Raw genomic sequence first — 576,716 nt, 5'->3', positions numbered from 1 at the left:
TATAAAAGGGGGAAAAAATTTCTGGATTTGGCACGATCGGGGAAGGCGCAAAGAGGAAGTCCGTCTCCCCGCCTTGTAAACAACTTAAAACAAGGACCAAATAACTAAGGTTGAGAGAAAATCTTATTTTTTGGTGGATAAAAGTAATTAATTTCACGTTTTGGCAGTAAAAGTGACTTTGCTGGAGGATAAAAGTTAACTTTGAGAGTGGAAGTGTTACCTCCCCCTCAGGACCCGGGAGCGATCCGTGAGAGAGCCTGTTGAAGAGACATAGAAGATTTTGACAGCTGTCAAACTAGCTGTCAAAGTTGGGGAAGAAAGAGAACTTTGTATCTGTTGTCTTTGCTGGTTAGATTTGTTACAGTTTGGTTATAAATTGTTGAAAATAAAGAAGAACAAGTTAATTTGGCTTTTGGGTTGGAATCGGAAGGAATACTAAGCAACCAGAATCCCTCTAGAGGGGGTTCTGGGACATTACAAGAATGGCTGCAAGTGGAAAAATACTCATTGAGTTGAATAGGACTTTTTTTCTCCTGGGAAAGCTACAAGAACAAAGTGATGTTTTGGCTACAAGGGTTACCACACTGAATGAAACAGTAAATAAACTTACTGAATCTGGAAGGGACTTGACTCAAGTCTTTGCAGCTGAACAAAAGGTCCTTGTAGCTGAACCAAAAGTTTTTGCAGCTGAACAGGAAAAGAAATCTGAGAAATCTGAGAAAGTGGAACAAGAAATACATGATGATCTGGAGGGAAAGGAAGGAGGAGCTACAATGCCGCAGAAGATTAAGGAAAGCCAGAGGCCTGTCAGGAAGGATACAAAGGAAAATAAGAACTGGATGATGAAAATTTGGCTTGAATTGGATAATGAAGAATGGAGAGATCTCCTTATGTGGAGATCTGAAGACCTATGGATTACAAATTTGATCAAGATGGAAGTTGGAGCTTTTGGGACATTTAGACTTAAAAGGATTAAGAAACAAGATTCGAGCTCCACTTTTAAATATGGAGGTCTGGCTGGAAGAAAAATGGACATTATCGAGACAGAGCTTCTCCGAGATTTGGTGTTTGATATAAAGGACTATCAAAAAAACCGGCAGAGAGGAACTGAGAGAGAATTAAGAGCCTCGGACGTGAGGTCTCCGGGCTGATAGCTGATAGACTGATGGACATTGGGGATCGAAACCGGGAAAGGGGGGATGGAGTTTGGGAATCCAAAGGGTGTATAATTATATTCTGGGGTTTTTTTATTTTGTTTTGTTATGAGTATAAAAATGGGGAATTCGTGGAAGGGAAGTGGGGTCGACCTTAGAAAAAGATTCTAAGAATGGGAACTGATGTATAAAGACTGATGTTCATAAGTTAAAATTGGTTATATAAAATGAACCAAATATAACAATGAATTAAATACAATAAGATCAAAAATTGGGGACAAGAACTTGTTGAACCAAATAAATGGAATTGGAATACAAGAAGGGGAGGTGTGGGGAAGTCTTGGAAATATGTTATTGAAAATAAGGTTTAAACGGTGAATGTTTTTTAATTTTTCCCCTCTGTTTTTTCTTTTTCTTTCTCTTTTCTGGATTTTTTGAAAATTTTAATAAATATATTTAAAAACAACAACACAGAATGGTTTTTTAAATGTGTGTAGATTCCATCCCAGAGTGGCTGGGGCAACCCAGACAGATGGGTTGCATATAAATAAAATAAGAATAAGTATTATTAAAGTACCCTAAAGATCTTAAACATCTAAAATATTTAAATATCTGTGCAAATTGGACTACTGGATTCCATTTGCTTAAAAAGGGTGATAGCCAATCAAGTCAGAGTAGAGCATCTAAATTAATGTGAATTCCTTAAGTCCATTTATTTCAGTTGGTTTACTCTGAATATGAGTCAACTAAAAGTTATCCTATTTCTTTATATGCCATGTGTTTTCTTCACATCTACTCAGTGTTTCTTAGCTTGTTCCTACCACTTGCCACCTACTTTTATGTTGCCTGGTTTAGAATCTATCTTCCAATATTTAGCATAAAGATTCCTTTCAAAACAAATTGTACCGTCTGCACCTGAATTTTCATAGTGATCCAGTAACCTTTAGTAGAATTAAAAAGGCACAATAGTAGGTTAACAACTAAATTTATCAGTTTTAAAAATTGACTATAATTATAGCCATTCACATGGGACGCGGGTGGCGCTGTGGGTTAAACCACAGAGCCTAGGACTTGCCGATCAGAAGGTCGACGGTTCGAATCCCCACGACGGGATGAGCTCCTGTTGCTTGATCCCTGCTCCTGCCAACCTAGCAGTTCGAAAGCACATCAAAGTGCAAGTAGATAAATACGTACCACTCCGGCGGGAAGGTAAACAGCGTTTCTGTGCGCTGCTCTGGTTCACCAGAAGCGGCTTAGTCATGCTGGCCACATGACCCGGAAAAACTGTCGGCCAGTAAAGCGAGATGAGCGCCGCAACCCCAGAGTCGGTCACAACTGGACCTAATGGTCAGGGGTCCCTTTACTCCTTTACCTGTTTATAGCCATTCACTAATATTTCCTTACCGTCTAGCATTCTAACCATAAATGAAAAAACAACAACCACCCAACTCCTATTTTCTTCCTTTTGCTTATAGGGGCAGCATTTGACACCCCCTGTCTAGCTTGTCACTTTACTCTTCCATGGTATCCAGCCTAATTGTATTGACATTTTTTAAAGCAGTGTTCCTTCTAAGTTTTCACCGCTCAAAATGTTGTGCCTTTCCCAAATTAAAAAGAAAGCAAGAAAAATCACCTGGTGTCTCTTCCTTCATTCCACTTTAACATATGTTTATGCTTCCTAGTGCTGTGTTACTTCAGCAACAGCTGGTGTACCTTTGAAAAAAACCTTTATCTTATTTCCCCACCCCACCCCTGCTTAATTGTGACTAGGCACTAAATACTAGATATTTTCTGGGGGAAAATGTGTTTATTGGGGGAAATTGGCACAACAATGCAGATGGATTTCCATAAGGATTTTGTGCATGGTTTGTTTGTTTTTACAAAAAAAGGGGGGGGGCAAATTGCTGCAGAACTGTGGAGGACTGGATTTAAAATTGGAAGCATGACAGGTTGGGAGGAACCAAAATGGACAGATTCATCCATCTTTACTTACTGTCTTCCCCTTCCCTCCTTCCCTCCTTCCCTTCCTCCCTCTTTCCCAGAGGAAGGACCAGTCACTATTGCAGAGGTCTGAACTGGCTACTTGGAGAGGGCTCCCACGTTCTCCCTTCCATTGCTCCATCCATTTTGGCTTCCCCCCTCCCATTTCCCCCTTCCTTTTCTCCTTCCAAGGCCCACAACTCCACCCATGAAATGAGGCTGAGAGTGACAGCTTGCCCACCACTGCTTAAATCACCCACAGGATAAATTCACTTTGCAGGCACTGGTTCACAATGCACCTCTGCTAGGCTTGTTTGAAAACACTGAGGAATTAATTGTATTTTTTTTAAGTGGTGGGCTGGTGGGTGGAAGGCAAAACAGGCAGAGGCAGGGAAGAATGAATGGCCTCTTGAGCTATTACCATTTGGCAGTTCTATATTCAAACAGATGGGGATGGAAAATCAGTGAAACTGCCTTGAAAGGAACTGTGCAATCCAAAAAGGATTCTGCTGGGGAATGCCAAGTTAATACGAATAGTCTACTTACAAATGGTATTCAAAATTGCCTTTTTTCTTTGGGGTGCCTCCTGGTACTGACTGCTGTGGCCCCAAGTAGTGCGTTGCTCAGACTTTTTTTGAATTGAATTGAGATTCACAAGGACCAGATGTTTCAAGAGAAACAGAGTGGAGTGGCAGGGATCTTTTGACTGCCAGAGGTGAACATCAAGAGAGATTTCCAAATCACTAAGGGAAAAAACTCAGAGTGTTTCCCGCACCCAAAATCAAATTGTTCTGGGCCAGAAAAGATCTGTTAATGCTACTGCCTAACTGGAAGTCATGCTGCCATTTAGCTCAGTAACAGTGGAGTTTGGTTCATTCTGACCTCTACTATATGATAACTCTTTGGGCTGTTCCACTAGCCTTTCCAGACAGGTAAAAGGTAAAGGCAAAGGACCCCTGGATAGTTAAGTCCAGTCAAAGGCGACTATGGGGTTGCAGCGCTCTTCTTGCTTTCAGGTCAAAGGAGCCAGCGTTTGTCCGCAGACAGCTTTTCGGGTCATGTGGCCAGCAGGACTAAACTGCTTCTGGTGCAACAGGACACTGTGACGGAAACCAGAGCGCACGAAAACACCATTTACCTTCCTGCTGCAGCAGTACCTATTTATCTACTTGCACTGGTGTGCTTTCGAACTGCTAGGTTGGCAGGAGCTGGGACAGAGCAACGGGAGCTCACTCCGCCGTGCAGATTCGAACCGCCAACCTTCTGATCAGTAAGCCCAAGAGGCTCAGTGGTTTAGACCACAGCGCTACCCGCTTCCTAGCGCTACCAATGTCATGGGTTGCTGGATGGTATTTCCATGACATATTTTGATTGGCTGTCAGATTGGCTGGCTCGCTGCAAGTAGGTCCTCGGCAAAGTTTGCTTTAAGCGCAGGCTCCATGGTATGGGGACCTAGGACCTTAATCACTTCTGCACTGGTGAAAAAACAGTATCTTCCTCTGCAGCTCCAAGCTGGTTGTGGGAGAGAGCGCCGAACTATGTGCAGTGAGCTCTCTCATCTCCATTTTCCACAAAGGCTATGGCTTTGTTCTACTTTCACAGCTGGAGGCACTCTGTCCAGTTGCACTCACACTCTCTAGTAGCTGGTTTCCACCAGTCTGGTCACTGTGAGAATAGGTTGTTGCTCTGGGTGAGCTACTGACCTGCTCTTCCAGGGTTTTTCTTGTGTTCTTATGAACAGCTGTGCTTCTGGTGTGTAAAGACAGAGTTTCCATGTCAAAGATTCTGGCACACATGAGCCCCAGGCCCTGAGTGTTTCCTGCCCCCCCTTAAAACTATCTGACATGAAGAGAAGTATTTACCTGACAACCAAACAGATCTACAACCACAGATAAAATGAGTCACCAGCGAACTCTTGTATAGGGAGGGCCCATCAATTGTATGACATACAGTTGTCAAGTCTCTGGTAAATAAACAGAATGCCCTTAAGCTTCAGGTTTTCTAATTTGCCTGTCCCCACAATAGCTAAAGTTGCGTCAGTAGTTTTCCATTTCTAATTACTGTGGTGCTATGACATCTGCTGGTACCCATCGATTATCTCATATGGATTGGGCTGTTCTTATATTCTAGCTAATCTGGCCGTAAATATCACACACATTCCCTACAGAGATTTCAGCCCATCTGCTGCAGAAGCAGAGAGGTTAAGCGCTCAGTGGAAGAACAGAGGCAATCGAGGCAGCAGCTGAACACTCTGGATGCTGCTGAGCTAGAGCCAAGCTAACCAACTGGCAGATTCCAGCATGGGTGCCTTCAACAAACTCAAGTGTTTCTTCTTCCTCTTTGCAATAAAAAATGGCCACTTTTTTTGTTCCACAAATATTCAAGTTGGGGTTTTTTGAGGGGTTTTTGTCCACACAGGCAGCTTATCAGCTCCCTTTGGCTGTGCTGTGCTCAGGGAGGGAGATAAAATAGTGTTCTGGTTCACAAGCCTCGATAAGTCGCAGTATGGTTTACCACAACTGTGAGAGTGCTGGCTTTCAGCAAAAGGTTTGCAAGTGCTTTGTTCCTCCCCAGTCTTTTTAGCTGAGTGCAGAAAGGTAGCTAAACCATAGTTTGGTTTAGTGTTTCATCCAAACATGGGATTGTGATTTAAGGTCTTTGTTCCACAATCTATAACCATGGGAGAAACCTTGGCTGTAGATCGTGGAAGCAGATACCTTAACCACAATCCAAGGTTTGGGTGACATGCTAAACTAAACCATGGCTTAGCTGCTACACTGACCTAAACAGCCTGGGGGGGAGATGGACAAAACACCTGCAGTCTCCTTCACAGGAATCAACACGTTCACACGTTTGAGCGAAGCCATCGTTTGGCTTATCACTATGTGAGAATGCAGCTTATGTGCGCATGAGTGTTGTCTGTATGTGTGCACACACTTTTTCCAGATGCATGTAGTCTGTTGGAAACCGGAGAAAACTAAGCAGAAACACGCCGACTTCAACTGACAACCGTGTGTGTGTGTGTGGTGATTTGGCAAGGTATCACAATTCTTACAATTCTGGAGATAATAGCTTTCAAAATAGTTGGTTGTGTTTATAGAGAGGCCTCGTTTTCCATTCTGTGCATGCACATTTCTTTTCATTCCCTGTTTTCTTTTGGGCAAACAAGTTTAGCAGGTTCTTTAAACACAATAAAAACCTGCAAAATGAGCTTCTGGTGAAAGCAGGGGAAGCTATCATCTGCCCTGAACCTTGCTAAACCTATGTTTTCCCTAAAGCTACGAAATCATTGATATCATAAGCTATGAGCTCACTGACAGCAGCTGGGGATGAAATATGCAAGGAGAGCTTTTCGCTTGGCCTCAAAAAGCCTTCCTTTCCTCATCAAAGTAAGGCACACTCTCTTTTTCAATAGAAAGAAGAAAAGGATGCGAAGTCTGTGCTAAGTTACAGCCACTGGAATAGTTTCACAGACCTCAGTGGAGTTAAGAATACAGCTGCTGGTTACACAATGTCAGTATGAGTCCTACTGATTTCTGTTCCTGTATGCAGGTAAACGCTCTCCGTGTAAAAAGCAATTCAGCAGCATATGTTTAGTGAGAAACATTGATTTGCCTGCGCTATCAATGGGATGATATATGAGCCAAGATGAAAGTCAATAACAGAAGCCAAACGTATGAACTTGAGATAAGCAACAGAGGGAAAAGAAAATCAATCTTAACCAGGCTGCCATTGCAAAGAAATGTTCATATTAAGGAAGGATAGAAAAGTTACAAAAGGCACTTCACTAGCGTACCTGAGACCAATTACGTCCCTGGACTATCATGGTACTGACATTGATAGGGTTCTATAGAAGATTTAGGATAATCATAGAGAGAGCATGAAAGCAAAAGTCTTATTGCATGTCAGAAACAATGGCTGTGGTCCAACCAGTGGATTGTTTATAGAAGTATACTCACATTGTCCCCTTGAGTATTTCTTCCACACCATCAGAGTGATTCCTACCCTTTTTGAAGAGTGAGACCGGGTTATGTTATGTGTTCTAATGGAACATCTGCTCCTTAAAATATCACCCCCCAAAATCCCTTCTCCATTTTGGTATTCAACCAGTAAATATCCAACATATTCGCATGCATTTCAGGATTGGTACTCTGAAATTCGGAAACTATTCTGTCTGTAAAAATCTGACTTACGTGGCTGTAGGTTGTGTTTTTAACAATTTTCCCTTGGCATCCTGGAATTCTTTAGCTGTTGTGTGCGCAAAAATGTGACGCTTACTGTCCCTCTGATGCCCCCAGCCACAGTTATAACCCAATCTTTTCTCTCTATCACATGTCTTCAGTTTGATGTGATATATTTCCTTTTATGTTCAACCTGCATTGTGGGTTTCTACCCTGGGAAGGACGCGGGTGGCGCTGTGGGTAAAACCTCAGTGCCTAGGACTTGCTGATCGTAAGGTCGGCGGTTCGAATCCCCGCGGCGGGGTGAGCTCCCGCCGTTCGGTCCCAGTTCCTGCCCACCTAGCAGTTCGAAAGCACCCCCGGGTGCAAGTAGATAAATAGGTACCGCTTTATAGCGGGAAGGTAAACGGCGTTTCCGTGTGCTGCGCTGGTGCCGGCTTGCCAGAGCAGCTTTGTCACGCTGGCCACGTGACCCGGAAGTGTCTTCAGACGGCGCCGGCTCCTGGCCTCTTAAGCAAGATGAGCACGCAACCCCAGAGTCGGACACGACTGGCCCATATGGGCAGGGGTACCTTTACCTTTACCTTACCCTGGGAAGGTAGAATGTAGTCCTAATGGTGGTCCTAATGGCCAGCCAAATAGATACATTTAGTTACACAGAAGAACAGATAGCACAACAATTAGATACTTGCTCCTTTTTAACAGCATCATCATCATCATCATCATTATTAGTATTTATTTATACCCTGCCTTATTCCCTGATAGGGATTCAATGTGTCTTACAGAAAAATAAAAGAACAGCTAAAAACATGGGGGGGGGGACACACAAGAAAAAACAACACAATTAAATATTGATAGAATTAAATATTATGTAAATATACAGTGAAGACAGGAGTGCCTGGCGTGCTCTGGTCCATGGGGTCACGAAGAGTCAGACACGACTAAACGACTAAACAACAACAAATATACAGTATATGTATGTGTACATGTGTAAAATTGTGTAGTATCTGTCAGGATACTCAGGAGACAATGGAAGAGTGTGCCTTCAGGGGTGCAGTCAAACTTTTGTTTTTGTTTTTTTCAACATTTTTTATTGATTTTCACAAAATTATAAACACACACAAAAAACAAACATAAATCATTACCTTATTAAAACTAATTTTATTAACATTGTTGAGTGACTTCCTCGTATCCCCCTAGTTGAATTTCAGTGCATATCATTTTCCAAATCAAAATTCTTATAAACTTAACTTATTCACTTGACATCATTCCATCGTCCCAATTCAGCATTAAACATGTTAATTCATCACATAACTTATTTAAATCCTAAGCCTAACTGGTAATTGTAAGCTTTTTCCAATTAATTTAACTTAATGTATTTAACTAAATAATCATTAAATTTCGTCCACTCTTCCTGGTACTCCTCCTCATTCTGGTCATGGACTCTTCCGGTCAGGTCAGCTAGCTCCGAAAAATCCATCATCTTCATCTGCCATTCTTCCACAGTTGGTATTTCTTGCATTTTCCACTTCTTAGCTAGTAAAATTTGAGCAGCAGTTGTGGCATACAAAAATAATTTAACATCTTTTTTGGGCAGTTCCAAACCTGTTATTCCAAGAAGAAAGGCCTCTGGTTTCTTAATAAATGTATATTTCAACATTCTTTTCAATTCATTATAAATATTTTCCCAGAAGTCTTTCACCTTTCCACCACATGTGATAAAAAGTTCCTTCTTTTTCTTTACATTTCCAACATTAATTATCACAGTTATGAGAAATATTTGCTAGTTTAACAGGAGTCAAATACCATCTATACATCATTTTCATTATATTTTCCTTTAACATTGTGCATGCAGTGAACTTGACCCCTTTCTTCCACAATCTTTCCCAATCCTCAAACGTTATATTATGTCCCACATCTCTTGCCCAATCTATCATCACTGATTTAACAGATTTTTAACTTTAGTATCCAACGACTCTGTCTCCAACTTAGATTTTTCAGGAGCAAAACCATTTTTCTTATCTAATTTATACAATTCATTAATCTGGTAGTAATGTAACCAATTTAACTTATCCTTAACTTGATCAAGTGGTTTTAGCTTGTATCCTTCTTTATCCTCCAATAATAAATCTGAATATCTCAACCATTTGGTATCCATATTTAACTTTTTCTGGGCCTTTGCCTCCATTGGTGAAAGCCATCTGGGCGTCTTCCTTTCTAAAACATCTTTATATTTTATCCAAACATTGTACAACGATTTCCTAATTACATGATTTTTAAATGCATTATGGGCCTTTACCTTATCATACCATAAATATGCAGGCCATCCAAACACATTGTCAAATCCCTCCAAATCTAATACATCAGTATTTTCTAGTTGTATCCACTCTTTAATCCAGCAAAGAGCTGCTGCTTCAAAATAGATTTTCAAATCTGGCAGGGAAAATCCCCCTCTTTCTTTAGAATCCGTAAGTAATTTATATTTAATTCTGGGTTTTCCCCCCTGCCAGATAAATCTAGATAAAGCTTTCTGCAATTCTTTAAAACATTTCACATTGTCTATAATTGGGAGGGCTTGAAACAAAAAAAAGCATCTTTGGCAACACATTCATCTTAACCACTGAAATCCGGCCCATTAATGACAATCTTAAATTTGACCATATCTCCAAATCTCTTTTGATTTCATTCCATAATTTCTCATAATTATCTTTGTACAAGTTCAGATTTTCCCCAGATAGATGCATGGGGGGAAGTCAAACTTTTGGAGAGTTGTGGCTGTAGAGACTGATGCAGAAGAGACATGTTTTGTTGCAGCTGGGGCAGATGGAGGTGTCTGGCTATGCTGACATCCCTTCTTTCTGCACTCCTCCCAGCAGTCATTCCTTGCCTGGTTCCTGCTGTGGATACATGACCTGAAAAGAGAGAGAGAGAGAGAGAGAGAGAGAGAGAGAGAGAGAGAGAATCAAAAACATACAATGAATTACAATAAAAACAGCATGGCATCAGCCCATTCGTTAAATGCAGTCAGTTCCCCCAAGCCTGTTGGAAGAAGACCGTCTTCACTGGCAGAAGGACAACAAGGAGGGAGCCATCCTAGCCTTTCTAAGAAGGGAGTTTGAAAGTGTGGGAGCAGCCACCGAGAAGGCCCTGTTCTGCATTCCCACCAAGCGTTCCCGTGAAGGTGCTGGGACTGAGAGAAAGGAGTTCCTCATAACTCCTGGTATGCCCCATGGAGAGCCTCAAGGTCCATAAATAGCAACACCCTAGTGGTCCCGGGCCCTAAGGAAGTTAGATTAGCTTCAACCAGAGCCAGGGCCTTTTCAACACTGGCTCCGGTCTGGTGGAACGCTCTGCCTCATGAGACCAGGGCCCTGCAGGATCTGATTTCTTTCCACAGGGCCTGTAAGACAGAGTTGTTCTGCCTGGCCTTTGGCTTGGAGACAATTTGATTCCCTCCCCCTCTTTCTTTTTTCTTTTCCTTTCTCCTCCTGCGATGAGGCTACATTTTAATATTTTAATGTTTCAAAATTTAAATGTTGTTTTTAAGTTGTATTCATTCAACTTGTTTTTATTATTGCTTGGTAGCCGCCCTGAGCCCAGCCTTGGCTGGGGAGGGCAGGGTATAAATAATAATAATTATTATTATTATTATTATTATTATTATTATTATTATAGATCTCAAAACACAGGCAGGTTTGTTTAAGGGAATACAGTCTTTCAGGTATTTTGGACCTAAGCCACGTTGGCCTTTATAGGTCATAACCAGCACTTTGAATTGTGTCCCAAAGCAGACTGACAGCCAGAGAGGCTGCTGTGACAAGGGAGTCATATAACCAGTCCTAGCTAAGAATCTGGCTGCAGCTCTTTGAGCCGGTTGAAGTTTCTGAGCGCCTTTCAAAGGCAGCCCCACACAGAACACATTACAGTAATCTAAATGATCATACCTAATGCATCAGTTCTTTGAGATAAATATGAGCTCTTAAAAATGAAATATATGAAATCTGAAGCACAGAGGGATTATTGCAAGAAGAATCTTATCCCCAGAGGTTTGAGGTTTCTAAAAGAACAAGGCATGTTTCCATTAAATGAGGAATTTAAAAAGAAGTGGATGGCAATTTTGAGCAAATGATTGGCCATCTGTCATGGATGCTTTAGTTGAGATTCCTGCATTCCAGGAGGTTGGACTAGATGACCCCTGGGTCCCCCAACTTTACAATTCTATAATCAATTAAAAAAATAAAAAGGGGACTAAAGAGATTAAGAAAGAACTTAAAAGAAAAAGGGATAATATAACAGCAGATCTGATCAACCATGTGAGATAATCAAGGAGTCAGATAATAATTAACAAGAATGAAAGTCCTACAATTAAAAAAAAACCCAGAGGGATTTTAGAGATGATTAAGAGGGTAAGGTTTATAGCTGGAAGAAAAATAAATTAGAGACTCATAAGTTAGCAACTTTCAAAAGACAGTTGGAAAGAAACCATGAGGTAGATACTGATAATAGTTTTCCCCTCTAATATTAGGGATATTTCCACCTATGACTCATCTTGTCATAACAGAACAAAACAATAGAACACTGACATGCAAAAATCTTTAAAAACCATCTCATTTTAATCTATAGTTGAATTACAAGCATTATTTAGGAAAGTGCAGAGATCCAGTTTTTCTCAAGGGTGCCAATGGACTCAGTTATACAGCTGCAAATAAAACAAATTGTGACACTATATGGCCACAGTGAGCTATAGCAAATTTAAAACATTTTTCAAAACAACTTTTTAAAAAAGCATTTTCACGACGTTTTTAACATGCGCGTAGATTCCACCAATGTTGCAAGAATCAACTTTCTGATTCCTTTCTATTTTATCACCTTTGTAAATGTTTGAAAACCAACAAACCATTAAAAAAAAAAGAAATTCCAGTTTATTTCTACGATGGAAAGCAGTGGGGTTGAATCCCACCAGCAAAACAGTGACAGTTTGAAAGGTTGCAAGGATTTTAGCTGGGGCAATCAGAATAAGATCCACTATTTGACTATTGACTCAAATCCCTAAAAGGTATTTTATATAATTGACTTTTTACTTCTATTCTTTGTATATCATATTGCTGTTTTATTGCTATGGCCGATGGCTGACGCAAATAAAGATTCCTTCATTCAGTGACAGTTCGAAAGTGGCCCTAAATATATTGGATATGTTATAATAATTGCCATCGGTTACACACAGTTATGGAATGTTGTTTATAATTTTTAATCTCGTCTCATAGCTTCTCTAAAGAAGAGCTCTATGCTTGTTGAAATGAGTCATACTGGTTCTGAGTTTTACAACAATACGATTCGATTTTCGGGGGACGGGCAGTTTTGAACCTGTATTTTTGGAACAGAAGCAAGTGGAAACCTTTCTTTTTTAACTCGGATTTTAAATGTAGGAATGAAATGTTCTCTCGTGAAGAACTTCTGCAGCGCAGGCATACTATTTTCAGCCCCTTCGTGCTGCAGGAAGAATCTGTTCATTAATTCCATTTCTCCACCGCTCAATAAGGTTCCATTGTGATGACTGGCTGCGGCCACAGGAGAATGCAGCCCCTCTCCTTGGGTCTTGGCTAAATGGGAGCAGCACACAATGGAGTTTCAGGGACGTTGTTGTCGCAAAAGGGAGCTGGGAAATCAATATGTGGCAGTCGCTTCAAAACTGGCAGCCCCTCTGCGTCCCCCTCTTGCCTTTCCCAGAATCAGGACTGAAAGAGTGTCTGAGCCCAATTCAGGTACACCAGCATCACTTTCAAATCCAGGGCCAGTGTGGCAAAATGGTTAGAGTGTTCTACCTGGAAGATCTGAGTTCAAATCCCCACCCAACTATGAAGCTTACTGGGGGAACCTTCAGCCTGAAGTTCTGAAGACCACCGTTTTTAAAAACATTCTGTTGGCAATCTTAGAAACCAAGACCTAGGTTTAGGGCACTGGCACTTTTGTGGGCGAACCACAGCAGAGATTTAAAACTGCAAAAAATGCAGCAAATAAAGGCATGTAAATATAGGCTGTAAAACCTTTAAAATGTGAATTCCAAAGTATCGTACTTTAATAGCTGTTGTGCTAGCTTCCCTAGCACAAAGGCAGACCACACATCTGGTAAGTTATAAAATGGTTTACTTACAAAACTCTTCAAAGGTCAGATTCATGTGCTTTTCCCATATGGCAGTCCAAAAAAAATTGCACAGGCAGTAAAACGTTGCTTGGTTACAAAATGGTAAAAGTTCCTAAACCATAGGAAAACACTAGTTTCAGACTTCGTTCTTATCTGGAACAAAAGCCATGCAGCTGGAGGGAGCAGTTCAGAGCTTCTCAGACACAGAATTCACATGTAGACTGAGTACAACAGAAGACTTGGTTGCCCATTTTCCCCCAAGGTGAGGGGAAGTGACATAGGCTAAGCTTGGCAGGGCAACTTACTTTATGGCGTTTAACCCTTTCATGTATTAATTAGACTAAAGCATGCTGATTATATCAGGCTGATTATTCTACACATTCTTTTCTTTTTGTACATAATTTTATTAAGTTTTCTGTTTACAATTTAAAATACTCATTTTACATCCTTAAGATATCAATGCCTTCCCTTCTCTTTCCATGGTTCATTTTGCATATCATAAATCCCTGCATATTTTACAAAAACATTCAGCATTCCATTATTGCATCCATCATAACTTGTTTACACGGTTGAATTTATCTTAACACTGCCAGCATTTTCAGCTGTACACAATTGTTTCCCATATATTCAATAGATGTTTTCCAATCTTCTTTAAATGTATGTTCTTGTTCTCTTATTCTATAGATTAAGTCTGCGAGTTGTGCACATTCTGTCAACTTAAGTTTTCCATTTGGGGGCTAACAAAACACTTGCCGCAGTAGTAGCATACATAAATAACCTCGGGGAGCACAGGTATACGCCAAACTCCCAACCCTCTAGGGTGTATTGGCTCCTCATCAGAGATATGCATATCTACTATATCCACCAAATTTTAGTATAATTACAGGCTCTGTGAAGAATTATGTTCTTTTGTCTGTTCTGGACATCAGTTCCACTGCCCATAAATAAAACATGTGAAGAAGACTGATTCAAAAGTTGGGGGTTGCCAACTTTTTTAGGTCTATGGGGACATTTAATGAGTGTTCCTTACACTAGCGCTAATTTTTCAGCATCGTTAGCCTTTGTTAGCAAGAGATGAAATAATTATAAAATATATTGTCATCATGGTGTGTTCTAAGAAACATGAATTATTAGATTACAAGAGGGGTGAGTAGTTCCTTCCCAAGCATAACTTTCTATTCCCTTCCAGATTAGTCTTGACAGTTTGGATAATGAAATGTCAAAATGTGGAAATCGGCTGCCTTTAGGTTAAGAAGGTACATTATTACAGCTTGTGCATTGTCACCATTAATTGAAATTGAATTCAGCAAAGGGGGTCTTCATTTCATCATGGCCAAATGACAGTGAAAAAACATTAAGAATAACTGGGCTCAGTGGCGTAGCGTGGGGGGTGCAGGGGGGGCCGGCCGCACCGGGCGCAACATCTGGGGTTAGGGCAAATCCATGGGTTAGGGGGCGCAAATCCACAGGTTAGGGGGCGCAAATCCACGGGTTAGGGGGCGCAAATTACTTGCCTTGCCCCGGGTGCTGACAACTCACGCTATGCCACTGACTGGGCTGGGGAGAAAGGTAGAATGCCGAAACAATGGCATGGCTGACACAGAGCAGATTGATGAATCAGTAAAAATAGCATTTCAAAAGAATTGGATTAATATCTAGAAAATAGGTTGGTGGATGGAAGAGAAGCTATTCTATTCAAAGGTTTTGCTGTATTTGTATACCATATGATACTGGTTCCACACTTGCAAGGAATCAATATTTTAGCGTGACCACCTATTTTTTGGAACTCCCTGCCAATGGATATTAAAGGTAATGGTAAAGGTAAAGGTACCCCTGCCCGTGCAGGCCAGTCTTGACAGACTCTGGGGTTGTGCGCCCATCTCACTTAAGAGGCCGGGGGCCAGCGCTGTCCGAAGACACTTCCGGGTCACGTGGCCAGCGTGACATCGCTGTTCTGGCGAGCCAGAGCCGCACACGGAAACGCCGTTTACCTTCCCGCTGGTAAGCGGTCCCTATTTATCTACTTGCACCCGAAGGTGCTTTCGAACTGCTAGGTTGGCAGGCGCTGGGACCGAGCAACGGGAGCGCACCCCGCCGCGGGGATTCGAACCGCCGACCTTTCGATCGGCAAGTCCTAGGCGCTGAGGCTTTAACCCACAGCGCCACCCGCGTCCCGGCCAATGGATATTAGGCAGGTGTTAAAAATATTCATACATACCCACACTCAATCCCACAGATACTTCCTTTTCCCACCACCATCCCTCACCCCTCACCCCACCCTTGTGTTAGACTTCCAATCTACTCAATTGCAATTTCTTTCCACTTCTATTACTTTCTTTCACACACTTTTAAACCAATTTTCTACTTCTTTTTCTTTTTTTAAAGGATTGTATGAAATGTATGTTTGTATATTCGTAACATGTATTAATGTTGAATTATTTTAATAATAAAAATTTAGTTTATTTTTTTAAAAAAGGATATTAGGCAGGTGTTTCCATTGCACCATGTTCTCACTCTCAGGGGCGGAGAAAGGGGTGTGTGGTGGGGTGGGCCACCCTCGGTTTCACCACTGAGCTGAACCACTGGGTTTCACCACTGAGGGGGTGACAAAATGCCGGGCGGCACTCACCACAGGGCCTACAGTGTGCCTGAGTCACATGTTTCTCCTGGGAGAGATGCTGTGGCTTGGGTGCATACAGGCTCTGTGGTGCCCAAATGGTCTGCCCATCGCCTCCCCTCAGTTGTAGGACGGCTGAGGGGACAGAGGCAGGCAGGCTCCTAAGAGGCCCTATGGAGCGTCCTGCCCTCGCTCGCCCCCATGGGCGGCTGGCCCCACCCCTGGGCGCAGGGCATGCGCGCCACCCCAGGTGCCCAATCGGCTTGCTCCACCACTGGTATTCATATCAGTTGAAAGCATGTGGATTTTTGTTTTTTTGGGGGGGGGGGTTCCCTCAAAAACCTGCATGAACATGGAATGGACTTGCCTGTCTGCTCATGTGCATAAGACGTGGGTCAAATACTGTTTCATCCATCCAAAGCTCGCGGCATCTCTTAGTAAGGCTGAGAGAGAACCATGCCAAATCGAGAGTGATTTTTCTCCCTTCAAGAGAGTCATTTATACATCCTCACTCCACAGAGCCTGGGAAGAAAAACCAAAGGCTACTTGTTGTTGTTGTTGTTTAGTCGTTTTGTCGTGTCTGACTCTACGTGACCCCCTGGACCAGAGCACGCCAGGCACTCCCGTCTTCCACTGCCTCCCACAGTTTGGTCAAACTCATGCTGGTAGCTTCAAGAACACTGTCCAACTATCTCGTCCTCTGTCGTCCCCTTCTCCTTGTGCCCTCCATCTTTCCCAACATCAGGGTCTTTTCCAGGGAGTCTTCTCTTCTCATGAGGCTACTTAAAGGTAAAGGTACCCCTGCCCGTACGGGCCAGTCTTGACAGACTCTAGGGTTGTGCGCCCATCTCACTCAAGAGTCCGGGGGCCAGCGCTGTCCGGAGGTCACATGGCCAGCACACGGAAATGCTGTTTAGCTTCCCGCTAGTAAGCGGTCCCTATTTATCTACTTGCACTCGGAGGTGCTTTCGAACTGCTAGGTTGGCAGGCGCTGGGACCGAGCAACGGGAGCGCACCCCGCCGTGGGGATTCGAACCGCCAACCTTTCGATCGGCAAGCCCTAGGCGCTGAGGCTTTTACCCACAGCGCCACCCGCGTCCCTGATGAGGCTACTTACTCCCTTTTAAAATGGAGATTTGCAACCAAATTCCTTTGTCCCGTGTTCAAAGGTAAATATTCAGCATTAGAGCAGAGAACATTCACAGTTCATTATCAGCTAGTTAAAATCCAGTATGCAGTCATGGAAAAAACCCAGAGTTAGCAATGCACATTTAATCATTCTTCATTTCAGTGTCAATTAAACGATTATACTTAACATGGACATCAAAAAAGTTTGCCCACCTAGTGTCAACTAACCAAGGAGCAGCTAAAAGAGAAACAGAGTGGAACATATAAGCAACTAAAACTTCAAGGCAAATAATATTAAACCAGCCTGAAACTGGGGCCAAGAAGTCACAATGTGCGGAAAGACAAAGGCATAAGGTTAAGTTTCCAGACATCGCAGAATGATAGAAAGCACTGGAGACCTTTTGGGAAATGATATACAATGAATTGAAGAAAATGTTCCATCTAACATTTGTTTAAAAACCTGAAGCATTTTTGTTAGGGATTGTAGGGAAAGACCTGCCAAGGAAATTGAAATATATTTTCATGTATGCAACAACGGAGCAAGAGTCTTAATAGCACAAGGATGGAAGAATGAGGAAATCCCGACTAAAGAACTATGGCAAGAAAAACTGGTGGATTATGCAGAATTGGCAAAATTGACACACAAACTACGGGACAAGGATAACTGTGACTTTAAAGATGAATGGGAACCCTTTACAAAGTACTTAAAGAAGCGACAAAATGAACTGGACTCCTTGGCAGGTTTTGAATAAACACTCGCAAACTTTTATTGATAACAGCTAGTTAGATAAATTAAGGATCTATATATAATTTTGTAACATGCAGAGAATAACATTTGTTGATAAATCAGAGAGAGGAGCTGAGGGAAGTCGGGGGGAGGGGGTGAAATTAAGGATGATATGTTTTTTGATAAAATGTCTTGTTGAAATTCCTAATAAAAAATATTTTAAAAAGAAAAGAAAGAATGCACTGGAGACCACAGTCTTTCCAGAAATGTGGTAATGCTCCCTAGAGTGTCCAGTTAAGTGGGCCATAACAGCCTCATTCATTTAGGATGCCCCCAAAGAGAGACCCAATAGCTTACCATCTCATAGGGCAGCACCAGAGACTTCAAAATATGCTGAGCAAAATGCAAAGCAGAAATGTGACAATGGAGCAACTGATCATTTTCCCTCATGGAAGGTGGTGGTGGTTCAACAACAATTCACAGAGCAGATGTACAAGGGCTACTTGATTAAATATACTAGTTACAGGAGACCCCTAAGGCTCCAAACCCCACAATAGCACAAACCAAGAACAAATCCAAAGTTGTTGGTGGTTTTTTTAAAAAAACCCAAAATATATAAAAGTCGGTTCATAACAGGCCCATGCAGACGTACAAGAATGAACCATAACACAGAGAAAGCACATGCTAACTTTTGGACCACATTGAACACGCCATCAAATTTAGGCTCAGCTGCCTTCATAACTCCCATGCCATGTAACAAAATAAGATCATAACTCTTGAGACTGCCTACCAAAGAACTGAGTCCCAGGTGGATGAAAATTCATTCAGAGCACAAATCTGATTTCATTGCACTAGAATTAAGATATGTTTTGAGATGGAATACTGATCTTTCAATCTGTAGCGGAAATGGCTTATAACTGAAGGACATTCTTTTAAGCATTCTTCTGTGATATCTTTCTCTCTGCGAGATTCTGGTCCTCATTAACAGAAATTCATCCTTTCCTGCGAGGGCTGTTCTTTTTCAAAGCTGCCAGGGGTTTGCCCTTTGTTGCTGAGTCGTGTCCTTTAGAACAGTTTATGTGGAGTAGTCCGACGGAGTCTGAAGTTTCAGACATGAAATACTTGAAGCAACGTGGCGATTTTTAAAAGGGGGGGGGGATTCTGTCTGGTTCATTTCTGCACAAAGAGTTGCACTTTCAATAGCGTTATTGCTTTAAACTAAAAAATTAAAAGCAGGCAAAATTCCCTGTCCACCGGTCCACCTGTCCATCACCTGGCTGTAGAAAGAATGTGCAACAAATGAGGAATGATAAAAGGCACTGAGAAAGCAGCGATAAAGTACAACTTCAACAGAGGTGTAAAAACATGCAAAGATCATAATGTCTTGACAGCAGTTAACCAACAGTGATTAAATGACAGCTCATTATAAAGGTTTTTTTTAAAGCTCATATTAAAATTGCACAGACCCTTAGGCCCAGTCATTCATTTAAAGCAGTATCACACCACTTTAAACAGTCATGGCTTCTTCCCCCAAGGTATGCTGGGAACTGTATTTTATTAAGACAGCTAAGAATTGTTAGGAGATGCTTATTCCCCCCACAGAGAGCTGCAATTCCCAGAATCCCTCGGGAAGAGGGATTGGTTGTTAAACCGCTCTGGGAATCATAGCTCTGTGAGGGGAATAGGGGGTCTCTTAATCAGGGGTGGCACAACCTGTTTCACCGCCTGAGGGGGAAATGAGAACATGCCACCACTCCATCCCACCATAAGATCTTCTCCACCAGTGGCAGAGGCAGTGGGGCAGGCAGGGCAGCTGCAGGGACACAAATCTTTCAGCTTCTGCCACTCAAGGTGGCTGCTCAATCCTGTCTCTGTTAGATTTCTGTTATGCCATTGTACAGTTTTTGGAGTCACAAGACTCTGTTTACATTCCAGACTGTTGGAAGTCTCACGGGAGACGGGAGACGGATGTTGATGTTACTGGTGTCCTGTTTCTTTGTTCCAGTTGTTCACTGACTCTCACAGAGAGAAGATGTATATTCTTTTCTGTCCTGCGTAGTTAGTAATAAACGTAGCAATGTAGCTCATATTTATCGCTCTTCTGCTGCTGTTTGGTTACTCTGCGGAATGGGGGAACGTGCCTGAAGCCTCATTAAAGGCTTAGGTCGTTAATCACCGTCGGAGGAGGAAAGCCTGATGGATTCTGAAGTATGACAAGGAGCAGAGCTATTTCAGCTCAGTTGTACGGAAGTTCTGACAGTCTTGTGGGCAGGCCAGCTCTGCTCCTAATAATTTTCAGGATCCTTAAAAAATCTGCATTTCCCAGTGTTAGAGGTAAAAGACCCTAAGACCCTTAACCCCACTCTTTAAAATACAATCTGAACAAAATTGGTGGAGCAGCAAAGAGGTTACTGAATACAATAACATTCACTGCAAGAGTGGGTGTCCAAAGTAGGCACACCCAAAATTGATAAAGCATAAGCTTATATTCCCTAAACCCAAAGCGCAGGTTCCCTCCCTTGTTTCTGTGGGATGTAAAACACAGAGCAGTCAAGTAAACATTCCTAGACTGAACATGTTTGCACATGAGGAGGAATGTTTGTCCAGCCAGCAGGTAAACTTCCTGTTTCTTTCTGGGCTGGGACAGGATTTCTCTACATGTGACCAGAGGTGGACGTGACCTTCCCTATGCAGGTAACGACAAAAGCACAGGGCAGGACAGTCATCTCTCTCTCTATGACTCCATTCCTCGAAGAAGCAACATCTGCTTCCAGCCAAGAGAGGACAAAGGAGCTGTCTCCTTATGGGATAGTTTCCAGCTATATTACTTTTGTAACTTAAGTCTGCCTTTTGGGATCCATTTGTGAACAGAATGAATGAGCAAACGCTTTCTACACTTTTATAGAAGACTGTGTCGTGTCTATCTTTTCATGAGGAATAAAAGGGGAATTACCAGGAAACTTATTTTAGAGGCTTATACTGTCAGGTTTGGAACTTAACTGGTTAAGAAGTTCCCATGATGCCTCAATTCTGACGTCAGCTTTTAGAAGCTGGGAGGAGTTGGGAGGAGTTTCTGTTCTGTTCCTCCTGGGTCTTTGAGGGGGAAAGACGTAGCCTGTAATGGCGGAGGCGAGCCCAGGAGATCCCTGGGGGAATGTTGGAATAAAGAGCTGAAAAGGACAAACCTGGACTCTGTGTGTGTTTGTCTGGAAGCTAAGCAAAGGGCGTGACAGTTTATCACCGCTGTGTTTATCTCTGCTAAGGTGTGACTGGAGCTACCGGACGACGGAGCTGAGTGGCGCAGCTGAGGGAAGCGCGCCGGACCGGGCTGCCATAAAAGCTAATTGAGGACCAATAAATCAATTAGCTGGGGTCCCAATATCGAATTTTGCCACAGGTTATGGGTACTAATCACCGCTTGTAAAACTGTCACTGAAGAGGCTGCCGGAATGCGTTTGAAGTTCGGCAGGAGATGGTGGGTTTTTTTTGCCTGGTGTTAAGAGGCAAGGAGTAGCTGCGGAGCTAAAAGCGGCTGACTGAAAGACACTCAGCTGGGACCAGCTGGAGCTCTGGGAGCTGAAAGCAGCAAGGAATCGTTTCTCCACGGAAGGGAGTGCCAGAGGAGCTTGTGATCTGTAAGTACAGCTTGGGGCCCCTTGGGAGAACGGAAGAGGATGGCAGGCTGCCAGGTCTTGGAGGACATTCCATGCTCACTTTAAGAAGTTGGGCAACCTGGCTGCTGACCTGAAGTCTACTGTTCTGGGTGCCAGGAAGCCAGAGGCCGTTTGGCTAGTGCTCCAGGGAGTTTGTGAGGCTGGAGGCGGACAGCAAGGGCCGGGAGATGGCTGCTTCAGAACAGGAAGGCAAGATGGCGCTGCCCACCTTCGTGAGAGCCGGTGCACAGCTGGGAAGGGCTGTGGGCCCCAGAGGGGGGGGCGAAGGTTTCCAAAGGCAAGTTTAAGAAGCCTGCTGGAATGAAGTGGAGGTTCAGAGGGGGCAAAGCTGGCAAAGAGTGCTTTTCCGGAAGAAGGAGAAGGAGGCCAGCGGGAGGAGCCCAAGGCAGTGTTTTTCCACTGGAGTTCAACATCTGCGTGAGGAGCTTGGAGAGAGGCAAGCTGCTGGGAGCCCTTTACCTACCACTGGGGGTGCAGGAAAGCGTCCTGGGAGCCCTGGGAGCAGTGGGGGGGCGGTGAGCAGTAAAAGCACAGGAAAGCCTCTTTTTCCAAAGGCTGCCAAGAGATGTTTGTGTCGAAAGTCGAAGCCTGGGAAACAGGACACAGCTACAGGCTTCAAGGCCAGCCATCTGCTGCAGAGGGAGATACGTGCTGCAGAGTTGTCTGGGAACTCTGAGATAAGTCCAGTCTTCAGAGCAACGCAGGATGTTGCGGTTTCGGACGCTGCCAAGGACAGAGGCAGCGGGACGTTTGTTGCTTCTATGGCAACTGTGAAGAACAACTCCAGCCAGGACACGGTGACACGCTGGGTGTTTTGGATTCTACTATCAGGCAGCACCTGATAGGCAAACTGCGGAACTGCAGGGCTGTTTCAACAGGAACAATTGTTTTGTTTGCAGACGGAGCACAAAAAATCAGTCTGTGGTGTGGCTAACGTGTTTTTCTCTCCTTTACAGGAGGAGCAAGAGGTCTACGTTGTGCCGGGACTGAATAGTTGTCGGTTATCTGTATCTGCTCTAACGAAGCAGGGGTTCAAAAATGCTTTGAAAATGACACCTGTTCCATTTTCAGAGGGGGGCGACAACGGGTCAAAAGCGAAGAGCAAGAATAATTTCTTTGTTCTGGAGACACCTCTGGAGGGTGGTGGGAATACTGGAAAAGCGCAGGTGCAGTGTGCTAAGGTTCCCAAAGATGTGCAAAAGTTGCACGGGTGCACAAAAGGGTACAAACTCCGGAAATGTGGGAGGTCCCAAGGGTGCAGGGCATGCAAAGGTGCAAAGGTACTTGGTTTTCCCGGGTTTGGGAGGGTAGCCAAAGAAGCTTTTGAGCTTGTTCACACACAGATCTGTCAGGACCCATGAGGTGTGAGAGTCTGGGTGGGGCCAGGTACCGTAATTTTCGCTCCAAAACACGCACTTTTTTGCTCCTAGAAAGTAAGGGGAAATGCCTGTGCGTGTTAAGGAGCGAATGCACTCGACTGGATCCATGGCTGCCGTCAGTCAAGCAAAGCAAGCTTTGCTTGCTTTACAGCCAGGAGGAGGGGGAGGAGCCGAGGAGGGAGGGAGGGAAGGAGAGCCATGGCAGCAAAGCGGGCAGCAGCCGCTTACACGCGAGGAGGAACAGACGGGAGCCATAGGGAGCCGGAAAAGCGCCGCGTAGCCAGCAACAGCTGCTGCAGCCTCAGCTAGCAACGCTCTCTAAACGGAGCAATGAGGCTGCAGAGGGACGGCGGGGCACAGGAGGGCTCTGAGCCACGAGCGCAGTGAAAACCAGTAAAAAAGTTTTTAAAAAGGCTGCTGGGGACAGGAGGGCACGGGATGAGGGAGAGAGGGAAATTACGATTCTCCCAGCGTCTCAGCTGATCCGCTGAGCAGGACTTGGGTTGCAGGGGATTCGCCATTAGCTGCGTAAAGCAGCAAAGAGGGAGAGAAGGAGCAAAGTGGGAGAGGAAAGGAGCTGCTTACACTGCTGTAAGTGGCTGCTGTCTGGTTGGCTCCTTTAAAGCAACAGTGCTCTTTCCCTCCCCCCTCCCCTCTCAGCTCGCCGAAAAGCTCCTTTTCCACACACCCCACTCGAGCTCCTTCTCCCCTTAAATCCCTCTCCTGCATCATTAGCCACATCCTTTTCCACACACCCCAAGCGTGTTCCTTCTCCCCTTAAATCCCTCTCCTGCATCATTAGCCACATCCTTCTCCACCCACCCCACGCGTGTTCCTTCTCCCCTTTAACCGCTCGCCTGCATCATTAGCCACATCCTTCTCTACACACCCCACGCGTGTTCCTTCTCCCCTTAAATCCCTCTCCTGCATCATTAGCCACATCCTTCTCCACCCACCCCACGCGTGTTCCTTCTTCCCTTTAACCGCTCGCCTGCATCATTAGCCACATCCTTCTCTACACACCCCATGCGTGTTCCTTCTCCCCTTAAATCCCTCTCCTGCATCATTAGCCACATCCTTCTCTACACACCCCACGCGTGTTCCTTCTCCCCTTTAACCGCTTGCCTGCATCATTAGCCACATCCTTCTCTACACACCCCACGCATGCTCCTTGTCCCTTGAATGCTTTTCCTTCCCTCCCTACTTAAAACGTGGTTACAAAGCACGGATCCACATGGATCCTCAGGATTTTTGCACTGGGTCACCCCAGGTTCACCATCAGATCACATAAAATGTCCATGGCTACAGCCTGCACCAAAAAAATCACGCACCCACTGTTTCATGGGGCTGCAATGGCGCAAAAACGTGGTTACAAAGCATGGATCCACATGGATCCACAGGATTTTTGCATTGGGCTACCCCAAACTCACCGTCAGATCACGTTTGTGGCCACAGCATGAACCACAAAAATCATACATCCACTGTTTTGTTTAGAATATTTTTTTCTTGCTTTCCTCCTCTAAAAACTACGTGCGTGTTATGGTCAGGTGCGTGTTATAGAGCGAAAAATACGGTATGTGCTATCGCTGACAGATGGCCACAGCCAGGTTGGCTGGTGTCTCTCTCTCAAATCACAGGGGGAGGCGGCGCAACTGATCAAGGAGTGGGTTGCGGAGGTGGAACTAAGGTTTTCCACCAAGGTGCAAGGGTTCAAGAGCGACCGAGGGTCACAGTTTACTGGGTCTGCTCTGGAGGAGTTTTTCAAGGAAAAGGAAATACGTCACCAGGTGACGGGTGCAAAGTCTTCTCAAGGGAGAAGGGAGGCTGTGGCTGAACCCGGTGATGGGGATCAGGTCCAGAATCAGGGTTCAAAACCCGGTGATGGGGACCAGGTCCAGGGTCAGGGTTCAGGGCAGGTTTGGGCATCTCCAAGGGTTGTGAAAGGAGTGTCCAGGTGTGAGGCTTCATCTCCGGTAAGCGTAATGGAGAAAGCTCACAAACAGGGTGTCATGTCAGAGGGGGAAGAGTCTGACGGAGAAGACACAACTGCTGGCTCTAATGGGTCAGTAGGGTATCAGGTCACAGGTGCGTGGAAAAGTGTCGCACAGTGTGATTCTGGGAATGTTGAAGGGGTTCAACGGGTGCCTGGGAAAGATGCCGGGAAGTGGCACAAGGCAAAGGGGAAGGTGTTGAACTCAAAGGGTCTTGTCAGAATGGTTTCGGCATAGAGGGGGTGTCAGGTTTGGAACTTAACTGGTTAAGAAGTTCCCATGATGCCTCAATTCTGACGTCAGCTTTTAGAAGCTGGGAGGAGTTGGGAGGAGTTTCTGTTCTGTTCCTCCTGGGTCTTTGAGGGGGAAAGACGTAGCCTGTAATGGCGGAGGCGAGCCCAGGAGATCCCTGGGGGAATGTCGGAATAAAGAGCTGAAAAGGACAAACCTGGACTCTGTGTGTGTTTGTCTGGAAGCTAAGCAAAGGGCGTGACAGTTTATCACCGCTGTGTTTATCTCTGCTAAGGTGTGACTGGAGCTACCGGACGACGGAGCTGAGTGGCGCAGCTGAGGGAAGCGCGCCGGACCGGGCTGCCATAAAAGCTAATTGAGGACCAATAAATCAATTAGCTGGGGTCCCAATATCGAATTTTGCCACATATACAAGCCTGGCAAATGCTATCCACTGCACAAGTTTGAAATGGGGAGTGTTACTCTGCTAACTGTAGAACTTGTTAACACAAGTTGGAAAGGATATAATTAAAGAATATATCCTCTCCTGTCTCTCTGAACATTCCCACAGTTTTCCGATTGTCTGGGTACTTGCAAGGTTTACAGCCTATCACGACTGCCTAAGTTCCCAACTAAAATCCCCGTCTTTGTTGACATCTCCCATTTGTTGACATCTCCCAATTACTCTTATTTTGATGATCACCGCTCCTGTTTACCTTTCTCCTTATTTGATCCATGTTCCTATGTTTTTACACATTGACTCAAGCAACAAAGTCACACCCTGACCACTAACAGGTGTAAACGAGTTCGATACCTGCTGAAGCAAACAAATAAACCCTATTCCAACTGCAAGCTGCCCTATTTATGAGCATCCTAAATGCAAGCTGCTCTTAATATAAGTATAAGCAAGTCTGTGCTGTCTGTGGTTATCTAGCAGTTGCAGCATTGTGGCTTTTGTGAAAAAGCAACATTATCATTCCTCATACCAGGATTCCGTGGTGGAAGCCAGGCCTGCTTAAAGTGGAGTGATACTGCTTTAAATGGATAGTACCAATGAGGCCTTATAGTAAGGGAAGTGGCCAAGGCAGAGGACCACCACTGTGGCTTCTTCGTAGCCCTAAGAATTTTCATACAATGCATATCATAGGGAGGGGAGGAGCAGAAAAATTGAGATGACCTTGATGTCGGCAGGACAACAGGTTCTGAAGAGGAGCAACCTGACCCATCACTTTGGATGTCCTGTGCTGGGGTGCACAATTCTAAATGCATCTTCCCCAATTAGAATGTATCTTCATTGCATGGGTCTTATTCTTGAGTGTCAAATGACTCTTGCTTTCCATGCATGACATGGTTGGGTAGGAAAACAGAATCTCCAACTTTTCCTTTTGGTTAACTTTTTATCCCTTTTGTCAAGAAATCAAGACGATTCTCCCCCCCCCCCTCCCCGCCACCTTCTTTGCACTCTAGCCCACTTCTCAGAGATGTGAGGATCTCTCCAAATTGGCCTGGAATTTCACTTTATGATAAAAGAGTTTGGATTTGATATCCCGCTTTATCACTACCCTAAGGAGTCTCAAAGCGGCTAACAATCTCCTTTCCCTTCCTCCCCCACAACAAACACTCTGTGAGGTGTGTGAGGCTGAGAGACTTCAGAGAAGTGTGACTGGCCCAAGGTCACCCAGCAGCTGCATGTGGAGGAGCGGGGAAGCGAACCTGGTTCACCAGATTACAAGTCCACCGCTCTTAACTACTACACCACACTGGCCTCTCTCTGATAAGTTCAGGGCAACATGGCTCTCCTCCTCTCTCGCTGGAATCATTAATCGTCCAAAGGCTGGAGGCAGTAGCAGTCCAAGCCATTTAGTGCTGGAGGTCCAAGATGATCCTTCTGGTAATAAGAGATCATCACAACCAATGAGGGAGGCAGGTTGCTGTGTATCAGGAGGACAGCTCTCTACCACAGCGATGAAAAGAGTACAATGGTGCCTCTCTTTTTAGCACAATATGTAAGTAGGGTTAAAGCATATGGAGGAAGGGAGACCATAGTGTCCTCGTGGGAGGAGATCTGCCAGCAATGGTTGGCATAACGAAAAGTTTTATTTGACTGCCCTTGTAAAGTTAAGTTTCAACGTATTGTATAATGAAGGATGAAAGCAGTGCTTCACTTCAGAAAACCACAATATCATATAGCCAGAAGAAGGCTTCAGAACATTGTGAGTCAATACATTTTGAAATGATTCGTATCCCAAAATAGATCTGTGGCTCTTCTTACCCATCATTTCTTCTTTCTTCTTAAATTTGGCAGTTGGCTATTTCAAGATGATTTTTAATTAAATTGTTTGGTGCTGTGTCATCGCTCCGCTTCTCCAGATTCCACAGTGGGCAGCCTTAAAATATTCTCTCATTGCATCAAACCAAGGACAAGAAGAGCAGCTGCGATACGAAAACATCACGGGGCAGATGGCAAAAACAGACAAACAGACCCTACTGAAAATAAGTTATGAAACAGTCATATCCAACCTATTAATGCCCCAATGATTCGAGCAGAAGCAAGCAAAGCATTATTATTTTTTTACTAGCAAAATACCCATTAAGCTTGATAAATGGAAAAGGGATGGTGAATCTCAATTAATTCTTTAATTCTATCACCCTATACCCCACAATCCTGACTAATGTCATTCCCTGAGGCAGAGCAAGGACTGATACCATGGAGGCAGAGCAAGGACTGATAACCCTAACCCTAACCCTAACCCTAACCCTTTGGGATTAGGCACCAAAGTTAGGGCATGCTGAATTTGGCAACTTTCAAAATTTCAGAACTGAGGGGTGCTAAAAAGTTCTAACATGACTTGGGTATTCAAAATATATTTTGGTTAAATTAATATCCTTTAGTTTTGCTTGGTAGGTAAAATGTGTGCAAAATAGCAGAGAAATAATTAAAATGATTGCCCAGTACTTGCAGTTGTTTGTTTGTTGTTTGGCATTACCTGACATTTTCAGAAGGTGAAATTTAAATTCTTTGGTTTTCCGAAAGCAGTTTATGTGCTTCTTCATCACACATGGACTTACCAGGCTAAATATTTCTCTTCTTCCCATATCTATATAGCATAAATGAAGCTCACATTTTATTTGTAAAATGCTACATTTAGGTAGGCAGGAGGGGAAACCCACCAAATATGTTTTGTGCGCATGGAAAATGTGCTTGAGACTTTCTAGTATCTTCCGAACCATATCTGGTCTACTGGACCAGGAGCGCACTAATTCCATCTGTACAGTGGAACCAATGGAGTGGTTGCGCCATTTTCAATCTTTGCTCTATGACCAGGAAGTCCAACACTACAAACTATGCATCCAATTGGAGGACCTACCTCATTGGCCACCAGTAACCGTAAAGGAAGTTGAGAACTTAATCGCACAATTAAAGAACAATAAGGCCCCAGGGAATGATTACATCCCTGCCGAACTTCTGAAGTCCAACATTGGCTGGTGGGCCCCCCTGCTGGCGTCTCTATTTTCTTCTTTCTAGTATCTTCCTTAAGTTTAGCAGTTAAATCCATGTGATGATCAGTGTTCCTTCTTGATCCAATAACAAACATATCCATAGTGAAGTTAAAAGGAAATAATAAAAGGTAAAGGACTCCTGACAGTTAAGTCCAGTCGCGAACAACTCTGGGGTTGCGGCGCTCATCTCACTTTACTGACCGAGGGAGCCAACGTTTGTCCGCAGACAGTTTTCCCGGGTCATGTGGCCAACATGACTAAGCTGCTTCTGGCGAAACCAGAGCAGCGCACGGAAACGCCGTTTACCTTCCCGCCGGAGCAGTACCTATTTATCTACTTGCACTTTGACGTGCTTTCAAACTGCTAATAGTTGACATTTAACTAGCATCTCTCCTGTCAGAGAACAGCAAAAAAGCTAAAGGTCATGCAAATCAAACACTAGGTCCTGTTACTGAGTTTAAATTTCTGGTTATATTTCCACTTCTTCTTTTTTTAAGAATGCGTTTGTTATGTATTTTTAAAACTCACATAAATAATTCTTGTCATGCTGGTAATTTAACTTGAAGGCGCATTCTGCAAGGATCACTCATAGGATTATGAAGTTGTGCATAGTCTCTTTAATAGAACTGCTTTTGAAGGGCTCGTTCCCAGAGGGGGGCAGCGGGAATCAGTCCTTAACTCTCCACCTGGGGCATCATTTTGTAAACCAGACAGAAAAATATCTCAGTGAAAAAGATGAATGCAATTACTGTGGATTGATGACCTCATGACAGCTATTGGGACAGATCCTTGGCTGTTGGAACAGCATAGTCTGTAGCTCACAGACTTTATGTCAGTAACTAATAAGTAAGGAGTGGGTTTATTTAATCATAGCTAAAGAGGTGCTTTTTGTAATGAAATATTAAGACTGATATTTATTAATGCTTGAAGAACGCTCTTTGGTAACCAGCCCTTGAATGTGTCTGCCTTAAATGAACCATTTAAGACGTAGGTTGAGGAAAAACCTGCGGGTATAGGGCGGTATATAAATTCATTTAATAATAATAATAATAATAATGCACACCGAAAGCACTTCCCTTCAAAGAATCCCAGGAACTGTAGTTTATGTCTTACAGAGCTACAATTCCCAACACCCTCAACAACCTTGGTTTGTACCCTTTCATCACCAATAAATTGATAAATTCTCAATGCAGAGACAGCTTCCATATCTACCTACAGGACCAGCCCAAGACAATTTTTAGGGTTGCCATGTGTCCTCTATTTCCAGGACACGTCCTCTTTTTCATGGGTAAAATTTCTGCCCAGGTGGATTTTTAAAATTTGCCAAACTGTCTCTGGCTATGCTTTCTGGATGAGACATAGACATAACTGGTGGCTGAATATTTGCTTTCCTCTTCTTTTCTCCTGCCTTCCTCAGCAATATACCACAGCTCCTATAGCCAACATCCAGTAGGGTATTTAAAATGAGAGTCATCATAGTGTCCTCTTTTTTGCTCTTCAAAATATGGCAACCCTAGCAAATAACATGATGTCCTGTCCATTCCGTGAATGAACTAGTTGTTGTCTTTTCCTTCAACACGGGCAAGAGGAAAGCGTTCTTCAGGGAACTTGGGGGCAGCGGGCTAGTTTAGCGGATGCCCAACAGACTTGTGGTTCACATAGCTTTGATGTCCAACCATTGTCTGGAGGCTAAGGAGATAATGTTTGGCGGTGGGAATGCTGCTCCCTCAACATCTGCCATTTGAGGTCCTACTACTATGGTTTGGAAGAAAAAGGATGGGGAGGGGGATATTTCAGTTAATGTCAGTAAGGGAAAACAGGATGTGTGAGGAACGTTCATTTCCTGTTCATTTCAATGTTATGTCTGAAGATGCTATAAGCCAAGAGTTGAAATAGGAAATAATATTCTATTGAAATTTGAGAGGAATCTACTATCAATTCACAGCACGCTTAACAAATGGACTACCCTTAACAAACCACAGAGCACTCATTGCATAGAAACGAACTGACTAGACTAGATTTGAATTGGCCCTCAATAAAATTGGAGCTGTAGCAATTTGCCTTACAATGCTATTGTGAAGCAGGATTTAAATTGAACAAGCAAAAAACTAAAGTGTTGGAGAAAAATTTAACAATGGCAGAAAAAGAGAAGTTTCAGAGTGAAACAGGTTTAGTAATAACAAAAAAGGTGAAGTACCTGGGTGTGAATTTGACTTCTAAAAATGTGAATCTTTTTAAAGACAACTATGATAAATGTTGGACAGAGGTGAAGAAAGATCTAGAAATATGGTCAAGGTTGAGACTGTCCTTGTTAGGCCGAATTGCTGTCATCAAGATGAATGTATTGCCTAGAATGTTGTTCTTATTTCAGACACTCCAGATCCTGGAAAAAATGGACTGTTTCAAGAGGTGGCAAAAAGACATATCAAAATTTGTCTGGCAGGGCAAAAAGCCCAGAATTAACTTTAAGATCCTAACTGATGCAAAAGACAGAGGGGGGTTTGCCCTGCCGGACCTGAGACTTTATTATGAATCGGCAGCGTTTTGCTGGCTGAAACAATGGCTGCTTCTTGAGAACGCAGACATTTTGGATCTGGAAGGGTACGATAACAGATTTGGTTGGCATGCATATTTATGGTATGACAAGGTAAAAATGCATAAAGGTTTTAAAAACCATATTGTCAGGAAAGCACTATACAATGTTTGGATAAGATATAAAGATCTACTGGAAAGTAAAACTCCCAGGTGGCTATCACCAATGGAGGCTAAAGAGACAAAAAAACTTAATATGGAGTCCAAATGGCCAAAATACTGTGAAATCTTAGAGCAAGATGGTGAAAGGGTTAAATTACAGAGTTATGACAAATTAAAGTTTAAAGTACGAGACTGGTTGCACTACCTTCAGATCAATGAGGTATTTAAACAGGACAGGAAAGTAGGTTTCCAGAAGGAGAGGTCAAAATTAGAAACAGAATTGTTAGAACCCAATACTAAGAACTTGTCAAGAATGTACAATTTGCTGCTGAAATGGAATACACAAGATGAAACAGTAAAATCAGCTATGATCAAATGGGCACAAGACATAGGTCATGACATTATGTTTGATGACTGGGAAAGGTTATGGAACACTGGTGTTAGATTTACGGCTTGTAATGCTTTAAGAGAAAACATAATGAAAATGATCTATAGATGGTATATGACCCCAGTCAAACTTGCAAAAATTTACCATTTGCCCAATAATAAATGTTGGAAATGTAATGAGACTGAAGGTACTTTCTATCACCTTTGGTGGACCTGCCCGAAGATTAAAGCCTACTGGGAAATGATCTACAATGAAATTAAAAAGGTCCTTAAATGGACATTCTCCAAAAAACCAGAGGCTTTTCTCCTGGGCATGGTGGGCCAATTGGTGCCAAGGAAGGACAGAACTTTCTTTATGTATGCTACCACAGCAGCAAGAATTCTTCTGGCAAAGTATTGGAAGATGCAGCAGCTACCTACTCTGGAAGAATGGCAAGCGAAGGTGATCGACTACATGGGAATGGCAGAGATGACCGGCAGAATTCGTGACCAGGGGAATGAGACAGTGGAAGAAGACTGGAAGAAATTTAAAATATACCTTAAAAACTGTTGTAACATTGAGGAGTGCTGAGATGCTATGGTGTTAAGAAACAGAGAATTGCAGCTGTAAATCATAAATTTAAGGGAATTATAATGAAGATGAGTTAATTAACTAAATGGAGGGTTGCTGTTAAAAGGGAAAAATAAGGATGCAGAAAAAGGGAGGTATGGGGAAGTCCGGGAAATAAGGTGAAGGAAAATGAATTTATGAAATTATACATGTTTATTTGTTTGTATGTTTTGTTTTGTTTTATTGTTTGTTTTTATTACATGTTTGGAAAATTAATAAAAATTATTAAAAAAAAAAAATACAATGCTATTGTGAAGCTTGACCTATGTGGCAAGTAACGTATTTAAATTGCTATGTAATGATTTGTGGTTTTAGGTAATTTGACAATTCTGGTATTTATTGACTATTTTGAGAAGCAAATCCATTATACATTTTGTTCCATATTCTGAGGGAAGGGGCAGCAATGCCATGTGTTTACTGAATGGATTAATATCTGAATCTTCCTTTAGCTCTGTTTGCTTGCTCTTATTTGGAATACAAAACCTGCTGCACATCTCTGAAAGGCGATATGAGAAAACCTTCCAGTCAACTGCCCCCAGAAGCCGTGTTTTTGGGGTCAGAATGCAAAAGCCATTGCTCGTCAATTTATTGAACACCCCACCGTGACATGAAGACATTGTGATCGGATCTCGCAAGCAGCCACCTCGCTTTCGGGTTTAGATAGCTATGGCTGTTGACATAGCAGTTCAAATCTACCAAAATGTGTTGACAGTCTCTGGAGAGGTCACAGGTTGAAAGGCCTCATCAGAAATATACATGGAAGGGGGAAAGATCTGAAGGACTAGAGGAGAAAGAGGGAAGATCATGTTTACATTTGCATGAGACAGCTGGGAATGATTTCAGCCTTTAAATATTTGGAAACGGAAGGCAGCCACAAATACTACCTGGAAGTAAGTGCCACTGTATTCAATGGGGCTGACTCCTAGCTAAGCATGCCTAAGATTGCAACCTAATGGATGGATGGGCTTCTTGTGTGACCTCAAGAAAGCCATTATTAAGTCAGCCTTCCATCTGCAGCATGGGGATTAAAGAATACTGACCTACCTTCCTGAGTTGTTGTAATGACAAGAGAGAGAGATTTATGTCAAGGGATTTGAACATCTTAAAGTACTATTTTGAAAATGTTAAGGAGGAGGAGAAGCCTAGCAGGTAAAAAATAAATAAAGCAGCCTTTAATGAGCCCACAAAAAATTACTAGTTTGCATTTTTTTTTTCTTACCTTCTTACAGCAATAGTCTTTAACCTTTTCAGACCCAGGACCTACTTCTAACCCAAACATGGATCAGGATATACATTGGATCAGGCTGTGAAGTGCTAGTGGGTCCTGACCCACCCACAGAACACTAGCAGGTGGCGCTGTGGTCTAAACCACCGAGCCTCTTGGGCTTGCTGATCGGAAGGTTGGTGGTTCAAATCCCCACGACGGGGTGAGCTCCCATTGCTCTGTCCCAGCTCCTGCCAACATAGCAGTTCGAAAGCACACCAGTGCAAGTAGATAAATAGGTAGCGCTGCAGTGGGAAGGTAAACAGCATTTTCGTATGATCTGGTTTCCATCACAGCGTCCCGTTGCGTCAGAAGCAGTTTGGTCCTGCTGGCCACATGACCCGGAAAGCTGTCTGCGGACAAACGCCAGCTCCCTCGGCCTGAAAGCAAGATGAGCGCCGCAACCCCAGAGTCGCCTTTGACTGGACATAACCGTCCAGGGGTCCTTTGCCTTTTACCTTAGTAGCTTAGAGGACAATAACCTGCATTTCCATGCTGGTCGTAGAGGAGGGGAAGACCCTGCTTTGCAGCTAAGTATTAAAAAATCAGGATTTAGCCTCTCAGTAAGGTGTGTGCAGACACAATACCCTCCAGAAGCTGGGGACTACAACTCCCATCAGCTCAAAATAACATGGCCAGTGGTCAAAGATGGTGGGAGTGGTAGTACATAACATCTGGAGGGCACCATGTTCGCTACCGCTGACCTAGTGTGCTGGGGGATAGAGTGGTTCTTCCTCCATCCCCATTTACTTCACCGCACCAAGCCATCCTGATGTATTTCCTCTTCAGAGCTCGTCCTACTCTCGTGTAGGACCCTGGCAGAGACACATGCCCGACTGGCATGTTCCCTCCCTCCTGGTCGATCGTTTGGGAGTTTCAAAAGCATTCTTCAGCCTGAACATCACAGCGACTGATGCCAACCGACATGGGCACACTTAGGGATCCGCAGAGTCTTCACAGCTTGTGTAACAGACCTCAGCAACTCAGCATTTTGGCAAATCTACTTTATTTACATATAAACACACACGGAGCACTGCAACATGGCTCCCTCTCTCTCTAGCATCAGACAGCAAAGAGAGAAAGAACAAAGGACAATAGTCCCACTTTACGGAACACAGTAACACAAAATTCTGTCTCCGTCACTTTCCACTCTGTGGAGTCAAAACACATACTGTCATGTGATAGACAAAAATCCCATGACTGCAATCACAGAGCGGGAATTCTAACATTTCCATGCTGGTTGTGGAGGGAGATGCTCTTTTTTGTTCTACAGCTAGCAGATACAGCTGCTGGAGGAGAGAGGTGTCTGCATGGGATTTCTGGTCACCTGTGGCGATCTGGTGAGCCGCTAAATGCAAGTCTGCTCTAAAAGCCAGATTTCACGCTGCTTGCCCCATTCCAAACAGAGCATTGGAAATTAAACTAACCATATCAGAACACAGACAGAATAAGGGAGGAAACAAACGCAGCAGTCAGAATGGCTGCGCAATTGTCCTTCAGCATGTAACGCCAGTGCTCTAACAATGGAATAGAAATAAAGGTCTAAACAGAAGCATGGATAGGAAAGGAGTAAATAAAGATATGAATTTTGTTAAAAAATATTGCCACTGTGTTGCAACCATCTAACTTGTCATTAATGCTCCAGCATGTGTCATAGGTTAGCTATGGGCCCCGGAGATTGTCCAAATCCTTTTTTCATATATCTGCAAATGCGAGGAAGCAGCCAGATTCACAGGAAGTGTGGAGACAAGAAGGCGTCATCTGAGTGAGACCCTCACAACCCACCTTGGATTGCACTAGAGCCTCTGATTTTCCTCCTCCTTGTGAATAAATCAGAATGGTACTTCTCTGTGCATCTCAAGGAGATGGCAGCTGAAACGAAATTTGCTAGCGTGCATTCGTTATGACAAGATAATTTATGTGAAGAGTCTTGAAAGATGTGTTATATAAACGCTATTAGTAGACGGTGGGGAAATTTCTCCTGTGTCCTTTGTCCCTCCTCACCCTCTATTCCTTGGGGAAGGGGCTGTTTCATTCCCCCCCCTAATTATAACTCATTTTCAAGCAGATGCATTTAAAATTCAAAAGGGACTTAATAATGCTTGCAGTATTTATGCACCTATATCAAATAAAACGAACCGAAACTGTCTTTTTTGCTCAGCTTAACTGAGAATAGCATCTTCTTACTGTATCAAGCACAGAAATAATTGCCTCTTGAAGTCAACTTCCTGATGTAGGTTGGGTCATACATTCACAGCGACATATCTGTGCCTTTAGGATATTGAGATCAATGATTCATTAAGTGATACTGTCAGTTATTTATGTTGTTTGCCATAGGTACTTGGAACAGAGATCTGGGATCCAAATGCCCCAGTTGTTTCTCTCCTTCTGTATGTCACGCTAGCCACAACCTGGCATATGCTGTAGGTGGCACTCTGCCAGCTTGTGGCTTTACTGAATAAAACTGTACCATATTGTCCAACTGGGACGTGGGTGGCGCTGTGGGTTAAAGCCTCAGCGCCTAGGACTTGCCGATCGAAAGGTCGGCGGTTCAAATCCCCGCGGTGGGGTGCGCTCCTGTTGCTCGGTCCCAGCGCCTGCCAACCTAGCAGTTCGAAAGCACTCCTGGGTGCAAGTAGATAAATAGGGACCGCTTACTAGCGGGAAGGTAAACGGCGTTCCGTGTGCTGCACTGGCTCGCCAGATGCAGCTTGTCATGCTGGCCACGTGACCCGGAAGTGTCTGCGGACAGCGCTGGCCCCTGGCCTATAGAGTGAGATGGGCGCACAACCCTAGAGTCTGTCAAGACTGGCCCGTATGGGCAGGGGTACCTTTACCTTTACCTTTATATTGTCCAACTACCGTATTTTTCGCTCTATAATATGTACTTCCCCCCTCCTAAAAACTAAGGGGAAATGTGTGTGCGTCTTATGGAGTGAATGCAGGCGGGAGGCTCTGCTCAGCTCTCCCTTTAAAGAGCCATGTGGAGCTCATGGGGGCTTTTCCCCGAGAAGGGCTGCCCTTCTCCCTCCTCAGGGAAAAGCCCCCAAGAACCGCACACATGCTCTGCACGCTCTTTAAAGGGAGTGCGGTTCTTGGGGGAGCCTTCTTCCCGCTGCTCTGAAGAGGCTTCATGTGTCTATCCCAGAAGCCAGAACAGCAAGAGGCCATCCCAGAAGCCAGATCCCTCTTGCTGTTCTGGCTTCTGGGATTCAGAATATATTTTTTCTTGTTTTCCTCCTCCAAAAACTAGGTGCGTCTTATGGTCTGGTGCATCTTATGGAGCGAAAAATGCGGTATATTTCTCCTTCTCCCACTCCATTCTTGACTTTTCGTTTCACTTGCCATTCTCTCTCAGTTTTATGGCTGCACATGCCCCAAAAGGATCTTACAGACACATTCGTTCATTTGTTTGCTTATTTGAAACAGCCTTTGCCAACCTGGTGCCCGCCAGATGTCTCTTGTAGTGCAACTCGCATCAGCCCCAACCGGCAAAGCCATGCTGGCTGAGGTTGATGGAAGTTGTAGCCCAAAACACCCAGAAGGCACCAGGTTGACTTGGAGTGTTTTAAAACACCTACATCCCAACTTTTATAAACTTGCCCCAAACACCTCCAAATAATTTCATAAAAGACAATGCCAAAAAAAAGCACAGGAAGGATGAAAACCAAAGGTGTCAGAATTGTATTATAATTTCATTATCCACTGAATATTTAGGCCCTTTAAGAAAAAACAATTATCTCCTGGAGAACTGAGTCAGAAGTGTGGCTTGGTTGGAAAGGTTTGTTACTGCTCTGAGCAGGCTCCCAGGCCTCATAAAAAAAATTTAAACCACTCACCCAGCTTGTTGACAGTTTCTGCCAGAAATCCAGTACAGTCGTACCTCGGATCCTGAACGCCTTGCAACTCGAACGTTTCGGCTCCTGAACACTGCAAACCCGGAAGTGAGTGTTCTGGTTTGTGAACGTTCTTTGGAATCCAAACATCCGACGGGGCTTCTGCGGCTTCTGATTGGCTGTGGGAGCTTCCTGCAGCCAATCAGAAGCTGCGCTTTGGTTTCCGAACATTTGGGAAGTCGAATGGACTTCCGGAAGGGATTCCAATCAATTCCCAAGGTACATAACACAACTCCCTACACATTTCCTTGGAAGTAAGCCATCACTGGTGTCATCGGGGCAGGACTTTGGGGCCCATGTCCCATCCAGTGTCCCACGCAGCTGAATGAGCAGGAGGATGCCCCAAACGTAACAGAAATGATTTACCACCTTTCAAAAGTTAAGCACTTTCCGGGCTAATTGGAGGCCTGGGCTTATGGTGGAGTGTTCCCAGGTGATCACATATACCTATTCAGCCCAGACAGACAAATGAAGTCAAGCACATACAGTGGTACCTCTGGTTACAAACACTTCTGGTTATGAACGCTTCAGGTTACAAACTCTGCTAACCTGGAAGTAGCTGCTCCTGGTTGTGAACTTTGCCCCAGGATGCGAACGGAAATCGTGTGCTGGAGGCGTGTGCACAGCAGGAGACTCCATTAGCGAAAGCGCGTCTCAGGATAAGAATGGTTTCAGTGTTGGTGTTGACCTTTAAAGCGCTAAATGGCCTTGGCCCAGTGTACCTGAAGGAGCGTCTCCACCCCCATCGTTCAGCCCGGACACTGAGGTCCAGTGCCAAGGGCCTTCTGGCGGTTCCCTCATTGCGAGAAGCAAAGCTACAGGGAACCAGGCAGAGGGCCTTCTTGGTAATGGCACCCGTCCTGTGGAACGCCCTCCCATCAGATGTCAAAGAGATAAACAACTACCTGACATTTAGAAGACATCTGAAGGCAGCCCTGTTGTAATGTATTTTTAATCTTTGTTGGAAGCCTCCCAGAGTGGCTGGGTTTCCCCAGATGGGGTAGAAATAATAATAAATAATAATAATAATAATAATAATAATAATAATAATAATAATATTAAACGGACCTCTGGAACAAATTAAGTTCATAACCAGAGGTACCACTGTACTGAACATTGATGTATTTATTTCATTTTTGAATCACTTCCTATGAACCATCTCAAAGTGATGTCACCATTAAAAACATGCATCAGACATTGCTGCATATAAGAGCAATTAGAGCAATGCTATCTATAAACCCTATTTCAAATGCACATGTAGACCGGAGTAAAAATCTCCAGTTAAAAGCCTTGTTGAAAAAGGAAGGTCTGGAACAGGTCTGAAAAGACAATAGAGGTGGCACTTTTCTGAGATGTAACAGGAGGGAGCTCCAAAAGGTTTGATGCTGCCACACTACAGGCTCAATTTCTGCATCCTACAGAACGTCTCCTGATGAGCTGATCTCCACAGAAGCTCCTGTCCTGCAGAGTGCAGCAATCGAATGGGTATATTAGGAGTGAAACAAGCTTTTTAGGTATCATGGTCTATGAACCGCCCTGAGACCTCCGGGTCTAGGGCAGTTGTCAGGGACTGGGCAGAGGAAGAATGGTGGAGACCGCCTCCCCATCCTGAACCTTCCAGGGAGGAGGAAGAGGGAGACCGTATAGATTTACAACAGGGGTTTGTGGGAGGTCACAGCTCAGAGGCAGATGAGGGGGAAAGTTGGGATATAATGGGGGAGGAGGAGGAGAACCGGAGCAGCAGCTTGCTGACACAGAGTCTTTAGAAAGTATTCCAGACCCTCCATCTCCCAGAACCCGACGAGCCTTAAAAGTAGGAGAGCAAAGAGCTCAAAGACAAAGGGCAGTTGGTGGCACCCATAGAGGAGGTGATGTGAATGACGAATGAGGAAGTGGGAGAGATGGGAGGTGAAGATTCACTCAGGACAACGCCATTATCCAAGAGGCTGGGTTCTATAGCCTCTCTCTGTAATACTGAAATAAAAAGACGGCAAGAAACTTCTCCTTGTCTTTATACTTTCCTGGGCAACCAGCCAGGAGCCGCTGACAGCATCCCGACAGCAGTATATTAGATAAATAAATAAACAACCCCAACATTTCTCCAAGGAAAACAGGGACGTCCTATGCCATAATAATAATTTTATTATTTACACCACACCCATCAGACTGGGCTGCCCCAGCCACTCTTTAATAAAACATTAAGCATTAAGACTCTTCCCTATATAGGGCTGCCTTCAGATGTCTTCTAAAGGTTGTACAGTTACTTATCTCCTTGGCTTGGGGATCGCATAGCTCCATACCCTCCAACATTTTTCCAATGAAAATAGAGACATCCTAAGGAAAAGTGGAACATTCTGGGATCATGTCAGAAACTGGGATGACTTCTGTAAATCTGGGACTGTCCCGGAAAATAGGAACACTTGGAAGGCCTGTGGTCCTATAAATGGGCCATTCCCAATTCATGTACACAAAGGCTAATGTCTCCATCTGTTTCATGAACCCTGAAATGGTGTACAATTTAAACAGCATCAACGTGCATTCTTGGCAAAAAGGAGAGCGTGTTGGGGAGATTTCAGAGGGACTGCTCGCCAGAGTTCAGTGAAAAGCTTTTAGCAAATCTGTTTTATGTGTCTGGATAACTCTAGGCAAACTGAGCTACCTTTGGGGAAACAAGATGGAAATCTCTTGCAAAAGGTACTGTGGAGGAGCCAGGTGCTTGATCTATGTTATTCCTTTTAACTGCACATGAGAAAGACACACCACAACACTGTTCCGGCACACAACTCTGCAGAAAACTTGTTGAAAGATTTTCAAGCCTAGACCTCACTACAGAGCAAACCCAAGATAGCTAGATAAATAGGTCTAATAGGAAATTCTAGCTCTGGAAAATTTATTCTTTTTCATAGTACTGTCATGAGAGACGTATGGGCCAAGTATCTCAAAGGTTGCTGGTAAAGTACTGCTGGTAAAAAAACAAACAGCATTTTCTTTATTTTTTCTCTCCTTCTCTCAGTTTCTCTCAGAATCCAAGCAAGCCCATGAAATATTTACTAGCAAAATATAAAGGAAGATCACCTCCCATGCTCAATTATTTAGCGAGGTCTCAAAGAGACTTTTAAAACATTAATTGATAAAGGCTGCTGGGCATGAAAGAGAGAAGGGGCAGACATCTAGCTGGCTTTGTCTTCAACAGATAGATGCGTAGCTTGTTGCTGTTCCTTTCTCCAAGTCCATGATTGCTCCCCTATCCTTTAAATCCGGCTTCTTCTGTTCTCTTTGTGCTCTTTGACAGTCGACGGGGTGAATTTAGTCTTTGCCACGTTTCCAACCCCCACCCCCTCCCAATGTGGGCATCAGCAAGAAACATGCTGAAAAGGGGCAGCCCAAACTATGAAGTGGGTGGAAAGGTTGCATAATTTGGGACTTTTCCATTTAGAGGAAAGACCAGTTGAAAGGTGACACTGTGGAAGTTTATAACATTATGCATTGTTCATAGCAGGGAGAAGTTTCCACAGAGGCAGTAAAGCTTCTGAACACCAGTTGCTGGAAAACACAGGAGGGGAGAGCTGCTCTTGAACTCAGAGCTTGCTTGCGGGTTCCCCACAGGCTCACGTGGTTGGCCAGTGTGAGAAAAGGAAGCTGGACTAGATGGGCCATTGAGCTGATTCAGCAGGCTCTTTTATGTTCATATAACTCTAATTAACTGCAGGGGTCTGGTTGTTTGCTTTTAGATGTGTTTAATACAGTAGTAAGGGTGGCGCTGTGGGTTAAATCACAGAGCCTAGGGCTTGCCGATCAGAAGGTCGGCAGTTCGAATCCCCGCGACGGGGTGAGCTCCTGTTGCTTGGTCCCTGCTCCTGTCCACCTAGCAGTTCAAAAGCATGTCAAAGTGCAAGTAGATAAATAGGTACCGCTCCGGCAGGAAGGTAAACAGTGTTTCCATACGCTGCTCTGGTTCACCAGAAGCGGCTTAGTCATGCTGGCCACATGACCCGGAAGCTCCCTCAGCCAATAAAGCGAGATGAATGCCGCAACCCCAGAGTCGGCCATGACTGGACCTAATGGTCAAGGGTGCCTTTACCTTTACCTTGGTTCTCAAACTTAATCTGTATCGGAAGTGTATTCCAAAACCAAGGCTTGCTTTCCCATAGAAAGTAATGCAAAGCAGATTAATCTGTTCCAACTTTTAAAAACAACCCTAAAACAGCAATTTAAAATGATTTTTGCTATCTAATGAGACCATTGATCCATAAAATGAAAGCAATAATCAATGTGCTGTACTATAAAATAAATAAGACAGTATTGTAGATGATAAAAATTAAAAAAAAAAATCTTACTTGCACTGATGATCATCACTGTTTGGATGGGGGGGCTTTTATCCATTTCCGCAGTCACACAATCAATCAATCAATCAATCAATCACACAGTCACAAAAACAAATTAACCAAAAAGCCTTAAAAACAAAAACGCAAAATAAATAGCAAAAACAAAAGCACCAAAATCAATCCGTTCCAGAAGTCCATTTGACTTCCAAAATGTTTGAAAACCAAGGCGCAGCTTCTGATTGGTGCAGGCGCCCTGGAAACAACAGCCGACAACTGCATCGGATGTTCGGCTTCCGAGAAACATTTGAAAACTGGAACACTTAGTTCCGGGTTTTCGGTGTTTGGGAACCAAGGCGTTTGAGAACCAAGGTACCACTGAAGTTAAAATGTGTTTTTATTTTCTTGCCATTTGTACTGTCTTAACTTCACTGCGTTTGCTTCCTTGAGTGCCTTTGGGAGGAAAGGCAGGATATAAATTTAATGAACGAATAAATGAATAAATGAATGAAATATGCAGACTTCTCTTCATTTACCACCCCCACCCGCAACCCATGCGCAAGCAGCCCTATGTGGAATAAGAGATGGCATTTCTGCAAGTTTCTAGGAGAACTAAAAGATGTATTTCCGTGAACCAAAGAGATTTATGATAGATATTTATATGGGTATGTAACAGATGAGGAAGGGGAATTTACAGTGCTGATCAAGAAAGGTCCTCCTTTCAAGAACAGCGGGTTGTTTTGTTTTACGTATTTGCAGATTTATAAAGCACAACCCAAAATTAATGAAGCGGTGCACGAGAAAATTAAAAAACAGTAAATAAAATAACATTGTCATGATAGCTCAGTTGGTTAGAGCATGGCGCTGATAATGCCAAGGTTGCAGGTTCGATTCCTGCAAGGGACAGCTGCATATTCCTGCATTGCAGAGGGTTGGACTAGATTATCCTCAGGGTCCCTTCCAATGCTACAATTCTGTGAGTCTTCTGTCTGCAAATGTCACACGATTGAAGCAGTTTTGTGGAGGTTTTCAGTAGCGTGGTTTCCCTTTTCCCAGACAGCTCCATTTTTCTTCTTTTTTTGGTAGCTCGACAGTGATAAAATGACACAACTGGGTTAAGGCTGATTCAATGCAGATGGGAGGGACTTTTCTGGATTAAGATGTAAAAAGCCTCCGAGAAAACCTATAAGGACTTCACACTTCCAGTTTGTCCTGTAATGTTCCCTGCCCTGATCTATTCCCATGCACCGAATAAATGCCACGATCATTCTCCCCAAAAGAGTTCAATGAAACATCACAGAAAACAGCAGCTATTTGAAGAATGGTTGTGTAAGTCAGGCCATCGTTTAATAAGATATTAACAGACAGATGCTCAATATACTATTGCATTGCACTGGCAATCAATTATTCCAAATAGCACTAGGAAACCAGGACAAATCATTCAACGGGTTTTTTAAAAAGCACATAATTGCTTGATGCTGTGCGAAAAGATACTGTATGGAGCACGCGATGAGTCTGGAAAACTATAGCTGCCCTGCATTCAAAGGAAACTACTGGACTTTCCAGGCCTCATTTGTCTCTCACTGTTTGAGCTTGACTTTAAAAGATACGAGTAATTTGGCGATGTGTCTGCACATCTGAGGCTGGCATTCGCGATTCCTTATGAATTTATTGCTAGCAACAGTCCCTCTAACACTGAACTCAGGTGACTGAGTTCCTATCGATTGGGAAGCAAAACAGGACTGTCCAAAAATAAGATAGTGGTTTCTGTATAATTAGGGGGTTTCCTGGCTATACAGAGGCATATGGCTGTAAATTAAGACATTTTAAACACCTCCTCCCCAATCTGACCGAACCTGTAAGCTTCTATGATAAGTGGAATTTAAAGGTGGGAGAAAAAATAGGAGGAAAGGGGAGGGAGGAATTAATTGATCTTCTCAGTCTCTTAATAAATTAAATTTGAAGGGGAAAGTCAGGGTTTGGGGCATATGTTGTTGTTGTTTAACCGGAACTTGCTGGAACTCAGTTCCGGCACCTCTCAGACGGGCAGCATTGTCATTATAAAAGAACAAGTTCATGGTAAATTCTTTTTCTGGAAAAATAGCACTGGGGATATATATCAGTAGTGTAAAAAAACATAATAATAATAATAATAATAATAATAATAATAATAATAATAATAATTTATTTATACCCCACCCATCTGGGGTATAAGCCACTCTGAGTGGCTTCCAACAGAATATTAAAATACAATAACCTATTAAACATTAAAAGCTTCCCTAAACAGGGCTGCCTTCAGATGTCTTCTAAAAGTCTGGTAGTTGTTGTTCTCTTTGACATCTAGTGGGAGAGTGTTCCACAGAGCGGGTGCCACTACCGAGAAGGCCCTCTGCCTGGTTCCCTGTAACTTGGCTTCTCGCAGCGAGGGAACCACCAGAAGGCCCTCAGCGCTGGACCTCAGTGTCTGGGTAGAACGATGGGGGTGGAGATGCTCCTTCAGATATGCCACTCTTCCTGCATTATAAGGAAGATGGAAGGAAATGGAAAAGGATGCTGCTTCCCTTTCCAGGGCTGGTCTGGCCCGTTTTGCCACCTGAGGTGAAATGGGAAGTTGCCGCCCTGTATTTCCAGAGCCCATCCCTTTGCTGCCCCTGCAAAAGCCTCGCTTACTGGGGTCGTGCGGCTGCAACTTCTGGCGGGATCTCTCAGAGTCCTCCTCACAATCTCATGGGGCTCAGGAGATTTCACCAGAACCTGGAAGCTGCTGCAGCCACCCCTTGGATTCTGCCACCTGAGGCAGCTGCTTCAGTCTGCCTCATGAACAGGAGGGCCCTGTCCTTTTCCCAGGGACTCCCTTCACCTGCCATGTAGGAAGTTAGATAGCACAGCTGAGGATGACATCTACTGTTGCTCCTTTCCTTTCCTTTCCTTTCCTTTCCTTTCCTTTCCTTTCCTTTCCTTTCCTTTCCTTTCCTTTCCTTTCCTTTCCTTTCCTTTCCTTTCCTTTCCTTTCCTTTCCTTTCCTTTCCTTCTGAAACTCCACATTGCCAGGAGCACTAAGGGGCTCCTGTTCCAGGTTGACTAGAATCATAGAATCATAGAATCATAGAATCATAGAGTTGGAAGAGACCACAAGGGCCATCGAGTCCAACCCCCTGCCAAGCAGGAAACACCATCAGAGCACTCCTGACATATGGTTGTCAAGCCTCTGCTTAAAGACCTCCAAAGAAGGAGACTCCACCACACTCCTTGGCAGCAAATTCCACTGTCGAACAGCTCTTACTGTCAGGAAGTTCTTCCTAATGTTTAGGTGGAATCTTCTTTCTTGTAGTTTGGATCCATTGCTCCGTGTCCGCTTCTCTGGAGCAGCAGAAAACAACCTTTCTCCCTCCTCTATGTGACATCCTTTTATATATTTGAACATGGCTATCATATCACCCCTTAACCTCCTCTTCTCCAGGCTAAACATTCCCAGCTCCCTTAGCCGTTCCTCATAAGGCATCGTTTCCAGACCTTTGACCATTTTGGTTGCCCTCCTCTGGACACGTTCCAGTTTGTCAGTGTCCTTCTTGAACTGTGGTGCCCAGAACTGGACACAGTACTCCAGGTGAGGTCTGACCAGAGCAGAATACAGTGGCACTATTACTTCCCTTGATCTAGATGCTATACTCCTATTGATGCAGCCCAGAATTGCATTGGCTTTTTTAGCTGCCGCGTCACACTGTTGGCTCATGTCAAGTTTGTGGTCAACCAAGACTCCTAGATCCTTTTCACATGTACTGCTCTCAAGCCAGGTGTCACCCATCTTGTATTTGTGCCTCTCATTTTTTTTGCCCAAGTGCAATACTTTACATTTCTCCCTGTTAAAATTCATCTTGTTTGTTTTGGCCCAGTTCTCTAATCTGTCAAGGTCGTTTTGAAGTGTGATCCTGTCCTCTGGGGTGTTAGCCACCCCTCCCAGTTTGGTGTCATCTGCAAATTTGATCAGGATGCCCTTGAGTCCATCATCCAAGTTGTTGATAAAGATGTTGAATAAGACCGGGCCCAAGACAGAACCCTGTGGCACCCCACTAGTCACTCTTCTCCAGGATGAATAGGAACCATTGATGAGCACCCTTTGGGTTCGGTCAGTCAGCCAGTTACAAATCCACTGAGTGGTAGCATAGTCAAGTCCGCATTTTACCAGCTTCTTTACAAGAATATCATGGGGCACCTTGTCAAATGCCTTGCTGAAATCAAGGTAGGCTACATCCACTGCGTTCCCTTCATCTACCAGGGTTGTAATTCTGTCAAAAAACGAGATCAGGTTAGTCTGACATGACTTATTTTTCAGAAATCCATGCTGACTATTGGTGATCACAGCATTCCTTTCTAGGTGCTCACAGACTGTTTGCTTAATGAACTGCTCCAGAATCTTCCCTGACTAGAACCCACCTATAACATAACATACCCTCCAAATGTCCCTGTTTTCCAGGGACTTTCCCAATTTACAGAAGCCATCCTTGGTTTCTGATTTGGTCCCAGAATGTCCCGCTTTTCCTTAGGACGCCCCTATTTTCATTGGAGAAATATTGGAGGGTGTGGAGTTGTGCAACCTGCAAGCCAAGGAGATAAATCACTATGCAACCTTTAGAAGACATTTGAAGGCAGCCTTGTATAGGGAAGTTTTTAAATGTTTTGTTATGTTTTTATATATGTTAGAAGCCATCCAGTGGCTGGGACAACCCAGTCAGATGGGCGGGGTAGTAGTAATAGTAGTAGTAGTAGTAGTAGTAATAATAATGATAATAATAATAATAATAATAATAATAATAATAATAATGGAATAGGACGTCCCAATTTCTATTGGAGAAATATTTGACAGTACACAGGTCTCATCGGAAACAATGTTTTTTAACCACTCACACAGCTTGTGAGTTACTACCTGAACATCTGAATACAACATTTCGCTACAGGTCTCCCTTGTTATTACTGATCTTTTATCCTTCCTTCCAGAAGCCCCTGACAACTTTATTAGCCTGCTTAACTACTTTTTTAAAAAAAAAATTTAGGGCAAGCAAAGTTGTAATCCTCACAATATCAACACAGAAGTAAGTCTTATTAAATTCAATGGGACTTACTTCCAGGTAAGTGGGATTAGGATTGCAGCCTTAGTTATTATTAGCTTGTGGTATCAGCATTTAACCCCTTATTTATGTTAACAAAAAGCAATAGAAACATTTTTGAAAGCTAACTTTTATATTTTGTTTTAATCCAAAAGTTATATATCTTCATAATATGATGGTCCATTGCTTCATAATATTAGAGTGCATTTCCAAGCATCTTGTGTACTCGGGGAAATCCAAACACAAGCTGGCTATGAATTTGTGATTCACATAGAACAAACTTTGTTACCCACACTGAAGCTCTTCTTTTTGATTAAAAAACAACAAAACTAAGCCAGATCAAAGCTGCAAAAGGAAATCATCTTAGCCAAAGCAAAGTTGTTCTGAGCCGTGATTTCAACTAGTCTAAATGAAAACAAGAACAGAAAATGTCAAACTGCCGCAACTGAATTATCCCAAGACCTCAACAAAGACAACAGAAAATTCTAATATAAGCAGACAGATTGCATGACAAGAGCAAATGCTAAGAAACCCAGCAGATCAAAGGCATTAATATACAACCAACCCAAGGCCACAGTGTGAATATGAATATATATTTTTAAGTCAGCATACTTAAACCCAGTGCTTTTTCCCCCTAGGAAAATTGGTACTCACCTTGAAGTTGTTACAGTAAGTGTTATACTTTTTAACAACAAAAAAGAGGTGCCGGTACTTCGTGCCCTTGAGTATCCCCTGAAGAAGAAGAAGAAAGCACTGCTTAAACTCAAATTTCGACAAACTTTCCAGGAAATAGTGCAAAAAACAGCAAATTTGACTGAGGCTGCAATCCTAATGCTAAGAGTAAGCCCCACTGAATTCAATAGGATTTATGTCTCAGTAAGAATTGTGAGGTAAGTCTTTTATACTAATTTACAGAAAGGGATTGATTCATTGTGACTGTACATTAACAGTCTCATTTGTATTTAAGAGTTCTTATTTAGTTCTACTCTCAGAGGCAATATACTTTGGAATACCAGTTACCGGAAATCACATATAATCCCTTCCGACTCACCTCTGACTCCCCCCCCCCCAACTGTGGATCTTAACGTAATGATTTCCCCCTCTTCATCTCTGTCATAACTCCATTTTTATAAATCCTTTGACAATCCATAGTTCAAATTTTTTACTACAAGTTTTCTGTCAATCCTACCAATGTATGTAGTTGTTTGGGACGCGGGTGGCGCTGTGGTCTAAACCACTGAGCCTAGGGCTTGCCGATCAGAAGGTCGGCGGTTCGAATCCCTGCGACGGGGTGAGCTCCCGTTGCTCAGTCCCAGCTCCTGGCAACCTAGCATTTCAAAAGCACATCAAAGTGCAAGTAGATAAATAGGTACTGCTCCGGCGGGAAGGTAAACGGCATTTCCGTGTGCTGCTCTAGTTTGCCAGAAGCGGCTTAGTCATGCTGGCCACATGACCAGGAAGCTGTCTGCAGACAAACCCTGGCTCCCTCGGCCAATAAAGCGAGATGAGCGCCGCAACCCCAGAGTCATCTGCGACTGGACCTAATGGTCAGGGGCACCTTTACCTTTATGTAGTTGTTTACAATAGCTTTTCAAATAAATTATAAACTTTCCCCCATTCTTTATTAAAGACCTCCTCTTCCTGATTTCTAATTCTTCCTATAAGTTTTGCCATCTCGGCGTAGTTCATCCATTTTGCCTGCCATTCTTCCTTGGTCAGAGTTGTACCATCTTTCCATTTCTGGGCTAAGAGAGTCCACGCAGTCGTGGTCATGTACATAAATAGTTTTGTCTGGTCTGTAGGTATCTCCGGTCCTATAATATCTAAACAAAAAGCTTCTGGTTTCTTAGAAAAAGTTATTTTTGACATTTTCCCCAGTTCATTATATATCATTTCCCATAAGTCTTTTCTCATCTTACATGACCACCACATATGACAAAAAGTACCCTTTTTCCCTTTACCTTTCCAGCACATTTTAGACTTTGATTTAGAATGGTTTTCTTTCCTGACGGTGCAATCGCTTTTGGTGTGAATTACGGTCCAATGTGGTGTAGTGGTTAAGAGCGGTAGTCTTGTAATCTGGTGAACCGGGTTCGCGTCTCTGCTCCTCCACATGCAGCTGCTGGGTGACCTTGGGCCAGTCACACTTCTTTGAAGTCTCTTAGCCCCACTCACCTCACAGAGTGTTTGTTGTGGGGGAGGAAGGGAAAGGAGAATCTTAGCCACTTTGGGACTCCTTAAAGGGAGTGAAAGGCAGGATATCAAATCCAAACTCTTCCTCTTCTTCCATACCTACAACTGAGTGTTCCTTTCCCTCCCAGCCTTTTCTTGCAGCAGAAGGATCTGAGTGAACAGAGACCATTTGCACCATCTTTAGCAAATGAGGTATGAGGACACGATTCCCTCAAACACAAAGAGGTTTTGTTCATTTATTTTATATCTCGCCAGCTCTTCAGTGAGCTCAAGGTGCCACGCGCATTTGTCCCTCTTCCCAGAGGTGTAGCAGGGGCAGAGGGGCCGTGGCTCTGGGTGCACATTTTGGAGGAGGCACAATCAGGCACCCCCCACGACAGGCACAGAGCCCTGGCAGCAGGGGGTTGGCTTAGTGGGCAGGTGGATGGAGGCAGTGCGCAGGGGGCCTGTTGGAGGCAGCTCCGTTCACCCTCCACATGGGCTCTGTGCATGCCGCCAATGCCTCATCAACCCCAGCTGCACAGTTCACCAGGGGGCCACAACATTTGCCCTGCCCTGGGTGCCCACAACCCACGCTACACCACTGCCTCTTCCCATTTTATTCTTGCATCAACGCTATGACGTAGGATAGGCTGAGAGTGCATGACTGGCTGGCCCAAGTGAGCTTAATGGCTGAATGGGGATTTTAACATTCGTTTCCCAGGTCCTAGTTTGACACTCTAACCCAGTATTGAGAAGCCTGTGGCCCTTCAGATGTTTCTAGACTACAACTCTGATCATCCATGACTATTGGCCATTCTGGCAGAGGCTGATGGAAGTCCAAAAACGTCTGCAGAGCTACAGGTTCCCCACGCCTGCTCTAGCTGCTGTATCTCATTGACTCCCTTAACATGGTTTATGGTTGTATGTGGATTTGAGGTTAGCACTTGACCTGCAAGCTATGTCTCGGTAATATTGTATCTTAAGCCAATGAAAAGTTTGGCCAAGGATCAGAGCCATATGAAATGCACCTTGCTTCTTTTTGCTGTGACCCTTCAGATAAGTTCTTCCTTCTACAAGTGCGGCAGGTGAACATTCTTAAATTCAGAAGCTGTCAAGCAAAATTTAGTGTAATAGGATGAGACAGCAAATCTATTACTGAATATTTGTGTTTGTCAAGGCCATCAGGAGAGCGCTGAGGCCCCAGAGGACTGCTTCTGCTTTCCTCCTGCTAAACTGTGCCACGCAGAATTTGTCATTTGATAGACAGGTATTATTGCCTTGCCATTTTAGACTTGCTGTGGTCCTGTTTACGGTTAAGAATGCAATCATTCTGGGGAGAAGTTCTTAGAATTCAGCAGGTCTTGCTATAGGCAATATATGAGAACAATAATACAAAAGGATTTATCCTTGCCAAGCATTTTATGTATATATGGCAGGGTTTTGTGTGTTATTCCTCGCTTTATTCTCTTTTTGGCTTTCTGTATTCCATAAATGCATGTATTAAAGAAAAAAGAAGAAAAAGAAGGCAGCCAGGCATCAATCATGAAATCGAAGCGGTAAGTATTATCTCGATGCTGGCAGAGAAATCAGTAGGAAAACTTATGTTTTAGTCATTTTAGTCATTTGGATCCCAATCTTAAAAGGGAGATTTTCTACACTGAGCATAAGACAAGACCAGCTAGACGATAGTAATGGTGGTGGTAGTCACAACAACAACAAAAATTTATTTATTTATATCTTCTTCTTTCTTCTTTGGCGATCACTTGTAACCAAGTAAGATTGTCTTCCATGAACACGGTTTTAAAAGTGAGTCCGTAAGTGACTGTGGAGGCCAATTCTGGATCCACACGTCCTTCCACAGTGGGGACATACGTTTCTGGGTGGGAGTTGATCATGGTGAGCGTTTGCTAAGCGTGCCTTCCTCTTAGCGCATTTCTCCCTTTCGACCTGAGTAGAACATAGCAATTGTGCTAGCATTCACCAATGGAACTATCCTTCAGGAACTCCTTGTCTGAACTCCTTTCAATGTCATCCAAACTGGTGACCAACAATACATCTTGTGGTCATGAATTGGAACTGGTGTTTGTCAGAACGCTCAAACTGCAGACATCAGTTTTTGGAAGGTGCCACCGTATCTGTGATACTGTGGGATAATAGCAGTCCCTGTTAAAACAACAAAAAAGGGAAATTTGCCCAGTACTGCTTCTAAAGAGGAAACAGAAGTAGACCATGTCAATTTTTACAGCAGAGTCCTACAGATATTATTTTTATAAAAATTTTATTAGGGTTTTTACATTACAAAATAGAAAAAGAAAAAAGAAAAAATACAAAATAAAAACAGTTAAAAACAATCAATCCTTTCATCACATTATTTTTCATTTACTTGTTTCCCGGACCTCCTCGTACCTCCCTTTTTTGTATTCCAGTTCAATTTATTAGCTCAGCAGTTTCTTTCCCTCTTTATTTTACCCAGATCTTTAATCTTAAATTGTTATAACATTAAATTTTTACTTATAAAAAACAATTTTTTCATATTCTTTTATACCATTAGCTAGAAACCACTTAATTTCAATCCAACATCATTCTAACATTCATTAATTTTACAGTATCTCTGTAAATAGTCTTTAAATTTCTTCCAGTCTTCTTCCACTGACTCTTCTCCCTGGTCTCGGATTCTACCAGTCATTTCCGCCAATCCCATGTAGCCCATCACCTTCATCTGCCATTCTTCCAGAGTGGGTATGTCTTGTGTCTTCCAATACCTGTACTTTTGGAATTTACCTGTACTTTTGGAAACCAGAGTCCTACAGATTTCCAAAAGTACAGGTAAATCCCACTGAGTTCAGTGGAGTTTACTCCCAGGTAAATATGCATAGGATTGCAGCTTTAGCCAAAGAGACTCTTGGGGCATGTTCACACCATAAATTTAAAGCATTGCGATGCCATGGCTTCCTCCAAAGAATTCTGGGAGCTGTGGTTTGTTAAGCATCCTGAGAGTTATTAGGAGAAACTCTGTTTACCTCCCTGCCCAAGCTACAGTTCCCAAAGTGTTTTCACAATCAATCCCTCTTCACAAGAAACTCTGGGAATTGTAGCTCTGTGAGGAATCTAAAAAGGTAAAGGACCCCTGGACAGTTAAGTCCAGTCAAAGGCAACTATGGGGTTGTGGCACTCATCTCGCTTTCAGGCCAAGGGAGCTGGCGTTTGTCCACAGACAGCTTTCTGGGTCATATGGCCAGCAGGACTATACCGCTTCTGGCGCAACGGAACACCATGACAGAAATGCCATTTACCTTCCCACCACAGCGGTACCTATTTTTATTTTTTATTATTTTATTTTTAAGAAGAAGAGTTTGGATTTGATATCCCGCTTTATCACTACCCGAAGGAGTCTCAAAGCGGCTAACAATCCTCCACAACAAACACTCTGTGAGGTGAGTGGGGCTGAGAGACTTCAGAGAAGTGTGACTAGCCCAAGGTCACCCAGCAGCTGCATGTGGAGGAGCGGAGATGCGAAACTGGTTCACCACATTACGAGTCTACCGCTCTTAACTCAGCAGTACCTATTTATCTACTTACACTGGCATGCTTTCAAACTGCTAGGTTGGCAGGAGCTGGCACAGAAGAACAGGAGCTCATCCCATTGCAGGGATTCAAACCGCCAACATCCTAATCAGAAAGTGAGGAATCTACACCTCTGACTTCCCAGTGCACTGCTTTCCTTCTAGCCAGGTTGAAGATACCATTAATTAATCTAATGCCATCATTAAAATGCTGGAGGATGTCAAATATGTGTTTATATACATATCCTACTCACACATGGAAAGGCCAATGGTGATCTGTTCAGGCTGCTTAGCTTCAGAAACATGGTTCCCCAGATACTGGGATTTCCCAGACTACTTAAAGGAGCTGGTTTATCCCTGTCTTGAGACAGAAGACTCCCTCCCTTCATGACATAGGGAACCTTCACTGAAGGTGTACAGTGGTACCTCTGGTTGCAAACGGAATCTGTTCCGGAGGCCCGTTCGCAACCTAAAAAGAGCGCAACCCGCAGTGGCGCACCTGCGCACGTGCGGGTTGCAATTTGCTGTTTCTGCACATGCGTGTGACGTCATTTTGCACATCTGCGCATGCGTGAGCAGCGAAACCTGGAAGTAACCCTTTCTGGTACTTCCGGGTCGCCGCGGGACGTAACCTGAAAGAACATAACATGAAGCGGACGTAACATGAGGTATGACTGTATGCTACTTTGGGCTCATCTCAGACGCTGCAATGTGGGAGATGCTTAGCCAGTGTTATTTTTCTAGAAGAAGAGGTGCCATGAATGCCTCCCTCGTTCTCTTAGAATGGCAATGCTGCCCACCTGAGAGGAGCCGGAACTGAATTCCGGAAAGTTCCAGCTGGGAAAAAAGCCTCGGGTTTAACTGTCAATGCCTTTTCCAGGGAACACTGAGAATTGTAGCTCTGTAAAGGGAACAGGGGTCTCCTAACATCTCTCAGCAGTCATAACAAACTACAGTTCCCAGGATTATTATTTTTTTGAAAGCCACAACCGCTTAAAGTGGTGTTATGCTGCTTTAAAAGTATAGTGCAGGTGAAACTGATTTCTACAGCTCTGGCAGGTAAAAATTATCACTTCAGAACAAAACTTTTACGTGCTTGTTATGTTCTTTCCCCTGTTCTTTATGTCTTATTCGTTTCCCCTGATAGTCGTCGTTCCCTAGAATGTATCTTGTTCTGTAAACATGATGAAGGACGCACTTCTCTAAATTTGAAATATAGTTATAACTAAGGAGAAAACTAGCCATGCTTTGATGGCTCCCATTTAAAGTAAACAGCTCTCTCTCTCTCTTTCTTTTTAATGCCTCCTTTTACTCTGCAAACTCTTTAAAATTTAATAAAGCTGTTTTGTTTCTGTTGTGCTTTTTTTTAAAAAGTAAGATAATAATAATAATCTGTAAGCAATAAAAATGAAAACAAGATTGCAGGTAAAACACAATAGTAAGAAAATGAAACAGAGAAGAAAGCTATATATCATTTTTGCCTAGACAAGAGATGCTCAAATATTCAGAAATAGTTATGGTTAGATTTGCCAAGGAGGAAATAATCCCCAACAGAGATTTGAGCCTATAAACTCTCTGTTATAGTACCATCTACGCTAGTCTAATGCTGTAATATTTTGGCCACTATGCCCCAAATGTTCTTTCGGTGCTGGTGGCTTCTACAGTGGTGAGGAAAGAGAAAGCAGTTCAACGTTGCCAATTTCAGGATTTATCATCAGGGAAGGGATGCAGCAACAGACTTGATCATTCCCAGTTCTCCAGATTACTTAAGTGTCCCCGCGTGTAGCTGCTGAGCTATGCAGCCTCCATGTAAACATGGGTGCCCAAGGAAGAGCAACCAAATAAATCCTGCTGCTTATATTCTTCCATCCATTTATTGCCTTTCTTTCTGCTGGTGATCAGCCTCTTCACAGTGGGCATCATTCTGACCTCCAAAAGAATATTATGTGGGGATTAGATATAAGGATTTATTGGAGAATAAAACCCCAAGGTGGTTGTCACCAATGGAAGCTAAAGCTCAGAAAAAGCTCAATATGGAGGCCAAATGGCCGAAATATTGGGAAATTTTGGAACAAGAAGGAGACAGACTGAAACTGCAGAGTTTTGAGAAATTAAAAGACAAAGTGTGAGATTGGCTTCATTATTATCAGATAATGGAGGCTTACAATTCAGACAAGAAATTTGGCTTCCAGGTGGAAAAATCTAAATTGAAAACAGAACTGTTAGAATCCAAAACTAAGATTTTGTCAAAAATGTATAACTTGCTGTTGAAATGGAATACTCAGGACGAGACGGTTAAATCTGCAATGATTAAATGGGCACAAGATGTTGGACATAATATTTTGTTTGCGGACTGGGAACAGTTGTGGACCACCGGGATGAAATTTACGGCATGTAATGCCTTAAGAGAAAATATTATGAAAATGATATACAGGTGGTACATGACCCCAGTCAAGCTTGCAAAAATTTATCATTTGCCCGACAATAAATGTTGGAAATGCAAAGAAAATGAAGGTACATTTTTTCACCTTTGGTGGACGTGCCCTAGGATTAAGGCTTTCTGGGAGATGATCTATAATGAATTGAAAAAGGTATTTAAATATACCTTTCTGAAGAAACCAGAGGCCTTTCTCCTGGGCATGGTCAGCCAATTGGTGTCAAAGAAGGATAGAACTTTTTTTATGTATGCTACAACAGCAGCAAGAATACTCATCGCAAAGTACTGGAAGATGCAAGAACTACCCACTCTGGAAGAATGGCAGATGAAGATGATTGACTGTATGGGATTAGCAGAAATGACTGGCAGAATCCGTGACCAGGGAGAAGAGTCGGCGGAAGAAGATTGGAAGAAATTCAAGGATTACCTACAGAAATATTGTAAAATTAATGAATGTTGAATGATGTTGGATAGAAACTAAGGGGTTTTTAGCTGTAATGTTGAGAGTGATATGGGGGGGGGAGAGGTAAAGAAATAGGTTAAAAATTACTGATAGGGATTTGCTGAACTAACAATTTGAATAAGAATACAAGAAGGGGAGGTATGAAGAGGTCAGTGAAATATGTTATTGGAAAATAAGCATTGTGAACTTTATGTGTTTTTAAACTTTTTTGCTTTTTTCTTTTTGATTCCTTTTTTTATTGTATTAAATTGGAAAATCTTAATAAATATCTTTTAAAAAAACAACAAAAGAATATTATGTGGGTGTGTCACAAAATTATGGAAGGAAATAATATGAATGATGTTCCTAACATGCCATTTTCCACACGGAGAAAGGGCTGCAGCTCAGTGATAAACCATCTCCTTTGCATGCAGAAGGTCTCAGATTCAATTCTGGCATCACCAAACAGAGTTAAAACCATGGAGAGCTGCTGCCAGGCAGTGTAGATCAGGGAGGGGGAGGGGGAGACCACAGACCTGGGAGCCAAATGCAACCCTCGAAGCCCCTCTCTCTCCCCTCAAAATTCTCCCTAGGCCACACACCTCCCTGGATCTTCTTCGCACCCCAATCATTTTTGTCCAACTGGAATGTGTCCTTAAACTCTCATAATTCTCTGCCTCTTTCTTGTCTGGCTGGAGGAAGGAGCAGAGTGTGTGAGAGTATGTAGAAAGTGGCCGGCTATACAAAGGTAAAATCTGATTTTGTTGCTATCCTTGCTTTTACCTCTGGTCCTGCCCACCCCTGGCAAACGGTCTTCAGAAGGTTGTGGCCTTCAAGGTGGAGAAAGTTCTCCACCGCGAGTGTAGACAGTAGTGAACTAGATGGACCAATGATCTCAATCAGTATTAGGCCTGGGCGATTTATCGATACGTTGCCCAGGACCGGTCTGATGGCCAGAGCGCAATGGCGCCTTCACCCGGTTGAATGTTGCGGGTGAAACTGCCATCACTTCTGAGTCCCTCCTCCACCAGCACCTGATGTGCAGAGGAAGGAACAAGCTGCATCAACCCCGGCCCCATGAGCTGCCAGTGTGAAATTGCTGCTCCTCCTGTCGTGGGACCTGGAGTGGGTTCACCTCAGTGCCTTGCAGGGTTGATGCACCTTTTCAACATTGCAATGTATCACTATATCGCGATGTTTGGCTGGTGATGCATCACAATGTTGAAAAGCTGATATTGCTCAGTCTTAGTCAGTGTAAGGCAGTTTCCTATGTTCTACATTGTAGGGAGGAGGGAGGGAATTATTATTATTATTATTATTATTATTATTATTATTATTATTATTTTATATCCCACCCTCCCCAGCCAAAGCCGGGCTCAGAGCGGCTAACAACAGTAAAATTAACACAGTTTACATAAAATCACAATCAATTAATTGAAATACATTATAAAATCAATTCCTTCTAAAATCAATTCAGAGTCAAATTAATGGCAACCATTGGGCTAGAGTTCTATGAGGATTACAGAAGGAGGGGGTCAGAATGTGCCTTGGCCAAAGGCCTGGTGGAACAGCTCTGTCTTGCAGGCCCTGCGGAAAGATGTCAAGCCCTTCAGGGCCCTAGTCTCTTGTGACAGAGCGTTCCACCAGATCGGGGCCACGGCCGAAAAAGCCCTGGCTCTGGATGAGGCCAGCTTAACCTCCCTGTGGCCCGGGATCTCCAAGATGTTTTTATTTGAAGACGGTAAGGTCCTCCGTGGGACATACCAGGAGAGGCAGTCCCGTACCTTAAACCTGATCCTGTACTCCACCGGGAGCCAGTGCAGCTGGTATAGCACTGGGTGAATGTGATCCCACAGCGAGGACCCCGTAAGGAGTCTCACCACGGCATTCTGCACCCGCTGGAGTTTCTGGATCAGTCTCAAGGGCAGCCGCACATAGAGTGAGTTACAATAATCAAGTCTGGAGGTGACTGTCGTGTGGATCACAGTGGCTAGGTCAGGGTGAGAGAGGTAAGGAGCCAACTGCTTAGCTTGGAATCCATTTCCTCTTGAATTTGCTCAATCTTTACAGGATCAGCTGATTTCCTTTTCCATGCCTTTGTCTATACTGTATGACTAAATATCTCCACGTGACTTAATGCTACACTGTCCAGCATCCTTCTGACACCCTCAGATCAGATAGGGAGGCCTTGTTCCATGTTCTGTCTTTCTTGGATATGAAGTTGGTTGAGACACATAGCAGGGCATTCTCTGTAGTGGCTTCCACTCTCTGGGAGATCTCCACAATCCTTTTCATCTTTTCCTTCACCCCATGAAAGTGTTTATATACACAAAGACTTCCCATGGGTACCAAAGTGGCGCCTGCTCTGTGGAACACCCTCCCATCAGCTGTCAAAGAAACAAACAACTATCTGACTTTTAGAAGACATCTGAAGGCAGTTCTGTCTAGGGAAGTTTGTAATGTTTGATGGTGTTTTTAATATTATGTTGGAAGCCGCCCAGAGTGGCTGGTGAAACCCAGCCAGATGGGCAGGGTATAAATAAATTATGATGATGATGATGGGTGAATATTTGAAGGGCTTTTGTGATTATGTTTACATTTGCTGTGAATGTTGAATTATTTGGTGCACATTTAAAACTTCTTTCCATGTAAATGTGGCCTCTGTTTTTGCCACAGACCATGGTCAATGAACAATTTCAAATGTTATGAAATACAAGTACAGTGGTACCTCGGGTTACAGACGCTTCAGGTTACAGACTCTGCTAACCCAGAAATAGTACCTCGGGTTAAGAACTTTGCTTCAGGATGAGAACAGAAATCATGCAGCAGTGGCGCGATGGCAGCGGGAGGCCCCATTGACTCAGTGTTTCCCAACCTTGTGCCTCCAGCTGTTTTTGGACTACAATTCCCATCACCCCTTGCCACTGGTCTTGCTAGTCAGGGATGATGGGAGTTGTAGTTCAAAAACAGCTGGAGGCACAAGGTTGGGAAACACTGCATTAACTAAAGCAGTGCTTGAGGTTAAGAACAGTTTCAGGTTAAGAACGGACCTCCAGAACGAATTAAGTTCTTAACCCAAAGTACCACTGTAGCATGTAATCTTATTTCGACTAGTTCCATGTAGAATGTTGAATAAAATGGTTCTTTCGAGTTATATACTAAAGTGAATAACCAGAATGATTAAAGTAAACCAGCCTCCGACCCTGAAAAAAAAACAGTAAACCAGCCCATCTACTTGTGTAACTAAATTATCCCAACATATTACTATACAATATAGATGTCCTTTACTATTGAACTTTCCCATTCATCATGTAGGACAATTGATCAAAGCAAGGAACAAACCTAAGACCTGGATACTTTACCTTAGCTCTTTAATCCTGTGAACCATCATCCATCGTTTATGACAGTCCAATATCAATACATATCTCATGCTTGAGAACAAAGCAAATGTTAGCATATTGATCACCATTATGCAAAGATACACACATTGTCAAGTGTCCTGTCCAAGTTAGATCAGCTTAAAATTGTGTGCCCTCCCCAATCCAACACTGATTCTGTGTCCCGTAGCTAAAACAGTCACAGCAAATATTAATTTACTAATTTTGAAACAAAATGATATTTGCCCTCACATGATTTAAAAAAAACAAAACAAAATCAAGTCTACATGAAAGTTCAGCATCATTTTAGTGTGAATTTCTCCTAATATCACACATTTTGCCTAATATACACATTTTTGCAAAAATATCCCCCTTATACAATTATTTTTTTTGCTTTGTTCACTAATTTTCACACTTTACCCTAGTATATGAATTTTTGTACGCATTACTTTTCAGGAGAACTGCACGGCAAAATTCAGAGAGGGGCAAATTTTGAAGGAAAGGCTGGGTTTTGTTTCATGAATCTTTTCAGAAATAGTGAATTAGGTAGATTCGCCCACCAGTGTGCACTGAATCAAATTTCTCCCCACCCTCCGGCAATGTACCTAAATGAAACCCCGAGGCAATAGATGGGATGAACTCGAAGAACACAACTTATCTGCATTGCTTTGATCTGAATGCAACTCATCTAAGTTAGGGTTGAATGCATCCACATTGAAAGAGACCCAATTTGAATACAGTGGTACCTCGGGTTAATTACTTAATTTGTTCCAGAGGTCCGTTCTTAACCTGAAACTGTTCTTAACCTGAAGCACCAGTTTAGCTAATGGGGCCTCCTACTGCCTCCGCACAATTTCTGTTCTCATCCTGAAGCAAAGTTCTTAACCCGAGGTACTATTTCTGGGTTAGCGGAGTCTGTAATCTGAAGCGTATGTAACCTGAGGTACCACTGTACTGGCCTGATGGGCGAGGAAGGGCTGGTTCATTACATTCATATTTATCCCTCTCTCTCCCTCCCACTTTCTGGTTCCATCTTAAGAGCGGTAGTCTCGTAATCTGGGGAACCGGGTTCGCGTCTCCGCTCCTCCACATGCAGCTGCTGGGTGACCTTGGGCCAGTCACACTTCTCTGAAGTCTCTTAGCCCCACTCACCTCACAGAGTGTTTGTTGTGGGGGAGGAAGGGAAAGGAGAATGTTAGCCGCTATGAGACCCCTTTGGGTAGTGATAAAGCGGGATATCAAATCCAAACTCTTCTTCTTCTTCTCCTTCCATCCCACCTGCATGAAATTGGCCAGAGGAGCAGGTGCTGCACTTTGGCTGTAGTTTCCTAACCCTGTTCTGAAGTGATATATATCTGGAAAGCAAACATTGTTGTTTCTGTTTACACCCAGCAGGAATGCCTGTGTGTTTAGCTGGCACGTAAGCTGAGACTTGAAAATCTATACCAAAAAGTCTTTAATATTAATGGAACAGTGTGCAGATTGGCATGTAGGCTGCTAGCAGCAACCACTCTGGGAATATCAGGTTTCGGTTTATGCATGCATTGCATATTCTTTCAAGAAGCTAATGCACCGACTTCAAAAAAGGGGGGAATATTTAATACAGAGGAACCGTTTTATGCAATCACAAATTATATATTTTTCTTTTAAAACCCCTACTGTGTATTTTATCACAGTTGTCTTGAAAAACAATGGAAACTACAAAAGGGAACAGTTATTCTCAAAAGCTTAGAGGTGCGCTCTGTGTGTGTGTGAAATCTATTCACTCAGTTCAGCTTCACTTCAGAGCCCCTGGCAGTTTCAGAGCAGAAAAGGATAGGTTTTCTTTCCTTTTAGAAAAATAATAGCAGCGTTTCTTTCTCTCCCTATATGTTTACTCAGAAGCCGAGATAGGCGAATCTGTCCATTTCAGTTTCTCCCAGTTTCTCATTTTTCCAGTCTTAAAATCAGTTCTCTGCAGTTCCACATCAGTTTACTATTGTTTGTTAAAGTCCTCAAGAAAATTCACCACTTAACACCTTGCTTAGCTGGAGAACTGTATTGCAAAATTCAAAAAAGTAGGGATTCAAAGAATGGCTGTGTTTCAATTCGTGTATTGTTTCAGAGAGTACGAATTAGATAGATTTGCTTTTAAATGGGAACTGAATCAAATTACTCAGAATTAAGTCCTATTGTGTCCAGTGGGACTTATTCCCCAGATAACTGTGCAAAGGATTTCAGCCTTAAAAATACATTTTCTTCTGTGAGCCCTGGAACTGAATTTGTTGTTTTTAACTGATAGCAGTATCTTAGGCATGCCTACTCAGAAGCAAGTCCAGCCGAATTTAATGGGATTTACTCCAAGGTGAATGTGTATGTGATCATGGCCTAATACAGACAAGACTGAATTATATCTAGCTTATTGTATATGTAAAAGGGCTCATAATGCAGGCTGTTTGAAATGAATTCCTTTCTCAGATCTTTGGGCTTCAGTAACCATCCAATGGGACGCCGGTGGCACTGTGGGTAAAAGCCTCAGCGCCTAGGGCTTGCCGATCAAAAGGTCAGCGGTTCGAATCCCCGCGGCGGGGTGCACTCCCGTTGCTCGGTCCCAGCGCCTGCCAACCTAGCAGTTCGAAAGCACCTCTGGGTGCAAGTAGATAAATAGGGACCGCTTTCTAGCGGGAAGGTAAATGGCGTTTCCGTGTGCGGCTCTGGCTCGCCAGAGCAGTGATGTCACGCTGGCCACGTGACCCGGAAGTGTCTCAGGACAGCGCTGGCCCCCGGCCTCTTGAGTGAGATGGGCACACAACCCCAGAGTCTGGCAAGACTGGCCCGTACGGGCAGGGGTACCTTTACCTTTACCTATTGTATATGTAAAAGGGTTCATAATACAGGCCAGTGGCGTAGCGTGGGGGGTGCAGGGGGGGCCAGCTGCACCGGGCGCAACATCTGGGGTTAGGGCAAATCCATTGGTTAGGGGGCGCAAATCCACGGGTTAGGGGGCGCAAATTACTTGCCTTGCCCCAGGTGCTGACAACCCACGCTACGCCACTGATACAGGCTGTTTGAAATGAATTCCTTTCTCAGATCTTTGGGCTTCAGTAACCATCCAATGTGTCTCATTGCTCAGTTTCCATTTGCAATACTGCAGTATTTTCTCTGCTGCAATGCAACACATGTGAAAGTGCAGAATGAACAGTGGCTGCTTTGCTTCCTCCAAACAGAACAAAACCCCTCTGCTATAATGAGTTCCCTAGGGAATAATGAATTCAACTATGAGCAACTCTAGGGATAAAATATAAGAGGGATAACTTGGTCACTGAAGTATCCTTGGGAAGCAATAAAAGATTTTGTTAAAAAGCAAAGAGAGGCAATCTGTCACCAAATGTCAGACAGCTCATAAATCATCCTTTTCTTAAACGGGGGGGGGGGGGGGGAATATTGATAGCAGAATTTAAGCAACACTTCATTCACTGAGGTTCATTCTGCTGATTTGACTCACATCTAAGGAGACCAGGAGTGGTTCCAGTGTCAGCAGAGGGGGAGGGCAGAGGGGCAAAGAGCAAAGGAAACAACATAATATTTTGGGGAGAGTGCAATTCTGATTCATACATTAACCCTTTCCAAAGAAAAATGTATAAGACAATTACAAATACCTGCTGGCAATGTAAAGAAAAAGAAGGTACCTTTTACTTTATGTGGTGGCCATGTAAGGTAATAAAAGCATTCTGGGAAATGATATATAATGAATTGGGGGGGAAATGTTTAAAACAACCTTTACAAAAAAAACCCAGAAGCTTTTTTATTAGGAATTGTAGGTACCAATATCCCAAAGGAGCAGAAAAGACTTTTTATGTATGCGACTACAGATACACAGATGCTACTAGCGCAGAGATGGAAAGAAGACAGAGTCCCTACCAGAGAGGAATGGCGAACCAAGCTGTTGGACAATGCCGAAATGGCAAAACTGACTGGAAAACTCAGGAATCAAGAGAACAAAACATCAAGAAAGAATGGGGGAAATTTATAATTTATTTAGGAGACCACTGTAAGCAGATGAAAACATTAGCAGGATTCTAATAACACTTGTAATGCAACAAATATTATGGACAATATGGAGAGACATAAAATATAGATTATGAAATAATATGCAGTTGACAAATGTTGACAAATGTTGATACGGAGGGGAAGGTGGGAAGTCTGGAGATTCAGAGAAATCTCTAAATATGGATATGTATTTGGTATTGTTATAACTCTACACTTGTAAAATATAATAATAATAATAATAATAATAATAATAATAATAATAATAATAATAATAATTGTACCCTGCCCATCTGACTGGGTTGCCCCAGCCACTCTGGGTGGCTTCCAGCATATATAAAAACAAAAACCCTGCAGATCCCAGGGTGATTCACAACAGAAAATTACAAAAGGAGAATAATACATTAAAATGCAAAATACATTAAAAAACCAAACAAACCCAAAACCCCCCCTGCCACAAAGATGTTTAGAAGGCCATAGAATCAGCTGGACATCTGATTGAAGAGAAACATATTCACTTGGTGCTTAAAGATATGTAATAAAGGCACCAGTTGAGCTTCCCTGGGGAGCCACCTCAGAAAAGGCTTGATCTTGTCTTGCCACCCTTTGGACCTCTTGTGGAGGAGGCACATGAAGAAGGGCCTCCGATGATGATCGCAGGGTCTGGATCAGTTCAGATGGAGAGAGGTGGTCCATAAGATATTGTGGTTCCGAGCTGTTTAAGGTTTTATAGGTCAAAACCAGCGCTTTGAATTGGGCCCAGAAACTAATTGGCAGCCAGTGCAGTTAGACCAGGATCAGTGAAATAACACTCAACGTGGTCGCCAGATTCTGCTCCAGCTGAAGTCTCCAAACTCTCTTCAGCATTTGGGATTTATTTTCATCAAAATATGCCAGAACTATTGAATATCTCCAAAGTGACCTTTAAAGGAACTTTGGATATTAACACGGAGATGAGGATGTTCATTCCTATAAGTTGCTCATAGACCCCAGTATTCAGAGCTCTCTCAAAAGTTCATTAACTACCATGTGCATCTGCTCAAGGTTGATAAACCTCTTTATGACATCAGAGCCTATAAACCAATGGCATTCAGAGGTGGGTCTGGGACAAATCTGCATAAGTAGGGTCACTGTGACATCAAAACAGATCAATGATAAAGACAAAGAAAAAAGAGGTCAGAGGTAGAGATAAAGATAAAGATAAAGGGACCCCTGACCATTAGGTCCAGTCGTGAACGACTCTGGGGTTGCGGCACTCATCTCGCTTTACTGGCTGAGGGAGCCGGTGTACAGCTTCCAGGTCATGTGCCCAGCATGACTAAGCCACTTCTGGCAAAACCAGAGCAGCGCACGGAAATACTGTTTACCTTCCCGCCAGAGCAGTACCTATTTATCTACTTGCACTTTGACATGCTTTCGAACTGCTAGGTTGGCAGGAGCAGGGACCGAGCAATGGGAGCTCACCCCATTGCGGGGATTCAAACCGCTGACCTTTTGATCGGCAAGTCCTAGGCTCTGTGGTTTAACTCACAGCGCCACCCCTTAACACAAAAAAACAAGAACAAGTCCAGCAACACTCACAGCTTCTGGTACTGATGGTCCTTTCTTAATCTTTCTCATAACGACAGGGCAAATGTATGCAAAAAATGAGGAACTAATAGACGATACATACAGTGAGAAATTAAATGCAGAAATTTATATGCCCAATAATAAGTTCATCAGTTGTGACAGATCTAGGTTTGCATCCTGGTTTCATTTAGAAAAGCAGAGCTAAACGAAGATAACTATAATAGAATGTGTCATAACTGAATGAGCACATGCTATTGTCGGAGGAATCATAGCCATTAGATCTGCACTCTTATACAATTGTGAAGAATTACATAAATCATCGATCATTTATAAAGTGGCAGGTTTCATTATAGCTACTATTTTATATACAGACTGGGAAAAATTTGTGATCATGATCATCAGCATTATCATTAAAGCCAATTGCATTCTTTTATCCCAGTGCACACCCAGCCCAAGACCCAAGGCCCGTGAATTGAATTTGGGAGCCAAATAAGAGCAAGAACTGTTTAGTCACAACCTTGGCACTTGCTCAGTGGGAAGGATTTGGGGTCACTTCCTCACCTCAGCCACAACAGGCAAGACCATTTCTCCTCTGCCTTTTACACCAGAGGATCAACTGTGACACAGATGTTGCCAGACAACCAAGCTCTCGCCAGGGTACGTGATGGTGGCCAAAGGCAATTTTCCCATTAGTACCATCCGTAACCTTCATCGCATAATTCCAGTGCCATCAGCAACCTATCTTGCTTTCACCTGACCTAGGGTTTTCCGCAGGGTGGAGAGGGTCTTGCTACTTATATCTGCAGAAAACGAAATTCAGGTGGAATGTTGTACGGTGGTACCTTGGGATGCGAACGGGATCCGTTCTGGAGCCCCATTCGCATCCTGAATAGAACGTAAGACGCGACTGTGCATCTGCGCATGCACTGGTCGTGTTTCGCCGCTTCAGCACCTGCGCATGACGTCATTTTGACCATCTGCACATGCACGAGCGGCGAAACCCGGAAGTAACGCGCTCTGTTACTTCTGGGTCGCCACAGAGCGCAACCCGAAAATACTTATCCTGAAGCGTATTTATCCCAAGGTATGACTGTACAGTGGTACCTCGGGTTACATACGCTTTAGGTTACAGGAAGGTCTCATGTTACACAGAGAACATAACCCTGAGAATCGCCCGGAACATCCTGTCCCACGCTTAGACCCATCATGTGACGTAAACATCGTACTGCTTGTTCGCAGCTGCGTAGTACTCATATCATAACTCTCTGGGGCTGCGGCGGCAGCAGGAGGCCCCATTAGCTAAAGTGGTGCTTCAGGTTAAGAACACTTTCAGGTTAAGAACAGACCTCCGGAACGAATTAAGTGCGTAACCAGAGGTACCACTGTATTTAAATGCACCATATTTGGCTGAATCCTGAATCCTGATCCAAATTGAACTGATTCAGGGAGAGCTAAGCTTGGTCCAAGTTGGCCCAAGGCACTCCCAGATTGTCCTGGGTTAGGCAAGACCACCGGTAGTGATCTAGGAAATCTGTCAGGAAATGGGTCGTTGGGGGGGGGGGAGGCTGCAGGGCTCTGCTTCACAACTGTGTTCCCTATATATTTAAACCCACCTAATTAAAGACCCTTGCTGCCCCGAAATTGATTTGCGGCAACATGTGCGCAGATACAGTTACACCCCCCCCCCCAGATGTTAAAGAAATAAACAACTATCTGACTTTTAGAAGACACCTGAAAGCAGCCCAGTTTAGGGAAGTTTTTTATGTTTTTAGTATTCTGTTGGGAGCCACTCAGAGGGGCTGGGGAAACCCAGTCAGATGGGTGGGGTATAAATAATGAATTATCTTCATTATCATCTGGGCCCCCACAGCATAGCTCAGACCTCCAGGACAGATATTAATATGCACTGACGCACTGTGTCACTGAAACATAAGAAACAATAGGCCTGTAGTTAGACTTGTGAACACGAATAATATCCCCCCCAAAAAACAGAGCTATACTAGAATGCACTAGCATTTTAAGTTCTTTAAAGCTTTTCCACCTAAGAAGTGATCTGCTACCATGTACAGTGGTACCTCGGGTTACAGACGCTTCAGGTTACAGGCTCCGCTAGCCCAGAAATAGTACCTCGGGTTAAGAACTTTGCTTCAGGATGAGAACAGAAATTGTGCAGCGGCAGCGCAGGAGGAGCAGGAGGCCCCATTAGCTAAAGTGGTGCTTCAGGATAAGAACAATTTCAGGTTAAGAACAGACCTCCGGAACGAATTAAGTTCTTAACCCGAGGTACTGAATGGGGTAACTGTGCCCCTGAAGGACCAGGTGCGCAGCCTGGGAGTCATTTTGGACTCAGAGCTGTCCATGGAGGCACAGGTCAAATCTGTGTCCAGGGCAGCTGTTTACCAGCTCCATCTGGTACGTAGGCTGAGACCCTATCTGCCTGCGGACTGTCTCGCCAGAGTGGTGCATGCTCTGGTTATCTCCCGCTTGGACTACTGCAATGCACTCTACGTGGGGCTACCTTTGAAGGTGACTCGGAAACTACAATTAATCCAGAATGCGGCAGCTAGACTGGTGACTGGGGGCGGCCGCCGAGACCATATAACACCGGTCTTGAAAGACCTGCATTGGCTCCCAGTACGTTTCCGAGCACAATTCAAAGTGTTGGTGCTGACCTTTAAAGCCCTAAACGGCCTCGGTCCAGTATACCTGAAGGAGCGTCTCCACCCCCATCGTTCAGCCCGGACACTGAGATCCAGCGCCGAGGGCCTTCTGGCGGTTCCCTCATTGCGAGAAGCAAAGCTACAGGGAACCAGGCAGAGGGCCTTTTCGGTAGTGGCGCCCTCCCTGTGGAACGCCCTTCCAGCAGATGTCAAAGCGATAAACAACTACCTAACATTCAGAAGACATCTTAAGGCTGCCCTGTTCAGGGAAGTTTTTAACATGTGATTTTACTGTATTTTTGGTTTTTATGGAAGCCGCCCAGAGTGGCTGGGGAGGCCCAGCCAGATGGGCGGGGTATAAATAATAAATTATTATTATTATTATTATTATTATTATTATTATTATTATTATACCACTGTATATATTTATATACAACAACCATGTGAAGTGGGCAAGCGAGTGAGTGAGTCTCTTGTCTACATTACCTTTATGAACAAAGGTTTTAGCAACTGTCTCTTGCAACACACTAATTGCAGAGCTTGAAGGCAGGGGATGCCATTCTTACGGAACTAAATTGATTTTGGGCTCATTTTTGAGTGGAAATTAAGGAATGTGTTACCCCCACAAAATCATTCTACTTAATTTGCAAACTAGTCCCTCACAACAGCTGTTCCCCTGAGCCTTGTTTCTTTGACCTTGCTTGCAAATGAGAGAGAAACTTTTACGGTGTTCAACTTGTTTTATATATATTTTTCCCCTTTTGCAGCTGTAACATATGGACTATAACCATCTGCAGGTAATGGCATTATGTTCTCGTAAATGTCTAAAACAAATATTCTCTTGGGCATAGAGAGCCTTAACGAGTGTTTGTTTACATAATGAGCAGAAAGAGACCTAATCTTTATTCGTGTTTTGAAGCTCTAATTTTTGGCGAATATTGTAATAGATGACAAAAACAAGACAGAGGAATGCCATTAAGCCCTTATGGTGTAGACTGTTCTAGGCCAAAGTTTTTCAAATTTCTGTCCGGAGGGAACTCTTTCCTTGACGACTTTTCTGTTGTGCAAATTCTGTGAAGTTGCAGAATGTTCTAGAATATGCATTCAGTTTGTGTGGGGCAGTTTGGCATCAGGCCATTTTGGCCTCATGGTCCCTGCACAGGAACCAAGAACATGCTCAGAAATCTAGCCAACTTTTGTCTGCAGCACCACATCACAAATAATTTGGGCCACGCCTGTCTTTGAGGGAAGTGCAGACACCCTTATTCATCTCCTTTTCTTCCCTCAAACACAGTTTTAAAACCTAGGCTGTGAACAGGAGCAGGTATTATATTTTTGCTTGAAATTTTCCCCTTCCAACAACCTGGTTCAAACACTAAACCATCAGTGGAACCTTGCAAACAAAAGTTAACAATACCCAAAAACATTTACTAGCCTCCTAAGGGTCTTATGGGATGCAGGTGGTGCTGTGGGTTAAATCACAGAGCCTAGGACTTGACGATCAGAAGATTGGCGGTTCGAATCCCCGCGACGTGGTGAGCTCCCATTGTTCGGTCCCTGCTCCTGCCAACCTAGCAGTTCGAAAGCACGTCAAAGTGCAAGTAGATAAATAGGAGGGGAAGGTAAACGGCGTTTCCGTGCACTGTTCTGGTTCTCCAGAAGCGGCTTAGTCATGCTGGCCACATTTATTGGCTCCCTTGGCCAATAAAGCGAGATGAGCGCTGCAACCCCAGAGTCGGTCACGACTGGACCTAATGGTCAGGGGTCCCTTTGCCTTAAGGGTCTTATAAATTTATTTGAACGCTGTCTGCAGAGGTGGGGCATCCCTTCTTCAACAGCCAGTGCAGAAATGCTGGCTCCTACCTCTTAGCGGGCTAGTAAAAAATACTTGTCTTCAACCAACTAGGCTAGTGCAAGAAGCACAGAGCAATCCATTCCTTTCTGCTAACCTGCTGATTTTCCACATTGGTTGTAGAGGAAGAGACTTTCTTTTCGCCAGAGTTAGCATGGAACCCGAGTAGAATTCATGCAGAATTCTGTGCAACTAGATTTCAGTTCTCACAGGAAGGAATAAATTTAGCTTCCTGAAAAGAGGTATAATTTGTCAGATATCATGGTTGCCACAATGTTTGGGAACTCTGCAAGTCATGGCTAGTGTACGTATGTATTTATTTTTTAAAAAACTATACACAGCTTGATTGAAAAAAGATAAAAAAACACCTCCATGCAGTTTAGAAAAAGATAAAACAATAAACTGATGAAAATTCGCAACCATACTTTAAAACATACAAAAGTTAAAATACTAAAACAGATAAAAGTATGAAGATCTTCCGACTAGGAATGAGTGAATCTCACAGTTTTCTCCAGATTTCCCATTTCACTAGTCTTCAGTTATTTCCACATAAGTTTGCATTTAAAAAAAAGGTTCTCATGAAAAATCACCAGTATTTTAGTGTATTTTTTTCCTAATATATGCATAATATTCATATTTTTGCAAAGCAATTGCCTCTAATATAATCTTGGATTATTAATTCCGTGAATCCCTCCATCGTAGGCTCAGTGTAAATAAATCATATATCATAAAGACACCACAGTCTCCACTGTGCCTCATTTCCTAAAAGAATCGCAGACCCTGGGTAAGTGGGCCCAGAACGCCTGGAAACTTGCACTACTCAGAGATTGGGGTGGCTTGCAACAATAAGTATTTTTGTACACATTGCTTTACCTGGAGAACAACACTGAAAATTTGGAGTTGTGCAAATCTCAAAGGATGGCTGTGTTTTCAGCTGCATATTGTCTGGAAAAGTGTGGATTAGGAAGGTTCTCCTTTCATTGTGATCTGAATCAAATCCCCACCCCCACCCCATGTCTTCTTCCTATGGGCTCCAAGTTCAAACATTATCTCTGCTCTAGAGACCATTCAACTAACAGCAGACAACTCCCCCAATGGTCTTTAAATGCAGTTGTTATAATAAAAAAAAAAGATTAAAACCTGCAGTAAACTTTACTTTCTGAAGAGCTCATAATTTCAACAATAATTGGTAATTATTAACAAGGAAGCTGAGACCATGTTTGGGACAATCAATAATCTTTCCTTGGGTTTATAATGTTTTTTTGCTGAACCAATGCATATTTTTACAGCAGAGCGACATCTTGTTATTTTTCACAAGTTATTTAACATTTTCAGGGAAGTTATGAACTTGCCAAACATTTGACCAGCTTTTAGGATGTCTAAACTAATGTTTAACTCGGGTTTTATATGCAAACATCCTCATAAACCATTAGTTGTATACCATTTCTCTTTGATTTGAATTGGAGAAAAGTCTATTAGGAATCCAGGCTTTTTGTAGAAAGTTACGTGTTTTTATATTTTACAAGCACATTGCTGCCATATAGTCTCTGTAACACATAAGCAGAGATGACTGTGGCACTCAATCCCATGGCTCGCACAGCATCTAGTCCCTGGCAAAAGAACTCTGACTCTATGCCAAAGAATGCCGACCATGTTAACGGTTCTTATAAATCTTTACCGTGGTACCTCAGGTTACAGACGCTTCGGGTTACAGACGCTTCGGGTTACAAACTCCGCTAACCAGGAAGTGGTTGCTCCAGATTAAGAACTTTGCCCCAGGATAAGAACGGAAATCGCGCACCAACAGTGCAGCGGCAGCAGGAGGCCCCATTAGCAAAAGCATGCCTCGGGTTAAGCACCGTTTCAGGTTAAGAACGGACATCTGGAATGAATTAAGTTCTTAACCCGAGGTACCACTGTCTTTTTAACCTGGACTCAAATGGGACATACCTTCAAATCATAGGTGGCAGGTGGGAGGGGGCCAGGAGCCACAGCCCCTTCAATATTTCGCATGAAAGGGCCGCACCCCAAGTTCTGCAGCAGCTGCTAATGCATACCAAGGGTGTCGTGAATTCTTCGTGGCGCTTTAGCAGAAATGCTCAGAGTTTCAGGTTCTTCAGTGCAGTATATTTCTTCTGAGCTATATATACAAATATCTACAGGCTATAATACATGAGCAGTTCATACAGTCAAACAGAGTACCTGGTTGCACCTTAAGGCAAACAGGAAGACCTTTCTACAGCAGGGGGATACTGTAGATAGTTTTCACTCAGGTCCACATATGCAAATAATGGATCAAAAGTGACGTTCAGTGATTGGATAGTTACAGAAAATGGTTACTGTTGCGTTCTAGCGGAGCTCTATATAAGCAGGCTGGCTGAACCCTTCAGTTCAGTTCTGCTCTGGCCTGTGAATAAACAAGAGCTGTTTGAAGAATCGCTGTGTCGTCTGAGATGTTCACCCACAACTTAACAGAAAGTATTGCAGGCTGATTGCACAAGCCTGCAGACTTACTATCTCACACAGCATTCTGTGAATCCCGACAGAGGGGCGTCCAAACGACACATCAGTATGCCCCGTGGCATGCACGAGTAACATCAATACACTGTGGGGCATGGGCGCGCACCGCAAATATGCCACAGGGCATGTTGAAACCACTCACGCATGCCATGGGGTGAGCTGACGTCATGTGCACATGCCACAGGGTTTGCAAACACAATGTGCTGATGTCACATGGCCCTGGGCCCCCTCAATCACAGGGGCAAGGCAGCGCCATTGCTTCAAATGGAGGACTTGCCTCATAAAGCAGGACACAAGACCACCCTGTTTCTTTAGGATCAGGTTCTCCAATACTGGAATGCCTAAATAAATGCTCGGTGGTGCGTCCCTGGTTTTTGCTACAGCATTCTCACAACCTCTGGCATCTCCGGGTGCAAAAGGCCTCTCCTATTGTCCTCTGAGAGTCCCACAGAAAATTCCTCTGTGCACTTGAGGGCCAGTGAAACTGAAATTCTTTCCATTCTGTTGACACACTCATAGCATATTAGCAAAGTCTTGCTTTTTTTAATTGACTTCACAGGGAATTGAGCATTAATGCACGCAGCATGGCTGGTGGAATTAAACTCCCAGAATGTTTCCATGGAGTTCCCGTAGGGTATACTCATGTGGAATAATAGAGCGAGTTTCCTGTCAGGAAAGAAGCAAGAGTCAGTTGCCAGAGAAAGTTGAGGATAATCTGTGGAATACACCATCAGTATTCCCCCTTCCCACATGCACAAATTTTCATTTTCACCGAAAGCAGCAGAATTTGACTTGGGGCCCCTCCAAGCTGGTGGGGTTTTCTGGCGGGTGTATTCTGCAACATGCCGTTGATGCAATAATAGTGTGTAAGTGTTGAGATTCTATTGGATCATCTGCACATCATTCAGCTTTATATTAGTTCTTCTGCTATAATTCCCAGAGTGAGAACTGTAACTCCATTTCCGTGTGCTGCTCTGGTTTTGCCAGAAGCGGCTCAGTCATGCTGGCCACATGACCCGGAAAAACTGTCTGCGGACAAACGCCGGCTCCCTCGGCCAGTAAAGCGAGATGAGCGCCGCAACCCCAGAGTCGTTCGCAACTGGACTTAACTGTCAGGGGTCCTTTACCTTTTAAAAAAAACTCTCAGTACCCTTAACGAACTACAGTGGTACCTCTAGATGCGAACGGGATCCGTTCCGGAGCCCCGTTCACATCTAGAAGCAAACGTAACCAGCAACGGCACGCGCACGTCGCTTCTCCCCGCTTCTGTTCATGCCCGTGATATCATCTTGAGCGACTGCACATGCGCAAGCAGCGAAACACGGAAGTAACGCGCTCCATTATTTCCGGGTTGCTGCGGAGCGCAACTCAGACGCACTCATCCCGAAACACATTCAACCCGAGGTATGACTGTACAATCCCCAGGATTCTTTGACTGAAGGCATGACTTTTTGAAGTGACATGATACTGCCTTAAATGTCTATTGCACAGACAGGGCTGGTGACACTCATCACTTTTCAGTCCTCTCGACACACTTCTACAAGCTCCTCTCCTTTTAGCATTTCTTCATTTCCTAATTGGTACAATTCTCCCACTTCTGCAGCCGCTCTCTGTCACTCGCCAGATCTATGCTTATATTCTTTTGGTGGCGTTTCCCACTCCTGCTTCCTCAGCATCCGATCCCCCTCCCCATGCTAAAATCAGCCTGCCAGTCATGTATTGTGCCAAATACTTCATGCAGCTCCAGAGAATGTCCTCCCACCCCGCCCAGCCCTGGTAAGCCACCATGTGACCACAGTTCTTCAGACTTGGTTTTTGGTCCTAAAAGGAAGGAAGGAAGGAAGGAAGGAAGGAAGGAAGGAAGGAAGGAAGGAAGGAAGGAAAGAAGGAAGGAAGGAAAGAAGGAAGGAAGGAAGTTATAGGCTTGGATGAAGTGTTCATGTGTTCATTTCTATAAAAAGTAAAGGTAAAGGTACCCCTGCCCGTACGGGCCAGTCTTGCCAGACTCTAGGGTTGTGCGCCCATCTCACTCAAGAAGCCGGGGGCCAGCGCTGTCCGGAGACACTTCCGGGTCACGTGGCCAGCGTGACAAGCTGCATCTGGCGAGCCAGCGCAGCACACGGAACGCCATTTACCTTCCCGCTAGAAAGCGGTCCCTATTTATCTACTTGCACCCGGGGGTGCTTTCGAACTGCTAGGTTGGCAGGCGCTGGGACCGAACAACGGGAGCGCACCCCGCCGCGGGGATTCGAACCGCCGACCTTTCGATCGGCAAGCCCTAGGCGCTGAGGCTTTTACCCACAGCGCCACCCGCGTCCCGTTCATTTCTATAGAGAGATGCAAATTGAGAAATAATTACTGTAATTTCTATAGAAATACAATAAGGTAAAAGGTAAAGGTACTCCTGCCCATACGGGCCAGTCTTGCCAGACTCTAGGGTTGTGCGCTCATCTCACTCTATAGGCCGGGAGCCAGCGGTGTCCGCAGACACTTCCGGGTCACGTGGCCAGCGTGACAAGCTGTATCTGGCGAGCCAGAGCAGCACACGGAATGCCATTTACCTTCCCACCGGTAAGCGGTCCCTATTTATCTACTTGCACTTTGTGCTTTCGAACTGCTAGGTTGGCAGGCTCTGGGACCGAACGACGGGAGCTCACCCCGTCGCGGGGATTTGAACCGCCGACCATGCGATCTGCAGGTCCTAGGCGCTGAGGTTTTACCCACGGCGCCACAATAACTCTCCCCATAGTGGGGAAGACTGAGAACAGGGGACTGCTTGCTCAATCTGCTGTCAACAGGAAACATCCATCCCCTCCATTTCTCCCTTCTTATGGTTCCTTTATCTTTTAAACTGGACTTAAACCAGATAGGCCTTCAGATAGAAGACTCCTCCAAACAGGGGTCTGTTCCCTGTAAATTAGGACACATGGTTGCCTCAATGTCAGCAAAAATCCTAGATGTGTCTCCTTAGAAGTAAGTTCCATTCTCAGGTAAGTATATACAGTGGTACGAAGTCGAATGGAATCTGTTCCACAAATCCGTTTGACTTCCAAAACATTTGGAAACCAAGGCGTGGCTGCTGATTGGCTGCAGGAAGTTCCTGTAGCCAATCAGAAGCTACAGAAGCTTCATCGGGTGTTCGGTTTCCAAATAACGTCCGCAAAATGGAACACTCACTTCCGGGTTTGCGGCATTCAGGAGCCAGAATGTTCGACTCACAAGGTGTTTGGGATCCAAGGTACAACCGTATAAGTTGACAGCCCAAATCACTCTTCCATTTTATAGCTTTTTATTTGGGACATTTTAAAAAAATATCCTGCTTAACTTTCCTCATCCCAAACCTTGTTTGAGCGGATTTCATCAAATTTAGCAGTTGGCACCTTACTTTTAATCATCTAATTGCTATCTTTCTCCAAACAAAAATGTTGTCACATTTTCCAGAAATTATTCTGCTTGATGTGTGTGGAGGTTGTGTGTGTGACCAATTCCAGGGATACCGCTTTCATATCTCCTTCAGGGAAGCATGAGTAACTGGAAAAACTTAAAAGTAACATGCACCAAACCAGGTTGAATGCATTATTCTAAATAAAGTCCTCCTCTCAATAGTGTTACTGGCAAGCTAGTGACTCAATGTTTGCATTAATTTAATATTCTTGCTTCTGTCAATTTCAATTCTGTGGGTAAGAAATGAAGTGTAGGTGGGTTCACACGACGCATTCGAGGCAAGACACTACGGACCACTGAATACATAACAAGAAAGATCTGAGAAGATCAGAAGGTGCCATAGACTTCCCAAATCAGCACTAGTGTGGGAAAGACTCATAAGAACTCTGCTTAATCTTGTCCAGTTGCTTCACGACTCTTTCTTTTGTATATAGCTACTGAGAAACGCAAATAATTATAGGGCGGAATTCACCCAACAAGCCTTGTCGGCGTATGAGGAAGAGACTGGAGATTGTTCTATCTGGCAAACTGAAATGCTTGAGGATGCTTTCTTTCATCCTCTTGTTTCTATTAATGTCCAGACCAATTATTCTGGGCACTATTTAACCCATAGGACCTGGTTTTCAAAGGCATTCCTACTGACCCTGGAGGTTCTGTTTATCACCATATGTAATTGGTTAAATTCCCTGCCTCCTTTTGCACTGCATTTCCTTTGCACTGAAATGAATGGGGTTGGAATAAAGTAACAACATAATTTAAGTAATTTGTTCTATAAATGGCATCATTTCAACACAGTGGACAGCAAGGTGCATGATGTAGTTTTTGGCAGAAGATGAACTGCAGTGGAATGGAAGCAGTGGTGCATGCAACGGATACAGAGTGGAATGGGAAACAATGTCTTACATCCCTATTAGTAATGAAACTTCTCAACTTGGTTGAGCAAAGAAAAGAATAAGGTTGCACACTGTGTGACAAGAGGTGGACACAATCAATTCCCCAAGGAAACAAATAAAAGAAACTTGAGAATAGCTTTCTATATCTGTCCAGAAGCCAAAAAAGAAAAACCATTCCTCTCCTGTGTGTGTATACAGTTAGATGTGCAATCTCCAACTTTCAATCACTTTCATACCTTTTGAGTTTAAAAGAAGATGAAGGAACAATCCTTAAACGGTACCTTTTGGTTTCAAGATACTGTGGGAAAGTAGCAAATTGAGAAAGAAGAGACCTGTTGATGGCCAGAGAGAAAGGAAAGTAAACAAGAAAGAAGTCATTTCTACTTAAGACAGTCCTTGTGTCAAAGGATACAGGATTTATCCTCATCCCTGCTCCTTTTATGACAATGCACCTGAACATGAAAATAAAGAAAATATGGGGAAATGTAAATCCATCACTTGTTTGCTATTTAGCGGGTGTGGTGAAGAAAATATTATTCCATTCTCCCCCAAGAGCCACAAAAATAGAAACAGAGGAAGTATGAAAATACGGCATGGCTCTGTGAAGCAGAGACCATCAACCTTTTGCACCGGTAGGCACATTTAGAATGCTCATAAAGGGTTGGGAGCTCCGATTACAAAATGGCTGACGTTGTGATATGGCGTAACACAAAATGGCTGCCGCCTCTGAAAGAGCAGGAAAAAAGACAGGGCCACAAAGTGGTGTAGGCATGCTCCATAAATGGGGGAAAGGGCACCTATATTGGCCACCCCTGCTGCACTTGATCACAGTCAGAAGTTCTCTCAACCTGTTCAGAATGGAAGTGAGACATCAAATGAAATGTGGGCATGTTCAAGGTGGCATGTTCCATGTAGAAAAGGCCACATTTAGCCAATTAACACCATATCTCCATTCCTTAGGTGATAGAGTGAAACTTCCTGATAAGTTGTCGTGATTCATGCTGGAGCCTCCCTTTGAAGGTCCTTTCTTCACTGGTGGTCAATTTATCAGTAACAGGGTGATCTGGAGAGCTGGAAATGTCTGCCCACTGGTTTCAGAATGCTGCTGTTTCTGATGCCAGATTTGTATCCATTTATCTGTTTGCATGGAGAGTGGCCTGTATGTAGAAAGGTGTTAAATGTTCGGGAAAAGTCAGAAGCCCAAGGCAGTATAAGTTCCTCAACTAAGTTTATTCAACCATTTGTCAGTGACAAAGCGTGTTCTCCTTCATGGAGAGCACGTGTTGCGGTGGGGGCTGGCAAGACACCCCATAGTTTTTAGACGGGCTAAGTAGTCATTGGCCACTGTTGTGATTGGGCTTCCCTTGTTGTTGGGGAGAAGTTAATGTTGCCATTTTGTGATTGACAGCCAGAAATGTTAAAACTCCCTGCATGCACAGTTGAGCTTCCTCTTTCCGCTGCGTGCATCGGATTGCCCACCCTCCCTCCCTATATTTAGAGCTGTTCGTGTTGACCTTGCTATGCCTGTCATGGAATCGTCTGCTTTGGGGGCAGAGGCCTGGTAGGAATTTTGTCCAGTTGGCTGATTGGCTGGTGCCATTTGGTTTTTGCCTACTGCGTAGCAAATCATCACAACTTGTAAGGTTGCGGTTAGGCATTGGTTTTTGGTTTGGTTGGTCGAGGGGCATGGATTGGCTATGCCTGCCCCTCTAATGCTGCTGCTGCAAGGGTATTCCATTAAAGGAATACAGGGGCTCACCATTGCTTTTGTCCGAACCCTGTCAAGGGGCTAGGGCCACGCAAGAGCCCCTGGGTGCATTTGGGGAGGGCTGAGGGCAGGTTCCCTGCTCCGTCGCTATTCCTAAAATGTATTCCACTTTCTGACTTTCGTGGGCATGTGAAATGTCAGTCTGTCCCCACCGGGGTCAGATAATCGCAACCAATGCCTAAGCAACCACTCACATTTTTTGTATTTTAATAAAGTTGTGGTTAAAATTATGCCAAAAACCTTAAACAAAATTCTGTGTGAAGTGCGTGTTTATTTGGGGTGGCTTGGGGACCTTGACACGCAACAGCTCACTCATAGGAACACAAGAACCAAACTGACTGGACAACACGATAATAATCCCAAGCATGAACTGACCGTTGACAGTTGAAAGAGCATGCGCTTACTTGCCATTAGAACGTTCGTCTGCCAACACTTCTACGATTGGTTAGAACACGCCTTGTAACATAAAATGTGTTAAACCCAATACATAACAAAAGGCATGGCTGCTAATACATCGGAAGTTGCCCCCAAAGAAATGTAAGTGATGTGTGCTTTCTCTCTCCCCGCACTCCCAGGTTTCATGCAAAAGGCTGGCAAATGCAAATGACCCACAGTGAATGAACACTTGACCCCATATCAAGAAAATGTACATCTTCCGATCTGAATCTCACCTGCAATATTGAACACTTTTTTCAGTAACTAATGAGTTCTTTCTCTATACCCCCTTAGACATTTTGTAAGTTTTTGTAAGTTTCGTTCTTGCTTTGTCCAGAGTTCCTTTGTAGTTTATCAATGCAGGAGTGAATCTTGTCTCATTTCTTTCTCACCTGTGGGGATGAGTTCATTTTAGCCCATCCATTCGATCTTCTGAAGCTTGGTAATATTTTTGACTGTGACTCTGAGTTCCTTTAGCAAACTGTCGTATTCATCTTTCCCCCTTGGGAAATCTACCACTGTTATTTGCACTTGTTCATTCTCCTCCACTGAGAACAGTAAGCTATATAGAATTAATCTGCATTTGTAAAAGAAATACCTATCGCTTTGTTCCCTTCTGTGCCATAGGCATGCTTTTGTAAGATCATTGTATTCTTCCCCAATGTCTTTTCCCACTTCCTAACCTCCTCCCTCAGTGCATGGGAAAATGCAAACTTTACTCAAGACACCGAAAATTGTACTAAGGCAACATTACATTATATCTTATATGATTTAACATTACAGAATCCCTTGAAATTCACTGCGGGTCACAAACCAAAGTAGTATCTTGTTGCAAATCCTTTAAAAATCTATGACTGAGGCAAGGCAAATCCTAACATAAAAAGTGACTAAGATGTAGGCCTATAGCTGACCCATATAAATATGGGGCGAGGAATTCATTGAGTTTGTCTAATTCATGTTTCCTGAACTGTAGCCTTTTTAGCCTCGGGTGAGAAGAGCTTTGCGCCCGGGAGAGGGAGATGGGAGTCAACAGGCACTCAAGGAATAGTTTCAGAGAAAAAGCTTTATTTCTACCATCCATGAACTGGTAGAAGGAGCAAGTGTGATAGATTCACAAAACAAGCACGGGTTCACAGTCATTTGCACAGAGCATATATTCCCCTTCCAGTTCCCTCCCCTTTCTCCTCCTCTTCAAGAGTCCTGCCCCATGTTGAGTTTCCTCTGAGCATGAACAGAAAGCTCCTGTCTTGGGACTCTTTTGGGCTCTTCCCAGGAAAGGGGGTGAGAGCCAAGGGGTCGAGCAGCCTTGCGGTTCAGCATGTCCAAGATGTTGCAACTGAATGAGATAAAAGTCAGTTCTCAGGCTTGCTCTGACAGAGTCTATTCATTAGCTTTTTGAAGCCTTCTCGTACTGATAAAAGTAACATTTTGCCTTTGCCACAGCAGAGCAAATGAGCAGAAGCTTAACTGCTGAGAAAATGAAATGTAAAGTATTGCACTTGGGCAAAAAAAATGAGAGGCACAAGTACAAGATGGGTGACACCTGGCTTGAGAGCAGTACATGTGAAAAGGATCTAGGAGTCTTGGTTGACCACAAACTTGACATGAGCCAACAGTGTGACGCGGCAGCTAAAAAAGCCAATGCAATTCTGGGCTGCATCAATAGGAGTATAGCATCTAGATCAAGGGAAGTAATAGTGCCACTGTATTCTGCTCTGGTCAGACCTCACCTGGAGTACTGTGTCCAGTTCTGGCCACCACAGTTCAAGAAGGACACTGACAAACTGGAACGTGTCCAGAGGAGGGCAACCAAAATGGTCAAAGGCCTGGAAACGATGCCTTATGAGGAACGGCTAAGGGAGCTGGGCATGTTTAGCCTGGAGAAGAGGAGGTTAAGGGGTGATATGATAGCCATGTTCAAATATATAAAAGGATGTCATATAGAGGAGGGAGAAAGGTTGTTTTCTGCTGCTCCAGAGAAGCGGACACGGAGCAATGGATCCAAACTACAAGAAAGAAGATTCCACCTAAACATTAGGAAGAACTTCCTGACAGTAAGAGCTGTTCGACAGTGGAATTTGCTGCCAAGGAGTGTGGTGGAGTCTCCTTCTTTGGAGGTCTTTAAGCAGAAGCTTGACAACCATATGTCAGGAGTGCTCTGGTGGTGTTTCCTGCTTGGTCTATTCTAACTCTAAGATTATATGATTCTATGATTCTATGAGTCTATGATTCAATGATTCAATGATTCTATGATTTTGAAAAGCTTTGAGAAGCTTTGAGCCTGCTTTGGGGGGGGTGACTTCGGGCCTAGGTGGGGTCACCTGTCCTCCCCTCCTTCAGAACCAGTACGCCAACTGCCACCCCCCCAGTTAAAATATCGTAGGATAATAGTATCAATGCAAGCTTCAAAAATCATTCGAAAATAGCATTAAACACCAACGAAAAACAAGGTGTGCCAAGGACTAAAATATACTGGGTGATATTCAATAATAGTCCTACTCAAGAGTAGACCCATAAAAATTAATGGACATAAATGACATCGTGTTTTAGAAAGTCTGACTTAGGAACGTTCACCTTTAAATGTGAACGGTATCAAATTTCCACCCCATCCCTGTTTGCGAGTTACCTATGGCATGGGCATTTGGCAAAATGGTGGGCATCAGATAAGGGCTGTCCAAGATGAAACAGGAAATTTCCCCAATAAAGACAACTCTTTATATAGCATTAATGTCCCCGGTCACAGCGGCCTGCCTTGGTGCCTTATTAGTTTTAATGAACATTGTTGTTTTGTTTTCATCTTTTAACACACACACACCACTCTCATTTTATTCTGTAAACCTAATTAGGTCCAAAACTGCCTGCTCTGATCTCAAGATAGCTGTTGAGAAAACCCAAGTTTTAAAAAATTCATTTGTTTTCAAGCATTTACCTCCCCTGATAACATGAGCTGGAGCACCATTCTCTCAGTCCTGCATTTTTGCTTTATAGCAAATAAAAATCCTGTCATAAAACATTCTCTTTACCAGCGAATGTGCCAAGATTTGCAGAAAGATTAAAGCAATATATACCAGAAGAAGAAGAAGAAATACAACCAATATACATGGTGTCTTTTTGTTCAGTACCATCCAAGATTCTATTGCCAAGACTCATTTGAAGGCTGCAATATTAGAGTATTACTACACACACTTCCTTGGAAAGAAGTCCCATGGAAATCAATAGGCCTTAATTCTGAGTCAACCTGCATAGGGTTGTTCTGAATATTGTGCCTAGGCACTGCCATACCTTTTGTGAACCTCCCCTAATAAATTGAATGTTTTGAAATAATTGACCAATGTATCACAATGCGAATAGGCGTCCTAAATGGACAGCAAAGATTTCAACATCTCTCGGGGTCTGTGATTTTCTTTTCTTAAAAGGAAGAGCATCAGTCTCCAGTATTAAGCGCAGTTCTGTTGTGTAGACACACAGAGAACTTACAGTGTTAGGAGTATCATTTGTTGCCTATTACAAATTTTGTTGCATTTTCCTATTGAAGTGCATGTGAACTCTACAACAGCCACTTAAAGGTAAAGGGCTAAATTTTGTCCAGTTTCTCTTCCCTCCGTGTTGTTATTAGGGTTACGATATAAACCAGGGGTCGGCAAGGTTTACCGGCCATGGGCTGGATCAGTCCCACGGAGATTGTCTGTGGGCCGGATTGGCGCAGCACGATGCCGGAATTTGCTTCTGCGCATGCCCAGACACCGAAAATTGCACCTGCGCAGAAGCGATTTTCAGCATCTGGCCATGCGCAGGTGCGATTTCCGATATCTGCGTGTGCACAGCCACGATTTCCAGTGCCGCTCGGCGAGTCCCCGTGCAGCTCTGCACCAGTTTAGCGCAGCTCATGGGGGACTCACCAAGCAGGTGACTTGGTTCAGGGGCAGTTCGTGGGCTGGTAAAACGGTCTTCGTGCCAACCCCTGATATAAACCCATGCATGCTTACTGTGAAGTGAGCCCTACTGTGTTCAGTTTTGCTTGATCACAGGAAAGTAAGATTTCAGTTGTCATTTCAACTAGGCAGGAGTGGGGAATTAGTCCTCCCAAGGATCCAAGAAAGGTCTTCTTCTTCTTTGGCGATCACTCATAGCTGAGTAAGATTGTCTTCCAAAACATGGTCTTAGCAGTGAGTCCATAAGTGACTGTGGAGGCCAATTCTGGATCCACACATCCTTCCACAGTGGGGACATAGGTTTCCGGGTGGGAGTTGATCATTTTCATTGCATAGGCCAACCTGATACCCTCCAGGTGTGCATTTAGCCTGAGATAACATGGGAAATTGCCAGGGATTATGTGTTAGTCCAAAAAAACTGGAGGGTACAATTTTGGCTGCCTTCCTGAGCCTCTGCCTCCACATCTGGAGAAAGCCTCACTTACCAGGTCTGTTTGTTAAGGGTGGCTTGGAACTGTAAGTTAGAAAGGGTAAATTCCAGTACCCAGAATTCCTTTAAGAATTTATAGTGGGACCGCCTAGGGGCTCAAAAATATTGCACCAATTTAAATAGAGCAATTGCTAGAATAACTAGAATGGCAGTGAGGCCTGGAACTATTGCTATTTTTTTATTGACTTAGGTGAAAACATAAATAAATGCTATCATGCAGTATATGCTCAGTATTGGAGGGTAAAAGCAATAGCTAAGGTACAAGAATGGGAGATTCAAATGCACAAATAAGCTGTTAACGCTAAATTAACCAATGCATTTGGACCAAAGAAGGAAGGCAAAAAAATATGGACTAGATTTAACAAAGGTGTATTTATAACTAGCAGTCCTGGCGTTGCTTGTGAATTCTGAGAAACCCCAAAAATACGGCAGCTTTGAAATCAGTAGTTAAAATCAGTGTGGATTTGAAAGGTTCTGTCTGCCATCTTGATTCAAAATGGCATCCAATCTGGACAGTTCTGCAAGTTTCCCCAGCGTAAACTGACTGCAGTTCCCTTATTTCTTCTGTACCTGCTGAACTCTTCCTTCCAACAATAATCCACAGCTATCACAGAATTCTAGAGTTGGAAGGGATCTTGTGGGTCATATAATCCAACCCGCTGCAATGCAGGGATTTTTTGTCCAGTGTAGGGCTGGAACCCATGACCCTCAGATTAAGAGCTATCCCAGCTATGCCTTGTCAGAGTAGCCAAGACACCTGAAACCTCTAGAAAGAGGGTAAACGATAAAGTAAACTTAGGTTAGGGACGCGGGTGGCGCTGTGGGTAAAAGCCTCAGTGCCTAGGGCTTGCCGATCGAAAGGTCAGCGGTTCGAATCCCCGCGGCGGGGTGCGCTCCCGTTGTTCAGTCCCAGCGCCTGCCAACCTAGCAGTTCGAAAGCACCCCCGGGTGCAAGTAGATAAATAGGGACCGCTTACAAGCGGGAAGGTAAACGGCGTTTCCGTGTGCGGCTCTGGCTCGCCAGAGCAGCTTCGTCACGCTGGCCACGTGACCCGGAAGTGTCTCCGGACAGCGCTGGCCCCTGGCCTCTTGAGTGAGATGGGCGCACAACCCTAGAGTCTGTATGGGCAGGGGTACCTTTACCTTTTAAACTTAGGTTGTTTTCACCCAAACTTCCACCCCCAAGATCTGACTTCTTTTGTAACCACCTGAGCCATTGCAAAAAGAAATGGCTCTACAGTTTGCTCAGCTTATTATTGTTTCACAAGGAACTTTGTGACAGCCTAGTAAAGGAGCAGAATTATGGTGAGAATAAAAGTAAATGTAAATGATGCCCAGAAGAAATGCCTTAACATTCCAATATTTCCACAGCCGTTAAACTGCTTAATTGCTGTGACTATTCACAGAAATTAAAACATGCTTATGTTTCCTGCCCAGAAGCAAATGTTATCTGCCTGGTCTCCTCCACAGCTCAGTGGTGGAGCTGAAGGTTTGGCAGCAGAAAAGTCCTGGTCTCAGTCCCTGGCATTTCCAGGTTTAGGTCATGGTGATGACAAAGACCTCTGCTGGAGAGCCAATACGAGCCAGTACAAGTGACTCCAATCAGAAAAGATTTAATATTGTGTAGATGAACAAATAAGGAAATCAGCCCTGAGTGCTCACTGGAAGGACAGATCCTGAAGCTGAGACTCCAATACTTTGGCCACCTCATGAGAAGGGAAGACTCCCTGGAAAAGACCCTGATGTTGGGAAAGATGGAGGGCACAAGGAGAAGGGGACGACAGAGGACAAGATGGTTGGACAGTGTTCTTGAAGCTACCAACATGAGTTTGACCAAACTGCGGGAGGCAGTGGAAGACAGGAGTGCCTGGCGTGCTCTGGTCCATGGGGTCACAAAGAGTCGGACACGACTAAACGACTAAACAACAACAACAGGTGAACAAATAAACTGACCTGACATTGAGCGAGATTCCCAGGCACTTAATATAGTTTTTTCTTAAACTTCTCCCCTCTTTTTATGGATTAGAGGCTCAGAGCTATCCTACAGCAAAAAGAAAGCATTCTCTCCTACATCCACCGTACTTGGTAGTCTACTTCATACAGGGCTGGCCGACCTATGAGGCGAATTGAGGCAGTCGCTTCGGGTGGCAGAATGCCAAAGGGCAGCACCTCCATGCGTGCCCTGCCTGCCCCTGCCGCCACCCCTTGAAAAATAAGAAGAAGCCCTAGCAGAGGTTTCCGGTGAGATCTTGTGGAACTCTCTCAAGATTTCATCACCGCCACTGCTTCTTCTCACTTCTCCAGAGCCGACCCCAGAAAGTGAGGCTTTGGCCAGGCATGGAGGCAGAGGCACGAAGGCAGCTTCTCCCCATCTTGCCTCAGGTGGCAAAATGGAATGGGCCACCCCTGACTTCATATAAGATCCTAAGCCAGGATGCAGCTTTCTTATATTGCATATCTAAGGAGAAATGGAGAAGTCACTTTCAGTGCAATCTTATGCATGTCTACACAAAATTAAGTCCCACTGTGACTAACTTCCACAGTTAGGTGTATATAGGACTGCAGCCTTAGAACATCTTTATTAAATCCTGGGGGGGGGGGAGTGGCTGATCTTTAGCAACATCATGAAACAGAATCTGCAAGTACTAGTTATTTTTTCTCTCTCTCTCTCTCTCTCTCTCTCTCTCTGTCTGTCTGTCTGTCTCTGGTCACCTACTAGCAGAATGTATGCATTTCCAGAGTGAAAAGGAGGGTACAGAGAAAACGAAATGTTCTACCTCCTCTTGATATTCACCTTGTTTACATCTCTGTATCAAGTAAGGAGGGAGAAGCCATATGGGACCTTCTGTTTCTTACCCTAGAAGGGAAGGCACATGTTCATCTGAGTCCTGAGAAAGGTTCAGGACATTCTTCCCCAACGTTATTTTTATATGTATTATTGCCTTATATTCTGCCTCTCTTTCATCAGGAGCCTTGCAGAAGACTTGTGGTTCCTGGAACTGGAGAAATTGACGTGCAAACTACGTGATAAGGACAACTGTGACTTTAAAGAAGAATGGGAACCTTTTACAAAGTACTTAAAGAAACAACAAAATGAACTGGACTCCATGGCAGGTTTTGAATACACATAAACGAATTTATTATTGATAACATACAGATAGATAAATTAAGGAGCTTTACAATTTTATAACATGCAGAGAATAACATATGCTGAAAAACCAGAGAGGAGCTGAGGGAAGTCGGGGTGGGTGGGTTTTTTGGGGGGGAGGGAGAGGGGGAAAGGGGGGGGAAATGGGGATGATTTGTTTTTGATAAATTGTTATGTTAAAATTCCTAATAAAAAAATATTCAAAAAAAAAAAGACTTGTGGTTCCTAGGCCAGTGGTGGAGGAAGGTGGTTGCAGTGGGGGCGGCCCATCACAGGCGCCCCCCCCCCGATGCTCACCGCTCGCAGTGGGTGGCTAGCCCCGCCCCCATGGGTGGCTAGCCCCGCCCCCGGGTGCACAGCATGTGTGCCGCTCTGGGTGCCAGAGCAGCTAGCTCCGCCTCTGTCCTAGGCAACCACCAATCTAGACTCTGACTTAGCTCCAGCAAGGCGATGGTCTCATGTGCTCTCAGACCTAGGAAGGTATAATTATGAGACCCCTTTTGGGTAAATATGAAGGCTATTACTGAGGATCAATGGCTTCTTTTCCGGAGCTCCTAAGACCTAACCATGATGCTTTAGTACGAGCTCTGCTTGAATCGAAATCTAGGACGTAATGTCAAGGGGCCTTCCATGTACTTAACTGCCCCCCTCCTCCAACCTGCAATTAAGTTTTTCTGAAGTTCAAATGCCATCCAAAATGAGCATGTTATTGTTGGATATCGTTTCTCAAGCAATCCCTCACAGATCCCCCCCCCCACAAATAGTTTGTCCTTCCAAGATTCCTTCTCCCAATTGATCCCCTGCTTGCATTTTGTTCCCAAAAACCCAACACCTCACAAAAGGAAGAAACCTTACTTTTCTCACAGAGTCACTAATTCCATCTCTAAGCAAAACAGAAATGTAACATTTAAGGTAAGATGCTGAGCTGGGGAGCTGGTGCTTAGGCAGTCGGCAACTCAACTTTGCTACCTCAGTCACTCGCTCTCTTTTACCAGCCTCTGCCACAGCTAAAGCTGTGGGTAGACTCTGCAGTTAGGCTGGTTGACATAGTTTCTACATGGTGACTTCTCCATGCTTTTCTTCTAGGAAATGGTAGACTCTGCAGTTAGGCTGGTTGACATAGTTTCTACATGGTGACTTCTCCATGCTTTCACCAGGAATGGCTACCTGGTGGCTCTCCATAAGTTGCTGAAGTAGAACTCTCCTTGGGTGTGGTGGTGTCAGGGACTGGGCAGAGGAGGAATGGTGGAGACGACCTCCCCAGCCTGACCCTTGCAGAGAAGGAGAAGAAGACAGTTCAGAATTACAATACGGGTTTGAGGGAGGTCACAGCTCAGAGGAAGATGAGGGGAAAGTTGGGAAATAATGGGAGAGGAGGAGGCAGTTATCATTAGAAAGCATTCCAGACCCACCATCTCTCAGAACCCGGCGAGCCTTAAAAGTAGGAGAGCAAAGAGCTTGAAGACAGATGGCCCTAAGTGGCAACCATAGGGGTGGTGGTGCTGTTGACGAATGAGGAAGTGGGAGAAAAGGGAGGTGGAGATTTACTCGGGACAACGCCGTTATTCCAAGAAGCTACATTCTCAAGTCTCTCTGTAAATATTGAATAAAAAGCAGATGGTTAGGACTTTTCTTGTCATATCTGTTCCTGGCAACCTGCGGTTGGGGTTAGTTCCTCTGCCGCCTGACAGATGTGTGGGTGAGGCTTATGGGATTTGGAGGGCCACCGTTTCCCCATTCTTGCTCTACAAGTAAAGTGTGGTACGGATCACCCTGAAAATCTTCTGCATTGTCTAGATCACCAACACGGCTTCCGGTAGTGGTGTGAAAGACACCCTCCAGTTGCGTTGGCAGTCCATGTGTAGAACTATGTGCCACAGCATGGAGACAGTGCCAAGCATAAGCTAATTCTGAAGGCAGTCCTGTTTAGGGAAGCTTTTAATGTTTAATAGACTATTGTATTTGAATATTCTGTTGGAAGCCGCTCCGAGTGGCTGGGGAGGCCCAGCCAGATGAGCGGGGTATAAATAAATTATTATTATTATTATTATTATTATTATTATTATTATTATTATTATTATTATTATTTCAGTTGCTCTCCATGTGGCTGGGGTTATACATTATGTTCTTTTAGCAGGCCATGCTTAGGAGATCGCACTTTTATTCCAATCAATGGCAGCTTAACATATGCTTTACTTTGAATTGCATAGATCAATCTTGATAGGGTGCCACGGCAATTAGGTGTGACATGAGCTGGCTTTGCACCATTCGTTTAACACCTTCAAGTCAATGCTATTGATCAGCTGCTGAAAGAATTCGTTCCATTTTCTTTTCTTTCTATCAGGATCTTGTTAGCGGGTGGCCTTCAGTTCACAGTGCTGCCAGGGAAGCCTATTGAACTCATGCCAAAATGGGAGAGTACACAAGCTCATATTTCTTCAATGTGTTTTGTTATGACAGACCACTCACACCAATTTCACTGGCTTTAATATGTCACTGTCTTACAAACTGAATTGCTTTCTGACTGATTTAAGTTAAGCAACAGATGAGTGGGTGTGAATCTGGCTTAAGTTCTTGTCTGGGCGATTTTCTTCAATGTTCTTTGTGCGCCAGTTCTTTGTGTATGTAGTAGGAATCATAACCATTTCTCGTGTCCAACTGAATTGGAAGAACTCTTGCAGGCTGTAGCGCAATTTAATAGTGTAGAATGTATCAAATGCAATTAAAAGAATCAAATAATGACCACATTACATCATATTAACAACTCCCATGCATTCGTTTTGGGAGGAAAACAGGTACTTTGAAAAAGGCATAAAACCATTGACCAAAGACCAATCCTATGATAAGAAAAACACTTTCTTGTACTATGAAGAGTAATTGAAAGCAAAATTCATAATCCTACTATATTTGTCAACGGCTAGATGCTTTCCTTGGTCTGGTAGTATGCCAAATTATCCCCTACCCACCCCAAAAAACCAGCTAGTGGCATCAATGCTTGTACTAGATAGTTTTTTATTAACACTTCAGTACTTTAGGGATGCAGGTGGCGCTGTGGTCTGAACCACTGAGCCTAGGGCTTGCCAATCAGAAGGTTGGAGGTTTGAATCCCCACGATGGGGTGAGCTCCCATTGCTCGGTCCCAGCTCCTGCCAACCTAGCAGTTCGAAAGCACGTCAAAGTGCAAGTAGATAAATAGGTACCGCTGCGGCGGGAAGGTAAACGGCATTTCCGTGCGCTGCTCTGGTTCACCAGAAGCGGCTTAGTCATGCTGGCCACCTGACCCGGAAGCTGTCTGCGGACAAACACTGGCTCCCTTGGCTTATAGAGCGAGATGAGCGCCACAACCCCAGAGTCATTCGCGACTGGACCTAATGGTCAGGGGTTGTTGCTGTTTAGTCGTTTAGTCGTGTCCGACTCTTCGTGACCCCATGGACCAGAGAACGCCAGGCACTCCTGTCTTCCACTGCCTCCCGCAGTTTGGTCAGCTGAGGTGGCTGACTGGCTTTGCCCTCCTGCGCGCCTGGGATTGGCGTAGGGCCATGGATAGGCCTGCCCAGTGCACACTGCTTACACCAACACCTCCGGCTTGTTTGTTGCACTGGGCTCCTTATGTTTCCTGTTTTCTTTTCCTGAGTAGAGATAAGCGTGGTGTCAGGTTCCTAAAAGAAGGTTGACAACTCTGGGCAACCTGGGGGGGGGGGGGCAGGCGTCTTTGCACCCTGGCACCGCATATGCTTAAGACAGCCCTAGACTTTGCCTCGGGTTCTGGCAACCCATGCTATGTCACTGCATCCTGTGATGGTGATTACATGTGGGGAGTGAGGAGAATGACTGAATAGGTCTATAGCATTATTTCTGGCAGAGGGGCTTCAGCATGAACACCAGTCACTCCCCCATTCACAAATGAGCTCATGAGCAGCCCTCTAAGCATCAAGAATTCTGTTTCTGTTTAGCCAATGGATCACAGCTACTGCCCAAGAACTAGAAGATTGTATACATGTGAATGGGCTGATTTTCTCTTTGGGGCTCATCCCTTCCAAACTGCAACGGACACTCTTCATATAATCCCCTGTCATTTAGCAACAGATGCTGCATCCAGCCATTGAGATAACTTTAAATGGTTCCCAGGGGCCTTTCCACCTTTCAATCAATGGAGGAAAAAGTTGTGAATGGAGCTCAAAGAGGCATTCTAGTTTATGTTATGTGTAAGGGAGCTTCATTGAAACTAATTGGATTTTTATAGTATTAATTTGGTTTTAATACTGGTTTGCCTTCTAAAGTGCAGCCGTGCTTTGGGCTTCTTGATGAAGCTCAGTGAGGGATTTTTCTAGAGTAGGGCAATCATTTAGAGAAACTGTTTCTCCAAGTGAAAATGTAGCTTTAATTCAGGGACACTGGGCTTCTATTAAAGGCCAGAAACATGTTAGTATGCACAACAAATCGGCTACAGACAATATTTTCAATCCCTCCTTATTTGCAAAAGAAATCCCAGTGGGACAATTAAGGGCTATGGGAAGAATGTGGTATTGACAACTCAAATTTATGTTCAGCCAAGGTCATGCAGTTTAATGAAAGCCAATTTTGTTATGTATAAAAATGAGAACACCCTTCCCTTGAGTTCTTTAGCAAAATAGTCTCCAGTTTGGACTTCTTTTAATTCAAGTAAACAATTGTAGGGTTATTGGGGAGCCTGATGCTGGAACTCAATAATTAAAAATAATTAAAAGAACAATGTGGTAAATATTAATACCTGGAAGTCTCAGAGCAGTTCATTGCAATTGCAAAACAGTTAATGATGCTGTCCTCATCTAGTAAACTCAATATTTGAGCTTTGGGCATTTTAATTTTATGATTCAATTGCACTACAGTATTTCTATTAGACATAGTGCTTTAATGAAATAAGCAATATTAGCAAATTTATGTACACATGTAGTTTTCATTCAGGCAAGTTCTCTCTCTGTGTTGCTGGAATTCAAATAGTGAGTGAATTGATTTGATTTTAAATTTTTAAAATGTATTTACTGCACTTCCAATCAAAAGTTCCCAGGACAAAGAATAACAATAAAAGCAATAAAAACTACAATTAATCAGAGCAGTACAGTGGTACCTCGGGTTACAGACGCTTCGTTTTCAGGTTGCAGACCACGGGAAACCCAGAAGGTTACTTCCAGGTTTCGCCACTTGCACATGAACAGAAGTGCTAAATCGCCCTTCGAGCATGCGCAGAAGGCCAAATCGCGTCACACGCGTGTGCAGACGCGGTGCTGCAGGTTACGAATGCTGCGGGTTGCGGACGTGCCTCCATCACAGATTATGTCTGCAACCCGAGGTTCCACAGAACAAAAGACAGATTCAGCAAAATTTAAATACTAACATCTTGTGTAGATATAGATACAGATACAGATATATACCGTATTTTTTTGCTCTATAAGATTCACTTTTCCCCCTCCAAAAATTAAGGGGAAATGTGTGTGCGTCTTATGGAGTGAATGCAGGCTCCATGGCTTCGTGTTGCTTTCACTGAAGCCTGGAGAGCGAGAGGGGTCGGTGCGCACCGATCCCTCTTGCTCTCCTGGCTTTGCTTCGCTGGAGAGGCGCTGCACAGCTTTCCCTCTCTGCGCAGTGCCCCTTCAGCGAAGCGGGAGGAGAAATGGAAGGGGCTCCACTTCTCCTGCCGCTTCGCTGAAAGGGTGCTGCGCAGAGAGGGAGAGTTTTTTTTTCTTGTTCTCCCCCTCTAAAACTAGGTGCGTCTTGTGGTCTGGTGCGTCCTACAGTGCGAAAAATGTGGTAGTTTTAAAACGTTTACTTGACACTGAAAAGGTATCAGTGTAGGAACCAGAGGTGGCCAGAAATGATAACTTCAGTTTGTGCAACCCATGAACATTTCAGGTACAAAGAGGCTGACATCAGGTTTTGTATTTAAAATGGATCTGGGGAGGAAAAATCATGTATAGGGTAGGCAGGGCTTTAGTCATAACCCCTTTCTTCTTTGCACGTTGTGCCATTAGGACCCAAGATTAGGTTCCTGCTAAAGGATACATCTCCCCTTTGCAGTAGAAACAGAGATTCATCCGCTTTGCTAGGGAAGAAATAGACACTGCAATTAAGGCTGGATCTACACACATTCAAAACGTTGTTTCTTGACTAATGTAGCTGAGTCCTAAGTCTGTGAGACTGGAGCTGTGTGCCAGCATATATTTAAAGAACGTTTAAGGAGCATTTCCCTCCCCCAAAGAATCATGGGAACTATTGTTTATTAAGAGGGCTGTGGGTTATAGCTCTGTGATGGGTAAATTATGGTTCTTGGGCACGTGCTTTAAATCTATGGTGCATATGCAACCAAAGAGAAAATCCTTATGTCATCCATGCCAGGGTGGGACTAGTGGCGCAAGAGATCCCATCACTCCAGAAATAGATATGGAAGACATGCTTCCTTTAACTTCCTAAGGTCTCATCAGCCCTGAGCGGCTCAACTAGTACAGCTTTTCACCAGAACATTTTTGCTTCTCCTTTTGCTTCCACGGTATACATGTCAGGCTTTGTGGAATCAGCTTCCTCCCCTGTGGCCATAAATGAGCAGATCAAACGAAAGGGAATTCTTACCAGTTAGTTTCTTTAATAAACACAGCGAATGACAAAAGGAAGCGTCTAACCAGAATGGCGGTGCTCCCAATTAAGGCTCACTCCCCCTTCCGTCCCTATTAATCTACCGTCACTCCTACGTCTTGTAGCCTCTGAGCTTGTAGCCTCTGCGCTTTCTGTTCTGACACTTTCTGAGCTCTCTGTGACTTTGGGGAAGGGGAGATGAATACTATCCAGAGACTGAATCTGTTAACCCACTCTCTCTTCCAGTGTTTCTTCAGTTAGCTGTTCCCCATCCAGTACTTCCCAGCTTCTGCCTTTTGAACTATGCCCCTCTGCAAACCATTTCCCCAAATCTATACTGTCCTTCTGCTCCTGGGAATATTCAGGATCCTGATCAGGATCAGGGGGAGGGGGAGGCTCCCACCATTCCTCCTCAGTGCAGCCCTCCCCAGCACAGTCCTTGACAATACCCTTGTAACTGCTGGGACGCTACTGGCTACAGCAGAAAATTGGATTGAGCTGCCATTATATGGCATGCACATGTACAATGCATGGGGAATAAAGGCAACTTCATAAGACCTCTCATTATATTTTAGGATACGTCCCTATTGAGTAGCTTGTTTCCCTGCAGTTCCCATGGCTACAATCATGCTTACCTCCATCAACCTCTTCTGCTAGGAGCCTGAAAACTGAGACGCAGATGGTACTCCTTTGAGGAGGAGGGGCTATGTTGACTTGGTGGCCTCCTGTTATAGATCTTGAGTAGGCCCGGGATCCACATTTGAGCTGGCAGATTTCAGCATCGTTTTTCCAGAATACATATGTTAGATCCAGCAGTCAGAAATTATGAATCTTTACTGAACGCTTGGCACGTCATGACAAAATACAGCTCAGGGATAGCAGGCTTTGGACTGTCCAAATATGACAGGGCGAAGTTATTTTTAAGTCCACCACTTTGTACTCGGCATGTAAATATGTTTGCAAACTCCGTTGGTGGTAACAGTTTCCTGTGAGAAAACCTTACTCTCCGAGATACCAGGAAATATTCCTTTCATTGCATTAATAATAGTACAGGTCATGAAGACTGAAGTCAAGACCAGTACCAGAAATTATCCCAGATACAAATACTTAGCAACTGATAGAGATATCTAGAAACCAATTTGTCCACGAAGCAGTTGATATTAAAGAAGGAAAATCAGGTATCACCACAGCAATGTGCTGACTGCGCATCTATAATCAATCATTGTCAAATCCTAGGAGAGTGATGGTTAAAAAAGAAGAAGAAAGAAATCCCATAAAATTCAATCAGGATCTCCATGCTTATTAACAGGGAATTTTTTTGATGGACAAAACCATCTCAAAGAACAGTAAGAAATGTTGCTCTTTGTAGGCCAGAAAGAAGGCATTAGAGGAGAGAAGGTTAATTTTCTGTTTGCTTAGGCCTTAGGGAAAAGAAAAGTCTACAGATCTTTCAGATGGTTAAACACCAAAGGAGGAAGAAAATTGCTCCTGTAAAGTGTCAAAATGTAGCACCAAAAATAGAGAAAATCAGTGAGGGAAATATTTTGAAAACCTCAGGGAAAGGCCAGAAAGATTTCAATGTGGAGGAAACCTTTTAAGACTTCAGGGTTATGAATTAAAGGGCATCCTTCAAGTTGCATATGGGAGCATTAGACTGGGAGTTGGTTAGAAAACTGGAATGAAAATCCATAGACAGACTCTTAGTGATCTTTTATGGTCAACTCTTTTTACTTTCTAAGAGATGGACTTGACTCTCCTTGTAGGCTGAGCCTAGTCCATGCCAGGGAATCGTTAGCCCGCGTCCCCAGATCCAGAGAGAGAGCAAAAGAAAGCACCAGGAAAGATTCTTCTTTGGAGGAAAGCAGTTTATTATCTGTGCACAGAGAGACAGCCAGCAGAATCACTTCTGAGAGACTGGCTGCCCAGAAATACGCCTCTGCAGAGTTTCTTATACCTTGAGAAAGCTCCCTCCTTCCTCCCCCAAACGCCCTCCAGAAACTTCCCCAATCAGCTGGAAAGTTTTCAACTTATTTCTTTATATGGAATGGCATGCCTATTATTGCTAGCCCTCTAAGCAGCCCCCTCGCTGGCTAAGCGTCCATCCCCTCCTCCCGTCTCCTCCGTCTCCTCCGTATGTGTCTTTCTTATCTTGCATTCCTAAAAATAGGAAAGCGAGGGGCCTCCTCTGCAGGTCTGGTTATCTCTTGCTAGCTGCTAGCTGACCACATTTTGCAGAAATCAAATTAGCTCAGAAATTTACTTAGATCCAAGGTACAGGGAATATAGAAAATCCTTCTTAGGTACAAGGTATAGAGAGCATATAGAAAGCAACCCTTCCCTCTCTCTTCATCCTGACAAAATGATGCGGATGAACACTTTTCCAAATGGCAACCCGATTCCTTGTTATATGATGAAATGCAGAATTAAATCCACAGCTTTGACTTGCTCAGGGGACAAGGGGAACAATGTGAACACAGACGGACTCTGTGGCACAGCTAACTCTTCCTGCAAACTGCTGACCTCTCCTGGGAACCCCAGTTTCCTAGCTTCTACTGCTGGTCTCTTAAATGCTAAGAGCCAGTCCTGGCTTTGTAAAACCCAGGAAGGACAAGACATTGGCCAAAGCGCTAGAAGATTTCAGAATCTCCTGTTTCAAAGCCCTTTCTCCTGCGGGCAGCTGCCTGAATAATGTATCCCAGTAGACTCTATGAGGATAACAGGAAACTCTTGCCATGTAACAGAACAAAATAAAATCAAGCCTATGCAATACGTGCTACCTGGCATCAGTAATTACAGTAAATAAGCAAATGGTCTTTCTCCTTCCATTAGACGAACAAGGCAATGAATCAAATGCATTTCTGTTAGCCTAATTGTAGCGCCTAAAAGAAACACACACATAGCCTGTAAATGTTATATGCTCTGGTTTGGCCTGCCAAGACGTTAGAGCTAGTTAGAGCGGAGGTTGTTCCAACTGGTTAAGAGGTGAGAGCACTTCAACAAGAGTGCTATTGTCTCCTTAATGTGGAAGATTGCTCCTAGTTATTCCAGAAAATCAAAATTCTTTTGAAAAACAAATTGGACTAACTGCTCATTTGGACCAATAGTCTAATTTTAGTTGGTGCTTTTGTTTGCAAATCAAATGCATTCATAGCTGGAAACTTGGTGTCTGGATTCCTTTGCATTACACTGTCTGGGGGGTGATGATTTTGCTTGCTTGGACAAGGGCTTCCCTGGACTGAATTACAGAACTCCGGGGGTGAGAGTATAACCAAAGATTTTGCACCAGTGCTGAATCATGACCCCATGCCCACCAGTAAGCTGGAACAGCCCCTAATGTTCCTGCAAATGCTATCTGACTTCAGCATCCAAATAACTATACCACGCAAAGCAGTGGTGTCACTCAATTAAACGTTTTAAGAGAAACTTCCTAATGGAACTAGTTGTCCTTCTCTGGAGGTGTTTGAGCAAAGGCTAGACTACTAGCTGTCAGAACCTGCAAGAAGAAGAAGAAGAAGAAGAAGAAGAAGAAGAAGAAGAAGAAGAAGAAGAAGAGGAGGAGGAGGAGGAGGAGGAGGAGGAGGAGGAGGAGGAGGAGGAGGAGGAGGAGTTTGGATTTGATATCACTACCCTAAGGGACATCACTACCCTAAGGGACGCAGGTGGCACTGTGGTCTAAACCACAGAGCCTAGGGCTTGCCGATTGGAAGGTTGGCAGTTCGAATCCCCACAACGGGGTGAGCTCCCGTTGCTCAGTCCCAGCTCCTGCCAACCTAGCAGTTTGAAAGCACGTTGAAGTGCAAGTAGATAAATAGGTACCGCTCCGGTGTGAAGGTAAACAGCATTTCCATGTGCTGCTCTGGTTCGCCAGAAGCGGCTTAGTCATGCTGGCCACATGACCTGGAAGCGCCGCAACCCCAGGGGTCCCTTTACCTTTACCTAAGGAGCCTCAAAGCGGCTAACATTCTCCTTTCCCTTCCTCCCCCACAACAAACACTCTGTGAGGTGAGTGGGGCTGAGAGACTTCAGAGAAGTGTGACTGGCCCAAGGTCACCCAGCAGCTGCATGTAGAGGAGCAGAGACGCGAACCTGGTTCACCGGATTATAAGACTACCACTCTTAACCACTACACACACTGGCAGCAGCTAGAGGAAAGATGTCCTAGCTACTTTCCTGCACTTTGCTTCTGTAGTTTGTGTGTGTGTGTGTGTGTGTGTGTGTGTGTGTGTGTGTGTGTGTAAAAAAATTATTTTCCATTTAATAATATACAGTCACATCATTATTATCCACTTTACCTCCCTGCCTATCCACCTCCTTCCCTCCCGCCTCATGGCTTTCAAAATTAACCTTTATATCATTGCATTTTGTACATTTTCCAATTCTAATTACACTCATTACAAAATAGCTCAAAATTTAAATAAATATAGAAAGGTAGAAAAATTCTCATTACAAGTCTTCAGGCAACCCTGCTAGTGATGTTAATTGCTTACAATAATCTTTCAGATATCGCATATATTTACCCCAGTCCTTTCAGAATACAGTGGTGCCCCGCAAGACGAATGCCTCGCAAGACGAAAAACTCGCTAGACGAAAGGGTTTTCCGTTTTTTGAGTCGTTCCGCAAGACCAATTTCCCTATGGGCTTGCTTCGCAAGACAAAACGTCTTGCGAGTTCTTGCGAGTTTGTTTCCTTTTTCTTAACACCGCTAAGCCGTTAATAGCCGCTAAGCCGCTAAGCCGTTAATAGCCGCTAAGCTGCTAAGCCGCTAATAGCCGCTAAGCCGCTAAGCCGTTAATAGCCGCTAAGCAACTAAGCCGTTAATAGCCGTTAAGCCGCTAAGCCGTTAATAGCCACTAAGCTGCTAAGCCGCTAATAGCCGCTAAGCCGCTAATAGCCGCTAAGCCGCTAATAGCCGTGCTTCGCAAGACGGAAAAACCGCAAGACGAAGAGACTCACGGAACGGATTAATTTCGTCTTGCGAGGCACCACTGTACTTGGTCACTCTGGTTTTGGATTTTCCCTGTCAGCTTCGCCAGTTCTGCAAAGTCCATCATCTTCATCTGCCACTCTTCTTTCGCTGATACTTCTTGTTGTTCCCATTTTGGGGCTAGGAGAATTCTTGCCGCAGTTGTTGCATACTTAAACAGTATTTATCTTCCCTTGGTATCTCTTTACCCACTATGCCCAATAAAAAGGCTGCTGGTTTTTTAACAAAAAAAAATTTGAACGTTTTCTTTAACTCATTATATACCATTTCCCAGAAAGCCTGTAGTTTATGTATTCAATTAAACACGATGAAGGACTGGAAATAAGTCAGTAGCCATGGCTTTGCCTTCCATTGGATGCCATCCTACAGGGCCAACTTTCCATAGGCTAAGAACCAAAGGGTGGCAGGTTTGCCAAGAGGGGCAGAGCTGAATGATGAAATCATCGCTTGAGCCACTGCAGTAAAAGGCTGGTTCGCTGGATTAGGCTAGCCAAGTTATCTCTCTTGGTTGATGACACTTCTATCCCTTTGTTGCTTTCTTTGGAAACAAGATTATGCATTCCACTGGCATCTATGGCGCTGGGACAGAGTCCCTGTCAAATGTATTTGTGTTAGGTCCACGAGGTTCTACTTATCGGGAAGTGTCAATTGAAAGGAGCTGGGGCGAGTTCCATGAAATGTCAGGAGTTTTTTTCCCTCCCTTCTTTCAGCTGCTAAAATTGCAGTGAAATTTAATCAAAGAATTGGCTGTTATTAAAGCAGCTGCAGCAGATGGATTCACAGCTGAATGGCACATCACTCTCAATTCCCATTGTCCTGAACCTTTGATGCTGACCAGAGCCTCTGCCAAAAAAATACCCTCTAGTCGCCAAAAACTAAGGAGGTTGGAATATTTCTCGCAGCCACCTTATCAGATGTAGATGCCACCCTCGTACTATATGCGCTTTATGGGTATGTATGAGCTAATTATGCCAGAAAAGAAAGGGAAAGTCATAATGCTAAACCACGGTTTAGTGTGGCATGAGCAAGTCTTTATCTCCCCTCTTTCCACTTTTGATTAACGACATTTGCCATGTCACGCAGACCCACAGTTAATCTCAACCAGGATTAGTTCAAACAAAGCAATTTTAGTAACAATAGTTTGAAACTGGCTTGTATTTCTTCTTCTCCAGAATTCATTATTGAAAGTTTTGTTGTTGTTTAGTCATTTAGTCATGTCCGACTCTTTGTGACCCCATGGACCAGAACACGCCAGGCACTCCTGTCTTCCACTGCCTCCCGCAGTTTGGTCAAACTCATGCTGGTAGCTTCGAGAACACAGTCCAACCATCTCGTTCTCTGTCGTCCCCTTCTCCTTGTGCCCTCAATCTTTCCCAACATCAGGGTCTTTAAAAGTACAAATTATATGCACACTGAACATGGTGAGACGTAAATAAAAGAGAGAAAAAGTAAAGAGAAACAGAACCCGTGTAAAGGGGGGGAGGGGGGGAAAACCCCCAAAACTGTATACTTTACAAAGTTGTTATTGTACTTCACTGTATCTTAACCTCTTACAGTATTTGTCAGAATGGATTCCAAATATAATTCAATTTGTGCATGGCAAATGCATATGCAAGTTGTTCATATGTTGCGAGTTTGTATAAGTCCAATCGTAGAAGGGAGCCCCATTTTTCCAATTTATCAGTATCAGTCTTTTTGCTGTGATCAGGACATGGAAAGTCCACTCATATTGTTCTTTTGTAAGGTTTCATGTGCTGGGTATATAATTCAAAGGGATATTTTGCTCTATACATGTAAGTTTGTTCCATACAGTTCTGTTGATAGTTTCAGTTACCTTCTGCCAAAAATCTTTCAATGGTCTTCAAAAACCATTGAAAAAAGAATGAAAAAAACATATGTTTTAGAGAAGCATTATCCCTATTGCATCTCCAACAGGTAAGATACCTTAGATAGCCTTTTTAAAAAAACAAACGTAATGGGGTCCAGTATATTCTAAATAGTATTTCAGTATATTTCAAAAATAAAAATGAAACTGGCTTGTTAAATATGAACCATAGTTATTGGCGATGACTGTTTGTCCAGCTGGACAACATGAGATAAGCTAAAGTGAAAGAAGGAGTGAAATATACTCAGAGTCGAGAGTGAATTTCATGCTCTTTATTCAGCTCATAGTGGTGAGGCGGAATGAAATGTCCCCTCAAAGTATTTGCTTTATATACATTATTTACACAATGGGCTGCACGTGATTGGCTAATACCGGAATTCTCCTGTAGGCCAATCAGGTTGTGGATTCACTTGAATCTGGAGCTGGATTGGGTGGCTCCTGCAGACCAATCATACTGCTGCATTCTGAATCCTATTGTTCTAGGACCAATCAGACTGCTGCCTTTTGGATCCTATTCAACTCAGTACATAACAAGGAGCTTCCAAACTCCTCCTCACAGCTGCACAAGAAGACAGAGGTTCCTTAGACTTGTTCTGACATGTTGCGCTAAACCAAGAATGGGGAACTTCTTATCTCCAGATGTTGTTGGACCAATTCCCACCTTCCCTGGCCATTGGTGATGCTGTCAGGGGCTGATATGAATTGGAACCCAACATCTGGAGGGCTACAGGTTTCCCATGCTGACACTAAACTAGGGCTTAGTGCAGAGCTTTCCAAACTTTTCGTGTTGGTGACACACATTTTAGACATGCATCATTTTGCGACACAGGAATTCAGTTTTGCTTGCAAACTGGAGGTTAAACGAACCCTTTTCTACTCCTGGGAGGAGCATGGGGAGCATTCGCGCGAGTACAGTAAATGCCACTAAACACAGCATGATTTGCTTCTGAGAAGACATGCATAGGATTGTACTCAACTGCAGCTAGACTTTCGCCATTCTTTGAACACCAGACATGGTTACACAGATATGCTCTCTAATTCACAACTACTTCTCAATGAATGACTGTCCTGTGCAGCCAATTACAAGAGCATTGGCACCAGCTATTTAAGTGCTGCTGTGCTGAATATTTTATTAAGTATTCTCACTGTGCTTGTTAGAGGCACAGAATCAAAGATGCGCCTTTCAAAATTTCATGAAATGTATGCTTCCGATTAAATGCGAACTCCCAAGTTAATGAGATGGCAGAGCCTTGTAGAACCTATATTCCCAAAAGGGCTGCGAAAGAACAACAGACTGTTTGGCTAAGACATTATAAACAAGTCTTTTGGGAGAAAGATCACAAAATTACTTAAAATTATTTAAAATGCCGTACTTTGTAGAGCACTGAAAAGGATAAACCAAGAACTCTGGCCACAAGTTTCAATGTAAGGATTAATTACTACTCAAGAGTTGAAAAGAAAAAAACGTGTATATTCTGCAAAGAATGACAGTTTAAAGCTAATAGTAAATTTAAACACAACGTGTGAATACAATGGTTTTAAGATAATAATAAATTATATTATTGCATACTAATATCTAAATTTATTGTTATCTTAAAACCATTGTATTCACACGTTGTGTTTAAATTTACTATTAGCTTTAAACTGTCATTCTTTGCAGAATATACACGTTTTTTTCTTTTCAACTCTTGAGTAGTAATTAATCCTTGCATTGAAACTTGTGGCCAGAGTTCTTTGTTTATCCTTTTCAGTGCATTTTCCACAAGAACTCCAATTTCTTAACGAGTACTTTGTAGAGCGGCATATTTGATAAGCAGCTGACCATGCTGGAAGAACTGCAGTAGATTTTATCAACCAATTCTTCCAACTCAAATCAAGAGCGGCTATCAAAAGTTTTATTAATGAACCATGTTGATTGCTTTGTTCAAGAGCCTATTCTTTGCATTTAGAAAGTCCCCACCCCCCTTAGCTCCTACTGCATTGCCTCAGGCCACAGCTACAGTGTGCTCAAGTGACTGTGTGTTGGGTATGAAACATTGAATCTGTCCTAGAGTTCTCATGTGCAAACTTCCTTTAGCTTATTCGGGTCTTCTTCTTCTTCTTCTTCTTCTTCTTCTTCTTCTTCTTCTTCTTCTTCTTCTTCTTCTTCTGTGATCACTTGTAGCTGAGTAAGATTGTCCATCATGAACACGGTCTTAACAGTGAGTCTGTAAGTGACTGTGGAGGCCAATTCTGGATCCACAAGTCCTTCCACAGTGGGGACATTGGTTTCCAGACGGGAGCTGATCACAGTGAGGGTTTGCCAAGTATGCCTTCTTCTTAGCGCACTTTCCCCTTTCGTCCTGAGTTTGAGCATCTTCAAATTCCATGACACCTTTGGTAAAGGCTGTTCTCCAATTGGAGCGTTCGCAGGCCAGTGTTTCTCAGTTGTTGGTGTTTATACTACATTTTTAAAGATTTGCCTTGAGAGAGTCTTTAAACCTCCTTTGTTGCCCACCAGCATTATGCTTTCCATTTATAAATTCGGAATAGAGTAGTTGCTTTGGAAGACGATCATCAGGCATCCGAACAACATGACCAGTCCAACGAAGTTGAGGTTAAAGAATCATTGCTTCAACACTGGTGATCTTTGCTTCTTCCACTACACTGGCATTAGTTTGTCTTCCCAAGTGATGTGTAAAATTTTTCGGAGACACCGTTGATGGAATCTTTCCTTTAGCTTATTCGGGTCTCTTTAAACCCCTAATGTCTCTGGCTGCCTATTGTACTTATAGTCAGCCACACAGGCATTCTATGTGTGACTATTAATTATACACAAGCAATGTAATTACAGTGGAACCTCGAATTGTGGACGTAATCTGTGACAGAGGCACGTTTGCAACCAGCAGCATTCGCATCCTGAAGCACCGCGTCTGCGCAGGCATGATTTGGCGCTTCTGCACATGCGCAAGCGGCGAAACCTGGAAGTAACCCATTCCGGTACTTCTGGGTTTCCTGTAGTCCGCAACCCGAAAACACGTAACCTGAAGTGGCCGTAACGTGAGGTATGACTGTAATATCACTTTGGACACACGTCTCTGCACTAGGATCCAATGTAGGTTAAGGCTTCTTAATGCATTTGATCGTTTTGGAAATGACTGCAATTTAAATACAATATGTGGATGCTGTGATCGGAAGCCAGACTGTTGATGGCTCCTGTCCTCCTTTCAAACAGAGGACTCCTTCAGGCAGAGGACTTCCAATAGAAGATTGTCCTCTGCAAATAGGGCACATTGGCATCTGAACTGTAATTCCGTGAATCACAGTTTGTAAGAACAGTGGAAGTCATAATAACTAAAGTTTCAGCTTAAGATCCTAGTGAGAATATTAGCTTTATGATGACTCAGTAAGCTAATGCAATCCTTCTCTTCTTCCATCTCATTCTTTCCCCAGAGAAGACTAATTGCTGATCTATGGCTGAGAAGTCTGCAAAGCATCAGACCCCATTTCCCAGAGCATTTACATATGAGCTCATTTCATTATGAAAAACAATCAGTGCAACCCTCCTCATCACAATGTGATAAAATGAACTCTCAAGCTAGAGAAGAGGACAACTGGAGGTCATAGTGCTGGACAACCAAATTGATAAAATGTTTTAATATGTGGCAAACATTCAGGAATGCAAGGGATGAATTTATGAAGCACTAAACGTATTTTCCCCCAAACTGCATAATTTTTCCTGAGAAATAGAGTTAAACCAACAACATATATTTACCATCAGCTTTCAAAATAACCTCCTTCAATGGATGTATTTATGTTATTTGAGAAACTGGGATCCTGGATTAATGTCTAATGCCATTGTTTTGGGTCCAGCACAACTTAAAAACAAAACAAAACCCATGTCTCCAACTTCCAGCAGCAGTAAAAACTCACCCCCAGACAGACCACTTGGTCTATTGCTCTCTCTCCTAGGATGGCATGGCATCCAGACAAAGGAGGTTGGAAAAATCCCACCCATTTGTCTCTATGGCAACAAGGCCACCTCTTTGGACATGTAAAGGATAGTACATAACTGGCCAGCTAAGGCCATCATCTTACAATGAAACTGGTCTGGACAGTTCGGCAGGTTTCCTCTTTATAAAATCTAACCTCACATATACAGGATCACAGGTTTGGGAAGGGAACTGTGTGTATCGTCCAGACTGACCCCCGCAATCCTATAACAGTATTGAAGCAGTCTGCCAGCGTTTTTAGGCAATGGGTGAAGTGAGAGCTGTGACAGATAAGTGAATTGTTTGTGGACACCAGACAATAGGAATCTCTGGGGTTCTAAAGAGCTGTTGGTTCCCCTCCACTCTGGTTCTCTTCTCCAGCTCCTTTCCTATTTTCTAGGTCCTAGGGGACGCGGGTGGTGCTGTGGGTAAAACCTCAGCGCCTAGGACTTGCCAATCGTCAGGTCGGCGGTTGGAATCCCCGCGGCGGGGTGCGCTCCCGTTGTTCGGTCCCAGCGCCTGCCAACCTAGCAGTTCGAAAGCACCTCCGGGTGCAAGTAGATAAATAGGGACCGCTTACCAGCAGGAAGGTAAACGGCGTTCCGTGTGCTGCGCTGGCTCGCCAGATGCAGCTTGTCACGCTGTCCACGTGACCCGGAAGTGTCTGCGGACAGCGCTGGCTCCCGGCCCATAGAGTGAGATGAGCGCACAACCCTAGAGTCTGGCAAGACTGGCCGTACGGGCAGGGGTACCTTTACCTTTTTACCTAGGTCCTTGGAATCTCTGAAATTTGCCCTTCCTTTTTTCCTGTCAACCAGGACACACCCTTCCTGTGGTGTGCTCATCTGAGATCAAATACTCTCTAGATGTTGTTTTCTGCACATGCTCCAGCACATTAAGGGGATGTAAAAGAATCCCTCTCTGCTCCACAAAGGAAAATGCGATAACTTTGCAAAGAGGATTAGCTATGTCTCCTGCTGTGCTGGAGCTAAAGATCAGGCACTCTTTAAAAAGTCACTGTCTGGTTAACTTACAGTGCAATGGTATACATGTCTGCTCAGATGCCTCATTCAGTAGAAGGCATTTACCCTTTCAGCACCATCTATAGACAACAGTCATCTCCAGAAAATACATCTAGGCAGGCGGTCATTTATCTTCACAATTAGTTTGTTACCAGAGCAATATATAAAGTTGTCTTTGAAATAAATTACCATGGGTTTCGGTGTGAGAAGGCTGGTGACAGGCGCAGACATCTTTCTCAAACCATTTTTATGAGAAGGACATGCCTATACCCAACAATTAGGTCATCAATGAAAACTCATCTGTCAATAGCAGAGAGATGTGCCGCTCCCGCCTCTTCACAGTTACTCATATGAAAGCCACACTGAGTTCAATGGCCTTCCTTCTCCCAAGTGAGCAGTCACAGAGGTGCTGCCTTAAGCTACTCGTGTTGTTTTCTATCTGTGGAAGGCTTCAGATGAAGAAAGCCTCGGGTAAAAATAAGTCTCTCCATTACCATATCAGCAAGCTTCCTAGCACTGCAATGCATCAGCGTTAGAATACAGCATTAAAGAACATGAGAGCATGCAAAGCCCAAAAGGATTCATTGCTTCCTACTAGACAGGAGCCTGCAAGGGAGGTGTATTAACTGTCAGCAGAGAAGTCTGCTGTTATTAATTAATGTAGCCGATGTTCCCTTTTACTGAAATAGAATAATAAACTCCGGCATCTAAGCTACCCATAGAGAGAATGTTTCTGTGTAGCATTGTGAGAAGTGCCACAAGCACAAAGAACTAATCAGACCTCCTTCCATATTACTGTTTCTTAAAGTTAACTTAGGACCTCCATATGTACTGAGGTTATGGGTTTCTCCTAGCTAGACCCATTCCTTTCACAGTCAAATATGATGAGCATAATAAATCCAGCCTCTGGCAATGGTCCCCCAAAGATCAAGCAAAGAGCCTGGAGGGAAATATGCGAGAAATTAATTGAAGAACACAGACAAGAAACAAAATGCAAGGAAAAAGCCTGTCCGTTAAAGGAGGAATGTACAGAATACATGTCACTGAGCTTGCTAACTTTAGATTTTTAAATTCTGGGCTGAGCTAGAGGGAGGAGCTTAGCAGACTTGGGGAGGTAAAAGAGTGGGGTGAAAGACTGGGGTGAAAGATCAGCTGGCCACTTAATGCATCACCCCAAATAAAATGGGGAAAGGCTGTTAGAATTCCTGCTCCATGGTTGCAGTCATGGGATTGTTGTCTTTCACGTGACTGTGTATGTTTTGACTCCATAGGGTGAGAAGTGATGGAGACAGGATGTTTGTGTCACTGTGTTCTGTGAGGTGGGACTATTGTCCTTTGTTCTTTTTCTCGTTGCTGTCTGATGCTAGAGAGAGAGGGAGCCATGTTGCAGTGCTCCATGTGTGTTTATATGTTAATAAAGTAGATTAGCCAAAATGCTGAGTTGCTGAGGTTTGTTACGCAAGCTGCGAAGACTCTGCGGATCCCTAAGTGTGCCGGTGTCTGTTGGCATTGGTTGCTGTGATGTCCAGGCAGAAGAAAGCTTTTGAAGCTCCCGAACAAAAGACCAGGGTCCTACTCGAGAGTAGGACGAGCTCCTGAAACTTAATCCTTTCCGGAAGTCCGTTCCAAAACCAAAGCATTCCAAAACCAAGGCGCACATCCCCATAGAAAGTAATGCAAAATAGATTAATCCGTTCCAGACTTTGAAAAACAACCCCGGAAACAGTTATTTAACATGAATTTTACTATCTAACAAGACCATTGATCCATAAAATGAAAGCAATAATCAATGTACTGTACTATAAAATAAATAAGACAGTATTGTAGATGATAAAAATGAAGATTATTTTTTTTTCTTACCTGCACTGATGATAGTCATTGTTTGGATTGTGGGCTTTTATCCATTTCAGCAATCACAAAATCAATCAATCAATCAATCAATCAATCAATCAATCGGTAGCTGAACTGAGTTCCATACAGTCACAAAAACAAATGAACCAAAAAAGCCTCAAAAACAAAAACGCAAAATAAATAGCAAAAGCGCCAAACTTAATCCATTCCGGAAGTCCGTTTGACTTCTAAAATGTTCAAAAACCAAGGCAAAGCTTCTGATTGGTGCAGGTGCCCTGGAAACAATAGCTGACAGCCATATTGGACATTCGGCTTCCAAAAAACATTTGAAAACTGGAACACTTACTTCCGGGTTTTCAGCATTTGAGAACCAAGGCATTTGAGAACCAAGATGTTTGAGAACCAAGGTACGACTGTAGTACCTGTCACACAAAATATGTTGCCTGGGGATCTTGTACATGGCCACATCTGGGCCTGAGGTTCCCAATACCTTTTCCATGTCATCCCACTAAACAGGCAGAAATCTGGGTGGATATAGCACAGCAGTGACAGGGTTGATGGAGGCAGGGCCTAGCCCCTCCCTTCCCCAATAGTGCATGTGTGACTTGTACATGAAAAGGGTTGGGTTCTTCCCTAAATTAGGGAATATTCGCCAACTGCAGACCCGCTTTAGTCCAAATCTGAGCATCAAATGGAAGCATTACAAGGTCTCATTCTTTGGGCTGGCCTCAATGTTTAGCTGGGGGGAAAGTTGGGGGTGGAGATCTATTGAATACTTGATGTTTGTTTTCATTAACCACCCCGTGCCTTTGCGATGAGGCAGGTTTCACATATAAATGAATGACTGCAATCGCTCTCATCGTTGAGTCATTTACATCCTTATTTAATGCAGTGGGATGTAGTCAGCAGCAACATGAGGTGTTGCGCTTGTGTTTGTTTCTACAAGTGTGGAGAATGAGGAGAAAATAATAGAAAAATCACACAAATTGACAGGCAGGTGAAGGAAGATAATTTATCATCCCAAGGAAGGGCTGTCATGATTTAAAATGACTTGACATCACCACCGAATAGAAGCATGTTAGTCCAACAGCCTGACATTGCAAATCTTATTTTTGAAAAATGTCAGCCTGTAGCAAAGCATTTAATTTTTGCTCAAGTCAACAGAAAGTTGTCAAGTTGATGTATACAAAGAAAACTAGAATAAATAAATAAAAATCTTTGGTTAATCATTTTCTTTGGTTAATTGGGGGCAGGATAAAGCCCTGTACACACTTATCAGAAGATAAGCTCCATTATAACTCAGTGTTTCCAGATAAACAGGCATAGAATCAGGCAGCAAATTGTATAATGAAATTAAGATACTGTGTCTACTTTTGTTATTCAGAATATATGCGTGTGTTTCATTGCTTTCCTCACACATTTCATTGCTTAAAAGGGAAAAAAAAATCTGATAAATGTTTCTGGAACCTCTCTGCCATTTTAAAGCACTTACCACTTGCTCTTCACAATACAGTGATGGATTGCTTCAGTAACCGACACAGGAGTATTATATTCAGGGGATTCTTGTTGTCTTTGAATTATCACTTGCACTGCTTTGTAAACATATATCCAATGTCCTTGTTACTTGTCTCTCATACATGGCTGCTTTGGCAATCTTCCCTGTAAGTAAAACTGTCAAATTCACCTAAGGACAGAGTCAAATCCCAGTTTAACAAAAACAATCCGAGTCCTGCCTCACAGAATAATACGAGAATTGACTTTTACTAACCAGCATTCTCAAGAATTGTTTTCAGAATGAATATCTGTTTTCTCCACCTCTATATTTAAGCTGGTTCTTCCATTATTTTGCACTGATGGGCGGGTACCGCATGGAAAGTATTTCTGTTTCCAAGTCGTACCCTTTAAATTGTGGAAATTAAGGCTGCAGTCATATACACCAGGCAAAGGGTCCTCTCAGAAGTGGCACCTGCCCTGTGGAACGCCCTCCCATCAGATGTCAAGGAAATAAACAACTATCTGACTTTTAGAAGACATCTTAAGGCAGCCCTGTTTAGGAAAGTTTTTAATGTCTGGTGTTTTATTGTGCTTTTAATTCTGTTGGGAGCTGCCCAGAGTGGCTGGGGAAACCTAGTCAGATGGGCGGGGTATAAATATATTATTATTATTATTATTATTATTATTATTATTATTATTATTATTATTAACATTTACTTGGAAATAACTCCCTGTGAGCATAGTTGGACGTCTGAGAAAACATGTACAGGATTGCACTTTTAGAATTAATTTCCACACTGCTTTCTTTTTCTTTTTGCACAGGTGTAGGTGACTACAGAGGAAAATATGTTCTATGTTGTCAATTTAATGGATGAAAACCTCATTGAGTGTCTATTTTGCCAAGCTTGGAAATCACTATACAGTGGTACCTCTGGATATGAATGGAATCTGTTCCGGAGCCCCGTTCGCATCCTGAAGCGTGCACAGGTCGCGATTTGTGGCTTCCGGGCATGCGCATGACGTCATTTTGACCGTCTGTGCATGCGCGAGCGGCAAAACCCGGAAGTAACCGCTCTGTTACTTCCGAGTCACCACGGAGTGCAACCCGAAAGCGCTCAACCTGAAGCAACTTCAACCCAAGGTATGACTGTACATTGCAGCTCCTAAACGCATACACATGCAACAAACTAAGCACAATTCTCACCTATGCCTTGATATGAGGAAGGGCCACCATTCAGTGGCAGAACATCTGCGTTGAGTGCAGAAGGTTCTGGAGCCCTAGGATCTCTATGCACAGCTGAGAAGCTTTAAGATCAGTGCCCCCATTGGAGGATTAGTTGTGCCATGTCACAATCCTGGATTTGCGTGAAGTCAGGCTGGAAAGGGGGTGCAAATGATCGCTCATTGAATGGGAGTGAGGTGGGAAATGGCACTTTAAACAAAAGCAGAGGTTTGAGTGAAGCAGGGATGGAGGGAGCTGGGACAGGGAAAGTGGCTTTTTAAAACAGTGACAGAGTTTGATTCTTTATATATCATTTCCCAGAATGCTTTTATCACCTTACAGGACCACGACATATGGTGAAGAAAAATGTTTATAATAACATAGAATCATAGAATCATAGAGTTGGAAGAGACCACAAGGGCCATCGAGTCCAACCCCCTGCCAAGCAGGAAACACCATCAGAGCACTCCTGACATATGGTTGTCAAGCCTCTGCTTAAAGACCTCCAAAGAAGGAGACTCCACCACACTCCTTGGCAGCAAATTCCACTGTCGAACAGCTCTTACTGTCAGGAAGTTCTTCCTAATGTTTAGGTGGAATCTTCTTTCTTGTAGTTTGGATCCATTGCTCCGTGTCCGCTTCTCTGGAGCAGCAGAAAACAGCCTTTCTCCCTCCTCTATGTGACATCCTTTTATATATTTGAACATGGCTATCATATCACCCCTTAACCTCCTCTTCTCCAGGCTAAACATGCCCAGCTCCCTTAGCCGTTCCTCATAAGGCATCGTTTCCAGGCCTTTGACCATTTTGGTTGCCCTCCTCTGGACACGTTCCAGTTTGTCAGTGTCCTTCTTGAACTGTGGTGCCCAGAACTGGACACAGTACTCCAGGTGAGGTCTGACCAGAGCAGAATACAGTGGCACTATTACTTCCCTTGATCTAGATGCTATACTCCTATTGATGAGGCCCAGAATTGCATTGGCTTTTTTAGCTGCCGCGTCACACTGTTGGCTCATGTCAAGTTTGTGGTCAACCAAGACTCCTAGATCCTTTTCACATGTACTGCTCTCAAGCCAGGTGTCCCCCATCTTGTATTTGTGCCTCTCATTTTTTTTGCCCAAATGCAATACTTTACATTTCTCCCTGTTAAAATTCATCTTGTTTGTTTTGGCCCAGTTCTCTAATATGTCAAGGTCGTTTTGAAGTGTGATCCTGTCCTCTGGGGTGTTAGCCACCCCTCCCAGTTTGGTGTCATCTGCAAATTTGATCAGGATGCCCTTGAGTCCATCATCCAAGTCATTGATAAAGATGTTGAATAAGACCGGGCCCAAGACAGAACCCTGTGGCACCCCACTAGTCACTCTTCTCCAGGATGAAGAGGAACCATTGATGAGCACCCTTTGGGTTCGGTCAGTCAGCCAGTTACAAATCCACTGAGTGGTAGCATAGTCAAGACCGCATTTTACCAGCTTCTTTACAAGAATATCATGGGGCACCTTGTCAAATGCCTTGCTGAAATCAAGGTAGACTACATCCACTGCGTTCCCTTCATCTACCAGGCTTGTAATTCTGTCAAAAAATGAGATCAGGTTAGTCTGACATGACTTATTTTTCAGAAATCCATGCTGACTATTGGTGATCACAGCATTCCTTTCTAGGTGCTCACAGACTGTTTGCTTAATGATCTGCTCCAGAATCTTCCCTGGTATTGATGTCAGACTGACTGGGCGGTAATTATTTGGGTCCTCTCTTTTCCCCTTTTTGAAAATAGGGACAACATTTGCCCTCCTCCAGTCTGCCGGGACTTCGCCTGTTCTCCAGGAATTCTCAAAGATGACTGCCAGTGGTTCTGAAATCACATCTGCCAGTTCTTTTAATACTCTTGGATGCAGTTCATCTGGCCCTGGAGACTTGAATACATCTAGACTAGCCAAGTATTCTTGTACTATCTCCTTAGTTATTCTGGGCTGTGTTTCCTCTGCTGAATCATTTGCTCCAAATTCTTCAGGTCGGGCATTGTTTTCTTTATCGGAGAAGACTGAGGCAAAGAAGGCATTGAGGAGTTCAGCCCTTTCTGTGTCCCCTGTTTGCATTTCACCATCTTCTCCTCTGAGTGACCCCACGGTTTCTTTGTTCTTCCTTTTGCTACGAACATACCCATAAAAGCCTTTTTTGTTGCTTTTAACCTCTCTAGCAAGCCTGAGTTCATTTTGTGCTTTAGCTTTTCTGACTTTGTGTCTACACGTGCTGGCTATTTGTTTGAATTCCTCTTTGGTGGTTTCCCCCCCTTTCCATTTTTTGTACACATCCTTTTTTAATCTTAACTCAGTTAAAAGTTCTTTAGATAGCCACCCTGGCTTCTTTAGGCACCTTCCATGTTTCCGTCTCATTGGTATTGCCTGAAGTTGTGCTTTTACTATCTCCCTCTTAACAAACTCCCAGCCATCTTGAACTCCCTTTGCTTTTAGTATTACTGTCCATGGGATCTCACCCAGCACTTCCCTAAGCTTTATGAAGTCGGCTTTCTTAAAGTCGAGAAATTGAGTCCTAGTATGCTTGGCTGCTCCTTTCCGCTGTATAGTAAACTTCAGAAGAGCATGATCACTCGCGCCTAATGATCCTTCCACTTCTACCCCACTAACCAGGTCATCAACATTGGTTAGGACCAGATCTAAAATGGCTGTTCCTCTTGTTGCTTCTCCCACTTTCTGGACAATGAAGTTGTCTGCAAGGGCAGTGAGGAATCTGTTTGACCTTATGCTCTTGGCTGAGTTTGACATCCAACAAATATCCGGGTAATTGAAGTCCCCCATTACTACTATCTCCCTTCCTTTTGCATGCTTGGCCATCTGTTCCAGGAAGGCATCATCTATGTCCTCCGTTTGGCTTGGGGATCTATAGTAAACTCCCACAATGAGGTCACTGTTATTCTTCTCTCCCTTAATTTTGACCCAAATGCTCTCACTTTGGCTTTGAGGTTCTAAATCTTGGATCTCTTCACAGGTATACACATCCCTGACATATAACGCCACTCCTCCTCCTTTCTTGTCTGGTCTGTTTCTTTGAAATAGATTGTATCCCTCCATTATTACATTCCAATCGTGGGATTTATCCCACCAGGTTTCAGTGATTCCTATTATGTCATATTTAGTTTGCTGTACCAGGAGCTCAAGCTCATCTTGTTTATTTCCCATGCTTTGTGCATTAGTGTACAGACATTGAAGTCCATTAATCATTCCCCCGTGTCTCTTATTTAAGGATTTTCTCCTCCCACCACTAGGTCTGCATGCTCTTTGCTCCATTCGGTCTATGACATTTGGATGATCATCTTCATCAATTGATAGACTCCTACCTTCAGGAGCACTGTCTCCCTCCCCCACATTAGTCAGTTTAAAGCCCTCCTGATGAGGTTTCTGAGATTTTTTGCAAAAACATTCCTCCCAACCGTTGTGAGGTGCAGCCCATCGCTTGCCAGAAGTCCATCTTCAAGAAACTGCATTCCGTGATCTAAGAATCCAAACCGTTCCTGTTTGCACCATTTGCGAAGCCAGTTGTTCACTTCCACTATTTTTCCCTCTCTCCCTGGGCCACGTCGTTCAACTGGGAGGACAGATGAGATGACAATTTGTGCATTTAATTGCTTCAATTTCCTGCCCAGAGCCTCGTAATCTCTTTTGATCTTCTGGAGGCTATTGCTTGCAGTGTCATTGGTTCCCACATGAACCAAGAGGAAGGGGTATTTGTCAGTGGGTTTTATGATTCCTTGCAGTCGTTCAGTTACATCTTGGATCTTAGCCCCGGGGAGACAGCACACTTCCCGAGACATCTTGTCAGGCCCACAGATCACTGCTTCTGTTCCCCTCAGTAGGGAATCCCCTATCACCACTACACGCCTCCTCTTAGGTCTGGTCGGGGTTTCTTTATAACCTTTATAAAGAAAATCCAGAAGCTTTTTTTTATTGGGAATTGTAGGTACTGATATCCCAAAGGAGCAGAAAAGACTTTTTATGTATGCAACAACAGTCACAGGGATGTTACTAGCCCAGAGATAGAAAGAGGATGAAGTCCCTTCCAGAGAGGAATGGCAAAGAATAGGCCGAAATGGCAAAATTGACTGGAAGGCTCAGGAACCAAGATGACAAAAACTCCAATAAAGAATGGAGAAAAATTATAATTTATTTAGGAGACTACTGCAAGCAGATGGAAACATTGGCAGGATTTTAACAACACTTGTAGCAAATATTGTGGTTAATATGGAAAAATACAAAATATGGATTATGAAATAATGTGCAGTTGAAAAGGTTAATAGGACCCATGGAGGGGATGGTGGGAAGTCTGGAGATTCAGAGAAATATCTAAATATGGGTATGTGTTTCGTATTGTTATAATTCTATACTTGTAAAATCAAATAAAAATTATTTCAAAAAAAAGGAAAGAACAGTGACAGAGTTTGAGTAGAATGCGCAGGGTGGGAAGGGGGAACAAAGGGGTTAATCTGGGGCGGGTGGAGTCAGCAGGGGCACAGCCATTTGTGTGTGTGTGTATGTATCCAAAGAAATTCAGTGCCTGAACAAATTGTTAGTGACAACTGAAACTGTCCGCAAATGCCACTTTTCATATTTCGTTTTAAATACACAGGGAAACAATCGAGATTGCCTGCCTCCTAGTAGTACAGCGGTACCTCGGGTTAAGTACTTAATTCGTTCCAGAGGTCCGTTCTTAACCTGAAACTGTTCTTAACCTGAGGTACCACTTTAGCTAATGGGGCCTCCTGCTGCCGCCGTACCGCCGGAGCACGATTTCTGTTCTCATCCTAAAGCAAAGTTCTTAACCCGAGGTACTATTTCTGGGTTAGTGGAGTCTGTAACCTGAAGCATATGTAACCTAAAGCGTATGTAACCTGAAGCGTATGTAACCCAAGGTACCACTTTATTCCTCATGTCCTGGTGTTCCAATAATATTCCTAATATTCCTAAAACTGGTGTATTGTGGGAAATGTCTTGCAATGACTACTGACTTCAGCATCTCACAATCTCCTTCAATTAGTGCCAATTACCAGTTTCTGGTAGAACGATCCCATTCAATTTGACTTATGTTGACTATCTATTTTATTCTGAAAACCCCTCCCATAATATTAGACCATTAAATTGATGCAACATTGGCATAGCTGTCAACCTTTCCCTTTTCTTGCGAGGAATCCTATTCGAAATAAGGGATTTTCCCTTAAAAAAAGGAAAATGTTGACAGCTATGACCAATGGGTGTTCTGTGACCCGAAAGGGTTTTATTTTTAAATTTTCATCTTTTCGCCATATTGCCTCAGGAACATGTTTCAGCCGTCAAATACCTCAGACATTTACAAATTTGCATCAAGCAGTTTCTGTGCGATGTCATTTTTACAAGGCATAAGTAAACATCTGGGGGGAACCTGTTCAACAGAGCTGGCAGGAAATGTGGTGACATATTTTGAAAAGAGCATTTAGGGCCTCATGGGAAACCTTCAAAAACATTATTTCTGAAGAAATAAATACACATTTCAAGTTGCAACCTTTATTTTTATTTTTATTTTTTAATACTGGGGCAAATTCTGTTTTAACAACATTATCCCTTAAGAGTGACTCTGTCATTGGTCTCTGATCATCATTTGAAGCTGTGATCTCCTCCTCTCTTGGTCTTTTGCAACCCTTTAGCAGTCCCCAAGATGCATAAAGGTGTGAGAAAGAATGCCAGAAATGGGACATTTCAATGGGGAAGGCCAAGGATAGGAAAGAAAATTCCATATCTTGTAGATTATAAGCCAAGGGGAGGCCAGTTATCCAGTCCCCCACCCAAAAAAACCCCTCAGACTGGGGTAAGAGCTTTAGCGTGCTGGAGACAAAGGCACAAAGCAAAAGTAGTCCCATGTCTCAAAATATTTAAGATAAGGCAACGTTAGCACTCAGAAATGCTTGGTCTCAGGCTACTTCTGGTTATTTGAGTCCCCGTTGCTACCGTACCAAATTAAGCAAAGTTTATCAAGTGACTTGTGAATTACTGTATCCAGCACCTTAATTTTAAATGGGGCTTTATATATTCAAACTAAGTAGTGTTGAGGGAAGCGGGTGGCACTGTGGGTTAAACCACAGAGCCTAGGACTTGCTGATCAGAAAGTTGGAGGTTCGAATCGCCGCGACGGGGTGAGCTCCTGTTGCTCGGTCCCTGCTCCTGCCAACCCAGCAGTTCAAAAGCACATCAAAGTGCAAGTAGATAAATAGGTACCGCTCCGGCGGGAAGGTAAACGGCGTTTCCGTGCGCTGCTCTGGTTCGCCAGAAGCGGCTTAGTCATGCTGGCCACATGACCTGGAAGCTGTACGCCGGCTCCCTCGGCCAATAAAGCGAGATGAGCGCCACAACCCCAGAGCCAGCCATGACTGGACCTAATGGTCAGGGGTCCCTTTACCTTTACCTAAGTAGTGTTGATAGGATGGAGATGTAGGGATGATCGCTGGGTCTGGAGGACACTCCCCACCCGCAGGCAGCCTCAGCCTGCCTGCACGCATGACCTTGGGGTGCGGGGCACACTCCCCCTCACAGACAAAGCCACAGCTGTCTAACATCATGCCTTCTGTCTAACCTTTTGCGGTCTCAGTAGTCTGCGGTGTCCTGTCTGTGACCTTTGTCTCTGAGACCTTTTGTCTCCTTCGTCATACACTGTGCAAGGGGAAAATGATGCGGTGGAAACAGGTGCCAAAATAACTTTGTGCCGCCCCACAATCTCAGGACTGGAAGATGTGTAAAGGTCACAGCCCAAAATGTATCTGCCTGGGTTTGCATATTTGTGTCAATAAAAGGAGCCTCCACAGAGCTGGCCAACAGCTTGCTTACAGCTCACCTGTGCGCAGTTGACCTGCATTATCAACTCCTGCCTCACATCCTTCACTTCATGGAGATACCAAGGTTAGAAGACTTCAGGTAACCTTAATTTTAAATGGGGATATATATATATATATATATATATATATATATATATATATATTCAAACTAAGTAGTGTTGATAGGATGGAGATACCAAGGTTAGAAGACTTCAGGGAACTAGCTTCTAGGGGCTGAGCCCTTCGGGGGGGCCTATATTTTTGACGTAGGGGCCAGCCCCACCCCCATTGTCCTAAAAGTGCAGAGCCGAACGTGGCATGCCTCCAGAGATTGGCTCCTCCTGCTGCTGCAGCAGCGGAGGGGAAGGAGGGTCAAAGTAGCCCCCTTCTAGTGGCGGTATGAAAAGGAGGCGGAGAAGGAGCCACTGGTCATTGAGCTGTGCGGCCGCCATGTTCAACTCTGCCCCCGGCTCCTCCCAACATCCTGTTGGGATTTTGCCTACGTGCAGCTTCCCACAGAGGCAATTAAGAGTTGGCCAAAGGCCAAGAAGACTGAGCAGAGGGAGTTATTCTGCCTAGAGATGTGGGGCCTTGGATACAGCTCTGCTATTGGTCGAGGTCTCCACATAGGCATGATGACTCATGACCTACCTTGGCTGGATAGTTGGTTGGTCAGTGTGGTGTTCTGAGAGTCGTTTGGAGTTTAAGAGAGAGAGTTTAAGATCCGTGTCTGTATCTTGTATATAGTAACTTGCAGAGTCTGCTGTAAATAATAAACACCTCTAAGTAATCACTAGTAGCAGTGTCTTGTTCCTGCTTCATCCTACCTGCCTGCAACTGATTGCTTCTGGAAGTCTGCATATGCTCTGCTATATTCAACTGGGTCTGGCTAAGATCCTGCAACAGGTGAAAGTTGCGAAACATCAATACATCATGCATGTGATGTCACGACATTGCGATGTCACGCACACGACATCAGCCCCCGCCAATCGCCCTCGCAAGCCAGCGCCTCTGGAAGACTGGCTAATGATGTTTGGCGCTATTGCATGAAAGGTCAAACTGACATTATCAAGGCAAGACAGACCAGGCTTCATGACAACCGCTTTACTGGAAAGTGGAACCTCTTTATATAACTTTTTATAGCTACCTTCTTTTCTGAAAAAAAGTGTAACTACGATTTCCCATCACCCTCAAGCTGTTTCATTCTAGCCATAAACTTATGTCTTGATTTGTCAATGAACTCAACTGGCAACCAATCAGAATGGGAGAGGGGTGGGATCATCATCCTGCCTTGTGGCTCATAGAGTAAGGCAATGAGAAAGTAGTTGCAACAATCCACGATTGGGAAAGCTAGCAGCTAGCTGTTGGAGTTGTGTTGTAATTGGAACAGGAATGGGGAACCAGTGACCCTTCTTATATTGCAGCCTGCCATCATGCCCAAGCGTCAGGGATGATGGCAGTTGTAGTCTAACATGGTCCGGTTGTTTCCTTTCAGGTTTCATTTGCGTGGACAGGCGGAGTCCCCCAACCCCTGGGCGGCCCCGGTGTGGAATAACGACTCAAGACAACGAGCTATGGGATTAAAATTGGCCACAACTTTATTATGTTTCAGAAGTTGGTAGACCTTGGCTCGGGCATTGAGCATTTATCCCTCCCAGTCCCCCGCCGGGGATCTGGGGAACATCAGGGTTATCCAGTGGGGGGGGATGGGCTGGCTCTGGAGAACATATGTTCAAGCAGAGAGAGCCCGCCCCCATTATGCCGCCGTCGCAGGGGAGACCAATGACAACCTCTAGGCGTACAGCCAAAGCCTCCCCTCAAAACAACCCCTTTAACGGAGAACCCTGGTATTGCCGCCGCAAAGAGAAGAGGGGCGTGGGTCACTGCTACATGCCCCCCTCCATTTAGGGAAAATAGACTAAAGGGTTCCGCCCAAGGCCTGATACCGCCAAAGTTGTGACGTTTTGCTACGGGAAAGGCAAACCTGCCAATGCAGGAGAATTCCTTTCCAGTCCTTCAACAGCGACCTTGAGGTAGCAGCACCCGCGTAGCTGTGGAGAAAAGGTTAACCTGCAAAAGAAGTCTTAACTGAGGGTGGGTAGGGTGGGAGAAGCTCTGGAGCCAACTGACAATTCCCAGGTAAGATCCTCCCCCTATTGTGTGGGCAGGGAGGTCCCTCCCCCTACCTGGCCTGATCACCTTGGCAACACCTCCCCAGGTGGGATTGGGCAACTGGCTGAGGTAGGCGGAGACCTCCAGGTATCCCACCTGGGGAAGGCGAAGCTAAGCCTGCGCTAATGGTGCCGCATAGGGTCCAGGGGGTTGTGCGCTACCACGCAAAGGGCGCCCCCCATTTAATGTGGGGAGCAGTCATTCCAGGAATAGACCATAGATCTTTCAAACTAAAGGCCATCCAGGGTTGTTTTTTAAAATAAATAATGTTATCATCACATGGCCCTGAGGACTGCCACAAAATGTGATTTTCTTCTCATTTGATCACCAGTTGCTTGCACAGCAATATACAGATCCAGACACACCAGTGAAACAGAAAACCCTGAACACTACTCAACCTGGTGGTTATTGAAACTCCCAGGTGGGCATATTCCATTGATTTTAATAGGTTTGGGAACAGTCCATCAAGACAGAAAACTCTGTTTTGCTGCCCACCTGCCTATCTTTCATAGAAGAAGTGGAGGTTGAAAAATACAGCAGAATACTGCTTACAAAGAGAAAAATAATTACTGCTCTGTGTTAATCATGCCTAAGCATACTGTGCTTCAATTGCCTAGTATTATTCTTGCTCGAGTGTCTTTTATCTTCCTTAGCCCACTTGGGTACACTGTAACCCAAGTATGCTTAATATACAATAGAAATAATTACTCTTGGAGTGATTTGAAGAACCTGGCAGCACCCCACAAATTGAGATATCCAATCAATATTGTGTTCTGCTAAACAATTATACCTGACGATGATGAAGCAGATGGAAGCAGCCAAAAGCATATCATTCAACTGGAACCACTGATTGCTGTTGGTGGGCCTCTGGACAAGGTCTTGCAAATAAATGCCGAATTTGTAATTCTGTTGGTGGCTCTTGTTTCCAGGTGTGTGTCCTCCACGAACAGATTTCAATAAAAGGAATAGCACCTACTCTGTGATTTTCCAGTTATTCAAGATACCTGCTGTTTTAGGACCTCTTGAAGGCCTTCTTAGTAGTGGCACCAGTGCTTTTTTCTGGGGGGACACAGGGGTACGCATAGCCCTAAACATTTTGTGAACCTAATTTTGGCCTCATTGAGGGCAGTATTTCAATATGAGTAGGAAAATAAGGGTACCCCTGAGCATTTTTTTAGAAAAAAGCACTATCACCCACCCTGTGGAATGCCCTCCCATCAGATGTCAAGGAGATGAGTAACTATATAACCTTAAGAAGACTTCTGAAGGCAGCCCTGTGTAGGGAAGCCTTTTAATGTGTAATGTTTTCTTATAATAAATGTTGTAATAGATGTTGCCCAAAAATGGAAAGAAGAAGAAGTCCCAGCAAAAGAAGAATGGATACAAAAAATTATGGAATATGCAGAAATTGTGAAACTTGCTGGAAAAATAAGAAATCAAGATAGCAAAGTTTTTATGAAAGAATGGAAAAGGTTTATAGAATATTATCAAACAAATAGTAAACAGATAAGAACACTGGCAGGATTATTCTAATAACCTGCATTCATATAAGAGTATATATTTAAAGTAGATGAATAAATGAGAAAATTAAGTTAGTTAAGCAAATTAGGTTAATTTGGATACGCAGAAAATGTTAAAAATAAATTTAAAAAACCACAGAAAGAGGGGGAAGGAAGTCAAGTTTTGAAATTTTAAAATGATTGTAAAAGTATTGAAATGTATAAAACAAAAAAATCATGAGAGAGAGAGAGAGAAATGAAAGTACATACACCATCATTTACAACAGGGTAGGTCAAAGGCGGGACGCGGGTGGCGCTGTGGGTAAAACCACAGTGCCTAGGACTTGCTGATCGTATAGTCGGCGGTTCGAATCCCCGCGGCGGGGTGAGCTCCCGTCTTTCGGTCCCAGCTCCTGCCCACCTAGCAGTTCGAAAGCACCCTTAAAAGTGCAAGTAGATAAATAGGTACCGCTTTATAGCGGGAAGGTAAACGGCGTTTCCGTGTGCTGCGCTGGTGCAGGCTCGCCAGAGCAGCGATGTCACACTGGCCACGTGACCCGGAAGTGTCTCCGGACAGCGCTGGCCCCCGGCCTCTTGAGTGAGATGGGCGCACAACCCTAGAGTCTGTCAAGACTGGCCCGTACGGGCAGGGGTACCTTTACCTTTACCTTTAGGTCAAAGGCATGATTTGGACCTCAGGCTCCCCTCTTTAATCTGCTTCTCATTCAAATATTCAAAAATGCAAGCACCAAACCCAGCAGAGCTATCTAAAAGGCAGAAGACAAAGACAGCAAGACGATAGGATCTATGCAGAAACATTAAAGGTGAAACTACAACTCCTCCTCCCCCCTCCTCCTTTGCTTAAGACAATACTTTTCTGCCGAAAGCACTCACAGACATGCCGCTAGCATACCTCTAATAATGTATTGCTTTGTAAGTGCTTAAAAGTTTGTGGCAGCGTGAGAAAATAATCTGAGACTGAATCGCTGCCAACAACAGACTTTTATAGTAAAATACAGTGGTGCCCCGCAAGACGAATGCCTCGCAAGACGAAAAACCCGCTAGACGAAAGGGTTTTTCGTGTTCGATGCACTTCGCAAGACGATTTTCCCTATGGGCTTGCTTCGCAAGACGGAAACGTCTTGCGAGTCTTGCGATTTTTTTCGCTCCCCCCCTTTTTTCTAAGCCGCTAAGCCGCTAATAGCCTTTTAGCCACTAAGCCGCTAAGCCTTTAATAGCTGCTAAGACGCTAAACCGCTAATAGCGCTAATCCGCTAAGCCGCTAATAGGGTTGCTTCGCAAGATGAAAAAACCACTAGACAAAGAGACTCGCGGAACGGATTAATTTCGTCTTGCGAGGCACCACTGTAATGTACAGCGGGCAGGACCATTTTACCAGGCTGGGGGAGGGAGCCTATGGAGCAGACAAGGAACCACCATCCTTTCAGTACAGTGGTACCTTGGTTCTCAAACGCCTTGGTACTCAAACAACTTGGAAAGCAAAAACTGAAACCTGGAAGTTAGTGTTCCAGTTTGCAAACTTTTTTCAGAAGCCGAACATGCTCCGCTTTGAGTCTTACACTTCCAATTTGAGTGCCACACTTCCGTTTTGAGGTCTGTCTGTTTTTGCTATTTATTTTGTGTTTTTGCGTTTTTTTGTTTGTTTTTTGTGACTTCCGCTCTACCAGCTGAACTATCTATCCCTCAGGTGATTTGTGCCAAACATGATGAGAAAACCTATTATTGGGCCACCAGTTCAGACCAGGGCCATAGCACTGGGGAAAGGTGGAGGGGTTAACCCTTTCTGCTGTGCTATTTCCCAATCCAAATTGCCTGGTCGGGTGTGGGGCTTCGGAGCCAACTTCTAGGGGCCGAGATCCCTTCGCCCTCCCCATGAAATATTTGAGGGGGCCGAGTCACCCCAAAGTTGATGGGCATTGCCATTCAAATGGTGTGTATGCACCACATCATGAGATTGATGGGGTGAGCTCCCCTTGCTCTGTCCCAACTCTTGCCAACCTAGCAGTTTGAAAGCATACCAGTGCGAGTAGATAAATAGGTAACATTGTGGCAGGAAGCTAAATGACATTTCTGTGAGCTCTGGTTTCGGTCACGGTGTTCTGTTGCACCAGAAGCGGTTTAGTCATGCTGGCCACATGACCTGGAAAGCTTTCAGTGGACAAACACCGGCTCCCTCGGCCTGAAAGCGAGATGAGTGCCACAACTCCATAATCGCCTTTGACTGGACTTAACCATCCAGGGGTCCTTTACCTTTTTACCTTTACTGCTAACGGAGTATCTGGAGGAGTGGAACGTCAGCTTTCATCCTTTTTGGTGCATTCCAGCCAAATGGAATACATTACCAGGAATACTCTGAATCTCCTTCTGTAGAATCACTCAAAAAGCAAGTTCAGTAAGGGCAGACTATCCGACTCAATCTAACTTTCAGTAAAAGGAGGTGAAGTGGAAAAACACCAAACATTAAGAGGAAAGGTGTTTTTTTAAAAAAATAAAATAAAAGGAATAATTTAGATTTCCATGCAGGTGTCTATTTTAAAGACAACAAAAAGTTGTCATCACAGGCACTTAATGAAATGTGAACATTAATGGATTCCTTTTGTTATTTTCCAAGTCTGTGCCTCATTTTTAAAAAATAAAAAAAGAGGTTTGCGATAAAAGATATAAAATGGTGCCATGACAAATAAATGCTTAGGGGTTATTCTTCTAGCTCTGAAACAATGCGAAAAGGATGGAATTGACACATTACTTTGGTTTAATTGTGTGACTCCTATTGTGAAAAAAAATGAAAGAAAATTCTGGTTTAAACCAGGTGAGAGAGGGTTAGACAAAAGCATAAGCACGGCGTCATTCCTGTTAGAAACTTGACAGAAATTATAGTTGTGGCTTTCACGGATACCGTGAAAATTAGTTTGAAAAACTAATGAGAAGAGGTGGCTTGTGAGGGGAGGACCCCTGTGTTCTACAGCAGCCATCGGGGCAGCATGGGTGGGGCTGTGAGGCTGACCTAGAGGGGACAGGAAAGGGACATGGCAGCGGGCAGCTCAGCACAGTGGAGACACAGCAATGGGCACCATTGGGTCTCCTGGCACTGTGCCCACACATTAAGCAGCGGCAAGCAGGGTTGGGAAGCCAGATTGGCAATGAAGCCCAGTTCCTCCTACTATTAATGGGCGGTCATTTCTCAAGTTGCGACATGCCATAGTTCTCATGAGGAACTAAAGGGTGCGAGGAATTTGACCACACCCAAGTCCTCGAAGGAAGGCAGGGAGCGATGCAATGCTCCTTGACACGTGGGCGGAAGTTGTAGGCAGCCGTCTCCTCACATAGCTGGGTGCCTCCTTCATTCCTAACTCATCTGCATCCATCCCAAGAGATGTGGCTTTCATAAAAAGAGAGCTCAGGGAGATGAAAGAAAAGGCAAGCGCAGGCAAAATTCATTAATTGAACAGGCCACCCTATTAAGTCAACGACTTTGCTCTGACGCACTTATGTTGTACATGACAAAAGTACCAATGTGACTACTTTCTTTTTTTCAGTGGCTTGACTGATGAGCACCAGCGACAGAAGGATATAAACCAGTATTTCAAACCTGGTATTTTCAGATTCCATAGGATTTCCTCCATTAAATGGCTAATGGTTTCTAACAACGTAAGTAACAGCAACTTAAATGGTGACCACAAGGACACCAATAAACCAGACAGTGACTCTGGCAACCTCCTTCCTTCCTTCCTTCCTTCCTTCCTTCCTTCCTTCCTTCCTTCCTTCTCACATATCTGTCCCCATTCATGGACAAATCATGGGGAAATGTTTGTTTTATTCGTTTTTAATATCCTGTTGGGAGCCACCCAGAGAGGCTGGGGAAACCCAGCCAGATGGGCAGGATATACATAAAAAAATATTACTTTTATTATTATTATTACAAAGTTTAACAGCGGACACATAAGTGGATGAAGAACTTTTCCACCCCTTCCAGCTTGCCACCCTGAAGTCCATCTTCCCAAGTACTTTCTGCCCAGCTTGCAGAGTTGGAGCCTGTCTGGGGATAAATTAAATAAAGGCAATGGACCTGCACACTCTTTAAAATACGACATTACAACTCCCACCCCAGCATTTTCAGGGCAGTTGGGGACTATGAACGAGCAGAACAAGAGGTTGATGCAGCAATTAGTTTCACAGTTGACAGTGAAATATCTGCTCTAAATCTTTCGAATGATATTCTATCCATAAGAACGTTCTGGAGAACTGTGGAGCACTGGTACATTGTTGGCCCAAATTAGATTCATGACTCTTGTGCCCAGAGCAGTCTTGAGGTATAGCTTTAATTTCTAAGGTCATCCACTAGAACAAACTCAATTAAGTAAGCAGGGCACTTGCATGCTCATAAACTCAACTTACCTATTCATCTTTTGTTGCCTTCTCCTTAAAATGCCATATCTAGTTCTGTAGAGATTCATATATTTTTTCCACTCTGAGCTGCATTCTGTACTTTTCTCTTGCGAAAGCAATGTCGTGCCAAATAATGGTCCGGTGATTCAGAGATTGCATCTCAAACTTTCTGTTTGAGATATTGTTATTCATTGTATTTATTGCTATCTTCATGTATTACTACCTGTAGATAATAGAGATGCATTTTCTTGGCCCACTCAGATATATTCGGAAAACTCACAGCGAAGGGACTCTATCCATGAGAAGGTCAACTGAAGACGCTGTGACCCAACTGTTGCTTGACATTTTTAATTTAATAGGCTATTTCTGTAGACCTTTTCTGTAACATTTTTGATAGAGAAGTCATGGTCAGACAATAGATAAATCCTCCCAGAAACCACAAAACAAGGTATACTGACATAATGCATTTTAAAATTACTCATGTTCATAGTGATTGAAAAACCTATATTTATATTTTCATTTCAGATCCTTACCACTCATTGCTTTCTGTTTAACTGCTTTTGCGTCATTCCAGTGCCCAGTCCGCTAACCAGACGCACGCATTCTTCCCCCAAAATTCCTAATTTACCGTTTATACAGAAAACCTATGATAAAACTTAATGATGTTTACTCTCCTACCTCTCTTAACCTGCACAAAATGATAGCATTGAATGTAAAATATTAACCAGAGTAAATTAAACTACGGTAGTATCTTGGTTCTCAAACTTAATCCGTTGAACAAGTAAAGTCAGTTATGATTGATTGGGCACAAGATGTGGGACATAACATAATGATGGAGGATTGGGAGAGACTTTGGAAGAAAGGGGTTAAGTTTACTGCATGTACTTTGCTAAAGGAAAATATTATGAAAATGATGTATAGATGGTACCTAACCCCTGTCAAATTGGCAAGGATGTACCATAACTGTGACAATGTATGTTGGAAATGTAAAGAAAAAGAAGGTACCTTCTATCATATGTGGTGGACTTGTCCCAAGGTAAAGGACTTCTGGGAAAAAATTTATAATGAATTTTTAAAAAATGATGAAATGTACATTCATTAATAAACCAGAGTCCTTTCTCCTTGGGATAGTTGGTACTGAACTGCCCAAAAAAGATGTGAAAATATTTTTGTATGCCACAACAGCTGCTAGCATTTTAATAGCCAGTAAATGGAAAACACAAGAATTACCAATGGTAGAAGAATGGCAGATGAAGATGATGGAATACATGGAGCTGGCGGACCTCACTGGGAGAATCCACGACCAGAAAGAAGAGGATCACCAAAAAGATTGGAAGAAATTTAAAGACTATTAGAATAAATATTCTAACATTAAAGATATGTAACCACTTGAAAGAACCAATTAGGCCTAGGACAAAATTAGATTTATATGTATAATTAAGAAAATGCACTATAAGAAAGGTAAAGAAAGTGGAATATAACTGTAATATTGTTTTATGAAATAATTATATTGGAAACTGTTACATTCAATTTAAGAGGAAATTCAGATGGAGGAGATTAGAGGAAGCCATCTAAAATGTTTATGAAAATGGATTTTAATTAATTAATTCATTCCTTTTTTCTGTTTAGGTATGTCAAGTCTGTTATTCTTTTTCCTTTTTTATTTCTATACTGTTGTTATGTTGTTGTGTTGTATATTCTTTTTTGTTTGTTTGTTATGTTTATTGAAAACTAATAAATATTATTGTCCGTTCCAAAACCAAAGCATTCCAAAACCAAGACATGCTTCCCCATAGAAGGTAATGCAAAATGGATTAATGCATTCCGGACTTTTTAAAAAAAAACACCCCTAAAACAGCAGTTTAACATGAATTTTACTATCTAATGAGACCATTGATCCATAAAAGGAAAGCAATAATCAATGTACTGTACAATAAAATGACTAAGACAGTATGGAAGATGATAAAATTTAAAATTATTATTTTTTCTTACCTGCACTGATGATAGTCATTGTTTGGATGGGGGACTTTTATCCATTTCTGCAGACACACAATCAATCAGTAGCTGAACTGGGTTCCACACAGTCACAAAAACAAATGAACCGAAAAAGCCTCAAAAACAAAAACACAAAATAAATAGTAAAAACAAAAGTGCCAAGCTTAATCCATTCTGGAAGTCCATTTGACTTCTGAAATGTTCAAAAACCAAGGCCCAGCTTCTGACTGGTGCAGGCACCCTGGAAACAATAGACGACAACCGCATCAGACATTTGGCTTCTGAAAAATGTTTGAAAACCAGAACACCTACTTCTGGGTTTTCAGCGTTTGAGAACCAAGGTACCACTGTACAGTGATCTGCCATTTTGTGCAGCTGCTAGTGATCCGTCAGTACAAAGCTTGCTGGACCCACACTCCAAGGGGGTGGTGGGTGATGGTATCTTTCCCTTGGAGAAAAAAGATTCCCCATCCGTGATAAGCCTAGTGATTTAGCTTTTCTTTAATCCATTAAACCACCCCACCTACCTCTCACAATGTCCTCCTTCTTCCCCCATCCTCTTCCTCTGCTGCTGCAACCATCTTCTCCTGGATGACTCTACAAACACCAAGCACCAACACTGCCAACTGTAACCATCCCACTTCTGCTCTCTGTTGACCATTGTTAGGTCATAGATATACTTCTAGCCCAGTATCAGCCAATCACGCTGTTTAATGAACATTCTAAACCCACGCGCACCAATTGAAACAGTCCAACCAACCGTTCTTTTGCATACTGAGAATTTTAACCCTTCCTCGCAGCTTTTGGTTCAGAGCCAAGTGAAAGTTAAACTGACTTTCAGCGGACCAGGCAGAGATCTTCCTACATCAAATACATTACAATGTACGCCACAATAGAGAGAAGACATGGCACAACGCCCATTAAAACCTGATTCAGATAAATAGGACCCCTTTGCAGTGTCCTGTGCGACTGAGTTAAAATGATTCAACAGCATATCCCTCTCTTTTGGGAATGTAATTCTTTAAGCAGCGTAGGAAACCTTGACGGATAAAATGAGCTTTCATTGAGGAATGCCCAGGAAAATGCAAAGGAATGTAAAGGAAGACACAAAAGACCAGCTGAACAGAGAATCCAAGTTCCCCAAAATGCATTTACTTACCATGTATCCAGAAAACCTAGGATAAAATACTACATTCTGAGTCAGATGTAGCATATTAGCATAGTTACCTATCTAACCTCTCCAACAAAATGACTAAAACTTTGAACTAACTTACACTATACCTATAGAAATAAAACAAAAAAATCAAATCCTACCTGTGAATGTAATTCATTCTGGAGGTCAGTTCTTAACCTGAAACTGTTCTTAACCTGAAGCACCACTTTAGCTAATGGGGCCTCCCGCTGCTGCCTCGCCGCTGGAGCACAATTTCTGTTCTCATCCTGAGGTAAAGTTCTTAACCCCAGGTACTATTTTGGGGTTAGCGGAGTCTGTAACCTGAAGCATCTGTAACCTGAAGTGTCTGTAACCCAAGGTACCACTGTAATTAACCAATTCAGATTAAGTGAATAGTGGACATATTCCAAAGCCACAAAATATGTTCCTCAACTATCAAGTGGCTGTTAGGAATGAATACCAAAGGCTGCTACACATGAGGAGCATCAACTGAGATGGCATCAGAGCATTGCTGAGCAACCATCATTGTGACCTCAGAGGTATTATGCATGCATTTATCTATGGGTAAAAGCCTCAGCGCCTAGGGCTTGCCGATTGAAAGGTCGATGGTTCGAATCCCCGCGGCGAGGTGTGCTCCCGTTGCTCGGTCCCAGCGCCTGCCAACCTAGCAGTTCGAAAGCACCCCTGGGTGCAAGTAGATAAATAGGGACCGCTTACTGGCGGGAAGGTAAACGGCGTTCCGTGTGCTGCGCTGGCTCGCCAGATGCAGCTTGTCACGCTGGCCACGTGACCCGGAAGTGTCTCCGGACAGCGCTGGCCCCCGGCCTCTTAAGTGAGATGGGCGCACAACCCTAGAGTCTGTCAAGACTGGCCCGTACGGGCAGGGGTACCTTTACCTTTTTATAAAACTTAAAATCATTCATATATATATGTGTGTGTGTGTGTGTGTGTGTGTGTGTGTGTGTATATATATATATATATATATATATATATGCTTTCGTAGATTTTCACGGGTACAGGAATGCAGGTTTTGGTGTCCTCGGGTGTCTTCCCGTGTAAAAGATGGGGTGTCTAGGCGACGTTTCGACGAGGTCTCACTCGTCATCTTCAGGCTGGTGTTTTCGGCTTCTTGTTACTGGAACAGAGCCTGTTACTCTGTTCCAGTAACAAGAAGCCGAAAACACCAGCCTGAAGATGACGAGTGAGACCTCGTCGAAACGTCGCCTAGACACCCCATCTTTTACACGGGAAGACACCCGAGGACACCAAAACCTGCATATATATATATATATATATATATATGAATATATATATATGAATATATGAAAGAGATTGAACTGGTAAAAAGATTGTTGTTGCAAATAAAAAGCATGGAAAGGGCCTGAATGCTACACGAGCAGCCATACCCAAATGGGGTCTGGGCAACAGCCAGTGATTGCTATGAGCAGCAGCTGTGGAAATGAGTTGCCAAGAATGAATGCGCTTAGCTTACAGCTTGGCTTCAAAGCAGATCTCCACCTCCTGCCTCTTCCTCCCACCTCTCGCCCCTTGTCTTGTTGACTGATCGCTCTTTAGAGGCTTCCACAGCAATTAGGTCAGCTGGAATTACTTGGGAGTCAGTCTCAGTTTGGGTATTGAAGCTCAGCCTTTGATCATACTGAGGGGCCCAATTCGGGCCTGTCCTGTTAAGTTCAAACTCCACCTCCTGCCTCTTCTGTTGGGGTGAGCAACTTAACCCCTGCCTCTCTTGGCTCTGGAGACAACCAAAGCCAAGTCAACCAAAAATATGATCTATGGCAGTGATATTTTTTTGATGTCTCCAAGCTGCCTAGCAGACTGTTGTAGGCTTAAGGTAAAGGTAAAGGTACCCCTGCCCATACGGGCCAGTCTTGCCAGACTCTAGGGTTGTGCGCCCATCTCCGCCACGGGGATTCGAACCGCCAACCTGACGATCGGCAAGTCCTAGGCGCTGAGGTTTTACCCACAGCGCCACCCGCGTCCCTTAAGTTTTATACATTTTACTAATTTTATAGACTAATTTAAAAATCATTTTAACATTTCCAAACTTGACTTCGTTCCCCTTCTCTTTTTTTCTAGTAAAGTGGTTTAGTAGGAGAAAGTAGACCAAGAGAAATCTCAATGGTTGGCCGCGTGTTTACACCTGAACCTCAGAATATTCTTCCTTAGACGCATGATTGACAAGTGTTCCCATTCCCTGTGGAGAAAATGCTATGCATGTAGACACAGCCCATTTCAGACTGATGCTGATCACATGTCAGCCAGGAGGTGTGGCCAATATGCACATTGGGATCTAGTGGGTGTGGCTGGCCTTGCTAGATTAAGGAAGTTTTTAATGTTTGATGTTTTATTCTGTTTTCAGCCTGTTGGGAGCCGCCCAGAGTGGCTGGGGAAACCTAGCCAGATGGGCAGGGTATAAATAATAAATTGTTGTTGTTGTTGTTGTTGTTGTTGTTGTTGTTGTTGTTTGATGTATTCAATGTGCTCATGTATCTGACTAGAGCTACTACTATTGCATCTTACGAATGGTTTCCCTTCGCCGTCGCCCCCCCCCCCCGCTTGAATGCTGCAGAGAAGATGGGTGACTGGCCAAGTTTTAAAATGCAACTACAGTGGTACCTCTAGTTACAAACTTAATTCATTCTAGGTCCGTTCTTAACCTGAAACTGTTCTTAACTAGAGGCGTGTTTTCACTAATGGGGCCTCTTGTTGCTGCTGCGCCACCAGCACACGATTTCCGTTCTCATCCTGGGGCAAATTTCTCTTTTTTTTTTAAAATATTTTTATTGCGTTTCTTTTCATAATTTTGTAGATTCCAAACCATACAGAATAAATCAAATACAAGAAACAATTTTTGATTTTTTTACAAAGAAAAAACATTGTACTTCCCCACACCTTCCAGATCTGCATTCTTTGTAATGACAATATCAGCAATTTGTTACCTTATTTCAAACCTTGTTACAACTTTCAATTATTATGTATCCGTATTCAATACATTTGTATCTCAAATTTGTTACCTTAAAAATAAACATAATATGTTTGGTTCACTTTGTCTTCTTTTTTTCTCTTTTATCCCTTATTTTGCCATTTGCTTAATCATATTTGCTAAAGCATAACATTTCCAATAACATGCACAATCTTAAAATTCATACAATTTGTAATGTTTTTGCAAATAGTCTTTAAGTTTTTTCCAATCCGCCTCAACCGATTCTTCATCCAAATCTCAGATTCTGCCGGTCATTTCAGCTAATTCCATGTAGTCCATCAACTGCGTCTGCCATTCTTCCATAGTGGGTAAATCTTGTGTCTTCCAGTTCTTAGCGATGAGAATTCTTGCTGCTGTAGTAGCATACATAAATAACGTTCTGTCTTTCTTATGCACTTTCTGGTCCACCATGCCCAGCAGAAAGGCCTCTGGATTCTTGGGAAAGGTATACCTAAATACCTTTTTCAATTCATTATAAATCATTTCCCAGAAAGCCTTCACTTTTGGGCAGGTCCACCAGAGATGAAAAAAAGTACCTTCTGCCTCCTTACATTTCCAACATCTGTTATCTGACAGGTGATATATCTTAGCAAGTTTGACTGGGGTCATGTACCACCGGTATACCATTTTCATAATGTTTTCTTTCAGGGCAGTACATGCCGTGAATTTTATTCCGGTGTTCCATAACTTTTCCCAGTCTTCAAACATAATGTTATGTCCAACATCCTGTGCCCATTTTATCATAGCAGATTTAACTGTCTCATCCTGTGTGTTCCATTTAAGCAGCAAGTTATACATTCTTGATAATATCTTAGTTTTTGGTTCTAACAATTCTATCTCCAAATTCGATTTTTCCACTTGGAACCCAACTTTTTTATCCATTTTAAAAACCTCTTGAATTTGAGCATAGTGTAGCCAGTCTCGCACCTTATTTTTTAATTTGTCCTGGCTCTGCAACTTCCAATTGTCTCCAGTTTTTTCAATTATTTCCCAATACTTCGGCCAATGAGCCTCCATATTGGGCCTTTTTCGGGCCTTGGCCTCCATCGGTGATAGCCACCTCGGGGTTTTACTTTCTAATAAGTCTTTATATTTCATCCAGACTGCAAAAATTGCTTTTCTGACAATATGATTTTTGAACAGTTTATGAACTTTGACCTTGTCATACCACAAATATGCATGCCAACCAAAAGCATTATCAAAACCCTCCAGATCTAGGACATCAGTGTTTTCCAGCAAAAACCAATCCTTCAACCAGCAGAAGGCTGCAGCTTCGTAGTATAACCTCAAATCCGGCAGGGCAAACCCTCCTCTTTCTTTCGAGTCAGTTAATATTTTGAACTTTATTCGAGGCTTTTTGCCCTGCCAGACAAACTTAGATATGTCCTTCTGCCATTTTCCAAAACATTCCACTCTGTCCACGATCTGTAGGGTTTGGAACAAAAATAACATTTTCGGCAATACATTCATTTTTATAGCTGCGATTCTACCCAACAAGGAAAGTTTCAATCTTGACCAAATTTCTAAATCCTTTTTAATTTCCAACCAACATTTTTCATAATTATCTTTAAATAAATTCAAGTTTTTGGAAGACAAATGAATCCCTAGGTATTTCACTTTTTTCACCACATTTAGTTCTGTTTCTCTCTGGAACCCCTCTGTTTCTGTAGATGTCAAATTTTTGGTCAAAACCTTTGTTTTTTGTTTGTTTAACTTAAATCCCGCCACCCGACCAAACTCTGCTATAAGTTCTAGAACTCTTTTTGTACTGGGTTCTGGCTCCTGTAATGTCAAAACTAAGTCATCTGCAAAAGCTTTCAATTTATATTGTTTCACTCTGACCTCTATCCCTTGTACCAGCCGGTCCTCCCTAATCATGTTCAGTAGCACCTCCAGGACTGAGATAAATAAAAGAGGGGATAGAGGGCACCCTTGTCGTGTCCCTTTTTCAATTTTAAATTCCTCCGTCACCACATTGTTCACTATTAATTTAGCTTTCTGTTCTGAATAAATAGCATCTATTCCATTTTCAAACCCCCGTCCCACTCCCATCCCTTCCAAGTTCTTCTTCATAAACATCCAAGATATGTTGTCAAATGCTTTCTCCGCATCAATAAAGATTAACACCGCCCTTGTGTTCCTATTGGTTTGCAGAAGTTCCAAAATGTCAATGATGTTTCTGGTGTTTTCATACAAATGTCTACCAGGGAGAAAGCCTGCTTGGTCCTTATGAATTACTTCATTTAAAACCTTTTTAAGTCTATTTGCCAAAATGTCTGCAAATATTTTGTAATCCACATTCAGGAGTGAGATGGGACGGTAGTTCTTAAGCTGCGTCTTTTCAGATTCTGACTTAGGTATCAATGTGATGAAGGCTTCTTTCCACGTTTCTGGTGCCCTCTTCCCATCCATAATCTGGTTGCATACTTCCATCAAAGGTTGTATCAGATAATCCTTCAAAGTCTTATAGTATTTGGAGGTAAGCCCATCCGGGCCTGGAGATTTGCCTACTTGCATACTCTGAATGGCACCTTCGATTTCCTGTGGAGTTATTTTAGAGTTCAAGATTGATCTTTTATCTTGAGTTATTTTAGATAATCCATTTGTCTTAAGGAATTGTTCTATCTCGGATTCTTTCTGAGGCCCCTGTGTGTACAGTTCTTTAAAATATCTGTGAAAGCATTTCCTAATTTCCTCTGGTTTCTGGATCATTCTTCCTTCAATCTCTAGATTTGTAACTGTGTTTAACTTTTGTCTTTTTTTCAGCTGCCAAGCTAGCAGCTTTCCACATTTATTTGCTGATTCAAACGATTTTTGCTTCATCTGTTTAATTTTCCATTCAATTTCTTGATTTATTAATTTGGAATATTGTGCTTGATGGAATTTGATTTCTCTCAGCACCTCCTTTGACTTTGGGTTAATTCTTAATTTTTTCTCTCCCTGATGTATCTTCTCCAGTATTTTCTCCTTCTTTCCATTCCAGAGCTTTTTCTTGATTGAGTTTTGCTGTATGAGAAACCCTCTCATGACCGCTTTGCTAGCGTCCCAAATCGTTCTTTTTTCTACTGTAGTATTCAAGTTTATCTCGAAATAGTCCTTTAATGTTTTTTGGGCCTTTTTGACGATCTCTTGATCTCTTAAAAGGGTGTCATTCATCCTCCATCTGAAGGAACCGGTTTCAGTAAGTCTGAATTCTAGTTTCAAGGCGTTATGGTCGGAGCATGTTTTTGGGCAGATTTCCACCTTTCTGGTCTTGGGTGCCAGCCCTCTAGACGTCCAAATTTGGTCGATCCGTGTCCAAGACAGGTGGGCCTCAGAGAAGAAAGTCCCTTCTTTACCTAGTGGGTTCTTTGTCCTCCATAGTAAAGTGGTTTAGTAGGAGAAAGTAGACCAAGAGAAATCTCAATGGTTGGCCGCGTGTTTACACCTGAACCTCAGAATATTCTTCCTTAGACGCATGATTGACAAGTGTTTCCATTCCCTGTGGAGAAAATGCTATGCATGTAGACACAGCCCATTTCAGACTGATGCTGATCACATGTCAGCCAGGAGGTGTGGCCAATATGCACATTGGGATCTAGTGGGTGTGGCTGGCCTTGCTAGATTAAGGAAGTTTTTAATGTTTGATGTTTTATTCTGTTTTCAGCCTGTTGGGAGCCGCCCAGAGTGGCTGGGGAAACCTAGCCAGATGGGCAGGGTATAAATAATAAATTGTTGTTGTTGTTGTTGTTGTTGTTGTTGTTGTTGTTGTTTGATGTATTCAATGTGCTCATGTATCTGACTAGAGCTACTACTATTGCATCTTACGAATGGTTTCCCTTCGCCGTCGCCCCCCCCCCCCCCCCGCTTGAATGCTGCAGAGAAGATGGGTGACTGGCCAAGTTTTAAAATGCAACTACAGTGGTACCTCTAGTTACAAACTTAATTCATTCTAGGTCCGTTCTTAACCTGAAACTGTTCTTAACTAGAGGCGTGTTTTCACTAATGGGGCCTCTTGTTGCTGCTGCGCCACCAGCACACGATTTCCGTTCTCATCCTGGGGCAAATTTCTCAATTCGAGGTAAGTCTTCCAGGTTAGCGGAGTTTGTAACCTGAAGCGTTTGTAACCTGAGGCACCACTGTATCTGGGTTTCGAAATGTGAAGACCCGCAGAAGACTTTGGTTATAAATTCACATACTGTTCCACTGCATGAAGTAACACAGTAAAATGAAGATGTCAGCTGTAAATAACTAAAACACAGGAACTGCCTTCTGGAGCTATATATTGAATAGCTGTGTCTTCATCTTCTCTTATCAAAGGGTTGGAATTATTATATGATAGGGGATGTTTAATGCAACCTCTAATCTTGTCAAAAAGTAAAGCTTCAAAGCAGCTTTCCTATGGAAAAAAAGAAACCATATAAACCAATTTACTCTTTGCAAATTATATTTTCAAGCACCTGCCCATAACTCCCACTCATAGCAGAACTAATAATTCATTTCTATTTTAAAACCACAAACTATGAATACATTTTATACCCAATAAGATGGTGAATTATTTCAGATTTCTGTTTCCCATCTCCACCTGCAAGTTAACTGAGGACACATCTACATTGCCCTCTTGGATTAAGGGGAGGGAACTGGGTGCAATTAAAGATGCAAAGTTCAGAAAACCACACCACACCTGAGTTCAATTCACATTAATGCTTGCCTGTCTGCACTAGAGATAAGAAAATTGGGAGTGGAGCCCAATGACTGCAAAGCCTTTGCAGATGATCCAAATCTCACACAATCAATTAATAATACTTACATTTTCTTTCTTTACGTCAGGATCGAGGTAGGAAGGGCTTCTGTTGCAGGGATATTGCATTTTCCCAGCACTCAAACAGCAATAATTTCTGGCTTGGAAAACATAATTTCCCCCAGCAGATGTATTCACAACAGTCACAAGCCCCATGTAGAATGTGGCTGCATGAACGTAACAGAAAAAGAGGCAAGTGATCAACATGCGTATACATTAAAAGTTCACATATTATGGAGTTCTTGTGAAGGATTGTCACCAAAGATTGACCTCAAAGGAACAATGTATTATTGTGCATGGATCTTTCCCCAATCATGTCTATGCCGTCCAAAAATTAAAAATTAAAAAGGACCTCTCTCTCTTGGAGTATTCTCTACAATTTTATATGATTACACAAAGAGAGGCAATAAATATGGGTTGCACATTCTGCTTCTTTCACAATAGTTCACAAATGGGGCTCTTTTGTTTCATTGTGTTCTTCATCTCTGCTTTTATCTAAAGATAGTATTGTTGTGGGAAGGGGGAGGACACTCAGAGACCAAAATAAATTGGCAATTCTGCAGCACGGGCCGTTGTGAAAGAGTAGCAGCATCATGCATGAATGGTGCTAGTTTCTGGGCTGGTTCCAGGTCCAGTTTTGTTTCTTGTTAAATGTGGTGTAAACAATAAGTGTTGATACAAAAGAGGCCTGGTGGAGGGTTTGGGGGTGATCTGATTGCAATTACTGAGTTAAATAGATCTGAGAAAATTGATGGGGGGGAGCGAAATAAGCTCATCAACGCTTGCCCATGAAAATGTCGGAAGAATAATGAACGGTATCATTTAGAAAGTTCTGAAAGCCCATCTATTAGGGGTTTGGTCCCACTACATAGACATTTTATGAAGTTATTCCGCTATCTGGTGCCAGAAATACGCACAATGTCACTTGTCTGTTTCCACGTGCCAGTTTTGAAGAACAGGATTGCACTAATTCCTGGTATCATTTGATTAAAATCCAATGGAGCTCTATTACTGACATGACCCAGTGTACTTTCCTAAAGTTGCAAGACATTCTGAAAATACCAACTCTATGCATGATTAAGAATGCTACACTGTAATGATATCGAATGGATTTGGCTGTTCTTCTTTGCACTCTGTTTGCCTTCGTTCTGCAAGTCTGCCATCTGGTTGATTCTCTAAGGGCACCTCTCTCCCATATGCTCCCAGTTGGCAATATATCAGCATATCAGCATATGAATAACTTCAATAAGTGGGTGCCTACCTGGGCCCAGACGCTGGCACCAAGTGGGTTCATGCAATCACTCTTTTTGTGTAAAGCCAGAGGGAAGAGTTATAGTTCAGTGGTTCAGCATCTGCTTTGCATGCAGAAGCTTTGTCCACAAGCCTGTCTCTCAAGTTTGCATCCTAGTCATCAGTTGCCAGAGCACTTGGGGTTAAATGCACATGATTGGCAAGCTATGCTGGAATTTTGGCCCTGTGGCCAGCACTGAAATTCATATGTTTGCCTGCTTTCTCTCCCATATTCTTCAGTAATTATAGATCAGAACTTCCTCCAGCACCACTGTGCAAATGTGTGGGATCATCTAGCCTTGTCCACCCAAATGGGCCTGCCTGAACACTGAAATAATACAAACAAATTCACAATAACTATTGAATAACTGAATCGTATTTATTTATTTAACAGAATTTTTATACTGCTTAACTGCAAATAAAAAAAAATTGTAAGTGGTTTACTTATGTGGATCTTGTCACTTGCAATGACAAATATTGCCATTATAGCTTTCATCAAATGGGGGTGGGGGGGAGAGAGAAAATGTGAACATAAGATCGCAAATGGATTCAGAAATATTACAGCCAGCATGGTGCTCCAATATGTGCTTATGACTGAGACATCCTCACATTAATGCACAGTAATGGTTGTTTGAGATCATGCAGAATGAAGCTTGATCTGTTATGGAGCTTCACACATGCATACAAGTATATGCTTTCAAAATTAAACTGACACATAGTGTACTTGTTTGTGTTGCTTCTTTCCTGCCATAGAAAAATCCAGCCTTTCCCACCCCGGGGACCTCATTATTTTCAAAGGGCTCTTTACCAATATCTCTCTGTAGTTGTTTCTATATGCTTTCTATTAAAAATGTGCTTTGGCTGAGAACTTTTTTTTTTTCCCCTTTCCAACCCAGTCATTGTTTGTTGACCCCCTGAACTTTTATTTGAAGTATCGTATTTTTAAATATGTGTTATCACATCAGGCATTGGGGAAGGTGTAGCTTTATTGGCAAAGCATTTAGGGCGTCACCTTTCAATCTTTTTCTGAGCAACTGACTTTCTAACTCGCTGTTGCATTGGGTGCACCCAAATGATAGCTGTCAACCTTTCCCTTTTCTTGTGAGGAATCCTATTCGGAATAAGGGAATTTCCCTTTTAAAAAAGGGAAAACATTGACAGATACGACCCAAATGCTATTAAAATAATAATAATTACAGACCACAGTTCAGTGGGAGATCACACAGAAGGTCCCATTTCCAATCTTTGAAATCTCCATACAGGACTGAGGAAGTCAGTTGTCTCGAGCCCTGGAAGGCCACTGCTAGTAGACAAAAAAAGTTCATATGCCATCAGAGAGCAATTGATGGAGGACATCTCTGCCTATGGCCATGGAGAATCACTGCCAATCAAAGTAAACTGCACGGGGTTAGATAGGTTAGTCTGAACTGCCATAAGATTGCATGCACACAGCACATGTAAAGCACATTCAAAGCACTCTCACCCTCTTTGTAAAGCGTTGCTGGGAATTGTCACTCTGTGAAGGGTAAATGATACTGACCAAAATTATTTTTTTGGGGGGGTGTACTCTAAATGTGTTTTAAAAATACAGTATATACTGAGACAGCATTCATAGCATCATAGAATTGTTGGAAGAGACCCCAAGGGTCGTCTAGTAAAAAGGTAAAGGTCAATGACCCCTGGATGGTTAAGTCCAGTCAAAGGTGACTTTAGCGTTGTGGCGCTCATCTCGCTTAAGGCCAAGGGAGCTGGCATTTGTCCACAGACAGCTTTCCAGGTCATGTGGCCAACATGACTAAACCACTTCTGGCACAATGGAACACCAGGACAGAAGCCAGAGTGCATAGAAACGCCGTTTACCTTCCTGCCACAGTGGTATCTATTTATCTACTTGCACTGGTGTGCTTTCGAACTGCTAGGTTGGGAGGAGCTGGGACAGAGGAATGGGAACTCACCCCTTTGCGGGGATTTGAACCGCCAACCTTCTGATCGGCAAGCCCAAGAGGCTCAGTGGTTTGGACGACAGCACCACCTGCGTCCAACACCTTGCAATGCAAGAATCTCAACTAAAGTGTCACACTGATTGAAAACTTCCAAGGAAGGAGAGTCTGCCATCTTCCAAGGGATTCTGTTCCACTGTGAAACAGCTCTTATCCTCAGAAGTCCTTTCTGATGTTTAGTTGGAATCTCCTTCCTTGTACTATGAATCCATTGGTTCATGGCCTGGCCTCCAGGGAATGAGAAAATACTTGTTCCAGTTTCCGTGTGAGAGCCTTTGAGATATTTGAAGATGGCTATCCTATCACTTAGGGACGCGGGTGGCACTGTGGTCTAAACCACTGAGCCTAGGGCTTGCCGATCGGAAGGTCAGTGGTTCAAATTCCCGCAACAGGGTGAGCTCCCATTGCTCGGTCCCAGCTCTTGCCACCCTAGCAGTTCGAAAGCACGTCAAAGTGCAAGTAGATCAATAGGTACTGCTCCAGCGGGAAGGTAAACGGCATTTCTGTGCACTGCTCTGGTTTCACCAGAAGCAGCTTAGTCATGCCGGCCACATGACCCAGAAAAACTGTCTGCAGACAAATGTCGGCTCCCTCGGTCAGTAAAGCAAGATGAGCGCCGCAACCCCAGAATCGTTTGCAACTGGACTTAACTGTCAGCAATCTTGACAGTTCCAGAACATCTTCAGATCTTAAAAAATGCCAACCCTGTTATGAATTTAAAAAGTAAGAATAAGAATTGCCAAGGCAGAAAATCAAGAGTCTCCAAATAAGCTGTTCAAAGGAGATGTATAGTCAAACTGGATCTCGCCCTCTCAATCTCTTGTTCTGTGCTGTCCATAGTACCGAATATGGGAGGATTTTTTTTTAACAACCAGAAAATTCAGAAGTAAAGTGAGAGAGAAGTATTATGCCAACCTGACTGAAGATGGAAGGGAAGTAGGAAGAAAGAACTCTTTTTTTATATCTGGCAGTCAGAAGTTTGTAGAAATGACTTATAACTTACCTCTCCCTGTTGTTTCAGTTGGCCAAGAAATCTATTGTCCTTGTTCTTTATCCCAGTAGCTCAGTGTCTCACTCCTGATCCAAGTTCTCAGGGCCATAACAACACAACAATAAGAGCTGTCAAAAAGTTTTATTCAGCACAAGCATTCATTGTCTATCATTTGCCTTTTCTATTGCTACGACAATCTATAGTGCAGCCTGCTGAAAAGGGAGATACATTTGTGGAGACTCTAAAGCATATCCTCTTATGGGTTATAATGTCAGCAGGAAATAGAATTTTCCTACTTGAAAAGAACCTCATAGTACTTTATAGTATTCATGGATCCTTTTTGTGTGTGCCATTGTATAGACAACCCTACCAGATATATCTGACAGGCTGTGCTAAATACTGACATGTTTTAATCTCTCACAGGTTCATGTATAAGATTTATACTGCAATCCTATACCTCAGTGGCGTAGCGTGGGTTGTCAGCACCCGGGGCAAGGCAAGTAATTTGCGCCCCCTAACCCATGGATTTGCACCCCCTAACCCATGGATTTGCGCCCCCTAACCTGTGGATTTGCCCTAACCCCAGATGTTGCGCCCGGTGCGGCCGGCCCCCCCTGCACCCCCCACGCTACGCCACTGCTATACCTTCGAGTAAGTCATACCAAATTCACTGGAACACGCATTTGAGTAGATATGCATAAGACTGTGTTGTTAAAGTCATTTTGTTAAATTTTTGTTGTTAAATTTCCACACAGGATTTGCTTACAGATGTGATCATATGGATGTAGCTATTTTTTATTGCTGTTAATTGTTTACTGAAGCAATCCTTTGGATTCTATTTGTTTATTAAACAGCCCGATAAGACTATATAAATTAACTGTATAAATTATTAAATTATAATAAAGACATGGTATTCATTTCATTTTGTCTCCCTTTTTAGGTATTAAACCGATATAGCAATTCTTACACAGCAGCCTAGGGAATCTGGTGGATATCCCTCATACATATTAAGAAATCAGGGATGATTTGATGTTTACTAATGATGAAAATTAACTCAATAGGTTTTCCTAGATCTTTTTATTAAGCATGAACATAACAGAAAATGATAAAATATGTAAACTACAAGAATAAAGTGCCAAATTGGCCGCAAGCAATACAGTCCGTCATCTGTGGAAACAGGACACTGGTTCTTTGATATTATGCCTTCAGAAGGAGGTGAATGCTTTAAAGCTTGAATATGTATGCCTTGGAGTTTACATTTATCCATATGGCAATATTATTTATTTATTACAATTGCATCCTGTTCTTCCTCAAAGGAGCTCATGCATAATTCTGCCCTTTTATTCTCATAGCATCACTCTAAACTAGGTTAAACTGGTTGATGGTAATTGACCCAAGGTCATCTGATGAACTTAATGGGCCTCCTCAATGCTACTCCAACATTTTAGATGCCACACCACCCTGGTGATCAGTTTGGCTCCCATTTCAGCCACAGCCTTGTTCTCCTCCAACCCACTCCCCAAGTGTAGCTCAATGAATACCGGAAACAATGCTAAAGTTAAAACAAATATCAGCTTCTACCACAGAAATTGGTTTCTACTATGTAGCAGGCCCTCCCATGCGCCAATGTTGTCCTAAAGAACTTGGTGCAAACTGTTCCAGATTGAGCTCGCCGGCTCCCACAGTGCAAAATGAATACTTAAACATGATGAACATAATTAATCACTTACACATATGTGAGGGACCAAAGCTTTCCAGAAGGTGGGGTCTCATTCTAGGTTGCATTTGAAGAGAGTGTGAAAGGAAATTTATGAACAGAAAGGTGGGCAGATTGCATGGAATTATGTAGAGTGGGCGACTGTGAACTTCAGGGCGTATGAACTTCAAGCCATAAGTGAACTTAGAAGTTTCTACTACTGAATTTAAAAAACATAGGTTGTCTTTTGTCAAGTGATTGGCTCTGTCTTACCCATGGACAGAGGACGCTCAATACCTTATCATTTGTGTACAGTGGTACCTCGGGTTAAGAACTTAATTCGTTCCAGAGGTCCATTCTTAACCTGAAACTGTTCTTAACCTGAGGTACCACTTTAGCTAATGGGGCCTCCCGCTGCTGCCGCACAGCCACCGCGCGATTTCTGTTCTCATCCTGAAGCAAAGTTCTTAACCCAAGGTACTATTTCTGGGTTAGCGGAGTCTGTAACCTGAAGCGTCTGTAACCTGAGGTACCACTGTACCTATTTAATGCCATGTTCAACTTAATATGGAATGTTTCCTGATTTTTTTAAAAATATGATTCTCATCACCATTTTGAAATGATTATATCCCAAGGACCCATTGTTTTTCTAGTAGTGAAACTGAGTGCCCTTCTTCTGGGACCTCTCCTCAATTTTTGATTGGACAGTCAAAGCCAACATTAGTAACACAAAACAGTAGCAAGCTCTACAACTCGGGTTACACTCAACAAAGTGGTGCAGTGCCATAAAGAGACAAACATTGGCAAACCTATGGGTACTGGGAAAGGAATGGGAACCAGATCTGCTCTGCAAAGTCCGTCACCCCCGAATCCTATCCAGTTAACAGTATGCATGTAAGATCACAGTAGATTACCATATCCTGTCTTCATTACAATGTCAGTTCCTGGACCTTCTGCCCACCGTATATTGCTTTCCTACTGTAGATACTGAACCTTCTAGGCTAGTGGTTCTTTACCTTTTTTGGGTCATAGACTGCTTCGAGAATCTGATAAAAGCTATGGACCCCCTCCCCAGAGGGGGGGAAATGCATAAACACCATTTATTTGATTGCAACATTTCTTTTGCACCTAGTTCACAGGCCACCTGAAGACCATCCATGGACCCTCGAGTTGTCCATAAACCACAGGTAAAAATCCCTGTTCTAGGCAGTGGTGTCTGGTGCCCAAAGGGGACTGATGAGGCAGAAGGCAGGGAGGGCACCAGTAGGTGGCGCTACAGCCAATGACAAGCTGCGCTACGCCTTCATTGGTTGTAAGTAAGCAGGCAGGCAGGTGGGGACTCTCTGAAGGCAGACTGAGGTTTTTGGGGCAGTGGCCCCACCCCCAATGGAGCAGCCTACACTGCTTCTAGGCATACATCATGTTACCAGAATAGCTTTCCATCACCCACATCTAAGATGCTAAGATGCCAGACTGGTGTAGCAGTTAGACTGCTGGACTGGGACCTGGGAAACCTGGGTTCAAGTCCCCCCCTCAGCCATGAAGTTCACTGGGTGTGACCTTGGGCCAGTCACTCACAACACCTCACAGGATTGTTGTTGTAAGGATAAGATGGGGAGGAAGCAGGAGGAGAAGTATGTACACCACCTTGAGATCCTTAGAGGGAAGGTGGAATATAAATGTAATAAATAAACTGATAACTAAATCAGCAGTAGGGACACGGGTGGCGCTGTGGGTTAAACCACAGAGCCTAGGACTTGCCGATCAGAAGGTCGGCAGTTTGAATCCCCGTTGCTCAGTCCCTGCTCCTGCCAACCTAGCAATTCGAAAGCACGTCAAAGTGCAAGTAGATAAATAGGTACCACTCTGGCAGGAAGGTAAACGGTGTTTCCATGTGCTGCTCTGGTTCGCCAGAAGTGGCTTTGTCATGCTGGCCACATGACCCGGAAGCTGTCTGCGGACAAACACCGGCTCCCTCGGCCAATAAAGCGAGATGAGTGCCGCAACCCCAGAGTCACCCACGACTGGACCTAATGGACCCTTTACCTTAAATCAGCAGTGGCAGACTCTGGGCTTTAAAACTTCAGCAGCATCCTGCGCAGTGCCAAAATTTGATAACACCTGCCTCTTGCCTTCCATTGTTTGTCATTGTCACCTCTGAAATGAGTGTGGTGTAGCAGAAACAGATAAGATGCTGCTGGATTAGGACCTGGGGGACCAGGACGCCAATCTCCATTGAGCCACAAAGATCACTGGGTGACCTTGGGCCAGCCACGGTCTCTCAGACTAACCTACCTCACAGGATTGTTGTGAAGATGAAACGGGGAGGGGGAGGGGCACCATGCGAGTCACCATAGGAGCCACCTCATAGGGGCTGAGGTCCCTGAAGGGACCCTGATAAAATATTTGAGGGTTATTATGGGCCCCCCAAAGTTGAAGGGCATTGCCATTCAAATGGTGTGCATGCGCCGCATCCTATGATGGATTATGTGGGGTGCGGCTTACCCCCCCCCCATATTAGGGGCTGAGGTCCCTTCAGGGACCAGCAATAAAATATTTGAGGGTTATTTTGCCCCCCCCCCAAGTTGATGGGCATTGCCATTCAAATGGTGTGCATGCGCCGCATCCTATGATGGATTATGTTGGGTGCGGCTTACCCCCCCCCCCCCCATATTAGGGGCTGAGGTCCCTTCAGGGACCAGCAATAAAATATTTGAGGGTTATTCCCCCCCCCCCCAAGTTGATGGGCATTGCCATTCAAATGGTGTGCATGCGCCGCATCCTGCGATGGATTATGTGGGGTGGGGCTTACTCCCCTCCCCCATATTTTATTGAAGTTGGCACACCTGCCGGCCACCTGGAGCTCCTTGGCAGATATAAAGGTAATTAACTAATTAATTAGTGGAAGGACTAGAAGAGGCCCCGCTGTCCGTCCCCCCAAGTTCTCCTTCACTCCGCAGCCTCTCGCCTCTACCCCGCAGCTCCTCCCGCGTAGCGTCTCGGAAGGAAAGCGCAGCGTCCGCACTGGCAGCCAAAATCGCTCTGGAGCTTCTGGGCACTGAGCGAGGGCAGCGGGCGAAGGAGCTGCGCCAAGCAACTTCCCGGATAAAAGAAAAGTTTGAAACACAAAGGGACAACCGGGCGAGTTCAGCGAGACTCCCCACACCTATCCGGGGCAGAAGGAGAAGGTAAGCGGGTATTTTTTTCTTGGAGAGGACCAGAGGGTGGGCTTTTCTTTTCTGGAGATGTGAGCCCAGGGCACTCCGGAGTCTCCCTTTTTGCGGCGCTGCGTTTCCAGGCTGCAGAACCGCTTCCCCCTTCGACCTCCCCCGACAGACGGACGGGAATCCAGCGCTGGGATCGATGCCTCGCGGCGAGATCCCTTGGTCCGGCGGCGGCGCCAGGGTGGATCAATGGGCGGGCGCCCGGCCCCGGGACTGTTTGCTCGCTTCTTAGCGCCCTGGACCCGCCCGGGAAGGAGGCGAGGTTTCAGCCGCGCGGCTGTGTTTGCATTTCTCTCTTTCCTTTTTTTAAAGCGACCGGTAAAAGCCCCGTCCAGGCACCTCGGGGCTCTAGCCAGCTTCCAAGCAGTCCTCGGGGAGAAAAGAGCCCTAGCTCCGACGAAGGGGGTGTCCGGTCCCCCGTCCCAGGTTTCACCCCTCTTAGCCCCGGAAAAGCCGGGTCTGAAACCCTGTGGGCGAAGGAAAGCCACTCCCAATGCATCCCATAATCGCTCTCCCCTCCGACGTGAACCCCGAAAGTTGCACGATCCGCACGGGGAAGCCTAAAAGCTCTGGCTGGTTCAGCACCCTGGAGAGCTCCGCCGTGGGCAAAGGGTGGCGAGGAAGTGGCCAAGTTTTTAATAATAATAATAATAATAATAATAATAATAATAATAATAATAATAATAATAATAATAATAATAATAATAAAAAATAATAATTTATACCCCGCCCATCTGGCTGGGTTTCCCCAGCCACTCTGGGCTGCTTCCAACAGAATATTAAAATACAAGAGTCCATCAAACATTAAAAGCTTCCCTAAACAGGGCTGCCTTCAGATGTCTTCTAAAAGTCTGGTAGTTGTTTTTCTCTTTGACATATTTATTACTACTACTACTACTACTGTACCTTGTCCTAGCCAAAGATTATTGACGTTGTCCTCCTTGCTCATTTCTGCTTTCTGCTTATTATGCTTATTATTATTGGTGGACTTCTATAGAATCATAGAATTGGGACCCCAAGGTTCATCTAGTCCACTCCCCTGCAATGCAGGAATCTCAACTAGATCATACATGATAGTTGACCATCCAACCGCTGCTTAAAAACCTCCCAGGATTGGGAAGTCCACAACCTCTGGAGGAAGTCTGTTCCACCGTCAAGCAGACCTTACTGTCAGGGAGCTTTCTCTATGTTTAGTCGGAATCTGCTTTTTTGTAGCTTTAATCCATTGACTCCTACCCTCCAGAGCAGGAGAAAACAAGCGTGTTCCCTCTTCCATGTGACAGCTCTTGAGATATTTGAAGATAGCTATCAGATCTCCTCTCAGTCTGCTCTTTTCTAGGCTAAACATACCCAGCTCCTTCAACCATTCCTCATAAGGCTGGTAGTTCGAGCTCACCTAGGGATGGCTGTAGGCAGGATTCCTTTTTTTCCTTTTTTAAATAAAAAAGTGGAAAGGGTTTTTGAAAGGAATCAGGAAACAACCGATGCTCACCTGGAAGCGTTCCATTCTTTTTGTTAACCATTGATCGCCATGGACTTCCTTTCCACAACATTACAATTACGTCTCAGTGGCAGATCTTGGAGACTCAGATTTCAGCAGCATGCATCCTGTTTGATGCCAAAACTCAGCACCACCTGCCTCTTACATTCCCACTGCAACCGAACCAGTAGCTTGTGCCCTAAATCCACCTCTGCACATCCGTATACATGTACATTTTTAGGCTGCCAGAGGAGGAGGAGAAATGAATCAGTCCAGTTGGCATCAATACTTTCTTAGATAACTATTATTAAACCCCTCATGCAGCAGATACAGTCAGAAACCATTTGTCTTCAGAGTAGTCGCTTACCATTGGACCCAGACTAAGTTTAACTCCCCCTGAATTCAATGTGGCTTGGATTAAATCATGGCTATCTTACTCTGGATATGGGACGCGGGTGGCGCTGTGGGTTAAAGCCTCAGCGCCTAGGACTTGCCGATCGAAAGGTCGGCAGTTCGAATCCCCGCGGCGGGGTGCGCTCCCGTTGCTCGGTCCCAGCGCCTGCCAACCTAGCAGTTCGAAAGCACCCCCGGGTGCAAGTAGATAAATAGGGACCGCTTTCTAGTGGGAAGGTAAACGGCGTTTCCGTGTGCTGCGCTGGCTCGCCAGATGCAGCTTGTCACGCTGGCCACGTGACCCGGAAGTGTCTGCAGACAGCGCTGGCCCCCGGCCTATAGAGTGAGATGGGCGCACAACCCTAGAGTCTGTCAAGACTGGCCCGTATGGGCAGGGGTACCTTTACCTTTACTATCTTACTCTGGATTCCAAACCATACACTACAATGGATCAGTTCCACATATACTAGTAGGAGGGTGAGTGGCAGACAATATGTGCTAATATTCATCAGCTCAAACTGGCACACAGGTTACCCATCAAACCCCAAATGGTGCTAGGCCATAAGGCATTTAATTTATATAATTAACATAAGGTATATATCAACTGGTTGGCGCTGTGGTCTGAACCACTGAGCCTAGGGCTTGCCGATCGGAAGGTTGGCGGTTCGAATCCCCGCGACGGGGTGAGCTCCTGTTGCTCGGTCCCAGCTCCTGTCAACCTAACAGTTTGAAAGCATGCCAGTGCAAGTAACTAGGTACCGCTCCAGCCGGAAGGTAAATGGCATTTTCGTGCGCTGCTCTGGTTTCGCCAGAGGCGGTTTAGTCATGCTGGCCACATGACCCGGAAAAACTGTGAACAAACGTTGGCTCCCTCGGCCAGTAAAGCGAGACGAGCACTGCAACCCCAGAGTCGTTCACGACTGCACTTAACTGTTGGGGTCCTTTACCTTTACCTTTTTATATATCACTTGATTGTAAGAAAACCTCTGACCAGTTTACAAAAAAGGCACAATGTTCAGCTTTACAAAGCACACATTGTGCAGAACTCTTTTAGCTTCTCAAAAAAGCCAAAAGAACAACCCACCCTATATTATTAGATAATAATAATAATAATAATAATAATAATAATAATAATAATAATAATAAGCAGCCATCACATTACTTTGGGAAGTTCCAATGAATTTGGTACAACTTGCAGCAAGGGTAGCCAGTATGGTCCTCTACAAATGTTGTTGAGTTACAACTTCTATCAGCCTCAGATAGAATGGTCAGGGGTCAACAACATTGAAAGGACATCACATTGGCTATTCCTTGCTCTTATAGTTCAACTGTAAGTAGCTTGTTGTTCTTCTTAAGATCACAAGACAAGCCATGAGTAGTTGTTTCAAATGTGAGCACCTGCAGGATTCCATGGAGTAACAAGACTGCACCCCAGACCCCCAAATCATTTGTTTGGTTTTGATAGTCCAGGGGCTGTCAACAAAGTGACCTCCAGATGTTACAGATTACAGTTCCCATCATCCCTGATCACTGGCTTTGCTGGCTGGGGCTGATGGGAATTGTAGTACCCTGGGAGGGTGCCATGTTACCTGTTCCAGTGTTAGATTGTGCACCCAAGTGAATCTGTTTAAGATTGCTGGCTGGTGAACATATTCAGGAGAGAGAGGTGGGAGGCACCATAGGATTTAAAGCAACAAAAATGCTAAAACTATCACATTTAAACCTAATCTTAACCCAAACCCTATGCATATTTCCTCAGAAGTAAGTTCCTCTGCGCCCTTTTAGACTTATTCCCAAGTGAATGTGCATAGGATCACAGCCATACAAAATTAAGGATTGTGCTCAGTTGCTTTGGCTGTGTACCTGTGAAAAGACTTGGATGCCTAATCAAGATAGCTTCATTAATTCTAGTTGCCGTCACCACAGCTCTGCATTAAAGTCACTCCAACAGTGCCCCTGAATTACCGTCGTTCTCATTTCTTCTCTCAATACATAGTCAAAATCCCTGCAACATTGCTAGGCAGAAGTATATGTCAGGGAAGCAAAGCCCTGCTTGCTGCAGAGACAGAACTGAACCCTTTTGTTTGGCAACTTCTCCCACCCACCCCCCAACCCTAATACAAGTGCCTTTCCTCCACCCATACATTGGAGTGTGTGGTGCTCCCATCCTTGCGTCAGAGCTGTGCAAACAGATGACACTGGACCAGACTATTTAAGGGGCAGCATTGAAGGGCTCAGCTACAACCTCTAGCCTGCCTCTGTTCTCTCGTGCACAGCTGCAACCTGCACCTCATTTAGAAGGTAGGAGATGATTATTTCACTGAGAAACTGCTTTTAGGGTGTGTGGGGGAAGGAAACAGCTGGTAGCTGGCTTCTTTGCTTCATTTTCTTTGTACTTAAGGGTTTCTCAGACTGCACTGAGTTTTTCTTAGAAATTGTAAGAATGAAATCAGCGATGGTCTTCCAAACTGTTGCAGGCAGCTTCACAGGCACTTTGAGTTTAAAAACTGTTCCTCTCTGCCTTTCTTAACCTTTTACTAAACATGTACAGGGTTAATTCACTGCATTTTGAGGAAGCATCTTGGGCAACAAAACCGAGTTTTCAGGCTGTTGCTGTTTTCAGTTACAGTTCCTGCTGGGTGGTGTTGCCTGTGCTAAACCAAGAGGCAATGTTACAGTAACTTTTTATATGGAGCAGGCTGTGAAATCTCTTTGAAAACCCAAACCCAACATTAATCAGACAGAATTCAGGTGTCTTTTAAAAAATCTGAATGACATTTCTACATGCAGTGAATCCTATAATGATTACTCTTCAGAAATAAGCCACATTTAATTCAATTAAACTTCCAGGTAAGTGTGTATAGGATTTTAGTGGCATATGTGTTATGGATGGGGAGCTGGAAAGGTTGTATAATTTGAATTTTAGTTTCTACACCATAATATTAGCAGCTGGGTTATTTAAGTAACACTTTTTTAATTTTCTTTTTTCGTATCTCACTTACAATTTGTTACTTGGAGATTGGATGTTGCTACCTTTTTTATCATCACTGCAGCTGAGTCTCTGCAGAATGATTTTGGGGCTGTAATTTCTTTTTAAGTTTAAGGAGCTTGGTGATTTTAGCATGTAAGAGACATCTTGACACATTCCAGCCCAATGCAAGCATTTATGTTTTCTTGCTGGGTTAAGCCCAGGATGATAAACAAATGGGACTTATTTTTAGGTGTACCATATTCTGATTTCTCAGATGTATGTGAAACAGGTGTCGTACTGAAACCTATAATGCATGTGAATTTAATAGATCTGTCAAGTTGTGGGCTCTGCACAAAATCAAATGTTCACTTTACATTTCTTACCCTGTCACAAAAATATCTTCAGACGTGTCTACTTCATTCCCTCAAAGCATCCTCTCTCTCTCTCTCTCTCTCTCTCTCTCACACACACACACACACACACACACACACACACACAGCAAAAGCATTAGTTGTGTATTTCACACAGATGTATTCTGAAGGGACACATAGCTAAAACTGCTTTAATAGCAACCAATACCTTTTATTCTGAAATCTTATGCATGTCTACTAAGAAACAGGTCCTGATGAATTCAGTGAGACTTACATATGGTATTGCAGCCTCACTTACTCTTCCCTATTCACAGCCAGGATGCTGGATAAAAGTTCTCTTTCTCATAGGTGAATTTGGCTTTTCTAGTTTTCTACTTACCAGAGTGCAAACCTGGAACTGGAACAGCGAGTATACATTTACTCCAGATAAATTAAGGCAGGGTACAGAAAGTGTGATCTTGTGGTGTAGATCCATGCATTACACATTATCCAGGAAGGAAGTCAACACCTCTTTGCATTTTCCCCCTAAGATGTAGAGATGATATTCAGCGACTCAGAGCAACCAGAACCATGCTAATATAGTAAATATTTCGTTGCCTTTCCAAAGCAGAATGTCTTGCTTTCAAAAGAGGGGAAAGTGCTTTCCCCTGCCAGCACTGCAAAAGGGAAAGCAATGAATGGTTTCAGATGGTCAAAGCAGTTGGTCCCCCACCCAGTGATTAACTGGTTATCTTTGCTCAAGCTATAATCAACCAAGGGCATGGACCTCTATGGTCTTTAGTCCCATGGGCAGTTAACTGCATCTCTTCCTTGTCTAATTGAGCTGCCAGAATATTTGTTGGTTTGTAAGTAGACTACGGTGTGTGTGTGTGTGTGTGTGTGTGTGTGTGTGTGTGTGTGTGTGTGTGAAGGAGCCTTTTAGCATCCTTGACAACCTCTTCTCCCTTTTCCTCTCTAGCTATGTACAGCGGGGTCTGCATCTGCCTGCTCCTGGCTGCGCTGTCCTCAAGCTCCTTGGGGCAGCAGACTTCAGGATCCCACAATGCCAATCCTGTGGCTACTGATCTCGAGAAGAGCTTGCTGGAAACCTACCGGCATGTCCGTACTCCAGGCTCTGGGAAATCTATCCAGCAGCTGGACGGCAACGTTGACCCAAAGGCTAACCTGGGAGCTCTGCTGGCCAAATATCTCCAGCAAGCCCGAAGAGGTATCTTTTGAATCATTTTTCTACCCAAGTGTACTATGTCAAAGAAATACCCCTGTAAAATTCAACACGTGAATAGCTTCAAATGGAAGGCAGGGTGACCTCTCTTAGCATGATTTCCCCCCCGCAAAGCCCAGGCAGTGAGGTTGCATCTTGTTAGTCCAGCCAGTGGAAAGGGCTTTTGTTGATTAAACAGGTCAATTCTTCCATGCATACGACCAGCAAAATAGAACCTCCTTGTGCAGAAGCAGTTTTTCTCTAAAGATCAAATGCTAGAGAGAGGCAATAGGGCAGGGTTATTTCCCTTCATGTCGATGGAGTACAAAGCAGAGACATCATCTGAGTCCAAATGACTCTCTTGAAGTTTCATTTGCTGTTGCAACATTCATCCTAACAAAGGCAAACTCGAATTCTAGTATTGTAGGAAGAGACCCTGAGGATAATCTAGTCCAACCCGCTGCAATGCAGGGATAGGCAGCTGTCCCATAATGGGATCAAATCTGCAACCTTGGTGTTATCAACACCGTACTCTAACCAACTGAGATATCCGGCTGTTAAGGCAGAGAACAAGCAGGCTGTTATGTAAGCAGGGAACAGGGCCAGCCCAAGATATTTTTCCACCTGAGTTGAAGGACAAGATGGTGCCCCCTCCTTGTTCTGCATTCAGTAGCTGACTGGACTAGCAGTTGGAAATGGGCCGTGCAGCAAAAGCAGCTCTGTTCTCCAGCAAAGGGGAATGGTCAGAGAGCTTAGGAAGAACAGCTGTCCCTTCCCTCTAACTTTTGCCACCTGAGGCAGTCGCCCCACTTTGCCTAATGGTAGGACTGTCTGTGGCAGGAAGGAGAGAATATGGGAAGGGGATAATATGGCAGCTAAGAGGTAGCCCAGAGAAGGGTGGCTGGGGGTGATGAAAGGTCAGAGAAGACCTCTGTCTGGGCATGAGGTGTCTACTCCTACCTCTTGGAGCAGATCAACTTGCCTTCCCCTTGTCTGGAAGGCTCTGTCCTTCCTTCTTCTTCAGATAACTCCCTCTGGAAACCACTGCCCGGCATATGGTGCTTAAACTGCCTGGGAAATACCTCGGGGCTTTCCCCCGTCTCTGCGGTGCCATTAGGTAATTCTGGACTCCGGATTTAATGGCTGTGTGTGTATTAATTCACTTGCTTCAAAATGGGGCAAGCCAGCCCTGTGTTCAGGACAGTGGCGTAGCGTGGGTTGTCAGCACCCGGGGCAAGGCAAGTAATTTGCGCCCCCTAACCCATGAATTTGCGCCCCCTAACCTGTGGATTTGCGCCCCCTAACCTGTGGATTTGCCCTAATCCCAGATGTTGCGCCCGGTGTGGCCGGCCCCCCCTGCACCCCCCACGCTACGCCACTGGTTCAGGACAAACCTCCAGGGCTTCACACAGTACGGGGAGCAGCCCTGGTCTTCAGCAGTTGTCTGGCTCCCACTGAGCAAGTGAGCCTCAGATCTATGCTGTTCCCGAGTGTGGCAACCAACCTCCCAGTGTAAAGAGGGCTTGGACCAGGCACACAATTTAGGGGATGCAACAGGCAACATCCAATGTCCAAGTGGGTTAGGCAGCCTGCGTCTTTCCCTGTCCTTCCTCCGTGAAGAACAGTGGCAGTGCCAGGGCAGAGCTTTCACTTCCTCTCTGACGGTAGTCAGGGGTTGAACCCTGAAAGTGCCCTTGGCACATCTGCACTAAACCTCTGCTATTAGTATCATCATCATCATTATTATTAGTTATTAAATTTGTATACCACCCTTCAGGGTGATTTGCAGCATAAAAAGACAAGATAAAAACGAAATGCATAATAAAAGCAGAGCAAACCACTAACCCCTGGGGGGTCAGGGACATAGCTGTCAACGTTTCCCTTTTTTTAAGGGAAATTCCCTTCTTCCGAATAGGATTCCTTGCAAGAAAAGGGAAAAGTTGACAGCTATGGTCAGGGATGGGTAGCAGTAAAACCAATGTACAATGTGTTTTGGGTTGTTGTTTTTTTTTTAAGTTTTCCTGCTACTTTCCTTGCCCCTGCTTTTTAAGGCACTGTGCTAACAGAGCAGAGTCAAAAGATCTGCATAGCTTAGGATTCAGGAGGGACCTCAAGGTTCCTCTAATTCCCCTTGCCTGAAACAGGAGCAGAGGAATCACTGATGAATAACTCAGTTGGTTAGACCTGGAGTGCAGTGTTGATAACTCCAAGGTTGCTGTCTGCTCCTGCAATGCAGCGGATTGGACTAGATGATCCTCAGGGTCTCATCCCACAATTCTAGAATTCTAGTTTGCCTTTGTTAGGATGAATGTTGCAACAGCAAATGACTAGATGAGGGTTGGACTAGATGAGCCTCAGGGTTCCTTCCAAGGCTACACAGACTGTGGCTTTGTGGGGTTTCAGGAAGGGAGTCTCTCCCAGCCCTACCTAGAGTTGTCAGTGGTTTATCACCTGGGGCTTTCTGCGCACAACACAAAGCAGATGCTCTACCATGGAACTCTCTCGACGCAAGAGTCCAGGTTAGATACCTATCCTTCCCTCTTTGGAGAGCCTCTGCAAAGGTTTATCCATGTCAGGGTTTCCCAAACTTGGGTTAAACCACTGAGCCTAGGACTTGCCAATCAGAAGGTCGGCAGTTCAAATCCCCACAAGGGGATGAGCTCCCGTTGCTCGGTCCCTGCTCCTGCCAACCTAGCAGTTCGAAAGCACTCCAAAGTGCAAGTAGATAAATAGGTACCACTCTGGCGGGAAGGTAAACGGCGTTTCCATGCACTGCTCTGGTTTGCCAGAAGCGGCTTAGTCATGCTGGCCACATGACCCAGAAGCTGTACGCTGGCTCCCTCAGCCAATAAAGCGAAATGAGCGCTGCAACCCCAGAGTCGGTCACAACTGGACCTAATAGGGGCCCCTTTACCTTTACCTTACCTTGTAAAGTAGGTTAGCTAAAAAATCAGTGACTTGCCCACAGTGAGCTTTGTGGCAGAACAGGGCCTTATCCTTATTTTGCAAAACTGTTCTTCATTCAGCACAGAGATGCTTCTACAACACTGGCCCTAAATAAACTAAACTAAACTAAATCTGCTCCTTCCTTCTTGACCAGAGATGTGCATTGCCTGCATGGCTACAGATAGTAATTAACATCTCAGTTGTGGTGCTTTGCCAACAGAGCATCATCTGGCATGGGATAGACCAGTATGCTCCCACATCTATGGGCTCAATGTCTCTCGAATCTTGTTGATGGGTAAAGACCATAGATCAATGTTGGAGTGAATACTTTGGATGTAGAAGGCTTCATTCATGGCATCACCAGAAACTTGTCTGGAACCCTGGCGAGAAACTCCTGGGCTGTGTAGACAGCCAGCCAAGGGCTCCCTCTGTTGGTAGAGCATGAGACTCTTAAACTCTGGGTTGTGTGTTCGAGTCCCACATTGGGCGAAATATTCCTGCAGTGCAGGGGATTGGACGAGATGATACTTATGGTCCCTTCCAACTCATGATTCCATTATTTTAATACAGAGCTAGTTGTGACTTTGTATACTCGGCGTGTTCCTTTGACCTCAGCCCAGTTTTGTATGTGTTTAAGGCACCACCCCATAGTCCCTGCATATACAGTGAAACCTCGGTTTCCGTTCCGGAAGACCGTTTTACTTCTGAAGCATTCGACAACCGAGGCGCAAAGGACTACCAGCAAGTTCAGTGGGGGAAATTGAAAAACGCGCCTTGGAAGCCATTCGACTTCTGAGGTGCGTTTGAAAACAGAAGCAATTACTTCCGGGTTTTTAGCATTCGGATTCCGAATCGTTCAGCTTCCAAGATGCTAGAAAACCAAGATTCCACTGTATAGAGAGGAGGGAGAGGAGGGGCACTATTTTTCTGGGGAAAGAGATGTCAGAGCCCACCACAAACACCTCCCTCGTTCTCTTAGATGCCCACTTAAGAGGTGCCAGAACTGAGTTCTGGCAAATTCTGGCTGCAAGACTCTTTTGTTGTTAGAGTGTGTGTGCTTCTATTATTTCGATAGTGAGCATGTACTTCCATTTCACTCTATACTTTCTTGTTTTCCCCAAGGTGCTTCTGGAAAGGTCTCTGTGATGGGATTGCAGAGTTTTGACCCGACGCACAGAATAAGAGACAGAGATTACATGGGTTGGATGGATTTTGGACGCCGGAGTGCCGAAGAATATGAGTACACTTCTTAGAGAGCTTCAAACTATGCTTAAAAGAAATGAAAATCAAGTCCCATTTCTGTACAGGGTGTGGGGGGAAATTATCATCCTTTTCGAATCAGTGTTTTAAAAGAAAACATATGTATTTGATGTAAATTTGTCTGTAAAACTATACAATGCAATATATATTATATAAACATATGCAGAATTTTCCAGAAAAAAAAAATACTATCTTTCTCCTATAGTTTCTTACCACTCGGTTGTAGACATATTAAAAAGTATTTCATTCATCCCTCTGTCGTCTGATCGCCAGAATTGTTGTTGTGTGTCACAATCACTGCAGAAGGAAAATACCCTCACATCTTTCATACACTGTTAATCTGAACAACTTCCAAAGGAGCACGTTATATATACCAAAAAAATTGCTACGGGCGTTAAGAGGCAATCTGTCCAGATATCAACATGAAAAGCATTTTTCAATGGTTATGAGAATCCATTTCAAATTTAATTCTGACAAATCTCTGGTGAATCGAATGAGTGCCTCAGCAGCAGCTAAGCATTTTCACCTTTAGGTTCTATGCCCAATTTTCAATGCAAAGGTGATACTGATGTTAAATTTTGGTGTGGAAATCCTGGATTTGACGTATCTTACTAAAATAGCTGCTTTTTGGATATGGTTTCAGGGGGTTCAAAGTCTACCCCCATTTTATTTAATTAGAGCAGCGTTGGACATGGAACTGATCTCTGATTTAACATATGTGAGGATGGTTCGGTTATTTTCTTTTGTGAAGTGAATGTGAACATTCTGCTACAGTGATTAATCCTGGAATAAACAAAACATTCCTTGCCTCGTGGTGACTTATACATTTGTTTCGAAATACGAAATGAAGATTCTGCACCTCCCATCCCAAATATGGTTAGAGTGACTACAGTGAAGGCTTATTCAGTAGTTTGCAGTGCAGTCTTACTCAGAAGTAAGCCTCCTTACATTTAATGTGACTCACCCCCAGGTATACAGGATTGCAGTCTTAAATATGAAAACCTTCTTGCACTGGGAGCAATCAAAATGGTTTTTAAAAGCAAGAACAAACAAAAAACAGCTTTAAATGACTCCAAACATGAGCAAGGTATTATAGGCACATTTATTTATTTATTTTATCATTTATTTATTTTATGATTTCCCACAGGAAAAAATGAATTTAAGTAATAGACAGGGCAACCTACTGCCTCTCAAGATATCAACAGTATCACAGAGAAGCATGACAAATTTAAAGAGGAGAATATATGTTTTGATTCCGGGGGACAACTCACTTGTGTTAGGGAAGAAGCCAAAGGAGATACTAACCCATAATATTTTTCACTGGCATTCAAAGTATAAAACAGTTCCCAGTTGCTGCTGGAGTAACTGCATTGTGGGAACCTACCTGCTAGAAGGGCATAACAACCCAACGTTCTTCTTTTTGGAATCTCATTTGCATCAGATATAAATAAGCAAAGCACATATACAACTGAGTACTTTCGTGCTATCGGGAAATTTCATAGCACTGAAGTGCCTCTGGCTTCAAAATCAAGGAGAACCCAGACGTGGCGACGGCAATTATTTCGCTAAAGAGATTTGACTTGTCCATTACAGAGTGGAATTCAACAGAGGGCGATCTGCTATCGAACAGCTGTGGGCAAAAGGCGGCAAAAGGAAATCTACTGGTAGATTTCTGGGAGACTTGAAGATCAACAAGGATTTCTGACTCCCCAAATGTCTAACACTGACAACAAAATGACTCCCCCTCCCTTAATGACATGCTGAAACGAAGAAAGCTGGGGGTGGACTGTATGACAAGGAGTGTGCAGATCGAATGTGAGTTGTGTTTAGTTCTGGTACTTCAAACAAATCCTCAGGCTCCAGGTTCTTTGATTCTAACTGTATTTCTTTCACAACAGGCTCCATCTTGGTGGGCCTCGGGATACTAGTAAAAAGCAAAGTAGATCCTGCGAGCCTGGCATGAACCCATCCTTACAGTAGCAGAGGGGATTTTAAGAGACATCGCTTTTCCTACATGATATGCTGTACCTACTGAAATTCCCTCTTTTACATAATTACTAAAAGGGCGAGGGAGGCAGAAATCCATACATTTGGGTTGCTCAAAAAGTGTCTGTTTGGTGCAGACCCCTCCAGAAAGCAGGACTGAACCACACATTCTCCAGCATTCTTGGTGGGGAAGATGTGCTAATGAAACCCACCTCTGAAGAGTGCAGGATTGAACCCTCCACTTGTCAGACGATGAGCAGAGAGCTCAGTCCTGCTGGGTGCTGCTTCACCAGTCAGTGTGATGTCTGTGGGGAAGCAGAGGCGGCCTTGCTTCTCCTTCTGTCAGCAACGCCTCCCCCCACCACCACCTGAACGCTCTACCTTTTGAAACCCTCCATACTGCCATCTTTGGGTTGTTCCTTCCTTGAAAGATCTGGGGCTGTCTCAGCCTGATTCATCCAAAGCCTAGGTGGGCCAATTCCATACCCTCTAAGATTTCTCCAATGAAAATAGCGATGTCCCATTCCATAATAATAACTTTACTATTGATACCCCACGCATCTTACTGGGTTGCCCCAGCCATTTAGGCAGCTTCCAACATATATAAAACATAATAAAACATTATACACTGGGGGGGGGGGGACATTCCCTATAAAAGGATAGCCTTCAGATGGCTCAGGGGTTGGATAACTCCATATCCTCCAACATTTCTCCAATTAAAATAGGGATATCCTAAGGAAAAGCGGGACATTCCGGGATCAAATCAGAAAATGGGGCGGCTTCTCTAAATCAGGGACTGTTATGTACTAAGCTTGGATCCTAGAACAATAGGCAAGTAGGATCCTAGAATGCAACAACTGATTGGCTTGCAGGGAAAGACCAATCAGGCTCCAGGAAGAAGTTAATCAGCCTATTAGGCTGGTAGGATCGTAGAATGCAACAACTGATTGTCCTGCAGGAGAAGACCAATCAGGCTCCAGGAGGGAAGCAGTATCAGCCAATCAGACGGGACTCATTGTGTAAATAATGTATATAAAGCCTGAGGTTTGGGGGGGGGCAATTCAATAACTGTTTTACAAGCTGCAATAAAGAGCATGAAATCACTACAGGACTCTATTTCAGGGAGATCCCTGGAAAATAGGGACACTTGGAGGGTCAGGATCCGGGCTTTGGTGTGCAGTCCTAGCAAATTCCACAATACAGCACCAAGCACCATCCTTCCCCCATACATGAATGGGGCGTCAATGCATGAAGCAGCTGCTCAAACATCATAGTCATGGTGGAAAGATAAACACTGATGCTTGTCCTGCATACATTAGACTACATATTCGCTTTGCTAAGTGGAGATGGTTTTCCGGTTAAATGGCAACAATGTTTGAAGCAATCGATGGGCCTGTACTACATATGGCGGTGTGATGGCCTGGGATTCCGATTCGGAGGATGAAACAGAGGAATCCCAGCCTGCACAGGAGTCCCCGCCTCCAGGGCCGGCTGAACTGGGGCAAGGCCTAGATGCTGAAGAGCCTGCACCTGTGGCAGTGCATCAGGAGCTGGCCCCAGGTGAAGCCCTTCTGGCCCCAGAGGGGCTTGATGACTCAGTGGCCACAGGTGAGCCTCCTCCAGGGCCCAGTAACCCTTCGGCCTCTCCTGATCTGCAGAGGCTTAGGGCAGAGAGGCGAAGGGAACTGGTTGCCCCCAGGAGGAGTGCTCGCCTTAAGGCCAGAGGAGGCGGGGCTCCTGGGGGCCGGGACCGCCCCTGGCCTTAGAAGAGGATAAAAGCCCAGTCAGCCCGGCCCCAGGTTGCGGGAGCAACGTCGTTGTTGGCTTCGGACCTTCCTGTGTTCCTGATCCCTGCTCAGCCTCCTGTTCCTGACTATCCGGTACTCCTGTTCCCTGCTCGGCTTCCTGTTCCTGACTAACCGGTATTCCTGTTACCTGCTCAGCCTTCTGTTCCAGCGTTCCTGTTCCCCGCCCGGCTCTCTGCATCGGACCTCGCCCCTCTTCGTGTGGACTCTGCTACACCCCTCTGCTACACCCACGGTACCTTACCCCCGGGACCAGCACAGGCGGTAGTAAACTAGTAGACTAAAATAGCCTGTGATTTGGGCATGAAAATGAGGGGTGGGTGCTGAATTCTTCCCCAACTTGCCACTTTGCCCTCATGCTGTTCTTTCCCCCAGCAAACCCAGAAGGGAACTGGCTGAAGAAATAGGGGAAGGTCTCTTTCCCCCTGAAATATACTCAGAGTTGAGTGTGGATTTCATGCTCTTTATTCAGCTCATAGTAGTGAGGAATGGAAGTTCCCCCAGAATGTTTGCTTTATATACATTATTTACACAATGGGCCCCACGTGATTGGCTATTTCTGGGATTCTCCTTTAGGCCAATTAGGTTGCGGATTCACTTCCACCTGGAGTTGGATTGGGTGGCTCCTGCGGACCAATCAGACTGCTGCATTCCGAATCCAATTGTTCTAGGACCAATCAGACTGCTGCAATTTGAATCCTATTCAACTCAGTACATAACACCCCCTTTACATTTCATGCCGCTCCCCATTTCACACATGACTCGGGCAGATCTGCATGCAAAGGCATGGCTCAGCCGGTGTCACAATCGACCCTGAATGAAAAAAAGCAAGCACATAACACAGAGAGCTTAGGAGAGAAGTTTCTTTCTAGACACATCTTGATATACGCGGAACTTTGCCTCATAATCCACATGTCTTCGTATTTCACTGCTTTTAAAATTCTTCCGTTCGTTCGCAGATATTCAAACGCGATGCAAAAGCTGCTAAAATATCAACAGCTAGCTGGTTCTTCTAATTATTTCCAGACCTTTTGGTGCTCGGTTTGTGCCAAAGTTTGCCTAGGGTTGATCAACGCAGGCAAGCAGACCAGATAGGGCCATAAAGGGCTTTGCATTGACTCATCTAGAGCCAAAATGAAATTGGGAGAATATATTGAACTCATTAACTCGTTACTTATTAAAGTATCTTTCAGAGGTCATGACAGAACAGTATACAACTAGTTCCCCCGGCTAATCAGCATGAATCTTTGCAGGGGAAGGGATGGTGTTACTTGCAATACCCAATGAAGGCGAGGGGCTAATCATCCGTTCTGCTGCACCAGAGAAGATTACCCCTTATTATTTCTGTTGAAGCAATAAAAACTCAGCCCTGTAAATGCGAGATTCTCAAACCCTGGAACGTTAGCGGGTTCTTCAGTTGCGCCGTTGACGGGCATGTGAGTATAATTTTTGAAGGCACAAAGGATTTTCAGCAATCCTTTGCAGCAAAAAGAAATTTATTAGCTCTCAGGTTATTGGAGAAGCAAATCATTCCCTATAACCATCGCTCCCTCTTCTCCAGTCACCTACACGATCTCTCAAATGTTTCACAGTTGGGTGTTAAGAGTTCATTACTGAAGAGAACTTTTGCAGCGGGGGGGGGGGGTATGACTGTTTCCTTCCTAGGCTGTTTATATATCCTGATATTGCTTGGTCAAGCTTACTCAGTTGGTGGGTAATCTAGACAGCAACGCGTAACAGATCCAATGGGGCAGGCACTTGTAGGCTCAAAGCTGATCCCTGTCATTATTATACACCTTTATTATACACCTTTAGGCAGAGGGCCTTCTTGGTAGTGGCACCCTCCCTGTGGAACGCCCTCCCACCAGATGTCAAGGAGATAAACAACTACCTGACTGTTATAAGATATCTAAAGGCAGCCCTGTATCAGGAAGTTTTTAATGTGTGATGTTTTATTGTGTTTTTAATATCATGCTGGAAGCCACCCAGAATATTCTGAGGTTCAGGTGTAAACACGCGTCCAACCATTGGGGTTTCTCTCGATCTACTTTCTCCTACTAAACCACTTTACTAGAAGAGGTACTGTTGAGAAAATCAGTGAACAAACAGCTGAATCATTATCTGCACCTTCCTCTTTCTCTTCATGAATGTGACATCACACCTACCCTTTGAGAGAGGTTAACCTGAAAGGTAAAAAGGTATAATAATAATAATAATAATAATAATAATTTATTATTTATACCCCGCCCATCTGGCTGAGTTTCCCCAGCCACTCTGGGCGGCTCCCAATCAGTGTTAAAAACAGTACAGCGTTACATATTAAAAACTTCCCTGAACAAGGCTGCCTTAAGATGTCTTCTGAATATCAGGTAATTATTTATCTCTTTGACATCTAATGGGAGGGCGTTCCACAGGGCGGGCGCCACTACCGAGAAGGCCCTCTGTCTGGTTCCCTGTAGCCTCACTTCTCGCAATGAGGGAACCGCCAGAAGGCCCTTGGCGCTGGATCTCAGTGTCCGGGCTGAATGATGGGGGTGGAGACGCTCCTTCAGGTATACAGGAGTAAAGGTAAAGGACCCCTGGATGGTTAAGTCCAGTCAAAGGCGACTATGGGGTTGCAGCACTCATCTCGCTTTCAGGCCGAGGGAGCCGGCGTTGGTCCACAGACAGCTTTCTGGGTCATGTGGCCAGCAGGACTAAACAGCTTCTGGCGCAATGGAACACCATGACGGAAACAAGAGCGCACAGAAATGCTGTTTACCTTCCCCCCATAGTGGTACCTATTTATCTATTTGCACTGGTGTGCTTTCGAACTGCTAGGTTGGCAGGAGCTGGGAAAGAACAACAGGAGCTCACCCCATCGTGGGGATTCGAACCGCCCAACTTCTGATCGGCAAGCCCAAGAGGCTCAGTGGTTTAGACCACAGCGCCACCCAGTGTTCCAAGAGCCAAAGGTGACATACACACCCCTCCTTTGTTTTATCCTCACAACAAACCTGTGTGTTGGGTTAGGCTGAGAGCTGGCGACTGGCTCAAGGTCACCCTGTGAGTTGCATGGCAAAGTGAGGATGCAAGATTGGGTCTTCCACATCCCCTAGTCTAAAGCACTAATCACTGCATCATGCTGGCGGGCTGAAAACAGGGGAGGTTATCAAAGTATCTGGCAGGGAGTGAGCACAGGCGGCTGGCTGGTCAGGTATATTGTGGCTGGCTGGGTCGGATGAAAAGAAAGATTAGGAAGCAAGTTGCTTTCTAAGGGAGAAAGCTCTGAAGTGTTTCTGCTGTAGTTCTAGTCTTGCATAGGTCCCTAAGCGCCCTCTTGTGGCAGAGTGAAGGTGTAGCAGAATGGAGCCAGCTAAAACATGTTACATCTAAAATGGTTTACAGATAGTATTTAACTCCGAGCGGACTTGCTAAGATGCATAAGGCTGAATCAGATAAGTGCTGGAGATGTAATGAGGTTGAGGGTACTTTCTTTCATATGTGGTGGACCTGCAAGAGAGTAAAAAAAGCATTAGGAAATAATTTATAATGAATTGGGGGAAAAATGTTTAAAAGCACCTTCCTCCCCCCAAAAAAACCCCAAAAAAACCAGAAAACAGAGTCCTTTTTTTAAAATGATATTTATTACTTTTCCAACAGTTTCAACACAACTCTACAAACAAAAAAAGAAAAGAGAAAGAACAATACAAAAACAATACAAAAACACTACATAACACCAACACATCAAACCAACAAAACAAAGCAAAAACAAACAAAAACAATTCAAAAACACCTCAAACACTTTCAATATCCTATCTTTCATTCGCTTATTTCCAACGACCTCCTCACACCTCCCTTTTTGTATTCCACTTCTATTAATTGTTTCAGCAATTCCTTTCCATCTTCCTCTGTTTTCTATCCTATAATTATCTTAACACATTCTAGCCTTATTTTTTCCTTTAATATTCTATTAATCTATTTATACTTAATTCCTTATAACATTTCTACTAAAGCCATATAACTTTATTCCAACATTCTTCTAACATTCATTAATTTTACAATACTTCTATAAATAGTCTTTAAACTTTTTCCAGTCTTCTTCCACCGACTCTTCTCCATGGTCTCGGATCTTGCCAGTCATTTCCGCCAATTCCATATAGTCCATCAACTTCATCTGCCATTATCCAACACTTCAGTGTTTTCAAGAAGCAGCCATTCTCTCAGCCAGCAAAAGCCATTCTCTCAGCCAGCAAAAAGCAGATGGTTCACAACAAAGTTTATGGGTCTGGCAGGGCAAGTCCACCTCCTTCTTTGGCATCCGTCAATATCTTAAATTTTATTCGAGGCCAGAGTCCTTTTTGTTCCCCAGGTGTCCCCATGTGTCAAAAAAGGTTATTTATGTACACCACTACGGCAGCCCGTGTTCTGTTAGCCCCCCAAAATGGAAAATGAGTGAGGTCCCAACCAAAGAAGAATGGCAACTTAAACTGTTGGAATATGCGCAGCTTGCAGATTTAACACATAGAATAAGAGAACAAGAAGAACATACGTTTAGAGAAGATTGGAAAATGTTTATTGAATATGTGGGGGGAGATTATGTAAACTTGAAAACGTGGGCAGCATTAAGATAAATTCAGATAAATTCAACAGTGTAAATAAGTTTTGATGGAAGTAACAATGGAATACTGAATGGTTTAGTTCTGCCAATGTTTTGAACTACGACTTCCCTCCCTTTCTCCCTTTGGGCTCCCATGCCATGGTCTATAATGAAGCTGTTACTTCACATTGAGATACATTCTGAACTTCTTTCTTCCCCTTTCCTGTGCTGGGTGATCGACTCTGCACAGCCAAACGCAATCAGCTCTACAATCGCCACCCATCTCCCGGGCTTAAGAAAAAATCAAATCCAATTCCAGCAGAAGCTCCTTATGGAGGGCAGTGGACCCATTTGAACCTCAGTTCTTATTTTATTTCCTGCTTTCCCCCAAGGATTAAATCAGGACCCTCATAACTGCATTGGAAGTTATATAAGGTTTCAGCAGGATTATAAATGCCCTCTCCAGCAAATCAGGCGCATTTGCAATCCGACTGTTGCTCTTCTGAGTTTGTTGTCCAGAGTTAGGTCAAAGCAGGAGAAAACACAGTAATTTCCCCCCTTTACCTGACCAGCCTAGGAAAGCAGCAATGTATCTCTGTAAATTCATTGATCTGGGCTTATTACTGATATTATTGAGTTCTGTAAATTCATTGATCTGGGCTTATTCCAGCGAGAAGAGTGGTGGGAAAGTATTCCCAAATCGTATTTTGCTGGCCTGAGAGGGGAAGGGGATAAAGTCTCTCCAGAGCACTTCTGGGTCTGGCTTCTGTTGGGGAAAAACCTGGCCTATTTGTGTGTGCAGAGAAAAACGGGTTAGCGGAAGGTGTGTGAATATGCAACTCCGTGGAGGAGCAGGGCTGGGGAAAACCAGTCTTTCTGGGCTTCTTGTCTCTCCAAATGAAGGCAAGCTTCCCTCCACAGGTGACAGGTCACTGCATTCTGCTCTGCTTCCCAGACAAGAAATTATTTGGAATCTGGCATCCCATTTCACAACCAAAATAACAAGTATTGGAAGACAGAAACGGGGGGGGGGGGGGGAGGGATGCAGGAAACACAAATCCAGAAAATAATCCACAATATAACCTTTATTGGTTTATTGATATTCAATTGTGAATAAAATAGAAATGTAATTCTTCAATGCCTTGTGACCTGATTTTCCAGTGGTTAGACACCTTAATTGGTTTATTGATATTCAGTTGTGAATAAAACAGAAGTGTAATTCTTCAATGCCTTGTGACCTGATTTTCCAGTGGTTAGACACCTTCTTTTATTTAAAAAGAGTAAATAATAATACTTTCAACTTCATCGTTGGGTTTTTACCATTTTATTCCACAAATGAGCTCATGGTCTCTTGGTACACGAAAAGGTCCTCATACATTCGTGATTTTTTTTTTTTCACCTATTCAAAATTGTTAATTTATTGGTTGTCTTAAGATACATTCAGATAAAAAGATTTGAGTTATGTTCTTGCAAATTGCAATTAAGTGCACACAGACAAACAGCAAGTAGAGGCAATGAGGAAGTGCTAAAATGTCGGTAGAATAAATAGAAATCTAGAAGCCCATGCACTCGCTAATGATCCCCTCCCTTGCTGTCCTCTGACATTCTCAATATTCATAGCAGAATTGCAACTAGCTAATAACAGATAACCGGGCTCATCTGTCGCTCATAAAAAACGACAACCGCACAGTTCCACTACTGCAAATATTTATCAGTGCTAATGATTTAGTAACAGTCTGGCACAACGGCAATGCACGGTATGTAGTGAGGTACTGGCAATAAATAAATAAAGTGGGTTTGGTTTTAAATCAAGTCAAGAACAAGCCACCCACACAACTAGGCACACCAACTGCTTCAAAACATAAGCTCAAAGATAAACCTGACCTGGGACAGGAAGTTCTGTTGAATAAGTCCCCCCCCCCCCCAAAAAAAAAACCCAATGGAAGTTGCACAAGAATGCTCCGGCCAAGCTGCCATCTTCTTGGCAGAAGAACTTAATGGTGCCTTGTGCCCCTCGTTTGTTTTCAGTTCTTTCCAGATGTTGTTTCAAGTTTCTACGTACTGGGTCATTTTGGACGCAATGCTACAGCGCTAAATTATGATTTAGCGTTACATGAATGGACCTTGGATGCAGCCTCAAGGTCACAAACATCTGCTTCCACTTTCAAACTAACCAGAGCTCCCTGTGAAGTCCAAAGTTAGGGAAACTCTTTCATTAGTTTATCATTATGGTTAGTGAACAAGCCAGGATCATAAACCAGTCTGATCCTGATTTGTGTCAACGAACCATTAAAAAATATATGTAATACTAAATAATGAATTAGCCTTACAATTAGAAAAGTCTTTGGGGGAAGAAAAGTCCAAATACTGAAGATTTCCAAAAGGTATTAGGGCGGAAGATGTAAAACCATTTGCTAGTAGCTCTATCACATGGATCGGACGGAAACAGATATGTATGAAAGGCAATTATAACGTCACTTAAAATAGCAATGGTCTAACCCTGTTTATGAAGTGATCCACTGGGTCATTTTAAATACCTCAAAATCTGGAGGTAAAGAATAGATGGAAATATTTATCCTTCACTTGTACCACTCTTACTAAGCTATTTTTGAAATTATTCTCTTAAGGACACATCTTTTGGCAATACTGTACTACATTTGTTTAAATTTAGGCTTTTAAACATACCTACAATCAACTCTTTCAGTGACTTTGGCTCCTCATGAAAGCACGATACAAGATTTTGTTTTGTTTCTGAGAGGTGTGTATTTTCAGTGTCTGCAACAAAACACTATTTAAAGCACTTTTCCTTCCACATTCCAGTGCAGCATTGAAAATAATATTAACACAGGACATGAAACAGCAGCAGTAGAGGTGTGTTTTCTTCCTGGCACCTACCAGACTTAGCAGTCACTCTCAACACATTATTACTTCAAGTTTATTTTGTAAGAAAAAAGATCCTTTGAATATTCCCCCTCTCATCCATAAAGGCAGAATAAGATGTTCAAGATGCTAATCTACTTGCTTTGATGAACTACAAAAATTTCTTGTGTTTGTGTGCTGATATCCCACAGTTTGGAAAGCATGATCTGTAACCCTTGCTAGATGAGGCTAGTTCCAATATCAAGCTAGGCTAACTAAGAATTCTTTATTTTTATTTTTTCTATCCAAGGATTGCTCTTTTTTTTTCAGTGCAAAGAAAAACAAAAACACCCTTTCCAAAAGGTTAGCATGTTAAATTGTCAAAACAGTGTCATGATTCACTTTATAATACATCTGGTACATATTTACATCCTGTACAAAGTTTACACTCTTTTTTCCCACCCCCACCCCCCATTAGGCACAAAGTTGATTTGTCAAACTCAATGGTAAATGGAAGAAGAAAAATCTGTTGTTGTTTCTTTTTTTAAAAAAACTGTCTGAAGAAGGAGCGCTTTCGTTTTCTCCTCTACAAGTTCGGCTGCATCTTAAGCCATTCACCGTAAGCTGGTTTGCTTAGGGAGCTTTGCTCCCATCAACAGGCCAGGAGTAAAAGACGATGGCGCTTTCATCTGCATGCTGGAACCCACCATCGTTGGAAAACTTCGGTTTCTCCTAATGCCGCTGTTCAGCTGAAGACCCCCAATGGCACTTGTTACAGAAGGACCGCCCAAGGCCAGGTCTTCTGGTACCAGGCTCCCAGGAGCAAAGGCCTTCATTGGCCTTTGTGCCCCGGGGAGAAGAGGTCCTTGCACGTCCGCCAACGCAGGGGCTTGCGGCTGCCCCGAGCTCACCGCCTTGGCAATCCCAAACTTTTTCACTTTGTCCACAAGGTTGAGGTTCGAGACGGACACGTCCGTTTGGCTCTCGCTGCTGCGGATGTTCTTTTTCTCCCGCACCTCCTTCAGAATGGAACTGGCCGGCTTGGACGCCAAGAAGTTGTCGTACGGGGGGCTGGTACATTTGAACTCAAAAGATGGCGGGGAGGAAGAAGGCGTCTGCATAGGCGAGTTGGGGGGAGTGGAAGGAATGACGGCCATTCTGGGAGCGTAGGTGCTCAGGAGGGAGCTCCTGCCGGCGCGGTCCCAGCTCTGCGGGTTATACACTGCTGCCGATATCCCACGCTCTTTGAGTAGCCACACCAGCCCCAAGGAAGTGCTCATGGTGGTGGTGGACTCCCGGAGGTTGGTGAAGGATTCGACCAAACTCAGGCGCCGTGGGGTGCACGGCGTGGCCACCGGGGTGCCTTTCAAATTGCCAACGCTGCTACAAGCTGGAGTAGGTGCTGCGTTAAGGCTGGCAGGGGGAAGAGAAACAGAAAAACAAGTCAACATCTCCATCGGAATACTGACTTTCAAACTGCCACCACTTGATAAACCCACATATAAATACGTACTTGGTACCGATTCAATTGCCTCAGATTATTAAAAGTCAGCTAGAGAGACAATGTTTGTCTGAGGTAGAAGGAAAAATGAGTTCTCAACCACCATTCTCAGGAATGATTTGAGTACAGTCACACCTTGGAAGTCAAACGGAATCCGTTCCGGAAATCCGTTCGACTTCCAAAATGTTGGAAAACCAAAGCACGCCTTCTGATTGGCTGCAGGAAGCTCCTGCAGCCAATCGGAAGCCGCGGAAGTCCCATTGGACATTTGGCTTCCAAAAATACTTCGCAAACTGGAAAACTCACATTTGTCCATTTGCGGCATTTGGGAGCCAAAACATTCAAGAAATAAGCTGTTTGAAAACCAGGGGACAGTTGTACCTCGGTTTTTGAATGTCTCCGTTGACAAATGTTTCGGTTTTCGAATGCCGTAAACCCAGAAGTAAATGCTTCGGTTAACAATCTAATAATAGGATTGCACCTGTTTGTAAGTGTACCAACAGAACTTAAGGGCGATACACAGACAGATCATATTCCATACAGTTATGCTTTATCACTAGCTGTGAAAAAGGAACACTTGTCCTAAACTCCCTTCTACTGAAAATGTTAATGTTTGTTTTATTTTTCATAAACTACTTAGATGCTCCAATTACAAGCAAGAGGTACATTAGTTTTGTTAAATAATAAAAAAGAGGGTGGAAGGAATATATTCACTATTTTACAGCAGATGTTATTAAATGCAAGCTTCCTGCAAACAGGCCACATACTCGTAAGTCTAAAACAAGGTTTCCCAAACTTGGCTCTCCGGCTGTTTTTGGACTACAACTCCCATCAGCCCTAGTTAGCAGGACCAGTGGTCAGGGATGATGGGAATTGTAGTCCAAAATGACCCAAGTTTGGGAAACCCTGGTCTAAACGTAGTCTACTGTGTACCTTTCCGGATGATATTAAATTTGGGAAATACAGAAAAATTTTATAAAACCAAATGCACATTCTAGATTATGCAAATTGGCAATATTATGGTTGAGGAAAGGGGGGAAACTCCATACAATGTGATTGTGTACAAAAGCTACCTTAGTCTTGTGGCTTCTTGTTCTCTATGCTCAATGGGGCAGCAACATTATATCAATTTCTTTCACCAGCTTATTTCCATTTAACACACAGCAGAAAGGAAACCCCACAACTAAGCAAATATGTGTACAGAGACCAATGCTTACATTTTTTGCTCCTACCCACCTAAAAGAGGTCTGGTTATTATTAGGGGAGGCTGCGAGCTCACAGCTTCTCACACACACCATGCAATTGTTTGATCAACTGCTGATTAGTTGTTTTATTTTATTCTACCTTCTGATCCTACCAGGTAAACTCTGAACAACAGGTCAGAAAATAGCCATCAAACCGCCATTCCCATGAAATGATGCAGATCAGGCAATATGCACACTAAAAATGCATGCGGCTTTACCTAGACGCTTGGTCAATTTTTGCAAGTTACAATAGCTGCTTCTTCCTCTAACAAGGGCAGATTTAATGAGGTTTCCATTATCAAGACATTCTGATTACAGTGATGGCAAGAGAAACTGTGCAGAAGAGCATGAATTATGACGTTCACAAATCCCACTACGTAAATCTCTGCCATGAATACTTGCTACAAAACAAAATTGCCACTGAAATCAATAGCTGTATTCCCGCTGACTCAGTGTCAGTTTGGAGCAAATATAAAATTGGGGAGGGGGGCCTTTAAAAAAGAAAGCAGTACACTCTGTTGATACAAAATATATTGGTGAGAATTCATTTTGGGAACTATAAGACTAGTGTGAGCAGATTGTCGTGGGGTCCGCTCACACAGCTGCTGTTTCGGCATGGGTTAAAGAGGGTATTGTAAAAAAAAAGTAATAATTCTACCCTGCTATAATTCTGCCATTGAAAACTGGTGTGGGAGGCTTGTGAGGGAGCTATAAGAACATTTATTTGAGGTGTAATCCCGTGCACCGGCTGCTATGGGGCCATAACTGAAATTATGGTGTAGTTAAAGCACACTTTATGAACATTCAGGGACACGTCCTTATCACTGCATGTGATACATGGCGACATATCCCAAAAAGTCACGTTGATTGGGCTGTGTGTCGAACAATTCATGAAGCCAGTTCAACATATGCACCTATGTGTATTCTTCCCTCCCTAATAATAATAATAATAATAATAATAATAATATTGTTATGAGAAGTTGGGAGAAGCCAAAGAGAGTACACAGAACTTCAGAGTACACAGAACTTCGTCATCACAGCAGCATGCTCCCTGCTGCATAGCAAATATGCCCTCTTGTGGAGTGCAGCTGTAATTCCAGTTGTTTGATAACAGCCAACCAACTTGGTTAAGAGCGCTAAGGGACAATTATCCACATGGCTTGTTTGACATGGCAGCTGGGGTGGAATGAACTCATGTCACCACCATATCGTACACATACAGGGGGAAAGTGGCAGAAAATATTACATTTCCCCCTCAGGTGAACAGGAAACCAACATTCCTTTGTGCTAGGTCAGGCATAGGCAACCTTCGGCCCTCCAGATGTTTTGGCCTACAACTCCCATGATCCCTAGCTAACAGGAACAGTGGTCAGGGATGATGGGAATTGTAGTCCAAAACATCTGGAGGGCCGAGTTGGCCTATGCCTGTGCTAGGTGCTCTCAACAAGTGAATGTCACTACAAGTCACTGCAAACTGCTGCAGCCCTGGGGAAATGTTTTGTCACATGTAAAAGCATTGCACATGAAAAATACAAACATGTGCGTGTAGCAGTGAGTATGTGTGCGCACACAAATGTTTCTTTTTATAGACATTGCCTATGATCTTGCCCTAGCTTTAGCGACTTATAGGTGGCCGCCTGCTGTTCTTGCGGCTCTTGAATCAGTCCTTTGTTTAACAAAATCTGCTTACAAGCTCTAGTGCTAACAGAGAAGCTGGTCCATTCTCACGCATTCCAGACTTAAAATACTCCTTGATATTAGTCCTAGACTAGGGCTGGCAGGTAGACTGGAGCAGTTCTGCAGCAGTTACTGGAAGGCAAACATGATAGCTTCCACATAATCCCACATTTGGAAGGAGCAGGCAGGTTCTTTTGCATAAAGGAGGAAGCAACATAACCTAAGTGAGTAACTAAGGAGCCTGGAAAGTAACCACCCAATTCTATTTTCAAATAAGTAACTTGCAAAAACTCTTGGGCATGTGATGCTGTATAAGATTCACAAACGAGAGCTGACTGTGTTCTAATATTCCAGGAAATCCTGATTTACTTTGTTTCATGAATAAAAATAGTTAGACTAATTTAAAAGGGAGTATCACATCAAATCTGGGATAAAAAAGGTCCTTGTCTGTTTAGTATCTGTAAATGGCTGCAGCCTTTACCCTTGTCTTTTCTACCCCAAAATGGATTTATGGATTAGTCTTCCTGATCAAGCGTGCTAACTAGGTGCTGGGAATGGCGTGTAAAATAAACTTGGGAAAGAAGTTCATTTTGATACCTCCATAAGAGTTGCTGGGCATCTGCACTGAATCTTACTCTCTCTAACCTTTGCCAAGAGGAGTCTGTTCTCAAAATCTTTAAGAATGCCTACTTAAGAGTAGGTTACTATACTCAAATATTGCCCGTGCAAGAGGCATTTAGGTCAGATTCACTAGCGCTCAAGTCCTGGAGCAGGAGCTACCAAACATATCAGATTTAGAAAGGCTTAATTTGAAGGCAGGTGCATAAACATTCCCTCCCAGTAAATATTTATATAGTCTTAACACATTTTTTTTTATTTCCTGTACTTCCTTCAATCACCACACTCCCCAAGATAAATCGCTAACTATTTTCAACTGCAAACTCCTTGGGACCAGGGGCTGGAATGTCTACCTGCATTCTCCTCCACAGCATCAAATAAGCTGAGGTTGCTGCACAAACAACAAAAGGTACATTTCAGAAACCATATAAACCTGGTCCTGAAAGACCTACATTGGCTCCCAGTACATTTCCAAGCATAATTCAAAGTGTCGGTGCCGACCTTTAAAGCCCTAAATGGCCTCGGCCAGGTATACCTGAAGGAGTGTCTCCACCCCCATTGTTCAGCCCGGACACTGAGGTCCAGCTCCGAGGGCCTTCTGGCAGTTTCCTCACTGTGAGAAGTGAAGCAACAGGGAACCAGGCAGAGGGCCTTCTGAGTGGTGGCACCCGCCCTGCTGTTGAACACCCTCCCATCAGATGGCAAGGAAATAAACAACTATCTGACTTTTAGGAGACATCTGAAGGCAGCCATGTTTAGGGAAGTTTTTAATGTTTAATATTTTATCATTGCCCATTATTATTATTATTATTATTATTATTATTATTATTATTATTATTATTAGAGTTGCCCAGAGTGGCTAGGGAAACCCAGCCAGATAGGTGGGATATAAATAAATTATTATTATTATTAAGATTATTGCAACAAGCGTCCCTATGCTAAAGTTGACCAACAAGGCAATGACAAGGGAGGGTGCCTGAGGTTTCCTAAATTGCTAATTGTCCCTATGCTAACAACAGCAGGGCCTTGTTAGAGGGAGGAAGGCAGGGTATTCAAAAATGGGTCCTGAAAACAAAGACCAAAAAAAGAGAGTAACTGTGCTTTCAAATCAGTGTTAAAACCAGCACTTCACTATATGGAACTTAGAGTGTTTTGGTTAGAATGCCACCTTGTGTTAGGATGTTAGGTTAGAATGGAAAGAGGGAGGTGGGACTGAGCAGAAGTCTTTGAGTTAGCTGGTGCCATAAAACACTAACATTCCTTCTACAGGACTCTGCCAGCACGGAGGCTGCTGGCAGCGCTGCTCACCCCCTGTCACGCTGGTCATATTGTGTGCCCTACATCTCCTCTCAGCACAAGGTGACATAAAGCAGTCTCATCGTCTTCCTCACATGACCTGTGAAGAAGCATCATTCAGAGTTTAAGGAGCTCCGCTACTCCAACCCCTTGCATTGGTGGCACTTTCGTTCTGAATCCACAGTGAATGCCAAAGTACCATATTGGCCTGAATATAAGCCTCACTCTCCCCCGCCCCGGGAGGCACTGTGGGTTAAACCACAGAGCCTAGGGCTTGCCGATCAGAAGGTTGGCGGTTCGAATCCCCATGACGGGGTGAGCTCCCATTGTTCAGTGCCAGCTCCTGCCAACCTAGCAGTTCAAAAGCACATCAAAGTGCAAGTAGATAAATAGGTACCGCTCCGGTGGGAAGGTAAACGGCGTTTCCATGCGCTGCTGTGGTTTGCCAGAAGCGGCTTAGTCATGCTGGCCACATGACCTGGAAGCTGTATGCCAGCTCCCTCGGCCAATAAAGCGAGATGAGCGCCGCAACCCCAGAGTCGGCCACGACTGGACCTAACGGTCAGGGGTCCCTTTACCTTTACCCCCCCCCCAAATTCCGACTGCGAAAAATTAAAAGTGCTGCTTAAATTCACAACCTTACAAAAATTGGCTTTTACGATATCGCTGCTGAAACAGACCTATGGTAAAACGGAATGGGTGTGAGTGCCTGCAGAATTTTAATGGAGCAGCTTATATTCCAGTATTGTCTCCCCCCTCCTTGAATTTTAAAGGTGTTGCTTATATTTGGGTGCGGCTTATATTCAGGCCAATACAGTAAATAAAAGAGACAACCCCCACCCCACCCTGGCCATCAGAGAGAGAGCAAAGTATAGATTTCAGGGTGAGCTAAGGGAAGTAGCAAGTGCGCTTTACAATGAAATTAATGTCACAATAAAAATTCACATCTTAAGCAATAGAGATTTCCGCCAGAAGTTCAATAGGGAAGATTGCAGCTATCTCTGTAGCTTTTTGCAGCACTTCACAGCATGGGATCAATGGCAAAATTTATGCGGGCTGGGGAAAGAAAAGGGTGAGGCAGAGCAGGAATTCCAGAAACTGAAAACAGTCCATGTGAAGGAATTAACATCCTATCCTCTGACTTGTTAGGACAGGTGCCCCTCGTAAAGTGGGGCAGTGGCAGGTTTCATCATGGTGTGTGTTAATATTTCTTCAATTTCTTCGTTAAGGCATTCAAAAGACCAGCCTTATTTTTGCATGAAGCAAGGCTCGACAACATTTTGTAACGTGGAGCCAGCCGGCCATGCTTTCTTTCAGAAGGCTCTATTCCAGGTCTCCATGGGACTTTGGAATAGAAAAATCTATCAATTTATTAACTCTTTAATTTTACCTTGTGTCGCGGTGCCATTTAAACTGCTACAAAAGAACTGTGTGGACAACTGTCTATTGTTATTACATGAGTTTTTGATAATGATAACTCATTTCAAACCCTTGGACATATCTATGTGCAATTACATTTAACAGACAACTGTAGTACTTAAAAAACAACAACAAAACTTCACACCTGGCCAATTCTTACTGTTAGGAATCCCTCTCCTCAGATTCGTAGATGATGCCAATTCTGCCACACTAATCTACAGTGGTACCTCCGTTCCCAAACGCCTCCATTGTCATACGTTTCGGTTCTCGAACGCCAAAAACCCAGAAGTAAATGCTGCCGTTTTCGAACGTTTTTCGGAACCCAAAAGTGTGATGTGGCTCCTGCTGAGTGCAAGAAACTCTTGCAACCAATCGGAAGCTTTGCCTTGGTTTTTGAACGTTTCGGAAGCCGAACAGGCTTCCGGAATGGATTATGTTCAAGAACTGAGGTACCAGCGTAGTTTCAATTATTTGAAGACTTGACTACTGTTATCTGGCTTTAATAAAGCCACTGGCTTTATTAAAGACTCTGAGGCACAAAGTGACATTAATTTCATCGTGTCCTCCTTCCATTGACATTGACATTATTACTCTCCACAGGAGCTGCAATCAGCTTGGGAGACATGCTAGATTTCTTGGATGATTCTGGAAAAATAAGTGCCATGAGCCTAGGACTTGCCGATCAGAAGGTCGGCAGTTCGAATCCCCGTGACGGGGTGAGCTCCCGTTGCTCAGTCCCTGCTCCTGCCAACCTAGCAGTTTGAAAGCACGTCAAAGTGCAAGTAGATAAATAGGTACCGCTCCGGCGGGAAGGTAAACGGCGTTTCTGTGCGCTGCTCTGCTTCGCCAGTAGCGGCTTAGTCATGCTGGCCACATGACCCGGAAGCTGTACGCTGGCTCCCTTGGCCTATAGAGCGAGATGAGCGCCGCAACCCCAGAGTCGGCCACGACTGGACCTAATGGTCAGGGGTCCCTTTACCTTTACCATTTATATTTAAGGCAAGCTGGTGATGTGATCTGATGGCAAGTTTAGAAGGTGCCAGACCTTGAAATATATGCATCTCTCCAAATCCCCTTGCCTTCTAGGCTAAGGCACTCCCCTGCCCCAGGGAGCACAACTGCTCTCTGGAAGCCCTTACCTTGGAGTGACTCGTGTGAGCTCATCGGAAGGGTGCAGAATGCGGCAGGTGGTGAAGGTGAAGGTGGAGTTGGTTTGTGACATGCACTTCCCAGGATGATGTACTACATTAAAAAGAATAGAACATTCTTTGCATTTATATATAAAAGGGGGGAGAAAAGAAAAGCTCTGTGCACTCAAACAGATGGACAAGCGATGCGATACTTCTCGTGGGATCGATGCAGGGAAGGTGAAATGCAACAGGCGTCGGATTTGATTCACTTTCTTTAACACAAAACTCTCCAGGAGGAGAGTTCATCATCAGAGCTAACACCTTTTCGGTTCTTGTATTCTTTAGGGCTCAAAAACAGGCTCTGATGCCTTAAGGATTAGGAAGCCCAGTTCTCCTAGCAAGTTTAAGTAACTAATGTGCTCACAGACCAGCTGAGTGGCATGGTAGCTCCTCTCTCGTGGTGGCTTATCATTAACCCAGCCTGGTGGGTGGGGTATAAATATTTATAAATATAAATTATAAATTTTATTATTATTATTCCACTCTGGGAGGGAAATAGAACAGCAAGATCATTTGAGAGGGGCTAGTGATGTGGTTACTTAATATGCCGCCATTTCCCCCAGTAATCACATTGCCAACTTTCCCCCACTGATTTAGTTGTTCTAACATTGCCAAAGTTGCAGGCAGAGGAGCCACGGCAGGAGTGGTAACCATACCGCGACCGTAACTTTAAGAATTGGTCTCAATATCCATTTCCACATTTGCCTTTTCTGAAGAGGCACCGCCGGTAGGAGATTTAAACAAGTCCAGCCGATAGACAAGACCTTGGCGGCGTGTGAAAGAAATCAGCAAAGCCCGGAATGATTACGCATTTCAGCTTCCCCCATATTGATCCGGGCAAAAGTATCCCATCATCTTTCATTTCAGTAATGGATTCCAGTAGAGAGGCAGTAGTAAATATTATGTACAATAAAATATGTACATAACAGAACACATGTGTGTTTCTTTTTGTGCCCGGAGACCAGTGTAACCATTTTGGAACCACTACTGTCCATCTGCGACATTTCCTTTCCCCCTCCTCCCCCATCAAAGACAGAACCATCTGCAGCTGCACAAGATAGCAATTATGTCATATTCATTCATAAAAATATTGCCATATGTTAAGCAGAAAGGGAAATATATTTGCCGCAATTTTACAGTGCTGCAGCAAGACACAGTTGCCGGCACCCTAGATCATAACAATATTTTTAATAGTTTATTTAAGGCATCCTTAATTTGTGTTTAGAAATTGCTGTAGAGTGCATCTGTAGAATGCAAACTGGAACTAGCCATGAAGTATGTCACACTGTTTAAGATTCTCTTAACCCCTGTCCACATTTTAACATAATGCCTATTCTTACATACATTATAAAAACATGCCTTTGTCAAGCCTAGAAAGATGTGAGAGAGAGCGAGGCAAGCCCTGTGTAGTTCTCTACTATCCAATCTAAACAGATATTCTGCTGGATCCAGAGTTCCAGGAGTAAAGTTCCATGCACGGAATGGGATATCCTGAGGTCAACAGATCCTGCAAAAAATCTTATTCAGAAGACCGGTAGACCTTCAGTATGGGAAATGGTGTAGGGGGCTACAGAGGGAGCTGGAGAAAAAATCCCCCACCCCAATTTGTGGAAGCCTCTGGCGGGTCCAATTTTCCCTGTGAATGGAAGGAGTGCTTTTTGGGATTGATGCTCTACAATCGCCTTGTGCATAACGAATGCAATGTAGCCTTTTCTCAACTTGGGTCTCAAGGTGTGGCGGGACAAAACTCTCACCATCCCCACCAATGGTCAGTGAAGATGGGAGCTGCAGTTCCAACAAAATCCAAAGAACCACAGGTTGAAGAATGCTGGTGTAAAGAAAGCTCCAAGTCTTAAGGGCTCGCCATGTGGAGTAGCAGTTTATATCATCTTCCAGGGGTCTATTTCCTACATTGCATGCCTCAGAATATAGGCTGGGGTGCCAGGTGTCAAATCCCCTGGACAAATACGCCCTGGCCTCAGTAATTCATGCTCCCTGTAGATTAGACTACAGCAGTGCATTTTTTTGTGGGGCTGCCTTCAAAGATGGTTAGGAAACTGCAATTAAATCCAAAATACAGGGCCAAGGCTGTTAGCTGGACTGAGCATTACAGTTATGTCAACCCCTGTGACATATTGCTTTGAATCCAGGCTCCATCCAAAGAGCGCTTTTTGGCCTTTAAACAAAGCTGCGCATGACTTGGGATCAGGACGTTCAAGGAACTGCTTGTCTCCACATGTGCCTGCCTATAAACCAAAATCCTCAACAGAGGGTCTTTTTTGGGCTTTCCCTGTCATCTGAGAGGTGGCAAAGTGGCTACTGAGCAGGACCTTCTTGGTGGTGGCATCTTAACTATGGAATGAATGCTCTCTCTCCCCAGGGAGGGTCGTCCAACTCATCCAACACCTACTTTGATGTAATTTCAAAATCAGGCAAAAACAAACAAACAAAAATCTCTATTTTCCCAGGACTTTAAATGTGTAATTTTAATTACTGGGAATGTGCTGGAGGTGGAAAAAATTAACACACACCATGCTGTACAGGGTTATGTGCATGCCTGTGTGTGTCTTTATAGTATGCAGGACAAATGCAAGAAAAAAATGGGAACAGAATTTGAGACTAGGGAAGCAAATATGTATTCAACACAGCCACGTGAATAGAAGATGGCAAACGAGGAAGGAGGATTAAGGCAATTTAGAATTTATATGTATGAGAGGAATGGGGAAAAGGAGAGTACTTGTTGGTATCTTGAAAGCATGGGCTGTGGCAGAGAAGCTGTAAGGGTGCCGCCGCATTTTAACCAATACCACTTCCACACCCCTTGTGTCCTAGGCTGCTGGAGCTGTGCTAATTCTCCCCCTTCTGCCACGTGACATACTTTATGGCTAAGTCCCTTTGTTGCACAGCGATTCAGAAATTCAAAGGACGTGCATCCAAAATGTTCCTTGAAGTACAACCCATTTTGTTACGACAGCAAAGATCTCATGATTGCATAGGTTCTGATTCAGTAAACAAGCCTTAGTAAGTTAGTGGTATTAAAACATGCACAAAAAACATGCCAGTGAGGTTTCCTGTGACTGTTGATCTTCCTCCTCCTCCTCCTCTCAACATTTAACACGTCCCCAAACACATAGTTTAGGGTGAAAGGACATATACAACGGTTTGACACATGGTTTTGAACAGAGACATCACATCCACATGCCACTCCAAACTTCTAGAGAGGCTGAGAAAACGCACAAGGTCCTTTTCTCTTGTCACTACCGTTTAGTGTATGACTTGAGGCATGCACACACAACACAACTAAGAAGACTCATGTGTAGCTATGCAGGCCTTGGAGAAGGAGAGGGGAAACTTTGGCCTTCCAGATGTTTGGCTACAACTCCCACCAGCCTTTACTGTTAGCCAGTGGCTGGGGTTGATGGGAAATGTAGTTCAGAAACACCTGGAGGGCCAGAGTTTCCCCATCCCTGCCTGAGAGAGGAATTGCCTGGACGAAAGTGAGACAGCCTGACAAGTGAAGGGGTCTACGCGGGTGAAAAGCGACTCAAGATTTGCCCCATCACACACAGTGTTATGAATTCTATTAATGGTTAACACACAGATCTCAGGACAATGTTTTTTTAAAGAAATCTCTACATCACCTCTAGAACTGATGCTGATGCTTCAGGGATTAGGGTAAGCAAGGTAAATTAGTTAATATATAAGGGAGGAAGGGAGGGAGGGAGGAAGGGAGGGACTGGGCCTAGCAATCATGATTCTCTGTGTATCATGGAGAATAAGCAGAAGGTTAAAATATGCTGGAGAAAATCTCAAATAACCAAAATGGAGATGAAAAGTTATTTGGAGAAAAGTATCTGAACACTTGAGATGTAAATTAAAGTAAGACAGGAAGCATAGCACTAGATGACAAATTAAAATAGACCAAAGCAATGCAAGTTTTAGATTAGGTGATTGTTCCAACTGTGAAATGCAGAGACTGTTGTCCCCGCAAGATCCACTTTATAAAAGACACCAATTTTGTTTTCCCGTAGAATTATATTAGAAGAATTCCAACTGCCCTGATAAAAATTAAATTAAAACTCATTGTTATGAATGAATGAGAAAGATAGGAAAAGGCTGCTAAAAGTAGCAATTGAGCCCAGTAAGAGGAGTGTAACATTGAGAACCAAAGGGAAATCAATTTCTAGAGCTCAAGGATGGATCCTGCAAATATACCACTAGGTTGACAAACAGCATCCTCCAGCAGTCAACAGCGGAGCTTTTCACATGTCCGTAGCATTCTCTGTCCTTTGAACACAATAGGAAATAGTGAGCTTCCTGTAAATTAACAGTCTTTCAAAAAGAAAAAAAGACAACCCAAAGGTTTCATCCTATGCAGTCCACAAAAAGCACATCTTATTATAAGGTCAGAAACACAGCTGCTATAAAACAGGCAAGAACCCAATGAGAATCAGGTCTTGCCATTGTGATTTGAAAGACAAAGCGCAATAAAGAGCTAAGCATTTGTCGAAAGAACAATCACAATGCTGTTGCATCGAAGAGAACGAAACACCAGCTTTTGTAGTATTAAGATTCTGGACAGGCCTACACAGAGACGCTAGCCAGGGAGAAGCACCTCTAGCCCTTTGTGAGTCTCTGCCCTGGCTAGGATACTCAGAAGAACAGACACCCCAAGTTCTCCAGGAACCGCAAGATCTCAAAAGGTCATCTTAAGTGCCGCTTCAAAATCTGAAGCAGGTACAAACTTCCGTCAGCTCTAAAAGTTCACAATGTCATGAGACACCCCCTCTCAAGTCATTGGGCACAGGCAGAGGATTTGGGGGAAGATCTGATGTGCTGAGATTTGCAGCAAGAAGAATCAGTGCAAAACGACACCTGCTTCACCTGCTCAGTGCAATTGAATTAGCATGCACAAGGCCCGATGAAAAGGACTGGGGACTTTCAGATTCTATGATGTGTGCGAGGAAATTAAAAAGCAGCAGTCACACATATTCTTCAACTGACACAAACACTTTCTGATATACATTTCATATTTGGGCAAATAATGTTCATTCTGTGGAAGCAGCACTCAAGTCTGAAAAGAGCTGTGCACTGAACTACACACTCACTCACCCACCCAATAATTTTATGGCTTAAGGCCACAATGTGATTATTATTTCAGCTAATTATATAAGCTCCAGAACTGAAGGGTTTCCCTGAGTAACAAGATACATCAATATTCCCCTATTTAAAATGTGCTTTGGTTTGTGAAATATAATAATAATAATAATAATAATAATAATAATAATAATAATAATAATAATAATTTATTATTTATACCCCCACCCATCGGGCTGGGCTTCCCTAGCCACTCTGGGCGGCTTCCAACAAAATATTAAAATACTGTAATACATTAAAAGCTTCCCTGAACAGGGCTGCCTTCAGATGTCTTCTAAAAGTCTGGTAGTTGTTGTTCTCTTTGACATCTGGTGGGAGGGCGTTGAGAGTACTGTTTTATTCCAGAACAGTTAAAACTATCAATCTTCTCAGACAGGACCAAAAGGTCATGTTATAAGCATAGAGGCATGGCAGCACAGATGTGAAAATTCAGTTGCCCAACACCAGTTTTCTCCTGCAAAGTGTCTTAAGGGGGCACCTTCTCCTGTTTTGGCCTGACGGGAAAGTGGTGAGAAACCCAGTCATGGCACTACAGAATTATTTCCCCTTCCAAACCCAGACTCCTTAAATATTGGCCCCGTCAAATACCAGCTGAGGGTGCTGCCAGGACAGCTAGGCTAGGAAAAGTTTTTTTTTTTAAAAAAAAACACACCTTCCAACCCAGACTGAGGCCCCCACCAGCGTGCAAAAGCATTATACAGTGGTGCCTCGCAAGACGAAATTAATTCGTTCCGCAAGTTTTTTCTTCTTGCGAGTTTTTCGTCTTGCGATGCACGGTTTCCCATAGGAATGCATTGAAAATCAATTAATGCGTTCCTAGGGAAACCGACTTCAGACCAGGTCCGGGGACAGTCTGTCCCCCGACCTCTTCTGAAGGCGGGGGGGGGGGGGGGACAAGGGCTTTTCTTCCCACCCCCAGCATTTTAAAAAACCCCGGGACAGCGGAGGGCTTCTCCGCTGTCCGGGGCGATCTTAAAATGCTGGCGGGCGGCATTTTAAAATCGCCCCGGACAGCGGAGGACTTCTCCGCTGTCCGGGGCGATTTAAAAGCCCCTGGGAAGGCAGGCAGGGAGGACAAAGACATTTGCCCCCCGCTCTCCTTCAGAAGAGGTCCAGGACCTCTTCTGAAGGCTGGCGGGGGCGAAAGTCTTTGCTCCCCCCCACCTGCCTTCAAAAGCTGTCCGGCCAAGGCTTCGCGGACCTCTCCGTAAGCAGCGGCAGCGCTGCCGCTGCTTGCGGTGAGTTGCCGGCATGCCGAAGCCTGCGCGCGCTTAGATCAGCGCGCCCAAGCTTCACGGACCTCTCCGCAAGCAGCGGCAGCGCTGCCGCTGCTTGCGGTGAGTTGCCGGCATGCCGAAGCCTGCGCGCGCTGAGATCAGCGCGCCCAAGCTTCGCGGACCTCTCCTGCCTTCAAAAGCCGTCCGTGATAGCGGGAAGCGCTTCCCTGCTATCCCGGACTGCTTTTAAAATGCTGGCGGTGGGGAGCAAAGCCTTTCGGCCCCCGCCAGCCTTCCTGGACCTCTTCTGAAGGCCGTGGGGGGGGGGGAAGGCTTTGCTCCCCACCGCTAGCATTTAAAAGAGGTCCCCGGAGATTTCCCTATGGGCTTTCGTCTTGCGAAGCAAGCCCATAGGGAAATTCGTTTTGCGAAGCGCCTCCAAAACGGAAAACCCTTTCGTCTAGCGGGTTTTCCGTCTTGCGAGGCGTTCGTCTTGCAGGGTACCACTGTATGTACAGTGGTACCTTGGGTTAAGTACTTAATTCGTTCCGGAGGTCCGTTCTTAACCTGAAACTGTTCTTAACCTGAAGCACTACTTTAGCTAATGGGGCCTCCTGCTGCCACCGTAGCACAATTTCTGTTCTCATCCTGAAGCAAAGTGCTTTACCTGAAGCACGATTTCTGGGTTAGCGGAGTCTGTAACCTGAAGCGTATGTAACCTGAGGTACCACTGTAGTTAGAATCAGAATTGCCGAGTTGGAAGGGATGACGAGGATCATCTAGTCCAACTCCCTGCAATGTAGAAATCTTTCGTCCAATGTGGAGCTCAAACACACAACCCTGAGATTTAAGAGTCTCATGCTCTACTGAGCTATCCCTCAGTTGAGTCCTAAGGAATAAGTGACCTGAAGGGACCTAATCCTACATACCGTATTTTTCGCTCTATAGGACACACTGGACCATAGGAGGGGGAGAATAGGGGGGGAAAATTCTCCCCCTCTCTGCTCAGTACCACTTCAGCGAAGCGGCAGGAGAAATGGAGCCCCTTCCATTTCTCCTCCCGCTTCGCTGAAGGGGCGCTGCGCAGAGAGGGAAAACTGTGCAGCGCCTCTCCAGCGAAGTGAAGCCTGGAGAGCAAGAGGGATCGGTGTGCACCGACCTCTCTTGCTCTCCAGGCTTCAGGCGGCTATCCGCAAGCCTTCGGAGCACAGTGGGAACTCCTGCTGCACTCCAAAGGCTTGCGGATAGCTGCCTGAAGCCCCCGGAGCGCAGCAGGAGTTCCCGCTGTGCTCCGAGGGCTTCAGGCGGCTTCAGCGAAAGCAACGCGAACCCAAGGGGCACGGGGGGAGCTCTCCCTCTGCGCTTCGGAGGCTTCGCGTTGCTATCGCTGAAGCCAAGGAGCCTGCATTCGCTCCATAAGACGCACACACATTTCCCCTTAATTTTTGAAGGGGAAAAAGTGCGTCTTTTAGAGAGAAAAATATGGTAAATAATGAGACTATGCTTGTCTTCAATCACTAGGTCCTGTTTGCTTCCTCTTGCGAAGAACAGCACTTCAAGAGCAACCTGGAGAAATAATATAGGCGCTGAAACCCAACTCCTGCTTAACAACAACAAAAAAGGATGTTTTTTTTTTAACACTGTAGCTTCCATGCGGACACATGTATATGCAGACACGCAACACCAACATCTCTTCTCTCGGGACCTTAATTGAATCACATTTAGCAGCCTTCTCTTATCCAAAAAAGGAAACCAAAAATGAACCATGCACTTTTTTTTTAAAGTACAGCAAAATCAATGATTTGTTAGAAGCAATCGTTTTGGAAACGGTCTCCTGTTAATCCCTGAGCACACGATTGTGCAGAAGCTACACATGAAGCAACACTACGGATGCTGCTCCGGAGAGACGTGAGAATGGCCCAATAATCGACATCCTGCAAACACGGCAGTTGTGCTGGACTTAATGAGGTTCCCTCACCAGACCCCTCATCATCGTCAGTCGCCGGTTCCTGCATCTCCTCTGGGGACGCCTGAGAGCGACTTGGGGGATTCTCGCTGTCTGAAACAGTCCCTTGCGCTTGTGACCTCTCACCTGAGGTCTCAGTGTGATGCATCGGCGGCGAGGTAGTTAGGCCCTTGTATGTAATGTCACCTGACTCGTCTTCTTCAAAATCGTTAAGGCAGTATACTTCGTCCTGGTCGAGGTCAAGAGTCCGGAAGCCCTTAGTGACAACCCCGGGCCGTGGGTCAAGGATGCCCCCAAGATGAGGCTGCGCAAGCTGTTGCCAGTGGTGCAAAGTGGCAGAACCTTACGGGGAAACAAAATAACAGCAGAAAGTCAGGACCTTTGGGGATTTCCCGTTGTGAACTAGGCTGCTTAAGGACATCGCCACATTAAATCTTCACTTGCGTCAAACTCCCCAAACTCAAACTTGTTCTGTAAGGTAACTAACAACAGGAAAGTACATATTAAGGTATTGCTTATGTACTTACTAAAAGAAAATAAAAAAATACTAGTGGGTGAAGAAATGGTTTTTGCAAAAACCCTTGCCAAAGGGAGAGACTGCTGTCATTCAGGTATTTTCAACAAGATTAATGCCAACTGTGTGCGCGCACCTATTTATGAAGGCCTACAATCTAAAAGGGGGGAAAAACTCCAGGTGCAAGGAATAAGGTGCATTCCTGATCTGTCAAAAGTTTTACGGAGCAAACCTTGTACAGGGGCATGTTTCTAGCAGTAACCCTGAGATTCAAGCAACACTATAGGACAGGAGTCACTATGAGATTACAGTGGATGCTCGGGTTGCAAACGTGATCTGGGTGGGAGACATGTTCACAACCCACAGCATCCACAACCCACAGCGCTGAGTCTGCACACGCACGGGTTGTGATTCGGCGCTTCTGCACATGCGCAAAGCGTGATTTAGTGCTTCTACGCATGTGCCAAAACCTGGAAGTAACCCCTTCTGGTACTTTTGGGTTTCAGTGCGTCCGTAACCGGAAAACAAGCAACCTGAAGCGTCTGTAACCCAAGGTATGACTGTATGTGCCCCAAGGAATTATTTTTTCCTGAAACACATTGGGCCTGAAATAAATAAACACCTAGAATTTGTTCCTTTTTTTGCTTTCTGGTTTGTTTGTTTGTTGCCACTTGTTTTTGTGGTTGGTTTTCTACCTTTAACCTAAAAGCAGCAATAAATAAATAGTAATATAACCTAGCAAAATAAAAATGGAACAAATATGAACATTTGTGGGGAAATGGCACACCAAAACCCATACTGGGAAATAGTCAGAAAGTATGAAAAATCAATTATTTCTGGGACTAGTTTGTGACGACTGAACGGTTGTGAAAGAAGCCAAGCAGTGTGCTATGAGAGGGTTCTAGAATTTAGCACTAGATGCTAAAAGGAGAACTGCTACACAGAACGGTGCTACACAGAATGGTGCAAACTACATCAACTCTACAAATATCTTTTAAAAATCCACACCATAATATCATTTTCTACTTGCAAGACTACCAAACAAACTTTTTTTTTTTGCACAGAAAATATGTTCCACTATACCTGTAGATTTGTCCTTGGATTGGAAATATTTTGAGTGAGGGGGGGAAATGTGCAATATAAAGAATATCAGTAGAAGTACTTTATTTTCTACTAAGATTATAATTTCTGGTATAAATTCTGGTTAAGGAAAATGGAAAGATGACTGCTGTGTAGCCTCATATTAGGAAAAGGCTGAAACCCCTGTATTATATAAAACCCCATAGATGCTACTAAAATTGGCCTCAGAAAAGATAATAAATTTGGTGATATTAATAAAAAAAATGAAAGGGTGACCACGTGAGCCAAATGCAGCTGTTTTGAGTCAGTATAATGCTGAATACTTTAGACTAGGGGTGAAGTCTCCAGATGCTGTTGGACTACAACTCCCATCATTGCTAACCACTGGTCATGCCGGCTGGGACTGATGGGAGATGAAGTCCATTAACACTGGAGAGCCAGAGATTCCAAAGCCCTTCTTTAGATACATTCACAGTGCAATCTTATGCATTTTTACATGGAAGCAAGGCCAGCCAAGGTCAATGTGGCTTACTCCCAAGTAATCATGGTTGGGTTGCAGTCTCAGTTATTTCGATTTTTAAGAAGGAAGGGGAAAGATTGCTACTTTTTTGCAATAAGGATGCCTATATAGGTCTAAATAAATAAATTCAGGTGAGTCTGTGTGCCCAAGGGGAAATTTGGGCTTTGCATTTCAAATGTCTTTGAAAGTTTCAAAAGCAGTGTGGGACATAGCATGCATATCTGCCATTCAAAAGACGGGGAACCTTAAGAATTTTACTGGGCTTCCTCAAGCCATTGGCCATGTAATATGAGACATTTACCCGCTCTTTAATACACAGATTTTGCTGCAGAAGGCAAAGAGATAAAAATTACCTTAGTATTAAAAAAACAAAACCCCAATGAGACAAGCCATACAATTCCAGTGTGCACCTGCAACTTTGAAAACCGCCTAATCTCTACTGGCAATCAGTTTGAGCCCTTAATCTATATACTTCTTATATGGTAAGACAAGTTCTTTGCTATTATTATTTCTTCCTAAAAAGGAACAAAACTCTTTCCTTTGAAATGAAAAACTGGAAATACAGAATGAAGGTTGCAATCCTATACACACTCACCTGGGAGCACGTCCCAATGAACTTAATGGGGCTTGCTCTGCAGTAGATGTGCATAGGATTGTAATGCTAGGTTTTTATTAATCAATATCAGTTAGAGGGTTTGGCAATCATCAGATCAATCCACTGGATAGGGACAGCAAAGCGCAGGATTGCATGTGAGGCTGCAGGTGCCATGAATGAAGTCCCCTGATCCTTATGCTCATCGCCTGGGCAATTTGCTGCTACTGTGATACATTATAAGGAAGTCAAATAAGGTCCTTTGGCAGGGAGCGACACATAGGAGGAAGGGAAGGCAGAACAGAATTCCTAACCATCCTTGTGCTTCATTATTAATCTTTCCAAGCACAACATATCACAGAAGATTCAGAAAGGGAAATGCAGTTTAGAACAGACTATGGTAGACAAAATCCATCTGGATTCCTCATGTGTTTATTTGGCTAGGTATCTACTCGGGCTGGGGGAAAGATTAACAAAAATTAACAAATCAACTAAGAGGGCATTGGAAAACCACAATGGATCTTTTATTACGTCTTCCATTCAAAATTGCATGGGTAGCAACCTGACAGCAGAACTTTGGCTTTCAGGTGACCATCTCAACTTAGCAAATCGACCCAAGCGCATGATGACCCAAGCTTACATAATCCCATGTTCAAACATATACGTGAGTGACAGATACTTTCTAGAATATGTTTCTGATGCTCTAATGGCGACTCTAGTTTCTTCAGCATTGCTCGTAAAGGACCAGGAGAGTCATCGCAAAGATCACTAATGGCTATGGAACTTAAGCTGTCATATTTGACACCAGAGTTATGGCATCAGCTGGCAAACACTGCTAAAGTAAGGGCAACATTATTCCCTTACTTTTGCAAGCATCGTTGTACAAACTTTTTAGATGGTATAATATGGGTTTCGGAGAGTTGGAGGGGCCCATAAACAGTTTCCCAAGCATGTCATTCTCATTCAAGTGTCAGTCCAGTTTTTTGTTTCGAGACAGTGAGACAATGGTGGAGGGGGAAAAATCAGAGTTGCATGCAGAACATTCACTTGAACAGGAATTGCACAAAGAGAAACTTGGCATTTTCCCACGTATGGGGCTGTGGCAACTGAGAGCCTAATATTTATTCAATGTCTATAAATATACAACCCAGTTTCATAATATATAAATAAATATTTGGGCAAGTATACAATGATCACTGGACTGATAGGTACCTTTCTATTGACTTCATTATATAGTGCCTACAGTTAACTAACATTATAAAAAAACAATTATGCATGGCTTTTAGAGATGATGGTGGGAGGGAGGAAGCATGTTTAAAAGACAATATTAAAAATGTTAAAATAATGAAAACTTCTCTCATAGAATCATAGTTGGAAGAGACCCTTAGGATCATCTAGTCCAATCCTCTATAATGCAGGAATATGCAGTGGTCCCTGACAGAGATTTTTACCTATAATAGAAATGGAACTAAATAATCCACTACCACTAATAAAAAATTTAAAAAACAAAAACACCCCTCACTGAATTTGATTTTGTTTGCTGCTGTAAGTATTTCCTTAAGAAACTGACAAGAGTGAAAAGTAATAAAATGAAACTCTGTGCAAAGTGCAATGAATTGCAGTTGGGTGAGAAAAGGTACGTGTTTGTTCCAAATTACTTTCCCTTCTTCTCTTGCAAATTTCAATATCATTTCCTCCCAAAATGAATGTTCTTTTAAAAATTATAAGGGCTCTATTCACTCAACAATGAATGCATGGTAAATATTTTTAAATGTGAAAGATGGCCAGTAATATGAATGATCTATACAAGAAGAAGAAGAAGAAGAAAAGGTTCAATACACAAAGGGGGGTGGAAATAAAGCGAAAAATCAAGAGAGACAGAGAAAATGGAGACTGAAAGTTTATTGAAGAAGAAAGCAGAGAGATAAGTGGATGACAGAAACCTATTACAATGATAAGAACCAGTAAAATGAAGGTTGGTTGTCTGGAGATATTTAAGAATTTTATGTGGGCATCTTAAGAAAGCTACAGAGGGTATTTCTTTCTTGACTTATTTGAGCTGGAAGCACATGCTACTTTTATGCACACACACAAAAATAATTTACTCACATAAAAATGAAACATAGTAACATGTTCTATGTTGTCAGCCTGGTCAAAATAAGATTGATATTGCTATCGACCTGAAATAGCTTGTGCATTCAAAAATGAAAACAGGTAATGACCAGCTTTACTTAAGTTAGAAACCCCATGACTGTAATTCAAATACACAACTAAGCATTTCTGTGCGACCTTCATTTAAGTGGGACTTAAATTTATACCAGACTGCAATATAAACGTCTCTCAATGCCTTGAGTTGAAAGAATACTGACATCCTAGTCCTGAGTTCAGCCTGACAAATGCTGTGAGGTTCGTTTGTAACAGCCACTCTGAAGGCAGCAAAACAACTCAGATACAGTGGTACCTTGGTTCTCAAACACTGAAAACCCGGAAGTAAGTGTTCCGGTTTTTGAATGTTTTTTCAGAAGCCGAACATCCAATGCGGTTGTCGGCTCTTGTTTCCAGGGCGCCTGCACCAATCAGAGTTTTTGAACATTTCGGAAGTCAAATGGCCTTCCGGAGTGGATTAAGTCTGGCGCTTTTGTTTTTGCTATTTATTTTGCATTTTTGTTTTTGAGGCTTTTTCGGTTCATTTGCTTTTGTGACTGTGTGGAACCCAGTTCAGCTACTTACTAATTGATTGATTGTGTGACTGCGGAAATGGATAAAAGCCCCCCATTCAAACAAGGACTATCATCAGTGCAAGTAAGGGAAAAAAATCATTTTAATTTTTATCATCTACAATACTGTCTTGCTTATTTTATAGTACAGTACATTGATTACTGCTGTCATTTTATGGATCAATGGTCTTGTTAGATAGTAAAATTCATGTTAAATTGTTGTTTTAGGGGTTGTTTTTAAAAGTCCGGAATGGCTTCATCTGTTTTGCATTACTTTCTATGGGAAAGCACGCCTTGGTTTTGGAATGCTTTGGTTTTGGAAGGGACTTCTGGAACAGATTAAGTTTGAGAACCAAGGTGCCACTGTGCAAGTGATTTGGAACTGTTGCCTAGACACCTACTGGTAGGACAACCGTAGCAAGTAATTGAGTAGCATGCACAGAATGTAAAGAAAAGAAATGGTCTTCTACAAGTTGCAGTTTAATGAATCACCACACGTTTCTACAGGTCTTCTCCATATCAGTGCTACTTCCCCCACTCTGCGGTGTTCTACAAATATGTGAATGAAACTAGGAATTCAAATGCCATTTACTGAACTATAAAAATATACTACTGAAATATGTTAGAGTGTACACAACACACTTACTCCAGAGATTGCTTACTGAAAGGCAATGAAATCTTTTTTTCTCAGAAGAGTTTAAACAAGCAACGTGGATGGCTGTCTCTAAAGTAAAAGGAGTACGTGTTACAAAGATTTCCTGCTTCCTGCTGATGGAGAAGAGACCATAGAAAGTCACTAAGGAGAACAGATAAAGGCCTAGGCGCTTTGTTATCACCTTCTAAGGGCTTCACAATCTGAAGCTTCTCTGGGAGGTAAGAGCGACTGCTGAAGGACATTCCTGAATAGCCAGTAAATTCGGAAAACCTGGAGTGGGTTCCCAACGACATGATACTCTCCGTTGGAGTGATGGAGCCACTGTGGAGTTCACCCTTCTCGGCCAGTTCCCTCAGCTTCCTTTCCTGCTCTTCTTCAAAGAACCTCCTCTCGGACAGGTAGTTCTCCCTCCGAAGAGACAGCCTTCGAAGTGCCGTTTCCAGGTCGCTAGAGCCAGGGGTTCCTGGCGTTCCAGGTTTTTTGTTCTTTTCTTCATTTCTAAAACAAGGACAAAACACACTCAAATTTACACTGCGTGTACAAGCAACAGGAAGGGGGGGGAGACACCCAAAATGTCAATATTTGAAATGCCAGCAAAACTGCTCTGAGCTCTCCGTAGCCAATTAACTGCTTCACCAGCAGAATATAATAGTCTAGATTTGAAAATATAAATGGCAGGCCTAGGAACGTTGACATCTTCATAGAGCTATGCGCTGTATTTAGCAATGTGTTTCTCAAATTCTTTTTAGCATCTCTTATTGTCTGCTTGCATTTTTTTTTGTTCTCTAAAATTGTCATCAGAATTTCAATTTTGCAGCTATGTAAGCTAAACACACACACACACACACACACACACACACACACACAATATGGATATAAATATAGATCTGCATGTATTAGAAAGGGAGGTCAGACATTTCCTAGCACAGAAAATCATTTTGGGGATTGCACACGTTTCAAAGTAACCAAATCAAGTTGTACCCAGGGCTCAATGTGGATGATGGACAGATAATTAGAGGAGGAAAGCCTCACAGTTACAAAAAAGTCAAGAATTACAAACCCCAAAAATGATTTAAACAATTCTCTTACTAGCAGGACGATGTGTCAATAACAGGAACCAGTTAACAGTAATTGTTTAAGGAAATATAGTCATTAACACAAACATGATTTGCCTGAACCATACCACACTGGTGTTAAATTAGTGAACATTAGTTTGCAAATGTTATGGTGTCCAGTAATTTAAGACAACCCAATATAGTTCACTTGTCCTGTGTTAGGAGGCTGCAGCACAACAAGATATTCTTCTGAATATCTTACTCAGATATAGCAATATTGATCCTTCTTACAATGTTAGGCTAGCAATATTGAGTATCTTCATAATGTACGGCTAGTATAGCATCCAACATATAGCACAAGTAACTGAATAGAAGAAAAGAATTAGGAAGTTCTTGTTCTGGAGATACAGCTAAACTCTAAGTATACATTACTGACCCAGAGTCAGTAGAGTCAGTTTCTAGGATGATGCTATTAGTCTTGTTGTCTATCACAAAATTGGAAATGTCTCCTCCATAGAAGCTGGATCGTGGTGTGCTGACGCAGCTAGAAATGACCGAGTTCATTGCTGAAGACTGGTTAGACCCAGGGATGTTCATTGGAGAGGGAGTTAGAGATCTCTGCTTTACCACTTGGTTGATGTTTCGCACGGCATCAAAGACTCTCTTGTGATGGCTGACAAAAGACACAAGCAGTTAATAACCAGCAAAATAAAACCCACAGCAGAGAAATTGTCTGCGGGGACATCATCTTATATTAAGCTCAGCTTTTGTAAGAGAAAAACATGGTCTCAGAGATTAGCTTTGTGATTATGCTCAAGAGAGAACAAAATCGGACAAATGGTTAAAAGTCGTTCTACGGAAAGGGGAAGAGCTGTAAGATCCTAAAGTTTCCCCAAACAATATTTCCCATTTTCCAGATCACTTACTAAATGACCCTGTTCTCTTGAAACTTGGCCAAGACTGTACCCCAGGATGAAATGGGGAATAATTATTGGACTCAAATGCTTACATGCTCCCCACCAACTATCCTGAGAGAAAGCAATTAACTGAACCAGAAGATCCTGCATTGATCCTGGGATCTCTCTTACCCTGCAACATAGCTCTGGTTAGAAAAGCAGGTTTTGAACAGCCAGGGAGATCCTCTATGGAAATAAAATGTGGGATCTCCTATACTCGTTGCATTCTCCCTGTGGCAATAGTAACACGCAGTAGTGGTTTGGGGTTTCTTGTTTTGTTTTTAAGGTAAAAAATCCCCACAAAATGCGCTTGTGCATAAAACGATACAGCAGTAGGCGGTAGGCAGCTTGGTCAACTATTGCCAGGAATGACAAAATCAAGCATTTTCTTGTGACTTCAGGATAAAGCAGATGTTCCAGTTGCCACATCACCATTTTAAATGGCTGGCAGCACATGGTGAGCATTTATATGAACTTCATATAACCGGCACCACGTGGTGAGCTACTTCCATACTGCAGCTTTGCCACATGGATCAGGAAATTTCTTCTAAGCTATCATAGATATTTTAGGGACCATTTGCAGTGATCTGATCCTGCGGTCAAACACTATGGATACCACCACACAGCTGCCTCTGCATGCCAGCCAAAGCATATGCAGTGGTCCTGAGCTACTTCAATGTTGTATGAATAAGCACATTTTTCATATCCCGCCTTTGCTCCAGGGACCTCAAGGAAGTACACAATGGACTCCCGGCAGTTTCCCATCTAAATACTGATCTGACTTACACCTGTATAACTTCAGCTATACATCATGTCTCTTGAGATAATGCTACTCTAAAGTTGTCTAGTGTGTCCACATATACAAGCTTAAGCACTCTGACACTTAGCAGCCCTGTTTTGCTATTTCTGAGTTCCACTTTCTTACTTGTGCAGAATAAACATAGGAAGTTTTTTATTATTTTCCCCTCGCTATTTAGCTTGCAGATTGAATTTTCATCTGTGTTAAGAAGACGGATAACGAAAATAGTGATTTAACTACAGTGGTGCCCCACAAGACGAATGCCTCGCAAGACGGAAAACCCGCAAGACGAAAGGGTTTTCCGTTTGCGAGTTGCTTCGCAAGACGAATTTCCCTATGGGCTTGCTTCGCAAGAAGAAAGCCCATAGGGAAATCTCCGGGGACCTCTTTTAAATGCTGGTGGTGGGGAGCAAAGCCTTTTCCCCCCTCCGGCCTTCAGAAGAGGTCCAGGAAGGCCGGCGGGGGCCGAAAGGCTTTGCTCCCCACCGCCAGCATTTTAAAAGCAGTCCGGGATAGCAGGGAAGCGCTTCCCGCTATCCCGGACGGCTTTTGAAGGCAGGCGGGGGGGGGAGCAAAGACTTTCGCCCCCCGCCCGCCTTCAGAAGAGGTCCAGGACCTCTTCTGAAGGCTGGCGGGGGGCAAAAGTCTTTGCTCCCGCCTGCCTGCCTTCCCAGGGGCTTTTAAATCGCCCCAGACAGCGAAGAAGTCCTCCGCTGTCCCGGGGCGATTTTAAAATGCCGCCCGCCAGCATTTTAAGATCGCCCCGGACAGGGGAGAAGTCCTCCGCTGTCCCGGGGTTTTTTAAAATGCTGGGTGTGGGAAGAAAAACCCTTGTCCCCCCCCCCAAGCCTTCAGAAGAGGTTGGGGGACAGACTGTTCCCAGACCTGGTCTGAAGGCGGTTTCCATAGGAACGCATTAATTGATTTTCAATGCATTCCTATGGGAAACCGTGCATCGCAAGACGAAAAACTCGCAAGACGAAGAGACTTGCGGAACGAATTAATTTCGTCTTGCGATGCACCACTGTATTGCAAACAGCTTGTTTATTTTTCCAATTTCAACTATAATGCTTCTGGAAAACATTTTATTTAACTTCCCCAAAGTTCTTTAAAAATTGGCCTTTAAAATATCCCTAAGCTTTCTTCTCAATTGCTTTCCTCTTCAACAGAGAGAGGACCATTTCTAAGTAATGAGTTCAGGTCTACCTTCCTCGCTAGAAAGAAATGAGATGGCATTCTTAATTTGGGATTGCATAAAAAGGTTTGATTTCTACTTTTCTTATTAAAATATCACAATGCATCAGTCATACGTTAAGTCGGGGCTGTCGGGATCATCCAGATGCAGTTCTTTTCGCATTGACCCTTCAATTTCTGCTGCCAAGGAATCCTGTTAAGACAATTTTAAATGGTGTCACAGCATGTCATTAGCACGTGCGTCTATTTTCGTAGTATGCACGGATGCTGATATACTTAGGGCTTCTTTTATGGAACAGAAAGGAACCATTTAGCTAGTCTTCCCCTATTAATAGCTCCAGCCATTGCTTGCATTTCACTACATCACCAATACTGCAATTATTTCCAAAGTGTGTTTAGCAGCACCCACAACCTCAGACCCTTCTTCTGTTTAAGGGAAGATTCAAGGCAATGATCCAGATTCTCCTCTCAATATTTACTGAAACTACCGTATTTTTCGCTCCATAAGGCATACTTCTTTCCTCTTAAAAACTAAGGGGAAATGTCTGTGCATCTTATGCAGCGAATGTGTGGTCCCTGGGGCTGGGTGGGGGGAACCCGGGCTTCCCCCACCAGCCCCGCAAGCTCCGGGAGCAGAGGCAAGGCTGCGCACAACCTTGCCGCTGCTCCCGGACCTGTTCTGGGGGCTGGGGTTGGGGGAAGCTCGGGCTTGCCCCAGCCCCACGGCTAAAAACAAAGCCATCCCGCTCGCTGTCTTGGCTTCTTTGCTCTTTGGGGCTGGGGGGGGGGGGGGGCCGGGCTTCCCCTGACAGCCCCAGGGGCTCTTTGGGGCTTGGGGGGGGGGAAATAAGATTATTTTTATTGATTCCCCCCCCTAAAAACTAGGTGCGCCTTATGGTCCGGTGCGCCTTATGGAGCAAAAGATACGGTAGTTTTGGGATCTATTTCCTAATGCTAATCAAACTTGTCGCACTGCTGGCATGAGATGTGTTTCTCAGAAATGATTTTGTAAGGTTTCTTACCATGGGGAAAAGGCCTAAGGAGTGGTAACGGCGTGATATGGCATTTGGCATCGTCTTGTTCCGAAGGTTCTTCAGCTCTTCCTGCGCCTCGTGAAGCATCTCCATGCACTCTGCATACTTGTCTTCCAGCTCTCGTAACTGCAATGCACACAGAATGGAAATTAGTTCCAGGAACCTTGGGCTATCTAAAGGCTACAGAAAACTATGCAAATGAGGAGGGGGGCACTTTTAAATAAATAATAAAAAGCTAAACATCTATGAATTGTACGTTCCACATGTACGTTTAGTTCTGTCTGTATTTTCATGATGGTCCCAGCAATTTGCCATTGAAGAGACTACGATTCCGTTGGGCTCTAGAAGCTGAATAACTGATGCAAATTGCATGGAATCATCGTCGTCTTGCAAAACTTATTACATAAAAAGCTCCGCAAAGCCCAGAAGAGCCATCACTTGATCATGGAGACGGCACAGGTTTCTTTCGGTCTTGCAGACAAATTTTAAAGCTGTCTGCGTGGCAATGAAAGACTAGCGCCTTACTTTTAAAAGAAAAAACAGAAAACGCAAGAAATCAGATTCTGTCCTTACATACACGCACTTGGTTTGGAACTTTCCTAGGGCCACATTTTCAAAGAGCAAAGTCCAAGGATTGAACAGTTAGAAGAATATACAGCTTGATGCTGCGCAAGGTTAAGTGTACTGAAAGACCAATGGCATCTCTGGGCTTAAGCATGCTCACGTCTGCACAGAATTGGGCTGCAAGCTATCCTCTTTTACTTACAACTCTTACAGTGAAGAATGACATACATATTTTTTTGGAAGTAAATCCCATTGTGTTCACTGCAATTTACTCCCATGTATATAGGATCACAAGGGACACGGATGGCGCTGTGGGTTAAACCACAGAGCCTAGGACTTGCCGATCAGAAGGTCGGCGGTTCAAATCCCCGCAACAGGGTGAGCTCCCGTTGCTCAGTCCCTGCTCCTGCCAACCTAGCAGTTCAAAAGCACGTCAAAGCGCAAGTAGATAAATAGGTACCGCTCCAGTGGGAAGGTAAACAGCATTTCCGTGCGCTGTTCTGGTTCGCCAGAAGTGGCTTAGTCATGCTGGCCACATGACCCGGAAGCTGTATACCTGTTCCCTCGGCCAATAAAGCGAGATGAGTGCCGCAACCCCAGAGTCGGCCACGACTGGAACTAATGGTCAGGGGTCCCTTTACCTTTTATATAGGATCACAGCCTTAGTGTTTCTTTCGTTTTGCAAATCCATTTATCCTGGAGATTATGATTTGTGATCCTTACTTAATTCACAGCACAGAAGGCTCAGCCGTCAGAGGGTAGGCCTAATCTTAAAAGTTAAAGGCTTGCACCAAGGAAATAGTCCATTGCCAAGTCCACTTCTATGCTCAGTTTCTTATCCAAAATGCCATTAAGCTTCCCAAGGACAAAAAACCCCTCCCTGCATATATCAAAGAAGAGGTTTTTTGATTTCAGATGAATACTGTATTTAAGGTTTTAAGCAATTTCATTCTTATAGGTCTGAAATGACACTGTGTGGACCCAAGGAAACTGAATTCAAAAGCTATCACAAATATGCTCATCTCTTATTCAAATTATTCTTCTGCCATGAGACCAAACGCAACGAGACTACAGCATTTCAAGGCTACTGATATCAACTGAACTGAAAGCATCTCCCTGCTCCATAACCACATGACTATTAGAGAGGCACACTCACTTCTGCTGTGAGCTGCCTTTGGGCATCTTTAGCGGCTCCCAGATGTTGGACGAGTTCTTCATTTTCCACCGTACACTGAAAAAAGACAAACATCACAACAGATTAGCCACCCCATGCTTTCTCTTCCTTTAAAAATATTTTAACAGGTGTGGGAACAGAAGGGGCTCGTCAGAAAGGTGGCACTACATTAGCTATTTTGCTTATTACTTTAATGAACCTTACAGCTTTTGCCTTTTTCTGCAAATCCACTATCTGAGAGAGAAGGTGAGTGATTTCCTCCTGCTGTCGGGCAGCGTCGTCAGTTTTCTTGGCCAACTCTTCAGAGATACTTGCAATCTGGATGTTTGCATCTCCTTAAATAATTAAGAAACAATTGTAAGAATGAACTGGCATGGAAAAATATTTGGCATCGCAATTGCTTGCTAAATCAATATAAACAAGGTACTACTATAAGCTATCGTTGAACAGAGAGGCAGAGAAAGAGAACATGCAATCTGGCATTAGGGAGGTTTTTCCAACTGCTGCAAAGCCACATAGAAAAAACCAACACCATAAATATTGTTGAAGTGTTACTGCAATTGCAGGGTGGGTTTTCTCAATATACAAGCAGTGTAAGGGAACAGGGACAAAATAGTTCTGAAACCAAGTGTTGTAGGTGCATTAGTTCTCAACCCAAGTGCTGGGGCTGCTGATAACTTAAAGCTACACACACCAACTCCCTTGCATTGCATGCAAAAATGGCACAAACTCCAAAAGAAAACCCTTGTATGAGAATATCCTGATTATTCTGTCAAAAAGCAAGGAAAGAAGAAAACGTACTGAGCTCCTTTACACAGTCGTTGACAAGCTGCTGTTCTTTCTCTTCAAAAGAAATGGTTTCGGTCTGTAGCTGGCAAGCCTGTATTTTTAAAAAAATAATAATCCAAAATTAGCATTGTGTTAACTTCTTGCTGGATCTAGCCCAGTGTTTCCCAACCGGTGTTCCGCGGCACACGAGTGTGCCGTCAGACGTTGCCTCGTGTGCCGCGAGATGCCTGGAGGGAGGCGGGCGAGTCGGGCGGCGAGAGGCGGGGCGGCGGCGGCGAGGAGAGGCCGCGCCTCCTGCTGCTGCCTGGCGCTCCTCCTCGCAGCCGGCAGCGCTGCCTGGGCGCCTCCGCGCGACTCTGCCTCGCTGGGTTTGGTCTCCCAGCAGAGACGGGTCACACGCGCCCCTCCCTCCCTCCCTCAGCCTGCGCGGAGGGAGAGCCAGAGAGAGGCATCGCTCCTGCGCGGCGGGAGAAAACTTTCACTTTTGTGCGTCCCTCCCGGCGTGACGCTGCGCGCTGACGTCACGGGGCGGGGCTTTAATGGTGGTGTGCCGCGAGATTTTTTTTCAGTAAACAGGTGTGCCGTTGCCCAAAAACGTTTGGGAAACACTGATCTAGCCTTGTAAAAAGGGGAGAAACTTTCAACAGCAGACCACAATTCCAGGACATCAGCAAACACAGCCTTTCTCAACCTTGGGTCCCTAAATGTAGCCAGCATGGCCAGCGGTCAGGGATGATGGGAATTGTAGTTCAAGAACACCTGGAGATTGAGAAAGGCTGAGCAAGCAGTTCATAGTCTCCCACATCCCTCTTGTGACTATGTGGAACAATGACAAGTCACGACCACTAGGTGTCACCATTGATTTTTTATATATACATAGGCAAAGCTTAAAAGATTAACATCAAATTTAATGGCTGGAAAACATATTCAGCGGAAGAGTTAAATGTTCACTATTAAAAACACACCCCAAACACAACACACACAAAAAGATTCAATAGAAACACAAGTCTGTAACATACTTTGGTAAATAAAGCTCAAGGGAGGTTTGTACTTGTAACTTCCAGCCTGATAAATAGCTTCTTAACATTTACGGTGCTAATCTTGGGAGCAATGCTTAGTTAAGAAGCTATCGCCATCTTGACTTTTTCAGCATGACTATCAAATGAGTGTCCCTACTTATATCAGATGCTGTGCATTACAACCAGCCTCTAAACACTATGCTAATCCACAATGTTGCAAAGTGCTCATTCCGGCTCTCACAGTGGGGAAACTGTTTTCAAAACTTTGCATGAACAGGAAAACTCTTTCCTGGCCATGCAATGAACAGTAATCTTGATATACTAAGGGGAATTCCAAAGGGGAGCAGGCTAGGTCCATAACGCACACTGAAATAGTCTCAATTTCCACTGGTGCAGGATCCATCTGCCTTGTGTCTTTAAAAGGTAAAGGTACCCCTGCCCGTACGGGCCAGTCTTGACAGACTCTAGGGTTGTGCGCCCATCTCACTCAAGAGGCCGGGGGCCAGCGCTGTCCGGAGACACTTCCGGGTCACGTGGCCAGCGTGACATCGCTGCTCTGGCGAGCCAGAGCCGCACACAGAACGCCGTTTACCTTCCCGCCAGTAAGCGGTCCCTATTTATCTACTTGCACCCGGGGGTGCTTTCAAACTGCTAGGTTGGCAGGCGCTGGGACCGAACAACGGGAGCGCACCCCGCCGTGGGGATTCGAACTGCTGACCTTTCGATCGGCAAGCCCTAGGCGCTGAGGCTTTTACCCACAGCGCCACCCACGTCCCACGCCTTGTGTCTTTAGGTTTATGGAAATGTAGGCCTTCAGACACAGAGCGAATCACCCTTAAGCTAGTGTACACAAACAGATGGGGTGGCAAAGCCATTTGTAGATTCAGTATGGGTGGCAAGGTTTTTTTTGGGGGGGGGGAGGGAGAACCCTGTCAGGACAATATATCTATTCTGTGCTCCTTCTTCTCCTCACTGGTCTCCGCTCCCCGACCCCCAATTGCTCATAGTCAGTGGTAGTTATTGCTCATTCTTGCCATGATTGCCATTGGGGTCACTTGTTCTCTCCTGAGTGATGATCACAGCCAGGAAGAAAAGGAGCACCAAAACCAGCGGATAAGCCAGCACATCCCTTCATTTCACCCTCATGGTTAGTTGTCCAGTGAGGGAGCAAGAGTGAGAGGAAGCAGCGCAGAAGATGAGCTACTCATTTCTTTTGCCCTCTCCTTTTGGGTCCATTGAGGCAGAGAAAGAGAAGGTAGGTGCCAATAGCAGGATGGTGGAGCAAAAGAGTCAGGGGCCTTGATGGAGCCGACCCAAAGCCAGCACTGCTTGGACTGTAATGATTGCAAGGGGAGCTCCAAACATGTAACCATCACCACTATCTGTAGCCTGCAGTCAAGGAACGATCTTACCACCTCACTTACTGTTGGTGTCAGGCTTCATAAACACCATACATTTAAAGCACACCCCACCCCCAGGAATCCTGGGAACTGAGTTATAATTCTCAACACCCTTAAACTACAGTTCCCATGACTCTTTGAAGGAGCGTGCTTTAAATCTATGCCTTAGACAATACTGTCGTGCAACATTTGCACACATTCATTAAGGAAGCAGGGTGGGGTGGAGAGAATAATCTATAGATTGCACAGAATTTGTGGAGTAAAAGCTTACTAATCAATCAGTCCGTGGAAATCCCGTGGAAAAAGAAGCAAACTTATGGTAGGCAAAATACTGGGATATGTTTTACCTCTGATCTAAGCACAACGTTCTCCTCTTCAAGGTCCTTAAGTTTCTTTTGAAGGGAATCTAAATGAAAATAGTTCTGGACAGATGAAGACGACTCATTCCTCTTCAACCTGGTAAGAGGCCCATTAGACACGTTTATTTTTGCTCCCTTTTATCTGCAGTGTTTGCAGTGGAGCTGCACAGCAAAAGTTCCAACAACCAGAGCCAAATGAGATCTAGCATTTTCATAGGTTGTCAGAGAGTTAAAAATAAAGAAAGAAATTAAGCCATTGTGTTTACAGTGGTGCCTGGCAAGACAAAATTAATTCGTTCTGCGAGTTTTGTCGTCTTGCGATTTTTGTCGTCTTGCGAAGCACGGTGTCGGGAAAGTTTTGGAAAAGCTTCAAAAATCACCAAAGTCTTTAAAAACCTCAAAAAAGGCTACCACACCGCGTTCTATGAGTTGCTCCTCGAAGTCAAGTCGCAACTGTATTAACGGTGTTAAGAAAAAGGAAACAAACTTGCAAGACGTCTTGCAAAGCACCTCAAAAAACAAAAAACCCTTTCGTCTAGTGAGTTTTTTGTCTTGCGAGGCATTCGTCTTGCGAGGTACCACTGTATTCTGCCCATTTCTAACGGAGAACCTTTAGCTACAAACTGTGTGTGTGGGGGGGGACTTTAGCTCTCTGAAGGAGATGGTTTGCAAAAAGTAATCTTATGATTCCATGACTGCTACAACACATTAAATAATAAAAAGCTGCAGCAGCGGAGGCACACAAAAAGGGAAAGTGGCAAGCAGGGGTTGTAATGTACTGTTAACTGCCTATGAAACGAGACTTTGGCTTTTCGTTGCTCAAGAGCTGATTTGAACTGATCAGTCTTTGTTAACATGCTGTTGTGTTGCTGAACAAAATTCTTCAAAAGGACAGGATTTGGTTCAAAACTTAGTCCCTGTTGGATATAGCAAAAGTGACATATTACTGAACTAAGGAAGAACTTCCCTGTCAGGGAGGTAGACTGGTTATCCCATTTCTTAACCAGTGAGAGCCTGCTATGAATATCAGGTTCTGAACTGGATCTTGTAGCTCAACACTGGACTTCCATATTGCTACATAGATCAGTTGGGTCTACTCTCAGTTAATGGAAGCCCGAAACATCTAATGCTGGTAACCAAACTGTACGTATGCTGTATTTTTGCACTATTTACCGGAAAGGTCCAAATGGAGCAGCACGCTACAGAATGAACCCAAAAGGAGACTAGTAAAACCACAGCTGAGTACTGTTGGTAACACCTACTCATGATCAAGAGTGGTGAGATAATACAGACACGATTTGACCGTTTGGTCCTTTCATTGTGAGCTGAGGCTCAGCTGCAGCCTGGATGCAAAAACCCATGTGGTGATGCCAGATGCTGAATACAAAAATCATGTGGCTGTGCCAGATGGGGCAGAAGGATGCAAAATGGACAGTATAGCATGACCCATGTTTCCTGGCCCAAACTTACGGAGTTGAACAGATGGATTCCGGCTCGCTCTCTTCAGCAGCACTGGTGTAAAACTGAAGCAGCTCATCTTTCATGGACAGCTCGTGACGTAACTGAGAAACCTGAACAAATGAAGGGGGGAAATCTGTCATACATTTGTTTTCAAGTTCATCTTGGATAGCAAAATTGAGTGTCGGGCTCTGTGTGGTTCTGCTAGCCAAGGGATCTACTTCAAACAGGACATAGGAAGATTCCCTCTGTTGGAAGAAAAACACAGATCAAGAATTCCAGTGCCTGCTACGATTAAATGAGGGTTACTTCTCTGTATCTTTTTCATTTCAAAAGTTGCAAATTCACCACTATTTTATTGTTAAGTGTTGTTAATTAAATAGTAGGACACCAATGGAGAACTCAAAAACCTGGTAGCGAATCAAACAAGAGGACTTCAACCACTTCAAGCAAGATATAACAAAACGCCATTCCTAGCTAGACACAATCCAAGATTGTAAGTTGGAATCCATCCCCATTTTTGGAAGAGAAATGAACTATAACAGCTATTGCCTTGTTTGTTTGTGTCTCCATTGTTCTCCTCAATTTCCTCTTTTTGTTTTGGAAGCAGGAGTTCCATTTCCTGTGACCTGGTTCACATGCAACACTAAGCCAAGCCATGGTTTACTGTGGATGAACAGGCTTAAAGCAAGGAGATCGTGGCTACTTTATTCCTCCCTCAATCCTGTTGCTGCTGCAAGCTAAGTCATGGTTTGGCTTAATGCGTCATCTGAACCCGGGCTTGTGGTTTTTCTTGCTCCAGAGAAACCACAAGCTGTAACCAAGGTTTGTTCTAAAGCAAGACAAACCACAAGCCCAGGTTCAGATGACACAATAAGCCAAACTGTGGCTTAGCTCACAGCAGAAGGACAAGAGAAGTAGTAAAATGACCATGATAGTCACTCAGCAAGCACACACACTTGAACTTCTTCGCTTAATTTAAATTATTTTCCTGAGCTAACCCAAAACCTGAAATGCATTTAAAATTTAAAACCAAAAATAAATTTATCACTTAAAATGCACTCGGGTAGAAGACTCCTTTGCATCCCAAATTAAATCTGAACATCCAAGAAAAAGGATAATCCTAAAGATTGTATCTCCACATACTCTTGCCTGTTAAATAACTTGGCATGTCATCAACAAAATGCTGTTGTTCCAATTTAATAACACAATGAGAACTCAGGAAGAAGACAGATCCTAAGCCGTTACGTGCAGATATGACATCTGTGAACAAAATTTGTATGAAAGCTGTGAACTAAATTTATTTCATGGTTAAAGGTAAAGGGTAAAGGGACTCCTGACCATTAGGTCCAGTCGTGGCCGACTCTGGAGTTGCGGAGCTCATCTCGCTTTATAGGCCGAGGGAGCCGGCGTACAGCTTCCAGGTCATGTGGCCAGCATGACTAAGCCACTTCTGGCGAACCAGAGCAGTGCACGGAAACGCCGTTTACCTTCCCGCCAGAGTAGTACCTATTTATCTACTTACACTCTGATGTGCTTTTGAACTGCTAGGTTGGCAGGAGCAGGCACCAAGCAACGAACCGCTGACCTTCTGATCGGCAAGCCCTAGGCTCTGAGGTTTAACCCACAGCGCCACCTGCTGGTGCTTGAACTGATAATACTCAAGGATGGGCAGAATGCTTTTTTGTTTTGTTTTGTTATGTATTCACAAAAGGGTATTGCCGAGAATAGATGAAACTTTCAGCCATTAAAGCGAGACAACAGACATCCAAATCATATGGTCTCCTCTATACTAAACCAGAATGAGAATTTATTTAATAGAAGCTCCTAGATCATATTTCCAAAGGAGACAGGATCTGGTTCCAACGACTAATGATACCCCTCAGCTAGATACTTAAACACTGGAACATAGCAAAGACCAGCAGTATTTGCTAAGATGATACATTTGCTTTTGCTATTAGAATGAGCGTTGCTTCTCACAAAGGCAATTTACAGACAAAAACAATCCATTGCAATCCACAACTCAGAGACTATGTCTGAAGCAGTGAAATGTTGACTCCAGTGCACTCACCTCGTTTTCTTTAGTGCCTTACAATGCGTCTGAGTCTCTGTTTTCATAATTTAGTACTACTGGAAAGAGTTGCATAGGGTAGAAGTTAGTAGCAATTATCTGAAGTTGGGAAAGGGGAAAGGCTCTGTCCTTGAGACAGAAGGAAAATCAGATTTAAGCAGGTTGTAAGGGAACACAGAAAAGCATGATGCCACAGGATGAAAGGGAAAGTTGAGTTTTTAAAAACTAAGCAAAAGGAAGTAGAGGGAAAAGTCAGGTAACTGTACTTCTGGCAAAACACCTGCCCCATGGGGATTAAGTTTTACATCAGACGCCTAGCCAAGGACATTTCTAGCCTTGAATCAGAAAATTCAGTCAAATTAGAAAATTCAGCAAGCTGAGAATGGGAAGGCAACCTTTACTTAAAAGCCCAGTTGATATACTACACTAAAGCATGATTGATTTCTAAAAACATTTTTATACACACACACACACACACACACACACACACACACACACACACACGTATATATACTGCCTTTCAGCCGATATCAGCCCAAAGCAGTATAATAAAACACAATCTTCATACAGGAGAGAGGTGGGCAGAGAGAGAGGGAGTTAATAGTAAAACCACTGTAAAAAACAAAAGTAAAAACCAGCTAGCAAAATTTAGGGTACAGCAGAACCCGTTACAAGCCTGGTGAAATACAAATTTTTGACTGCCCATCTAAAAGCCCTCCACAAGGAGTTTGCCAAAGGAAAAAATGTTCCACAGTCAAGGTGTTGCCACTAAGAAGGCCTATGTATATGCCTTGGGTACAAGCCTGAAAGAGCCAGAGCTTTTCCCTCCCAATCTTCCTCTCATACTGCCAAAAGGAGAACCATACTGTACCGCTCAACCCCCCCCCCCCCCCGATTTAAGTGGGACATCCTGGAATCATAGACGCCATCTGGGCTTCTGCCTGGATCCCAGAACTTTCCGCTTTTTGGTCCTGTGCTCTGGCACAAGCCAGCTGACTCATGCCAGAGTGCTGGACCACAAGGTTGGGCACTCAGGGGGGAAATCAGCTGAGATATTTGAGATATTGAGAGTCTGGCTCATATTTAGATACCTGGAGCTCCAATATCATCCTCATCAGTTTGTTTTTTAAATCCCTAGGCAACTAGAAATGACCATTTTCAATTACTGAACTAAATAAGTTGCTGTGAAGCAATGTACTGTATGTCCTGTTAACTGAAGCACCAATGTAAGGTACATAAAATGATCAAATGACTTCACCATTACATTTATGGATTCACCTATTAAAATTCTCCCTCTTTCTCTCAGATTCTTTTTGTGCAATCACATGTGCAGATTCATTCATTATGTCTCGCTCACATGTTCTGAGACACACAATCCTAACACTACTCTTCATATTCTAAAACAAAATTCTGTAAAATAGCAAAGGAGACTTTTATAATTCCTAAAAGAGTGGCAGTAGTCTTTGGTATTCCATTTTCTTAGCACATATTTCCTTGCAGCAACAAAGTCTCTTTATAAGGCTTTCAAATGTGGTCCACAATTCAATGCAAGCGTCAATCCCAAGGTGAATGGATGTAAACGATACTTCATTCTAAACTATTGCAACATCTTTTGGGCAAGCAATCCCACTGATAGCACAGGAATATATGATGCTACTGAGGTACACAAAGCCAGAACAGTAGGTTGTGTCAATCAGGAACAAAGAAAATTTGTGTGAATATTAAAAACCCATTCTTAATTAGGCCGTGTGATGAAATATTTCATCTATAAAGAAATGCAAAGTGTTAAGAGTTTTTTTTCTTTTAAGAAAAACCCCTAGGGACAGCTGTAAATTAACAGCAATATATAATTGCAAAGACAGTCCAAACAATGTTTTAAAGAGATGATGGAAAGTACAAATACATGTTAGGCAAGACTTAGTTCAACAAAACAAGTAGCCAACAGAGACCTCTCTAGATTACACTGATGGAAACTGCAAAAGAAGATGCAAAAGAAGAAGAAGAAGAAGAAGAAGAAGAAGAAGAGGAGGAGGAGGAGGAGGAGGAGGAGGAGGAGGAGGAGGAGGAGTTTGGATTTGATATCCCGCTTTATCACTACCCGAAGGAGTCTCAAAGCGGCTCACATTCTCCTTTCCCTTCCTCCCCCACAACAAACACTCTGTGAGGTGAGTGGGGCTGAGAGACTTCAGAGAAGTGTGACTGGCCCAAGGTCACCCAGCAGCTGCGTGTGGAGGATTGGGAAACGAACCCGGTTCACCAGATTACGAGACTACCGCTCTTAACCACTACACCACACTGGCTCAGGTGAAGAATAGGCCAAGGTTAGAATCATCACAACAAATCTTGTCCGAGAACAGCACATGAAGAGGATTTTGCTTTCCAGCTATACTTTAGCATACTTGCTTTTCCTGTTCGGTAGAACATGTGGATAATGAAGGAGGAAAAGGCCTGATACTACAGGAAATTGGGGTTACAGTAGCAAAGACTCCAAAGAACACAGGTAGGAATGGGGGAGCAGGTGATCAAGCAACAGTCAACATCCGTAAGGTGTCAGGGTACCTTGAGATGTGAAGGGGTGGGGAAAGGAAAGAGAGGAACAAGGAAAGTGCTGGAGTCCTGGAAAAGTGAGAGAAGCAGCAGAAGTGTGGGGTGAAAGAAGGATCTAGAAGGCCAAGAAGCTCAGGGCTCTGCTTTAATATGCTGCCTAAGTTTGAAGCCCACATAGTGCAATGATAATAATAATAATAATAATAATAATAATAATAATAATAATAATAATAATAATAATAATTTTATTTTTTGTACTCTACCCATCTGACTGGGCTTCCAATAAAAGCATAATAAAACATATGGAACTGACAAGGAAGAAATGGCAAGATACAAGGGCAAATAAAACCAAACAGGTTGGGCTTGGGGCAGCGGTGGGATGAAGTTTACTGAACTAGAAACATGTCCGTATTAGGCACATGTGGATGCCCTCACCTCTTCCCTGATGTGCTCTACTTGTTCTTCAAGGAGTTCATTTCTCTCAGTCAGAGTCTTATTCTTCTTTAACAAGGACTGGCCAATCCGAGCAGCTAATTCTAAATCCCGCTCTTTCTGTAAAAAATAAAAGGGACAAAAAACCCACAAAGGGTCTCAATCATTGGCTCATTTAGAAAATGACTACTTTCTGAAAGCGCATGTACGTTCAATCAGTGTTCTAGGTAAGACGAGAAAGTCTGCTTTTCAAAACGAAGAAACCCATAATTTGTGCTTATTTCCTTTTCTTTGTCCTGCAGAGGAAACACCCACATCATCTGGGAAACCTGCTGTGTACAGTATTTCAACTATGCATAGGAAAGTACAGCCCAAAGTTCAAGTGTGAGAAAGTTAACGAAATCCAGATCTTACTCCTTTATTTGAAAACTGTCAGCGAGGGTGCAAGTATAAGTGGCGTACATTTTGCAAAGCGCTGCGCAGGGAACTTGAGGATATTGCTACTTGATGCCTTTTAACAACGCTTAGTATTTATATACAAAAATAAAGGCAGCCACGTTGGCCTGCAAGAAAAATTCAAATTATGTCAACAAGCCTGATGAAGAGTTCTAGAGAACTCAAAAATTTGCACGGAATTTTGAAGCATATACAGGCATTGCCCTAATATGAATGTTAGTATACAAGCAGCATTCTTTCTAAGTGGTCAGAGTGTGTCATCTACTCAGGGCAGGCACCCCCAAACTCGGCCCTCCAGCTCTTTTGGGACTACAATTCCCATCATCCCTGACCACTGGTCCTGTTAGCTAGGGATGATGGGAGCTGTAGTCTGAAAACAGCTGGAGGGCCGAGTTTGGGGATGCCTGACTCAGGGTTTCCCAAACTTGGGTCTCCAGCTGTTTTTGGACTACAATTCCCATCATCCCTAGTTAACAGGACCAGTGGTCAGGGATGATGGGAATTGTAGTCCCAAAAAGAGCTGGAGACGCAGTAATACTTACAACCCAGCACCATAGGTGTAGAATTGAGGCTAAGAGATAATGAACAACACCTATCCAGTTAAATCCTGTGGGAGTGGAATACAATACAGTGGCTAAATGAAAGCAAGAAGAAAATGATCATGCCAAGGAGACTGAACGACCTGGAAGAACTGTGGTAAAATGGAAGGCATGTCGGCATCTGGGGGTGGAGGCTCTGCAGCAATTACCATGTAAGAAGCCATATAACTGTTGTTGTGTTTTGCTATGTAAGATAAGCAGCACTGTTGCTGGCCTGCCCTTCCTACAGCCCTTGTTCTTGCCACTGTTCCTTCACCTTGGACCTAAAGATGGGGGAGAAATCACTGGATGGAACCTTTGCATATTGTAAAGGTGAGCTGTCATCCTGGCACAGACGATGATGTAAATAGTAATTTTCAAAAATCCACTCAAATCAGCTTTATAGTTCCCTGTTTCAACCTCCCCCCCAAGACTGATATACACTGAAATCTCCCATGGTTTCAATACTGATGGCAGCAGGGTATTCCATTAGGTCTCAGTGAAATAAATGCCACGTTTGCTGTTGCGAACATTCCACCTAGTTGCTTTACTTGATGTTAATATACTCCCCTACCCAATTCACTCTAGCAGCACCCAGTGCATGACACCGGGGGAGCAATCATGGCCAGCAAGGGTGCGAGGAGCAGCAGAGTTCTGCTGTCCCCTATATATGTAAATGCAATGGGTGAAAAGGGCTCAATTAACAAGGCTGAAAGTAATAGTTTCTGAAGATGACACACATTCCCCAAGGCACATATTGCTATTATTATTCAATGATAGGATGGCATACTTGCCTCTTCAAGAAGACGTGTAACAGCATCAATGTCATTGTATGTTTTAGTCATCTGGCCCACTCTTTCAGCACATAAAACTGGAAGAAAAAAGAAAGGGGGGGAAATCACTTTTTGTCCACTGTATTAAAAAGCGGTGCTTGATATAAACATAAAAGACGGGGGGGGGGGATTTAATGTTTCATCAAATAATCACTGTATCACATAGCATAAGTACCTGCAGCCTGATTCTACACATGCTCACTAAGTGTGTTCAGTGAGGACCGGTCGCAAGCGTGCATAGAATTGCTGTCATTTGCTTCCAAAAATATTAAAAGCACTCTGAAATTAAGATAACAACTCCCTTCTATACAGCTGAACGTAGTGCTTGCAATATAAATGAGGTCAACATGTGACTCCTTACAGAATTTTATATAAAAAAAATTCCTTCCAGTAGCACCTTAAAGACCAACTAAGTTAGTTCTTGGTATGAGCTTTCGTGTGCATGCACACTTCTTCAGATCTGAAGAAGTGTGCATGCACACGAAAGCTCATACCAAGAACTAACTTAGTTGGTCTTTAAGGTGCTACTGGAAATATTTTTTTTGTTTTGACTATGGCAGACCAACACGGCTACCTATCTGTAACTAGAATTTTATATGTTTTCTAAAGCCTACAGCAGGGGTCAGCAAACTTTTTCAGCAGGGGGCCGGTCCACTGTCCCTCAGACCTTGTGGGGGGCCAGACTATTTTTTTTGAGGGGGGAAGCGTCCTTAAATTAACATCTTAGGATCTAAGCCACGAGTTTAAGTATATAATGCTATAGATTTATAGGTTTGGGGGCATCAAAGCTAATTTGCTTGGGGGAAACAGCCAGACCCAAGTGTGTATTTAAGCTAGTAAGGGGAATGATGGACCCACTGCTAAGCCTCTGTTCTTAGAAGATGTAAAAGCTTCCAGGGCTGTGTATTGGACATTGGAATCCCAGCCAAATCAACAAGTGTTGATGAAATCAGGCAAACTTCACTGTGAGGTGGCTGCCTGGGGACGGAATTAACCATTAGGAGCTCAAAGTGTCAAAGGAAGTAAGTGTTAGAATGCAAATGAATGGAGACCTCCCTTCCACTGTAGATAAAAGGGAAAGGGGTTGGAAGTGATGTACTGTATCCAGGAAGAAGAGAGGAACAGTCGAGCTGGGATGTGCCCTGCAGATCAAGAGAAGGGGCAGAGAAAGGATGCTGCTGCTGCTACTATGGAGGAAGCTGGTGAATTTTGAGGTGCTGCTACTGCAAGATCCTTCATTGAAAAGCTTCAGGTTGTATATATGTGTAAATAAACCATATATCATAAAGACACGGTAGCCTCTGTTGTGCCTAATTCGCTAAAGGAAATACAAATCATGGTTCAATGCAGATTCTCATACATTGCTCGGGGGAGACTGGGGTGGGCTGTAACTGTATGTGGTCCAAAACACAGTCCTGTGATTGTTCCGTGTGAAAGTTCTCTTCCTTGTTTTTGCATCGTCAATAAAGCAAGATTTGAAGTGTGCTGATTTACTGGTGCCTTTCAGAAACGTTGGGAACAGCTCGTGCAATGGCTCTCCAAAGTACTGGCCCTGACTTATCAATGGGAGTCAAAGGTAAGAGCTTGTTTAGCTTTCATTACCACCAACAGAGATTGTCGCCGAGTGCATAGAGATCATGAAAATCAATAGAGAAGGAGTCTCAGTCAGTATACAGTAGATGAGCCACAGAACGCGCCTTTCCTCACTTCTCTGGTTATTGGCATGCAGCATGACCTTCACTATTTATTGACATTTCATTTTATACATGAACGTCCTGGTGCCGTTTCTTCAGAACTCATTATGCAAACATGAAAAGGAACAGCAGCACATACCAAGGCTTATCCATTTTATCCCAGGCAAATGGCCTTGCGCTGCCCAAGGGAGTGCCACTTGTGTAGTCATTGTTTGAGTTGTGCCTATCAATGATTAAAGCATTGGCATTTCTAATAAAAAAAAAGTCTAGCTGCCACGGCTGGACTGTGTCCTTGTTATTCAGTGAACCACCCTGAGATCTTAGGGTGAAGGGTGGCACAGAAATTTAATAAATAAATAATAATAATTTAAGTAGAAATTGCTGCTGATAATCCAAATATTATTATTTTTAGGTGTAATTGAAAATATTTGGGGGAAAGAACGGTGAGGGGGAAGAAGAACACTGAAACCAGGAAAGCAGTGTCAGAAACTTTTTTTTTTTAAAAAAAGAAGCATTTACATTCTTGGTATGCACTTTCTCAGAATACTTTGTGCAGATAGGCTTAACCAAGTACCATAAAATGTCCAGCTTTCCACTTGTTCTCCAGTTTACTTCAACTGCATTAGAATTTTCAGTATGTTAGGAAATTCCATGCAACCAATGTGAGCAATGGCCATGCCTGACAACTGGCATGGGGTTTAAAACCCCCTTTTTTCAAACACTGAACTATGTCCAAGTAGGAATTTTGATCATCTTTGAATGAAACAGCCCCTACTTCAGTGGCAGTGATTGGATTTCTAATATGGCTAGCCAAGCATTGTGAAGAGTTTAAAGTATTTTAAAATAAAAGCCATAATGACATGAAAGGATAGAAACTGCTTCTGGGCTGTGTCCGGGGCTTCCCAAATATCTGCTAAGAATGACTTGTGTGCATGATTCTCTTGCTCTGTACAGCTGGCAGTGTGACCCAGGTGGTCATGCTGTTCTCTGTATTTGTCTAAAAAAAGAAGATCAAAGGCTACAAATGTGTCAACAAAAATTAAAATCAATACAGGCAGTGCTTTCCTCTACGGACATGAACTTTTGCCATTTTTAGCTTGGGAAAACAACAAAATGCCTTGGGACCCCATTTGTCAGTAGCTATAATGCGAGCACGCCACTGGCACTGAATTTCCTCCGTCAGTGAATCACCACTTAAGATATGGGTGGCTAACCTGCGGGAAGGTGTGAGCAGCCTCCTAACTCCCAGAACTACTAGACTGGTCATGAAAATGTTCTCTTAAGCCACAGTCCACACGTATAACAATCCTTAGTGGAATAGCACTTGATAATAAATTACCATTTGCAGAGGATGAGAGTGGCTGGGGTATAAATAATGGCATTATTATACATTCCTGCTAAGAAATAAGTTGAGGATAGCTCCCAAGTAAGCGGCTATAGGACTGCAGTCTAAATGAAAACACCTTCAGTGCTCTTTGGTCTTCTGGAGACATGTTACTAGAACCTCAATGTGTTAGGAAGAGTGCAACTGAAATATTTCATTTGCATCACCGTTAGGCCTGGGCGATATATCAATATGTGGGCGCAGACCGTGATGACAGCTTCACTCAGCGGTATATCACTGGTGAAACCATCACCGCTCTAGAGTCCTTCTGCCTCCAGCGTGCTGAAGGAGAAACAAACTCGGTGGAAACTGGAAGCAGAGGGACTCAAGTGGCAACGGTTTCACCAGCGATATACTGCTGGTAAAACCGCCATTGCACTCTGCCCCGGCAGAGGGAAAAGTAAGCTGAATTGGGGAGCCAATACAGCTTGTTCCTTCCTCAGCTTCTTTAAACTGCTTGACTGAGGAGTGCACAGCTGCCCTCGCCTCAGCCAAGCAGTTTTACGGAGCCCCTGACCTGCCACCGGTTTGCACAAGCCAGTGGTGGGATGGGGGCTCTGTTAAAGTGCTACCCCTCCCCCGTTAAGAGAGTTCCGACCCTGCTCCTGATTGCACACGAGTAGGAGCGAGAATGGGGCCGCTTCCCAGCTGAGAGAGGCCTTACCCCACCTGGCTGCTTTGTCTGGGAGCGTGTGCTGTGTCTTTTGTCCCAGAAAGATAGAGCCCAGGGGCATCTTACCCATAGATGTTAGTGGCGCGAGGCACCGGGGCACCAGATTTTGGAGGGCGCCACAGGCTGAGTGTCCGGGAAACAGAGTCAGGGCGCGCTCCCTTCCCCGCTCTGGGGCAGCCCGTTCCTCTCCTCTCAGCCACCCATTGGAGTGTGCTGCATCCGGCTCAGGGAAACCCCTTCGTGTCCCCTCCTGCTGGAGCACCTACGGGGCCCGACTGGGGGTGGGCGCAGGGTGCCCCTCTCTGGCCGTGTCGCTGCCTGCACGCCTCCCTGCGGAGTCTGCGAGTGGAGCAGGGAAGTGCCCTGTGCGATCCCGGTGCCGAGCAAAGATGGCACAGCCGGCAAGCCACCTGATCTGCTTGCTGGCCCTCCTGTGGCGCAGACTTCCCCAGATGGGGGCAGGTAAGGGGCACTGGGCGCTTAGAGGGAGGCTTCGCAGGAGGCCATCTGGGCTGCGATTCGGGCACCTCTTACGTGTAGCACCGAGCGTGCGTTGGACCACGCGATGTAAACGAGCCGGACCCAAGTCCTTAAAACCCTTAAAAAAGGTTGACAACTCTGGGAAACGGTGGGCCGTCAGGCACTGGAGAGATATTTGCACCACGGCGCCGGATATGCTTAAGACAGTCCTGATGGAGCCCACACTCCTGGTGGAAGGCAGCCAGGCATTGTAGAGGCTCTTTGATGCTACTGGCGGGCCCAGAACTTCACGTTGCAGACTTCACGTAGGAGGGTGGTGGGCTGCATCATACCTCCTGGGGTGAACAACCCCCCACCGGAGGAAAAAGATGGCGCAAAGGCCATCAAACGCACAGAGCCTGACAGGTCCCATGCACTTGGCTACTGCCGCTTGGTCCATCTTTGGGGAGCTGGGGGCAAGAGGGGAAGGACAGCTCACCCCCCCCCCATGCCAGCCAAGGCAGAGGGAGCTTGGTCAAGGAGTCCCAAGGTCCTTGCTGCTCCAGCCCAAGCAGCAGGGGACACGGGGACGGCTCTGCTGGGAGCAGGAGCTCTCCTGCCCCCAGCAGAGCCTGGCCAAGGGGCCTCAGGTCTCGCTCAACTAGGGGCAGCAGCCTTTCCACACCCCCCCCCCAGCTGAGCAGCAGGCTGGGGCCAACTGTATTGGCCACAGCCCGCAAGGCGCTGGGGTGAAAGGACCTCAGCTCACATGATGAGAGCTGTGGCAGTTTCACTTGGCATCTCGCTGGCTGGGTCCGATGCAGCTTTTTTCAACATCACAGTATTTCACCAAACGACAATGTTTGGCTGGCGATACATCAGAAGAAGAAGAAGAGGAGTTTGGATTTGATATCCCACCTTTCACTCCCTTTAAGGAGTCTCAAAGCGGCTAACATTCTCCTTTCCCTTCCTCCCCCACAACAAACACTCTGTGAGGTGAGTGGGGCTGAGAGACTTCAAAGAAGTGTGTCTAGCCCAAGGTCACCCAGCAGCTGCATGTGGAGGAGCGGAGACGCGAACCCGGTTCCCCAGATTACGAGACTACCGCTCTTAACCACTGCATCACACTGGCTCTCAACATCATGATGTTGAAAACCCAACATAGCCCAGCGCTAATCACCATTTAAGGGACGCGGGTGGCACTGTGGGTTAAAGCCTCAGCGCCTAGGACTTGCCGATCGAAAGGGGTGCGCTCCCGTCACTCGGTCCCAGCGCCTGCCAACCTAGCAGTTCGAAAGCACCCCTGGGTGCAAGTAGATAAATAGGGACCGCTTACTAGCGGGAAGGTAAACGGTGTTCCGTGTGCTGCCCTGGCTCGCCAGATGCAGCTTGGCCACATGACCCGGAAGTGTCTGCGGACAGCGCTGGCTCCCGGCCTATAGAGTGAGATGAGCGCACAACCCTAGAGTCTGTCAAGACTGGCCCGTACGGGCAGGGGTACCTTTACCTTTAATCACCATTTCCCCCACCCCTTTATGAGGCTCAACTAATTTGAATTTAATTTGTATTTAATGCATTAAAGTGTAAACATCACTGATCTTTGCTTTCGCACCCCAACATTAACTCTGTAAAATATAATTTCAGTTCAAACAACTGCTTGCTTTATAGCAGTCTTGGTGATCAGAAAACAATTTAATCAGCTACTGACCAATACAATTTACAATTCCACACATCCCTGAAAGGTGTTTGGCAACCATAAAATGCCAGAAATCTGTCCCAGGCAAATCTGTTTTGGCTTGCTGACTCTTATGTGCCAACAAATACTCTTCAGATACACGGAGTTGTTCCAGTCCTGCTAGCTCGGCAGTAAGCATCAAGCCTTTAGAATACACCAAACTTCAGCAACTACCACCGCTGTCAGTTAAGGAAAACTTTACTATCAAGTGCTTTAAGTATAAGCTGATACAGTAACGGGAAATTAATGGTACAATATTAAATTCCTAGAGGGACGCGGGTGGCGCTGTGGTCTAAACCAGTGTTTCCCAACCTTGTGCCTCCAGATGTTTTTGGCCTACAACTCCCATCATCCCTGACTAGCAAGACCAGTGGCAAGGGATGATGGGAATTGTAGGCCAAAAACAGCTGGAGGCACAAGGTTGGGAAACACTGGTCTAAACCACAGAGCCTAGGACTTGCTGATCAGAAGGTCGGCGGTTCGAATCCCCGTGACGGGGTGAGCTCCCATTGCTCGGTCCCTGCTCCTGCCAACCTAGCAGTTCAAAAGCACTCAAAGTGCAAGTAGATAAATAGGTACCGCTCTGGCGGGAAGGTAAACAGCATTTCCGTGCGCTGCTCTGGTTCGCCAGAAGCGGCTTAGTCATGTTGGCCACATGACTGTATGCTGGCTCCCTTGGCCAGTAAAGCGAGATGAGCACCACAACCCCAGAGTTGGCCACGACTGGACCTAATGGTCAGGGGTCCCTTTACCTTTATTAAATTCCTAATGGAATAACAGCCACCCTAATTTCTGCAAAAAATATTAGAAAAACTGTCCTAAGAGTCAATAGGATAGGGGCTACTCCTTCTCCCTCAATATCCAGCATCATCATCAGAAGTTCTTTAAAAAACAAAACAAAAAGCTTCATGCTTTACACAAATTACACAGCTTGTAAAGGCAACAAAAGAAAGAACAACTTTTTAAAAACACAGTAGTTGTTTTCATTTGCTTCCTAATCTTAAAATAATGCTGCTACTGCAATTTCTGCTTCAATAGTTTGCATTTAGGGAGGCCCCAAGATTAGATATCATGCTTCATGATTGGTGATCTCAGTCTGCCAGAAAGAGGAGGGCTTGAAAAGAATAAAAAGAATTGCATGAGTGTGTTTGTGTGTGTGTGTGTGTGTGTGTGTGTGTGTTGGTGCCATTAAACAGGAACATTGTTATGGGGCTGTTCAGAGGACAGCCCACTTTTTTGCACTGGGCCCCAGACCTCCTGGCCCTTCCCTTAACAAAATTAAGGTGGCAGGTTGCTGGGGTCCCACCAGTGCTGTGCTTTGCAGCATAGCCACCCTGCAAGCAAAAGTAAGGGAAGAGAAATATAAAGGAAGTCCTTCCCATTCATGCTTGCTAGGCTATGGACAGGTGGGAACAGAGCGACCATAGGCAGCAATGGGGGTGATGGGCTGAGGGTGCTTATGTGGCCTTGAGGCTTACTAGGTGACCAGTTTACAAAGTGCCCTTGCATATACCCCGCAACTGTCCTGCTTTAAGTGAGACATCCCAGTTTGGGGCGCTGTGCAAGATCTTGACCTTGTACGAGATCACAAGAGCATTTTCTGGCTCCGTGATCTTGTGCATATTGCCCCAAAACATGCGCTTCTGCTCCGTGATCTCATGTGGGTCACGTGACCCACACAGGAGTGGGGCTGGGAAGATGCGTGTCCTGGTTTCTGGCATTAACGTCTGGCATTAACCCTTGCAGCCTAAGCCACCTACCTCATCAGGGTTGCTCTATAAAATTAACATGTGCAAACCATGATCATTGCCCTGAACTCCTTGGCGAATGGGCAAGATAAAAATGTCATAACTAAAACCCAGTAAGTTTACAAGTGGGACTTAAGAATAACAGCACGCCCGTTGTTTGTCCCTACCATCTGGCATTCAGAAAGTGAGAAGGCTGTTTGTGTAAAAAAATCCCCCAGGCTTTTAAAAGAATATTTTTTACATTTCTCCGTTCTCAAACACAAGTGTTGAGTTTTCATCCGTAAAATAGGCAGATGGTTTCTGCATAGACTTTCACGTGCTTAATTCCTTTATGATGTAACACACACCAAGTGTGGGCTGACTAACTTTTTTGAGGTATCTAGTCAACATGTAGTGCATTTTCTTGCTTTCCCGTTGTTTTGATCTGTGGTTGCCAGTTAGCATGTGTTTAATGGGTACATGCAATAGATGAATTGGGGGTTTGCAGGAGAGAGAGAGGGGGAGATGTCAGATGTTGAAAAAAACCGTTTTTACTTTGAATATGTATATAAAAGCAGCAGTCATCCCTGCCAACAGATTATATGTAGATTTGGCCTTCTACCCCACCTGCAATGTAGAAAGCCATAGGTAAAGGGACCCCTGACCATTAGGTCCAGTCGTGGCCGACTCTGGGGTCGTGGCGCTCATCTCGCTTTATTGGCCGAGGGAGCCGGCGTACAGCTTCCGGGTCATGTGGCCAGCAGGACTAAGCCGCTTCTGGCGAACCAGAGCAGCGCATGGAAACACCGTTTACCTTCCCACCAGAGTGGTACCTATTTATCTACTTGCACTTTGACGTGCTTTTGAACTGCTAGGTTGGCAGGAGCAGGGACGGAGCAACGGGAGCTCACCCCGTCGCAGGGATTCAAACCACCGACCTTCTGATCGGCAAGTCCTAGGCTCTGTGGTTTAACCCACAGCGCCACCCGCACTGTAGAAAGCCATGTTAGCACCTAAAAACCTACATTTGTCTGGAGTTTGGTTTAAATTTGAACATAAGCATCTAACTAAGCATGTACAAATGTACCCTGAGTTTTTTAAGTACCTAGCAATGTTCCTGCCTTTAAGTTGGTCGTTTAACTAAAAAAAGAAGTAATCAAACAGAATTTTAAAAGCCACAAAGCAAAACAGTGAGGTGCCAGCCAAGCATTGCTGTTCTAACTCTGGCATGGTTGGCAATAAATAATTACCCATCTCTGAATGGGCAGCTTGTTTATCAAATCTCCACAGACAAGGCTTAACAGAGAGATAAGAATTACAAGAGAAACATTAGAACAAGCAATTCAGCCAGGAGATTTGCACTTTGCACGATATAAAGTACAACTCCCAACGTGCCACTTGACACGTACTGCGTTCACAGTTTGAAACTACAGTTCAAACTAAGTCAGAAAATGCATTTAAGTCAAGAAGGGAAATGTCTGAAATTCTTGAAGTATGCATTCAGTTCTTGGTCATATTATCATTCCCCCCACTGCCACCACACACATTTAATATTTTACTGATTTTGTTTAAAAAAACAACAACCCACAAAGAAGAAAAAATGTAAAATAAAAATGTAAACCATAAAGTGTCACAGACTGCAAGGGCAAAAGTACAAAGATACAGGGCAGCTCCAAAGAATAATAAAGACTTGACTCATACAAAGATTCCTTTTACAAATAACAAAGATATGTGCAAATAAGTATTCCCCACCTGTGAGTGCCATCATTATTCTGGATGAAGGTTCTAGAAAGTCTTAGATGAGCCAGACATTTGCATATATGAGCAAACTGCATAATAAATAAAATAATGCAGGACAGCAAAACAAAAAAAGGACACTAGAGCTCTCCACTTCAGATATTTTTTAATTTATGAGATCTATTTTCAAGAAGGGCTATTTGCCAAACCCTGGAGTACCAGCAATCCAAATTGTTAAGACTGAAAGTCTTCCAGGATTTGACAATGAAGCCTCAGGCTGCTGTTAAGAGATGAGAAATAAAGTTGTTTACTTTTCAAGTCCCATTCTGTTTCCAAAAGCACCAGGTGTAAAGATGGAGCAATAGCTTGTTTAGTTATCAAAAAGAGCTCAATGAATACCTTACTGAAATTCTTTAAGAATAAATTAAGTTATTGGTGGTGGTATTATTATTATTCTTATTATTTTACTAGATGATTTTACCCTACAGTTGTCACGCTTCCCCAGCACATCTGGAATATTGGCTTCCATCACTTGTGGCAGTCTTTGGAAGAATCTCTTCAAAAATAATGGTTTCTCCCCCACTGAAACAGATTGTGGGCTTACGGCAAAAAGAAAAGTCACATTGGTTGGCACATTGGTTGGCAGGTACCAACAAGCGACAAGAAGGTGGGGCAGGGCAATGTTCACTTATGGAGTTCCTTAACATACAAATCAAAGGGAAGCTTGTGAAAAGAAAGCAGAGGACACCCCCCTCCTTCGGCAACTGAGTGCGCCTCCCCAGGTTTGTTGTTGTTATTCGTTTAGTCGTGTCCGACTCTTCGTGACCCCATGGACCAGAGCACACCAGGCACTCCTGTCTTCCACTGCCTCCCGCAGTTTAGTCAAACTCATGCTGGTAGCTTCAAGAACACTATCCAACCATCTCGTCCTCTGTCGTCCCCTTCTCCTTGTGCCCTCCATCTTTCCCAACATCAGGGTCTTTTCCAGGGAGTCTTCTCTTCTCATGAGGTGGCCAAAGTACTGGAGCCTCAGCTTCAGGATCTGTCCTTCCAGCGAGCACTCAGGGCTGATTTCCTTAAGAATGGATAGGTTTGATTGTCTTGCAGTCCATGGGACTCTCAAGAGTCTCCTCCATCACCATAATTCAAAAGCATCAATTCTTTGGCAATCAGCCTTCTTTATGGTCCAGCTCTCACTTCCATACATCACTACTGGGAAAACCATAGCTTTTACTACACGGACCTTTGTTGGCAAGGTGATGTCTCTGCTTCTTAAAAAGTCCCCAGGTTTAGTAGACCTCAAAACCATAGAAAAGGCACAGTGATCTATCTGTACTAGGGAAAGTGTGATCATTTCTCTCCCACTTCCCTTGATCTCACCACAACCTAGTGCAGTTGTCCCTTTTGTTTTCCTATCCTACCGGAGATGGCATCGGATACGCACAAAGAAGCAGGCAAAAAACAGCAGTTTCCAGTGTATTGCACCCCCTCAAAGAAAGGGCAGCATGCCGGAGAGAGAAGTCTTGAGTCAAGTGGGAACTGGTGTGAGGTTGGGTGGGACAGGAGGTACATGTGGCTGAATTCGGGCAGGCAGGAGAGTTTGTAGGAAGTGGGTGTCTCTGCATAAGGATCACAAAAGAAAATGGGCTGAATACACAAGCTAATTGCTTGCTGGGGAGGGCAGGGTAGGATGAGATGGATGGCAATATGCTTTTGCAGAGAACATATTTAATCTAAGGGAAAAGGGACAAAGAATGAAGGGGTAAGGAGATAACGAATTAAAATAAGAAGCCCCAGAGAACCAAATATGAACAAGAGAGCTAAAAAAACAAAACCCCAAAGGCCTGCTTTTGAAAGCAGAGGCATGCTACTTCAACATACCTCTGAAATCCCCTCACTAATTTATATTCCCATTAAAACAAGCATAAATTAAACTCTGAACTGCACATCTTTAATGAGTTCAGTGAGTATCACACTGGACTTTTAAGTTGAAAAGAATGAGGCCTTAAACTAGCCCCCTTCTCTGCATAAGCTAGCATTTACATGTTTGTTTCCTATTATTCTTACTTGGTAAATTGGTGTTGTAAATTCTGTTGGCTTGGACTGGCTTGGTAGGATGGTCTGCAGCAATAGCTACTGTGTGGAACAGAATAAAGCTAGCAAGTGCCTTAGGTGAATTAAAGGAATGGGGAACTCTTTTGGCACTGGGGACCAGATTTTTATCAGGGTAGGGCAAACTTTGCCAGGTGAGTGGTGCCATCCACCTATCACATGACACAACTATGACATCACATGACTGACAAATTGGCTACCTTGCCCACTTGCCAAAATCCTTTGCAGTCCCAGTGATCAATCTACACCCCCCCTCTCTCTCTGTGTGTGTGTGTCTCTGTGTGTGTGTGTGCATGCATGAAGGAGAGCGAGAAAGAGAATTTCTTCATCAGTGTGTGATGGAACAGTCTCTGTCAGAGCTGATATGCAAAGCAGGCACCTGTGCTCTGATGCACAGCATTGAAGAAAAGAACTACGCCTGCTTGTTTTTGTTGCACATGCAGCAACAGCAAGCAGACCTGGTTTTTCAGAAACCCAGACGCATGCTGATCCTTTCTGGAGGTTAAAAGGATCATTGTGGAATGGGTTTTCCATGAAGGTCCTGCCTCATCAGGCCACCAGTACGTTGCCAGCCTGTCAGTATATAAATACATAAACAAATCCACAGAACAGCTATGAGATACTGAGAGAGCCCCAGGAGAGAGCAGTTCTGCCAGAACCAGTTTGGAATCTGAAGCAAGTACTCAGGAGAGAAGTTGTGTTCCCTCAGACATGCATTTGCTTGAAGATGCCCCTTGTCTTGCCAGTTTCTGTTGCATCTGGGGAACACACTTTCAGTAACCTTAAGATTATTAAGAACTACCTGCGGTCAGCAAACCATGCTATCATGCTTTCGCTGGAGAATGCAGTCGCAAAGCAAATAAATTATGCTGATGGAACTGATGACTTCGCATCTATGAAGGCAAGAAATACATTCTTTGCTTAGAGTTGCAATTCCTTTTGCACACACCGAAAGCAAGAGCACCAAACTTTGCTCTCATTTTGTTGTTTACTTCCTAACTTTTAATAAAAGTTTACCTCTCCGAGGTAAATTGTGCCAATTCATCGTTGACATAGAACATGATTATTCTACTGCAGCCCAATACATAACTTAAGAACAAAGTAATACCCTCCAGCATGGTTTAGAAGGCTATAGATTGTTTAACTGGCCAAATGCCTGAGAGAAGAGGAATGTTTTTGACTGACACCTAAAGAGATGCAAAGAAGGCACCAGGCGAGCTTCCCTGGGAGAGCATTCCAAAATGGGGGGCCACCGCAGAAAAGGCCCATTCTCACACTGTCGCCCTCTGAACGTCTCACGGAGGAGGCACATGAAGAAAAACCTCAGTTGATGATTGCAGAGTCTGGGTTGGATCATATGGGGAGAGGTGATCCTTGAGGTATTGTGGTCCTGAGCCATTTGGGGCTTTATAGGTCAAAACCAGCCCTTTGAACTGGGCCAGGAAAGTAATTTGCAGCCTGTGCTGTTGGGCCAGGGTCGGTGTTATGTGCACAGACTTGCCCCGGTGAGCCACCTGGCCGCTGAATTCTGCACCAGCTGAAGTTTCCAAACCATCTTCAGAGGCAGCCCTACGTATAACGTGTTGCAGTAATCTAACCTAGAGGTTACCAGAGCATAGACGACAGAAGTTAGGCTTTCCCTGTCCAGATAGGGGCACAGCTGGGCCAACTAGCCGCAGCTTATGGAAGGCACTCTGTGCTTACTGACGCCACCTGAGCCTCTGGAGACAGCAAGGGATACAGAAGTACCCCCAGGCTTTCTACCCACTCCTTCAGAGGGAGTTTTTGCCCATCAAGACCAGGAGGCCCTCCAGCCAGCCAGCCAGCCAGCCAAGGGAACCACCCACTAACGGTGTTTCAGTCTTATCTGGATTGAGCTTTGGTATTTAAATAACTATTAAAGATACAGGAGTCTTCCTTTTCAAACGTTGGCCCCCTCTGCCTCAGCACTTGTTAAAAGAATTCTAGCAGCTCATGATACTGGGTAGAAATTGTTCGTGGCCCTTTCCACCGAGAATATTTATGTGCCTACTCTTCAAGAGTCTGGGTAGTTCCCAACCATGTCATATGAGCCCCAGTGGAATCAATGAACTCAAGTCCAGCATGGTTAACTTAGGTCCATTTACTTTAATGGGCCTACTCTGACTGAGAAGGTAGAGGGTGGTTTCCGACTATATGCTTCTTAACAATGGATCTTTGTTAAAGAGGCTTTTGTCCTGTTTGATTTGCTCTTCCTTTCCCCCAGCTTTTCTGGAAGTGTTAGAGCCCTGGTAAACTTTTCTTTTTCTTTTTTTTAAGCCTGCATGCTTTTTTGCCCTTTGCATAGCAATGAGCATGGCTGGTAGTGGGCAAGGCCATTAAAACGCAACATATTTAACACAGAGATGCGCAAAATTATTTTGCACTGGAGCAAAATTATTTTGCACTGGATTATCACAATATTGCTATGCAACACAGCTACACACAACACTATATTGATTTGATTGGGGGGATTTTTACACCTTATAAGCAGAATGAATGCAAGACATTTTTTAATAGCTCTCCTTATGGAAACAAGAAAGAAAGAGAAAAAGAAAACCTGATTTACCATGTGCGAGTAAGGCAGTAGCAGGGATTGAGATTCACCAAATGTTTACTGAAATGAGAATCACTGGCTTACAAACATTAGCAGCCTGTCTCGGGAGTAATCTATTCTTCCCATGCCATATGTTCATAAACCAATTTTTAGTGCTCCTTGCGTAATGAACTTTCAACCCCAGCTCCAAGGATCATCTTACTCTATCTTTCCTTTACAGCTGGGGAAAGAAACGCAGTCACAATGTATTGCACAAAACACATTCTGTGTTAGGGCTACAAGGGACACAGAGATTTGTTCCTCGCTACTTCCATTACCCATGTTATCTATACTGCTCCAGAAAATGCACCTAAGTAGCTGCCTCCTGCTACTGTCAGTTTATGGATCCCTTTTCGTTGTTCACTCCCACAATCATTGGGTCGCAGAGCGACATAAGAATCATTCTGAGAAGAGTTGTGTGTCCACTAAGAATTTGAGAGTGTGCATCACATGTGCAAAGCTACAACTACAGCAGCACGTAGAACTTGGCAGCAACATGTCAGATAACACCACATCTTGTCAGGCAACCCAAAATCATGCTCAAACCCAACTCATAAATGATACTCTAAGAAGAAGAGTGGTGGAATTCAGAAGGAGCATCTGCTCTTCCCTGCCCCTACAGAGCACATAGCTATTTTCTCTTGTCTCTTCTCTTACGCTCTTCCCAAACTCCAGGTACACAGAGGAGTGTCTGTCTGCTTAGGGACCATGGAACCCAAACACTAAGGAGCATGTGGTACACTCTCAATTTGTGCTGGAATTTGTCTCTTGCCAAAGATAACCTGCTCCTACACAGAAGCCACCCACTGCTATCAGATTATAAAAGACCAAAAAAGCACCTGGTCTTCAGTTCACAGGAGCATGAGACAACCAAAGGACTAAATATTCAGTCACATATTTCTATAACTTATTGGTACATATTCCGCTACACACACTCTCTCTCTCTTTCTCTTTCTCTCTCTTTCTCTCTTCTGGCCAAGGTATGTGTTTCACCATTCAGAGACAAATGATCCAAATAATTGAGAGAAAAATTATAATTGGCCCTTAGAATGTAGTCCACCTAGAGTGAACTACCAGAATTAAACTACAAGTAAACCACAAGGTACATGTAGCATCAAATCAGAGAATATTAATACTTTAACATTTCAAGGCAATAAAAGTTTCATTTTACAGGCTAAAACCACAATCTCTGACAAAACGTCTGAATAAAGTTGCTTTGAAGAAGACTGAAAAGGTACTTTTCTTTACAATCCCAGTGCCAAAATAGTGTGATTGGGATAAACATATTGAGACAGAAAACCAATTTCATGCATTAAAATATAAGTAGCAGGTAAGTAGTACCTTCTTCCAAGATATCAAGGTTGTCGCAACATCTGTGCTTGCATTCAGCGACATGATCATCGTATTCAAAGCTTTCTTCTTCATTTATTGATTCGTTCAGTGACATGGCTAAAATCATCCTTGAGAAGGAGCCCTGTAGTCTAATGCCCTGAAAAGGGACAAGCCATCTTCACGGAGGCTACATCCACAGAGCAGTTCAATTAAGGTTTCCACAGAGCAGAAACCAACCTCCTTGCTCAACATACTCCAACTAGAATGGTGAGTTAAGTCTGCATACTATGATCACCGTAACACAGCTGGAGAAAATAATACAGAAGGATGGGGGATGGAGAACCATCTGTCTAATTGTTACTAGGAGTAATCCATGCACTGTTTACAAAACCAGATTAGACTCCAGTTACATTTCTTTGGATGCAACTGTTTCAACACAACAAAATCAACTGCTAAGCAAATTCTCCCTTTAAAGCAGTATCTGCTTAAACCTGTCATATTTCCTCCCCACGCCAGACACAAATGGTAGTTTCCTACAAGTTTCATAGCAACCGTACCAGGAAATACACACAAATAAAAAGAATGTTACATGGCCTGGTGAAGGTAGGGAGGGCGGGGGAATTACCTTTGGAATACATTGCCTAACCTTCAAACGACAGATTTCTAAAGGGAGGAAACAGGAACCACGTACAGGTGCAATTTGGGAGTTAATACGATGCAGGGCTTCAGAATATGCCAGACTGAAACTACTCAATAAAGAATATACCTTTACATTATCACTATGGTTTCAAACTATCATGGGAATAAGAAACTCCAGAATTTATGCTGTTTTCTACCACATCTTACATCTATGTGGCCACACCCCTTTCTGTCATTTCCCCCCATTATATGGTTGTTTCAATTGGGAACTGTCAGAAATTTGGGTGTGGAGTAACAAATTCATGGTTCAGGCTGCAATCCTAAAGGAGTTAATGAGGAAGTAAGACCAACTGAACTTACTGTTAAATAAAAATGGATCAAATAGAAATGGGAATTTAAGGGAATTTCAAAGCACTGAGCCACCAAAGAAAAACATTTATTATACCCTTTACATGTAGTTATGGGATACCTCTCTATTTTGGATGAAGTAATATATGGAATGGTTCTCTGATGACCACCACACAGATACTCATACGATATCTGAAACAGTTTTCAAAAATGTATAAATCCAAATCAAATAAGTGTTGGAAATGTAAAGAGAAAGGTTCTTTTTACCATATGTGGTGGTCTTGTAGTAGTGGTCTTCAACTTGAATTGAAAAGGATGTTTAATATAACGTTTATAAAGACACACACACCCAGAAGCTTGGCTTTGGGGAATTACAGGGACGGAACCACTGAAACTGTATAGAAACTTATTCATGTATGCTACTAAAGCAGCAAGAATTTTACTTGCCAAAAATTGAAAGAAGCAGAAGTCCCAGCAAAGGAAGAATGGATACAAAAACTGATGGAATACGCAGAAATGGTGAAACTTACCGGAAGAATAAGAAATCAAGATAACAAACTTTTTAATAAAAGAATGGAAATTTTTTTTGACCATTTACAGATAAATTGCAAACAGATAAGAAGATTGGCAGGATTGTGGTAATACCCTGCAGTTTTATAAGAGTATATATTTTAAAGTAGATGAATAAATGAGCAAATTAAGTTAATTTGGATATGCAGAAGATATCAAAAATAAATTTAAGGAACCGCAGAAGTCAAGTTTTGAAATCATAAATGATTGTAAAATTAGTGAAATGTATACACCTGAAAAGCATAAATAAAAAAATAAAAATGAATTTTTTTTCAAAATGAAAAATGAAAGTCTTCAAAATGATGTTAATTAAGATTAAGAGCCACACTGCCATCCATCTTCACTCACGCTTAAGGCTAACTTGGGTTTACCGTTTAGGAGAGAATCTGGCGGGAAATAAGAGGGGTTGAGAGGATACAATCTCAGAGACCACACCTAATCCCTCAAAACACAGCTAAGAGCTGAGTCACATCTCTGGAAGGCAGCATAGAGGCCTTAGGAAGAAAGGTGAGGGTTGATTCACAAGTGTGTGCTTCATCTCAACACGTCTCACAGAGGAACAACATGCACGTTCCACCACTGAAAAATATTACCTTCAAGGCAACACACACTGCCTTACCTATGGTACCCAATGTGTGAATGTTTATAGCATTTAAGGATGACTTGCAACTCAATTCAGACACACTCAAGGAGCGAGATAGTAACGCACAGCACACTTTCAGAAAGCGAAGGTTCTGAACTTTCAAAGCAGTACAAAAAAGAAGTTGTCCCACAATGAAAGCTAGGATAACAACTTGACTGGGTGTTCTAACATCAACAATGTTTAGGCAACACGATGACCATATACATACGTAATAGACAATCTTTATAGAATTCCTTCAAACAAAATGAAATCTTAGACTCAAAGTCTCTGAAAGTCTTTAAATGAAGAGAGTACCAAACTTTGTACGATGAAAGATAAGCTGTCCAACACTGAACAGAGATTCTGGACATTGACTGCTGTTTCGTAGATCTTCGTCAGCATGGTGGGAGAATATAGAATTGTTTCATAAACCCATCTTATTTCGAATGAATATATGTGAATGAAAATATCAAATGCTGTGGAGCAGTGCTCATGTGATAATGCAAGTTTGCTTGGATACTGGGTGTTATAACAGGCAGGGAGTAAATATTTGGAACGTGTGCATGGAAACAAAAGCGGGCAACTTGTAATAAACAAACAAACAAACAAACATGATGTAAACCTTAAAGGTTATCATGTTATGCTTGATTAACAGGAATACATCTGTAGTCTTTTTATCGAGCATCACAAAAGACCTTTTTGTGACTAAAGGTATCATTGATATGAAATGTTTGTATTTGCTAAGATAGCTGCAGAATATATTTTTCGCTAGCCTCAAAATGGTTTAGGGACGTGGGTGGCGCTGTGGGTTACACCACAGAGCCTAGGGCTTGCCGATTGGAAGGTTGGCAGTTCGAATCCCTGCAACGGGGTGAGCTCCCGTTGCTTGGTCCCTGCTCCTGCCAACCTAGAAGTTTGAAAGCACGTCAAAGTGCAAGTAGATAAATAGGTACCACTCCAGCGGGAAGGTAAACGGCGTTTCCGTGTGCTGCTCTGGTTCGCCAGAAGCAGCTTAGTCATGCTGGCCACGTGACCCGGAAGCTGTACACCGGCTCCCTCGGCCAATAAAGCGAGATGCGCGCTGCAACCCCAGAGTCGGCCACGACTGGACCTAATGGTCAGGGGTCCCTTTACCTTTACAAAATGGTTTAATCAAGGCTCTGATCCTATAACTTGGGAGTGGGGAACCTGTGGCCCTCCAGATGTTTTCGGGCCTCAGCCCTTGCCAGCATGGCCAATGGTAGGGAATAGATGGAGATTGTAGTCCAATATCTGAATGGCCATTAGCTATTTCTGCTCTGCTGCTTACCTAAGAGGCAGCTCCACTGAGCTCAATGTAACTTCCTATTTTTTCTCCTGGAAGTTATATTCAATTAAAGACTACGGTGCTTAAAATTATTCTATGTAGCTGTCTTAACCTGGGCCACTTCTCCTGCAGAATGAGGAAACTCTTCCACAAATTATCCAGAAGGTAATTAACATGATTGCTACAGGTGAACAAAATAAGCAAGTCTGCAGAATCAAAACTCATTTTTTGACATAACTACAGGAAGAAATAATTATAAAGTCTTGGGTGCAAAGAACTACTTAGCTACTTTAGGCAAGCCCAAAAGCTTGGGCATGTACCGTGGGATTTCTGAAGTATTTAACTTAAATGGAAGACTCCTATGCTGTCACAATTTACTTTTTGGAAGTCTTCTCGCGTGCAAAAATGGTTTGACATGTGGCACGGCTGGGCTTCTGTTTAAGACATGTGAATGCAAAATTGTCTGGGGTTGCATGGTTCTTTGTATCTGGGTCTGAGTAAAGGCAATGTAACCATGCAGACTTTTTTTTACCGATTTTCAACAAGAGTTGCTGGCATTTTGTTTTATATTCTGTTTTAAAAGCTTCTCTCTTACTTTTCTTCTTCTAAGACACTCAAAACAACAAGCAGGATAGAAATACAAGAGAGATCAAAACACCACAGTAGCACTATAATGATAAAATCAGCTGTCAGAACAGGTAACAACAGTAAAAAGTAAAAATCCAGTTGCTCAGAAGTTTGGGAACCTATCTTTCATCAAAAGGCAGTATATATTTTTATTAAATAAAAAATATAAAGGCTTTGTGCAAGATTTCCTTGTTTGTTTGATCCAAGCGCTGTTTGGAAAGCTCAACACAGCAGCAAGTGAAGCAACAAGGAAACTGGTGCATGACACCAGCAGAGGAAATTCAAATATATGCACTTAATAGACTGTTAACTTTCTGTAAAAAGAAATGTAGTAAGAAATGGTAATCTTTCCAAACAATTGCACTGCATTACGTAGCCCAGCTCTTCAAAGTATTTTGGTGCAGCCACCCACGTCCTTCTGTTTAGCTCTTAAATAAGATAATGGGTGCTTGTTTCTCTGTTACTGACACACCTTCTTTTGGTATGTGTAGAGGATGTTGTTTGCTCAATGCTGTCCCCAGTGACGATTTGCAGCTTCATGTACCATGTAAATATTTCATTATTTGAAAAGATAAGCAAAGATAAGCCATAAACTTTCCACAGTTTAATACAGAAAGAGACGACTTTCAAGAAGCTGGAAATAGCACGTATGTCAATCATATGTACACAGAATCATAGAATTGTTAGAGCTGGAAGGGACCACTAGAGTCATCTAGTCCAACCCTCTCCAATGCAAAAATCTTCGGCCCAGTGTGGGGTCAACTTGAACCCATGACCCTTAGATTAAAAGTCTCATCTCGCCCTTCTGAGGGAACTCTGCATATTTCAGGTTATACCATTTTATTCTCACAGGAGTCTTACGAGGAAGAGATAGCATGATTTTTCAAAAAAGGAAGCTTAAAAACACACACACATACAGCTTGTGAACTATTTCAAATTGACACTCAACACACACTGCAATGGGTGACATGAAGGCCTCACATCACTCCCTTGTCAGTTCCACAGCTCTGTAAGCAACAGATTAAACTGCAAAGTTTATCATTTAAATGATGGTTCCAAGATTCTGCACAGAACTGTCATTTCCTGCAATTTTCTTGAGGCAGATGACAGATATCTGAATCAGAGTCTTTCTGTGGTGGTACAGAGATTGTGGAATACAGTGGTGCCTCGCAAGACGAAAAGAATCTGTTCCGCGATTCTCTTCGTCTAGCGGTTTTTTCGTCTTGCGAAGCAACCCTATTAGCGGCTTAGCGGATTAGCACTATTAGCGGTTTAGCGGCTATTAAAGGCTTAGTGGCTTAGCTGCTAAAAGGCTATTAGCGGCTTAGAAAAAGGGGGGGGGAGCGGAAAAAAATCGCAAGACTAGCAAGACGTTTCGTCTTGCGAAGCAAGCCCATAGGGAAAATCGTCTTGCGAAGCAACTCAAAAACGGAAAACCCTATCGTCTAGCGGGTTTTCCATCTTGCGAGGCATTCGTCTTGCGGGGCACCACTGTATATCCTTCCCAAGGAGGTCTGCTGGGCTCCTTCACTTCTGCCAAATTTTTGATGGTTGTTGAAGACTTTTGTTTTGGACACTTTTTGTTTGTGATTGCGTCTTGCAATTTCCTGACTGAGGTTTTTAAATCTGTGACTCATTCACATGCTCCACTGTTAATTATTTTTTTTGGTAAGTAGTGCAATATTAATGTTTTTGTTAATTTTTGAAACCACTTTGCGGTCTAGTATGACCAGGGGGAAAAAACCCCAGCAACAACGTGGGATAAAAATAAATAGATCCCGGTGGGAAATGACAGTTGTAAGCATGGCTCGGAACCATCATTTCAAGTTGTGGAGCTAGACAGCAACCCGACTTGCCTCCTTGGGAGTGAGCTGGACTCTTTTATACCACTGTTTCTCTTCCTTACAACCGTGTTTTCTGGAGTGAGAGTATCTAAAAAAAGCCCTTGAGGATTTTCAGCCATTTGTAAGGAATGATCGAAAACCTCAGGTGGCTGTGAGTCAAAAGGTGGAGTGTTTTCCTATCTCTGTTGTGAGGAAGGGGAGACAGAGAATAAGTGTGGATACAAGGTGAGGAAAGGCAAAATGCAGAGTTGAATGAATTCAAGAATGAAATAAGGTAGGCCACCTAGTGGGATTGAGAGGTCTGAACCTAAATGTGCCTGCTCCAAGCCCAACACTCAAACACCACGAGCAACAGTTTAATGTACAAACTCAATAAGCATTATCTTTAGTAGTGTGTCGGATATCTCTGGTGCAGATATGCTAAGTATCCAAACTGCCCTGGAGAAAACAGACGAATGGGAGGATCCCTCTGAGGTATGTAGGAAAATCAGACAAACCTGGCTGGCAGGCTGCTTCCCTTCAATCTAGGTTCTATTGTGTATTGTATTCAGAACACATATGCCCTCAGGTGGATTGGAGAGGAAGGGTAGACATAAATAACAATATAACAATATTATTAACAATAATAATCCTCCTCTTTGCGTCTACCTCTTCTTCAGGTACAGGACAAGGCCAAAAAAAGGGCACAAAATACAACAAACCCTAAACTTCTTTTCTGAAGGCCTACACGTTAACATGATTTAAAATTTATTCATAAAACCCCATTAGGCAAGAGTTGCATTTTATCAACTGCCTCATGTACAATTCTGATAAGAGATCTGTTTTAAACACTTTTAAATATTGTATATTTAAATTGTTGTCACTTACCTTAGGACCTCATGGTAAAGGAGAAGTAATAAACAGAATAAATGATAGCAACAATAATTTATGACACAACAAATATGAAAGTTTGCTTGTTTGCTTCCAGATGTCACATCAAAGAAATCTTTGGTAATATGTGGCAACTTGATATCTGGCTACAACAGTGAAGTTCTTCTTGTCCGAGTGCCATGAGACAGGAAGACAGTTTTCCTTATATTCATAGATAAGATAGTAACTTGCTAGCAAGTGTGTGTCAAGCAAAGCATGCAAGAATTACCTAAATCCACTAGGCCCGCAAAATGTCCCCGGGTCAAGTAAAATTTAGTAGGTTATCTCAGAGAGTTGAGCAAAGTGATCTGAGCTACATGTCACATAGGAGGCAGCAAAAAATTCAAAAACAAAAGGAACTTTTTCAGCATCAGTAAGCATATGAACCTTGGGGAAAACAAAACCCATCTGCTCTGCCTAGAGAAATATATTTAGAATAGTTCTGACTGCAGTAAGATGAAAGTGTTGAAGAGAAAACTTAAGATATAACTGAATTGAAATAATAAAAAGTAGAAGAGACCAGAAGGCCAACATAAATATTATCTTCCTGTTCTAGGGCAGGGTCCTGTGCCAACCAGTCCTTTCCTAAATTTCACAACTAATTCAGAGTAAAGATTAACACAGGATTAACTCACCTTTCAAATTCTGACACATAATAATATATGAATGGGTGCATACAAATGTATGGAGAAAGGCTGGGCTGATGAGAACCACCAATATGGAGGTCCCTGCATATACAACTTGGTTTTCGCTAGATTTTCTAGGGAACTATGTATGTTACATTTAAGGATTTGACAGTGTTCCAGCCCACAAAAGAGAGAGCAAACAAAATGTACCACACCTGTGTCAGAGAAGGCAGAACAAAACCAAGCAATGGTGCAAAGCCACAAGCCAAAGGAAAGGCAAAAGAAATGCTACAGTTGTGCGCTCATCTTTCAATAAGACAGAACAAGGCCAGAAGATCATCTGCCAGCAGGAAAGAACACAAAAGCTGGGACAACTGGGGAGCAGGTTTTCCTGTTTCACTCCACCTGGGCCTTACTCCTGTAAAGGCAAAGCTGGCAGGAGAACCCACACCCACCGCTTGATTGCCATCAGCCAGCCTGAGAAGGCCAGAACGTGAGTGGCAGCTGCCCTGAACTGTCCGCTCTAGATGAGGTTGCTATCTGTAGCTTCTGAGTTTTCCTGAATTCACTGCTATCTTTGGAGGCACAGGTGGCCTCAGTGGTAGGGAGTGCCTTCTACAAGCTATTTCCCTAACAGGACTGTGGATTCAGTAATCTATGCTCTAGCAGGGGCTGCTTTTGGTACAGAACGTGTACAGTGAGACTGTGGCCACAGGACTGCTCAGTGGGTGAGCATTTAGCACTACTTCTGCACAGCTACCCTGATTTCCAAGGCCAATTCAAAGTGCTGGTTTTAACCCACAAAGTCCTATATTGTCTCAGGTGGCCAATACTGAACAAAATGCCTCTCCCCCAAGTTGAACATGCCCAGACCATCATCTGAGCTCCTCTTCCAGATGCCCCCTCTTCAATAGGCTGGGAGGGTGGCAACAAGAGGATCTTGGGGGTGGCAGCCCACCTTTCTATGGAATGATATCCCAAGGAAGACCCACCTGGTGCCAATATTAACATCCTTTTGTGCCAGGTTAAGACATACCTCTTCTCCTAGGCTTCTGGGGAATTATTATAATCAACTATACATTTTTTTGAATTCTGGTGCTGGAGGAGACTCTTGAGAGTCCCATGGACTGCAAGAAGATCAAACCTATCCATTCTTAAGGAAATCAGCCCTGAGTGCTCACTGGAAGGACAGATCCTGAAGCTGAGGCTCCAATACTTTGCCCATCTCATGAGAAGAGAAGATTCCCTGGAAAAGACCCTGATGTTGGGAAAGATGGAGGGCACAAGAAGAAGGGGATGACAGAGGACGAGATGGTTGGACAGTGTTCTCAAAGCTACCAGCATGAGTTTGACCAAGCTGCGGGAGGCAGTGGAAGACAGGAGTGCCTGGTGTGCTCTGGGGTCCATGGGGTCACGAAGAGTCGGACACGACTAAACGACTAAACAACAACAATACATTTTTTTCAGGGGGAGGGAGGTATTGTTTTATTGTTAAACCTGGTAGTCGTTCTTAAAATTATGTACATGATGCCTAGAAATGTTTTGTATTAGGCAATTAATAAAATTGAATGCCTATTACTACTAATTCTGAACACTGAAACCTGGAATAAGAAGTTTGGATCCACTAATGGCCCTACCTGCCAATTTGTCCCCAACACTGCCATTTTGAAGGTAATATACATTATATTGCATATGCTGAAAGGCAGAACGGTAGATTGCGGAAGTTAATTAGCATTCTTTACTGATTTATTCTCATATTCTCGCCTTTAAAAATTCAAGTGATCTTTCTATCATTTTCACCAAGTCATACCATATTTTGAGCGCAAGTATTCTGGCGTATGTGTGCCACAGTGCTGCAAATCTGAATTAATGAAGAAATCATTTAAATGGAAAACTGATGGTTCCTTGGACATCCCTAACTAGATGCATTTCATCATGTCATTTGAAAATTAGGTCAAACTCCTATTCTTCAGAGACAGTAGATACAGTTCATGAAGCCAAACTTATTAAAAAGAGGAGTTTGTCCTTTTCTCTAATGCACAAGACTTTTGAAGCTATTAAGATTTCGGGGGGAACCTAGATATATATTTTTAATTGTTTAGTAAACATTATGGAGGGTGGAAGAAAGACAATCTGTTCAAGAGACAAAACCATAACCCCTGGGCTGGGCCAGTTTAAAACCAGCAAAGTGGCAATCCTACTAGTCTTCCACCCTGTAATTTATTACGCCTATCGCCCAGCATACTTTCAATTAACAAGTTCTATGTGGTCAGAAATTCTGAAAAACAGGACAGTGTAATTTTGACAACAAAACTGTTGTGGTGAGATTTAAAATAGGGAAGAGTTCACAGTTTTATTTCAACAGCATCAGCCATTTCACTTTCAGTTTATTTCACCAAAAATCTCTCAGAATGTTTCTGAAAATCAGCTTAGCAATGTGAATGGCAGAGTAGTGAAAAGGAAAAGTATAGCTGTCAGAGTATTAAGCATTCAAAACAGGGCCAGTAAACCATAAGAAATTATATCAGTCAGATTAACTCTTCAAAGGACAAATTCATAGGGAAAACAATTGATATAACAAATATTTTCCCCTCACATATATGCATTCTAGGTATGGAGCTTTTGCAAACATTGAATTTAATATATACATGAGGAGCTCATCAGTTTCTCAAGGCTTGTAGGCGGAAAAGTTTTTTTTGTGTGTGAAATGCAGGCTAGTACTCTTAATATTTTACCTGTGTATTTGAAAGTTTGCTCTTATCCTAGACTACGCTAGATCTTTGCACTGAAATGTAATTCCTGGTTATTGCTATGCTCATCTCAGTCACCACCTTGCCCTCGCTATAATCATGGTCCTTCTTTATTTATTAAAACGAATATCCAGGCCAACAGAACTGCTATACCTTTGTGGCCTCTGTATTTCCATCTTGGGCTCCCATTCAGTTCTGTGGCCAGAATGAGAAGATTTGACTTTCCCGCAAGGCGGGTGGTGCAGTTTCAGCCCCTCCTCCTCACACCCACCTTTATCACGAGACTCATGATCACATCCAGGGTTATGAAAAAGACACTGCCATCCTGGCAGAAAACGGAAAGTTCGAGAGGAGCTGACAAAGGAGACCTGATCCCGACGTTCAAACCTAATGATTGAGGCAGAAGCAGTTGCTCTAATCACTTCCCACAATGAAGATTTTCTATGCGAAACTCAGCTGTCTCTGCCTGGCAGCCTTTAATATATGCCATGCATCTTGCCACATCTCACACTATGATATGTGCCTGTTATAATACAGGCTTCCCATTCCCACTCACCGTAGCAAATTGAGTGTGTATTGAAGCTCCAGCTGTAGTAGCAGCAATCACAATAAGCATTTAGCAGTAATTTTCTTTTGCTGAAAAGATCTTCCAGTACGTATGGACTGCTGCCACTCCCACTGGCAAAAAGCCCTACAGCAGTCTCCTGTACCATGCCTTCAATGTATGATAGGAAACGCCAAAAGCTGCCTACCTTAGCTGCACAGCCCCACAGCAGTTCTCCCAGTATAGAAGACAGAAAGACATATATTAGAAGGTAAAGCCCCTATTCACAGGCATGCCATAAAGAGCAGATAATTACCATCCGTACATTCTTCATAATACCAGTCCAGCTCATAGTAATCCGCTTCAATGAATTTCTGCATAGTCCGCTATCTCCTTGGGCAACGTAGGAGAGGAGATTTTATACAGATGCTACAGAGGTCAAGTGAAGCACAGCCATGCCTCCCTGCCTTTGCAGAACTGCATTCTGCCAAGGAGCTGGGAGACTGCCGGGGAGAGGCTGGACATCTTCAGCCCGAAGCAGGAGCCGAAACGGAAAGGGGCAGACAATGAAAAGGAGAAAATAAAAACTTCAAAAAATAAAAAAGGGAGAGGTTTGTTGCAGCAGCTGCACCAGTGCCTGCTCTAATAAAGGCGGCTTTACACAGGAGCTGGGAATGGGAGTTAACAAAACCGTCCTATCAAAAGGCTCAGACTCTGACGTTGGAGACACACAGCACCACTTGGGGGTTCCTAACTCATTCCTTTCCCGCTCCACTCCTCGCATCTCTTTCGGTCCAATATGTTGCCATGGAGACCAGTTGGCTCCGAAAGAGATGCAGCGATGGAGGGAGGAAATGCAATTCTGCTGTTTCTTACTATGCTGGCTAGGATGTGTCTCACCAGAAGACACAAAACAGAAAGAAATGATTCCCACTGCTATAACACAAAAAGATCCAAGTTAAGCTCCAACTTGTTACATGGCAACATCAGGTTTTGATCACTTAACACATCACCGTATCTTAATATGTACCCCTAACACAATGCTGTAACAAACCGGCGTGGGTTGTGTGTGTGTCCCACACCCAGAAATGTGGGTGACTAAAGCTCTTTTGAACCAGTGATCCATTTTATCAAGTGCCTAACTTCTGTGAGAGCACAAAAAGGATTACAGCCAACCACAGCCATTTTGTACAAACAGGAATACAGGAATCACCTCCTTCCTCTCCCTTCTCTCTCGAAATATTCCTAAAAATCCAAGCTTTCCATTAGTTTGCAGATGAAATTAGGAGCACACATCTGTTCAGATATGCAAACTGATGATCTGTTGCAGGAGATTAAAATAGAACTTGGATAAGCAAATGAATAAACACATCCTGCTGGACAATATAATGAAGTTCTTAACCTTTAATGTTGTTATATACACTCTGCGTTTATTTGGCTTTTGCTACAACACTCCGCCCCTCAGTAGTGTGTGTGTGTGTGTGTGTGTGTGTGTGTGTGTGTGTAGATTTCACAATCATCTGGAGCGTTTGCTCTGTTTAGATGCAGAAGCAAAGAAACCCAAACAGATCCTTTTTTGATATACACATAAAGAACAGGCAGAAGCAGAGAAAAAGCCAGAGAACCACCGTGGGAACAAAGGCAGAGGTGGAAGTGGCAAAAGGGAGAAAAGCAGTGGCAATAATCAGAGTAGACTTGGCAGAAGGATCCGGGTAGGGCTGCCCGGAGAAGGGCTCAAAATTGACTGGTTGGATACTCCTAATGGTGACCAGAAAAATGAAAAAGGTGATGTCTAAAGTGACACAGGAGCTGTGCAGTTTAATCCTCTTCTCTCACATGAAACTTAAAAAGAGAGGGGAAGGAATTGGAACAGATAGGGGAATTCTAACAGTGCAGGCAGAGTGGTTACTAGAGGAGCGAATGATGGGCTGTGACTGACTGCATGTGACATGTTGTGAAAGGCGTGGCGAGCCACAGACCCCACTCCCAATTGCTGATTTCCTGTGATGGGAAGAAGCCACATCAAGGCTTTAACTAATGTGCATCCTCTTCCGGCACAGCCACAAAGGATTTGGAAGGTTTAACATTTGGTTTCTCTCTCTCTCTCTCATATTATTAACCCCAGTTTACCTTATAGCCAACCCCTAAGTGATGGCTAACAAACCATAGTTACGATTAACCACAGATTGTCCGGTTCCGAAAAAACGGCAGGTGTGGTTAATAAAAACCGAAAGTGAAAGTAGCTGTGCTGGAGGAGGAGAGGGAGAAGCCCAAGTGCACAAGGCTCACTGCAGCTTGCTCCTGCCATTAATGTTGATGTAAATTGTAGGGACACAGGTGGCGCTGTGGGTTAAACCACAGAGCCTAAGACTTGCCGATCAGAAGGTCGGCGGTTTGAATACCCGCGATGGGGTGAGCTCCTGTTGCTCGGTCCCAGCTCCTGCCAACCTAGCAGTTCGAAAGCACATCAAAGTGCAAGTAGATAAATAGGTACCGCTCCAGCGGGAAGGTAAACGGCATTTCCGTGTGCTGCTCTGGTTCACCAGAAGCGGCTTAGTCATGCTGGCCACATGACTCGGAAGCTGTACGCCGGTTCCCTCAGCCAATAAAGCGAGATGAGCGCCGCAACCCCAGAGTCGGCCACGACTGGACCTAATGGTCAGGGGTCCCTTTACCTTTAAATGTAGACTTTATACCACCTTAGTGTGATAAATAAATATACCTATGTGTTTAAAACATGTGTCAAGTGTCCTAAAACCTGTGTCACAGTCAGCTGCAATTCAATTAAGTATTCAGTATAGCAAACCTGCACATCGATTTCTAAAGAGCAACTAGTGCTCATCTGGCAAGGATAGGATCTTCATATGCCCTTTACACTTGCCCTTTTTCAAACAATGCAGCTGCCTCCAGGAATAAAAAAAGATAAAGCCTATGAAATAAATTGAGACGATAATAGCACCCACTACAAATTATGAGCTGCAACAGTGTAGTTCCGATTCTTACTCCACCCCTCCCCAAAAATCAAGAGAGGATATACAATTATTTTAGGAAGACATATTTGCTGCTTGCTTGAGTATGCAAGTGAAAGCTCAATGTAAAATCCCTTCTGTTCTTCCTGCCCCTAGCCCCAAATTCTGGATTTAGATCATGATTTCCCAGACCTGGGTCTCCAGCTGTTTTTGGACTACAATTCCCATCATCCTTGATCCTGCTAGCTAGGGATTACTGATTGACTGACTGGCTGACTGACTGAATTTATATTTATTTAATTTATTGACTGACTGAATTGACTGACTGACTGAGCCCGGCCTTGGCGGGGAGGGTGGGGTATAAATTATTATTGTTGTTGTTGTTGTTGTTGTTGTTGTTGTTGTTGTTGTTGTTGTTGTTGTTGTTATACCGTCCTATACTTGAAGGTCTCAGGGTGGTTGTAGTCCAAAAACAGCAGGAGACCCACATTTGGGAAACCCTGATTTAGATTATCAGACTTCTTCAGGAACAGATTTCTCTTTTTTCAGTTCTCTTTGAAGCCAGCGGGAGTAGCAGTAGCAGAAATAGTGCAGTACTTAAACCTATTAGCAACGCACTTGCATTTGGTGCAGGTTAATATTATCACCCCGCCTTGCCAAGAAGGCAAGGGCAATGAGTCATTCGCATAAAATTCAATTATTTGGAAACCTATCTTTAAAAAATGGCATGACTAATTTCTGGGATTCAAGCCTACCTGGATGCAAAACCCTCTCACCCTGAAGAGTTTGTTTCCTGTTGAGGCTGGTTTCGGTGCTAGATCACTTTATTTCCGGGTTAAGGCCTAGTTTTGGTGCACAAGCTGCCTTGGTCACCTTTGCATGGTTACCGTTGGTCAGAGAGAGGCAGAAGGAATGTGCCCCTGTTAATTCTCCTTGATCTCCTACCTATCAAGCACAGACCACACTGCTCCTAAAGGAACTGCACTAGCTGTCTATAAGCTACTGAGCCAGGTTCAAGGTTTTAGTTTCAACCTTTCTCCTTACTCCCTCTTCAAGCACTGCAGCTGAGGAGAGTCTCTTGATTGTGCCATAATCTCCATTATTAGCAGCAACCAATGGGAGGGCCTTCTCTCTAGTGGCCCCCATTTAATGGAACCATATATTCTCTGAGCAGTGACAAATGCCAACAGTGTTCAAAACACACTCACATACTCAGGTTTTCTGGAATTTTATCAATGGCAACCTTTGAGCAACTAACTGCATTTCATTTATTACTTTATGGTGTACTTTTTTCTTTTCATTTTAATTTGTTTTATTATTTAGGTATATCATGGGTTGTCATAGGCAGCTTCTATGTATTTTTTGTAAACAAATTAAATATCCATAGAAAAGGAGCACCTACAAAAAAAGCTACTAAAGACTAACATTCCACACAATCCTTTACATGCTCCAAACTGACACTCAGTTGTTTTAACATTAGAAAACCAAAGTAGAGTGAATTGGGAAAAGACTACTTAGCAGTCTTTGGTCCCATCATGGCATTTAGTAGAGTTTAGCCATTTATAGCATCTGAGGGTGTCACACTAACTATTCCCAGCTCAGATTTTCTCACAACTGGGGGGGGGGGGGGGAGCCAATTCAGATTGTGGAATGCAAAGGTTAAATGCTTGATGAGCTAGAATAAGTAGCTAAGCGATCACTGGACTTTGCTTCAGTTAGGAACTAAACAAGTGAAGAAGTTGGCTGCATTCTAAGAAGATTGTAAGCAAATGTTACTTTCTGAGGTCTAATGAGACTAACATTTCCTTTTGTGAGTGAATTAAAAGATCAAGTAGCTCTTTCAAAAGGGCATATCTGCTGCCTGGGTTTAGCTTTTGTTAGCTCTGGTATAGGATGAATTTACTAAAATATCTCGTCATCTATTACAGCACACTGCTATTACACCAAAGCTTTCAGATGGGATGGATATTGAGTCAGATTCCCAAAGCTTCAGAGGTCCTTCTGTGTGAGCAGACGGCACATTTGCATGCACAACAGGTGCATATCTCTCCAAATTCTGCAAATCATCTTCTCAGCTGCAGCCTCAGGCCCATATCCCATTCTGTTTCAGAGGGTCCTCCAACTCTCAGAATTGGCTTTTCAGAGGGCACAAGTGATGGAAAAGCCCCACTGCATGCTGAGAACTCCACTTGTTTCACTGGGCAAACTCAAGAGGAAGAAAAACTAATATTTATACAGAAATTCTTAAGACTATTGCTAGTCTTATCTTTACATAAATGATATGTAAAGAACAAAAAAAAAATCACCAACACATAATTTAAAAACAGTTGGAATTGCTTCACCCTCAAGACATAGGGTGGCCCTAAATGGCCTTTGCTAGAAATTACTTGGGCAGCAGCCACTATCTTTAGAAATGAAGGATCAGAGGTGAAACAATGCACAATTCAGAGCATCACTACGGCTATATATACAGTGAAGTTAAGATACCAACTTTTAAATGAACCTTTAAAAATATTATCTAACACACAAGCTCCATGAAAAAACTAAGCAGCAATAAATATATTTACGCAGATTTAGTCAAAATGAGCGGATCAATATTTCCATAATTAAAAAGGAGAGAGGGAAGACCAGGTCCTATTTACAGTGGTACCCCGCAAGACGAACGCCTCGCAAGACGGAAAACCCGCTAGACGAAAGGGTTTTCCGTTTTGGAGGCGCTTCGCAAGACGAAGTTCCCTATGGGCTTGCTTCGCAAGACGAAAGCCCATAGGGAAATCTCCGGGACAGCGGGGAAGCGCCTCCGCTGTTGCCCGCCAGCATTTTAAAAAGCCCCGGGACAGCGGGGGACTTCTCTGCTGTCCGGGGAGATCTTAAAATGCTGGCGGGCGGGAGCGAAGCCTCCGCTGTCGCCCGCCAGCATTTTAAAAAGCCCCGGGACAGCGGGGGACTTCTCCGCTGTCCGGGGCAATCTTAAAATGCTGGCGGGCGGGAGCGAAGCCTCCGCTGTCGCCCGCCAGCATTTTAAAAAGCCCTGGGACAGCGGGGGACTTCTCCGCTGTTCCGGGGCAATTTAAAAGCCCCGGACCATGCCCCGATGCCGGGCGGCGGGCGGGAACGCCTCCCCCCGCCGCCCGCCATCGGGACCATGCCCCGATGCCGGGGGCGGGCGGGAACGCCTCCCCCCGCCGCCCGCCATCGGGACCATGCCCCGATGCCGGGTGGTGGGGCAGGAACGCCTCCCCCCGCCGCCCGCCATCGGGACCATGCCCCGATGCCGGGCGGTGGGGCGGGAACGCCTCCCCCCGCCGCCCGCCATCGGGACCATGCCCTGATGCCGGGGGCGGGCGGGAACGCCTACCCCCGCCGCCCGCCATCGGGATCATGCCCCGATGCCGGGCGGTGGGGCGGGAACGCCTCCCCCCGCCGCCCGCCATCGGGACCATGCCCAGATGCCGGGGGCGGGCGGGAACGCCTCCCCCCGCCGCCCGCCATCGGGACCATGCCCCGATGCCGGGCGGTGGGGCGGGAACGCCTCCCCCCGCCGCCCGCCATCGGAACCATGCCCCGATGCCGGGGGCGGGCGGGAACGCCTCCCCCCGCCGCCCGCCATCGGGACCATGCCCCGATGCCGGGCGACGGGGCCGCGAAGCCTGGGCGCGCTGATCTCAGCGCGCCCAGGCTTCGGCATGCCGGCATCTCTCCGCAAGCAGCGGCAGCCGCTGCTTGCGGAGAGGTCCCCGAAGCCTGGGCGCGCTGATCTCGGTGCGCCCAGGCTTCGGCATGCTGGCAACTCTCCGCAAGCAGCGGCAGCGCTGCCGCTGCTTGCGGAGAGGTCCGCGAAGCCTGGGCGGACAGCTTTTGAAGGCAGGGGGGGGGGAGCAAAGACTTTCGCCCCCCGCCAGCCTTCAGAGGAGGTCCTGGACCTCTTCTGAAGGCCAGCGGGGGGCAAAAGTCTTTGCTCCCCCCTGCCTGCCTTCCCGGGAGAGCGGAGAAACGCAGCGCGTTTCTCCGCTGTCCCGGAGGGCTTTTGAATGCAGGCGGGGGGGAGCAAAGACTTTCGCCCCCCCCCAGCCTTCAGAAGAGGTCGGGGGACAGACTGTCCCCGGACCTGGTCTGAAGGCGGTTTCCCTAGGAACGCATTAATTGATTTTCAATGCATTCCTATGGGAAACCGTGCATCGCAAGACGAAAAACTCGCAAGACGAAGAGACTTGCGGAACGAATTAATTTCGTCTTGCGAGGCACCACTGTATTTGAAAAGTAATAGTTAATATATGTAAGGCCAAACAGTATTTTAGAGCACTCCATATACAGGAGAAACGTCATTTTTCCTTGCTGCAAAAGACAGGCATTTATTTAAAATAGCTCTTCTGAAGCATGGGAGGCTTGAAATAGATTACTCAATTGATTCTGACTCACTATGTTGATACATCTTACATTGCTTGGAGCAGGGGTCAGCAAACTTTTTCAGCAGGGGGCCGGTCCACCGTCCCTCAGACCATGTGGTGGGCCGGACTATTTTTTTTTTTTGGGGGGGGGGGAATGAACAAATTCCTATTCTCCACAAACAACCCAGAGATGCATTTTAAATAAAAGCACATATTCTACTCATGTAAAAACACACTGTGTCCGTGGGCCAGATTTAGAAGGCGATTGGGCCAGATCCAGCCCCCGGGCCTTAGGTTGCCTACCCATGGCTTAGAGTCTGCCATCTTGAATGCCCTGTACTATACACAACTGACAATGGCACAAAGATCACAAAGCACAGGGCATACAAAGTTGTGCAAGGAAAAAAACCTATTTAGTGGCAAACAGAAGATTTGAGTGAAGTTGCAATTATTTCCAAAGAGAGACTCTGCCAAACTCCTACAACCATACGGCGGGGATGTGGCACTTTGCATGAACTGCTGCTAATATTTTAGTAGACATAGGGAATCCAGTGGAACTTCAATAGAAGTAATAATTCAATTAAAGACAGAAGGCAGGTAAGCTAAGCAAAGTGAGCCTCTTCCCTAACCTTATGCGCTCCAGACATATTGGACTACAGAGGTGTGTGGATTAAGCTGATGGCAATTGTAGTCCAAAATGTCTGGAGGGCACCAGGTTGGAGAACGCTGCTTTTCAACAGTAGCAGTAGTTAAGAAAAAGAACAAGAATTCCACATTTGTAGTGGGAAAGGAGGCAGCTGTCTCCATTCAGACCCAAATTAATTAGCGCTTGACTGCTGGATGAATTGTAATTTAAATATTCTATGCTGCAGCCTCCTCTGAAATTCCTTTCTTCATGTACGGCCATCTTAAAATCAGTGGCAAAACGTTCTTGTAACATGAAACATTCTTCTATTGGTTTATGAAATATTAAAAAGTAGCAAAATAAAGAAAACTTAGAAAGGAAGTAGTCAACTCTAAGCTAAAGTAAAAGATCTACAATGTTGAAAAATAGTAGAGGAAAAGTGATAAACCATTCTACAAAATCAGCATAACAATATTATGTAACACAAGAGCCTTAACAGCGCTTTGACAAACAAATACAGTGGTGCCCCGCAAGACGAATGCCTCGCAAGACGAAAAACCCGCTAGACGAAAGGGTTTTCTGTTTTTCGATGCGCTTCGCAAGACGATTTTCCCTATGGGCTTGCTTCGCAAGACAGAAACGTCTTGCGAGTCTTGCGATTTTTTTCGCTCCCCCCCCCCTTTTTCTAAGCCGCTAATAGCCTTTTAGCCGCTAAGCCTTTAATAGCCGCTAAGCCGCTAATAGCCTTTTAGCTGCTAAGCCTTTAATAGCCGCTAAGCCGCTAATAGCGCTAATCCGCTAATAGGGTTGCTTCGCAAGACAAAAAAACCGCTAGACGAAGAGACTCGCGGAACGGATTATTTTCGTCTTGCGAGGCACCACTGTAACCTACTTGGTCAAAGTTGTAGAATTTATTTTTGTGCAGATTTTCAAATGGACAGCTTCTCAACATATGTCTGGTACAGAACAGCTTAGAAAATTCTATTGCTTCAAGGGATCAGACAAAAATGACTCATTAATTCTCTTTACAGCCGTATAATTCTGTTCAGATACTTCAAATGCCACTTATATATTAGATCATCCAAGGATACAGCTACATGATACAAGGAACCTGTGACTGTCACACACAAAAACCCGAAGTGCTTTTCCAAATTGTCCCCATCCCTCTTGAACATCTTGCCTTCTTCCCATTAATGTTTCTCAGCATGCAGGCTGCAAAGCTCCGCCGATCATCAGTCAACCTGTCCCAAGTCTGGATCCTTGTCCTATGCCAAGACAAACTGTCCTATGCAAGTTTTACCCCCCACCCAAAACAAAGCTGTGGCCATTTTTAATCTATATCCTGTTTAGGTACGATTCCAGCTCTCTCTGCTTCCACTTACCCTAAGGATGCAAGCTGTACTTGAAGTTATGGAGGAAGAAACACTGAAATAGTGAGGCACTAGGCATGTGACAGAGGCTAATGGAAATTAACAGTAGTCATGTGGCTTTCAGTATTCACTAAACAGTGCGTGACAAGAATCATTCTAGCAACAGTTATGAGCAAATCACCAGCAAATCTTAATGCATTTTTTGTTCTTGTTTCTGAATACAATACAATGTTATCAAACCAACATAAGCAGAAAGTGCTTAAAGGTAAAGGTAAGGGTACCCCTGACCATTAGGTCCAGTCGTGGCCGACTCTGGGGTTGCGGCGCTCATCTCGCTTTACAGGCTGAGGGAGCCTGCATACAGCTTCCGGGTCATGTGGCCAGCATGACTAAGCCACTTCTGGTGAACCAGAACAGCACACAGAAACACCGTTTACCTTCCCGCCGGAGTGGTACCTATTTATCTACTTGCACTTTGACATGCTTTCGAACTGCTAGGATGATCCCTGAAATACCTTATTTTTCCGTGTATAAGACTATATTTCCCCCCGCCTTTTAAAAGTTTAAAATTGGGGGTCGTCTTATAATTGGGGACGTCTTATAGACAGAAAAATACGGTAAATAACAGCAACTATGGATGAAACAGCGGCTGTGGATCAGCGACCTGGAAGCAGTTAATGCCAGATTTAGATTATTTTCCTTAATGCAGACTATTGGTAGCCCATTGGCAGCCCATTCGCTGTCAGTTACTACACAATCAAGGATTATATCCACCACATCCATAGATTATTATTATTCAGCCAATCAAAAGATGGAAAACTGCATGGAAAACATCACCTACTTCTCCAACCCCACCACAAAATGGCGACATTTTAGGTGCTTGAAAAAACAACATTGTCATAACATTAAAAAATGTACAGTGGTGCCTCGCAAGACGAAAAGAATCCGTTCCGCGAGTCTCTTCGTCTTGCGAAGCAAGCCCATTAGCGGCTTAGCGGATCAGCTGATAAGCGGCTTAGCGGATCAGCTGTTAAGCGGCTTAGCGGCTTAGCGGATCAGCTGATAAGCGGCTTAGCGGCTTGGGAAAAAGGAGGGGAGGAAAAAACCCCTGCAGGAACTCGCAAGACATTTTCGTCTTGCAAAGCAAGCCCATAGGAAATTCGTTTTGCGAAGCACCTCCAAAACGGAAAACCCTTTCGTCTAGCAGGTTTTCCGTCTTGCGAGGCATTCGTCTTGCGGGGCACCACTGTAATCTTGGGGAAAGATGTGTACCCAAAAGGCAAGCAAATGAACATACATTGAGCAGGAGGAGTTGATTGTACAGGCCCACACTTCAAATCTAGGTTTAATCTCTTGGTACTTTTCTCTGAAAGTTTAACTGACCTACTTACAAAAGGATAAGACATTGTGTGTGTTTAAAAAACTGTGCTGATATTTTAAGGGTATTTCTTAATGTCACAAGACATTAAGCTGTAAAGTATGGTACTATTTAGCCATAGTCAGTCCATCTGAACACAAATTCAATGAGGGAAAAAAACACTTTATTTAAGGTAGATAAGGACAAGATGAAATTATACAATTAAATATAAATATAGATGGGAAACAGCTATGTATTGTGAGTACTTATCTACTTTTAAAAATTTTCACCTATGATCTTTTTCTTTTACTTCTTTATTTTTTTCTTTGTTCTTTTTTCCCCTTTTTTCCGATATCTTATCTTTCATTTCACTCCTTTATTGTGAATAGCATTTTATAGAGGTATAAATAACTGTAAATATGAAAAGAGACAAAATATTCTCTATTTTTTTTCCCTTGGTTATATGTATTTTCTTTTTCTTTTGTTGTAAATATGTATGTTTTCTAATTTGTACTTAATAATTTTTTTTTTAAAAAAGAGAGATTTTTCAAGGCCACTCCAATTTTTGTTTTAATTGAAGTTTGACTCCCATTTGCTTTTTGGTCGCCAACTGGGTTGCGATGGCTTGTAGGTTAGCAACCTATGCTGCTGTTTTTCATTCCCACCAGACCCAACTAGAGTTAAGCAGCTTGCCTGTAGGACTGCAGCCTCAGCATCTTAGCTTGCCGCTGTATTACAAGCCAAAGGAAAGCCATGCACTTCAAGGAAACTGACATATGCAAGCTACATTCCAAATGCTTTTAGCTGGGTTTAAAATGTCACATACAGCCTACAACAGAAATGCGATTATGAGTGGTATATTTTCCCCACTGTGTTTTCCACCTGCTTTGCATATATTATGCAGTCCTTCACGGAAGGACCAGATACACACTCATGATTTCTATTGTACCAGTGACACTTCTCAATGTGATCCATCCCACATATTGCATTATTTATCCAAGAATAGCTGCTAAACTGAGGAAATTTGGGGTACATGGGGAGAAGGCAACTCATAAATTCTACAGGTAATTGCATTTGAGGACAAATGAATACGTTTGGACTTACGGAAGTATTTCAGTGTCTCTTCTATTTGCTCTGTTGTTAAATCAATATTAGCATCAGGAGAAAGGAGAGGTGTATGAAGCCAGTCGTCGTGGTCATAACCATAGATGGTGTCTGCTCTTAGCTTGTAGTGTGGTAGCTGCTCTTCAAGCAGGCTGATGATTTCAACTTCGGGAAGATTTGTACTATTGCACACATCTAAAGAGAGGGGAAAGGCAAGCACAGAAACTGGGTTACACCGCTTTCAAAATAAAAATAGAAACACTTGTGATTTAATACAAGCCACATCAGCAAAATCCCATCCAACACATTCCATCATCTCCAGAAAAATACCATCTGAAAGAGGAGGGTGCTGCAATGCTTAGAAGCTCTGACTAAACATTTCATAAGAAACTGAATAAGAAGCTTTTGTCTCAAAATGTGGGCATTTCGATGCTTATGAGCTACAACTAGAGAAACCAGAAACTATAACATTAAGCATTTCTGTCAACAGGCTTTGCTTCCATGCAAGTTTGCCTACTGGAACGCTTGCCCAAGATGTAAAGCTATTCCATGTGCTTTTTTTCTTTCTTTCTTTTTTGTAAACGATATTTATTAAATTTTCCATTTTAACAATCCAATCAAACCACACTAAACATTCCAAATTATTCAAATTATCCAGTAATCAAACAATCCAAATATTATGCCAAATTATAAATTTTTGGGCGGACTTCCCATGCTCCGAGGTCGGAGTGTGTGTGTTTCTATATCATCTCATATTTCTGCTATTCCATGTGCTTTAGACAAGAAAAGATTGACCAGAGACTTTAAACTCTGATGCTATTATTAGTATGTACATATGGGCTACCTGTTACCAGCATTAGCTGTGAGCTTTTTGTTTCTGATAGAAGAAATGTATTGCAATACTCCTAAAGGTTTGCAGTCTATTTCATCCACAGCAACCACACCACAAAAAACAGAACCACACAGCCTTGCTTTCCAGGAGCAAGACGACAAGCAGCTGTTAATATAAATTGCCTAGTAATTGCATGCTATTTGTTCCTGTTTCATCTCTAGTTCAAGGCTTTTATCACTTCTACCCCAGCATTACTAGGGAAGAAGTCTCCCTCATCCTTTATGACAAAGCAATGTTGCTGGGAATCAGTGATCTCATCGCCATGTGACTCAAGGAAGCCTCAAAAGAAAAACGTTTTACGAAAAATAGCTCCCATGTGCTAAGACAGGGAATGAGAAAGATGTCAGGCATTATCTTCAGCTAAAACACTTTACTCATTTTGTTGCATTTTTTTTTAATTCAAAACCCTACATTTCAAAATAAAGCCATCCCACTGAAGCCAGTTACATGTGCTTTTATGGAGCTACATTTTTTAAAAGCCTAAATGCATTGACTATAAATACATGCCAAGGGCTGACAGGATGTGTGTCACAATTATTTTAGCTCTCTCAATGCACAAAACCTCCCCACTGTGCCTGGGTCTTTTATGGATGCCAAGAATACTGCACCAACGTGAATGAAAAAAAGAAACATGCTTGTGCTATGATTTTGGTTTCACTGTCAAATTAGATATGCTGCTAGTGGACTAAGAGAGTGAACTTGCCAACACTGATTTACTATGAATTGGGGAACATAGTAAATTTAGTTTCATGATCACAAAAAATCCAGTTAAAATATTACAGTGGTGCCTCGCAAGCCGAAATTAATTCGTTTTGCGAGTTTTGTCGTCTTGCGAATTTTTCGTCTTAATGGTTTTAAGAAAAAGGAAACAAACTTGCAAGACGTTTTCGTCTTGCGAAGCAAGCCCATAGGGAAATTCGTCTTGCAAAGCAACTCAAAAAACCAAAAACCCTTTTGTCTTGCGAGTTTTTCGTCTTGCGAGGCATTCGTCTTGTGAGGTACCACTGTAATGATAATGATGAAGATTATAAATCTTAGGTTTGTTTGTTTCCAAAATAACCAGCAATACCTGTACTTTCCCTTGGATTATTTAAAGCTTTCTTTGTTTCCCCCCCCTAAAATGCTCATTGCGGCATACATACTTCTCTAGCCATCCATTTCATTCTTACAACACTGTGAGGTAGGTTGGGAGTTCATGACTGGCTCAAGGTCACCAGGTGACCTGGGATCTGAAGCTGGGCATCCCTGTCCTGAGTAAAACACTGAACTCTACACCATACTGATTCTCTCACCCAAGATGGAAGCACATTTTTCTAGGATATCTTACATCAGCAATTGGATTGAGTGGGATAAAATGTATGAATGCAGCAGACATAAATGGCATTAAGGGAGCCTCAGAGCAAGGGACAAATCTTCCTGGATTCTCAAAAGTCTGTGATTCAGTCACAGTATCTGCACCTTGGTCTCTTATGCCTATTTGATAAAGAGTCTCGCTGCTTGTCCTTCCGTGAGCTCATTACACCTACCAAAAGCTTCTTACTTAACTTATTTTCAGCCCAAAGAGAACAGCCAATTATCTTAATAAGGAAAGAAGGAGCCACCGGATTTGTTGAACTGTGCAAAGATCAGTTCTGGGACTTGCTATCACATTCATCCTTCATCCCATTAATGCTTACTGAAGCTTTCACTAGACAATTAAAAAAAGATTCTGCACAAGGGGCACAGATATAGCACATGGGTGCCAATTCTCAATGAAAGCCATGGCTATGTTTTCGACTGCAAATAATACAGCCTTTAAAACAGCGTTGTGGGGAGAGCTATTAACACTGCACAGTAACCAGAATCCTAAAGGGACTTAAAGCTTTTTGAAGTTTTAATTTGAAAGAGTGTTTAGAGCCAGCAGGTTGCTTCTTGGGATTAAGGGGCAGGAGAGAGAAGAGATAACCCTCCCTTTCCAAACCAAACAGCTTACCAGGGGAGCCAAAGTAAATGCAGGATGTTTTAAATGAACACCTTTCCCCCTCGTTGAACATCTCATGTTATTAGTACTGTACTGCTGTGTTAGAAAGGTAAACTAGTGCCACCTGGTGCTCAGTAATCTCAATGACTCAGAATTCAGGCACAAAAGTGGTCCTCTGCAATAAAAGTTGCATCCTGGACCAGAAAGGCAGCAGAAAGGAGTAGGGAATGACACAGATCTGTACACCTGACAATTAATGGAAGCCCCACCACTGCTTGAAGTAAAGGTAAAGGGACCCCTGACCATTAAGTCCAGTCACGGACGAATCTGGGGTTGCAGTGCGCATCTCGTTTTATTGGCCGAGGAAGCCAGCGTACAGCTTCCGGGTCATGTGGCCAGCATGACTAAGTCACTTCTGGCAAACCAGAGCAGCGCACGGAAATGGCGTTTACCTTCCCGCCGGAGCGGTACCTATTTATCTACTTGCACTTTGACGTGCTTTCGAACTGCTAGGTTGGCAGGAGCAGGGACCGAGCAACGGGAGCTCATCCCGTTGTGGGGATTCGAACTGCCAGCATTCTGGTCGGCAAGTCCTAGGCTCTGTGGTTTAACCCACAGCGCCACCCGCTGGTGCTTCAACTGATAATACTCAAGGATGGGCAGAATGCTTTTTTGTTTTGTTTTGTTATGTATTCACAAAAGGGTATTTGCTGATAATAGATGAAACTTTTAGCCATTAAAGCAAGACAACAGACATCAAAATCATATGGTCTCCTCTATGCAAAACCAGAATGAGAATTTATTTAATAGAAGCTCCTAGATCATATTTCCAAAGGAGACAGGATCTGGTTCCATAGACTAATGATACCCCTCAGCTAGATACTTAAATACTGGAACATATATATAGTGTGTGGGGGGGGGGGGAGAGAGAGAGAGAGAGAGAGAGAGAGTATACATATATGTATACAGTGGTGCCTCGCAAGACGAAATTAATTCGTTCCGCGAGTTTTGTCGTCTTGCGTTTTTTTTTGTCTTGCGAAGCACGGTGTCAGAAAAGTTTTGGAAAAGCTTCAAAAATCACCAAAGTCTTCAAAAACCTCAAAAAAGGCTACCACACCGCGTGCTATGAGTTGCTCCTCGAAGTCAAGTCGCAACTGTATTAACGGTGTTAAGAAAAAGGAAACAAACTTGCAAGACGTTTCCGTCTTGCGAAGCAAGCCCATAGGGAAAATCGTCTTGCGAAGCAGCTCAAAAAACAAAAAACCCTTTCGTCTAGCGAGTTTTTTGTCTTGCGAGGCATTCGTCTTGCGAGGTACCACTGTACTAACAAGGTCCTCCGAGTTCCTGAGAAACGCATTAGCACGTAAAGGTCAAAGGCTTTGCTTTTTCACAGCAAAACATGGCCCCACCAGCTTCTGGAGGATGTGGGCCCCAAGGTTTCAGGAATATCCATCGTTATGCAGGACCCTCCTCCTAGCCTGTAACACTGTTCTAAGCTTAGGGCACCATTATTATTATTATTTATTCATTTAATTAATTAATTTCTATACCACACTATACCTGAAGATCTCAGGGCAGTTCACATAAAATAATCAAATACTGTACATAAAATCAAAACAAAACCAACAACTCAATAACCCCCCCCCCCAAAGAGCCAGTATTTTTAAAAAGGGCATAGGATGAAGATCAAGTCATGCAAAGGCCTAGTTGAAAAGGAACATTTTTGCACCATGAAAGTGACATGCAAACATCACTTTTTCAATGACGCATCAGCTGTCACAATGAACTTCATGATATGCTCCACTTCTCTTACCCACTTAAGACAGTGTGCACTAATTTGCAGAGGATAGTGACTCTTTGCAAAAAGTAATGGAAAGAGCACCTCAACAAGCTGGCATGTGAGGAGGAGATTTGTAGTTGAATTAACATTCCCATTAAATCATTTTCAAAAGACAACTAAAAGGGCTTTTAAAGAGAAGTAGAAAAGTGAATCATAGAATTGTAGAGTTGGAAGGGACCATGAGGATCACCTAATCCAACCCCCCTTACAATGCAGAAATATGCAGCTGTCCCATACAGGGATCGAACCTGCAACCTGGGCATCGTCAGCAGCATGCTCTAACCACTTGAGCTATTCAGCTAAAGAAAAACTACCCAAGATGGGCTACCCAAAGCAGACCTTGGTCGAGGGTGGCCATGCGCCTTTCTTTCCAGAAAGCAATTCTGCATTAGAAGCTCTTCCTGATTTAAGTCCGGTTTAAAGATAAAATAGTCATAAGGAGCGAGACTTGAAGCACTTGGCAGCAAACCAAGCAGGCTCACACATCGCCTCACTATAATCTTCCACACTATGGTGAGATGTACTGTATTTCTAGTTAAATTATACTAACAATTTCTAATTTTCTTTCGACACATGTATATTTGTTGTTGTTGTTGTTTGGTTGTTTAGTTGTGTCCAACTCTTCGTGACCCCATGGACCAGAGCACATCAGGCACTCCTGTCTTCCACTGCCTCCCATAGTTTGGTCAAACTCATGTTGGTAGCTTCGAGAACACTGTCCAACCATCTCATCCTCTGTCATCCCCTTCTCCTTGTGCCCTCCATCTTTCCCAACTTCAGGGTCTTTTCCAAGGAGTCTTCTCTTCTCATGAGGTGGCCAAAGTATTGGAGCCTCAGCTTCAGGATCTGTCCTTCCAGTGAGCACTCAGGGCTGATTTCCTTAAGAATGGATAGTTTTGATCTTCTTGCAGTCCATGGGACTCTCAAGAGTCTCCTCCTTCATGGATCACTGCCTTGTTGTGGCGAAGGGGCTTGAATAACTCAGAGAAGCTATGAGCTATGCCATGCAGGGCCACCCAAGACGGACAGGTCATAGTGGAGAGTTCTGACTAAATGTGATCCACCTGGAGCAGGAACTGGCAAGCCACTCCAGTATCCCTGCCAAGAAGACTCCATGGACAAAGACATGTATATATTAGCATATGCTAAAAGGGGTTTTTTTTGGGGGGGGGGTTAGGAGATGCATTTCCTATCTCTTTTTTTGGTAATGCCCATCCTACTCTGGGCAGCTACTTTGACATAAGGCAAGATGAAATTAGGATGGGGGTCTTCCTTTCCTAAGGGATCTCTGTATCGCCAAAAGCTGCCTGCTGTCGTGGGAAGGGGGGAAGAAGTCTGCCAATACATTGGAGGGACTTTGAGGCAGATTGGTCTTGCTATTAACTGATCGGTAACCTGACAAGTGAGAAAGGCCATCTGTTGACAAAACAAAGTGAGGAGACATATGGACACCAATATTCTTACAACAGTGGCTTTGTTACTAGAATCTGTTGTATATTGAGCAATTACAATAGGAACTGACCTTTTTTATTTTTATTTTTTAAAATAACCCTTCCAAGAAATATACCACACGTCAGTGCACCTGAGATAAAAGCTACTTTAAAATAATCTGGAAAAGACTGATGCACAATATATTATAAAATCAAAAACATGTCAGAATAACATGCAGGTATACTCATTAGTGGGGTTTGTTTTCCACCAATATAGATCTTTACTCCAGTCAAAAGGAAATAGAAAAGTTAAACAGCAAACCCAGAAAGAAAAACAAATGGTGCTTTTTATCACAGTTCCTCTTCTGCAATAACAAGACATATTCACCAAAAAAATAAGATTGCACCACCAGAAAGAATAGAGGCTTTTGTTATCCCCTAATACTTCTACAACCTACACTGTCCAGACAGATGGAGGGAGACGCTGAAGAAGCAAGACGCTATTCATAGAAAGCAAAGAACATAACTGTTAACAATGCGCCTTTTATTCATTTACCATTGTAATTCAGCATTTAAACTGAACCACAATACAGTTAAATATAAACTGTATTAAAAGATTAAAAACCCATCTTGGAAATCAAAAGTAAAAATGATTATGATTTTTTATAAAGCACCTAACAAATCCACAAATTCATTGTGGTTTAAATCTTTTGATATTTTAGAAGTTCCACAAGAGTCTCTCTCTGTCTTTCTGTGCATATATGTCTTCCTCTGGAATCTGTCACGTGTCAAGGATGTCAAGGTAAACGTATACTATACTGAACCCTGCTTTGAAAAAAGAAAGGCTTGCACTTCCAGATTTGGGCTAGTTGAACAAGTAGCCTACTTCACGGCCAGGGCATCCCTCCAAAATTTCTCCTAGAAGTAGAAAATCACACTGAAGGCAAGAACACTAGATGGTGCTATAGCTTCATATGTCACCTTCTAATGCAAGGCAGAATGCAAATAGAGCAACTTCCAAATAGAGACAAAGGAAGTAGCAAACAGGTTAGAAAAAGGTATATAAAAAGGCACAGTGAAAAATATTAGTGGGAGGAGAGGACAAGGTTAGGACAAGCATTTAATGCGCTCCATTCATTAGTGCTCCTTAGCCATATCAAACTTATTCAGCATATCAATAGAGTTAAGCTTCATTCTACTTTCCCACTGAAAGTCTGATAGAAAATCCATACCTCTCTCACAGTGAGTGAAAACATTATGGACCAGCCAGCAGGCTACTTTTTTTGCTGGGGATTATGGGTTCCCAATTACTCACAAATGTGGAGTGCAGCTGAACCTGGACACTGAACTGTTTTGCGGTAAATAGTAAGCACATTAAATGAAAATTATAGTGTGAAAGATTTAGGAGAATATGTACTTGCAGCCTCTCAACATGCTCTGACATGGGGTGGGGGAATGGCTATTCAACAAGACTTCTAAGGGGAGACATTTATCCAATTGTTATCTATACTGGATCTACATTTATTTCATATGTGAATTGTTGTTCAACATTGCCTTCATACGTGCAAATGTCTTAGATGTTTTTACATATGAAATTCTTCTATGCATGGTTTTTACTGCATTGTAAATCACATTGAGACACATCCCGGGAATAAATAAATGAAATTAACCACAACGATAATTATTTATGTGCGCTATTTTTATAGAGACATATATCTACATTTGGAAATTGTGATGCAGCTCTAACGCAGCATCTCACGAGCTAAGTGCTTTCCATATACCTTGCTCATTCCAAGTTGCTGGGAAAAGAGAGCTTTTAGGGGCTTCCTGATACTAATTACATGACAGACTGTTCCCATCACAAATGAGACATTTTAAATGAGAGTCAAGTTGCAATTTGAGCTTAGAGAAGGTGATGGTTCAAATAAGCTTCCCCAGTAGTGATGTATGGAAGTGAAAGCTGGACCATAAAGAAGGCTGATCGCCGAAGAATTGATGCTTTTGAATTATGGTGCTGGAGGAGACTCTTGAGAATCCCATGGATTCAAGATTATGAAGAGAGCCATTAGTTAAGGATAATTAAAAGTAACAGAGAAATTACGAAATGTAGATTAAGTGATAAAGATTGAAAAATCTTCAGATGAGTTGATGGAAGTCCAAAATATTGTATAAGATAAGAAAGTATGTTATGTGATTTTGGGAAATTATCTGTAAAAATAAAAAAATATATATTTTTTAAAAAATCAAAATCCTACCATTTATTAATTTATAGGGTTTGGGGGGAGGGGGGAGGTCCCACCCCTGAAACCCATAACAACTTGGCTCCCAAGCAGGGTCTCCTCCAGACATTTTGCTGCCTGAGGTGTCGGGGGGGAAATGAAGCACAACTCTGTGGGAACGGCAGTGCATCCATTTATATCACCCTTTCCCATAGGTCTGGCTGTAGCTCAGTGGTTGAGCATCTGCATTGTAGGCAGAAGCTCCCTAGTTCAGTTCCTGGCACCCCCAGGTAAAACTGAGAGAGTCTCATGCCTTAGTAGCATACATGTATGCTACTATGTATGGTGCTGGAGGAGACTCTTGAGAGTCCCATGGACTGCAAGAAGATCAAAACTATCCATTCTGAAGGAAATCAGCCCTGAGTGCTCCCTGGAAGGACAGATCCTGAAGCTGAGGCGCCAATATTTTGGCCACCTCATTAGAAGAAAAGATTCCCTGGAAAAGACCCTGATGTTGGGAAAGATGGAGGGCACAAGGAGAAGGGGACGACAGAGGACGAGATGGTTGGACAGTGTTCTCAAAGCTACCAGCATGAGTTTGACCAAACTGTGGGAGGCAGTGGAAGACAGGAGTGCCTGGCGTGCTCTGGTCCATGGGGTCACAAAGAGTCGGACACAACTAAATGACTAAACAACAACAACAAAGGAATGGAACTTGGGGATATATCTGCAGAAGAAGCAAGTGACATGCAAAAAAATGAGGAATTTGATCTAGGCACACTGAAGAGGATGGTGGTAGTCACAGAGGTACCCCCTGAAGTTTGAAGTGGTGCAATCCAGCAACAGACACAGCAGCCACCAACTTAGGGTGGGAGGGAGGGAGAGAGATTGAGAGTATTAGAATGAGAAGCTCAGTATTTTTTGAAGAGTGCCAGGAAGCTAGTCCAAAAACCAGAAAGAGAAAACTTTTAGTAGAAACACTGGGAAAGAAGTGAAAAGAGGGAAATTCATTAAGAGGCAGTGCAAATTCAATAGTGCAAAAATCATTGTGTATAACTGCTTAAGTAAAAGAAGTTGGTTCTTGAAGATTTTGCAGAAGGAAGAAGCAATATAGATATGACAGTCACCTGGACGTGGGGAAAGAATGAAAATCCCAAGAGAACTGCAAACTGAGAAACAAAAAAATTGCTTAAAGAATGGTGGAGTTGGACAGAACGCTCAGGAGATTATCAAACCAATATAAATGTTAGCCCTAAGGAGGTCAGATTTCAGTTAAATAACTGAAACAGCACATTTATAATTTGGCTAAAAAGTTTCATGAAAACCTTGTGCTGAAGACCATCCCAAAAGATAGCCCAATGTAGGCTTACTATGTCTCCCCCATTTTGTACAATCTGTATCAGTCCCTGAATGAACCTTCATTCAAGGATTCCCTGCAGGATGTTATGAAAGAAGGAAGTGTATAAAATAACACTGTTTTTAGCTTATTAGACGATGAGAGAATCAAGAAACCTGCATTTCTGTTTTATGGCACATTATCAAGAGATAATCTGTGGTCAGATGAGCTGCTCTGACACTCAAACAGAAGGAGGATATTGAGTTAAATTCTTCCTGATCTTGGAATACTTAGAAAGAGGAGTCATAAGCACGATTTTGTTGCAACATGCCCGGAGCATATGTTTCCTGTAAGAAATTCAGTTTCTTGATGCTGACGTGAGGCCCTCTGTTTACCTGCAATCTTTTTAAAGCAAAACAGAAATGCCTGAATCATCACAGGGGTGTTTGGGGTGCACATAACCCTAAATCCCTGTGCTTGAACTGAATCCCGATGAGATCCAGTCAGGACCTGCAAAAAATACTGAATTCAAGATTTTTTATGGGAATATGCCCGCTACTTTTCAACGGCCCGAACAACCTTTAAGAATGAAAAGAAAGCAATTGCAGCCAAAGACAGTAACCACAAGCACCTATTAAAATTCCAGACTTTTACAATTAATGGAGGCTGCATCACACTTGCAGAGAAACATTATCCCCATCACTCTCAAACATCCATGTGCCTTCCAACCCAGGGAGAACTTACCTTGTGAAGTCAAAAACAATTATTTCATCCCACCCAATCACAAAAGTGAACTGTGTGTGTGATGGGGTGTACATGGTGTGGCGAAGCTGTAGCCTCAGGAAACAGTTCTGTGTATGCTCAGACGGCCCCTCTCAGCACCCCTATGAGGGCAACACTGAAGCTGCTGGTTCGCCTCATGACAACAGATGGAGCATAAGCCTTCATACTGGAGCTGACTTCTAGGCAGTCTAATCAGTCACTTGTTTTCTTCTCCTCAGAGACATATGAGAGAACCCTCTCTGCCCTAGCTATACTTTTGATTAGGACTGGTTGAGCGCTGCAGAGACCTTCCTGGCCAGAGAACAACAGATTGACAGTAATGTATATTGGACAGGAAAGAATTTGTGGCTTTGAGTTCTTGGGGGATTATTTATTTATTTATTTGATGATGGGTGGGGAATGAATGAATTAATGAAATGAAATATAACAACAACAACAATAACCAGTTTCACTGAGAATACTAGAGTTCCTGTGCTTGTCTTCATGAGGCATCTCCCAAAAGAGAATCTAGAGCAGTGTCAGTAGCCCTGCAAGCAGATAAATCTTTTCTGGAATCTAGTCAAGTATGCCTAATTTTAGCTCTGCAAGAAGCAATGTTGTTGGCTTCTGCAGGGGAGGCAGGTTATTACCTCCAAGGAGATAGACAGAATAGCCAAGTCAATAGCCAACTGGCCAACAACCTACCAGTAATGGTGCCAGCATCTCTGTACTCCCTGTAGTCTGATGGGTCATTTTCCACGGCTTCGCTTACATAGTGCTCTTCATGACAGGCTAGGACTGCATGGTCGGTTGTCTCAGGAAAGGGCACAGTGGCAGCCAAAGTGCAGTCGTTCAAAGCTGTGGCGTCCAGCTTGGCAGGTTTTACAGGGAAGTGCCAACTGCCATCAGGGGGGCCAGCGCTGGAGACTGGGTCTGGCAGAGGTAGAAAATGCAACCTTCCTTCTTTGCAGTAGTTGGCTTCCTTGGGAGGTCTGTAAAACATACACCGGATAGAGAGAGAATGTGAGCAAGATTCAGGCAATCACAATAGAGTTAATCAAAACAGAACTCTTAAGCTGTTTGCTCTTTTTCAGCAATTCTAAAGTACATGGCAGCTGTCAGCATAGAAACAGTCTCTATTTTATTCTTAAATAGATGCATTTGAAGGTTAGAGCCTGGGGATAAAGTCAGAGGTTGAGGAAGTCCCCCATTTCCAGTTTCAAATATTAACAAGCAGAAGAACCCATAAGGGTGCCTAAGACCGATGAATATGACGCAATAGCATCTTATCATTTGCCACATCAATGGGAGCCCAGGCTCAGCTGCCATAACCAGTACCACCTGTTGTCCAAGATTTTATTTATTCACACATGAAAAAGGCCGGAACTGCCACCAATGAAAATGAAGATTAAAGCATGGCAATGGCTGGCAGGATTAAACCAATTATGGTGTTCCCAAGCACAATCACTACATCAATTCCTGCCCTAGAGACATACCCATTTTCAAAAGTGACTATGGCAGTCAGTCCAAAGTCACATTTTCTCCCCCAGTTCAGCTATATATCAGGCACTCCATTTACGGCTGGGTACTTCTTGCATAGCAAGAAGAAGCCAAAGACCTACAGCATACACTGATGTCCCTTAAAGCCAGCTGACTTTTATTGTGAGCAACAACCCACATGCTCAAAAATATCTCTCTGCCGGGTCATATCCTTAAATACACTCAATGCATTGAAGGGCATGTCTAAATGACTCCAACTCATATCAGTCTTTCAATAACCACAGTCCAGACATTCTTCAGCCCACAGTGGCTCCCAATAGTCCATACCTCTGCGGTATACCGAGTTCTCATTATGAGAATTTTTTTTAGAGATAAGGCACCCTCATCCTCATTGTGGAATACTTCCTTAACTCCCATGTATTTTTCTGTATGGAATCGGAAGCAAATGTTGTATGGATCTTTAATGCTGTGGAATTCCAGCTTTACTCCATTATACAAAGTCATTGGAAAATGAGTCTAGTCCTCACCAAACACAGGCTAGAAATCCTTTGACCAGATTAATTTGACTTCCTGATTGGTCCTGATCCACCACTTTGAAGCACAGCTTCTATAAGTAACCAACACAAAAGAAGGGACATTTAGTCCTTCTACATGAGGAATGGGCACACTTTAGGCCTGTTGGGTCTCCCATGTTTTTTTGTTGTTTTTTTACTAGAACCCAAAACCTACCAAAAAGAGTCAGGTGCAGAAAACATGTAGTAAGGGGTTTTTTAAAAAACATGTAGTAAGAATTAAAGGGCATGGTACCTCTGAGCATATTCTGAGCCTAATAACTTGTTTTCTCTTCACAAACACACAGCCCTTCCACACCAAAAGTCCGCAACTAGTTAGCTTTCCTCATTTCAACAGCTTCATTTAGCTGCGAAAACTACTAGATTTCAAACCTACCTTCTAGCCACTCCTGTTCTGCAGAGTACAGTTAGCCCTTGTGATGAAGCCTGTGACTTGGCTTCTTTAAGCTGGGAACATGGGTCAGCCAAACAACATGGGTACTGCAGGTCACATTCCTTTCTGCAAAAATCCCTAAGCCTAAAGCACACTGGAGGAGCCCATGCTTTGAGTCTTCCCCATGCCAAAATCAATGCAGTTTTTAAAGCGCCATCACTGACTCAACAGCAGCATTGACTCTTCACGTTAAGCCAGTAGAATGGGAAACAGTGGCACAACTGTTGCTCTCCCATTACTGGTTACCTAGCCTTAATCTTCTGCCCCAAGTGAAACCAAGCCTAAGCAAATACAGCTGGTTTTGCTAATATTTATCCACTGTAAACTGTTGTTCCCCTTCCTCTGTCACAACTTAGGCAACCACTGCACAAGCAAGGACATAACATCTGCACAGCCAGAGGCAATTTTGAAGGCCTGTATCACAGCCAGCCCTGGTGCAATGAGCAAGCAGCTTCTCATTGCTTCATGTCTATTCAGAAATAAGTCTTACTGCATTCACCCCAAGGTAAATGGCATTAGCAATGAGAGGCATTCTGCCTCCTCTTTTTGTGCTTTGGAAATGGGCTGCAAGACGGTGTATTGTCTTGCACAGGTGCAGCATGTATAATGTGAGCGTGAGGTATTATGATCCGTTGACATTTGCTGCCTGAGTGTGTCTGTATGTGCGCACATGTGCGTAACTGATTGAATGCAACCATCAACAAGGCATGTGCCCCTAGGTGAAAATATTTGCTGCCTGCCCAGTGAGCTTTCCAGGTATATTCCGGTGCTGGTGCTCACTCCTTCTGGAGTTCATCCAAATGGGAATCTGGAGTTAAAGAACCTCGAACAATTTGCTTACAAAGACTCATTCACTGAACTAGAAAGTTGTTCTCTCTTTCATCCCTCCCACAGACACTACTGAGAGAAAAGCTAGTTGTGAAAGTATTTAGGGACTTGATGCTTAACATGATTATCTTAAATGTTTCTTTTTATTGTGTATGTTTTCTTTCATAAGTATCCCTCATGGTTGAACTTCAAAAGTAAAGAGATCAGGGTTTTTTTTAAAAAAGGTTTCACCTCTAAAGCTATAGAGAAACCAGATGTGGCACTGGAGAACTTACATAGGTGTTTTGTTTTGTTTTAATTACTGCATAAAACTCATCACTTGTGAGTTCAGGGAGAGGAGGGCAGCAGTGCAGACTTTTGCCCTCTACAGAATAATTTGTACATCTGCCACTGGGTGAGGGACTCATAACTTGATAGAAGTGCCATGGGTGCCATGACTGCAGCAAAAGAAAAAGAGGTGAGATCCATTACAAAATGAGATCTATTATATAATAACTTACTAAATCTCAGCTGAATCATTTATCTCCATTACAAATTTGTCTGACAAAACCATACATTTAAAACATAGCTCTGCTCACACTTTTTCTCTCTTTAGTCACAATCCCTGCCAGGCAACAAGACAATTGTGGTCTAGAGAACAAATCGCATATTTAAAATGTCAACGTTCTAGACAATAATATCTTACTGCATCCCTTCTGGACCCTCATTTTTAAGGTTATCTTTCTTGAATGGTAGGAAGCCACCGTTTGAAATTCTCATGTTCTTAGATTCCATGTCTTTGTTTAAATTTCTTTCCTGTCCCACCCATAGGCAGGGGTATATCTTTTATTTGCTCAATTACTATAGTAACTCAGCCAGTCCTTCAACTCAAAATACATACATGAACAATAGAGGGCCTTGTGGCTGTCAGATATATTGTAGCACACAAAGTAGGTGTATACACACACACACACACACACACACACACAGCAAGAGAGAACATTTTTACAAGAGACCCAGCAATGCAAGACAGAGAGGTGTGCCACATTACTATGTACAGCAAAAACAAAAATGAGATTCAGTCAAGAGTGTATATACATCTAATGACCAAGACAACATATTATTCTGTTACATATGGCTCAATATTTTATTGTCATTTGATTAAGAAAATAAATTTTTAAATTGGATTTAAAGGGATATGGTGCTACCCATTTCTAACTAGTTATGAGTTGGCAAGCTAAGAGGAATTCTGTACGTAAACATCTGTGGGAGGACAATTATCTTATCCTCTGGCTGTTATTCACCAGCAACAACCCAGGACTTTGCTTCTGCCACAAATCCTGGTGTCAACTCTGTCCTCATCTCTAATCAAGGGAAACTATCATTAACAACGTTTGCCATGCTATCAGGAGCTCATTAACTTGTACATCTTCCAAAACAGCATATGCTGCCATATGCCAGCAGTGCCCTTCTGCCATATATATAGCCCAAATCAGACAGACCCTCTTTAGATGTTTATGTTCCCTATATCCGTGCCTGCTTACTATTTTGCCACCAGTTGGGAGTGGGTCACACACACTCTTGATTGAATCTTTTACTCTTTTGAGCTCTGCCCTGTAATCTTTGGTATTATTTAGCCTTAAACATCCCTACACCTCCTTCTCTCTATTTCCACATATTTTATCTCATTATCTAGCCATATCTATCTATAAAACAGTCTTGAGAAATACAATTAACAGTCATAAGCTTACTGATTATTATTTTTTAATGTCTAATGTTTTATGTGCTGTAAGCCGCCCAGAGTGGCTGGGGAAACCCAGCCAGTTGTTGTTGTTGTTGTTACTTCTTCACATCACCTTTTTTCTATGACCTGGTTCACATGTAATACTAAGCGAAATCATATCTACCTAGGTGTGAATATTCAGGCATGCAGATACTCACAACAACAAAATCATAGCAGCTTCATTCCTCTCCTTGTTGCTGTGCTATGGTTTGACTTAGTGTTACAACTGGATATGGGCTCATAGTTTGTCTTGCTCCAGAGAAACCATGAGCTGTAGCCAAAGTTTGTTCTTAGCTTACCACCAGTCATTTTCCTAAAGTGAGGAAAAAGCAGAGCCCTGGTTTGGATGCAAGGCCACAATTTTTGCTCCAAGTACACATTTGTTCCGTTAGCCATGGTTGGCTTAGCATTGTATGTGAACTGGGCCTCTATCTCTCATATACAACCATGTTGCAAATGCAAACCTTTTTTTAAAAAAAGAACCATCAAAGAAAGGTGTTCATATATGTTCACCCACAACTTAACAAGAAGAAGTCCCATGTCTGGGCCCACTGTCTGGGGACACAAATGAAAAAGTTAACATACATCACAGCACGTCAGCACCTGTGGCAATATAATGCCATGGGGATTAGAAATCATCCAGAAAGGACAACATTAGTGTGTGTTTTATGATGAAATTTGTAAGGATCAATTTTCATAGCTCTAATGATACGTTGCCCCTATGCAAGGGATGGAGTTGGGTTCAGTTTTACAGAAGGAGAAGATGCTGGGACTAGATTCTGTGTACCATGAATCAATGCAGCAGAGCATTGATTAATAATTTGTTACCATCATAGCAGTGTAAGAACAATTCCTATCATGGGTATTTGAAGGGCTCACCAGAGACTACACCCACTTGCATGATGACTTGTGATTCTAGTTATGTGATGCTGCTCCTAGTGTTCTAAGGAGCTTTTGGCTTTTAACATGGCAAGATCCTTAGTGCTGATATATTGATTAAATGATATCCAGATGAAAGCTTGTCACCTGATATGACTTCTCCCTTAGCTGGACAACCATAAAGCAAATACTTTGCAGCAATAAAAAGGGGGACAGAGATCTGGAAGCATGTCACAAAGGGACTTGATTGGAACATTAATAAAAAGAAGTGGTTGCACTGAGGGTAAGGTTAAACTTGCACAGAATTCCAAGGATCTGAATGTTTGCAAAGTGCGGAGATGATGGGAGGCTGCTAATTTAAATTACGTTTCGTTAAAAAAAACACCACCCAAATAAATGAGTTTTACTTTACATTGTCACATAACTTGAAATATTCAGCCCATTGCCCCATTGAGATTAATTAAAACAGCAGTCTTGCCTATTGCATTGCTAATGGGTGACTTAAATGTTTTATGCAGAAAAACTTGGGATGATTAAGCTAATATTTGCTTTAAGCTGTGGGTTAATGAATGAGAACTTCTTGCTAACTACACCCCTCCCACATGTATGTGTAGACTTGAGATTATATATGGATCTTTCAGCAGACAAGAATTACATTCATTGCCAGTATTTTTCACGTTTCAAGAGGTGTTAGTTGTAGTAGTAGTAGTAGTAGTAGTAGTAGCAGCAGCAGCAGCATACCGCCCTATACCTGTAGGTCTCAGGGTGCTTCACAAAGTAAGTTACAATATAAAAACACAAAATACATAATAAAAACAATAAAAACAATTAACAATACTAATTATAAAAACTAATAAAAAGTAGGTAAGGTAAAGGTAAAGGTACCCCTGCCCGTACGGGCCAGTCTTGCCAGACTCTAGGGTTGTGCGCCCATCTCACTCAAGAGGCCGGGGGCCAGCGCTGTCCGCAGACACTTCCGGGTCACGTGGCCAGCGTGACAAAGCTGCAACTGGCGAGCCAGCGCAGCACAAGGAAACGCCGTTTACCTTCCCGCTGGTAAGCGGTCCCTATTTATCTACTTGCACCCGGGGGTGCTTTCGAACTGCTAGGTTGGCAGGCGCTGGGACCGAGCGATGGGAGCGCACCCCGCCGCGGGGATTCAAACCACCAACCTTTCGATCGGCAAGCCCTAGGCGCTGAGGCTTTTACCCACAGTGCCACCCACGTCCCTAATAAATAAATAAATAAATAAAAAGTAGACTCCTCAACAAAAGCCGCTAAACAATCCCCCAGCCCACAAATACAAAAATCCAAATTACCATATAACATTTAAAAACAATTTAAAGCAACCTCACCTGCCAAATAAAACAACACTCACCCAAGTTAACCCCCCCCCCATTAAAACAATGATTTTAGCACAAGGGGGCTGGCCCATGCCCTCACTCTACCCCCGAAGTGTCCACACACACACACACACCTCCAAGTCTCTGAGTCCACTGACTCCACATTCATGTGTTTAGTACAAAGGGTCTTAAAGGTGTTTGTAGGCATGTTTGCCAGAACAGTCTATCAAGTTCCTTGTGACCAGGAACTCTGGGGAGCCAGGGCTGCCAATCACATAGGAACATAGGAAGCTGCCTTATACTGAGTCAGTATTGTCTACACTGACCGGAAGTGGCTCTCCAGGGTTTCAGGCATGGGACATTACCAGTCCTACCTGGCGATGCCAGGGATTAAACCTGGGACCTGATCTTCCAGATCCTAGTCTGATACTCTAACCACTACACTGTATTTGCTTTCATACATATTTGCATGTTGTGTGCATCTTATTCCAACCGAGAAAATTCTGTAGTGCCTGTTATAGGTAGAATGCAAGCATTCTGCATCCTGCGCTCATCTTTCTTTCCCACGCTCTGTGTGTCCCACAAGCTCGTTAATCCTTTTATAGACAGCGCTGATGTAAATGTGAAAACCACCTACATCCCTTCAAACAGAAAAGTACTCTTCGTCAAGTCTCATAACTTAGAATATTGCAGCAACACCTTGTCTTAGCACAAAGCAACAGTCAAAAAAATTATTTCCCGCAGCTGGTGGTCCCCAAATGCCAAAGGTGAACAATGCAATGTACAGCCTTTGTGGGCAGCTGCCATAAGAGGCAGCATGTTCACATCCAGCTGAAAGATCAAAGTCCAGGAAGAGCGACTAGAATTATATTCAGACCACCTCTGGATATGAAATTGGACTCAAGAGTTTCCTTTGCAAATAAAACAAGCTCAGTTTTCTGATTGGTGATGCCTCTGTGAAGGAAGTTCAGTTTAGGACACAAAGAGGAACAAGGAAAACAAATGATTAACAAAATCTGGAAACAGCTGTACCACTGAGAGTACGGAGAAAGTTGTGTGCCTAGTGGATGTGCATACACAAGTGCACAAAAACAAGTTGACTTAAAAACAAATTAAATGAACAAGCACTGTGTGAGAAACAGTGGAGGTTCTTTTTTTAGCCACCTACAGAGGAACTTGATGACCCTTCTTAACTATAGAAATGTTGTCTGAAATGTAATCATATGATCAGAGAAACTGAGTAAAGTTACACAATTTTACATAAAAGATAGCACAGGTGAAAGTGAGACCATTCAACCACAAAGGTTAGTGAAATTATCTGGGTGTGATGAAATATAGGTAACAGTAAAAGTAATAAAGAATTTATTGAAGGGATTACAAGAATGCTTCCTTCCTTATTGAAAGCTAGAGATGTTATTTCGGAATCTGTTCCATTATTTCTTTCATATTTTCATGGTGACTCGTGGAAAAGGATGATTATTGGTAAAATCTGCAGACGCAAGCAAATCGGCAGGGCTCATGGAGAGAATGAAAGTGGTTATGCAGGATGACTCGTGGAGTAATAAAATGGAGTGAAATTGAATGGTACAGAGCCATACATTTGAGAGCTATAAAAGTCATCTGCTGTGACAGATGCAGAATCAAATCCAAGCAGCTTTAGTCCTTCAAGGTGGTTGGAAACAACAGCACAACTCAAAGTGTTGGTGCTGACCTTTAAAGCCCTAAATGGCCTCGGCCCTGTATACCTGATGGAGCGTCTCCACCCCCATCATTCAGCTCAGACACTGAGATCTAGAGCCAAGGGCCTTCTGGCGGTTCCCACGCTGCAAGAAGTGAAGCTACAGGGAACCAGGCACCTTCTCAGTAGTGGCACCCACTCTGTGGAACACCCTCTCATCAGATATCAATGAGATGAATAACAATGTAACCTTTAGAAGACATTGGAAGGCAGCCCTGTATAGTGAAACTTTTTAATGTTTAATGTTTTATTATGTCTTTATATATGTTGGCAACCACCCAGAGTGACTGGGGCAACCCAGTCAGAGATGATGATGTTTATATTGTTTTTCAACACTGGATCCAATCAAGTGACAGAAATACAGTTTAGGGCAATATGGTGCTCTATTGTGTGGAGACCATCTTAGAATCTGTAATATTTACTCATGAAGCATGGTGTTTCAGAGGCCTCACTGACCCCACTGAATATGGGTGCAAGGATAGAGAATGGATTTTCTTTACTTGAAACCTGGCATTTTGAATTCACAAAATGAACTAGGAAATTGCATTTTAAAAAATCTATCCTAGAATGTGGGATCATCCAAGCTATATACAGAAGTGGTTTAAGAATAACTGGATTATATCTGGAAGATTTGGGGAGAATCTCAGCTTCAAAGAGCAGTATTATTGTAATATTGCTAGAAACATTTATTACTTTAAATGAATACCTTATTTTTTTAAAAAAAGTTAATTAAGCAGGTGACTCTCACAATGTGTGCAGAACATTGATGTAATGGACTGAAATCAATCCTGACCCTTCTTTCCTCCCAGAAGAAATCAATTACATGCTGGCAAACTCTGCCACTCTGGTTTAAACTTCCAATGGCTCTACCTCTAGTAAATTAATTACTCTAATTACAAGTTCATTTTGGGTACACAGGATGTGAAAGACAGACAGTCCACAATTTTATGTTGGGATATTTAAAGCAATAGGCAGCCTTTACTATGAAAAGTACATTCAGGTCAAAATTGCCATGTTCTATATATTTCTCACAATTAGAAGCCCAAATATCCACCCCAATTATGGAGAGGATGCAAGAGTTGAGTGCATATTAAAACAGAAGTGGCTAGCAACAAATTTTCGAATTGTTCTAACTTTCCTGCATTGCAACAATATGAAACTAAGGAGGAATTTGAATGTTTAAATAACAAAGCCATTTGCGATGTACAGATGGTATTTAACACCAACTAAATTAGCCAAAATGTATAAAATGAGAAATAAGAATTGTTGGAAATATAATGTTAAAGAAGGAGATTTTTACCATATGTGGTGGTCTTGCAATAAAGTCAAAATATTCTGGGAAAATATATATAATGAGGTTTTTTTAATGTTCAGATATACTTTCCCTAAAAAAAATGGAGGCATTCCTGTTGGGGATGACCGGAGTGGAAATATTAAAAGCTGACCAGAAATTGTTTATGTATGCCATTACGGCAGCCAGAACCTTATTAGCCCAAAAGTGGAAACAGCAAGAATTACCGACAGTAGAGGAATGGAAACGAAGATGATGGGACTACAGTGGTACCTCGGGTTACATAACGCTTCAGGTTACATACACTTCAGGTTACAGACTCCGCTAACCCAGAAATAGGACCTCGGGTTAAGAACTTTGCTTCAGGATGAGAACAGAAATTGTGCAGCAGCGGCGCAGTGGCAGTAGGAGGCCCCATTAGCTAAAGTGGTGCTTCAGGTTAAGAACAGTTTCAGGTTAAGAACAGACCTCCAGAACGAATTAAATTCTTAACCCGAGGAACCACTGTACGCAGAATTGGCAAAGCTGACGGGGAAAATCCGAAACCAGAGTGACCAAGCGTTCCAGGGAGAATGGAGTAAGTTTACTGAATGTACAGACAATTATTGTAAACATATAAAGACACTAGCTGGACTGTGGTAAAGATCACAACGTTTTGCAAGAATCTCAACTAAAGCATCCATGGTAGATAGGATAGCCATGCAATCTTGGCTTAAAAATCTCAAATGAATGAGAGTCCACAACCTCCTGACAGAGTCTGTTCTACCGTTGAACTGCTCTGTCTCTGACAGAAAGGTTTTCCTGATGTTTAGTCGGAATCTCCTTCTTGTAACTTGAAGCCATTAGTTCCAGCCCTACACTCTAGAGTAGGAGAAAACAAGCTTGCTCCATCTTTCAAATGACAGCCCTTTCGATATTTGAAGATGACTATCCTAGCTCCTCTCAGTCTGATCTTTTCCAGGCTAAACATTACCTAGCTCCTTCAACCGTTCCTCATAAGGCTTGGTTTCCAGGCCCTTGACAATCTTGGTTGCCCTTCTCTGCACACATTCCAGTTTGTCAGTATCCTTCTTAAACTGTGTTGCCCATAATTGGACACAGTATTCCAGGTATAGTCTGACCAAGGCAGAATAGAGTGGTACTATTACTTCCCTTGGTCTGCACACTATACTTCTGTTGATGCAGCCTAGAACAGCATTAACGTTTTTGCTGTTGCATCACTGTTGACTTACGTTAAGCCTGTGGTCCACTAAGACCCCTAGATCCTTTTCACATGTAGTACTGGTAAGCCAGCTGTCCCCCATCTTATATTTGTGCAGCTGGCTCTTGTTGCCTAAGTACACAGAAAAATCATACTTGTACCCTAACTTCTGCAATTTGTTTTCAAGTCTCCCACTTCCTTTTCTCCGTTGCAGTTTCCTATTTGCTTCAAACAGCCACACAATTGTTTCTTTCCCTGATCTGGTGCCCTTCAGGCTACAACTGCCATTAGTCGCAGCTATCCCAGCCAACAGTCATGATGGGAGCATCATCCAGACAGCACCAGGCTGAAGAAGGCTGCCTGAGGGCCCAGGAACCTTCAGTAATAGGGTTTGATACAGCACAGGAAGGCAAAAATCCAAAACTCCCTGTGCGTAAGAGGTGCCAAGCCTTCCAAATAGTTTGGCAAGCACCTTCTGTGTACTATCCAAATATATAAAGATGATAGATTCCCAAAAACAACTGGTGTGGTGCAAGCTGGTGTCACGAAGCAGCTGAGCGGAGAATCTAGAATTGTGGAACTCAAATCTTAAGTCAGTCTTGCTGCAACATGTGCTCAACCTCAGTATTATGGGGATACCATAGGAACCAACTCCCAGCCCAAGGTCCCTTTGCCACCTCTCCTCTCCCGAAATAAAATATACCATATGAGGGGGCCAAGCACCTCCAAAGTTGATGGGCAGTGCCACTCAAATGCTGTGTGTGTGTGCCATGTCTTGCGATTGATTATGTGGGGCTCCCAATATTTTATTCAAGTTGGCACTTCTAATACTAATCTACTACACTGTGGGCTGATTCAAATCATTTTATCTGTCTTATGTGAATTCAACCTGCGGCTATTGTAGGGCTTAAAAACACAATGTATATTATTTTTGATCTACCTAGCAATCGTATATACATGCAAAGCATTACGGAACTAAATGCAAAGTCATTCTTAAAGTGAGAGATTCAATCTTTAAATTAAACACATGCTGTTAAAATAATGTCATTCTGCTTCCCCTTCCCATATGTTTCCTCATAAATCACCTGGGCAGTGAGCACAAGCTATTTTTAAAAAAGAGAATTGTGTGGTACTGTTTTGTTTTCGGTGGCCAGTCCACAGTTTGCAGCCACCAAGATTCTGCCTTCCCTGCAAGGCTGGAGCTGGTGGGGCAGGCAGATGGAGCACATTAGTAACGCAGAGCCAAAATAAAAGAAACCCCAAAGCATCTCAGACAGGAGCAGTTCTAACTCCATAAACTTGTCCCACATCTCTGACTTGGGGCTTTGACCTTGTGCTTTCAAGGCACTCCAAGCACCTCCAGTCAAGTTGGCAGGCTTTGGTTCCCCTCTTGAGTGCCAATATTCGGAGTTCCAAAAGTAGAAGAGTTTGGATTTGATATCCCGCTTTATCACTACCCGAAGGAGTCTCAAAGTGGCTAACATTCTCCTTTCCCTTCCTCCCCCACAACAAACACTCTGTGAGGTGACTGGGAGACTTCAGAGAAGTGTGACTGGCCCAAGGTCACCCAGCAGCTGCATGTGGAGGAGCGGAGACGCGAACCCGGTTCCCCAGATTACGAGACTAACACTCTTAACCACTACACCACACTGGCTCTCAGTCCAGGCCTTGTCAGAGGACAGCAGAACATTAATCATAGTGAGCATGAGCAAGAACAACATTGCGAGCCCCTTTTGATACGAAGTCCCATGTTGCTGACCACTGTTCGAAATTAGCCAGGCGCCAGGCGCATTTTGCACCTAGCATTTTGCACTAGTGACCAAGTGAAGATGCCTGGGTGCGTGGATAGCACCTGACATCTCCACCATCTGGAGGTGCATGCCTGGGGCTCACTGGATCTTAACTGTTTTCACACACTAATGCCCCATCCTGTAGAATTCTATCAGTTATATTTTATCTGCGCAATTGGAATGAATTTCAGGAACCAAAATGTTTTTTTCTGTGCAGCCTGAGCAGGAGCAGTCACCATTAAGAAAAGAGGTCAGAAAAGGTCAATATATATGTGGGCTGTCCGTGGATCAAGTGACTTTTCTTCTTTAAGTTCTCAAAGCTCTTAACCAGGGGGTCAGCAAACTTTTTCAGCAGGGGGCCGGTCCACTGTCCCTCAGACCTTGTGGGGTGCTGGACTGTATTTTGAAAAAAAATATATGAATTCCTATCCCCCACAAATCACCCAGAGATGCATTTTAAATAAATGGACACATTCTACTCATGTAAAAACACACCCATTCCCGGACCATCTGTGAGCTGGATTTAGAAGGTGATTGGGCCGGATCCAGTCCCCTTAGTTTGCCTACCCATGCTCTTAACCTAGCTCAAGGTTGTCATCTGAACTAGCCAGATGTCTAACAGATAATCAATCACAGACAGTCCATCATTTGAAAAATAAGTCTTTAGAGCTGTCTTACCCCAAAAGGGCAACTAGACATTCCATTTTGGCGTGTGTAACCCTGGTTCCCTGGGACGAGGGTGGCGCTGTGGATTAAACCACAGAGCCTAGGACTTGCCGATCAGAAGGTCGGCAGTTCGAATCCCCGCAACGGGGTGAGCTCCTGTTGCTCGGTCCCTGCTCCTGCCAACCTAGCAGTTCGAAAGCACCTCAAAGTGCAAGTAGATAAATAGGTACCGCTCCAGCGGGAAGGTAAACGGTGTTTCTGTGTGCTGCTCTGGTTTGCCAGAAGCGGCTTAGTCATGCTGGCCAAATGACCGGGAAGCTGTACGCCGGCTCCCTTGGCCAATAAAGCGAGATGAGCGCCGCAACCCCAGAGTCGGCCACAAGTGGACTAATGGTCAGGGGCCCCTTTACCTTTACCCTGGTTTAAGGAGCCATTTGACTCTTAGTTTATATACCTGAGTTTCTAACACTGTTGCTGACATTATGACTGTTAACTTGAACACGAATGAACTTTGAAGACATCTGGCACGCAACTGATATCTGAAATAGTCCCCAGTTTTGCAACTAATCAATGCACTTAAGGGCAAGAACTGTCTGCCAGATGTGCATACTGGATTCAAATAGCAGTGACCTTAAACACAAGACTATAAGACTATAAGTGGTGACCTTGATGCAGTCCTAGCCCATCTGCCAAGTCCTTGAGTCATGTTTTGCAGAAGGTTAGTAAAATATGCCAACAGATGACAGGCAACTTTTCACGTGTGTGTATGCTTGGGCGTAGGGTGTGAGGCTCAAAGACAGGACAGAACATGATACCATGCGTGAACACACCATTATATTCTCCCAAAGATAAAATCTTACGCATGACCTTCACTGGAGAAATAAAACCAACGAAAATATTCTCAATGGCTTTTTATGGAATATAGCACTGTCCCAGTCATTGTAGCTCCTCAGAGCAAATGCTAAGCAATGCTATAAATAGCTCTTCCCTCGTGCGAGGCTCATGTTCTATTAAGCAGGCACTGTCAGCTACTTCCGTCTTTGGCTCTGTAGAAATTACTCCCCGTTTCAAAACCCCGGACACCTTTAAAACAACTGGAAAACCTAAAACCATTAAAGTGATTTCCAGCCAGGTTTGTGGCCTATTCTGTTCAGTTAAGAGCACATCAGCTCCATTCAGCGAGCCACAGACATGAAAAGCAATATATCCCCTTTACGTAGCAGAAAAGTGTGGTGCAAGCAGTAGCTGCGACGAGTGGGACAAAATTAAGCATTTTGATGTGGTGATGGGTATGAGATAACTGCAGCAGTGTTCAAGTCAAAGGGTTATCAAACATGGTTCAAGGAACTGGAAATATCAAGATCTTATTTATTTTTATTTTTGACAGAAATATTTATACACTATTATTCATAAAAAATCAGCAGTCTGCAACAATTCTACATAAAATAAAAACATAAACCCCCTCTCTCCCTCTATATATATCATGATATATCTATCATTGAAAGATGTATTCTTAACTGCCTGCATAAGCATGACAGAATTTTTTTCAGCAAGCATTTGGAAGCTGAAACACAAGGCGCCTGCTGAATCTCTGCTGGCAGACTTATTCCAGAAGACTTGGCCGAAGACACTAAAGGCTTAGTTTCTTGTTGCTGTCAAATGAGCCTTGCCAACTAGGGGAATGGCCAACAAAGCTCCTGCAGATAGAATCATAGAATCTTGGGGTCATCTAGTCCAACCCCCTGCAATGAGATGATCTCAGTGACTTAGCTGGGATAAATCAGGGTTCAGTCAGTCGCTAAGGTACCCTGGGCCTAAGATGTTCAGGGCTTTGTATATTAATACAAGGACCTTGAAGATGGCTCAGTAGTAGATGGGCAGCCAGTGCAGATATTTTTTATTTATTTTTTTTAAAAAAAATTATTCAAAATTTTCTAAACATTTATCCTCCAACACATATAATCCCATCCCCAACAATACAATAAACAAACAAAAAAGAAAAAACAAAGAAAAACATACAGGAAAAAAAGGGAAAAGTTATAACATCATCGTCAGATTCTTACTTTCCTCACTTTTGGACTTCCTCACGTCTTTTGTTCCTGCTTTCCAAATTTATAAAATTCTAGACAGCAAATTATCACCTTGTTTCAATTTCTTAGTTATATTTTTCCCATATTATGTCTTCCAATTTTAAGTTTATTTTCCAAAATCTTAAATACTTAGATAGGCATAATATTAACCAATAGATTAACTTTTTCTCGAATCTCATCTATTCTCAAACTCTTATCAACTAACTTACTGATGCCACCTTTATTCTTACTCTTACATCATCTTAACATTCATACAGTTTGCAATGTTTTTGTAGATAGTCCTTGAATTTCTTCCAATCCTCTTCCACCACTTCTTCTCCCAGGTCACGGATTCTGCCAGTCATTTCTGCTAATTCCATATAGTCTATCAGTTGCATCTGCCATTCTTCCAGCGTGGGCAAGTCTTGAGCTTTCCAATGTTTAGCTATGAGTATTCTTGCTGCTGTTGTTGCATACATGAAAAATGTATAATCCTTCTTTAACACACTCTGGCCGACAATGCCCAAAAGCAAGGCCTCTGGTTTCTTAGGGAAGGTATATTTAAATACCTTTTTCAACTCGTTATATATCATTTCCCAGAAAGCCTTAACCCTAGGACAAGTCCACCAGAGGTGAAAGAACGTTCCTTCAGTTTCTTTACATTTCCAGCATTTGTTATCAGGCAAATGGTATATTTTTGCAAGCTTGACTGGGGTCATGTACCACCTGTATATCATTTTCATAATATTTTCTTTTAAGGCATTACATGCCGTGAACTTCACACCGGTGGTCCATAACCTTTCCCAGTCAGCAAACATAATATTATACCCAATGTCCTGTGCCCATTTTATCATGGCTGATTTGACCGTTTCATCTTGTGTATTCCATTTTAGCAGCAAGTTGTACATTTTTGAGAGAACCTTAGTTTTGGGTTCTAACAGTTCTGTTTCTAACTTTGACTTTTCCACCTGGAAACCTATCTTTTTGTCCAAATTAAAAACCTCTTTAATCTGAGCGTAATGTAGCCAATCTCTCACTTTATCTTTTAGTTTTTCCAAACTCTGCAACTTCCAAAGGTCTCCAGTGCAGATATTTTTTAAATGGTGTTGCATCACTCTGGCCGCCGGATTCTTCACCAGTCGTAGCTTTCGAACCAGGCCCAAGGGTGCACTGCAGTAATCCAGTAATCCAGCCTCAAGGTTACCAACCTATGGACCACAGTGGTCTGGCTGAATCTTTACTGATTAAAATACACTCTACAAACGCATTTCACTAATGCTGCATTATGGATGTGGATGTCAGAAATATTCTGCAAGCATACAGATGGAAGGGGGAAACGAAAGCTATGTAGAGAACACAATGAATGAGAGAGAAGGAAACTGGGTGGCGTGTGACCAGGGTCATGGAAGGTAGAATCACAGGAGGACTTCACTCCTGGCACATCAGAACAACACTGGAGCAGGTGGCGCTGTGAAACCACTGAGCTTCTTGGGCTTGCTGGCTGGAAGGTCGGCGGTTCAAATCCCCGTGACAGGGTGAGCTCCCATTGCTCGGTCCCAGCTCCTACCAACCTAGCAGTTCAAAAGCATGGCAGCGCAAGTAGATATATAAGTACCTCTGCAGCAGGAAAGTAAACAGTGTTTCCATGCGCTCTGGTTTCAGTCCTGGTGTTCTATTGCACCAGAAGCGGTTTGGTCCTGCTGGCCATATGACCCGGAAAGCTGTCTGTTGATAAACACCGGCCCCCTTAGCCTGAAAGCGAGATGAGCACCACAACCCCATAGTTGCCTTTGACTGGACTTAACTGCCCAGGGGTCCTTTACCTTTTTACCTTTTATCACTCCTGGCACATCATAACAACACCAAGCTTCAATTGTACGTCTTCTGGGTGGCTTTATTTGTGACTATAAAACAATCAGATGGCTACACATAGTCATGTATACCTGAAGGAGCATCTCCACCCCCATCTTTCAGCCTGGACACTGAGATCCAGCACCGAGGGCCTTCTGGCAGTTCCCTCATTGCGAGAAGTGAGGTTACAGGGAACCAGACAGAGGGCCTTCTTAGCAGTGGCGCCCGCCCTGTGGAACGCCCTCCTTGCAGATGTGAAGGAAATAAGCAGCTATTTTCTTTTTAAAAGACGTCTGAAGGCAGCCCTGTTTAGGGAAGTTTTTAATATTTAATGCTGTATTGTTTTTAACACTTGATTGGAAGCCACCCAGAGTGGCTGGGGAAACTCAGCCAGATGGGCGGGGTATAAATAATAAATTGTTATTATTATTATTACAACAGCTGGAATCTTATCTAGTGATGAAGTTAAGTGTAAATGAAAGTGGGGTGCAGCTTGGATTGAGAGCAGCTGAATGCCAGTATGAAAGCTCTTTTAATTTTAAAAATGCCGCTGCCAAGTATTGTGCTTATGTTATTTTACTGAAGCGACCGTTTGCAGAGCACCAGAGAGATTTGTTTTCACCCACAATTCTCGAGTTGAAATAACAGCGTACACAGTATGTAGGCTTTGGTTCTTAGAAGTGTGTCATACCATGACTAATCAACCAGATGGATAAAATATCCTGGGCACAGATGTGCTCTAGGCTTTTATGTCATGAAGAGATCATGCACCATTGTGTACGTGTCACTGGACACTTAAAGTTGAAATGATGGGTGCTTTCAAGGAAAAGCAGCGCTGTATTAATGAATTCCTACAGAAGGTCAAGCGATCCAATTTAGAGATGGTGCCTTCAGATTGTTAGTCCTGCTTTTTTAATATATATATTTTAAAACACCAGCTGTCAAATCCTGGCTTACCTTTACATCCATTCCAGGTCAGGATGAACTGTGACACACACACACATACACACACACACACACGTTCTTGATACAGGAATTTGTACAGTAGGGAAAGGGTCACTTTTATTGAAAAATAATAATATCCAGCATGTTGTTATTGTTAGAGAGAAGATGATGGGTAGTTGGGTAACTGACTGAAAGTAGCTCAACTGCTCAGTGCAGTAAAAAAGAGAAGGAAAAAACCCACTAGTTTCCTATGAATGTGTGAGGTACAAATGGGGTGTCATATTGCATCATGTTCAGTGGCACCCAGTGGTTTGATTCAGAAGGTAGACTCTATAGATCATGGTTTGTCTTTCAAACATGCAGCCAAACCATTGCTTGGGCAGCTTCCCTCTTCCCTGACCTCTCTCAAGATGTCCCCAAATGCTACTCTAAACAGTGACCCTGCCAGAGTAAAAATGGTTTCCTTGTTCAGATGTAATGCCAAACCTCACTTTAACTTGTGGCTTGGTGCTAAATCTGAATGCAGTAGTAATTGCTAAATTGCACAGGGTCAGCCCAATGCACTTTAATACTTGAGGCAAAAGAAAAAATGGTGCTTCACCCCTCTTGCTGCCAATGTCTGAGGCACATCAAAGGCAGTTGGGGGTGGAAGAGGCCAGAGAGGAGCAGGTGGTGGCCCCACTCTTCGCAGGCGGCACATGGGCAACAAGCACAAGTGGTGCGCTCCTGGGGCCCCCAGATCTGCTACCCTTCCCAGCTGTCCTCAGCCTGCTGCCCGAGGCGACTGCCTCACTGAGCCTAATGGGTGGGCTGGCCCTGAACTTGAACCACCACAACAAAGTGTTCCTATTTAATTTTAGCACTACACTACAAAAGCATTCCTGCGCTTTAAAAAAATAATACAATTCAACATAGAACCTTATGCCCTATTATATACCATTCAGAACCCTATCCTACAATTATCCTGAACCCATTACATTAGAGTAAATATGAGAAATAGGTCTAATAATGGAGATTAACTTCAGTTTTATGCAACAAAATGTTTACGGGCACTGAGAATATGAGGTTGTGCTTTATGGCCAGGTCATCTTACAATCATTGATACCCTGACCTGCCAGGCGGCTTCTGGGCTAATGTAGGAATCCCAAAACATGGACAAAAATCTCCACCCTATATTATATGCAGCCTTAATTTAGTGGTCCTGTTACATGTGCTGACAATGTGATCAACAAGCAATTGTAGTAAAAAGTAATCCCAAGCACAACTAGCTAGGGTTTTACACTCATTTCACACTCATTCTCGGCACTAGTCTCTAATAGAAGCCCTAAACACATACTTACAGGGGCAAGAAAGTATTTGATTTTGGAAGTATGATGGGAGGAGATTACATTACAGTTAAATTAGGCTGCCAAGAAAACTGAGTGGATTGGGGGGGGGGTATATGTTCTGAATGGCATTGGTCAGGGTTATTTCTTCTCTTTCCCTCCCCTTTCCAGGTACTGCACATCTGATTGAGGGTTTAGCTTCACCATTTTTAGTCTCTCTCTCGCCCTCTCTCTCTTTAAGTGCTCATTATTGAGTTTAGTCTCTGCCCCTCCTTTCAATCCATTATTTTCATACTCATGAAACCTTTCAAAAATAACTTCCTAGTAAAGCATGTGCATACACACTGAATCTCAAAAGGGAAGGATTTCAATTGCACAGCAACCTTCAATTAATAAGAGTTCCACAGGCCAAAAGCTTTCTGCCCAACCTGCATCCTTCAGAAGGGCAGAAGTACTCTTAAGATGCCAGTGTCCTCTATTTGATGGGTTGACCAGTTTGAAAGGTAACAGAACCATAATAAGGGAAAGAAGGAGGGGTCTTGTAGTTACCCAACAACAGTGAACACCTGAGCAGCAGATTGAGCAGGCAGAAGGTGGCAACAGGAGAACAGGGTTTTTTGTGGAATGCTCTCCCCAGAGAGGAATGCCTGGTGTCATCATTATATCTGTTTAACTGACAGGCAAAAACATTGCTCTTTACCAAGACTTCAGCCATTAAATAATCTGTGGCCTGTTCAAGCTGCGGGTGGGTGGAGATTTATTAGGATTATTTTATTATTATGCTATCTATTATTATGCTTTTAATATTGTGCTCCGTAAAATGTTTTCTTAATGTTGTACACTGCCCTGATATCTTTTGATACAGGGCGGTCTATAAATCAAATAAATAATAAAAATAAACAACCAAGACTAACAGCCTTATCATCCTATAAAGTGTGTAATCTCCTTTTAGAGATGTACAAGTTGGGGCCATCACTTGTGGTAACAAATGCCATGATGCTGTGTTAAAAAGCAATCCTCTTGTCTGTCACCTAGGCTGGACATGCTCTGAGCTTACACGGAACGAGATCAGGAACTAAGGGATTTCACCTTTAGTTATATCTCTGATAAAAGTTTTTTTATAGTGAGACACACTCAGACCTACCCTTTCACACTATAGCTATGTAAGAAAATGTTGGTTTCAATTTGTTGTAATTATTATTTTTTAATATTTTTATTAGGAATTTAAACAAAACATATTATCTTAAAAATGTTGTACTTATTTTAGCTGATGCAATTTGATCTTAATAAATCTGCATATGAGACAACTAATCATTCTAAAAGAAAAACACATGCTATACTTTTTTTTTTAATGGGACACATTTAGGTTGCAACAGTCATTTTGTTCAAAGAGACTCAAACAAGGAGACAATGCCTTCCATGGAGTGATTGCAACCTGGATTTTTATTAACTACTTGTCCTATTTTATTTCCTTTTTATAGGTTTAAAAGATGCTGCTCAGTCATTTGGAAGTAGTTTTCAGTTCATAAAAGGTTTTCTAAATAATTGATCCAACTGATTAATTTAGTAAACACTGCAGCCTTAAAAGCTAGACCATAAATGCAAAAATGAGTCATTGATGTAGTTCCTTCAATTCACAAGCTGATAATAGGTAAAGTTGCAATTGGAAAGGGTGGGGTTCCCCATTCTGAGGCTCTCTTGCCACAGTCCAAATGCCTGCATCTAAACTGCTTGGAAATATGACTTCACTTTCACCAGTCTCTTTTGTTCCATCTGCACTGGCTTCCTACAGCCCCAATCTCGGCCAGGACTTTGTCAGTGACTCTAGGAAAGAAGTAGACGCCAGCCCTGCAAATGCTAAAAATAGCCCCTTTGCTAGAAAGGCATGAACATTATCAGCAAAAGACAGTCATGCTAACTTGGGAACAGCCCAGCAGGCCTAGATGAAAGCACTGTACACGGGTTGGGGAAGGAGGACGGAAACTTTTCTCTAATGCCTGAAGAAACATGGAAGCATAATGAGGTGCTAGATCCCACAAAACGCAGAAAACAAGGGGGGGAGGGAAATAAATAAATTATTAAACTAAACTCTTACAAAGCAGTATTTTTAAGCAGAGAAGTGGATTTTTGCTTAGCTTTTTAAGCCACTGGAACCAGAAGCTACTGCTGCATGACCCTGTTATGCAAGGCTTCAGGGTGGAGGAAGGGGGAACAATGGCAGGAGCAGTAGCACCTTACCGTTTTGCCTCAGGCGGCAAAATGGGATGGGCCACCCCTGGTTTTAGGGGTGTATTCCTGGCCCAGAGTCCTTCTCCCTTCTCTCCAGCTGTCTCCTTGCACACATAATTCTTTTTGGGAGGCAATAATGGTTGGCTTTTTTCGCATCTACACTTGCGTGAACATGATTTGCAAAACAAAAAAAATTCCTTCCAGTAGCACCTTAAAGACCAACTAAGTTAGTTCTTGGTATGAGCTTTCGTGTGCATGCACACTTCTTCAGATACACACGAAAGCTCATACCAAGAACTAACTTAGTTGGTCTTTAAGGTGCTACTGGAAGGAATTTTTTTTGTTTTGACTATGGCAGACCAACACGGCTACCCATCTATGATTTGCAAATCTCCTTTTAACCGTGGATGCAACTGTGGCCTGGACTACACATGGTTCATTAAAACGCCAATGTAGATGTAACACTAACGTAGATGTAACACTATCCATGATTTGCTTCAAAAAATGGCACAGAGACAGGAATTGCCATTGAGAAGAGAGGATGCAATTGGGAAGATTTTGCAGGGTACTCCTGATCTAACTGGTCAGAAGAGGGAAGACAGGGCAGATTTGGGGATCGAGGGAAATGTGGAAAGGTGTTGTTTTTTTAATTAAAAACCAGCTAATCTAGGGAAATTGTACTTTGTTCAAACTGTGCTTTGTTCAAAACGTTATCCCCACAATAGCTGAACATTCTTAATATATTTTGAAAGACAGACAGCGTAGGGCTAAAAAATCATTTTTAAATCGGGTTTAGAGCATCCTTTCCCAACCTAGGGACCTCCAGATGTTTTGGAATACAACTCCCATTACCCATAGCCGGCATGGGTTTCCTGGCAGTGGCTGATGGGAGTTGTAGTCCAACAATGGACTACAGATGTTGACATCTGAAAGGCACTAGATTAGGGATGGTTGGATTAGAGAAGACATAGTAAGTGAATAATACTACTTTCTGCTCTACCACACGGAAAGAAACTATGCCAGGAAACATTTATATATAGAACAAAATCGGACATGTCATAAGGAAAAAATATTGCCAGGTCACCAAAACAATGCTGGTGAAATAAATATTTCTAATAGAATGAAGGGTGGAGAATGCATTCCCCCCCCCCCCGATCTTTATGTCAATATTCCTTTCTGAATGATCTCAATTTTTTATACCCTTCAGACACACTCTTAACTTAAAATATTGCTCTCACTAAAACTACCAATAATGAGGTTTGGGCCTGCTACTGTTGCCAATTAAATAAACTACTGAAAATGTAACTTTTTATAATTAAAAGGTTGGTGTGCTTGGAAAGATTGTTTTGTGTAACATTTATAATGTTACAGTCTGAAATTTGCAAATATTTACATCATCTTGAACTTTAAGAATCAATTGACCTCATCCTTAATATTAACTGCGTAATAAAAAGTTACTACAGAACTGCAAGTGAAAAAGAGATCGCTGTTTTTCCACATTACTGTAGATGCATTTTATCATTACCACCACAGCAATCTTAAATCCAAGACAAATAATTTGAGAAAATAAAACACTTTAAAATTAAAAACCCCTTGGCAGGGGGTTGGACTCGATGGCCCTTGAGGTCTATTCCAACTCTATGATTCTATGATTCTATAATAAACTTAGAAATGCAATTTAAAATGTACGATATGATTCACTATCAAAAAATCAGAACGAATCACTACAATCCAAACCAGAATTTAGGAAGGGAGGGGGGAATGCTATTCGGAGTATCCTGATAGTCTTCCAATTTATTTTTCCCATGACACTTTTGTTAGAGGGCAAGCTACATTAGAAACAAACTGAACTTTCCCCTGGCTAGATGCTAATGACAACTCCAGAAATAAATTGAAAATGCTTGAACTATGTTCACAATTACAGCACCACTCACCCAATGTACATGATTTCAATTTTAGAGTGTGGGGAAAGATCAACCTGCTTCCTGCCTCTCTAAATGGTTACATAGGACTGACTCATATATAATTATTATATATTTATTCATAGCCTGCCTTCCTCCATGACAGGAACTCAAGGCAACTTACAGATAAAAACAAGAATCGATAAAAACTTTTTTCTTGACTTTACTGTTTATCTTTTGTAAATTGCTTTGAAGTTTTCTGCAATCAAAGAAGTATAAATTTTATGAAATAACTAAATGAATTTAAAAAATAGAAAAATCCATCATTAAAATACAAAAACTTTTTTATACACACGTATAAAATCTGTTTAAAACATACCAATAATTACAATAAAAACAGCACTGTACCAGCCCTTTCACTAAAAGAGGTCAGTTCCTAAAGGTCTGTTGGATAGAATCACAGAATTGTACAGTTGGAAGGGACCCTAAGGATCATCTAGTCCAACCCACTGCAATGTAGGAATATGCAGCTGTCCCATACAGGGACTGAATCTGCAACCTTGGCATTATCAGCACCATGCTGTAACCAACTAAACCATCCAGGCCCATATATAACAACTATAGTGCTCTCCGTGGACCAGTATATCAGGCAAATGCATTCCGTCCTAGCAAGGTGCAACATGAAGACAGAACCAGCTGTGATAAGTCTGCATTACCCTGCAGAGATCCATTGCTCTCCTGGAGACTAGAGTACCAGATCTAGGGGTGTTCCTCACAATGACCCTTTACATACCCATCTCAGCCTGGGAGGGAGGGAAACACTGCAAACACAGTTACATGGGTAAGGACTGAACACACACATTCATTATTCCAAAATCCTTGTGAAAATGTAAATTACTAGAACTAGGCTGCTGCCATCCAGTTTCCCCAACCACACATCTGGCTAAATATCTAGTTTACAGATAGGGTTCTCTTGATACAGGAAGAACACAGAGCAGCTAGGGGGAAGTCGCATTTCTGCTTTGCCAGGGGCAGAAATAAACAGAGATTCCTTTATCATAATAATACATGTCTAAATTGGAATTTCCACATGATAACTAAGCTGTCTATATTAAGCTGATCCCACAACAACTAAATTAAGCTCCTGAGCGTCTTATAGTTCATCTGAGTTTTAGAGCTTTGGCAGACAGCTGACTGTTCTTGCTGTATCTTCTGTATTGGAAACTTTCCTAACAGTTTCATTTTCCAGCTACTTTGTTCTATAACAGTCACCGCACCAAAGCAGAGGTGTGATAATTATTATATTCAGGCGCCAAAGTACAAAGATACCTCCCACCCTGTGAGATAATCCTAATAAAATTAAGCCTTGACCAGAAGTTCAAAGCGGTGAGACCAGATATGTTTCCTTTCTGAAACTTGCCAGCTGAAAAGAGTTTCAGTCAACTGTGAATCTGCTATTTTCCTAAAACAAAGACATGCTTCAGGAATGTTTTTAAAAGGCTTTGAAGTTACAGTATGAATGACAAGCACCACTAGAATTTAAAACGTGGCTCTGCTTATTCTCCTTTTCCCTATTGGATTGTAAACTTTACAAATAATAAAATAAAAGAAGAGCTTTAAATGGTGTGCCTTATTTGGAATGTTTAGAAGTAGATACCGTAGCAAATATTAGAACTGAGATTTGATAATGGACAAAGCCCCAAGGGGATCATTGAAGATAATACGGTTCAAATATATTATTAATTCCTTCCCACTCTCCATTCTTCATTTCTCACTCCTACAATGTTTGCAGTAACATTACTGGAGAGGAAAATGAGATGTTCCTGTGTACTAAACCTTATGTTAAAATAACCTAGAGCTGTCTACCTCACCGCTGGTATATGACTATTGCTTTCGAGTTCGCCTGTAGCTTCCCGTTCATTTCTGATTTCCTGCCAGGATGTACATGTCATCATACTGGATTTGATTTTACAGACTTTCCAACACTGGGTCTATTTGGTACACATGTTAACCAGGTGCTGCCCTCCAACAGTATACAGATTCAAAGCATCTCAATGTCAACCACACACATGTATGCAACAAGGTGCTCATGCTTTGAATCAAGTAGGAAAACTGCTGCAAATTTCACTTCTAATATTATCCCCTAGCTTAGAGAGTAAGTACAAAACTGAAAAGTTTTCAAAACTTTGTATCCAGCAATGGTGAACTATACATTAAGTAGTGAGTATGAATATATGAAAAGCATTTTATGAATCGCCAGCCACAAGAATCTCAGAGATTTACAAACATACCATAAAAACTGAAAATAGTTTTTTGGTTTTTAAACCCAGCTAAAGAGATTTTAAAAACAATCCAATCAAACACTATGGATGAGACCTTTTCACCCAGCTGGAAAATTTATCTATCCTTACTGATTGTACAGTTTTGTAATAGTCAGCAATATCAGTGGGGAAACTGAAAGACACACGCTCTAACATTTGTAACAGATTAAACACAGTAAGCACTGCCGTCACCTGCCACTTTATTTCATAATTAGGCTCACGTCTGGTTCAAGAGTTAAATGCAGGGGGGTTTTGCTCTTCACCCACTCCTGCCACACTTCCAGGAGCTAAGCTATGGTCTTGCTCAGCACTGAATCCAAACTTGGGCTCGTGCTTTGTCTCGCTCAAACAAATCACATGTTGTGACCAATTATTTGTTCTTGATGGTAAAATAAACCCCAGGCCCAGGCTTGGATGCAACACTAAGCTGAATCAGGACTTTGTTCTGGCAGCAGAGGTGAAGCTGCATGTTTTGCCTTTAAACCATAGTTAAGTTTAAGTTTAACTATGGTTTAAAAAGTGGTGTACAAACACTGCCAAGGTGTATCATTTCAATACCTAATGTTCCATTTTATCTGGCAGAGGTTATGAGCCAATATTTCTTGGCTTAAATGTATCAGCCAACACTGTTATACCACTGTGATGTTCCATTTGCAAAATACCATATTCAGTGTTAATGAAGTGATCATGTATATGCTAGTGTTGGGTAAGGAGTGAGGAGAGAGCCCTGTCATGTACCTACCACTACAAATTATCTCATCATATTTTTAAAACTCCTTTCAGCATTACAATGACAGACTCCCTAGATTTTTACCCAGCAGGAGACAACAGTGGTGCAAGTTCACAAATACATACATATAGTTCAAAGGCAAATAATTCATTACTGAGTTCTACAACAAAACTTCTCACCCACTCTGAGATTTGCATGATGATCCGTTTTCAGTCTACTGATGCAAAGCTTTTGTTTATGAACTATTCCTGTCTATTCTCTCATCAGGCATTTGCACTTTCAATACAAAGTTATTCGTACATGTGCTTCCCCCACTCCAACTCAGCAACCTCTTCCCTCCCCCACGAGCAGCACTATATTTTATTAAGGTCATTTCAATGTAACTGTACTTTGGCTCCCTGTCATGCCATTCATTCTGTGGCATTTGGCTCTTGGGAGAATATTTATACAGGCCAATAGCAACACTCAGTCTGCAGTGTTGCTGTTCTGTTGCCGTTCTGACATTTCGCTTCAGTTCATTCCTCCCACCATAAAAAGAATCTAAATCTAAATCATCATAGTGTTGGCTTCCTCAAAACAAAGTCAACAGAAGAAAATTAGAACAGCTAATTGTGAAAGGTGGGGCCAGAGAGGGCAGCTCTCATTTTAATCAAGACGCTAAATGCAGTACACATTAGAATCAACTGGAGGTTTTGGGTGTTGTTTTTTTCAAATCAAAGAACAACACAGAAATATGGAAATGACACCAGAGCCAGAGAGAGGTAATTGATCTTAATAAACAAGGCTTATTGGCAGAAAATCAACAAAATGTGTATTTAAACACAAAATTTGAATTTGCAACGATATAAATGTTATTAAGTACAATTTTTAGTCCACATTTATCATGTGATCTCAAGGTGTATTACAGCATGTATAAAACATTAAGAATTCTAGGCAATTTAAAGTAGATAAAAACAGTGTTGAAAAGTTCTATCACAAAACATCCCAAAATTCAGCAGCAGTTAACAGCCCATAAGTGCATGGACAAACTGACAGTATTCACTTGGCACTGAAACAAAGTATCAGTGCTGGTCAGATTTACAGCAGGAGGGCATTCCAAAGTCAGGACGCCACCACAGAAAAGGACCCATGCTATGTCACCCGTGCTATGCCACAGGAACGGTTATTCCTGCGGGATAACCAGCCACATATAACCAACATGCTTAAGTCTAACAATGCATTAATAATAATAATAATAATAATAATAATAATAATAATAATGGTGTCATGGGCTTTGAAGACACTGGAACTCAGGACGCAAGGAAGAAACATGCTAGGAGGAAGGCACGCTTGACAAATCCACACCGTGATCAACTCCCACCCGGAAACCAATGTCCCCACTGTGGAAGGATGTGTGAATCCAGAAATGGCCTCCACGGTCACTTACGGACTCATTGTTAAAACCATGTTTATGGAAGACAATCTTACTGGGCTACAAGTGATTGCCAAAGAAGAAGAAATAATAATAATAATAATAATAATAATAATAATAATAATAATAATAAAATTAAAAATAATAAAAAAAATTATTTATACCCCGCCCTTCCTGGTTTAAAAACCGGGCTCAGGGTGGCTAACAGCAAATATAAAACATTGATTAAAATGCAACTTTAAAACAGCATGTTTTAAAACAGCATAAAATACAACATGAAATTCAGGGGTCATTTTTTTTGGGGGGGGGGGACCCAGTCAGTAGACATCAAATGATCACCAGGGCTAACTGGCCAAGTTGGTCCAATAGGGCTAGCAAGGAGACCAGGGAAGAATTTAAATTGGGGGGGGGGGGGTCCCAGAAAGGGTTTCTTCATAGAAGAGGAAAGGGGAAAAGGGAATAGAGGATCAGGCTAATTCAAATTGAAGGCCAGGTGGGATAGCTCTGAAGGAGTTAAAACCATCCAGTATGATGTCCTTCCAGGTTTAGCTATGTTACTTCCCCTTACCTGGGAGGAAAAAGGTAATCAAGTCTTTGTTCCCTTCTCCAGTCTACCTGAGAAACTTGGCACGTGAAGAGGCTTGAGCTGGTTGCTCCAGCTCAGCCGCATGGCTCTCACCAGCCACTCTTGAGTTACCTAGGAACTTCTTAACTAGCCTAAGTTTTGCCATCCATGCAACTTTTCTGACTGATGTACAGAAAAGCAAGGGCAGCCCCATGTAAAGTGCATTAAAGGAATCCAAATGGGAAGTTAAGAGATTATGGGTCGCTGGGATTGGTTAACTTTGTCCAGGAACAGCCATGGTAGGCAAACCAAGCAGAGCTTGGCGAAGGCACTTCATGACTCTGAAGCTATACAGGCTTGGGTATTGCTTATATACGATATACGCTATCTTTATTGTCATTGTCCCATGCAGAACAATGAAATTGAAAAACTACATAAAACTACATAAAAACTACATAAAACTACATAAAAACTACATAAAACTACGTAAAAACTACATAAAACATTCAAAAACCCCTAAAAACTCTAAAACCCCATTTTAAATACACTATACTATAGAGAACCCTTATGCTGCATTTAGAACCAGAATTGCATTCGCGTAGAAACTGTTTCTCAGGTGGCTAGTCCTGGCCTTTATAATCCTATACCTTCTTCCAGAAGGCAGAAGCTGAAAGAGATCATTTCCGGGGTGCGTACTCTCCTGTGCTATCTCTGCCGCTTTCTTATGGCACCTGGCAGCATAGATTTGATCTAAGGTGGGAAGAGTGCACCCAATTATTCTCTCTGCAGTCTTTTCAACCCTGGTTAGCATTGTTTTTTCTCTGACCGTGCAGCTCCCAAACCACACACACAGACCATAAGTTAATACGCTCTCCACAGTGCAATGGTAAAATGCCATCAACAGGTCTTTTGAGAGACTGTTTTTCCAGAGGATTCTCAGAAAATATAACCTCTGCTGTGCTCTCTTCACCAGGGGGTTTTGCTGGGGGTGTGGTTGTTGCTGTTAATTTTTGTATCTTTATTTTGTATCCTATTATTCACGCGGAACTTGTTTGATTTGATTTGTGTACTTTTTGAAGTTTTATTTATTGTTTATGACTACTTAACTTATATATTTTTTAATATGTTGTAAAATTCCTTGAGCATGGTTTTAACCATACAAATAAAATGATTGATTGGGCTTCTCGTGACAAAGCTGGATCAAGGAATACCTGAGATTATGCACCTGAACTTTAAGGGAGAGTGTCACCCCATCCAGAACAAGGTGTTTAACCAATTCACTGACCCTAGAACTACCCACTCAGAAGTGCTTTGCCCAGTTAGGATTCAGTCTTAGTTTATGAACACCCAGTTGACCAATTCCTAACACAGGGAGTTCTCTCATAACTAATCTGTCTTTCAGCCAAATTCTATGCATGTTTCCTCAGAAACAAGTCCCACTGAGCTCAAATGCAACATACCTAGATATGTGTTAAGACTACAACCACACTTTCCTTTATGTTTTCTCCTAAAGGTTTTTCCAAATTATCTCAGTCATGAATTACTTAAGTTTGACCTACATTCCGTAAGAAGAGATTGCTCAAACGCAATCCTCTCAAGTTCATGCAGCAAATATTCTCCCAATTCTAAGAACCACCAAGTCTAACTAGACACCAGCCTCAAGAAAAATAGCTGAAGCAATATTACTTAGGGAGGTAAGATGGCTGCCAAATTAAATTCAACTACCCTTTTGTGTAACGGTAAGTTACTAGAGCGTTGAAGATGAGCCTCAACAAAACCAACAGGATCCTGAAATAAAATTACTTACTATGAGAAAGATTATCTGCTTTAATGCTGGCTAAACCACTCCGTACTTATATAATATTCTCCAATTCATAACATGAAAAGACCACTTGTAAATCAATAGCAAATACCATACCATAGGAAGAACACAGTATTGGATTGACGTTATGTTGTGATCTGCTCTGAGATCTATGAGTGTAGGGTGGCATACAATTTTAAGAGTACCAACCAAGACCACATTTGTCACTTAATCAATTGAGATAAAATCCCTTCAAAAAAGTTTATATGAAAGTTCCATTTTCAATGTCAGAATCTGTTTTTAAAAAGTATCCAAAGCAAACTATTCAGAGTGAAAATGGAGCTTTGTCAATGCTTAATGCCTGCTAATGTGTTACTAATGAATAAACTAATGAATTCCAGCAATAGTGACTAGGACAGGTGATTTATAACACTTAAAGAAGCAGCAGGTCAACTCTACGTCATATTTAAGCTCTCTCTGGACTAAAATGTAGAGAACTGAATGCATTAAAACAGACCATGCCTCAAACTGCAAAACCACTAAGCATTTTAAGAATAATCGCAATACACGAGTGTATATATAAACTGAGAAGTGTACCATACACATTTACAATTAGGGTTTACTTGCAGTGTACAACTTCTTGATTCTAAAACAATTTTCCTATCTTTGGTAAATTAAATTATAACTGTACGCAACAAAAAGGCACCAGAATGACATGCATGAAACCCTAAATTTTCTAAACTGTAGAATGCTTTTTGTTTAAGAACTAACTTATTTCCATGTTCATACTGTAATTTTTAAAGTCACATATTCGGGTGCATCATTACTAAGGAAAAGAATCTTTAAAAAGAAAAGGCGTTGGGACACAGCAAAGTATCTTTGAAATAAGAAGTAGGACCTAAGACAGGCTGGCTGGCTGTGTTCAATTATGCAGGTTTCTTACTTAATTGAACATATATTTAGTGGATAATAAGGCCTGCAGTCTCTAGCCTCTAATAGCAACAGCTGTGGAAGGTAAAATTTTAGGCCTCCGCCTAGATAGAATCTGGCAGCTACAGATGGCAATCGGCTGCTAGAGCAGTCTCTGGACAGCTTTGTGGGTCAAACTAAACAAAGTACTAATCGTCGCCAAAATGTAAACTGAGTATAAGCCAACAACCTTAAGAAACATTACAATGGCTTTCATTGTTAGCGTCATCTGAAATAATCTCCAAATGACAAGGAAATCAAAGGAGAATGACGTAGATGAATCCATCAATTTATGTTCATCATCATTTGTTGCTGTCAAGAAAGTTTGTTTTTATCTATAACTGCACAAGCTCCAAGGCATTCTATATAAATATAGGATCTTCACCTATTCTTCCCATTCAGGAGGTGCAAAGTATGGCCTGATTATTTAACCTCTTTCAACAATTAACTAATCTAGGTGATGTGAACTTTCTGAGTACAGGAATCCCACACTTACACTCTGTGCATACACATGAAATTGAATAAAGTGGTGAGGGTGCTGTTGAGAGAGGCTGTTGAAGCGGCCATCCTGCCCAACTTCCTCGTTGACCTGGGGGTCAGTGGGTGGGTGGGTAGCTGGGTCCCAGTGCCCAGCGACACTGTGGGGCCTCTAGGCACTCTCCATTTTAGTACTGGAAGTTGATGGAGAGTGTTTCTTTTTTATCTAGTTTCTGTTCCACCTCCAAGAAATAATATCGCTGCCTGCTTGTGGGAGAGGGCGATGGTGATTGGAGGGCAGAGGGATTCTTGGATACTGCCCAAGGAACAAAACTGACATGAGTGAGCAAGCGAGGGAGGGAGGGAGGGAGGGGAGGGGGCAGGAAGGCAGGCAGGCAGGGGTAGGCATGGAGCATCCCCCAAACAACAACAATAATAATTAGAATTAGAATTTACATTGCCAGGAAGCAAGTGAAGGAGAGTGGGGGGGGGGGGCGAGATACTCAGAGAGGCTGTGCAAGCTGTTTACCCCCGCTCTCCAGCTCTCCCCCACTTTGGTGCCATTTCCTGGTTCAAATCATTTTATTTATTTTTTTAATTTCACGGTGACACACATGGCTGTGCACAAGTGGAATGCACATAAGTGGAAGGGGGGCTGTCTGTCTGCGGGCAGCCTAAGTTTTCTTTCAACTCTGAAAGAAAGTAGAATTTTATCACACATGATTGCAATATACTACTGCCAGGAGATCAGTAAAGGATTTGGGTAGAGAGCAATTGTGGCTAAGGGATGCTAGATAGTGATTAAATAATTAAACTGAGCCAAAGCGGGTGGGTGGTCTCAGATAAAATTTGGTCTAGAGACACTTTTAAAATATTGCTGCTTTAAAATTCTCATTAAGACAAGGATTTTTGTCCTTTTCAATGTTTTATGATTCAAAAGTTGTCGTGAGCTTTTCCGATGCTTTATTTGGCAAGCTTGGCACGAACCTGAATTCTAACAGCTTACCATAATAATGTGGCAGGCTGAGTGATATTATGCCAACTCTGACCATCCGCTCTCCACGAATATTATCTCGCCAATCAAAACACAGTGTTTAATTTCTGTCACAAAAACATTCTAATTATTAATCAGATCATCACTGGGGAAGAATGGAACAGTTAACGGCCCATTGCTCAGGAATGAACACAGTCTTGTTAGGCTTGAATACATTTACTGTACTGAGTAAGTCAGGAAGCAACAATTACTAGCGAATTATTAAAGAGAGCCTGGAATGCAGTAACAGCCTATGCAGGGCCTGAGGGGTAGCTTCATCTGAAGATTGAGCAACACGATGCGCTCATGCACCTTGCCAGACAGTAAAGGTTCTGCAAAAATACACTAATCGCTCTGACAACTGTGTGACAAGGAAAGGGGGGGGTGAATATTTGCAATACACTCATTACAAACACAGGAAGCCATCTTTTACTGAGTCAAACCAATTGATTCACATTGTTGAGTGTTGTCTAGGCTGAATGGCAGAAACTCTCCCAAGAAGAGCAGATTAACATAAAAATACCTGGCATGCCCTATCAAACTTGTGCTGGTCACAACAGTAACTAAGTGCATGTGGGTTGTAGGGCTGGGCGATATGATGTTTCACCAGCTAAACATCACAATATAGTGACACATCACAGTGTTGAAAAGGAAGGAGCACTGGCCCAGGCCCCGCGGGGTGAAGCTGCCAGTGCCTGACACAGGGAGGAAGGAGGCAGCCCACCTGCTCAGCCGGAGAAGGAAGTCAAGGTGCCAGCTGGCAGGCAATATACCACTGGGTCAAAACACCATATACCACAATATACCACCAGGTCATTATACTACCATGATCTGGCCCTCAATACAGTCCTGGACAATGTATTGATATATCACCCAGGCCTACTGGGTGGCCTCTTTTCTTGTTGTGGGTATCTATTATTATTTAATTGTCTTCCCATTCATCCCAATACAGTGGTACCTCAGGTTACATACGCTTCAGGTTACAGACTCCGCTAACCCAGAAATATTGCTTCAGGTTAAGAACTTTGCTTCAGAATGAGAACAGAAATTGTGCTCTGGCGGCGCGGCAGCAGCAGGAAGCCCCATTAGCTAAAGTGGTGCTTCAGGTTAAGAACAGTTTCAGGTTAAGAACAGACCTCCAGAACGAATTAAGTACTTAACCTGAGGTACCACTGTACAGGGAGATTTGTTACTCCAATCTCCAATATTTGGTCCTCTCTGAACAGAGCAGCGCTGGATTCAAGGCCATCTCTTAACCACCCGATAGCGCTGATTTGGGGCCTACTGTCAACCCTACACCTGTGGAGCTATTCGAGGGGACTGCAGGGGCCTTTGCACAAGATATATTCCTACATTCCTTCCTAATCTCCTGCACCCAGCAGATCTAGGTGTTAGAATTGCAATTGCCATATGCAGAAAGAATGCTACATTTCATGACATATTCTTAAATCCCCTTGAATATTAACGATGGAATAAAGGCAGCATACATTTTTTAAAAATAAATCAATCAAATGTCTCTGAAGTCAGATCACTCTTCCTCAGGGGAAACTAAACTAGCTGAAAAAGAGAATGTGAAACATGTTGGAGCTTAATAAACTATTCTAAGGAACACCTTTTGAAGCTTCGGCTTCACTTCACTTCCTTGCCCCTGGGCAACCTGTCTCAACTAACTGTGTAAATGGGCTCAAGGAGCTTTTCTGCAAACAAAGGCATTGTTTCATACCAGAGGTCTCAGCAGACCTTCTACACCATGGGTAGGCAAACAAAGGCCCAGCAGCTGGATCCGGCCCAATCGCCTTCTAAATCCGGCCTGCGGACGGTCCGGGAATCAGCGTGTTTTTACATGAGTAGAATGTGTGCTTTTATTTAAAATGCATCTCTGGGTTATTTGTGGGGCATAGGAATTCACTGTGGGGCATAGGAATACACTGTAATGTTATTTTCTTCTCCTTTCCATCTTGGTCCACTGCCGCCACCCCCCCCCCCAGCAGATAGCTGGGGACTAAGAGAAGATTACAGTGGTACCATCCGCAGAGTGGGGAGGCTTGCAGGAGTTCCCGACAAGGCTCCCCACGCTGCGGATAGCAGCCTGCTGCCTGGCGGGTGGGGCGCCCTGAAGCAGAGCGCCCCTCGCACCAGGCAGACATCCGCAGAGTGGGGAGGCTTGCAGGAGTTCCCGATAAGGCTCCCCACGCTGCGGATAGCAGCCTGTTGCCTGGCGGGTGGGGCGCCCTGAAGCAGAGCGCCCCTCGCGCCAGGCAGACATCCGCAGAGTGGGGAGCCTTGCAGGAGTTCCCCACAGGGCTCCCCACGCTGCGGATAGCAGCCTGCTGCCTGGCGGGTGGGGCGCCCTGAAGCAGAGCGCCCCTCGCGCCAGGCAGACATCCGCAGAGTGGGGAGGCTTGCAGGAGTTCCCGACAAGGCTCCCCACGCTGCGGATAGCAGCCTGCTGCCTGGCGGGTGGGGCGCCCTGAAGCAGAGCGCCCCTCGCGCCAGGCAGACATCCGCAGAGTGGGAAGGCTTGCAGGAGTTCCCGACAAGGCTCCCCACGCTGCGGATAGCAGCCTGCTGCCTGGCGGGTGGGGCGCCCTGAAGCAGAGCGCCCCTCGCGCCAGGCAGACATCCGCAGAGTGGGGAGGCTTGCAGGAGTTCCCGACAAGGCTCCCCACGCTGCGGATAGCAGCCTGCTGCCTGGCGGGTGGGGCGCCCTGAAGCAGAGCGCCCCTCGCGCCAGGCAGACATCCGCAGAGTGGGGAGGCTTGCAGGAGTTCCCGACAAGGCTCCCCACGCTGCGGATAGCAGCCTGCTGCCTGGCGGGTGGGGCGCCCTGAAGCAGAGCTCCCCGCCCGCCAGACAGACATCGGCCAGCCCCACAAGCTTGGGGGACAGCAGGGAGGCGCAGCGCCACTATCCCGCTGTTCCTCTACCTGGTTCGGTTTCCCTGACCTGCTTTTGGGGGGGAAATAAAGGGGAAATTTTTTTCCTTTATTTCCCCCCCAAAAAACTAGGTGCGTCCTATGGTCCGGTGCGTCCAATCGTGCGAAAAATACGGTAATCCTTTTAAAACTTCCCTGGCTCCTGCATTTTAATAGCAATGGTGTGGCAAGAGGAGACATTGTTCTTTTCAGAGGGACTCTAAAACAGCAAATGGCGCACATTCTAATTCATAAACAGAAATTCTATGGATCACCCCGGAAGAGTACCATTCAGCAAAGTTATTTCCAATAGAATCGATAAGAGACTCAAAACGTTCATTGTTTTATAATCTTGTTTATACAGCAACTCCTATGCTAGAGCATGCTACATGTATTTTAATAGCACCACAAACTAGGTCAATCACCAAAAGGTTTGGTTTATTAGCCAATGGGGACAAATATTAAAAGAGGAGCTGGTATTGATTAAAGGACAGAGGTGTTTATTTGAGGCCATTCTGTCGCTGGGAAGATAGAACAGAAGACCACTTTTTCCTCCTAAAAATGCATGGTAAATTTATTTTAAACTTCCTTGATTAACTTCAGAAGTACACATAATATATCACCTGGACTAAACAACTTGCAGTCACTGGAGCAAAAATAACTGCATCCAAATATTCTCCGGCTATAGCTGTGGAACAGTCGCACTATTGGACTCATCAAACCACTTTAGGCATAGCAAGTAAGGCCACACAAAGCCACAACAGTTGTACTCTATGGAGGGGAAAAGAATCATGGAGCAAACTGGTTACTGGTGGCTACTAATCAGCTGTTCTCAGTGACCATGTCTGAACTATAGATCCTGTAGACTCACCAGCAACAGGAAATTGCAGACAATGATAGCTATAGGGAGATGCTTGTGAACTCATGGCTCATTGGAATTAGTTCTATTCAAATGTACAGCACTTATTTCCATTCATTTCTCTGTCTTATATCTAGGTTACAGACCAGCTTTGAAGCTTTGGGACTATACAATGGACTTGCCTTGAACTGCTCTTTTTTCCTTGTTTTTGTCACTCCCAGGATTTTCTCATTTAACACGGAAGGGTTTGAATTCTAACAAATAAAGAATACTCCCCTCCTCAAATGAGCGCAAGAGGAAAGGGAAGACAAGGGAAATCTGTTCCATGGAAAAGCCATTTGGCAGACATCTCTCATTTTCCACAGACTCCATTACACAATATGCAAGGAGTCTGGAAAAGAGCCCAAAAACATCCAAGACAGACATTTAAACTGCCTAGTAATAGGCCAGCTGGTGTTCCCTGCAGAGTGATCTCATCACCACATCATGCGAATATTCCTCCTTCAAAAATTCACCATGAGAAGGAAAAGGGACTGAAGAATCATCCATTCATTCTCATACAACTTTATTTTAAGTGCAAAAGAAGTTTTGTGCTGAGAGAAAATAAGTGCAGACATATATGTGCATGGTGGGAAATCTTTCTACCCTTTCTATCTTCAAAAAGGTGAGTTGTAACTAAGAGTTTATAATCACGTCGATCTCTACAGGTCTCAGTGTATCAGGCTGTAAGCAAAGAGGCAAGATTGTGTTACTTTCCAGTCTGTCACCCTGAACTCCAACCTCCAGGCAAAGCTTTCCCAGAGCAACTGTTAAAATGACCTTCTCTGTTAGGAAAAGCAACTAATGCAGGAATTAATACAATTTTCTTCATCCCAGAATGAATTATTGTCTGAAATTAGGAAGAGATAGCAGGAAAACTGCACAGAACACCCCACTCTTCTAAATACAACTATGTTGCTTAATGAAGGAGGGAATAAGCACTGAAGGCTGGTTGGCAGGGAAAGTGTGGGAATTTCTTTCTTTTTTTTAAAGTTAGCTTTGAGTTTAATCTCTTTTTCAGCTGGACATCAACCGTGACCCTTCAAGGGGAGTTTTCAGAATTTGAGGACTGAGGAGTCCCAATTAATAAAATATCTTATAGAAAAGAGAAGACAGCTTTTCTTTGGGGTTATAGTCCATGAGTAAAGCACAAAGAAGTTAGTGTTTGGCAGCCATGGTTTCCACAGTAACTTAGACGTACAGATCGTCTCCACTGGAACCCTTGGCACAAAGGAACATCGTACTTCTGATTCACTTAAATAGCTTGTTTTCGTTTCCCAGAGGTAAAAGAAGTAGCAGCTATGAGCATGGAAAACAGAGGGAAATAAATAGAAATATTAATCTGCAGAAATTATATTCAACCATTTTCCTATTGTGGAAAATGCATTTCTTTGCATACATGTTACTGTGGCTTCCCCTTAAAACCTTGTCATACAATTATTTTTAATACATGTGCACACTGAGTTATCGTAACTGTGCTGAAGAGAGAAGACAAACCACAGGATTTTTGCAACTGCCAATTTAGCCATTATATAAAATACAGTTTGTTGCGTAATGTGCATCAGGTTGTATGTACTTGTGTTATTACACAAGTTAAGCTGAACTGACCACCATCCTCCAATTCTGGAGGTGAGCTGCAAAGCAGTTTTATTTCCTTATGTGGTACCTTTTTTATTTTTTAACCTCTAACAAACAATTCCGCAATACAGGTCACTTAAACTGGGCATTTCAGAGGGGAAGTAATGTTGATTTATTGTAGTAAAAGCAGTAGAGTCTTGTAGTGCCCAAAAACCAACAAATCCATTGTGGTATAAATTTCCATGGACTAGAAACCACTTCCTCAGATGTACTATGTATCTTCAGATGGCAGATTACTGACAGAGTCCCTAAATAGTGGGGATAAAAGGCCATACAATGCCCCCCCAAAAAACAGTCATTCTGCCACACTTTTACACCGAGCTAAAATTTGTAGAAGATGGGAACAGTGACCCAGTCGCTGGAGTTAATAATCCTGTGTAATAAGCATTTAAATCAGCTCACTCCAAAGTGAAATTCATTAGCACCTAGCGACTAATGTATGCTTGCTCGAAAGTGGGTCTGAAAAGGTTTTAAAGTACAGTAAATCTGAGACCTGTGTGTTTAAATTGTTTGTGGCTCAGAGCCATAGCTGTCCAACAAAGGTTCCAATCCCTGGAACCCTGGAATCAACAAGTGTTGATATTAGATCAAGACTGTTCACCTTTTGGAAAAAAACTCTTCAATGCTAGAAATTCAACAAACATGTCAGTAGATAAAAACTATCAACATGCTATTGGCAAGCTTTATGTCAGGCCTGTGACTGATAAGCAAGTGGTTTTGTCTGCCAAAATGGTTGTGGGCTGTGGCAATTTCACATGCACCTCATGTTGGTTGTTCATGTTGAGACACTAATCAGCTGCTCCATTTCCTCTTTTCTTTTACTTTAAGCCCACACGCCTGTCTACAATCCCTCCACAAATCAAATGCCACCCATAAATTGGTCACTTTCTTGATTGAAAGAGGATTTCTTATGAATTCAGGAAATCCTATTTCAATAAATAAAGCGATCAATTTATGGGTGGCATAAATGAATTGGTGAAATTATCAAGTTTCCATCTGAGACAAAGAGCAACGAATCTCTCTCTCCACATTATTTATGCCCTTCTACTTCAGTCCTGATGATTCAACCACTAGCTTGCTCTCTGGCACACTTAAGCTTGCCTGGTGTAATGTACGGTAAGTTGTAAAGAGAAGACTTTAAAGTAAACCAAGTCCATGGTTTTAGTCTCAAAACTAGTATTTGAAAACAACCGCTAACTTTATATCACAAAGGTTCTTTGATTAGTCTCAACTCCAAGGTGTTTTAGAGACTTGAAGCTAAATTTTAGAATGCTATATTATTTATTTATTTATTTATTTATTTATTTATCCAACTAACTTACATCCCATTTTACTAATGGAGTTCAAATCACCTTATAATAATGCAGATGTTGCTGGACTCCCATCAGCCCGTTACCTATTTATCTCCTTGCATTTTGACGTGCTTTCGAACTGCTAGGTGGGCAGGAGCTGGGCCGTACAACGGGCACTCACCCCATCGTGGGGATTCGAACCGCCGACCTTCTGATCGGCAAGCCCTAGGCTCAGTGGTTTAGACCACAGTGCCACCCGCATCCCATTAGAACTGTATACCATCTTATTTCTGACATTCTGAATTTCTAATAGGAAGTTTTGGAGTTTCTCTGCTTCTTGGGTTTGTTCAAGATGACAGTTTAAAGCAAGAGTCACTCCAATATTGATCAGTTACAAAAACGAGGCAGATAAGGCCAAGGAATGGATTGAGGTACTCCTGCTCCTAGATACTCTTTGATTACTGTATTCTCACTGCAAAGACTTAAAATCTGGGTTTCAGTTTCGTCACAATCCCAATGTTGGCAGCATATGGTGGCTGTGTGTTTGTAGTGATCTAAATTCTATCATTTGTAAGAGAAATAAATATACAGAACATTCACTTCAGCTGCTTCATAGGGATTATTGTGATCAGAGGACAGTATAAATATTTACAGCCCAGTCTTCAGCATGTTAACTTGGATGCAACTTTTACCAAACAATAGCACTTAGCTTTAAGTTCATATGCCTAAGGATCGGACTGCAGTTCAAACTAATGATGCAATCCTATGCATTGCTATTCGCAAGCAATTTCTGCAGTCAAGACTACAGCCCAAGTGTACACAGAATAGTAGTCTTAGGCTTAGACCCATGAGCCCTAAAGCTGAAACCTCATTTTAACTAAGGTCACCCATTATCATCTCTGATTCTCTCTGTATCATTTCTCCGACTTAAAAAATGTAACAACAGCACACCTCAAATTGGGAGAATTAGTGAAATATATATATATGGTCACTCCCCTCCCACCTTAGCAGCAGGTTGGGCTTCAGATCTAGTTCATTTTTAGGAATATCCACTTGCTAAACAAAAGAGTTCATAATTTGAGTGGGAAAGTTATAAAGGAAAGACTGCCTTTCCCACAAATGAAACATAAACTTTTAACTAAAGTGCTTGCCTTAGTTACAATGTTCATGAGAAAAACTTTGACTTACTCTACTACTTACACTTATCCAGTTAAGAGGCTTATTGTTACTACGTACAGAGATTAGCCATGAGATAATGCTTACAAGTTAATTATTTTGGCGGCTTAGGCTCTGTAACTTAGTACAGATTACTTGGCTTGCCTTGCAACAACCTGGGAAAGTTTTCTGTCTTGAGATGCTTTAACCCAGAAGTGGCTAACCTGGGCCCCTCCAGATGTTACTGACTACAACTCTCATAATCCAGGACTATTTATTGGCTGAGGATAATGGAATCTGAAGTTGAACAACATCTGGAGGACATAGCTTACCAGCCCTGCTTTAGCTATAAGAAGCAGCAAGATACATTTAGCCTTACAGTAATGCAATGTGTTTTGATGGATAGGATAAAGGAGTCTGCTTCTCTTGGTGGTGTCATACCATAACTGTTGGGTGAGTCTCACTAAGATTAAAATGGTGCAGAATTTGTCCCTTTAAACAATACTGTTGCACTTCAATATGAAACAGCACACTAACTTACTGATGGAAACAACTACTGTATAATGTTAAGTTTTTGCATACTACAGAATATCAACCATTTAGGGCCTAAAGTTAAGGTTTTGACAAAGCTATTGTTCTCTAACACAGACAGTCCCCAAGTCTGAGACAATTCTTTATCAATAAGCACACCACAGGATCAACACATCAAGGCAACAGATTCTGCACTAGACTTAGAGGCCAATGGTGTCTCTTAATTGACACAAACAGTACAATTGCAGTGTCAAATAACTACATCTTACAACTCCATTTCAGCATATACATTGTGCTGAAAATGTCCCTCAACAGCCTACAATGTCCAAACAATGTTGTCATTAAGGAAACAGATGGAAAGATATAAATCTTGTATAAAAAGCAGAAACACAACGTAAATTGTGAATCAGCAGTTCAGCTTTCAAGGGCACTCCAAAATGACCATTCCTAAGAAAATTATTAATTTTCTTCCTTAAGGAGTATAAAGTGGCAGAAGAATTTATACAATGTTGATCTAGGACTACAGAGTCTTCTCCCATTTTAAAAACTGAGTGAACAATTTATCACTATAAGCTCCCTACATTCCTTAGTACTTGACATACAGATTATAAACACACTGCGTTGTAATGCTTGTTGCCAACTATTCAAGTTTTTCATATGAAGAATCATGTAACCTATGAACGCTTGTGCTGTTACAAATTTGTCATCTCAAAGAGGTGCTACTGAATTGATATTTTAAATACTTTAAACAAAAACCAGAGCTGACATTAAATAAGATATATATTTTTTTCTATTTTCAAGAGAAGCCTTTAAAAATCAGCATTCCCCTTCACAAATACACTACAGTCACATGGGACTGCTTGAATTTCTGTAATCCCACTAACTAGATAGGTCTTATGTTTATAATGCTTGCATTTTGCTGTCACAAGAGCAGTGCCAGGTAAAGCTTATGAACAATGAAATTTCCTAGAGGAATTATGGGGATGATATATGAGTAAGTCTGCTGTGACTGTGTAATACAGACCAGGTTAATGAATGCATACATCCTGTGGGAAATTAGAACTTAATTCTAAGACAACAAATTAAGATTCCAGGTGCAGAATACATCATCTTGTAACATTGTAGGAAATAATTCTCACATAGGAGGGAAGAACTTCCCAGTCAACATGCTGACAAACAACCCAAACCAGACCACAGTATCCGAAGAACAAAGAATGGGGTCATAACAAAGACTGCGGCTACCTAAATATCTGGCAAGAAGAACTTTAGAGAAGTTAAAAACCACTACTAAAATGTGCTGTGTTTGGTCATGGAAATGGTCTCATACTACACAGCAATATTTATAGCAGTGTTAAATAACTAGCATGCTTGGTGGTTTTTCTAGAGGGATAAACCTCACTAGTGATCTGCCACTAATACCTGTAAAATATGCATTTGTCAACACAAAGATTTAACACAGAGAATGGGGGAATTAAGAATGCCCCTCCCTACAGGTATCCCCCCCTACTTATGCAGGGATTATGGTCCAGCCCCCCCATAAGGGAAAATTGTGTAAGTGGTGAGCACCCTCTAAACAGTCTTTTAAACTCCCCCTCTATCTCCAATCCAGACCAAAAATACTGTATCGAAAAATATCCACAGCTAGGATTGAAGCTCTGGGGCTGGGAGGAGGCTGGAGGACATGCGGGAAAGTGGTGGCTGCTGCTGCTGCGATACCCCACATGTCAGCTGTTAGGCGGGGAGGCTGAGTACCATAACCAAAGCCCTGCTGCACCTCCAGTTTCTTTGGGGCTTCCTCCACCCACACTGACGTCCTCTCTGGGCTCTAAGGAGGGTCTCCAGCTTTTGCCCGCCATTTCCAGACTTGAATTCATTTATTTCCTGGCTTTGTGCATGTATACAGTCGTGCACAAGTCGCTTGTGTGCAAGTGTGGGGTTGCCTGCAGTTCTCTTCTACAATATGCGTTGATAGTGAAATGAAAAACAACCTGTTAAAACACATACATATCAGTGTAAACCGGGGTTCCAAACAGGCTTGAAGTGTGCACTCTGATCAGATTTCCTAAGGTGAAAACGGCTGCAACTTAACTAAGCTATTAGGTGAAATTTGCTCACAGGAAAGGAAGGAATTGGGGAATGGAGCAGAGCCTGCTTCCAAACCTTGGTTAAGAATACATTTGCACCAGTAGCATTTTGCTACGGGCGCAGGTCCAATTGTGACTACGTGAAGATTTCTAGACACCAGGTTGGTGAGTGACAATCTCCATCGAGGCAGCTGACTCGTGTGCAGCAAAAGACATGTGTCTTGTGCTTCTGCACTGCCGCGTAAATCAAGGACTCCTTGCTGGGCACCTTACTCCTACATCATCACATGAAGGGAATAAATACAGTTTTTTTGACTGTGCAGCCTTTCCAAAGGCCACCCAAATGGAGCACACAGACCACAGTTTAAAAACCTCTGCCTTAGTCTGCAGTTAATACCATTTCCATTCCCACTCTGTGTGTATGTTTCTCCCTTCTTGCATACTGGGACATGTGAATTGTTGCAAGAGCAAGCTACAGTCAAGCAACGTAGTTGAGATCATAAAACTGTAGCAATGGAAGGGATCCCGAGGGTCATCTAGTCCAACCCCCTGGCAAACAGGTCACAACCTAGGTTTGTGCGGCGATCACAACCTAGGTTTAAGGTGCCATTTAACACCTAGCTTATATACCTGAGTTTCTAACACTGATATGCACCAGGCTCTTATATTGCTTTTCCAGCTCTTGGAGTGGGTTCAAAAAGAAAATGATTTAAAGCTGCAAGCAAGGCCTATATTCCTAACACCACAAAGCTTGTATAAATAAAATATGTAATAGAATTTAAGTTTAAAAATGCACCTAATAAAATTTAAGACCCCTGTTTTGATCCATTTCTGCACCTTCTGCAGAGACACTGAAGATGACCAACAATCCAGCCCCAACACTGTATGCATGGAGATAATCCATGCCTTACCTACTGCTGCTATTCAAATATTAATGACCCAGCACTCGAATTACTTTATTCCAGATGCAGAGTTGCAATTCCTGTGGAGCTCAATACACATTGAAAGAAACGTTGACATTTATACAGTCTACCTATACGAATGCCAATTGGCGCATCTTGCTTCGTCATAAATTTTTACATGTACAAGATGCATGGGCATCCAGTACTGAAATTAGAGCAGAATGTAAACTTAAAATTGCAGCTTATCTCCCGATTTAAACATTTATTGATTTTAAGAGTCCTAGCAATAAGAGTTTTGTGCCAACAGAGCTCAAGCTGGCATAGAGAATGAAATGACAGAGAATCTCTACAAAACTTTGCTTAACTCACATTAGCCAAAGTCACATTTAGACACAAGCCCATTTCTGTGCGACAGTGGTCTCCAGCACTATTTTGCAAAAATAGCCACAACCAAATGTAAGGTGATACAGCTTATGAAAGATTATTTATGAAACAAGCCATACGTCAATGCTTTAAGAATGAGGAAACATATGATATGGAGGAAGTGTTTAAAAGGTCTTAAAATTTGCCACAATTTATTGACAAACATAAAAACGTAGCTCAGTGGGTACAGCATGAGACTCTTAATCTCCAGGTCGTGGGCTTGATACCCACATTGGGCAAAAATATTCCAGCATTGCAGAGGCTGGACTAGATGACCCCCGTGGTCCTTTCCAACTCCACAATTCTCTGATTCTATAAGAAGAACCGTCCTACATCAAGCCAAAGGCCCAAACAATCCAACAGGATTTTCTTGCTTGTGATACTGCTTCTGCAGGAGTCTCCCCTCTCCTAGAGAAACATTATCTCCCTCCTTATTGAGCTTTATGCATGGCAGAATGAAGCATCTTTACAATCAGGCTTCTGGGCTAGAATGCTGCTGCTTGGTTTTCTCACTTAGATTTCCCACTGTGGCTTGGGATGATTGGGCGGTTTTAAATGGAATATATATATTTTAAAAGAAACCTGATTCCTAGTTTAATATATTAATGCTGTTGGAGGTGGGAAAACCTATTTTCAGCTTGAGGGCTGCATTCATTTGCAGGCAACCTGCCTGGGTCACATGCAAGTGGTGGGCGGTTCTGACACAAAAGGGGATGGAGTTACTGAAGCAATTATTTTCTGTAAAATGGGTTGCATTCCAGCCAAACATAACAAATCAGAGGTTTCTACATACACCTATACCCCTCTCTCTCCATCCAGTTAAGAAGGAGGCATATAAGATTTCAGAAAAAAGCATTCAAGAAGGGTATGGAGCGGTGGAGGAGGAGATTAAGGAGAGAGGCTTGGATAGAGTCCTGAAGGTCATACTGGGAAGCCTAACAGGCCATAATTGGTTTTCAGGTCTGAAGTTCCCTGCCCGATTTGTACTGATAGGTAGACCAGTCTAGGATCCCTTTGATGGAGGCCAGTTTAGAAATTGCAGCATCAGATAAAATCAGTCAATTAATAATCTCGACCAGTACTGTATCTTGTTCTCACAGTGGCCAATGAAATGCCTGTGAGAAGCCTGCAAGCAAGATATGAGAACAACAGCTCCATCCCCACTTGTCGTCCCGCCCCAGCAACTGGTATTCAGGGACATAATATCTCCAAAACTGGAAGTAGTACAGTCAGCATGACCAGGATCCATTGATACCCTTATCCTCAATGAATTTGCCTAATCCCCTTTTAAAGATGTCCCATTTGGCAGACATTACATACTGCAGATAGCCAATTCCATAGATTAACTATGTGCCATCAGAACGCCTCACATACCATCGGCAACTAATCAAAGGCAAAGGCATCTCCCAAAAAAGATACCTTTGACCAGTGGCGTAGCGTGGGGGGTGCAGGGGGGGCCGGCCGCACCAGGCGCAACATCTGGGGGGGCGCGCTCGCACTCGCAGCTCTCTTTAACTAATCTAGTGGAAGAGACTTGAGTGCTAAAATCCACGGGTTAGGGGGCACAAATTACTTGCCTTGCCCCGGGTGCTGACAACCCACGCTACGCCACTGCCTTTGACATGATCTGGTCTCCCTTTTTCTCTTTTATTGAAGAAGAACAGGATATTTCAATGCCATCATCATCACAGAGGTGTCTGTGGAGGGGATTATTATTATTTATTCATCACAGAGGTGTCTGTGGAGGGGATTATTATTGAATTTATATACCGCCCTATACCGGGAGGGATATATTGATTGAAAACGTATTGTAACTGTATTGTAACTTTCGAATAAATATCATTAAAACAAAAACTATGTATTGTATTTTAAGACCAATCTCTTTCGGTTTATGAGTATGTAAGATTTCAGATGACACACACACAAATCACCACCCCTCATGTTTTACCTTGAAAGCTTACACGCTCTTGCACCACCAGCAAGACTTGGCTCAATAAATGGCATCACCTGCAAACCTTGCATTTCTTATTCTGTAGGATCTTGGTTTTGGAAATCCCTTGCTTTTCTCAAGTACAGCTGGAACCAACTCTCATAAGTTTCCAAAGCAAGCTGCAGACTTATTTGCCTATGCATTGGTGTGTTTTATCTTAATGTAGCCCACTCTGGGATTCCTTCAGCAATGAAGAGTGGGTAAGGAATCTTTTAAACAAACAAACAAGGCAACGAACTGTACGGCATATCATAATAAAGGTTAGCAAAAGCTGAGAGATTAGTAGGCTCTAGGGTTTCATTTATGGCAGCCAAAAAAGGCATGGGCCTTAGGAGCCCCAGCAAGGCCTCGGCTGGAAACAATAAATCTAGCACAATGACCTTAAAAAACCTTACTTCTGGTTTAAAATTCTGCCTTTTATAAATAATGTTCTGAGACTTTTTCAATTAACTCTATAAAAACACATCCATTCGTTATAGTTTTGGAGGTCAGCTGCATGCTTAGGTCAAGTATGATTTCAACTTCCAAGGGCTGAAACAGCAAATGACTGGTTTTATGTACCGGTAAGTCTTTACATTACCATTTCTTCTCTGTACCGTTAAGGGCACATACACACTCTTCCAGTTACTAACCTATGCAAAATGCATTAACAAATCAGGATTAAGAGCTGAAATGTTCTAGAATTGGGTAGTGACTGCTGCATAGAAGCCTTTCCCCCCTGCTGTAAATAATTCACAAGGTCTGCCTCTGCAAGCAAATTCTTGTGTAAACAGGCTGAACTGTTGTTTTTTAAGAGGAAGCCAAAGAAACCAGGGAACGTGTAAAAACCGGGCAGAGTTCTGCCAATTTACAAGCAAGTCTCCTGAAGGTCATATCCACTATCAGGCAGTGCATGCAGCGGTTCGTGGAAAAATTGGGACAAACCGTAACCACGCAGGGGCACATCCCGCCTGCAAGCTAAATGAAGGCAATTCCTGCCAGCTTCCTGAACCTGAAGCAGCTCATCTGTCTGTCCAACGCCACATCTGCAATGGCAGCTTCCGTTGGCCCTACCTGAGCGCACGCAGGTCAGGAGAAGCGAGGAGAGGACGTCTCCCAGGTCTTCCCAGGCGGCCAGGGCTTACCCAAAAGAAGCAGCGTAGAAGGAGACGCGAACGAGGAGGGCAGAAAACTGCGCCTGGTTTTCCTCCGGACTGTAGAAACAAGCTCGGGACTCCCGCTCCCCCGACCAGCGCGCAAAGAGACGCCACTCACCCAGGCGCAGGCTCTCCAAAACGCGCGCAGGCTCTCCAAAACGCACGCCGTTCCTCGGTGGCGCGTCCGTTCCCGGGCGCTCGCTTCGGCTTGTTTTCCGGGCTAGTGTAAACGGATCCCCCTCCGGGCGTGATGGATGGAGCGGCACACGAGCAGCAGGGCCGGCGATGGGGTTGTGACTACTTCCTACTTCCTCGCCCCGCCGCCGCCTCCGCCGCCGAATCGCCTTCAGGCTGAGCCAAGCGCGCGCGTGGAGACGGGCGATCCGGCCGCCAGGCGATCCAAAACGGCACCTCCCCGGCTGGAAATGCCCCGCTTGGGCGGCATACAGCCAGCCGGCTCCACACGTGGGAGAGGCGAGAGAAAGAGAGAGAGGAAAAAAGGCCGGTTGCCGCTGCTCTTGCTGCTCCCTTTTCCAGCCGGCGCTGTGTTGCGGGGGGCGCTGCTGCTCCCGGGATCGCTGGCTGCTACGTGCCGGGATCCCACGCCCTGAGGCTGGCGGAAAAAGCCGGGATCTTCAGCGCACACGTCCTCCGCTCCAGGGCCTCGCGACCTTTTTCCCAGCGGCGAAGGCGCCTTTGCCCTTTTGGCTGCGGATCTCCGGCTGCTGCGGGCGGCGCACCTCGGCTTGGGAGAGGTGAGCGCGCTCAACGCTGGTTGCCGCCAGGGCTTTCTTTGCCGGCTGGGCGGGCCCTCGGCTGGGTTCCTTAAGCTCAGGCCCTCCTCCCCGCTTCTCCGGCTACACAGGATTACCTCATCGCCCAAGCCCCGCTTGCTGGGGAGGCGGCAGCGCCCGGGTGCCTGAAGTTTCCAGGCAACGGACTCGGGATAACAAGCCACGGCAGCTGATCCCACTCCCTGCATCAGGAGAACTCCGCCAAACTTAAAAATAAAACGGCGACCTTCAGAAGAGCGGCCTCTTTTTTTTCCCTAGTTCCAGAAGTTAACTTTTGGAACCCTTTTGGATTTGATATCCCGCTTTATCACTACCCGAAGGAGTCTCAAAGCGGCTAACATTCTCCTTTCCCTTCCTTTCCCACAACAAACACTCTGTGAGGTGAGTGGGGCTGAGAGACTTCAGAGAAGTGTGACTAGCCCAAGGTCACCCAGCAGCTGCACATGGAGGAGCAGGGAATCGAACCCAGTTCCCCAGATTGTGAGTCTATCGCTCTTAACTACTACACCACACTGGCTTCCACACTTTTAAGTTTGGGCAAGCAAGTGTGGAAGGGTGGGCAAGTACAGTAAACAGGAAAAAGGTGTAATGAACATGTGTTAATTGGTTAATAAAAACTTTTTTTTTAAGTGACGGTGCTCCCCTTGCATGTCACAAACAACATTTTAAACTCATTCTGATTTGCATACCCCTGCCCCAAGTGGCTAGGACACAAAGGCTGCAGTCCTAATGCACGTTTTTTTATTTATTAGTTGCATTTATATATCATTCTTTGTGCATTCTTCTGAAAGCAAGGACCACATAATTTATTGAGAGGATTGGACTGTTTACCACTCACTCAGATACAAGGCTGAAGTTAACTTTGTCATTAAACAGAGCCCCCAGTATATCAGCAGAAGCATGCATACTGCACAGACATACAAATTTAGGCCAGAGGTGATTTCAATTTCCTAGTTCAAAGGCAACTTATTAGGCAAAAGGACCAAGCTACAATCTCCAGCTCACTGGTTGCAAGCAGGAATTGACTTGTCCATTGAAGATTGTGATTCTATGCTTACCTGCAAGTAAGCTTAATGGAATGCTGGCACTTACATCTGAGTAACTAGAATCAAGCTGGAAGTAAGGTGGATGTGCTCCCATCATCACTTAGGCTAAAGTATGGCATCCATGTGACTGTTAGTTTGCCCATGTACTGCATGTTCCAAATCACTGTTACACAAACATTCTCAAAGTTAGGCACTCGGTAGTGGCACCCGCCCTGTGGAACGCCCTCCCACCAGATGTCAAAGAGAAAAATAACTACCAAACTTTTAGAAGACATCTAAAGGCAGCCCTGTTTAGGGAAGCTTTTAATGTTTAATAGATTATTGTATTTTAGTGTTTTGTTGGAAGCCGCCCAGAGTGGCCGGGGAAACACAGCCAGATGGGCGGTGTATAAATAATAAATTATTATTATTATTATTATTATTATTATTATTATTATTATTATTAACCCTTCTGTAAGTGGCAATTTCCTAAAGAGGAAAATGACCCAAATAGGAAAAGTTAAAACTTCATGATCCAAATCGAAATCTGGAAACCTAACATTTTCAGCAGTGTTACAGATGACATAAGAATAATAGGGTAAAATACTCTTAAGGCTGGAACAAGCCCAGAAAGACTCAATGAGTTCAACTGAATTCTAAATCAGAATTGTTAAGATTCTGCTGCAAGTTTCTGTTTAACAAAACCAACCTACATATTTTATTCATTGTCCACATCAACAGTAAAGAAACTGCATGGATCAGAATTCCTAGGATGTTTGTTTTCTGAAAAACTACAGAAGTTTACAAAGTTGTTGTTGTTTTGGTCAGTTATTTCCCTACTGCTGAAAATTGTAAAATGGGTGGACGTCAATCAGGAAAAATGGGTAAACAATACATTCTGAAGTATCCTGTGATACATTTTATATAATTGATCTGGGTAAGCTTATGTCACAAGAACAGACATGGTAGAAAAGCATGGCTCATACATACACTGTCAGAAGGAAATTTCTGCAACTAAAGACCATATGTGCAAAAAAACTCAAACCAATAAAAACATATCCCATTTGCGTTATAGAGTATTATTTTGTAGCTTAGACAATACAAACACCACTCTATACAATGTTACCGGGGTGGAACTAGATCATTCCCACGGTCCTTTCCAACTCTACAATTCTATGATTCTGATTCTACAGGTGGCGTTGGTTACATATACTAATTGAACTAATCCTATTGATTACAAGAGGAGTAAAACCAAGATCCTAAATTCAGTACAAGGACACACACCAATTTGACAATGCCCTTCTTAAAACTTGGCACCCAGAAATAGGCACAGCACTTCAGATGCAGTCTGACCAGAGCAGAATACAGCAGAGCTATTACCTCTTGTGACCTGGACACTATGCTTTGGTTAAAGCAACCTAGACTGTATTAGCTTTCTTAGGCACTGCATTACACTGCTGCCTCATTCTGAGGTTCTAATCGACTAAGACACCTAGACCTTTCTCATAGGTGTGGCTGCCCTTCCTATCTTTGTGCCTCCAATTCTTTGTACCTAATTGCTCTGCTGAATTTTATTTTGTTGCTTTTGGTCTAGCATTCCAACTTCTCAAGATCATTTAGAATCTTTATTTGATCTTTTCGGGTGTCAGCTATCCTGCTCTGTGGCATCTGCAAATATGGTAAGCATCCCGTCTGCTCTTTCATCCAAATCATTCATAGAGATGCTGAACAGTACAGGGCCTATGACAAAGTTTTGTGGCACTCCACAGTGATGACTAGGGCTGGAGGGGGCAGGGAAGTGGCATATATACAGTAATTCCCTACAAACAAAAGGAAACTCCATTCTTCAACTGCAAGCATTCAAGAGAAGTAGGGCTGCTGACTAGGGAGGGAAACCTGGCCTGGTTGATGATGGTTTTTTCTCCCTCTGGGCTCATTGCCAGAATTGCATGGCAATTCTCCTGAAGCTATGACTTCAGGAGTAAAGATAGATAAGTTATTAATTTTAGTCAGGGATGGGAAACCTGTGACTCTACAGTTGTTGAACTACAACTGCTATCAGCATCAGCCAGCATGCCCAGCAGCTTCATATAGATGTTGAAAAGCATAGGGGAGACAACACACCCCTGAGACACCCCACAAGTGAGTGCCCAGGGGTCTGAACACTCATCCCCCAACACCACTTTATGGAAATGGCCCAAGAGAAAGGAGCAGAGCCACCGCCTGAAAGTGGTCCCCAGCTTCCCCCTCAGACAGCAACCCCCTCAGACAGTCCTGAAGAATACCATGGTCAATGGTATCAAAAGCCACTGAGAGATCCAGCAGAACCAAGGAGCAGCTTTCACCTCTGTTTCTAGCCCTAGCTTTAAAACCGCACTCTATGCTAAGCCATGATGGTTAAGGTGGCGTTGTTTTTAAAAGGCATACAAATGTACAGTGGTACCTCGGGTTACATACGCTTCAGGTTACACACTCCACTAGCCCAGAAATAGTGCTTCAGGTTAAGAACTTTGCTTCAGGATAAGAACAGAAATCGGGCTCCGGCGGCGCGGCGGCAGCAGGAGGCCCCATTAGCTAAAGTGGAAGTTTCAGGTTAAGAACAGACCTCTGGAACGAATTAAGTACTTAACCTGAGGTACCACTCTGCCGCTGCCCCCCCACCCCCACAACAACTTTTCTAGGCAAGTGAGGAGGTAGTTGTCAAGCTGTGACTCTGAGTCCTACCTGAAAGCAGCCCAAGGTCCACTGGTGCATCCTGGACTCCTAGTCTACTGTCTGAGAAACATTGGTCTATAGGACTGTAGCCACCTCCTCCCTGCAGTTTGTAGGAGTCATATATTTAATGCCTGCAAACACAAACAAGTGGCCAGAGCAAAGGGGTGAGAGGAGAGAATGTAGATTTGTCATGTCTTAAGGCAGTCTTAAAAGTAAACCAAATTTCTTCCAGTTGTTCATCTCAGTCATCTCACACTTATAAATAGCTATCCCCCTGGCTAATTTAACACTGTAATTGTTGATTATGCATCCTCATAACATTTTAAATCAAGTGCATTATAGCTATCAATAATGTTTTGTCATTATAAATACGTAGCTAAAGACCAGTGTTAGAAACTGAGATATGAAAGCTAGGAGCCAAGTGGGCCCTTAAACATAGGTTTTTTGTTTTTTAAAAAATATTTTATTAAGGATTTTCTTGTTTTACAGAAGTGTAGTGCCTCGTATTTTTTTTTCCATGTAACATTTTTACAAATCCGGTAAACCTAGGTTATGAGAGCAACAATGTCTAGGCACACTTTTTATAGCAAGAATACAAAGCTGAAAATGAATGAGCTGCAGCTAAAATATGTTCATTTTTCACATGGTTGAGTCCTTCCCCTGCCCACTCCCCTAATATTCTTAAGAGTGTCTCTTCTCCAGTCTTCAGAGAGTAGCTGGAAGTGGGGAGGCAGAAAAAGGTCCTCCTTACCTTCCACTCTGCAGTTTTAATCTGAAATCCTAGGCACAGTACTGTGCCCAGAGCTCAGAAACAGCTTGCACTAATGAAATTGTCACAAAATGCGTCTAGAACAATGGGAGTTTCAAACACTGCTAAAGACATGATTCTTAGATGAGGATTTTTATTGGTCCACATTAGATTTCTGAGATTCTTGCTTCCATGGGTCCCAAGCCACAGCTTTTTGTACTCAGCAGCATGCTGCATACAGATAACTGCATGAAAGGATCTCTACATGTTCATCTGTGGCATATGCTAAATGGGAGAATTCAGCAGGTGAATATTATCCCATCCTTCCATGGGAGGAGAAACTTAAATTGTTAATCCCCACCCTTAGATGGTTGAAGATACACCATCCAAACAAAGACTTAAAAAGCATGGTAACCCTAGGACCATAACACTTATCATATTTCAATGCTACGCTAACCTGCTGCTCTCAGTGTAGAGGAAGATACTGTCCTTTTACCAGCACTGGAGTAAGGTTCAATTATAGTTCAACTACAGTTTCTATTATGTGCCCTGGAATAGGGTCTGATAGGGTCTTATCTTGTGCTTTGCATCAAGCAGAAGGTGATTATAGAGTCTGAACCCAATATGTCTTACTCTGCATCACTTTCTCCTTCATAAGCCAGCATGGGTGGGTTGCAAAAAAAGAACGGTTTCTGACAGTTCGTAAATGACTACCTCAATTTTAGCAAATGGCTATCTGAGACAATATGGCTCCACTTTGGTTCCTATTGGTACCTGTCTCCTTCAACCTATTAAAACTAAGCTTGGGACAGTGAGGAGAAGAGGGATGAGCAGACAGAAGGGGAGGAGTTGCTTGTCAATGAGTTTTCTGGGAAGGAGAAGCAGGAAGTGGGAGATAACTCAATGCAGGGGGCTGAAAGGCAGATACCATGATGGCTGGTTGGAGGCAAGCTGGGGCAGAGGCACAGAGATGGTGCTTAGAAAGCATCTGAAGAATAAGCCCCTCTGGAGACACGGATGCTGTAAACTCTGTGGTCTCTCCATCTGCACCAGGTTGAAGTGGGACACAAATGGCGCTGTGGCCTAAACCACTGAGCTTCTTGGGTTTGCTGATTGGAAGGTCGGCAATTCGAATCCCCGCGACGGGGTGAGCTCCCATTGCTCAATCCTAGCTCCTGCCAACCTAGCACTTCGAAAGCATGCCAGTGCAAGTAGATAAGCAGGTACCATTTAGTCATGCTGGCCACATGACCTGGAAAACTGTCTGTGGACAAACGCCGGCTCCCTCAGCCTGAAAGCTAGATGAGCGCTGCAATCCCATAGTCATCTTTGACTAGACTTAGCCGTCCAGGGGTCCTTTACCTTTTGCACCAGGTTGTAAATATGTGTTAATAAACCATATTTCTAAAAGACACAGCAGTCTCCACCATGTCTTGAATGGAAACATAAACTCCCTGGAATCTTGCTACTGTTCCGCAGAGACTGGGGGGTGACCTTCGTCACCCTACTATGGCATCCAAAGAAGGAAAATCCCACATGCACCCCTGCTTCTCCCTTTCTAGAAAACGTCACCACAGTAACAATAGGTACCTATCTGCCTCAGTGTCATACAAAAAGCAAAAAGGTTTTTCGCAGCGCTCAAAATTGTCTCCCTGGGGCTGCCGCCTCCTGCTACCTAACGATAGGGCCGGCCAGGCAGAATGGATTCTGGCGGGCGTTTCAACAGCGCTTTGGCGAAGGGCTTTCGATTCAAAGCTGGCACCCCACCAGAGGTAGCAACGCAACGAAACGTAAACAAGGGAGGGGGTTGGCAAAGGGGGCTTAACCGCAGCAGCCCTCTGGGAGGATGGAACGGCAAGAAGGGCCAATGGTGAGGTAGAACAGGCTTCCTCAAACTCAGCCCTTCAGATGTTTTGAGACTACAATTCCCATCATCCCTGACCACTGGTCCTGCTAGCCAGGGATCAAGGGAATTGTAGGCCAAAAACATCTGGAGGGCCGAGTTTGAGGAAGCCTGTGGTAGAAGCAAGCCTCGCACTACAGTGGTACCTCGGGTTAAGCCTCGCACTACAGTGGTACCTCGGGTTAATTCGTTCCGGAGGTCCGTTCTTAACCTGAAACTGTTCTTAACCTGAAGCACCACTTTAGCTAATGGGGCCTTCTGCTGTCGCTGTGCCGCCAAAGCACGATTTCTGTTCTCACCCTAAAGCAAAGTTCTTAACCTGAAGCACTATTTCTGGGTTAGCAGAGTCTGTAACCTGAAGCGTATGTAACCTGAGGTACCACTGTACTCTTAATCTGTTCCCTCACCTGCGGCGGGAAGGCCCCATCCGGGGCGAGGGGTCCAAGCCGTAAAGGCCAGGTTTCCATAGCAACAGAGAAGAACTCCGGCTTGCACAGGGCGGCGAACATCCGGGTACCTCTGATATGAGGGGGCGGATCTAACGCAGAGAGCGCAAGCCCAGGGTCTCTCTCTCTCCCCCGCCCCGCCCAAACTCCCCTCAGACTGTTGTTTCCGGCGTCCTGTTCCGTAACTAAGATACTGAAGGGACGGTTAGGACTAGCCCACACGATGGCCCAAAAGGGGGGGAGGAGAGAGGAGGAGAAGGTTCCAGCCGCACCCTTTCCCAGAGAAACCAGTTGACTGACGGGTGACTTTATCCCGGTAGAGTGTTACCCCAACCCTACGCGTCCCGCCGGGCGAGAACACCCGTTTTCCCTTCAGCCAGAAAGGCCTCAGAGGCACAGACACCCCCGCGAAAATGGAGCGGCCTGCGGAGGGCGGGGTCTCTCGCGGATTTCAGTTAACGGTTGCGGCAGAAAGCGGCTCTCTCGCGCCCCGCCCCGCCCCGCGCGCGCTCCTTTTGTGGTCTGAGCGGGGCTGGCGCGTCCTCCTTCCCTCGGAGGAGAGCAGGTAGTCCGTCTTCTCTTCCCTTCGAAGCGTTGCGGGATGAGGCCGCGAGCGAGCTGGAGGCTCCGGCGCCGTGTCTTCCGCGCCCCTCAGCCCTTCCTTTCAGTGGGAGATATTATTATTATTATTATTATTATTATTATTATTATTATTATTATTATTATTATTACTTCGCCCGCCCATACGGGCTCCTCCCCGCGTGCCTCAGGGGTGTCATTGGGGGCTGAGGGTGGGAGCTGCTTCCCTCAGCGAAGAGGCAGCGTCCGGAGGATTTAAAAACTCGAGTGCTTTTTTGGTTTATTTTTTGCACTCAGCGGTCCATTCCGAGGAAAGGGTTAGAAATAACGTCGCCCCTTTTGCCATCACCTTCACCATCTTCTTTCTCCCTCTTGCTGCTTCTCCCCCTTCCTTTCGCAGAGACTCGGCGCCTCTAATAACTCTAACAGGCAGGCATTCAACAGGTGAAAACCCCTTGCTCTTGGGATTTCCGCGAGGGGGGAAAAGAAACTTGCCCGCGTTTCTCCCTATCTCCCCCCCCCCCCTTCTATTTCCAAAACCGAAAAAAGAAAAATCACAAACATCGAATTCAACATCCATATTCATTTTCTAACATAAACCTATTACATGATGAACTAAATTAAAATATACCTAGGTTTCTGCTTATCTTGTTAAGAAGTCCACCAAACTTATCTGAAAGGGGATGGGGGAAGTGCCAGTGGTTGCTACAGACACACACTGCTTTTTTTCCTAAAAAAAAAGTTTAGGGGTACTCTAATTTTGACTCAAGAAAATCATCATTTTATAGTTCAAATTGGGGGAAATAAATACAGCAAATGGACAAAAGTACAAAGATTCACAAAATGTTCAGAGGTATGCGTACCCCCAGAAAACACACATATATATGTGTGTGTGAGTGCGCGCGCGTGCACACATACATATATATATATATATATATATATATGCGCACACACATACATATATAAAAGCTGCTTTTGCTGCAAGAGCAGCTTGCTTTCAAAAATATTTTGAACTCTTGAGATTCCTTTCTTTTCCCACATTTTTTAATTTATGCAAGCATAATTACAATAAAAACAGCACCAGCCCTGTCATTAAAAGCCATCAGTTCTCAAAAGCCTGTTGAAACAAGAAAGTTTGCATCTGCTTGGGAGGGAGTTCTAGGGTCTGGGAGCACCAAAAAGACAATGATGGTGATGATGATAATTAAAAATGGCATTTATCCTAGTACTTTAGAAAGAAGGTACATATCTTTAGTGATATGTCACTTTGTATACCATAAGTGTTACCTAGATTAAGAGTTCTCAGGCTCTCCTCATGAACATTAAAGTCATCATATGTAAAATACAGTGGACGCTCGGGTTGCAAACGTGATCCATGGGGGATGCACGTTCGCAACCTGCACCTGTGTGGGTTGCGATTCGGCGCTTCTGCTCATGCGCAAAGCGTGATTTAGCGCTTTGCGTATGCACAACCGCCGAAACCCAGAAGTAACCCGTTCCGGTACTTCCAGGTTTCGGCGGTCCGCAACCTGAAAAAACGCAACCTGAAGCGGCTGTAACCCGAGGTATAACTGTATTGTGTTGCTCAGGCTCCCTTAGTTGTAGGTTGTTGTGCATGTCAGGGATGAGAAACTGGTGGTCCTCCAGAAGTTGGCTCTGCTAGCTGAGGCAGATGGGATTTGGACTCTAGGTACCTCTGAAGGGCCACAGGTTCTGATTCTCTGGTGTAAGTTATTCTCTTAAAGACTATGTAAAACTACATGCCTAAAAACATTTTGTAGGTTATGCTATTCAAAAAATCAAGGTGTTCATTCTTATATTAAACTAGAGGAGTTTTCCTTTCATTTTGAGGTTTTAATTTTGTGGCTTTGATTTAATTTATGTATACAGATTTTATTATGGAGAACTTTATTTTGTATGAAGAGATTGGAAGAGGAAGCAAAACAGTTGTATATAAAGGCAGAAGAAAAGGAACTATTAATTTTGTGGCTATTTTGTGCACTGAGAAATGCAAGAGAGCTGAAATAACAAACTGGGTAAGAACTACATTGATTATTTTAGAAAGAGATGTAAATGAAATTATTCAACATATTTTCAGATACAAACGTGCCATCTGGTTGAAAAAGTCCGCAATAATTTTGAACAAGATCCATGTTCCAAATAGCTGTAGAGTGGTGCCCCGCAAGACGAATGCCTCGCAAGACGGAAAACCCGCTAGACGAAAGGGTTTTCCGTTTCTGAGTTGCTTCGCAAGACGATTTTCCCTATGGGCTTGCTTCGCAAGACGAAACGTCTTGCTAGTCTTGCGTTTTTTTCTCGCCCCCCCCTTTTCTAAGCCGCTAAGCCGCTAATAGCCTTTTAGCAGCTTAGCCGCTAATCCTTTAATAGCCGCTAATAGCGCTAATCTGCTTAGCCGCTGATAGGGTTGCTTCACAAGACGAAAAAACCGCTAGACGAAGAGAATCGCGGAACAGATTCTTTTCGTCTTGCGAGGCACCACTGTGCTTTAAAGGGGTTCTTTAGCAGAATCTAGAAACTTATTTTTCCTCTTAAATTTTGGGTGTGCTCAAATTGGATAATTATGGTGGGTACCCTGAGTGTTCATTGTATGCTTCGTGACTGTTTCATAAGAAATCCTTTGCATTCTGGAAAAATAATAAATGCAACAACTGCTGGTGACTTTTATGAGGTAAACAGTCATTGCATATATCTCTGGAGAAATCCCTACAGTTGTAATTCAGATGTCCTGGAGAAAGATTTGGCTGCTGTATAGATCTATTACAATAGTGTGAAGAGAGCTTGGCACAAAAACACAGCAACCCACAGGATTTTTGTGTGCCACAGTTTTGTCTGAAACTGATTTGACAATTGCTTAATCAATCCCTATTTTAGTTAACTCTGAAAGGCTCTTGTCTTGGGCAGTTCTCTCTTTCTGAATTAACTGTTGGGGATGAGAAGCAAGAGTAATATATGGTATATATGGGTGGATTTGGTTCCCATTTCACCTTTGTTACAAAGACTAATCAGGTTTGATCAAATGAAGTGTCCATGAAGAGGCATAAAGGGCAATTTATGGTTTCAAAAAATGTTTTTCATTGACTAATCTCAAACTTTTTATAAAAAAAATAGCTATAGGCCTTCAATGTTTTGTTCAATCCTTTTCTGTCTTGAATCTTCACAATCTGTAAACCATCCATCACACCTTTTGTTTTGTACTTTTCTTGGAACATAATGAATCCACCCCAACATTTTTCACAAATGTATTAATCTGTTACCATCCTCTTGTGCCTTTCCCATGGGGACCGGGGGAATTCTAGGCTGCTACATTGCTTTTTGCGTAGACGTCTCTTGAATTCCAACTTCTTAAGAGCTACTGTTCCATTTTGTGCCTGTCCCATCCTCAGCCCAAACCAACTCATGTGTGGATAATCTGTTGCAGGTGCGCCTTACTCATGAAATTAGGCACAAGAACATAGTAACATTTCATGAATGGTATGAAACAAGCAATCACCTCTGGCTTGTGGTGGAATTGTGCACAGGTAAGCAGCTGTTAAACACAATGTTTTGTGACCGTTGTTTCCCAAGGGCCATCTAGAGAAGCCCTGAGGGATGGATTTGGTCCCTAGACTCCCCACCTCCATTTTACTAGGTCCAATCAAAATCTCACAAGTGGGAAGCTACCAGAGAAAAGGCCTGTTCTCATATTGCTGCCAGTGCAATCGGGCCAGGATTGGTGTTATATGCTCAAGCAGGCTTGCCCTGGTGAGCAACCTTATTGCTGAATACTGTGCCAGTGGAAGTTTCCGTACCATCATCAGAGGCAGCCCCACGTATAATGTGTTGCAGTAATCTAACCTAGAGGTTACCAGAGCATAGACAACAGTAATCGGCAAAAAATAAAACTTAATCCATTGGCTCTGGTGCCCCACTTTTAAATCTTCACTTCAGGTAAGACCAATCGTTCTTTCTACTTCCAGCGTCAGAGGCATTATGGCTCTGAATACTGCATGCTAGGAATCGCAGGTGGGCAGTGTAGATCAAAGGTTTTGTATGCCTATTTTGTCAGAAAAAGCTTAAGGATAAAAATTTACATAGTACTACAGAGGTCAGCTGATTTGTTTTCTTTAAAAAAAAAAAACTTCATAGCAGAATATCCATAAATGCCTTACAGGTGGATCACTGGAAATGGTAATTACTCAAGATGGATGTCTACCTGAGGTGGTTGTGAGAGAATTTGGTGTTGATTTGGTTACTGGACTCCATCATATTCACAACCTTGGAATTCTCTTCTGTGACCTCACACCTGGGAAGGTAAGAGGGAATGATTTCTGAAAACAACTTAAAAAAAAATAATTCAAGAAATCACTAATTGATATACCTTACAGATTCTCCTTGAAGGCCCTGGTACACTGAAGTTCAGTAACTTTTGCTTGGCTAAAGCAGAGGGTGAAAACTTGGAGGAATTTTTTGCTTTAATTGGAACAGAAGACGGAGGAGGTGATAGTGATGAAAACTCAAGACAAAATATGAAGAACAGATTCAGAGGTACATTGCAATATGTAAGGACAACAGTTGCAAAAGACAGAGTTGTAATTAAAATTGTGTAATGGTTCTATTTTCTAAAACTTGAAATGGGGGAACTAATTCAGTGGTATCTTACCCTGCCTTATTGAAAGCAGTGATTCTACATTTGATGGATAGGGCATCTGTGACCCTCAGTATGTTGCTACAGCTTCCATCATTCTTCACCGTTGGCTGTGCTAGTTAGTGTCAGTAGTAACCCTTTAGAGTCATTTCCTCAGTGCAAAGTCATACCAAGCAGTTACGTTTTCAAAGAGCTGAGTTGTGTGGCTGTCAGTTTCATCAGATAAATGCTGGGTGCCATATTACCCCAGCCTCCTTCCCTGAACTCTCCAGTTCTTCCACTTTGGGGTTACCTTCCTGCTGTTGTACGATGCAGGGCTAGACAAAGTAGAGTGCACTCAGTCTTTGCGTTTACGCTTCTTCCTGGTTGGTTGTTACTCTGTGATTATTGGAGCTGCTCTGGTTATGTTTACTGTACCCTGTTACATTAGCAAAGACTTAGAAGAAAATCAAGTCTGAAATTCCTTCTGAGTATCCCAGTAATGAGTTTAAGATGAAAGCAGTAGTGGACACCAGGGTGGGACACCACCAGTCACTTGTATTACTGCTGTTTATCAGGAAGTATAAAGCGAGGGGTGAGGTTGGCATGGTGCAAATGGTGGAGCAAATCCAGCGCACTTGTTGCCAAGCTCCCCATGGCTTCATCTCTCCCCCTCTACCTCCCGTAAGCGGTAACATTACTAACTGGAGGTCAGATGAGTGATCCTACCCTGCAAGACCATCCACTATTGGATAAAAATGTTGGTGACTTTTGAAAGGATGTTTATTACAAAATCAGAGCAAATCACTATTCATGACTTTATTTTGTAGGTACACTGTCATATATTGCTCCAGAAGTGATAGAAGGAAGCGACTTCTCTATAGCCAGTGATCTATGGGCATTGGGCTGTTTGTTATATGAAATGTTTTCAGGTATTATATTATTTATACTAACATGTTTAACATTACGTTACAATGTTAATTATTGTTACAAATGCTAATACTAACATTAAGATGAAGATGTTGTTCCATTTATGAACCTGTGTAGGTTCCTTTGCTATTAATAGAGCTGTGAACATCTAATTTGTATAGTCATTAATACAGTTACTTAGTAGAATAAGCAGTGAGACACGCGGCAAGACATTGAAATGTACTTTCGGTTTAAATATTATTGTGTCTTAAGGAACTGAAATGTATGGAGAGGCAGGTAGAATTTAATCTCAGAATCAGACTAGGATAATCTCAGCCCTTGGTTTTTCCCTTCGGTTAGGTTAAAGTTCTTGCTGCAGACCTTCTTCATTATAAATAAAATTTTAATGCTTTATTTCATATTCATGTAAATCACTTAGACAGTTATTTTTATCACGTGACTTATTAATTTTGTTAAATTCATAAAAGTAAAATAAATAAAATGAACACTCTGATTAAATTTCAAATCATATCCCAAGTGACTGTTCGGCTACAGTAGGTAGTCATCATAACCCACTTTGCTGGTCTATGGTTGTCTTCTGTGGACCTTTGTTGTATGATAGTGAGGAGTGGCTGCTGCAGCCACAGCATTTCAGAGTGGAGATGGAAGAAGATGATTAACTGACAATCTGTTAGGGCCTCACTGAATGAGATGTGAGTAATTTGTGATTTCATCTTCTGACATTAACTTTTTAGCTCTTTCCTCTCCCCCAAAAAAGTTGTCTTCTGCCAGTAGGTCAAATAGTATAGGGTTTTTTGGTGGGTGGCTGGGTGTTTAAACTATGAGAATGGCATAGAGGAAAGATTCCCCCACCCATTCTTGCTCTCCCCAGATCCCTTTCTGTGGCTGCTTTTTCTTCCCAAAGGAAATGTCTCGGGATGTGATCTCAGATCTTCTGCATCTTGTTTGGTTTGATTCCCCCCCCCCCCGCCATTGTATATCTTTTTATGAATTATAGTGTAACTCAGTGTTTCTTGCTGTCAAGAGCCTTAAGCAAAACAGATGAAAAAATTTATAAATCAATTGGTATAATGCTGCCAAGTTTGCATTATTATTATGTTCTCTTAAATGGACTTGTAATAACTCTTGGCTGATGCAAATAAAATTATTACTTAATTGTTCTGATGCTTATTCAAGTTTTACTGAAATCTTATCTACTTATGTTTCTAGGAAGACCTCCGTTCTTCTCGGAAAGTGTTACTGAATTAGCAGAACAGATTTTACATGAAGATCCTTTCCCACCTACACAGAAAGGTATTGTTCCTTAGATAAATGATGGTGAAAATAATTTTATAAGTTTATATAATGGGACAAATGAGTGAATGATTCCATGCATTCCCTCCTTAAGAAGTTAATATATGAATTCTTTTATGTTGCTGTTTGTAGATTTTGGTAGTTAGTAGAATCATATTTGTTTCAAAACAGAATAGTTTCGTTATCTTACAGGATCAGCACCTCTAGAACCATCTTCAGACTTCCTTAACTTGGTTGATTCTTTACTTCAAAAGGATCCTCAGAAGAGGTAAAATTATGATTTGAAGATCTGGCTATTTATTAATGATGCACACTGATTTTTAAAAAAATCTAAAAGTTTGTGAAATTTAAATTGGTACTATTTGAGAGGATTGTATATGTATTTTATTTAAAGATTGACTTGGGCCAAGCTGTTGCAACATCCTTTCTGGAAAGATGCTTTTATCCAAATTCCCAGTGACACAATCTCCACCCAAGAAACAAGCTCCAGGTACAGTAGACTCAGTTTAAAATTAAATTGAAATTTTGAATTCTGTTGCTTAACAAACTTATTGTGAGAAGGATGTATGCATGAGGCTAAAGATTTCTGACAAAGTGGGTTCTGTCTCTTGAATGCTTTTGCCACAACATTTCTAGTTTTTAAGATGTCACAAGATTCCCTCTTTTTGCTGCAACAGAACAATATGGCTTCACCCTTGGCTATAGCCCTGCTTTTAGAGAGCTGCTGTCCTGCAGTGTAGCTGATATCCTTGGACAAGAAGAGTGGAACATAAATGAATTAAATAAAAAATTGCTTGTCTGTATATAAATAAGTAAAAAGATAATTTTGCAGTTGTTTAAGGATCTGACTGGAATAAAATGCAGAGAAATTTGCATTGCCTGCAAAGTACATTTCATTGTCAATTGTTTGAACAGCAGGAAAAAAGCTGAACTGCTTGAACCTGGAGAGTCTGAGATTCAATTAGAGAATAAAAGCCTCCCAGAAATAATGTTGCCAAGAACAGAAAACAATCAACTTAACAGATCTTTCAAGCTGGGTAAGATTGCACCTTTGTTTTATGTATTGGTTCAGGAATTGGGAACTGTTTTGGTTTCTTGAGCCAGATTCTTACCAAAATAGGCCTCATGGGCAAATTTGATGGCCACTTACCTGCTAGTCACTATTATGATAACACATGATTGACAGGTGTGTTGTCCTGCCCACCTGTTACAATCCCTTGTGCAGGGTCCTGTCGGGACCTGGGGAACCACTGCAGAAGTGGCTTGTTAGCCCTATTGCTTGGCACTTCCCAAAGCAGCAAACGTGGGGCTAGCAAAGAGATTCTTTTTCCATCTTTATGGGGCATGGGGACAAGGAAGCTGGTATTCTATAGGCATCCACTGTGTGCAAGAGAGGTCCATCTCACCGCTGATCTAAAAAGTAGGTTTCTTCCTCCTGCGTTTCACAGATCAGCTGAGAAAAAGGCTTTTTCTCTCACACAGAGTAACTTGAATAGCAGTTATTTATGTCAGTGCAGGTTCATGGAGGGCTGGTGGAAAGCGTGGGGGCAAGGAGAAAATGAACAAAGGGCTAAGAAGAGGGGGTGCAGTGTGAGAGATTCAAAAGCACCTGCAAGGAAATTACATTTGTTAGTCCTGATTGAGCAATTGGCAGGTGGATGTTGGTTAATGAAAACAGCTTTGGGGGCGACCATGTACAGTCGTACCTTGGATCCCAAACGCTTTGCAAGTCAAACGTTTTGGCTCCCGAACGCCGCAAACCCGGAAGTGAATGTTCCTGTTTGCGAATGTTCTTTGGAACCCAAACATCCAACGTGGCTTCCACGGCTTCTGATTGGCTGCAGGATTTTCCTGCAGCCATTTGGAAGCCGCGCCTTGGGTTGTGAACATTTTGAAAATTGAGCGGACTTCTGGAACGGATTTCGTTCGACTTCCGAGGTTCCACTGTAATGTAAAACAGAGAACTAAAATGCATGCTTGAAACATTACAATTGTATACATAGTTCATGCTGGTAAATAGTTACAATATTTTCTTTGTCAAGAAAATCCAGAAGAACTACGCCCTAAAAGTGCTGTTGATGGTGAATCAAATGAATCTATATTTCTACTCAGGTATGAAGACAGCACAACACTTTTAAATGAAGTTGTAGAAAATAATTCAGATAATTTGCATTTAAGTATTCAGTTTTGTATAAACATGTATATATTGTCTTTCAGTTCTCGTCCCACCCCTAGAACTACCACCACAGTGGAAATAAACAATGCTGCTGCTGTTCTAGCTACAAATTCTGCACACACAGTACCTCCAAGTCCTTCAGCAAAGGTGAGTGTAGTTTGAAGGAAACTGAAGCAAGAGACTGAATTCTATATGACTGCTATAGAAAAACAGAAGAGGAAGAGCTGTCAAATCACAACTAGGAAAAAAATGCATTACTGAAGCCAAGGATGGTGATAAAATAATTGACAGTGTCAGAAGAGGCACACAGATTGAGAAGAGTGAGGATGATGATGAGGCCCTTATATTTAACTAGAAAACAGCAATTGGTAATTTCTGTTAAAACTAGTTTTGGTGGAATAAATTAAACAGAAACTAGTGATGGAGATTATCAGAGAGCTGAAGGCAAAGAAGCAGTAGTACAGCCCAATCTTAGTCCTTTGTACAGAAGGAAATAAGGGGCTTATTTCTAACTATAAATGTTTAGGATTCTGTAATGGATGCACTAGGTGAGTTCTTGTCACCTTGTCCCAGCTCCTGCCAACCTAGCAGTTCGAAAGCATACCATCGCGAGTAGATAAATACCTCCCTGTAGCAGGAAGGTAAATGGTGTTTCCGTGCACTCTGGCCTCCATCAAGGTGTTCCATTGCACCAGAAGCGGTTTAGTCATGCTGGCCACATGACCTGAAAAGCTGTCTGTGGACAAACACTGGCTTAGCCTGAAAGCAGAGATGAGTGCTGCACCCCATAGTCTAATTCGACAGGACTTAACCTTCCAGGGGTCCTTTACATTTTTTACTTTTAGTATAAAAGTTGCATCATCAATAAGCTTTAAAGTAGAAGCATGATGGGATGGTAGCATGAAGAAAACAGGAAGTTTATTTGTACCAGCCTGAAAACTATGTTATATGATGAAGAAGAGAGAATGTAAAAAAGAGAAGAATGAGGGGTTACAAAACAGAAGGTGGTGGAGTAAAGTGTGGAAAAAATGGAGCTGTTGAATGAAACAAGCATGAATACAGAAGGATCAGAATATATTTACAGTGGAATATATCTGAGTGATTTTTTTTTACATAATGAGCAAATTATTGCATAAGATTATGATAGTGTTCTTGTACATCAGGAAATGGTGAGAAAAATTTCAGCTGTTTAATTGATAGGTCCTAATGTACTTTTCTAGATAATGGGATTAATGACTTTCACACATATCTCAAGAATCAATATTGTCACTCCAGGAAACCAATGAATTAATTCTACTACCTGCGTTAATATCTTGTGGAGTTGACAAGGAAGCCTTCTGGTGCCTTTTAATAATAAATGCAGGAGTTGCACAATGTTTGCTGTGTTTAAAATGTATGTCATTGTAAATACTACTACTATTTGCTTATATTCTAGGATAAAAACATATGCTGCAGCCAGCAGGATATAGAGTCCAAAGTGAAAGAGCTTATCTTCTTGGAGTCTGACCTTATTGTCACCCCCGTAATTGATAATCCAAAGGTACTACTTGAATTTACCATACATTACTTTTCAAAGAATGTGTTCAGGAATTTATAGTGTTTTTTTGTTTTCCGTTGCACTAGCTCAGTCGGTAGAGAATGAGACTCTTAATATCAGGGTTGTGAATTGAACCCCATGTTGGGCAAAAGGTTTCTGCATTGCAGGGGGTTGGACTAGATGACCCTCTTGGCCCCTTCCAAATCTACAATTTTATGGTTCTACAGGGATTAATCTTCAACTATTTTACTCCCACCTAGTGGCCATACCTGCTTCCTGCAGGCTTACACTAAATTGTTATGCTAAGCAAATGGACAATTTTTGTATCAGTTGATAGCACTCACATTAATGCAAGCCTCCACACCAGCAGTCACAAACCTTTTTTGCACAATTGGAATTTTGAGAAGGTGTTGAGGGCAACCAGTCACAACACAGCTACTTTTGGTATAACACAAAATGGCTGCCACCACCAAAAGAACAGAAAAAGAAGATAGACAGGAACATAAAATGGTTCAAATATGGAAAAACATACTCATTTTATTTTTGTTAACAAGATACGTTTGAAAAACCTTCTTTTCCATTTACTGTTAAGTTTTGGTGGTTGTCTGTTGCTGCTGTGGATTAGAGCTAGAAAATAAAAGATAACTGAATAAGTCAAAGCACCTAGAATCAAGAATGATGTTTTCGTTTGTGGTAATTAGGTTTTAAAATAGCCTTGGGCAAAATGACAAGTTCAGATATATTGGATCAGATATGGCATTGCATATTCACAAAAGGTCTAGCTAAAACGATCTGTCAAAACGTAGGTGAGAATCATTACAATATATAAGTGGTATTGACTCTAGATAGCTTGTTAAGAATACTGTATACCAAAAAAAAGCCACAGATCAGTGCTGGAGGTAAACTCAAAATATGGGCCTCCCTGAAAATTAACTTGTTTTGGAAAAAGTTAACCATACATTGTTCACATTAACTGTATTATCTAGGTTATACCCACTGTGGAGAACCTAATTAAATCTGGCACAGGTCCTAGTTTGGCCTATGAGACCATTCTCCGGAAATCAATCCCACCCGTTACCATATATGACGTCAGGTGTGGGGCAGGTATGGATTTGGCTACAAAGGAATAATTGAGAACTTCATGTTTTCTCCCAGTTGTTCTTTGCCTGTGGGGTTCCCTGTCAGTGCCATTGAGCTATTAACACCAACAGGGAACTCCACTGGAATTGGCTTCACTGAGGAGTTTCTCCATTTTGAGGAAGTGTTTTGGAAATCAGTCTGCTTCCTTTTGTAGCTTGTTCAGTGACTTCCTACTGGTCATAAAGTTTGTGTATTTATAGCTGAAATATTGGCAGCTCATTGTTTATTATGGTAGAAAGTGTTTTATTTGAGGAGAGGTGCATAGTGTACCCTTGGTCTATGAGATATTCAGAATTGCCTCAAGTCAAACATTTGTTTTCTCAGATAGTGAAGCAACCACCAGTGAGATTTGACGTGAAAACTTTACACGTACCAGCACATTCAGGTACAGTTTGCTAAAGTAATTATAGGCAACTTGCCATTTACAAGAGAATATTATTCTTTAATACTCAAAAATGTCTTAGCATTCATTTAACACTGTTGTTCTCATGTCTGTGTGTTTTGCATCTACTCCCAACTCTCACAAATGTTGATATATAGGATGCATGCCCAAGCAAGAAGGGACAGCTGCTATAATTAATTGTCATTTTAAATTATATTGAACATAGTTTTGAGATCACAGCTGTATGTGTCATTGCAGACCATGTTTGGCATGCTGTATTTTTGGCTCACAAGGAACAGTGTAACAGGACCAGAGTAATAATCCAATTCAATATAAGCTAGCAAAAAAGTAGTTTTTTCACAATGTACTGTATTTTTACGTCTATAAGACACCCCCATGTATAAGACGCCCCCTATTTTGGGGGACTCCGGTTTAAGAAAATGGGGGGCAATCTATCCGTGTATAAGAAGCCCCCAAATTTTGGATATTATTTTTTAGGGAAAAACCCCTAGTCTTATACATGGAAAAATACAGTAATTTTATATATGCCTAGGTAGAAGGAAGCTCTATTGAGTTTTGTTGGACTTATTTCTGTTTCTAATACAATTGCAACCTAAGTCACTTACACCTCTATTTTATGCTTTACTCAAATGATTATGGGTCAGGTGACCTTGTCACACTGTGGTGTGTCCTGCGTGATATATTTATACCTAAAGCACAGTCTAAACACATTTATAGGGTAGATTCTTACTGACCATCACTAAGTTTTATAAAACAGTGATGCTGCTCCAGTAGCGATTGCAGCATGCTTTTAGTACTATATTAAGCTGCTGTTTATAGAAACAAAAGATCACTATCAGCATACTACCTTTCTTCCCGAGGAGCACTTCCTTACGTACTATTTAGAAGCATTGTCAAGATTTTCTGCTATGTGGATTTGAGCCAAAGTTTTGGGGATCTTGTGACAAGTCAGATCCTTTCTTTGTTTTGCTTCCTGCCTAAAGGCAAGTCTGGAATAATAATATATATTCTTTTTGTTGTTTCTTTATTTTGCATACCACCCTTCATCTGAAGATCACCCGGGGTGTGTGTGTGTGCTTCACAACGTAAAAATACAAAACAAGAACACAAAATACGTTACAGAAAACAGAAACAAACCAATAACCCCCTCTACCACAAACACATTTAAAAGGCCGTAAATGGTCTAATCAACCAAAGCCCTGATTCTTGAGAAACATTGTCATCTGGCTCCCAAAAAGATGTATGAAGGAGCCAGGCAGACTTCCCTGGGGAGAGCATTCCACAGATGGGGCGCCATTGCAGAAAAGGCCTATTCTTGTGTTGCCACCTTTCTGAACTCTCATGAAGAAAGACCTCAGATGATCACAGGGTGTAGGTTGGTTCATTTGAGGAAAAGCGGTATTGTGGTTCTGAGCTGTTTAAGGCTTTGTAGGTCAAAACCAGCACTCTGAATTTGGCCCAGAAACTAACTGGCTGCCTGTACAGTCGGGCCAGGACATACATTGTATGTTCACAACAAGCTTTTTCGGGGGTTCAAGTAGGTAGAAAGAACTATACTATGTTTCAGTATTGGGTCTTGGAAATTATATTCATAACAAGTGCTCTTAAAACATTATTTTTCTTTCCAGCTGAGAAATTGTTGATGCTAAAAGAAGACGACTGGAACGACTTCTTACACCAAGTATGTCAGCTGACTGACTCCCCAGAGAAGAGCACAGGGGCAGCCAGAGTTAAACTGAATTTACTTTGCTACCTCTGCACTGTTGTTGGCAATAAGGAAGTAGCCACTAAGTTAATCAGCACACAGCTGGTAAGTAACACTGCTAGAGCCCACAAGTTGACATGCCAGCAAATATGGCAAAAGTCCGCTACCTTTTGCTAGGGTTCATTTCACTGGTATTTTAAGAAACTAAAGCTGCAATCGTATGTACACATACCCATGAATGAGCCCCACTGAACACAGTGAAACTTACTTTTGATTAAAAATGCCAAAGACTGTAGTGTAAGAATAATTAGTGCATAACAAGAATGAAGAACATTAACGTTCTAATCGTTGTTGTTGTTTAGTCGTGTCTGACTCTCTGTGGCCCCATGGACCAGAGCACGCCAGACACTCCTGTCTTCCACTGCCTCCCGCAGTTTGGTCAAACTCATGCTGGTAGCTTCGAGAACACTGCCCAACCACCTCGTCTTCTGTCATCCCCTTCTCCTTGTGTCCTCAATCTTTCCCAACATCAGGGTCTTTTCCAGGGAGTCTTCTCTTCTCATGAGGTGGCCAAAGTATTGGAGCCTCAGCTTCAGGATCTGTCCTTCCAGTGAGCACTCAGGGCTGATTTCCTTCAGAATGGAGAGGTTTGATCTTCTTGCAGTCCATGGGACTCTGAAGAGTCTTTTCCAGCACCATAATTCAAAAGCGTCTAATCATACTTCTGGATAAAGCATTGTATACATTGATTGTGTGCAGGCTGCCAAATGACATTGATTATATGGGATGGATAGGTTGAACAAGGATTAGAAATACTAAAATACTTTATGCTGTTCTGCATTAATTTTTTTTAAAGCATGAGCACAATCAGGACTGTGTGCCTTTCTAGTGCACACATGGAGCTCTTGGTATGTTGTGATATGGCTGATTTCATCAATTTGGCTATATTTGGATAATCATTCAAGGTCATTTTGCGAAACTGTGTATGAGCATCATCACTGTGCGTTCCTAGATCCTGACTTAAGTACGAGGTAAGGGGTGTAGGTTGGATGTGGGTGGCGCTATGGTCTGAAAAATTTAAAAGCCCAAACAAAGCTGAAAACCTGGTACGAGAAAAAGGCCAGAGTAAGAACTTTTGAACCCGATAGTGAAGTGTTGCTGTTGAGACCAACCAAAGGAAATAAAATGCAACTAGCATGGGAGGGACCGTACAAAATCGTGTCCAAAATGAGTGATGTAAATTAAGTAATCCAACAAGGGGAAGAAGGGCGTAAGGTGGTTCATGTGAACATGTTAAAGCCTTATCTTAGACCAGAAGGGAAGTCTGTGAGTTGGGCTAGTCTGGTGGGAGAGAGTGAGAGAATTTGTTAAGCGGGGTCAGTCAAACAGTTGAGATAATCAGTCAGAAGGTATTAGGAAGGTATAGGCTGGTAAAGAAACTAAAGTTAAGATACTGACAGGAATATTATCTGAGAAACCATAAACTTGTTAACGTTTGTAAAATAAACTTGTTTCTTTTGGTTCACTTTTAACAACTGACTGGACTCAAGTGTTTTACCAGAGAGTAACTGGTTGGTGGCGCAGGGATCAATAGACCGTTAAACGTCTGGGGACCCTGTGTGATCGCCACACTAACCTTCTGCAATACATACAACAACAAAGGTGCAATAGAAAATTGAGTCCCATAACAAATAAAAACCAGTCATTTTTTGCCAGGACTTTGCGCTCTGTAGGTAAAACTATTAACCCTAAATATGCTATGCTTTTTAGTGGTGAACTAAATCACAGTGATTAATTTTGTACTTTTTTGTGTGTCTGTTTATTTTAAAATCTAGTTCCCTGTGCTACTACAACAGTTGCGGATAGCTCCAAACTGGGACATGTAAGTGACAACTAGCATGTGTCTATGTATCTTCAAAAATTGGCCACAAACCTGCCTCTGCTGAGTTCATGCAGGAGAACAAACCACACACCGTGCAAAGGATCAAGGAAAGGCATATACATTTCCTTCATTCTGGTCTCTCAATAGGTTAGGCTTGCTACCAAAGCAAGGACTGCCACCAACACTGTCATACAAGAACCTGGGCCTTGGCTCCTGCATGTGGTCAGTTATTGTCTAGAGCAGAAATAGTATCTTCCATGACACAATCTAGCAGTGGTAGGCTGATTGTTGATTGAGAAGAGTCCAGGAAGGGCCCATTTACTTACAGTGGGTTAACAAACGAATATGTGTAGGCTGGTTTACAGTGGCCTTACTTGACAGGCTCTCTGAATCGCTCTTCGTATCTCTATTTAACTTTGTGGTAAGTTTCCCAGTCCCCAGCTGGAGACAGTTGCCTGATAGTTTTCCTCTCTCAGCACTGTCTTTGAATACAAAAGGCAGGGTTGTGTCTGCTTTTTGTGGTTCTTCAGAATTTTAGAAGGCTGTGTGTATACCTTGACAGTTAGTACTTTGCAAGTGTTTACTATGAAAGAGAAACTTGTAAAGCTTATTTAAAGCAAAACAGTTCAACTAACACATATCTAATTGAAATTAGTGAAGATTACGGCAGCAGTGCTTTCTGAAATGCACTCTCTGTAGTATATTATTACTATTATTTTGTTATTTATATGCCAAACATTTGACTGGGTTGCCCCAGCCACTCTGGATGGCTTCCAACAAATTAAAACATCAAACATTAAAAACTTCCCTATACAGGGCTGCCTTCAGATGTCTTCTAAAAGTCAGATAGTTTTTCATTTCCTTGACATCTGACAGGAGGGCATTCCACAGGGCAGGTACAACTACCAAGGAGATCCTCTGCCTGGTTCCCTGTCACCTCACATCTTGCAATGAGGCAACTGCCAGAAGGCCCTCAGAGCTGGACCTCAGTGTCCGGGCTGAACGATGGGGGTGGAAGTAATTCAGTTTTACTAGCAAACTAGAGGTTAAACTAACCCTTTTCCAGCCCCGGGAGAAGAGCAGGGAGCATTTGTGCGACACACGTACACACTGCAGCCAACACACTAACGTGTTGTGAAACACAGTGTGGAAAGCTCTGATTTTAAAGAGTCAAGGATTGTTTGACTTGCTAATCTTCATTATTTAATTTTAAATGTCTAAATAACAGGAAAGGAGATATGCTATATTTGTTCATTAAAGTACTTAAAATACTGTTGGGGTTTACATTATATATGTCTCTCTCTATATTTATATATATCTATATTCTATCTATCATGCTTGAGAGTGACAGGAATGGTGGTGTGACTGGAGGCCAGCGCTCATAGAGCCACTTTCCTGGTAACACTCTTCCTGCCTGCACTGACCGTTAGAATTGTTAGAATTGGGACAGAGAGAAATAAAACTGGAAGTAATTCAGAAGAGACCAAAGGAAGCACTTCTTCGTGCTACATGTTTGTAGAATTCACCACAAAATGTGGTGCTAGCACACAACTGCAACAGAATACATGGGGTAACTTTTGCTAGGCTGTACAATTTCGGACTGCAGGCAAAGGAATGCTTGTGCTTCCAGATATGTTAAGAGAAACCTGCCAGCAGCTGCAACATGAACAAGCTCTAGCTCAAAGTCTGATGCTGGCATAATTTTGTAATGTTATGTAACTTCTCATTCTTAGTGGGAAGCAATAAGGAGGGCTAGAGGCAGGGTTTTGGAGAGGGGAAGAAACTCTTACCCCAAAAGAATCATTCAGCTATGCCCACCTGCCAGATACAAGGGCTGTTATTTATTGAATAATTTCTACAAAATAATTGTTGATTGAAACAGATTTATTTTCCCAAATTTGTTAAATACCGGTATGTTTATGTGGAAAGAGAATATTAGAATATATTGAAATCTGATAGTAATGTTCTTGAATGTGCATTGAAATTCCTGTCTGCTGCATAGCCTTCTCTATTCACTGTTCATTCTCCTTTCCCGGCTGCTTTTCTGTAATTTTATAAAACAGAGTAAGTGAACCTCAAGTGTTCTATCATAATGCCCTCTGCTGGCTACTTTTGCAAATAGCTGTATTGCATTACTCTTCTCACCCCCACTCCACAAGTAAGATCCTTGTACAGTGGTGCCTCGCAAGACGAAATTAATTCGTTCTGCGAGTTTTTTCGTCTTGCGAATTTTTCGTCTTGCGAAGCACGGTTTCGGAGAAGTTTTGGAAAAGCTTCAAAAATCACCAAAGTCTTCAAAAACCTCAAAAAAGGCTACCACACCGCGTGCTATGAGTTGCTCCTCGAAGTCAAGTCGCAACTGTATTAACGGTGTTAAGAAAAAGGAAACAAACTTGCAAGACGTTTTCGTCTTGCGAAGCAAGCCCATAGGGAAATTCGTCTTGCGAAGCAACTCAAAAACCCAAAAACCCTTTCGTCTTGCGAGTTTTTCGTCTTGCGAGGCATTCGTCTTGCGAGGTACCACTGTATATCCCCATCACCACTGTGAGTGAAAAATAAGTTGGACATTTTTAAACGGGAAAATAGAAGCAAGGCAGATAGTTAGATGGCTTTTCTGTATTCACACATGTATGCACTTAATGAAGCACATATTACTTTCTGTAAATTATTCCCTTTTTTGTGTTAAGATGCAGGCGGCAGATTTGCATAGCAAAACCTATCTGCAACCAGCCTTCTTGGTTAGCATTTTCCCAACATTCATTCCATTTTTCATCTGAAAGAATTAAATGCAATGCTTAGTCTTCCCAGGCTTAAAAATTTTCCTGTGCTTAAAAGTTTTTGTGGTAATTCTATCAGTTTAAAGCAATTCAGTGCTAAGGAGGCTTATATTTAAGCTTAATTTAATTTAATTTAATTGTGATGACTAACTTATATTACATTTTATGTAAGTTGAGCATTTTCATAGTTTAGCATTTTCAGATTTGTGGCTTTCATAAAGTTAATAAATGCATTTAATTACAGACGTGCCAAAGCAGCTCGAGTGATTGGTTTACTGGCATTGCATACAACTGAGCTTAAAGAGACTGTTCCCGTTATAGAGGTAATATTCCTTGCTAATACAATTATTGGAGTTTTCAAAAGCAATGTTTGGGCATTTTATTGCCTTGGTTTATGAGTTGCAAAAGTTACTGGTACCTATGCGTTTCATAGTTTGTTCCATTAAGGCATACTACTTCCTCTGCTCACTCTACAAACAGACCTTTGGAGGAAGGTGGCAAGGCTGCAACCTGGTCTACACTTAGCACATTTGTGATTGTAGTTTGTATTAAACTGTTTTTACTGTTGCATTTTACATTGTTATGACGTGCCCTGGGACAGATAGATAAAATCTTTATTTGCGTCAGCCACAAGCCATAGCAAAGGAATCAAATGCAATAAAATATGCAATAAAATACAGATATAGCTAGATGGTTGGCTATACAAAATTTACAACCATACAAGAGTTAATAACTGTCCTTGACCACAACTAAAACATATGAACGAGTGGTCTTTCTTTACTAGGCATTAAACAGATTAGTCAGGTAGTAGAGCTAATTCTAATTGCCCCAGCTAAAATTTCTGCCATGTTTGCTTCACCTGGTAATCTTGGTCTGCAAGAAGGAAGAACACTGTAGCAGTGGATGAAGAACCTGGTATGGATGATAGAAGAGGGGTAATAATAGCCCTGAGACTTCATGGTGAAGGATGGGTAATAAATCAGTAACAATAGCAATAATTGTAATTTGTGGGGTTTGATCAGATTTGTTTTGTGATTAATAATCAGTTACAAAATGTCCTAAGAAAATCTTAGTATTTGGGGATCTTTTAGTTTTGGCCTTGGTTAAACCATCTGAAATTAACTTTTGAATATGAATATTATGCTTCTCTCATTTCTAGAGTTGGCAAAGGTACTGAGATACAGAACTGAACATTTTAATGTTCCAAGGAAGAGATTGAAAACTGAATGAAATAGTTTAGAATATTATTTCTTTTCTAAGTTATTCACAATTAAAATCTTATAAGGGTTGATAGCCACATCAACAATAAACTTGATGGCTTGGATAAAATTCATTTCTGGGATTTGTGAAAGCTGTGTGCCGACAGCAGAAGAGGGGATGGAAAGAGGATGGGCCATGGGTATATGTCACAAGGGTCTAATGTTTCTCTCATGATCTCTATTCAGTAATTTTAAAGGTATTCAACAGAAACCTCCACTAGAGGTCACTTGGATATTAAAATTAAATACAATGGTGGTAGAGGGAATCCTATTTTTAATTTGAGGACTCAATGTACACTAGGCAGGGATGCCTATTAAACAATATAATTATGTTTTTACTATATAGTAGATGGTGTTCTAGTCACTCAAGAGTATTTTGGTTGAAATAATTGGCCATTTCCCAAATAACGTTGTAGCATTTTACAATTGGGATTGCATTTGGCCTGTATTTAAGTGATTTAAAAAATAAACTGGTCCCGATTACCTACAACCTTAGCACGTGCCTTTTACCCACAGTGAGGTGTAGTCAAATTTGCACTCTCTCACCCCGTGCCTTCTGTGTGATTATAAGAGAGTTCTTGAATCTGCCTTCCTTCAAACCATTCCATATTTAGTCTGTAATAGGTTGGCTTTTTTCTTTTCTTTTTTTAAAAAACCAGTTCATGTTCCAAACTGTTCTTCAATTAGTTTCTTATTATGAGTAAACAATAATTTCATACTGTCATAAGTTTTAATGTTTTTGAAAATCTAACATTCCAGCCTTGGTTGGTTTATAAAGTATATGAGCTATGACTTCAGATCTTTCCCTTTTTCATCTGAAACACAGAACCATTTTGCCATTCTTTGAAATTTGTGTGAAAACAGAGGAAATTTTAATAAAAAAAATAATATGAGAGCATTCATTTCAAAAATAGAAATTCTACCCAGACAGAGAATTCACATTTTTAAATAATAAAGTTAGATTCACTGGGTAATATACAATATTGAGAGGAGGGTATATACAGTGATAATAAATTAGGGTTACCATATTTTTTTAGGAGAATTCTAAAGTAGTCATAAGAAATTATGCAACCTTAAGAGGATGCACAGAGTTTAATATCCAGCAATCATTCTAAAGGTCTCTTATGTCAAATTTATAAAAATCTTATTGACTTGGATATAGTAGGGGAGCAGCTGGTTCTTTACATGTCTTTGACTGAACAGATATGACCAGTGTTTTTTTCCCCTTAAAAAAATGTTTAGGGGTACTCTCATTTTGACTCCTGAAAATCACCGGGAAAGAAAATGAAGCTGGCATCGGAGGTGATAACAATGAAACTGACCAATCACCGTGCTAGATTCCACCTCCTACTTTACATATTTAACACTCGCTTCCGTCTGAGACTCAGGAAACACTGTGACAGGAAATGAGGCCGCCATCAGGGGTAGCAATGGAACTGACAATTCACAGTGCTAGAGAAGAAACTAAAAATTTTATTTTTTTTAGTTTCTTCTCCCGTTAGATTCACAAAATGTTTAGGGGTATGCGTTCTCTTGTGTCCCCCCCAAGAAAAAAGCACTGGCTGTGACAATCTGCGCCTCTGCAGAAAGGCATTCAGAAACTACCAGAGAAAATTTATTTTGCCTTCTGTAGCCTTTACTTTCCTTCTTGTAAAGTTGCATAGTTATCATGCTTTCCCCTGCTGTATCCCATTTGTGCTAATAACGTATTCATTGTTCCAGGCAGTCACACTCTTAACAGAACTGATCAGAGAAAATTTCAGGAACAGCAAACTGAAACAGTGCCTTTTACCTACCCTTGGAGAACTGCTTTATCTTGTGGCCAACCAGGTAAATTAAACAGTTGTATAAAAATATCTTACATTTGCAAAAGTAAACAAACAAGCGAGCAGCTGGAAATAAATAGAGATAATAGAACTCTTGGAAGTATAGCTTGTTCTTCAGTTTATAGGAGATAAGCAAAATATGCTAATTTTAAGATACAGACATTTGTGTGGGAGTTGGGTTCTGAGTCATTACGCGCTTGCATGAAATCGTGTATAATCAGAGCATCCTTTGAGAAAGCGTGCAAACACTTTGTTTGGCCAATTCTGCACCTTTTTGTGACACTTGGTCACTTCCAGATTCGGTGTGATGCACGTGTGTGTGGTTGCACACATATCAGACGTGTCTAAAACAATCGCTTCCTTCATTTGCCTGTTTTTAAGTTTGCCTTGCACATCTCAAAAGTTTCATCTTGATGCGTCTTAAAATTAATTTTAACAGCTAGCCTTTTTATAGTGATTTTCAGCACCCTATAAATATGGCAAATACAAAAATAGAGTTAAAAGCCCACATTTTAGAGCAAACAGAGAATGTAGCCTAAATTGTACATGTCCTACTCTTAAAGCACCTATAAATGGGCTTTTAAGCCCATTCTTAAAAGTAGAATTTTTGAATTGTCCTATTAAAAATGCTGTATAGAAAGACTACTGTTCTGACTTTTTAGGCTGTATTCCTTTGAAATGTTACAGGATTTGGTTTCTTAAAGGTTTAAATTACAGGCAACTCCCTATTTATGCGGGGAGTTGCGTTCCAAGGCACTGTGTGTTTTAAGTGAAATCACGTATACAGTGGTACCTTGGGTTAAGTACTTAATTCGTTCCGGAGGTCCATTCTTAACCTGAAACTGTTCTTAACCTGAAGCACCACTTTAGCTGATGGGGCTTCCTTCTGCCACGGCGCTGCCGGAGCACAATTTCTGTTCTTATCCTGAAGCAAAGTTCTTAACCCGAGGTAATATTTCTGGGTTAGCAGAGTCTGTAACCTGAAGCGTATGTAACCTGAGGTATCACTGTATTTGAAACACCATTGAAAAACTTGCAAACATCCTGTTCCACCTCCACCCCATTCCTGTTCCATCCCTTTTTGTGACATTTTCAGGCCCTTTCCAGGTTCAGAATGATGTGTGTGGTCATGCACAAATTGGACATGCCTAAAGCAGTCACTGGGACGCAGGTGACACTGTGGGTTAAACCACAGAGCCTAGGACTTGCCGATCAGAAGGTCGGCAGTTCAAATCCCCGCGACAGGGTAAGCTCCCGTTGCTCGGTCCCGGCTCCTGCCAACCTAGCAGTTCAAAAGCACGTCAAAGTGCAAGTAGATAAATAGGTACCGCTCCGGCGGGAAGGTATACGGCATTTCCTTGTGCTGCTCTGGTTCACCAGAAGCGGCTTAGTCATGCTGGCCACATGACCCGGAAGCTGTACGCCGGCTCCCTCGGCCAATAAAGCGAGATGAGTGCCGCAACCCCAGAGTCGGTCACAACTAGACCTAATGGTCAGGGGTCCCTTTACCTTTACCTTAAAGCAGTCACTGCTTGTAGCCTCTTGTAAGAGAGTCTTATGCCTTTCCCTAAAATTTCCAGAAAGTTACTTCTTATCCTAAAGTGCTGGGGTATACTTGTTACCAGTTTCCAGACAGGAGGTGGTGAAGGAGAGTGGAAATTAGTCACAGTTAATATGGCTAGACCAATTAAATTACTTTATTAATTAATATTCCTTATACAGTACTGCTGTTGAGTTATTCAAAAGTTTTCCTTGAGAGCCAGGACCCATTTGGAAGTATTTACATGGAGTCTTTAAATTATGGTACGAATACAGATTCCTTGTGGTTTGGGTAATTTTTACATTGAACATTGTATTCATATAATAATTAACTTACTAATTTGACTGCCCTTACAGTGCAGTGCTATGCATGTTTACTCAGAAGTAAACTCCACTGTGTTAAATGTGAGCTGGGCAGAGAAGAGACTGGAAAAAAATGAGTGTTTTGTAAGACAAGAAGGACAAAGGTCTTGAGAAAAGAGAGAAGGAACCAAAGACAGTGGGTGCAGTTATCTGTGTGCAAGTGGAGTAGACTTCCTCTTTCTCTCCTTTTCCCCCCTTCAACCCCAAATGTGCCATCAAAATTTATCTTAAGGGTTGGTGACTCCCTCCAGAACAGATATGGGGACACACAAGGGAAAGATAAATCTCATTGCATGAGCAGAGTCCTGTTTGTATGACATTCAATTTCACTAAATTACAGTGAAGTTAAGAAGGATAACAAAATTTACCCCAGGTAACTTTCCTCATCTAGATTCTAGTACAGTACACCTAAGGCCAAATGCTAGCTAGGATGTCATAAATTAGCTGTCTTAGGAAGACATAACCCTGTCATAAAGCTGTTAAGTTTATGTCCAAATGTGGTGGTGGGTCTTAAAATTATTTTGATTCGGTATTCTTGGATTCCCTCCATGTATACATAAGTTGCCTCTCCCTTTTATTTTCTTACATTGTAGAACAAGAGGGACTGTTTATTTATAGAGCCAGATAATAGTTATCAGTAGAGAAGCATGAGTTTTTAGTTCCTGATTATAATATAAATTGTTTTCCCTTAGATGGCTTCAGAATGGAAGTAAAGCCTAAAGAGACGTGGTGTCTGGTTCCCCAGGGGGCATATCTGTTAACTGTCATTTCTAGAAGTTCCTATATTAGTTTTCTAGTCAGTTCCTAAGGTCACTGGCTGAGAGCATTAAGCCTGAATAAAAATGAAGCAGTCATATGAACATAAGATAACTGCATTTACATTTTGAGCATACTTCCATTATGCTCTCAGAACTGAGAGGTTGTTCACCTCTCTAGCTTTGTTTCTATAACTGAAATAAAATACAGTGAAATATAGAAATAGAAAATATTTATCAAACAGTTTGGTTCATCTTTTGTCCAAGCTTTTAAGAGCATAGGAAAAACCATCTAATTATTTGTACAGCAGTTGTGTTAAAGTCCGTAGTCACCTTCACAATCTGTCTAATCCATTATGCAAGTTATGGTCTGTAGATGATCATGAAAGTGTGCTCATTCTTAAAGAGGTATGGCTATGGCATACATATTCCTAAATATGTTTTAGGAAGATCATGTTTTTGGTCTGATTTTTAAATTTTAAATCTATAGAATTACAGTTACAGCAAAAATACATTTGATTCATCTTCTTACAGTATCCAACATGAGCTGCTCACATATTCTGTTGTATTTCAATAAGAATAAAAGGAACCATTTCCCCCCCTGAAATACTTATGTTAAATAGATTCTTCTTTCCCATATTTGTATTGTTTCATTCAGCACCATTAAGTCTCAGATTTTCCACTTCCAGTGGTCTATTGAACGTATTCTGTTTTCTACACCATTGCAATCAATATGTGAGCAGCTCATGCTTTTGATGAAATGTAAGCCTGGTGTAAAATTTATCATGTGACTTTGGTGTGGTCGTTTAGGAACCTAGCACCAAAGTAGGACCAAAATATTTCATTTTTGGCTTCCAGCTGCATATTATAGATGTAAGTCGTTGTAAGTTGTAAGTAGATAGAAGACTGTGAATTAGTTGAGAGACAGATGGAGAAGGTGATATTTACCAGATGGAGGGGGATGCCATTCCTGATAGGAATGACTCCCCCTACTAGACACAGGCAGAGTCTTCAACTTGAAACATCCTCTCCAGAGTGGAGTAGTCATTCCAACCCTGCCTGCTGCAAGGGATGGTTGGGTCTTCATGTCTCTCTCTTTGTGTGGAGAGAACCATTTGCTTGAGTGCTTGTTTTGTGTAGATTTTCCCTTTATCTAGTCCTCACCTTCATCCGGTTTGCTAGATCATCTTTCTGAGTTTTTTCACTGTGCTTTCCTGTTGGCTGCTCCCCCACAAACATCTTCATTTCTACTTCATTCTCTTCATTTTTCTCTCCCCCACCTCTCCCCCGGTTGTCTGGGGAAGGGAAGAGGAGCTTGCATTTACTGCCCTTTTTTGAAAAAGGCAGGAACGTCATTTTGTTTCAACAACTCAGCGTTTCTTCAGGAGGCCCCAACAGCTCCTAGAGAGGTGATCGCTGCACCTGTTTGTCTAGTGGCTTTCATGTTCTCTGTGGTCTCTCCCTGCCTTGATTGGCTGCATTATTGCTGCACCTTCGGGTCCCAGCACCAATTAGGAGTTGGAGCAGCGAGAGCAGTGTGATCAGTCGCATTGATTTTCTGCCTTTGCATGCAGGATGACTTCGCCTTATAATAATAATAACTTATTATTTATACCCCACCCATCTGACTGAGTTTCCCCAGCCACTCTGGCAGGACAGCCTCTCTCCTCCCAACGGAGGAGGCCTATACATTTGGAGATCCCAGGCAAAGTGGGCTTTGGTGATTCTCCAGGTTATTCACTGGAACAGGCCGAGATGAGTATGAGGCCTTCCTTACTTCAGCAAATTTCCCAACATTGCCGTAATGGACAAGGGGGGTTATCTCTTCAGATATTAATGATTCCCTCAGGAGTTTTTTACACCCGGACCAGCTTGCTTCGTCACCATAAGAGTAAATTCAAGCATAAGTGGTCCACATGCAGGCATAGGGAAAAGAGGGGCTATTCACCAGATAAAGCTGGATGCTCCCCCTCTTTTCCCTCGCGCCCTGGGTCCTAGGAGCCCTTTTTGGATGGCCCTCATGTCTATTCCTCCCACTCAGGCAGTAGTTCCACAGGAGAGGTCACACCTAATCCCCCCAAGACTCAGGGAGCCACTGGGGCTTAGTGGGAGGCCTCTAGGGAACTGTCTGAATTGGGGTCTTCCCAGTCAAACCCAGACAAGAAGAGGAGGTGACTGAGGTTAAGAACCAACCTAGGGTGTTCTCTGCTCAGGTTTTTATGCCTTTATTAGAAGAGTGACTAGTGGGGTGCCACAGGGTTCTGTCTTGGGCCCGGTCTTATTCAACATCTTTATCAACGACTTGGATGATGGACTCAAGGGTATCCTGATCAAATTTGCAGATGACACCAAACTGGGAGGGGTGGCTAACACCCCAGAGGACAGGATCACACTTCAAAACAACCTTGACAGATTAGAGAACTGGGCCAAAACAAACAAGATGAACTTTAACAGGGAGAAATGTAAAGTATTGCACTTGGGCAAAAAAAATGAGAGGCACAAATACAAGATGGGGGACACCTGGCTTGAGAGCAGTACATGTGAAAAGGATCTAGGAGTCTTGGTTGACCACAAACTTGACATGAGCCAACAGTGTGACGCGGCAGCTAAAAAAGCCAATGCAATTCTGGGCTGCATCAATAGGAGTATAGCATCTAGATCAAGGGAAGTAATAGTGCCACTGTATTCTGCTCTGGTCAGACCTCACCTGGAGTACTGTGTCCAGTTCTGGGCACCACAGTTCAAGAAGGACACTGACAAACTGGAACGTGTCCAGAGGAGGGCAACCAAAATGGTCAAAGGCCTGGAAACGATGCCTTATGAGGAACGGCTAAGGGAGCTGGGCATGTTTAGCCTGGAGAAGAGGAGGTTAAGGGGTGATATGATAGCCATGTTCAAATATATAAAAGGATGTCATATAGAGGAGGGAGAAAGGTTGTTTTCTGCTGTTCCAGAGAAGTGGACACAGAGCAATGGATCCAAACTACAAGAAGATTCCACCTAAACATTAGGAAGAACTTCCTGACAGTAAGAGCTGTTCGACAGTCGAATTTGCTGCCAAGGAGTGTGGTGGAGTCTCCTTCTTTGGAGGTCTTTAAGCAGAGGCTTGACAACCATACGTCAGGAGTGCTCGGATGGTGTTTCCTGCTTGGCAGGGGGTTGGACTCGATGGCCCTTGTGGTCTATTCCAACTCTATGATTCTAATAATAATAATAATAATATCTTTATTGTCATTGCCCCCTCTCGGGGACAACGAAATTCTATGATTCTATTCTATGATTCTATTAAAAAGGCTTGTTGGGTGCTGCAATTGTCAAAGGAAGAGACAGCCCCCACTGAATCCCTTGGAAGTTAACCAAAGCTTTTCATGCAGCAATAGCTAAGCCTGCCTCTGTTCCCTTCCCCAAGGCCTTTGAGGAACCTTGGGATGCAGAATGGAGAACCTCAACTAGAGCTTAGGCTCCTTGCAAACAGGGAAAGAAACATTATATTGTATCTTTCTAGATAAGTTTATGAATTGCCTCAAAGGTCCAGAGATTGATTTCAGAATTCATAGTTAATGAAGCTCTCACAACTGTCTTGTTTCTTTCTGTTGTTGTGGAACCATTTAGTACTCTGATCTCCCTTGCATAGTCTTTGCAAATCGAAAAAGAGATACAAGTAATTGCCTTGGGGTAGGGCAGCGGGAAATATTAAGCTATTAACCTGTCTATTCAGATGCTCAAAGTTAAAAATATATATATAAATGGTCCAGGAGCTTCTTCTGCCTACATGTGACTGATCTGAAAATAAATATACCATTGATTTAAAAGGCTGGCAGAACTGTTGTTAATTTGTGACTAAAGTTAACATATTTAGCAGAACCAGTTCCTTATGCAGTGACATAAGAGGCATCATTTAAAAACAGACAGGTTCATAGAGAATGTGTGCGTATAAAATTGCATTTCCCCCCATAAAGATTTAACATAATTTATACTGTTCACTTCATTTCTGGCCCTTCCACATCATTTACAGGAAGGGAAAAAGGAGCACCCCAGAGAATGCTGGGCCCTTCCTTCAGCTGCTTACACTGTGCTAATGAGGTGCCTTCGGGAAGGGGTAAGTTTCTTTTGTTGTTCTCAATAGAATTTCTCCATTGTAATAACCCTTTAGGCATTGTGTGAGGATTGTAGCCTGCAGCACTGCAGTGCCTTATCAACCAAGAATTGCTCGTGAATTTAAATAATCATAAGACCATGACCCACAGAAGAAGAAAGTGCAAAAGGGAGAAAAAGTGTTCTCCGATATGCTTAGCATATAAATTATCTTTTGATTTTGGAAATAAAATTAACTGGTTAATTTTAAGTTGCAGTATTTTTTAAAGGAAAGCTTTGACAACAAATACAATTTCTTAGTTTTATACTTGGCAAGTTTTATTCTTTTACTTGTTTTTATAGACATTAGTTGAGCTTTTTATGTTCTCAGTTGTCATATCCTTAGAATGGCATTTTGGGTTGGGTTCAACTAATTTTGGTTTGCCGTTTTGTGTGTTTGGTTTGGGGATAATTTCCTTAATTTACAACCCAAGATTATATAAAATGGAAAACATTGGATTAAAGCCACAAAGAAGACTACATTTGCTATTTTCATGAGGCCAGCTGGCATTACTAATGCCCATGGCAAATGTGGAGGGGTGAAATGCTTATAGGAAGAAAAACATCAAGCAAAACATATTTCTTCTTCTTTGGCAATCACTCGTAGCCGAGTAAGATTGTCTTCCATGAACACATTCTTAACAGTGAGTCCGTAAGTGACTGTGAAGGCCAATTCAGGATGCACACGTCCTTCCACAGTTGGGACATAGGTTTCTGGATGGGAGTTGATCATGGTAAGGGTTTGCCAAGTGTGCCTTCCTCTTAGCACAATTCTCCCTTTTGTCCTGAGATGGGCATCTTCAAAGACCATGACACCTTTGGTAAAGGCTGTTCAGTTGAAGAGCTCGCAGGCCCATGTTTCCCAATTGTTGGTGTTTATACTACATTTTTAAATGCCTTGAGAGAGTCTTTAAACTTCTTTATCATTTGCATATTTGTATGAATGAAAGATAATTTCCAAATAACGGAATGGTTGGATTATTCTGAATATCTGAATGGATTCTTAAAATCCAAAAGTAGAATTCCTCTGGAGTCAATCATGGGCCCAGTTACTGTTAGAATGCCATTTATTTTAAGGCTTTGATGAAATAAGCAATAAAATTGAATCATTGGCTAGACATTAGAAATAATCTAAAGATCTATAACCAGGGAAAGGAGGCTTGACTTGGATGTCACTGTGAATGAAAAGGCTAACCTTTTGTGGCTCGATGGCCACATTAAGGATTTGCCACCTTTCTGAGAGTTGCATACCAGCCAGAGCTCATTTCATATATGGATAATCTCATATCAACACATTTCTATTCATGTGCATGCACACATTCAGCAAAAGGATGGGCATTCAGCTTCCATCTACACACACAGCAGATGAAAGGAACAGACAAGATCCTGCACACACAGGCACAGAATGTGTGGGGGGAAACAGCCTCAGCAAACACACACACGTTCAACAGCATTTGTGCTCTTTAGGGCAGGACTAGTGTACTAGGGTCTCCTGTTGTTGCAGCGCTTCACTGGAGAAAAGAAGCATAGGTCCTTTGTACCTTTGAAAAAGGCCCCAGTCTCCCTCTAGTGGCACCATTGTTAGGTATTGAACAGGGAACCAGAAATAAATGTTTCATTTTTCCTAAAGAGATTTTAAGAATGGCCCTACGCCAGAGTGAGTCCCATTGATCTCAGCAGGTCTGGCTTCTGAGTAGATTTGAGTTGGATTGTACTGTAAATTGGTGAATGTGCAGCACAATGACAAACGAGATTGTTAAACGATGATTATGTGGGGACATGATAGACATTTATGAAATTATTCCTACCGTGGTGAAACTGATTAGAAAACATTTCCTTCCTCTAGTCAGGGCGTTCAATGAAACTGATTGACAATAGATTCAGAAGAGACAAAAATATGTTCTTTCACACAACACACAATTAAGATATGGAATACAAGGTGTGGTGATGACTACTAGTGTAAGTGGCTTTGGAAGTGAACTGTACAAAATGATGGTGCCATCTTGCAACTGGAACTTCTCTGGAAGTACAGTGGTACCTCGGGTTACATACGCTTCAGGTTACAGACTCTGCTAACCCAGAAATAGTACCTCGGGTTAAGAACTTTGCTTCAGGATGAGAACAGAAATCGTGCAGCGGTGGCGCAGCGGCAGCAGGAGGCCCCATTAGCTAAAGTGGTGCTTCAGGTTAAGAATAGTTTCAGGTTAAGAACAGACCTCCAGAACGAATTAAGTTTTTAACCCGAGATACCACTGTATCTGTCTGGTCACTGTCAGAGAGGGCAAGATGGAGTTATGTCTGGTCCATTGGTTTTTTCCCCTTCTTTTCCTATGGAGGGCAGTCTGGCAATGATGTGGAAGAAGTGAAGGTGCTGCCACTACCACTGCCCACCTGTCCTCCTCCTCCCTGACTATGCCCACTGCCAATGTCGGACCTGAGTTTAGAATGCCATGATGGTTGGAGCTGGACTGCTGGCAGGATGAACAGACTGTTGCTTCCCTTCTCCTAACTTCAGCTTTCAGGATGACATATTTGTCCGTTGTTGTGAACAATTAGGTGGTGCCATGCCATTCCCTACAGCATTTTAATTTCTTAGCTATCATGAGAAGCAGGTGGTCTGATTTTTCCCAGGGCTCTATAGCTAAAGGTAAAATATGTGATTATTTTAAACATTTTAACTTCTGCTTAACTAATAGGTGTCTAATATCTCCTGAATTTGATTATTAGTATTAACTAGAATCTGATTAAAAAGTATGTTGAACATTCTATTTAGTCGGTGTTTATGAACTATACAGGACAGACTAAAGGTTTGAGGAAAGCTATATAAACATGTCTTACAGATTCATTTTTGTCAAGCAGGGTAGCTTATATGCTCTTGTTATGACAAAATGAACCCTTCAGTATAAGAGACCAAATATTAGTTTAGGTCAGTCTTCTTTTCCAGAAGCTAATTAAGCAGAAAATGGCACAATCTTCCTGCGTATACACTGTTTGATAATAGATCCCAGAGGGGCTTAAGAGAGCCTATCTCAGGTGGCAGCAAATTGAATTAGTCTGACAGCCTCATTGAGTTCATGAAACGCAGTGACAATCCATGACCCTTTTCCAGCCAAGATGCTATGGTTATCTGGTCCAGGGCATGCTTCATTTTGTCATTGGCTGCCATATGCAAACTAAAGAGAACCTTAAGGAATACATTTGACTGTACATAACCTAAGTTACTGCCTTATGTTGCTGGAGATATATTACTTATAGTAACAATTGCTATCTGTTTAATTTTTTACTTTGGTTTTGATCTGTTTTGAAAGTAGTTTTAATTTGTGCTGAATTAAAGCAAAATTAGAACCCCAAGTGATTTAATAATTACACTTTAAATAAAGATTCATAATATTAAACACTTTCTCTTTCTCACTCCCCCTCCCCCCCCCCATTTTTATTGGTGGTTATTGTTTCTCAGCAATACAGTCATACTGGGAATGGATCACAGCAATTTGTAGTGCTGTGTCATATAGTTAAAATAAATACAGTCAGAACAAAACTAAAAGGGGGAAGCAGGTTTATAAAATAATTTATTTAATTAAAAATATATCTTCCTCCTTCTGCTTTCCCACGAATAGCTCTAAGACTCCAGTGCCAAAGAGATGTGGTCTTCCTTCATCCATTTGTGTCCTTTTTGTTGGAGTCTATGAGGCAAAGAAATGACAAAATAATCCTAGGATTGTTGTATGGCAAAGCAATGCTAAAATGTCTGCTTTACCCACTTGTTTTAGGATAATCCATTCCATCTTGTTGAAATGTGGACTTCTTTGTTAGGAACTGGTGTAGTAAACTAGAGTTGATGCGTCATTAACCGTTGATAAGTGGGAGTCATTTTACTGTAGAAATAACATGTGAAGCAAAGCGGTTTGAATCTGCCCTTATGGGAAAAATAGAAATAAATTATTATCCAGAGGTGTGGAAAATCACGCCCTAGGGATTTCCTACATGCAGTCCTTCCCTGTCTCAATCAGCAGTTGCTATAGTTTGAATTTAATTTTTACTTAGTGAGAGCTAATTTTTTTAAAAATTCTCTCTTTCTAGGAAGAACGAGTTGTAAACCATATGGCAGCAAAGATTGTTGAAAATGTATGCTCCACCTTCTCTTCCTATGCTCAGGGATTTATTACTGGAGAAATTGGACCAATATTGTGGTATCTTTTTACGCATTCAACCATAGATTCTTTGAGAATAACTGCTGTTTCGGTAAGCAGATTTTGTTTTTTAAAAATAAAGGTGTACATCATTCCTAATTTTTATGCTTCATTTCTTCTCATTTTTTAAACTAGGATAGGTTGGAAATATATTCTTTATACTAAGGCAAAACTACCTTTGGATGCAACTCATACTCATTTTGAAGAAAATGGGTGGTTATTTAGTTGACTCAACCAAAAAAAAATTCTTCCAAGCTGTCTCTCATCTTCCTTATGGTTGAAATATACATAGTAGGGCATATTACTATTGTCTTGGCATTTGGCTTTTTGCTCAACTATTCCTAATTTCAAAATGAATTCCTGCTTTGCAGGGGGTTGGACTAGATGACCCTCATTGGTCCCTTCCACTTCTACAAGTCTGTGATTCTGTGTAATTGTTGTTTTTATTTTAAATCAAAGTCACACTTTTGCTGAGGTCTTTACTTGATTTCCCAGGAACTACTCCTGCTCAACTTAAAAGATCTAAGATCTGATTGTCCTTTTTCCTCCCCCCCCCCCAGCCCCCTGAGATGAAATGGTTAACTTATTGATTAAAATTAGTTTGTAGGAAAGTAGAACTTCGTTAATGTAAATAGCATAATCCTGGTTCTGTTCATCAAGCTCTTCAGTCTATATTCTTTATAATATATTTGATTCCTTGCTTTTATAGCAAAGATTTCTTAACCTATCAGAAGCTAAAGTACAGTTTAGAAGTAGAGTTCAAGATACAGAACTGCAAAATCATTTTGATATGATTAGAAATCCTCAGCTTTCACCTTTGTTCTCCTGCATTAAGCAACATTATTTTGAAAAATAGCCTGCACACCTGCACAGAGGTAGGGTACTCATTTTTAATAGACCTGTGTTTTCAGACAAATGTCATATATATGGAACAACAGGTAAAAGGGAATGTTCCCTACTGAACTTTGCAGGACAGTGGTGAAGAACTGCTCCATCATTTGTTGAAGCATCAGCTGTGTAATAAACATCTTAAGGTCCTTCTAGGTTCTCTTCTCAAAAATGGTGCATTTTTGTTCATGCTGTTTCTTTGGCATGGCTTATTGTAAATAGCAACCAAAATGGAGTCCAAATTTGAGGTTTTATTTTCTACCCTTTTTCAAAATAATATGCTAAAAGTAAAAATGAGTTACTTTTGATGTTTCCCCATTTACTTTATTGCATCTGGGTAGCTAAATAAAAACCTTGTTTTCAATATGCATTTTAGAATTACAAAGTTGAAAATCTCATTTTAATTGTATTTGAACAGAAAATTAGGGGAATTATCACTGGAATTATCCTTGTTTTTAATGCAATAAGAAAAGTTAAGGTACCACTTTTTCAGGTCAAACTGAATATGCTGTATGCTGATTTGAAACCTCCTTATAAACTAATGCCATTTTCTGCATTTAGGCTACAGTGTTTTTGTATAATACTGTTTTCCCATAGGGCTTGCATTGTAGTTTTCTATCCCCCCCCCCCAAAAAAATTTAAATTAAGTTATGACATTTTTATGTAGTATTTTGAGAAGTTTCCCCTGATAGCTTTGGCAAGTTTACTTGGAGAAAGTAGACACTGTGTTTTCTTAGAGCAATGTTTATATTAAAAGAATCATGCTGGTGGTGTTATTATTTCTTAAATCAATAATAAAAATGTATTTAGGAAAGTCTTTATGCCAGAAGTACTAGGTATGTAGCCTGTGGGTTGAATAGCAAATATCACTGCCCTCTGCAGTCTTATCTGTCATGGTTGATAGTCCAGAACTATGTCACAACATTTTCTGTTTGCTTTGCAGTGTAACCTGCCTCAGGTATGTGTCACAGACATACCTTCTAACAAGACTGAATCTTTCATCATCTTGCTAGTGTCAAAATCCAAAATTATTCTATTAAATTTTAGAATCATTATTACAAGATGGATTGTTATGATTTGCCTCTAAATAAGTAGCATATGTTTGCCCTTGTTAGTCAAAATCCGTTTGAACCTATAATCCTTTAAATCTTTTTAATAGCTACCCCTATGCAAGCATAAAGCTACTGAAATGTGGGCTAATTCAGTCTTGAAGGGAAGCTCATGGTTTGTCAGCTCACTAAAAATATAATAATATTCTACATGTACATATGTGCAGTTGAGTTGAGGAGCTGTCAGTAGATCCAAGTGGGTGGCCTTATGCAAAATATTAATGTAGAAATGGTCTGTGGCTTACTATTTTTTAATTCTTATTATTATTGTTACTGTTGAACTTCACTAAATTTCCAAAAGAAATACAGTTTCATACAAATAGGATCCTTTAAAATAGGATCCCAAACAATGTTGCCAAGATTTCAGATGGAACTCCTCTACCAACCCTCTCAGTTCTGACTGGGAGCCACCAAAGCATTTTACAGCGGCCTCTGTTTTACCATACAACAAGATTTTCTTGAATAGGCATACTGTATGTCTGTGTCCAATATGGAAGAGCAACAGGAGCTCGCTCCGTTGCGGGGATTCGAACCGCCGACCTTCCAATCGGCAAGCCCAAGAGGCTCAGTGGTTTAGACCACAGTGCCCCATCTTCTGCCAACCTAGCAGTTCGAAAGCATGCCAGTGCAAGTAGATAAATAGGTACTGCTGCGACGGGAAGGCAAACAGCGTGTCCGTGCACTCTGGTTTCCATCACGGGGTCCCGTTGCACCAGAAGTGGTTTATTTCTGCTGGCCACATGACCCAGAAAGCTGTCTGTGAACAATCGCCAGCTCCCTTGTCCTGAAAGCGAGATGAGCACCACAACCCCCTAGGTCGCCTTTGACTGGACTTACCGTATTTTTTGTCCCATAGGGTGCACGGCCCATAGGGCGCACCTAGTTTTTTTTGGGGGGGGGGGAATAAAGAAAAAAAATTATTTCCCCCCCAGGGTTGGGGCGGGGGAAGCCCAAGCTTCCCAGCCCCCAGAACAGGCTGCTATCCGCAAGCCGTGAGAGAGCTGCGCGAAGCCTGGGGGGGCGCTGAGCTCAGCGCACCCAAGGCTTCTGGGTGCAGGCAGCACTCCGCAAGCCATGAGAGAGCTGCGCGAAGTCACGCAGCTCTCCCACGGCTTGCGGATAGCTTCCTGAAGCCTGGAGAGCGAGAGGGGTCGGTGCGCACCGACCCCTCTTGCTCTCCAGGCTTCAGCAAAAGTCTGCATTCGCCCCATAGGACGCACACACATTTCCCCTTCATTTTTGGAGGGGGGGAAAGTGTGTCCTATAGGGTGATAAATACGGTAACTGTCCAGGGGTCCTTTATCTTTTACCTTACCAATATGGAACCTTATTTAAAGGAAAGGTACAAGCAACACAGGTCAAGTAACAGATATAAACAACTAAGGGATGCTTAAGTAGTTAAAGGAAGGAGACTGTTCCCATTGCTTTGCTGGAACAAGGCTTAATTATATCCAGCCTGATTTCTTTTAAACCTGGGTTTCTGGCGCTATAGGATGAAGAGGAACAGAAGGCAGCTCTGGTGACAGGCTGCCTCTCAATGTCAGGAACTGCCATCGTCAAAGAAATAGAAGACAGGTTGTGCCAGCGCCGGAAGAGGAAAAAACTTAAACAGATAGCACAGTTCCCCTCAAAAAGACTAGAGGCAATTGTACTTCATCCAGCAGAGCTTTACTTGCTACTGAAGGCAAATGAGCATAATGGTCACAAATCCAATACATTCAGGATTGGCACAGTCCATAAAATTCCAGTTGCAGCACTTACAATAACTTACAATAAGTCCAGTTACAGATAGGGTCTTTAAGGTGCTACTGGAAGGAATTTTTTTTGTTTTTACAATAAGTCTAAACCTTAGCACTAAGCATCCTATGTATGGAACACCACACCAGAAGGAAGAGAGATAGAAAGAGAAAGTAAAACCCAGGCTCCTTCTGGCCTATATTTATAGTCAGCATGACCTTAATTGGAAGAGATAAGAGAACCAGATCGAGCCAGCTGTACACTCAGCTTCTCTGAAGGTATAACCCAAACAATCATGAAGCTTCTTTCATACAGTGAAGCTTCCAGAAACCTCTTGAATGAATTAGAATAGGAAAGACCTCTACACATCAGATCAGTACTTTCTGTACTAAGAAATGCAAACCGACAAGTTAAACAATGATGTGTTTTGTATTTCAATACACTGTTCAACATGTTAAAATTAAACATAGATTTTTGAAGAACGCAAAATGCCAAGTTAGGAAACAGTGTTGTTTCACTACTGAAACCTCGGAGCTGCTTTGAGGGTTCTTAAGACTATAAATTAGCCTATAAATTTAATTAAAAGAAAAAATATTGCTACAAAGTATGTATTTACATTTGTTAAACTGAAAACATTCAACAGAGTTTTTTGTTTTATACAGGCGTTGTGCAAAATTACTCGTCACTCACCTAGTGTTTTCCAGAGTGTGATTGAAAAGGTGGGATTACCAGCAGTGATACATTCACTTGCAACTGGAATATGCAAAGTTCAACAGCACATGATGACTATGTTCTCCGCTATGTTGTCATGTGGAATCCATTTGCAAAGGCTGGTTCAGGAAAAGGTTTGTTTAAACGTTTTCTTGTGTTACAAATATTTTTCATAAACTTTTTTTATTGACTGTTACTGTGTGCTGTACTAGATTTTAAAGACATCTCTATAAACCGTCTATAAATTTTACACTAGCCAGTTCATATTTTAGTTTTAAATAAACAGGCGTAAGTGACCTTTCCATTAAAGTGATCTTCAAAAAATTTTCATACAAGAAAAACAAAAAATCATAAAATAGTAGCACTGCAAACATAAACAGCAGGGGTCAAAACAAAGTACAGTGGTGCCTCGCAAGACGAAAAGAATCCGTTCTGCGATTCTCTTCGTCTAGCGGTTTTTTCGTCTTGCGAAGCAACCCCATTAGCGGCTAAGAGGATTAGCGCTATTAGCGGTTTAGCGGCTATTAAAGGCTTAGCGGCTGAGCTGCTAAAATGCTATTAGCGGCTTAGCGACTTAGAAAAAGGGGGGGAGCGGGGGAAAAATGGCAAGACTCGCAAGACATTTTCGTCTTGCGAAGCAAGCCCATAGGGAAATTCGTCTTGCGAAGCGCCTCCAAAATGGAAAACCCTTTCGTCTAGCGGGTTTTCCGTCTTGCGAGGCATTCGTCTTGCGGGGCACCACTGTAAGAGAGGTGTGTTTTGCTTGCCTCCTCCCTGCCCTAGATGCCTAGTGATACGTGGGGTATACTGCTGTTTTTCACCACCCTTGGGAATGTTTCTCTGTGGAAGCAAATAAATTATGAGAGAGAATAAAAACAAAAGAAGTTTTCCTGCATCTGATATTATTAGATATGAAGGGGGGCTACCACAGCTAAGGAACTGTGCTCAGGACTCAGCTAAGGACTGACTACCTTGTAGTCAGTCTCATAAGCAGACAGGCAGGTATGTGGTTTCAGAAACCCATTATTGGAGAGCAACAAGAAAGGTGTTCTCATCAGAGGAAAATTGCTGTGGTTGGTTAAAAAAACAGATTTACAGTGGTGCCTCACAAGACGAAAAGAATCCGTTCCGCGAGTCTCTTCGTCTTGCGGTTTTTTCGTCTTGCGAAGCAAGCCAATTAGCGGAATAGCTGATAAGCGGCTTAGCAGATTAGCGGCTTAGCGGATCAGCTGTTAAGTGGCTTAGCGGATCAGCTGATTAGCGGCTTAGCGGATCAGCTGTTAAGCGGCTTAGCGGATCAGCTGATAAGCGGCTTAGCGGATCAGCTGTTAAGCGGCTTAGCGGATCAGCTGATAAGCGGCTTAGTGGATCAGCTGATAAGCGGCTTAGTGGCTTGGGGAAAAGGGGGGGGGAGGGGAAAAAACCTGCAGGAACTCACAAGACATTTTCGTCTTGCGAAGCAAGCCCATAGGAAATTCGTTTTGCGAAGCACCTCCAAAACGGAAAACCCTTTCGTCTAGCGGGTTTTCTGTCTTGCGGGGCACCACTGTATTCAGGGAGGTCTATCTTAGCCATTGTATGATTTCCCCTCCACACAATTTGCAGTGGTATCACGATTCATTCAGTTGTGTTGCGTTTGTGTTTGTATAGTTCTGTTCCAGTGTAGAAGGAATTCTCAGTAACGTAAAAAAGAAAGCACTGGTGAAATTGACAGGGATTTCCTCTTTCTCTAGAGAAGTCCAGGGAAGCCTAGTGAAACCTTAACTAGTATGGCCAGGTTTAAAGGACTGCATGTTAGCTGCCATTGTCATCTTACTAAGGTTATTGAAATGCTGCTTGTGTGATATTGCTGTGCACCGCTGTGTTGGTCTGCATGCCTGCCTAGAAAGAGAAGCAAAGTTCCAGCCATATGTATTTTCCACTTGTGAGCCTCCAGCAGCACTCACTTTGCTATTCTTAGACTGTTTTTATGATTGAGACATTAAAAGAACTTCCTAGGCTTTTCTAAAGTTTGCTCACTTCCCACTTAACTGTTTTGGGAGCGGTTTTCTCCCTTTGAGAGACTAAATTTTTCGGACTTGCATACGTCTGCATGCATACCTTGTGGTTGCCTCTAACATGTAGCTTCCTTCCTCTTTCTCTAAGCTCCCATATTGGCTCCAATCCTGTCACCCCATCCCCCCTTTTGTTTCTTGGCATCAGCCTCTTCACTGCTTTTGCCTCCAGAAGAAAGTGCCTTTCGCTGCTATTCATAAGATTTTCAGCAGCTCTTCCCAGAGGATTGATGGCTTATGGATTCTGCAAATCAGTTTGCTAAGAAGGGTTTGCTAGGAAGAGGGTACAATTGGCCATGTCCTGAGCTCTAGAGGACATTGTTGGGCTTTTTTCCATACTGCTTACCCCTTCAGCTTTCTGCACAAATAAATACCTGCATATGCAGACTTTTTTTTCCAGTTTTGCTGTTGGGACCTCACCTTCTCCTTTCCTTTCCTTTCCTTTCTTAAATAACATAGAATCATAGAGTTGGAATAGACCACAAGGGCCATCGAGTCCAACCCCCTGCCAAGCAGGAAACACCATCAGAGCACTCCTGACATATGGTTGTCAAGCCTCTGCTTAAAGACCTCCAAAGAAGGAGACTCCACCACACTCCTTGGCAGCAAATTCCACTGTCGAACAGCTCTTACTGTCAGGAAGTTCTTCCTAATGTTTAGGTGGAATCTTCTTTCTTGTAGTTTGGATCCATTTCTCCGTGTCCGCTTCTTCTTCTCATACTTTCCCCAAGCCTGGTGCTAATGTTCTACCTACATAAATATCAGCATACACCCTGAACTTCACTAATAGAAGGAATAATAACTGAAATAAGCTGAATATAAAATAATGAGGCACAGAAGTTGACATGATTTCTTTGCCAAGTCCCAAGAGGTAGAACTAATCTATACTTGAATTGCTGCTGAAATTCAATAAATTCAATGAGCTGTAGTATGCCTATAGATAATGGCCACCAGGAAAAAACCAATGAGAAATGTATGAAGACAACTACTTCAGCATGGTCCTTCCCAGACACCTAAAAGGAAAAAAAATGAGTGCAACAATTGCAACTAACGTCGTATTGCGATTATGCTATCCTTAAAGGACCTTAGGCCAATTTGTAAGTGAAATACGCAGAAAAAACTTTTTAGTAAACTGGACTCTTCTTCTTAACCATACAAAAAAACCACAGCTATCAGTCCATGTAAATGGTTGTAATCTCTGTAATTATTTGATTAGATGTTGGTAAATGGGTTTTTTTGTAGCTTTGTTTTTTTTTATTTTAGAAAATATTTATTTTAGGCCTTTATTATAGTTCTTCAATAATAAAATAGCTTACTCTTCATACAAACTTTGGCCTAAAGTGGGTGGTTTGGGGGGGAATTTAAAAATTTTAGGGAAACTATACTTATACTCTTATTTATAGCATTTAAAAATCTCACTATTTTAAAGATCTCAGGAGTAATGGAGTACAAGAGATTTCAGGGTAATTGCATACTGAGATAATAGAAGTTTCCAATGCAAAAGACCACGGCATATCCTTGGCATAATTAGTATATATTTATTTGAAATCTACCACTTTGTAGTTTGGTGGGGGGCAGGAAATCTGAATAATAGCCATAATTTTCTTTCTGCTTTGTATACATTGTTAATATGCAGATCATAAAATATACTTTGAGGTTTGTTTGGACACAATTGTTGGGTCTTCAGCTAGTCAGGTGACAGGAAGGAGGGCATGATTCACTCAGGCTTCCTGTTTCTATGCTTGGTCTGTCTGATTCCATACATCCCACACATTACTTTCTCTGACCATGTTTGTTTCACATGCAGAAACTGCATGGCACAGACATGCCACATTCTTACCTTTGAAGGTCCTTCTACCCAGTTTTTCACAGTGAACCTGTCTGGCTGCCAGAAAAGCCCCTCCATCTGTTGTCCGACACTGTAAGCAGAACCAGGCACAGTGCTTGCAGTAATTAACTTTATTGCTCAGTAATCAAGGAGTCAGCACACAGCACATCCATCAGATAAGCACGTCAGTTGCAGAAGCTAAAGTTCCATCCTCTCCCTCCCTTATTTATACCTCCCTCCTTGCATTTTTTCACTGTGTCTCAGCTTTTCTTAATTGTTCTCGCCTTTTCTCGACCCTTCTTTCCTGAATCAGGACTGTGTTGCAGAGCAGGAGACCCAGCCCCTGCTCCTTTATCAGCACCTGTGGCTGCCTCAAACCTCTCCCCTTCACTCTCACTCTCTATTAATTCCTCCCTGTCCCACCAGTCTGAACCTGGTTCAAAGTCCCCTTCCACCTCACGTACCTCCTGGACTACTGGCTGCCACCACTCTTCCTCGTCCAGCCAGTCCCTGAAAAAAACCCTCAGGCCATTCATCAGGATCTCCCAATTCTTGAATCATCAGTGGGGAGAGGGATCTGTGTGCTGATGTGGACAGAAGGAAAATGAAAAGTCAGCTTTTGCCTGTCCCCACCCCCGCTTCCATGGGAGGCTATAATTTTAGAAATTTAATTAAATAAATCCCTTCAGAGTCATTATAGAACATCTAGTTTAGTGTATTACGAATTGGAGGCAAGAGACCAAGTCTCTTCCTGTGCTTTGGAATTGCTACCTATAGTTCAGACTGCAAAAAGTCATTTGTAGAACGTATTAAAATTCCACCCAATTATATTTTTTAAACAACAGATTTATTGATATAATTACCAGCCCCTTTTCCTCCTGTATTGCTTCTGTATGTTATAGTTTGAGAGTTCCAATGACCTCTGTGTTACATTAAAGAGAATGACAAGTCTGTGGCCTGCTGTTTAATTTATCTGCCAGCCTACATAGTATGCCACACAGTGACTATACATCTTTTCATATTTCTGTATAAAGGCATACCTCCAGCCTAACAATGCAAAGTCACATGGGATAGCTAAGGATTTTCTTCGCTTTATCACTATTGTTTGCTTACGGGATCTTTGGGGATGTGAATTTTGAAAAATACAATTTAGAAAACAGAAATTTATCTCAAAAAAAGTAATTCATCCCTTTATAATCTGAAACACTGCCAATAAAGTTTTTTTTATCTTACATCACATTTGCAAAAAATCAATATCTTCAGTTCTATAAACTAAAGAGTTGCCAACTTGGTCTGCTAAACTGCCCTTAATTTTGACGCTGGAATTGCACCTTTTAATTTGTGCATTCATTTGCTGTGTTCACCCTTGTGTCTATTCACTACATTGTGTTTAGTAGAAGAGGAATTTGATGTTATCTGTTAGTTTTCAGAAGATTGTGTATGCAGTTTCCATGAAAGACACAATTTCATGGAAAGTGTTTGCATTACAGTTTGTGATGTCACAAAAAGAAGTGTGGAAAACAATTTGAAGGGAAATCATAGCCTCCTACCTGTGGGTTGTGCGGACTAAAACTGGTGATGTCTATAAGGTGGACCACGGCAGGGCAGGCATCTGCAGATACCATGAAGGAGACTGAATGACCATACTTGAGCCCCACCCCACCCCCCAAAATGATGGTAAACTGATACTGGCTAACAAACATCATAACTTTTATCTCATAATTTCTTTCTGTAGTTTTGACTTGTGAAAAAATATCATTAGTAATGCACTGTTTTAATTTAAAATGATAGGGAGAGGGGAAGAGTGAAGTTATATGTATTCTCATTGAAACTGTGTTTCTCTCCCCCCCCCCCCCCAACTTTCCATCCAGGACCTTGTGACTACAGTTATTCGAATGTTTGAAAGTCCTTCTGCCTCCATTCGAGCAAAGGCTTTTCTAGTCTTGTTACAAGTTTTGATTAATAATAAAGAGATGCTTCTTCTGAGCTGCCAAGCGAGGTAAAGTGATGCTCTAAGCTATTATTGGACCGAAAGGTGTGTGCAGTTAAAATTTTACTCTGGGAATTGTATCACGTTTCTATCAACAAGGCAGAACTATGAAATCACTAGTACCGAGTGAGCAGCCTCTGATTGATCAGAACAAAGGAGAAACCTTTATAGACATGGGAAAGACTGCCAAGCTACTCTGAGCAAGTCAGAAATTGAGCTGTGAAGTGTTGATACGGCTCTTGCATGGCCCAAGAAAATCGGAAGCTCATTTTGAATCTCACTACCTGATATTTGACAATGGAAAACTTAATACAGTTACTGGCAGCTTACTGATCTAGGCAGGGGGAGTTGCAATATTGAATCTCCCGGCAGCACCGTCACTGCTGCTTACTGGTAGGGACAAGGTAGCCATGGTGTTAGGGTTGTGAGGCAGCAACAGGAGACCCAATTCGGTGCAGTTGTGCCCATACAGCCTAACCTCATCACTGCCTTGCCTCTCCCCTTGCTAGTAAGTGGCAGCAGTCAGTGGTGGAGCTTCATGCTCCAGCACTGGGGGCAGAGAGCAGACAGGGGGGTGGCTGGTGCACATCCCAGGGCGTGGCGCACTGTCCGCAGGGGCGTGGTGCCCAGTGCTGCTGGAGAGAGGCGATGGCACCCCACCAGGATCTTGGGGCCGGGGGCAGTGCGCTCCCCCCTCCCCCCCCTCTTCTTCCACCAGTGGCAGCAGTGCTGCTCTCTGGAGGCTATTGTTGCAGCTCCACCCCGCCATGCAAGCCACTTTGAACATACTTTCTGTTGCTTCTTTTCTTTGTCCTTTTAACTATATAGTTGCCTGCCTTAGCTGGTTAAAAAGTAAAGGTAAAGGTACCCCTGCCCGTACGGGCCAGTCTTGCCAGACTCTAGGGTTGTGCGCCCATCTCACTCAAGAGGCCGGGGGCCAGCGCTGTCCGGAGACACTTCCGGGTCACATGGCCAGCGTGACATCGCTGCTCTGGCGAGCCAGAGCCGCACACGGAAACGCCGTTTACCTTCCCGCTAATAAGCGGTCCCTATTTATCTACTTGCACCCGGGGGTGCTTTCGAACTGCTAGGTTGGCAGGCGCTGGGACCGAGCAACGGGAGCACACCCCGCCGCGGGGATTTCAACCGCCGACCTTTTGATCGGCAAGCCCTAGGCACTGAGGCTTTTACCCACAGCGCCACCCGCGTCCCCTAGCTGGTTACTAGCTTCTAATTTTTCTCCATCCTGCTTTTGCTTAAACCATAACTTCTCAGTGACTGATGATAATTAGCTTGATGGACTTTTTGCTTTCTTCCTACTTGCAGTGCTTAAACTTCATTAGAAATAAAGTCTAGAAGAAGTTGTTTAAAATGTTAAAATCAGTAAATCGTTTCAAAGACTGTGCAATCAGTTTTAGATCCCTGCATCTGTATTAAGGTTGGTTCAGATATAACACCAAACTAAGGTTTGGTGCTATTATCAGGCTTGCTTACTTCTTTTGAGCTACTGTTGGCTTTTTAGATGTGTGAGTCATCATACGTATAGCCAAAGCATTTTCAAATGTGAAGCATTCAAAAAAACAGTAAAATTTAAAATATATATTCTCTTTGCTATGCATTCTGTTTCACCATTGCCTAAGGGTCTATTGAAGTGATTCTCTTCCTGAATGAATAGCAACCACAGTGGAGGTTTTTTTTAGATGCTAAGGGATTACTCACCCAATTAAAGCTTGTAAGATTTAGTATTACTTTCTGTGGAATGAAGAAATTATAAATTAACTTGTTAAAGCAGGACTTTTATTCCTCTTCAATCTAAAATAAAATGTGAAAACAAGTTAATACAATTACATGCAATGAAGGTTCACTTATGTAGAATAGATTTTAAGAGCTTATATGCCATGCTGCAATCCTGTACCCACTCTCATGGCAGCCTTCACCACCCCACTGCCCTCTAGATGTTTTGGGTAGCAATTCCCATCAGCTTCAGCCAACATGGCCAAAACATCTGGAGGGCTCCAGAAGCGGGTATGCTGCCTTATGGAAATTCTTGTAGCGCTCTTTTGAGAGAAGTATCATTGTTTTGTTATATAAGATGAATTTCTCTGTGTGTAGATTGGTGATGTACATTGAAAGAGACAGCAGAAAGGCCATGCCAGGAAAAGAGCAGCAAAGCAGCAATGAATACCTGTCAAAATGCCTGGATCTTCTCATCTATCACATTGTGCAGGAGCTGCCACAAATTCTAGGTAAATTCTGCTGCCTCGCTATAAAAGGAGGTAGAGGTCCCTTTTGCTCTTTTCTTGTGAAGCACTGTAGAGGATTAATGACAAAAGCAAACACAGTTCTTGCCTCAAGACGCTGACATTCCAAAAGCAGTAATGGCATGAGTTACAGTAGGAAATATAACATGCTGTAATGGGAGAAGTATTAGAGGGCTACAGTTGTGGTCCTGTGGTAATAGGAATGAATTTGCTGGGTTGCATTCCACCATTATAATTGGAAATGGTGGAGAGAGGGTAGTAGGCGCTACAGTTTCCTGGGGAGCTTCCACCACTGTGGCCGCTCCCTCCACGCCCACATTTAGAGTGGAACTAAAACATCAGCTTCAACATCCATGGTTCCCAGCATCTTCCTTTGAAGGTGACCCGGAAACTACAATTAATCCAGAATTTGGCAGCTAGACTGGTGACTGGGAGTGGCTGCCAAGACCATATAACACTGGTCCTGAAAGACCTACATTGGCTCCCAGTATGTTTCCGAGGACAATTCAAAGTGTTGGTGCTGACCTTTAAAGCCCTAAACGGCCTCAGCCCAGTATACCTGAAGGAGCATCTCCACCCCCATCGCTCAGCCCAGACACTGAAATCCAGCTCCAAGGGCCTTCTGACGGATCCCTCCCTGCGAGAAGTGAGGTTATAAGGAACCAGGCAGAGGGCCTTCTTGGTAGTGGTGCCCGCCCTGTGGAACGCCCTCCCATCAGATTTCAAGGAAATAAACAACTATCTGACTTTTAGAAGACATCTGAAGGCAGCCGTGTTTAGTGTTTCTTATGTCTTACTGTGTTTTTAATACTCTGTTGGGAGCTGCCCAGAGTGGTTGGGGAAACCCAGCCAGATGGATGGGGTATACTACTACTACTACTACTACTACTACTACTACTACTTCTTCTTCTTCTTATTATTATTATTATTATTATTATTATTATTATTATTATTCCATGACTGAACCATCACCAGTCTGCTGGAGCAGAGGCAGTTTTGCCAGCATCACAAAGGGCACCACAACAGTGATGTAGAACAGAGCACAGAAGGCGATGGGCACTGAATTTTAGCATTGCACAGGGCACCACTGACATTTGAGAGCCCAAAAGCTGCCACTTGCTGGAGCGCTACAAGATTATCTTAGCATTACTTGATATACAAGGATTTCATGCAAGAAAGCAAGTGCTAGAGAAATTAAGTGAGGCATAATGTCATAATTAAGAAATGCGTTTTGAATTCTTGCTGAATATATAGGGCAACAGCAGGTTTAAGAGGTTTAAGTTCGAGAACTTGAAAACAATATTACAGTGCCAAGATATCTTCTTGTATACGTGAGGATACAAACATTTTGTTAATTTATATTCAGTTTTAATGGCAAAGATAAGAAACAAACATGCTTCTCCCATCATTTCCTTAAGAAAAAATGGGGCTTTCTTACACGTGTTTTGTGAATAATATTTATTTTTTTAAAAAAATAATTTTTATTAGCCGACCAATCAAATCACATCACATAAATTCCGAATTACAAAGCCAAATTTTAAATTTTTGTTGAGGGGACCCATATTTCAAGTTCCGAAGGGGGATTCCAATCATCTTCTTGCTACTGCGTTAATATCCAAATCAGTCCAAATAATGTTCATAATTCTATCCAGTCTTATCTTGCTGTTTCCACATCTCATCTTGTTCGTATATTTTTTTATTTTTTTATTTGTGATCTCTTCTGATTATCTCCTTAAGCAGATAAACACCAATTATAATCCTGTGTGAATTTTTCTGTTCGTCCAATCCTCATATCAAGATGGTTTCCATATATCATCACTTTCATAAATAACATCGCTCTTTCCATCATTAATCTCTCAAATCTGTCGCTCTTAAGTCCCTCTGAGGAGTCTCACCCACAATATAAAAGCAGCTTTGTTCCTCCTCCCAGACTTAAGTCCTCCGACAGAACTTGCCAACATGGCGACGGTATTTTTAACTGCGTCATTCCAAAGCTCTTATGCTTTCCACAATCTTCTTGAAACATGCTTTGGTTAGAAAATAATCTCCACACAGTCATAAATCCACAGCTTAAGTCATTAAAACGGCATTTCTGACTTGGGGGGGGGGGGGATTCTTGGTTAATCACATAGAGGAAAGAAATGAAAGTTTTTTCCCCCTCCCCCATCCAGTCCCTTTGCCATACCGAGCCTTGGTGATCTTCTCATGATTTATTCTTGTTCCGACGACCCGTCTTGTTTATCAGAGATCTCTTCAGTTAGCAGTCTTTACTCCCCCTCCTTCCTTGAAATATGTGCATTCGCTTCCTCCTAATTGTTTCTTTTGAAGTTATTTCAGCTAGAGGCGCGGATCAGAGACAGCGACCAGGAGCGCCGAGATCCACAGGAGGGCTTTCTGCCTAGTGCCCCCATCCCCACAAATTTGGGGGTGGTGTAGGGCACAGCAGGCAAGGGCAGCCCCCCCCCCCAACCTTGGGGGGGTAGGGAGGCTATTTACTCCCATCACAGCCTCCTAATTACCTCGTGTGGGTCGGAGAGATGTTATTGTCAGCCATCTTCCGATGCGCCCCTAGTGGCCCCTCTGTTTTGTGAATAATATTTAGTTAACCCTTTATAATAATGATGATGATTATGATGATTTACCCAGTCACTCTGGGTGGCTTCCAATAGAATATTAAGAACATGTTAAAACATTAAACATTAAAAACTTCCCTAAGCAGGGCTGCCTTCAGATGCTTTCCAAAAGTCAGGTAGTTGTTTATTTCCTTGACATCTGACGGGAGGGCGTTCCACAGGGTGGGCGTCACTACCAAGAAGGCCCTTTAATGTCCAAAATAATCAAATTGGCAAATAAAACTAAATTAAAAAGTGTTCAATTGCCGATCTAGTTATTTGTAGATTTGAGAGGACGATTTGCATGTAAACAATATTGAAATTTCAGTCTCTTCCAGCAGATGTAGCTGTAAACCACATATATTAAAGTACTTATTTTTAAAAAGTAGAAAAACATTTCAGATGTACATTTTTCAAACCTAAATCATGTAAGCTATAACAATGCTTAATAAAAACTGCTTAACCTCCTTTTTGTCTGAGCTTTAGCAGTACAAACTATGAGTTTTGCTACTTCATGGCATGTAATTTCAGAGAATTCTCAGGCATGTCCTCATTTAGCAGGGACCCAACAGAAATCAGTGCAGTGGTGTCAGAAAGGTATCTTGTATTCCATTAGTCTTTCACCAGTGAGGCATAGGAGTTGTTCTGTGGCTCCAGCATAGGAAAGGTAGTGGCTGCAGTTTGATGCTGAGTCTGGTGATGGATATCACTGGAAACTTACAGGTTACCTTGTGCCAGCACTGAGAGTCCAACTACACTTCATGTTAAATATATTATTCTCCCTTGCATGTCTGTTTTTTCTTGTTAAATTAATAGCTGTTTTGTCATGGTAGGGGTAAAAGGACCGCTGGACGGTTAAGTCCAGTCAAAGGCGACTATGGGGTTACGGTGCTCATCTTGCTTTCAGGCCGAGGGAGCTGGCGTTTGTCCACAGACAGCTTTCCAGGTCGTGTGGCCAGCATGACTTAACTGCTTTCTGGCTCAACAGAACTCCTTGACAGAAGACAGAACCCACAGAAATATTGTCAGGACTATACCATTCCCCAGGGAAAAATAAAAAAGAGATCACCCATCAATGACAGATTCCTTCCTGTGTCAGCTTGACAGGTGTTATAATGATTTTCATCAGGATTTTTGAATGAGGGTTCAATTAGCCGTCTTGGACATGCAGTCCCAATCCTGCTGTCTTATTTATTCCATTTTTATTTTTTCAAGATGGCACACATGGTCCTCCCCCTCCTCAGCAGTGGGGTATTGCTTTGTTTGTAACTGTGTTATGCACTTTTGTGATTTTATATTTTTAACTGTCCTGCCAGCTGCTGTTTTGAAAAGAAAAGCAGACATGCAGGGCCAAATTACCTACTTGATGAAATATCATTTGGCCCTGAGACCTTTTGCCAACACTGTGTTGCTGTGCCAGGATTGAACTATTGGATTCTACCTAAGAAAACTATTTTCTGTAATTTAAACAATATTACTTGTGAGAGACTGGTTGAGTCACCTATTCCTGTTGGAGTATCTGTCTGCATGTTGAGTAGCAACTCTGCCCACCTGGGTTCTAAGAGGTGTGGCCAAAGGGCATTGTCTATTTTGCCTATTTGGTGTCTTAGGGGTTGATCAACTTTTAGCCTGAGTCTAATACTGAGATACACACACAGCATCAGTGGTGGCTGGTGCCCACTAGACCTGGTACGGGTGTTAGGAGGTTATTGGGCTTATCTAGTGAGCAGTTGGGACGCGGGTGGCGCTGTGGGTAAAAGCCTCAGCGCCTAGGGCTTGCCGATCGAAAGGTCAGCGGTTCGAATCCCCGCGGCGGGGTGCGCTCCCGTCGCTCGGTCCCAGCGCCTGCCAACCTAGCAGTTCGAAAGCACCTTCAGGTGCAAGTAGATAAATAGGGACCGCTTACCAGCGGGAAGGTAAACGGCGTTCCGTGTGCTGCGCTGGCTCGCCAGATACAGCTTTGTCACGCTGGCCACGTGACCCGGAAGTGTCTCCGGACAGCGCTGGCCCCCGGCCTCTTGAGTGAGATGGGCGCACAACCCCAGAGTCTGTCAAGACTGGCCCGTACGGGCAGGGGTACCTTTACCTTTACCTTAGTGAGCAGTTATCGGGGGATAAATAACTGCAAATGATTAAGCAAAAAACAGATACTCCACCATTGCACTCTCTTAATCAATATAATTTTTTTTAAAAAACTGAGCTGCTCAAATTAGCAACCATGCCCTTCTTCTGGCTAGCAGCAAAGAATGTATTTTGAGGAATGGGCAATTTAGGAAACAGCTCTGTGTCTGCTCTAACTACCCTTCAAGGCAGCCCCACTAGGTCAATACTGAGGTTGCTGGTTAACCTCATAACAGATGGAGTTGACGCCTTCATAATGGTGCTGAATTTCAGACAGTCTAGTCAGTCATACGGTTTTTCTGCTTAGAGACACACGAGAGTGATCTCTTTGCCGTAGCTGATCCTAATCCAATAGTATATCTGAGTTCTGTAAATACTTGATTGGTCAGAGAACAATAGGTTGACAGAAATGTTTGCAGAACATCTCTGAGTTCAAGTAGAAGTATGAAAGGTTTGTGCAACAGGAAAAAACTACGGGGCTTTGAGATTTTGGAGGATGCTTGACATTTTCCTTGGGAGGGCCATGCCCCAGTAGCCCTAGTGGGTCGGCCTCTACTTCTGGTCATAAGATAATTAGGTAGCACTAAAGTAAGCCTGTTTCTTTATTTAGAGCACCAGTAGTGGAGCATTGCATACAAGGTTAAAATACTGAAAACCTGAAAAATTCAATTTTAGCTGGGACCTTCTACAATCAACTTGTACTGTATTAAAAATTCAGACACCGATATGATTTATTAATGAATATATTTGGAGGTTATTACATAACTGGAACAATGCTACTCTGTAAAAAACGTTATCCATTGCAGAAGGGAGTTATACCTTACAGCTTTCCCTTTCAGTTAGCAGATAATAATTATAAATAGATATAATTATAAATAGGGCATGAAGGTGCTCCTCTTACTTCATAATAGCCCCAGCCAAATGGCAGACCGCAGGACGCTCGTGCTCCATTGCAATCACAGTATCTGACACCACAGGAGTTCAGTTTGTACCAGCCCAGACTTTCTCGGAAGAAAGTCTAACTGTTAAGTGAAGCTTATTCTCAGTAACTGCAAAGGACCACAGACTTGCTAATATCATGCAATTTGTGCTTTGTAGGTGACATTCTTTCTGCTTTAGCAAATGTATCAGGACGTAAACATCCATCAACAATTCAAGCTAAGCAGCTGAAAGGCTGCCTTCCGATGATGCCTGTGGTACTTCATCTTGTGACATCCCAGGTATAATTTGTTAAAGAACAGAAAATGAAGACTGTTACTGGTTTCTGGGTTGTTTGCGTTTTCCACTTTATTGGTTATAGTCCATAATGTTGCCTTGTTGTAGATTGGCATTAATTGATGCCAGTGAGTTTTGTTACAGAGTTCTTGCACTTTCATTTTATTCTGCTAATTCAAGTGAAGCATATTATGCTTTTGTGGCTTGTTTCTCCAACCTGCACCCCTGCTGCCAGCCCTCTCCAGTTCTACATCAAGTATGAGTGGAGCACATGAAGACCAGGGTCTCACCAGTCTGTACAGTGACGTAGAGAGCAGCACATTCTGCTCCCAACTCCCCACCCCCACCCCCATTCTCTTCCTGTTGCATTTCTGTTAGTGTGGAAGTGAGCTATCTGAGTATTGGGCAGAAGGGAGAAAATGTGCAAGACATTTGCCCCATAAGGCATGCAGTGATCTGGCAGGACACAAGCCTTTTTAACTCTCTCCCTCAGTGTTACATTTGGGTGGGAAAGTGTCTGCTCCAAACGGAGCCCAGGAGTAGTATAAAGTACCAGTTGATTCAAGAGGTGGACAGGTGCAGTGCTCTGAAAGAGGGTGATGGGTGGAAGAGTGGGAGAGACAGCCTTCTCAAACTTCACAGAATTCATTTAAAACATTGCTTTAATAAAATGAAAGCAGAGGGCAGTAAAGAGAACACACCATGTTTCTACCTGCCATTGCTCCTGGCACCCCTCTACAGTGGTACCTTGGTTTGCAACTGCTTTGGATTACAACCGTTTTGGATTACAACCGCGTCAAACCCGGAAGTGTGTGTCCCTCAAACCCCCCCCCCTTTTTTTTTATTGGTTTTCACAAAATTATAAACAAACAAGCACATAAAACAAACAAACATAAATCATAACCTTATTAAAAATTACACTTATTAACATTGTTAAGTGACTTCCTCGCTTCCCCTTGGTTGAATTTCAATGCATATCCTTTTAACGGTTTTCCAAATCACAGTTCTTATCAAGTTTAACCTGAACATTAACATCCTTAGATCTTTTCATTTTGAAATTAAACCTCTTAATTCATCACTTAACTTATATAAAATCCTAAGATGATTAAGTATCTGCAAGCTGTTTCCAATTAATTTAACTTGACATATTTAACTAAATAGTCATTAAATTTAGTCCATTGTTCCTGATACTCCTCCTCCTTCTGGTCGCGGACTCTTCCAGTTAGGTCGGCTAGCTCTGAGAAATCCATCATCTTCATCTGCCATTCTTCCACCGTTGGTAATTCTTGCGTTTTCCACTTGCGTGTCCCCTTTTTTCCGATTACAACCAATTTGGGGGGGGGGAGCAGGCCACATTGGCAAAAGTGCGCCTTGGTTTACAACCTGTTTTGGTTTACAACCAGACCTACGGAATGGATTATGGTTGTAAACCAAGGTAGCACCGTATTGGAAATCTCACAGTATGTAGTATTTTGTATCAGAGGCATAGCGTGGTGGGTACCGTGGCCCCAGGCACAATTTTGAGAGGGGGTGCAAATAGGCATCCCCACAGCAGGCTCCTTCATCGGAGCCTGGCTCCACACCAGAATAAGCAGGGGAACAGGCAAGTCTGTGGCAGCATTGCCACCCACCCTCAGCCGCGGTACACTTTGCTTCCGGCGGTGTCAGATGTGGCGCTAGCTCACTTCTGACCCAGCTGCAGAGATTAGGAGGGGAGTTGGCAGCAGCTTCCCCACCCCTCTCCTACCCTGAACTGTTGCACACTGGAGGCCGCCCTCCGCACCCCATATGCTCCACCACTGTTTTGGATGAAGATAGGGAAGGAGACAGTCAGCTTCATGTTGTAACATTGAAGCCCTTATCTAAGCCCTAACACCGTTATGTCAAGTTGCTCCTTCCATCTCTGTCACATTCTAATGTGATTAATTCATGCTTGTCATACATAAAAAACATAAGAAAATCCCCATTGGATCAGAACAATCTAATCAAACAATCCTGTTTCCAACAGCAGCCAGCCAGGTACCTATGGGAAGCCATCAAGCCGGACATGAATGCAGTAGCAACTGGTGTTTAGTGAGGTGCTACCTCTCCTCCTGAACGTTCATATAGCCATAATTAACAAGTAGCCAAATTTACCCTTATCCTCAACAAATTTCCCTTATTCCATTTTAAAGCCATTTAAGTTGCTCTTTTTGCCACATCTTGTGGTAGAGAACCCTTTAGAACTATGCAGTATGTGAAGAAATAACTCATTTTGTCTATTCTGAAACTTCCACAGTTGAGCTTCAGTTGATACTGAATTCTGGCATCAGAAGAGAGAGAGAAAAATTCTCCCTGTCCACTTTCTCTAAAACATGCATAATTTTTATATATCTTTATCATGTCCCTTCCCTTACTTACCTTTTTGCTAAACTGAAAAGCTCCAACTATTGTATTATCTGTCTATTACTAATCAACTGTAACTCAAAGATGTCATTTTCAATTTTACTGCATGCTACAGCATATTTACCATGTCTTCCCAGTACTTATTATTTTTCAACGTTCTATATCTCATAGGTATTTCGTCCCCAAATTGTAACTGAGGAGTTTCTGTGCAGCTATGGAACTTTGCTGGTAAGTAATGGTTTCAGGTTGTGGAGAACATGCATACATAAAACAAATACAAAAACAAGCTATATGCAAAATGGAATACCTACAATTTTAGCAGTTTTTATTTTAATATGTATTAGATATATATTACTTTTTTAAAAAAGGGACATGGGAGGCGCTGTGGTCTAAACCACTAAGCCTAGGGCTTGCTGAGCAGAAGGTCAGTGGTTCGAATCCACGCGACAGGATGAGCTCCCGTTGTTCAGTCCCAGCTCCTGCCCACCTAGCAGTTCGAAAGCACGTCAAAGTGCAAGTAGATAAATAGGTACCACTTCAGCGGGAAGGTAAACGGCATTTACTTGCGCTGCTCTGGTTCGCCAGAAGCGGCTTAGTCTTGCTGGCCACATGGCCTGGAAGCTGTCTGCGGACAAACCCCGGCTCCCTCAGCCTATAGAGCAAGAAGAGTGCGCAACCCCAGAGTCGTCCGCGACTGGACCTAATGGTCTGGGGTACCTTTACCTTTTTAATTTAACTTAGTGAAGTATGAAATATGCATGTTCAAGAAAAATATAACAGTGTTACTTCTCACACACACACATAATGTATATACTTTAAAAACATATTTAGTTAAGGACCCCCACAAGAAGAACTCTGACGTTAAAATCTATAATGTTTTAGAGAACTGCACTAAACTGTCTATGCATATTACATTAGGTTCTGCTGTTACACATCAGGTAGCCTGTTTTCTACTGAACATCACATGTCCAAAGACAGCCCACAGCAACTCATCTTCCTTTTATCTCTTGTACCTGTCCTTCCATAAGACAGTTCTCTGTTAAACAAGTTCACCCATAGTGGCATCTAATAATCTTAGAACCACAGCACCACTATGATCAAAATCAGCATACATTACCTTTCTATTCCTTTTGCTGCCAACTTCTACACAGTTGCTGTTGGAGCTTCATAAACTTTATATAGCCTTTGTCGACCCACCAGAAATCTCTCTTTCACTTACATCAGGTCTCGCAAAACTTAAGGCTAGCTTAATTAAGGATAAGAGAAGTGAGTGGGCTGAGTTTTTATTTAAAAAAGAGAGAGATTTTGAGCACAATGTAATTATTATATTCTTTTGTTTAGTGTTTCTTTGTCTAGCAGTGTTTTAGATGGAATTATGAACAGAATTTTTAGATCATTCTTCATAGCTCGTTCAATTTAATATTGTATTTACTTTGAAATATTATTTTGTGTACTAAAGATACAACCTGCAAGAGTTATATTATTTTTCTTGCTAGGACAGTTGTATTATGTTTAGTTGATGAAATGCTAAGTTGCATAAACTAGAAAGCTGAGACATTTGTCACATACAGCATCAGCATGCTAGCTTTGATATTAACAATAAAATCTGTATTGGGATTCCCAATGCTCCAGAGTGCTGTAGTTAAAATGAAGTAGTACTTCTGCATTGTATTGTTAGTTTTCACCATGTCTGCAACAGCTGCTGTGAAATGACTCTATTCTAAGAGTACCATTTTTTCCTTTGAAACCAAATATGGTGAGTACACATGTTTCAGTAACAGGTGCTTAAATTAATGATTTACTTATACAGGAGACTACAGTACTTCCTAATGGAAGCAGTATGGACCTCATGTTCACTTTTGTTGTGTTCCTTTAATTCCAAGAAAATATAAATTATTTAGCTGCACCATTGTATGATTTCACAGAGACACTGAAATGTTTGTGAAGGAAATATTTTTAGAACCACCATTATAATAAGTTGTAAGCTCACGTAAAAAAATAAAATGCAAAGCTTTCTCTTCTCTTAAATATTTGATTACTTTGGGTTTTATCAGAGGTTGGATTAATGTATTGAGCTACAAATTGCTGTCAAAAAAATTTCCCCAGAACAGATGCAATGCAGAGGAGGACAGTATCTATTTCTCATTTCTGTCCTGCTTATTCTTCACTAAAACAAACTTTATGAACAAAGAGTACAAGATATGAATGTTTAATGAATCAGCATATTTGTATATTTCTGTGCAAGGCAAATTGTGAAGAACCATTTCTGTAGTTGCTTTGCAGAATGGCGGTTTAAACAGGATGTCACTCATTACAGCTTTACATCAGCCCTATAGTTTTTGTCTGATTGCAGTTGAGGATATGGGTTGTAACTGAATGTAAATTTATTTATTTTAATGTGTAGTAGTTGAAAAGAAACAGTGGTACACTGCTAATATGTAGGCCTCCTGGAGATTGAGATTTGTAATGTGAAAGAGTCTTTGCATAGTGTCTGGAATTCCATATCATGTCACCTCTCAGGTCTCATCATTTAACAGATGCTTCCTTCTTGTCTTAATAAAAGGTTCCTTCCCCTCCACTCCCCCTTTAATAATGATGAATAGAGGATAAATTGAGAGCAAAATCCAGCTAAGGTTAAAGTATGTGCTTGTTTTCTTCCATTGAAATCAAATGAGCTTTAAACACCTTGGGTTGGAGTGGATCATTCTGATTATCTTGAGCGATGCACTGAATTTTAAGATTGACATATGGTAAAGCTGTCAGCCTTTAGGTTTGTAGTTCGTGAACTGCTATGTCAAAATATTGGCAATCGCTTGAAAAGGTGTATATGTTTTTTCCTCCTTCTGATATTGCCTGTGATGAGTAAAAGCAAACCTCTTTGACACCTGTGGAACCAGTCACTTCTATCGGATGGGCATTGTCATTTACAGAGAGTGCTGCAAATAATCTCAGGCATTAAATCCCATACTTAACATGCTGTTTGAATCAGTGTGGCTTTCTCAAACTTTCTCATTCTTCCTTGTAGCCTTAATCTCTGGAAGAGACAGAGAATCATAGAATTGTAGAGTTGCAAGGTACCCCGAGGGTCGTCTAGTCCAACCCCCTGAAATCCTGCCCACAGTTGTCTCTGGGTAGGCTTGAACCACCAACCTTTGTGTCAGCAGCTGAATGCAATCACCCGTTGTGTGCCTGAGTTGCATGACATTAGGTGTTCTGCTATAAATGTTGCACATGCAGGTCCTACTTGGTTATCTTATGGAAAAAGCCATCAAACTGGGCAACCAAGGCAGTTTACACCCAAAACCCAGGCCTAAAGCCTGATTTTAAACTGATGAAACAGATTACTAAGATCCAAGAGTGACTGATCATAACATCTTCTGGATCCAGGCAAGGTTTTGACAGGAGTAATTGATTTGTTGCCTCTTTTAAAGAGGCTGGAACAACTCCCTCTCTCAAAGAGGCCTTAACAACCCCTTGGATCCAGCTGCCCAACCCCCTTCCTGCTATATTTAAAAAGCTATGATGGACAAGGATTGAGTGCACAAGTGGTTTGCCAGAATTGACCGAGCATACTGTCCCCATCAGTGTCCAGTAACTGAAAGGCATTTTAACAATATTGGACCAAACAGTGCCACCAAAGCCAGCATGTCTAATTAGGTATTGACGGGGATTTGGTTGTGGTCCAGTTCTGTAATGTGGTACATTTAGTAGCCAATGCGACCGTGCTAAACAACAACAACAACAACAACAACAACAACAACAACAACAACAACAACAACAACAACAACAACAACTTAATATTTATACCCGCCCATCTGGCTGAGTTTCCCCAGCCACTCTGGGCGGCTTCCAACAAAATATTAAAAACACAATAAAACATCAGACATTAAAAACTTCACCGAACACGGCTGCCTTCAGGTATCTTCTAAAAGTCAGATAGCTTTAGATTCTGGCTCCAAGGTCTAATACCTTGGAAACTGCCTCAGTAAAGCATCCATGTCTCCCAGTTCTCTCCCCCCCCCCCCCCGTGTGTGTAATTTTTAAAAATAGTTTTCAACATCAACCTAACAATAACAGTCAAAAGAAATAAAAGTAAGGACAATAGACAAGTATGTGCAAACACATGCAAGAGCAAAATGGAAAGAAACACCCACTGAGCAAAACTACTGTGGAAGGGTGGGTTTCCTGAAGATAATAAAAACTTAGTATCTGGGATTATGGGCTGACCGAAACGAAAAGTGGCCATTTGGTGGACGTCTAGTACATCCAGGTTGCTTTAGAAAGGTTACGAAAGGCCACCGGGTTTCTTCAAATTTACCCTTCTTCATTGTCCCTTTGCTGAGGTTGTTCCTGGGAGCGGGGGGGTGTCACATTCTCACACCTCCTCTCATATGAGGCAACTGCTGAACACCAAAAATGGATGAGTCAAGGAGATCTTGACTTTACAGAAAACCAGTAACTTCCCGTATGGTTCAGTATAAGTTCCTGTTTTAATCAGTGATTTAGCCAAGGGCAGGTATTCATCCACATATTGGACAGATCGCAGCTCCCATGTTGGAGTCAAAAGGAAAGTCGCTGTAGTTAGAAAGAGTAGGCTACAGCAATGAAAGACAATAACTGCTGCATGTTTGTTTGTGTTTCTGAAAAACTACTTTGTGCATGTTCGCATAAGACACAGTGTTCTGTGTGTTTGTTTGATTTGTGATGTGCTGTTGCATGTGTTTGCATGTGTTTTTGCATGTGAAATGGGCTACTGGATATGCAGTTAGATGCTGTGTATTTTTATATGTACCCTTGATACTATTCCTCTGTGGAATGCCATCCGTGGCCAATCAATTTGCAGAGATGAGAAATGGTGTCCCTTCTGTTGATCTGCTTTGACCCATTTCTGTTTTATATTTCTTTTGTTAAACAGTTTTAGGTTTTTTTGTTGAAAAAGAGAGGGGGCTATAAATAAATGTATCAAGTTGTTCCTCATTTATCATCAGTGTGCCAGGGTCATTTTTTTTTATCAGATGATGCTTTCCCCTATGCATCTCTCAATACTGAAAAGGTAGCCATGTAAATTACCTGATAATTTATATATAACATATATATTTAAATTCTTATGTGGATTACTGTTTCTGTGGCATCAATGACATACCTCTTGCATCCCTATAAAATGTCTTCTATGCATTAAATTGAATCAGAAAAATGGAAATAAATTAAGTGGCACAAGAGAAGAGGGAATAATAGCAAAGTATTTACTTATCCCAGAGCATTAATATTTTATTTTTGCTGCTCCTCAGAAGGATGATTTATTTAGGTTATCCTTAAAATGTAGTAGGGTACAGTTTTCTCTACTTACACGTAAGTCTACCCATAAAGTATGAATTATGTGGGGAGATAAAAAAGATGGCACAAAGAAGAGAAAATTGTGTTTTCTAGAAGTCTTATGTTGAATTTGAATAATTAAGGTTGCAGTCTTATACTTAGATACCTGAGAATAGATCCTGTTGAATTCTGTAGCTCTTGTGTAGACTTGGATAGGATTGCACTGTACTGTAAATGTGCTAAAGAGGCTTAAATTATGTTCTCTCTGTGGAGATCCTGCCATTGTGTCACAAAACCTTTAACCTTAATCTACTGTTATTGCTATGTGGCCTTTATTTTATACACATTTATTTAACAAAGCCATATGTCTTTGTTAACCTTTCTCTTTTTGTGTCTTATTTTTCTCTTCAGGGTTTTGTCAAATTAATAGATTCAGGAGAAACTAACTTAGATGGAGCAATAGGTAAGTATAACTAGGATATCCGTCATGCCCTTTATATAAAATCATTTTTCTTCTCTTGCAAAAGAGATGTACTACAATTATTCCTCGTCTCCCAACAGGTCAAACAGCTTCAGAAGAACTAGTTAAGACTGCTTTGTCGGTATTTGAAGCAATAATGCAACATCCAGTGTTGTTAACGCTTTACCACTCAACGGTAAGTTCTGATGCCACGTGCTTGCTTAGCACCTCAACTCTCACTAATGAATTTAGTATTTCCAGATCATTAGGAGTTATTAGGGTCATGGCTATAGAAATGAAGCGCTGGGGGTAAAAAGGAAAGTGATTGAACTATGTTTGACTCAGGTGGAGAGGGGGCGGGGCAGCTGTGTATAATTTTATTCATTTAGAAGTAGAGTGGTACCTTGGTTCCCAAACGGCTTGGCTCCTGAACGCCGCAAACCTGGAAATGAGTGTTCTAGTTTGTGAACGTTTTTCGGAAGCCAAACATCCAACATGGCTTCCATGGCTTCAGATTGAGTGCAAGAAGTTCCTGCAGCCAATCGTTTTTGAACCATTTTGGGAGTTGAACGGACTGCTGGAATGGATTAAAATTGAGAACCAAGGTACCACTGTATTTAAATCCTTAAAGGTAAAGGGTAAAGGGACCCCTGACCATTACGTCCAGCCGTGACCGACTCTGGGGTTGCGGCACTCATCTCGCTTTATTGGCCGAGGGAGCCAGCGTACAGCTTCCGGGTCACGTGGCCAGCCTGACTAAGCCACTTCTGGCGAACCAGAGCAGCGCACGGAAACGCCGTTTACCTTCCCACTGGAGCAGTACCTATTTATCTACTTGCACTTTGACATGCTTTTGAACTGCTAGGTGGGCAGGAGCAGGGACCGAGCAACGGGAGCTCACCCCGTCGTGAGGATTCGAACCGCCAACCTTCTGATTGGCAAGTCCTAGGCTCTGTGGTTTAACCCACAACGCCACCCGCATCCCTTAGAGGGTCACTATAGCCCTCTCTCCCTTTCTCTACCCAAGAGCATCTCCCTCCCCAACACACAACACCCACACACAGAGTGAGAGAGATCCTCCTCTGTCTCTCTACCCAAGAACAGGGGAATTGAAAAAAAGAAAGTACCCACAATTCTACATGGCTGAGGGGGTGGGCAGCATAGCTAGGCAAATGGGACTGTCCCTGTTGCTCTCCCTGTCTCACCAAGTCCTTGTTCCCTCCTATGGGCCTCCCCCTCAGTCAACAACTCCTCAGCCTCCTGCTCTTCCTTTTCTTCCTCAGCTTCCTCACCTCCTTCAGCCCCCATCCCTCCTCGTCCTCGTCCTCCTCCTCCTGCTGTCATCTCACCACCACCACCTGTCCTTATCAGCCTCCTCTTCCTCACAGTGTCACACTGTAGTTCATAGGGCAAGCACCATCTCTCGGCAGTCACACAAACTACCACGTGGTGACAGTCTTCTACAAATGTATACAGTGGTACCTCGGCTTAAGTACTTAATTCGTTCTGGAGGTCCGTTCTTAACCTGGAACTGTTCTTAACCTGAAGCACCACTTTATCTAATGGGGCCGCCTGCTGACGCCGCGCCGCCGGAGCCCGATTTCTGTTCTTATCCTGAAGCAAAGTTCTTAAGTCCTAACTCCAGCGGGTGCAGAATGCTGCAGCGAGACTCCTTATGAGGTCTTCGCTGCGAGATCACATTCACCCGGTGCTATACCAGCTGCACTGGCTCCCGGTGGAGTACAGGATCAGGTTTAAGGTGCTGGTTTTAACCTTTAAAGCCCTATATGGCCTAGGACCCTCGTACCTACGGGACCGCCTCTCCTGGTATGCCCCACAGAGAAACTTACGGTCTTCAAATAAAAACATCTTGAAGGTCCCAGGCCACAGAGAAGTTAGGCTGGCCTCAACTAGAGCCAGGGCTTTTTCGGCTGTGGCTCCGATCTGGTGGAACACTGTCACAAGAGACCAGGTCCCTGCGGGACTTGACATCTTTCCGCAGGACCTGCAAGACAGAGCTGTTCCACCAGGCCTTTGGACCAGGCCACAGCCTGACTCCCTCCCTCGGCAATCTTCATGGAGCTCTGGCCCAATAGTTGCCAGTGGCTTGAATTAATTAATTTTTATAATGAATGATTTTAGAATGTTAGCCGCCCTGAGCCCGGCTTCGGCTGGGGAGGGCGGGATATAAATAAAATTTATTATTATTATTATTATTAACCTGAAGCACTATTTATGGCTTAGTGGAGTGTATAACCTGAAGCGTATGTAACCCGAGGTACCACTGTATTAGAGAGATGATACAGAGGTCCATAATGACTTGTTCATGACCTTTCCGGGTGTTAGTTAGTGGCATGAACTGCAGTAGTGCTCTATCACTCAAAAGGTGTGTAACTGTAATTATTGGAATATAAGTGTTAGCAGCATTGTGCAGTAATTCATTTGCATGATATATATATAATGTTGGGGTTTTTTTTTAAAGAAATACTTTCACTCCAGGGATGTCTTCTAATTGGTGGTGGTTGAGCATGACTTGAAATCCATGAATATAAATGCTGAGCACCCAAAGGAGCTTAATGCTTTCTTGTTAAATTGAAGCTAGACATGTTCAAGGTTCCAGATCAATACTTCAAATATAAAACTTCTTAATAGGATATCTTTTTCTCTGACTAGAAATGTGTGTCTAAGATTAGTCCCAGAGGTTAAGCTAGTTAGTGTCAACAGAGTTCTTTGTTTTCATGAAGTAAAATAGTTTTTAAGCTACCTTGGGTGGTGAATAATAGTTTGTAGAGAGGAGCAAAATTGCTTGCAATAGGAAATTAAGGAAATGGGAATTAAGTATATGGACGTGATGTTCTCTTCAAACTAATGGACCAGAATGATAAGGTCTGCAGCCAGTAATTGAGTTAATCTATAGGCATTTCATGTACGTATGAGCATATTCAGTATTATGTAATTAGAGTTGATTATTTAGATTTTTTTCACATTACAAAACCTTGTCAAGGAAATTTACTTATAAATTAAGTACAAATTAGTACTGCTCAATTAAAGATCAGTAGAGATTTACAGTCATTTATTTGCCATCATTTTGTGCTACCATGCACAGGAAAGACCTGGGGTCCAAGGAGCAATACACAAGAAGAGGTTTGTGTTGGTTTGTTTAGGCTACAACTGTAGTTTAGTTCCAGAGCACTAAGTCATGTATGATGCAGGGCACAGTTGCTGGGCTCACCAGTAGGGCATTGGACTGAGGTTTTGAGCCCACCAGAGTATGGACCAATGTGTCAAGCCCTTTAGGGGAGCTGGGGACCTTTGTGGCCCAGAAGCTCTTAAACTGGGACTTTGGGTAGAAAGTGGCCACCAAGATCCTTTATCAGAATATATAGCAGAAGCAAGGAATCCATCCCCTACTTTGCCCACTTATGCATGCGAGCCAATTCTGCCACAGGAGATGGGAGGTGAATTGCTCCCCTGACTCACTGCTACAACTGTTGCTTTAAGGACCACCATGTTTTTGGCAGGCGGACTAAGTTCTAGCTGAGGTACTTCATTTCCAAACTTTGTGAGCTGAATGCCTTATTGAATGATGCAGAGACTTCAAGTCTGTATCTTAAATAAGCAACATTGTGCCACTGAAGTTTGTATTTTCTTTCCTAAAAATCAATGCCAATTACCTTGCAAAAATGATGGTTGGAATTCTATGTTGGTGTTCAGTTAAGAACTGGTACATTTATTTATTTTTTAAAAGAACATATTCTTATTTGTTATACTGAAACAATTTACCTGAGTGAAGTTGGTTTCTCTATTTATGAATTGTAATTTATTATAATTGGGAAATAAACGTGGATTGCAGTATACATGAAATATCGTCATGTCTGTATAATTGAAGCCAGATCTTTATCATGCCTTCCTTTAGGTTATGGATTACATCCTCCCACCCTTAGTTTCTTTGGTCTCCAGTCAAAATGGTAAATATATGGCCACATCAACTGAAATACCCATTTTGCTTTAATTAAGCATCGGTGCGGACACATTCTTGGCACATTGATTCCTTTCTTCTTCTTTAGTGGAGTGGAGACTCTTCAGCTTGCGGTTGCTCTCAGAAACCACATCACTGCTTGTGAGCCACGAGGTCATGGCTGAAGAGAAAGAGAACCTTAACTCAAACAACAAGCTTCTGTCTCTCATTAAAGACTCATTGCTGCCTCAGTAAGTACAGAACAGTTTTTCTAATCAAAACTAATTCTATAACCAATCTGTTTTGGCTGCACATTTCTGAACTGCAGTCGGATTCATAAACAGTGTCGCACATTTTTCTGCCAGATGTCTCAGTGTAAGAGATTTTATACAGTCCTTCACTATATTTATTGTAGAAACAACACAGCTGCAGGACACCCAAGTTTGCATAACCCTTTTACAATCTGCCTGGCTCTTCCTAAAGAGAAACAAGGTTTCCTCTAATCCTCTGAGTGTGATTTAAAAAAAACACAAGTTATTTTGCTTCTTCAACTATAATATATATGGCTTGTCCTAATTAGTCCAATTTTCCTTCAACTGAAAAGTGTTGCAGTCGTTTCAAGCATACATCAACTATGAGTAAAAAAGAGAACCAAAAAAGCAAATGATAATTACAAAAAATATACTCAAATTAATAATAAAATCTACTGCTGAGCAGATAGAAAATTGGCTTGAACTTTAGAAGCTGCCAAGGCAAATCCTGCAACTGCTAATAGGGTCATCCTGTTACAAAAGACTAGCAGAAAATTGATTTTTCTGCTGTTCAAAACACATAGCTTTCCCTTCAAAAAAATTGTACAAGTAGATAAGTCAGTAGAAGGATGTATGAGTGGACAGATTAAGGGAAAGTTCACTTGATCAACTGCTAGCATATTTTCCTACAGAAAATGATGGGTGGAATAGTTACCTTTGTGTTTCACAAGGTTGTTCTTTCTTTTGTTCTAGGTTTCAGCAAATTCTAATGGCACCTGACCCAGTACCTGCTTATGGTCTAAAGCTATTAGTTGCCCTTACAGAGTATAGCCCCGTTTTTACAAGGTAATCCAATTGTACGTTCACTACTTCTGTGAGCCAGAAACCAGAGAGCTTGACTTTTCCTTATCTTAGATCAGTCAGCTGACCCTTGATATGTCATATTATAAACTGCTTTTGAAACTTCCTTCAGTTTTAACTGTAGTGAGCCATGTAATGTAGGTTCCTGCTGAGTCTAAAACCCTCTTGAACTCAAAGAACTAGTATTCTGGCCATCAAATTACATTTTCCCGTATTTTCTCAATCATAAACACATTTAAACATCACTGAATATGGTGGGACTTATTTCTGCATGATCATCTTTAGGATTGTACTGTCACTTACTTAAGAAGAGAACTATTCTTACAGAAAGACTCAAACTTAATTCTAAGTAGAAATATAAATTTGGATCTAAGGGTTATTATAGATTGAGGGTTTTTTTGGGGGGGAGGATATGACCCACCCACCAAAGAACAGCTACAAATGGTGACTCAAGGAATGGCCATTGTGCGGTTTCAATTTCATCAGCAATTCTGTGGTCCTCATACATGCTATACATACTCTTTCATAATTAGAAAGTATATATTGAATATAGGCCCCACGGGGAAAGGGCTTGTTACAGCTATGTACAACGCCTTAGTCAATATTAAGTTTGGAGATATGAGTACTTTGAAATCTACATGCGAGTTTTGGTGAGACTTTATTGAATATATCAACAAGGAACAGTTACATCTCCCCCACCACCACCCCGTTTCACGAGACACTTGGGGAAAATGAATCTCTCAATAAAAAAACGAACTGTTGTATAAATTAGTCTTCTAACTGTGCTTCAAAATTCTGTTCAGACTAAAGTGTCCATCAGACACAAGACATTGCTTTTTAATGACTTGATCTACTTTTTTTGGTTGGCCTGTTTTTCCATAACCATTCCTTTGGCCACCTCTATACAACAGCTATTTGGGCGACTGATGTGCTGTCACCCTCACATAAATCGTGCTTGTGCAAGTGTGTAAGATTTGCTTTTCTTATGTTGATTTTGGATTATTTTTCTCTGAACTCAGGTAAAATTCATCTCCTGAATTGTAGGAGAGCACAGCAGAGTCAGAAAACTAGGGACAAATGAGGCAAAATAAGGAGTAACATGGCAAAAGAAGGGAATTTGGAAGCACATTTGAGGTGGTAGAAGTTTAAGGCCAATTGGTCAAGTTCCCATATTTAAACAGTTTTTTAATGGCTTTTGTAGCTCTCTGTTGTCATAAAGTTGAATGTCCTTAATCTGAAACCTGGTGGTTAATCACTTCTCAGATACACAGTATGTGATTCTAATATACTTGAATGTATTAAAGCAGAGAAGATAAAATAGCTAATGAAGCATACATAAAAAGCTGCTTCGGTGTATGTGTGTTAATTTCAGCATATCCACTGTAGCCTATTACTTCAAATTATTTTACTGCCTCCATTGCCCATTTGATGGACTTAATGCATTTTAATATCTGCCTTTAAAAAAATATTAATTTACTTACTGTTCCACTCACTTGCTTCACATCTGTAAGGTAGACCAAGAAGTAATTTTTAAAGCAGTATTGGATTTCTTATGTTTTAATAGCTGTGGTAGAACTTATTTAAATGAAGAGGTAGTCAGGGGCTGAGGTTCTGGGTCACAGATTTTAGCAACAAAGACTTTGTCACACTGTTTCATGTTCAATGGTTTAATTTGGGTTTCTGGGGTTTTTTTACAGCCTTGTTGAAGAAATTCATCTTGTTCCAACTATTTTTCAAGTAATTCTGGTGAGAATATATTTTACAGAATTTGATTTTAACATAACCTTAAAGCATTATTTAATTATGATGATCTGCTTGTTAATATGCTACTTCAGTGGGCATGTCATTATTTCAAAAAGGCTGTGCAGTCTTATTAGACTGATTTTGTTGTGATATATACTAGAGAAAATTCATATTCTTGATATACTGTAGATTGTCATGCCTAACCCTGACTTGCAGCCAGACTCAGACTCCTTTGAGAACAAACTGTACCACCCATTGACTGAAGATTTAAGGAAGCAGGCAGAGGGAGCAGTCAAACCACCCTCCTGTCCTCAAAATCATAGATGCATAAAGAATCAAGCCTGAGCTACAGGCCCAGAATGAAGTGAGAGACTGAGAGCCAAAGTTGCCATGTGGCTCAGGAGTTGTTGCTGTTGGCATCTGTCTCAAGATACAATGAAGTGTGCCTCTGGAAATTGACTTCATTTCCATTGGCAGCACCTAAGTGACCTCCTTGGGGCACAAACCTGAGCCGTGTGTGTGGAGGTCCTGGGTACCCAGACAGCAAGACCCGCCTCTCGGCCTTGCTGATGTGGTTCAAAGGAAAGCAGAGCAACGCACCAGCTTGGCTGCAGGAGTTGCCGGAAGGAGGCATACAAGCGCCATCCAACCGTCTTAGGGACTTTTGGTGTGAAAATAAAGCAAGAATAATAGTTTTCCTGCAAACTAATGGGAACAAAACTAGAATTAATTGGCTCTGCCTCTCATTGGCCACCCTGCATTTAACCCTACCAGTCCTGCCCCAATCCCTCTGGAGAATAATAACATCACACCTAACTTTGCAGACTGACCTCTTGCTGCACAATATAATATATATGGCTTGGAGCAGGGGTGAGGAACCGTCCAGATGTTATTGGCAGTGCTCGCTGTGGCCCTCCAGATGTAACTTAGAACATCCTTGTAAGTTGTGGTGAGCCAGGCAATTCTCAAAGCTACCGGCATGAGTCTGACCAAACTGCGGGAGGCAGTGGAAGACAGGAGTGCCTGGCGTGCTCTGGTCCATGGGGTCACGAAGAGTCGGACACGACTAAACGACTAAACAACAACAGGCAATTCATATTACATCTTAGCTGTGTACCTATTGCATGGGGGAAATACTTCCGCTTGCTTGCTGCATGTGTTAGCAGCAGCATCACTGCTTATGGGGACTTGCACTACCTAGAAGTCCTGGTAGGCAGCTATGCTGCTGGTGGTTCCAATGAGAAGGGAGAATAAACTGAGGGCAGAGGATTGATTGTATACAGTGGTGCCTCGCTAGACGAAATTAATCCGTTCCGCGAGTCTTTTCGTCTTGTGGTTTTTTCGTCTTGTGAAGCACGGCTATTAGCGGCTTAGCAGCTATTAGCGGCTTAGCGGTTATTAACGGCTTAGCGGCTTAGTGGTTTAGCGGCTATTAGCGGCTTTAAGAAAAAGGAAACAAACTCGCAAGACGTTTCGTCTTGCAAAGCAAGCCCATAGGGAAATTCGTCTTGCGGAACGACTCAAAAAACGGAAAACCCTTTCGTCTAGCGAGTTTTTCGTCTTGCAAGGTATTCGTCTTGCGGGGCACCACTGTACATGTGAATTGTTCTATCCAGAGAACCATGCTCCTCCTAATGAATGAGCAGGTTAGTCGTAACATCTGACAAAAAGAGTATGTTTCCAACATGTTTCGCTAGAACTAATTGGCAGCATTATTTATTCGAATTGCGGGGTAGGGAGTGGACAGACTAGCTAAATTACTAAGGTGCTATAGTATGCAAAACTTTCAGAATTGGAGTAACTGATAACAGCACAGCAAGCAAAAATTTAATTGGAGGTTTTGGCTTTTGGAAAATAATTTAAAGATTAGCAGAATATTTATTTCTTTACAAAATCCGCTTGAGTGTTTTGTTGTAAATTTGCCTTTCTGTTCCTTGAGCAATAGAATTCTATTATGTCTTCCTTGGTAGTCCTTAAACGCTGTAAAATTACAATGACTTTCTCATTTCATGGGTACCAAGCAAAAGTTTGCTTTTTCTCTAGGGAAGTTGGAAGGAGTGAAGTGGTAGCAATAATTATTCCAAAGTTAATTATATTTTCAAATTAAACTACATCCTTGGGGGAAATTCTTTCAAATCTCTAATTTAAAGCTCTGTCTATGAAAAGGTTGTAACAAGGTAAATTAAATGTTCTTTAAAAAGCTCATTTTTTCCTATATTTATCATCATAGCCTGAATGATGGCCAGCCACACCCAAGATCAGAATAACTTGAAATAACGGCACCTCACTTTTTCTTAATATATGTTTTTATGGGCAAAGCTTTATTTGTAGTTGCCACAAAAGTTCACTGAATTTTGAAAGGTTCACAATAAGCCCAGTGACATCATTCTGTTATACATTGTATGTATAGGTTTGGGACTGGACCAGCCTTGTTTGCCCTGATGGGAGTGCAACCCTGCTCCTTCTGCATGATCCCCTAGTGGCCTTCAGTACCATTGAACATGATACCCTCCTGGACTGAATCTGTGGGATGGGTATCAGTAGCACTGTGTTGCAGCGGTTCTGCTCCTAGCTGCAGGATTGTGTCCAGAAAGTAGTCTTGGAAGAAGGCTCTTCAGCTCCATGGTGTTTTCACTATGGGGCACCACTATTTTGTCAGCAATTCTGTTCGACATCTTTCTGAAGCTGTTGGGAGCAGTCATTGGGTGTTTTGGAGCAAGGTATCATCAGTACACTGATGCTACCCAACTCTTATTTCTCCATTACATCTGAGTCGGGAGCATGTTCATACTGGTGCGTAGATGCAGTGTTGGACTGGATAAGGGTCAATAAACTGAGCTTGAATTCTGAGGCCTTGTGGGTCAAATTACCTGTTCTAAATGGGACTTCACTCCCTTTTAAGGTACGCAGTCTGGGAGTATACCTTGATTGATCTCTGTCACTAGAGTGACCTCTGTGGCCAGCAGTGCTTTTTACCAGCTCCAACTGGTACACCAGCTGCAACCATTCCTGAACCATGATAGCCTGACCATAGTGGTACATGCATATTGGTTTCTCAAATATTGATTTCGCATCATGTTTTATGTGGGGTTGCCCCTTGTATCTGGTCCAAAGCTGCAGGTTACTGGCAACATGTTACTCTGCTGCTTAGAGCTGCACTATTTGCCAATTTAAGGTTCAGGATTCTTGTGTTCGTTCACTTGGGCTCAAAGTACCTTTAATACTGTCTGGTCTCTTATACTCCACCCAGTGGGGAACTCCCTAGTGCAGCTAATCTCAGTGCGCTCCCTGTCACTCACCTTAAGCTCCAAATTGTTCCTTTGTAGCCACATCCATACCTGCCCCACACATGATGTCAGGGTATGGGGAAGGCAGGTGTGATTTGTTGTTGTTGTTTAGTCGTTTAGTCGTGTCCGACTCTTTGTGACCCCATGGACCAGAGCACGCCAGGCACCTCTGTCCTCCACTACCTCCCGCAGTTTGGTCAAACTCATGCTGGTAACCTCGAAAACACTATCCAACCATCTCATCCTCTGTCGCCCCCTTCTCCTTGTGCCCTCCATCTTTCCCAGCATCAGTGTCCTCCAGGGAGTCTTCTCTTCTCATGAGGTGGCCAAAGTACTGGAGCCTCAGCTTCACGATCTGTCCTTCCAGTGAGCACTCAGGGCTGATTTCCTTAAGAATGGATGCGTTTGATCTTCTTGCAGTCCATGGGACTCTCAAGAGTCTTCTCCAGCACCATAATTCAAAAGCATCAATTCTTCGGCGATCAGCCTTCTTTATGGTCCAGCTCTCACTTCCATACATCACTACTGGGAAAACCATGGCTTTAACTATACGGACCTTTGTTGGCAAGGTGACGTCTCTACTTCTCAAGATGCTGTCTAGGCCTGTCATTGCCCTTCTCCCAAGAAGCAGGCGTCTTTTAATTTCGTGGCTGCTGTCACCATCTGCAGTGATCATGGAGCCCAAGACAACAGGTGTGATTTATGTGGGTCTAATTGGGATTTAGACCACGCCAACATAGGCCTGCAGGCTAAAGGTTCCACACCACAGCCTTAAAGTGTCAGTATTACTAGTCTTCATATTACAGCTGAGGATGACTGAGACTGGGAGAGAGTGCCTTGCCTAAGATGATCTACTTAATTTGTGACAGATAGCAGATTTAAACAGGGAACTTCCTAGTTCATAACTTAGTCTAATAGCTGCTATGATGATCATTTGATACTGTGTTCTCAAAGAATTAACATTTGTTGTGTGGATAGATGTTTCAATACGGGAGAAGTTATGAGCTAATTATAAACCTCTCAATCTTATTAAACCTTTTGTAATTAAGTAATACCTGGGATAATGTTTCCAGGTTAATGGTGCTGCCATTATCTGAACACATTTCTGCGTTATACTTCAGTTAATTATCTTTATTTTGAAGTCTGGTAGAATCCAAATGGTATGCACCACTCTAAATATATTGCATAGAGGATTCAATAATTTAGAGGGAGATTTCATTTTCGAAAGGTCAGGCACATACCAAGTACCTGTGTACATACAGAAAAGGTGCATTTGCACAGATGACTAGATGCCTTCCTCGTCATTTATGTGAAGAAGGCATCTGTCCACAGATTATATTTATTTCTGGTTTAATTTCACTAAACCGGAGAAGTCAATTCTAATGTTATTTTCTAAGATGCAAAAGATGCCTTGGACCTTAGCATTTCAACATACTAAGAGCCTAACTACGCATTGTATTAAAATCATAGTATACAGTAGCATCTGTGGTTTCAAGCAAATTGAGAGGAGGAGGAGGAAAATGTTCATTGGGACAATTGTGCACAGGGAGAGAATATTTAACTCTTCCCTCTCCAACCACGATCCCAACAAAAATCCCCCACACACTTCAAGTACTGTTAGAAATTAAGCTTTCAACTCTGCCTTTCATAAGGCTGACTATGGGCATTGTTTGTCAGGGTGGTGGCTGGGGAGGGGAAGGGTTAGACCTCATCACCCTGCATCATTATCATCATTATTTCTGCTAGTGATGATTAGTCTTGCTACCTCGGTGAAACCCAGCAGGATTGTGGTGACTTATTCCACATTTAGCAGTTTTCCTTAAGACCTCTGTAGAGCGCTGGTCTTTGATCACAGCAAATCTTTCCACAATTCTACCTCAATTGGGGTGATTTCCCTCAAGCTCATCACAGCTCCTTTGCCATAGAATATTGTGAAGCGCTTATCAGAGGGCTGCTTCTCACTCTGTTGGAAAGAGCTTGGTTTTGGCAGGCATATGTTCTCTTTGGTGGCCTCCTCTGTGTTTCATATACCAGTGCCCAAAACAGAGCAATTTCTGAAAACAGCACTTCTGAATATGGACGGTCTGATTCTGTACACAGCACATCTGAATTCCAAAGGCGGCAGTCACACCACTGAAGGGGTGAGTGGCTTGCCCTCACTGGTGCGCCTTTTCCTGGGGAGGTCATTTCTCCAAATTCCTGCAGTGGATAAGAGAGTTGTTCTCTGAAGAAGATAAAGGATTCTCTTCCTTCTAAATCTATTAGTTTGGCTTGAGGGAGGTCTTTCAGAAGCAAGAAATGCAAAAAGAAACAGAAGCTTAAATCTGAAAGCCACAAAAGGAGGAGATGCCACAGATCTCCTTCCACTGCAGTTCTGTGGGATCTCTTTCCTCAGTATCCTCCCCTGGTTTCTCTCCAGTTGAAAGGCAACATGTGGGTCGTGGCGGGAGCTAAGGCAATTGCATAGAATTTAATTTAGAAGAAATTGTGGCACCAACAGAGCAAACTAGAGCAGTTGGGGATGCGCTTTCTGAATCAGTTGCTATGGAAGGCAATGAAGTGGGACAGTTATCTGAGGAGGAGCTAGAGTCCACTAGCTCTCAGGGCAAGCATTTTTCTTCAGATGTTTATCCTGCCTGGTTGGCAAAAGCTAGACAGATTTTACAGCTTAATGAGGAATTCCTTGTTGAACCTGAATCTTCTAATGAGTCTTTGGCTTCTGGGGTAAAAAAGGTATTTCCTTCAGCTTCATCTAAACCTGTTACGGTGCCCTTTCCACTAGCCTTTGATAGTGTTTGGAAGGTGGAGTAGATCAGTCCTGATAAGCTGAAACTGAACCTCAGATTTGCTGGGAAACATTATACCTTCCCCAATAAAATTATGCAGCAATTTCCAGCACTGCAGTAGCCTGTGGTTGCCCTGGTTTCTTCTGTTGATTCCTATGATAAATTAGTGGTGGGCAAATTGTGCAGGAATTTTGAGGCTGATACCTTCAAGTCACCACTTCAGTCTTTGCTAGGGCCAGATATATTTGAGCCGAGGGGTTGGGATCACATATGTCAGCCCTTATGCCTGTTGCATCTCTGGATATGCTGCAGTTCAAAGCCAGGTCTATGGCTGCTACCACTTTGGCATGTTGGGACAGTTGGTTGTGAGAGTGGAAGGTGGATCCCAGGCACCTGGTGACCACCCTTCCCTTTTCAGGCGTCAAACTATTTGAAGAACCACTGGGAGAACATCTTGTGGAAACACAGGATGAGAAGAAAGCTCTTTCCGCTGCCAGGAGAGAGGAATGCAAGGGGAAATGGAACCAGTCCACTTTCCCTTCCATGTCTTTTTTCCAAGTCTCGAAAGTATTTGGGTTACAGGCCAAGATGAGATAGTCAGAGCAGGGCAGCTAGAAGACCCTAGCCCTGATCTTCTCAAAATCCTGCATTTTCAGAGGGGCCAGGAAAACACATGACAGCTTGCTATCAATCTGTAAATATGTGAGAATGTGGTGTTGGCTGTTGGCTGGGGTACTACATTTTATCAACCAGTGGAGAAACAACACAGATAGATGAGTGTTGAGCACTGTGGTAACAGGTCTTTTGAGGGAAGCATCATCTCAGAGGTTAGGAGTATCCTCCACCATCATCTTCAAACATAAATTCATTGTAAAATAGATTTCTGGAAGTGTTGGCCTGACTGCAGAAGCTGCAAGTTTGTTTCTGGGCCCAGCTCAGATCTTTAAAGCCTTATATGGCTCAGGACACCTATGGCTAAAAGACCACCTTTTACCACATGACTGGACCCTGAGATCATCACTGGAAGCCCTTTTCTGTCTGCCATCTCTGAGACAGGCCTAGAGGATAGTAACAAGATAATTGATCTTTTCTGTAGTAGTTCCCTTACTCATCTTCTGTCTCCTTGTTTGTCCTTAAGTTTTGACCTGCTCTTCAGTCCTGACTTTTCACTTGCTTCTTGATCCTGCCTCCTGGTTAGCCCTGAGGTTCTTCTGACTTGCACTTCTGGGCTAGCTACTGGCATATCCCATTCTTCTTTCTCCTGCCACATCTTTACTGTCCAGGCCCCAGCTGTGACAGGCAGCTGGGGGACAAATCAAAAGAAATGGGCAATCTTTTTGCACAAACAGATGTGGCTTTTTTCTCACACTAGGATAGCATTGGATCCAAGCCTCTGGCTTCAGGAAAGAAAGTTCTGTTACATCATTTTTACCATTATTTTCCCTCAGCATAGTAGCAAAAGTATTAGAACGCTGGTTTAAATTCTAATTAAAGTCATACATTTTAAATCTAGAACTTTTTTTGTAGCGGGCGGGGGGGGGGGGTTAGTATTGAGTTTTAAAAACAAGACCTACATATATTTATACTGTTTCTGAAAGAGCCACGGGTTATTTTGTAAGTAGACTGGTTTGCCTTTTTCTGTATAGCATAAGTTGCTTGTGATCAGTTTCAGACAGGGTGTGATTAAAATTCACCACACGTAGTTGTCGTTAGGACTCACATCTGGGTAGCAGTGCAGCAGCATATTGCTGAAAGCAAATAGTCTAGCAATTTTGATCGATAATAATGGAGTCTGAGAAAACACTGGAGGCATGAATAAGATTCCATTAATAACAAAAGAGGGAGAAAGAGATGTCTAGTGCAGTTCATTTAATGCAGAACTCCCCTGAGACTGAAGTGGGGATTATTCTTGCTGCCCTTCATATTCGACACAGGTGCAGAGGACGCTGATTGGATGACTGGCATCTCCATAGCAAGGATGCTCATACTCATGAATAAGAGTCTAATTATATCTTAATGATCTCTACTGCAAATAGGAAAACAAAATCTTCGCCTCTGCAAATTGTTACCTTAGTATAGCTGCAAGACTGGAGAAATTTAAATTATCCTTCTCTAATCTCAGGGGGATGCATTGTGAAAAATGAGGGTTGTTTATAGTAGAAAATTAAATTGCTGTAAAAGCTTATTTCAATAGACAGTAGAGGAACCATAATAAAATAATTTTGTAAAAATGGAAGTGAGAGCATGCTTAATGGAACATGATTAGATTTAATTTTCATGCTATCACAATCATTAAGGTGCATTATCATTCCTTACACCTAATTTAGGCTCTTTACCAGTCTCACAGAGTTACTTTTCCATGAGGCACTGAAATACATGTTGTGCTGGAAATAAAAATGACTAATAATGCAATATTGATATGTCCTCTTGAAAACATGGTTGCAGATCTTAAGTTGAAAACATCTTTAAGTGCAATCATCTGTTTATATAAACAAATGCTTATAGGGAAAATGAATTTCATGGAATAACACGAAGGTCAACATTTATGTGAAGGCTTCAGGTGGTGGTTTGTTTCATTAGCAAGGGGAGTCTCAATCACCAGTGCACATTTTCTCTCAAATTAGATCTGGCTTACCGTGCTTCCCAAGTAATCAAAGCAAATATTGTTGTCTACTCCAGAACAAAAGCCAATTACTTGCATTGATTCCTTACTTGTTTTACTGATTTGCAATAGCTATTGAGTATATAACTTTAGAAAATGGAAGTTTTTGTTGTTGTTTAGTCGTTTAGTCGTGTCCGACTCTTCGTGACCCCATGGACCAGAGCACGCCAGGCACTTCTGTCTTCCACTGCCTCCCGCAGTTTGGTCAGACTCATGTTGGTAGCTTCGAGAACACTATCCAACCATCTCGTCCTCTGTCGTCCTCTTCTCCTTGTGCCCTCCATCTTTCCCAACATCAGGGGCTTTTCCAGGGAGTCTTCTCTTCTCATGAGGTGGCCAAAGTATTGGAGCCTCAGCTTCACGATCTGTCCTTCCAGTGAGCACTCAGGGCTGATTTCCTTAAGAATGGATAGGTTTGATCTTCTTGCAGTCCATGGGACTCTCAAGAGTCTCCTCCAGCACCAGAATTCAAAAGCATCAATTCTTTGGTGATCAGCCTTCTTTATGGTCCAGCTCTCACTTCCATACATCACTACTGGGAAGACCATAGCTTTTACTATACGGACCTTTGTTGGCAAGGTGATGTCTCTACTTTTTACTTATTCTTTTTTTTTTTGGAATGGAATTTGAAATGGAAGTTACCTTGTCAATTTATAAGATCCATGTTGCACTTGACTCCAAATCCTCTGATTTCAAACAGATGTTCTTGCTAAGTTGCCCATAAGTTTGTAACATGGTTGTAGGTTTCCAGTGGTGAGTAACTTTACTACCTCATGCTTCATTGCTTACATCTTAGCAGAGGACCAGAGCCTTTCCACATGATGTAGGCCTAGTTAAGCATTTCCATTACTGATCAATTATATAATCACATTGTTGAAATCAAACATTTATAAATCCCTTATGATGTGAAGCAACCATCTGCACTCTCTTTCCCCAATATTACCGTAACTTGCATCATAAAATCAAAAACAATAATAAACAATACAGTTTTGGAATCCAAACAATTAGTCATATATTTTGGTTCTGAATAGGCAGCAAAACCTGAGCTCATCTTATACATAGAACAGAGCTACAATCTGGGTAGAACAGACAACTGCCACATCCATTGACTGAGATGGCTCAGTTGGTAGAGCATGAGACTTATAATCTTAGGGTTGTGGATTTGAACCCTCATTGGGCAAAAGATTTCAGCATTGCAGGGGGTTGAACTAGATTAGTCTACGGGTATAGGGCAGTATACAAATAAATAATTTTTAAAAAAATAGATTATCCTCATGGTACCTTCTAACTCCACAGTTCTTTGATTCTATTTCACTGTGGGCAAACTAACATACAGTTGCATTACTCTCTTTCATCATGGCTACAAAATAATTTATTTCTCAGACTTTGCTAGAAACTATCGGTGGAATTCAACATTGCACTAATATGGTAGTTCCGTCAGCGCAAGTATTTCAACTTGCCAGACGGAACTATCTCCCCTCTCCTCCCCCTAACCCTCCAGAGCGGATTTTGGGAAGAAGAAGACACCTGCAATAAAACAAGAGTCTGAAGTCTTCTACATTACTGGGGAGAAAAGGATAATTAGTCATGGAAGTGACGGTTTAGCCCTTTGTCACAAACCAAATGTAGATTCATTCTACAATTTTAATTAAAAATATAATATTAATTTATTACATTGATATAAAATATATAATATATAAATAACATATATAAGTAATACAAATAAAAATTTATACAATAGAATAACCACCTATCTTTAGACTGTGATTTTGGCTTTCTGGGTGCTGGTAGGAATAAGGTAAAGGTAAAGGTACCCCTGTCGGTACGGGCCAGTCTTGACAGACTCTAGGGTTGTGCGCTCATCTCACTCTAGAGGCCGGGAGCCAGCGCTGTCCGAAGACACTTCCGGGTCACGTGGCCAGTGTGATGAAGCTGCTCTGGCGAGCCAGCGCAGCACACGGAAACGCCGTTTACCTTCCCGCTAGTAAGCGGTCCCTATTTATCTACTTGCACCCCAGGGGTGCTTTCGAACTGCTAGGTTGGCAGGCGCTGGGACCGAGCAACGGGAGCGCACCCCGCCGCGGGGATTTGAACCGCCGACCATGCGATCGGCAAGTCCTAGTCGCTGAGGTTTTACCCACAGCGCCACCCGCGTCCCTTTGCTGGTAGGAATAACGTATACCAAATTCAGCATAAAACATTGCTGCTGCTTATTTTTTCCATAGACAACCAGTAGAGACATTGATGCTTGCTTTATTAGTTTTCACACAAATGCTACACCAAACAGCCTTTTAATATGTAAGACATAACCACCACCACCACATCAATTCTAGATTACTGTATCTGTAGAAAACGATATGAGGACTTCAACCCCCCCCCCCACACACACACACACTCCCAATAATTATCTTGTTTGCCAACAAAGGTCATGTAGAAGCTCAGAGAGAGAGATGCCCCTAGTAACTGCAATTTAACCAGTGTAATTTCATTAAGTGGAATAACATAACTGTGCGAAATGTCATGGCACCCTATGATTTAGTTAAATTATATACCTGAAATTAACCCTTACAGTGTGTACTGATCTGTCAAAGTTGAAAGATAAATACGAATCTCTTCTCTTAGGAGCTTAAATTGTTTCAAAACTCAATAGTATGTTAAGATCTGATTCATTAACGTGGACTACATAGCTAGGTTTCCTGGGGCGGGGATCCCTATTTGTTTCAAAATAATTTATTCCGTCATTCTGTGCTGCTTAAAATGTAAATAAAAAGGCTAGTGCCCTAAAAAGTATTAGTTTTGGTGGGTTGTTTTTTTCCCTGAATTCCAATTTATTTATTTATTTTCCTTTCCTTGTTATACCCTTGGTATTTCATAGCTGGCCTGTTGAAGCACTGAAGCAATTAGTTTTGAGAAGGCTGATTCTTCAGGGTCCAGTGCTTTCTTGCCTTTCATTTGCTGAAGCTGTACATTTTAATGAAGTTGTTTCATCTGTGTTGCCAAACACTAGAATTTTGCTGCTTCAGTTCTAATTATCTCTGCTGGCAAATGCTATGTTTTATTAAAGCTGTCAAGAGCACTGTTCATTAAATGTCCACAGTCTGTGGTGTCGTACACACAAATTAGATCAGCTTTGCTCATTGATGGATTGTGTAGAACTTAAATACTTTCTACACAAGCCTTAGAATCCAATGTAACAGCCACAAGCAACTCTATATGTACATATGAGAAATACCTATGACTTCATGATACTTAGGGCCGATGCAGAAACTGATGTGGCGGTACTTTCACAGTACTGTGTCATCTCAGATTTCATGCGGTGGCTCAGTTGCCACTTTCCTCAGACCTTTTGTGTTGTTCAAGGTTGTTTTCAGCACTCCACTGCTGGCTCAGTGTCCACAAACATGCTTCATTGTGCACTGGTAGAATAAAACTATGTTTCTCACCATGGCGTATTGGTCTAAACCATACACAGCAGGCACTGATGGAGCAAGTATAAAGAGCACTACGCCATGTCTACTTTGAGACAGGGCTGTTTATGCAATCTTAATGCAATCTTAATATTTTAAACAGCATCTATACAACATTATTTCATTAGACCGCTGTGTAACCGTTGATTGATTTTTGTTCAGAGAAGTGTGGTATCATTAAATGTTGTCAACCTTGTGAAAGAATTGGAGAGCTGCACATATTTTTCTCTTTTATACTGATACATTATAAAGTTGGATTTTATTATCTTTTTATCAACTATATGGTGCATTGGACACAGACTGACATATTTATTACACCAAATTGAAAGTATTTAAGGCAGGGGTCAGCAACCTTTTTCAGCCGTGAGCCGGTCCACCGTCCCTCAGACCATGTGGTGGGCTGGACTATTTTTTTTGGGGGGGGGGTAACGAATTCCTATGCCCCACAAATAACCCAGAGATGCATTTTAAATAAAAGGACACATTCTGCTCATGTAAAAACACCAGGCAGGCCCCACAAATAACCCAGAGATGCATTTTAAATAAAAGGACACATTCTACTCATGTAAAAACACGCTGATTCCTGTTCTGATTTGAACATGCCCCTGTTTGCAGTTGGTAATAGACAGAAGCGTATCAGAGTGGGCAACTGATGGACACACAGATTACTCAATAACTTTACTTGTATTTCTGTCTTATGACTTGAAGAAGTGCAGGGGAGGTTAGTAGAGACAAGTTAGGACTCGTCACCTATTCTAATCTTGGGAAGCTTCAGTGTGAAGGCTTCAGACTATTCCCACCCCTTCTTTCTTCCAGAAGATGGGATCACAACCATATAGGGCCCATCATGAAATGCTTTCCAAGTAACAAATACTTTTGTTTGACAATTATGAGGGTTAGCTTTCAGAAATAAATCTGCCAGATTATTCACCTTTTTTATTTTAAATGTTTATACCTGCTTTTTCAACCTGGGCTTCCAAATAAGTAAAAATAAATATACAAATTAATATAAAGTGCAGTTAAAATACATCAAAGCAGCAGCCCTAGTCCCTAGACACACCATCCCTGTATTGGTACTGTCTTGCTGTGTCTCAATGCTGTTCATTTCCCTCTCAGAACCTCTGGGGAAAGCATAACTTTCTTACCTGTCAATTTCTGTTCAGAGAGGCTTCTGAAGGGCATTCTTCTTGTTCAGGGTTCCAGGAGAATTTAACATACTGCTGGGTGATCTAGATCCTTATAGCTTCTGCTGCCACCATATATGGGGGAATGTAGAGGGGGTGTTTTAGATTCACTTCCATACCTTGTCTCCCGGGCTTCTGTTTGCATACAGTTGATAATGTATGGTTCAATGCATAATGTGTAGTAGTCTGAGTTTTGTTTTATATGTTGTTGATTTTTGAGGGGTTTCCTGATACTTCCAGTTTTGCCTGGGGAGTGGTGGGTGGTTTCTCCTAGCAGAGGAAGCAGGTTTGGATGGCTCTGTCTGTGAGCTCCAATAGGAGGTATCGTCCCACAGGTATTCAATAGCTCTGAACACATATTCAGAGGTAACAAATTTATGTTTTCTTCTGATGTTCACCACCCCTTCCAGCTTCTTCTGTTGTCCTCCTTTGGAAAATTTTAGATCTGTAAAGATCTGTTTTATAAAGTGTTGTACACCTTGATGATACAGCGGTAAGGTAAAGGTAAAGGGACCCCTGACCATTAGGTCCAGTCGTGACCGACTCTGGAGTTGCGGCGCTCATCTCGCTTTATTGGCTGAGGGAGCCGGCGTACAGCTTCCGGGTCATGTGGCCAGCATGAGTAAGCCACTTCTGGCGAACCAGAGCAGCACACGGAAACGCCGTTTACCTTTCCACCGGAGCGGTACCTATTTATCTACTTGCACTTTTGACATGCTTTCGAACTGCTAGGTTGGCAGGAGCAGGGACTGAGCAACGGGAGCTCACCCCGTCACAGGGATTCGAACCGCCAACCTTCCGATCAGCAAGTCCTAGGCTCTGTAGTTTAACCCACAGCGCCACCTGCATCCCTGATACAGTGGTATAAACATTTAAATAAATAAATCATATCAGTAAATGGGCATAGTCAGTGTTGTGATACACACTTCAAAGTATCAGTAAAATTAGTTGAGTTCTAAACTGCTGGTGGACTATTTTAAAGTTTTGTTTTATTTGCTAATATTATGCTAGGTAACCGGGCAAGACTGAGTGTGGGACACATACATGAACCTGAAAAGTGGGGAAACTGTCAGAGAACCACCAAGAGCCTCTTCTCTCGTGGGGGTCCTCAGGAAGTCATTGGGGAGTGGGCTTTGAACAGCCGGATAAAGATAACTCCCTGGAAGGGTTCAGGAATGGCTGTGAAGTGTATAGATTCCTTTGTTCCTTTTGACAGCAATCCCCCCATTTGACCCCCCTCTTTTCCCCTGAGGCAACTTGGATTGTAGATAGCCTGGTATCCAAGCACAAAGCACTTGCTTCATCAATTGAAAATAACAGAAAATATCTAATACTTTTTTTAGGATTGGCAACAGATTTTGAGTTATCATATAGGAGGAAGTACATTGCCTACTTATTTAGTTTATTGTATTTTGTCATCACATTGGGACACCATTTGGATTTACGTCCTCTGCTACAAAAATGGCTTGGGCTGCTCCTATAGTTTTGATTGTTTACTTTTGTTGCAGTTAGAAAATAAACACTAAAAGCGCTGCTGTTTAAATTAATGGTTACAGGTGGCAAGTATCTTATTTGATTACATCTATACATTTTCTTCATATCTGTGATTGTAGCCACAAAGTCAGATCTGGAAATATACATCAGGACTGTATATTGGAACTTTGCTTGATTGCCATTCTTTGTATTGTAATATGTGCAATAGCAAGTTTCATTATGGTCAAAGTTAATCTGTTGCATATCTAGAATAAACATTAGATAAGATAGGCACGTAGTATCAGCTATTTTCAGCATCAGGTGTTCCTAGAGTCTTCATCACCTGCTGGGCTTCCTTTTCAATGTGACTTAACCTTTTGTACTCTTGGAAGGAAAATTCTTATACAGATATGTTTTCATTGCAGGAACATCAAGGTGCACTTCTGGGGAATACAATGCAAAATGCAGTGGCAGTCTTGAATAACCTGGTTTCCTGTAGGAAAGCAAACATGACATTACTTTATGAGCAAGGTATGTATTTTAACACTGTTTCACTGTACACCTATTGTACACAAATATTTGGCAGTACAGTGGTACCTCGAGGTACATACGCTTCAGGTTACAGACTCCACTAACCCAGAAATAGTGCTTCAGGTTAAGAGCTTTGCTTCAGGATGAGAACAGAAATTGTGCTTCGGCAGCGGCAGCAGGAGGCCCCATTGTCAGGTTAAGAACAGTTTCAGGTTAAGTACAGACCTCCGGAATGAATTAAGTACTTAACCCAAGGTACCACTGTATGTTTCTTCAGAATGTGACTTAGAAAGAATAATCATCTCAGTATGGCTTCCATCACTGGTGATTTCTCCTTAATTCCAGAATTTAGTATGCTGTCAACACTTACAGAGTCAATAACTTTTTAAAAATCCCCCACAATTGCCCTAGCTTAAGGACAAGAGACTCTAGGCTTGTGGCATCTACTTTCCTTTTTACTAGAAACACAAGATCCACCAGTAAGAGTCAAGTGTAAAATAGTGGCTGGTGTGTATGAATAGGTGCGGCTCTGGCTCGGCAGAGCAGCGATGTCACACTGGCCACGTGACCCGGAAGTGTCTAACTAAACTCATAGCCCATTTAAAAAAAGCACTCCCAAGTTTTCCTCCATGTTTTCTTTGGACTTCTCTGCACTTGAGTTTACTGTGTGTATCTGAAGCTGCTTGTGTTCCCATTTAAACAGCATCATCTACATAATGTCTCACTCAAACAGTTTTAAAACATCATAAAATTCTAACAGTTTAAAAGCATTCTCAGCCAGTGACCTCGGGGTTGCCAGGTGGAACCCACACAGGGATGTTATTCATATGCCTCTAGAGTGTTTGGTTTCTTTTTTTACTTAGATAAAGTTTTGTTGGTTTAACCCTCAGATTTTGTCTGATGTGCTGCTCTGTCTTGCTGCCAAGCAACTACATTTGGAAAGCAAATCAAAGAGCCTAGTTAGTTTTTGCATTTCTTTCTTTCTTTTTGTCTAAGAATTTGTGTGCATCAGATGAAGGATATTATAGCATGACATCCGGTTTACCTGTTACACACATTGCATGATGCATCTTGTTTCTTGACTTTCTGAACTTTTAATGTTTGTCTGTTCAACTGCTCTTACAGCTATAGCAAGGGGGGCACACGACTTTATTCTTTTCCCATGCTGTTCAAAATGCACTTTTTTCATCTTGAGCTACCCTTGATGTTTGAAGAACAGGGGAAAGTTTTTTTAAAACTTTGTGAATCAACGCTGAGAATTGTATTCAGCAATGTCCAAAAGCACACTGTCTCATCTGAAATTAGTCAAAGCCAAGAAGTCAAAGGTTACCAAAACACTTGGAGAAAATAAAAGAAATCATTTTAAATAGTACCACTGTGATTCTGTTTAGGAATTTTAGTTAGCTAATTATTTAATTAATAAACTCCCTTTGAAGAGATTTAAATAAAATTGCATATCATCAGAGCCCAAAATATAAATGCTTTCTTATCATATAGAAAGATATGTAAGATAACTTACAATTTATTAAACAAAAGCTACCAGTCTACAATGTCTGCATGACAGTAACACACCAAGCCCAAAACAGCATCAAAAATTAATAAGCATGTTGCTAATTGGCACAAAAAAGATTGATGGAGATAGTTGGAATATATTTTAATTGCATGCAATACAATTCTAAGCATATTAACTCAGAATTAAGTTGCACTGAGTTCAATGGGAGGTATTTCTCAGTAAGTGTGCATAAGATTGAAATCTCTGTCACTCAGGAAAAAAAAGTTTGTCTACTCCTTGCTTATTGACAAAGGCAATTTTGAATTGGGATATTATTTAAGGGTACTTGGTACCATTGCTACAGTGACTTCACTTGTACCATATGTGAAATGTTTCTCTACCAGAAACTGTACTGAATTTTGTGCACACAATAGAAGTTAAGATATGTTGCTTAGTGATTGTCATGTGAAGTAGCAACCTTATCAACAAGCCTACAATCCTTAATAATAATAATAATAATAATAATAATAATAATAATAACAACAATATATATATTCAATATCCCACCCATCTTACAGTGTTTCCCCAGCCACTCTGGGTGACTTTCAACATATATAAAAACACAACAAAGCATCAAACATTAAAAAACAAAATATCCTATACGAGCAACAAACAAACCAACAAATCAATAGAAACCAATAATAACAACAATAATAATGAGCATTGTACGTGGAGTCAAGCCTATGAATTTACTCTAATTAGTCACTTTTTAAAATCAACTAATACTTTAAAAACAAAGTTTTAAACAAAATATTTTGAAAACAGTGCAGCTTAAATACAAATAAAAAAAGGGAAAAGAAATCAAATTCATCCGAATAATAAATAGTGGTATTTATCTTTTAATCAGTTGTTATTTTGGAAGGTGAAAGATGTAAATCAATGCAGGAATAGCCTGTTGGTGTCATTGATATTAAAGCAATGGAGAGAAGTTAACTCTAATGTGTTACTTTTTATCTTCAGAAATTGCTGCACAATAAACCATGAATTATAGGCTGTCCCTCTATTTTGAGTTGATGTACCTGCTGAATATTGGATACTAAAATAAAATTGAATTTCCAGAGTATCACCTAAATTGTCATAACCATCATGTGGCTTGGAAACGGTTGTGTAAACAAGCATCTTACACACATTACTGTGTTAAAGCTTCCAAAGGCAACTTTCAATAGAAATGACTTGTCACAGCTGTAAATACATGAAGAAGACCTTTAGTGAAATCACGAATGAGAGCTTGCAGCAGTTGTTACATCCAAGATTGTATTAAGAGAAAACAATAGGCTCTTAATGCATGGGCAGTTATTAAAAAGAGGATTAGGTCTGCAATAAACCTTGGTAGAAGACACTTAATAACTCATTTACACCTCATGAAAGAAAGATAATAGTAGTCAACCTTCACGGGTGAGGTCCTCTGTTCCATCTTGTAGTCCACTGCTTTGACTTTTAGTCAAATGTCAAGAGATTAATTAGATTTCAAATGTCTTTGTGCCTGTCGTATTCTTAAAGTCTGTTAAATCTTGCATCCTTAAAGTGACTCCTCTGAGAGCGGCAATCCAGCATTAACGCTTTTAATCAAAAAAGGTCATGTGTCAGCCTTTTATATTTTTAATATATAATGGGCAATTTTCAAAAGGTTCTGAGATCCTGATAAGCCCCAAAGAGAGTACAGCATGCTTAAATGCTTGCAGGACCCTTCCTGTATGTATAGGTAATTTTATTACAAGTCCAGTCTCCAGAGTCAACTTTATTTTCTCTTCTGTCAGCCCTTACCCAACTCCTACATTACACTGTCATTGTTGAATAGATCTTGAATCCCTCATGATTTCCCATGATTTCCATTTCCATCTGTTAAGCACAACCTTCCCTTGAAATAATGTATACTATTTTGAATATCTTACATTAAGAATGTAATATTTTGTGGGCCACATTGTGAATGGATTTAAGGAAGAAGCAGCATCAGTTCAATAAAGTGCCTGATTAATATGCCGTTTGGTCCAGAATCATAGGGTTTTTTTCTTAAACAAAGGAGTTCAAAAGTTGCAACGGAGAGACATAGAGTAACACAGAGGGCCATTAAATAGGTCACTTTTGTAGTTATCTAATTGGGAGCAACTAAAGTGTTTTGCTTTTCCAGTAATTCCTGCTTTTCAGAGATTAATACTATTTTTAATACCATGTTGAGATTTTTAAAAAGTTTTAATAGTGGAGCTCTTGACTGTTTGATCTTTTATCATGGCTTGGGCACAATCTGCACATGTAAATATCACATAGGTGATATGAAGTTTCTGACTGTGTCTCTTGTACCACAATCCTAGACCAGGCATATAAGTGGACAGTGTCTTTAGGGGGAGGGCTGTACCTCAGTGGCACAGAATGTGCTTTTCATGCAGAAGGTTCAAATATTAATTTCTGGAATCTTCAGTAGTTCTGGAAAAAGATCAGTTCTAAAACTGTGGAGAGGAGCTGGTATTCTGTTAAAAGCAGGCATGGCCAAACTTGGCCCTCCAGCTGTTTTGGGACTACACCTCCCATCATCCCTAGCTAACAGGACCAGTGGTCAGGGATGATGGGAATTGTAGTCCCAAAACAGCTGGAGGGCCAAGTTTGACCATGCCTGGTTTAGTGGATGATACAGTGGAATATGTGTGCTTGTTGGTTTTGCTTTGTATGTGTATTGTATTGTATTGCTTTGTATGTGGCTGCCGTACATGCCAGTTGGAGAGTAACCATTATGAGTTTTTGAAAGAATAAATAATGGGAATATTTTTGTAGAAGTGTAGTTAAAGGTTATACGTTGGAATCTAATGTTGACAGTGCCACTGTGTAATGTGTCAGATATAATTATAAAAACTCTCAGAAGTTGCTGGAGAGTAAATTCAAAACGTGGTTCAAAAGTTATCTAGAACAATCCCTTGTAATACCTGATAGACAGCTTTTATGGTGATTTTTGTCCAAAATATACTCTAAATCCAAGATCCATGTGTCAGAGAGCAATTAAGGCTTGCATAAAACTTTGAAGATGAAAAGTGCTAAACATAGTAAGAATTAAGTACTGTTAATTACCATTCTGCCATTCCACCTAATATCTTTATTCTGTGATATTTAATTGGCTCTACTGGAATTAGCACGTTTTGTAAAGCATTGAACTCAAACCATCCTTTAGAAGGACAGTTCACTTCAGTAAGGAGAGGACTTTTTATCCCATTCTTGCATATTTCTTATTTGAATTTGATTGTGCTCAATGCTTATGTCCTCAGAAAAGAAATGTTAGTGCTCAGCTATGTTTGGGAACAAGGGACGAGGGTGGCGCTGTAGGTTAAACCACAGAGCCTAGCACTTGCCAATCAGAAGGTCGGCGGTTCGAATCCCCATGACGGGGTGAGCTCCCGTTGCTAGGTCCCTGCTCCTGCCAACCTAGCAGTTCGAAAGCACGTCAAAGTGCAAGTAGATAAATAGGTACTGCTCTGGTGGGAAGGTAAACGGTGTTTCCGTGCGCTTCTCTGGTTCTCCAGAACCATAGTCATGCTGGCCACATGACCCGGAAACTGCACGCCGGCTCCCTCGGCCAATAAAGTGAGATGAGCGCCGCAACCCCAGAGTTGGCCACGACTGGACCTAATGGTTAGGGGTCCCTTTACCTTTTTTATGTGTGGGAACACCACCCTCTGATCTGGGAACGTCTCCCTGCTTATCCCTGTGTGCTGCTACTCAGTAGTGAGTGAAATGTACTCCGTACCTCAAAGGTGGGGACCTTTTTTTCAGTCCAAGGGCGGCATTCCCTTATGCGCAACCTTATGTGGGCAGGATGCCAGTGAAAGGGAGGGTCAGGCAAAAAGTGGATGGAGCAGCAGGTGTGACTCTTGCTCTGTACACTCCAGCTACACAAAATTCAGACACATCATCATCAAATTTATTACCTGCCCTTTAGCAGCGGAACCAAGGGCCGGTTACAACAATTTAAAATTTAAAGCAAACATTTAAAACAGATTACAATAACAGGAAGAGGTGAGACGCGAAAGCACATCTCAGGTGTCAAAGAACAGGGGTATCGAGGTGAATCTTGAGCATTTACCAAAAGCTGTATAGTGTATAGCCAGGCGCACCTCTAGGGAAGGGAATTCCACAACTTTGGGGCTGCTCTCCTGGGCCACCTCCACCCCCAAATCTCTGAGAGAGAGACAGAGCTACCAAGAGGGCCCCCTCTGCTGATCTTAACACCCAAAGAGGGTTTGTAGGGAAGGAGACAGTTTTTCAGATGTTTGGAACCTAAGTCATTTAGGACTTTAAAAACTAGCATAAGCATCTTGAATTGGGCCCAGAAACTCTCATTCCAGGCAAGCAAGGGGCATTAGTACAGATCAAAAACATGTTACAGCCAGGCAAAAGCCACTGAGGAGGGCACAGAGCAGGGGCAGTTGTATGGGGAGAAGGTGTTGCCTGGGAAGAGAAAAGAGATGGCCCACAAAGAGATGGTTGGGAGGGCCTGAGGTTCCTCATCCCTGCTGTAGCTTCCTGGGAGTACTTTGCTCTGTTTTTGCTCAATATGTTCTAGGGTTCACCATTGTAATGGAAAATAAAGTAAAACCAGTTTGTGAGTTCTTCTGGATTTCAGATAAAACACTGCGTTGTGCCCTTTGATTTCTAAAACATGATCATGAATAAATATGCTGCAATATAATAAATTAAGAATGTATATAATGAGAGGGTTAACTCTTTCCCCCCACCCTACCCCACTGAAATTTCCACAAATAAAATTCTCCCTCCTCAAAAGTAATGTGAGGAGGGGACATAGAAGTACCTATATGATAGTTATGTTTACAAGAGTCTCCCAGAGTAGAAGATGTTCATTGCCCTCCAGATGCCTTTGTGAATAATTAACAGGTCAGAAATTTATGTTTTTTTTCCCTATTCATACAGCAAATTGTGTGTGTGTTTGAAGGGGCGTGTTAATCTAGACAACGGCACCTTGGCAGAAAGAGCAATATAAAACTCCAATACTGTTATCCCAATCTAATTCTTCTCCCTCCAGTTGCTATTAATTTATTTTTCAAATGCAGGGTATTATAATCACAAATCTCCCACATTGTGTCTGTTTTGGCCCTCAAGAAGGTGGATGTGGCATTCCAAGCTAGCCTTTTAGACAAGATAATAAAAGTTGGGGAGAGCCACATTGAAAAATAATAAAGCACAGCTGAGGCACTGTCGTTTTGTCCATCAGTGAATGTACAAGAAGCATGATTTAAAAATTATTACAGTGGTACCTTGGGTTAAGTACTTAATCCGTTCCAGAGGTCCATTCTTAACCTGAAACTGTTCTTAACCCGAAGCACCACTTTAGCTAATGGGGCCTCCTGCTGCCGCCATGCCGCCAGAGCACGATTTCTGTTCTTATCCTGAAGCAAAGTTCTTAACCTGAAGTACTATTTCTGGGTTAGCGGCGTCTGTAACCTGAAGCGTATGTAACCCGAGGTACCACTGTATACTGTATTAATAATAACACCTGCTACTAAGCATTTCCCCATCAAAAGGAATACACATAGAGGTCATGTTAGTCTTCTGTCTTTTCCTAAATATGAAATTGTGTAAGTATTATTAAATGCTATGTTGTGATTAAAGGTAAAGGTACCCCTGCCCATACGGGCCAGTCTTGACAGACTCTAGGGTTGTGCGCCCATCTCACTCTATAGGCTGGGGGCCAGCGCTGTCCGCAGACACTTCCGGGTCACGTGGCCAGCGTGACAAGCTGCATCTGGCGAGCCAGCGCAGCACACAGAACGCCGTTTACCTTCCCGCTGGTAAGCGGTCTCTATTTATCTACTTGCACCCGGGGGTGCTTTCGAACTGCTAGGTTGGCAGGCGCTGGGACCGAGCGACAGGAGCGCACCCCGCAGCGGGGATTCGAACCGCCGACGTTTCGATCGGCAAGTCCTAGGCGCTGAGGCTTTAACCCACAGCGCCACCCGCGTCCCCCATGTTGTGATTAACATTAGATAATTTTCTGTACTTAATATTAGTTTGTGGTATAACTTTTAGGCCAATACTCTTGTAAATACAAAATTATTTAGGGAAACACCTCTTAGGGGGTGGTGCCCCGCAATGGACACCAAGTGCTGGCTGACCAAGAGGGGGAAATTGTACATTTTAAGGGTAATGGAATGGGGAAAACAATAAAAGAGGAAGGGACACAGGTATTAGAATGCTTAAGAGACCCTTTATACCATAAAATTTGTCACAGAATCATAGAATTGTAGAGCTGGAAGGGACCACAATGGTCATTTATTCCAACTCCCTGGAATGCAGGAATCTTAAGCCCAATATGGGGCTCGGACCCGTGACTGAGATTAAGAGTCTCATGCTCTGCCAACTGAGCTCTGTTGCAGCTTCATGTACTGGTTGACACTGAGAGCTGTTTTTTAAATGTCCCTGTGACAGAAGAGAGCTGCCTCTAGAAATCAGTGGAGAAAACTAAGATTTAAATATATCTGGGTTTAGGCATTTGTTTTTCCCCCACACCCATATTTAAAAGAACAAAAACAAAATGTAGACAAACCCAAAACAGCCCAATGAGGACTGTGCGTGCTCAGTGGGCACAGAATGTTGACTCAGTGTTGGAGTAGGGGAGGAAAATGTGGTGGGGGGTTAGGGAATGAATTGGAGTACTGGAACCAAAGAAGCACTGCGCAATGGTACTTCGCATGTGGCATTTATAAGCAATAACAAAAAAAATTGCTGGCCTCCTATGCTTTAAAAAAAAGTGATTCGTTGTTGTTGCTTATAGATGCCACATGCGAACTCTGTGTGTATTCTTGCCTGATCTTTGTTATTATTCTAACAATACCTGTGAATTCCTAGATTCATGAGCAACTAAAATGTACAGGACAGCTGCTTTATGCCATAGAGAAAAGAACCTGTCTAAGCAAAGTCGTTACACTGCAGAAGTCTTATTCTGCTGTCTTCGAAGTGGATGGCTTGGAAGGCTTGTTTCGGTGCTGCAAAAACAAAACACGTCTGCTTCCCACCACCAGAACAACCCCCAGTCTTTTACTCTAGCTCAGGAAGGAAGACAGGAGGTAGCTAATCTAAGTACACCTTGCAGAGGGAGGGGATGAAGAAAGACAGAGGTTATTGCCAGAGTTTCACTGAGCTCTCCAAAGTGAGCCTAACTCCAAGGACCATGTCTGCTTTTCTCTCCAGCACCAAAGTTGAAGCTGTGGGAGGGAGCATGGGTTTGTCTGCACAAGCTCAATGACCAAACACCCAAGCCTGCAATCTTATATTTGCTTACCTAGGAGTAAGTCCTATTGAATACAGTGGGATTTCTGAGTGGCCATGCATTAGTTGCACTGAAGGAGATAGGAATTCATGAAGCCTCACAACCACCTACCGAAATTAATTATTATTTTTTCCATTGAGTTAGATTGCAACACAAGATTTCAATTAAGTATGGCTGGCTTTACTATACTAATAGTAAAATGTTCATATATAATGGAAGAGTAATATAAAACTCCAACACTTCTATCCCAATCTAATTCTCCCTCTAAAATATAATGAAAGAGTTAGTACTGTACATCATTTTGGAGTAGCAACTCCATCATGCACAAAAGACCCTATTGATAAAGTGGTAAATGGAGTACCAGCAATTATGAACAATGTAAGCAATGATTAAATGTATATCTGTAATTTTGCAAAAGGTGCAGATTAGAAAACTTATAAATGGACTCCATCTGCAGAGCAAACTAGGAACTATGGGTAACACTACCTATGGTTACTTTAAACAGATTAGCTTGATGAACCATGGTTTGAAGATAATTGAATGAAAATTACCCATAGTATAACCACAGTTGGTTGTACTAGACAGTACAACAAACCACAGTTAAATGAAAACAAAAACAAGCTCTTCCAAACTCCTCCTGGCCCCGTGGGAGTAGGGGTAAATTATGCATCCCAGGGACCAGGCTGGGACAGACTAGGAAACACCTGAGACTTCAGCTTTTACCACCCACCAGCTGATTTCTGTAGGCATTGGCTGAGTGAGTGAGTGAGTGAGTTCCCTAGTAGACCTAGCAGACTTTGGCTCTACCACCCATCAGTGAATGCAGCCTAACATATATCATATGATTGTTCCAAGGATAAAATGGATAGGTAGAGAATCAAATGGCCCCCCTGAGTATGTTGGGGGAAGGACAGGATAAAAATGTATTAAAATAAATAAGATGCTAAAAAAGGATTAGAACTAGAAATATACCAGTTCTCTGTTTATTGTTAGTTTTAATACTCACAGAGCCTCTTTTCCATTTGTAGGCTGTTTCCAATTAGACAAACACTGGGAAAGGAGGGGTACATTTCAAGAGGCCCAAATTTGTAGTATGCTTTGTAGCACCATTGTAAAAGCATGCTTCACTGAAGAAGCAAGTGTACCTGACAAGCATTACATTTTCCACCTTTGAAAGATTCAAGCCACGTGACAGTTCATAAATATTGCCATTATCTCTATTGGCCTCCTTAAGTACAACCTATCTGCTTTGAACAGTTCACTACAAGTCCTACAAGTCCCCAGTGCTGATTTGCAGGCACTGCTAATTTGCATACTACAGCAGAAAACAAGCAATTAAAAGATAAAATATGCTGCATCATAAAATTCCTCAGTAAGCTTTACTAGGTTTTAATTATTTTCATATTTCACTAGTAACTGAAATATTAGGTTGAAGATCTTAGTACAGGCCTTTCCTTTTAATTCTTGGTAGATGAATTTCAGCAACTAAATTTGTAGGTCGGAGGCGGATTCTAAATATATTTTCATTACAGTACTTTAATTACAAAAGGGTGGAGGGAAAAAAATATTTACCCATCATACAAATAAAGATACCCCATTAAAATTGGAATTAAAAAAATATGTGTTGTAAAATCAGACTGAGAGTTCTGAAGTGGAACCAGTGCCATGTTGAATCACACCATGAGACCTCAAGAATCAGTGTAAAGTTGTTTTAAAGTGGTAGCCATCAGGTGGCAGTGTTTTATAAATCACTATCTGAACATTATTATTTTTTTGTGAAGGGCAGCATCAAAATCTCTAAATAAATAAATAACCAGCAGTTCTCCTAATTAATTTAGTAGATTCTATAAATTAATTAGGCAAGTTATAAAGGTCTGATTCTTCTTCATCATCTGTCCCAGTATAATTGTCAGCCTGTTTCATTGCATGAGTCAAGGTTCTATTGTTTTGCCAGAGGAAAACATAAAAATAATTCCAAGCCCACTAAAAGTAGCAGGCAAAATCATTATAGCGTGCCAAAAGGGACATGTCTGCTTCTGAAAATCGCTGGCACTGAAAAAACGGCAACAGTATCACAGTACCGTAAGCATCTGTGTCTTGCCATTTGCTGCCTACTTGCACAAATATGTATCTCAACTTCAGTGTAAGAAAAATACTGTATGAATGTCAAAGCTGGACAAAAACAAGTTATTTAGACTTTGTATTGCTGAAGCACTGCATAGGAGCCAACTCCTAGGGACTAAGATCTCTCCCCCCCCATAAAATATTTGAGGGGGCTGGGTCCCCCCCCAAAGTTGATGGGCATTATTTAGGGAAGCTTTTAATGTTTAATAGGTTATTGTATTTTGGTGTTCTGCTGGAAGCTGCCCAGAGTGGCTAGGGAAACCCAGTCAGATGGGCGGGGTATAAATAATATGTTGTTGTTGTTGTTGTTGTTATTGCAGGGACGCGGGTGGCGCTGTGGGTTAAACCACAGAGCCTAGGGCTTGCCGATCAGAAGGTCGGCGGTTCGAATCCCCGCGACGGGGTGAGCTCCCGTTGCTCGGTCCCTGCTCCTGCCAACCTAGCAGTTCAAAAGCATGTCAAAGTGCAAGTAGATAAATAGGTACCACTCCGGCAGGGCGGAAAGGTAAACGGCGTTTCCGTTCGCTGCTCTGGTTCGCCAGAAGCGGCTTAGTCATGCTGGCCACATGACCCGGAAGCTGTACGCTGGCTCCCTTGGCCAATAAAGCGAGATGAGTGCGCAACCCCAGAGTTGGTCACAACTGGACCTAATGGTGAGGGGTCCCTTTACCTTACTATTATTGTTGTTGTTGTTGTTGTTGTTGTTATTCAAATGGCGTGCATGCACTGCGTCTTGTGAACGATTTTGCAAGGCGGGGCTCACCTGGGCCCTCCAATATTTTATTCAGCTTGGCATCCCTGAAACACTCAGTTTCTCAGCTGCGAAGCACAGCAGCAAACCAAAGCCCTTTTCTCCAGCTTTGAGCTGCAGAATGGAGCAGGGATCTTCCCTGAAGTTGTGTTGCATCCTCTGAAGCTCAGCACAGCTGTAGAGGATAATTCCCACCTGCCCAACTCTGAGCTGGAGAAGGCGGCTAAGCTCCTTTCATCACTCCTGCCATAGCAAGAGTGACAAGCAGGGTTGCGCACCGCAACTTGATGTGGTGAGAGAGCATAATTGCAGTGGCCTTGCATAGGGAGCAAACCATAGTGCAAAGGGTCATCTGTCCACATTTGCAGCTTTCTATTCCATAGGCACCACTTTCTGCCGGATTGTTTACTTCGGCTTACTGAATGTTCGCTTTGTAGAAAGAAACTGACTGATGACAGGTTTTGAGTAGTGCAGATATGTAATTATGTTTTTGCAGTTTCTTTTTGTAGGCAGTGGTGACATCACCTAAATATATCTATATACAGTCTGTTATTTGTGCTGCATACTCTAAATGCTAACAGAAGCAGTCTACAAAGAGAATGAAATCAAATAACAGTTTTATTTAAATGCTGAGATTTTGATTTAAGTAGGGGGAATGTCAAATATGTAAAAAAATAAAAAATGGGCCCATTGTGGAAATAATAAAATTTATATAACAGAAATGTTTATGAATGGATTATGAATGTCCTGCCAGTGCACAATGGCTTCAAGTAATGTTTCTTATTTAACTACTTTATGAAACGAGTATGATAAAATACTGAAACGTATCAGCAGAGTTTTTAATAAATTAATGAATCATTTTGCAGTGTTTGGTCTAAATTTATGCACTCAGCGAGTCTTTAATGGTCTTTTCCTGCGAGCACTTAGCTCTGATTGTAGTGAGATTCTGATTATATATATTGCACCTTTAAAAAGAATGTAATACTTGCAAAACCTAGTAACTTAGAGCAGGCTGAATTTGCCTGAAAAATAGTATGTGCTGATTTAATGACTTGGGATCCCCTTGCTTATGTTTTGAATGTTAATAGTTTGCCTTCTAGATACCAAACTTTATAATCTTCAGCTTTATTATCTTTATTCCCATATATATAAGCATCTTGCATTTTGAATACGGAGTGTGTGTGTGTGTGTGTGTGTGTGTGTGTGTGTGTGTGTGTGTGTGCAGTGATTCATAAGTCACTTGCTAAAATGCCTGTTTGTCTTCTGGGCCTTATCTGTTTTCTGGAGGTAGTATAAAAGGGCTAAGCTGCATATGGATTTTATTTGATTTTGAGCCTCACAATGGATTCCCTGCTGGAAGTTTTATATGTGTAATGTTGCCATCCAGCTCAGAGAATTCTTATTAATGCTTCAGCAGGTGCTCTGCTCACAGTCCAGTAAAAGAAAGATAGGCTTGGTTTTTGAGGCTTCCTCAGTTTCTAATGACAACGTATTGAATCATTTGCTAGAGTCAAATATCTCAGTTGCCCCATGTTGGCAAGAAAACTCATCTTTGCAGAAAAACAACAACCCTCCTCTTGCTTGCTGTTCTGGGAAGCCCTGGTTTGCCTTTGCATTCAGTAGTGGGCCTTGCCAAGCCAAAATGAATGCTTGTAGCAGCCAGAAGACACTGGCTGCAGCTGTGTCCATAACTGAAGTTGGTTTTTAGTGTTATGTTTTCTTTTAGAAGGTCACAAGTTTGCAGGAGTATCTGCTTACGGGAAATTCAGTAAGCTAGTTAACTCTCGGATTGCTGGATTGAAGGAATCAGTCTAAGAAAGAGAAAAATGTTCAAGCTCTTCAGCATCATTCTTTCTTGGGGTTATTCCTCCACGCTGTGGAGCCCAAGGGAGCAGAGTGATGCTGATTTATTTTTCAGTAATCATATGGTCTTGCAATGCTTCCTCCTCATCTGGCATCTTGATTTTTATTACTAAAAAGTTTTACTAACTTAAAGTTGACATATCGCATGTCATTGTGTAAAGTTCACCCAACTTGCCTTCATTATGCTACCTGCAGCCACTGGGTTTCCTATAAATGTTGTGTTTAATCACAGTGAACTTCTAACATAATGATAAACAATTATTCCATTTCTGACACTTACTATGATCCTAAGCTTTTTTCAATATGTGTGCATAGAGCAAGTTTATTGTAAAAAGAAGAACAACTGGCAAATTTATTTTCCAAATTTATAGTTAGTTAAGAAGGGTAGTGTGTTTGCAACTAAAAAATATGCAGTAATTTAACAGCATATTTTCCCATGGTTTTTAATATCATTCATGCTAGCACAACATGTCTGTTTCACTACAGTGAATAGACCAATAGAGGGAGGTTTTAGTCTGTGGTTGGTCTTGGCTTAATGAATGTGGACTTTACATCAGCAATGGTTCCGGATAATTGAGAAGGCATTGCAAAATCAAGCATAGGATAGCATAGCCAAATTAGTTCTTCTCAAGGTAGACCTATTGAAATGAATGCACCATGTTAGTCGTGTCCATTGATTTCAGTGGAACTAGTATTACATGTGAAAAGGATCTTGGGGTCTTAGTGGAACACAAACTTAATCAACGGTGTGATGCAGCAACAAAAAAAGCTAATGCTGTTCTAAACTGCATCAGCAGAAGGCTAATCCAGGCATAGGCAAACACGACCCTCCAGATGTTTTGGGACTACAACCCCCATCATCCCTGACCACTGGTCCTGTTAGCTAGGGATGATGGGAGTTGTAGTCCCAAAACATCTGGAGGGCCGAGTTTGCCTATGCCTAGGCTAGTGTCTCAATCAAGGGAAGTAATAGTACCACTCTATTCTGCCTTGGTCAGATCACACCTGGAATACTGTGTCCAATTCTGAGTGCCACAATTTAAGAAGGATATTGACAAGTTGGAACGGGTGTAGAGGGGGATGACCAAGATTATTAAGGGTCTGGAAACCAAGCCTTATGAGGAACAGTTGAGGGAGTTGGATATGTTTAGCCTGGAAGAGAGGAGACTGAGAGGAGATATGGTAGCCATCTTCAAATATCTAAAGGGCTGTCACATAGAGGAAGGAGCAAGCCTGTTCTCTCCTGCTCCAGACAATGGATCTGAACCCATGGCTTCAAGTTACAAGAGAGAAGATTCCAACTAAGCATTTTTTCGTAGGTCCATATTTTGCTAAATGGGTGGTTAACGTTCTATGAGTATGTCTGCAGATATATATACTGTATATATGCCAACAACTTACATATTTTTATATTACTATCAATATATCAATCTGAAAATAAATTGAATCAAATTTGTTACTAGGCCACTGAAAACTCATGTGTTTCAAAAAATAGTGTCTTTTAAAATTCAAAAAGCCATGATCGTATCCTGCCCTACTCTTTCAGGTGCATGCATTCAGCTCTCAGCTGTAAACCAATGCAACTTCTCTTCTCTTTTTATGTTACAAACACAATTGCACAGATGAATATGATTCTTTACTGTCCCCCTGCCCTACTGTCGTCACCCCTGTGTGAATGACTTCCTAGTGGGAATCCACTCTCTCAATTGTCAATTTGATACTAGGCTGCTTGTTCCCCTGCCCCCACCTTAAAGCCTGAGTTTTATATAAAGGAAAATGGGATAATAAATATCATTGATTATATGGAAATACATTATTCTGGTTAATATCCTTTTTCTTCTATATACCTATTTTCTTTGCAAATACTGTGTTTATTCATTCTGTACGCTTGTCTGTTTAGGTCTGGTCCATCACATCTGTAATCTTCTAATAGAAACTGCAGCCCTTTGCTTGGATGCAGATGATAAAAGCAACATCAAGACAGCAAATACGTTGCTTCTGTCCTTGCTTGATATTTTGCACCATATGCTGATCTACACTGCAAATATTGTCCGCCTAACACTACAGGTATATAATCTGTTTTCTGGTAGAATGAGGGTCATTGCGTATATTTTCTGTTGTTCTGGTTGAATTCCCCACTATACAGTGGTGCCCCGCAAGACGAATGCCTCGCAAGACAAAAAACTCGCAAGACGAAAGAGTTTTCCGTTTTTTGAGTCGTTCCGCAAGACGAATTTCCCTGTGGGCTTGCTTCGCAAGACGTTTCGTCTTGCGAGTTCTTGCGAGTTTGTTTCCTTTTTCTTAAAGCCGCTAAGCCATTAATAGCCGCTAAGCCGCTAATAGCCGTGCTTCGCAAAACGAAAAAACCGCAAGACAAAGAGACTCGCGGAACGGATTAATTTCGTCTTGCGAGGCACCACTGTATATACAAATGAAGTTGAATAGATTAATAAGTGAATGTCTACACCAGGGGTCAGCAAACTTTTCCAGCAGGGGGCCAGTCCACTGTCCCTCAGACGTTGTGGGGGGCCAGACTATATTTTTTTTGGGGGGGGGATGAATGAATTCCTATGCCCCACAAATAACCCAGAGATGCCTTTTAAATAAAAGGACACATTCCACTCATATAAAAACACGCTGATTCCCAGACCGTCCGCAGGCCAGATTTAGATTGGGCCAGATCCAGCCCCCAGGCCTTAGTTTGCCTTCCCAGGGTCTACACAGTTCCACTGACAATGGTTAATTAATTACATGGGAGTTAATTGAAGCTTAAGTTTTTCTGGCTTAAGTAGTAAGTACCCATAATGGGTTCTTTGATTTTTACCAGTCCCTTTATCCAAGACGATTTGAACCCTCATATATTTTGCATGTTTCAGAGACATAAAAATACTGCATTTCTAGATAAGTACTGTTGACATCCATCAGGCTGAAGAGACAATGGATTGTACCTCCAAGGTGAAGTCAAACCTCTGTGTTTGCAACACCAAAGTGATCTCCCTGAGGTACAATCCTGGGCAGTGTGTTTGGAGGTCCTAGGCTGTTCCACAAATGGGGTTGCCACAATGAAAACCCTTTTCCAAGTTACTGTGTAGACTTGTGGTGTATACTCAAACAACTCTTCCCTTTCTAAAGTTGACTCACTCAAGGACATAGCAATCAAATAAAAAAAATTATTTTCAAAAATTAATGCTTTTCAAGGGAATCCTTGATCCTGAAATGACTGTGGTAGTGATATTTTTGATGTGTTCTTTCTAATATTGAGGTTAATTATACTTTTTTCTCATGAAGGCACAGAAATCTGGCACAGGAGGGGACACTCAAACCGCTGAGGACCTTCTGCTTATCAACAAACCCCTGACGGATCTAATTAGCTTGCTTATTCCATTGGTAAGAGCTTTATTATTTTCAGTTAGAATGATTGGAATGAATTATAGTTTATTTAGATCATCACCACCCCCATGTGAAAGGTTCAGATCAGGTTACAGGATGATTAAAAAATAATAATTCAGAAAATACATTTCCACTTTTGAAAAGTTGCTAATACTGAGGAACAAGATTAAGTTTTTCTCTTCAAATGTTCCTCAAATGTAAGTCTTCTTTTCTTGTATTACCCATTTGCTCCCATTCTCTTGGCCCTGATTAAGAAGAATGCCCTTACTGCCCCTTACCCATATCTTTTCCTGAGCTTGTAAGTTTCATTCTCAGGATCAATATAGGTGTATCAATAGTTTTATCTTTACTTCAGGTAAAGGATTGATTGCTGTCTGCACCTCCAACCATTTAGTCATTATCCGTAGTTAACACAAGCCCAGGGACACTGCAAGCCTATGGAAACCTTGACAGGGATATGGGTACTTACAAAATAAACTTTGTGTCAGCCACAAGTTGAACATCTTCTTTCAAGACTAACTTGCTTATTTTTTTAAAATTCTAAGTATTAAAACTTAACAAAACTCAGTTTCTTTAAATAACGCACAGAATAATGTCCTTGATGCATTTCTGGAAAAACTAACCAAAATAATAAACTCAGAGATAAAAAAAAATTATTAAATATTTCAGTGCAAAATTTGTGCCTACATGCTTAAAGGTTTTGTTAGCTTTAGCTTTAAATAACGTAAAACAATGATGATTTAACTTATTTTAAAATGATCCTTTGAAGTTTAATAACTATTAATTTTCCACACTCGTTCTTCCGTTCCCGCTTATGTCAGATAACTAATTTGAACCATTCTTTTTATTCACAACTGTTTACATTCTTCAATTATTTATAAGTAACTTTTATCTATTATTTATAGATAACTATTACATTACATTTCATACCGGGTCAGTTTTGATTAAGTGAGGGAAATTTGGTTGTGAAAAAACTCACTCAAGGTCTAGGAGCACCTGGAATGTCATACAATTCAGGAAGTGGGAGCAGAAACAGGTTTGTTGTGCAAGAAGAAAAACTGTTGGCTGGGAAGTTGAATGGGAAGTTGACCTAGAAATTGACCAGGGGAGTTAATGGCCAGACATGAGTATTTAGTGTGGTAGCTTAGAGTTGGGAAATCAAATATGAAATAGAATTAAAAGATGGGAGCCAATGAACAGGCCTCTAGCAGAGAAGGCTCTGAAAAAAGCAAGATGCAGTGGTGCCTCGCAAGAGGAAAAGAATCCGTTCCGTGAGTCTCTTTGTCTAGCGGTTTTTTCGTCTTACGAAGCAACCCGCTTAGCGGATTAGCGCTATTAGCGGCTTAGCGGCTATTAAAGGCTTAGCGGCTTAGCTGCTAAAAGGCTATTAGCGGCTTAGAAAAAGGGGGGGAGCGGGGGGGAAATCGCAAGACTTGCAAGACGTTTTCGTCTTGCGAAGCAAGCCCATAGGGAAAATCGTCTTGCGAAGCAACTCAAAAACGGAAAACCCTTTCATCTAGTGGGTTTTCTGTCTTGCGAGGCATTCGTCTTGTGAGGTACCACTGTACATTAGATAGAGAAACAGAGCCATGAGAGAAGGATAAGAATAGGAGGCAGACAGTTGAGGTAACCAAATGGTGCGTTAGGTGGTAAATTGATGTACATTGTCATGTAATTTTTTTTAAAAAAACCAACAACACTAACATGTTGGGATATGATTACATGCTAGGAGAGGATATATTTGCTAGATGTTATCCCTCCTTCCTTATGTTTGTGAGTTCAACAGAGTGCCATTCTTTTGCTTAAAAGGGCAGCTTAGGCTTGTTTTAGCCTTTTAGTTTAAGCAACCCAGGATGCTTTAAGGCACACTGGATTCTTCTAGTATTTCCCCCTTTTCTTCCCCTTAAAACATCAACAACAACAACAATTTATTTATGCCCTGCCCATCTGGCTGGGTTTCCCCAGCCACACTGGGCGGCTTCCAACAAAATATTAAAATACAATAGTCTGTTAAACATTAAAAGCTTCCCTAAACAGGGTTGCCTTCAGTTGCCTTCTGAAAGTCTGGTAGTAGTTGTTCTCTTTGACACCTGATGGGAGGGCGTTCCACAGGGCAGGTGCCACTACTGAGAAGGCCCTCTGCCTGGTTCCCTGTAGCTTGGCTTCTCACAGCGAGGGAACCGCCAGAAGGCCCTCGGGACAGGACCTCAGTCTTGTAATAACTTTTACTTAGAATATATTTGTTGAGGAGCAACAGATACATCAGCTTTGTTCAGGTCGGCTTAAAATGGTAATTCAGTTACAACAACATACTTAAGTCTAGCTTAAGATGTAGTCTAGGCATAGTGCTCAGACTTAGCAGGTGTTCTCACATTGCTGGCACAGCAGAAAGAAATGGAAAGAATAAGAGGGTGTGCCCGGGCAGGTAGGAGAATATATAGCCCTGCCCTCCCTGTCAGGGCACAGTGAGAGTGTCTTTCACAGAGCTCTTTGGCAGGTTTACAGGAAAACTCTGTGAGCCTCAGCTCCTATCACATGCCTATCTAGAAAAACATGAATTGTTGGTTTGACTGCACTTTAAATATCCCCACACAATAAGAGCATTACAGTGCAGGAGATGTGTGTTCTAATTCTTACTTTCAACCTGTCAGGGAACTGCCATCGGAGCCAGAGGGAGAGGGAGGGCTCCAGAGGGATGCCGGAGAGCGTCCCGGGAGGGAGAGAAGCACCACATCTTCTGGGGAAGGAAATCAGCGTAGCACCAGTGGAAAAGGGGGGCAGATGGGGGAATCGGCGAGGTGGCTCCATGACTCCTCGCCGGGGACCAGCGGGGAGAGCACGGGTCCTCCGCTACCCACACCCTCCCTGCGCAGAAGGCTTCCGCGCAGGGAGACTAGGCGGAGACTAGGCGTCAAAGAGCTTCTTTGCTGGAAGAAGTTCAAGAAACGCCCACTGACGGATTCTGCCAGCGATTGAGACAGCCACGGGCGAGTGGCTGTCCAGACAGAAAGGGTTCACTCAGGCAACCAGCCAGGTGTGGCGCCGATTTACGCACAAGCAACCCCTTTAACCATTACACAACCATAAAACAAATCAAAATGCACATGAGGCAGGGAATCCCACTAAACAAATACCACCAATTGCAGCTGGATCAGAGCACAGTTTATGGAGCGAGAGTCACAGGAACTATGTTTGCCACTAATTTTGGAGTTAGGCGGATTACTCTGCTCTCCCGTTGGTTAATGGTTGTAACTAGCAATGGGTGAATATCTCTACACTCAATTTAGATCGGGACAGGCAAGTTTGCAAAATATTTCATCATGTACGTGAGCTGCGTGGAAAAGAAAAAATGCAGAGGAATAGAAAGCTACAAAATTAAAACATGCGTGTGCACACGCACTCACACCAATAATTTTTTTAAAAAGGAAAAAGGTAATGCATTTCCAAATAAAAGGAAATAGGTAATGCATTTGTGGTGTTTTGAATACAGAAAGACAATTAGAAGTCAAGGATGAAATTTGAATGTTTCCTAAATAAATATGGAGGCATAACAAGTAAATGTTCAGATGCAGGTCTTCAATATAAATTTGTATGAACATTGCATAATTTCAGAAATATTTTTTGAGAAAGCGATGCTAATAAAGTGTTGTTTTTTTTCCTTTTAGAGGAGGGAGATATTTGGAAGCCAATAAACAATATTGTTAAGATATTTCAGTCTTTATGGGTTGTAGCCACCTAAGTTCTATTCAGAGTAGATCCACTGAAATTAATTTCAATGTGTCTATGCTGAGTATGACTACCGTATTTTTCGCACCATAGGACGCACTTTTTCCCTCCTAAAAAGCAAGGGAAAATGTGTGTGCGTCCTATGGAGCGAATGCAGGCTTCAGGAAGCTATCCGCTAGCCGTGGGAGACCCAGTTCTCCCATGGCTAGCGGAGCACTGCATTAATCCCGAAGCTTGGGGCGTGCGGAGCTCAGCGCGCCCCAAGCTTCTGGGTGCCGGCAAGGTCTCCGCTAGACGGCTAGTGGAGACCTTGCCGGCACCCAGAAGCTTGGGGCACACTGAGCTCTGCACGCCCCAAGCTTCGGGATTAGCGCTCCGCTAGCCGTGTCTAGGCTGCGGATAGCAGCCTGCTTCCCGGAGCGTCGGGCGCCCTGAAAGCAGAGCGCCCGCGCTTCGGGAACACACCCGCAGCGTGGAGAGCCTTGCAGGAGTTTCCCGCAAGGCTCCCCACGCTGCGGATAGCAGCCTGCTTCCCGGAGCGTTGGGCGCCCTGAAAGCAGAGCGCCCGCGCTTCGGGAACACACCCACAGTGTGGAGAGCCTTGCAGGAGTTCCCCGCAAGGCTCCCCACGCTGCGGATAGCAGCCTGCTTCCCGGAGCGTCGGGCGCCCTGAAAGCAGAGCGCCCGCGCTTCGGGAACACACCCACAGTGTGGAGCGCCTTGCAGGAGTTCCCCGCAAGGCTCCCCACGCTGCGGATAGCAGCCTGCTTCCCGGAGCGTCGGGCGCCCTGAAAGCAGAGTGCCCGCGCTTCGGGAACACACCCACAGCGTGGAGCGCCTTGCAGGAGTTCCCCGCAAGGCTCCCCACGCTGCGGATAGCAGCCTGCCGCCCGGCGGGTGGGGCGCCCTGAAGCAGAGCGCCCCTCGCGCCAGGCATACATCCGCAGCGTGGGGAGCCCTGCAGCAGTTCCCCGCAAGGCTCCCCAAGCTGCGGATAGCAGCCTGCCACCCGGCAGACATCAGCCAGCCCCACAAGCTCGGGGGACAGCAGGGAGGCGCAGCGCCACTATCCCGCTGTTCCTCGACCTGGTTCGGTTTCCCTGACCTGCTTTTGGGGGGGAAATAAAGGGAAAATTTTTTTCCTTTATTTCTCCCCAAAAAAAACTAGGTGCGTCCTATGGTCCGGTGCGTCCAATCGTGCGAACAATACGGTAATTGTCAGGGCTGGTCCTGACACTAATGTTGGATACCTTATGTGTCTTCTAATAAGTGAGATGAAATAAAAAAATTAGCAAATTTAATAATACTGATGAAAATTTGCTTTTCCGTTTTGCCTAATATTTGTTGAATGATCATTCTCATAACTTCCAGCAGCCCATCTGTTACAGTTTGTTCTGTTGTCATATTTCTAATGTAACAAACATCTATCTGTTCTAATAAGCTCTCTTTGTGCATAACCTCATTATTGTGCTGAAATAGACTTCCCTCTGGCTATTAGATGCATTATCAACTCTATCCGTGCAAAAACTGCTGCTTCAGCTCAAGTACTCATACACCTTTCTTGCAAGAGTTTGCAATTCATGAATGCTGTGTAACTGAGGCCAAAACAAAAGGATCATATGACAATTACTACACTTCTGTTTTAATCAGAGGGGAGAATTATCTCCCATTCTGTATTTACATCAACGTATGTTCTGCTCTTTTTCTGTTATAGAAATCAATGAGGTTTCCAGGCATCAATCAGTCCCAAACCTGATTTTTTCCCAAAGGGGTTATTTCAAAATGTACCTACAGACCATGCTGTGGGACCCTTTCTATATACTGTATACATTTCCAGTGCAGTATATAAGGGGAAATTATAATTATTTTATTGTAATAATATAGCTCCCATATTATTAATTTTGTTCAGATCCTGTACACACATGCTCTGTGGAATTCTTTTTTCTTTATGCTTCCCCTTTTCTTGTGCTATAGCACTAGTAAGGTGCCCTGGCAGTATGTCAAAATGAATTCACTTCTTTGTGACAGCAGCACTCCCTGTGGATTTTGTTGTGGAAAGGAGCAAAGGTTTAGCACAGCAATCAGCCTTTAAAACAAAAGTATAAAGTGGTGTCATAGAGCAAATAACTCACAATTGGGGGGGTGGGGACAGGGAGAAGATTACACTAAGTCAGCGGCGTTCAACTTCCAAGAGTCTGCGTGATCTACCCAAAGCCGTTTGTTAAGCTTTTTTTAGGAAGTCAAAGTTTTTTGGGAGGGACGTTTTCATGGGGGTTCCAGGATCGACCAGGGACACCCCGCGATCGACCAGTAGATCACGATTGACCTATTGGACAACCCTGCACTAAGTGAATCCTTTTGAACTCAGAGGAAACCTCCTTAGGCTCATGTTAACTTGTAAGCTTATCTATTGGCAAGTTTCCTTACAAGGATAAAAGACCTGTCTGGAAGTGCCCTGAAAGTGAGAGAACATTAACGTGATTGTGTTGGAGGACAGTCTATACATAGGATGACATCCTATTTATGGCTGTGACAAGCAAGGTCTTGAAGCTTTGCCTTCTCTTTCTGAGGAAGGAATCATCCTACCCTCTAGATATTACCTGCCTCCATTGGGATAGGTCTTTATGCCTCTAAGGTGGGGAAAAATATTAGTGAGAGTGTTGTCATTTCTTTACTTGTTAGTTTCCTTGTGTGTCTTCTCTTAAAAGAAGATGTGTCAACGTTGTCTGTGCGCCCTGTCCCCTCCCACAGTTGGAATTTTGTTTGGGGTGAGGGCAGGGAGGGTATTCAAGGAAAGCAATTATTCTCCTGTTTCTTCCCTTTGTATTTTGGTCCTTGGTGGGGTTAGAGAAGGAGAGCTCTGAGTGACCGTTGTAAAGCGGTCAGCCATTTTTTCTTAGTTCTATTGCACTCTCCTGCAGCAGCAACATGAGCAAGCCTCACACAAACTAGATCAAGTGAAACTTCAGCTTTCTACCAAATCTCACAAGGGCTGGGTGTGAGCATCTTTTACTGCTGGCAGCAGGTGTCATAGTACATGTGTGTGTGTGTGTGTGTGTGAGAGAGAGAGAGAGAGAGAGAGAGAGAGAGAGAGAGAGAGAGAGAGATTGCGGAAACTATCGAGGCATGTCTCTATTAGCTGCGGCTGGCAAAATTCTTGCAAGGATCTTAGCAAACCGTCTCTTAACAATATCCGAGGTGACCCTTCCTGAATTCCAAAATGGTTTTCGGCCTTCTAGGGGGATAGTGGACATGATTTTCACCGCTCAACAGCTTCAGGAAAAATGCAGAGAGCAAAACCAATCCCTGTATTATCTACCTGACTAAGGCTTTTGACACTGCAAATCGTAATGCCCTGTGGACTGTCCTTCTGAAAATTGGCTGCCCAGATAAATATGTAAACATCATTCAGCTCCTCCATGATAATATGACAGCAACAATCACAGATAACAATGGCTCTCAAAGGAAACCATTCACAGTGGGATCAGGTGTTAAACAGGGTTGTGTTATTGCCCCAACTCTATTCACTATTTTCATTGCCATGATCCTACACTTTGTCAAAGGGAAGCTCCCCACTGGGGTAGAAATCATATATCGAACAGATGGAAAGCTCTTCAATCTGAGCAGGCTGAAAGCGAAGAGTAAGGTTACTGTAACTTCCGTCATAGAGCTTCAGTACGCTGATGACAACGTAGTGTGCGCACGCTCAGAGGATGACCTCCAAACAATCCTAAATATCTTCACAGAAGCTTACAAAAAGCTTGGCCTGTTGCTCTACATCCATAAAACCAAAGTGCTGCACCAACAAATACAAAATAACCCCTCTGCAGCACCACAAATCCAACTCAATGGTGTAATGTTGGAAAATGTCAATCACTTCTACCTAGGCAGTTATCTTTCCACAAGGGTCAACATTGATGCCGAAATCCAGCATCGCCTGAGCTCTGCAAGTGCTGCTTTCTCCCGATTGAAGTGCAGAGTGTTTGAGGACCAGGACATTCACAGGGAAACCAAAATGCTTGTTTACAAAGCTATTGTACTACCAACCTTACTGTGTGCTTGTGAAACATGGGCCACTTACAAACACCATCTCCAACTTCTCGAAAGATTCCATCAACGGTGTCTCTGAAAAATCTTACACATCACTTGGGAAGACAGGCAAACTAATATCAATGTACTGGATGAAGCAAAGATCACCAGTGTTGAAGCAATGATTCTTCAACATCAACTTGGTTGGACTGGTCATGTTGTGCGGATGCCTGATGATCGTCTTCCAAAGCAACTATTCCGAACTTAAAACTGGAAAGCGTAATGCTGGTGGTCAACAAAAGAGGTTTAAAGACTGTCTCAAGGCAAATCTTAAAAATGTAGTATAAACACCGACAACTGGGGAACACTGGCCTGCGAGCGCTCCTGTTGGAGAACAGCCTTTACCAAAGGTGTCATGGACTCTGAAGACACTCAAACTCAGAACGTAAGGGAGAAACATGCTAAGAGGAAGGAACGCTTGGCAAATCCACACCATGATCAACTCCCACCCGGGAACCAATGTCCCTACTGTGGAAGGACGTGTGGATCCAGAATTGGCCTCCACAGTCACTTACGGACTCATTGTTAAAACCGTGTTTATGGAAGGCAGTCTTACTCGGCTATGAGTGATCGCCGAAGAAGAAGGATTGTGTGTATGTGTGTGTTTTATCACACGGGGGTTCCATTCCTGCCCCCTGCACATGTTTGAGGAGGGAGTATAAGTGTGTTCCACCCTTTTAGTGATTTGTTTAGTGACATTTTCAAGTCACTTCCTGGTTCACCATGCACAGTATGTCATTCAGACATGCATTAACCAGTTGTTGCCTGTATTATGCATGTGTATTTGGTTTGCAATACAGTTTCATAAGTTTAGTAAGTGCAGGTAATAGGACAGAGGTGTTGTTTGGCTCTTCCAGTTGGATCTGGAAGGTAGGACAACAGCTTTCCCTGGATGAGGAGGCAAAGCCTGTCAAGTCCGGAGGAAGGACATCATGTGACCGAAGTTTTCAGATTATGTTTACGAAGGAACCCTTAGCCTTAACTGTGGTTAACGCCTGTGATGATACAGAATTAAATCCAAGAAGTTCAACTCAGAAGGAAGGGGATGGACAGGGTATGTGATTAAACAATTGGAAGCGTTCCATGTGTATCCATATCTATGCTATGAAACAAGTAGTAGAATAATTGGGCTCTAAAGCACTGTATTATAATTGCCACTTTATTAAAGTAAAATTAGGGTAAGCAGAAATTGTTTAAAGTGAGAAAGTGAATTCTGCTGCTTCATCTGAAACCAAGGATACTGACTTCAGCAAAGTTTGCATTTCATTTACTATTTTCATTTTTAGCTTCCAAGTGACGACAATGAAATATATGTGAACGCATCACAGTGCTTGTCTTTGTTAGTGCAACTCTACGGTGGGGCCAACGTGGATAGTATGGCTCCAGAAAATATGGACAGCTTTGCTGAAGTACTACAGTTCAAAAAGGAAGTGAAAGATCAGAAGCTTCTGCTGAGAATCATTAAAAGACTGGTAAGTCACCTGCTTCACATCTACAATTTTCATGAAGTATGTCTAATGCCCATTACCTAATCTGCCAACTAAGGGGTACAAATAAAGTAAATATTTATTTGAAAGGTAGATTTTTAGGAGGTGATTTTTCTGCTTATACAAGTATAACTATTTGATACAAAGGCTTACTTTGTAATTTAAGAGGCACAAGTTGGTTAACAAAAATAATATAAATAGCTTAAAATATACTGTCACAAAATAATGAAATACGTTTTACATAAAACTAGTGTAGATTCTCAAATACTTATGTGGACATCGTCACCTTTATGTGACTTCCGAAACTGTACAAAATTGTGCTCTGGTGGGTCCCTTTAGGGAGCAAATACTAGAAATGGGCTAGATTCAGACACAACTTGGAAACATAGCTTGTATTAATATCTGAATATGAGCCCAGAAATCATAGGGTCTGAAACCATGGTTTGAAACAGGTTTGCACACTGCAATTTGTGCTTTGGTTTGCTATTATGTCGTCGTCGTCCCCCCCCCCCCCCCGATCTTTAAAATATTTTTATTAAGTACAAATTAGAAAACATACATATTCAGAACAAAAGAAAATACAAAAGAAAAAGAAAATACATCTAACCAAGGGAAAAAAATTAGAGAATATTTTGTCTCTTTTCATATTTACAGTTATTTATACCTCTATAAAATGCTATTCACAATAAAGCAGTGAAATGAAAGATAAGATATCAGAAAAAAAAGAACAAAGAAAAAATAAAGAAGTAAAAGAAAAAGATCATAAGTGAAAAATTTTAAAAGTAGATAAGTAGCCACAATACATAGCCGTTTCCCATCTATATTTATATTCAATTGTATAATTTCATCTTGTCCTTATCTACCTTAAATAAATTGTTGTTGTTGTTGTTGTTTTAAAAAAAGACTTCCACCATTTACCTCACGTGTTTTTAATAATCCGTTCGTCAGAACCTCTGTTCTTCATACTTTCCCTTTGGATTTCCTTAATGTCTCACTTTGTATTTTTTATATTACGCACAAGATTATTCTAAACACAACTACACTTTCGTAGTTGAGCTTTGGTTTTGTAAATAATCATTTAAGAACTCCCATTGCTTCATAACCATAGTTTTGGATTTTCTCATTATATCCGTCAGTTTTGCTAGTTCCAGGTTCTCGCAAAGTTTCCCCAACCATTCTCTTTTTGTTGGGGTGCTTTCTTCTTTCCAATAGCTAGCAATCAAAATTCTTTGCTATTATGTTTAGATTCACAAACCATTGACAAGCTGCTCTAAATCAAACCATGATTTGCTTGTTGTACATCTCAGATAAGAGGTGGCTCTTTAACTATAGTGAATACAAACCATTTAATTTGATTTTTTCATTTCACTTTTAATTCGTATTCCCCCTTTTGTACACAAGGCAGATTACAAGCCATAGAAACCAAGCAAAATATAAAACAAAGATCACAATCCTATAACAATCGGACCCAATGCAAATAAGTCAGGATAGAAAATATGACTTTAAAATAAAGGTATATATATATAAAAAAATAAACATTCTAGTAGCACCTGTGACGTTAACATATGAGAGTGCTGGAGGTGAAATATTTAACAGGTTACCCAACCAGAACTCAGGGGGCTGGAGTCCGAGGGACTATAGCTCTGGGAGGGGCGAAGGGGGTAGTTCGTTGGGAGTTGGGTAGTTGGTTGGAGTGGGAGTGAATTGAGGTAGAGTCTGTGGGTAGGTTGAGTTAGTGTAGCGAAATAAGCTGAGTCAGGAACAGTTAGGAGCTAGGAAGACAAGTAAATATCTGAGAGGTAGTTTAGTGAGTGAGAGCAGGTAGCGGAAGTTATAGGTCTGGATAGGCACCCCATGAATGTAATTGACCGATACCATTTATGAAACCACACGCTTGTTAAACTGCAATAAATAAACAGAAGTTTATGTTCCAATTTAACCCTGACTGGATTCAGTATTGTACCAGGTCGGGCCTGGGTGGTAGCAGCGAGAAATAAAGTGGTGGCACAGGGATCAATAGACAGTGAAACGTCCGGGGAGCCTGTGTGATCGCCACAGCACTGTAGAGACCAACTAAGTTTGTTCTTGGTATGAGCTTTTGTGTGCATGCACACTTCTTCAGATACATTGAAACAGAAGTCACCAGACCTTTATATATAGTGAGAGGGTGGGGAGGGGTATTACTCAGAAGGGTGATGGAAATGTGGGGGATTGGCTGATAGGTGTGGTAAACCTGTTGATGGCTGTTAACAACTGCAATTGGTCTTACAGGAAAAAGCAAGGGATGAGATGGCCAAAAATAGCTTTATCATGTATAGTGAGATAAGAATCCAATGTCTCTATTCAGACCAGGTCTCTCTATGGTTTTAAGTTTGGTAATAAGTTGTAATTCAGCAACTTCTCTTTCCAGTCTCTTTCTGAAATTCTTTTGTAATAAGACAGCTACTTTGAGATCTTGTATAGAATGTCCTGGGAAATTGAATTGTTCTCCTACTGGTTTCTCTGTTTTGTGGTTCCTGATGTCAGATTTATGTCCATTTATCCTTTGGCGTAGGACAATTTTTTATATTTTTATATATATATTTCTACTGCGTCAGACTAACACGGCTACCTACCTGATTTTAAAAAAAATGTGTTTTAGGCATCATATTATATTTAAAATAAGCTATGGTTTAATGTGAATGATCAACATACCGATGCAAGCTGCCCAAAAGTTCCTGCAGTGCTTCTCCTTCTCACTTCTGCTAGTGCTGTGCCATTGATGAAGCAAGTCAGAGTTTGACATTCTGTTGTCCAATGTTAAATGTTATGTTTCTTCCAAACACCAAGGTATGTTCTTGACTTGGCATTCCTGGCTTATTTGGGGGAACAAGCCATGAGCCCAGAGGACACAACAAGCTGGACTCTGGCTTGTTTCATCTATGGTGCAGTGGCAAGAGTGTGGGAGAAATGCTGCACAAAAACAATCATTGGGATGTGTACATAGTTACTTGAGGAGAAACCTGGTAGTCAAGAGATGTATTTAAACAAGATTCAACTAATGAGGAAAGAGTTTCATCCGTTAAATTGCACCTTAGCTTTTACTTTGCATAAGTAAGACATGTCAGAAACTGACTTTTAAAACATGAACATGCCTTTCTATAGCAAAAATGAGCATGAGAAGAATTATTTTTCCTTGAGTAGGTCATAGACATTTCTCTATTCTGCAATGTGAAACACTTCGTTTCCCGTCTTTTTAGTAATTCTGTTGCATTGCAGAACTACAGGTTATTGATTGTTCTCATCAAGAAAGAAAAGCACTAATGGTAGAGTGGTTATAAGATGCATTAATTATCAACAAAAAATACACTATCACTTGTTAGTGAATGGAAACTTGCTGGCATATAATGACTTTTCATTCCTCTCACACTTCTCCCGCTTAAGTGGCAAATTAGTTTCTTGGAAATAGATTGAACAGGAATACATGGCAATTCACATGATATGCACACCGCTTATCATACTTCTCACCTTGAAGTCTCATGGGAAGATCCTTTAGCTGTATTTTCAGGTAATTAGCTCTTCCTCAACAATAGCAACCAAGGAAAAGTATTCTGCCCTAATAGGGATATCTGCTCTCTGAATTTGTCATCTTGGTTTTATTGAAGACAGACAGACAGCAGCTTCTGCATGCTTTGTGAGAACTGCAGCTAGGTGTGTGCATAGTACAGATGCAAAACCCATGAGAAAGAACCATAATTCATTGGCTGGCATTTATACTCTGGAGCTGTGCAACTATAGTGTAGATACATCAGTTTTGGTAGGATCATCATTTTTACTATTGCTAATCTGTCTGGGAGGGTAAAATAGGATAGTTTGTGAATACAGTCTGTTAAGGTGTCATGAGACTTTTCTTCAACACAATAGTATTGTTGTAAGTTGTGGCGGGGGGTGAGGACACGTGTTAGGTTGTATGCTTGAAATCCTTCTAATTCCTGGATCCAGCAAGGGTTAAAATCCAATGAAGGATTGAGGTAGCCAGGCCAGCTTCTTGGTAAGGGTACCCTAAGATTAGGTCCTGGGGGTAACAAAGGAAGTGGCTCTGTGCCGGAAGACAAATGGGTGGGACCTGCCTCCCTCAACTGGTTAGTAAGGTAAAGGGACCTTGACCATTAGGTCCAGTCATGACCGACTCTGGGGTTGCGGCACTCATCTCGCTTTATTGGCCAAGGGAGCCGGCGTACAGCTTCCGGGTCATGTGGCCAGCATGACTAAGCCGCTTCTGGCGAACCAGAGCAGCGCACGGAAACACCGTTTACCTTTCCGCCGGAGCGGTACCTATTTATCTACTTGTACTTTGACGTGCTTTTGATCTGCTAGGTTGGCAGGAGCAGGGACCAAGCAACGGGAGCTCACCCCATTGCGGGGATTCGAACCGCTGACCTTCTGATCAACAAGTCCTAGGCTCTGCGGTTTAACCCACAGCGCCACCCGCGTCCCCAGCTGGTTAGTAGTTAGAAGGAAAAAGCCAAAGTTGAGTTGTGTGGGAGAGCTGGGCTAGAAGAAGCAGACTGCAGTAGAAAGAAGCCTGAGAGGGACAGACATGCTTGATTTCTGTTTGACTCCAAGGCTGTGACTATAGGAGAAGCAAGACCCATTTTGGGGTATTGATGCTGTGAGCCCCTACATTGTAGGGTCAGGTTGTATATATGTGTAAATGAAGCATATATCATAAAGACACCATAGCGTCTACTGTTCCTGATTCCAAGGAAAGGGAACCCTGGGTAAGTGCCTGAACCCCTGGAGTCTTGCACCACTCAGAGATGCATATGGAATGCACATGGCAAAGTTACACTGAATGTTAATATTCAACTGAAGGGCTGCAGGGAGAATTGTTTCTATTCCAATCACTCCCGATCCCACTCAACCAGATACAAAAGTGGCAGAAAAAGAATAATTAAATAGAAACCCATTGGCGGCGGCTGCTCAACCAAATCCACACTTTTTTGGCTAACCCAATTACCAGTAAGGCAGCCACAAGACCACTAACCTCATTTGAAAGACTTGTAATATACACAGACGGACAAGGCCCAAGTATAACATCCACGACCTATAAAATTCTGCTCTGGACATTGGCCTGGATAAAGAGGAATGTTTTTGCCAGGTGCCTAAAGATATGTAATGAAGATGCCAGACAACCCACTCTGGGGAGAGCATTCCACAGATGGGGAGCCACCACAGAAAAGACCCGTTCTCGTGTTGCCACCTTTCAAACCTTTTGGATGACAAGCACAGGATCCAGGTGGGTCCATAAGGTATTGCAATACTGAGCCGTGTTAGGCTTTATAGGTCAATACCAGCACTTTAAATTGGGCCCAGAAACTACTGTAATTGGCAGCCAGTGCAGTCAGGCCAAGATTGAATCATATTGGATTGGATTATAGAATTGTAGAGTTGGAAGGCACCCCGGGGGTCATCTAGTCCAACCCCCTGCAATGCAGGAATTTCAACTAGATTATACATGACAGATGGGCCATCCAGCCTCTGCTTAAAAACTTCCAGGAAAGGAGAGTCTGCCATCTCTCACGGGAGTCTGTTTCACTGTCAAACAGCTCTTACTGTCAGAAAGTTCTTTCTGATGTTTAGTTTATTGATCACAGGCCTCCCAAGTTCTGTTTATTTTCTTCCTAAAGCTTGCTTCAGAAATAAAAAGCTAGCTTAAGACTAAGGTACATTTATACATATAAGAAACAAGTTGTGAACCCTATGTTTTTGTTGCAAAAACACTGTTGATAGTATTAATGCCACAGCAGTTTTTAAAAATCACATTGCTAGTGTCATATAGTGTTATATTTGTATGTAAACTCCACCCAAGGTTTTTGTATAATAGTTACAAGCATGTTTTAATGAAATTTGAGACTCTTGAGAGATCATAGATACCAAGGCCTTTACTGCTAAAGAGTTGCTTAGCAACCTTAAACCATTACATTTGCAGGCACTGTAATGATATGATACACTTCTCTATTGCCAGTTTCTGATGAAAAAGTAGTAGAACTAATCACATTCTAAAGGTTATATTCTGGCGGTGGGTTAGGAAACTATGCTGTAAAAGAAGTCTTTCCTCATATTGACACCAAGGTAGATTTTCACCATATTAAGCAAATATATATATACTGTTTCTACACAGCTGGTTGAGTTTCATACAGTGGCGTTTCAAGCTGCAAAAGCCATTGTTGTTCCTTGTTGGCATGACCTGACTTCAAAGTACCATTATTCATTTGTAAATAAACATCACAGTTGTAACAATGGTGTGGTCATTGTTGAGCAAACACCACCATATTTGGTTCTTATTGCTCAGTGATAAGTTCCACATTGTAAGCAGTGTATTCATAGCCCATGTGATCCTGCCTGTGTGCACACAGTTATCTCCAGTAAAGATTCCAAGCACTTCTTTGCTAATTCCTCAAATTACAACTTTCTGTGAACACACATGTAAGATGCATGCATGTTTGTACAGGACACACTAGGAGATCTGGTAACACCACTCACTGTAATATCAGAAGACTAGCAATAACTTTTCAATATATCTAGACCAGGAGCTGAGGGTGGGTGGAATGGAAAGTGTCTTTTGTAATTTTATATAGGTCTCAGTGCTTAGTTTCTGTTGTCGGTTTTGCTAGGTTGGGGATAGGAGATATGTTTGACAACAGAATTCCATTATGAAGCATTCTTTTTGAAGATCTGGGTATCTTGAGTTTGTGTTGAATGGCAGATCTAGATTTGTAATGTTAAGAGTGTTTAACATGTGCATACTTACTAATTACTCTTGAGGATTCCCATAAAAGTGAACCACCCCCTTGAATTAAATTCTTACATAGGGAGGGAGCAGTAAAAAGGAGAGAGAGAGAGCCAACAACACATGATGAATCCATGCTTTGAAAAGGCAGCTCATCTGAACCTCAGGTTTGCAAGTGATGTCTAAATATAGCACTTGGAATGAGGTTGTGCTTTCAGTGTATTTCACAGTAATTGACTTTTTTAGGTTTAGATGATGTTGTAATTCACATATTCAGGAATGAAACCTAAACATTTTGAATTATGAAGGATCACCTAGTTAATCATTTATATATGTGCCCACTGCTGCCATTTCTTTACAAACTATTAAAATGTATTTTTAATATGGATACTATTATAAATGTATAACAACCATAATTTGTATAGTGATGATGATGTACTGGTCTATGCATGAGTTGTGAATTACAGTTTCATATTTCATACTGCTTTTTTCTGGGATATGAAGTCCTCTTGATTAGAACAGCCTGCCAGAATATATATTCAATTGAGTGCTTGACCTTAGGCATCTGTTTTCTTTATTTTCATATTTTGATGTATTCTGTGCTTGGACTTTTACTTTTGCTATCTCCACTAGTTTATTTTTGGTTGTAAATTAGGGGTGTTGTTGGTGTTCATTAGGACCTTTGGTCCGCCATGAAATACATTTGATACATTATTAAATGCTTTCCTACACAGTTCCTCAGATTTGCACAGTAGTTTTAAATTGCCCATGCAAAATGCTTTCATGATTTTGAGGGTATGCTTTAGATTTGGAATTAACTGTCATTATCCACAGAAGCTGAATATCTATGTCCTTGAATTTCAGGTGTTAATTAACTGCGTGCATGCACTCCATTTTGCCACTTGATTTCCAGAAGAATCAGAACTAGCCCCATGGCAAAACTGTATATGGTATGAAGAACAGCTTGTTTTCCACAGTGATCAACTAGATGCCTATGGGAAACACAAAAACGAGAGCATTTTTCAGTGGAATAAGTGTCACTTAGTTATGAATAAACAATGAAAGGGGGTGTGGATGTGGGGGTGTGGATGTAAGATATAGTGACCTCATTTACATATCACATGTGCAAACCAGAACCATTAAGGCTTATGGAAAAGAGTTGCCTCTACCCCCTGCCTTATTTCTTTGTGTTTGGGGAGCCTATGTCTTCAACTCTCTGGGAAAAGGAGGCAGGTGACATAGTACTGTGGTTTATGGATCCTATGGAAATAAAATACCCCATTAAAACCAACTTTATTTCATATTCCTTGACTTGGAATGCCATTTGCTGCTCCAGCAACAAAATGTCTCAGGTTGACCCTCAATGTCAAAAACTTGAAAAACAGATCCTGGAGAGCCAGGGACTAGATAGACAAATAGGCAGTTTTCTATCTCTCTGTAATGATAAAAGGTTCAGACTTTGAACCCGTGGACAGGTGCCTGAGTGCTGCTGCTTTTCCCTCAGATTTTTTTTAATGCCTGAGATACAGAAATAATTACAGTCATACCTTGGGTTACGAACGCTGCGAGTTGCACGTTTTTGGGTTGAGGACTGCACCGAACCCGGAAGTACCGGAACGGGTTACTTCCGGGTTCTGGCACTCGCGCATGCGCAGAAGCACAAAATGATATCATGCGCAGAAGCGCCAAATTGTGTCACATGCATGCGCAGACGCAGCGCTTCAGGCTACGAACACTGCGGGTTGCAAACATGCCTCCCGCACGGATCACGTTCGCAACCGGAGGTATGACTGTTACGAACCATGGAAACATCACCAAGAAAAGGAAGACTTTAAAATGTTACCAAGAAAAGGCTTTATTCCTTGTTGGTGAATGAAGAAGAGCTAGAAAGTTCTGGTTAGAATTAAAGTATCTGATAAATAAAACCCTTCTGATTAAATTGGTGCTTGACCCTAAAGGTTATCTCATTACGTATTTGAAAATAATAGTTTCAGAGGCCAAAAATCTATCTGTTCTTTATGTTAGTGGCATCCAGATTAGCCACCAAAAATTAGAAAAATAGTAAAACACCATCACTGGAATAATGGGGCATGCAGAGCAATCCTAAGCATATTTACTCAGAGGTAAGTGCCACTGAGTTCATTGGCATTTCTTCTCCAGTAAGTGTGCTTTGGATTGAAGCCTTAGCTACTGTGATCCTGGTAACAAGCAATAGACTAATTAAAGAAGGACATTGAAAGATTAACCTATTTTGAAGAGAGGCAGAAATTGCTTCGATATTATTGGAATTCTAATTATGCCAATATCAAGGGAAATCCCTTCTCTTCGTTGTGGAATGATGAGATGATTTTCTTTCCCTTTCACTTGTTTAAATATGAATAATTCTGCTCCTATTTTCCTGTCCTTTTGTGCCTTGTTGACTGCAACATGTATTTATTTATAAATTTGTTGCTGTATCATTTTTAATTTATGAGCCACCTAAAAAATGTGTCTGGTAGAAGGATAGAGTGAATTCTGTTTCCTACAATGCTAGTTTTGTTTGTGCAATGAGTTTTGTAGATGAGGGAGCATTCATATATGAAGCCCCTTAACAGCAGCCCCAATTAGTACAATCCAGGGAATAAAAACTTCACAAATTGATGCTGCTGTGTCTACTGAATATCTAAATCTTAACCCTGAATGAATACATTCACATCATGTGACTATGTCCTACTGCCTCTTTCCCCTCTTCTCTTTAAGGAAATCAAAACTTTTGTTCTGGTTCCCACCCTCCAAAACAAATTCAGAATGTATCTTGACTCCTTCCTAGTTGTCTCCTGTGCATATTCTGCTCTCTTCAAATACATTCCCCAGCTTCTGTAGTCCAACCATCTTTCCCCTGAATGGTGATGTTTTGGTTTCTTATTTCTTTTCAAATTGTTTCAGATCATTTCTTCTCCAATAAAACCCAATGCTACACATGACCAAAACAAAGTTTTCTATATCAGTTGGGTAGTAGTTGGTAAGCTTCAGAACAGGTGAGCCTTATGAGCCCCGCTAGAAATAAGGTATAAAAACTTCCTAAGAAAATCACCTTCATGCTAATCAAACTCATTTTCATTGGTCAGAAAGACTTTCTAACCTGCTCCAGTGGCTCTGAATGAAGCTCAGAATCCCACTAGGGGGCTCCGTGGCTATAGTAGTGTATAGTACTTGCATGCAATGGAATTTGCACCCTCCTTAACTATCTAGCAACTGGCACAGAACACATTAAAAGGACGGATATGTTTTTTGCAGTTAAAGACTTGCATTGACCTGTACTGCCATCTTTGTGTCACACAAAGTGCACTAAGATGCACATTCTAAAACATTCATGGTTGAAGTAATAGTGTTCCTTTTATCATCCAAACCAATGTCGTGACTTTTAAAATGTATAAAATAACTAGATGTGTGTCATATCCTGAATGAATTTGCATCCAAAACATAAGGGACGTCTTAAGACTAACTGTGCATTTTCTTGGGGAATAGTAACTTATAAGGGGTCTTTTTAATCTTTTATTTTGTTCCAAAATAACTTTGACACTTAATCATATTTGCCTCCACAAAATTATTTCTAATTTTGGCAGCTGCAGTAGTGTATAGGGCCACTCAATGAGTTGCATATATATGGCTATCTGCCAGGGGAAAGCAAATCTTCTGCTTTGCATTCTGAAAGGCTATTTTATTCAGTAGTTGAGAAAGCAATTTTTCCATAGTAAGTGCACAAGGAGTGCATTTCAGTAAATAGCTTGACTCTTCTTCAATCACAGTGGGCCCACAAGTACTCAGGGTCAGTTCCCTTGTGTCACCAAACCATGACCTCAGACTCATCCACTCTCATCTCCTCCCATTGTGTGCCTCAGTTGGATTATTTCCATAGTTTGTCATTACACCCAGTAAATTGCAGTTTGTGCTAGCCCTCCAAACCAGGAATATAAACCGTGGTTTGAAACTGGTTGGTTATCCTTGACTGCAGCCCTAACATGGACCAGAGTTGTCCAATTTGGATATAACATCAAGCGCACACACAAAATGAAATGAACACTTCTGTGAAAAGTTTACACCTGCTCCCAGCTAAGCATTAGTTAAAATATACTGCTAGAAAGACAAATATGTGATTTATTTTATGTGAAGTATTTTGTAGTGAACATTTTTTGTGGTCGCCGTCTTCTAATCTGTTAAGGCATTTCAGATACATGTTTCTCCACTAATGTAGTGCTTTTGTGGATGATTTGCACACTGGCGTGTTAGCAAAGCAGCATGCGACACATACACTAGGTAACAACTGTGCCGATCTTGATGCAGATTCCAGCTGGTCCTAACCAGAGAATGTTCAGCACAAGGGCAATGGGGTTCTAAGCACCTATGATGATGGGAACCTTTACACGACACTACATGCTGTATTTATGGCTACAGTTGCTAGGGAAGTTGGCATCTGGAAAATCCCTTAAACTTGTTCCCCTCCCCACTTCCATTTTTGTTTCTGAAGACTTAAAAAAATCTTTTTTACCTTACTTTTTCTTCCATCCTATAGTTAAACTTCCTTCACATTTTTCTGATTTTTCCCTCATCCTTTGTCCTAAGGCACCTACCTGACAACTTTCCACACTTCATCTTCTACAAAATGAAGCTGACAATCTGTATAAGAATTGGAATAACAGCAACATCTTGAATATTCATATGCCTTATCTTACATTGCACAGTGACCAGCATAAGTTTCACCTGGCTCCCCACCCCTAAGAATGCTGAGTGAATACTTTTGTTTTTTGTTTGTTCTATCCATGGATATAAATGGTCAAGTTTTTCCACAGTGACCAGTGACTGTAGGCTTCTGGGGTCTGATTTCAGCAGCTCTTGTGAATCATAGATCTTTGGGAAGTGTTAAATATTCATGGAGGTATGTGTCAAGGTTAGGCAGTAAAACTACCTTGCTGTTTTTGAAGATGTTGGCAAACTCTTATTAGTGATTTGTTCTGCCCACATGAGGTGGGGCAGTTATGTTGCACCAGCATAGCTTCTCCAATTGCGTCATATTTTGGATGGAAGTAATATGTACTAGTACCTAGTGCTGACATGGAATATTTAGGGTGAGGAAATTGCACCGCATTCAACAGAACTACAAACCATTTTACTTAATTAGAAGAGGGAAAGACATAGAACGAGGAATGGAAGTGAAATTCAGAATCCCATAGCCATTGGACAGGGGTGGGAAAACCTTTTGCACAAGGTCCACATTCCCCCTGTGTAGCTTTCCAAGGGCCATGTGGCACCAAAGGGCAGAACAGAGGCAAAAGTGGGTGGAGCAATGAATGTAAATTTTAGATTTGTAGGGTAGGCTAGTTTCTACACCACCTCCCTCCCTATTCTCCATCCAGGGAAGGAAGAGGCATAACACTTGGGGTGCAAAGCAAGGCAAGTGAGGGGTGTGACCTAGGGGGAGAGACCTGGAGGGCTGCATTCAGACCCCAGGCCTGAAGTACCACAAAGGACCATAGGATGTTACCTTTGAGTGGTACTGAGTAGCCCTGTAACTATGTTCACAGTGGTTTATGGAGAAGTAGGCGCTTGTAATGTTTTGCATTGACTCGTAATACAGCACTTGAGGATATCGGAACGCACCTCAGTGTAATCTATTGTGTTACAGTGTTCTTGGGCTAAAGATTCCTCCCGAAGCATACTTGAATTCTGGGGGTAGATAGGTTTCTGGTTAATGACAGAGTGGCATTTGAGGCTGTACTGTGCTAAACACACACCGCTCACATTTATACATGTCAGCCACAGTTTAAGTAATAAATTATTGTTAGTGTTTGAGTCATCCTATGGACAATCAAACAAGCCTTTCTTTGTTACATCAGAGCATGGCTTTTCTGCCTGCCCCCTACCAGCTCCCAACCTCTCACGCTATCTTCCTTGCATTGTGCTAGAGTAGAAATTTCCCAACACAAGATCCAAAATGTGATATTTGGCCTTCTTTTATTCCCCCTGCCCCAATGTTAAGAACAGTTTTTTCTACACCAGGGGTAGGCATCCTAAGGCCCAGGGGCCAGATGTGGCCCAATCGCCTTCTCAATCCAGCCTGCGGACGGTCCGGGAATCAGCGTGTTTTTACATGAGTAGAATGTGTCCTTTTATTTAAAATGCACCTCTGGGTTATTTGTGGGGCCTGCCTGGAGTTTTTAAATGAGTAGAATGTGTGCTTTTATTTAAAATGCATCTCTGGGTTATTTGGGGGCATAGGAATTTGTTCATTTCTAAACCCCCCCCCCAAAAAAAAATAGTCTGGCCCACCACATGATCTGAGGGATGGTGGACCGGCCCACGACTGAAACAGGTTGCTGACCCCTGTTCTACACATTGCTCAAGTGCATTACTTCAGGCAGTGGGAGCCATTAATGGCTAGGGAGAACCAGTGAGGAGTGCAGTGGCATCAAGGTATATTAAGGATTATGTGTTAACCCCATGGGGATAAGTGACAGCTTTCCTAAGGAGTATATTTTCCTCTCTCTGTCTGTTTCTCTGTGGAATTACCAGGGAAATTAATAAGAGCGGGAGGCTCCTGCTGTAGCGGTTCAATAGATTGGGAGTGGCAGCTCCGTGGTGCATTGAAACCCTGATCTTGCACGTATTAGTGTGCTGTTGAGTCCAGAATGCACTCCAGAACAGCCCCAAAGCAGCTTTTGCAATTTTGATGAAAATAACCTCAATTAACTACTTGCTGGGCACCTTTTAATTGTGTGTTGCTGCTTTCCTATTGCTCCTTTCTAGATGAAGCCTGAACAGAGTGGGCAGTGATCCCTTTAAATTTCCTTCACCTTGCAACACAGGAGCTTCAAAATAAAGCTAGAAAGTGCATTTCATAGAGGAGAGGGCAGGGAATAATGCTTGTTGACGGGCAGAGTTTTGATGACTGGTCAACTTCAGGAGAAGCGCCAGCAAGAGCCACTCAACCTTCTAAGTGGATTTAGTTTCTAGCCACTCTTTCCTCACGGCTTTGGGGCAAGACAGGTGCCCAAACCATGGTTATGGAGGGAGGTTTACAGAATAAAAACACAAATACATACTATACAGTGGTACCTCGGGTTAAGAACTTAATTTGTTCCTGAGGTCCGTTCTTAACCTGAAACTGTTCTTAACCTGAGGTACCACTTTAGCTAATGGGGCCTCCCACTGCTGCTGCGCCGCCGGAGCACAATTTCTGTTCTCATCCTGAAGCAAAGTTCTTAACCTGAGGTAACATTTCTGGGTTAGTGGAGTCTGTAACCTGAAGCGTATGTAACCTGAGGTACTACTGTAATAACAAACAATAACAAAAAAAACCCCACACTTTTTAAAAGATCTCATGAAAATCTTCATCCTGCACATTCCAAAAGAAAAAATATTGCAAATGAAGGCGTTTCACTGTTCCCCAGTTTTTTTCCAGTTATTCTTTCAGAGAAAAAATTAAAGTCTTCAGGAAAGAAACCAATTTCTTTCCACCCATATTTTATTTTTTTCTTTGCCTTCATAAGGCCAGCAGGGTATCAGAATGGAATTTCTAATAGTTTAGGCAACCAAATATACTCATCTTTTCTGTTGAGAAGATTTTCTCTTTTACTTTACCCCATTTTCAAGTTTGCCTAGGTGCTTGATATACTTGTTTTCCTGCTTCTTCCTCCATTTGCCTCGCTTTTCAATTCCCATCATGTGAAAGTTAATTCCTGTCATGATCTAGGTGTGCTCATGAATCCCTAGTGGTTTAAACACGTCGAAAATAAAACAGGCTTGTCCACCCCATTTGAAATAATAACATTGCAAGTATAGATTATAATTACTGATATGTTTTTCATAAGCATGTTTTGCCTTAGGGCTCTTTCTAAGGGCCAAACCTATTTATGGTGCAGAAAATCTGTGAACAGGTATGCATGGTACTTGTATGCTTTCCCCTGCGGAACAAATGGCTGCTGATAATCTTTCCTTCCCTACAACCTGTGGCATTGATCCAGTTCTCCTATGACTAATTCAGTCTTGAGAAACACAAACACACACACCAAAGGGCATCCCACAGATCTCCTGCATCTTGTCTAGCCTGATTCTAAATGTCATTGGGTTCCTATTGAAATACTAGCTGAAGGCCCATCAGTCTACTGGATTGTCCAACCTTCTGCATCTCCTCCTATCTGCTTGTTCTGCGTCTCAACAGCTTTTGTAACTATTTGTATCCACACCCACCCACAGCTGCCCCTGTAACAAAGGGACCACCCACATTTTATCAGCTAATTGATTGTTCACATAAAACTTTTCCACAACAGTCATTAAGTAGGGTTGCCATAGGGGACGCGGGTGGCGCTGTGGGTAAAAGCTTCAGTGCCTAGGGCTTGCCGATCGAAAGGTCAGCGGTTCGAATCCCCGCGGCGGGGTGCGCTTCCGTTGCTCGGTCCCAGCGCCTGCCAACCTAGCAGTTCGAAAGCACCCCCGGGTGCAAGTAGATAAATAGGGACCGCTTACTGGCGGGAAGGTAAACGGCGTTTCCGTGTGCTGCGCTGGCTCTCCAGATGCAGCTTGTCACGCTGGCCACGAGACCCGGAAGTGTCTGCGGACAGCGCTGGCCCTCGGCCTCTTAAGTGAGATGGGCGCACAACCCTAGAGTCTGTCAAGACTGGCCCGTACGGACAGGGGTACCTTTACATTAGGGTTGCCATATGTCTGGTTTTTCCCAAACAAGTCCTCTTTTTCCAGGTTAATTTTTTTGTCCGGGCGGATTTTTAAAATATTGCAAAATGTCCGGGGTGCGTTTGTATGGTACCACTTTTTTTGGACACTGGCAGCTGGCGTTATGAGTCGGCTCGGTTCCCGCAGGAAGGCACCTCCAGAGCAGAGTGGTGGCTTTCCTTTGTGGAGCAGTGGAAAGGCAGACACGGCCGCAACTGCTGCTTTTCATGCGCCGCCTCTGCCATGGCGCCGCCCTCCTCCCTGTGGCTTTGACCTGGACCACATGCTACCACCTGAAGGAGAGCACCCAGGTGAGTGGCAGCCAAGGAGCCAGGGAGGGCCGGTGCTTGCTCGGTTGGTTTCAGGCGCTACTTGATCACCTAAGGCAGCAGCTCAGCTGCTGGTGAAGTCGGCAAGGCAAGCAGCAGGGCAATGGGAGCAGCGGCTGCTCCTCACAGATTCCACCGTTGCCTCCACCTCCCCCAGGAACGGTGTCGCAGCCTCAGCCAGGCGCTCTGCCATCACCGGCCGAAAGCGGTGTTGTGACATGTGCAGGCAGAGGAGGAGAGGGCGGGTGGCACAGGTACAGGAAGGAACAGGACTCTGTGGCTGAGGCGGCAGAAAGAAAGAGGAGGAGGCAGGGTTTTGGCAGGCCGCAGCCTGCGGCCCTTCTGACAAGCTTGATGGTGAAGTGGGAAAACTCCTACCCCCAAGTCCTTTGATGCAGCAGTTCTGGGCAGTCAGTCCCCCTGCTCAAGTTCCACTGAAGTCAGTGAAGCCTGCTTTCGAGTAGACGTGCAAGAGTCTTTCAGTGCAATTGTGCTCATGCTTACTCAGGACGTGCCACTGTGTTCTGCGGAGCTTGCTCCCAGATAGGTAAGTGTTGGATAAGGCTCCCTTTGGCCTTGGTGGAGAGGGTGCTATTGAGCTGGGCCCAGTTTGTGAGCTGCCCGTAGGCAACTGGCTGGCCGCTGTCAGTACAGACTGCTGAGCTTGATATGCCAAGCAACTCACGTTTGTGTTTCCAGGCCATTTTCCTGAGGCTGAATATGTCGGATGCCTTACAGTTCTGTGTTTCCAAGCTTTATTAATGTAAGCAATGTATGCACATTATTATTATTATTATTATTATTATTATTATTATTATTATTATTATTTTGTAGAAAGTTAAGAACATTGCTACTAGCAATATATCACAGCTTCTATAGAGAGTCGTATAGCAATCTGTAGTTAAAAGTAAAAGGTAAAGGTAAAGGTACCCCTGCCCGTACGGGCCAGTCTTGACAGACTCTGGGGTTGTGCGCCCATCTCACTCAAGAGGCCGGGGGCCAGCGCTGTCTGGAGACACTTCTGGGTCACGTGGCCAGCGTGACAAAGCTGCATCTGGCGAGCCAGCGCAGCACACGGAAATGCCGTTTACCTTCCCGCTAGTAAGCGGTCCCTATTTATCTACTTGCACCCAGGGGTGCTTTCGAACTGCTAGGTTGGCAGGCGCTGGGACCGAGCAACGGGAGCGCACCCCGCCGCGGGGATTTGAACCGCCGACCATGCGATCGGCAAGCCCTAGGCGCTGAGGCTTTTACCCATAGCGCCACCCGCGTCCCCCGTAGTTAAAGTAGATGTCGGCAAATGCGTCCTCTTTCTTGCTCTTCCAAATATGGCAACCCTACTTTTCTGTTATAGGGACGCGGGTGGCGCTGTGGTCTAAACCACTGAGCCTAGGTTGGTGGTTTGAATCCCCGTGATGGGGTGAGCTCCCGTTGTTCAGTCCCAGCTTCCCACCTAGCAGTTCGATAGCACGTCAAAGTGCAAGTAGATAAGTAGGCACCGTTCCGGCACTAAGGTAAACGATGTTTCCGTGCGCTGCTCTGGTTCGCCAGAAGCAGCTTAGTCATGCTGGTCACATGACCCGGAAGCTGTCTGTGGACAAACGCCGGCTCCCTCGGCCTATAGAGTGAGATGAGTGCCGCAACCCCAGAGTCATCCACAACTGGACCTAATGGTCAGGGGTACCTTTACCTTTACCTTTCTGTTGAGTAGTTCAACACCATGCTTCTTCCTTAGCATTGCGAAGCTTTTGTATAAGTTAAAATGCCAAAGACCTCAGAGAGGACTGTGCTACAGTCAAATATAACCTTGGGTCAAATGGCAGCACTTGCAGGTCAGGTGTGTACACTTGGGCCTTTCATTGGAAAGGCAGACTTCCCTTCCTGTATACTGTATAAGATAGAATTGTGTTTCAAAAAGAGAGACACTAATTCTTAATTTTTACCTTGTTTCTTTACCTTGTTTTCTAAAGTTCAATTGAAATTGCATTTCTGTGTTCATCATAGAATGTATAATTCTCGTCTTTTTTGTTTCACATTCTTCTTCACGTTCTGGTTTTTGAAACCTCAGGCTGTTCCATTACTATTGTCAGTTCCTTGGCTGCTACTTTTTCTGTATGCAGTGTGATGACATTGTGTATCTTTTTAGAACAGTGAAATACATTTTTAAAGGGGGCTCAGAAATCTTTTGCAATTTTGTATAAAAATGTAAACCAACAAGCAGATACAAAGCTTTAATTTGAGCACTGGCTGCCCCATATAAAATGTAAGTTAATTGTAATATATGCAAGCAGACACTTGTTGTGGCAAGTAAGGTGGGAAATTCTGCAGAACACACGGGTACAATGCAATAGAAATAAAGAAGGATGAGAAATGTAAATTGGAAGCCTGGGAATATATAGTGGTAAAACCAGTCTACTTCTGATGACAGACACTGGGGATAGCATGGTGAATACTAGCCCTTTGGGGCAGGAGCTGTCTCTAAGAATGTGTCTTTACTATGACTAGCCCTGATAATGAGCTGAGCCTGTGGGCACTATTGCTATATATTTTTGCACTACTAAAAAAAGAGAAAGCCACCATCATAACAACCAGAGGATAAATCAAATGTGGGAGTATGGCAGTCTAAAATTCTGTACATAATAAATTGGGCATTACGCCGGAACTTTTCTGTACCCAATCTATCATATTCTCATTGATATTTTGAAACTAGGGTAGGAAAGGATTGTCCAATCATAACATTTTGGGCTAGATGACAGATTGTGACACATGTATAGCCCATCTATACAAATAATTATTTGCAGGGTTTTGTTGGTTTTTTTTAAAAAAAGTTACATTTTAATTAAATTTAAAGAACAATTCCCCTTCAACAGTGAGTACCAATAAATTAATTCTTCCTAACATTCTCCAACATTAAAGGCTACCCTCCTCTCTCTGACAGGGTAACCAAGTTTTTTCTCTGTGTGTTTTCTTCTCTCACACACACCTTTCTCTGGAGATGCAAATCCTCTGCATACTTAGTAATCTTTTCTCAGAGAGAACCTGGCCAAATAGGCTAAGTAGAGGAAGAGTGAGATTAGCATGTATGAATATTAGAATTAAACTTCCACTTTTACTTTTAAAAAAATCTAAAGTCACAAAATAGTGAGCAAATTTTTGAGTCTGCCAGAACTCTTCAGGCTGAATGCTAAGCAAACCAGGAGGATGGGTGTGGGTGGAGTGATGGTGAGAAAAAGGATGGTTTGATAATGGAACCACAATGTCTGCTTTGGTCAAAATGTCATTTTTGTTGTGCTTCTCATGATGAGCTGTTGTACTTCAGAATTTACCACTGTACCACTGCCCATGATCAAACAAAAGTTGAACAGCAGTTGTTTAAAATCTGATTCTATAATACTAAACAGCATTATGTGCCTATGTTTGGTTGTTCAATCATTTTAAAGAGGAGGTTTTAGCCCAATGTTCCTCAGTAATAATGCCTTGTTATTGTCTGATATGGTTGAACAAACATGGCATAAATACCAAATAGGGTTTAACTATAGACACGGATCAATCATTTCTGTTATTAAAGTATTGCGTTCTTGCTTTTGTGTTTTCATCTAAGGCTAGCAACACTGACTACAATCCCTCGTTGACATTAATTAAAATGTTGCATCTGTTGATTAACCACATAGTTTACATAGGGGAATTGAATGTTGTGGTATCATAATAGTATGATTGCTGCTGGTGGGTAATTAAAGCTTATACAATGTTTAATAATTTTTAGAATCATAACACATTATGTGTAGTGTCAGTCATTCTCCTAGTTTTTATTCTAGGCATTCTTGGTTGCTTGTTAGTGGCTCACGTACAAGGGTTTGCATATCTTTAATAGCTGTTGATCATGAATCTGCATGCTAATTTTTAGATAACAGCATAGTGGAGAACATCCTTTCAGCCAAATGGAGCTCCACAAAGCAAAACAGCACCATCATTTTTGCATTCTCAACAACTGAATAGTGGGCTGAACAAACTAAATCATACATCATATTGCTTTCTGCCCATTATCTCTTAAGTACTGCACAGCCTCACTTAAAGTGCAAGCCAATTTAATAATAAGTTTAAATGTTAATTAAGAAATAAAATATGATGGAGGAGGAAGATAAATGAATCAGGCTGCATCCAGATGGCAGCTTGCTCTAAAAACTAAACTACTAAAGAGGAAGTAGGACAAGAGGCTTCTCTAAAAAACGCTTGCCAAAATTAAGAAATTAATGTTTCTTGAGTTGTTGAGCTTCCTTGAGGGAGGTCACCCTTCAATTGTTGAGCTTTTTAGTGGGACGTTAGCCAAAGTTACTGGTTTTTTTAGAGGGGAGTTGTTGAACTTTTGCGGGGAGGTTGCCACTGCCAATCACCCACCTGCTCACCACCAATCACCATCTTATACAGTCATACCTTGGGTTGAATATGCTTCATGTTGAGTGTGTTCGAGTTGCGCTCCGCAGCAGCCTGGAAGTAACAGAGCGTGTTACTTCTGGGTTTCGCCGCTCACGCATGCGCAGATGCTCAAAATGACATCACGCGCATGCGCAGAAGTGGTGAAAAGCGACGCATGCGTGCGCAGACGTGCCATTGCTAGTTATGTTTGCTTCTGGATGCAAATGGGGCTCCGGAACAGATCCCGTTCGCATCCTAAGGTACCACTGTACACAGAAAAATATGGTAATTCAAGCATTTAGTTTTGAGTTGCCAATGTAGTGCCCAGTGGTGCCAAGGTGTCACCAGATCAGTGCCACCAGACTGTTCCAATTCTTTGTTAGGCCTTGTTTTTTTGCACTGGGGTTTCTACTTGTGTGCACTTCCTTCCATCCTGACTGGACAGCAGTGATAGGTGTTTGAAAGGCATGAGAGAACAGAAAAGAAGAGGAAGCTGAGATGTGCAAAGTCAACTATTGTATTGGTGGAAGGAAAGGAGGACCAGAGTGACTGGAAACAGAAAAGCCTGAAAGGGAAAATTAAAAAAAAGCTGTGAAGAAGGGAGGTGTAAGAGAAACCCAGAGGCCTCAGCAAGGAGTGAAGTGGGTCCCTAAGATTGAACTGCAAAGCTTTCCCCCCCCCCCCCCTCAGTTAGAACTCAGCAGAACTCAATTCTAGCACCTTGGCATTATAAGAGAACAAGGGAGGCGTTCATTGTGAGATCTGACACCTTTTTCTCTACAAAAAATAGCATGGTTGAACTCCAAATGTAAGAACAGGAAAGTGGCCAATGTAATCCCAGGTTTTGTTTTGTTTTAAGCTTCTGGGGAATCATATATGAAGGGTCAGTTTGTTTAGCATCTCTTCCAGGCCTTTGATCTGCTCTCAGAGGGCTTCTTATGTTCTAATCCTGTAGGGAAAGTTGTACTCAAGGCTACCCTGCAGCAGGAAAGCCAAATGAAGTTTTTAAAATACTAAAATGAAGTGCTTGATTAGATTTATTTATTCATTTGACTTATGTTTTTCCTTTCAACTGAAATTCCTAGGGTGACGTACAACACATTAAAAAACAATAAAACATCCAATAATAATAATAAATAACATATCAAAGCTTTGGCAGATTAAAACAGCAGCAGAAATAAAAGCAACGTTTTTCATTTGGCATCTCAACACCAGTAAATTATGTACCAAAAGAATGACCATGAGCTTTGGTGCATTGCTTGGAGGGCATTCTGCTAGAAAACAGCATATAAATAGTTGCATCAGAGGTTTGAGGTGGACTAGGTTAAACAGATTAGTGGGTTTACTTTATTAGCAGGCGATATATGAGAATTAAAGTTAAAAGGAATGAATATTGAGGATAGCTTGGTTGTTGGCATCCATCTGTCTTGTGAGACAATGGAGTGTGACTCCTCCGTAAGCAGCACCAAAGTGACCTCTCCGGGGTGCAACCCTGGGCAATGAATATGAAGGTCCTACACTGCTCAGAAGACAAGACTCTGCTCTCAGCCTCATTGATGTTGTCTAAAGGAAAGCAGATATGTTCGGCGCCAGCTTGGCTGCAGGAGTTGCCTGAAGAAGGTCTACAAGTCATCATCCAAACGACTTGGAGACTCCACTCTGGATTTGTGTAGGGTTTACGCCTTATTCTTTTCTTCTCCTGAGGATATCCCACAAGGCAAAAGAGGTTTAGGATCAGAGTTTTTCTCCTCCTAGGTGGGCTACTTTCCCAGGTTGATGAGCCCCATCATATAATATCATATGTATTCTGTATTCTGAAATACAAAGAGATGGTTGCACCAAACCTTGATATCCTGAAGATGAAGACTGTTTACAACAAATGTGTTTCAGAAAACATGCCAAATACATTTTGATACATATAAAGTTGCATATAGCTGAAAAATGGCATATCCATGTGTGTGGTTTCAGAGGTGAAATTCTTAAATATATGTATATAAAATGATGTTTTTTCACTAACATATCATGTTCTAAAAAACAAACATTAATCATTCAAAATTTTCTTCATTAAAATTTTGATATATTATGCTGCTGCGAACTTCTGCATTTTAAAAAGATTAGTCTGAGTCTCTTCTGCAGTACAGCAATTTCAAATCCCCTGTGGAAAATATTCCCTCTAGGTTATAATTATTCAACTAAAAAAAAGCTTTTTATTGAAAAGCACTGTCCCCTTATAAAAGAAATTACTTAGTGGTGACTCTCAGTCTTCACTTTTGTCATAAAGATACACTGTATGCTGCTCTGAATCCACACTCTAGGGTTTGATTATAATTGTCTATTGTATTGGCCATATGCCAGTAGACTTTTTATTTGGTAAAGTTTTAAAATCTTTTTATAGCTATGTTAAAATCTCTAGGTTTGACAGATCTGTGAGCCATTCTAGCACAACCACAGTTTACTTCAGCCATCTGCCACTGTGTACTTTACCCAACCCATCCTCTGTTTCTTTCTATTATATCTCTCTTTCGTGTGTGTGTGTGTGTGTGTGTGTGTGTGTGTGTGTCACACACATATACCCTGAACCCACACCTGTCCCATTCATTCCAAGTAGTGTTTTTTGTTGTTGTTCTCTTCATACACATTCCTCTGTGAATACAGAAGCATTCTGTGTTCCCAGTACCTCAAGGCTACCAAACATTTTTGCTCAGATTGTTTTTCCTCCAGTGATCACTGCTGTCCCAATAATGTGTAGTTTAATATTAGGAGACATTGCTGGATAGAAGAAAAGGACCAGGGGGGAAACGTTTTTTAGTCTCCATCTACTCTTTAGTTGCCAGATTGATTTCTTCTCTATAATGCCAACTTTGTTTAGTCGTTTAGTCATGTCCGACGCTTCGTGACCCCATGGACCAGAGCACACCAGGCACTCCTGTCTTCCACTGCCTCCCACAGTGTGGTCAAACTCATGTTAGTAGCTTCGAGAACACTGTCCCACCATCTCGTCCTCTGTCGTCCCCTTCTCCTTGTGCCCTCCATCTTTCCCAACATCAGGGTCTTTTCCAGGGAGTCTTCTCTTCTCATGAGGTGGCCAATGTATTGGAGCCTCAGCTTCAGGATCTGAACTAGACTAGAACAAAGAGGGAATTACATGCAGAAGTAATACAGTGCTCAAAACAATTTACAAATATATACAGAGGCATCTAGGCAATTTGTAAGCCAATTTGACTAAATATAGAAATGGAAAAATAATGTAAGTTAACGGAATGACAGTTTGTGAATTCTTCAAAGATCCTCTTTTGTTTCACCACTCTGGCATCTGCTTATGAAAAGGCCTAAAGTGACTGGTGAATTTTATTGTTATTCAAATATATTAAAAGACTCAGAAATTATCCTGAGAAGTATACTTCTCCATAGAGAAAACCTTCACTGTAGATTTTAAACATGTAAAAGTTGGGTTATCAGGTGTTGCTGCTTTTATAGTCTACTATGTTTAGAATAAATTATATGCCTTAAAAAGAGAGAGAGAACTAGTAGAGGTTGAAAGGAAGTGTAATTACTACACAATGCGGGGTCTTGGATGAATGTCAGGAAAAAATATGCCACCAAAGTTTTATTGGAAACAGCTGTTTAAGCTCTTTCATGCCACTTGTACAGCCAAGTGTACATCTGACCACCCACAACCCATGCAGAGTTTTAAAAGATGCAGTGTACAATCAGGGCTGGATTCAGGTTTTTGTGGCTCTTGAGCAACAGAGTTTGACACCCCCACAGCACAGATGCCAGTCAAGACTGATTTGACTCTGAAACGGCCCAGACTGAACTCTGTCTACATAATCAGTTTCATCTAAGAATGCTTGCAACTGCTCTTGCTAACGTCATGACATCAACTGAAAAAGGACGCAAAGATGTAGATGAGTTGTGTCTCTAAACTAGGGAACTTTTTGCATAATTTCTTTTAATTTGACTATATGTTTAAAGGTGGCATCTAGTTGTAGCTGCATAGCACAACAGCCAGATCTAATGGGTGCCTTGCGAAAGATGTTTTACAACTGCTGTTACTTGGTGACAGTTAGGCTTGTGCGTGACGGGGTGAGCTCCCGTTACTCGGTCTCTGCTCCTGCCAACCTAGCAGTTTGAAATCACGTCAAAGTGCAAGTAGATAAATAGGTACCACTCCGGCAAGAAGGTAAACGGTGTTTCCGTGCACTGCTCTGGTTTGCCAGAAGCAGCTTAGTCATGCTGGCCACGTGACCCGGAAACTGTACGCCGGCTCCTTCGGCCAATAAAGCAAGATGAGCGCGCAACCCCAGAGTCGGTCACGACTGGACCTAAAGCTCAGGGGTCCCTTTACCTATTGTTTGTAAAGTATCAGCTGTCAAACTTTGTAGACTACTGTTACACTGGATCTCATTCTAAGTAATTTGCAGATTTGGAGTGCTTAGTATAAATTAGTATTTTGGTTTTAACATAGTTACTATATACTGACTTAATTGTAGCATCAGATAAGGCAGTGGTGGCCAAACTTGGCCCTCCAGCTGTTTTGGGACTACAGCTCCCATCATCCCTAGCTAACAGGACCAGTGATCAGTGATGATGGGAATTGTAGTCCCAAAACAGCTGGAGGGCCAAGTTTGGCAATCACTGAGATAAGGCATGGTCTAAATGGAACTGTTTTAAAATAATATATGTGGGAAATAAGTAGATAATCTTAGGATGAATTCATATCACCATGTGACTTGGTCAAACATTAAAAGATTTCATTGTCACATGCAAAAAACAAAATACTTAACTTATGCCTATAATTTCAAAAGATCAAAGCTTCATTAGCCTCTGTATACCAGTATACCAGTATTCCTTACCATTGAACTAAAAGTACAGTGTAAAATCATATTTGTTGAATTTTTCATGCAGTCTAGCACTGCATGTTTCCAGCAGTCTCATTTCTTCTGGAAATTGAGAAAGATTGTTTTCTGACCATTAGTGCCCTAATTAACACATCTTCTCTTTTTTCAAATGAGCCTGCAGGAGTGCTATTGGAGCTGTGGAAGCTTGTGTGTGAAAATCTCCTGGTGTGAAAGGCTGCAGCATAAAAGAAAAAGGGAGGGGAGGAGGAGATAAGATGTAACAGAGAACACATTTAATGGATCAGATAATTTAAAGATGTCCCAAAACAGAGAAGGATAAATGCTGTTAATCCCAAAGCCAGCTCTGAAGTGCACATACAGTGGTACCTCAGGTTACATACGTTTCAGATTACATACGCTTCAGGTTACAGACTCCGCTGACCCAGAAATAGTGCTTCAGGTTAAGAACTTTGCTTCAGGATGAGAACAGAAATCGGGCTCCGGCGGCGCGGCAGCCCCATTAGCTAAAGTGGTGCTTCAGGTTAAGAACAGTTTCAGGTTAAGTACGGACCTCCGGAACAAATTAAGTACTTAACCTGAGGTACCACTGTAATTTTAAATGGCCATGTTGAAGCTAATGAACGTGGACAGGCTTTTGTCAGAATCTGGCCCTTAAGTTCATTTTAATAAAAGAAAATATGAAAAGGGTAGTTGGAGACAGAGTACCGTATTTTTCGCACGATTGGACGCACCGGACCATAGGACGCACCTAGTTTTTTGGGGGGGGAATAAAGGGAAAAAAATTTCCCCTTTATTTCCCCCCCAAAAGCAGGTCAGGGAAACCGAACCAGGTCGAGGAACAGCGGGATAGTGGCGCTGCGCCTCCCTGCTGTCCCCCGAGCTTGTGGGGCTGGCTGATGTCTGCCTGGCGCGCGGGGCGCTCTGCTTCAGGGCGCCCCACCCGCCGGGCGGCAGGCTACTATCCGCAGCGTGGGGAGCCCTGCGGGGAACTGCTGCAGGGCTCCCCACGCTGCGGATGTATGCCTGGCACGAGGGGCGCTCTGCTTCAGGGCGCCCCACCCGCCAGGCAGCAGGCTGCTATCCGCAGCGTGGGGAGCCCCGTGGGGAACTCCTGCAAGGCTCCCCACTCTGCGGATGTCTGCCTGGCGCGAGGGGCGCTCTGCTTCAGGGCGCCCCACCCGCCAGGCAGCAGGCTGCTATCCGCAGCGTGCGGAGCCCCGTGGGGAATTCCTGCAAGGCTCCCCACGCTGCGGATGTGTTCCCGAAGCGCCTGGAGCTCTGCTTTCAGGGCGCCCGACGCTCCGGGAAGCAGGCTGCTATCCGCAGCCTAGACACGGCTAGCGGAGCGCTAATCCCGAAGCTTGGGGCGTGCGGAGCTCTGCGCGCCCCAAGCTTCTGGGCGCCGGCAAGGTCTCCGCTAGCCCTTGCTGGCGCCCAGAAGCTTGGGGCGCGCTGAGCTCCGCACACCCCAAGCTTCGGGATTAGCGCAGCGGTCCGCTAGCCCTGGGAGAGCCCCGCGATATCGCGGAGCTCTCCCAGGGCTAGCGAGACCTTGCCGGCACCCAGAAGCTTGGGGCGCGCTGAGCTCCGCACGCCCCAAGCTTCGGGATTAGCGCGGCGCTTCGCTAGCCCTGGGAGAGCCCCGCAACGTCGCGGGGCTCTCCCAGGGCTAGCGAGACCTTGCCAGCACCCAGAAGCTTGGGGCGCGCTGTGCTCCGCACGCCCCAAGCTTCGGGATTAATGCAGCGCTCCGCTAGCCGTGGGAGAGCTGGGTCTCCCACGGCTAGCGGATAGCTTCCTGAAGCCTGGAGAGCGAGAGGGGTCGGTGCGCACCGACCCCTCTCACTCTCCAGGCTTCAGCGAAAGCCTGCATTCGCTCCATAGGACGCACACACATTTTCCCTTGCTTTTTAGGAGGGAAAAAGTGCGTCCTATGGTGCGAAAAATACGGTAACACTGCAGCTTCTATCAACAGGGATATTTCTTTAAGTTGATGGTCCTGAGTAAGGTGCTGGGAGGGGACCCTATAACTGCATCACCTGGTTATTCTTTCTGGCTGCAGCTGAGCCTGACAGAACAGCCAGCAGCACAAGCCCAGCCATCTCTCTAATCTAGGTAGCACAGGTGAGCTGCATCCATAATCAATAGCAGAGTAATGCAGTGAGAAAGTACATTAAAAGCTTTCCTTTTCCTATTTTAGCTGCCTCCTTGAAGGTAAGGATTATACTTTTGGATGAATTATGATAATTCTGAAATATGTGAGGCTGTCAGTGTATTAGCTGACGTACAGTGTCTTGCTCTGCTTCCCTGTGCTGAGATAAAACATCATTTTAAAATTTCTTATTCTTTTTGTGCAACATCTCATGCCAATTTATTTACAATTGTTATTGTAAATCTAGTTTGTTCATGATATTCTTAAGCCTCCAGTCATTATACAGTGTTGTTATTACAGTACTTTATTTATTTTAAAAAGGTGTAATAGTAACATACAAAGCATCAAATTTGGAGCACCATTGTATTAAATCATGTTAATCCATCAAACCATCTACAGTTCAACTACCATTAGAGGTTTCATAAAGCTTCTGTCTGTGCCGGTTGCTTAAGGCTACAAGAACAAGTATGTCAAGTAGGCTGCATTAGACTTGGAGGTTCACAACCTGTACATGTCAGTCTCATCATTTATATATAAAATACTTTTCTGCCATGTAGTTGAAATGAACTAAGAAGTATATAATAAGAAATATAAAATCGCTTCTTTATCCAGTCTGTCTTCATTTTGCTTATCTACTATCAGTAATATTAATGAGGGGAGTGGCATCAGTTCTTGTTTTGCTATTGAATTTATTTGTAGGAACACTATCTCTCAAAAGGCTGCCACTGAAAATATATATGCTTTACTCAACAACGGTGTTTTGGAGAGAGATTGGGATTTCTTGATGATAAGATCACTGGTATATGTTAGCACCAGTGCTTAAATTCATTTCATAGCCACCTTGTTCCGTGTTCTTTCTCCCAACATGTTTTTAAACCTGTTATGTCACCTATGTCAAATTTTGTTAATATTTTCATGCATTTGGGTGATCTGCTCTTTGGCATTACAATTATGTGCTCAACTGGCATTAATTTTTACTTACCGCTTAGCAATATATTTTAGACTGAAAGAACTAACATGGAATGGCCAATAAACACCTTATTTGAGTTGCAAAATGTAAAGCCTGTCAGTATGAAATTGGGCTTGTTACCAGGGTTTTGCTGCTCGCGCATGCTCAGACGCCCAAAATGATGTCAAGCGCATGTGCATAAGCGGCGAATTGCGGCCCGCACATGCACAGACGCAGGTTACGTTCTGCTCATGTTGTGAACGGGCCTCCGGAGTGGTTCCCGTTCGCAACCAGAGGCACCACTATACTAGCAATAGCAGGCTACTCAGCAGAGAGCGGTACCAAGGATGAAAGTTTTTTCGTCATAGTGGTGGGGAGAGCATTCAACAGGGCTTTGTCTGTTTTGTTGCTATTTTGTTAATGTTAGTATTGTTCTATAGATATGAATGCTGTAGCACTTTGTGAATCCTATAATATGATTTTTGGTGTAACTGATGTTTAGCTTATTTTTTTAGTTGTTTTGTTAATAGTGTTACATAGATGGTAATTGTTTTATTTGTGATTGTTTTACTGATAATTTGTTAAGGATTTTGTACGATTTATGCTGTATTCGTGAGGTTCCATTATGCACTATGTTATTTTTATCTTTTGTTTGTAAGCCGCTTTGGGATTTATTTGAATAAAAAGCAGCATAGAAATAGAATCAATTCAAAAAAAAAGGAACCACGTACCATATTACCTTTGCCTTTCCATTCACTCTATTGACACCATCACTGGACAGACTAACATCAGCCTGATTAAAAAAGTTTTATATTGTAGTTTAATTTATAGACCTCTCTTCCATCTATAGTTTTACACCAGAAACTGAAATATAAAATAAGAGACTCAAACATTTCATCTTAAAATTAGCAATTTGGAACAACAAATAACATCACATTAAACCTTGGGATTGGGGGGCGGGGTAGTAAAACAAATGTGTTCTCACTAGAAAGAAGCAAAAACAAAAACCTTAGTGGAATATGCTGTTCATTTGCAGACTACTGACATATCTGTGTAAGTTCAGAATGCATTCATCACGGTTGGCATAAGCAGTAATGATAAATATGATACTAATAGGACTGAATTTTGGGATTACACACAGGTCACATGCACACACACAAACCCTCTTTCTCCACTACAGCCATATTTCACTTGATAGGGACACGGGTGGCAGAGCCTGTTGAAAATACTGCAGAGACCATTGCCAAGTTGATTGAAATTTAGCAACGCCTCAGAATATTAAGTTGGATCTCAACCATACCTTGAGGCAAGCCAGTATGTCCTATATTGCTACAAGCCATAGTTCAATATACCTTTGATCACTGCTGGAATACTCTTCCATTGACACAGATAAGTAGCCAGAGATGAAAAGATGGCAGTCACTGAGATTTACCGAGCATCATCAATACTGTCATTTTTGTCGTGTATATTAAGGGTTGTCAGAAAAGACTGGCCCGTCATTGCAATGATGTGATGCTATGGGGACAATGCTTTTTGGGATAATAATTCAATTTAGGGAAGAGCTAAAGCCTAAGTGTGTTAAAAGACTGGGGGTGGGGGGAGCTAAAGTAAATGTTGCATCTTAACATATGCCATTGGTGACCTCAGACCTGTTAGTTCCTCGGGGGGGGGCAGGAGGAGGGGGTTGTGAGCTTGCACTGCGGTCATGAATAATTCACTGTAAACCATGAACGGCAGTATCAGAAACCGTCTATTCTGAAAAAGTGGCAAACTCTATTTTTCCCCTGGGAAGAGAGAGAAGTTAATTTTGATTTCTTTCCGTCACTATAAGACGCTGAGCAAAAATAATTGAACTCCGTGTCCTTAATTTCTGAATGGGAAGATCCATCTTGTTATTGTGGCATTTTTATTTTTGCCCTGCCCTTATCGTTTTTGGATGCATTTTAGCATATTGGAAAGCACCAGTTTATAGGGCTGGATGGCACGGTGCATTGTTGTAAATCAAAACCCTTAAATGTTACTAAATTTCCCCCTCGGGAGTTGCAGCTTCACTCAAGTCATTTATCCTGATGTTCCCATCACAATAAAGTTGGTTATTCATTTGTTGTTTAGAAGCACAAATGACTTAGATAAGAAAAATAGCTTGCTCCGTTTTGGCTACTTTGCATACTGAAAGAAAAGCCGTTGACAAAGATGTACAGCGCTCCCTCCTCCCTGCACAGCACTGAGCTCCTTTGCTTTATTTCCCTAATATGCTAATAATCATGCCATAATTTCAGATTGTTTTTCCCCTCCACTCCAAAGCATTGCACCTATTATTGTCCTCTTGGTATTTCCACCTCCCTCAGAAGTTCAGGGCCTAGCAGCTTAGGAGAGGGCATTCTCTCTGGCTATGGAATTTCCTCTCCACAGTGGTGTGTCTGGCATCTGCATTATGTAGTTTATCTCATATGCTGAAGGCACACCCCTTTGACCCTTGAGATAGATATTTAGGGACCTATCCTAATCTCTTCATCGTAATTAGTTTTAAAACGGTTTTTAATAGGTTTTTTCACTGTTGCCACCCGTCCTGAGACATGGTGAAGGGTGGGTAAGAAATCAAATAAATAAATAAAGATAATAACATCTCAGCATGTTCTTTGCATTACTATTGCACTAGTACTGATTTTGGCTTGTTTCTAATACACCAACATGGCTAGTTTAAAAATTGAGAACGTAGAAATTAGCTGTCCTGGCTCCTAGCACTGGAAGACACTTGAATCCTGCTATTGAACTGATGGTTCTTTGCCTTCAAGGTTCTTTGCCTTTCCCTCCTATTCAGTTTGGTTTCTGTTGATACTTTTACCACTTAAAATCTTTACCTTTTTGCTGTTAAAAAGAATAGCATGCTTTCCCTTTAATTATCCTCTCTGGTCTCTGTTTTACAAAGGACCAGAGTGTTCCACTTAATGCTACAGGCAGATTCAGATAGCAATTGACTTTTATATTTTCCAACAAAGAATATCCATTGCTGCTTTAGTGCAGCATGCCATGCTAGAACCTGAAATATTTTTGCAGTAGGCACGCTTTAACCTAATTACAGCTGCAAAACAAGTCCTCCATTAAACATTTACAGTCCGCAGATTAGGATTTCCATTCCCATCAAATTATTCCTCTTCTCACCACAAGTGTTTGGTTTCACCAAAGTAGGAGTTCTGGTAAAACTGAAAGTATGTGAATCATTCTGTGATGTTTCGGTTGGCCCAAATAAAGGCATTTTGCTTCTTTTGCTTTGAGATTTTTTTCTAACCGAGCAACACACCAACACAAAATAATATTTATCTTCCATGGTGGTTTATATTTTAAAATAAATATATGTTTTTTAAAAGGATTATTATGATGGTTATGATTAGATCTGCAAAGACCAATAATTAATGAGACCTTGGGAGTCAAGAATAGCTATTATGTAGTATGAAATAGAAGGAATAAGCATTGTCCTAGAAATATATATAAAAAAATAATAAATTGTCCAGTAGCACCTTAGAGACCAACTAAGTTTGTTCTTAGGGACGCGGGTGGCACTGTGGGTTAAACCACAGAGCCTAGGATTTGCTGATCAGAAGGTCGGCGGTTCAAATCCCTGTGACAGGGTGAGCTCCCATTGCTCAGTCCCTGCTCCTGCCAACCGAGCAGTTCGAAAGCACAAAGTGCAAGTAGATAAATAGGTACCGCTCTGGCAGGAAGGTAAATGGCGTTTCCGTGTGCTGCTATGGTTCGCCAGAAGTGGCTTAGTCATGCTGGCCACATGACCCGGAAGCTGTACGCCGGCTCCCTTGGCCAATAAAGCGAGAGGAGCGCCACAACCCCAGAGTCGGCCACGACTGGACCTAATGGTCAGGGGTCCCTTTACCTTTACTTTTAAGTTTGTTCTTGGTATGAGCTTTCGTGTGCATGCACACTTCTTCAGATACACACGATACACACATGCACACGAAAGCTCATACCAAGAACAAACTTAGTTGGTCTCTAAGGTGCTACTGGACAATTTTTTTTGTTTTATTTTAATATATTTGTACTGCATCAGACCAACACGGCTACCTACCTGAATCAGAAAACATTGTCCTGATTATCTGCCATTAAAGTGCTCCATAAATAAATGGCTCCTAAGGTGTTCTGTATTCACTGATATTGTAAAAGGAAAATATTTCATAGCAGCTGGGTACCCATTGCCTGATTTAAGAGAAGATGTGTGGTGTTTCATGGTTGTTATGTAAGAGTCTCACCCTTCATTTTATCCTCACAAGAACCTGTGAGGCTAACTGGGCCAAGGTTACACTGTGAGCTTCCTTGGTGAGTGGGGATTTGAACTTCAGTCTCTCTGGTCTTCATCCAGTGCTCTTTCCACTCCACTCCTCTGTTTCTTTCTGTGGAGCAGCTAAACTTCTCTTGTACAGTGGTACCTCGCAAGATGAATGCCTCGCAAGACAAAAAAACTCGCTAGACGAAAGGGTTTTTTGTTTTTTGAGCTGCTTCGCAAGACGATTTTCCCTATGGGCTTGCTTTGCAAGACGGAAACGTCTTGCAAGTTTGTTTCCTTTTTCTTAACACCGTTAATACAGTTGCGACTTGACTTCGAGGAGCAACTCATAGAACGCGGTGTGGTAGCCTTTTTTGAGGTTTTTAAAGACTTTGGTGATTTTTGAAGCTTTTCCAAAACTTTCCCGACACCGTGCTTCGCAAGACGAAAAAAATCGCAAGACGACAAAACTCGCGGAACGAATTAATTTCGTCTTGCGAGGCACCACTGTACAATGTTAGGAGAGACGTGCATGGTGCCTTACTTTTTATTAATGAAAACTACAACCTACCAAGCACTTCCTGACCAAGCCTCAGTGCAATTAATGAGAACACAGGTGTTCATGCTCATTTCCCATACACTGCAAAAGGGATTTGTGCAAAAGTTCTTGATGGGTAGGTCCAAAATCATATAATGTCTACCAGTATTTCTTGGCAGATTTCGGAATTGCCTTGGTTACAGCAGCAGCCAAGGCGACATTTTTCCACCTTCGCCGCATCAAGCAGTTGGTCCCTTACCTTTCCCGCCCCAACCTGGCCGCAGTGATCCATGCGACGGTCACCTCCAGGCTTGACTACTGTAATTCGCTCTACGTGGGGCTGCCCTTGAAGCTGTCCCAGAAACTCCAGTGGGTGCAGAATGCAGCAGCGAGGCTCCTCACGGGGTCTCTGCCATGGGAGCATATTCACCCAGTGCTTTTCCAGCTGCACTGGCTCCCGGTGGAGTACAGGGTCAGATTTAAGGTGCTGCTTTTGACCTTTAAAGCCCTTCACAGCCTAGGACCCTCGTACCTACAGGACCGCCTCTCCTGGTATGCCCCACGGAGAGCCTCAAGGTCCATAAATAGCAACACCCTAGTGGTCCCGGGCCCTAAGGAAGTTAGATTAGCTTCAACCAGAGCCAGGGCCTTTTCAACACTGGCTCCGGCCTGGTGGAATGCTCTGCCTCATGAGACCAGGACCCTTCAGGATCTGATTTCTTTCCGCAGGGCCTGTAAGACAGAGTTGTTCCGCCTGGCCTTTCGCTTGGAGCCAGTTTGATTCCCTCTCCCTCTTTCTTTTTTCCTTTTACTTTCTCCTCCTGTGATGAGGCTGCATTTTAATACGTTAATGTTTCAATATTTTATTTTAACCTTGTTTTTAAGTTGTATTCATTCAACTTGTTTTTATTATTGCTTGTTAGCCGCCCTGAGCCTGGCCTTGGCTGGTTAGGGCGGGGTATAAATAAAAATTATTATTATTTTACAAATGTAGTAGTGATCATCTGTACTTTACTATGGGTGGCCAATTGTTTAAGACAAATTTACCATCACGTGCTGTGACAAAACACAGTCATTTCTTAAGCTTTGTTGTGCATAGTATATTTTTTTTCTTTTGTATGCAGATTGCTTTTCATAGATGCAGATATTTGAGCACTGCTCTCTACCCATCCTAAAAGAGAGGGGGAAATGGAAAAGTAAGATGAGCATTAACAGCAGGTAGAGAATATGGAATAAGAATACAGTCCTGAAGCTAAAATTGTCCTTGCTGTCAGTTGCAAATATACACACTGAATGGAGGTCATGCTATTCTTTCTAGAATTCTGGAGGAGGCTTATATTTTTATTATAACTGTTATCGTGCTGTCACTTCTCTTCAGCAGAAAATCTAAAATTGCTGAGGACATGGACATTTCCCTGTCATGGCTTGAAGGCTGAGTTATTTTTGTACTTCATTTGCTGTGGATTTTTCTCGCTGTTTTTCAACCAGAATCTTGAAACTCCAGTGTTCACCTAATAATGTTTGGCTGACCTATAATTGTTTGTCTCGTTTACATCAGTTGTGTTTCTCACTCTGAAATACTAGCATTGGTTCAGTAAAACAGAATGTGACACATCCTCAAGTCCTGGTCAATGTCCAGCGGCTCATGTCAGGTGTATGCTAAAAGCTGGCAGATCAAAACATTACATTCATCACCTGCTTCCAGATGGAGATGGCTAAGCACTGGGTCAAAGTGCTTGGGACACTGGGCTTACAATTCCTTTGTTCATCTCTAGATTTATTTCATCAAGCTGTAGAGGATCTTCTGACAGCTAACTGTTTTTCGTAGAGAAGCAGTCAAAACATTAAGATAGCAGGAGTGGTTATATTAGCCAAATGGCTTTGAAGTTACTGGTATTGGACAAAGGGTGTGTATGTGTTGTTTGGTTAACAAATACAGTTCCCTCAAAAGCTGAAAGAGGCTAAAATGACAAACCTTTGAGTCGTCCTGCCAATCTCAGCTACTGCACAACCCTCGTGGCATAGCAAAGTCTTTCTGCCAACGAGCTTGACACCAAGCCCATCATCACAAATATAAGTTGCTGTAAGGCATAATTTGCCTCCAAACTCTGTTACTTGATGGAAAGGACCAAAGCACACATTACTTTAAAGGGTTTAAAGGTACCCCTGCCCGTACGGGCCAGTCGTGTCCGACTCTAGGGTTGTGCGCCCATCTCACTTAAGAAGCCGGGGGCCAGTGCTGTCCGGAGACACTTCCGGGTCACGTGGCCAGCGTGATGAAGCTGCTCTGGTGAGCCAGCACCAGCGCAGCACACGGAAACACCGTTTACCTTCCCGCTGGAGCGGTACCTATTTATCTACTTGCACTTAGGGGTGCTTTCGAACTGCTAGGTGGGCAGGAGCTGGGACCGAAAGACGGGAGCTCACCCCGCCACGGGGATTCGAACCGCCGACCATGCGATCGCCAAGCCCTAGGCACTGAGGTTTTACCCACAGCGCCACCCGCGTCCCTACACATTACTTTACCCATGGACAATTCTACTTGCCCAATCAAGTGTTTTGCATTGGCACCCCCGCACTACTGCTCCAAACATATTCCAACCAATTATAGTTTGCTTTGGAAAAGTTCTGAGATGGGTAGCAATGCTGACAGATGCAAACATATACACACTGGTCTTCAGGTTCAGTTATGTAGAGAATGCTGTTCTCTTGATAGCCAGTTGAGTTCTAGTGCCACCATAGGAAGAACAGCATTGAGTTCTGTTTTCCTATGAACTATTTGTGACAGCTTACTAGATCTCATAGACTACTTAAAAAAGGATAAAACAGGGTTGCTTACCTGTAGCTGTTATTCACCGTGTCTTCTGAATAACTGTGTTCTGTTAACTGAGTCCTGCCTCAGGGCAGATAATAGGTGTATATCAGTGGGAAATGTTTCATGAAGGTCACAGTTGCTAAATTAAAGTGCATTAGGTTATTGACACAAAGGAAGACCAAAGGAGCTGCAAACTCCTTTCTGGGAGCTCGTATATTTGCATAGTCCTAGTGAATCATAATTTGGCTTACTGTGTCATGTAAACCAGACCACTGAATCACCAGGTGCTTGTAGTCTAGATCTCTTCATTGCTTGCCAAAATCCATTGCCCAGATTGGTGGATAGCAGCTCTGCATCCTTATTAGTGAGGTTTAAACTCCCTGATTTGAAATATGCCTTAGCCCTGAACAGCCAAGTTTTAGCCCACCTGATAACAAGTAACATTCCTTTCCTCCCTCTGCTACTATTGTATACTGTGGTTATCTTGTGTTTATAACTTCTGCAATTTTCCTTTTCAAGGGGACCGCATGAGTACTGTCCTTTACATGGACTTCACCTCCAGATTAATCTCTGAGCAGTATTGATGAATTCCCAGAATGTAGTCACTTTAGAGCAGGTCTTGTTCCATGCCGTGTTCAGCATCAGGAGCCAACAAAATCTCACCCAAATGTATTTTATTTATTTAGTAGACTTTTATGACAGTCATCAACTAGAGTTCCCAGGTGGGACTTGTAGGGCTTTTTAAAAAAATTAAAAACTATGATGTGATTTAAAAGCATTCCGTCGCCTTTGCCCCAAGAAAATGTACCCACCCTAAGTTCCCTGACAAAAGGAGTCTTTTAATATAAGTGTGAATCAATAGCAGCTGGAAAACAAACTAAAAATGTTCATAAATTTATTCCAACATCAGCACAGGCAAATCTCTTCCATATGGTGGAAATTATTTTATATATTATGGAAGCCCTCGCAAAGTAATTGACTCCTTTACATTCCTACTTCCTGGAAGTAGGAATAATATCTTATTAAGCATGAATATTTGAATTATTATTTTATATACACACACACACCTCCTGTCCTTCAAAAACTAGGTTTAGGTGTCTTGGTTACATGGGTTAGCAGTGGGATGCTACTGCTTTAAAAAGCTAATGCAGTTAACAGAAACACAGTCCAGATCACAAAAAGTAATATTTGCTATTCAGGCTGCTTCTGGGATACTGTTGCGCAATTCTGGGTACCACATTTGAAGGAGGACACTGACAAATTATAGCAAGTCCAGAGAAGAGTGATCACCATGGCTATGTGTGCATAAGTCCTATGAGGAACACTTGAAGGAGCTGGGTATGTTTAGCCTGGAAAAGAGCAGACACAGAGGAGTTCTGATAGCCATCTTCAAATATCTTAAGGGTTGTCACATGAAGGAGGGAGCATGCTTGTTTTCTCCTGCTCTGGAGGGTAGGACTCGAACCAATGGCTTCAAGTTGCAAGAAAGGGAATTCCGACTAAACACCAGGAAAAGACTTTCTGACAGTAAGAGCTGTTCAGCAGTGGAACAGACGCCCACGATAGGCGGTGGACTCTCCTTCCTTGGAGGTTTTCAAACAGAGGTTGGATGGCCATCGGTCATGGGTGCTTTAGCTGAGAGTATTACATTGCATGGGGTTGGACTAGATGACCCTTGGCGTCCCTTCCAACTGTGTACCAGTGATAACACTTGTTCTGAACTGGATATAGATCCATCATTTGAAGGTGTAAGAAAGAGCCCATATCCCTGATGCACCTGGACGGGGGCGGAAAGAAGACCCTAGTATCAGCTGTTCCTTAAACACCTGGCTTTTACTTCATCTCTGACATGATGAGACTTTTCCTGCTGCTACTCGGTTTTCAAAAAATTCAAGTGAGCTTTGAGCTTTGATCATGAAAGTATTTTTTTTTTTAAAGGAACTAGTAATTTTAGATGTTGTTTTCACACGTCTGATAGTTTGCCAGAGAATAATCCAAATTTCATGTAGGGGACTAAAGCCTTCAAAAATTGAACTCGTAGCCAAATTTGATTGATGTTAATACTTCAAATTGTTTTTACAAAATTATTCTTTAATGTGAAAGATTATTTCTAACCTGACAGAAAGGTACTTTCAGGTATCTTAATTCCATGAAGAAGGATCACAGACTTGGGGGGAGGGGAGAGGGAGATGATATATATCTCTAGAAATGCCTATTAAAAACAAGGCAGTAAATTATTTAGATTATATTAAGCTTTTGAACATTTTTTAAAAACCCAATGCTATTACTAACTGCTTGTTCAGAGGCTTTCTTTAATAATATAGGTGAAATTTGAGTGAAAGTCAAGAGTCATCAATTTTAACTATGTCCTATGTTCAGTTTGCCAGTAGGTAACTAGGTATTCAATGCTGATATTACATGTATATGACACCATTAATATTTGATATGTGATAGGATTAGCAAGGGCCTGGTCTTACAAGAGCTGGTGATAGAAAACGGAACCAGGATTTTGTCATATGCCTGTTTTAAGAACAGTAAATGCCAGTTTCAGAGAACTTTTGGGTGTAATGTTTCTTCCAGGGGTTGTGTCTTGGGGATAGTGTGTGAAGCCAAAATCACATATAGTCAAAACACATTGGGCTCAATGGCAGGTGGGATTACCAAAGTTATTTTTGCTAGAACCCTGCCCCCTTTCTTTCCCTTTTTCAATTTTTCAGATTGTTTCGCAAGTACGTAAAGCTGAATGCACACAAGTTAAATGCGCATAAGTTGCAAGTTACTTGTATCATGGTGGCTGAAGTGATTTTGACTAGTTAATTCCTCCTTATACCAGATAATTATGCTGCCACAGCATATGTCCAGTGGCATTGAGGCAACAAAGCAGGGCAAGCTGCCCCGAGAAGCCAAAATAATTTTGAATAGACTGTTGAAATTTATAAAGGAAGAGCTGCAAAAACACAGTATTTTTGTAATCCAGAGAAGCACTGGTGGAGGATTCTCCAATTCTGTGATGGAGAGGACAAAGAAAGCCATTTTTTTCAGTTTAGAAAATATAAAAGAAATCCTGCTTTCTAAGCCAGCGGTTCTCAACCTGTGGGTCCCCAGATGTTGTTGGACTACAACTCCCATCATCCCTGACCACTGGTCATGCTGGCTAGGAATAATGGTAGTTGTAGTCCAACAACATCTGGGGACCCACAGGTTGAGAAACAGTGCTCTAAGCCATTCCTAAGACTTATGAATGGCGCTGCACCGTAAGCAGGAGGGGCCCTTTTGCAAAGGTAAAAAGAGGTTATATCACACACACCCCTTTAACAGGCCTAACAGAGACTTCTCTGCGATGTTAGGCGCATTAGATGTTGCTTTGCTCCTAGTGAATGAGAGCCATGCAGGACTACTAACAGTGACTTCCCCAAAGACTTCAACAATCGAGCAGGAATATAAGCGATTAGGTAGTCCTAAAGATATCCTGGACCCAAGTTGTTTTGGGCCTTGTACATTAATACAAGAACCTTGAACCTGACCTGATAGCATATGAGCAACCAGTGCAAACTTTCAGACACTAGAGTTACGATGTGCTGGCAATAGCCTCTCCCCATCAGTTGTCTTGCTACAGCCTTTTTCATGAGCTGGAGCCCCTGACCAGGCCCAAGAGTATCCTCAAATAGAGCACATTACAATAACGGAGTCTTGAAGTTACCAATTGTTGTAGTCCAACAGCATCTGGAAGGCCACAGATTCTCCACTCCTTATATAGATAAATGGCAAAGAAGTGAGCAGTGTTGTTTCGCATCATTAGAAGAGTTGCTATTGTACATCCTTTAATTTAACATTCATGTTTTCTTTGTTTCTACAGTTGCAGCAATTAAAATCTGCTCTTAACAATTGCTTGTGTCTTGAAATAACGATTCAAGAGAGCAGCAAATAGGCATTATGTTGGGGACAGCTGCAGGAATTTGTACACCCCTACGCACATATCTTCCCAGCACCGGGGTGGATACAAGCATAGAAACTCAATTTCCTTTGTACACATTTGCTGTTGTCAGTCACCGATTGAAACTGGGATAAAGTTTGGGGGTGGGGGGAAGTAGGATGTGGGGCAGCAGAGGAAGAGTCTACATATTTATGCACACACACTCTATATATATATAGCTAGTTACAGAGAGACGGATTTGTATTCCAAACCTTTTATCCACTGCACTGAAAACAAAACTGCTGCATGTATGATGCTATGTAAATGTGCCATTGACACATGCCAGCTATTCAATGGTTGCATTCCCCAACCTTGGTTGGACCTCCCAGGTCCATTCCATATTAATAAATGCACATATCTGTTGGTGTTTGCCACCTATTGCTAAATAGCACAATTCACATAAAATATTTTCCAAAGCAACTCTTCTGGTGTCACAGCTTGGATTGGGCATTTCAGTACTTCACATTGCTTTGTTTTTCCTTCCCTGCAAGGCCTAAGACCATCTGAGTGCACCAAGGCACTTCTATTCATTATTTACATAGCACCATCTGTGTACGTAGTATTACCGCCTCCTTCAGCTTTTCTTTAGAAATTGGGAGATTAGAGCTTAACATAATGCTTAGTCATTTATAAATCTAGTTTCCTTTTCTTGGCATACAGATTATAATGATAAAAAATTGACTGATGTGTGAATACTCATTTACAGGGGTTTGGTACTTGCATGTTTGATAATTCATAACCTTAGTGGTTTTCTTTCCAACCCATACAGTAATAGCAGTACATTCTAGCATTAAAAGTTTAAATTTGTATTATTAAAAACAATATTACTGCTTTGTTGTTGTTGTTGTTGTTTAGTCGTTTAGTCGTTACTCTTCATGACCCCATGAACCAGAGCACGCCAGGCACTCCTGTCTTCCACTGCCTCCCTCAGTGTGGTCAAACTCATTCTGGTAGCTTCCAGAACACTGTCCAACCATCTTGTCCTCTGTCGTCCCCTTCTCCTTGTGCCCTCCATCTTTCCCAACATCAGGGTCATTTCCAGGGAGTCTTCTCTTCTCATGAGGTGGCCAAAGTACTGGAGCCTCAGCTTCAGGATCTGTCCTTCCAGTGAGCACTCAGGGCTGATTTCCTTCAGAATGGAGAGGTTTGATCTTCTTGCAGTCCATGGGACTCTCAAGTGTCTCCTCCAGCATCAGAATTCAAAATACTTCTAACAGTGGTTTAAAAAAATATCACTTAGTTTTGTTTGTTTTTCATAACAGGTTTAGTACATAGTACATAGGAAATCAAATTTTAAATTTCAGTAGTTCAAGTGTCTGTATGTTTGTGAAGAGATGCATCTCAGTGGTAGAACAAGTGTTACGCTTGCAGATCGATGGTCCTGGTTTCAATGTCTGGCATCACTGGAAATCTCAGAGAGCCCTGGCTGAAACTGGAGAGCTGATAGCAGTGCTGATCTTGACAGACCAATGTCTTGACTTGGCATAAGGCAACTTCCTGTGTGTGTGAATGTGTGTAAATGTGAGAATTGTGGGTTTTTATGACACATTGATGAATTATAATATCACAAAATATATTTTACATTTTCATGCAAGCGATCTAAGTCTAGAAGGACTATGGACATCATACAAGTTCTGTTCCTCTTCTTCCCCCATCTTTTCTTGTTTACTGCCTGTCTACTATCATAATGATTTTACTGTAAGCTATATTTGAATTCATATTTGAAAATCTGACTGCTGGAGAGACATAGTTATTTTAAAAAATCCTGTTGAAGTACGTTCTTGGAGACCATTATGTTTTCATAATGTTCTTAGACAATCATATAAAAAGAGCCCTGCTGGTTCAGAATAAAAGCCTGTCTAGTCCAGCATCCGGTTCTGATGCCAACCAGATGGCTGTGGGTACCCCACAAGCAGATTTTGAGTACAACAGTACTCTCCCCACTTGTGCTGTTTAGCAACTGATATCCAGAGGAGTACCACCTCTGATACTGGAGGTAAAGGTAAAGGGACCCCTGACCATTAGGTCCAGTTGTGGCCAACTCTGGGGTTGCGGTGCTCATCTCGCTCTATAGGCAGAGGGAGCCGGCGTACAGCTTCCAGGTCATGTGGCCAGCATGACAAAGCCGCTTCTGGCAAACCAGAGCAGTGCACGGAAACGCCATTTACCTTCCCGCCGTAGTGGTACCTATTTATCTAGTTGCACTTTGACGTGCTTTTGAACTGCTAGGTTGGCAGGAGCAGGGACCGAGTGACGGGAGCTCACCCCGTTGCGGGGATTCGAATTGCCAACCTTCTGATCAGCAAGCCCTAGGCTCTGTGGTTTAACCCACAGCGCCACCCGCATCCCTTTTGATACTGGAGGTAGTACACAGCTATTGATAGCCTTATCTTCTAAGCCACTTTTAAACCCATACAAGTTGAAGACCAACTTTACAATCTGTGATAGCAAATACCATAGTTTAACTGTACTTTGTGTCCCTTTTTTGTCTGTCCTGAATCTTCCAACATGCAGCTTCGTCGGATGATATCAGGTTCTAATTTTATGATCAAGGAAGAAAATCTTTTCTTTCCTCCTGCCATGCATAGTTTTATAATCTCTGTCTTAACCCACACACCCCTTACATACCTTCTCTCTAAACTAAGAATCTCTAATGTTGTGTAGTTTCTACTGTTAGGGTTGGTACTTAACTGGTTAAGAAGTTCCCATGATGCCTCAATTCAGACGTCAGCTGTAGAAGCTGGGAGGAGTCTGGGAGGAGTTTCTGTTCTGTTCCCCTCTGGTCGTTGAGGGAGAAAGACGTAGCCGGTAATGGCTGAAAGGAGCCCAGGAGATCCCTGGGGGAATGTCGGAATAAAGAGCTGAAATGGACAAACCTGGACTCTGTGTTTGTTTAGAAGCTAAGTGAAGGACGTGACAGTTTCATCACCGCTGTGCGTATCTCTGCTAAGGCGTGACTGAAGAGCTGCTGGAGACGGAGCAGAGTCTCGCAGGGAAGTGTGTGGGCGGCCATGCGTAGCTAATTGAGGACCAATAAATCAATTAGCGGGGCCCCAAAATACCAATTCGCCACAGGTTATGGGTAATTACCGCTTGTAAAACTGTCACTCAAGAAGTGCCGGAATGCGTTTGAAGTCCGCGGTCGAAGGCAGAGAAATATGGCCGGAGGTCGGAGGCTGCTTTCAGTGAGTCTCGCCTGATGTCGAGGAGTTTTTTGCCTGGTGTCAAAAGGCAAGGAGAGCTGCGGAGTTTAAAAGCGGCTGGCAAAAGGACACAAAGTGGCTGCCTGTGTTGCTGAGGAAACGTTTCTCCACGGAAGGGAGAGCCAGAGGAGCTGAAACTGGTCCGTAAGTACAGCTTGGGGCCCCTTGGGAGAACGGAAGAGGATGGCAGGGTGCCAGGTCTTGGAGGACATTCCATGCTCACTTTAAGAAGCTGGGCAACCTGGCTGCTGATTTGAAGTCTACTGTTCTGGGTGCCAGGAAGCCAGAGGCCACTTGGCTAGTGCTCCAGGGAGTTTTATGAGGCTGGAGGCAACAGCAAGGGCTGGGAGATGGCTGCTGCAGAACAGGAAAGCAAGATGGCGCTGACCACCTTCGTGAGAGCCGGTGCACAGCTGGGAAGGGCTGTGGGCCCCAGAGGGGGGGCAAAGGGACTATTGGCACTTGGAAATGTGCTGCAGTTGCTGTGAAGCTTCAGCAGGAAGCCAGAGCCCTGGACAAAAGCCTAAAAAAGGCTGGAGCCCCTGTCCCTGATGCTTTAGCCACAAGGAGTGCTGCTGAGCAGGTCGGGGGGGCGAAGGTTTCCAAAGGCAAGTTTAAGAGCCTGCTGGAATGAAGTGGAGGTTCAGAGGGGGCGGAGCTGGCAAGGAGTGCTTTTCCGGAAGAAGGAGAAGGAGGCCAGCGGCAGGAGCCCCAAGCAGTGTTTTTCCACTGGAGTTCGTCATTGCTACACGTGTAATGCAACGGGACGCTTGCGACGCTGCTGCCCATGGAGAGCGGAGACAGCTGGGCAGGAAGGTCCCAAGGTCAACCAGCTGAGTTCCCAAGGGAGTCAGTCCGGGAGAAGAAGGCCAGCGTGGGAACGCAAGGGAAAGACGTGTCTCGGACGCTGGGGAGGGTTGTTTTCTCATCACTGCTTCTATGGCAACTGTGGAGAACAACTCCAGCCAGTACACGGGGACACGCTGGGTGTTTTGGTTTCTGCTATCAGGCAGCACCTGATAAACTGCGGAACTGCAGGGCTGTTTTCAACAGGAACAATTGTTTAGCAGACGGAATGAAAAATCAGTCTGTGGTGTGGCTAACGTGTTTTCTCTCCATTACAGGAGGAGCCAGAGATCTACGTTGTGCCGGGACTGAATTGTTGTCGGTTATCTGTATCTGCTCTAATGACGCAGGGGTTCAAAAAATGTGCTTTGAAAATGACACCTGTTCCATTTTCAGAGGGGGGCGACAACGGATCAACATGGCGAAGAGCAAGAACACTTTCTTTGTTCTGGAGACACCTCTGGAGGGTGGTGGGAATACTGTAAAAGCACAGGTGCAGTGTGCTAAGGTTCCCAAGGATGTGCAAAAGTTGCACAGGTGCACAAAAGGGTACAATCTCCGGAAATGTGGGAGGTCCCAAGGGTGCAGGGCATGCAAAGGTACTTGGTTTTCCCGCGTTTTTGGGAGGGTAGCCAAGGAAGCTTTTGAGCTTGTTCACACACAGATCTGTCAGGACCCATGAGGTGAGAGTCTGGGTGGGGCCAGGTATGTGCCATCGCTGACGGATGGCCACAGCCAGGTGGGCTGGTGTCTCTCTCTCAAATCACAGGGGGAGGAGGCGCAACTGATCAAGGTTTGGGTTGCGGAGGTGGAACTAAAGTTCTCCACCAAGGTGCAAGGGTTCAAGAGCGACCGAGGGTCACAGTTTACTGGGTCTGCTCTGGAGGAGCTTTTCAAGGAAAAGGGAATACGTCACCAGGTGACGGGTGCAAAGTCTTCTCAAAGGAGAAGGGAGGCTGTGGCTGAGCCCGGTGACGGGGATCAGGTCCAGAATCAGGGTTCAAACCCGGTGATGGGGACCAAGTCCAGGGTCAGGGTTCAGGGCAGGTTTGGGCATCTCCAAGGGTTGTGAAAGGAGTGTCCAGGTGTGAGGCTTCATCTCCGGTAATGGAGAAAGCTCACGGAAGGGTTGTCAAGTCAGAGGGGGAAGAGTCTGACGGAGAAGACACAACTGCTGGCCTTAAAGGGTCAGGAGGGTATCAGGTCACAGGTGCGTGGAAAAGTGTCGCACAGTGTGATTCTGGGAGTGTTGAAGGGGTTCAACAGGTGCCTGGGAAAGATGCCGGGAAGTGGCACAAGGCAAAGGGGAAGGTGTTGAACTCAAAAGGGTCTTGTCAGAATGCGAGGCATAGAGGGGGTGTTAGGGTTGGTACTTAACTGGTTAAGAAGTTCCCATGATGCCTCAATTCAGACGTCAGCTGTAGAAGCTGGGAGGAGTCTGGGAGGAGTTTCTGTTCTGTTCCCCTCTGGTCGTTGAGGGAGAAAGACGTAGCCGGTAATGGCTGAAAGGAGCCCAGGAGATCCCTGGGGGAATGTCGGAATAAAGAGCTGAAATGGACAAACCTGGACTCTGTGTTTGTTTAGAAGCTAAGTGAAGGACGTGACAGTTTCATCACCGCTGTGCGTATCTCTGCTAAGGCGTGACTGAAGAGCTGCTGGAGACGGAGCAGAGTCTCGCAGGGAAGTGTGTGGGCGGCCATGCGTAGCTAATTGAGGACCAATAAATCAATTAGCGGGGCCCCAAAATACCAATTCGCCACATCTACATGGATGAGTTGTTCCAGCCTCATGATCAAAATAGTAGCCCCCTTTTTTTGCACCTTTCCCAGCTTTACAATAACGCTTTTTTAGGCGTGGCAACCAGAACTGCACAGCCTTTGGGAATGCTGTTCCTTACGTAATCAAGCCATTTCTTCATCTCTGTCAAATCTGTGGCTTGCATATTTATTCTGCAGAAGTCAACACTTTCCAGTTATCACATCATGGCATCTCATATTATCAGCCATAATTACCTAAGTTGTTGTCACACTAGAATGCCTCATTGCCTGACACATGAAGCCTTAACCCTTAAACAACTATTTCTTCTCTGTGGGTTTGATGCTGGTCCACATGTGGAACTGGACTTTTGAAACCTCCTGGGAAGCTCAAAATAGAAATGCTTCAATCAAAGAGGTCAAAGAGAATGAGCAGAGTTGCACTCGCCTCTCCCATCTCTGTTTCAACAAATATCATCAGGAACGCTTTGGTAGTAATTTCTAGTCTTGAGATTGGCGCCAAAAGGAAAAGCTCACAATCATGCTATTTGGAGGAAGATATTGGGAACTTTGTGGATTGACGTTCTTTAAACTAGTGAGGCAGTCTTTAGATTTTGGTGAAGTCAAAGTTTGGGCTGCTTTTGTAAGGAATTGACAGTATAACACATTGCAATATTGCATTCTAATATACTTTGAGCACAGTTATAATGAAAAGAGGCATACAGTCCCATATTTTATGCAAACATACATAGTATCACTGACATCCCTTATCAACAGTATTAACCTTGAACATTTCTAATATAATTTCTCTATTAGTGTGTGTCAAGAATGGATAATAGCTGTTGCATTTTCTCTCTAAAGGGAAAAAGAGTGAGTTTTCATTTATAAAAAGAGTAAACTTCTGGTATTTCCATTCTGAAAACATTTCTCTTAAATAGTGTGTCTGTGAGAGAGAAGATACATTTTTTTATTCACACCCTTCCTCCAAGGTGTTCAGAATGATGTACATGATACACATGCTCACATAGTCTTACAATCCTATGAGATAGGTTAGGCTAAGAGAAGGTGTCTGGCCCAAGATCACCCAGCAAGCTTCATCACTGAGTGGGAATTTGAGCTCTGGCTCTCTCCAGCCCTGCTTTGCACAATTTACCACCATACCGGTTCCTGTGTGTGTGTGTATGTGTGTGTATGCATTGTGTATGCATATATAAATGTATGCATACACTCAAGTATCACAAACCTTTGATTATTTAGCCCACTGAAAATATGGAATTATTTAATGTATAGTGATTTATTTATTTTTACTCCTCTATCAATATAAAATACATTCCAAATGAAGAACACACAGAAGACCCTGAGGTCAAATGAAATTCTCAAAGGAGATTTTCGAAGGAGCCGCTTTCAGGCAGTGCATGCCTTGCCAAGTTACAAGTGCAAATTACTTTGAACTCCTAAAAAGATAAGTCCTCTCATAAATAAGAGAAAATAAGTTCAGTGTTTGAAATGTGAGCTCTTCTGTTTAGGCTTTGATTCTTTTCTTTTCCTTGCTGAAGATGATCTGCTTGTTCTAACATGCCTTTGTTGAGATCTGTATGTTACAAATCTCCATAATCTGTCTGAGAATACACATCTATAATGATATATGCCAAAGAACACCTGGAATACTCTGGCTTTTTAAGTACATGGTTCAGGTTTAAATGGCCCATTGTCATTGCCCAGGCTTGTTTGTATGAGTCAGCAACTGACAGTCTCAACTGAACTTGTCTAACTTGCTTTCTTCTTGCCATACACAGACTGCGTTTGTATCTTTGCCTCTCCATACAACAGGTTGCATATGAAGCATTTCCTGAAGGCAAGGAGGTAGAACTTCACACTGAGGCTCAAACCTGCCCACAAACCACACACACTGATTTTAAACTTTGATATTATATATCCTGCCTGACCATGACAGACAGCTGTTCGGAGGGGCCCCAGTTTCTGATATTCATTAGTGAAGGAAAGTCACTTTGGACATGTTTGTGAGACACTTCTTTATGATTCCTGAACTCTGGCTTTGAAAATAGGTTAAAGTTGAGCCTTGACTTAAACCTGGTACCTGGTACCTTTTGTTACGTCTGCAAATGGAAGCCTGATGTAGGTTTGAGCACTTTCTTGACGGTTTTGGATTTGCAAGCCTTCCTATTTTTTTGTTGGACGCAGGTGGCACTGTGGGTTAAACCACAGAGCCTAGCGCTTGCTGATCAGAAGGTTGGTGGTTCGGATCCCCACGACGGGGTGAGCTCCCATTGCTTGGTCCCAGCTCCTGCCAACCTAGCAGTTCGAAAGCACAAAGTGCAAGTAGATAAATAGGTACCGCTCCGGCGGGAAGATAAACGACGTTTCCATGCGCTGCTCTGATTCACCAGAAGTGGCTTAGTCATGCTGGCCACATGACCAGGAAGCTGTACGCCGCCTCCCTCGGCCTATAGAGTGAGATGAGCGCCGCAACCCCAGAGTTGTCTGCGACTGGACCTAACGGTCAGGGATCCATTTTCAAAGAGAAACCAAAATGCTTAATAAGAAAATGGTTGCCTTCCTTATTACTAGAAATTAGGTTCCACGTTATTCCACATTCTGGATGTGATTGCTTCATTTGTGGACTGTGGAGTATTTACCATTGTACAGTGGTACCTCAGTTGTTGAACATAATCCTTTCCAGAAGACCGTTCAACTTCCAAACCATTCAACAACTGAGGCGCAAAGGGTGGTCAGCAAAGTCAATGGCAAAAATTGAAATACACACAGCAGAAGCTGTTTGACTTCCAAGGCGCATTCAAAAACAGAAGCAATTACTTCCAGGTTTTCAGTGTTCAAAAACCGAAACGTTCAGCTTCCTAGACACTCGAAAAATGAGGTACCACTGTATATTCCCACAGTCACAGTAAACGATAGTATGTTCACTTATGTCCTGTGATCCATTAAAAATGTGTGATCCTGTTAAGAATACAGAAGAGAGCACATAAGAATTTGTATGTTACAATCCCAGAAATGTGTGGACTTTGAAAACGCTTGAGAAAGTGGCCTCAATTTTCAAAGAAAAAGTTAACTCAGCTTTTTAGGATGTCCGTATTAAGAAATTACAAAAGCTGCTTTGACATCCTTTTTGGCTAAAGGGCGGGGTATAAATGCCATAATTAAAGAAATCCAAGGAATGTGTAAAATAATGGACGTGCTATCTGCATTTGCATGTGTGTGTAATCTGACTTCAGTGCCCTGTGGGAAATGGTCATTATCCCTGAGAGTAGTTAAGTCCATCTAATTTCACATGACATTGTTATTCAGTTGCACAATTGCTCTAAAGTGCAGTTAAAAGGGGGGCTACAGTTGCATTTGGACCAAGCAAAACTATAAGCTCTTTGTTGAAAAAGCTCCTGTTTTGCATCTTTTGTAGCAGCTTGCAAGTAGCCAAGAGTTTTCCAAACCAGGCAGCAAACTTCCAACTTAATTGAAGTTGCAGTGGGGCAGGAGAGGAGGAAACCATCCCTTTCAAAAGCATTAAAGTAATTCATTCTTCAGGTTAATTGATTTTGAAAGTTCTTGTAAATTGAAAACTGCAAGTTGTGACTAATGGGGGAGGGAACTAATTCAGTACCATGAACACATAAACCTTGAGAAGCAGAGACCCTCTTCTTCCCTTTTAAACTAGAAAATATGGATTACTATTTCTTAATCTCGTTCTAATAATTAACTCAGTCAAAAACTGCCATGTAAATAGACCTTCTGACTCCACACGGATTAGAAGAACAATAGCATAGATCTGTTCATGAATTTCTTTTTCTTCTTCATTGTATGTGAAATTTCTTCCTAAAATGCTGTTTCACCTGCACATTTATGCTATATTTGAGAAACTTGGATATTTACATATCAATGATGTTCTTTATAACTCATCTTTGTTTAATTGTATTAACCAGGGAAGCTGCAGTGCATTTTATTGGCTTCATAAAGAAAAGTTGTTTTGGATTTCTTATTCAGTTGCAGCGAATGCACGCTACATCAAGATTTAATTAAGTATTTAATTAAGGGAAGAGTTAGTGATTGTAAAGAGTTCAACATGTGCTTATTCCTCATAACGATAACATGATATAAGTTAGGGGAAAGTCTTAGAATCTTTTCCAGCTGAACCGGTGAGATGATGTTACAAGTTTTATGTGAAGTGTAAGAGAATATGCACAAATGAAATACTTGTTGAGGCACATAATTAAAAGATGCTTTCATCTGAAAACCAAGCAGAACATAAGATAGACCCAGAGGCTGCTTAATAACATACCCAGTCCAGCATGCAGTTCTCACAGTTTGGCCAACCAGATGTCTATGGGAAGCCCGAAAGCAGGCCCTCAGTGCAACAACCCTTTCCCCACCTGTGATTTCCAGCAACTGGTATTAAAACTGGTTTACTGCCTTTTGTTGTAGAGGTAGAACCTAGCCATTGTAGCTAGTAGCCAGTGGTAACATTATCTCTCCTGAATTTATCTAATCCTCTTCTGAAGCCACCCAGGCTGATGGCCATCACTACCTCTTGTAGGAATGATTTCCATTAAATACCGTATTTTTCGCTCTATAAGACGCACCAGACCACAAGACGCACCTAGTTTTTGGAGGAGGAAAACAAGGGGGGGGGAATCTGAATCTCAGAAGCCAGAACAGCAAGAGTGATCGCTGCGCAGTGAAAGCAGCGATCCCTCTTGCTGTTCTGGCTTCTGGGATAGCTGCGCAGCCTGCATTCGCTCCATAAGACGCACACACATTTCCCCTTACTTTTTAGGAGGGAAAAAGTGAGTCTTATAGAGCAAAAAATACAGTATGTGCTGTATACAGGACTTCCTTTTCTTTGTTCTGAACGTTCCAACATTCAGTTTCATTTCATATCCCTGAGTTCTTCTAGTGTTACGAATGGGGGAGAAAAACATTTATAATCACTTTTACATTACATTACACCTGTACCATGTTTCTTCTTACTCACCTTTGTGCTCAACTAAAAAGGCCAAAAGGTTGTAGCCTTTCTTTGTGGTGGAGTGGCTCCATCCTCTTCATCATTTTGGTCGCCCTTTCCTGAACCCTTTCCATCACTGCAACATCCTTTCTAAGGTGAGGCAACCAAATCTGTTTGCAGTGTTCCATGTGAATAGATATGTATAATGGCATTATGAGATCAGTTTTATTTTCAATCGTTTTCCTAATGATCCCTAAACATGGAATTCACCTTTTTCACAGCGGCCACACACAGTCAACGTCTTCATTGAGTATCCACTATAACTCCTGGCCACTGCCAGTTCAGACCTCATTAGTGTGTATATGTGACATTTAGATGATTTTTGTTTGTTTGTCCTAATATGCGTCACTTTACACTTGCTTACACTGAATTGCATTTGCCAATTTACTTCCCATCAATTCAGTTTGGAGAGATGCTTTTAAGCTCTTTGCAATCCCTTTTTGTTTTAGCTATCCCAGGCAACTTGGTATCATCTGCAAACTTGGCTGCCTTGCTCTTACCCTAACTCTAGATCATTTATGAATAAATTAAAAAGCACATGTCCCTGTACCAGTCACTGAGAACTCCATTTTTTATACATCTCTACATCTGCAGAACTGTCTGTTTATTCCTGATCTCTGTTTCCTGTCTTTTAACCAATTACTGATCCACAAGTGGACCTATCATTTTATTCCATGAGTGCTAAGCTTATTCAGGTGTCTGGTGTGGTACTTTGTCAAAAAGCCTTCTGAAAACCTAAGTATACAATGCCATCTGGATCACCTCGTATCTCTTTGCTTGTTGACACTCTCAAAGAACTCTCATAATTCTGTGCTTGTATTCACAACAGCTTCAATGCACACAGGGTACTCATACATATGATGTAGATGCCTTATTCAAGTGCACTATTGAGAGAGCATTTGTGCGCAGTAGATACACTAACACAGATGTGCATTGTGTGGAAGAAGTATACCTTCATGCATGTAGAAGCTCCATTATGTGTTATAATTCAATTCAAGGTGAAGTGTTTGTGTCTGCTTTCCATTAGTAACGCTATTCATTTTTTGATAACTCGCCAGTGTAATTTGGGGGAGCTTCTCTGGAATATGAAAGGGGCTGGCTTTTGTGTCAGTTCATTGATCACAGTGAAAGTTGCTAACTACTCTTTCAGGTAATGTGATTTACTTCCAAAGAACATTGAAACAGTCACACCACTGTAACACTTTAATAACGTAGACCCAAATTTTTATGTTAGTTATTTATTAAATTTCTATACTGCCCTTCATCCGAGGATCACAAGGTGGTTTACAATATAAAAACATAACATATTAAGAAATAAAAGGAATATGCAACTGATGTACAAGATTTACAGGTCAGCTATCGCCAGTCCCAACTTGCCGAGGCTTCTGCACATCCCTCATTCATTTTAATGGCATGAGATGGTAATCATGTGATAGTCCGGTGTTTCGTTGGACATCTTCTAACATTTTCCCACCATCAAAATTGTGCCCTGAAGTTTAATTCCCCATCGGTTTTTCTTGGCCATTTTGACAAGTTTGAACACCAGGCTATAGGGATCCCTGTGATCCTAAAGAGCTGCTGTTTCCCCCTCTTTTTCTGTGGTATCCTATCTCCAGTGACTACAGGACTAAGATACCTTCTCTTAGGTATCAATCCCCTGTGGGACTTGGTGCTATTTTTCTAGAAAAAGAGGTTCTGGAACTCACCGTGAACGACTCCCTTGTTCTCTTTTATAACGGCAATGGCAGCCACCAGAGAGGTGTCGGAACTGAGTTCTGGTGGGTTCCAGCTGAAAAAAAAAGCCCTGGACTTAGGCATCTTAAACACGCAGCAGTTAGGCCACATGGGGATTTGTTGATGCCTTGGAGCTGTAGCAATTTGCAGGGGGGCAGGCAGAAAAACATGGCCCTTTGTAACATAGAGATGCCTCGGATGCAACAAGTCAGTCCTCTTCTGTAGCCATTTCACGCCTTCCTCTGCATCTTCACAATAGGCACGTGAGGTAGGTTAGGCTGAGAATTGGTGAGCAAAAGCAATGATTCCCCGAGTTTAAAATATGAAGCTATACATGCTCAGAGTATTTTATTTCCGTTTAGCGGTTGGGGGGGGGGGAGCAGAGGTGTGTGTTTTGCTCAGTTGTGAAAATCTACAGGCTGAAAGCTTTTTTCGTAGTCCATGTAAGCATATATCAAAGTAAATTTGTTAGTTTTTAAGATACCGCAAGTTATTCTGTAGTACCTTATTTGTGTTTTCCTTTCTGGGGGTGGGGGAAGGGGGACGCTATTTTTATAAGTTGCTTTGGGTCACTTTTGTGAAATAAAGAGGCTAATGCAAGCTGTTGTGTGTTGTATTACGTGCCTGTCAGGGAAAAAGGCAGGATAGAAATAATAATAATAATAATAATAATAATTAATACATATTTAGGGGCAGGTGGGGCTCATTAACCTGAGAAAGTAGCACATCTAGAAACCTCCACTTCCTTGTAGGGTATCGTCAGGAAAAGAAAAGGCTAAGGCGTAAACACTACATAAATCGTCTCTAAGATGGTTGGATTGTTTCCTTGCATGCCTCCTTTTGTCAAGCCCTGCAGCCAAGCTGGAGCCAAACATCTCTGCCTTCCTTTGGACCACATCAGCAAGGCAGAGTGGGGGTTCTTTTCTTCTGGGCAGCCCAAGACCACCAGACACACTGCCCTTGTTTGCGCCCCAAGGAGGTCACTTTGGTGCTGCTAACGCAGTGGTTTGACTGGAGTCACACTCCATTGTCTCTTGAGACAGATGCCAGCAACAACCACTATTTATTATTATCGTCACCACCATCGATATGCAAATTTTGTGTTGCTATTGTTTTGGGAATTGCATCCGGTCTCCAACCACCTTTATCCAGCCTTGAAGACATACAAGAATTCTCCTGTCATATTGCTCTTCCCAGTAGCATTGCTAGTTCAGCTGTGGGCAGAGCAGCAACTCTGCAAAGAGGCAAAGAATTCTATGGCTTCTATGACTGTGATGGAGCAATAGGAAGAAGGTTGTTCTCCCATTGTGCCAGGATAATTGGCTGTTTGGCTTGTTAATCCCGAGTTCCACTTAACTAAGTTGTTTCTCCTCCGCACCTGACAGAGAAGAATGTCTTTCTAAACCTTTGATAGCTGTTCTTTTGATTGCAGATAACTTCAAATGAGAAGCACTCTGAAAGCCTGAAGAATGATGGAGAAATGCTTGTTCGCACACTAGAAAGATTGGCCCAGACTGCCAGGTGAGTTCCCCTTAGGCTTCCTGGAATTTCCAGGCTGTGTGTACATTCCTCCCCTTTCATCTGTCTGCAATCACCTCCCGCACTACAAGCTTCTTGTATTACCAGCCCACCCCCTCCTACACAATACTACCATCAAAATTCCTTTCATTCAAAGCTTTCTAGCTTTCTCTCTCAGCTACTTTTCTTTGGATCCTCTGATGTGGCAGACCAGAGCTATGTGGCACATTTCCTTTCCTTTATTTCCCTTCCAACATTGCACCGCATACCCCCATACTAGTCTGAGAGTCCTGCATGCTGCCTTTGCCTTCTTTGAGACCAATGGCAGCAGGGGGTCTTTAAATCCTTTGAGGTACACAGAATGGTGTGTCTTCTTGGAAAGTAAATATGTGAAGACCTGGATGTCCGCTGATAGTTCCAAGTCATACAGATCTGCTAATGCAAGCAGCGTCTTATTCCACAGCAGGTAAATCCTAAATCCTCCTGGCAGCACACAACCGCCAACCCCCAATGCTTGCTTTTAGGATTGCTGCTAGTTAAGCCAGCCACTCTTTGCCACAGTAGTTACTGCCAGCCACTGTCACTGCAGTAAGGCATGGCAGCTGCTGAGCCCACAGCAGAGCAGGAGCCAAGTCCTGGCGCCTGCTTGGCTGAGCTGAATGTTCCCTTCCTTGTGGGAGGACACCTAAGTCTGATTCTGCCGGGGTCGTTGCCGTAGGATCCAGCTGAATGACATATTTCGGATTCTAATTAGGGATAATATCTGAAAACCTCCATACCAGTACTTGTACTAATACTAATACTAATACTTCTGAAACTCTGATATACTAACACATGGGCCTCGACTCCTTTATCCGTATTGTATGTATTTTTGTAATATAGAATTGTTGCCCATTTGTGGGGAGGAAAAAGGAAGTGGCTTGGACATAAGCTGTTTCAGATTGATTCCTCCTCCATCCCTAACCCTAATAACCTAATTGTGGCATAGCTCATTATGTATATCTCATTTCCCTTAGTTTCAACAAAATGTTTACTCTGATTTTCAGAGAAATGGCTGTTAACTGGGTATTGGCAGTGGACATGTGCTCAGATCTTAGTGGAGTCATGACTTAGGCGTGTCACATTCTCTTTGCCCCAGTTTCCTGTCTGTAAAATGAGAATCTCAGTTTACTGCACCTCATTATTAAAAACATCTTTATAGTTTCTACCCGTCTTTAAAGCATGTTACCCACTGTGTTTGCCTTAGGGTGGGATATAGATTTAATACATTGATTAAAGAAAATCTCTGCTTAGTCATGAACTTCTTGGCGGCCTTGGGCAAGGCACCACTTCGAGTCATTCCCCAATGCATTGCTCATCTGGTACACAAAACTAGCAAAACATGTGGCGCTGCACCTCCTGATAGGAGGCCGCTGTGCTTCCCCATGACTAGTAATTCTAGTTTCTCTTGTGGCTAAGTAGCCAATAATTTTTTTCAAAGAGCACTTAATTCCAATGAGCACTGGCTTTTTAGGATTCTGTATCAAGCCCTTATGAAGCAAAACCTCTTTGGTTTAGATAAACAGGGCTCTGTCTTCTTGCACCTCCCTCCAGAGCTGCCCTGTCTCTACTGCAGATAGGCAGTTCTTTTTCTCTGTAGAAAAATCTTTTTGAAGTGCCTTTGGTACCTTTTTACCTTCTGCCTTGTGTACATGCATGTAGTTCATTGGATTGTAGTCTCTTCCCTTGTTTTTTTATAGTGCCCTTCATCTGTGCTCTAGAAGTGTTAATTAAATAGCCTCTTGCTGTTTTTAAAAATGTTGTGCAAGTATGGTTTGATTCCTGCTTATGCCTGAAGACCATGCATCGAAAAAGCAGGCAGCACCCCAACTTTGATCTAAGCTGACTTGCCTTTTCAGCTAAGCCATTTGCCTGCATTCCTCTATTACATGAGTAGTTATTGACTCAAGTTATTGGCAACACATTTTCAAACTACGTAATTTGTGTGGATTATGTAGGTCAGGGGGTGGGCAACTGTCGGGGACTTAATTCCCACCGGTCCCAGCAACTATTGCCAATGGTTAAGCATTGTGAGGGTTGTAGCAACAACTGGAGGGCCACAGGTTTTCCATCTCAGCATTAAGAATAATCATCTAATTTTATTTTTTGCACTGCATTCATCTGACTGGGTTGCCTGCAGATTACATTATGTGGATATTAGGTTTGTACAAAGTACATTGACTGAATGTTTACATTTTAGGGGATGATTTCTAGGCAGAGCTGCTGAAGAAGCCTATGGGGAACCCAATGCTTTCTCCTAATCCTTACCCTAAACATCAGTCCCATCCCACTTTTGATGCCTTTTTTTCCATTTTTGGTCGGGATGGGGAGGGTTGTCATTGTTACTACAGTGGTGCCTTGCAAGACGAAATTAATTCGTTCTGCGAGGTTTTTCGTCTTGCGAAGCACGGTTTCCTGGGTATTAACGGTTTTAAGAAAAAGGAAACAAACTTGCAAGACGTTTTCGTCTTGCGAAGCAAGCCCATAGGGAAATTCATCTTGCGAAGCAACTCAAAAAACGAAAAACTCTTTCGTCTTGCGAGGCATTAGTCTTGCAAGGTACCACTGTACATCCATTTTCTGCTAGTTTTCCACTTGAGTATCAAAAGTGTTAAGTGAGGCACAGTAGGCAGACCCTGTCTTTTTTCCTGCTTTTATGCCTCTTTGCTCAGGTGCTGCCAACATTGATCACTCTCTCTCCCCCTACCCACCCCAAATTCTCTTTTCTCTCCCACGAGAACCAGGTACTTTCCCTGGGTTAGCTGCCAGTTAATGTGTGTTGCAACTGACATAAGAATCACTCTAGGCTGCTAGGCCAAATGCTGTAACTACATTATACTTATTATGCTACATGAGCTCACCAGGAAAAGAGCAAATCGTTCTGCCTAGATTTTAGAGCACTGAAACAATTTTGCAGAGGGACAATGGCTTTTTAAAGGCAGGAAAATTTCTTTAACAGATAATGTGGCAGCTGTGGGTCAAGATGGTATATGGAATGAAACCTGCTCGTAGTTCTCTGTCATTCCTCTTGCTGTATGATGCTAAACTGGCTTCCCTCTTCCCTTCTTTAGCTTCCACGCTGATATGGCAATTGCTTCCTTGGCAAATGAAATCCTCAAGAAAATTGAACACTATCAAGGCTCATTCAGCTAAGACAGTTGTTGCTTTAGAAATTGTTTAAGTGAGAGTAATGAGAATTTTTATTTACGCTATCATTTGTCTTTTTTCTAAAGGCTGTGATGAGTAACTGGAATCAGCTTCCATGGCTCTGAATTATATCTAGGTTCAACTGAAATATTTTAAAACTCACCTGTTTTGTGTGTGTAATATAATGAGCCCCATTAATTGCAGAACCATCTTTTCTCACCAAATGCTCACATAGACAACAGTGTTAGCTCTCCTACCTTTCTGCTGAGAGCACAAAATATGAGATTGTTGAAGAGAGTCTTGTGTCTTTTGCTGTTCCAAATATAAGGGACTATTGCAAGTGGGGGAGGAACAGGAATAATGCACCCCTGCAGTTGCCTAGCTCCAAACTTCGTTTTCATTAGTCATACTAGAGGGGCGCTAGGAGTATTAGAAGATGGGTACAGTTTTAAAAAAAACGGCTTACCTAGCAGCCCTGCTGCCTACACATTTCCCCTTAGCTTCAACCGTTTAATCAAGCCATTTAGAAAACGAAGCAAGTTAATGGTGTGTTGGTAATAAAGAAAGTAGGCAGCCAACAGATATCCTGGCAGCATAACAATGTACAATCACTACCAGTTAAGCCAAATCCTGTATAATTTTAAATTTGCATGTGTTTCCATTAGTAATGTTACACAATGATCTTTGCTCAAACACAAGTCAATTTAAAAGCTCTTTTCCCCCCAGGAAACTTATGCTCAAGATGGGAGGAACTGTGAGTGGCTTGTTACTTATCAGATAGGCACTGTCTACTGACCTTTTGGCACACCTACTGAAGGCCTTTTACGTAGGTATTGTTATCCCAGTCTCTATATATGAAATTAATGAGAGATGTTTCCTAATTTGCCAACACATAAGGAAACATTACTCACTGGTTACAAAGTGAATCCAAGATGCTATTTTTGACCTTTAAAAATCGGAAGTTGCCTATCTCTGTATCCCTTGCCATAGATACTGTATTAGATGGATGTTTTCTGGATTTTGTAACAAACCTGGAATAATACTCAAGAGGAATATGGCCAACTTCAAAGTGGCAATTTCTGAAATGTTGCTTTTTATGATTCTACCAATACCTTTCTGCATCTATAAACCTTCTCAGTTACATTTTATCTGAGATTAGAAATGTTAAGATCCTGTAATGCATCTATAATCCTGGACAAACTTAGTAGGAAGTAAAAACCCCTTTGAGCACGTGGTATTTACCAAGGCACAGGATTGCACTGCAAATGGCATTACATGAAAATATCAAAAGATGGAAGTTCATACCTCCCACCCTAGCATTTTACCAAAATTCGTTCATAGAGAATAACTGAAATAACACAGCAAACTGAATTTAAAAGTTTACTTTAATTTTGAACCATTTGTATAACTGTTCTCATGAAGCATCTGTATCACAGCAGGCTACAATAACTTTGGATAAAAGGCAACTGGTAAACTGTCCAATACAAGGTTCCATACAACAGTTCTTACTGGCCCCTACCCAGACATCTCCAGATAAGTTTTTGATCAAAAACATGAAATAGATCCACCTGCTTATTTTAAGCATATTAAAAAGGAAACTAATTGGACCATTTCTATTTGTCTAATTTTTATACAAAAAGGCTACACAATGTTACACTTTTCAGAATACGATTAGAGTGATTATGAATTAGTGTTCTACACCATTACTCGATCCTTAAAAATCAGAAATTGCTGTAGCAGGTTCACTATAACTTAAAAACACAGAGACTTAGAAACCCTACAGTTACTGCAAAAAAGAAAACTACTTTAAAAGCAAGCAAGGTCAGTACCATTACAAGAGATTTAAAAATTAAAAAAAAGTTTTAAACAAGCAAGGCTAGAGTTTGATAAATTCCATCTTGTGATATTCATTCTTGTGCATTCTTCGTTTCGTGAGTCACTCTCCAAATCCATTTGTTACTCCTCGACCAAAAGGACCAGAACAAAAAGTTTACTTCAGTTGTTCCCATAGGAAACTCAGCTTGGTTAGTGTGTCAGGCACTTTCTGAGATACTAGCCCACCCCTCGAGCCCTCTCAGCAACTCTACAGGCCAATCACAATGCAAGATCATTCAGGCAATACAGCTGTGTGGGAGGGAAAAAAATAAATCAGGGTTAAACAACAGGAATGGTTACTCAGGTTAGAACTGCATCATGACACACCTAAGTAAATCACTCTGGCAGACCGTAATCATGAGTCAAGTTGAAAGCAGACACTGCAATTTTGAAACGCGCGTCTGTGACCGACACGAACCAACCCAAAGCCGCTCCCTCCCTGCCAGCCAAATTCTCAGATTGGTAGGTAGGTGGAGCTTCTTACCTAAAGGACGATTTACAGGTCAGTATCGAACCAGGCCAACTGATTACTGTCACCTGGAGGCAGCCCATCCATAAGGTCCTGGGCATGTCCTAGATCTGGCAGCCCATCAACTGGGTAGTCAGCACCAGGGTGGTGGCCCCCCATGTCATGTTCCATCATTGGGTCCATACCCAAGGCATCCTGACCGTATCCTCCAGAGTGGAAAGAACGGTAGCTAGGATCTAAGAAAGTTAAGGATGGCAGAGGGGAGAAGGGGGGGAAAAGCAGGTTAACATGTTAGGCGCACCAGAAGCTCCAAACATCAGCGGGTGAGATTCCACAACCCAGCCACACTGAAGTCACATTTTCTAGCCCGGAAGTTGTATGGACAAAACTGCAAGTCATTAGCATGCTACTATCAGAAGCATAAAGCAAGTTCCAGCCAAGCCATTAGTCTGCATACTGCTGAAAACCCAGAACAGCAATACTATTACAGTGCACACAACTGAAATGCAGACTTTTAAATATGCAACTAGAAACGCTTATAGCTTGCTTTTACCTGCCCATAAAACAGATGATGTGTCTATATTTACACAACTGGCACATTTTTATATACAAAAACGCTTTACATCAGGGAACTTTCATAGCATTTGAATACGAGGCAATTGATCTAGAATGACTTGGTGAGGTGCTCTCACACAGAGGCTGCTCAACACGTGTTTTGAGTGGCATTGTTCAACGGAACAGCGCAAATAACAAAGGTTCGGTTAAGATGCTACCATCTTAATGTGTTTGCAGTTCTTCATTAAAGGCATTCTGAGTATATTTGGCTTTACTGCAATTGATACATACCATCTGGGCGATAGCCAAGAGGTTCTCCTTGGGCACCAATATCAAGTCCCAGATCTGCAGTCTGTAGGGAATATGCAAAGAATTAAGTCTCTCAGCAGAGGCAGGAAATTAATTCCAGAAGCACCCATCATCTATGAATTTGTTCCAAGAGTTACTTAATGTTATATATGCCTGCACTGATTTGGTTAGAAGTACACAACAGTCAGCTCCAGCTATTTTTCTATGTAGCTAGCACATATGAAGCAGACCAAGTTGCCATACCAAGGCCGAGTCCCCTGCAATAGTCTCATTAATAGAAACTTTAATATTGGGAGACTTCTTCTAGTGTATGCGACAATCAGGTGTTTAATAGGAACATTATATGGTTTCCGTTAATCTGCCATTAAAAAGGTAAAGCGACCCCTGACCCTTAGTTAGGTTCAGTCGCGGATGTCTCTGGGGTTGTGTCGCTCATCTCGCTTTACTGGCTGAGGGAACCAGCGTACAGCTTCCGGGTCATGTGGCCAGCATGACCAAGCCGCTTCTGGCGAAACCAGAGCAGTGCACAGAAACGCCGTTTACCTTCCTGCCGGAGTGGTACCTATTTGTCTACTTGCACTTTGATGTGCTTTCAAACTGCTAGGTGGGCAGGAGCAGGGACCGAACGACAGGAGTTCACCCCGTTGCGGGGATTTGAATTGCCGACCTTCTGATCGGCAAGTCCTAGGCTCTGTGGTTTAACCCACAGCGCCACCCATGTCCATTAGTGATCTAGCAACACTGAACAGCATTTAGGAGTCCAAAGGCTCACTCACATCACAGAAAAGTTTAGGAACAGAACTAATGGCTTTTATTTGAAAACTGCTCCGAAACCCACTGCAAAAGTCCAAGCTTAATGTTATTGTTTGCGGGCATATGGTGCCATGGGCCAGCGTGTCTGGCTGTTAACCAGGAGGTTGGTGGTTCGAGCCCACCCAGGGACAGGATTCTTGCACTGCAGGGGTTGAACTAGATGACCCTCAGGGTCCCTTTCCATGATTAAAGGAATACTGTTAGCTGTGTATCTAGCCGTTTAACTGACCTCATTCCAAGCCATTGGTTCAGTCCTGAAGAGGGAGCTTGTCAGTTCGACCGAAAGCCGTTTCTTATAATCTTGTGGTTTATCTTCGGACATCCTAAACAACACTGCAGCTGCGTATGTCGCTGTTCAAAGAGAAGGGAGTTTTAGTAGAGGAATCCAAATACCACCAAGCCCAATTCTCTCTTCCTCCACTTACCCACACCCTCATTCCTAGAATGAAGAAGTTCCGTCAGTGGTGCTGTAGCTCCCTCTGCTTCAATTGCCTCCGCTGCTTCTTTGTCCTGAGCCAATTCACACAGTACACCTGCAGCCACTCTCTGGATGTTCTCGATAGGGGAATACAACAGCTAGAAGGAAAACATCAAGCAGGACAGACTAAAGTATGCTGTTTGAGCACAAACTACAAGCATTGTCAAGAAAAACCTTCTTTAGGCCTTGACCAAACTTTGGCTCCTGTAGGCCTCTAGGTAATCAAACACTACTTTCTGGTGAGAAATTCAACTTTCACTAATGAGGATGAGATCATGAATTCAGTGCACGTGTGATGTCTGGTACAAGCTGGGTTCCAAGGCCACTGACACCTCAACTAATTGGACCAGATGCCTTCCCTTATTTATTTTTTACAGCGAGTCTGATGGTCCTGAAAGTGAGCAAAGGTAAATATCCAGCCCCTATTTTTCTGGGCAGTGGGCACATTACTACATGAATGTAGTGACCCTCCTCAGTTTTATAGACTCATGGGCACCATACCATCACATTTTCAACCACATTTGGCAGAAGCCAAATTCTGCACACAATGCCAAATTATTTATTTCTATGCAAATATATGGTATATTGACTAAAACTCTGCCAATACTGTGCTCAGATAAGACTGCAGCTAGAAAACAACTGGGCAGTTTCTAAAAATTGTTTCCCACACTCTTCCATAAGATCACAACTCTTCCAAGTATTTTCTTGCTCAGAAACTTTACCTACCTGCACAAATAGTGGAATGGTGTTTAGACCCCTAATTACAATTCGATTGTGGACATCTCTAGCCAGAATATGAAGGGCTCCAGTGCAGCCTTCAACTATTTCTTCCATACGAACGCCCTCCTGCACAAGAAACATTGTTGGGGGGGGGGGGTTAATTACTACACAGTTATTAGTTACAGAAATCCTGACAAATCAAACATGCCTTTGATACCTAGTCTGCATTGGCATATTTGTAGTGTTTTTTCAGTGAGCAGTCAAGTTTTGCAAGTGCAGAGATAAGAGAGTTAAAACCACCTTTATAGTGGAATAATGTATCCCTCCCTGAATAGCAGGTACGGCAAGAAGTTTAGTGAACACTTACAGACGTCTACCAGTAAGTTCTTCCTGTCTGCCATTACAGAACCAGCCTCAGCAGTAAGCCGCCTACAGTATTTTAACACAATAGCAGGAAAAGCAAGACAAGTAGTTGCATTATTTGAAGCTTTTGGTTAGACAAAGGAGATCCTGCTGCACCTATTGCTGCCATTCTTCATTAAGAGTCACATACCACAAACTGTTGCTGTGTGCCACCCATTGACGTGCGGCGTTGGGTGTCTTGATGTGCTCTCACCAGCAGCTGGACTAGTCTTGGAATAGCACCTTGTTCACGCAATGGAGCATGATTTGCTGGACAGAGAGCAAGATTGCGGATCAGACCAACGGTAGCCTGAAATTACAAGGAAGGCCGTTAGAAAGTTTTAAGACATCCAGCAAGGCACTCAAAAACCTCGCTTCAGCATTTGAAAGTCCAACTGGATTCCCTCCGTCCTCTCCCACCCCCGAAGACAGGATTATACTTTGAATTCTGTTACCTTGATAAGAGGCCAGTGAGATGGCGGATGCAGGAGTTTAACCACCACTGGAAGTCCATAATGGAGACGCACTGCATTCTGCGCCATCTCAGCTTCTTGGTGCCGACTAGTGAGGTGACGGAGCGCACAGATAGCTGGCTCGGTGATATCTTCCCTGTCACCAGCCCGGAGAACTGTACGCACAAGAGCCTCAATGCCACCCACTTGGCACACCATCATTTTATTCTTGTAGTTGTTGCAAGTAAGGTTAGACAGGATACCAGCTGCACAGGTTACAACGTTGATGTCGTCCGACCCTAATAGCTGCACAAGGGTTCCCAGTAGACCCTCCATACCTTCCTGTAAGAAGACAGCATGCATTAAGACCAGCTTCTTTGTACCTGGCCCTTTCTTAATGCCAAGTTTCTGTAAGAGCTATTTTTACTATCTCACCTTCCTATCTGTGGGTTGTATTAATCCAGATAGGAAATTTAAAGGGATGGCTGATCACAGATTAACAGGGCTTCTCAGCAAAGTACACAACAATGCAAAGGACCAAGGTACATCCACCCTAGCAACACTTCCTCCTGTGGGATCTGCTTATACAACCATGGGAAACCTTTAAAAAGCCCTTTTGATCAAGCCCACAACTAAATGTGAAAGGATTCCCCAGAGGTGACTAGCATTCTTCCCAATGGCAATTCATTCTCCAACTAAGGGTACAGATAAAAAGCACAGCTCCGCCTACCAGATTCTCATTAGCATGTAACTAACCCTCTCCAAGGCTAAAATTGAGGCGGGAATGAGTGAACCCTTAAGAGCTTAGCATGTAGAACTGGCACTTTGAAAAACAGAAACATGAACAGCTCGTCCAAAATATGGGATGAGGCAAGAGCATTGGCTGAATCAGCAGTGCAATCATTAGAAAGCATCTCTCTTCATCTGTTTCTATATATTTCCCACATTTGATTTAAAACAATCCTGGGGAAGTATTTGCATATCCGTAGGCAGAATTTAATTTTTTAATTTACACCAGCCTGGAATATGCTTCATTAATGGACAGCATATAATTTTAAATAAAAACATTGTAAAAATGAGGAAGAAAGCCAGGCACCTCAAATTCCTCACTCATTTCAGTCTGTCATAAGAATTCCTCACCTGGACACAACATCATTATTTCTTAGATCATCTCTTCCATGCCCCCACTAACAAATGGTTGTTGCAATATGCCACTATCTTGTGTTAATCAGCACAGCATCCCTATACTTCAATATTAGTCTCATGGCTCTATAATTCAGGGGTCAGGCAACATGCAACCCATGGTTTACTGCAAGGAGCATGTACGGTTCAGGCTCATGCGTGCTCCTCCGTTTATTCATGGTGACTTTTATCAACCTAGCTTGACACTTGGGAACACTTTATAGCTTTGGCGTTTATGATAACCTTTTTAGTTCTTGTTCCTTACCTGCTTAGTTGCAGCATCCGAAAGATTTCTAAGAGTCCAGAGACAATTCTGAACAAGCCGCTGGCTTGGATCTGTAAGGTGGAGTCCCAAAGCCTGCATTCCACCTAAAGAACATTTAGGTATATTAGGTTTCACATCATCATGGATCCTTCCAACCTCAAGTCTTTACATGGGACATTCAGTCTTTCACTTAAAAGTACCACACATGTGCCCGATTGCTGTTCTGAATTTTCCTCACTTTTAAACACTCTAAGTTCTGACAACCATGTTTCATTTCAGAGCTAAGCTTTAAGACAGTGAATGAGGACACATTCTCTCTCTCTCTCTCTCTCTCTCACACACACACACACACACACACACACACACACACACACGTATGTGTGGCCAGAATCACAGTGTACTTCTAATTTTATTACCTCTTCAGGATTCAGACACATTAACCCATCCACCAGTTTAAAAAGTCATGAGGTCTCTAATTATACAGTGGTTGGGAAATGAAACCCATTTTAAAGTGGCATGGCATCATCTAACTTTTGTTTTACTTCTATGCGGCCCTTTAGTTAAAAGTACTATCTAGCAATAATTGTCTAAACCCGAAGCATTCATATTGGTTTGAAACACCTCCCATATCCATAAGCTTTGGCACAGAGGCAACACAAAATGTGATAGCGTTGCCATAAAAGAGATACTTACCAGCCTCTACAATTGCCGGTTTGTTACTAGAGCAGACTGACAGCACCTTTAGCACTCTACTTGTGGTCCACAGTAGTTTCTCATAGGTGTAGGTCCTCATTATGTTTACTAGAGCCTGGGGTCCACCACTGGCCAGAATGATAAGCTGCAAAAAGTTTTTTTTTAAAAAAAATAAAGCAGTAATTAATCATTTCATTTATATCCTACCTTTCCTCCTAGTAACTCTATTTAAAATATTTATAACCTGCCTTTCATCTATATGGATACCAAAGTGAGGGACAACCAACCCTGCAATAAATTTAATTTAAAAATCCATGGATAGGGGCAGCTAAAATTAAAGAACTACTGCAGAAGAACACATCTAACAGTAAAACCTTCAAAACACCCAAGCAAATGAATCTTGGCCTCACACCAAAATGATAAAAATGAATGTACCAGTTACACTACTAAAGAAAAGGCACTCGTTCTTGGTGCCCCACAAAGACCACCCTTGGGAGATGCATGAAGTCACCAAGTGGGCTTCTGATGGCTGAGTGGCAATTTGAGCCTGGGTTTCCCCAGCCTAACACTAACGACTGTGCCATGTGGGCTCTTTTGACATTTGTGTCATTGCCTGCCAGCATAGACTTATTGGATCCTTTGTCACTAAAAGAAGTATGGAAGGTGTTTCTTCCTCTGTTTACTGCTCGTGTTTCTGAGCTGCCAGACCACCATATTTACACGAATCTAATGCACCACTGAATTTAATGTGCACCTCAATTTTCAAAACCTTGAAACCAAAAAAGTATTTGCTATGCCAGTGGTGTTTTTCAAGCTTGCAATCAAATCTAATGCGCACCCTAATTTTCGCAACGTAATTTGGCCAAAAAAGGTGTGTGTTACATATGAGTAAATACAGTAATGTTTGTCCTTGCATACTCAAAACACTTTAAAATGTTTTGAAAGTTACCTTGCTTTCTTGGTTGCCATATGCAAGAATTTGCAGGCAGTCTGTTGTGATGGCCAAAAATTTAACATTTGTCTTGTTGAGCAAGGCAACCATTTTCTGCAAACCACCAGCTAGACGAACAGCCATTTTGGCGCCTTCTTGATGCAAGAGAAGATTGTGCAGAGTAGTAATGGCGTAGAAGAGCACAGAATCCACGGGAGAACTATGAAGAAAGTTTAGGTTAGCAAAGCTCCAGTCCAAGGCTGACAGATGTTGGAAAGATGTGTCATGTCAATGATCTACATACCCAAGCATCTTAACAAGAGCAGGAATGCCTCCCGATTTGAAGATTGCCAGCAAGCCTTCACGGTGATGAGAGAGGTTGTGTAGTGTACCCGCAGTACAACGGGCTGTTTCCACATCATTTGTATTCTGCATAGTACGCACAATGGCAGAAACCATTTGAGGAGAGCGCATTATAGCATGGCGGGAGGCTTCCTTTTTGGACAACTGATGAACCATAACTGCAGCCTTGTTCACCACCACCTACAAAAGGCATTTGAAAGAGTTACTTGTTTTGATGTTCGTGAACTTTTCAAGGTATGAAAAGATCACTAAAACACTTTCAACACAGGAAAACTATGAACGTTGGAGGCACAATTCCAATGTGAAACAGCACAGTCCAACTCAAAGTGTCCCTTGTGGGGCTCACGGAAAAAGACTCATTACTTACACGCCAATAATTGCATGTACATTACCTGGTCCTCATCGTTCAAGAGTTTGGTCAGTTCTGGGATGGCCCGAGTTGCAAGTTCTGCATCATCTTGGTAATTTATCAAGTTAACCACAGCATGTTTTAACATCTGGGATGGTTCAGCCAGGCGTTGCACATTTGTTGGGTGAGCAGCATCAAACTGTGTTGATGGGATCTGCATGCCTTCGTCCAATGTTTCAGGGAACATGGCAGCACGCACCCTCTGTGCTCTCGTCATAGCATACTGTCCATCAATATCTGGAACAGGAGAAAGCCTTTTTTAACAACTTGACTAACAAGGAAGTAGGCAGTTATTTAGGTACTAAGACTGTACTTACCAGCAACCTGTTCCTGAGTGAAGGACTGAGAGAATCCCTGTTCCCACTCATATAGAACTTGGGTGGTATCAACATCTTCCTCTTCAGGGTTTCCCTTGCCACTCAGAGAGGGAGCCGTTGTTGTGGCACCAGAGTGGATACCAGAATCCAGGTATGATTGTTGCTGCCAGTGGCTGACAGCTGCTTTTCTATCTGGCTCCATTGCCATGTCCAACTCCATCAAGTCAGCTGCAAGAGATGTTTAACAATGAGCTTGCTTCAACATTACACATCCTTTTGGCAAAATCCTGAATTTGGACAAATACAAGTTATCTACACTACGCATTTATATGGTCACCCCATTTAAGACCTGCTGGAGAGGCTCTTCTCTGTATCACACATCAGAAGAGTGATTGGTTAGGAGACAAGGAAGAGCCTTAGCCAAGGAAATCCCATTTAAGAGAATTCCACATTACCCCTTCTTTGCTGTTTGTTTCGCCACTATTGTGGAAACCTTTTTCTTTCAACAAGCCCTTCAAGCTCATACTTTCATACTCCTTCACCTGAGCTTTTATCTGCAGCCCCACAATTCAAGTTTTCCATCTGATGCCTACTGGCCATGATCCAGAAGCATTCAAATATGTACTGATCTCTTCTTGCTATTCATTATTTTTGTTTTACAAACACATTAAATTCTAGAAACGAAAAAACCCCTGAAATTTGATTAACAGAACAGTATTGTTCTTCCTGTAAGTACAGGCGAACTAAATGTCTGTTGGGCAGGGAGAAAAGACTGGGATTTTGGAGTCGTATCAAGCCCACCCAGAAGCCTGCAACTCTATCACTTTCTGTTCAAAGTAAACCTAAAATCAAAATCCAGTGAAACTACCAGAACAGGCCAAGTCCATGTAGCCTTAATTCCCTGGACACATAGAGCTGTTATTTGCTAAGTCTTGAGAATTTGTGCCCACACCCAGCAAGATCAGAGTTGAAATAATCACAATGAACCATCAGTAACTTGAGGGCTACACAAAAGACACACCTTGGGTTGCCATGATCCTTGATGTGCTCCCAGAACTGTGGTCTACTGCACTTCAGACCCTAAAATACAACAAAATATATAGTTAAGAGATTTGTTGGCTTTAGGTTTCAATAGTAGGATCCAAGGTACGATTCCACTAAGTAATGAGACATAGCTTTGCTAAAGAAACTAGCATAATTTAATATTTGTAGGCCATCCTATACTCTGAGCTTGGCCCTGTCATCAAATAGCAATTTGAAGAACTGCCTCTCTAGAAATCTGATGTGGGAACAGTGGACTTCAGCTGTTTAAACTGTGCCTTAACCTATGCTCAACTTGAGCATTTGGAATAAATGCAAATATTACAATACCAATACACACCCAGCTACTTCCTTCCAAAGGAAACCAAACCCAGGCATAAACTACACATCTGGATCTTCTTATTGCTCATTTAAGTGCAGTGAACATTAACACTGTTGTTAGAAGATTGTGTTTCCTTGCAGGGAAACTGTGAGCTGCTGTTAATGAACTACAGCAGAGAAAGTAACTGCCACACTCCTAGCCCAAATGTTATTGGGTGATGGAGGCCTTGCGACAGCAACTCAAAGGTGACCTTGAGAACAATGCAACTGCTAGGCTATGACCTATGATCTAAAGATTAGTTTCTATGAAGTTGAATGGAGGAGTTGCATCTTTGCTAGGTCAGGGAAATCTTTGAAATAGAGCAGCAATAGGGAAGCTCAGGCTAGGGACCAAATGTAGCCCTCCTGGCTTCTCTACCTGGCCCTCAGAACTCTGCCCAAGCCACACAGAGCCACAGCCCTCAAGGGCTCTGCTTCGCACTGGGTAGCATTTCCTTGAACTCAAATAATGCTTCATCTGAATTATACACGTGGAAGCCCAGTAAATAAAATCAGGAGAAATACGCTTCCCCCCACAGACTTTTATGAAAAATAGAAAAAACTGGATTATGTTTTAAGACAAGGTATGCATATATTTAGGCCCCCAAAATGTTTATGCAAGTCTGTGTACAGTATTGGATCGTAATATTTCTGTCCATGGAGCACAAACAAATCCTAAACTGTACACAAAAAGTACACCTCTAAAATGTAAGAGCAAGATGCTTTCTGCCTCTCATTGTCATTGTCACAAGAGAAGGAAGAATGATTCACTGCCTTCTTCGCTTGTGGCTTTCTTGTTGACATAGGTAGTGGACCTGTTTCTGTCCTGTCCTCTGGACTAGCTTAGTTCAATCTGAGCAAATCATCCATTTTTAGAACTGCAATACGAAGGAACAAATGGAAAGTGATAACTTAGAAAAGGAGACTGATTGAATTTCATGTGGTGTTCATTGAGGTTTGTTCCCCCCTGTTTTTATGGATATGAGTGTTTTATGTTTGCTTGAAACTGCGGGAGAATTGGAGGAGACATGATAATTTTCAAAATAATGATTTGTTTTACTGTAATGTTGATGGCTCCTGTTTCTATTGTTACTTTGCCTGCTCCTCAAACTAGCAAAAGCAGAGGTGCTAGCTTCCTTATAAGCTAAGCTGTAATAAAAACTTATTTTTAAAAAAAAAATCAATGTGAAATTATTTTCTGAAAAAACTGTACTTTTAATACATGAGACACAACAATCCTACAGTAAACCAAGCTATACATAATGCATGTTATGTTCCTACAGTAACAAATTTACTTTCAATATGTAGAATGCTTTTTTTTTAAGTATTGCATTTTTTTCAGTTCCCTTTCCCCACCACAAAAAACAGTGAGATAAGCATACACACACCCTCACCCACCACCCTCAAAATTTTACATCTCTAGTCTTGATAGAAAGATGTGTGTGTGTAAACTAGCCTACTGTAAAAAGATAAAATCTGTGCTTATTGCTTGGCCCACCACTGGCATGCACATGCTGACAAGAAGGCAATCTGGTTCAGGGTGGAAAAGATTCCCCAGCTCTGAAATAAGAGTAGTAACTGACAAGAGTCAGTGATAAAGATCACAAGAGGGTTAAGCCTATATACTCCAATACATCTGGATACACACTTACCAACATAGCTTTCCAGCAAGATACAATTATGCCCTCAACTTTGTCCTGGATGAAAAGGCCAAACAGTGTCTCTTCTGTGTGCTGCCTTCCCTCCCCCACATACCAATTTAAGACTATCACCTGCAATCCCTTTTGCAAAACTACAGTGGTACCTTGGGTTACATACGCTTCAGGTTACAGACTCCGCTAACCCAGAAATAGTGCTTCAGGTTAAGAACTTTGCTTCAGGATGAGAACAGAAATTGTTCTCCGGCGGCGCGGCAGCAACAGGAGGCCCCATTAGCTAAAGTGGTGCTTCAGGTTAAGAACAGTTTCAGGTTAAGTACAGACCTCCGGAACGAATTAAGTACTTAACCCGAGGTACCACTGTACTGGCATTTGTGGAATTATGCCGTATAACAAGAGCCAAAGGAGTGAGATTTATGGAGATGCAACCATTAAGTTCAGTTGTAATACAGGTGACTCTCAACTTATGTGGGGGTTACATTCCAGGAATAGCGGGTAGGGCCAAAACTGTGCATGGTCAAAACACATTGGGTTCAGTGGTAGGTGGGATTGCCAAAGTTTTTCTTCCTGGATAACGAGACCCTTTTAAATTTTTTAAGCAAAGCACGTAAAGCTGAATGAGCACAAATTAAAATGCACGTAAGTTGAGAGTTACCTGTAGAACTCCAGCCTTTATTTTTAGAGTTGAATATTTTCTTGTTGGTGAATGTGCTATGTAGTCTTCCTGCTTCATATCAAGCAATACTAGTTTACTTGCAGCATAACTAGTTCTGGAAGCTTGCAATTAAATGCTAAACAATTCTTTTCCTAATCTGTTGTGCTGGGCAGAGACCACTCCAAAAGAAATCCCTCACTGCTTCATTAAGTGTGGAAACCTAGCATCTGGAAGGAAGTGGTCAGACCTACTTATATTTGGGCTTCTTCAGTGCTCACCCTTCAGGATGCCAACCAACAAGGTTAATGAAATATAATGGATGTATTCACACATGCTAGAACGGTGGTTTAATAGTGTAACACACCTTCATGGAACTGTCTGGTCGTTCAAGTGAAGGAGGACTGCAGCTATCCTGTAAGTTTAAACAGAGATCAAAGTGTCTACATAGATGCTCTGGAGATGTCCTGTGCACTGTGCAAAATCACTATGAATACAGCTATGAATACAAAGCTGTTTCAAAGGAATTTAAAATCTGGTTCTATCATGCAGACATTTTTTCTGCCATAGCTTTAGACAAGTTTGCAGAAGTTTTGCTTTGTCTGGGAATCATATTTCCTTAGCATGAATATCCATTTGTTTTTCTAAGGCTCCAGTCTTTTACTGTTTCAGCCCCCACCCCAGATGTGCAAGTAAGGTTAGTACAAAATAATTTTGTATACGTTATAGAACTGCAAGTATGGTTCCAACAGATAACTATCATTTCAAAATACATTCATCCCTTCTCCCTACACACCACCTCTTCAGGTACCAATTTTTGCTATGGCCTTTATACATTGTTATAACCTGTTCTCAAAAAAAAAAAAAATCTTTTATCTAGAATAGTCATTCATCAATTTTGAAACATTTCCTTCTGATACCTCTTGAGTAAACACTTTGCCTGAGAAAAACAGATCTTGCTTCCTTCCGAGACGACATACACACATTTCTCCCTAACATAGCCAACAGGCTTTAAGACAGGTCTCTTCCCCTTCTGTTTTACTAGCTATTACTGAATCCATGTTTTGCTTCAGAAATCAACAATTCAAAATCTAATGTGCTCCGATGAAATTTAGTTGTTCCAATGAACAGCTTATTAGTCACCTCACTAACCTACAGTCACAAAAGCACATGCCTCTAATGTTCCCTTATAAATAAGACTCTCTAGCAGAAAAACTGAAATTGTTTTCAATCTAGTTGTGAACTCAAGTAATAAAATGTTTACAAGTCTTAATAGCATATTCAAGAGAATCAAAACTGATGAGCCCAGGGTACTTTAACAAGACTCAACAAAAATTGTTGTTGATCAGGCAGCTATCCTGACTGAAGCAGTAGCCTAAACACTTTCAGTGCAAAGCAGTCAGTTACATTTAGGAACTCTTCTAATGCAGGAGTAGCCAACATTTTAGGGCCTATGGGCACATCTGCAAAGTGCAGAAACTGTCAAGGGGACCACACACACACAGCAACCAAGTACATGCCACAACCTGTTCTACTGGCTATAATAAAGCTTAGTTTCAGCAGGAAGGGGAAATCCTTTGGACACATGCGTGCCTTGGGCGCCATGTGGCAACCCAATGCATGAAAATATATTAATGAAATTACATTTGTTTTACTTGTATTCACTTTATAGCAAAAAGGATGCTACTCTCTAATGTGGGAGTCATAGCTTCAACAAATATTTTTATGCTATTTACATCAGTTGCTGGAATCTGCTCATATTAGCACCTTTCAGGTTCTTAACCCAAGACAGTTGATTAATGAAATCCGTATCAGATGGCATATAATGGAACACAAACTGACTAATGAAGCTTTACCAGACAAGACATACAGGCAGAGCAACTTGCATCAAAGAACCAGTGCACACAGCAGTACTGCTGTGTGTGTTTTAATGCAGATAATATTGGACTCACTAGTCTGATGGATGGCAGGCAATCTGTGACTACAGCAATGTCCCATTCTTCGTATGGACAGGTTTGGACACCAGCCAGTTCAATATGCAGACCCCTTTCTCAGTAGCGTTTTGCAAGCTATGAAGTTCTTAAAGACTTAATGCTCATATGTGTGTGTATACATAGAGACACACAGAAAGAGCCTGGGTTATACTGCCAACCTTATTTTCTTAAAAGTAGAGCACAGACTTCCTAAATTTTGGTGGAAAACATTTTGGGAGATGAGCAGATGAATTTGTTCTACAGGCCTAACAATATGCACCTATCAACCAGATTATCTAAAAACTTGTACCTAAGTGCACTTTTGGGCTCTTAGCACAACCCATAATATTAATGCAAGCATGTGTTTACACAGCTTCACCAAAGGAGAGGCAATTATAAAATACTAATGGAATAAGCAATACTAGTAGCATCAAATAACAAACTTCTGTAGAGTGCTCAAGTGTTTAATTCACAGTGTTTAATTCACAATGCATAATCAGTATTTCCCTCCACATAAGATTAGGACTGAGGCAGAGAGTGTAGTTTCCTTAAGGCCACCTAGTGAGCTCATAACAGAGGCAAGATGACAACTTAGAAGTGGGAACTTATCAAATTCATAACTCAGTCTCTTTATCCGTTACACTACAGCAGCTCTATTTTATTGTTTTATTAAACAAAATTTATATACCACTTGATTGTAAAAACCTCTAGGCAGTATACAAAATATGCTCTGGAAATACTCTCAATTCAGGAGTCAATGTAAATTAGACAGCCATATTTTTAAGAAAACAATTTTATCATTTAACCATTTCCTGGGGCAAAGGCAGAGATACCTGTTACAACAAACAGGTTTTTTCGCTTACATGTCTGTTTTGAAAATTAAAACTACACTGGCAATGCTGTCCACTTTAGAATAGCTACTGCTATTCTAGGGTGCAAGGGAAATGATGTCTGATGGTTTGTGGTATTGTGGTTTAATACATCTACAGCAGGCTCAAATTTTGAACTTCTATCCTACGCGCAAATAACCCTACGTATTGCATTTCTATTACAAGTCCACTAATTAAGCAGCTGCTTATATGTACATACAGCCTTACAAGTTACAGCCCACTTGTCTGTGTTTGTGTTACTTGACATAAAAAGCAGTATCTTTAAAGCTTGCCCATCTGGTGCAAATTCTAACAGGCACAAGCTATTTAAAAGCCTCTTTTCAGGCTCAGGATCAACCTGGCACAAAATGTAATGCAGTACAGGTTAAAAAAAAACACCTACCCTCTAGCACTGCTAACAAGGGACAATCCTAGCTTCTAGTCCATCCCAAAACAAATGGCACCTAAATTGACTCAGAACCATCTAGTCACCTATGTATTCCTCTAGGTTTCTTCTTAATTTTGTTACTGACTCAGAATGGGGCATGAACTAAGTGAGCATTCTTCTCTAGGACTGATGCCTTTCCAGCCAAAGCTAAATAGGTGCTCAAGGCACACTCTTCCAAAGACAGATGTTCCAAGTTACAAGACTGGCCAAATGGAGGCTGCTTTTGCTGCTACTTGGATTAATAATAATAATAAATTTTATTTATATCCCGCCCTCCCCAGCCAAAGCCGGGCTCAGGGCGGCTAACAACAATTTTTCTCTTTTTCTCTTAAAATTTGCAACTTTTTTCTTCTATGCAGAAATCTGAATGTCTTGAATGTTGATAGCAAATTCCAGAACCGTATCTGCAATCTGCTCAGGGCATGCTACTAGTACAATCACACTTGGAAGAGTATGGGTTGCTCTGTAAACATACACAAAATATGTATGATGGCACCAGGCAAGCCTTCTAGGAGAGAGCATTTCACAAGCGGGAGCCACCACTGAAAAGGTCTGTTCTTGTGTTGCCAACTTCCAGATCTCCAAAGGAGGAGACAGACAAAGGTGGGCCTCAGATGATCACAGTGTCCAGGTGGGCCATACGGGGAGAGGCGGTCCATGATGTATTGGATCCTGAGACACACAGGACTTAATAGATCAAACTTTTTTCTGGGCCAGAATTGTGCTGAAACCACCTTGCCCCAGTTAGCAACTTGACCACTGAATTCTGTCCCAGCTGCAGTTTCCAAACAATCTTCAGAAGCAGCTCAATATAAAAGGCATTCAATAAGACTACACAAGGTCTGTGAAAATAACAGACCTGTTCTTAGGCTGATCTACCCACTACTAACAGGGAAGAAAGACTGCATATGCTGCTTATGTCAGTGAATCAGCTGAATATCTTACTCTAAACAGGTGTTTTTCAAATATTCACTGACCGACACAGTTTATACACCTGACTGAGGTACCACACCAGAATCCTTTTCTTCACTCTCTGAAAATAGAACTATGTGCCATATAAAAAAGCTTTAGAAAAATTTACAATAAACCTGGCAGCATTCAGATAAATAAATTTGACTCAGGCACCTCCATAATTCTTTCAACACTATGAACTGCAGTGTTGCTGTGTTGAATCTCGAAACTTAAAAGCTCCAAGACCTCGTGAAAATTTGTTCTGCCATTTGGAGAAGTGAAAGAAATGTTACTACATATTCAGTTACTATCATATGCAGGTGAAAGTTTACTATTACTCCAGTGACTCACTAATTTCTATTACAGTGCTTCAAAGAAAGCAAGTTTATCTAGCCTCAACATCACCATGTTTAAACTTGCAATATTAGTAGTCTAGGAGTAGGTTTCATTCCCCCCACACTTACATGTAACTTAACAAATAATTATTTTCCTGTTGTAGGAGTAATAAATATTTACTGAATACTTCTGAAACACCAAAGTAAGGGTCCTTTCCAGACAATTAGCTTGCACTGGAAATATTAGTTTTCCTTCTCCCAAGCTAGAGCTTTAGTTGAAGCAATATTTAGTTTTAAACAGCAAACGGCAGGTGTTTTTGTTCCTCATACACACACTGCTTCCACTACATTATGCGAGTGCAAAATAGAATGATTAAACACTCCTTTTCCCTATCCTCCTGAGAATTCAAGGTTGCATTTTCTCCCCTCTCCTTTTATTAGAAGCTGTGTGCAGTCTCAGCTGTACTGTTCTAGCTCTCCCAAGTGAAAAACTGGTGAACACTAACAAAACTATGCCCTTACTTGCTTTCTTTTTCTTTTAATTTACTTTAATATTACACTCAACAAGCTCTGCAGTGTATACTGTTTAAAGAGCAAAACCTAAGAAACCAAGGAAATTCCCCTCACAGAAACACTGCCCAATTCTAACTACCACCAGCCCATCATATGGGAACATTTTAGCCCAAACAGGTCCAAAATTTTATTATTAAAAGTACAAAAGTACCTAATTTTTTTTTTTAATGTCCAGAAATAAAACCTGTTTTTTAAATGAAACTAGAGAGGGTGTTCACATGCAGGTATCCATTCAGACAATTTGCTCAGAGGGTCTGAATAGGCTAGCTGCAACTGAAGTTGGGTATATAATCTTCAACTCCAATTACTTAAGGACAACTTCTCCTCTAACGAACTATCAAATTGTCTAGTGTTATCAGCTAAATTGTTTTCCTCCTACAGAGGAAGTGCAGTATAACAGGGTGAAGAACTTTAGCAGGCCACGGAAGTTAGCCAGCCTTCCTGCAGGTAATAAATTACAGGAGAAGATGGTCACTTCCACATCATCCACATGGTTACTTCTGTTGTTGTGCCATTCATGCATACCAGCATTAACATTTAAGTAGCAACATTCTATCAAGCAAACCTGTTTGAGCATAGTAGTTTCTACTATGTCAAGAGTGTGAGTTGGATGCATCTTAAGTTCTGTCTATACACACAGCCAGATGGGCAGGGTATGTATGTATGTATGTATGTATGTATGTATGTATGTATGTATAAATAAATAAATAAATATTATCATCATTATCATCATCATCATACCCAGATTCATATATTCTTATAAGAAACTCAACTAAGTGAAAGAAGAAAGCCGCTAAGCCTGGTTTGGGGCAGGGGAGGGAGTTAAAAAAAAAATCAAGTTTGCTTGACGGAAGGTATACTATGCAGTGTGCACGTTTCCAATTTGTTTTTCATAAAGCAGGATACATTCATTGGGGGTTTTCTTCAGAAAATTTCATGTTAAAAGCAGATCCTGCAATGGGAAGCAATGGTTAACTGTAGGTTCCTGATTTGCTTTCCTGTTCTCACAAAGTGGAAACAGAAATGCTTACATGTAGGTGCATGGTGCTTATTGAGTTAGGATCTGATTGTGCAAACTAGGCCCATGTCTTCTTGGGGAAGAGAAACCAAGTCCAATAACTTAATACACTTCAGGGATGTTGAAAAAAATCTTGGCCAGGGAAGTTCTTAAGCAGTTGACAGCTACTTAAGTTTCTTGGTCTGCCTAGTTACTGCAGAAACTTTCTGTGATATATTGAATTTATGACAGGCTAGAGAGCCAGTTCAGCTATAGTAAGAGGCCCTTCATGGAAAGATGGCTGCATGAGTGTAAGCAGTTTGATGCTAAATGAAGCCAATAGACCAGTTAATGCTTTATCTATCAAGATTTCTATTCCAACTGGAGAAATAACCAATGATGCCTAACTAACAGACCATAAACTCCCCTCTACTTTGCAATGCAGACCAGAGAACTTATGGATGTTCAGCACTGCTGTATTATTTTGAAACATTGTTCAGATAACTTTCTGGAGTCTATATGCTAACATTTTAATTCACTATTTAAGAACTAACTCATGGTATTTGTCATGTTACCGTTTTACCAACTTCTTGCTAATTAAACACACATCACTGATCAATTCTTGGCTGAGTCAGGCCGGGCATGCTACACTCATTCCCTCACCACCCCCACACAAAAAAAACCTGTATGATTGCCTTCAGCAAGCTTATACATTTCCAACTCTCATAATTCCTATCTTAGATCCCCACCTGATTTAAGACCATCTCAAATTATGTATGCCTGCAGAACTTAATGTGCATGCAGTAAGTATGTTTCTGACAATACAAAAATACTGTCATGCTGCAAAGAACTAGAATATGATGCAACCAACAACACATGGACATGCAGTGAAATACCTCTACATGTTTCAAGGCTGAAGTTCCGATGGATGGATGCGTTAGTATCTTCCTATAAAACCAACAGGAAATCTGGAAAAGCAAGTTCTTTAAATTTGCCAAGACTTCTACTATGAAGTTTCTCCTCTTCCTCTTTTAGGTCTTCCACTCAGAATCTGCTGTTCCAGTAAGCTCTTACACTACAGTTCCACCTACAGCCTTTAATTACTGACCATCCCAGTTTAACATGCAACTACTTGCTAAAGACACCAAGAGCGTTTTAGTGGAACATTATATCCCTCAACTTGTGTCATAAATATTCATTACTTTGTCATAAAAGTACTTCTAATGTCACCATTCTGCTTTTATCTCCAATTTATTGTTGACAACTGGTTAAGCTACCTATGCATCAACTTTATGGTAAGATGTTTAGGAATGGAATTACCAACTATAATGAGGCATTCAAACTCAGGACAGCTGTACTTTTCTGTTACAAACCCTAACAGACAAGTTTAAAGTTAAAACTCAACTTAATAGAAAGCTAGGATTGGCCTAGATTAAACACCTGTTAGAAACAAATATCCAAGAATTATTACACAAAATTACTGACACCCTAATATCTTACATTTAATTTTGTCAAGCCCCATCTTGCAAGTATTTTAGATCAGTTGTTTGAAGCACAATTGTTTATTAGCTATGTATGCTTTTTAAAATATTTATATTTCTTGCATATTAAACTACTGACCTATAGAGTACTAGAACTGTACTTTACTTTCTCAATTAAGTTATGAATTAGTTCATACGACTTACCCTGCCTAAGAACCAATATGCAATATTGTCCCCCTCCAACACAAAGCATTTTTAAGAATCTAATTTGAACATTGTGTTTGCAAAGCTCTACTGACAACTATTATTAACTAGATGTCTAGCCCAGCTTTTCACAATACTGTATAAATGTCTATATTCATTAAGGTTCAATATATAGGCCTGGAAGCATGACTTTATAGAAAGCATACTCACATGGCAGTATACACATCTGATCACCATACTAGCTATCATTCTATCCACTATAAACTTGTTCATGCTAACCACAATCTGCTTCAAAAGCTGAAATGCCACACTAATGCTTAAAATCCATCACCTAACTTTTTAATCCTCCCAGAAAAGAGCAGCAAGTGTAACCCAGATGTACCATATGGCACCCTTTTGGTATATGCAGTATTGGCTGTTGGAAAGAGCAGGGCAGAGCTGCAAATTTAGATTCAAATACCAGCTGTGCCATAACTGCTTGCTCTCACCTGAATTACTACAAACAACAATTATTCTTTAGGTAAAGATTTTTGCAGCATTTAGGGTTTTACCAAAATAAATTAAGTTCCCCATTTTTCCAATGCAGGAATCACTTTACTATGAAACAGGCTCACTTATGTTATGCATAAACCCACATAGGTTTGTTATGCAGAAGTGAAGGTATCCATATGAAATTGCAATGATTTCTTCATATATGTTATTTCTACAGAAGCAAAGCAGCCTTTTTCCTTTTGAAGTTATACAAAATCGGATCAAACGTTGTCAACATTAGACGGCAAAAGCTTGTACGAGGGCTAGAAGTTTCAGAAACGTAGATGGCAACATCTATAGTTTTTAGGTACAGTGACTAAGCATTAAATATTTGCTCAATTTATAACAAGCTCATACAAATTTTTTAAATGGGGACAATTCAGTATGGTAGCCAAGAAAATCCCAACTCAACTTTCATTCCCAAACAAATTAGATCTCATGGACCATTAATGCAGAGGTACAAGAATTAGGGTATACAGAAGTTATATACAGGTAATGACTGTCAACACAGTTGTCACAGAGTACCCCCCTCAATGACATTCCACTCAGAATGCACTTCTTAAAATATTAGCCTCAATACCCAGATGCTGAACCGTTTTAGCCACTCAAAAGCATTCACACTACAAGTTTGTTATCTGCCACAGAATAACTATTCTTTAAATTTTTGAGATGTTCAAGCTCGTGTCTTAGACCAGTACACCCTCATATGTATTTTCACATCTATAAACATTAACACAAGTTATGGCTTGGCCTGAATTAGATAAGATGGCAGAGATGCTCCACAACATGCTAGATTTTAAATTTAAACTTCAACAGAAACATAAAACTGGAATATATGCCCTACAGTCATAAGGGTCGTAAGTCCTCAATACCTGGATACAAGTTACAAATTTAAGATACAAGCATGCCCCCACTCTGGTTTAGAAGTTGCATTAGATGCCAAAACACTTGTGAAAGCTTTGCATTTACAATCTAATTTCATACAAATTTACTTCAAGCCACACAAAGTTCAAATGCCTGCAGTTTTAGAATTTTCTAAACTATGTCTTGTCATAATATTCAAAGTTCAGGGATGAGGAACCTGCGACCCCTCAGGTGTTTAACTCCAACTCTCAGAATGGCTAATAATCAGGGATTATGGGAGCTGTAGGAGGGGGCACAAGTTCCCCATTTCTGTTGCAGTTCTTAATTAGGATTTGTATTCTATTCAAAACAGAAATTATAGTTTGTTGGAAGACTTAAGTAATAACGCCACTTAGTTTAAGACCAAGGGATGTAGTTGGTTGGCATATGTAATCTTTGTGAAACCAAGAGGAGATAAGTTATGAATGTGCATTTTAACCTTCCTTCTCAAGTCCCAGCTTGTTTTCTGGTATGTCATGTTATGAGGGTGCTCAGCCAATTGTACTAGGTCTCTAGGTTTACTTGTGTGAAATATTTAAAAGCATGGATAATGTTTATGGAGGAGCCTAACCCAAAAGAGTTAAATGCCAAACACCATTAAAGCTTCACAGTAGTTTAGTATGCCCTGAGCCAACTGGAACTTTAAGACAAGTCATGTATTTTGGGCTTACCTCTGCTATTAAGCTCCCACTGGGTTTTTGTTTTTTTAAAAAAAGCTATTTTCTACATACTTCTCATACCACACACTTCACTGTACGCATTTGGAAGGCAAAAAGAGGAAAACGCAGGATGCCTGCTCAAACACCTAGAATCAACAGTACACCAGCATGTACAATAGTTTTGGAAGTTCTAGATATTGTTGAGCCTGTTTCTTCTCAAACCTCCAAGAGACGGGGTATCAACTTTCTCTTCTAATGCTATCTAGAAAAATGGCAGCGGCAGTTAGCAGTGTCAGGATTTGGTTAAGTCAGCCCTCGGTGTAAGAACAGGAACCGGAGGCGAAATTAACATCTTCACGAGGGGAGACCCGAATAGTACATTTGGGAAATCCTACAGCCTTCATCGTTCCCCCGCACCAGATTCAGCAGCGCACACTTTCCCTTCCTTATCAAGGTCGCCTCCACCCTTCTCAAAGATCCTTGTGCCACCCAAGATGTTTTGCAAAGAGCTCCTATGCAATCCGCCCAAATCTCCGGCACGCCTTGCTTTTTCACTCGGATCCGAAGCGGCGGGAATCTGAGCCGCCCCCCACTTTTCACAGGGCTGGACAAAACGAAAGAGCCTCTTTGCCCTGCAAGGCCAAAAAAACAAAAACCCACCCCACAATGCAACAGATATCTGGTGCTGCTGACTGCAGCCAGGCGGCGGAGTTAATTACACACAATCCAAACAAACCCGAGACTTCGCCCCCCCCCCTACCTTCCCAAACACCCGCTTCCTCCACCATCCCCCCTAACCCGAGCCTCGGGGGCGAAAACCCGCCAGCAAGTCGCTCCACGACCTCTGCGGAGAAAACAAGCCCACCACGAGACGCCGGATCGTCTGCAGGAATCCCCCACCTTCCCGATCCCCCCGGGCGCTTTTTGTCGCACGTTTCGGACCTTACGGCGCGCTCGCCCCTTTTCTCTCCCTCTCGCCTCCCCGCCCACCAACCCCACTCCCCCCCCCCACACGCCTCGAGGTGTACATGCCAAGGCTCGCCCCAGAACAAAATAAATAGCCAACAAAAATCAGCGTCGCGCACGCCGCCTACTTGCCCGGCTCGCGGTCCCGACCTCACCCGAGCCGACAGGGGAAAGAGGTCCCACCTTGTGGCCAAGGCTGCGAGTTAAAAACCCGAGAAGTTGCGCTCCGCCCTTAAGACAGGAAGTGGGGGGGGGGGAGAGGGAGAAAAGAGAAAACATTCCCGCAACCTGATCCCATTTTAAATCTTGGGGGTGTCTATCCCCCCTTCCACCTTTCAACGCAACGTCGAAATTACAGAAACGCCTTCCGGGTCTCCTTTGCTTTCTGCCTTTTTTACGCCCCCCCCCCCAAATAAAACCCCGTCGTCGTCCCCTCACTTTTTTTTTTCTTTAAAGAGAGATCTATCCCCCCCCAATCCAATCAATTTATGAGGCAAAAATACAGCCCCCCTCCCCCCAACAACACACTATTATACTCTCCCCCCCCCCTCAGAAGTAGTAGTGCTGGGACCAAGGCCAAGTTTCGTGTGAGGAGGGAACAGTCGGCAGCCCCGACACGGTACTAACACTGGCGGTGAGGCGAGAGAGCGCAAGGTCCTCCTCTCCTCGCGGCTCCTGCTCCCCCGGCCGCCGCCGCCGCCGCTGCTGCCGCCTTCGCCCCCTTCGCTAACCGCCGCAGCGCGGGCCACGCAGGCGCCTCCGCGAGCGCTCCTTTCGCCCGTCCTCGCCTCCTCCTCCGCCGGCCACCGGCCACCGAACACCGAGAGCGGGCGAGAGCGAGAGGTAGTGAGGGAGGCTTAAAATGGCGCCGCTCGCCAGGAGCTTCTTATATGGGCGGGCGCGCTCGCATGGTATCCTGCCGCCGACGCCGCCTCGCCGCGCGCAGCATTCCACACGCAGGCGAAACCCACCCAGCAGCAGCAGCAGCAGCAGCGGCGCGCGCAAGGGGCAGGGAAAGGGAGAGAAAATAGTGCCCGTCCGGCTTCCCCTCAGCCAGCGCGCGCACTCACAACATACATACACAGACAGAACGCGGCGGAGGGAGACGAGCGAAGTCGCTGGCGAAGAGAAGGAGCTGCTAGGCAAAACGGCCTAGCGGAGACTCGGGGAGGATGAGGGATTGTGGGAGCGCGGGGGGAGGGGCCGGGGAGGGACGAGGCAGGACGGGTGCAGGGATCCGGCGAGGTGTGATGAGGCCCTCGAGGAGGAGGGGGGGTGCAGAAGGAGAGGCACCCTCTCCCTCCCCCCCTCCTCTGATCTCGGAGAGGGTAGGAATGAGGCGCGTTCCCGCAGCCTGGGAGAGAAGTTGCTGCTTTTTCGGGGGGGGGGAGCTGCCTGCAGGCTGTTTCCCCCCTGACACAAACCCCTTGCAAACGTAGCATGCATGCTTCTCCCCCTTTCTCTCCATTGCAAATACTTTTGAGTGCGGGCGGAACGTTATCCCTCCTCCCCCATATTTGCATCCAGCGAAAGTGACTTTAAATGCACCCCCTTGGTTATCCAGACCGGCCCGATCCGTGGGAATCAAGAATTCTTCTGCTCCGGGCTTCCAGTGTCGCGTCAACTTACTGCTCGCTTTCTCCCTTCCCGAAGGAAGCCTGGTCTGCAGAGCCGGGATCCTGGGGCTGCTCGGCGTCGGGCTGGGAATTGTCCTCCTTCTCCGGCTGCTGCTCTGGCTTCCCTTCCCTTCCCCTCCCCGTAGCAGCAGCAGCAGCAGCCACTCCTTAAAACTTAAAGTTACTACGACGGAGGGCCGGGGAGGAGATTGTGGGGACGGGCGGAGGCAGGGGGAAGAGCCTGCTCTGCAGTTCTTCTCCAAACAAACGCGCCGCGGAGATGTGGGCCAAAGCAAACACCCCACTTTCTCCCCCCCCCCCTGTGGTTTCTGCTGAGCGAAAACAAGCCCGAGGAGCTTCGAAGACAGTACCTGGAAGTGCCTCGACGGTGCAAAAGCAACCCTATAGGCTGGTGTGTGTGTGTGTCTCCCCCACACAAGTCGCCTAGGCTTGCCAAAGTATATTTCCCCTATGCCAGATTTCCCCTACCAATATAGATGCTCCCAAGTTTTAGGTCCGGTGGCTGCGATCCCTTGCACGCTTTCCTGGGATCAAAGCTTGCTTTCCAAGGTAACGTGCAGAGGGTGGCACTCCCCGCCCCACCGATGACTGCGAGGTGTTTTGTGTTGCACCCACAACCACTTGCAAAGGGGCCTTCTAACTGGCGGGGGCCGTGATTTTGTCTTAGCGAGCTGTCCCATCTTAAGTTTCCTTTCTGGGCTGCGCTGAATATTAATATGGGCGAGTTCTTAATAGCCTTAACTGATCAGACACACGCCTATTAATCGAAGCACTCGGCTGCTTTTTTGCCTCCTCCAAACTCCTTTCCCAACTCGGATCTGCGTCGATGTTGCAAACATCGGGACGCCCTCACGCTCACAAATGTTGCGCATCAAGTCACAAAACATCTCAACTTGGCCGGGCGAGAGACTCGACTTGCTCCGGCACAATCCTGAATAAGACCCGACGTGAATAGCTGACGACGGAGCCGAAGTGACTCCGAAACGTGGAGGAGGAGCGATTAGGTCTGCCTGGAAATTTGGGCAAACGATGCGGGACGATCCCCATGTGGACTTTGGGAGGCAGGAAGAGTCTAGAAAGGCAGCCCCTTCCTTCAGCCTGTCCTCTTCTAACCGCAAGCTACCTACCCTGCCGGCAGCTGAGGAATCGGAGCACCCAAACCAGCCTGGCTTTTCGCGAGCTTTTGTTTCTGCCTTTCGCTCCGCCTCTTCTCCATCTTCGCAGAACTGGGAGGAGGAGTCCCAGGCTGGCGTCCCCTCCAAAGGCCACGTGGGGAAAGACCTCCCCACCGACCTCATCGGGTGGTGAGACTTTGCAGGAATTTTTTTTTTTGGGGGGGGTGACCTAAATCCCCAAAAATTTATTGATCCCTAACTGCCATCATTTTCCCGGTAGTGATGTATGGAAGTGAGAGCTGGACCATAAAGAAGGCTGATCACCAAAGAATTGATGCTTTTGAATTATGGTGCTGGAGGAGACTCTTGAGAGTCCCATGGACTGCAAGAAGATCAAACCTCTCAATTCTGAAGGAAATCAGCCCTGAGTGCTCACTGGAAGGACAGATCCTGAAGCTGAGGCTCCAATACTTTGGCCACCTCATGAGAAGAGAAGACTCCCTGGAAAAGACCCTGATGTTGGGAAAGATGGAGGGCACAAGGAGAAGGGGACGACAGAGGACGAGATGGTTGGACAGTGTTCTCGAAGCTACCAGCATGAGCTTGACCATACTGCGGGAGGCAGTGGAAGACAGGAGTGCCTGGCGTGCTCTGGTCCAGGGGGTCACGAACAGTCGGACACGACTAAACGACTAAACAACAACAACTGCCATCATGCATACTACTTGGAAGGAATTTCCCACCCTCCCTGAATACAGGGGGGCTTTCTTCTGAGAGTTAGAAGGCCCCACAGGGGTCATCTAGTCCAACCCCCTGAAATGCAGGAATCTTCCACCCTACGTGGGTTCAAACCCACGACCCTGAGATTAAGAGTCTCACGTTCTATCCACTGTCGTCCTCTGTGTCTTGGATGCTTACCTGGGAGCAAGTCCCGCCAAACTCAGCAGGAGCAATAAGCAAACTGGCTGCCCTGTGTATCTTGCCAGCTTCAATGGTTTGTGGGTTACCTGTAAGCTGCCAGAACTTTGTTCGTTTTGAGTACCTTAACACAACATCTGTTCTATATACCCAGGGTATTATGCAGCAAACTCTCCCAAGTCACTTCCTCCTTGAAGCTGTTCTCCCAGTAACTTGTTTAAGTATCGAAAACCAGCATCTTCCAAATCATAATTAATTCAAAGGTGAAAAAGTTCTAAACTTCTGGAAGCCCAATCCAAAATGTACAATGGTTTCAATTAAATGCATTGCTGAGGATTTGAAACTAGCATGCTATGTTTTTTAAAAAAAGAATGGGTAGTTCTTAATTATTAAGATATGAATGATCAATAATGTATTGTTAAATTAGTTTAAGAATCTGTTGCTACAGCTGGAAACTTTTGACACTGTGGGTAAGAAAATAACAAGATCCCATTATAAAGAATCTTGTTTTTCAGCTTATGAACGAAGATGGCCTAGGTGATTTCACCATGAAATGAAATCCTAAGAGGAGTATTTCAAGTGAGTTTTGCTGTTTGTATTCAAGCTATGAAGATTTCAGTGCCTGTGTCAAAACAAATCGCCTAACTGCATATATTTGACATGTGAGATGGTTAAAATGTAAATTATTAGAGAGAGGTACACAGTTTTTGATATTTTGTGATTTATAGCCCAATGCTAGACATGTTCAGAGGTAAGTCATAATGAGAAGTCCTCCTCAAATCATTTACTTTTGAGATGAGACTGTCTTGCTTTTGAGATACAGTGCCATAACCTTGATTAACATTTAAGAATCCATAACTAAAATATATATTTTTATTCCAGAGTAGCTGGGAGCATGAATATATCTACTCACTTAGACTAGATGGTTACCCTACAAGCTTTTACTCAAGAGTAAAAATCTTAGTTCAAAGTGCATACAAAGTTCTTAGCCCAGGGTTCAAAGCGTGGCACTGAATTGGCATAACACTATGTGGATTTAAAATTATCCCAGGATAACTGCTTAATTTAATGATTAAATTAGCGGCAGAAAAGTAAGGCATATGTATTTATGTGTTTGTGCGTGCATTTGTAGACAGATAGATAAAAATAATGGCCAGTATCTCCCCCCACAACCCACAACCCAAAAAAGCCCAGTGGTGCCTGAATTAAGGGGTGTATTTTCTGTTTATTGGAGTCTGCAGCCATTATTTTAAAATAAGGAACATCTGATAATGCTGTGAGTACGGATCCTGTAAACATATACAACTTTATCCCCCAATTCTCTCCTTCCATTTGGATCAAAATGGTGTTGTGTGTAATTGTGAAGGTGCATTTTTGGAATTGGGAATTGACTGTGGTCTCAAAGGCCGTTCTACCTGAGAAGCTGTTTTAACGCCAAGTGTAAACAGGCAAACAAACAGGCTTTGTCACTTTTAGGCCCTCTTTCGCCCCCAGCAGAATGGGGATAAGGGCACAGCATCTAGGCCCGTTCCCCCACAATGTGTGCAGAAAATCCGAAGTCTTGGGGGCTACAGGACACCCCCCTCGAGTCGCCTGCAAGTAATTCCACTGGGCATTTGATCACAACAGGAGAAATTGCCTGCTACCCTTGAAGCATTTCATGGTCCCCGTTACCTTTCAGAGCCTCTTTGTGTGTGCCATCCCACCCTCTGAGGTCTGAAGAGCTGGGGCTATTGAAGTCTGGGTATTGCTGCTGGAGCAGGAGGAATACTGTCTGTATCTCATCCTCTGGTCCTGGAAACATGGCAGAGGGAGGAAGAATTGGGCACGATGCGAGTAGGTTTCTAAACTTTTATTTCAAATATACTTCAAGAGGCTTATGATTCCCCCCCCTTCCCCTTGTATATTTTAGCAATTCAATCTGCATCCTATTGCAGGCTCTTTAGGGCATTTTTTTTGCATGTAGGCAATGTGCATATGAAATGTTTAGTTGGTTTCATTTACACTTTTTTTGGGGGGGGGGGGGAAGAATTCTACTCGGGTGTTTTGTGCTTTTTAAACTGTTTGTTTTCTAGAATCCAGGCTGACCAATTTTGGGCATAATGCTCTAAGTGGTGGTTATTAGACTACAGTAATGTCTAATAACTGCGTTTTATGATTGAATTGCTCAACTCCTCAATGCAATACAACTTATACCCAATGTAAGGCAATTTGTTGTGGTTCTGTTGTTGTTAACAAGCGAGACTGGAGTTAATAGATGTACAGAGCTGTGTATAGAAATTAGCCACTGGTATTTTCAAGCAATGTTCATAGTTTTGGAAGTTGCAGTTTTTGAATCAGAGATGATGGTTTGAAAGTGTTGTTATGGTGACCCTGCAGAGATTTATCTTTCCCTACCAAAAACAGGGTTAAGCTACAGTCTGATATCATTACCATCTATCTGCAGAATAAGAAATTATCATAATAAACAACTGGCTTTTGTAATTTGCTTAAAAATAAAAGCACTTTTCTTAGTTTGTTGGGCCGTTTTATTTGTTGGAATCCGCTTTAATGCAGCGAACAGATAAAATGCAGAAAGTTATGCTTAAGGTAATCATAATTGGCTCTTATTTACACTCAGAATATTAAATTCTAGCTATTCCTGATTCAGAAGCATACTGAAGAATTAAACAGTACAGTAGTGCCCCTGATGGAGCAAAACTACATTTAAAGAAACATCAAAACAGTGGGCCTCAGTCTTTGATGTGCAGCCTTGAAAGATACGTATAATTAACTTATAATATTGTGTATGCTAGGAACAGATTTCAAAATCATCCAAATACTTATTTTTTCCCTGAAGCAGAACTTTATTTTGAATGCTACCTAACTGCAGAACAATACTCTCTTCAGTATACAAAATCTTTTCACACTTGCAAAAGTAAAATTGTTACATAGATGGCATACTCTAGCTTCTCTGATGGGATAAAGTTAGAAATGAATACAAAAGAGGAATATCTCGCATTACTGTATTATGCTTCCACCTTACGAGTAATAAGTGCAGTGTCACCTTTGCAGTTGATAAATATATTTGACGTTTGCCACAGTAGGTGAGTAATTATTCTGGCCAAACCTTAGATTTATAAATATTACCACTAGGAGCAGCTTTTGTTTAGGTTTTTGGGTTGTTGTTTTTAGCTCATGTTATACATAATGACGATATTCTTTTTAGTGTTACTTAAGAAGCATACGTAAACATTATATTTAAAACACACATGCATTTTCATGTATACGTGTACAATGCAAATATACCCGCATACCTTGCTTTGTGACTGTTGGCGATCCCAGCCAGATTTTGCAAATGTCTGAAAATTAGAAACACGTAATACCCCCAGAAAGAGCGAAAATAGGTATTTAATTTTTTTGGACAGTCACCGATTTCATCTTGGATTGTCAGTGTTCAAGTGTGAAAGTTGACATTCGCCAAATATGTTACAGTGAACGCCCAAAAATCTGATTATAATTTATTGTTTATTTTAAATACTAGTGGTAAGAATCACTAACCATTGCTAGAGGATATATTTTTTTGGGGGGGGGAATAGATTCATAAATTAAAAATTTTGAGCATGAACGTTCCTCCCCTCAAAGGTAAGTACAACATAGGACTAGTTACCATCCTTCTTTCAATTTATATAGGTACCCTAACCATTATATTTCCAAATTCCAGTGTGGTTGTGTGACTGAAAGTCTCCTAGTGATTTAGCAGGAGAGACATTAGTCATCAAAGTATGCGATAAGAAAGCATGAATGGGGGGCGGCCCCCTACCAGACAGTAACCTGAACATGTAAATACAAAGGTTGGTAGGCATTTCTGATTTTTATTGACTTCAAAATGGGGGAGCGAGGGAATACAAGGATCATTCAAATTAATAGGATTGCGCAGAAGTAATGGAATTGGTGTCAGTGTATCAGTGTATGTGGCCTTCATCCCAGTTTGGGCCCTTTCAAGCATCCCACAGACTCAAAATGATCATTAACTACATATCTAGTCCTTTCTGAATTATATTCTTCCTCTTGTCTTTTAAATCAATATAGGTTGTCTGTGTTTAGCCAGCCTTGTAGGGGAGGAATTGTCTGAAATCGAATGGAAACAAATTGTAGCAGCAACGCCTCTTTCCTCCAATTCCACCTACCTGGTCCCGATATTTTGAATAATGTGCAACCCCTTAAATTCTGCCACTTGATTAAGAATAAGAAGCCTGGAAGCAGGGCATAACGAGTTGATAGGCTGCTTTGAAAATATTCTGCTGCAGCTCTATTTATTTCTTAACAGACTGCAGCCAATTCCTTCATCAACCGAGCCAACGTAATGAATGGTTAATTTGAAAATACTTGGCAATGGGGATGAGAGTTTTATTTCAAGAGACCCCCCAAACAGGCAAAATCTGGATTTTAGATTTGAAGGGTATGTATTTGCTTAGTTAAATTGTTAATGTTCTTTCCAGCCCTAGCAGCTTAAAACTATTCTGAAAAGAAGTTGTCAGACTAGTTGCAAACATGAATACAAACAAGCCATGTAAGTGTCCATTGGGCTGTGCAAACAAAGCGAGTTTCTATCATTATCCTGTATCCAGTGCTTTAAAAAAAATGTTTAGGGGTACTCTGATTTTCCTGCTCATATTGAAATGCTGCCCCTCATTGAGGCCAAACTTAGATTCAGAAAAGGTTTTGGGGTCTGCGTCCCCCCCCCCCCCCAGAAAAAAAGCTCTGTCTGCATCCATATTGCAATTGCTAAGGCTGCGATCCTAAATGCACTTGCTAGGGAGTAAATTCACTTATCACAGTAGCCCTTGTGCAAAGGATTGTTCTGTGGTAACAGTTATGCCATTTTTGCAATGTCAATGCACATATCTCAGATCTCAGCTTTCAGTTCCTAAGCAAATGCAGTATTGTTACAGTTCTATGCTATAATCATGCTCCAGTGATGGGAGATGACGAGCAATGGAGGCGACCGCCAGAAACCCAAAAGGATATAAAGCGCTTACAGTCTTATTTTCTTTCCCGTTTTCCTTCACCGAAGAGCCAAAACCACTCCGTCCCTTGGAATTCGTCAGTCTTCCCCTCCCTTCTTTAATTTCAAAATGGGTGCAGATTTTTTTATTCACGGAAAGGTTAAAGGCGTTTCCCTTTCGCAAGGGGGATTATCTTACCAGAGGATTCTGGGACTGCAGATGTACACTGCGGCAAAATCCTAAATTCATCGGTTAAAAAAGAAAAAAAAAGAAAAATCATTTCCAGACCCCAGCTGTTTAAAATAATAGAATTATAGTAAATCATTGATAAGATTAAAACATAAAGCTCTTTTACACTCCAAAGCGTCCTAAAACACTGGGCTTTTTCTCTTATTTCATTACTTAAATAATGCAAATTTTAAAGTAGCTTTTCTATCCCAAGCACGCAGCGCCATGAAATCGATAATTTTTGATCTTTTGGTTAGTAGGCAACATGGTGAGCTATTGCGGTGACTGCAGGCAGCAGACATGTTCTTGTCAGCTCCAAATTTTCATATTGTTTTTGACTCCATGGAGACTTGTCGATGGGATGCAGAGCCAGTCATATCTTCACGCTTCCTACGTCGCTGTAGGGGTGTTAAAATAAATTTTAAAGAGGCACGGTTTTACATACCTATATACAAATGTAGCTCTATATTTTAAATAATAATAACAATAAAGATTTGCTGGGTTTTTAAACAAAAAAAATATGTAAAAATAAAAATAAAAGATTGGCTGGTGTGATTATAATCACATCATGCAAGGTCCACGGTTCCTATTTAGTGAAATTGCGCAGAGGGCAAGTTCTTAAGAACATCCCTGCTGTGCAGAGTGAAAAGCATGAACAAACCAAAGACAGAATTCATCTGTGTTTATATTTTACAGACAATGAAAAACCTACTCTTTGTATGCCTTTTTTCCTCCACCTTATTATTTCATGAAAACTGCAGCATTTTCCCCGCCCCCCCCACCCGAACACTCACACACACCCCCAGCATTGCAGTCTTTGGGATTTCTTTCTTTCTCCCTTCCCCACCTTCTATTTTTCCTCGCACAAATTCTGCACGCGCCATCTTTGTCTATTGTTATCCTTTTCTGATGTTGCCCAATCCCTCCCCGAGTCGGTTAATAAATGGAAGGTGAAATGCCTGACCAAAACATGTTTTTGTTTATTTCCACGCATGCATAGCCCAGAAGACGGAGAAAGGGGGACCCGCCCCAATAATTTTTCCTCGAGACTGCCGTAACCTGTTGTAGACAGTGGTGCTGGAAATATTAACATAATAGCAACAGCTGCAGCCTAAATAGAAGCTGTGAGATAATTAATGTGCTACAACAAATTAATTTGCTGCAGGTGTGTGAGATCTGAACTGTATAACCCAAGCCGTTTCCTCTTTGAATATAATTATGCCCCCCCACCCACTCTTGCACCAAGCAAAAAATAAAATAAAAATTAATGCAGATTTAGGTGTCCTGCTATTAATACCTCATGTGCCTCTGTTGTCAAGGTCCACCTTCCCTGAACGTTTTCATCATTGGTAGAGGACAAAATTAGAGGATTTTCGACCATCACAGAAGTGGGTGGCATTTTTAAAAGTATTTAAAGAGACTCAATATCTCCAGCCTTGAAGATAAAACACCTCTTAGCTATTCTTGTTTTTAAGATCCTTGCTGGTAATGGCGTTGCGCTGAGGCAGAGGAAGGACATTGGGGGGGGGGGGGCGTGCAGCAAGTCCTTCTCAGTGGTAGCTGAGACAAGTTCAGATGCCTGCAACTTCCATTAGAAGACAAAAGGAATTTAAAGTCTGGTAATCTGAAGCTTAAGAGGGACACGGGTGGCGCCGTGGGTTAAACCACAGAGTCTTGGAGTTGCTGATCAGAAGGTCGGCGGTTCAAATCCCTGCAACGGGGTGAGCTTCCGTTGCTCAGTCCCAGCTCCTGCAGTTCGAAAGCATGCCAGTGCAAGTAGATAAATAGGTACTGCTCCGGCGGGAAGGTAAATAGCATTTCCGTGCGCTGCTCTGGATTGCCAGAAAACGGCTTAGTCATGCTGGCCACATGACCCGGAAGCTGTACGCCGGCTCCCTCGGCCAGTAAATTGAGATGAGCGCCGCAACCCCCGAGTCATCCGCGACAGGACCTAATGATCAGGGGCCCCTTTAAATTTAAACTGAAGCTTGTTATTTATGGCCAGATGATGTGCCATTCAATACAGCGAGGTTGGGTACCGAGTAAGCATGTTTTGGGTTATAACTATATTTAATTCTCCATGTGTCGAATCTGCAAGGGAGCCTCTGGTGACAACTACAGTCGATGCAGAAAGTGGTTACTAGTCAATTACCTTATGGATGGCCATCACTGAGGCAACACAGTAACTCAAAAGCGTACAAAAGCTGAGGTGAAGGGAAGCTGTCGTGCCCGGAAGCAGCTGCCCATATTCATCCCCCAGCCAGGAATGCAAAAAAGAACAGCTCTCTTGTGCATGTTAAAGAAGCACCAGCCCAACTTGCAGACATGCCTACTCGGGAGTAAGGCTCCTATAAAAGTGGGTATACCACTGCAGCCTTACTGGACTGAAACTTTTAAGAGGCTAACCACATCCTTGGAAACTTCAGGCTCAAATGTTGCTTTCTCTTGGCGAATGTTTTCTTAATTCAATTTTGCCTTTTAATTTTGCTGCTGCCACGTGCTGCATTCCAAAGACAAGCTGCACGACTAAAGCAAACAATTATGTACTATGTATTTTAAAAGGTTGCTCTGCCTTACAGTGTTAACCTTGAGATGTTTCTTCGTTGATCTAAAAACCAAAGCTCTGTGCGTGCCTATAGGTTCCGAAAGATGTTCTAAACTTAATTTCTTGGGAGCTTGATTAGATTTCATTAGTGGTTTTGATTTAACTTCACAGTGATCTGAATATCAGGGGAAGATTAGCACCGAATCGTATTTTTTTTTTACATTGCAACAATTCCAGTGGCGTAATTTCTTTCCAGCGTATTATGAGGACTCTGGGTGAATGATGATCATTCGCAGATGTTCACCAATATGGTTAAAGTTGCAGTCTTAAGCAAACCTTTTCTGAAGGGCAGTTGCCCCCATCCCAGCCCCTTTGCCCACACAACCATGTGCTTCACTTCCCCACTGGTGTCAACGATGGAGCAGCTCTGCAGACAGATCTCCACAGAAGGTTCCTCTTCTCAATATTGAAATGAGAATTTTTGGTCCCTTTAAAAATCAATGAGACATAAGGCCCCTACCTTAAAATGCAGGCCTGCCCAAGTTGTGTCTATGCAACATCCAAGAGCCCCCAGGTGTTTGGGAACTTAATGTCCCTGCACCATAGCTGTCAATGTTTCCCCTTTTTAAAGGGAAATTCCCTTATTCCGAATAGGATTCCTCACAAGAAAAGGGAAAAGTTGACACCTATGCCCTGCACCAGCTAAAGGGCAAAAGATCCTCTTACTATGTTTCAGAATAGAATGCCTTACTGGGTTAAGGCATTGGAAATTTAAAAAAGAAATCAAAATTTGAATCGTCCAATCCTGAAACATGCTGTACACAGCAAAAGTCTCACACTGATGCTTAGAGAGACCTATCAGTAACAGAACTGAGAATTGGGGAAGACGCATTTAAAAAATAAATAAATTATTTACTGAACATTGTATTGTTGTCAGGATGTCATCTTCAGACAAAAGCCCCCTTCAGATGAAACAATTCCATAAGATAATGGGCTAAGGAATTGGTCAAAGCAATTTTAATTTATTTAATGCACATGCCTGTTTAATGTCCCTAGCATCCATGGCGTTGTAGTTTCCTAACATCTATTCCATGGTACGTTGCGTTATCCCCCATCCTCTCTCTCTCTCCCCTTGGCGGAAGGTTTTTATCTCTCCCTTTTCTGATACTATATAAACCTTTGTGAATTCTCCGTTTCTGCAGGAAATTCCAAACCTCTCCCTCTTCATCTCTGCTCAAGGCAACATATCTTGCTTTGGGTGCCGACTCTCTGACAGGATAGGATCTCCATTTTCCAGTCAGCCATTGACTAATCCTTACTTGTCATTGCCTTTTTTGTATTTCTTCTCCTTCTTCGTGCCATCCTGCCGATCTAATCCTTAAGCCCTTAATCGGACCAAACTTTCATTGATGTCAGCAGCTCTTTTGTCTGGATAACAACTGCCAAAACCACTCCCCATAGCTGCACCGCTCTGGTAATATTCGTAACAGGGAGCTATAATGTCTGCATGAATTTTTTAAGAAGCCTCCCATTTACTACAATGAAGAAAACTATATTATGGTACATCCAGCACAGGGGGGGAAATGCCGATAATTTCTTCTTCTTGCTTCTGAATTAAACACATTTGTTTGACTAAAAAAAATGTGTTTCACTGCAAGAACAGGCCACTTACAAGTTAAGATACTCTTTTCAGTGGTGTAAGTGGCTTAACAACAAACTATTCGCTGTAAAAGAGACCTTCTTCCAGCTCATTCTGAGAACGTTTCTTTATATTGAGCACTGAATACTTTTATATTAGTTTCATTCTCATTAACCCTTGTTAAACAATAATGAGTAACTGTATAGTTTTGCAAATACTGAGAGTGGGAACGTCTTGAACTTGGGTCAGTTTTTCATGATCCACTGCAAATACCTTCTGAATATTTATATTCTTTATTTATATTCTGTATTTATATCCTTTCTAACAAAATATTATTGAAACATGAAAATTTAACAAGAAAGGCTGAAAGCAAGAATGTATACCTTTTTGTCCTCCCATGTTTATTATTGGCAGGATCAATAAAATTATACATTGTTTTGCCCTTGGCGGTTGGGGCTAACACCTCAAGCCACAATTCAAAGAGGGCTTAACAGAATTTCAAAATATTATGGGCAGTATGATTTTGCCATCTTTATTTATACACTGTCCATCTGACTGGGATGTCCCAGCCACTCAGCACAGCTTCCAACATATATAAAAACATAATAAAACATTGAACATTTTTAAAAGAAAACTTCCCTATACAGGCCTGCCTTCTGAAGGCTCATGGGTCGGATAACTCCATACCCTCCAACATTTATCTGATGAAGATAGGGACAACCTACCACACCATCCAATATTTCTCTGATGAAAACAGGGATGTCCTGAAGAAAAGCGGGGCATTCTGGGATCGGATCAGAAACCAAGACGGCTTCTGTAAATCCGAGACTGTCCCTGGAAAATAGGAACACTTGGAGGGTTTGAGTCATTGTTTTGCTCAGTGTACTTGTGAAGCCTCGACCCAGTATATCTGAAGGAGCGTCTCCACCCCCATTGTCCAGCCCGGACACTGAGGTCCAGCACCGAGGGCCTTTTGACGGTTCCCTCCCTGCGAGAAGTGAGGTTACAGGGAACCAGGCAAAGGGCCTTCTTGGTGGTGGCACCCTCCCTGTGGAACGCCCTCCTATCAGAGACAGGATTTTTTGCCTAGGTTGTGGAATGCCCTGTGACGAAGGCCCGAATGGCAATTTTGCTGCCCTCCTTTCCAGTGAGCAACCTTTTGAGAAGGCTCTTCACCTGCATTGCTTTTATTTTCTGTTCCAATCTGTTTCCTTTTCGACTATTACAAATTTTACCTCACGACTGCTTTATAGGATTTTTTTTTCTTTACATAAAAAAAAGAAAGAAGAATCATAAGCTGCCTGTTCTGGCCTTTGTCCAAAGGGCTGAATGGGACTTTAAAAATAAATAATGGAACGAAATGGAATCTTTGCTTGGAAATTGCTCTTCTAGACATTTCCTGCACCTCCCCTTTGGGTTAAATCTACCTTCACAGCCCCCCAACCTCAACATCTGTCAATGGGGGATGTTTTTTGGGCAAAGCACACAGGTATACGCAATCTGTGGATATTCCAGCATAGGGATGCAGGCAATCGTTTGGGGCTGCCGCATAAATTATGCAGCAAGGCCTCCCAATTTGATGTGGCTCAAAGTACAAGAGACCTTGAATAAGGCTAAGCTCATATTCCGGAAGAAAGAGAGCCAATTAGGAGTTCTGTCAGGAGGAGGGACTTTCTTTGTAGATGGAGAACTATCCAAATAGAATGCTAACCAGACTTTCCTCTACGATCTTTGCATCCAGGGCGGTGGTGCTCAGGTTTGTGTGTGTATTAACAACGGTAAAAACCCATTAACAAGAAACCATAAAACATAAATATACAATCAAAACGGTATCAGAACAAAACCAGGAGCAGATGAAATAGTGGTGCCCAAGGTCTAAAAAGCACTAAGATGCTTTTTTAAAACTCTGAAGCAAAGGAAAATTAAAACAGTCTTGGCTAAAAAGACCATGCCGTAGGCCCCAGACCAAATTTTCTGGGGTCATACAACTGCGGTGCTGCCATGTGGCTCACCCTCATTTGGTGTGGGCAGCCATGGTAGGATAATAATAATAATAATAATAATAATAATATATTTATACCCTGCCCATCTGGCTGGGTTTCCCCAGCCACTCTGGGGTGCTTTCAACATACATAAAAGCATAATAAAACATCAAACATTATAAATTTCCCTAAACAAGTCAGATAGTTGTTTATTTCCTTGACATCTGATGGGAAGGTGTTCCACAAGGTGGGCACCACTACCGAGAAGGCCCTCTGCCTGGTTCCCTGTAACCTCACTTCTCGCAGCGAGGGAACCACCAGAAGGGCCTCGGAGCTGGACCTCAGTGTCCGGGCTGAACGATGGGGGTGGAGATGCTCCTTCAGGATCTCTGAAGATGATATCAGGGGTGTGAGAAGGACATCCATAAGGAGACACTTTAGGTCATGTAGCCCAAGCCATTGAGTGCTTCAAAGGTTAATACCAGCCTAGAAACTGATTGGTAGCCAGTATATCTTATACATCAGCTGGATAGCGCATGTGGTTAGAGTGTGGCGCTGATAATGCCAAGGTTTCAAGCTTGATCCCAATAAAGGGCAGCTGCATATTCCTGAATTGCAGGGAGTTGGTCAAGATGATCCTCAGGGTCCCCTCCAACTCTGATTCTTTATATGGCAAAGCACTAGAAAAATATATAATCGCATTAACCCATCACCCAAGTTAACCTTGCTGCCCTCTTGTGAACCGGCTGGTGTTTCCTGCCGGTTTCAGAGACCTGTTTCAGTCCGACCAGTTTCCATGTCTTATACATTACTGTAATCCACATGCTTATAAAAAAAAGCAAAACAAAAAAGCGACCTGCCTTTAAAGAGAGAAGATTGTCAGGCCAGTACTTCCAGTTCTCAACTGCTTCATTCTTGAAGCTGTAAAGTTGCTGGCGTGGACAAGCTCAGGGATATTTCACATGCTACTTTTTCTTTTTCTCCTACTGAGGTTTATCTGTGAAGGAATGGTTGTTGTTGTTTAGCCGTTTAGTCGTGTCCGACTCTTCGTGACCCCATGGACCAGAGCATGCCAGGCACTCCTGTCTTCCACTGCCTCCCACAGTTTGGTCAAACTCATGCTGGTAGCTTCGAAGAACACTGTCCAACCATCTCATCCTCTGTCGTCCCCTTCTCCTTGTGCCCTCCATCTTTCCCAACATCAGGGTCTTTTCCAGGGAGTCTTCTCTTCGCATGAGGTGGCCAAAGTATTGGAGCCTCAGCTTCAGGATCTGTCCTTCCAGTGAGCACTCAGGGCTGATTTCTTTCAGAATGGATAGGTTTGATCTTCTTGCAGTCCATGGGACTCTCAAGAGTCTCCTCCAGCACCATAATTCAAAAGCATCACTTCTTCGGCGATCAGCCTTCTTTATGGTCCAGTTCTCATCTCCATACATCACTACTGGGAAAACCATAGCTTTAACTATACAGACCTTTGTTGGCAAGGTGATGTCTCTGCTTTTTAAGATGCTGTCTAGGTTTGTCTAGGATTTTTCCTTAGGACGTCCTTATTTTCATCCGAGAAATGTTGGAGGACATGGTAGGACACCCTTATTTTCATCGGAGAAAGGTTGAAGGGTATAAACTTAGGCGACCCCTAAGCCAAGGGGATAATTAACTCTACAACCTTTAGAAGACATCTGAAGGCAGTCCTGTATAGTTTTATTTTGTTTTTATATATGTTGGAAGATGTATAGGGTAAAATTATTATTATTATTATTATTATTATTATTATTATTATTATTATTATTATTATTATTCAGTTAATATCAGCCTATAAATTGCTTAAATCCAAGTCATCAGACAAAACTGATTTGTGGATGGCTGCCAGAAATGTCTAAATGGCCTCATCACTTCTGAAACACAAGCTTCAACGTGCGAGAGAGATTTTTGGGTTTTGGTAGGCGTCGTTCTCAGAGTCATAAAAACACAGTACCCTTGAGGGTCAGCTATATTTAGGATTATATGAAAATGTTGCTAAAGAGATAACAATCATAGTATTGAAATACTATTGTTATTGTTACTGAAGCTGAGATCCAAAGAAAATAGCTCTTACATTACAGAGAAAAAATCAAAGCCAAGGCTGTGATAATGACTATGGAAAGTATTTTTATCCTTCTTATAGGTGAAAGAGCCCAGAGTCCGAAGGAAAAATACATGATAGCACGATCGTAAAAAAATCTCCTAATGCACGATAAACGCATTCCTTTGCCTGCATTCTAACTACAGTGCATTCTTCTTGAAAGGTTTGAAACAGGTTTTAAAGACTGATTAAGAGGAAATTCGGTAATCATTGACCATCATTTGTGTCCGTGCAGGTGAGATGAAAAGGAATTGGAAGAGGAGAGAAAATAAAGAGAAAGGCAAGCCAGAAGTGTACTCTGTCCTAAAAACAATCAGACTCCTACTGCAGAATCACCCACATTTTGCGTCAAGCAGGCTGAATTCTGCAGCTTCTATAAATGTTGGAAAATTGCACAATTGAGGAATTTGTTTCTGATCTCCCAAATGCAAGGATGAGCTATGAGGTTGTTGTAAATCAAATTATCTACGGCCTCTAAGCTAGCCTTTCTCAAACTTGGGTTCCCTGGTGTTGTTGGACTACAACTCCCATCATTCCTTACCACTGGTCTTCAAAGCTAGGGATGATGGGAGTTGTAGTCCGATAACATCTGGGGACCCAAATTTGAGAAAGGCTTCAATTACTGGGAATCCACCCCCCCTCAAACATGCAAACACACATTTTCCACTCACTCTGGGTCCCAAGATTTCACTGGATTTTTCACACCCCCTTGGAGAAGGTCTCCAGCTCAGTGACGGAGCACATACGTTGCATAAGATCTCAAATTCGGTTCCCAACGTCTCCAATGGCAAGAGAATTTCAAGTGGCCAGGAATGGAAAGGACCTTTGCCTGATACTGTGGTGAGTCCCTGCTGGCCAAAGGAAATTATCTACCTTGGATAGATGGATCCGTCATCTAATTCTACACAAACCACCCACACATCTGCACTTTTCAGGATACCTTTGCTTTCTTAAGCTAGAAGCATTCACAAAAGAAGTATTATATATTGATTCTACTGTATACCCATCGCTTCCACCCAAAGGAGCCCAGGGCAGTAAACAAATAAGAAAACTAAAAACAAAGACAAAGCAAAAACCTTATAAAACCTTATAAAACAGTTAAAACGTCTCCACGACCATCGTTCTGCCCGGACACTGAGGTCCAGTGCCGAGGGCCTTCTGGTGGTTCCCTCCCTGCAAGATGCCAAGTTACAGGGAACCAGACGGAGGGCCTTCTCGGTAGTGGCGCCCGCTCTGTGGAACGCCCTCCCACCAGATGTCAAAGAGAAAAACAACTACCAGACTTTTAGAAGACATCTGAAGGCAGCCCTGAATAGGGAAGGTTTTAATGTTTAATAGACTATTGTATTTTGATATTCTGTTGGAAGCCGCCCAGAGTGGCTGGGTAAACCCAGCCAGATGGGTGGGGTATAAATAAATTATTATTCTTATTATTCTTATTTAAGAAACTACAGTTAAAATCTTCCTTCCATCTAGCCATCTTGCGGTTGCCAGGAACAGTATTATTTGACTACCAAATGCCTGAGCAATCATGAACGTTTTCAAATTCTTCCTGAAATTTAATCATAATGGAGACAGGCACACCCTACTAGGGAATGCATTCCACAAGTGGGGAACCACCACAGAAAAGTCCCTGTCGTGGATTAGTGCCAACAGGGCTGCAAAAATCAATAGGGGATATTCTTCACCCAATACTCAATTATGTGCTGCCTTGGTATGATAGCACAGTGCTTGCTGTGTGGTTTATGGTCATTTTGCCCTGTTCTAGGTAGCTCAAAGGATTTGTTGTGCCCAATGAATTCTCCTTTAGCTGTTAAGGAAGCCCTACAGAAATTTGGGGTCTATATATATATATAGAGAGAGAGAGAGAAGGACAGATCATCTACAAACTGTCCCAGAAGACGGGCAGCCTAGAAAACAATTCACGTCCAACTCCCTCTAGTATCCCAAAGCACCGCTGTGTTGCATCAGGAGAAGAGATTTACACATATTGAATTCACTGTTATTACTTTGACAAATAAGATAATCCCTCGGAGCTACTTCCTGCATAATCATTTTGGCATGTTTCCCACTGACCTTAGAAACAGAGATAAGAGCATTTGAGTAGATTGAAGTCAGCTTCTTAGACCTTCCTTTGCTTGTGGACTGATAGCTTCTGGGAAATGTCATGAAGAGGGCTTTAGGGTTTTCGCTCTTGCCGTTTCAGAAATACGGCAACAAAGAAGCCCCAAAGTAAACTCGGAATTCTGTAATATGCTAGCTAAACACATAGCAAATGGCTTCATTGGCCCTTATGGGGAACACAAGAGCCGTTGTAGAGTCCTTTGTAGGTTCTCCATCGGCCGGAGAAAATAACAGAGGCCAACCAGAGAATATTGAAAAGCAAAGCAGCTCGTAAGCCTGATCTTTATTGATCTGTTGCAACAGGGTCCCCCTTCACACGCAGGAAAGGAGGAGGACCCAGAACAAAGGTGTGCCCACCCTTATATAGACATTTTAAATTCCCTGCCCTGGAGCTCAAGACCACTCCTCCATACATCATACATACATCACAGAAGGGGTGTAACCCAAGACCACCCCCCACAAACATCATACCTACATCACAGAAAAGGCGGTCTACAACAGAAATTTGAGTGCATTTATCTCCTGTCTGGCAGTTTACCTGTTAATGGTCACTTGATTGGATACCCTGGGGAGCCTGGCCAGTCTTTTATAATGATAAATACTTAGTTCCTGAGCCAGGTCACAGGTTCACCCTATTCATACACAGACATACCCTTAAGACGGGATTTGTGAATGAAAAGACAATGGAGAGGCTTTTCCATTTTCCTTTGACCTCGCAGAGAAATATTTGAGGTCAATTTGGGAGGGACAAAATGGTTTCAGGACTTTTTCTGTGGGGTTTCAGACATGTGGTTTATATATGCAGTTATGAACATTTATCTTTTTTGTGTGTGTGTGTGACCTTGAATTTTTTATTTCACCCCGTAGTGATATTTTGAAGGAGCGGGAGAAGCAAAGAAACTGCGGGGAGAGGAGGGAATGAAGGAATTAAATCAAGACAGAAACCTAAACAGAAGCACTTTACGCTGCAACATTTTGTTGTGGAACCATGCCTGTATCTTCTAAAATTACAGAAAACAGAAATATAGCTTGCAGTGTTGTTAACAATAGCAAAGGCTGTTATAAAACAATGGACAAAACGGAACTGCCCCCACACTAGGCTTCCCTGGGCCTTCAGTAGGGTTCAGTGTGTTTAAGAATGCAGTCTTAATATTTCTAGGGCTACAGACCTCTCTCTCTCTCTCTCTCTCTCTCTCTCTCTCTCTCTCTCTCTCTCACACACACACACACACACACACACACACTGCTTCTCACATTGGTCTTTACTGGGGTCTATACCTTTTAAGCCCCAACGTTCAATCCTCATCATTATTGTACCTCGCCGGAGCATCCATTTGTCCAATGAAGGAAGGTACCAATAATGAAAGACCGATTTGAAATTCTGATTCCACGGCACTGGTAGCAAATTGAGCGGGCATGCTATTTATACGGCGCTAGTTCCTGCAGAAATGGCCCCATTCACTGTCAGATCAGTGGTTGCTTCCAAACCTTTAACACTGGAAGCGTTGCTTTTAGAAACTAGCAGAGTAACTCTGCTTGGCACTTAATTACAGTGCTATATTCTCCATAAACGTCTAGCAATGCCCTTCCTCACAGGCACTATTCTCCTATTATGTTTACTCATAAATAAGTCCCGGTCAGCAAAGGCGCCATTTCTCCCCGCAACTGGCTCTTTAAGTAACGATTTCCTTCTTGCCCCATTAGTGGCTTCTGCTCATTTAATTAACTGCTTTCTGTTCGCTTGTGTGAACTGGCCCTTGATTAGTCAGTTCCTGTTCCCTGCGAATGGTGCAGCATTATTCATTGGCTGAATTTGCAATTGCCCATAATTCCCCACCCCCTATTGCTTATGATTTCAGCAGTGGTAATATCCATCATCCATAGTTTCCATTATATTTAAGGTTGCCATCTTTAATTTATTGGTTGAAACGGATTAAATTGGTTAAAACGCTTGGTTTAAAACCCAATTTAAAACAAGACACAGTACCGTCATATCCATGTTTCATTGGAAGTAATTTATATTGCATTTAATGAGGCTTACTCATGGGAAAGTGCACATAGGACCACAACCAGCAGGTAGCATTCCTTTTTTGGTCCAACATGGAAGGGAATGTGCTTTCTAAGACATATGCATGCACCATCTTAAAGGAAGGAAGGTTTTTTCCTCTCTCTTTCTAACTCTTGTTGACTCAGATTCAGTTGAATCAGATTCAACAACAACAACAATCTTTAGTACGGTCCAGAGACCCAACAAATCGTTACAAAGCAATGCACAATTCATACAGCCTACCTCCAGGTTAAACAAGCATTTTGTTCAGAATATGGGGATCATTGGTTCTTGCAACCACCGATAAAAACTTTGCCACTGCTAATGTTCTAGCGTTTGTCCGGTCTTCCAATAGGAACCTGACATAGTGAGCCTCTGATTTTCCGGGGAAAGGTACCAGCAAGGGTAGTATCAGTTCAGCCCTGACTTGCTCATATTTTGCACAGTGCAACAAAATATGCTTTATGGAACCGATGTCTTGAGCACACGAGCAAAGTCTGTCCTGGTAAGGAACTCCTCTCAACCTGCCATCCAACACTGCAGAAGGAAAGACGTTTAGTCTGGCTTTGGTGAAAAGCCTTCGATAGTTTGGTACTGTCAGGTTTTTAATGTAAGATGTTAACTTAAAGACATGCCCATATTGTACTCCTACTGCCAGCGGACTACAGACTGCGTGTGATCGAGATCGCAAGTCACTGTGTGCATTATCCCATAATCTTTGCTTTAACGTCTTTAGGGCGCCTTCATAACCCAGGTAATACAGTTGGGGGTTTTCTGCCATTTGCCGACAAATTCCTCATTGGTCAGGTGTTGTTACAAATCCTTCCCTTCAGATTCAGTTGATTAATCAACTTTTTAACCAACACCAAACTGTTTAAGGAAGCTGAATTAAAATTCAGGGAGAAACATTTGTCTACATCCTCATTGAAGGGACTAGAATAAGTCTGATCTTAAAATTGCCCAGTTCATTTTAATTAGTATGACCACCTCTCCAGCACAACTCTCCCCTTTTCTTTTGGCTTTTTGTTACACTAGAGTAAAGCTGGGTTTTATATTTATCTTTCCTGTTGGCTTAACTTGTAAAAAAACCATCGCTGCTTTTTCTCTGAGCACTTGGGATGCTTATGAAGTCGTACTCAATAAAAAATGGGTTCTATGTGACTAAGTCTGCAATCTTAACCCTGTGTGCAAGCCATGGTAAAGTAATTAGAACTTACTTCTGAGTAGACATTGTTAGGATTGCACTATGAGTCATACTCCAACTAGGCTCCCTGAAACATGGACTTAACTTAGTCATAACTAACTTACATTCAGTTATTCAGTAGGTCTACTCTGAGTCGTGGTCGTAGCCAGGATTTATGTTGGGGGTGGGGCATAACATAACATTGTCCTCTGTCTGGCTCTGTCTAGCAGATTTGGAATGAAATGTCTCAACAACAGTTGTTTTAAATTACTTTCTTTTGACCTCAGTGCTCAGAAAAAATCTGTCAAAATCTTTCTACAATTTCTACTTTTACTCATGTATTTTTATTTATTTACTTGATTTTTTTTGAGGGGGCAGCTGCCACCCTGGGTATGCCCATGCTCTGAGTATGACTTATTTTGATACAACCAGTGGTTCCCCCCCCCTAAAATAATATTTAGGGGTACTCTCATTTTTACTCAAGAAAACCACCATTTTATAGTTCCAATCGGGCAAAATAAATACAGTAAGTGGACAAAAGTACAAAGATTCACAAAATGTTTAGGGGTATGCGTCCCCCTGTGTACCACCAGAAAAAAAGGACTGGATACAAACAATTAAGAATTATTTCTGAAATGTTCAGCAACATTGTCATGAGATATTTTGTTGATATTTCACAATGCGTGAAATGGGTTCTTTAATTTTGCTCATTGTTTCTTAAATCCATTTTAAAACATTGCAGGACGACAATGTGATGTTTGTTGTAATTTTTGTCATTTCTCTGAGTTTCAAACTACTTGAAGCGTGGTAATGTAGAAAGGCAGTACAGTGGTACCTTGGTTCTCAAACTTCATCTGTTCCGGAAGTCCATTCCAAAACCAAAGCGTTCCAAAACCAAGGCACGCTTTCCCATAGGAAGTAATGCAAAATGGATTAATCTGTTCCAGGCTTTTAAAAACAACCCATAAAATGGCAATTTAACATGAATTTTACTATCTAACGAAACCATTGATCCAATCGCCTTCTCAATCCTGCCTGTGGACGGTCTGGGAATCAGCGTGTTTTTATATGAGCAGAATGTGTCCTTTTATTTAAAATGCATCTCTGGGTTATTTGTGGGGCCTGCCTGGTGTTTTTACATGAGTAGAATGTGTGCTTGTATTTAGAATGCATCTCTGGGTTATTTGTGGGGCATAGGAATTCGTTCATTTTCCACCCCAAAATATAGTCTGGCCCACGACATGGTCTGAGGGACGGTGGACCGGCCCACAGCTGAAAAAGGCTGCTGACCCCTGAACTAGTTCAACCCCCTGCAATGCAGGAATCTCAGCTAAAGCATCCATGACAGATGGCCATCCAACCTCGGCTTAAAAGCCATAAAAAGAGAATCAGGCAGGCCAGGAGCGAAGCCAACACAGAACCAGGAATGGAGCCTGAAAGCATCTCGCTGTTCGTTGGGAAGAACTGGCTTTTCAGGCGTGAACACTGGTTACCTGTCCGAAAGGTGGGGTGTTTTTGTAACTGACAGATCAGGGAAATGCTGGCTGGCAAGTCAAGGGGAAGTAGCCGAGACCTTGAAAGAAGGATATTGTTGAGAATTTATCGTGAGAATTTAGTAAAGCAGCCAAGGTCAGATCATTCATCTCTGCAGTCTGTCAAGAGATGACATCATTGCATCGCTCAACCTGGAGAGATTTCCTGTTGACAGTTTTTTTAAAAAGCAGAAAGTCATCTTCTTGAGAAAGCCCTGCCCTTATTAGTCAGTGCAAAGCCATTGCACAGTAATACAGGCCAGAGTTTGTGCTAAAGGTTTGTCCACATTGCCCGGCCCACTTTGTGGAAGAATGGGCAAGTTTTTCCTCAGAAGGGCAGCGCAGGCTGATGGCACATGCAGCACCCCAGGGTGACGTTCCCTGAGCCTCCATCACAAACTACCAGGCCTGAAAGCTCAGCTCTGTAACTGCTTCGTGTGGCGAGGCAATTTAAAGCATCATTCTGAGCAATGAAGTGTCCTGAGGCTCTGGGCTGGTCCCACTGATCACTGGGCATTCCTAGACAGGAAGAAATATATAAGACCTACATTGGCTCCCAGTACATTTCCGAGCACAGTTCAAAGTGTTGGTGGTGACCTTTAAAGCCCTAAATGACCTCAGCCCAGTATACCTGAAGGAGCGTCACTTGGAGGGTCTGAGTCATGGTTTTGCTCAGTGCACTTGTGAAGCCTCAACCCAATATACCTGAAGGAGCGTCTCCACCCCCATCATTCAGCCTGGACACTGAGGTCCAGCGCCGAGGGCCTTCTGGCGGTTCCCTCCCTGTGAGAAGTGAGGTTACAGGGAACCAGGCAGAGGGCCTTCTCGGTGGTGGCACCTGCCCTGTGGAATGCCCTCCCATCAGATGTCAAGGAGATAAACAACTATCTGACTTTTAGAAGACATCTGAAGGCAGCCCTGTTTAGGAAAGTTTTTAATGTTTGAAGTTTTCTTCTGTTTAATATTCTGTTGGAAGCTGCCCAGAGTGGTTGGGGAACTGAGGCTTTGCCTGAGGAGCAACAGTTTTCCTGGCTGTGTAGTGTGTTCATGGGTTCCTCAGATCCGATTCCTGGCTTTATTCTTCATCTCTGATTTGTGGCTTGGCCCCTTGGCTCTCATGCCCTGGCACAACTCCTGGCTCCCTTCTGACAGTGGCTCAGCCCTGAAAGTCTTACCGTCCCAGAACATCTCTCCCATGAGCAACTTCTGTTGCTCTACAGATTGAGACCATGCAGGTGTTACAAGTTCTAGCAGTGAATACCGAGCAACCAAATGAACCACAGCAGAGGATGCAGGCATACCTGTCCGTATCGCATCCTTGTTGAGAAATGTCCCTGTCCTTTGGAACATGCTTTGTAAATGGGGTTAAGGGAAACCTGCGACTATATCTCCCAGCCAACATGGTCAATATTCAAGGATGGTGAGAGCTGGAGAGCCTCAGGGTCCTCATCTCTTTTGTAAATAGTTCTAGCATTGCCTACAGTGGTCCATGATGAAATAGAAAAAGGCCCTGAGCAGTCAGCCCTAAGTCTCAAAACTCAAACCGCTTTTCATGAAAACATCTCAGCCTTATTTAGGAATGAGTGGTGCTATTACAGTGTTATCACTTGGTGGCTGGGACCAAACTTCTTTGCTATAGCGAAGTGGCAGCTCAATCAACCAGTAGATTTCCACCATGCCCATTTATTTATGTACATTTATTATTGCCAGACGTGGGTGATGCTGTGGGTTAAACCACAGAGCCTAGGACTTGCCGATCAGAAGGTCGGCGGTTCGAATCCCCACGACAAGGTGAGCTCCCTTTGCTCGGTCCCTGCTCCTGCCAACCTAGCAGTTCGAAAGCATGTCAAAGTGCAAGTAGATAAATAGGTACCACTCTGGCAGGAAGGTAAACGGCATTTCCGTGTGCTGCTCTGGCTCACCAGAAGCGGCTTAGTCATGCTGGCCACATGACCCGGAAGCTGTACGCCGGCTCCCTCGGCCAATAAAGCGAGATGAGCACCGCAACCCCAGAGTCGGCCACGACTGGACCTAACAGTCAGGGGTCCCTTTACCTTTACCTTATATGCAAAAGGGGCTTTAAACAGCTGTGCTTTCTAATGGCCTTCGCCGTAACTATGTAGCTATAGGTTTACTGCATGCTACGTAAGTTCTATGCCATATAAGGGGTTCCTGTAGAGGAGAGCGTGTTATTATTTCCTTCATTTCGTAATGTGCTTTGTAACTCATTTTTAAGCAAACGAATGTGATTTGTAATTGTCACCAAGAAAGACACGCTGGTCATTTCCACTACGGAAAGTGCAATGATAAACACAGTTATGTCGACATAAGATTCCATTGAACTCTGTGTCGCGTATGACTCAATCTGAATTCGCTTGCGAAATTAAGGTTTACAAATCCCAGAAGGGAATTCAGTGTCTAGAACTGCTAGACTTCATCTGCACATGCAGAAACTACAGTGGTACCTCGGGTTAAGAACTTAATTTGTTCTGGAGGTCCGTTCTTAACCTGAAACTGTTCTTAACCTAAAGCACCACTTTAGCTAATGGGGCTTTCCGCTGCCGCCGCGCTGTAATTCTGTAAGCTGTTTTGGTATGTCAGCTGATCCATGTGCTAAAATCAGGGCCTACATACAGGTCAGTCGACCCTCCCAGTGTCCCTATTTTCCAGGGACAGTCCCGGATATACAGAAGCTATCCTGGTTTCTGATTTGATCCTAGAATGTCCCACTTAGGATGTCCCTATTTTCATTGGAGAAATGTCTGAGGGTAGGGTATGGAGTTATCTGACCCTTGGGCCATCTGAAGGCAGCTATCTATAGGGAACATTTTAAATGTTTGATTATGTTTTTATATCTGTTGGGAGCTGCCCAGAGTGTCTGAGATAACCCAGATAGATAGGTGGGGTATATCAATACAGTTGGTACCTCGGGTTACATACGCTTCAGGTTACATACGCTTCAGGTTACAGACTCCGCTAACCCAGAAATAGTACCTCAGGTTAAGAACTTTGTTTCAGGATGAGAACAGAAACCGTGCTCCGATGGCACGGCGGCAGCGGGAGGCCCCATTAGCTAAAGTAGTGCTTCAGGTTAAGAACAGTTTCAGGTTAAGAACGGACCTCCGGAACAAATTAAGTTCTTAACTCAAGGTATCAATATTAATAATAATACAGTCGTACCTTGGAAGTCGAATGGAATCTGTTCTGGATATCTGTTCAGCTTCCAAAACGTTCGGAAACCAAAGCATGGCTTCCTGCAGCCAATTGGAAACTGTGGAAATCCTGTCAGACATTCAGGCTCCACAGAATGTTCGCAAATGGGAACACTCACTTCCAGGTTTGTGGCGTTCGGTAGCCAAAATGTCTGAGTAATAATAATAATAATAATAATAATAATAATAATAATAATAATAATAGGACATCCCAACTTTCATCGAAAAAATGTTGAAGGGTATGTGAGAAAAGGGTTGGGTCTGGCCCCAGATTCCTCTCATATTTTATACCCAGTTTCCGGGTACCAAATGCAAAGGAAAATAAATGACAGAACTAGCTTTTTTGGAGATGTGCTGAATTGAGGCCTCGGGTGCATGTGTTGCTCTGCATTGCTACTACCGAGGCCAATCAGTGTCAACTGCAGCCTGTAACAAATGCCGCCCGAAGAAGTATCCTTGAAAAGAGAAACTAAAAAATCAGCATTTTACATGGTGCCATTAATGGTATCTGACGGGAAGCTAAATAAACTCCCATCATGTATTACTAATTTATAACAAAGCACAGATAGCGTGGAGAACCAATTGCTTGGAATCAATAGAGACTTAACGACCTGTAGAGGGGGAAATAAAGCATTCTGTCAAAAATGCAGAAGGCACTAATGAAGTATGTATTAGGGCACCAAACAAGAGAAAAGAAATTATAAGAGAACCTGTCAGCATTGTAGATGGTAAAAAGGCACGGATCCATCCGAGGAGGAAGATATTTTGCTCAGAAGTCAGAGCCGGCCCAACCAGGAGGCAGGTGAGGCCAGTCCTTCAGGCGGCAGATGTCCTTCAGGTGGCATGCCCATGGGTGCCCTGCCTGCCCTACTGCCTCCATCAGCAGTGGAGAAGTGCTGCCACCTTCGGAATCAATTTTGGGTGATTTGGGATAAGATCTCACCTGAAATCACGCGAGATCCTGTAGAGTGTGCAAGATCTCACACGATTCTGGGCAAGATCTCGCCCCAAATCAGTGCAGTCTTGGGGCAGTGGTGCTTACCTGACCTCATATTTAGAGTCTGCTGTGAGTCATTGCTGCTTCCTGGGAGTGGCTGGGGAAATCCAACCAGAAGGGGTGTGTGTAAATATTATTATTATTATTATTATTATTATTATTATTATTATTGAAGGAGAGAGGAGGTGGCAGGGAGGCTTCTCCTTTCAAAGAAACAGCAGTGACTCAGTCAGTGCTTTTTTTCCTTAAAAAAATGTTTAGGGTTACTCTCATTTCCCTACTCTTATTGAAATACAGTAGTACCTCGGGTTAAGTACTTAATTCGTTCTGGAGGTCCGTTCTTAACCTGAAACTGTTCTTAACCTGAAGCACCACTTTAGCTAATGGGGCCTCCTGCTGCCGCTGCGCCACCTGAGCTCGATTTCTGTTTTTATTCTGAAGTAAAGTTCTTAACCTGAAGCACTATTTCTGGGTTAGCGGAGTCTGTAACCTGAAGTGTATGTAACCTGAAGTGTATGTAACCTGAGGTTACCACTGTACTGCCCCTCACTGAGGCCAAACTTAGATTCACAAAATGTTTAGGGGTATGCGTACCCCTGCATCTCCCCCCCCCCCCCGAAGAAAACTGGACTCAGTTGTCAAGAGGTCAGCTTTGTGCTGTCATTTGATCGTGCCATCCACTACTGATTGGGCCAGTAAGCAGTAAGATTGGGCCTGCATCATTCTGCATCATTCTGCCCGGACGCTGAGGTCCAGCGCCGAGGGCCTTCTGGCGGTTCCCTCATTGCGAGAAGCAAAGCTACAGGGAACCAGGCAGAGGGCCTTCTCGGTAGTGGCGCCCACCCTGTGGAACGCCCTTCCAGCAGATGTCAAAGTGATAAATAACTACCTGACATTCAAGAGACATCTTAAGGCAGCCCTGTTCAGGGAAGTTTTTAACATGTGATATTTTATTGTATTTTTGGTTTTTATGGAAGCCGCCCAGAGTGGCTGGGGAGGCCCAGCCAGATGGGCGGGGTATAAATAATAAATTATTATTATTATTATTAACCATGTAACAATATACCATATTTTTCGCTCTATAAGATGCACCAGACCACAAGACGCACCTAGTTTTTGGAGGAGGAAAACAAGGGGGGAAAAAATTCTGAATCTCAGAAGCCAGAACAGCAAGAGGGATCGCTGCGCAGTGAAAGCAGCAATCCCTCTTGCTGTTCTGGCTTCTGGGATAGCTGCGCAACCTGCATTCGCTCCATAAGACGCACACACATTTCCCCTTACTTTTTAGGAGGGAAAAAGTGAGTCTTATAAAGCAAAAAATACGGTAATCTGATTCACCTAATATTGGGTTGGGGAAAACAGAATTTCTTTAAAGACTCACTGATTTTATGGGACCCACAATTCCGTTCACATTTATTTATCTAAGTTTATTCCCTTCTGTCTCCAGTAGAAGACAGTTGGTGATATACACAATAACAATTCAAATAAGCAGAATATTGTGGGGGGGGGGTTTTAATGTCAGAATGATCCTCCCTTCTGCTTATGATGGGGAAAGGGGAGTGATTTAGAGCAGAGAAATGGCAAGTGGACAAAGGGTTAAACTCATCTGCACTCTCCACTGTTGGTCTCCTTTAAATTGCCCACTCCCAAAGCTGCATTTCCATAGAAACAGAAAATTGTAGGGGAAACCTCCTCTAGATGCTTTGTGAGCCTCATGACTCATTTTACAACCCTTTCCAGTTTATCGACATCTTTCTCCAGTTGCGGCACTAGCCTGGGAGTTCCCCAAATGCTAAACATTGCTAGAAGTTCAGAGAGATCTGGTGGTCCTTTTGTTTCATTTCTGTAGATTTTAAAGAAATCTGGCTGTGGTTTTTAAATCCAGAACCGACAGGGTTGCCATATGTCCAGAATTTTCTGGATATATCCAGAATACTGCAGTCAGCAGCAGTGTCCGGGCAGTGATCACCCAAATGTCCAGGAAAATCTGGACGTATGGCAGCCCATGTTGACAGTGCCTTTGTTGCCATTTCCCCATAAAATTGGTCCGAAATGGCATTTTTTTTTTTTTGCGATTTTGCCAAAAGAGCTGAACAACTTTGGACAAAACTAAAAAAAGCCCCCGCCTCCCCCAAGCTCAGCAACTTTGGCCAAAAATGCTTTTCTGTCCGGATTTTCGCTATTTGAAATATGGCAACCCTAAGAACTGAGCTTATTCACAAGTTGTCGTTTAGTCGTGTCCGACTCTTCCTGACCCCATGGACCAGAGCACGCCAGGCACTCCTGTCTTCCACTGCCTCCCGCAGTTTGGTCAAACTCATGCTGGTAGCTTCGAGAACACTATCCAACCATCTCATCCTCTGTCGTCCCCTTCTCCTTGTGCCCTCCATCTTTCCCAACATCAGGGTCTTTTCCAGGGAGTCTTCTCTTCTCATGAGGTGGCCAAAGTACTGGAGCTTCAGGATCTGTCCTTCCAGTGAGCACTCAGGGCTGATTTCCTTCAGAATGGATAGGTTTGATCTTCTTGCAGTCCATGGGACTCTCAAGAGTCTCCTCCAGCACCATAATTCAAAAGCATCAATTCTTCGGCGATCAGCCTTCTTTATGGTCCAGCTCTCACTGCCATACATCACTACTGGGAAAACCATAGCTTTAACTATGCGGACAGGAGAGATTTCCAATTACACAAGGAAGGAGTTAAGTTAGTTTGGTTTGGTTGCAAACGTAGCAATGACTGCAAGGAAGTGTGTGTTTTATACACGTTAGGAAATCCCCAATTGAACAGGCCACGCCTCTTCCTATTTTTGTATGGCATAGTGAATACAGTCAGAAGAAAGATCCCATGTAAAGAGCTGTAAGATATAGGGATTACTCACACTTACCTTTGCTCTGCTCTTTCCAGGCATGGTCAACGACCAAGTTCCTTCTCTGAGCGCCACTCCTTTTTGTCGTTGTTCCAGAGCTTTCCTCGCTAAAAACACTCTTTAAAGCTCAATCGGAGCAAATGTCAATCCGTGGAAAATCCGAATTGGTGTTTGTTCTGATTTGGCTTTAAAGAATGGGTTTTCATGGGGAAAGCTTGGGGCAAAAGAAAAGGAAAAACCCCACACTCGGACATGGAACATTAAGGCACAGGTTCCTGGAAAAAGCAGGGCAAAAAGTGTGGATAAACCCACAGGTGGTGATAGATATTAGGCAAATGGCTTGTCTCAACAAACCAATTGGGATTTCTGTGCATTTTTTATACTTTGGTATCCTGTTCCTTGATGGGTGTCCCACCCCCTTAGTATTCCCAGAAATATTCCTTAGAAATATTGTTCTTTCCATGGGAATTGTAATTTTCCCTGCTCCCTGGATTGAATTGGGAGGCAGGGGAAACTGCAGATCCCATACTCTCTGGCATAATTTCTTGCAGGGAAGCATAGATTTTATAGCACTCTCCACATGCCATTTTAATGGAGGTTGTGCACGTGATATGGGCTTAAAACACAGCAAAAATGGAAAGAAGTCCCAGCAAAAGAAGAATGGATACAAAAACTTATGGAATATGTACATAGCTGTCAACTTTTCCCTTTTCTTGCGAGGAATCCTATTGGGAATAAGGGAATTTCCCTTTAAAAAGGGAAAGTTGACAGCTATGAATATGTAGAAATGGTGAAACTTACCGGAAAAATAAGAAATCAAGATAACAACCTTTTTATAAAAGAATGGAAATGGTTTATAATGTAATATTTACAAACAAACTGTAACAGATAAGAACATTGGCAGGATTATTGTAATAACCTCCAGCTTTACAAGAGTATATATTTAAAGTAGATGAATGAATGAGCAAATTAAGTTAATTTGGATATGCAGAAAGTCTTAAAAATAAATTGAAGGAACCGCAGAAAGAGGGGGAAGGAAGTCGAGTTTTGAAATGCTAAAATGATTGTAAAATTATTGAAATGTATAAAATTGAAAATCATAAATAAAGTATATAAATAATAAAAATAAAAAGCACAGCAAGATGGTTTGCCTCCACTGTGTTTCAAACCACATTTTTATTTTATTTATCTATTTGAAGGTCGGTGGTTCGAATCCCCACGATGGGGTGAGCTCCCATTGCTCGGTCCCTGCTCCTGCCACCCTAGCAGTTTGAAAGCATGACGTGCAAGTAGATAAATAGGTACTACTCCAGCAGGAAGGTAAACAGCATTTCCGTGCGCTGCTCTGGTTCGCCAGAAGCGGCTTAGTCATGCTGGCCACATGACCCGGAAACTGTACGCCGGCTCCCTCGGCCAATAAAGCAAGATGAGCACCGCAACCCTAGAGTCGGCCATGACTGGACCTAATGGTCAGGGGTCCCTTTACCTTTTTATTTGCACATTTGCCGTACCCATCTGCATGGTAGATGTGCTTCCAAGTTGCCTGATCTCAGTGCACACCAGTGGGCAGGAATACTTTCATATGGCTAACATTCTCCAATCGGAGTGAAGCTGTATGAAGTCTCCAGACATGAGGTCTGAGGCATTGTCTCCATTATTTTACATCTACAGGGCAGAATGAATGAATGAATGTTTATTATTACGGCTAAACAGCCAGCATAGTAATAACCGGAATTTCAGGTTAATCTTTACATAAACATTAAAACAGTCAAAGTGGAATTTAACAATCAATATACTAATTAAATAGATTTAAAATAGGTGTCCAAGGAAATATGGAGCCCATTAAAAGTTGTTGTTTTTTTAAAAAAAATAGAGGAATTTGACTGTGAGCTGTCTCAATTTATGACTCGTTTGTGGAGCTGTATAATCTTTTGCTTTCTGTGACTTACGGCTATTGCACAAAATCTAGCTACATTTCCACAGTACTGATGGGTCTTCATGTGACAAAATGTATTCATATCCTGATTTTATAAGCTGAGATGTCATTGGGAGGGAAGTAATTGCTAAAACCAAAGTGGAAGAATGAATTTATGTGCTTTATACATAATGGTACAGTGTGGTGCATTGAAGAATCTCGATCAGGGTTCTGGGTTTCAGCTCCGAAGCCGAAAAGAGAAACTGCCCAGGTCTCAAGGTCTCATTGGTTTTGCTGCTACATTCTCTCCAGAACAGCACATCTGCTTGTTATGAGGAGACACATTTTAAGACCGCATTATCTATTTCCAAATTGAAACAGAACTGGAAATCCTGAATGTAATGAGAGAGACTGTTGGGGGAAATAATTTCTTGACCTGCCTGGCAAAACTGTATTATCAGGCTTAATTAGCTGGTGTGGCATGAGGTATGTCTAGCACCACCTGCAATGGGGATCTTGATAATAATAAAGGTTAACGATTCGATGCAAACCTTTAAACTAACACAGTTGATGCCAAGTGCTGCAGCTAATTCACAGAGATGGCATGTCTTGTTTTCGGTAAAAGGCTTAATGCTGGGAAGCACCGTAAACTGCTTCTTTATTGCCCTGTATACAGATGTCTCCATCTTTTTTATTTTCTGACAGGTCCTTACAACTTTACGAGGACACAAGGTTTCGGCGAGGCAAGTTGACCTATGAATAGAGGATTCCGTAGGTGCCGAAGATTGTGGCTGCTCACAGTGAAGGCCTTCAACTTTGCCCATTGACTTTGAGGGCCCCAGCGCCCACAAATATATTATTGTGGGTGCCAAAGTACCTGCAGGCCCCCTGGAGTGGACTCCAGTGGAGGATTCAATCGCGAAACCCATCTCTTTGTAAGAAAAGCACACAAAATACCTAAGACATCAGCTCTTCCCCTGTGTCCAAGACACTATGGTTTTAACAATTGCCAGTGAAGGCATCTTCTTCTATGTGTCCCTGTGTAAGTTTCAGTTAGTTTTTCTAATAAGGCTGTTTCCCATTGTTACGGAAATTATGGGGGGGGGGCACATCTTTAAAGTTGTTAAATGTTACAAATATTATGCATAAATGTATCCTTTCGACTTAACAGCTCAGGGAAGTTACCTAGCTTTAACAATCATATAAAATCAACTCCTTGGGCAGTTTCCTCCATTTCAACACTATTTTGACCTGGGGAAAAATGACTCTTTTCCCTGCCACCTCCCCAAGCCTGTGGATATGTATACACGCCTCCTACCCCAGGAAGTGCCCAGAGGTGACAATTGCTGAGCTGATTGTTGGCCAAGGAAAGCCTAATCTCATCCCCAGACTTGCCAAGGGATCCAGACATACAAAGGAAGTTCTATTGTACTTTGGGTGGTGGGACTTTAGAGATGTTTGCCTATGCTAATCTTATACCTGGGTCTTGCCCTGACTTGTCTGCTTATGCTAATCTTCTACCAAGGACTTGTCTGGACATGTTTGCCAAGGTTAAACTAGTGCAGGGGTCTGCAACCCGCAGCTCCAGAGCCGCATGTGGCTCTTTTACACCTTTGCCGCGGTTCCGGGGCGGATACTAGCGAGGGGAGGAGGCACATTGTGCGCCCCGACACTCCCCACTGTGGTGGGCGCTGTACTGGCTGTGACGTCGCATGGGGGCGGTGCATGTGTTAGTCACGCACCGTCCCGACATCACCTTCCCGCCCGCTGTCAGATCGGACATTAAGGTAAGAAACAATGTATGCAGTGTTATATTTGTTTTAAATGTCACAATGGTTTTGCGGCTCCCAGTTTTTTTTCCTTCGGAAACGGGTCCAAGTGGCTCTTTTTGTTGTAAAGGTTGCAGACCTCTGAACTAGTGTAACCCCTGTCTACGCCTCCCCTTTTGTGACATGTCAGTGATGTAGCAATGATGTAGCAATGATGCTGTACGAACTGTATTCTGGGATATGGTGGGAAAGTTTTAAAAGTCCTTGTCACCCCATCCTCGGGGTTCAAAATTCCTCTTTGAACCTGTTGCGCAATAAACTTTGGTCTACAGCTGTTTGCTCTGGTTGGTGGCTGGACTCCTTCCTTTATTCCACAGGGACCCACGGGCTCTGCCCAACCAGCTGGGGGACTGAGCAGCCTCGCACCTAGATTTTTCCGTAACACCCATACTGTCTGATACCATTGGTCCATGCTTACTCCTGACTGGTCTCTCCAGTGTCTGTCTATGATGTTTCTGGCTGCTGAGAGTAGGTGGGTTATGAGCTCTTTGTGTTGTGAGTGGGCAGTATTATCTAGGACTGTTAATGTGGTATGAGTGCAGGTCTGTGCTATAAAGGCAAACACAATGGCAAACGTTTAAATTTTATTCCAACCCTAGCGATGCGTTTTGTATATGGGAATGACTCAACACTCTGGATAACTCAGTGAGGATCCCAATCAGCCAGGTGTTAATTGGTGTCTGGATAGCACTTACGTGATGATGAAGCTAACTCCAAAGTGTTAAAGCCAACTTAAAACAATATTAGCTTTTGTTAATTGTTGAGTTTTATTGCTGAAAGGCACCTTAAAAAAAACATTGTACAGGTGGTAGATTCAGGTAGGTATCCATGTTGGTCTGATGCAGTCGAAATATATTTTAAAAAATTTAAAAAATTGTCCAGTGGCACCTTAGAGACCAACTAAGTTTGTTCTTGATATGAGCTTTCGTGTGCATGCGTGTATTGTGTGTATCTGAAGAAGTGTGCATGCACACGAAAGCTCATACCAAGAACAAACTTAGTTGGTCTCTAAGGTGCCATGGACAATTTATTTATTTATTATATATATTTCTAGGACGATGCTTATTTAATGGAGACACCATTGATGGAATCTTTCAAGGAGTTGGAGATTATGTTTATAAGTGGTCCATGTTTCACATGCAGACAGTAAGCTTGCAACAACTTGCTTCCAACAACTGGGAAAAGTCACAGTGTGGATTTCATATGCCCTTCATTGCCCGAGAAGATTTCTTCCTCTGGGGAAAATGTTTTATACTAGTACAGTCCTGATTAGGAAGTGGTTTAGGGAACTGTCACTTCCTCCTGCTCATTGGGAACCAGGGGTGCCAACTTAAATAAAATATTGGGAGGGTCCAGACAAGCCCCACTCCACATAATCGATTGCAAGATGTGGCACCCCCCCATTTGAATGGCAATTCCCATCAACTGGGGGGACGAGGACAGTTCCCTCAAATATGTAATGGGGGGGGGCAAAGGGACCTTGGCCCCTAGCAGTAGGCTCCTATGTTGGGAACAATGCATATCACCTCCCTATGACTGGGTCTTTTATTGTTGTTCAGGTCAGTTTGACGGCTTTGATGTTGTGGTTGATTTTGTTTCCTTTGGGCAGTGTGGTTTGCCAAGCCCACACCAGATCCTCTAATAAATCTGGCGTCACAGGATATGTCCACTCCAAAGAGGAATTCTCTTTCCTGCATCTTAATTGTGTTTTATTGGCTTAATTTGGCTTTTATCTGCACTCCTTGCATTTGAGTGGCATGTAGCTTAATATTTGCTTCTCGTGTGGTTCCAATGAACCTTTCTGTGCTGAGACTGTTAAATGCACATATGCTTTTCTGGGAGAGAGAGAAAAGTCCAGTTTCTTTCTCCAGCGCTAAGAATCCTGTGAGAACTCACCAGTGATGCTGTGTGCATAGCACATCATTTTCAAAATGTCACCACCAAGTTGTTGCTTAGTTGCTTAGTTGTGTCCGACTCTTCGTGACCCCATGGACCAGAGCACGCCAGGCACTTCTGTCTTCCACTGCCTCCCGCAGTTTGGTCAAACTCATGTTTGTAGCTTCGAGAACACTGTCCAACCATCTCGTCCTCTGTCATCTCCTTCTCCTTGCGCCCTCCATCTTTCCCAACACCAGGGTCTTTTCCAGGGAGTCTTCTCTTCTCATGAGGTGGCCAAAGTATTGGAGCCTCAGCTTCACGATCTGTCCTTCCAGTGAGCACTCAGGGCTGATTTCCTTAAGAATGGATACGTTTGATCTCCTTGCAGTCCATGGGACTCTCAAGAGTCTCCTCCAGCACCAGAATTCAAAAGCATCAATTCTTCAGCGATCAGCCTTCTTTATGGTCCAGCTCTCACTTCCATACATCACTACTGGGAAAACCATAGCTTGAACTATACGGACCTTTGTTGGCAAGGTGATGTCTCTGCTTTTTAAGATGCTGTCTAGGTTTCACTATAATTACCCTTGCACCTAATCAAAGGTTTTCAGCAGGGACGCGGACTTATAAAAAATATTGGGGGGGCCCGGGAAAGCTCATGAATAATAAATAAGCTCATGAATATGCAAATAAAGTGGCGCCGCCTCCTCGTGAGCGAATAGGGGAGAGCGTGCTGCGCCTATTAATCAGCTCCAAAGGAAATTGGGTGGAGCTTTTGCTCGGGAGGGAGGGCAGGAGGCATGCAGCCCGCCCCTCCCTGTGCATTTTGGGCTGGGGGAGGGGCGGCGATGGCGCTCTGCTGGAGGGGCGCCGGAGATTATTGGGGGGGGCGGAGCCCCCCCAAACGAATTTTTGAGGGGGCTCGGGCCCCCTCAAGCCCCATGGAGTCGGCGCCTATGGTTTTCAGTGAGAAAGCTTGCTAACGGGGAGGTGAGCTTTCCTCTGAACACAGCCACCCCATCTCCAAGGATTATGCTACGAGATTGCAGAAAGGTTTCCACATTGATTTCTTCAGCATCTCTTTCCCCTCCTCATCCTGATCAAACCTCGGTATCTGGCGTCAGTCTCCAATATCTCCAGACTCCTGCCGATGCCTGTCACTGTTGACAGTATTGAACTGAATGGACAGGTGGTTTGGCAGAGTACAAGGCAGTTTCCCGTGTTCCTAAGCTGCAACCGAAATTGTTTCTTCACTATCAGAAAGAAGTTGTATCTGCGGCTGACGCTCGCAATTCCCAGGTGCAAATCCTTATTAAGAAGACGCGATAGCCCCTGAAGTCGAGAGAGAAAGAGATAAGTGTAGTGGTTGCTTCTGAATGTATGGGATGAAAGCAACGCGTATTATTTTATTTTTGTGTGTAATCTTGGGAGTGGAAGAAGTAACCTATTGTTTGCATCTCTGCCAGGGTTTAGCTAGATATCTGGTCAGATAGGGCTTTTTTTTTTTTGTATGATCTGGCTGAGCTGATAAAAATAGACCTGCCTGGCCACATGGAAACTCCCCCTCTGGAGATTTGGAAGAAGTTGAATAGTACTTAAGCGGCACAAAAGCCTGTGAAATCAAACCATTAGAAAACCATCTCTGTCCCCTCCTTTCCACTGTGATAAAGAACCTGGGATGTTTCCTTTCATCCTGCACAGGCTGATAGGTGGTGAGTACTTCTTCTCACAACATTTACTATGTGGGAAGTGGGGGGGGGGGGAGAGAGAAGGAGCTCACAGGTTTCAGCAGCCCTGCTTTCTTCTCTTCCCCAATCCCCAGCCCTATTATTACAGGGGAGAACATGTGAGTGCTGATAGCGTGGGCTGGGTTTGGAGGTGTTAAACCTAATGGAGCAACGGCAGCTGGCTCCCCGCAGAATTCAGGAGAGGGAAGGAGGACATAGAAGAAGGAAGGAGGGGAGGCCCTTTCTTGTGCCCTAATTCTGAGCCGCATTTTTTTCTGACTGCAGCTGGAAACAAGAGGAAGAAAAGGTACCGCAATTATTCGCAGTGAACTCTTGATTGCAGGAGCTATTCCGCTTTCAGAAGCACACCTAGGCCTTCGAAAAATGCCTCCAGACTCCGTATTTTGCAGGAAGGATCCAAGCGCGTCCCAGAACTTTAGATTTGCATTTTTAAAGCGGATTAAAGATCACCATCCTTGCCCAACATAACCCACCTTTTGAAAAAATAAAATAATAATAATAATAATAATAATTTATTATTTATACCCCGCCCATCTGGCTGGGTTTCCCCAGCCACTCTGGGCGGCTTCCAAAAGAATATTAAAATACTGTGATACATCAAACATTAAAAGCTTCCCTAAACAGGGCTGCCTTCAGATGTCTTCTAAAAGTCTGGTAGTTGTTGTTCTCTTTGACATCTGGTGGGAGGGCGTTCCACAGGGAGGGCGCCACTACCGAGAAGGCCCTCTGCCTGGTTCCCTGTAACTTGGCTTCTCGCAGTGAGGGAACCGCCAGAAGGCCCTCGGTGCTGGACCTCAGTGTATAATAAGTGTAAAATAATAAGTTGCAGCTTGGAAACTGATAGGGACAATGGGTACAGGGGAAGGCTCCCAGGCTGGTTTAAAGGTAAAGGGACCCCTGACCATTTGGTCCGGTCGCGGCCGACTCTGGAGTTGCGGCGCTCATCTCGCTTTACTGGCCGAGGGAGCTGGTGTACAGCTTCTGGGTCATCTGGCCAGCATGACTAAGCATGACTCTGGTGAACCAGAGCAGCACACGGAAACGCCGTTTACCTTCCCGCCGGAGCAGTACCTATTTATCTACTTGCATTTTGACGTGCTTTTGAACTTCTAGGTGGGCAGGAGCAGGGACCAAGCAACGGGAGCTCACCCCATCGTGGGGATTCGAACCACTGATCTTCTGATCGGCAAGCCACACAAAGAAGGGCCTCAGAAGATGATCTCAGGGTCCGGGTAGGTTCATATGGAAAGAGGCAGGCCTTGAGCTATTGCGGTCCTGAGCCATTTAAGGCTTTATAGGTCAAAACCAGCTCTTTGAATTGGGCCCGGAAACTAATTGGTAGCCAGTGCAGTCAGACCAGGATCGGTGTACATCTGAAGTCGAATGCCTTGCGAGACAAACGTTTTGGCTCCCGAACCCGGAAGTGATTGTTCTGGTTTGCGAACGTTCTTTGGAACCAGGACGTCTGTTGTGGCTTCCGATTGGCTGCAGGAGCTTCCTGCAGCCAATCGGAAGCTGTGCCTTGGTATCCGAATGTTTTGGAAGTTGAATGGACTTCGGGAATGGATTCTGTTTGACTTCCGAGGTACGACTGTAATATGCTCAAATTGTATTGCTCCAGTGAGCAACCTGGCTGCTGAATTCTGCACTAGCTGAAGTTTCCGAACCCTACGTATAATGCATTGCAGTAATCTAACCTTGAGGTTACCAGAGCATAGAGTAGTAGTTCAACTATCCCTGTCCAGATAGGGGTGTAGCTGGGCCACCAGCCAAAGCTGATGGAAGGCACTCCGGGCCACTGAGGCCACCTGAGCCTCGAGCGACAGCAAAGGATCCAGGAGGACCCGCAAGCTATGAACCGCAGATAGCAGTCTATCACCAACATAACTAGCTGACACCTGGGGAATACTATGGGCTGTAATTAACACCAGTCTCCTTATTTTGCAAAGTGAGATGAAAAGATAGCTGTAAATTTGCACCCGAGTTGCACTCTACTCATGAAAGGCCATCTAAACAGTAGCGGACATCGCAGTCATTTAATGCACCCCAAGGAAACAACAACAAAACAAAGTCAAATCCCACTCCCAGCCTCCTCAAATCATTTCTCAATCCACAGAATCCAGTGCTTTCCAGATTACGAGTAACAGGATTAGGCAGATAAGTGTGCTTGTTTCAATATGCTCTCTCTTCACATTGTTGTTGTTGTTTAGTCGTGTCCGACTCTTCGTGACCCCATGAACCAGAGCACGCCAGGCACTCCTGTCTTCCACTGCCTCCCGCAGTTTGGTCAAACTCATGCTGGTAGCTTCCAGAACAGTCCAACCATCTCGTCCTCTGTCGTCTCCTTCTCCTTGTGCCCTCCATCTTTCCCAGCATCAGTGTCTTCTCCAGGGAGTCTTCTCTTCTCATGAGGTGGCCAAAGTACTGGAGCCTCAGCTTCACGATTTGTCCTTCCAGTGAGCTCTCAGGGCTGATTTCCTTAAGAATGGATGCGTTTGATCTTCTTGCAGTGCATGGGACTCTCAAGAGTCTCCTCCAGCACCATAATTCAAAAGCATCAATTCTTTGGCGATCTGCCTTCTTTATGGTCCAGCTCTCACTTCCATACATCACTACTGGGAAAACCATGGCTTTAACTATACGGACCTTTGTTGGCAAGGTGACGTCTCTACTTCTCAAGATGCTGTCTAGGCCTGTCATTGCCCCTCTCCCAAGAAGCAGGCGTCTTTTAATTTCGTGGCTGCTGTCACCATCTGCAGTGATCATGGAGCCCAAGAAAGTAAAATCTCTCACTGCCTCCATTTCTTCCCCTTCTATTTGCCAGGAGGTGATGGGACCAGTGGCCATGATCTTCGTTTTTTTGATGTTGAGCTTCAGACCATATTTTGCGCTCTCTTCACATACACACACCCAACTCCCTGCACTTTCTGAATTTTTCCTGGCGAGCAAAGATCCACTTAATTACCCCTTTAAAGCGCATAGGGAGAAGGATCAGGGTTCAGAAGCACTCTTGCTACTTTAGCGCTGAGCACCACGGGGGAAGACAGCAGTTTCCCCCCTCCCCTGACTTTTCCTGGTCTTCCAGCAAAGGCTAGATAGAGAGCCAAAGCAAAACCCAAAACAAAAGGGGAGTTCTGTTATCATCTGTTTCATGTTGCCAGAGAAATGAACGATCGCTATAAACTTCAGGAGGAATTAAAGGGAGAGAAAGAGCAGAGCACACAGAGAAATTATACCAGGTTATTTAATGCCTGGATAATCATGGAGTTTGCTTTTGAAATGTCCTCCTCTTCCAAAACAAGACAATCTCTTCTCACCTTTATGTGCCCCTCTCTTCTTCAATTTGAATAAAAGGCATTATTAATTATAGGGGTTATGACTGGAACCATTTGAGCTTTTCCACACACGACACAGAGGCAATCTTAGGCTTCTTGTGGAATAGGCGTTCAAAAATGAGCTACAACCAACTGCTGCTCCCTCCCTGATAAGGCCACCTGGACCAGTGGCGTAGCGTGGGGGGTGCAGGGGGGGGGGGCCCGGCCGCACAGGGCGCAACATCTGGGGGTTAGGGTTAGGGGGCGCAAATCCACGGGTTAGGGGGCGCAAATTACTTGCCTTGCCCCGGGTGCTGACAACCCACGCTACGCCACTGACCTGGACAATACATAGGTTTACAGGTGCATTTGCCATATTTACTCTTTGCATTTTTAGGCGTGCACCTAAAACAGCTTCGGTAAGGTAAAGGGTAAAGGGACCCCTGGCCATTAGGTCCAGTCATGGCTGACTCTGGGGTTGCGGCGCTCATCTCTCTTTATTGGCCGAGGGAGCCAGCGTACAGCTTCCGGGTCATGTGGCCAGCATGACTAAGCTGCTTCTGGCGAACCAGAGCAGCGCACGGAAACGCCGTTTACCTTCCCGCCGGAGCGGTACCTATTTATCTACTTGCACTTTGACGTGCTTTCGAACTGCTAGGTTGGCAGGAGCAGGGACTGAGCAACGGGAGCTCACCCTGTCGCGGGGATTCATACCGCCGACCTTCTGATCGGCAAGTCCTAGGCTCTGTAGTTTAACCCACAGTGCCACCCACGTCCCAAAAAACAGCTTCAGTATAAACCCATTTATTCCATTCCTATTCTGCTCTTCCTCCTCAAGGGGGTTGGTCAAATGGTTTCCTCTTTCTCTCTTTATATTCCCAACAACGCTTCAAGTAGGACCCAAGCACAAGAGCACTCTCTTCTTCCTTGATTCCCAGCAAACTGGTATTTAGAAACATACAGTTAATATGCTATTCTCCGTGAATGTATCTAATTATCTTTTAAAGTTGGCAGCCGTCACTGTGAAAGTGAGTTTTTCATAGTTTAACTATGCTCTGCATTCAGACATACTTTCTGTTATCTCGAGTCCCATGGGGGTGGCGGAGTATAAATAAATATATTATTATTGTTGGCATCCGTCTGTCTTGAGAGACGATGGAGTGCGCCTCTGGCGGTCAAACCGCTGGAGAATCACAGCACCTGCTGTGGCTGCAGAGGCTAGTAACTCATAACTTCTGCCTCCTTCATTGTTTTAGCAGCACCAAAGTGGCCTCTCTGGGGTGCAAGCCTGGGCAGTGAGTTTGGAGGTCCTGGGCTTTCTAGACAGCAAGACTTCAGCGTGGTGCAGTGGTTAAGAGCGGTAGACTCGTAATCTGGTGAACCGGGTTCGCTTCCCCGTTCCTCCATATGCAGCTGCTGGGTGACCTTGGGCCAGTCACACTACTCTGAAGTCTCTCAGCCTCACACACCTCACAGAGTGTTTGTTGTGGGGGAGGAAGGGAAAGGAGATTGTTAGCCGCTTTGAGACTCCTTAAGGGGAGTGAAAGGTGGGATATCAAGTCCAAACTCCAACTCCAACTCCTCCTCCTCCTCCTCCTCTTCTTCTTCTTCTTCTTCTTGGCCTTTCTGATGTGGTCCAAAGGAAAGCAGAGCAATACATTTGGCACCAGCTTGGCTACAGAAACTTTTTCTTCTCCTGAAGATGTCCCACAAGGCAGCAGGTAATAATATTGTTATCATCATCATCATCATCATCATCTGTCCTGAATCTTCCAACACTCATCTTTGTTGGATGTTGACTATTCTTAGTGTTATGAGAGAGGGAGAAAACTTATCTTTGTCTGCTTTCTCCAAGCCCCATGCCCCTTTATTCCCTTCTCTCAAGTCACCTCTTACCGTATTTTTCACCCTATAGGACACACCTTTCCCCCCCCCCCAAAATGAAGGGGGAACGTGTGTGCATCCTATGGGGTGAATGCAGGCTTCAGGAAGCTATCCGCAAGCCTTGCAAGCCCGGCGGGAGTTCCTGCGGGCTCGCAAGGTTTGCGGGCAGCAGCCTGCAGCCCGAAGCACGGGGTGCCCTCCGGAGGACGCCCCGTGCTTCGTGCAGGTGTCCGCAAGCCTTGCGGGCCCGGGGGGAGTTCCCGTGGGCTCGCAAGGCTTGCGGGCAGCAGCCTGTTCTGGGGGCTGGGGTCGAGGGAAGCTCGGGCTTCCCCCGCCCCAGCCCCGCGGCTGGGGGGGGGGGAAATAATTTTTTTTATTCATTTCCCCCCCAAAAAACCGAGGTGCGTCCTATGGGCCAGTGCATCCTATAGGGTGAAAAATACGGTACTTGCATTTTCTCTAAACGAAAAGCTCCCAAACACTGCAACCAGAACTGTACGCAGCACCCCAAATGCGGTCACACTGCAGATTTGCATTATGGCCTTAGGATATTGGCAGTTTTATTTCCAATCCCTTTCCTAAGGGATTGAAATGTTGAGAGATGACATCCGACAACATCTGGGCACCAGGTTGGGAAATGCTGTTGTATGCAAACATATGGCGTGTTCTTTTTGAACAGGAAAGGGTGTTTCCAAAGGAAGAGACTGGGAGTGGTAGACCCCTTTCTCAGCCTGCATTTTCCTAGCTCCAGATCATTTCCCCAAAGGAGCTTCCCCTTCCACAGAGTTTCAAAGTTGTGCTCGAAGAAAGGGCAGAGACAATTGCTGTGTAATGTGTAGCTTGGCTCTCTCAGACGAACTTCTGTGTGAAATCATGGTATACTGTGGGAGAAGCATTAGGTTACAGAGGGGGCCATATTTCCATTCTAAATCTCAGATAATAGAAGGTCATATTTATCTCTTGATGGCACAGAGTTGAAATGTTCAATAAGACCAAGCAAAGATACGATCTGAAGCCCATTCTTCTTGGCTTTGGAACAAATAATAAAATACTGGCTAGAGGTTGCCTGGCAGTAAACGTCGATGCTGAAAACACTGTATTTATGGCACTGTATCTTATCGCCTTATAGATGAGAGCCAAACAAGGTATCCTTAAATTGCACAATAGGTCTGCTGCCAAGGGATGGGATAAGAACGTGAATGTTCAAATACAGTGGTACCTCTGGATGCGAACAGGATCCATTCCATAGGATCCATAACACGCAACTGCGTGAACTGAAACCCAGAAGTAATGCATTCTGTTACTTCCGGGTCGCTGCAGAGCACAACCCGAAAATGCTTAACCTGAAGCGTATTCATCCCGAGGTATGACTGTATCAGGGACCGGCTTTGCAAAACCATGAGACGTCAGAGGAAGCTCTAACATTTAAATTGGGGTGCAGGAAAATTCGCCTTTTCTTTCTTTCCTTGTGTATGTAGCTCACTCCATCTTAAGCACAGCTGTCAACTTTTCCCTTTTCTTGCGAGGAATCCTATTTCAGTGTTTCCCAACCGGTGTTCCGCGGCACACTAGTGTGCCGCGAGACGTTGCCTGGTGTGCCACGGGAAAAATTAAAAAATTCGAAAGATATGCGGAGAGGCGGCCTTCAGGCGAGTTTTAATTTTAATTTTCCTTCTCCCACTTAATGCCCCACGCTCGCCCGAGCAGCTTGCAGTCCTCGGTAACCACGGCGACCCGAGGGAGGGGAGGGAACAGGGAAGTCGAGGGCGGCGGCGAGCCGCGATGACGTCAGTGGGCCGCGCCGCCTCGCCCTGGCACGGTGTGAGAGCCCCGGCTAGTGGCACGAGCTTCAGAATAAGTGGGATCCGCGTGCGCGAGACCGAGATCGCGGGTAAGGAGCTCAGCCCTGGGCAGGAGGAAGCGGGGCCGCGCGTGCGGGCCACATCCCCACAGAGAGCGAGCCTCCCCCGGCCCACCACTCCGGGCAGGTCCACTCGCATGAGGGGGCGGCGATGGCGACGGCCGGCAGCTTGCCTGCAATGCCATCCCTCGAGCAGGCGAGGAGCCCGGAGGCTACCAGATGCGAGTCCTCTTTCCCACCCTGCTCGGGAGTCCAGAGCACTTGGTCGCATTCAGGATCTAGAGTGGGGAAGCGGGGCTTGTGTCTGGGCTGGACACATTGGGCTGCCTGTGCCACTCGACCTGCGGGGAGAAATCAGGGTGGGAGTCACGACCGTGAGGCAGGGCTGCCAAGTGTGGCAGAAGAGGACACGGCCGTCGCACCTATCCTTAGGTAGGAGCTTCTTCCGTGTTGACCTGCTGCCCTAAAGTCTTGGCTTTTTTCTTGGCTTTTTGGCGGTTGGCACAGAAGGAAGGCAAGGGGGAGGGGAAAAAATTGAAACTTACACTTTCGTGTGTCCCTCCCGGCGTGACGCTGCACGCTGACGTCACGGGGCTGTAATGGTGGTGTGCCTCGAGATTTTTTTCATGAAACAAGTGTGCCTTTGCCCAAAAAAGGTTGGGAAACACTGTCCTATTTGGAATAAGGGAATTTCCCTTAAAAAAGGGAAATGTTGACAGCTGTTCTTAAGAGGTCGATGCATGGCGCTTAGCACATTCAAATGATATTCTTTTCCTCATGTCCTGTAAGTGCAGGTGAATGATTTTGGTGACTGCATTATATGTTCCTTTTTGCAATATCAACAAGTTTCTAAAATGCTATATTGTGATTACGTTGCATTTTGATGTATCAATGCATTTTTTATGTTTTGTATACGATCTGCATTTCTGGTTTTTAGTTGTTTTTATTATTAGAGAGATTGATCTGATTATGTTACTTAAAATGTGGAATTGCAGTGACGACAACCGGTAGCAGCATTTTTTCCTTTTGAATGGGGAATTTGTTTTGTATTTCTTACATTAATTCCTTTCCGTTGGGATTTGTAAACCGCTCAGGGATTTGTATTGGAGTATGAAGTGGTATATCAATTAAATTAAATAAATCCTGCAAGACCAGGCCAGTTTTGAGGCCTGGCTTTACAGGTTTCACACAGCCCTTTCAAATTAAGAACAAGACAATGGTACACCCGTAAACATGTTTTTTAAAAATATATATATTGAGTGATTGCCCCTAAAGATAGGTCTTTTTGATGAAGTTAGGCAGGAAAAAAATGTTAGTTCCAGGTTCAGGTTTTGCACAGTTCCTACAGGGCATTTATTCAACTTACCCTGTGTGATTGGAAAGCTGGTGTTCTCCTTTAGAAGACAATACTGCGCACAGAATGATTACCGTATTTTTCGCTCTATAACATGCACCTGACCATAACACGCACATAGTTTTTAGAGGAGGAAAACAAGAAAAAAAATATTCTAAACGAAACAGCGGATGTATGATTTTTGTGGTTCATGCTGTGGCCACAGACATGTGATCTGACGGTGCGTTTGGGGTAGCCCAATGCAAAAATCCTGAGGATCCATGTGGATCCATGCTTTGTAACCACGTTTTTGCACCACTGCGGCCCCAGGCAACAGTGGGTGCGTGATTTTTTGGGTGCAAGCTGTAGCCATGAACATGCTATATGATGGTGAATTTGGGGTGACCCAGTGCAAAAATCCTGAGGATCCATGTGGATCCGTGCTTTGTAACCACGTTTTAAGTGGGGAGGGAAGGAAAAGCACTCAAGGGACAAGGAACACGCGTGGGGTGGGTGGAGAAGGATGCTGCTAATAATGCAGAAGAGGGGTATAAGGGGAGAAGGCTCCTCTCCTCTCCTCTCCCACTTTGCTCCTTTAAAGCAAGCATGCTCTCTGTCCCTCTCTCCTCCCCACTCAGCGGCTCTTCTCCCGCTTTGCTGTTGCAAAGCAAGCCAGGAGGAAAGCCAGGAGGGAAGGAAAGGGAACATGGATCCTCTGCTCACGACTGCAGCAGATCCCCCCGCCATCCGCAGGCATTTGCTCCACAACATGCACAGACATTTCCCCTTACTTTCTAGGAGGAAAAAAGTGAGTGTTATGGTGCAAAAAATACGGTAATTTATCCAGTTTGCTGACGACCAGCCCAATGAGAAATCCCATTGCAGGGGAGGTAATGAACTTGACCAGGAAGAAAATATAATAAACAAACCCCTCCCTCCCTCTCTCTGTGTGTGTGAAATGCAGTATCTGTCGTCACCTTTGTTTCTCAGGCAACACTCTTATTTCTTAAAATGAGAGCTTAGATTTTGGTTTAAAACAATTACTGTCATTCACACAAGGCACTTTATTTCCAGTGTAATGCTATGCAGCAACAGAGATTGAGAATTCATGTCTTTACAGGGTAAACGGCTGCAAATAAAATATCTCTTTTATACCACTTTTCAAGACATGCATTTATTTTCACATTAGCCGAGCGTCTTCTTACTTCCCCAGAATCTCTTTATTTTAAAAGACTGGTGTAAAATCCGCCAGAGTTTTGACTCTGGGGCTCCATATAGTCCTCTATATCTCAGTCAACTGATATATCAATAATCCTTATAAAAAGAATTTGATAGATTCTTGTGTTGGGCATGTAACTATGTTGTTATGAAAGCATACAAATTGTGTGGATTTAATGAACTGCCTATCTGGCTCCTAGCAAAAAGAATACAGACAAAAAAAACTAAAGTTCTACAGATAGATTTAGAGCACTGGCAATTCTCATTTAGCATCCTTCCAATTTTATTTTATTTTTTATATTTTTGCTTGCAACCTGCTTTGGCGAATGGGGATGCAGGCTGGGGACTTGGGCTGTGCCAGGGGGTGGAGCCGATGGAGCAGGTAAGCAACCCTCGGATCCGCCCCTTGCTCCATTTGAGCAGTCCACACCTGGGACACTACCTGTTTGTTCCTTTGCCAAGATTTTCCCTGGCCACCCACCTCGGTTTAAGATGATAGTCAATGACTTTGCTGTGGCTACGGTGGTCACTGCTCTTAATGGGGCCAGGTAGGAATTTGCCCACTAGGCTAATTGGCACTGACCCAGTGGTTTTGCCTACCTCACAGCAATCATCACAACTGGTTGGGCATTGGGGCAATCCTTTGTTTTGGATGGAGGGGAGGATGTAGTCTCTGCCTGCCCCTCCAAACGCTGGGGTATCCCATTAAAGGGATCTGGGGGAATGGCCATGTCCATGTGCCCAGGCGGGGCCAGAGCCGAAGGCACTCCCCCAGACAGCAGTCCCTGTGGGGGTCACCCTATTTGATGTAAGTCTTAGGAGCCCCTGCCTGGATTGACCACACATCACTTCCAGCAGGCAGATCGGAAGTATTTAGATTGCCCCATGCCCAAGCCTTTCATCTCTATTCAATGAAATTGGGTTCTGTTTTGACCCCAAACCAGTCTTATTGGTCTCTTATTTATATGGGCTGAGGCATGGGGAGCCAGACGCTTCTGTAGAGTAGTGCTGCCCTCTCCCCAGCCATGCTTTGGCATGGTAAAGAAGGTGGCTTTAAAAGTAAAAAATATGGTTCAACACACACACACACACACACACACACACACAGACACACACACTTGTTTAATTTAAACTTGGGTGTTGCATCTCAGTGCATGGCTCCCCTTCTATAACTACCAGACTTTTAGAAGACAACTTCTGGAAGCCGCCCAGAGTGGCTGGGGAAACCCAGCCAGATGGGCGGGGTATTAATAATAAATTATTATTATTATTATTATTATTATTATTATTATTATTATTATTATCTACTGCCGTTTGACACCTCCCATCATCATCTGCATCATTCGACCTGGCTGCAGAAAAGGGAGAAAGTGGGGCCCACCCCATCGCCTCAGAGTCCAGTTGCCGTTTGGCACCTCTCCTCCCAGAACTCTCTCCATTCAAGGTGGCCATCATAAGAGTGACAGTTTAACTGTAGCCTTCTTCAGGAGTTCAGCATCTGAGTTCCATAAACACAGAGGACTCACGACATCCCCTCTTCCATTAGGTAAAGGTAAAGGGGCCCCTGACCATTAGGTCCAGTCGTAGCCGACTCTGAGGTTGCGGCGCTCATTTCGCTTTATTGGCCGAGGGAGCCGGCGTACAGCTTCCAGGTCATGTGGCCAGCATGACTAAGCTGCTTCTGGCAAACCAGAGCAGCGCACGGGGACGCCATTTACCTTCCTGTCGGAGCGGTACCTATTTATCTACTTGCACTTTGACATGCTTTCGAACTGCTAGGTTGGCAGGAGCAGGGACCGAGCAACAGGAGCTCACCCCGTTGCAGGGATTCGAACCGTCGACCTTCCGATCGGCAAGTCCTAGGCTCTGTGGTTTAATCCACAGTGCCACCCGCGTCCCTTCCTCCTCCATTAGTTGGAGGGTAAATCTGCGTCACCATGTCCTTTTTGCAAGGCGAGCTCCATTCGCCACATCCCCAACCAATCACTGCGTTATGTGTGAGAGGGCACCCTACACATACCATCCAATCAGGAGGTCCATTCCGCACCATGTCAGAATCAGACCTACCCTTTGGAACTCCCTCCCACTGCCTACCAGACAGGCAACTACGCTATTGTCTTTTCAGTGTCTGCTAAAGATATTCCTCTTGCAACAGGCCTTCTAAAACCTTTATCCCTTCATTGGTATCTGTCTTGGACCTGAATTGATTTTTGTGTGTAAGCTGTTGTTGCTTCAAACAAGTCTCTTTTTTTCTGTGCAATTGTTTTAACTGTTTTTATTTTTTTTTATTTATTTTTTTTAAATATTTTATTAAGGATTTTCTTGTTTTACAGAAGTGTAGTGCCTCATTTTTTGTTTGTTTTTTCCCTTTGACATTTTTACAAATCCATTTCATTTGTTGAGGCATTAGGGGGAGAAGAAAAAAGAAAGAGAGAAGAAAAAGGGGGGGGTGGAGGGAGGGAAGATGAGTGGGGGTAGGGTCGGGTGGCGGTGTTTCTATTATGTTTAATGTGTGTAGAGTTTGGTGTCAGCGTTATTTGTGTCGTTCACTTGTGTTCCTTTGGTGGTGAGAGAGGTTGGGGTTGGCCTAGGGTGTGATTGTTTGCTTGTGGTTGGCTGTGGTGATCTTTGTTTTCGTGTGTGAGTGAGGTGGGTGGGTGTTTTGGATCAGGTTAGCCATATTGATTTGTATGCTGTTGGTGGATTATTGTCATTGTCCTGTTGGGCTGTGTGTGTGATAAAGGGGAGCCATACCGGGGTGAAGGCGTCTTCTTCTGTTTGTCCCCGTGTCAGTTTCAGTTTATTAGTTAATTTTTCTAGTAGGGCTGTTTCCCATACTGTTTGGTACCATTGGTCCATGCTTACTCCTGACAGGTCTCTCCAGTGTCTGGTTATGGTATTTCTGGCTGCTGAGAGCAGGTGGGTTATGAGTTCTTTGTGGTGTAAATGGGCATTGTTGTCTTGGAAGATGTTTAGTAGGGCCAGTTCTGGGGTGATGTCTATTACTTGCTTAGTTATTGTACATATTTCTTGTATGGTTGTCGTCCAGAATAGTTGGATTTTGGGACACTCCCACCACATGTGGAGGTATGTGCCTGTGGAGGTGCACCCTCTCCAGCATTTTGGTGAGGTTCCTGGGTGTATTAGCGCTAGTTTCCTTGGTGTTAGGTACCACCTGTAGGTGAGTTTCAGTGTGAGTTCTTTTCTTTTCGTTGATATGGATTTAAAGGGGGGTTTAGACCACATTCTGGTCCATTGAGTGGGGTTAATCTCATAGCCTATGTCATTCTCCCATTGTTTTTTGATTGCGTCTAGGGGATTTGCGGGATTTTGGAGTAGTATTTTGTATATTTTAACTGTTTTTATATGTTGTCATGTTGCAAATCGCTTCATGGGAACCGATTCATAAACGAAATAAATAATTTTGCAAAGAGGGCTTTGGAGAATTGACATCGGAGTTTGCTTGCTTTGCTGTCCCTCTCCATTGTCTCCATCCTATTTTGTGTCATGTCTATTACACTGCAAGTCAGCTGAGAGCGGTCTCTCTCTCTCTCTCTCTCTCTCTCTCTCTCTCTCTCTTTCTCTCTCTCTCTCCATCTTCTCTAAAACTTTAAGTGTTCCACAAATGGCAAGTGCTAATAACAGCACAAGTAGCAACAATGGCTCATCTTGACTCGTACAGGGGGGTGCACAAGCCAGTCCCTTGCTATGAGTCGAACCTTTGTGTCACGGGATCGTTTTCTGCTGTGTTTTGCAGATAGAAAGCCCGCTAGGCAATAAGGGCAAAAATAATTTCCTTCCTTTTCCATCAATTGAACCCTTTGTAATTCATGCCTCCATGCTTACAGCATGTGATGTGGAAATAAGAGAAACCTCCCTGTATGATTGGCTCTAGGGTGCTTCAATGAGAGAGGCAGTCTAAGAGGGTGCAGTTTGCCAGCTGAGCAAGAGAAATAATTTGTGTGAAGGAGATGGAAATGGGGACTTCCAGTGCAATGGCCGTAGCTCAATGCATGCAGGATAAATTAATATAATCTGTTCTGTCTGCCAGACCTGACCTTGATCTGATGGTTGTGCGGCCTAGCCATTAAATTATACAGTGAGAAAACACTTGCTTAGACCTGTTGTGTTTGGTACCACTCAGCAAGCGGCATTATGTGTGTAAAAGGGCTTATCCACATTTACCTTTTGAAGTGTAGGTGGGTTTCCCACGAGGCAAGACACAGGGATAACAGCAAGAACCTTTATTGAACTACATAACTGGACAACAGGGGCAAAGCAACTGCTTATATACATTTCTGAAGGCCTGGGCCAATCCCACTCCCAACGTGATTGGCTGTCTAAACTTCCAAGCTGCGAATCATGACTCAGAGTTTAAGGGCCAATGGCAGAGGCCCAAATCCTGAAATGTTCTGTGATTGGATATCATGTATCAAATCAGAACACAGGAGCTCAGACTCCTTAGTCCAGACTCAAGCTTAGGCAAACACAGACCACTGAATACATAACACCTTTCCTCCTCCGCTCTTTTGAGGCCCAATCCTTGCTTTAAAACTCCACGCCCAAGCACCCTTTTCTTCTGCTTTTCCCCACAAAAACCCGTTTTTTAGTGTTCCATTGGAGTAAACATCAACCCACAGTAAATCTAAATTGACGTTTGCTATGATTGAGTGTGTTTTCATGGGGAAAGCTCCTGAAGCAAAAAGCACAGATCTGTGCCTGGAATGAACTGTAGAATCATAGAATTGTGGAGTTCGAAGGGTACATCTAGTCCAACCCATTTGTGGGGCAAAAAGTAAGTATGGATAACCCCTTAGTTAGTGGTTCTTAAAGGAGCATGGGGCTTCTCCCAGGCCAGCTAGTGGCTTTCAGATTTGAAGGCAGCATGTTGCAAATACTGCAGCAGCAGTGCATTTCCTCTTCCAAGCTGCAGATTTGCTGCCAAGAAAGGACTAGGGGACAGGAAAGTGATCCCAGGCAAAGCTAAGAGCAGCTAAGGGTGGGGAGGTAGGGATTTGTGCGTGTGCACTGCAGCAAACCAGGGCCGGCCCTTTCATTGGGCAGAATGAGATAGGTGTGGCAACAGATTGCAGGGGCAGCCAGGTGTTGAAGGATGCAGCTGTGTCTGCTACACCCGCTAAGTCAGGGGTGGGCAGAACGCAGATCAAAATCTGCTAGTGGATCCCTGAGTGGCTTGCAGCAGATTAGCAGGTGATTCTGACTCCCAATTGTGGTGTAGTGGTAAGGAGCTGGAAGATCAGGGTTCAGATCCCCTCTCCGCTACTCACTTACTCGCAGCCAAACCTACCTCAAAGAGTTGCTGGGCAAACCATTGGACTTCAGGGATTGCTTTTGATGCAAACTCTAACGGTGGTGGTGGTGGAAGTTTCTCACGAGGTTTCCTCAACCTCTGCTTTCAGAAATTATTTGTCTGAAAGCACAGATTTGAAGTCAAAACACACCATGACAGTGTTCTGACATAGTACGTTTCCTAGCACAATTCAAAGTGTTGGTGCTGACCTTTAAAGCCCTAAACAGCCTCAGTCCTGTATGTCTGTATGCCTGTATACCTGAAGGAGCGTCTCCACCCCCATCGTTCAGCCCGGACACTGAGATCCAGCGCCAAGGGCCTTCTGGCGGTTCCCTCATTGCGAGAAGTGAGGTTACAGGGAACCAGACAGAGGGTCTTCTCGGTAGTGGCGCCCACCCTGTGGAACGCCCTCCCTTCAGATGTGTAGGAAATAAGCAGCTATCTTATCTTTAAAAGACACCTGAAGGCAGCCCTGTTTAGGGAAGTTTTTAATATTTAATGCTGTATTGTTTTTAACACTTGATTGGGAGCCACCCAGAGTGGCTGGGGAAACTCAGCCAGATGGGTGGGGTATAATTAATAAATTATTATTATTATTATTATTATTATTATTATTATTATGTTCTCAAGGGGGTGCTTCCATTGGATGGTGAAGTCCCGTGAGATGACTTGATCAAGTTTTCGAGACTCCACCAGAAGCTTTCTTGATAGGAATTTTAGGACAACTGCCAAAAGAAAAATGGACATTATTTATGTATGCTATAACAGCAGCAAGAATTCTGATAGCACAGAACTGGAAGACTGGAGAAATACCATCAAAAGAACAATGGCAAGAAAAGTTGATGAACTATGCAGAGCTGGCAAAGTTAACAGACAAATTGCGTGAAAAGGACAGTAGTGACTTTGAAAAAGAATGGGAACCTTGTACATTATATTTGCAGAAACAACAACAAAAAAACCCATGGACTCATTGGCAGGATTTAAATAAACATTTACAATTTTGTTTACAAAAAAAAAAAAAAAGAAACTTAATAGTATGACAATATAGAAGCATATATAAACAGCAGAATGTAACATGAGATGTAATAAACCAGGGATGGAAGCTGAGGGAGGTCAACATGGAAGGGGGAAACTGAAATGTGAATGTTATGTAATGATTATAAATACTGTTATGAGAAAAGAAAATCAATAAAAATTATTTTACAGAAAGGTTTCAAGACTGCACTGGGCTCCAGTTGGGGTGTAGGATGTAATTAGGATTTAGGACAAATCAGGGCTAAGCAGGATGGGCAAAGATGATAAGTCACCAGCTTTCAGAACTTATAAAGAGGAGTTAACGACCCACTGAGGGCATCACAGAGCCCAAATCTCAACTTACCGGTATATTATTCTCCCCCCCCCCCCCAATATCCTTTGAATCCGTCTCCATGTTCTGAACTTTCCCTGCCCACACCCTTCCCTGCCAACATAACACAATTTATCCTGTCCCTAGGCTCTATGTGAAGCTTTCATTCGGGGCAAATTGACCTTTCATTTCGCTCACAGGAGTGCACTGTTTATCGATGTTCCATCACTGACAACTCCTCCCAGGAGCTGTCAAAAGTATTTATTAAAGCTGGAGCGTGTGGCTCACAGGCGACAGGCGGGCATCCGGCAAGTTTATAATCTCTTAAATATGGGCAGAGGAAATGCTTGCGTTATCATGAACCCCTTCACAGTTTTTTTGTAGAAATCGGATAAAGCATTTGACCTCTACACCTCATGGTTTCAGGGTCACCCATGTGACTGGCCTTCACCTATGTGGTTGGGTCACCTGAGACGTGAAGGAGCCACTTGTTTCACATTGGTAATGTTAAAGGTCCCCATTGGCCCCCTGTGTCAAGGCAACTCCACAACTGGCAAGAGAGTGAAGAAACACTCGAAGACGATAAATGCCATCCTATAACAGATCAGAATGAATTGTGTGGACATTTTGCAGCGTGTAGTCCTCTCTGACCATAGTGATGGTGTTGGCATCTGTCTGTCTGTCTCTGGGGACTTCATCTGGGGATGAAGTCAAACTGTTGGAAGGGTATACAGTGGTACCTCGGGTTAAGTACTTAATTCGTTCTGGAGGTCCGTTCTTAACCTGAAACTGTTCTTAACCTGAAGCATCACTTTAGCTAACGGGGCCTCCTGCTGCCGCTGCACTGCCAGAGCACGATTTCTGTTCTCATCCTGAAGCAAAGTTCTTAATCCGAGGTACTATTTCTGGGTTAGCGGAGTCTGTAACCTGAAGCGTCTGTTACCTGAAGCGAATGTAACCTGAGGTACCACTGTATACCCTGCTGTGGCTCTAGAGACCGATATGGGAGAGATATGTTTTGTTGCAGCTGGGGCAGATGAAGGCATCTGGTTGTGTTGCAGATGCACCATAGTGTTGCTTCTCTCTGAGCTCCTCTTAGCTTGTCATTCCTCCTCCGGTCGTTGCTGTTGATGCATGACCTGGCTGTCTCCAGTCACTGTGGGCATCTGCAAGGGATTTCCACATGGCGGGGTCGGTGCTGCCAGCCTTCATGTCCCGTTTGCAGACCACAGTGTGGAAATCTGGCATCGTGTACCGTCAGTTTGCATTTCTTAGTGCAGAAAGTATTGATCTGATGTGTAGAGATCTTTTCTATTTAATTCAAGAAAGCTCTGGAAGCTTCTCTGTGTGAAAGAAACAAGCAGAAGGTTCATGATGTTTGGGTTATTCCTTCAGAGAAGCCGAGTACAGCTGGCTTAAACTGGTTCTCTTATCTCTTCTGTCAAGGTCAAGCTGACTATAAAAGGAAGGCCAGAAGGAGCCTGGGTTTCACATTCTCTTTCTATCTCTTTTCCTTCTGGTGTGGTGTTCTGTACATAGTATGCTATAGTGTTTAGACTTATTATAAGTTATTGTAAGTTTTAGTTAAGTCTGCTGCAACTGGATTTCTTATGGACAGTGCCAATCCTGAATGTATTGGATTTGTGGCCATTATGCTCATTTGCCTTCAGTAGCAGTAAAGCTCTCCTGGATGAAATACAATTGCCTCTGGTCTGTTTTTGGGGGGGAATCTTGCAATGTGTTTCAGTTTCTACTCTGCTAACTATACATTGGAATCTACTCTAGATCAATATTCAGTAAAATTTCAATGACATGTACACTATTTCTAAAACTGCAAAATAGCGGCAAATACAGGTGAGGAACTAGAATATGTATCTTTGGAGATAACAGAAAAAGCAACGACAACAGAAGCTTAATAGACCCACCAACCTCACCAGTCTGCCCTGAGACAGCCTCCACTTCCTTGTCTTATTCCTTACAACCAGAGTATGGCCTTGCCTGTCATTTGCTCTGGCGCCCCCTACTGCTGGCCTCCCAGCCTTCTGCCCCATCAGTCCCAAAGGGGACCAGCCATAATTGGCCGGTTCTGAAAAGGTGCCTGAAACAAAAGCACACGCCAAAATGTGGCAAAGTGGAAGTTATTACAGTGGAGCTACAGACATTTAAGCTCTTAATGCACTTCAACGAAGGGGTGGGGAGAGGAAAGATAAAGCTCATTTAAGAATATTAAAAGAGTTGGTGCATGAAATAGGAGGCCCACTAGCAGAGATTTCTCATAAATCAATTAACTCCGGAGGCATACCTGGTAATTGGGAGAACATATAATGCTGTCCTAGTATTTGAGGGTAGAACATTGACCAGGCTCGAGCTGGACTTCTGTTTTGTAATAGAAATATTTTATTCAGCAGCAGTTGAGTTTGGGACTGAATAACAGGAAGGAAAATGTAAGCAAAGTGCAATAGAGAGCAGGAGAAATTTGCCAAGCGCATTCTTAAATATACATATTTGGAAACTGCTGGGCCCAGTGTTTTCTCAAATTCAGATATGTCGTGCTGTTTATTTTGGGTTTAAAGTTTATAAAAGATTAACACGGATAAAAGCCTTCTGTTGGTCATGAGCAATCTTGGGATCCATTCCAATTCATTAAGTAGCAAGTGCCATTGTTGTTAGATCAGAAGATCGGGGGAGCCAAGCAAAACCTGAAGGTTTTTTTTGGTGCAGAAGCAAAACTCTCCTCTCTGTTTACTTTACAGACTTCCTTTCACTGCATGTTTTCCCAGGCTGGTTCCTTTGAGATGTTTTGGACTACAACTCCCATCACCACTGGCAAAGAAGGCTGGGGCTGATGGGAATTGTAGTCCAAAACATCTGGCGAGCACCAGCATAGCTTTACTGACTCCAATATAGTCTGCCTCTGAATGGGAACAATGAATCGTTACGCTTAGGTGAAGTATTGTGACAATACTTAAGAACTATAGTTTGGCATTCCTTCTTATTTTTAGCTGAACAGCTGTCTTGCTAGACAATAGTTTAAAGACACCTCTGGCTGCACGTAAACACAGCAATGGATTAAAAGAGGAATCATGAGAATGGGAGCGTCCTAACCTCTATTATTCCACCCCTCGCCCTATGCAGATGACAACGGCATGCTCTAATCGGGAACTGGGTTGGCTGCCATGTTGTCTCTGGTTCCTATGGGGCAAGAACCAGTTGGAAACGGTCTCCAGGAAAACAGTTCTGGACTGTTTCGGCAAACAGGAAGACACAATGCAGAGGTAACAAGGTCCCCGTATAGTTCTTGGTTTATGTGTGTGTTTGTGTGTGATTTCCATTCAGATCCATGGGAGTTTTATGCATGAAACAGGGGCCCTTAGGATATAAGGAAGATTTGCTAACCTTGCTTCCTACTGTTCACGCAGATAAGGAGGCCTCTCCCTTCCGCTCCAATCAGAAGCCTGTATTATACAGTACACTCCCAAAGGCCATAATTACTTCCAGAAGCAGAAATTTGAATGACCCAGATAATTAGTTCAGTGCAGCGGGTCTAGAAATTATTTACATAAAAGCCAATTTACTTTAAGAAAGGAGGAAAATACCCTAGCCACCCAAAGCAAATGACCCAGTTAGTTCAGTCGTGCAACGAACTCAAAAGAGGGTGAGTATTGAAGTGGAAATTTGCAAAAGATGTCTGTTGATTGTGTTCCATCTTGTTTCACAATGCATTAGTTGAAGGTGCATTAAATTCTCAAGGAGCCAGCTCTATAGATGTTAACATTATCTCCCACGGGGTCGCACAACCTGTTTTACTGAAGTAGTAATTTTTTTTGGGGGGGGGGGGTAGTTGGGAAGAGGTTCAAAGAGTGATGCATTCTGGGCAAGAAACCGCCTGCAACGCCACCACTTTGCCACTGCGGCTGGAAGCTTAATTTACATTTTTGCCTTAGCTAAATGTCTTAACCTAAGAACCAGCTGTACATTTTAAACCAAGTTTAAGCCAATCACCCAGCCACGTTGCCCAGAATGCACCACTCTGAGGAAGGAGTTGTGACGGAAAACTTTGTTTTTGCTGGGCAAGTTGAGTCAACAAGTGAGAGAAGAGAGCAGTGCCGGATTTACATATAAGCTAAACAAGCTATAGCTTAGGGCCCTACTCTCTTGGGGCCCCCAAAAAAATTTAAAGAAAAAAACCCTGGATGTACATTTCCAAAATATAAGATAAAAACAAATAAAATAAAACCTACATACAACAACAGTGGCAAATGGCTTTAGATACCTATTAGGTCCATAAATTACCATATAGCATATATTCAATACAAAAAACAGCCACAATGTGTTGTTGACAAAGGACAGCTGGACATATAAAGGGCCCCATTCAGTAGTTTAGGGGCCTCATCAAACCTAAATCCAGCCCTGGGAGAGAGAGTTGGTTCTGGGTAGAAACATCCACTTTGAGGAAAATATCACAAGCTAGAGAAAGGAGACTGATCTTAGTGTGAAGGACAGTGTGTGGTGTCCTGTGAGAGTAATAAGCCAGGAATTAACTGGGAAGCTGAGGTTGAGATGGGAGAAGTAGAAGCTGTGAGGATACAGTCTACTTAAGTCTCATTCCAGTCAGGAGGGGAGAGATTCTTCTACAAAAAGTGAGGACTCCCAAACCAGTTAAGAGGGGTATGGAGATCCCTTGGGTCTGTTACTTGGAGTACCTCAGGAGTAGGGTTGTCAAAGGGGTGTGTAACTGACAGAAAATACCACCTTGTTTAAGAACCAAAGTATCAGGCGGCAACAGCTGTGCAACAACTGAGAAAGACCCCAACTCTCGGTCTGTTTTCTCCTGCTCTGGAGGGTAGGACTCGAACCATTGGCTTCATATTGCAAGAAAGGAGATTCCGACTAAACATCAGGATGAACTTCCTGGCAGTAAGAGCTGTTCAGCAGTTGAACAGTCTGCCTCTGGAGGTTGTGGACTCTCCTTCCTTGCAGGGTTTTCTTAAAGCAAAGGTTGGGTGTCCATCTATCATGGATGCTTTAGCTGAGATTCCTGCAATGCAGGGGGTTAGACTAGATGTCCCTTCCAATTCTACACTTCTGTGACCCCCGCACAGACTCACACGCTTATCTGCTGTTTACAAAACCAGTTACAAATAAGGAAATGTCTAGGAAAGTGAAGTCTGGTCTTCAGTAAAGAGTCCATAGTGGTTATTTCACAGAGAGCAATGCCCTGATGGACATTGGCAGGCGTTGTGTCTTTGGAAGGGAAGGGGAAGAGATTTTAATTTGGAACTGCACAATTAAGGGGAGGTTACATTGTGCAGCCAAAAGTCATTGCAGTAACAAAACGACTTCGATGAATTTAGTTTCTCTCAGTTACTTATTTTTCTAATCCTAAGGCTAGTTTGTCACGTTTCCACACTAATTTTTCATATTAAAAAATTGCATGAAGATTCACCTACATTTACTTGCATTTTTATCCTAACATACACTCCCATTTTGCCTTATAAACTCATTTTAGAAAACCATTTCCCCAAATATAAAGAAATTTGGGTTTTTTGGTTGTTGTTGTTTTTGCAAATATATGCAATTAACGCCCCCCTTCCCAGCTAAACTGCTTGTACGCATTTTTGGGTTGGAGAACAGCATCACGAAACTCAGAGGGGTGTGACCTTTGAAGGACAGCTGCCTTGTGATCCACGTATTGCTTCAAGAAGAGCAAATTAGGCAAGCTTGCAAGAAAATGGAAACCAAACTGAATTTCGGCTCCATCCCAGTGTACACATAAATAGGAGCATCAACGAGGTCCACCGATTGGCTTCCTTGGGAAAAAACATCTTCGTATGGCTGGTTTTCCTCCCTAGCCTTTGTGATGAAGGTCTTTGGTGATCAAAAAAAATGCCACCTTGTTTACATTTCTTCGTACAGAACGGGGGCCGGTAACACTGACATTTCCTTGCAGAACATTCTGTCATTGCTATCCAGCCTAGCATTTTCACAGCAGGGGAAGGGAAAAAAAGGAAACAGAAGAGATGGAAACAGCACATGCTTTGTGTTTATGCTACTGAGTGAGTGACCACACCCATCCATTAAACATCTGCGCTGTTGGAAGCGAGCAACCCTCTCTTTGTGGTGTAACCTGGCTGCTTTTCAGAGCGACAATTACACCCTCACGCTATGTATTCCAGGAGTGTCCTGACCATTCCCAGAGCTTGTTGGACTGGTGCTCGGAGACACCTGACTCCTTATTTTTCTTTCCAATCTCAAATTCAAAACCGCAGGCAGCATAGCATTTGCAGCAGAGAGGAAAGGAAGCCTCCGAGTGCAGTCGCAACTGGTGTAAAATAATGGGTCCTGTTCAGTATGGAAATGAATGGAGGAAAAGAAATAATATTTCTCCCTTTAGAGAAATAGAAATACTAAAATTGATTGTTTTGATTCTTACACCCACATACCCTCCAACATTTCTCTGATGAAAATAGGGACGTCCCAGTCCATAACAAAAATTTTACTAGATTCAGGTAGGTAGCCGTGTTGGTCTGACACAGTCAAAATAGATATATAAAAAAATAAAAATTGTCCAGTAGCACCTTAGAGACCAACTAAGTTTGTTCTCGGTATAAGCTTTTGTGTGAATGCCACACATATGGCCGAGTTGCCCCAGCCACTCTGGGCAGCTTCCAACATATATAAAAACGTAATAAAACAATAAACATAAAAAACCCCTTCCCTATACAGGATTGACTTCAGACGGCTTGGGGGTTGGATAATTCCATACCCTCCAACATTTCTCCAATGAAAATAGGGACACCCTAAGGAAAAGTGAAGGGACGTGGGTGGCGCTGTGGGTTAAACCACAGAGCCTAGGGCTTGCCTATCAGAAGGTCGGCGGTTCGAATCCCTGCGATGGGGTGAGCTCCCGTTGCTCAGTCCCTGCTCCTGCCCATCTAGCAGTTCGAAAGCACATCAAAGTGCAAGTAGATAAATAGGTATCGCTCTGGCGGGAAGGTAAACGGTGTTTCCGTGCGCTGCTCTGGTTCGCCTGTAGCGGCTTAGTCATGCTGGCCACATGACCCGGAAGCTGTACGCCGGCTTCCTCGGCCAATAAAGCGAGATGAGCACCACAACCCCAGAGTCGTCCGCGACTGGACCTAATGGTCAGGGGTCTCTTTACCTTTACCTTTAAGGAAAAGTGGGACATTCTGGGATCAAACCAGAAACCTGCACAGCTTTTCTAAATCAGGGGTGCCCCTGGAAAATAGGGAGACTTGGAGGGTCTGTACCCTTTTGTTCAAAAGGATGTTTGTCTCATTTTGCTGCTATGCTTCATATAGTTGTGGACCCCTTCAGTATGGTTATATTACTCCAAGACCACGATCAGAAATGTTTGCAGAGTTTTGTGAGTCTTTTCTGTTGGGTTTCCTGCTTGCTGTCATGGTTGGGGATTTCTGGTGGACATTGCGAAATCCACATATGCAAAAGCAGACGTCCCCAAGTCAGGTGACATACCTTCTGGAATCCCAGACACACTCAAAACAGGCAGCGGATTGCCTTTGCAATGACTGGAATTAGAACTGTTTGCAGATTACGGAGGATTTGCTCACAGGAAAATTACAACTCACTGAACCAAAGCAAATGGAGAAGGAGAAAGATTAATGAGAACCTCTGGCAAAATGATAAGAGCCTCGGTTGCTGAAGGGGAAAAGTGGAAACAGGACACAGAACAGGTTTCTACAACACACAATACACATCCTGTAATTTTCAACAGAAGTATTCTCACCGGGTTTATTTCGTTACGAACTAAATTTATATCGCTGCTCCATAACGCAAGTTCTCAAGGTGGCTCATAAAACAAATGCAACATTTAAAATGCAATATAGACAATAAAAGCTATTGAAAACTAAAAGCAATCAAGACACAGAATTTTAAAAGGTATCGTGGCCAGACCACAAGATATTTACAAGGCCTGGATAAACAAAATGATCTTCACCAGGGGTTGAAAGACCACAAAGACAGTGCCAGGTGAATCTCTTTGGCAAGTCTGTTCCACGCCCAGGTGCCACCACTAAAAAGACCCCCAACCTCATGGTTATCTTACCGACTTCACTTCACTTGGCAGACGCAGTCAAAACAGGGACTCTGAAGAAGATCTTAAAAGTCCAGTACAGTAGATACATATAGGGGAAGGCGATCTTTCTAGTAACCTGGTCCTAGGGCTTTAAAAGCAGCCCTAGAAAGCAGAATATTCTCTTCTTAGACAATGAGGATTCTGATAGATGGAATCAGACAAATGCACATGATGGTTCAAACAAATGGATGACCAGATGAAGTTATCAATGAAACTGTGCAGAGAAGAAACAGTCAGATAGGGAGATCTAGGAGGAAGATGTTGTAAATAAAAATATGCCCTTTTCCCTTATGGGGTATCCAAGAGCCCATATAGAGTCCTTACATAGGTTCCCTATTGGTAGGAGAAAATAACAGAGGCCAACCAGAGAATATTGAGAAGCAAAGCAGCTAGTAAGCCTGATCTTTATTGATCTGTTGCAACAGGGTACTCCCTCACACGCAGGAGAGGAGGAGGACCCAGAAAGATGGTGTGCAAGACCTTATAAAGACTTTTGAAATTCCCATTCTCTAGATCAAGACCACCCCCAGAAACATTATGCATACATCACAGAAGGGGTGCATCCTAAGACCACCCCTCAGATACATCCCACCTACATCACAGAAATTTAAATGTTGTTTTTCTCCTGTCACAGTTTATCTCCTGTCTGGCAAGTTACTTGATTGGATTGCCTGGCCATTCTTTTGTAGTGGTAAAATACTTATTTCCTGGGCCAGGTCACAGGCTCACACCTTATTCAAACAGACATATCCTTGAGACAGGATTTGTGAGGAAAGAGACAATGGGGAGGCTTTTCCAGTTTAACCTTGCAGAGAAAGGATTTGGTCAGTTTAGGAATCAAAATGGTTCCAGGTTGGTCTTCCTGTGTTGATCTATGTATGTGCAGTTATGAACATTACCATATATCTAAGACCATAAAATTCCTATCACAAAGACAAGGCACAATACATACAGAGAACCCTTTGAATTGATTTTTATTGTTAATATGCTGGGCTGGGTGTTGTTATTGCTAATGATTCTGCTCATTTCGCATCGTTTTATTGCTGATTTCTGTTTTATGGTTAAATATAAATGATAAGTACACATTTTGCATTTCATTTGGTGGAAACTGCCTTGCGGGAGGTTGCTCCTAAAATATGACCTAAAACGATCTTATATAATTTTTAAAATCTGCTTAATTTGGAGAGGGAGCAGCAGAAATGAGAGTGTTCTTGCTGTCTATAAATACTGGCTTGTATAATTGGTGGGTAGAGCTGGTTCTCTCTACTGGGTTTCTAGATTTTGGATCTGCTACCATTTATTATGGTCCCCATGTGCTAGTTTCCATTTATATGGAGGCTTAAGAGGGTATCATATAATTGTTATGTGCCCTGCTCTAAAATGTGGAATTTTTACCGTATTTTTCTTTGTATTTGAGGATGTTGTAAACTGCTTAGCAATTTTGTTTGAAATACAAAGCAGTCTATAGATGCACTAAATACAAATATGGTCAGAATTTGTCTGTTGCTGCTGATGGTGCTTTTCCTCAACCACTTACTTAGTGATGGCTTCCAAAGAGGACCATGATGACAGACCCTGCAAGTGTTCCTATTTTCCAGGGACAGTCTCGGATTTACAGAAGCAATCCTAGTTTCTGATTTGATTCCAGAATGTCCCGTTTTTCATCAGAGAAATGTTGGAGGGTATGGAGTTATCCAACCCCTGAGCCATCAGATGTTTTAAAAAAATGTTGAATGTTTTATTATGTTTTTATATATGTTGGAAGCTGCATATGTATGGAAGGGGATGGAGTTGTGCAACCCCTGAGCCAAGGAGATAAGTAACTATACAACCTTTAGAAGACATCTGAAGGCAGCCCTGTGTAGGGAAGTTTTTTAATGTTTAATGTTTTATTGTGGAAGCCACCTAGAGTGACTGGGGCGACCCAGTCTGATGGGTGAGGTATAAATAATAGAATTATTATTATTATTATTATTATTATTATTATTATTATTATTATTATTACAGTGGTACCTTGGTTTACAACCATAATCCATTCCGGAGATCCGTTTGTAAACCAAAACAGCTTGTAACCCAAGGCGCACTTTCACCAATGGGGCCTCCAAAAAGAAAGAAAGAAAAGAAAAGAAAGTAAAAGGGTTGTAATCCAAAAAAAGGTTGCAAACCAGGACACGCACATCCATCCAGGTTTGACATGTTTGTAATTCAAAACTTATGCAAACCAAGATGTATGCAAACCAAGGTACCACTGTATTATTATTATTATTATTATTGTTGTTGTTGTTGTTGTTGTTGTTGTTGTAAAGGAACCCTGGACGGTTAAGTCCAGTCAAAGGCGACTATGGGGTTGCAGCGCTCATCTTGCTTCAGGCCGAGGGAGCCAGCGTTTGTCCACAGACAGCTTTCCGGGTCATGTGGCCAGCAGGACTAAACCGCTTCTGGCGCAACAGAGGCCAGAGCATACGGAAACGCTGTTTACCTTCCCGCCACAGCGGTACCTATTTAGCTACTTGCACTAGTATGCTTTTGAACTGTTAGGTTGGCAGAAGATATTATTACTGAATAGCTGTCCCTATTTTCATCGGTGAAATGTTGGAGGGTACGAAAATTATGAGGTAGTTGCAATGAAAAAGGTACACAGTTAATCCCTGAAAATATGCTCGCCACCGTATTATCTGCTTGAAAAACCCCAAACTCACATGAACCAGACACTCCTGATAGGCATGTTGCCTGTCTTATCTGCCTGCCGACACCCCAGAGCCCACAAGATGAAAACTTCCATTCTCTGTCCCATTTGGATACTTAAGTCTGTTGTACACACATGTTTGACATTTGAATGGAACAAATGGAACCGTATTCCAATACACAGGTCTGCCAGAACCATATGCAGCTTGTGCCTGAGCGTGAAAAATTACTTTTGCAAAACGACTTGGAATTAAACACCAACAAAATATTCAGTGTTAAATCTTAAATATTCCTAAGATCTTATCATCACCTTCTCAAATCTACAAGCTGCTGTTCCCTGCTCCAGACTCCTACATACTTCAGGCTTTTTCACACTTTCCCATTGCATGCTGGGAAGAAGAAAAAGAAACCCTCTGTAAAACAGTGGAAATGACTCAAAACTGTTGATTTGGGACCTTATTGGAAGGGGTGTGGGGGAGGGGAAACGACAACCCTGGGTTTTATTTTTAGCACTAACCCAGATCCTGCGCCACTGTCGGGCAAGACTTACGAGCCCATTTTTTGAGATAGTCAAAGTTAATACGGAAATAAATTATTTCCAGCCTTCCTCGTTCTTTTTTGGTGATGATTTTGACAACTATTGGCCTGGGACATATAGGCAGCAGGCAGCAACTTACACATATGATCACAGAATTGCAGAGTTGGAAGGGACCGGAGTCATTTAATCTAGCCCCCTGCAATGCAGGAATCTCAGCTAAAGCATCCATGACAGATACCCCAGGTTTTACATACTGAAAAAATTGCTATTGCGCATTGAGGTCCCCCAGGCCACCCCAATAACTCATACTTCACACATCAATTTTTGTTTAAGGTTTTTGGCATGAATTTGGCCACAACTTTATTTAAATACAGTGGTGCCTCGCAAGATGAAAAGAATCCGTTCCGCGATTCTCTTCGTCTTGCGGTTTTTTCGTCTTGCGAAGCAAGCCCATTAGCGGCTTAGCGGGCTTAGCGGATCAACTGATTAGCGGCTCAGCGGCTCAGCTGTTAAGCGGCTTAGCAGATCAGCTGATAAGCGGCTTAGCGATCAGCTGTTAAGCGGCTTAGCGGCTTAGCGGATCAGCTGTTAAGCGGCTTAGCGGCTTGGGGAAAGGGGGGGGGGAGGAAAAAAACCCTGCAGGAACTCGCAAGACATTTTCGTCTTGCGAAGCAAGCCCATAGGAAATTCGTTTTGCGAAGCACCTCCAAAACGGAAAACCCTTTCGTCTAACGGGTTTTCCGTCTTGCGAGGCATTCGTCTTGCGGGGCACCACTGTACACACACGTGAGTGGTTGCTTAGGCATTGGTTACGACTATCTGTCCTTGCCCAGGGGACAGAACTGACTTCCAGATTCCAGCGGAAGCCAGTCAGGGAGAACCATATTGGGGAGAAATGAAGCTGGGCATCAGTCCCCCATCTCTCACCCTCGTGCCCCCTGGGGCTTGCACGTCCCAAGTCCGATGCCAGGGACTAGGACGAAAGGGATGGCAAGCCCCTGGATTCCTTTAATGGAATTCCCTTTCAGCACCACCCTTGGAGAGGTAGGTGCTTACCCCTCCACCAACCAATTTTAACCAATGCCTAGCCGTCAACCTTACAAGTTGTGACGATTTGCTACACAGTAGGCAAAAACCAAACGGCAACAGCCAATCAGCCAAATGGACAAAATTCCTACCAGGCCCCTGCCCCGAGGCAGACGGCCCCATGACAGGCATAGCAAGGTCAGAGGACAACGAACCCCCCCCCCCTTTTCAGGGAGGGTGGGCGAGTGATCCGGTGCATGCAGCCCAAGAGAAGGCCCCAGGCTGCGAGCCCTGTATTTAAGACCTCTGACCCCTCCCACACTTTAGCAACATAACATTCTCCCCAGCAACACTCCTTGCCCAATCACAGCATGTGGCCAATTTGCCCAACAACAGTGGGGTGGCATTTTTGGCCCCCACCGCAACACGTGCTCTCTATTATGGAGAACACGCTTTGTCAGTTAAATGGGCACTGAGGTATGCATCCCAAAGGCATAAATTTGTTTTTTTTTTAAAGGTGGGGAAGTGCTTCTTATTGTTACCTGTTTTTTTAACTGCCCCTATGCCTTTTGCAGCAGCTCCACTTCCAGAAATCTAGCCGAGCTTTTCCTGGAAGGGAGAAAAATTGCGGGTGTGTGGGTGAGGTGATTGCCCCCTGTTCTCTCTAAATAGCGTCCCTTCGACTAAAAATAAAAATAAAACACTTACGTCATGGGAATTGTGTGTTCCAGCATTGGAGAGAGAAGTCCTGAGCTTTGAAAACTGAAAAGAGCAACTAAGGATATGCCTTATTTATTTAATTCAAGCAGGCCTATCGTCAAACAAGATTTTTCTGGGCCGCTTGAATGAAATTTAGAATGAAATCAGCCATGTAACAATTTCACTGAAAGTAACAAAGCAATTCCAATTTAAAAAAAATAAAAAATGACACTAGTTGTTTATATCTAACCAACGCAAAACACTTTTAAGTCAATGGCAGAGATTTGAGCAAATGCTTAACTTTCCCATTGAAATCAACAGGACTCATTGAAGTGCTCGATTTTGGAACCATGCAACCCACGGTTTGTTGAAAAGCATAAACAAAAAGGAAAGGAAATACTAAACAGCAAGGCTTCACAGCGGGGGAATGTCGTTCTTTGGTTTTCCTTTAAAGGGCTAACTGAAATTTCCTTCATTTGCCACTGCTTGGAAGTGTTCTAAGAAAAAACTGCTCCTTTTCCCTTATGGGGTATCCAAGAGCCTGTATAGAGTCCTTAAGTGGGTACCCTATCAGTAGGAGAAAATAACAGAGGCCAACCAGAGAATAGTGAGAAGCAAAGCAGCTAGTAAGCCTGATCTTTATTAAACTGTTGCAACAGGGTCCTCACTCACCACACGCAGGAGGGAGGAGGAACCCAGAACAATGGTGCGCAAGCCCTTATATAGACTTTTGAAATTGCCCGCCTTGTAGCCCAAGACCACCCCCCAAAACATCATACATGCATCACAGAAGGGGGCGGTCTACATCAAAAATCTTGTTTACCAGGATATCTGTTAATGGTCACTTTGTAAACAAGCATTTTGGTTTCCCTGTGAATGTCAAACACTCTGCACTTCAATCGGGAGAAAGCAGCACTCGCAAAGGTGTTTGGTCACCTCATGAGAAGAGAAGACTCCCTGGAAATGAACCTGATGTTGGGAAAGATGGAGGGCACAAGGAGAAGGGGACGACAGAGGACGAGATGGTTGGACAGTGTTCTCGTAGCTACCAGCATGAGTTTGACTAAAATGCGGGAAGCAGTGGAAGACAGAAGTGCCTGGCGTGCTCTGGTCCATGGGGTCATGAAGAGTCGGACATGACTAAATGACTAAACAACAACAACACTATTTCAGACACGTGGTTTATATCCTTATGTATGTTTTTTTCCTTTTACATTTATGAACATTTATTTTATATTTGAGACATTAGAATTCTTATAACAGTTTCTTGAGAAGTGAGGAGAAGACTGCAAAGGCAGACACATTATTATTGTTATAGTTTTTGGGGGGAGGACCCCCCCCAACCCTAGAAATTGTAGGATTTTGATTAATTGGGATATGGATGAAAGTACAAGCTGCAGAACTGTGTTGGACAACTGTGTCCAAGCACAATTCAAAGTGTTGGTGCTGACCTTTAAAGCCCTAAATGGCCTCAACACAGTATACTTGAAGGAGCTTCTCCATCCCCATTGTTCAGCCCGGACACTGAGGTCCAGCTCCGAGGGCCTTCTGTAGGTTCCCCCACTGGGAGAAGTGAAGTTACAGGGAACGAGGCAGAGGGCCTTCTCGGTGGTGGCGCCTGCCCTGTGGAACGCCCTCCCATCAGATGTAAAATAGATAAATAGATGACTTTATAAGACATCTGAAGACAGCCCTGTACAGGGAAGTTTTTGAAGGTTGATGTTTTATTGTGTTTTTAATACAGTGGTACCTCTGGTTAAGTACTTAATTTGTTCCGGAGGTCCGTTCTTAACCTGAAACTGTTCTTAACCTGAAGTACCACTTTAGCTAATGGGGCCTCCTGCTGCCGCCAGAGCACGATTTCTGTTCTCATCCTGAAGCAAAGTTCTTAACCTGAGGTACTATTTCTGTGTTAGCGGAGTCTGTAACCTGAAGCGGCTGTAACCTGAAGCGTATTTAACCTGAGGTACCACTGTATTTTGTTGGGAGCCGCCCAGAGTGGCTGGAGAAACCCAGCCAGATGGACGAAATAATAATAATAATAATGGCTATGCCATTGATGTATGAACAAATGGTCTAGGGAGTTGGACAGAAGAATTACATCTTCCCAAAATTAACTGGGAATGCTGTTGGATTTGTTGCTGTTCCAACTAAATATTAGGAAGAACTCACTGGTGGTAGAAGCTGTTCAACAGTTTCACCTCTGAAGGTGGTGGACTGTCCTTCCTGGGAGGTTTTTAAGCAGAGGTTGGATGGCCATCTGTCATGGATGGTTTACTGAGATTCCTGCATTGCAGGGGGTTGGACTAGATGACCCTTAGGGTCATTTCCAACGCCACAATTCTATGATTTAATTCTTTCTTCCCTAGTTTTGTACCAAGGAATTGAGAATCCATGGAACCAAGAAAGGAGAGTAGATAAGGGTCCTCTTCCAGTGAGTTTCTCATCATTTCCATTGAAGTCAAAATATCTACTGGGAGTGTGGCTTGCATCCTTCAAACAGAATCAAGCATATAATCATGTGAGACACACACACACACACACACACACACACACACACACACACACACACAATATGAGTCAGGCAAATAAATTACACATATTTCCAGTCCCCCCCCCCCTTTTCAATGGTGGGGGAAAATAAATTGATACTTCCATTGGGTTTGACTCTACAAATACTCTTTAGATCGCATAAATCTTTCAGGTTTGACTCTGCAAATAATTTCATGCAGGTGACTAGTCCTAATGAATAATAATAATATGACTCATGTTTGATTCAAGCCCATATTCTACAAAAATCTATATACTAACAAGGAGCTGGCAAGTTATGTGTGACCATAATGCTAAAATACTTCCTGGTGATCCTATAAGGCTTGGTTCAGGTCTCAGATGAAATTGCAGAAGAAATACTTCTCTGACTCCCACACAAAAACCTCTCTCCCAACAGTCCATATTGTTGGGCAATATAGTGCTTGTGATAGCTCCACTTACAACATTTTCAAAATATCATGATAAAATACAAATAATAAAAAAGAAACTAGTTAGAAACAACAGCTAAATACACCAAAACATGTTTAGAACCAGAAGTGAAATACCAATTGCCCCGTGGTCTGCACCTAGTTTGCGACTATTGAAAGTATTCTGTATTCCCAGAAATGTTATCATATCTTAGAAATACTTGTGGGAAGTTTTTAATGCTTGATGTTTTGTTGTGTTTTTAATATCCTGTTGGAAGCTGCCCAGAGGGACGCGGGTGGCGGGAAGGGACGCGGGTGGCGCTGTGGGTTAAAGCCTCAGCGCCTAGGACTTGCCGATCGAAAGGTTGGTGGTTCGAATCCCCACGGCGGGGTGCGCTCCCGTCATTCGGTCCCAGCGCCTGCCAACCTAGCAGTTCGAAAGCACCTTCGGGTGCAAGTAGATAAATAGGGACCGCTTACCCTCCTCTTTGCATTTTCAAATATTTTCTACAAAAAAAATCTTTTAAGATCCATTCTGTTATAAATTATAGTTCCAGTCCTGATGGGAAGCTTTGTCTCCCTCTTTCTCTTGCACACAGACGTGCCCCAGGCATGAAGAATTACGTTCTTAATGTAAAATTCATTCCAGATTTTTGGATTTCCTTGCCTTACCAGCCTTATATTAAGCAGTTAAGTTATGCAATGTACCAGCCTTGGTTTTTCTTTCTTGCTTTCTCTGATGAGACTTCGAAATCCTCAGTTCACGATTTACTAATTTGAGAGATTTATGCAGTCCTAAACCAACGCGGGTGGCGCTATGGGTAAAACCTCAGCGCCTAGGACTTGCCGATCGCATGGTCGGCGGTTTGAATCCCCGCGGCGGGGTGCGCTCCTGTCGTTCGGTCCCAGCGCCTGCCAACCTAGCAGTTCAAAAGCACAAAGTGCAAGTAGATAAATAGGGACTGCTTACCAGCGGGAAGGTAAACGGTGTTCCATGTGCTGCGCTGGCTCGCCAGATGCAGCTTGTCACGCTGGCCACGTGACCCGAAAGTGTCTGCGGACAGCGCTGGCTCCCGGCCTATAGAGTGAGATGAGCGCACAACCCCAGAGTCTGGCAAGACTGGCCCATACGGGCAGGGGTACCTTTACCTTTACCTTATTATTATTATTATTATTATTTGCACACAGTATTCAGACAAACAGAACATTTGTAAAGAAGTTGAGATCTACATGTCAAGGATTCTTCTCTGAAAGCTACAGCTAACACATTTACGCCAAACTATATATTTATTTATAGTTTATTTATAGACATCACCTTGCCAACAAAGGTCCGTATAGTTAAAGCTATGGTTTTCCCAGTCATGATGTATGGAAGTGAGAGCTGGACCATAAAGAAGGCTGATCGCCGAAGAATTGATGCTTTTGAATTATGGTGCTGGAGGAGACTCTTGAGAGTCCCATGGACTGCAAGAAGATCAAACCTCTCCATTCTGAAGGAAATCAGCCCTGAGTGCTCACTGGAAGGACAGATCGTGAAGCTGAGACTCCAATACTTTGGCCACCTCATGAGAAGAGAAGACTCCCTGGAAAAGACCCTAATGTTGGAGGATACAAGGAGGGTACAAGGAGAAGGGGATGACAAAGGACGAGATGGTTGGACAGTGTTCTCGAAGCTACCAGCATGAGTTTGACCAAAGTGCGGGAGGTAGTGGAGGACAGAGGTGCCTGGCGTGCTCTGGTCCATGGGGTCACGAAGAGTCAGACACGACTAAATGACTAAACAACAAACAACAACAATATATTTATTTATCACATTTGTGCAGTGCAATTTCTTGAAAAAGATGTACATGGGGTTATTTTATCCTCACACCAACCCTGTGAAGTAGGCTATGGTGAGAAATAGTTTACTGACCAAAATCAGCCAGTGAACTTCAGGACGAAGGCGGGGTTTGTACCACAGTTTCTCCAGTTGAAATCGGATACTCTTCCCCACACCACAGCTTCGCTCAGAATTTAGATTCTGAGGTCTCTCAAAGTAGGGACTGCCATTATTGATGGCATGATAAAAGTGTGTTATGTTATCAGGACAAGTTACTTGTTGCTTACTGTTGTAACAATTGTTCTCTCAAAATTTATCTTCTGCACCATGAAAATAAATAAAACCAGTAAAAAACAAAAATTAATTTTACTTCAGAGGCCCTGTGTTTAGTGATATTCTAATGAATATATTATAGAATGGCAATCTTCTTTTCCCATTTTGTTTCTCTCTCTCTTTTTTTTAGTCTTTACAAACATATGGGGTGGGTGGTGGGTGGGTAGGAACAGATCGAAAGAGGAAAAGGTTGTTGCTAAGCAACATCACGGTGCTGGTGGAAACTGGTCAATACCGTACTGGATTAAAACTACAACAATCCACAAAACCTATTTAGAGACTCCGTTGAAGAAACAAGAATAGTTATGGCTCTGACACTCCGTCCCGAAATCCCTTTAGGTTAGGATGTCAGAAACCTCTGAAACAAAGCGCTGGAGACATGGCTGAGGGCTTTTTGGCCTGCGGTGAATGAAAGCTCATCAATTCCACACGTAGCAGAACGGATACCTCACTTCTCGTTCCATAAAAAGGCTGGTTCAAGTGCTCCTTTTCGACAACATATATTGCCAAATTGGCCTTGGTGGTCCAGAGAGCCACCAAGTCACGTTAAAACTTTTAGAGTGGAACGGGACAACTTTAAAAATGAAAATTCAAAAGGGTCTGGTGACACCTACAACTGAAAAGCTTTGGTGGCTAAAGCTGATTTCATCAGATACATAAAATGTTCTTCTCAGTTGGTCAGAGAGAGAGAGAGAGTAGGATGGGCAAGAAATAAGGTGTGCCATGTTATTATGCAAAGCACAGTGGAATGAAAGATCCATTCAAAAGCCTTTAAAAAATCCAATCAGAGTGGGTGCAGTAGTCTTCTCACTCGTATTAAATTGGCAGATCAAGATGAATAGTGTCCTTAAAACATCTAATGAGAGACAATTACTTTCTACAGAAAGCTCGCCACTCCCATTCCTTATAGAGCCCAAGTCTGATAGGATCCAATAAAGTCCAGCTCAGCAGTTTCATGCTGGAGGCTCTTCGGGTTGAAATGTGGCAACTTTCCAATATGTTGAGCGTCTAGACACTTAGACATTGGATTCTGGGTGCAACCATTCTTATGGTCTGGCTTGTGTAGCAATTCATTCTCTGGCATAGCATTAGACCATGGGTAGGCAAACTAAGGTCCAGGGGCCGGATCCGGTCCAATTGCC

At 42.9% G+C, this 576,716-nt stretch overlaps 4 protein-coding genes and 1 non-coding gene across 20 annotated transcripts; 3 read left to right on the top strand and 2 right to left on the bottom strand.

Moving 5' to 3' along the window:
* Positions 1-42,710: 42,710 nt before the first annotated feature.
* Positions 42,711-42,784, top strand: TRNAI-GAU (transfer RNA isoleucine (anticodon GAU)). The gene has a single exon. It is a non-coding gene; the product is annotated as a tRNA-Ile (tRNA).
* Positions 42,785-143,598: 100,814 nt separating this feature from the next.
* Positions 143,599-154,703, top strand: CCK (cholecystokinin). Of its 2 annotated transcripts, none has more exons than XM_028751454.2 (3): positions 143,599-143,795; positions 150,005-150,253; positions 154,316-154,703. In XM_028751454.2, exons 2-3 carry the CDS (start codon positions 150,007-150,009, stop codon positions 154,444-154,446), a joined length of 378 nt encoding a protein of 125 aa, XP_028607287.2. In that variant the 5' UTR covers positions 143,599-143,795; positions 150,005-150,006; the 3' UTR covers positions 154,447-154,703. The 2 variants fall into 2 exon arrangements, with proteins under 2 accessions (XP_028607287.2, XP_028607286.2); XM_028751453.2 differs by lacking the exon at positions 143,599-143,795 and adding an exon at positions 147,846-148,005.
* A 9,428-nt stretch (positions 154,704-164,131) lies between these two features.
* On the bottom strand, positions 164,132-305,492 carry TRAK1 (trafficking kinesin protein 1). Of its 4 annotated transcripts, XM_028751067.2 has the most exons (17): positions 304,850-305,492; positions 256,973-257,259; positions 245,829-246,023; positions 207,725-207,801; positions 205,900-206,016; positions 200,859-200,959; positions 199,377-199,485; positions 196,623-196,701; positions 196,026-196,156; positions 195,804-195,878; positions 194,072-194,209; positions 193,166-193,242; positions 190,537-190,773; positions 189,227-189,543; positions 182,980-183,309; positions 174,577-174,679; positions 164,132-167,095 (listed from the first exon to the last, which is right to left on the bottom strand). In XM_028751067.2, exons 4-17 carry the CDS (start codon positions 207,773-207,775, stop codon positions 166,297-166,299), a joined length of 2,664 nt encoding a protein of 887 aa, XP_028606900.2. In that variant the 5' UTR covers positions 207,776-207,801; positions 245,829-246,023; positions 256,973-257,259; positions 304,850-305,492; the 3' UTR covers positions 164,132-166,296. The 4 variants fall into 4 exon arrangements, with proteins under 4 accessions (XP_028606900.2, XP_028606901.2, XP_028606897.2 ...); XM_028751068.2 differs by lacking the exons at positions 245,829-246,023; positions 256,973-257,259; positions 304,850-305,492 and adding an exon at positions 234,332-234,706 and having other exon boundaries at positions 183,094-183,309; XM_028751064.2 differs by lacking the exons at positions 245,829-246,023; positions 256,973-257,259; positions 304,850-305,492 and adding an exon at positions 223,240-223,722.
* A 7,153-nt stretch (positions 305,493-312,645) lies between these two features.
* ULK4 (unc-51 like kinase 4) lies at positions 312,646-479,410 on the top strand. 9 transcript variants are annotated; one of them, XM_028751072.2, is made up of 37 exons: positions 312,646-312,808; positions 314,962-315,107; positions 316,511-316,610; positions 317,243-317,382; positions 317,457-317,616; positions 318,526-318,627; positions 319,835-319,918; positions 320,111-320,186; positions 320,313-320,408; positions 320,834-320,955; positions 321,961-322,030; positions 322,136-322,241; positions 323,530-323,634; positions 325,096-325,156; positions 326,803-326,984; positions 328,715-328,761; positions 331,783-331,861; positions 334,520-334,627; positions 341,296-341,379; positions 345,495-345,656; positions 350,001-350,183; positions 355,803-355,930; positions 358,034-358,167; positions 364,014-364,135; positions 366,687-366,743; positions 372,240-372,291; positions 372,390-372,484; positions 376,205-376,256; positions 376,356-376,497; positions 377,251-377,343; positions 379,056-379,104; positions 394,386-394,491; positions 409,949-410,115; positions 411,337-411,435; positions 420,540-420,725; positions 474,527-474,615; positions 477,723-479,410. In XM_028751072.2, exons 2-37 carry the CDS (start codon positions 314,970-314,972, stop codon positions 477,802-477,804), a joined length of 3,858 nt encoding a protein of 1,285 aa, XP_028606905.2. In that variant the 5' UTR covers positions 312,646-312,808; positions 314,962-314,969; the 3' UTR covers positions 477,805-479,410. The 9 variants fall into 9 exon arrangements, 8 of the variants coding, with proteins under 8 accessions (XP_028606905.2, XP_077772549.1, XP_077772550.1 ...); XM_028751073.2 differs by lacking the exon at positions 312,646-312,808 and adding an exon at positions 312,845-313,057 and having other exon boundaries at positions 320,837-320,955; XM_028751069.2 differs by lacking the exon at positions 312,646-312,808 and adding an exon at positions 312,845-313,057.
* Positions 479,166-505,415, bottom strand: CTNNB1 (catenin beta 1). 4 transcript variants are annotated; one of them, XM_028751079.2, is made up of 16 exons: positions 505,397-505,415; positions 489,053-489,111; positions 488,032-488,259; positions 487,698-487,951; positions 487,247-487,485; positions 486,961-487,162; positions 486,012-486,156; positions 485,319-485,422; positions 483,875-484,213; positions 483,571-483,729; positions 483,024-483,143; positions 482,245-482,395; positions 482,049-482,170; positions 480,989-481,049; positions 480,158-480,378; positions 479,166-479,922 (listed from the first exon to the last, which is right to left on the bottom strand). In XM_028751079.2, the coding sequence occupies exons 2-15, from the start codon at positions 489,063-489,065 to the stop codon at positions 480,170-480,172; spliced, it is 2,346 nt and encodes a 781-aa protein (XP_028606912.1). In that variant the 5' UTR covers positions 489,066-489,111; positions 505,397-505,415; the 3' UTR covers positions 479,166-479,922; positions 480,158-480,169. The 4 variants fall into 4 exon arrangements, with proteins under 4 accessions (XP_028606912.1, XP_028606911.1, XP_028606910.1 ...); XM_028751078.2 differs by lacking the exon at positions 505,397-505,415 and adding an exon at positions 504,262-504,402; XM_028751077.2 differs by lacking the exon at positions 505,397-505,415 and adding an exon at positions 503,260-503,462.
* Positions 505,416-576,716: the final 71,301 nt, after the last annotated feature.

The sequence above is a fragment of the Podarcis muralis genome, chromosome 12, assembly GCF_964188315.1.
Source record: "Podarcis muralis chromosome 12, rPodMur119.hap1.1, whole genome shotgun sequence".
NCBI classification, from domain to species: domain Eukaryota; kingdom Metazoa; phylum Chordata; class Lepidosauria; order Squamata; family Lacertidae; genus Podarcis; species Podarcis muralis.
This window is presented reverse-complemented; position numbering and strand designations above follow the sequence as displayed.

Excerpts from the sequence above, each read along its gene's own strand:
- TRAK1 (XM_028751064.2), bottom strand. The coding sequence starts at position 223,357 with ATGATTTTAGCCATGTCACTGAACGAATCAATAAATGAAGAAGAAAGC. Across the intron at positions 206,017-207,724 it reads TTACACGTCTTCTTGAAGAG|AAAGAGCGGGATTTAGAATT; the intron begins GCAAGTATGCCA and ends TATTTTTTACAG. Across the intron at positions 167,096-174,576 it reads CTCACACGAGTCACTCCAAG|CCTTAACGCAGCACCTACTC; the intron begins GTAAGGGCTTCC and ends TCCCCCTGCCAG.
- CCK (XM_028751454.2), top strand. The coding sequence starts at position 150,007 with ATGTACAGCGGGGTCTGCATCTGCCTGCTCCTGGCTGCGCTGTCCTCA. Across the intron at positions 150,254-154,315 it reads TCTCCAGCAAGCCCGAAGAG|GTGCTTCTGGAAAGGTCTCT; the intron begins GTATCTTTTGAA and ends GTTTTCCCCAAG.
- CTNNB1 (XM_028751079.2), bottom strand. Across the intron at positions 487,952-488,031 it reads CACTCAGGAACAGGTTGCTG|ATATTGATGGACAGTATGCT; the intron begins GTAAGTACAGTC and ends CTCCTGTTCCAG. Across the intron at positions 483,144-483,570 it reads GCACACAGCAACAGTTTGTG|GAGGGCGTTCGTATGGAAGA; the intron begins GTATGTGACTCT and ends TTTCTTGTGCAG.
- ULK4 (XM_028751072.2), top strand. The coding sequence starts at position 314,970 with ATGGAGAACTTTATTTTGTATGAAGAGATTGGAAGAGGAAGCAAAACA. Across the intron at positions 317,383-317,456 it reads GTGACCTCACACCTGGGAAG|ATTCTCCTTGAAGGCCCTGG; the intron begins GTAAGAGGGAAT and ends TATACCTTACAG. Across the intron at positions 320,956-321,960 it reads TAACAGATCTTTCAAGCTGG|AAAATCCAGAAGAACTACGC; the intron begins GTAAGATTGCAC and ends TTCTTTGTCAAG.